Source organism: Lepus europaeus, chromosome 7 (assembly GCF_033115175.1).
Source record: "Lepus europaeus isolate LE1 chromosome 7, mLepTim1.pri, whole genome shotgun sequence".
Taxonomy (NCBI): Eukaryota; Metazoa; Chordata; class Mammalia; order Lagomorpha; family Leporidae; genus Lepus; species Lepus europaeus.
In genome coordinates, this window is record NC_084833.1 from 96,864,972 (window position 1) to 97,441,687 (window position 576,716).

General features: G+C 40.9%; 2 protein-coding genes and 1 non-coding gene across 3 annotated transcripts; 1 reads left to right on the plus strand and 2 right to left on the minus strand.

Moving 5' to 3' along the window:
* Positions 1-1,545: 1,545 nt before the first annotated feature.
* Positions 1,546-88,097, minus strand: EXPH5 (exophilin 5). The gene is made up of 6 exons (XM_062196967.1): positions 87,788-88,097; positions 40,003-40,163; positions 37,475-37,637; positions 23,730-23,778; positions 16,331-16,466; positions 1,546-9,377 (listed from the first exon to the last, which is right to left on the minus strand). Exons 1-6 carry the CDS (start codon positions 87,904-87,906, stop codon positions 4,042-4,044), a joined length of 5,964 nt encoding a protein of 1,987 aa, XP_062052951.1. The 5' UTR covers positions 87,907-88,097; the 3' UTR covers positions 1,546-4,041.
* A 61,378-nt stretch (positions 88,098-149,475) lies between these two features.
* Positions 149,476-454,682, plus strand: DDX10 (DEAD-box helicase 10). Its single transcript, XM_062196969.1, has 18 exons — positions 149,476-149,777; positions 164,920-164,980; positions 165,625-165,755; positions 167,077-167,235; positions 168,287-168,407; positions 170,114-170,303; positions 176,527-176,653; positions 181,862-182,024; positions 186,458-186,542; positions 201,837-201,938; positions 208,852-208,939; positions 211,970-212,058; positions 216,484-216,982; positions 340,511-340,630; positions 343,273-343,434; positions 355,227-355,283; positions 430,075-430,211; positions 454,054-454,682. Exons 1-18 carry the CDS (start codon positions 149,484-149,486, stop codon positions 454,226-454,228), a joined length of 2,760 nt encoding a protein of 919 aa, XP_062052953.1. The 5' UTR covers positions 149,476-149,483; the 3' UTR covers positions 454,229-454,682.
* Positions 454,683-542,999: 88,317 nt separating this feature from the next.
* LOC133764922 (U6 spliceosomal RNA) lies at positions 543,000-543,105 on the minus strand. Its single transcript, XR_009866491.1, has one exon. It is a non-coding gene; the product is annotated as a U6 spliceosomal RNA (small nuclear RNA).
* Between the last annotated feature and the right edge of the window lie 33,611 nt (positions 543,106-576,716).

Here is a 576,716-nt window from a genome sequence, read left to right on the forward strand (position 1 = left end):
ATTTTTTTCTGAAGCTTTCACATTTAAAAGTAATCATTGGAAATATAAAGTATTTAAAAATAATATTTGGGAATGTAAATAAAACCAAACCAAACAGTGCATCTATTTAAATCATTTATTTCAACACAAGCATTGTTTTAAATTTACACTGTCTTGCAACACATATTTCATAACTGAAGAACAAGTCTGTGAATAATAACATAAAAGGATTATTTGACAAAGTTTTAACAAAAGTGCTTATTGCTTCAGAAACACAGAACTGACAGTGAAGACAGAGCCATAAAGTGGCAACACATTCACACCTTCTTGGAAAGTAAAATGCGTACATATTTACAATGTGCATTAAGTAGAATATTCTGAAGCATTGTTATTAACAATACACTCTCAGCAATAAGGCCTTTGTAACTCTCTGGCATTCGATGGAAGATACACCCATCCTTACCACAACCTCAAAGACTTTCTTTCATCACCTGTAGTGCATATATTTACCTCCTTCATTAGTTGTCACCAAGGAGAACTTTGTTAGTAGTAACATCCATGTGTTTACAGTGTAAGGGTAAATCTCAATTTTTTTTTTTTTTATTTTTTAATTTGAGAGGCAGAGAGGGAGGGAGAGAAACAAAGATAAAATGCTCTCACCACAGGTCACTCCCCAAATGCTCACAACAGACCGTTGCTGAGGTCAAATCCAAGAATCAAGGCAGGTTTCCCATGTGGGTGACAGGAACCCAATTATTTGAACCATCACCACCTCTCCCAGGCTCTGCATTAGCAGGAGGCAGGAGCAGAAGGTAGGCACTGAACCCAGGCATTCCAATATGGGATGTGGGTGTCTTACCTATTGCCTTAACCACTACCTCAAATACCTGCCCCTAAGTTCTGTTTTAAATGGACTTAATAGTACAAAACTCGAGGTTACAGAAGTCTAATATCTAAACACGTTAATAATTTACAAGGTACTTATTAGTATCGATTCCCTCGTGATTTACTCCACTTACATATTTATTTTAATATTGATTATATCTTTCAGAAAACAAGTTGTAAATATAAAAATGGCCATAATAAACCACCAACTATATCAAAAAAGAACTTTAAAAAGCAGCAGTTTGTATGTTAAAATACATAGACATTTGCTATACTTCTTCAACGAAGTGCTTTATAAAAATGTAAATTTGTAGAAGGTGCTACTTTTATGAATTTGTTTTCTTGATTCTTGAGCCAGACCAACAAGCAAAGATTAAAATAGTGCAACTGAGCAATGGCCATCAATCACCTTTGAATTCAGACAGTAGAGTCCAGTGCAGAAGGCCCAGGCTCCAGAGCAGTTGTTTATCCCTACCTTAACATACCTGTGACATAGCCTGAACCCATTGAAACTCGATTCACTTTTTGTAGCATACCTTTAGACTCAGAGTATTTACTGAAATAAACTTGCAAGCTGATCATTTTAAAAATCAAGAATTTTAATATTAAAATATTAACTGAATATATTAAAATGACATAGAAAACATAGATTATCAGATAAATAGAAAAAAGAATTTATGATCACACATTAGACAAAGAATAAAATATTATTTATTCTTCATCATATATTATGGATCACCTGTCTCCCCTAAAGTTCATATGTTGGAAAGTTAATCCCCTAATTCATATGTTAATGGTATTAGCATCAGGAGGGTGGCTTTGTAAGAGGAAGACTCCAGCAAAGCACTTGCAAGGTCTCACCCTGTCATACCCTGCTCAAGGTTATGATACAACAAGAAGGCCCTTGTCAGGGCCACACTCTTGAACGTTCAAACCTCCAGAATGATGAAACAAATAAACTTCCATTTCTTTGTAAATCACCTGGTCTCAGGGATTTTGTTATAGCAACAGATACCTAAGATACCCTACACATTTGAATTGAAAAGTTCAGAACAATTGATCTTGCTGAGTCTGAGACTGGTCAGACCTTGAAGTATAAAAGCAGTGAGCAGACTGAAGGAATAGCTTTTACATTAGTTACCTCACATTCATTAGTTGTGAATTTCCTGGGAGCAACGTAATCTAGCTCTGGGTGTTTGTTTCTAGATAAGGCAATGATTAGAGGATGATAATAATAGTCTATCATTATTGTTTCTTGCCTTTCTGTCAGTTCCAGATCCTATATACTTCACCACACCTATCATTATTCTTTTTTTTTTTTTTTGACAGGCAGAGTGGATAGGGAGAGAGACAGAGAGAAAGGTCTTCCTTTTTGCCATTGGTTCACCCTCCAATGGCCGCTGCGGCTGGCGCATCGTGCTGATCCGAAGCCAGGAGCCTCATTATTCTTAATTTATATGAATGAAACAGAGTAGGTGAGAAAATGGACCATAGGATTATGTCAGGAAGCAAATATAAAACAAATGAGATAAAACCCATTTGTATTGCTCATCCTACTATTGAGATTCATGATTGCATGCTCTCTGTGGTTCTAGCAAATTATCTTCCCTGCCATTTACTGATCTTTGTCCTGAATTAGGAGAGAAATTGCCAGGTATTTTACATGGGAACTAAAAAATTAGGAAATTCAAATTATCAGTGGCTATCAGAAGTGATTTATTCTTAATAAATTATTGAAAAAAAAAAATGATCAGTGACTGGCCCCCGGGAGCTCTGTGTTACAATTTCCTGAAGGTTTGATAGATGATTCTTTAGAAGAGGCTGTAAATCTCAGAGTGTCAGATCTGGACTGACAGCATTTTAGGGGCTTGGTTAGGGTTCTCATTTTGTATTGGACTAAAATGCCCCACCTGGGGGCCAGCACTGTGGCATAATAGGTTAAGCCTTTGCCTGCAGTGCCAGCATCCCATATGGGCACCAGTTCCTGTGCTGGCTGCTCCTCTTCCAATCTAGCTCTCTGTTGTGGCCTTGGAAAGCAGTGGAAGGTGGTCCAAGTGCTTAAGCCCCTGCATCCACGTGGGAGACCTGGAAGAAGCTCCTGGCTCCTGGCTTTGGATTGGCCCAGTTCTGGCCATCGCAGCCATTTGGGGAGTGAGTCAGAACCAGAGGATGGAAGACCTCTCTGTCTCTCCCTTTCTCTGTCCGTAACTCTCAAATAAATAAATCTGTAAAGACAAACAAACAAAAAACCCACCTGAAAAGAAGTGTTCTAACCTGCAAATAAAAAAATTTGGGAAATGGGTAGTTCTGGGAAAACGGGAAGAACAGTTGCTGAAAGGACTACAGTGCAGGACAGTCTCATGAAGAAATGTTACTTAGTTTTGTCCCTCAGTTCTGTTCCCGAGAAGAAAGTCTATGGCCAAATCCTTGCCTCTATCATTGGGTGGCATGGAGGATGTCCTTGTCTTGATTAAAATTCAGCCCTCAATAATTCAGCCAATCCCCACAACTGTTTTAGAGGAATTTCTAGGAGTGCTAAGAGGGCTTCAGTGACTCATCTATAACCTCACGTGCCTTAAACATGTGGCTCCTGGACTCCACTATGGATATAACCGGATGCCCTTACAAAAACTCTTTTATCTTTGTTTCAAAAAATAAAAGCACTAACTTCCTAAATGTTGATGAATCAAGGAGATGAGAAAGTTTACTCCATTGTCGTTGTCCCTACATTTCATCTAATATCACAAGTACAGGGTGCGGACAGGAAAGGAAAATACAATTTGGCAGCTGTGCTGGGTGATTAATAAATTTTGTATGTACGAGGGATACCATGAGCAAAAATCATAATGAAGATGTAGAAAAGTAGGGAGAAAGTAAAGTCAAAGCCAAAACCATGCAGTGCATTAGAGATTAAAACAAGTGCAGGAAGGTAGGCCAAGAACATATACAAAGGGAGAAGAGAAATGAGACTCATTCAAATCAGGAGTTCATTGTTCTGTAAGTGAGGAAGTGTATATACAGGATGTGGAAGGCAGAGAAGGGAATTTGGGTTGTTTCAGTGCAGACATTGCCCAGACTAGGTATCTTTTATCTCTGTCTTCTCATGGGCATACATGTTTATACTAGCTCCATGATAGACTTTTGGTGAAAAGCTTATGCAGTCTACTGAGAAAAATCTCACAGTTCTGATTCTTTGTCGTTTTCATCTAGGTAGTATTCGTCATCTGTGGTCGTGTCGGTGTCACAGTCTGAGTCTACTGGGTCCTCCTCATAGATATTAAGTGGCTTACTTGGGGACAAGTCACCTTCGGGCACCTGACTCCTAGGGGAATTCGAGCTTAAAGAATCTGGTGGTGTGGGAGAGTTGACTACATCGTCTTTCAGGAAGCCGGGGTTCTTAAGAAAACTTGGTTTCCATAATCTTCCTTGTGTGAGTGACCTCTTTACATTCTCCAAGAAAGCCAACTGTTGCTCTTTCCCAAAAATCCCATAGTCAATAGGTCTGGATATAGAGGTTGTGGACCTGGGGCATGTTTTTGTCCTGTCACCATACAAAGCCCAATTTTCATTTTCATCACGGGAGGGAAGTTCAGAAAATGATTTGAATCTCCGACTGTACCCATTGTCAACAGAGAACTCATTCCCAAGGGTCAGTCGACTCAGGGCATCATCAACAGAGGTGCTTTCAGAAAAATGACGCTCCCTGACTTTCAGAGGCTGACTTTTACGTAGCTTATCACCATGCACATTGATGCTTTTCAAACTCTTTGAGCGATAGAGGTGCGGCTCAGTCCCCATTTCCGGTGATGAAGGATTCCTTTGTCGTTGCTGACAGCTGGCCAGAGGGATGCTTACAGTTGATTTCCAGGCAGGCTCCAGTGGGAAAGGAGAGCTCAGTCTCCTCTGCTGGTTGGAGCAGTCTGTGACCCTGAGGCTGGTGAACGGGAGCTGCGCTGGGACCCCTGGCTCTACTTCCAAAATCCGAGCTGCTGCTGCTGCTGCTGCTTTAGAATCCTCATGCTTTGGTGGAGACGCTGAGGTACTTTTAAACTCATTCTGAAGTACTTGTGAAATGCTGGTAGACCTCTGATCACTGGGGTGTGTAGAAGGTTCGCTGTAGACTTTTACAACCTGGACAGGGTTCTCAGATTTCTCCTCATTCAGCCCAGCCTTACTCAGCCTGCTTTCACCTGTGGACTCCGTGGACTTTGGAGAAGAGTCAGGGAACAGCCGATTATGTTCTGGGGTGCTACGGGATAAACAGCCAAAGCCTGGCCTGCTCCCACTCTGGGGGAAGATGGTAGCTACAAGTCTTCTATGACTTAACTCTTGAGCTGGGGAATTTCTGTTTGCTTTAGACACTTCTGCCAATCTGTGTTTAACCGAAGATCTCTGTCCCCCTTTCTCAAGGTCATCCATGTCGGTTTTGTTTCTTTTATTTCCTCCATGAAGTGAAGGTTGATCCCTTTTGTGCAATGCATCTTCAGCCTTCCTGCCATCTGTTACGTTACCCTCCCGCCCCCCGGGGGGTAACTCTCTCGGTTTAGACTGCAGACTCTTTAAATCCATTTCATCTGGGTGAGTGTCCCCAACAAGCTGTAGTTTATGCAGTGCTGGTGTAAGGGCGAAGGCTTGGCCTTGTGACACACAGAGGGCTCTATCAGTCATGTTTTGGTAACCCGTTCTGCTTTCTCTGACTTCCCTAGGCTCTGATCCAGTGGGGCTATCATCTACGGCTGTGGCTGTGTGCTCTCTCTCAGGACAGTTCCCACTCCCTGTAGCTATAATGGCTACACCACTACCTGCACATTCTCCAGAGCTTCTTCTGGCTTGGGAATTTTCAATGTTATATGGTGAACAGGCTGAGTGATCCCTGTCACCTGTATTAATGGACTGTTGACAATTTTCAGATTTTTCTTCTGTAACTGTTTTTCCCTGGAGCATTACTGACGTATGCAGGGTTTCGTTTTGCAATGTTCCTCCTCTCTCTATCCTACTTTGGAAATCACCTAGAGGAGTTTTAGCTAATTTATCTGGGAGAATCTCTCTGGTTGTACATTCTCTGAGAACATTTGCCTCGGTGGAAGCCATTTCCTGCAAGGTAGGCTCTGCAGGCCTCCTATCTGGCAATTGTGAGACAGACACATTTTCAGTGGGATGAGAAAGACAGTGGATGTTCTGAGCAGAGCTGACCGGCATGTTTGGGTCTCCACACGAAGGTGTTCCTGACTGCTCTCGTGTAGAATAATCTCGTTTGTCTTTTTCTAAAGCATTAGGAGACGTTTCAGTCCCCACTTGAGGTGAGTCTATGAGCGAATCAGCATTTTGTGTGAACTGTTGAAGGAGATTACAGAATTTTTTGCTGGGTTTCCTTGGTAGAGTATAATAGACCGAGACCACCTCGAGACACTTTACGTTATCTTCGTCTCCAGAAACAGAGAACATACTAGTGGTCTTCAATTTATGTAACGTTTTCCCACTTTCATTTCCTGACACATCTGAACAGAAAGGTAAAGGGTCTTCCTTTGAAAGGGAAAACGCACTTGTCCTGGAGGCGGGAATCCTGTGAGCCGCGTCTGCGCATCCGTGCGTGTATTCCTTTGCGGGGTGTCTTTGGGTTAAGAAGGAATCTCTAGCGGATAAGCCTCTGTCGAGAGGGTGCACGATTCTCCCCCAGGGTCCTGGGGTTGCAGCAGGGGCACTTCTGTCTGAGACGGGCGATTTTCCCCCTTCGCCTCTGCCAGGTGAGGCATATGGCTCTGCGGAGGGACAGGAAACAGCCCTCCTGATGAGGAACGGAAGCGGCCCTTTCCGCACGGAAGCAGATCGAAGGGTTTTCATATTTGTCTTCCTCTCCGTGGCTCCAGGCGCCGCTGCGGCTGAGTCAGAGAGCACTTTGGAACAGTCACCTCCTGACTCAGGAGCCCCGGGACTGAGTGGGCTGGAGGTATGCTTCCCTATTGGGTCAGCCACGTTATTTCTGACTTGAAATGGAAGCGGTCCACTCCTAATTGAAGTAGCCAGCGTCTTACTTTCCGACTGCCTACTATTTATTAGCGTACTGGCTGATTTTCTTGGCAAAGTACAATAAATTGTGCCAAGCTCAGAAGCTCTGGAATTCCCTTGCTTCTCCTCAGTGAAGCTACCGTTGTCATTCGAGGGTGCGGATCTGCTTTCCGCTTTGCTTAGCTTTTCAATACAGGATATGCGGTGTCTTACTTTTCCTTTTCCCTTTCCATTCCTGAAAGGAGAGTTTGAATGATGTTTGACAACATCAGCCACTTCGTCATGGGCAGGCCCATGACCATCACTACGTCTTCGGTTTTCTGAGGAACTTACAGAAAGCTGATTAGTTTGGTTCTTGCTGGCACTGTCTTTTTCTTCGGTTTCTCCCAGAGACAGATCTCTGTCTGAAGGACTTCTCTTGGAGGACACTGTAGCAGAAGGACTCGCCAGAGCATCGGGGAAAGAATGACTTGGTGGGGAGGAATCTGGTGACGCACCTGTTGCCAGACCTACAGAATCACAGGGCACTCTGTGCTCAGCAGCCAACCTGCTACCATCGGTAGAATCAGTGGTAGTACCTCGTTCTCCCTCAGTATCTAAGACAACAGGCTCCACTGGCGACTGTGTGTTTTGATTGTCCATAGGTCCAGAGCTCCAGTGGTTATTTTTAATAACGTTTGAAATATCTTCATGACTTACTTGATTTGGGTTAGGGAAAGATGGTGGAACTCTGCTCTCCCGGATGAAAGGTGGGGAAGTTGCTGAGCCAAGATTTCTGTTCCCAGTACAACTCTTATCTTTATGAAGTTCATTTGCTTTATCTGTATTTGATATATAATTTTTGGAGGTATTTTTCTTGGAAAAGATTCTGGGTACCCCTTTTGAACTTACTGTGGTAGGTGTATTGAAATAAAACCTGTCACTCTTGGTGGAGTCCTGGGAGACAGGATTTAGAAACTCAGGTAAAGTGCCAGAGCTCACAGTCTGTGAAACAGGTTGGGATACTTCACCCATCATGTTTGTCTGGTCCATCTTGTTCAGTTGTTTATCTTCTGAAATAGAGTCATCCATGTTTTCCTCATTATTCACCAAAGCATTGGCCGGGCTTTCTAGCAGAGAACGAGCTGAATCATGATTGGTTATACTGACTTCTACAAGGCTTCTTATTGGAAGAGAGACAGGCTTACCGGGAATAATCTTCTGCACAGTGACTGTGGGATTCTGAAAGTAGGGACTCTGAGAATTCCCTTTATCATCAGAAATCTGGGGGAAGAAAGTTTTGAAGGGGGATGCTTGAATCTGAGTAGTTCCAGATGAGTAAGGTTCTTTGTTGACATTCTGCTTATAGTCCAACCCACCAGATTTGATGTAATGGCTTGAGTCAGTCTTGCTACAAACATCTAGTGCACCAAAATGAGGAGTAGACTGGTTTCCATTACCTTGTGATATCTCCGTGCTCTCCAGTGAGGCCATTTGAAAATCAGACTGCCAGGAATGGGGTCCTTCTTGGCTTCTAGAGACATTTGTCCCAGAACCAGGAGAAAGTGATCCCCAGGGTGGAGAAGGGGCACTGTGGCCGTGAACAGCTGATGCAGCATTTGCTTCCATGAAAATCATTTCAAAGTCTCTGTCAGATGAACTGAATAGTTTCCTGCTTTGATGAAAGTCAGACCATGAAGAATGTTCTGCCTGTTGGTCCCAAAAAGGACCTTGTCCAAATCTCTGTTCTCTTCTTTGTCCAAAAGAATTGCTAAAGAAAGACCGAGCAAACGGGCTGTCTTCATGGTAGAATGGCATATTCTCTGAGTTCTCAAATGTGTCAGGACTCATTGCATTATCCATAGGGGCATTTAAACCAACACTTTGGCAAACATTCTGTGAATGGTATAGTTCATAACTTGTATTCTCCTGAGAACATCTGGGATATATATACTCATCAGCAGGGTCAATTTCCATTGGTGACGGTGTCCCCAGGAACTCTCCTTGGTTCTGCCCATCTCTGGAAGAATCTGATCTATTCCATATGATAGATGATAGAGGAGTTCGCTTTGGGCTCTGCTGGGGGCATGGTGGTAGAAACCCCCCTTTTTTCTCAGTTGTGGCTGGAGAATGTAAGCTTCTTGCTGTGAAATGCCTTGTGGCTAATGAGGCTGATCGTTGCCTGCTGTCGAAACACAGGGAAGTACTGCCAAAAGTATTCTTTTGCACATAATCCTCTTTTAAGACTCTGGGCTCCCTTGTCCTGTACATATCATAAATTGTCCTTGTCCTAGGAGAAAAGGTTTTAAAACCTTCCCTAGGAGTTCCTGGTCTTAGGATGTCATAGATAGACATATTGGAAGTCTCATTATAGCGATTTTTGTGCTTTCCTGAGATATTACCATGTGTGTTCTCATTGGAGTGAAAACGGTTGAATTGTGTTCTTGGTCCACAGTTGAGGGGTATTCTGGTATTTAGTGAGCTTGCAGATTGTTCCTGAGCCAGTTTGCTATCCAAGTCATCTAAAACTAAAAGGAGAATATGAATCATTTTTTGGCATGTGATTTAGTTTAATAATAATTTGAATTATTGACAGCCCTATTCAAAAAAACATAATCACTTATCATATTTTACTTTTATATTATTATAAATGTGATGACACTAATTCTGATTTTTTAAGACAATTTGACTTTTATAAACTTGTAATGGAAGTTTCTTTTTCATATATTTTAAAATCATACTTTTTCAAAATATACCTTAAAGATATACATGTAAATTTATATTTTCTTCTAACTGAATTTGAATCATAGTTTCTTTCAGTGCATCTAAATTTCTTGCATTTTGTAAGACAAGTGATAAAAGACAACTAATATATATTGCAGAAATGGTTCCACCGTTGAATAATTAGATAACCATGGTATTATTTAACTGTGACTTTCTGTTTCTTTCATGTCTGCAAGTTGCTGTAATATTTTCACCATCTGGGATTGTTATAGAAATGAGAGTCTGTAGATAACAAAGGATATCTCAGTTGTGTATGTATATATATATATATATTTTTTTTTTTTTTGGAAAGGCAGAGTTAGGCAGTGAGAGAGAGAGAGACAGAGAGAAAGGTCTTCCTTCCATTGGTTCACCCCCAAAATGGCCGCTAGGGCCGTTGCGCTGTGCCGATCCGAAGCCAGGAGCCAGGTGTTTCCTCCTGGTCTCCCATGCAGGTGCAGGGCCCAAGCACATGGGCCATCCTCCACTGCATTCCCGGGCCACAGCAGAGAGCTGGATTGGAAGAGAAGCAACCGGGACTAGAACCCGCAGGCGGAGGATGAGCCTAGTGAGCTGCGGTACCGGCCTCTCAGTTGTACTTTTAAGAGAACAACATTATCACCAAAAGTTTAGTAACTAAATTATAAATATACTTAGATGGATGGATCATAACCATAATTAAAAGTTCTACATAATACTATTAAATGATGTCCTAATGGTAGACCTATTAGCCTATAATATATCATTTTATCTTGCAGTAGGCACAGATCTATCTCACATAGTATTTCAAGTTTAGTAATATTAATATTCTCATTTTATAATGAGGAAACAGATACCAAAGTTGCCAAAGTCACATAGCATTGGGACTGGAGCCCAGGGACTCTGTGTCCTGAATCCATGCACACAACCAGTGTGTAATGCAGTCTCTGGGATAGGAAAGCTCCATTTTCATTTTTTGCTCTTTATGAACCACAAGGATGATTTTGTGGCAAGATGAGCCCAGTGTTATAAGGATGTGAAGTTGCTGTTGTTAAGCAAAGATTACTTTATCTAGTAGAAAGGTCACAGGCTGGTGTCCAAGTCAGGACCTGGGGGCCTTTTTACAGTAGGAGCCAAGCCAAGACCTAGGGCTCAGGCTCTCTGACCACGGGCTCCATGATCTCAGACAAGTCATGACTTATTTTCAGTGACATGGTTGTGGTTCCTCTGAGTTGTCTTATTTATTTATTTATTTATTTATTTATTTATTTATTTATTTTTTTGACAGGCAGAGTGGATAGTGAGAGAGACAGAGAGAAAGGTCTTCCTTTTTGCCGTTGGTTCACCCTCTAATGGCCGCTGCGGCCAGCGCATCGCATTGATCTGAAGCCAGGAGCCTGGTGCTTCCTCCTGGTCTCCCATGCGGGTGCAGGGCCCAAGTGCTTGGGCCATCCTCCACTGCCTTCCCGGGCCATAGCAGAGAGCTGGCCTGGAAGAGGAGCAACCGGGACAGAATCCAGTGCCCCAACCGGGACTAGAACCTGGTGTGCCGGTGCTGCAAGGCGGAGGATTAGCCTATTGAGCCACGATGCCAGCCTGAGTTGTCTTTATTTAACCTTTTTTGGCACCTTTCCTCAATAAAAACCTGTTACAGTTTGAATAGCATCATAATCTCTCACAACTTTTAGATTCTCTAAGACCTACCTTATAAAAGACACTTTTCATCATATTCATGTTATAACAAACACAAATAGATTATGTGTTTATTAATGTTTATTAGTGAAAATAAAATCTGGATGAGGAATGAGTTACAATGTTATTTAAATTGCCAAAGAAGTTTTTGGTTTACAAAAATCTTCCTGAATTACATAAAACTGTATACTCTCCTGGATAATTAAAATTTGACCTTAACTGTACAATGATAGGGACAGTGAGACAGATCAGTAGCTGGGTGAATGGAGTGAGATATTTTTATGGTGTACCAACTACACTAGGACAGGTGCCAAAATATTTCTTAAAAATTTTTTGGGGGTCAGCGCCGTGGCTCACTTGGTTACTCCTCCGCCTGTGGCGCCGGCACCCCATATGGGTTCTAGTCCCCGTTGCTCCTCTTCCAGTCCAGCTCTCTGCTGTGGCCCGGGAGGGTAGTGGAGGATGGCCCAAGTGCTTGGGGCCCTGCACCGGCATGGGAGACCAGGAAGAGACACTTGGCTCCTAGCTTTGGATCAGCGCAGCACCGGCCATTGCAGCCATTTAGGGAGTGAACCAATGGAGGGAAGACCTTTCTCTCTGTCTCTTTCTCTCTCACTGTCTATAACTCTACCTGTCAAATAAAAAAATAAAATAAAAAATAATTTTTTAGGCCGGCACCGCGGCTCAGTAGGCTAATCCTCCACCTTGCGGCGCCAGCACACCGGGTTCTAGTCCTGGTCGGGGCACCGATCCTGTCCCGGTTGCCCCTCTTCCAGGCCAGCTCTCTGCTGTGGCCCGGGAGTGCAGTGGAGGATGACCCAAGTTCTTGGGCCCTGCACCCCATGGGAGACCAGGATAAGCACCTGGCTCCTGCCATCGGAACAGCGCGGTGCGCCGGCCGCAGCACACCTACCACGGCAGCCATTGGAGGGTGAACCAACAGCAAAAAGGAAGACCTTTCTCTCTGTCTCCCTCTACTGTCCACTCTGCCTGTCAAAAATAAAAAAATAAAAAAATAAATAATTTTTTTAAATTTACTTTCGTTTTATTTGAAAGGCAGAGAAAAACAGAGACAGAGATCTTCCATCTACTAGTTCAGTTTCCAAATGCCTGACACAGACAAGGCTGGGTCAGCTTTATGCCAAACCTAGAACTCAATCTGGGTCTCCCACATAGGTAGTAAGGACCAAGGTACCTGAGCCATCATCTGCTACTTCCCAAGGTGTGCATCGACAGCAACATGAATTGGAAGCAGAGGACTTAGGACTTGAACCAGTCACTACACTGTGGGACGTGTAAGTTCCAAATGGCATCCTAACTCCTGGGCCAAACACTTGCCCATGCTGAGGGAGTTCTGAAATCTATTCTGGATTTCCTATTCTATTTAATTTTAAGTTGGTGCTTTTAAGTTTTCATAGCCAACAAAAAACTAATCTTGAGCACTAAGGATCCTAACTAAGAAATTATTTAGGGAATCATTCTGCTGATGTTTTAATGAAAAATAATTTATTTATATCTAGTCTCTGAAAAATATACTCCCTATATCCACCATAAAATAATACAGAGCTATGTCAAAGTATAAGGCAGGGCAAAAAGAAAAAAAAAATCTACCAGAGCCAGTGTCATGGCACAGTGGGTTAAGCTGCAGCCTGTGATGCCCATCCCATACAGGCACCAGTTGAGTTCTGGCTACTCCACTTCTGATCCAGCTCCCTACTAATGGCCTGAGAAAAGCAGCAGAAGATGGCCCAAGTGTTGGGCCCCTTCCACTCAGATGGGCACAGAAGAAGCTCCTGGCTCCTGGCTTTGGTCTGGTCTAGCCCCAGACATTGAAGCCACCTGGGGACTGAACCAGTGGATAGAAGATCTCTCTCTCTCTCTCTCTAATTCTCTAATTCTCTAACCCTCTCTCTCTCTCCCCCTTTCTATGTATATCTCTAACTTTCAAATAAATAAATAAATAAATCCTTAAAAAAGGAAAAAAAAAGTGTAAGTGCAAATCTCTCTTTAAAACATTTGTAACAAAATCTCTTTGCTCTTCGGTCTCCCTTTCAATCTACTTAGGTTTTTTCCTTTAAAGTTTTTGGTTGACTAGAAGAGAAAATACAGGAAAGTATACCAAAAAGGTAAACTAAAAACATTTTATATGGTTGTGCTTAGGTTTACTGGTTAAACAAACTACACCATGTTAGATATTTAAGAGGTGTTTTCAAATACATGATTCTTAAAATTTAGAGAAGGCATTGGACCTTCTGCTAAATGTTTTCTTAAGTTGTTATCTAATGGTTGAAACGGTTTGCTAAGTATTCATGTAATATTGCTATTGTCAGCAAGCGATCTAGGACTTGCTCCCTTATTTCTCTATTCTAAGCCCAACTTGTTCTTTCATTTCTCTATTCTCTTCAAGATAGGAAACTAATTCTATTATGAAGGAATCTGTAGGACGCACAATTTAATCTTTAGACCTTATAAAAGAGATGGCTAACATTTTTCTGTAATAGCATAGCCAAAATAAGAGCTTAAATAATAATCTCATAGCTAGATTCACTTCGCCATCAGCGAAGTATACAGTAAGTAGAAAAAACCTCCCTTTCAGACCAAAGGGAAAGAAAGTTTTAAAGTGAGAATATAATTTTCCTCATGGGCATTGTCTACCTTAGAAAAACTACTACAGAATATGCGTGTGACTATAGACTTGTAGTTCAGGCCACCAAAGATTAGAGATGGGACTTGGGCACTCCCTTGACTGCATCCTCTGGTCTGCTTTAACAAAAACCAGGAGGAAAAGAAAGCTAGGCATCAGAAGCAATGGGTGGCAGGCCTATTAATGGCTGATGTGTACAGTGATCTGCCCTCAAGGAGACCCAACAGGCCAGTCCACTGCAGTGGCTTTCAATGTGGTAAGCCTGGGCTTCAGCAGAAGTCAGCTTGTGAAGAGCACTGGAAGCTCTGCCAAGAGTTGGATCACTGGAAATGGACCTGCCCTGGAGTCGAAGGATGCCCAGGTCAGAGCCACAGATCTTATTGGCTCTAAGCTGAAAAGCCCTTCACTCAGCCCAACTTCCAAAGTGACCACTGCAGCTGAGGGTATGGTCAAGTAGGGTCAGCAACATTGCAGGCAGAACTATACATTTCTTGTTAGAGATGCCACCTGCCTTTACCTAGCCAGCTCTCCTCCCAGGCAGCCAAGTAATGAAAGTCAACAGAGTGCCTTCCCCTAGGAGGTTCACACCTCCCTTAGGATATACCCCATGTGAAGAGATAGGTAGGTCTGGGCCTCTGAATTTACAAGGCCTAAAGCCCACCAGATTATTATCAAGCCCCTTCTATCAGGTTCTATTTGCCTCTCAATCAGAAAAATTACTTGTAGCTTAGACAGCACCTTAGCTCCTCTAATAATGACTCTGTCCTTTGTTCTAGGCCCTGTCTAGTGCACTTGGGCCTCATAAAAAAAAAAAAAAAAAAAAAAAAAAAAAAAAGGTAGAATCACCTGTAATCCTATCCAGAGATAAGTACTCTTAACATCCCCGTGAAATTAAATTAAAGGTTAAGCTGTCATCTGCCACACTGGCATCCCATAGGAGTGCTTTTAAGTCCCAGCTTCTCCATTTCTGATCCAGCTCCTTGCTAATGGCCCAGGAAAGTAGAAATGGCCCAAGTTCGGGGGTTGGAACTGTGGCGCAGCGAGTTAAAGCCCTGGCCTGAAGCGCAGGCATTCCATGTGGGCGCTGGTTCTGATCCCAGCTGCTCCTCTTCTGATCCAGCTCCCTGCTATGGCCTGGGATAGCAGTGGGGGATGGCCCAAGCGCTTGGCCCCTGCTTCTGGCTCCTGGCTTCAGATCAGCTCAGCCACGGCTGTTGTGGCCATCTGGGGAGTGAACCAGCAGATGGAGGATCTCTCTCTCTGTCTCTACCTCTCTCCGTAACTCTGTCTTTCAAATAAATAAACTAAATCTGAAAAAAAAAAAAAAAAAAGGAAAATGGCCCAAGTAACTGGCCCCTGCATACACATGGGAGTTCCTGGCTCCTGGCTTGGGTCTAACCCAGCCATTTGGGGAGTGAGTCAGTGGGTGGAAGATCTGTCTCTCTTGCTCTCTCTCCTCTCTCTTTCTTTGTAACTCTGCCTTTCAAATAAATAAATACATCTTTTAAATTAATTACTCAAAGTCCCATAGGATCCATAATTAATAATGCTTTTTTTACTCACTACTCTCCAAAGCAAGCCAATTCCTGTTCTGATTCTCTTCTTCATTTTCAGAGAGGTCAAGTCTGTCTTTTATTTATTTTTGTTCCCCCTACCTCATAAACAGTAGCTCTCCTCTACAAGCAAAACCTTCATTTCAGGACAGAGGTTTTCTTTCTGGTGGCTGCCAGGAGCCATCCCACGGATCTCACCGAGGGACGCTCCAGGGACCTGACTTTGAACTGACTCTCTGGCTGGCTCTCTTACCTGACCCTCACCAAAGGGTGGAAGGGGCTTGCGCTTCCCTAAGGTGAAGCTGGTGGATGCCTTAACTTTTCCAATGGTCATGTTTGTTTTGAGGCAGAGTAACCCACATAAAAGTGAACTTTGATTATACAAAAATAAGGTACATGTTCATGAGGTACTTTTGGAGTCTGTTTCAGTTTTTATTGCTATCTGTTATACAAGGTTAATTGTTTAACAACAATTAGATTTCATCACAGTGCATTTATGTCCTCATTGGGAACAATGAAAGTCTATATAAACAGCAGACTTTATAGATGTATTTCCTACAGATGCATTTTCTTTTTACCTGAGGTTAAACTTTAAACATTATTACTCGTCCATACATATATCAGTCCTGGATCTGAAACTATTTGCTTTGATTATATTTAATTGTAAAGTTCTTTAATTTTTGTGTTAATAGCGTATATCAACATCTTCTTCAGATAAGGTAAACAAGAGGACTTCAAAAATAAAATACAGGGCTTGATATGTTGTTGAACAGTTTAATATGAACTGTAATTATCATTTGCTTCCTTTTAGTATCAGGATTTGCAAAAATGATTTAATGCACAGACTTACCTTGGAAGAACTCGTTCTCCAGGACTGAAATATCCCATGGAGGAGGAATGGTACCGCCCTCCCTCATGACTGCTGGGTTGGGGACAAAAGCACGGTCAACAGGTTGATTTTCCAGGGGTGAATTGACTATTTTTGCCTGTTAATTTGAAATTAGAAGACATGAGATTATTTCTAGACATTCTTGAACCAGAGTATTCACATGTTCCCACAAGAATGTCTCAAACTTAAAAGCCCTTGTCTAAGGATTACAAATCAGTTTTCCTAACCTATAATTTATTTACTTCTCAACTTAAAAAGTTTCCTTATTTTTTCCATTTGCAACTTATGGAGGTCTTCTCTGTGCCCTACATTAATTTTTTTGATCATCTATGCTCAGGCAAGACACTGAGCCTCTGTCTGACAAAGCTTCCTGCCAGTTTATACTGCACAGCAAGGCTTTTTTTTTTTTCTTTTTAAAAAGATTTATTTATTTGAAAGTCTGAGTTACACAAAGAAATAAGGAGAGGCAGAGAGAGAGAGAGAGAGGTCTTCCATCTGCTGGTTCACTCCTCAATTGGCCGCAATGGCCGGAATGCACTGATCTGAAAACAGGAGCCAGGAGCTTCCTCTGGGTCCAGGGGCCCAAGGACTTGAACCATCCTCTACTGCTTTCCTGGGCCACAGCAGAGACCTGGATGGGAAGAGGAGCAGCTGGTGCCCATAAGGGATGCCAGCACTGCAGGTGATGGCCTCACCCACTATGCCACAGTGTCAGCCCCGACACAAGACATGCTAAGGGAAGACTTCTAAGTGACAGGAAACTGACCTCTGTTAAGTTGGCAGTGTTGTCTATAAGGACCCAATGGGCCAGGATTTTGGATTTTCTAACAAATTGTGCTTATTCTATCAAGATCCTGTTAGCTGAAGCTTATGACCTTGATGGACTTAGGATACTCCATGTTTCTATCCAGAGATCATTTAGAATGCCAATTTCCCCTATCACCACCACCATAAGGAGTTGATTGAATACTTCTGAAACAAATGGACTGAAAAGTATTTTTTTTCCTAGGCCATCGCTAGTTTTAAAAGGCTTAGGAAAATGATATAGAACTAATGTACTTTCTTAACTAGCAAATGTCTACCGATTTCATCAAATCCAGTCATTGCCCTACTTTCAAGCTTTAATTTGCCTTCATAACCTCAGGGGAATTATCCACTCCCACACTTTCACTCTCTTTTGCCAAAACTCTGTTTGCATTTCCTCTGTCAAACTGGCTCAGTCACTCATGACTCCACCTTAAATCACCCTGCACTTGCCCTTGAACAAGGCTGGCCACCTCCCTTTTAGTCTCTTTAGCTTCAGCTCCTGGTTCTGCCCAGGCTCTGATTTCAAATCCCTCTGCTCAAGTCTCCCCTTTCTCTCTGGTGCTCACTGTCAGGTTTCATGTCATCTCTGATGCCTAAGATCACATGTCTAAACTTTCTTTTTTTTTTTTAACTTTTGTTTAATAAATATAAATTTCCAAAGTACAGCTTATAGATTACAATGGTTTCCCCCCCATAATTTCCCTCCCACCCGCAACCCTCCCATCTCCCGCTCCCTCTCCGATTCCATTCACATCAAGATTCATTTTCAATTCTCTTTATATACAGAAGATAAATTTAGTATATATTAAGTAAAGATTTCAACAGTTTGCACCCACACAGAAACACAAAGTGTAAAATACTGTTTCAGTACTAGTTGTAGCATTCATTCACATTGTACAACACATTAAGGACAGAGATCCTACTTGGGGAGTAAGTGCACATGACTCCTGTTGCTGACTTAACAAGTTGACACTCTTGTTTATGACATCAGTAATCTCCTTAGGCTCTTGTCATGAGTTGCCAAGGCTATGGTAGCGTTTTGAGTTCACCAACTCCAATCTTATTTAAATAACCTTTTGAAAGCTCCAACTTTTTACTTTCTCTATCATGAGTCTATCCTATTCTAAAGCCCAAGTCCTCTTTACCCTGAATTCCTCACAAACTCGTGTTTTCATTCCTGCTTGTTTTCTTTCTCAAGGTCTAGGTTAGTTATTTCTTATAGAAATTTGCCCACATTTCATTGACTTGGGGTGTTCAGTTCCATGGAGAAGCCACAGTTGAATACTCACAAAGATTTAGTAAGCAGGAAATGCTCTCATGGTAATGTATTGACCATTGGATATAATTTAACAAATACTAGAAGTAAAACAGAAACTAGAAGTAAAACATAACTACTAATTGGAGGTAATAAAATCCCAAGCTAATCATTTGAGAAATCAGATCAGTTAAAATTCATTCTCTTCACTCTTAAGGACACCAAGGTGTGCTCTTTTGTTCCCCAATGACTCTCCAGCCTGTTAACTGTGATGAGAAATCCATTCTTTCCAAATCTGCATGTCGGTAGTAGACACAGAGAAGACAAACGAGATGAAGAGAGCGCCAAACGTCATTGTTTTTCAATCATTTAACACCCAAAGAAACTTGAACTTTCCTCTCTTTACACTGGCATCTACTTGTGGGCTCCCAGATCACCTCCTTTACAATGGAAGTGGCCCGGAGCAGGCGCTGAGCTTCAGACAGAGCTCGGTCTGGCCTTAGAGTCCCCTCAGAGGAAAGCTCCAGCCTGTGGAGTTGCCACAAAAGGTGAAGCCTGCTTCCCACCATCAGCCTGGAGGAGGAGGATCAACCTTTTTATTTATTTATTTATTTATTTATTTATTTGAAAGTCAGAGTTACACAGAGAGAGGAGAGGCAGAGAGAGGTCTTCCATCAGATGGTTCACTCCCTAGTTGGCTGCAATGGCCAGAATGCACTGATCCGAAACCAGGAGCCAGGAGCTTCCTCTGGGTCTCCCACGTGGGTGCAGGGGCCCAAGGACTTGGGCCATCCTCTACTGCTTTCCCAGGCCATAGCAGAGAGCTGGATCAGAAGAGGAGCAGCTGGGACTAGAACCAGCAACCATATGGGATGCCGGCGCTTCAGGCCAGGACGGTAACCTGCCGCACCACAGTACTGGCCCCAATCAACTGTATTTTGACAGCAAAATTGTGTCAAATCCTTTTCCAATGTCCATGTAAGCCTTTCCTCCCATCTCCCTGCCAGTGTCCTGAACTCCAAGCTCACTACTCAGTTTCCCCAAATCCTTTTTTTCTGCTGCTTCTCCTGGAAAACAGAAACTCATCCTTGAAAGTCCAGTTTATATATCACCATCTCTGTGAGCCCAACACCAGCAGAGTTGCTCTCACGGTATTTTAGGCACCCCGGTACGGCGCCTTCCATGTCAGGCTCGGTACTGCCTTCCCACTGAGACTTTACTGTACTCTTCTCCCTTCCTCCCACCACAAAGTTCAGTCTCCTCTCTGATCTAGGAAACCAAGGGTTCAAAGACACACGAATTGAGTCCCTGAAGTGGGCCAACCTCTAAAATGCCAAAGAAAAAACAGTATTTGCCTTTTTATCACTGGCACCTAGCATGGTGTCTAACATATAAGAGGCGACTAATATCCAATCCTATTCTCACAATAACATTTCTCTCTTCTGGACTTCTCTAAAACATTTTTGTGTACTCATTTGCTCTCCTTACATTTGAACAAAATTACACATTTATTCAGGTTTTAGTACTTTATTTTTTATATCTTCTCTCATTGGATCCTTAAAACAGATTTGTGGGGGCTGGCGCTGTGCTGTAGTGGGTAAAGCTGGCACTGCGAGTGGCATGGGTTTGAGTTCCAGCTGCTCCACTTCCGATCCAGCTCTTTGCTATGGCCTGGGAAAGCAGTAGAGGATGGCCCAAGTCCTTGGATCCCTGGACTCACGTGGGAGACCCAGAGGAAACTCCTGGCTTCTGGTTTCAGATCGGCACAGCTCCGAGCATTGCGGCCAACTGGGGAGTGAACAAGTGATGGAAGACCTCTCTCTCTCTCTGCCTCTCCTTCTCTCTCTGTGTAACTGACTTTCAAATATAAATAAATCTTTTTTTTTTTTAAATCTCAGTTGCATTCTCAAATATAGTACATAAAATAGACCACGCAGGGGCAAACATCAAGGCACAGTGCATTAAGCCTCAACTTGGGTCACATGCACTCCATGTTGGAGTGCCTGGTTTCAGACCCGGTACCTCCACTTTTGATCCAGCTTTCTGCTAATGCAACCTAAAAAGCAGCAGATGATGCTCAAGTGCATGGGCCCCTGACACCCACAGGAGAGACCTGGATGGAGCTCCAGGCTCCTGGCTTTGGCCTGTCCTAGCCCTGGTTGTTGTAGCCACTTGGGAGTGAACCAGCAGATGGAAGATGTCTCAGTCTCACTCTCTCACTGTCTCTCTCACTGCCTTTCAAGTAGATGAAAAGAAATACATAAACAAGTTTAAAAAAAAAAAAACAGGCTAAGCAAAATGAGGCATTTTACACAGCTCCAATTCACTCTAGTGACACTGTACTGATACTGTCTGCAATTATGACATGGCTAGACAAACACGCCGTCTGTCACAGAGTAACCTTAGTTTAATTGAGAGGCACCTAAGGCAGCCAAACCTGCAGAACAGCTGTGGGAGCTGAAACCTAAGCTCACTGATGTTATCAAATGCCTTAGTAAAGTCAACACATTAATTTTTCAAGGTGTTCCTTAATTTGTTCTGTGTCTGTTTTCTGACACAGGTCATATCCTCCAATGTACCTTGTTGCTCGAAATCACTCATTCATTTCTTCTTTCAGTTACGGGGTATTCAGGTTGGGTCAGGCAGTGGGGCTGTACAGGTGAGTGTGACACTGACTCAGAGCTCACACAGGCCCAGCATGCTAAGTGCATCCTGGAGGAGTGCCCAGGACCACTGGGCTGTGATAGTAGCACCAAATAGTAGGCTCTGCCAGAATTTGTTCAGAGATGAGGAGTGGTCAAGTGGCCCAGGTCATCAGTTTAGCTCCTATTCTCAAAGATGGTGACTACTTCGACTTTGGATTCTGCATCTGGAAGGAGATAGTTCTCAGCTGAAGGCCATTTGTTCTCCAGGGACTATTTGGCAATATCTCGAGACATCTATAGATACCAAACATCCTACACTCCAGTATACAGGACAGCTCCTCCCAACTGAGAATTATCTAGCTCACAATGTCAGTAGTGCTGAGGTTGAGAGAAACCATGGTCTACATTATCTTTAAGTTCTTTCTACTTCTAAAAATTTTGTTTTCTGAAACTCTTTGGTTTTTTTTACAGCTTATGCAAATGTTTAAATAATAGTTTTTTTTTTTTTTTTTTTCCTGAATGGAAGGTCATCTAATAATGTAGTACAATCTTCCATAAAGTCCTGGATCTCCCTTGTGGCATTCCTACCAGGCTGCCACCAACTAAGTAATGGGAAGCTCACTGCTTCACATCTTGGCAGGAGTCCCTGGGGCTTATTTTAGATAGTACTTTCATTATTTTCTCTCTCCTATTAAAAAAAAAATTTTTTTTAAATCATTTTACTTGAAAAGGAGAGACAGAGACAGAGAGAGGTTCTCCATCTGCTGATTTATGCTCCAAAGTCCACAACAATCAGAGCTGGGCCAGGCCAGAGCCAGAAGCCAGGAACTCCATCTGAGTCTCCCCAGTGGGTGGCAGGAGCCCAAACACTGAGCCATCCTCTGCCGCCTTCTGGAATGCATTAGCAGGAAGCTGGGTGAGGAGCAGAGGCACCAGGACTCAATCCAGACCTTTGATGAGATGCAGCTTAACACCCTGGGCTAGAATACCTACCTCTCTCCAAACGTTTTATAAGAGAAGTCTTCAAAACAATTATAGAAAATGAAATGTGTTTTATTAGAAGACAACACATAGATTTAAAAAATTTTGCACCAAAGTAAACATATCTTAATTCCCCCTCTCTATGAACTTTTTGTAATACCCTTGTAGGTATTAACTGAGAATACTAATCTCTGGTTTGGGTTTCACTTGTTTTCCCTAAAGTTATTCCATTTTAGATGGACTTGCTCTGAGCAGTGAAATGGTTAATACAAGTGGCAATCAAGAATATCAAAGAAAGATACGGAGAAATCCATAGACTGGATTTGCAGATCCAGAGAATGCCAAAACAGCACTATTTTATAATTTTTAGGCATTTGCATTGATTTTTGTATTCTTCACCTACTTCAGACTTCACAGCTTCCCAGTGGGAGAGGAGGGTCATCTGGGCACTTCTCCCAGGAAACCTGAGAGTACAGAAGTGTCCGGCAGCAAGCTCTGTCCTCTGGCAAAGCTGCCTGTGGAGGCTGTGCCGCTTCAGTCTTCACTGGCTAGAGGAGAACCTGTGCAAGTGGCAAGCCACTGAGGTCCATCGCAAACAGGGCTGGGGCTGATGAGATGTCCACATTATTCACTCTTGGGTGCGGAATTATAGAGTCCCCAGTTTTCTAATCACGACTCCACCATTTACTAGTATTCACTTGTCCATGGTTTTAAATGCTCTAAGCCTCAGTTTATCCATCTTTAAAATAGGCACAATAAGGGTATCTACCTCATAGATTTTCTCTAGGGGTTAAATGAGACCATCATTATGAAGAGCACGGTTGATGATCCATTAGTGGCCATTAAGAGGAACAGTGTGGGTGCTGGTGTCATGGTTGGGCAGAAGCACAGACAGGCGAGAAATAGGTCAGTTTCATTATCCAGAGGCTCACTTTGGTTTCTTACATAAAGAACCTTGTTTAGATGCACTCCTCACCAGAATTCTAGTCTATGCTCTTTCAGGGGGAGAGAGAGAGAGAAAGAGAGAGAGAGAGAGAGACTAGAACCAAGATTGTAGGCAAAGGAAAATGCCTCTGCCCTGCTCCTGCACTCTTAGATTCCTTCCAAACTCTACGTTTCATCTCTAAACCACACAAGTTCCACAGAAAGTCAGAAGCATGTCTAGATAGAAAGTGAAGACTGGAAAAGCAGAAGTGAAAACTCACAACTTCACCATCTCAAAAGTATGTGAACACATTAGTAAATTTAAACTTAAGCCCTTACTGGAATACCAAGCTGGGTCAATCTCTACACGGAACATATTCTGGTCAAACACATCTTTCCCCTCAGTGGCTCCTTCTTTGAATACAAATGATGATCCTACTCAGAAAGCACCCAGTCTAGACTCACGCCGCCTTGCAAAGTGGTTGCAGCTGCTTCTGGCCTCGTCCTTTGTCCAACCCTTTAGGGCTACACAGGAGTGACATGGTTTTACTCCTTCCTGGCAGAGCCTACTGTTTGTGCATTGTGGTAACAAAGCAACTGGAAATCAACCATGATTGGGAAACTTTGTACCGTGGAGGAGAAAGCTCAGCTTCTAAGTGCATTCATAACTGCACTCTTAGGTGGCCACCAACCTGGGATTTCATCAACTGAGTATCTTGGCATAGCCTGCAACTTCCTGGCTACTCACCGCAGTGGTTCCCTTCCCAGTGACAGAAGGTTCTACATGGTCATCGCACCTGTGGAAAGAATTTCAAATAATTTCTTTCAAGAAGAACTTAGGTTTTTTTTTTTTTTTTTTTTAACAAGGAGAAAAATCAGCACATTTACCATTACATGTTAATATCTTAGGATATATTCCTAATTTACTATAGAAGGATATTTCTTGGTTAGTGCATCATTGAAAAAAATTTCAGAAACCTTTTCTTATGATTTTTTGGAATAAATATTTGATTTTTGTCAGTCAAGTAGCCAAGAAAAAAATTATATGATGGTGCATTTGTATTTGAGCTTAGCATAAAAACATCATAGCAAAAAAGATTACATTTGTTAAGTGTTTATGTCAGGTACCTGTTCTCATGCTCTAGATACACGTTCACTCACTTAAATGTATCACTCTCCTGAGGGAGATATAGAATTCTTCTGTTTTGTAGACAAGAGATTGCACATACAAAGAAGTCAGAATGCATGGCCCAAGGTACACAGTTACAGGCTAGAAGTTGGGCACAGGCTGTCTGAATCCAGACTCTTCCTTCTTTTTATTTCCTTTTATTTATTTATCTTTAATTGATACATAATTATACACCTTTATGGAGTTCCAAGTGATATTTCCACACTTGTATACCTTGTGCAATGCTTAACTCAAGATAAGCCTATTCATGCAAACATTTGTCATTCCTTTGTGGTCAAAACACTTAAAATCCTTTCTTCTAGCTTTTTTTGAAATACACAGAACATTATCATTATCTGTCATCACTTTACTGTGCAACAGACCACCATAACTTATTCTTTCTAATTATACGGCCCTCTTTTTTTTTTTTTTTTTTAAGATTCATTTATTGGAGGCCAGTATTGTGGCATGGAGGATTAAGCCTCCACCTGTGAAGCTGACATCCATATGGGTGCCGGTTCGAGATCCAGCTGCTCTACTTCCAATCCAGCACCCTGCTAATGCACCTGGGAAAGCAGCAAAAGATGGCCCAAGTGCTTGGGTCCCTGCACCCTCATGGGAGACCTGGAAGAAGTTCCTGGCTCCTGGCTCCTGGCTTTGGCCTGGCCCAGCCCCAGCAGTGTCACCCATCTTGGGAATGAATCAGTGGTTGGAAGATTCTCTCTCTCTCTCTAAATCATTCGCTTATTTGAAAGGCAGAGTTACAGAGAGAGAGGGAGAGGAAAGAGAAATAGAGAAATCTTCCATCCTCTAATTCACTCCTCAAGTGGCAGCAATGGCTATGGTTGGGCCAGGCTGAAGTCAGGAGCCTGAAACTCCATCTGGAGTTCTCCTACTTGGATGGCAGGGGCCCAAGCATGTAGGCCATCATCGGCTTTCCCAGGTGCATTAGTAGGGATCTGGACCAGAAGAGGAGTAGCCAGGGCTTGTATCAGCACCTGTATGGGATGTTGGCATTGCAGTCTTTTGTTTAACCTGCTGCACAACAGCCCTAGCCCCAGGGGCCTTCTCTCTTAACCAATATGGTGCACAGACTCTTGCAAATAAGAAACAGATTTTCTGTTTATATTTACTTTAAAGAGCAATTAAGTCAAGATCAGATTTAACAATCTACAAGAAGTTTGTTTAGAAGGTAAACCCAATTAAAATTGCTTAAGGATATTTAGTTTTATAAATATGATTGATTAGCTTATGATGAAACATTTTGGAGGTGAACAAGCATGATTTTACTGTTTATTTTACTTTCAAATTCAGAGATAGAGAGCATGTGAAAAATTTATAAGACCTAGTTCCAAAATTGAGATAGATTTTGGTCTTTTAAATCTATAATCTTACGTTCAGGGATGCTCTGTCTGAATGTTAGATCAAGATTTTATAGACCATGACTCAGAGCTCTGTCTAAAATCAGGCCCTCTCCTCCACGAGAGAATAGCAAAGGGAATCTAGAGTCCGGTGAATTGGGACTCTCAGATCAGTCAAAAGTGGCAAGGTACAGTGTTGTCTTTCATTCAAACTCCTATTGCTTTGTGCTTCATGCAAGTTCTGCATAAAATCTAGGAGGCTGGTGTTGTGGTGCAGTGGGTTAAGCTGCCACTTGCAATGCTGGCATCCTATATTGGTGTGCTGGTTTGAGCTCTGGCTGCTCTACTTCCAATTTGTCTTCCTGCTAATGCACCTAGGAAGGCAGAGAAGTTGGCCTGGATACTTGGGCCCTGCCATCCATGTGGGAGACCCAGATGGAGTTCCTGGCTCCTGGCTTTGGCCTGGCCCAGCCATGGCTACTGCATCCATTTGGGGAGTGAACCACTGGATGGAAGATCTCTCTCTGTTTCTTCCTCTCTCTGTTGCTCTTTCAAATAAATATAAATAAGTAAACAAATAAATCTTTTTTAAAAAACTAAGAGGTCAAATAATTTTGTAGTTTGAAAAACAACTCATTAATAGAGTACCTAAATTGTAATGTATTTGAGTGAAATGGACATTTTGAGATTCGATTATTGTTTACTGCCTTTGTCTCTTCCATTGAAGAACAGTGTTTTTGTTTTTTTTTCCTCTTCATACTATTTGTTGAACTCTTTTATTTAGTGTAGGCTTAACTATAAATCAACAGATCTTTGTAAAAATAAAGAGTGGGGGCCGGTGCTGCGGCTCACTAGGCTAATCCTCCAAGTGCGGTGCCGTTACCCCGGGTTCTAGTTCTGGTTGGGGCGCCAGATTCTGTCCCAGTCACTCCTCTTCCAGTCCAGCTCTCTGCAGTGGCCCAGGAAGGCAGTGGAGGATGGCCCAAGTGCTTGGGCCCTGCACCCGCATGGGAGACCAGGAGGAAGCACCTGGCTCCTGGCTTTGGATTGGCGCAGTGCGCTGGCCGTAGTGGCCATTTCGGGGGTGAACCAACAGAAGGAAGACCTTTCTCTCTGTCTCTCTCTCTCTCACTGTCTAACTCTGCCTGTCAAAAAAAAAAATAATAATAATAATAAAGAGTGGGAATGTGAGAGGGAGGAGGAGGGGTTGGAGCATGAATGGAAACGATGGTGGGGGGAAGTATCACCATGTTCCTAAATATGTATATATGAAATACATAAGACTTGTATACCTTAAATAAAATTTAAAAAAATAAAAAAACAACAAAAAAACCTCATTTTTATTTTACAGTTTACTGCAAATTCCAAACAGAAATTGAAATTAATATGATGGATTTCTTCATATCACTCCAAAATATTACCTCTACTAATAACAGCTATGAGTTAAATACGGGCTGAATATTATTGAGCCAAAATGCTTGAAACCAGAAGTGTTTAAGATTTCAATTTTTTGGACTTTAGAATATTTGCATACACATAATGAGATATCTTAGGGATGGGACTCAAGTCTAACCATGAAATTCATCTACTTTGCTTATACATTTCACACATAGCTCGAGGGTAATATTTTTAGTGCTGCTATGATATGACATGACCTGTCACATGAGGTCATGTGCTGAATGTTCTACTTGTGGTGTCCTGTGAGCACTCAAAAAGTGTCAGATTTTGGCGCACACTGGACTCCAGATTTCTAGATTAGAGTTACTTTTACTTTTTTTTTTTAACAGTTAATTTTATATGCACATAGACATGCTTTATTTTTTTTTATTTTTTATTTTTTATTTTTTTTGACATGCAGAGTGGATAGTGAGAGAGAGGCAGAGAGAAAGGTCTTCCTTTTTGCCGTTGGTTCACCCTCCAATGGCCGCTGCAGCCAGCGCATTGTGCTGATCCGAAGCCAGGAGCCAGGTGCTTCTCCTGGTCTCCCATGCGGGTGCAGGGCCCAAGGACTTGGGTCATCCTCCACTGCCTTCCCGGGCCATAGCAGAGAGTTGGCCTGGAAGAGGGGTAACCGGGATAGAATCCGGCGCCCCAACCAGGACTATAACCTGGTGTGCCGGCGCCGCAAGATGGAGGATTAGCCTGTTAAGCCACGGCGCCGGCCAACTTTTACTTTTATTCCTTCTTTATGTACACATTTATTGAGCCCACATTCTGCCTACATGCAATGTATTATTTTGAACTTTTTGGAGAAAACAAATATGACTGAGGTAGGGATGCTGTTTTCTGGAAGGTTTTTAGTTTTTTACTTGTTTTGAGATTTATTTATTTATTTATTGAAAGGCAGAATTCCAGAGAGAGAGGGAGAGACAGAGAGAGACTTTCCATCTGCTGGTTCACTCCCCAAATGGCTGCAACTACCAGGGCTGGGCCAGGCCAAAGCCAGGCCCCAGGAGTTTCATCTGGATCTCCCATGTGGGTGGCAGAGGCCAAAGGACTTTGGCCTTCTTTTGCTGCTTCCCTAGGTGCATTAGCAGGGAGCTGGATTGGAAGTGGAACAGCAGGGACTCAATCTGGCACTCACATGGGAGACCAACATTGCAGGCAGTAGCCTAACCCACTATGCCACAATGCTGGCCTCTCTCTGAGAATTTTTCACTGTAGAAAAGGGGGCGGCATTGTGGTGCAGCAGGTTAAGCTGCTGCCTGAAGTTCCAGCATCTCATAAGAGTTCTGGTTCAAGTCCAAGCTCCTGGTTTGGACAGCCTGGCCTGTCAACAGCTATTGTCGCCATTTGAGGAGTGAACCAGTGGATGGAAGATCTCTCTCTCTCTCTCTCTCTCCCTCCTCTCTCTCCCTAACTCTGCCTTTGAAATAAATAAATATATCTTAAAAAAAAAAAAAAGATTAGACACATAGAAAGCCAAAGAACTTAAATATAAGACTTGATAAAGACAATAAAAAGGATATATGCAAAATGCACTGAAAATGCAAAGGGGCTAAAAGCACTTATTGGAGATGAACAGGGAAGGAGAAAGCAGGAGGATGGCAGTGGGACTGTACAAGAGGCTAAAGAACAATATGAGCAAAAGCTTGGAGAGGGAGCTGCTACAAGGGAGGCAAGCAGTTCAATTTGCCCGGAGCTAAGAGTGCATGCCAGGCTGTGAAGGTTCTTTCCAGAATCCTGTTGTGCTGCAACCTTCATAGCACCTCCCCATAGCCCAACACTCACCAGCTCACCAAGCTCCTCAGCTGATTAGGAGTGAGTGCAACAGGACAGATGGGTGGAAGATGTGACTAACAAACCAGAGGACGCCTGGCGCGTATTCAAGACAGAGTGCCACCACGTGCAAGGGTGTGTACCTGTGAGTGTGCACAGTTGTGTGTGCCACTGTGGACTCAGGCAGGAGGCGATGGGACTCAGCTGCCCTAAAGGTCAAGAGTCTTTGAATTCATTCCCACCAGCTAATTTGTTTCTAATGGGAATGGCTTCCCTTGTAGACTGAATTAAACCAACAGTAGCATCCTGTAACCCTTGCTGGTGCAAGCCCTCTCTGGCCATGGCCATTTCATGGGATACCAGGATACCGCATCTTCTGCATTTATCCCCAAGTCCTTCCAATGACATGTCTTAGAGATATCCCCACTCTTCAATCATTCAGCCTAATGTTAAACTTTCACAATTTTTTCTTCTGGATTCTCTTCCATTCTCCATACCACCAATAGAAAGCTCTGACTAAAATGCAAATTTGATCTCATGAACCCACTATCTAAAAATCTCACAAAGTACTGTCCAAAATATTCACATGATGCAGACCTCTTTCTGGTGAACCTGCCAGACAATCCTCACCCTTCAAGCCTCATCTCCCGACACCCTACTCCTCCTTAAGTACCTGTCTTCTAGGCTCATCAAATTCATGGTAGCTCCACAATTCTCTTTTCTTCCCATGCCTTTGTAGACACCATTCAGAAATTCTCATCCAAGGGAAGGGTGGGGCTCAAGAATAGCCATTTTCTAACCAGAATCCTGGATTATATTCCTGCAGGTATTGGTGAGGTGCACTTTCCCCTCTGAGGAGCTCCATCTGGGTAGCCAAAGGCAGTTTGGACAGTACGCATCCAACCAAAACTTCACACTTTCCTTCCATTTCACTCCTTCCTAGCCAACCAATCAACAAATACCTATCCTTCTTTCTCCATGTTTTTCCCCGATCCAATCCATTCTCCAGACTTTAGCCAGAATGATCAGTAGAAACTGAATGATGTCACATTTCTAAAGACTTCCACTTGCTTTCAGGGGAAAGTTGGAACTCTTGTCTGCATTCAGAAGGCCTGACATGATCCCTGTATGCTTTCCAGGCTCATAACTCACCTTCCTACAATCCTTGTGCTACAGGGTCTTGATAGACTCTGAGCCTTTGCACATATTGTCACGTGGCCTGAAACAATTTCCTGCTACCTCTTCTCTGGAAGACTATCTCATACTTAAAGAATCATTATGTCATCTTTCCCAGGAGACCTCCCGGGACTTAGTATAAGATCCGTACCCCTCATACATGCTCCCACAGCATACAGATCGTCTCCATCTTAGCATTATTCTTCTGTTTCTCTATTTCCTTTTTGTTGTCCTCACAAGACCAATGCCTGTGAAGGCAAGAGCTGTTTTGTCCTTGTGTCCCAAATGGTGTTTTCCAAGCAGTTTTTGTTGAATAAACAAACACATAGGGCTGCACATGGTATTCTCTAAGCAGTGTTCATGGAATTGAGTGAACTAATACATTCGTTTTTATCCTCACCACATCTGCTCTTCCTTTTCTATTCTTCACAACTGTCTGCTTAATTCTGCATGTCAGAGTGGAAAGTTCGTCTCTCCTCCTCTTTCCTCACCCCCCACATCCAATTTCTAGGTTCTCATGAGTCCCCATTCTAAATCTTGCACAAGTTTTTTGCCTTCTTCATTGCGTCTACTTTTCAGGGGTGAGACATGTCCAGCCAGCAAGCCACACAAGACCCACAAAATCATTTAGTCTGGTCCTGCCCAGGTAACTACAGGCAGTACTCAAAATTCAATAAATCTATAGCAGGCTAATTTTTAAGTAGCTTATTTTGTATGGCACGTGAATAATGTTATAAGTATCAAAATGGCCCTTGGCAGAAAATGAGTCTTCTACCCCTGGTAGACCAACATGATCTTAACAGTCTCTTGCCTGGTCTCCAACTCCAGTTTTGTCCCCTCAAATCTATTCCTTGTGCTACAGCAGACGCAGTTTCTCAGCCTTGGCAGTCCGGTTTCTCTGTTGCGATGGTCAGTTAACTGTACTGCACTCTCATTAGCTGCACGCCTGGCCTCTGCTCACTAGATGCCAATTACGTCCTCTCCCTTCAGTTGTGAAAAGCCACGGCGTTTGCAAATATTGTCAAACACCGGTGGGGAACAAAATTGCTGTTGCTGAAAATCACTGAGTTTCAAGTGATCTTTCTAAACTGACAAACTGTTTACGTCATTTCTCTGTTTAAAAAGCTTTAATGGGCCGGCGCCTTGGCTCACTTGGCTAATCCTCTGCCTGCAGCACCGGCACCCCGGGTTCTAGTCCCGGTCAGGGCACCAGATTCTGCTCCGGTTGCCCCTCTTCTCTGCTGTGGTCTGGGAAGGCAGTGGAGGATGGCCCAAGTGCTTGGGCCCTGCACCCACATGGGAGACCAGGAGAAGCACCTGGCTCCTGCCATCGGATCAGTGCAGTGTGCTGGCCGTGGCGGCCATTTCGGGGGTGAACCAACGGAAGGAAGACCTTTCTCTCTGTCTCTGTCTCTCACTAACTCTACCTATCCAAAAAAAAAAAAAAAGCTTTAATGGAGGAAACACATACAACTATATGAATTAAAGGTAAAACTAGTATTGAAATAGTACTTTATACTTTGTGTGTCTATGTGGGTGCAAACTGTTGAAATCTTTACTTAGTATATACTAAGTTGATCTTCTGTATATAAAGATAATTAAAAATGAATCAATGAAGAATGGGATGGGAGAGGGAGTAGGAGATGGAATGGTTTGTGGGTGGGAGGATGGTTATGTAGGAGAAAACCGCTATAATCCAAAAGTTATACTTTTGAAATTTATATTTATTAAATAAAAGTTTTTAAAAAAGGAAATATGTACAAATGCACAATTGCTGAAATACACAAAAATGTCAATGTTTATCCAGGTCAGCAGGTTGTGGGTGATTTTTTCTGTTACATATAGATAATTAGGAAAAGAATTGTATAACTTTAGAAATGACTAGTGCCTTCGTACTGCCTATAGGATCAAGCCCACTCTCTATAGTTTTGCATTGCATGGATAAGGTCCCTGTGTTCTGGCTTCTGCCAAGCTCTCCAGCCCTTCTCTTATCAGTCCTCACCTATACTGCGTCATTGAACCTCAATGACCTAAGTGAATGCCTGCTCTCTCCAGTCTTAACCTTTGTTGCGTCATTGCTTTTGCTTCGTGTAGCCTCTGGACTCTTAATTGCCTAGTTTAATCTTGTTTATCCCTCAAACACTGGCTCTCCTCTTCCAGGAAGCCTTCTGGATTCTCTAGTCTGAGTGAAGTTCTCCTGTCTGTTCCCCTGGCAAGACATTGTGTATCACCACAGCACGGACCATGTTATAACACAATTATCGTGTCTGCCTATTACCCAGGTGGCAGCTTGCCACCAATTGAATGCTACAGGGCACCCCTTCAAATTCCAGTTGAATTCTACAGGACACCCCCTCCTCAAGATGCCTGATGGCCATTTGCAGGAAATTACCATAATCCATGTACAAATCTATTATGATCATGATGCAACTGGCACTCCCTAGAGTTCTGTGTTCTACCTCTTGCCTGACTGCATGCAGGAATCTTCTATTCCCTACTAGGCTATAAAATTCTCCAGGCAGGTGCTTTGCTTTAATTTCACTATTTTATCTCCAGCACTAAAACTGTATCTGACTCAGAGTAGTACTTTGATAAAAGCTTTATAAATACGTGAAACAGAAACTATCACTTGGTTATTGTCCCTCATGTTGGCTCTTATCATAGTAGGAATAAACTCAGCTAAAGTGGTTCCCAAACCTAAGTGAGCATCCAAATGTCCTAGAAATTAAAAACAAACAAGCAAAACTTCCTGGGCCCTACTTCATGCTTTCTGAATCAGAATCCCAAGGTTGGAGCCAGATTATCTTTCATTATTTAAAATTTGCTGATGAGAGCCTAGTAATGCTCAACTAGATCAACTGGAAAGCAAATCACTGGCCACCCAGGGTGAAACTCCAAACCACACCCTATTCACTCACTTCTCCCTCCTGCTGCTTAACTGTGGACACCACACTTGGGATCACTGAAGGAATTTACAAAAGAAAGATCTTGCTTACTCTGACCTTTCTTTCAGTTCTAGGTGTCTCAGATTCTTGCATCTTCTGACCCAAACATAGGCAGTCAATCAGAAAACAGGAAAAGGAAACAGAAGAAGGAAAGAGAGAGAGAGAGAAACACAAGTGCCAGGAAAAAAAAAAAAACCAATCTGCCTTTTTAAATTTCCAAAATAGTATTTGACTTTTTGCTTATGTAAGAGAAGTTGCAGCTGGACAGCCTAAGCTGTGAACGCCCTATGGATCAGGCAAATATGGGCATGTCTGAAGAGCAGCTAGGTGGATCCACCACAGCTCTTTGCATCGGAATGGGAAAGCATCCTACAAGAACAGAGTACTGGGTACACAAACACTCACTCCAAGATAGCCATGTCACTCTACTCTCAACTCTGTGTGCAGTCACCACACGCAAAGCCCTGTGATAATTCTCATAGGAAAGAGGTGACTTTAAGTTTAACTGTACGTGCTATTCCTGAGCCTTAAGGACTATTCCCTTTGTACTTCATTTTGCCATAGTCCTTGGGACTACCACAAGGAAAAGAGTAAGGGGGAAAAAAATCTACATCCCTAAAATCGTGATAGCAAACTGGTAGCAGGCAGTTGCACTTCTTTTTTTTAAGATTTATTTATTTGAAAGTCAGAATTACAGAAGCAGAGACAGAGAGAGAGAGGTCTTCCATTTGCTGATTCACTCCCCAAATGGCTGCAAAAATGGCCGGAGCTGGGCTGATCCAGCTCTGGGAGCCAAGAGCTTCCTCTGGGTCTCCCACTTGGGTGCAAGGGCCCAAGGATTTGGGCCATCTTCTATTGCTTTCCCAGGCTACAGCAGAGAGCTGGATTGGAAGTGGAGCAGCGAGGTCTTGAACCGGCGCCCATATGGGATGCCAGCATTGCACGCGGAGGCTTTACCTGCTATACCACAGCGCCAGCCCATAACTGCATTGTTTTAAAGAGAAGGTGTGTGGATGGGAGAGTAAAAGACCCTATGAGAGCATAAGCATGAAACAGCAAAGCACATCATTGTTCGTGGTGAGGAAGGATCACTGGGCTAACTAGGGGTCTGGGACAAGAAAGGAACAGCTGCACATTAAGTTCAAGACATACATTGCTGGATACTTACTGAACTATGTGGAAGGAATTTGTAAGACAATGGAGTCACTGAAATTCTGTGGTGGGGGCTGAGGACCATATCTCACAAGCATTGGACATCCCATTACAAGATAGGAAACAGCACTTACAGAAAAATGTGGGGGTTTTGAAAGCTTAATGCAGTCTATGCTTCCTTTTCTTGTATTTATTGGTTAGCAACAAATAAATTCAAACACAAACAGAAAATATTTTTTATTTTTTCCTGCGGTTGGGGTCAGATCAATCATTTAAAAACAGGATTAATGGCCGGCGCCGTGGCTTAACAGGCTAATCCTCCGCCTTTCGGCGCAGGCACACCGGGTTCTAGTCCTGCTTGGGGTGCTGGGTTCTATCCCGGTTGCCCCTCTTCCGGGCCAGCTCTCTGCTATGGCCTGGGAAGGCAGTGGAGGATGGCCCAAGTGCTTGGGCCCTGCACCTGCATGGGAGACCAGGAGAAGCACCTGGCTCCTGGCTTCGGATCAGCGAGATGCGCCGGCCGCAGCGGCCATTGGAGGGTGAACCAACGGCAAAAAGGAAGACCTTTCTCTCTGTCTCTCTCTCTCACTATCCACTCTTGTCTGTCAAAAAATAAAAAAATAAAATAAAAAAAGAGAAAGGTTTAAAAAAAAAAAAAACAGGATTAAGTCACAGTAGTAGGGCTGGTGTAGTGGCATAGTGGGTAAAGCACCTCCTGCAACACCAGTATCCCATGTGGGCACCAGTTCACATCCTGGCTGCTCCACTTCCTATCCAGCTCCCTGCTAATGGCCTGGGAAAAGCAGAGGAAGATGGCCCAACTACTTGGGTCCCTGCCACCCCTTGGAAGACCCAGATGAAGTTCTTGACTCCTGGTTACAGTCTGGCCCACCCCTGGTCATTAAAGCCATCAAGGGGGTGAACCAGCAGATGGAAGATCTCTCTGTCTCTCTGTTTCTCCCTCTTTCTCCATAACTCTGACTTTCAAATAAATAAATAAATAAATAAATCTTTTAAAAGAATCATAATGGTATAATTTGGAAAGTTTATAAGCATGTGAAGAAGAATATATCCTATTTTAAGCAGAAATGGTAAACCCTTCTGCCTTTTTATAAATTCATGAGGTTGCTGTCTTCTCATGGCATTTTAATTCACTGATCTTAGAAAATTGGAGCATCAAGAAGTTCTACCAAATGCTTTTATCAGCTGGGCTTTAAAGTGAAGATGTATATCTGGTAAAATAATTAAGACCGTTTTTTTCAGTGTCATTTCTCAGTTAAACCCAAAACCTACAAAAGAGGCAAAACATTTTCTCTGATAGTCAAGTGAACAGAAGGCTGAACAGAAGGCTGTTATTTGCATAGAGGAGTTGATTGTTTTCTCTGATTTGCAAGATTCTCTACACTGTTCTGCTGACCTGTTCTCCAGCGCACCCAGCGTGACACAGTCAAGCCCTCCATAGCTGCAGCAAGTAGAAACCTGACTGCTGCCCGGCACAGTCATCTTGTGCCTCCCAGGCCCTTGCTCAGTCCCTCCCAGTGTGCTCACCGGCAAGGAGGAGCTCCTGGAACACAGAATGGACTTTGAAGGCTGGAAGATCAGAGCTGCCAAAGAAAGGTGGGTGCTACCTGAGATAAAGAGCCCCTCAGCCTGCATGATTGTAACATTACCTGCCACAGGGCAGCACTGCCCTTAAATACTTCTCCCACATGCAGGATTTACGTCCAAATGTCGCATTCACATTTAAAAATAAAAGGACATGTTGTGACATTTTATCTTTTGATGTCTCTTAAGAGCCAAAAACAGTGCTGTCATTATATTCTACACAAATAGAATTAACAAATATTTATCAACAGCCATGGTAAAGTTAAAATAAATGTTACATGTTCTCTTATGTTTTGAAGCTAAAATGAAATGAAAGGTGAACATTTTTGAAAATTGCTACACATACGAACATACATACCCACACACACACTTTATGATTAAATTTGATTTCTGCACTTTGTGTTACATATTTCAGTTCACCTGATTAAAAACAAGCTACATGTCATTTTGGTATCTAAGCAGGACATATGCCAGGTAGAGTTTTCCCCAATTTCTTTTTTTCTTTTCATGTGTATAATCAAAACACATGATACTGAGAATGGATATTATAGACCTTTTATCTTCTTTGACCCACTTTTATAGCAACTTGAAATATGAGATTGGAAATAACTTGTCCATAGATTTAACAGGTTCCTCAACTTTTCCCAGTTTAACAATGTCAGATTGTTCCGCGATATAAACCTCTGCCTTAAAGGAAATAATTTACAATATAAATTATATCACAAATTCTAGTTATACCACACACTGGGGAGATTTCTTTCCTCCTTAAAAGAAATCCTTCCTGTACATTAAGTCCTCAATCTTAAATCCCCCAAGTAAGAGAATTACTAGTGCTGCAAACATTTTCACAAAAAGAAAAGCAACTTACCTAATCAGAGAATTTTTGTTGGCAAATGACTCTGGTAGAGACAGGCACATAAATCTACATTTTCTTCAGCTCTTCATGATTTTATCAGGCAAAACACAGCCTCGGGTGAAAGCTGGAAGTAAAAATCCTTCCATCTACCAGGAGTGGAGCACGGCGCTCTGCTAAGCCCAGGAGCCTCCTCACCTGCTCCACCAGCTGCAGCCTCTTGTTTTTCAGCGACAGTGACCTCCAACACCCATTTAGTGCAGCAACGCTCTGTTAATGGTTTGACGGCACCCGGAACACATCACGTGCCAAGGCAACACCTTAAGAGGGTGGGGAGCTTTGCAACCGGGAAGAGGTGCCAAAAATATTTGGCAGTCAGCTCAGCTGCACATTAGTGTAGTCTTGCTATGCTTTGTTTTTCACAAAACAACCCAACAACATCATGAGTCAAGATGAACTGATTTATACAGTTCCAAGCTGGAGACCCCTGGGAGCTATGCCTCCACAGCTCCAGGAGCTTCCCTCCTGCATCTTACCTGTAAATTCAGGGTAACCACGTGGCAACGGCTGCTCTCAATGTTTCTCATAATAGGAACTCATTGCCCTCTTGGTTTTAGAATTCTTTTTCCTCCATTCTTTTGGCTCATCTTCTATTGATTCTCATGGAGTCTTTATACCCCGATTCTCCTGAGGCCATGGACACACATATTCCCCAAAGAAGGAGTCACTCGGATTTAAACATGAGCAGTGGGAAAATGGTCAGGAGCTATTTCCCAGCTTTTATCCCATCACTCATCAAGTGCACTACCAGGGACCTCTGGAAGTAGGGTTTTAGGGGAGCCAGTTGCAAGTTCCCGGGAACTTTGTCACTCTGTGAGCTAAATCCTTTTTCTTTTGTTACTACCTGAATTGAAATTCTATGAACAAACATTAAACATTCTGAACACAAAACAGGCTTTTGGCCTCTGATATCAGATACCGAATGAGCTGTCACATGATCTGAGTTGAACTCACCCTTTCTGTCCCAGCGACTGAAGCTTTGAAGTCTCCTTCCCGGACTTTCTGAATGAGAACAGGGAGGCAAAGGATGCTCTGAAGCTTGGTCGAGAAGGAACAGATGTTGGGTTTTTTTGATTAGCTTGGTTTTTAGATCTTGATGTTTGCAATTCCATAGGATCTAAAAATATTGTAAACATTTTACATTGTTAAAATATTCCCAGGCATTGGGCCAGTGCTGTGGGAGGCCTGGAAGAGGCTCCTGCTTTCTGGCTTCTGACTGGCCCAACTCTGGCCATTGTAGCCATTTGGGGAGTGAACCAGACGATGGAAGACTCCCCCCCCCCTTCTCTGTCTAACTCTGCCTTCCAAATGAACAATAAAATCCTAAGAAAAAAGTATTTCAAAATAAATACAAGGGGTCCTCAAAAAGTTCATGGAAAATACATATTATAAAAAAAAAAAAAAAACTATGCATGGTTTTAAATTTTTTTGCATCCAAATAAACTTTTTATAATTTTTATTTATTTGAGAGGCAGAGAGACACAGAGAAAGTGAGGGGTTGGGGAGAGAGAGACAGATAGAGACAAAGAGATAGAGAGAGCCTCTATCCATTTGTTCACTCCCCAAATGGCCACAAGGACTAGAGCTGGGCTAGGCTGAAGCTGGGAGTCAGGCACTCAATCCAGGTCTCCCACCTGGCTGGCAGGGATCCAACTACTTGAACCATAACCTGCTGCCACCCATGGAGTGGATTAGCAGGAAGCTGGAACTAGAAGAGTAAGGACACTACCTCAGGCACTCATCATGGGATGTGGGCATCCTAAGAAATGTCTTCACTGCCTTGCCAAATGCTTGCCCCAAACATATCTTTTACTTCTTTCCCACAAAAATTTTAAGTACCCTTGTACTAGAACACTTTCGGACGTGGTGACTACAAATATTAGAAGAATTCATGGTAAGAGTCAAGTCACCATGGTTTATATGGCATTAATCTAAAAATCTGAACTGCGAGTTTTTTCAGTCTTGTTCACTATGGAAGTTGCAAAATATTGTCAATCTATACATTTAGAAATTGTGTTGCATGTTTCATAATGTTACTCTTGTCAATAATATGTGCAAAAGCAGTCAATGCAATTATCAGTAAAAACGATACTTTGCTCCAATTTTGCATTTTGTAATTTCTAACGCACTGTCACAAAAGTCCTATGAAAGTGGCCTTTACTACCATCATTTATAGATACAAAAATAACTGATTGTTGAAATTAAGTGGCATGCTGGTAGTCACATAGGACATCCATAGAAGGTGTTTATTAGAACTCATTTATGGAGTTCACTAAAGTGCCAGAGGCAGCCAGATGGTGGCAGCTTCTTCTCTCCCTCCCTCTCTCCCTCTCCCTCTCTCTCTTCCCCCAACCCTCCTCCATCATCATCATCCCATTTATTCAAATATGTTGTGGCTTAATACTTTATACATATAACTGTATTTAATTCTCAATCACTATATAAGGTAGTGATTATGCTCATTTGAAAATGAGAAAATTGGGGCCGGCGCTGTGGCACAGCAGGTTAACACCCTGGCCTGAAGTGCCGGCATCCCATATGGGCACCGGTTCAAGTCTTAGCTGCTCCACTTCCGATCCAGCTCTCTGCTGTGGCTTGGCAAAGCAGTAGAAGATGGCCAAAGTCCTTGGGTCCCTGCACCCACGTGGGAGACCTGGAAGAAGCTCCAGGCTCCTGGCTTCGGATCGGCACAGCTCCAGCCGTTGCGGCCGACTGGGGAGTGAACCCTTTGGATGGAAGATCTCTCTCTCTCCCTCTCTCTGCTTCTCCTTTCTGTGTAACTCTTTCAAATAAATCTTTAAAAAAAAGAAAATGATAAAATTGAAATTCATTCAGACTAAATAACTTGAGCAGACTTACATGAATAGACAGAGATTTGAATCCAGGCCTTTCTTGACATCGGTGTCTATGTTCCTAACCGCTATGCTATGTTGCCCAATTCTAAAAACATATTCTCCCTCCAAACATTAAAATGTCAGTTTCCTTTTTTTTTTTTTAATATTTGTTTATTTATGTAAGAGGCAGAGTTACAGATAGAGAGAGGAAGAGACAGAGAGACAGAAGTCTTCCATCCACTGGCCCACTCCCCAAATGGCTGCAATGGCCAGAGCTAGGTCTGTCTGAAGCCAGGAACCAGGAGCTTCTTTGCAGTCTCTCACGTGGGTCTAGGGACCCAAGCACTTGGACCATCTTCTACTGCTTTCCTGGGCCATTAGCAGGGAGCTGGATCAGAAGTGGAGCAGCCAGGACACTAATCAGTGCCCATACGGAATGTCAGCACTTCAGACAGCAGCTTTACCCATTACGCCACAGAGTCAGCCCTGTCAGTTCAGTTTTTAAAGTGTATGTTGTGTTATAAAACTTTTGTGCCTTATAATAGTCCTAAATTATGAACTAGTTAAATTAGAGATCCATGGAACCTTTGTCTATAATATTATGCCACAAGAAAAAGACAAAAAAAATTCAATAAGCTTTTTTCTCACCATTTTTTGCCGTTTCCTTCCTTAGCCTGTATTTAAGAGGTTGCTTCAACATTTGGCTAACATCTGTTTCATTGCAAAACTTCTTTCTTTGAATCTCTTCAAACCATTCACCAGTCACCCCTTGAAGCCATCTGATATCCCTCTTTGTCTTCTGAAGTTTGCTGAAATAAAACACAAAAACCAATATACTCTTCAGATTTCAAGTTCATTCCCATCCAGTGCAAAGTCATGAGAAGAATTAAACCTCACCAAATGGTGAAGCAGCGTCAACTTTAAAAATTGGCTCTTGTGAGACTTTTCTTTTCATCACTGCATATATTTCTTGGATGTATTTTTCTAAGCATGATGACAACTAATTTTTTTTGCCAGTAATTAACAAAATCACCAAGTTGATGGCTGAGCAATGTGCTAAAACCTAACTTAATAATGCAATAAAGTGATATGATGTTTTAATGACTTGTAGAAACTAGAAGAGTCTAGTCTGTTTACTCACTCATTCATTATTCCAGGAAATGTTCATTGAATAATGTTAATTAATTAAATGCTTACTGAGGTCCTGTGTAGGCAATGGGGATTCAACAGTGAATTAAATAGAGAGACTCCCTACTTGGTCATTCAGTGGTCAAAGATAAAAGAAAAGAAAATTGTTCAGTGTTAAATCTTAGATAATGCAATTCTTTTTTTTTATTTTTAAATTTTTTTTTAAAAAAGATTTATTTACTTATTTGTTATTTATTTATTTATTTTTGACAGGCAGAGTGGATAGTGAGAGAGAGAGAGACAGAGAGAAAGGTCTTCCCTTTGCCGTTGGTTCACCCTTCAATGGCCGCCGCGCTGCAGCCGGCGCACCGCGCTGATCCGATGGCAGGAGCCAGGTGCTTCTCCTGGTCTCCCATGCAGGTGCAGGGCCCAAGCACTTGGGCCATCCTCCACTGCCCTCCCGGGCCATAGCAGAGAGCTGGACTGGAAGAGGGGCAACCGGGATAGAATCCGGCGCCCCAACCGGGACTAGAACCCGGTGTGCCGGCGCCGCAAGGCGGAGGATTAGCCTAGTGAGCTGCAGCGCCGGCTATTTACTTATTTGAAAGACAGAATTACAGAGAGAGAGGGAGGGAGGGAGGGAGAAAGAGAAAGAGAGAGAGAGAGAGAGAGAGAGAGAGAGAGGAGATTGAGATCTTCCACCTGTTGCTTCACTTCCCAAATGGCCTCTATGGCCAGAACTGTGCCAGTCCAAAGCCAGGAGCCAGGAGCTTCATCTGGGTCTCCCATGTGGGTGCAAGGCCCAGGGACTTGGGTCATCTTCTGCTGCTTTCCCAAGTGCAAGAAAATGGAGCTGGATTGGAAGTGGAGCAGCAGGGACTTAAATTGGTGCCCGTAGGGGATTCTGGCACTGCAGGTGATGGCTTTACCTGTTATGCCACAGCGCTGGCCCCAAATAATGTAATTCTTTAAAAATGAAGACATGAAAACCTGTGAATGGACACAGGGCTAGCATGTGGACAGTAAGGGACAGTGTGATTTCAGACAGGCAGGAAAAGCCACCCAGGGCACAGCTGTGTATGCTCTACCCCTTCAGAGGACCAGACCTGAAATTAATTCTATCATTCCTGCTTTTTTCTTTTCTCCTGCCCTTTTCTGCTTAGTTATCTCTCAAATGAAAGTGCTGCTCTAAGTCCTTAGTTAAACCACTGCTTTTTATGATCTACTGATCTTTAGGCATCTTATTTTGCTGCATTTTAGGAAGACTCTAGAACTTTTCAGAAATGAGAGGCACTTAATCCAGAGGAAGACATCCCTGGCTTGAGGCAAACGGAGGAGAAAGTGAGTTGGAAGAACATGATGACAAGGATTGCCAAGCTGTCTGTTTGGCACAGCACTGATGAAAACAGCTCACTATTGGGTTCCGAGCTTGGGAAGTTCTGATGTTTTGGGAAGTAGTTTGTGGACCCAGTAGCTGCAATCCTTGATCCAGGGTTTGCTGTAAAGCACAAGTGTGAGGGTCTTTGTATTACTAACACAGTGGTGAGTGAGCAATGTGCAAAACAGCAAATTTGGAGTTAAAGGCAAGGAACTGAGGTGGCTATAACTCATGCTCCTTCTTGGGGCTATGATACTGTCGTTTTATGAAAATATTTGAGAAGGAAGCCAGAGGGCCTCATGCCCAGACTTGCATTTTGAAGAGTATTAGGTAGCAATCGTTACGTTCAGTCCACAGAATCTGCACTGGTGCTTCCTCTTTGGTCACCTGTGACACCAGGTCACTCCTGTCACAGTTGCTGCTTCCCTTACTGACAGAACACACTAAGAGACCCCAGAAATCTGCTTCTGATCAACACTGGCTGCCCCAATTCATTCACACTTGCTTACTAATGTTCAGGTTAGTACACAACCTTCACTTCCTGAGAACACCCCAGCACCACTCTTCTGCTTCTCAACACATACATCTTATTTCAAGAGTCAGGCCACCTACCTGACTTAGGAACACTCTCTATAAACATAACCTATCCATTTTCCCTAGAGGCTTGATGTAACAGTGACTCTCTTTGAAAAATAACCACAGTTCATGTAATCCTAACTCAAGCACCCATTCCATGCTTGTACACAGACCTCGCCACTGCCTGTTTCTTTTCCATCTTGTGGTCAATGAAGTCATAAATCTGTATTCCCCTGTGACAACTCAAACACTTTGAATTCTATTGTAGGAAATATATTTTCAACCAATAACCCCACCCCAAGCACATTAATTTAACTGAACATAATGTGGTTGCTAAACTGTAATTATGCAGGCAATGTAGAATCCTGGGGTAAGGCTTATGATACAATACAAAGTAGGAAAAACAAAATACAGTATTTTATCTATGCTTACTGCTATGTAGAAGTGATGCAACCATTTGGACACAGGAGGGAAAAAAGGGAAAACAGCTGGTCTTTCAGAATAGAATAATTATGTGTCATTTCTATGTTTAGCTTTTTGATTATGTATATTCAGCAAGTAGAACATGCCTGGTTATTGTTTCTTTTGGCTTAATTGTGGATTTTTGTTTATATTGTCATTTTCCATTACCTATTTTTGGAGATAGAGGGAGAAAAAGCAGCCATATTTTTACAATCCTATCACAACCACGATTGCCTTTTTGCCGAGACTGTTCCTGTGTATTTTTCACGTAGGTGGGATAAACCTTTTCCCATATTCACTTGTGGAAGGTTTCCTATGGTGCAGGTGGTGGGATATAAGGGAAACCAGAGCAGATATGGCTCTCGCTTGGAGAGTTCACAGTTTAACGGGGAGAGATGGAATGGAGCAAACAGTGCTAAGTTTGATTTAGTCATTCAACACACATTTGAACCCTGGGAAAGAGTAGTGAACAAATCAAGTCCCTGCCCTCGTGGAATTTAAATTCTGCTGTAGTGGGAGTAGGGGAGAGGGGCAGGGAGGAGCAAACAATAAAAGTGTAACTGGTGCTGTGAGAGCACGGACAAGGGGACTGGTCCGAGGCAGTAGCAAAGACTTCCCTGAACAGATAATGTAGGACTGGAAGGGTGAAGAGTGAAGATGCTGGAAGTAGGCAGGGGGAGCTGCCTAGAGAGAGCTTTCTAGGCAAACGAGGGACAGCTGTAGAGCAACAAGTGCCTCGACAAAAGAAGCCAGGAACTGAAATGAGACACTACTGGCCAGAGTAGAGGGCAGGAAAGGAGGACAAACAGGAGAGGAGAGAGGCAGCTGCTGGGCTACCCAGAGTTAGGAGCTGGGTTAAGCCAACAGCCCTTGGTCCTGGAGCAGTGAAAAAGTGCTGATGGTTTAGCAGGGAGCATGACACATAGGATTTGCATCTTTAAAAGCGCATCCTAGCTGTAGGTGGAGAGTAGACTCCACTGAGGGCCAGGAGAAGGTCAGAATATTTGTGGGAGGTAGAGGAGTTTGCTTGGACCAGGACGGAAGTGGTGAAGCCAAGGAAAGCAGAGTGTTCAGAGAGACACAGGGAGTAAAACTGACCGTCAAGCATCCACCAAGTGATGGAGTGACTTTGCAGGGTTAGGAGCTTGTCACATGTATCAAGGAAGACAGCAGATTTCTGATTTTCTATGTGCGTAGATAATGCCATTCATAGGGGAGAGTATTTGCTGCAGCAGTCAAGACCCTGCTTGGGACGCCTGTATCCCATAGCAGAGAGTTTGGGTTCCAGTCCCGGATCCTCTTCCTATCCCAGCTTCCTGCTAAGGTGCACCTTGGGAGGCAGCAGGTGATGGCTCAAGTACTGGGTACCTGCCACCCACATGGGAGACCCAGATTGAGTTCCAGGCTCTCGGCTTTGGCCTGTCCCAGCCCCAGCTATTGTGGGCATTTGGGAAGTAAACTAGTGGATGGGACATCTCTGTCTCTATGGCTATCTGCTTCTCTGCCTTTCAAATAAAATGAAAATATATTTTTAAAATGTTTAAAAAGAGACCATTCATTTTGAAAATGCCATTCATAGAGTTCATATGTATATAATTTCAAAAGCTTAACACTTTATCAAAATCACCTTTGATACTATTCATTTTCAGTGCAATCACTAACTACTTACATAAGATTCAAGCTAACATGTTTTCCATAATTTATTTACTTTCCTCCTGATGCAACACATTGAGATTTTCCCTAATAAATACTGCTGCAATGCACATCATTGTGCATTTTCTGACAGCATTGGTATAGAACAATTGGGCAAAACAGTTAAATCATTTTTATGATTCTCTATACATGCTACCAAAATGCTTTTCTAAAATGGCTGTACTAAGATCACTCATGCTAGCAATATGCAAGACTACCACGAGGCCTTCTTAGAAAACTATGCATTTTTATTTTCCTTGAGTAATATTTTAATGCTACAGTGTTTATTATTGTCAGTAATTGTTTTTCTTTGAAAAAGCCTTTTCTTTTCTTTGTTTAATAAAACACACTGTAGTTCTTCGATAAGTAGTGAGGTTTAAACACTTTCCCATATGTCTGTTTAGTAATTATATTTTGTGCTTTGGCAACCATATGCTTTGTCAATTTGTGAATCAGTGCCAGACTTTTTAATTGCAGCACAGCATGTTTAATAAAAAGCAGCAATTTTTTTTAAAGAATTATTTTACTTATTTGAAAGAGTTACAGAGAGAGGTAGAACCAGAGAGAGACAAGGTCTTCCATCCAGTGGTTCACTCCCCAGATGACTGCAATGGCCAGAGCTGAGCTGATCTGAAACCAGGAGCTTCTTCTGGGTCTCCCTTGTGGGTGAAGGGGCCCAAGGACTTGGGCCATCCTCTACTGCTATCCCAGGCAATAGCGGAGAGCTGGATCAGAAGAGGAGCAGCCAGGACTAGAACCAGTATCCCATATGGGATGCCGGTGCTTCAGGCCAAGGTTTTAACCCACTGCGTCACAGCGCCGGCCCCTCAAATCTATTTTAAAATGTATATACCACAAATATGATAAACATAAATCATTTCAAACTCATTTTTAGTTCTTTTAGTTTTCTTTTTATTTCTTAAATTGTGAAAAATTATTCATATAGCTTAATAAAGCTATGTGAGTTAGAAGCTTATGTCTAACACATATTTAAGTAATGTTTAAATAAAGACAGTTCAAGTCATCATGAAAGATCCAAATATATATAAGATATATAAGATAAAGTTCTAGAGTAGAAGATAGAATCCACATACTGTGGCCCTGGGTTTTCTTTCTTTAAATTTTTTTTTTAACTTATTTATTTAAGAGAGCATGTGAGTTACACTCCTATTTGCTGGTTCACTCCCCAAATGTTTGCAACATCTGGGGTTGAGCTAGGGCCAGAGGCAGTAGCTGGGAATCAGCTACTTGAATCAGCTACAGTGATGGTTCAGTTACTTGAACCGTCACTGCTGCCTCCCAGGCTCTGCATTGGGGGGAAGCTGTAGTCAAGAGCCAGGCTAGGGGGCCGGCGCTGCAGGCTGGGGCTTTAACCTGGTGCACCACAGCGCCAACCCCAAAGCAGCAATTCTTAATTTTATCTGTTTTAAATATTCCACTCAGGTTTTTGACTTTCATTTTTATAAGATTTTAAAAAAAGATTTATTTATTTATTTGCAAGGCAAAGCGACAGAGAGAAAGAGAAAGACAGAGACAGAGAGAGAGAGAGAGAGAGAGAGAGAGAGAGATCTTCCATCTGCTGGTTCAGTCTCCAAATGGCTGCAAGGGACTGGGCCAGGCTGAAGCCAGGAGCCAGGAGCTTCATCTGGGTCTCACACACGGGTGGCAGGGGCCCAAGCACTTGTGCCATTTTCGGCTACTTTCCCAGGTGCATTAAGCAGGGAGCCAGATTAGAAGTGGAGCAGCTGGAAGTCAAACAGGCACTCATATGGGATGCCGGCAATCATAGGCCGTGACTTAACCCACCTCAGCACAGTGCTGCCCCCACTTTAATACCATTTTGAATGTTGGGCCACAGAAACATCATTCTGGCTTAGGCTGAAATAGGTATAACATAACTAATCTGGAAAGATGTTTGTGCTAATTTCTGCTTCTTGAAGGCAATGAGAAATGAAATTTGGATAGCAGTGACAGGCAGATACATGCAGAGAACAAGATTCTGAAAAAGTCGGAAGCTTTTAAAGCAGAAACATTTTAAGGATGATCCTGGGGATGAGTGTCAGGAAAGTGGATGAAAACATACAGTCAAGAGCAAGAGAATTCAAAGCTCAGGGAGTCAAAAATGGCATTGTGTTTCCTACTATTAAGGAAGAAAAACAAATAGCTCTAGCCTTTGAAGTAATGTGACTGAAGAAGAGAAACTATGACATAAAAATCTATACTCTCACTAACAGTAAAGGAAGACCTTTCTCTCTGTCTCTCTGTCTCTCTGTCTCTCTCACTGTCCACTCTGCCTGTCAAAAATAAAAAAAAAATTTTAGAAAAAGAAAAAATCTATACTCTCTGTACCTTGTCTTCTTCACCTTACACACCCAAGAGCCCTGTGTACTATAAGGTACAGTTTGCACATTTATAATGGTTGACTGAGCTTATTGTACTGAAAAGAATACAATAATTGTAAAAAGCAGTGGGTTTGACTCATTCGTTTACCTAAAAAATATCAAATAAATTCAACATTAGCCAGTAAGGAAACATTCTGAACATAAAAGCTAGGGCACAGCAATGGGTATGAAACTTGAGGACAGTATTTTCTATCACAGGTAGACGCCGACAGAAATAACATTTGTTTGTAAGTGGAATTCAGCCAAGTCCACAAGCAGCCTGTATGAGGTTCCTCCTCGTGTACACAGGTTTGTGGTGCACTCAGCCAGCCAGTAGAGTGCACAGTCCACTTGAAGCCAATGAGAAGAACCTCAGGGTTAAGAATGACATACACACAGGTAAATTACCAGTACACAGCGCAGTCTGCTTAATTAGCCCAGCTTGACTCAACATATCACAAGGGACTGTTGTCTACACTTCTAATTTGTTTTACCCCTGGGATGGTCAACTTGACTGGATGAAATCGGGTCTCTTCTTACCAGGCCATAGACCCAGCCATCTGCTCCAAGTCCCAGTGTCCGTTCTTCATTCACAAGAATCTCACTGTGGATTCCAATCTAGCTCTTCCTAAACACACCCGTCCTCTGAGTTCAATGGACTTTTCTTTTCCAATCTTGAGCTACAGATCCCATCCTCCCCCCTTCCCAATCTTCTCCTGTTGCACCTTTGCTGACCTTTGCTAGTCACCTTTCTTTGTCTTTATTCTGAGCAAGTCTTTGTCCTTACCTTTATTTTCATGACTAATTAATTATGCACTATCCATCTAGAATGCCTTTAGTAAATGATAGCTGTCTCTTATCTCCTCTTTTTGAGCACCACTTATCTGCTCCCTTTTAATCAAATCCTGACCCATTCTTGAGTTACTATCAGATAGGAAAAAAGCACAGGAGGAGGGGCTGGTTCTAGCTGGACTGTCTTGGCCAAATATTTAACTCTCTTGGCTTTATTTTCCCACTTGTAACCGAGAGCTAGTGGATGTGGCAGACTGTGAAGAGGCCTCTACAATTCCTTTTCTCCCCCAAGGGACTCTCCTGTGCAGAGAGGCTGCAACATTTCCTCTCTCCTGGAATCTGGGCTGGTCTTGTACTTGCTTGGACCTCAGAAACCCAAAGGGTTCTATGCAGCAGTTACACATACTAGCTAAAAGGAAAGGACTGGTCCTGGGACAAATTCGCTAGCTGCCAGCCACATGGCATATTGCCTAATAAAAATCTGGGGAGAAGATAGCACAAGTTGCTGCCATTGGCCCTACAATGGCTATATAGATGTGAGGGGGCAGGGCTGCAGAATGATGGGCAGTCCTGCGACAGGAGAATAGCATGAGAGGAGAAGAAGGCTGCTTCCTTCTGTATGCAGGATGTCACACTGACACACAGACAGGGAGGCGGAGGGTTTTTGGTCTTGCCTTTCTTGGTTTAGCCCAAAGCTGCCAGTTTGGTATAATTCCTCTTATCTATTCCTCCCATCCTCCAGCCTGCAACTTGATTTAGGACATCGCAGGAGTCTTCTATTATCAAGATCACATAGGGAGGCAGACTCATCAGCTGAGAGATATCACATTTTCAGATTTGTGGGTGAAGCCGTCTTAGATCATGGTATTGTATGCAGGCTTGCCAGATAAAATTGATTAGGTCTGTGAGCTGGAAGGCCACGCCTTCACCACGCCCCTGTGTGACCTCATGCTCCTATGTGACCACACCTGTGTGCCCACCTGCCAATCAGGTTAATTAACTACTCCCCTTTGGAAATGGATTAAAGGACTGGAACATGGTGGGCCCAGCCCTTTTTGGCCATTTTTCCTTTTGCCCTGGATCCCCTTGCTGCCCCATGCCTTTGGGGCACGTGGCTTCCGGCCAACTGCCCCATGCTTTGTGGCCTGCATCTCCTCCACATGGCTGCTCCTGGTGCTCAGTATGAATCCAGATTTCTCTCTCTTTTAGATACAGCCCTCACTCTCCTATGCATTTCTCTCATTAAATAAAAAGCTTAAAAGTTACCATGCTGCCTTGTTCACTTGTGTATTTAGAATTCTTCTCTGAATATTAGGCAAGAACCCACAGGCTCATTAAGGGGTATGTCTCCAGGAACATAAATGGCACCCCAGATGGGACCTTTAAGAGGTCTGTCTTTGATAACAATGGGACCCAGTTGAGCACCAGTTGACTGGAGTCAAATGAGTGATCCCAAGTGAACTTCTTACTCAAATAGCTGCTCCATAGACCTGTAAGCTAAGAAATAGAAATTATTTTAATCCTTTAAGTTTTAGGATAGTTTGTTGTGTACAACTTTAAAAAAATGGATATAACATGATATTATATTGAAGATATCTTCCTAAAATCAATGGCCAAGAAAAGTCAGCAATCCTATATCACATGTAAATCACTGATAACTCTTAGGAAGCTAACAGAGGCTTTAAGACATAATGTGTTCAAGTTCCCTGTCTTCAGGGGAAATCATAACAAAGAAAAATAATAACAGCAGGTGATGTGTATTGAGCTCCTACTACCTCCAGGATTTTGTTCAGTGTTCACGATAACCCTGCAGGTCCTTTTTTACGGATAAGACACTGGAGTCCTTGACCTGGGATGTGAAGTCCTGCCTATGATTCTACTGGGCATCTCACTACCTCTGGGTACTGGGAACCTCACTAATAGGCAATGCAAGTGATTGATACAAGCTTACAATGACTTTGGCCAATTATATACATGGGTGGCAATGATAATCTAAAATACAATAGAAGAGAGAGCCATTACACAACATTTGAAAGCAAACAAGTCGCCTAAGACAGAAAACAGAAGAATTAAAACTTCCATTTTCTTGCAGGAAAATCTCAAATATTTCTCAAAAAACAGCTCCTCTTGCTGAGGGCATCAATTCCTCTTTGTGCTGTTCAGCCCCTCTTTTTCACCTTCTCACTGATTTTTTTCTCCACTTTTCTGGCTTCCTTGCCTTCTGTACACACCATTTTTCTTTCACAGCTGTCCTTCCTGTACTTGACCATCCTATTACATCTTGTTTTGCCTTCCAGGCAGTTAAGCATCCTGATCCTTATGAACCCTCTATTTTAGGTTTCTAGGACTTCTTGCTGAATATCCTCCCAACAACCCTCCCTGCCCCACCTCTCATCCTGTGTTACAGATTCAGTCATTAGTGAAGCCCAGGTTGAAATTTTCAGCTACACTGAATCTTGTGAAAGTAGATCTGTTGCTTTATTTACAGGCCATCAAGCAATGTTGAATTTTTCCTCCCATGCAGACATTCAAGCATATTTTTGTGTTGTATTGCCCAGCAACCACAACACACAGAGAAGCACAAATGGAGAGCATGGGGCTGGAACTGTGTCCAGAGTCAGAGCTTAAACACCAGGCTGATATTCTAATAGAGAGCAGACCCCTGTATCCATGCCTGTATCCAAGCATGAACCCAAAGCCCCCAGGCAGACTCACCATCTCCCAGAAGTGTTGCCTTTGTTTTCCTGCTCCAGAGAAGTGGGACTTCCAGGCACAGCTCTCCGACCAGGTTCACCCCCAGGGGAAACCTTCAGGGCAACTACTGTGAGCTCTCAGCCAGGAAGAGGCAGAACAAAGGTGGAAAGAGCCTTGAGGCTCAGTGGCCACGTTACTCTCGGAGCCTGGTCTCTCCTTTCTCTGCTGTTCTTCAGAAAAGATTCTTTATTTGAGAGCCTTTGCCCCTGACATCAGAGCCTGTTCTTTGGCTCAGCCCACAGCCAAGACACAGGGAGGGGCAGGAATTAGAAAAAGCAATCAGGTATTTGGGGGCGGGGGTTGTTCTTTTGAGAAGAGTAAAGTTAGGGAAGTGAAGTCTGGTTGAAGGGAAGCTCCAGTAAGGAAAAAGGGTAAACTAGAAACAACAGGGGTCGGCACTGTGGCGCAGCGGGTTAATGCCCTGGCCTCTAGTGTCGACATCCCATATGGGTATCAGTTGCAGTCCAGCTTTCTGCTATGGCTTGGGAAAGCAGTAGAAGATAGTCCAAGTCCTTGGGTCCCTGTACCCACGTGTAGACCAGAAAGAAGCTCCTGGCTCCTGGCGTTGGATTGGCCCCGCTCCAGATGTTGTGGCCCTCTGGAGAGTGAACCACCGGATGGAAGACCTCTCTCTCTGCCTCTGCTTCTCTGTAACTCTGCCATTCAAATAAATAAATAAATCTTTAAAAAGAAAAAAAAGGAAAGAAACAACAGCAACCCTTTAGAACTCAGACGGGTGCCAGCATGGAAGGCACTAGCTAAGAAAGCCCATTTAAATTCCTTGAACAGTTGTGACTGAGACTACACACTGCAGGATAAAAGACCACCTTTTCTATATTTTAAAAACTGACCATTGTATCCTTCCTGAATTTTTTTCACATAACACAAACTCAGAACAGAAGGCAAAAATAAGTTATCTAAGTAAAAATAAGGATGAGTAATTGCCACACTGGGTCAGATCACAGAGAGGCCCTTTGCCAATAGTCACCCAGAAGAAGGTGTTGCCAAAAGGACTAGAGCTGAAGCTCAGTTTCTCTTGTAGCCATTAGTGCTCTTCTGCCTTCATAGGTCAACCTGATCTGTTTTGAATCTGCTTATATCCATTTATACCTTTTGGAAGAACCATTTTGAAAATCACCCAGGATCAACTCCATATTTACCAAGTCACATTGAGTTACTTGTCATGTGTCTGTCTGTCCCTATGAGGCTGTCAGCTCCTTGAGGAGGGACTGTATCTCGTGCATCTTGGCTTGCCCAATACATAGCATGGTCCCTGACTTACAGTCCATCCAGTATACACTTGCTCAACTTTTGGGATAACGAATGAGTTCTACAAACTTCTTATGCCATCATTTGTGAAGCAACTCAGTCAACACTTGACATCAGTGAGAGATATGATTCTGCACACAAACTAAAATCACGTCTATAAAAAGTAATTTTTCCATAGGAATAATACTGGAAAACTAATCATAGCTAGCATTTGCACAGTGCTTATTCTGAGCCAAGCATTGTTACAGATGCTAACTCATTTAATCTTCACAGGAAGCTTTGTGAAGATAGCTATATTAGCTCCCATTTTACCAATGAGAAAATTAAAATATTGAGAGGCTGAATTAAATTTAGACTGATTGGATTGAATACCGTTCCTGGCCTTCATTGTCTATGTCAGTGATGAAGAAGACTCAGTACATCATAGGAAAGTGAGTGTGCTGAGCCAGCACGGAAGGGGTGGAGTTTTGTGATGGTGCAGAGCTAAGGCACAAAGACTTCTGAAAAACCTCCCAACTCTTTGTCCCTTGCTAACTCCCTGCATAGCCCACATCAGCTGTGATCTACACAATGCACAGGTGGGTGGTCAAGTTGGTAAAGAGGGAACAGTGAGGTGGAAATTATTATCACTACCCCAACACAACAGATGTCAATAGCAGTAAAGAGACTTGCCCTGAAACTTTTCCTTTTCCTGTAAAGAAACTCAAAAAGCATCAGCTGTTTGACTTAGGCCCAGCAGATGTCCTCTTGGATCTGCACATTGCGCTTAAATCAACAGCATGTTTAACAGAAAACTAAACTCTGCAGCGCTGATGTTCACTAACAGCCTAGATGGCACAGTCAAGACGGGGGAGCAGGCTGGGCAAGGCTCACTGGACTGGCCCACATCCTGCACTAAATGCACTGGCTGGTGTCACAGTTTGGGCTGTACAATCGCTAAAAACATGGTACATGTTTTTACCAAAAGGCCTAAAAACACATCCTACTCTAACTGCAAATAAAGCACTCATACATGAGCTGAGAAGAGCTGACACTTTTATTTATTGCAAGTCCGGATTCCAGTCTAATTTCAGAAAATACCCATGAATTGTCAAATAATATTTACTGAGCATTTCTGTATGCCAGGCACTGTTCTAGGAAGTGTAATACATTAATATGGAAAACAAGACAAAGATCCTCACCTTTCTGGCACTCACAGTCTATCAGGTATTTTCTCTACCTGGTCAAAACCATGACTGTTTCTCACTTGGTTCACTGCAGGAACCCCCTGTCTCCCTGCTTCTACTTTGGTTTTTCTTCCATCCGTACTTAACACAGCAACAATTCTCAAAGAGGAAAATTTCAGCAAACAAAGTTTTAAAGATCTAACTGGTTTTTGTTATAGATTTGATTCATGAACTGGGCAGCATCCCATCTGTAAAACAGAGAGAGATCCATTGGCTGGCAGAATAATGATGTATTTATCTATTTTTCTTTTATTCTTAATTTTTTTAGAATAGTGGTTTTTGTAAGGCCAGTGGAGCAGGAACAAGGTAAAGGTAATACTAAAAAGCAGATTGGTCAGCATCAGGTTACTTTCATTGTAAGAGCTAAAGCAGAGGGGACTTCCTTATCATGTAGGTTCAGGTTGAGCAGGTTCATTTTGTTTGGTTGCTATGAGCATCCTGGTTTTTAGGAAAATTGGCCTGTTTGGGGATTTTCCTGCATTTTTTAAGTTTCAGTTTGATTACAAGGCACTTAACACAACTAACTCCATTTTGGTTTAGTTTGTTGGAGCCCAGTACAGCAGCCTGGTAAAAAATATTGAAGTCCTATAGATTTTACTTAACATTATCTTTTATAAATGTAAGTTACAGGGGCCAGCACTGTGGTGTAGCAGGTAAAGCTGTCGCTAGCAGCACCGGCATTCCATATGGGCATTGGTTCAAGTCCCAGCTGTTCCACTTCCTATCCAGCTCCCTGCTAATGTGTCCAGAAAAACAGTGAAAGATGGCCCAAGTGCTTGGGCCCCTGCACCCACGTGGGAGATCTGGATGAATCTCCTGGCTCCTGGCTTTGGCCTGGCCCAGTCCTGGCTCTTGTGGCCATTTGGGGAGTGAACAAGTAGATGGAAGATCTCTCCGTCTTCCTCCATCTCTCCCTCTCTCTGTCTCTGTCTCTCTGTAACTCTGCCTTTCAAATAAATAAATCTTAAATAAACAAATAAAGTATAAGTTACAGCATGGCACTCCCTGTGTCAGTCTCTAGTTACATCATGCTTAGAATACAATTTAAAACTCCACCGTCTTCAAGGCTGTACAGCACCTGGCCTGCTGCACTGCCTACCACATTTAATCATCCCTTTCCTCTCCACTTAGCACTTGGCCTTCATTATGTTCCTCTGACAAACCAGGCTGGTGCCCACTGGACCTTGCACTTGCTACTCCCTTTCCTGGGAATGTTCTTCCCTATCTTGTCACATGGCCATTCCATTGTCTCATTTGGGCCTTAGCTAAAATGTCACTTCCTTACAAAGGTCTTCCCTCATCCTCCAAAATAAATTATTCCTACCCCCAACTATAGTCATTTTTTTCTCACATTTTTATATCTTTCTATCTCGTTAGTTTTCTTTTGAAATCATCTTTTTCATTTGTTTACATTTTTATTGATTCCCTTATATGCCACTAAAATACAATCCATAAAATCAAGGACCTTGCCTATCTTTTTTCTTGAATGTCTGTTGGTGAATGAATGAACAAATAAATGAATATGAATGTGGGAAAATTTCTTCTCTTTGGACCTGGATTTCTTCACTTATAAAACAAAGGAAGCTGTCAGGGATGTTTTCCCCTTTTGTGGCTAACAGATTCCTATTTAGCTCTGTCTGTGATCTCAAAGACTCAGCAGTTTGTCTCCCCATTTCACCCGAGAAGTCCCAGTCTTTCATTTATTCTCTCCTGTCAAACACCCTTCCATTTTTTTTTTTTTTTTGATTTTTCTTTTTGCTTCATCTCTCTGGATCCATTACATAATTTTCTTTTTAAATATTCATTTATTTTATTTGGAAGTCAGAGTTACACACAGAGAGAATAAGAGGCAGAGAGAGAGAGAGAGTGAGTCTTCCATCCACTGGTTCATTCTCCAACTGGTCACAATGGCCAGAGCTGCACCTATCCAAAGCCAGGAGCCAGGAGCTTCCTCTGGGTTTCCCATGCAGGTGCTGGAGCCCAAGGACTTGGGCCACATTCCACTGCTTTCCCAGGCCACAGCAGAGAGCTAGATCAGAAGTGGAGCAGCTGAGACTTGAACTGGCACCCATACCGGATGCTGGCACTGCAGGCGGCGGCTTTACCCGCTACGCCACAGTGCCAGTCCCTTATTACATAATTAAAATGAAACAACTACAAGAGAAGAAGACATGAGTCCAGATTCAAACTGACAATAGCCTCACTGAAGATGAAGATGGTATTTTGTGATACTTATAAGACCTTCACAAAGCAGTCGAATGTGATAGTCTTTTCTTTAAAAATAATTAATTTTAAAAATATTTATTTATTTATTTGAAAGGCAGAGTTACAAAGAGGGAGAAACAGACAGACACTGCTCACTCGCTGAATGCCAGCAGCAGTAGGGGCTGAACCAGGCTGAAGCCAGGAGCCAGAAGCTTCAACCAGGTCTCCCACATGGGTGGCAGAGGCCCAAGCAATTGGGCCATCTCATGCTGCTTTTCCCAAGCAAATTAGCAGAGAGCTGGATAGGAAGTAGAGCAGCTGGGACTTGAACCCGTGCACACATGGGATACTGGCATCATAATTGCAGCTTATTCCGCTACCGGCCCCTTGCATCCCTCTCACTCGTTTTTGTACAGATGTTTAAACATCTTCTACTGACACTTGTAAGGCAAGTTAAGACAAGTTGAGTGAGGGTTAGCATTCTACAAGCACAGGGAAGCTTCTCAGAGCTGCAGAACTGGATGTGATGCCTCTTGTAAGGCTATTACCAGCACAACTGTGGGTGGGTAAGAGCCTGCAAACTTCCAATCCATAGATAAAGTGTGTGATCTCGACATCTTGAATTTGTTTATTACATTACAGCTTCGTGCTAAATCCTGGCCACATCCTCTGTACCGCTAGCAAACAAGATAGAATGAATGAATATTTATGCATGAATATTAGTGTATCCATAAATTAGTGTATGCGTGAATATTTAGTGTATCACTAAATATCCTTCACTTTCAATAGTAAGAATGCAAAGTGTGATTTTTCCTCATAGTCAGGCAATTTAATGCTTACCCTCAGAAGCTGTCCGGCCCGTGGAAGATAAAAAGAGGAGCCTAGGCCATCTAACAAGGTTAAAGGAAAGTGATGTTCCTATGGATTCGTTCTTCGTCCAGACAGATTGTTACTTTCACTTGTATAATGTAATTAAAAGTTATAATAAATGGTATTCATTCATTCACCCTGTTTCATGCAATCTTAAAGATGCTAGGAAACCAAATCATATCTAACATTCTAGAATTAGCTTCAATTTAAAAGAATTTCCTGTTGCAATATGAGTTTGAAGAGTTCTCCCTCTCCTACTCCAGCCATTCACACTGATCAAATATGCAAGCCAGAAGGAAAGAAAGACATATGTCAAAAAACTATTCAGTCTTCGTGTTAGGATACAGAATACTGAGAACATGCCTGTGGCTTCCTAGAAGTCAGCACCATGAGTGTGTTGCTCCTGAGCTCTTGGTGGAGATGGTGGAGATGCAGACTTGTGAGCCATTGTCCCCCACAGGATTTGTTCCCTGGGTCAAAGAAAGTTGGATGCTGATGGAAGTTACAGCTCACTGGGTGGAATCACAATTTGTAGTATATATATATATTTTAAAGATTTATTTATTTATTTGTTTGAAAGTCAGAGTTACACAGAGAGATGTCATATATTTTTGAAGAGTTCATCATTGAAGTAAATTTTATACAAACATTTCCAGCCTTTCCCATCTTATCTAGCAAGTCTGCCTCACAAAGATCAGTGCTATGCAAACTACTCTTCTCTATATACCTACAAATCATCTGACTCAACAAGCCACTCCACCTCACCCAAAGATGCTGCAGAATTACATTCCAGAGGGCTCCCCTTTGAACATTTCCTCCTAGCTCTTTGTACTAAATAGAATCAATGGGATTGTTACTTAGCAATATTATTTTCATATAGTACTATCTCTCCCAGAAGACCTTGCTAAGTTTTGTCCTTAGATCTAGCTATAATTATAAATACTCCTAGACTGATTCTATAACAAAATCTGTACCCAAGGTGAAATGAAATAAAGCTGACAGGACATATCCATGTGTCTACTTAGATTATGTGACATGTTTATGAAAGCCTGTCTTAGTTATATATTTTTGTTATTTACCAACCTTTTAATTTTCAGATTCTAATATATGCAAATTCTTTCTCAATCACAATAACACATTTTAAAATTTATTTTTAAGGGATATAAACTTCATAAGTACAACTTTAGGAATATAGTGATTCTTCCCACCATACCCACCCTCCCACCCACCATCCCACCCCTCCTCCTCCTCCCTCTCCCCTTGCTAGTCCCATTCTCCATTAAGATTCATTTTCAATTAACTTTGTACACAGCAGACCAATTCTATACTAAGTAAAGACTTCAACAATTTGCACACACATACAAAAGCTGTTTGAGAACTAGTTTTACAGTTAACTCTCATAATACAACTCATTAAGCACAGAGGCCCTGCATAGGGATTTAGTACACAGTGACTCCTGTTGTTAATGTAACAACTAACACTCTTGTGTATGATGTCAGTGACCACCCGAGGCTCTTGACATGAGTTGCCTAGGTTATGGAAGCCTTTTGAGTCCAGAAACTCCATCAGTGCAATAACAAATTTGTGATCATTCTTTATAATGCATTATGTACCTCATCATGAAATCTCACTGAGTCTTCGCAGAAAAGGCCTAAATGAAACTTTGTTATACAATTGATAATAGAACTTCGGTGGATATCATATACCCTAAATGAACAGATCTCAGTACATCATGAATAGGTACAGAATAATTGCACTCAACTGGTAAACAAGCAACACATTTCTCAAAAATGAGTAGAAACATTGAAGCAAGCAAGCAGTAATGCTAGAAGCAGACTGGAAATGAAAAGAGCTGTTTATTGGTATGTGTATGTAGGTGTGGCCTATTTTTTGCATATAATTGCCTTCAGTTTTACAAGTCACTGTCCATTTAGCTTTGAATCACTTTGGCCTTGTTTGCAAGAACGTTTTCTTTTAGGTAAAATAAAGAAATGTCTGGCTTAGAAAAAGAAATCTAGATTTCTAACCCGTCTCCCACTTTTTTGCTTCGCTTTGTTTCAAATCATTCTGGTACCTCTATTCTCTTCACTGACACCCCCAAATAGAAGTCAGTGAAGCCACAGAACTAATGAATTAAGCCATAGATCTGTCTTGAAAAAGAGTACATTTGTGGCGTAGAGGCAGCCCATGATGTGCTGGGAGCCAGCTCCACTCCCACAGAGTGGCCATGGGTAGTTGTTGTGCTTTGAGTGAAGGAAACCAAAGTTCTTGTGCATTCCTGGCCCTTATCAACTGAACCAGGGATTCGTGCTTGACCTAAAAGCCAAACATGAGCAAGAATGCTGCCCAGCCATGTGCTCTACTTTAGAGAATGATTAACCATTTAATCACAGCTTTCTTCTTGTCATGTTTTGAAATCATGATGACCAGACAAAGTGACACAGAGGCTGTGTGATATATAGGAAAAGACATTGAACAGTATCATGAGTAGAAGGCCATGAGGCTTCTGATCTTGAAGAAGCAGAAACCGTGGGACAGAGAGAAAAGCGGCAAGCAGTAAGTCAGCCATGGCAATGGAAGTCAAAATAGGGAAGCAGAGCAGAGAAACTGAGCCACCAGCCTGGTGATCAGCAGCCCAGCTGAGTGGCAGCAGAACGCTGCTTAATTCTGACCGACAGTCCGGATCCGGGACTGCCTGTGAAGAGATGAGGCTGTTTCCCGTGTCTCCTGACTTCCCCAGTGTACCCCTACAACAAAGCGTCACCTGCCACTTGTGTGAACCAGGGTATGTTCCTTGTCACTCAAAAGAGCATAACTAAAACATCCAGCCATAAGCAGCATGGAGCAGTTTGCTCAGAAGGGATGCTTCAGCATTGCGACAAGAAATTTCAAATGTCAACAAAACTGAGTTTGCTTTGCTGTTACAAATTTTTAAAAGTTTTTCTTGCTGGCGCCACGGCTCACTAGGCTAATCCTCCGCCTTGTGGCGCCGGCACACCGGGTTCTAGTCCCAGTCGGGGTGCCGGATTCTGTCCCAGGTGCTCCTCTTCCAGGCCAGCTCTCTGCTATGGCCCGGGAGTGCAGTGGAGGATGGCCCAAGTGCTTGGGCCCTGCACCTGCAAGGGAGACCAGGAGAAGCACCTGGCTCCTGCCTTCGGATCAGCACGGTGCGCCGGCCGCAGTGTGCAGGCTGCGGCGGCCATTGGAGGGTGAACCAACGGCAAAAGGAAGACCTTTCTCTCTGTCTCTCTCTCTCACTGTCCACTCTGCCTGTCAAAAAAAAAAATAAAATAAAATAAAAAAAGTTTTTCTTTTGTCATTATGAAAATAAAATTGTATTTAATGCAGAAAACTTGGGAATCACCCAAAGGCTTGAGGAAATAAAATCACTCATAATCCCCACCACCAGAGATGCTGATGTATGTACATTTATTATTCATGTATTTTAAAGCCAGGAAAAACAGGACTGGGGCTTTGCCTACCTTGGTTTTAGCTAAGCAAGGAAAGCAAGAAGGCCTGTTGGCTAAGTGCATTGTGAGAAGACTAGCCAGGAGAATTTGCTTTGTGGCATTTACAAAAACAAACAAAATCCAGGCCAGTGCTGTGGTGCAGTGGGTTAAACCACTGTTCATAGCACTGGCATCCCATAGGGGTGTTGGTTTGAGCCCCAGCTGCTCCACTTCTTATCCAGCTCTCTGCTAGTATGCCTGAGAGGGCAGTGGAGGATGGCCCAAGTCCTCAGGCCCCTGTCCCCAAATGGGAGACCTGAATGAAACTCCTGGCTCCTGGCTTCAGCCTGGCCCAGCCCCAGCTGTTGTGGCCATTTGGGGAGTGAACCAGCAGATGAACAGCTCTCTGTCTCTCCCTCTCTCTCATAAGCCTACCTTTCAAATATATATATATTCATTTTAAAGCTTTTCTTAAAAATAAAAATAAAATGAAACCCAAAGCCCTCTTGCTAAGATTGCAAGTCCCTTATCAACATTGGTTCAGATGAGTGGAGACAGAGGGAAAATCAGGAGGCTGTCTTTAGAGAAGTGGGCTTCAGCCATACCACCAGAAGAACTGAGTTATGTCCCCACAGCCTGGGGAAAGGGAGACCAGTGTCCAACACCGGCCTGAGGAGGCTGAGTTTGAGAGACCAGGGTTAGGCAAGTGGCCTCCCCTGCAGAGTCCAGCGCATAGGCGGGCAGCCAGTTCTCACTTGCAGGGTTCCTCATGGTGTGTGTTTCCCAGGGACAAGGAGAGGCTGAGGAGGCATGAGGTTCACACCCCCAAGAGCTGGCTCAAGGGCTGAAGAGACCTACTAGAAAGAGGGTGTGAGTGAACCACTGGGTTCCCAGCAGAAAGCAGGGAGAAGACACCACCCGCATCCAAAGGACTCCAGAAGGACATCGCAGATTCAACAACTGTTGCCCCTGCCCAAAAAAACATTCCAGCCAAGCAAGAGTTCTTCAGCACTTGTCTCCCATGAACATTCTTGCCTCTGCTCCCACCCATCCTCCACCGCAACCCTGGAAGGAGCAGAGCCTGCCATCACAGGCGTGGAGAGGGAGCAACGTACAGGGAAAAGGAGGATCAAATCCCTCCTTGCTGTTACAGGCATCTTGTTGAGCAAGTGGCAGCTGTGCAAGACCAAGTGGCTGCTTCCTCTGAATAAGCTGGAATGAATCTGGGGCCAGACATTTTAATTATCCTATTGAACTGAGACTGTGTCTTATGTCTTAAAGGGACCCGGGACTTTTATTCCCTTTGTGTGAGCAGAAAAGTCAGGATATCACCCTTCTTTTTACCTGGTGGAATATAAAGAGGTCGCAGGAGACAAAACCAAAGGTGTTTTTGTATTATACTCCCATTCTATAATTCCTGCTTGCTCAATACACTGGTTACACATACATACATTGTTTTAAAAAATGCTCTTACACCATACATTCTGTTGTGCAGCCCTGGTTTCCCACTTAGCATTGTAGTACGAATGCTGTGGTACACTAATATTCTACCCTTGCATCTCTTGATTCTACCCTTGAATCCCTTCTGCTGGCTATGAGTTGTTTCTAATTTTTCAGTCATAATATTGAAATAAGAGTGGGAATAAGAGAGGGAAGAGATGTACAATTTGGGACATGCTCAATCGGACTTGCCCCAAATGGTAGAGTTAGAAACATACCAGGGGATTCCAATTCAATCCCTTCAAGGTAGCATGTACCAATGCCATCTCACTAGTCCAAGTGATCAATTTCTGTTCACAATTGATCATAATGATAGGACTAAGAGTCAAAGGGATCACATAAACAAGACTAGTGTCTGCAAATACTAACTGAAAGAATAAAAAAGGGAGAGAACAATCCAACATGGGAAGTGGGATACACAGCAGGCTCATAGAATAGCGGATGTCCTAAACAGCTCTTTGGCCTCAGAATCAGCCCTTACGGCATTTGGATCTGGCTGAAAAGCCCATGAGAGTATTTCAGGCATGGAAAGCCAAGACACTCTGGCAAAAAAAAAAAAAAAAAAAAAACAACCTAAATGAAAGATCTCTGCGAGTGAGATCCCAGTGGAAAGAACAGGTCATCAAAGAAGGAGGTACCTTTCTTTGAAGGGAGGAGAGAACTTCCACTTTGACTATGACCTTGTCTAAATATGACCAGAGTCAGCGAACTCAAAAAGCTTCCATAGCCTTGGCAACTCATGACAAGAGCCTAGGGTGATTACTGACGCCATAAACAAGAGTGTCAATTTATTAAGTCAACAACAGGAGTCACTGTGCACTTACTCCTCATGTAGGATCTCTGTCCTTAATGTGCTGTACATTGTGATTTAATGCTATAACTAGTACTCAAACAGTATTTTTCACTTTGTGTTTCAGTGTGGGTGCAAACTGTTGAAATCTTTACTTAATATATACTAAACTGATCTTCTGTATATAAAGATAATTGAAAATGAATCTTGATGCGAATGGAAGGGGAGAGAGTACAGGGGGTGGGAGGGAAGTTATGGGTGGGGGGAGCCATTGTAATCCATAAGCTGTACTTTGGAAATTATATTCATTAAATAAAAGTTAAAAAAAATACTTCAGAACTGGTATTTTACATATTTCTGATTAATTTTCCTGAAATGCATTTTTGAAGCCAAAGGACAAATATGTTTTAATGACTTATGAGATATATCACCAGATTACTCTGGGGAAAGGTTGTATGAAATTTTTCTCTGTATGAAGACTTATTTTCCCATGTCCTTACCAACATTAGTTATGACAATTCTTAATCTTTGTTAATGCGACAGGCAAAAAAGAAAGAGTTGGGGTTTTTTGGTGGGTATTCCTATGATTATTAAAGAGTTTGTACATTATCTCCTGTGTTTATTGGACATGTGTAGCTTTCGTGACTTAACTGCTCAACACCTTTGCTTATGATTTTAACCTCGGTATCACTGAAAATATTGGGTCTATGAAGTTCAAAGAGGCAACATCATGGCAGAACTGGCAACTCTTGGCATCTGTTTCAGTGTAGCTCACAGGCTGGTCTACACAGTAATAGCTGGAGATTGAGTGTGGCCATGATCGCCTGTCACAGATGCCTGCTGAATGCATCTTCAGTATGCCTAATTTTCTTTGTTGTTTGCTTCTTCTTGCTCATGCCTCTGTTCAGATTGCAGGGCTAACTGCAAACAAAGGTGTCATGTAGCCCAACTATACAGACAATAGTGTCATAGACACTCCCTGTCATTATCTTCATCTTCTCCCAGCCTCAGACTGGCGTGGGAGCATAAAATCACTGTCTGAGCTGACGTGTGTGGGTGCTGGGCCTGGATGGGGAGAATGATCAGTGGCGAGTTCTAATCCCTTTATAACTTATTGGTCAACTGACTTCCATGTGTCTCATTTTCTTCATCTGTAAAACTCAAGTCTTCAACCATCCCTCTGCTTACTTATTTGGACTTGTTTCCCATCACGCCCTCATCTGCTTCCTAGGTGCCAATCATTCCAAACTCTCTGCCATGCTCTCTGGGCCATTTTCCATGTTTCTCTTTTGTTTGAGATGCACTTTTTATACCTTCTTTGTCTCATTAACTCAGTGCTGGCACTTAGCTGAAGGGCTGTAGAATAATTTTCTGAGTGGAAGAAAAGATGAATCCTATTCAGTCATGATAAGCAATGAAATTTGTAAAGATGATATAAAGACACTAGGGAACGTAGGACTGATTCATGGAAAATATCTACAAAGTCGCTGTGAAAAAACATAGGGCATGATAGATCATATAATAGAAAACTGAGACTTTTGCTTTAAAATCATAAAGAATGAGAATAATAGCAGCTAAGGGCTAGGAAATTAGTCATGAAGATGGGCCTTAGAAGACAGTTATTACTAGACCTACTGAAGCATAAGCTCCATTAGGCCAGAATCTGAATCTGTCATTGTTCATCATTAAGTCACTCATTCCCCAGTATATGAGCAAACAATTTGGAAAGTAGATAGGATATGTGTGTCGGCCACCACTGGTACAGAGAGTAATCTGAGAGAAGAGGGTAAAGTAAGTGATGACTCAGTTTCATTTGATTTTTGTTTTGCTTTGTTTTATAGGGTCATGTGAAGTTTTTGTTAGACATGCATCAAAGTAAACTGTCCAGATTTACTCATGAATGTCAACCATTATCTAATAATATTCACATTACTGTCCTGTGTCCATTCAGCTATAAGAACCCCAGAAGCACTGAGCTACTCTCACTTCTTTAGTAGACATGCAGGAGAATATACAAATCTTCTGGAGGCTTCTTGTGTGTTTATGTAGGTACAGAACTTGAAGGGGGAAACTAGGGATTCTTTCTTTTTATTTATTTGAAAGTCAGAGTGACACACACACACACACACACACATACATACATGGAGAGAGAGAGAGAGAGAGAGAGAGAAAGAGAGAGAGAGATCTTCATCTGCTGCTTTACTCTTCAAACGCCCACAACAGTCAGAGCTAGGAAGGCCAAAGCCAGGAGCCAGGAGCCAGGAACAACATCCAGGACTCCCACGTGGGTTGCAGGGACTCAAACACTCTAGCCATCATCTGCTGCCTCCCAGCTCATTATGTGAAGCTGGATCAGAAGCGGAGGTGGGACTTGATCTCTGGTCTGATATGGGATGTGGGTGCCCCGAGCAGGAGCTTAACCCAATGTGAAACAATTCCTGCCCCAAACTAAAAATTTCCTCTTGTGGCCTCTTGCCAGTCATTCACACAGAGGGCTAAGGCACTGTGTGACTGATTATTCTACAATGCTAAGGATTCAAATGAAAGCCAGAGATAGGGAGAAAAATCTTTCAACATATATTTCACTTCTATTTTATCACAAATGATGTTGTGCTTCTGTTCTATTCAATATTTATAGAACTTTTAAAAAGCAAAAACAGTCAATCTAAATCTCACCCTCTATGCACAAGGTTGTTAAAAATTAGTGGACATTTAAGCAGCTGTTACTGAAGGTGAACAGATCTCTGGGAGCAGGGTAGGGAAGAAGTCAGGTAGGTCAGAATGCCAGGGCAAGCCAGCAGTTACCAACAGGAAACAAACATCAGACTTTTCTTTAGGACTTTAGTTTCCACTATTGGCACAAATGGTCCAACTACTCATTCAAGTTCAGTCAGTGTGTTCTGTACAGTTGGTTCAATGGAAGTGTTAACAATCCATACTGAAAGTCATTCTCCCCTTTCCATCTTCCACGCATCCACATCCAACCACCCTGCAAGGCCCCCACCTTTACAAATGCTTTCCTAATAATGTCAATTTCTATCCATCTTTCTGTCATTCCAAAGCCAGTTTCACTACTGCCTTGCCACACATCAGGCACTTAGTCATGCATCCTTTAACAGTATTCAAATTTTCATGTCCTGTCCTCCCAAATAGGTTATAAATGTCTGGGTCCTACACTTTGCATTTACCATAGAAGATTGCATAGCCCATAAATTAAAAGAGTACGTCCTCAAAGTATCTGTCAGGTATCTCTTATTTTAATATAAATTAAAATGTTGCTAATCTTGATCCTCCCAAATGTTGGGATTTATTTAAGTAAGTTCACATCACGACAAACTTGCAAAAAGGGTATCCCTTTCTTTTACCATCATGCCAGAAACGATAGCACTCACAGCCTTGCTGCTTTGAACACACAGGTGTGTTCAATATATGTAAGCAAGTTCTGGTATACCAAGGTCAATGATCTTCCAGGGCCCTATCTGGTGCACAGAGCTTACCTGGTGGGTGTAGGTGGGCACACGGTACAGTGATAGCTTTGCCTCTCCCCTTGGTGATTCTGGACAAGCTTCAAAACCAAGATCCACAGTGCCCTGCGGTGGTGAGGACAGGAGTCTGCCGCTCACGGAAGGTGAAATGCCTTTTGCTGACCTTCTACCAATGGGGTGATCTGAAAAGCCAGCTTGTTGCTGCTTCAGGGAGCACAAGCAGCCCCTTGAAATGCAGTGTCGTGCTGAGCTTCTCTTCTTTTTTTTCTTGGGGGGTGGGGTGGGGTGTGGAGCTCCATGATCAGTTGGCCTTAATTGTTTTTGCTTAGAATAGGAGAGAGATAAAACTCCTGACAAAGTCCAAAGCTGCAGGGAGGAAATGAGAGCACCTGCAGTTCCTCTGGCCTGCTGGGCACCTGCTGTCTGCCAGGCTGTTTGCCATGGCTTGCCGGCGTGTGGTTCCTGTGGGCCAATCAGCTGCCTCCTCTACCGTCAGGTGGCTGATTTCAGCCTCTCCCCAAGGAGTCCTTCACCAGGCCATTTGGAGCTGGAGAACAAATTCCAACTCCCTTGCCAGAATTCTGCTTTGAAATCTACCCACTTCTCCCCTTACCCCCAATTCTGGTCTCAAGTCTAAAATCTGACCTCAATTGCCAAGAGGTAATGGTCCTCAAGAGACAATGTATCTGAGTATTTCAAAGTTGATGGAGGAATGTATATCCTTCAGTACTCATATTACCTGACCCTTGACTCACAGAGTATAAAGCCCATGTTCATCCACTAGTTTCAGTGTAAGCAGTACATCAAGTGCCCCAAACCCACCAAAGCTGGAAACACGACTTCACTTGAACTCTCCTTGCTACTCCCTCCTCCAACGGATCAAATCAGCCACCAACTCCTGCTAGTTTGACTTTCCAAGTATTTCTCAAATCTCGCCTTCTGTTCACCCCTAGTCAAGACCCCTGTCTGGGTTTGTTTTGTGTTGCTCTAACAGACTGGGTAATTTATAAAGAAACTGATTTCTCACGGTCCTGGAACCTGTCCAGGAGCACCTGTCAAGGGCTTTCATGCTGTGCCAATCTTGAGGCAAAAGGAAGGAGAGCAAGAAAGTATGAGAAAGCAAGTGAGGGAAAGGGACCCAAATTCCCAAAACCTCACTCTAGAAACTAACGTGCAACCATGATAGTGACAGTAACTCACTCACAAGGGCAAATCACCTCTTAGTGGGCTTTTCTTCCCAATGCTGTTGCATTGGGGATCAAGTTTCCAACACACAACCTTTGGGGAACACAATCAGCCCCTAAATACAACCCTTCTCTAATCCAGGCTTCACCCTTCATCCAGAGCTCTCCACCCACCTAAGAAGCAACTTCGAGTTGTCAGCACTGCTCTAAACATCCCAATAGCTCCTCATTGCCTCCAGCTTTGTCAAGTCCAGGGTCCTCAGCGTGGCACACAAGCCTTTCACTATCACCCCTTGCTGGACATTGCTCTTACTTAGTATTCTAGTGATATCCACTGCCAGTGATGCTTGGATCTCACCACAGTCTTGCATGTCTTTGAGCCTCACGTAACAGTGTTTATTCCATTTGGAGTGCTCATCCCACTTTCACTCACCTCTTGCCTACTTCAAGACTCGATTCAGGGGTGGGTGTTACGATGCAGAGTGTTGAGCTATCACTCGGTATGTCTGCATCCTTTTTCAGAGTTCCAGTTTGAGTCTAGAGCCTCTGCTTCCAATCCTGCTTATGCACCCATCAAGGGAGCAGGTAACAGCTCAGGTTCCTGGGCCCTTGTTGCCTAGAAGGGAGACCTGAATTGCGTTCCTGGCTCCTGGCTTTGGCTTGATCGATCCAGCCTCAGCTGTTGTGGGCATTTGGAGAGTAAACCAGTGGATGGAAGATCTCTCACTCTCTCTTTCTTTCAAGTAGATGAAAATAATTTTTTAAAAAGAAACCTCAAAGCCGGCGCCGCGGCTCACTAGGCTAATCCTCCGCCTTGCAGCGCCGGCACACCGGGTTCTAGTCCCGGTCGGGGCACCGATCCTGTCCCGGTTGCCCCTCTTCCAGGCCAGCTCTCTGCTGTGGCCAGGGAGTGCAGTGGAGGATGGCTCAAGTGCTTGGGCCCTGCACCCCATGGGAGACCAGGAGAAGCACCTGGCTCCTGCCATCGGATCAGCGCGGTGCGCCGGCCGCAGTGCGCCTACCGCGGCAGCCATTGGAGGGTGAACCAATGGCCAAGGAAGACCTTTCTCTCTGTCTCTCTCTCACTATCCACTCTGCCTGTCAAAAAAAAAAGAAAAAGAAACCTCAGTTCAGGGGCCAGGGCTGTGACACAGCTGCCTTCTGCCACACTGGCAGCTAGTATGGGTGCCGGTTCAAGACCTGCTGCTCAACTTGTAATCCAGCTCCTTGCTAATGTGTCTGGGAAAGCAGCGGAAGATGGCCCAAGTGCTTGGGCCCCTGCACCAGTGTGGGAGACCTGGATAAAGTTCCTGGCTTTGGTTTGGCCCAGCCCTGGCTATTGTGGCCATTTCGGAATTGAACCAGCAGATGGAAGACTTCTCTCTTCCTCTCTCTCTGCCTCTCCCTCTCTGTTACTCCAGCTTTCAAATAAAAACAAAACAAAACAAAAAATACTCAGTTCAGATATCACCCCCTCCAGCAAGTCTTCTCTCAGACCTTACATGGAGTTAATAGAGGTCCCCAGATCTCTCTCTCTCAATGCTGTGAGGGATTTGAGGCAATGACGGATTCCAAAGGCAGCTGCCTCAATGTTACAAAAAGAAGAGCTAGTCATACTTGGCAGGTCCATGAGATACAGGTAAAATTGCAATGCTACTCCTAGCACTTAATTTTCACAGTTGGCTGAGCTACAGTAAAAAATCCTGATGACTACCTGCCTTCCAGGAAGGAAGGAGATCTGAGCCAAAGAAGTAGCCAGGACCTGCCTTACCTCGTGAAATGACCCAGGCTCTGTGGAGGTGCGGAATCTTTTATCTCTTAGGCCACCTGTGAGTGCCTACAGCACCTCAAACACACAGCTAAGGTTCGCTGAGAACAGGAAAGCATGTTTACCCCTCAGTGATAAAGTGCTCATTGTTTTGGAGCACTGTTTGAAAACTGTGGCATGAACAATATCTGTGAGTTGGTTGTTAGACAGATTAAATTATTTAAAAAATTTTTTTTAATTTACTTGACAGGTAGAGTTACAGACAGTGAGAGAGAGACAGAGAGAGAAAGGTCTTCCTTCTGTTGGTTCACTCCCTAAAGGCCGCTGCAGCAGGTGCTGCGCTGATCCGAAGCCAGGAGCCAGGTGCTTCTTCCTGGTCTCCCATGCGGGTGCAGGGCCCAAGCACTTGGGCCATCCTCCACTGCCTTCCTGGGCCACAGCAGAGAGCTGGCCTGGAAGAGGAGCAAACGGGACTAGAACCTGGCACTGGTGCCGCCGGTGGAGGATTAACCAAGTGAGCCATGACGCTGGCCCAGATTAAATTATTTTCAACCCAAAATTTATGTTTCCGTGTTCTTTTGTTCCCGTGAATTCTCCTTAAGGCTCTGGGAGGTCATGAACAAGATGTTAAAAGTTGACACAAGAGACAGGCATCAAAATGCCAGTTATCTGTGTCCTATTTTGGAGTGCCTGGCTTCAGTGCCCAGCTCTGCTCCTGACTCCAGCTTCCTAATAATGAGATCCCAGTTTGCAGTGGTGATGGCTTAAGTAGGTGGGTCCCTGCCACACATGTGGGAAACCTGGTTTGAGTTCCCAGCTTTGGCCTGGCCCAGTCTGGCCTTCATGGACATCTGGAACGTGAGCCAGTGGATAGGAGGTTGCGCTCTCTCTCTCTCTCTCTCTTTCTCTCCCTTCTCTGTTTTTTGAATAAATTAAACACTTTTTTTTTTTTGAAGTTGACACAGGAGGAGAGTAGAGAGAAGGCTGAGGAGGAAGCAGGAGCCGTTGTTCAGAGCAGATGTACACAGTTGGGCAGAGCTAGGTGAGGGTGGGGTCTGGTGTGGCTTTGAAGGTGGAGACAGCTACCCCGGAGGGAGAATGTTACTCATAAACCTCTTACAGGCTTTTGCTGGGATGTCAGTACAAGCCATTAAACAGCTAGGATAGACATGACCTAATTTATTAGCCTTTCCAGTTGCCTTCTGTGAAGCTACAACTGAAAATGTGCTTTGGTGGCGTGAGGAGGGGGATTGCTAGAATAGGGGGGAAACTTACGTCCTTAAGGAGGAAGAAACTCCAGTGAACAGATAGCAAGGCAGAAAGAGTAGTCATAACTACCACCTCACAACCACCCCCTGGCTCCAGCTCCCCACCGACCCCTCACCCCGACTTCCTGTAGGCAGAATCACCCGTACTTAGCTCCTACTGAGGAGCTAAGCTGCTCATAGCAACTACTTAGGCGACAACGCTCAGTAAGCAGAGCTCTCACTTGGCCCCCAGTGGTCAGGAAAGGGAACTTCAAGTCTAAGCTCATATGCAATTCAGCCAGCAACTCGGACCTGCCCTCAAATATGCCCAACCTCAAGTGTCATTTTATACACCCCTGTGATATTGAGAAGAAAGACGAGGAGCATGCATTAAATATGTGAAACGATTGTGAAAACAGGCATTGAATGTAAGCACCAATGGATTTCTCAAGCAAAGCCATTCACAAGGCCAGGACCTCCCAGCTCTTGGTTATTACAGCATTTGTGTTAATGGCAACCCACACTCAGGGTGAGAGGGCAGTAAAACAAAACAAAAACAACAAAAAGTAAAAAGTGAGTCTTCCAGTTGCCAGACTAAACAGCCCCAGGGCAGAAGGTCTTTTTGATCCTGCCTAGCCATTTTAAAGTGGGAAAGTACTAAAAACAAAGTTTATTACATTTGTGTGAGGCATAGGCCTCTCCACAGTCCTTAGTCAGGACCCCAGGCTTTCCCTGTCTAAACCATAGGGTAGCCCAAGAGATCAGCAGTCCCCCAATTCACACCAAGTAGTGGAGTGTAGCAAAGATGTGACAGTGCAAGTCGGTGACCCAGGAGCCCAGGTAGCCAGGACAGGATCCCTTAGTGCACAGCAGTCTTTTGGGCAGCATTTTAAAAAGCACCATACCAATCTGGTCACAGGGCAATTAAGCAGGAATGTCTTGGGGTGAGGCATGCATGGGGAGTTTCCGGAGTTCTCCAGGTGGTTGTAATTTCTGCCATGGCTAAGGACCTCTGTCTCAGCAGAGTCTGTGGTGTAAGATCTGTCATCACAGACGCCAGGCAGACCTCAAATGTGTGATTATCCTTACTGCACACGTGGTCACACCAAGAGGAGAGCAAAGCAAGCGCAGAAAAAGCAGGTGCACAACTCTCCTTAGACAGGTGAGCCTCATGCCTGCCATAGTTACAATATATTACGTGAGCTGAACTGGATGGTCTGTAGCCCTAGCTTAGAAAGTCCAGCATTGAGCTTTCCCCCAGGAGCTGTGACAGATGGGATGCCTGTTTGTAGGGCAGCCCATCTGCAGGTTGGCTAGAGATGCATCGGAAGGCCTGGCATGATGGCTACGTGGCCCCCAGAATCTGGGCCAGGGAGAAACAGCCAGTTAAAGAATGCAGTAGCATTTGCAGGCATCGTGGGAAGGGCAAAAAGAGTGAGTAGTCAGTTTCTAGAGGCTTCTCATCTCCCCAAGTCCTCCAAATTGCAGTTTCAGTCCTGGAGTAACCTTTCTGCAAAGCCCCCTCTACCTGGGGTGTCCTGAGCAAGACTTTCTTCCTCTCCTCTCAAAGACCCTGAACAGGGCCCACACTGGAATCTGATCACTGTCCCTTCCAGGAAGAATATCCAGACAGACAGGAGCAAGGCAGAGGGAAGCAGCAGCTCAGAGAAGCAACTGCAGAACCGGGCAGCTCCTGAGAGGTGCAGAAGCAAGAGAGAAAATCTGTAGAATAGCAAAGAAATGGCGTGAAATATCGGATCACGGGAAGGGAAATTCATGGGAATCTTCAGAAGGGAAGAAAAGCCTCAGCAACCTAAGACTGCACAATGAGAAACTGCAGACTGTAAGGGATGGCAAGGACGGAAGGGAAAAGAAGGGGATAAGCTATCATCGTTCACTGTTCCACTGCTTTGCTGCTGCATGTCCCAGCCTCTGACTGGTCCAGCGTTTCCAACTGGGTTTGGCCAGGAACTGGTGGGAGACTGGAAGGTGAGAGGAAGGGAAAAGTCAGGGTTTTCCTCCTACTCCCTCTGCCTCATGCGCAATTTCTGGAAATGACTGTCTCTCACACATCTCTAAATCCCCAGTGACACCTGCCACGGATCTGGTTTCTCTTGGGGGAATCCCATCCTGTGGGTTTGGATCACACTGCTGGCTCCCCTTGTCTCTCCAGCCTGGGGTGTGTTAGAGCTGGCTTGTATTGGCTGTGAAAGGATTGCTAGTTTGGAATTGGACAATGCCACAGGTGATTTTCTTTTCCCCTTCTAGGAGAGCCATTTATCAGCTCACTACTGTTCCTGGCCTAGGGGTGGTAGGGACTTCCTGCTGCTACCAGTCTTTGGTGTCCCTGATGGATTTCTGTTTCTTTTTGTCACCATGTAACCAACTCTCTGCACTGATTCTGTTTTAGATACTAGGTAGTGGATCCTGGCTGAGGTGCAGACAATGATCCTTGAGAACTCACATTCCCATGAGAGGCTTTCCTTTGCTTTGCTTGTCTAGTAATCCCGTTAACAGCTTATCTTTAGGGTTAAATAATCTTCAATGAAATTAACTTTAACAACGTAGACCACCTCGGTTAGAGCTGCATTTCCCCAGCTCTCACACCGCAGCAATCAACATAGACTTCCGGGATCCCAAAATCTTTTGGGTTTTCTCCCCACCAGCTGGGCATCCTTCTCCACCTGCAGAGAGCGCCAGATCCCACAGGTTGGGGACTCAGTTCCCAAGACCACCCCCAGCTGTCCCCACCTTTAGATGCCAGCTGCAAGTCCCAGATGTGCTTCTGCTCCACCAGCTATATACTCAGGTTCCCACAACCCCTTCTTCAGCTTTGACTCAATCGCTCAGGCAGCTCAGGGAAAGCCTTACTTACGATTACCCATGCACTACAAAGGCTATTACAAAGTATATAGGGAAGAGATGTATAGGGCCAAGCATGTGGGAAGGGTCCTGGAGCTTGCATTCCCTCTGTGTGTGTACCCCACTCCAGGAGCCTCCTGCTCAGCTCTCTGGAAGCCCTCTGAGCTCTGCCTTTTTTTTTTTTTTTTTTTTTTTTTTTTATGAAGGTATCATCACATATATGCATGTATCCTAATGTGTTTGGACAAAAGGGGCTGGTCTAACACTTACAAACTGAGGGCAGGGGAACCCAGCAGGGCCTGTCTGTTCAGAATCTTCAGCATTTCTTCCTTGCAGGTACAAGGTAGGACTCAGCTGCTAGTACTCAAGGACTATCAGAGAATTTCTTGTGTGGTCAGCGGCTCAGAGGTGGTGAGGAGGGTTGGGGGTGGTAGACCAGAGTCTCAAATGATCTGCTTTGAGGAAGAGGAATTCTAGCTTCTATGGTCTGCCTGAGGGAGGGAGTTATGGACCAGGAACAGTGGATGCAAACCAAAAATCACAGCACCCAACCAGCCCATAGGTTTCCCCCACAAAAGAAGCAGACTTATATGATAATCAAGTCACTTGGTGGAGATGTCAAGAAGATTTGTCCACCCTCACGTGTGTTCACCACCTGGCACAGGAAATGGGATGAGGGACCCTGAGACGTGATGCTTTAGCTGCTTACCCTACCACAGACCTAGCAGTCACACTTCCCTGAAATTCCTTGAAAGCTGCCAAGCCAACTCTTGGTTGGGTTGTTTTACAGTCTTCCCTCAAGGAAGGTAGTGGCTGCCCCTTATCCATGGAGCATGCATTCCAAGACCCCCAGCGGATGCCTAAAATGATGGATAGTACCAAACATAGGATACAGCCTAAGTTTTTTCCTACACATTCATACCTAGGATAAAGTTTAATTTACAAATTATGTACAGTAAGATATTAACAACAAGGGGTTAACAACTAAAATAGAACAATTATAACAAAGTATTATAATAAAAGTTATATAAATATGGTCTCTGTCTCAAAATATCTTACTGTGTTGTGATGAGGTGAGATACGCAATGATGACTGAAGTGTGGAGTATGATGCAGGCATTGTGACGTGGTGTTAGGCTATGACATAAGGGTCACTTGCACTGTAATAGCATCACAGTTGGTCTGATAACTGAGACGGCCACTCTGACTAACAGGCAGGTAGTACGGTGTAGATACACTGGATGAAAAGATAACTCACGACCCAGGAGAGATGCAGCTGGATAGCAGATTTCATCATGCTACTGGGATGGCATACAGTTTAAAACTTATGGATTGGGGGCTGGCGCTGTGGCGTAGCGGGTAAGGTTGCTGCCTGCAGTGCCGACATTCCATGTGGGAGCTGGTTCAAAACCCGGCTGCTCTACTTCCGATCTAGCTCTCTGCTATGGCCTGGGAAAGCAGTAGAAGATGGCCCAAGTCCTTGGGCTCCTGCACCCACCTGGGAGACCCAGAAGAAGCTCCAAGCTCCTGGCTTTGGATCGGCCCAGCTCCAGCCGTTGTGGCCATTTGGGGAGTGAACCAGACGATGGAAGACTCTCTCTCTCTCTCTCTCTGACTCTGCCTATCTAACTCTGACTTTCAAGTAAAATAAATAAATCTTTTAAAAAAAAACTTATGGATTGTTTATTTCTAGAATTTTCCATTTAATATCTTCAGACTGTGGTTGACCTTGAGTATCTGAAATTATAAAAAGTGAAGCCACAGACAAGGGGGACTTATTGTATATCATAAGGCATACAAGCAGATGGAAATAAACCAGGACAATATGATACCTATTTGAAAAAAACATACATATGTTAAATATATATGTAATATATATCTTATATATGTTATATATGAAAGTATCCAAACTTAGAAAAAAATACATTGGATGAATTAAAAAGTTACATTTTAGAAAAGATTTTAAAAAACTATTAGTGGGCCGGCGCCGCGGCTCACTAGGCAAATCCTCCTCCTGCCGCGCAGGCACCCCGGGTTCTAGTCCCAGTCGGGGCGCTGGATTCTGTCCTGGTTGCTCCTCTTCCAGGCCAGCTCTCTGCTGGAACCCTGGGAGTGCAGTGGAGGATGGCCCAAGTGCTTGGGCCCTGCACTCCATGGGAGACCAGGAGGAAGTACCTGGCTCCTGGCTTCAGATTGGCGCAGTGCGCCGGCCGCAACGTGCCGGCCATAGCGGCCACTTGGGGGGTGAACCAACGGAAAAAGGAAGACCTTTTCCTCTGTCTCTCTCCCTCACTAACTGCCTGTCCAAAAAAAAAAAAAATTAGTGAATATTAATCTGGTTTACAGGGGAGAACTTTGTAACCTTAAAACAAAAGTTGCAGTGGGCATTTGGTCTAGCAGTTAAGATAGTGCTTGGGATGCCAGCATCCCCATATCGGAGTGCCAGAGTTTGAACCCCAGCTTGCTCCTGATATCTGTTGATGCGCACCCTAGGAGGTAGCAGGTGATGACTCAAGTCCTTGAGTCCTTGCCACCCATGTGCAAGTCCCAGATTTAGTTCCTGCCTCCAGGCTTCTGGCTTCAGTTATCCAGAGGATGGGACATTTCTCTCTGCTTTTCTCTGCCTTTCAAGTAAAATAAGTAATTTTTTAAAAAGGAAAAATACTTAAAACTATATTTTACTACATAAAAATGAAGAAAAAAACCTTTTTTTCAGATAAATAGAAGTTAAATGCAAGCTGAAAACTGGAAAGAGAATTTATAAAAAATACTCAAAAGTCAATTTTTAGTATATAGAGAAATGTTTAAATTAATAGGAAAAAGCACACCCCCCCCTCGCCAACTGTCAGTGTTGGATGCCTTCTGGAATGCATCAGCCAGCTCTCCTTCTTTCTGTTCCATGCCAGTGCCTCGATTATGACCAGCCTAGGCCCGACACATTACTTCACCACCATTTCTTGCTTTCTCTTAAAGGTATACTCCCTTAAAGGTATAGGGGATCATATACCTGCAAGACACATACAGGGTAATCTGGTAGAGCATGAGTTTTACTTCCATGATAAAACAGGGCATTTCCACTTCCAGGTCTATGCCCTAAAGATGCGATTGCTTCCATTCCTTTCCCCTTTCTTCATTCTTGAACCATAGTTGTACATAGATCTCACAGGGCAGCCACTGTTCCGACATCCTAAGCCAGCAAGCATCTGCTCACTTCCAGATGTCTTGTTACACCAGAAAAACATACTACCAACTTGCTAGTAGATTTTCTGTTATTTGTGACTAGACATATTCGGGATGCAGATCCTGATATATAAATGAGTAAAGGCATGGAAAACAATTCACAAATCAAGAAATGCAAATGAATACCAAACATATGGAAAAAGTAACTATAGTTTTAGAAATGAAATCAAGTACAAACTGGCCAAGATTTTAAAAATATACTAGTAGCACCATACAGCCTTCTACGCTAGTAGTCGAGATACAATTTGGTATAACATTTTTGGAATGCAGTCTGGTAGCATGTATGAAGAATGTAGAAAATATTTATATTTAAACAAATGACTCTACTTTTTGGAATGTACCCGGGGGGAAAAATTTAAATTGAATTAAGGATGTAAGCACAAAGGTTTGTCACAGTGTTATGTAACATAGCAATAAAAAACAAACAGAAGAAAACAAAATGGCTAAAGTATTGGGATAGTTAACTAAATTATCAAATGTACACAGTAGAGTTGTATACAGCCATGAAAATAAGATTGCATGTGTGTCTTTAATTTAAAGGGATTATTTTTGTTATGTTTTTATATAAGTAACAAACAAAAATATAGACAGTACAACCACAACTGTGCTAAAAATGAATGTAGGGGAAACAATTTGACTACTCCTCAAAAAGTTAAACAGAATTAGCATATATCCCAGAAATTCCATTCTTACATATATACCCAAAAGAAGTGAGAACAAGCATCCAAAAAAAGACTTGTGGAGATGAATGGATAAACAAATTATACATATCTATACATTCAAACAATAGAATATTGTTCAGCTGTAAAAAGGAGCAAAGTACTGTTTCACGCTTTGAGGTTGCTGACTCTCAAAAATATTATGCTAAATCAAAGAAGCCAGATTCAAAATATTTAAATGACTCCATTTGTAAGAAATATCCAGAATAGGTAAATCCAGAGACAGAAAGCAGATAAGTGGCTGCCAGCAGTAGTTAGAGGAACATGGGAATGGGGAGTCACTATTTAATGGGTTCTGTTTCAAGGTGATGAAAACAGTTTGGTCCCAGATAGAGATAGTGATTGTATACCACTGTGGCTGTTCTGCTTGTCAAGGATCTGTTCCCTTTAAGTGGGTAATTCTGGGGTGGGCATTGGGTATGGCAGTTAAGTCTCGGCTCAGGATGCCCACATCTCATATCAGCTTGCCTAGTTTGAGTTGTGGCTCTCCTGGTCCCATGCAGTTTCCCACTAATGCATACTCCAGGAGGCAGTAGGTGATGGCTCAAGTGCTTGGGCCCCTGCCACCCATGTGAGGGGCCCAGTCTGAATTCTGGGCTCCTGCCTTCTGCCGGGAAGGCATTTTGGGAGTACACCAGCAGATAAGAGCTCTCTGTCTCTCTGCCTGTCAAATAAGATGAAAATATATAAGAAAAAAGTAAACAAAAATACACATCATTTAAAAAATAAAGTAGATATTTTTGTATCCTATGCATTTCACCTCAATAAAAGTATATTTTTGAAAAGTAAATGTAGGGAGTGCTGCTTCCAGGTAAAAGAGCATAAGTGCTTTCACCCCATCGCTCCTAGTGGATGTAGCCATAAAGCAAGACAGAATGCACAGAGCAGTTGTCTGAAGACTCTGGTAAGCAAATAGTAGAGGCAAACTGTGCAAGAAGACCAAGTACCACTGAACCAGACGTGGGCTTACTGTTCCTTTTTCCCTCCTCTACAACACCCTGGTCAGGACTGAGGGCAGTCAGAACACAGCAGTGGACATGGGTGGGAATGGAGAGGGCTCCTGGAAAAGTCCCCTAAGGCAGGCTTGAGGACAGGCAGAGGGTCTTCCGACAGCGGAGGCAGCAGCAATAGCAGCCAGCCACACTGAGAGAGAGGAGCCTTCCCCTAGCTGTGGTCCCAACAGGATGTGGCAAACAACTGCTGCTTTCTTTTCTCATCCTGTTCTGCAGGAAGACTAAAGGAGGAAAGGGGGCACCCAGGGAGCTAGAAAGTACAGGAAGAGGGTGCAGAGAGAGAAGCTCACGTAGGCAACTCCATAACATGCTAAAAAAAAAACCTTCCACCCTTAATTCTATGAAAATATCCTTAAGGAATGAAGATCAACGAAAGACATTCTTGGATAAAGGAAAACAGAATTTGTTGGCAGCAGACTTTCAGGAAAGGAATTACTCAAGGAATTACTTGAGATGAAGGGGAAATGACACCTTTCCCTTAAAAAAAAAGGATGGCTGGCGCCGTGGCTCAACAGGCTAATCCTCTGCCTTGTGGCGCCGGCTCACCAGGTTCTAGTCCCGGTTGGGGCACCGGATTCTGTCCCGGTTGCCACTCTTCCAGGCCAGCTCTCTGCTATGGCCCAGGAGTGCAGTGGAGGTTGGCCCAAGTGCTTGGGCCCTGCACCCCATGGGAGACCAGGAGAAGCACCTGGCTCCTGCCTTCGGATCAGCGCGGTGCGCCGGCTGCAGCACGCCGGCCATGGCGGCCATTGGAGGGTGAACCAATGGCAAAAGGAAGACCTTTCTCTCTGTCTCTCTCTCTCTCACTGTCCACTCTGCCTGTCCAAAAAAAAAATAATAATAATAATAAATAAATAAATAAATAAATAAAAGATAAGACAGGAAAGGGACAATAGATAAATAAAAAAAGAGAAACAAATAAAAGAAACAAAATGGAAGATTTAAACCCAAACACATCAATAATTACAGTAAATGTAAATGATGTAAATAAATAGAATCCTTAAAGACAGAAATTACCAGAATGACCAAGAGACCAAACTAAATGCAGTCTACCAGAAACCTACTGTAACAATTTTATGCAAAAATTTTTGATAGCTTAGATAAAATAGATCAGTCTCTCAAAAATCAAACTCACCCATAATGAAAGAGCTTAAAAAGCCCTATATCTATCAAAGAAATTGACTTTATAGTTAAAAACATTTCAAAAGAGAAAAATACAGTTCTATATGGTTTCTCAGTGAATTTTGCAAAATAGTTAAAGAATATTTTGCAATATCAATGCTATAATTTTCTCCAGAAATAGAAGGGGGGTGGTTTGGTGCAGTGGCAAGTTGCCACTTGGGATGCCCAAATCTCTTACCAGAGTGCCTGGCTTCAGTCCAGGTCCTCTGCTCCTGATTTCAGTTTCCTGCTAACGTGCACCCTAGGAGGTTGTAGGTGATGCCCCAAGTACTCAAGTCTCTCTCACACAGGTGGGAGACCTGGATGGAGCTCTGGCCTCCCTGCTTCAGCCTGGCCCGTCCCTGGCTGTTGTGGGCATGTGGAGAGTGAACTCGCATAGGGAAGAACACACTCACTCTCTCTCTCTCTCTCTCTTTCTCTCTCTCTCTCTCTCTCTCTGCCTATCTGCCTCTCAAAGAAAAGAAGAAAATAAAACAAGAACTAGAGATCACAATGTGATGCCCCAGGAAGACACCATATGAGAACTGGGTCCTACCAGATAACAATTCTTCAAGTGCCTTTGTCTTGACTCAGGATCCAGACTGTGAACAATACATTTATGTTGTTTACAAATTACCCAGTCTAAGTTATTTTACTCTAGCTGCCCAAATAACTACAACAGAAATTTGGAACTTTCATATATTGCTGGTAGGAATGCAAATGGTACAACCATTGGATAAAAGGTTTGGCAGTTTCTTATAAATTCAAGAATGTGATCCAGCTACTCTTTTCTAATAATAAACATATATTCATGCAAAAATCTGTACAAAAATTATTTACAGCAGCTCTATTCAACATCACCCAAATCTGGAAACAACACGAACACTTTTTAGGAGGTAAACGGATTAACAGTGATATACTTATACTACTTAGCAATAAAAAGCATGAATTATGAATGCAACAGCTTACATGAATCTCAAAGGTATTTTTCTGATTTAGAGAAGAGGTCAGTCTCAAGAGGTTATGTATTCTGTGTTTTCGTTTATATAACATTTTATAAAAGATAAAACTACAAGGGCCAGCATTGTGGCATAATGGGTTAAGCCACCCAATGCCGGCATCCCACATCGGGGCTGGTTTGAGTCCTGGATGCTCTGCTTCCATACAGCTCTCTGCTAATGTGCTTGGGAAAGGAGTGGAGGACAGCTCAAGAGCTTGGTTCCTGATCTACTTGGGAAATCCAGATGATCCTATAGACCAGGCTCTCTGGCCTGGTCTATTCGTGGCTGCTGGGTCCATTTGGGGAGTGAAAATCTCTCTCTCTCTCTCCTTCTCCAGCGGATGGAAGATCTCTCTATCCTCTGTTTCTCCCTCTCCAACTCTGCCTTTCAAATAAATAAAATACATTTTAAAAAAAGGTAAAACTACAGTGATGAGAGGAGAACAGGGATTACCAGAGCACATTACTCTTTCCCTCACCTCCTTTCTTCCTTCAACTGCTGATAAATACATTGTTTTAATATTGAAAAGAAGGCAAACTTGAAAACAATAAAAAAAAAATCACCACCTTTAGTTGGGGGTGGGGGATTGGACCACTGAAGACCCTACTTTCCTCTGTCATCACCAGAAAGCCTTCCGCGGAGTAGAATGAGGAAGCTGGCTCCTGTGCCATGTCAAGTTAGCACCTGGAATGAAGCCTTGGAATAGGGCCACTGGCAACGTCAACCAGGAAACATTCCTGAGAAGAGCAGGGTGAGCATGTGCCTCTCAAGTGTCATCATCGGGCAGTAAAGAACCTCAGGAAAACAGACCTGCATGAGAGGGGAGCCCAGAATTCACCCATGCACGCGGAAGTCGATGTGTCAGCAACGTTCTTAGCACCTGCTTCTCAGCTTTGAGACCCCTGTGTGCTGACAGCAAAGGAAAACAGTTTCTTACTAACCTTAACCTGAGCTCCTTTGACCTTCATGTGGTTCTCAGTTTTAAAACGGTGTGTGCTAATAAGAAAGGGTAGTATTTTATGAAGTAACCTTAATCTAATCTTTTGTCCTTCATGTGGTTTCTCTAGATTTTTCTTTCCCTTATTTTGTAGTCCTTACACAGCAGTAGCTTAAGTTTCATTTAACTAGGTATTGAGTACCTACTAGATGTGAGGTTCTCCTTGACCACAAAGAATCAAGGTTGATGTACAACTTACTCATGTATGTATTAATGTTATAAAGAAAAGAACAAGGGCAAAAAAAAAAAAGCATTTAGTATCTTTTTTAAAGCAATTATTTTCTAAAATAAATTTATTGGAGGCAAAAATAGTCAAACATTCTGCATTTTGCCTCAAAAGAAACAGTGATCATTATTTAAAAAAAAAAAGAATTTATTTATTTTACTTGAAATTCAGAGTTAGAGAGGCAGAGGCAGAGGCAGAGAGATAGAGAAGTCTTCCATCTGCTGGTTCACTCAATCACAGCAGCTGGAATGTGCCAATCCAAAGCCAGGAGCCAGGAGCTTCTTCTGGGTCTCCCACTTGGATGCAGGAGCCCAAGGGCTTGGCCATCTTCTACTGCCCTCCCAGGCCATAGCAGAGAGCTGGATTGGAAGTGGAGCAGCCCAAACTGGAACCGGTGCCCATATGGGATGCTGGCGCCGCAGGCGGTGGCTTTACCTGCTACACCACAGAGCCGGCCCCTGATCATTACTTTTTAAAAATAACATAACAAACTGTAAAAAATATGCTAGTAGTAAAAGGGTTAAAGCCCTTTTAGGGCTGGTGTAGTGGGTAAAGTCACCGCCTGCGATGCCAGCATCCCATATGGGTGTCAGTTTGAATCTCAGCTACTCCACTTCCAATCCAGCTCTCTGTTGTGACCTGGGAAAGCAGTAGAAGGTGGTCCAAGTGCTTAGGCCCCCGCACCCATGTGGGAGACCCTGAAGAGGCTCCTGGCTCCTGGCTTTGGATCAGTGCCATTCTGGTCATTGTAGCCATTTGGGGAATAAACCGGTGGATGGAAGATTCTCTCTCTGCCTCTGCCTTTCAAAATAAATAAATAAATTTTTAGAATAAAAAAAGTCCTTTCAGTATCATTCCCAAGAGATAACCATTTTAGTAGTTTGCAATATAACCTTATAAATACATACATACATTTTTTAAACATAGTTGCCAGAAACTTTTCCAACATAAGCAGATACTCCAGATTGTCCCCCAATATCCACTATGCTGAGCACATGACTACCTAGAACTGTGTGCCCTCGAGGCTGGTGCTGTGGTATAGTAGGGCTAAGCCTCCATCTTTGGTGCAGGTATCCCACATGGATGCCTGTTCATGTCCCGGCTGCTCCTCTTCTAATCCAGCTCTCTGCTATGGCCTGGGAAAGCAGTGGAAGATGGTCCAAGTCCTTGGACCCCTGCACCTGTGTGAGAGACCTGGAAGAAGCTCCTGGCTTTTGGCTCTGGATCGGCCCAGCTCTGGGCATTGCAGCCATTTAGGGAGTGAACCAGCAGATGCAAAACCTTTCTGTCTGTCTCTCCTCTCTCGGTCTATAATTCTCTTCTCAAGTAAATAAAAATTTTTTAAAAATTTGTGTGCTGTCTATTTTCATGGCCCATGAAGACAGCAAGAATTTCAAAGTGAGAAGACATCCATCAGTCCTGGATCTGTCAGAAGCTGGCTGGGTCACGTGAGAGAAGTCACTTTAACTGTCTTGCCCTATGGGATGCAATCTTGCACAGTGATTATGTACAGAGAAGCCCCCTCAAAGCTGACACTTCCAGCAGCACTATCTCAAGCAAGGCACCCACCCTCTGTAAGCCTCCTCTACAGAAGAGAGAAAAATATCCCTTAGTTCACTGTTTGGAGAATTAAATGAGATAATGCAAACAAAACCACAGCATACAGCAAGTACTAACAAGCAGCAGCTATTATTATAGCTGTTCTTATTATGAGCTTAAAAAGAGAAGATACAAATACCTGTTTTATCAGGTTTAGGATGAGGATAAAAACAAACAGATATGAAAGACTTTAAAAGCAAAAACAGGTATAATGTCACAAAGCCCCCAAGAGGACACTACTCTCTGACCTTGGGCTATGGCACTATGTTCTTACAGGAGTCCTGCATGCACTGCCCATGAAGGGCAGTTCACAGGACCAAGTAGACCGGAGAATGAACCCAAGAGTGAGTTCTCTACTCAGTTTAAAGGAATTGACTAAAACGGATATTGTTGGAAAGTGTAGATATCCCAGAAATTCATGATATTAATCTAATATCTTAATTATATCAGATCACTCAAGTCTATTGGGAGTGCCTGTGACTCTCAGGCATTGTTTGCATGGGCTTTTCCAGGCCACACAGGGCTGTTTAAGAGTGAGCTACAGGGGCCAGCACTGTGGAATAGTAGGTTAAGCCTCTGCTTGTGGCGCTGGCATCCTATATGGGTGCTGGTTCGTGTCGTGGCTGCTCTACTTCCGATCCAGCTTCCTGTTGATGGCCTGGGAAAGCAGTGGAAGATGGTTCAAGTCCTTGGACCTCCACACCCACGTGGGAGACCCAGAAGAAGCTTCTGGCTCCTGACTTCAGATCAGCCCAGTTCCAGCTGTTGCAGCCATCCGGGAAGTGAAGCAGTAGATGGAAGATCTCTCTCTCTCTCTGTCTCTCCATCTCTCTGTAACTCTGCCTCTTAAATAAATAATCAAATGAATCTTTAAAAAAAAAAAAAAGAGTGAGCTAATTCCTTTGACTCCTTCATCTCACAAGGTTGACACCATCAATGGAAGCCTTTCATAGACTGCTGTCGTTTGGAGCAGAATCTATGCTTTATTCACGGCTGTGTTCTCAGGGCCAACACAGTAGTGCAGGATAGAAGTCCAGTGAATAGCCCTCCTATGCCTCTTGAAATTCTTCCCAGTAGCTAGAGGCAGATTTTACAGGCTAGGAGAGGTGAGGGCTAGCAGAAAGCCTAGGAGAGACTGGAGGCTTGCATATCTGGGTTATAATCTCTGCAAGACGCAGCAGCTTCCTCTGGCTACTGACCACTTTGATATATACTGTCCCCTTCAGAACCGTGTCACAGCTAAAGGACACTAGTGTAAATCAGAAACAAGGACATTCTTGAAAACCCTCCTGGGCAATCTTGATATTGAGCAAAAATGGTCTAAATCGAGACACTTCACTTTTCAAACCTGATAACACCAGGCACTGTAACATCTTTTACTTCATACATTTTTTGCAATTGTAAAAATAAACATCTTTGACTTATTGGTATCTCTTCTGTGAGCTGACAAGGTGATATATGCGTAATCTTCTGGTACTTTCTATTTCAGAGCTCCATCCATGGTGGAAATGGGGAGGAGATATCCAGTAGTGGTTTTTAAAAGACATAAAAGTAGGAGGCTTTTCAGATTGCACACATATATACTTCAAAAAATTTATGGAAAACAGGTATTATGTAAAAACTATGCGTGAGTTTTAAAATATTTTGCACCAAAATAAACTTATTTTTATTTCTATTTTCCACTAACTTTTTGAATACTATCATACATATATATAGAAAAAATGCAGATTTTAGATACAGATAAATTTCTGGTTCAAATTCTAGCTCTGTCCCTTATGAGCTGTGTGACCTTGGCGAGACCCTTACTCTGGCTAAATTCTAGTTTCACTTCTGTAAAAAACTGCTAAGAATACCTCAAGGAATAACTGTGAGGATTCTTCAATGCTGATGGGCAAACCAGCTTTGAGATAGAACTGGATCTGAATTCTGATTCTCTGCCTAACTTGGACAAGATACTCAACCTTTGCAAGTTGTTTCTCTGTGAAATGAGAATTAAAGTATGTATCAAATGAGGTTATTGGGAAGATTAATTAAGTCTGTATAAAATGCCTAGTACAGTGCCTAGTATACAGTGAAGACTCAATAAATATTAGCTGTTATTATTATCATGATAATTACTCTCATGTAAAAAGGCAGAACTTAATAAATGCCAGTGTGACCATCTCCCCCACCTCAGTCTCCTAATAATGAGAAAAATCTAAGAACTGGACAAGTGGGTCAAGGGTACGAGAGACCTGCAGTCAGTTTACAAGATCATTAACCATACACAGACACTATTCTTTTCACTCTAACCCTCACAACGGTTTTCTTCTGTTCTTTTTAATGGGGCAACATAGTATCTGGAGGTTACTTCAGTTTCATTTACTACCATGAGTAGGAAGATTTTCCCAATTGCTTTGTTTACTCTTTGGACATCTTCTACTGTGAAGATTTATTTCTCTCTCTTGCCTACTTCTCAATCAGAACCTTTGAGTTTTTCTTAAAAGTTCTAATAAACTATATATTAATGATTATATTTAATGCAAATACTTTCCCAGGAGGCTGGAGCCAGACAGGTGTGATACAGATGAGGAAAGATGAGGGACCAGTTCTGTGTGCCCAGAAGCATTTCTGTGGGTGGGGCTGCTGTCTTGTGCACAGTGAACTCCATGGCTCTTCAAAAATCCATTTCAGGACGCCTCTGGCCCTGCCTGCTACTGCAGTTATAATTCTCTACATATTAGGGTACCTCTTCTTAATTGTTTGTAGACACCACAATTCTTTTATGGTTTCCTAATTGGCAAATTTTCCATACTTCTCTGTTTGGTCCCTTACTGTCCTGGCCAAGGGATCTTAAGGCTGTTTCTCAATGTACTATGAAGGCCTCCTGAGTTTCCCAGACAGGCTGCTGAGCTATCTCTGAGGTCACACTCCTGGGCTATCAGTCACATGTGCTGGTTTCGATCTGGAAAGTCTGATGCTCACACATAGCTAGAAGAAGAGAAGAAGAGGCTGCAAGGCAGTATCTGCTGCTGAAATCAATGCCTGTGATCCTCTGAAGCAGGAACGCAGAACAAGGCTCTGGGCCTGCTCTCTGCACACAGGTATTTGTGGGAGCCAGGAATTATTCAGGGGGAAAGCACTAGTCATCACTGCCCTGAGCATTTGGTCCAAGAGTCTACTTTCCTTAAATTACCTCTGTCTGTTTATGGTTACCTTTTTTCAAATTCTTTCAGTAACACATTTTTTTTTTTTTTTTTGACAGGCAGAGTGGACAGTGAGAGAGAGAGAGACAGACAGAGGGAAAGGTCTTCCTTCTTCCGTTGATTCACTCTCCAATGGCCACCGTGGCCGGCACACCACGCTGATCCGAAGCCAGGAGCCAGGTGCTTCTCCTGGTCTCCCATGGGGTGCAGGGCCCAAGCACTTGGGCCATCCTCCACTGCTCTCCCGGGCCACAGCAGAGAGCTGGCCTGGAAGAGGGGCAACCAGGACAGAATCTGGCGCCCTGACCGGGACTGGAACCTGGTGTGCCGGTGCCGCAGGCGGAGGATTAGCCTATTGAGCCGCGGTGCCGGCCGTAACACATTATTTTTAATATTAAGTAGTTACAGTGTTGATGTTGCCAGCATTATAACTTTTCCTGAGGGTGCTTCAGTTAGGATGTGAGTGCCATGAAATCAGAAAGTGTTTCTAGTCTTCCTTCTGACAACCCGTCCAGCGGCCTTTGCCACCAATGAGTAGATCCACTCCCTTCTAAAGTCAACTCAAGTGGGTCCCTCGGCACTGTTATAGGGAAACAGGCAAGCATCAGGTGAAACACAAGTCAAAATTCCTTTGAATGAAAATTAAGTCACATCACTACTCTTAAGACTACACATGGGACGCCAAGCTTATAACACGCTATACAGAAGCTTCTTTTCCTCATATTTCCTAATTCTCCCCTCAGTTTCCCCAAACACACAACGTATCAGTTAAGAACTCCCATCCTGTTCAGAGATGAGTCACCTCCAGTAACATTCACTGAGAACAATCAGTTTCTTAGTGTCTATGGAATCCATGAGGGGACTTTACAATTTCCTGGAAAATTAATATTTTATGAAAAAGCTATGCATGAATTTAAAAAAAAAATTTGTTCCAAAATAGACGCATCTTTTAATTCTGTTTTTTTGTGAATCTTTTGAAATCTCCTCTTAGGTGTTGAAGACAAACTCTATGCAGGTCTCAATTTCCCCTTCCCAGAGTTGGATGCACCTGGGGGAGGCGAGGGTCACGGCATCCGTGTGGGTATATGTACACAGTGTGCATGGCTGTGGACATATTGTCCCCATTGCTCTGTCTGAGGGCATGACAGAGCCTGTTTGTCTAAAGGCACAGTATGACGGACGGTGTGACATCTACATCCTCAGGCTGCAAATACTCATTCCTTCCCCAAAGCCAGGTCTAGGGGGTTAGAATGAAGACAGTTCTGGGCCCAGGGTGGCCTAATTCCTTCTGGAAAGATCAAGGGCTTCCCAATCTGAAGAGTGTCCTTGAGCTGGAAGGAGAGTGGGCAGCAGATTGGGGAGGAACTGGGTACTCAGAACTCCGAACACTAAGCAGTTGACCTTGAATCAAGGCTTTCTAAATTCCAGCCGGTGCCAGAATGGTGCTCAGAATTCCTTACCACAGTCACTGGGACATGGTCTTGGATGGGTCTGATTGCAAGACGGGTGAGGGGGTGCCCTCAACTCATTCAGGCCTTATCCCACATTTCCCAGCAGCTCACCTGGTTAATTTACAGCCCAGGTAATTATTTCTGGGTTTCATTCGCTGGTAACTAATCCCTCACCAACAACACTGCGTAGCGAGGTCAAGGGTGAAATTCCGAAGACATTTCCTCCCCACAGCACAAGGAGACTCACCCATTCCAGGCCGAGTCCCACTCATCCACAGCCTATTTAGCAAATTCCTCGAGTTCCCGCCCTTGGGGTGGGGACGTTTTGCTGCCCGCGACGGCCCCACGGACTGTCTCCGTGGCTAAAGGAAAAAGACTGTCAGGCGGAGGGGTGCACGACCCCAGCGGACCTGGCAAGCAGGTCTGCTCCACGCGGCGCCCCCGCCCCTCTCCCCGCTGCCGAGCGCAGCGCCGCGACCCCACGCCACCGAGCGCCGCCCAGTGGCCCGGCCGGCAGCAGGACCCGCGCGCGGGACCCACTCGTCGGAAAACGCACCCACGCCCCGACTCCAGACCCAGCTGGGATGCCGCGTCTGGGAACAGTCCCAAAGGCCTTTATAGAGAACCGCGGCGCACATTTCCTCTTCCCGGAGCGCGGCGGCGTCCGCACCCTCGCGAGCCGTGGCCGGCAACGCGCCGCCTGGCGTCACCGCGCCCCCGGGCAGGTGCCCCGCGAAGGCGCCGCCGGCTCCCGGGCATCCGCGGACCCCGGGGTCCCCGCTGGACCCAGGCCCAGGAGAGAGAGAAAGGAGTTTGCTCTGTACCTGATCCTGTCCTTCTCTGCCCTCTGCAGCTCCTCATTTCTTTCCAGCACCTGAAGGATCTTCCTGGCTTCTTCCTCATTTAAGAAACTGAAATCAAATCCCTGAGGAACTTTCGTCATTTTCTCTACTGTGCGTGGATGACATTTAAGTTGATTGGCGCCTCCTGGTACGACGGCATTTTTCAAGGTCCAGAAGACTAGTTTCAGGAACTTGATCCCAAAGCCATTAGGTCCGCCCCTTTGAAAATCTAAAACCACAAACCTAGGGAACAGCCCACACGACAGGGCTCATTTTGACAACACTTTAATGACATGTTTCTCTCAACCTGTCCAACCGAGATGCAAAATAAACGACTCCAGGGAGCCAGGGAGCCAATCCCATTCCAAGGGGGGCGGATCCGTCCGCGTCCCCTCCCCTCGGGCATCTGACTTGTTAAGCAAACAAGCCTATATAATTCTGCCTCCAAGTGAGGCCAGCACTTAAGTGCTGGCCCCAAAGTGTTTGCTTTGGCGGTTGCTGTTTGCCCTCAGAAGTTGAGCTTGATTACTACCGTGAAAAGGAAAGAGACCCACGACTAATCTTCTCTTTGAAGAATTAAGAATCTATAGGAAATGGAATTGCAAATAGTAGCTTTAGAACTGACAGAAGGGTTGCCCTACCAGGAAGACCAGGAAGGGCTAAACTCATCGCATGGCCAAGTCTGTGGACCGACCAGACCACAGGGCGGAAATGAGCGTATCTTTGGAAATAAATTCTTTGCCAGGCTTCCCATCCACTCCCTCAGACACCCCTCACTCCATTATCCAGTGAAAGTGATTCTCAGATTTGAGAAAACAAATTAAAAACCCATTTATGGTATTTTAGAAGACAACCCCTGGGTCAAGGATGATAGTAAACACCTGTGAGAAGTTTTCTGTAAGACTTTAGTATCTTGATAAACTGTGTCAGAGAGGTAATATACGCACCACTTTCAAATACCTAATCTTCTGACTAAAGCAAAATCAATCCCAGGATGCTTCAGAAATAGTTTTTCCTGGAAAGCCAATTATTCCATGATGTAATGAACTATGACAAAGACACAGAAATATCTTCCTTGCCCATTTTGGTTCTTCTTCCTGGACAACCCAAATGTCTTCTCTCGTGGTAGCTTTCAGCTGAGCAAGCAAACACTTGTCTACTTGAATGTAAGAAGCAATAACAGGACTTCACAAGTAAACAAGAGATGCAAAACTCTGAGAAGGGAGTTCACACTGTTCATTTCCGTACTCACCATTCTAACTGTTCAGTGATTAACTCTGGAATAGTCTAGTTGTCTAGATAGACAACTCCCTTTTGGCTCCCTCTGATGCATTAGTCCTGTATCCACAAGATTCCATGACAAACAGCAGCCTAAAAGTCTCTAAACAAAGAGAGAACAGAACTGACCTTATAAATTGCTGTAAAGCTTCAGGAACATGATACACATGCTGCAATTAAAGTTTTCACATGGTATGTGCTCATGAAATGGTACCTATTGGTATTATTATTTACCCATAGAGGAGCCTGCAATTTCAAAAGTAACATTTTTTTGGACTATGAAAATAATATCTATTGGTTAGGTTGAAGAATATTGAGACATATAACATGAGTTGGAGAGATGGAGAACAAAATTTCAGGTTTATTGCCAGTAAAGTTCAATGGGAGAATATGGCTTAGTTCTGGAGATAAATGGGCTGACTAATGCTACTCCTTCCAAACCTAGACTCTGAGGCAGCAGCACCAGAGTCCTGGATGTGAGGAGAGACATTGGTGATAGGAAGGTAGCAGAATGACAACCAAGTACATCATGTTTTCTAATGGATTAATCACACCCCATCAGAATTCTTGGATCAGAGAGTTCCATACCCTTGGTGTTGATGTTGTGGCATAGCAGGTAAAACCATTGCCTGCGATGCTTGCATCCCAAATAAGTGCTGGTTCATGTCCCAGCGAATTCACTTCTGATCCCGCTCCCTGCTAATGGCCTGGGGAAAGCAACAGAAGATGCTTGGGCACCTTAGACCCACTTGGGAGACCCAGAGGAAACTCCTGGCTCCCAGCTCCTGGCTTCAGACTAGTGCAGCTCTTAGCCGCTACAGCCATCTAGGGAGTGAACCAGCAGATGGAAGACCTCTCTCTCACTCTGTCTCTTCCTCTCTTTCTGTAACTCTGAGTTTCTGATAAATAAGTCTTGGGGGCAAAAAAAAAAGGCCTGCATTTAGCTCTCACCAGATTGGAGCAGGTGCACTCCCCACAGTGGCAAGCCAGCCTCTCCCGCAGGGCAGGGAACTCCAGCCTGACCCAGGGCTTGAGGAAGTGGCATCCTCCTGGACCTTGGTTTTAAAAAAAAAATTCCATACCCTCACCACCTTCCATTCAGATAACTTACTCTTCCTTTACCCTGGGAAGGAGCCAGTGTGGATTGGAAAGGGAGATGGGCAGTTACTCCAATCATGGATATCCCCTCATGAAAAAGTGAAGGTATGGTTATTTCTCAAATTAGTTATCATTTTGTATATAAAGATAAGAATATGGAGAACAGCACAAAAGTATTAATATGTTAACTATTACTTTTAATAATCTTATTAATAATTAATATCACAATTCTCATTTTATATATTTACTCATATCCTTATCTTTTACCCCTTCCCATGTTTTTACATATAAATATATTTATATGCATATATGAATAGAAATATCATTATATTAAATAGTTTTCCATAATGTTCCTTCACATGGCTGCATAGAGTTCCTTAGGCTGATGAGGTGTCATGGGCCCTTGAGTAATATTGTGAAAGATTCATAAAGACTTCTGGAGTATTCATACAAGTCCCTGAGCCCTGATGTGACAGATGGCATCAGTGTAGGACCCTGAGAGCTGGAGTCTGGTATGGGGCAAAGGGACTAGAGCCTTCTGCTCTTTTATGTCAGAAATCAGTAAGCTGGAGACTTAAAAGTTAAAAATTTACCTGATTTAAAAACCTAAACAACGTGACAAAGCCCAGGCACTAAGCCGCACACACTTCCTCTTCATTCTAGTCCTAACACTCAGTTCTGCCTCGTTCCGCAGCCTCGTGCAAGAAGTTTCCAGTGTTCTCACTCCTCCTCGAAGATGAAGGAGAGAGGCAGTGGACTCAGGTTTGCACAAATGCCCAAGTCTGTTACAAAGCTCAGAAAAAAGCAAAACATTTCCAGGCATTATGTGAATATAGTGCTATCCTGATAGCAGCACCTGGGAAAGCTAGGCCAACAAACAAGCGCAAATACCAAAAACAAAAACAAAAACAAACCAACAAAAAAATCACACTCTGCAATTTCCCTGTGACTATAGGTGTGAAAAACCTTAAGAAAAATACCAGAAAATAAAGAAGTTAGAAATACATTAAATGGCTCAGTAGAGTTTATTCAGGAAGGTAAGAATTTTTTTTTTTTTTTAAGAGAGGAAAGAGGTTTATTTAGCACATGGTTACGGAGGCTGGAAGTCCAAACAGCATAGTGAGGCTCTAGGGAGGACTCCCTGGCTGCATCACACTGCCAGACAGGAGGCCAGGGGCTACTGCTATCCCAGCATCCCTTCTGAGGACATCCTCCACCCCAACTGACCAAAGGACCTCTTATTAGGCCCTCCTTCCTCTTAACATCACCACATTGAGGGCTAAGCCCCCACACATGAAACCCTGGAGGACAAACTCCAACTACACCCCAAACAACCCCATCCAAAACTAGGATGATCCCCGCCCCCCCACCTTGTCATTTCAAATGAGAGCTGCACAAATTCCAGTATCTTCTCAAGTTCCAGCAATCAAATGTGGCGTTGGCTCAGAAAGGAGAGGTGGTTCTAAGTGTTTGCGCTTAAGAACACAGACTCAGGGATCCGTCTTGTGGTGCATGGGTTAAGCTGCCACTTGTGACGCTGGCATCCCCTACTGGAGCACTGGTTCAGGTACTGGCTGCTCTGCTTCCAATCCAGCTTCTAGTTAAAGAGCCTGGGAAGGCAGCACATGATAGCCCAGATGGCTCCTGCTACTCATGTGGGAGACCAGGATGGAGTTCTGGTCTGGCTTTGGCCTGGCCCAGCCCTAGCTGTTGAGAATATTTTTGTATTAACATAAGGTTACCTTATCAAGAGGTCAAAGGAAAAAAACTGATCAAAAAATTCTGATAAAATTCAAGCTTTCCTTTTGTTAGAACTAAACTAAATTTAGAATCCTTAGTAAACTAGGGTTAAAAGGATGTTTCCTTGATGTGATAAAGAAGAGGCTGTTCCAGACAATATAAAAGTCATATTTAATGATGAGTCCATTATGTCAAAATGAATCAAAAATACCCATATTGTCTAAAATTGTTTTGGTAGTACTAGTTGATAAAATAAATAAAAGGTAATGAAGTGTAGTCCTCAGAAAAGCAAAAACTGATCATAGAGAATGATTACCTAATTAGGAAAAATCCAAACTAATTAATTTTAAAGCAATTAGAACTAAAAAGAGAGCACATGTAAGTGGCCAGTGTACTGATTTGGTTCATTCAAGAGACAATTTATGGGAAAGGTTTTACATCTGTGTAGATAAGATGTCCCTGCCCTCAAGCATGCTACATTCTAGCAGGCAAAGACAAAACATAAGCAACAGATTAACATAAATCCCAAGTGTGATAAGGGCCATGAACTCAGGAAGCCCAGGGTGCAAAGGAGGGAAAATGGGAGGCCCCAGGGTGAACCGTCTGGGAAGACACAGGAGGGAACCTGAGTGTCAGGATATCTGACATGTGAAGAATGTAGAAAATGAATGCACAGATGACCTCAAAGTAGCTGCAGTTAGAATAAAATATGGTGGAAAGTAGACATGCGCTATTTATAGAATCCTCGGACCCATCACCTGCATTCAAGAGATAACCCAGTGGCCGCCCTGCCCTGATATTGAGCCTTAGTGGTTAAGAGTTTTAGTATCTGGTCTGCTACATGTCAGGCCTGGTGCCAGGTGCCGGAAACACAGGTACAAAGACAAGCAGGTCTCTGTCTACATGGAGTTTGCTCTCCTGAGGGAGGAGACAGACAATGCATGGGTAAAAAAAGAAATATATACCACAAGTGGAAAGAGCTAGGAAGAAAGTTAGCAGGGTGATTCAATTGGAGAGGAGGGGATGGTCTAGCCTGAGGTAGTCAAGAAGACCACCCTGAGGTGACACAACAGTGGAGACCTGAACAGGGCTAGGGGCTCAGCCTGGGTAAGAGCTGGGAGGTGGGCTTTGCCAGCAGAGGCACGTTGCAGGCTGCTGAGGCAGGAGTCTTTAGACCACTGTAAAGAAGGGAAAGAGGGACATAGAGGGACATCAGAGAAGTAGATGTGGGCCTGATAACACAAAACAGTTAAGTTACGGCCGGTGAGAGGCCTATATCTCATCCTAAAGGCATGAGCTCAGAGTCAGGAGTGTTTAGTTCAAGTTCTGGCTGCATAATTTATTGCACCTCTCACCCTGGGTGGACATTTCTCCTCATTGTGGACCGAGGGTGATAGTATCCACCTCATAAGGTTGTGGAATTAAATGTGATAATGCATGTGAAGTGCTTAGTGTATAGTGAGCCCTAGTGAGGGGGAGAAAGAGAGAGAGGATATCTCCATCTCCCCAGCCAGGTGGCCAGTTGGATTCTGCCTGTTTTCTCTCTTTACCTGGCCAGCTTCTGGGCTAAGAAAGCATTCACAGGTGTCGTGTCTTTTCTCTCTGCCTCCAAGCTGGAGGGAATCTTGCTCAGGGCAAGAACTCACCTCAGGTCATTTTTTTTTTTTTTTTAGATTTATTTATTTCTTTGAATAGCAGAGTTACAGAGAGGCAGAGTCAGAGAGCGAGAGCGAGAGAGAGAGAGAGAGAGAGAAAGAGTCTTCCATCTGCTGGTTCACTCCCTAGATGGGTGCAATGGCCAGAACTGTGCCAAAACCAGGAGCCAGGAGCTTCTTCCAGGTCTCCCACGTGGGTGTAGGGGCCCAAGCATTTGGGTCATCCTCTATTGCTTTCCCAGGCCATATCAGAGAGCAGAATTGGAAGTGGAGCAACCAGGACTCGAATCAGCGCCCATATGGGATGCCAGCACTGCAGGCGGTGGCTTTACCCACTATGCCATAGTGCCAGCCCCATCATCAGATCATTTGTAACATGAGGATTAAAATAGTTTTAAATTGAAAATATTGCATAATGGCACCAAAGTGGTAAAAGAAAAAAAAGACAATTCTACCATTCAAATTCAAGGATGGTTTTCATATTTGATTATCATCCTAAAGTTCTTTTCCATATGTTGTGTGTACATATATATCTATAGTTATAACCACAATTGAACATACACATATATGCATATTCATAACACAGTTGTAATCCATCATTTGATACAGGCTTTGATTTTTTAAAATTGATTTGAGAGAGAGAGAGAACTTCCATCTGCTGGTTCACTTCCCAAATGCTCACAATGACCAGGGGCTAACTATCCAGATCTCCCCCATGAAACTGAAACTGGGAGCCAGGGACACTATACAAGCAATTGGCAGGAACCCAGTTACTTGGGCCATCACCATTATCTCCCAGAGTCTGAATTAGTAGAATGCTGGAGTCAGAGGCTGGAACCAGGAATAGAACTCAGGCACTCCACTGTGGGAGGTCAGTGTCTTCGACACTATGTTAAATACCTATTCCCTTGATACAGGCTTTGAAAATTATTACTGAAAGGCCTCTGGGGCCATCATTGTGGTGCAGCAGATTAAGCTGACCCCTATGATGCAGCATCCCCTATGGACACTGGTATGAGTTCTGGCTGCTCCACTCTGATCCAGCTCTGTGCTAATGCACCTTGGAAAGCATCAGAGGATGACCCAAGTACTTGGCCCCTGCTGCTCACAAATGAGACCCAGATAGAATTCCAGGCTCCTAGTTTCAGCCTGGCCCAGACCTGGTTGTCTTGGCTATTTGTGGAGTGAACCAGTGGGTGGAAGATTCTCTCTCTCTCTCTCTCTTTCTTTCTGCAGTGCTGCCTTTCAATCAATCAATCAATCAATCAATCTTAAAAAAAAAAAAGACCTCTGTAGAAGCATTCACAATCTAGCTGGATTTAATGTTTCTTGGAAAACCTCAGAATGTCTTACAGAAATAAGATTATTGATGTTCTTCATAGTACCTCAGTAAGCAGGTCCAGCATTTTACAGTATTTATTCTCTGGATGTTTTTTCTTCCAGCAATTCTGCCCTCTTCTATGTGCTTGTCCTTTTCAGAATACAGTGGCCTTTCAATAACAATGCGTGTGTGCATATCAAGGGACACCTGGAAAAGAGGTACTTTTCATTTGTTGTTGGGGAACCTCTTCCTCACTTCAGAAAGCAGGGTGATGGCACCCACAATGCTGATGGGATGGAGCTTCTAGGGGCCGGGGGAGCCAGGCATGCTCTCGGCAAAAGCTTTCAGAAACTTCAGAGTTACCCACTTCAAAATTAATGGCTTTGGGGTGGGCGTTTGGCTGACAAGTTAAACCATTTGCATCCCACATCAGTAGAGTGGGTTTGACACCTGGCCCCAGTTCTGATCCTGGCTTCCTCCTAATATGTACTCTAGGAGGCAGCAGGTGATATCTTATATACTTGGGTCCCTGCCACCTCTGTGGGAGATCTGTATTGAGTTCCAGGCTCCTGGCTAACTACCTGGCCCAACTCAGCCCAGCCCAGCCCAACCCCCTGCAGGCATTCGAGGAGTGAACCAGCTGATGGGAGCTCTGTCTGTCTCTGTGCTTCTCAAATAAATAATTTCTTAAAAGTCAATGGTTCTATTTGTTTTACCTTCATGATACTAATCAGTTGAAATTGATTCTACTCTTTGAGTCCAGGAGATTGACATTTGGGTAACTTGGAATGTACAAGGGCGTTGAGAAGAGAAAACCCTTCCCTGTGCCACCCTTTCCACGTCTTGTGGAGAGGGAGGGATAGCCGCACAGCAAGAGCTAAAGAAAATTCCAGTAAAGGAGACTGAATCTAGTTTCTTCCAAACATCGAAGAAATGTCCAATCAGAAGGAAAGGAATGAGATTGAAAGTGTGCTTTTCTTTCTCCATCCACAGCCTTATCATCGATGCATGAAAGACTCCCACGACATCTAATTTACTGGATGACTGCAATTAATTAATGCACCACTTATCTCTAATCAAATGATGGCTCAGACAAAACCAGAGGGTTTTTTCCTATCTATTTTAAAGACAGTGTATTAATATATTTGGAGTTTTTCTCATTTTGATTAAAAAACCTGGATTTCAAACTACACAAAATTTGTTTAATATTACTAGCACAGTACCAAGATTGTAGTTCTTCAAACTTGCATAGTGATTTAAGTAGGCAAATTTCCAGCTGACAGAATTGAAAGTATTTTTTGGTCTTTTGTTTCCTTTACCAGTAATTTGCTCTCATATACAGCGCATGCCTCAAACAATGCTTGAATCTTACAGATTTCAGGATTCAGCCATTGTCTTTTCCACAGCGCACAATTGCTTTCCCTTCGTACTTGTTGTTTCACATAGCTAGAAATCTACTGTCAGATGACAAGTCGGATGACAAACACAGTGTCATCCAGGGACTCCAAACGGGATAATGACACCTGAGCTTCCAGATGTGAGCAACTGAAAGAGTCCAGAACGCTGTGGCTGAGTGGGCAGAAGCAGGCTGAGTGCTGCAGCTGAGCCTCTAAGTATGCAAGAATGGTCTGCCGCACCTGGGCCTCCCAAAGGGAACAGAGTGTTCCTGCTCGGGGTGAGAACATGCCATGTGTGCTTCTAGTTCCTGAGTTAGAATGTCTAACTTGAGTATTAATAATGCAGATGGTCGGCGCCGAGGCTCAATAGGCTAATCCTCTGCCTGCAGTGCCAGCACACCGGGTTCTAGTCCCGGTCGGGGTGCCAGACTCTGTCCTGGTTGCCCCTCTTCCAGGCCAGCTCTCTGCAATGGCCCGGGAGTGCAGTGGAGGATGGCCCAAGTCCTTAGGCCCTGCACCTGCAAGGGAGACCAGGAGAAGCACCTGGCTCCTGGCTAAAAAATCAGCGTGGTGCGCTGGCTGCAGCGGCCATTGGGGGGGTGAGCCAATGGAAGAAGGAAGACCTTTCTCTCTGTCTCTCTCTCTCACTGACCACTCTGCCTGTCAAAAAAAAAAAAAAAAAAAAAAAAAGCAGACATATAATCTCTTGGAATAGAGGAACTCCTAGGTCTTATTAAATCCTATTACACTAATTATTGTGTTGATGAAAATATGCCAGTGCTTTAATGAACTACATTGTGATACCAATAGTCACAAGATAGTATGTATCATACCAGACATTCAGCTGGTCAGGGGTTGACTATATAGACAGACTTTAAAGCATACTTGAACTAATAGTCATAAAGGAGAAAATGCACTCAACGTATAAAGAAATACACACTGAGAATAATATCCCCAAGACTGAAAAATGCTCACATAAATTTACAACACTAGACTCAAACCAAGCTTTATCAACAACAACTTACATAACAGGTGACTTCTTTACTTCTGACCTTTTCCCTTAAAACCTTAAATACTGGAATTAACTAAACATTTTTCCCCTTCAAAGTTGTATCTTCATTATCTCAAGCCTTTAAATATGACTAGCAGCAAAAGCTATGGAAACTTCAATCTTTTTCCTTTTAGTGTAAATATTTGAATATGAAATGATAGATTGTTTACATCTCTTTCCTGTTTGTTTTTAAGGCTTGTCCAACTGCAAGGACAGTCATTATTTAACATGCCTCTCCTCATGGCTTATAAATTGCTACCTTGAAACATTCCTCCCTGTATCTTCCCTCCTTTTCCAATGTAGCCATCCATTCATTCCTTCTGGCTTATTTTCAATAATTCATTCAGGTTTACTTTTGTCCATTCATTCATTCCATAAACACTTATTTAAAAAAAAACTTACTCATTTCTTTAAAAGCCAGAGCAATGAGGCACAGGTGGGGAAGAGGATGGGAGAGAGAGAGAGAGAGAGAGATCTTCCATCCAGTGGTTCACTCCCCAAATGGTCACAACAGCCAGGGATGGGCCTGATTGAAACCAGGAGCCAGGAACTCCATCCAGGTCTCCCAGATGGATGGCAGAGGCCCAAGTACTTGAGCCATCATCTGCTGCCTTCCCAGGCACTTTAACAGGGAGCTGGATTGGAAGCAGAATGGGCAGGACTGGAACTGACACTCCAAGATGGGCTGCCACTGTTAGAAATGGTGACTTAACCTGCTGTGCCAGCCCCCAACAAATACATACTTAATACGAGCTGTGTGCCAGGCATTGTCCCATGAATACTCTTTACCTCTCTATTTTAATCCCCTTTTTGGTTTAATTTCTTCTATATTCCTGCCTTGATTACTTTAAGTAGTTATTTGCCCCCCTCATCTCCTACAGTTTTCTTTTTATTAATGTTTTATTTACTTATTTGAAAGTCAGAATTACAGAGAGAAAGAGAGAGAGGAGAGAGAGACAGAGAGAATCTTTGTTGGTTCACTTCCCAGATGCCCGCAGCAGTCAGGGTTGGGCCAGATTGAAGACAGGAACATGATCCAGGTCTCCCATGTGAGTGGTAGGGGCTTACTTGGGCCATCTTCCCCTCCTTTCCCAGGCGTATTAGCAGGGAGCTGGATCAGAAGTGGAGCAGCCGGGACTCAAACAGGCACTCATATGAGATGCTGATGTCTCAGGTGGTGGCTTTACCTGCTACTCCACAGTGAAGGCCCTTCTTCTACACTTTTCTTTTTGAAGACTGTTCATTATATATTTATGTTATTCAATAATTTTCCAGAAAGATGGGTTACCTAGGCCAGAGAAATTTTCTCCTGTTGGTTTTTTTTTTTTTTTTTAATGTTGTTTATTTTGAGAAAGAGAGTTATAGAGAGAAAGGTCTTCCACTGGTTCACTCCCCAAATGGCCACAATGGCTGGAGCTGAGCTGATCTGAAGCCAGGAGCCAGGAGCTTCTTCTGAGTCTCCCACATGGGTGCAGGGGCCCAAGCACTTGGCCCATCTTTCACTGCTTTCTCAGGCCATAGGAGAGAACTAGATCAGAAGAGGAGCAGCCGGAACACGAACTGGCACCCATATGGGATGCTGGCGCCACAAGCGGAAGCTTAGCCTACTGGGAAATAGCACCAGCCCTTCTCCTGCTTAACTCACTGTCCTTCTTGGACTCCTACTTCTTTCTTTTTTTTTTTTTTAGGGTCATCAATTTATTTGAAAGGCAGAGAGAGAGAGAGACAGAGAGACAGAGAGACAGAGAGAGAATCTTCCACTAGCTGGTTCACTCCCCAAAAGGCTGCAACATCCGTGACCCAGGGCTGAGTCAGGCCAAAGCCAGGAGCCAGGACTTTCATCTGGGTCTCTTACTGCTTCCCTAGGTGCATTAGCAGAGAGCTGGATCAGAGATGGAATAGCTGGGACACGAACTGACACCTATATGGGATGCCAGCATCGTGGGAAGTGGCTTAACCCATTGTTCTACAACACCAGACCCTGAACTCCCATGTCAATAAAACTAACTTTACCATAAAGTAGGTTATAAGGGATCAGTAAAAAAAAAAAAAAAAAGAGAGAGAGAGAGAAACCCAACAACCTAACAGCTACTGTACAAACACTGTACACAGCATGCATGCATTGTTAGTTTGGTTAACAAATCATATTTTAATGTACAGGGTTTCCTTTTAGATACTGAAAACATTTTGGAATTAGAATTAGAAATCAGAAAATATTTTTGAATTAGTTAGAAGTGGTAGTTGTACAACACTGTGAATGTACTAAATGCCACTGGATTGTTCACTGCAAAATTATGATGTATTTCATCTCAATAAAACATTTTTAAAATAGTATTTTCCTATTTTAGTCCATGTTGATAAAATTGTAAGCCTCCCCATTGCTCCTCAGCCTTTTGGCTAAGATCAAGTGTAAAATTGTAACCCTCCCCATCCTTACCCTGGAATACAGGGAATAGTGTAAACATAAACTCAGTGCATTGAGCACAACGCCATTATGAACTCAGTCTTCTCCAAATGGGAAGCTTAAGTTTGGTTCAGCAGAACAGACCACAGGAACTGCAAACCACGCTGTTCTGATTTATAGCACACTTGCCGCACATGACTCTGCACATTTGATCTTAGCCAAAAGGCTGAGACGCGATTGCACATGACTCCGAATGCTGGAACAAAGACAATCTCCACCTATGGGTGGAGAACAGTTTCTAATAATCAGAAGAAGCAAGTCTTCTTTATGTATTGATCCAGAGGAAGGAAAGGCTATTTCTTTCCAGGGGGAGTAGGCACACACATCACAGATCTCAGGAAAAACATAGTTGGGATCCTGGGATGATGGTGGGGAAACATAATAGGGCCATTAACTATAAGCAAAAAGACATTTGAGATGTATTTGGTGGTCCAGAATACAAGACAATCTGATGATAGCTCATCTGTATTAGATTTTTGGAAGTAGGCAGTTATTTTTGGTGCATTTAATTGAAGGAAGGGCTGATTATTTTTTGCTGATGAAAGAAAACCTATTTTCCTTTCAACTTATCCTTCCCCCAGTACTCTACTTCATCGCTTGATAGTTTGTGTATTTATTTTAGGTAAATAATTACTGAAAATTCAGAGAAAATTCCCCTTCAGTTCTGAAGTCAGAACTGAGCCCCCTAGAGTAAGCAACCTGGTTTTATAGATGACAGCATGGGATGCCAAGGGAAGGTTGAGAAGATGGCTTTTAGAGGATGCTAAAGAAAGATGGCCAGAAAAGTGTTCTGGACATGTATGTGGAAGACAAGGAAGTTACCAAAGCCTGAGGGTCCTGTGAGGTCAGGGCCCAAGGGAAAGAAGCCACGTGAGAAGTGGCTACCACCTGGGGCCAAGGAGGAAACAGGTGTGAAGGCAAAACCAGATTCAGGTTAAAAGGGAAAGGACGCTCGAAGTCAGTGAATGTATGGGAAATCTTAATAAAAGTCATGTGAGGCCGAGAGGTCGCAAAATAAAGTCAGAGAAGCAGGCTGAGTTGGATGGGGCTCAGTTAGGTGGGATTGATTTAAAAGGGCAAGAGAATAAAGAAAAGGTCAGTGGACAAGAGAGACAGCTCCCAAGAGCAAGGTCACGGGGATTGGGATGAGATCTGAGGGGTGTCAAATATTTCTGGGGCTAGAGAATGAAATCTATTCTCTCCAGTGTTCCAGCTGGAACTGGGGTGTGATGGCGGAGCATCTTGGAAAGGTGCTTCGAGGCAGAGAGAACTTTTCACTGCTAATAATCTGAGCTGTTGTTTCCAAAATGAATTGGCCACAAAGGGAATGACCCTGTTGCTTGAGTTCTTCTCATCCTGCATTCAGAGTCTGTACAAGCGAAGGTCACAGAAAATAGAAACTTAGGTAGAACATAGGAGGAGACATTGTTCTTACACAAACCAAACCACATGGTGTATCGGAGCAGTTATTCCCAACCCAGAGCCACCTGCCACCCCTGGGGTCATTTGCAATATGTGGAGTCATTTTCCTGGCTACATATGAAAGGGACAGGGCATCTGATGGGTATAGGCCAGAGATACTGCTAACAGTCCTACACATGCGGATAGGCTTTCCGCCCGGAAAATAATTATCTGGGGCAAAATGCCAATAGGGCTGAAATTGAGAAATCCTGATTCACAGTAATTTGGATTCAGAGAACCTGGCCTCTCCTCATTGTTAACTCTGTGTCCTTTAAAAACTACTCAGCTTCTCTGAAGCTTAGATACAGTGGCTCGCCATGCCCATGGTCTAGTGGGCATATACGATGAAGAATCATTCTGAAGGGTTTGAAGAGAAATGCAAGTGTGACACTCCACCATCAGAGGCAGCGACTGCATTCGCTTCCCCCGGTTCTGTGCTGCTGCCACTTGGCGGATCACAGGAGCCTCTGCACTGGGCTCCCAGGTTTCGGCCCAAGTTATTTTGAGTTCATTGTTTTAAATGGAAACCAGACATGTTTTTCCAAAATACTGCTGTCAGCATGACTACCCTGATCAGGAATCTGTGAAATCTCACCATCACCAGCTACATCAAATCCCCACACTGTTGTGAAAGTTGTCAGAATCAAGGTGCAGTCACCTGGGGCTGGTGCTGTGGTGTAGCGGGTAAAGCTGCTTCCTGCAGTGCTGGTATCCCATATGGGTGCTGGTTCGAGACCCGGCTGCTCCACTTTCGATTCAGCTCTCTGCTATGACCTGGGAAAGCAGTGGAAGATGGCCCATGTCCTTGGGTCCCTGCACCCGAGTGGGAGACTTGGAAGAAGCTCCTGGCTTCAGATCAGCCCAGCTCTGGTAGTTGCGGCCATTGGGGGAGTGAACCAGTGGATGGAAGACTTTCTCTCTGTCTCTCTGCCTCTGCCTCTCTGTAACTCTGCCTTTCAAATAAATAAATAAATAAATCTTTTTTTTTTTTTTAAAAAAGGTGCAGTCACTTTCATCAACTCTAAGATGATAAATAAAGCTGGAGGTTATGAAAGAAAGATTTTTACACATTATTGCCTGACAGTAGCCATCACAAAAGACTCAAAGACTCTTCCAGAACCACAAGCTTGCAAAGAGGCCACTACAATATTATATAAAAAGTACTTCCACAAGGACATCCGCCCAGCAACTGTCAGTTCAACCTCTGATTAATGTCATCCAGAGTATTAATCATTGTAGCCAAAGGCTATCATTGGAAAATACCATTTTTAAAAAACTTCCCATTGCTTCAACCTCTCTCAATACACCCATAGTTTACTACAGCATGTATATGCCCACTGTGATGCTCTGTTATTCTCAAATCAATAAGGATTTTTTTGGAGAATGTCCTGCTGAGTATTTGAGCTTGACGTTGCCTAGCTTGGCCGTGATGTAATCCTGTAAATCCCTCCTCCCCCACTCTAGCCTGTGCCAGGTGCTCTCTGCTCCAGGCAGCTGATTTCCTTCTCCGTCTTTGCTCAGCCTCTGATCCTGCCACACGCTCCCCAGGCTCCTCTGCTGTGCTAATCCTTATCTTGCTCATTCTGTGGCTTGGTTCAACTTCAACTTCTTTCTTGTACCTGCTCCACCTCACCTGCCCTACTTTTCCAAAAGCTTTTTGTACCTGTTAATCAGTCCTGCACAACTTAATATCGAATTATTTCCTATTGTTTTCATATATTTTAAGTGTGGGATTTCTATTGATTGTCAACTCCTTGATTTTCAACCTTTCAAAGACAGAGTTTCATACTCAAGACTCACCAAGACTGACTTTGGGTATGATGGTGCTGAAGTCTTTCTCCACTCCCTCCCTTCTGATTCACCCCAACCTGATGACACCACCACAGCCTCAGCTATCCATACAGACCGGGAGCACAGCTCCTCTAACTCCTCGTGGCACGTCATGTTTACATTCCTCTCTCCCTTAGCTGGACAGATTCTGTGAAACAGGGACCTGAGCTTAATTGTTTTTATTAAACTCATACACTTTGCTTTAGGTTCAGTAAATTTTCACTTGAGAGGCAGAGAGACAGACAGAAAGAGCTCCCATTCACTGGTCCACTCCCTGAAACCCTGCAATGGCCAGCTTGGGCTGCGGCTGAAACCAGGAGCCAGGAACACAATCTAGTCTTTCCAGGTGGGTGACAGACACCCATTTACGTGGGCCCTCTCCTCCACCTCCCAGAACCTGTCAGGAAACAGAGTCAGGAGCCAGAGGTGGGAATTGGAACCCAGGTATCACTGGGCCCAATGCAGGCTCCTCAATTGTTTCATCCCAATTAGATTTTTTAAAGTTTATAAGCCATTAAGAAAACTTCCATTTATCTTCACAAACTGCAAAGTTTTTAAATTACAGACTTTTCATTGTGGCCACCTGAGAATCATTCAATTGAGGCCAAAAGAAATCAAAGAGATTAAGAGACCTAAAAATAGAGACTCTTCCCTGGAAATCCATTGAGCTACCAATCAGAGTGAAGAGAAATCCCTCAGCTATTCCAGCTAACAGATGATAAAATACAAATATAAAACATTACTAATGAAAATATCATTATCCAACACAAAATGTTAGAAAAGGGAGGAAGAGCTTTATTTCTTTTTTTATTTCTTTTGTCATTTACTTGTCACTCACATGCCTTGAAAAACTGAAAGACAGAAGGAAGAATTCTAGAATTTCTTGTTGGGAATACTTACTATTACCATCAAAAATAAGAATTATTTTTAAACTTGCTTAGGTCTTTATTTATTAAATGTCTTGTAGATTTTAGTGTGGGGAGAGTATGGAGTAAACTGGAAAAAACAAATTTTTTCTCATTCAGAGTACAAGATACCCTCCAAATAAAACATTCTTGTTTTTGTTACATACCTATCAGAGCATCAAACAATTAGAAATTATGTCATTGCTGGTACTTACATCTGGGCAGCTGGAAATGATGGTGTGACTGGCATGGTGGCTCTAGAATATGCTAACAACTGTCTTTGTTTTGTTTGGCTCACACACACATATATATATATGCTCTTCTAATTTGCATGCATAATTACCTAAACGCCAAGCAATTATCCACTTTCCTCACACATGGTTTATACATGTGAGGATTCCTCCCCTTCACTAATCTTTCATACCTCCACCCAAGGTTGCATCAAACAAGGGCCATGTGCCTGCAATTGTCTTCTCTTAGATAGATCTATGGACATTTCTGTGGCCCTGGGACTCTGTCCTACTGTTTCCAAGCTCTTCTCCATGAAGCAGTTTTTTTCATCTTATCTTCACTGAAAGAAGCTGCATTTTGGCATTTCTGGCAAATCAAATATTTCTAACTAGCCTCAAGGCACCCTTCTACTTTATCTCCTTTGTGAACCAGTATTTCTCAAAGGCTTCTCTGAGAATTAGAATCATCTGGGTTGCTTGTTAAAAATACATATTCCTGGTTCTACCCAGACCTACTGAATCAGAATCACTAGCAGCACCAGGAATCTGAATTTTAAAAAAAGTAGATTTTATTTTACTTAGAGAAACAGACATCTCTCATTCACTTGTTCTTTCTCCCCAAATGCCTGAAACAGCCTGGGCTGGGCCAAGCCAGGACCCAGTAACTCAATCTGGGTCTCTCACTACCTGTTGCCTCCCAGGAAACTAAAATCGGGAGTGGAGCTGGGACTTGAACCCAAGCACTGCAATATGGGATGTGGGTGTCCTGAGTTGCATCTTAACCACTATACCAATTACCCATCCCAGTAATCTACATTTGTAATAAATACTGCAAGAAAACACTTATGCATATTAAGGTTTATAACCACCAACAAATTTTTTGGTGTTCAAATTTTACCTTCCTAAAATAAGGACTTTAGGCTTATCAACTCAGAATAGCACCTTACAAAAGAAAAGATTTTTCTGTTTAACATAGTCTTCTTAAATGTAGAGAGGAACATGTACTGAGTACAGGAAGAAGGGGATCCTCATGCCTATCTACAGATCCTTTCTAGAAACTCAAATAATTAAGCTGACACCAATTGGATGGCACAGAAAATTGTTCAAGCAGAGGTGGCAAAGAATTTTGTCTTTGAAGATGTTTTCTGCAGGCCAAATTTGCAGCCTCAATGTGAGAGAGAGAGAGAGAGGGTAGGAGAGAGGAAGATGTGGAGAGTTAGAGGAGGGAAAAAGAAGGAGGAGAAAGAAGGGGAAAAGGATGAGAGGAGAGGGAGCAAGTCCAGGGCTGGAGCCTTATTCAAGCTACCACTGACCTTGAGAATGACTTCTTCCTGAGTTAGTCATCTTGTTAAGGCTCTCTTGGTACCTCATGATCCATGGCATTTTATTGTTGATGTCATCCAACACAGTGGCTTCTAATCAGGATATTTGGCCTTATACCCACATTGGAAAGATCCATAAGCGCATTTTTGGTAGTTACAACTCCAGGATAGCAAATGAGAGAGGTGAGAGGCAGAGGTGGTTATAGGCACCAAGTTCATAGAAACCAGTGATACTGCTAAATGTCCTTCAGTGTTCAGGATAATCCCTGAAAACGCGGATATATTCAGTCCAAAATGTCAATATTGCGAGACTGAGAAATGTTGGCCTGTTTTTGTCCTGCCTGGTCTGCAGGGTGACCCTGGGCCACCTCCACCTCCTACTCTGATCTCTGCAGGCCTTTTCTCAACATTTCTACCCCCAGCAGGTTCCCAGTTCGGCTAATTTGCCACGATTTAGCTTACGATGGGGACTGACTGGACAAACAGAACAAACTAGGGAGCTCACACGAGACTGTGGTCTCTGAGCTAATGAGGTGGAAAAGAGACTCTGATTTGCCCCGTTTGCATGTGCAGAAAATTTCAGAGGCATTTCTCTTCCTTTTCCTCCATTTTTAGATTAACCTCATCTTCAGATGTTTTGTCAAAGAACTAAAATAATAAAATCACAAATAATTCATATGGTTATTTTTCATTTGCTCTTGAAAGAGATCATTTAAATTTTTAGAATTTTATTTGAAAGGCAGACACACAGAAAGAGATCTCTCATCTATTGGTTCATGTCCCAAATGCCTGCAACATCCTGGCTTGGGCCAGGCTGAAGCCAGAAGGTGGAAACTCAATCTGGGTCTCTCACGTGAGTGGTGGAGACCCAACTACTTGAACCATCACCCACCCCCACAGGGTGCACATTAGCAGGAAGGTAGAATTAGGACTTGAACCCAGGCACTCCAATATGGGCTGCAGGTATCCCAAACAGTGGCTTAACTGCTACACCAAAGACCCATCCAAAAATGCTTCTTAAAAAATAAGAGTATCTATTTATTTATCTGAGAGGGGGAGAGAGAAAGCGAACAAGAGAGAGTGCTATCCATTGATTCAATCCCCAAAGCCCACAATGTTTGGGGCTCGAGCCAGGAACTCAATTCAAGTCTCCCCCCTGGGAGGCAGGGACCCAACTTCTTCTTTCTCCTCCTCCTTCTTCTTCTTCTTCTTCTTCTTCTTCTTCTTCTTCTTCTTCTTCTTCTTCTTCTTCTTCTTCTTCTTCTTCTCCTCCTCCTCCTCCCTCTATCCCTCCTTCTCCCCTCCTCCTCCATCTCCTCCCCCTCCTAAGTTTATTTATTTATTGAGAGGCAGAGTTACAATAGAGAGGGGGGTGGAAAGACAGAGGTTTTATATCTGTTGGTTCGCTCCCCAGATGGCTGCAAAAGCCAAAACAGGGCCAGGCTGAAGCCAGGAGCCAGGAGCTTCTTCTGTGTCTCCCACATGAGTGCAGGGGCCCAAGGACTTGGGCCATCCTCTGTTGCTTTCCCAGGCACATCAGCAGGGAGCTGGATAGGAAGTAGAAAAGCCAGGACTTGAACCGGCGCCCATATAGGATGCTAGCGCTGCAGGCAGTGGCTTAATCTGCTATGCCACAGTGCTGGACCCATGAGGCCCAACTTCTTGAGCTATCATTGCTGCCTCCCAGGGTCTACATTAGTAGGAAAATGGAATCAGAAGCCAGAGCCAGGAACTGAACTCAGGCATCCTAACATGGGATTCGGTCATATTAACTGTTAGGCTAAATGCCAGCCGCTTGCCATGGATTTATAATATAAGGATAACCACAAAAAAACTCCCCCCGCCCCCCGCTGTGGCTGGAGTCAGGGGAATGAGACTAGAGTGAATATTCTGTTTAGAGATACAGGTTGGGTATCCCTTATTGGGAAGTATTTTGGAATTGGGATTCTTTTCTCATTTTGGAATATTTATAAATACATAAAGAGACATCCTGGGGATGGGACCTAAGTCTAAACACAAAATTCATTTATGTTTCAAATACAACTTATACAAATAGCCTGAAGGTAATTTTTATATACTTCTAGTATGCCTGTGTTTTGGCTGCAACCTGTCACATGAGCTCAGGAGTGGAATTTTCGACTTGTGGCATCATGTGAGTCCTCAAAAAATCCCCAATTTTGGGTTTTGAATTTTCATATTAGGAATGCTCAAAGGGTACTCATTTCAGACTTTAAAGCCTATCATGTGCAAAATACCTATCCTCAGATAGGACATGTTTATCCTCAAAGTTTTGAATAATTTAACTCAATATTCATGCAAATCCCAGAGACAGTTGGGCATCACAGATCTGCCCATTTCCCTATAATAGAAGAGCTGCCATTTAGTTATTATATTATTAATACATTTAATGCATGTCTCATTACTCCTCACAGTAGTTCTATGAAGATTGTTATCCAGACTTTGCAGTGTACCATACAGTGGATGATGTTTCATAGTTACTGTCTACAAGACAGTAGTCATATACCAGTTGTCATTGCCTGCTCGTGAGCAAACTTAGAGACATGAAAGTAGCAGCAATAAAGAATGACTTGAAAGAAAATCTTGGCGGCAAAAGTAGAGCGGCTTTCAAGAAAGAAGCATCATCCATGCTCCCACTGGCTACAGGCCAATATTGTATAGAAAATTTGGGACATTGATGAATGTGAGACAAAAGTGATTCAGAAGGCACTCCCTCTGTCAAACTGAAGAAGGCACACTAAATAATTCGTTTTGCTAAAGTTTTTCTTTTTATCTCTGTATCAGGGAGATACATAATTAAAATCTGTCTTACTGAATTTAAATCTCTCTTTCAATGCATATGTGAAATAAAAATTCTGCAGTATAAGCAAGCTTTGTATGTAATTGGCAGTGTTTTCTTTTTCTTACCTGTATATGAAAGAACAATGAATCTTACGATATATGGAATATTAGACTCAATGAAATATGGCATTATTCTCTTCTTGGTTGTAAAGATATTAAGTATCTTGCTCAAGGTCACAAATCTAAGAAGTGGTAGAACCAGGATGTGACTCTAGTTTTCTCTCCTTCCAAAATCTGTCTTAATTTTTATAACATTATATCACTTCTTTAGTGAATCTTTCTTAGCAACCATAGATTTATCTCTTTATTGTCACTAATATTTTGTGGGTCTAAAACCAGAAGCTTACTTCTTTTTATCTTCCTTAGTCCTTTTACAATGTGATACACAAACTCAGTATATTTATTAATAAGACTTTTAACTTCACAGAAGCAGAATCTGACTCATTTCTATTTTATCAGAGATTGTCAAAACATCAAAAAATTTTAGCCAGTATTGCAGCAAGGTGGGTTAAGCCATCACTTACAACACTGGCATCCTACATTGGATGCTGGTTCAAGTCCCACCTGCTCCACTTCTGATCCAGCTCTCTACTAATGAGCCTGGGAAAGCAGTAGATAACAGATGGCTAAGATACTTGGGCCCCTGCCATCCATCTGGGAGACTTGGGTAGAGTTCTGAACTCCCAGCTTCTGCCTGGCCAAGCCCAGACTGTTGTGGCCATTTTGGAGAGTGAGTCAGCTGCTCATGGATGCGCTCTCTCTCTCTCTCTTTCTGCCTTTCAAAAAGTAAAAATAAATCTTAAAAATAGTTTTAATTTGAAAGAATGAACATTTATTAAGCTCCAGCTACACTTGGTTTGAGAGATAGGTATGCTTACCCCCACTTTACAGATGAGGAAATTGAGACTCACAGAATCTGGGTAATTCATTTGAGGATGGACTGCCAGTGAGTAGCAAAGCTGGGACTCTGAGTTCTTCTGTCTGTAAGTGTGGATTTCTCTCCTGAACACACAAAGAGCAATAAAATATACTAACTCATCATTACTAGGTATTAGAGAGTTTTCTTCCAAAGAAGAACTAAATAACAAATCTTTCTTTACAAATACTTCTTTTATATGGTGATGTTTGGTATTAAGTAGTAGGGCTGGTTCTTCTTAGGCAACCCCAGCCAGATGTAAAACTATCCCAATTACTAGCTCCTCAGATGATTCTGAAGTGACTGTTCATGTTGTGTTAGGTTTCTCAACACCCCTGCTCCTATTGGCAAAGGAACAATTGTTCCCTGCGCTCTGATTAGATACATTGGAGATGCCCAGTGAGCCTTACAGAATCAAGACAGTGAAGCAGCCCTTAGAGAAGCATGGTCAGAGATTCTGAATCCATGGTGGTCGTGCAAGAATGTCATTCTCTGATGTCTGGCGTGGAAACAGAGTCAATCAACCAATCACTCCACCTTTGCTTTTTATGAGCATTCCAGAAGCAAGCTTTGGAGTCATTCAGTCTTCGGTTCAAGCAGGGTGCAAACAGCAAGCTACTTTAAGAAAACTGACAAGGCACTTGAATTCTTGATCTCATATTTCACAGAAGTCAGGCTATTCATTCTTGTTAGAGTTATCATCAGAGTAAACAGTAAAAACCTTTATACTTTGGATTTTAAAAAATATTTAAAAATTCTTATGCAAGTCACAAGAAGATTAAGGTTATTATATAAAGAATTTTGTTATATAAATGGTAAAATGTATGAAACTGTTATATGGCCATGTTTTATTAGTGTGTTAATGCTCAGTGAGACATGCCGAGTGAATTATTATTGTATTCAACAGGTTAACTTACAACAGAATGGGTAGGACTTTAGTTGTGCTGATGAGTCATAATTTTTTAATTTTCCTCTTATAAACCAGGCAGTCTGTGATGACTGGATTAACATTGGTAAAAGACAGGCCCTGTATTGTGGCATCCTAGTCTAAGCCTCTGCCAGGGGGAGGCATTCCATATGGGTGCCAGTTCATGTCTTAGCTGTTTCTCTTCCGATCCAGCTTTCTGCATGACCTGGGAAAGCAGTGGAAGATGCCCCAAGTGCTTGGGCCCCTGCACCTGCATGGGAGACCTGGAAGAAGCCCCTGGTTCCTGCTTTCGGATCAGTTCAGCTCCAGCTGTTGCGGCCATTTGGGAAGTGAACTAGCAGATGGAAGACCTTTCTCTCTCTCTCTCTCTCTCTCTCTCTCTGTCTGTAACTCTACCTCTCAAATAAATAAATAAATAAGTAAAATCTTAACTAAAAAAGAAAGAAAGGAAGAGGGAGTATGGGCCCATTCCCGGGTGAGTTGCCGTCCATGAAATGTGGGGTCACCCTTTTACAGAATCTGAAGGCATAAGGGTAGGTGCTTTGTGTGGCGTTTCCTAGGAAAGGATGGAAATTTCCAGCAATTTTTTGACTGCCTATTTTCTGGCTCTTTTAGGAAGTCACGGAAGTGTCATGATATGAGGGGCATGGTATGGCATGTCAGCCACGGTAATTTTACTATAACGATATTATAACAGGTTATAGACTACTGCGGGGACGCCGTCAGCAACATGTTGGGTGTTTTCTGCTGGCGCGTGTTCCTGGCAGGGGCTTTCCTATAGCAGCTATTTGGGATTGTGAGCCATGTGAGGACTTTACAAGGTGACCCCCGGCGGGCAGGGTGTGACGACGTATTTCCTCCAGCTTTTTCCTTGACTGTCTCCTTACTTGAAACAATATTTGTAGGGATGTATTCATTAGGATTGTTGATGTGGCAATGCTCAAGGTCAAAAGGTAACAACAGAAGAAGCTACTTCTGACAAAAGCGTTAAGGACAAGGTCAAAGAAGTTTGGGAAGTTTATATGGAGGGCTTGCCATAAGTCCAATGTGTCAACGTTGAGAAATTCATGAATCTGCTCACCTGTTCATACATCAAGTACATCCTGGACATCCATTGTGTGGAAGGCACTTTGTGGGAACCCATAATTGTTAAGGATATTAACTGGTAGAGGAAGCTTGGTTATGCTAATGTCTACTAAGAGAGTTAAAGAAGTTTAAGAAGGGGAAGTAAGGCTGGTGCTGCGGCTCAATAAGCTAATCCTCCACCTTGTGGCGCCGGCACACCGGGTTCTAGTCCCGGTTGGGGCGCCGGATTCTGTCCCGGTTGCTCCTCTTCCAGTCCAGCTCTCTGCTGTGGCCTGGGAGTACAGTGGAGGATGGCCCAAGTGCTTGGGCCCTGCACCCCATGGGAGACCAAGAAAAGCACCTGGCTCCTGCCTTCGGATCAGCGCGGTGCGCCGGCTGCAGCGCGCTGGCCGCGGCGGCCATTGGAGGGTGAACCAACGGAAAAGGAAGACCTTTCTCTCTGTCTCTCTCTCTCACTGTCCACTCTGCCTGTCAAAAAAAAAAAAAAAAAAAAAAAAAAGGAAAAAGAAAAAGAAAAAGTAAGTTGTTTCTTTCATACCAAACACCAGGATAAAAACTTTGCCTATCAAACGTGATGATGTTTTAATGAGATTTTAGTAAGCTTTTTTTTTTTTTTTTTGCTGCTGTGTACTCTTGCAAAATTATGATGGTGCCTTCTGTTATATGGCTGAAGAGATAATAATTCAAGTTATCTCAGGAACAACTGCCATGCTGATTATGTCAGGAGAGGCTTTCCTGTGGGAAAACTCTTATTCATCTTCACTTCCAATAGTTATTCACAGTAATTTAGGACATGTTATTTGAGTGAATATGTAGTTTGGAGATAAAAATAACTCCTGGGAATACATAGGAAAGGTTTATAAAAAGGAAGAAGATATATATGATTCATATATATACTTCTTTCATAGTCATAAAACTAAATATATCTTTGCATAAAGATTATTTATATAAAAAAATCAAATAATCTGGGACTCTTATGGTTGGGATGTAGGCATGCTGCCTATTGTTTAATTGGGAAACAAAACAACTTGGATATTCAAAGTTAAACATGACTCTTATGACTCATTTTTCCTGCTTGACTTTAATTCTATTGTCTAATGATTGCTTCTCTGCAATTGTATGAATCATCACGTTGCCTTCTGTGTGTTGATTAACTAGAAGGAGTCCTCCTAGTTTCTCTTGAGAGATTACTTCCTTTCGCTGTGGTCCACATCACCATGACATTTCAGTAGAATGATCACATTCCAGAGCAGTGGATGGTATACCGAGCCAGCAGGCTAAAGTAGGGATCAGATGACCCTGTCCAATCCTTCCATGATGAGATGAGCATCTGCTCAGTGTGATACTTAGTATTCTGGTCTCTGACTTTAAATCTTTGCAACCTGGAAAAGGAGTAGAAAATGTAAGGGTACAGCTGAATAAAATTAGGAAGTTCAAGAGATTTTGTCTCAAAACTTCCAGTATTAATCAAGGCTTCTCTTAAGTTAACACTCGAACATTGACCTCAATCAAAATATCCTCCCATCCTGGCTGGGATGTGGCCATCTGGGGAGTGAACCAGCGGATGGAAGGCCTCTCTCTCTCTCTGCCTCTCCTTCTCTCTGTGTGTAACTCTGACTTTCAAGTAAATAAATAGATCTTTTAAAAAAATCCTCCATCTTGGGACAGAAAATCCTAAGACAGTGACCAGCATTGCGAGGTAACAGGTTAAGCCACCACCTGTAATGCTGGAATCCCATGTGGGTGCTGGTTTGTGTCCTGGCTACTCCACTTCCAATCCAGCTCCCTCCAGCGGCCTGAGAACAGCAGCAGAAAATAGCCCCAGTGTTTGGGTTCTTGTTTCCCACGTGGGAGACCCAATGTAGCTCCTGACTTGGCTTTGGCCTGGTGCAGTCTTGGCTGTTGTGGCCATCTGGGGAGGGAACCAGCATGTAGTGGAATGAGAAGGCCATGCCAAGGTGGCCACTGGCAAGCGAGCGTCAGTTAGTCAGGAATGGCTTTGAAACTGCCTGGCGACAGGCTGTGATTGGATGGCTCTGGAAACTGCCTGGCAACAGGCTGTGATTGGTTGGGGTATAGACCGCCCCTTGACCAGATTGGCTGGTCTTGGCTATATAAGCTTTGTATCAACTGTAATAAACGAGTCTGCAGGCTGTTCGCCTCAAGCCTGCTCTCACCGGACTCCCGGGGTCTGTGTGTTGACTCCGCGCCTCTTGCCCCCACCACGCTGCTCTTCTCAGAAACGAACCCACTGCAACATTGTAGAGAATTCAACGGCTACACCAGCGGAAGGAATATTTGCCTCTCTCACTATCTCTCTGAAACTCTTTCAAATAAAGAAAGAAATCTTAAAAAGAAGGAGGGAGAGGAGAAGGAGAAAAGGTGAAAAGGAGGAGAAGGAGAAAGAAAATCTCAAAACAGTTCCCAAATCTCCTGATCATATTTTATTTTTTTAATGTTGAAGTAGGCATGTAGCTCAAGAAAATGTAACATGTGGTTATCACCAAGAGCTACTTAGGAGTTTCTAAACACTAAGATCTAGTCTATACTCCTCAACTTTTCATATTCCCCTGCATTTTCCTTTATAAGCAAGGCTTAGCTTGCTAAAATAACTACACTGAAACCATTACAAGAAAAAAGGCAAACTCTTTGTCCAATGACCTCCATTTCAACTCTATAAGAATATCATTTGTAATGAAGTGTTATGTCTGGAGATGAGAGGAGAGAGGAGAGCAGAGGAAGAGGAAGAGGTAGATGACCAAGATCCAGACCAGAGGCACATCAGAGATTCAGAAAGAGGTGGAAGCTTTACCTTATGACCACCGCTTTTTTTTTTTTTTTTAATTCTAGGTGCTTCATTAATTGACCTTTTGATACAAAATGACCTATTAAATTTGCAAAATGTGGTTCTTGGTGTTGAGGTCCATAGGATAAGCTATGAAGTCTTCAAACCCTGAGCTGAACTCCACAGCAGTTATTTGGCTTTTGAATCGGTTTCATGTCTAAGAGGTAGTAGCAGCAACAGCGCCCACCTTCTAGGCAGCTGCTTTCTTGGCATGATGAGCTTGTAAGACTGCCGCAGCTTCATCCACCTTGGAGCGGAGAAACTTGGGACACTCCAGCATGTGCAGCAGCTCCAAGTTGTCCATCTCTAGCAGCATTCCCGTGATCTTACCCGCCAGGTTTGAGTGCATCGTTTGGATGATCGGGAACAGTCGTTCTCCCAGCAACCGTTTCTGTTCCTGGGCTTGCTCCTGTGGCTGCGTCCATGCGGTGACCCAGAGAAGCAGGAAGGTCCGAGCTGGCCTCGCTTGTGAGCCTAGCAGTTAGCACTGGCTGTTGGCTGGGGCCGACCACCGCCTTCTTAGCCGCTGAGTTACAGATGCTGTTGTGAGCTTAAAAAGCTGAATCACCTTGCCAAGAGTTAAGTAAGCCAGGATGTTTTTGATAGTTTCCTTTCTATATTTTCTGTTAACATACGTACACTAGAGAAGTTCTACACAGGTTAAAACTGCCTTGGGATTGTATCTGGCAAAACTCTGAGTACATTGAAAAAGAAAGTCAGCTGAAGCAGACGTTGCCTAAGCCACAGGCAGGATGCATAAGGACATGACAGTGTGGGTCTAACCTGTTAGAGAACCATGACAAGCTGGATAGCACCCTCTCTCTCTCTGCATCTCTTGTGAGCTTCCTGTGGCACAAGGATGCTGCATTTCTACTTTCAGTGTATGTATTTGTTAGCTTTAATAATAAAATGTAAAAAGCACAAGAGAACAGTTTGAGTAGACAAAACAAATGGACATTTGTTTAGGGATTAGAGTGGGCACTGTGTAGTTCCATGTGCTCACTTTTGGACTCTGGGATCTGTTTTTGAGAAGGAAAGGCTTCATAACAAGAAATGTCCCTACCAGACATACTTATTTTCCTAGCTTCCACCTAGCACTTGAAACACATGAATGGAAAAGACTAACGTCACACAGCCCCCACCTAAGGAAAAATCATGCCCAGTTTTCAGCATAATTTCTGGGAAAGCTGAAAAGCTGACTCCTATAAGTCAAATTTTACCCAGAATCAAGTCTTTACAAAATGCTTTGAATTTTTAAATTAGCTATACTGTGGTATCTCCTCTATTCTCTTCCTCCCTCCCCCATGTACATAAAATTAGTAATGTCACAAATAGTAGTCAGATTCACATGCCAAATATGATTCATGTCTGTGGCAGCACCATGTGAAATCTTATTTCATACTACTTAATTCTCATGGCTGCCTGAGGCTGGTGCTTGAGAAATTATTATCATCCTTATAGCTGGACTTTAGATTCAGTCTGGTTTTACCCTGGCCACTAACATACATGTATAATGATGCTGTCCAAAAATGGTCAATCTTACCTGGCAATTCATAATTCTTTATGATTTGTAAGAGAGCCCTTACTGTTCCTTCTATTGTGTGTATGCAGACATTTTCTTTGAATGTATGTCTGCTGTTAAGTTAAAGGCTATATATGTTTTACACATATGTTTAGGTATTTGTGTACAGAGTTACTTATTTATGAAGATATATATTATCCTCAAGTTCTTGCAGTTTTAATGCATTCATTTGCATCTTACCTAGTGACTTCTTGTTTATCCATTTTATTTTTAAATTGAACATAGACTGAAATCATTCCTTTTATTCACCAAATTAAGGTTCTACAAGTGTATCAGTTGTTTATCAGCCATTTGTTTTTTTATTTTATTTTTATCTACTTTTTTTTACATTAAAAAAATATGTGTTTATTTGAAAGGCAGAGTTACAGAGAGAGAGAGGGAGAGACAGAGAGGGAAAGAGCGATCTTCCATCTGTGGGTTCACTCCCCAAATGGCCACGGTGGCTGGGGCTGCGCTAGGGTGAAGCCAGAATCCAGGAGCTTCATCTGGATCTTCCATGTATGTGGCAAGGGCCTAGGAACTTGGGCCATCTTCTGCTGCTTTCCCATGCACATTAGCAGGGAGCTGGATTGAAAGTGGAGCAGCTGGGATTCTAACTGGCACCCATATGTAATGCCACGCTTCAGGCTGTGGCTTAAGCTGCTACACAACAGGGCCAGCTCATGTTATCAGACATTTAAATTTATTTATTTATTTATTTGCAAGGCAGAGACATATCTGTCTGTCTATCTATTTATCTATCTATCTATCTAATCTATCTATAGAGAGAAACAACAGACACACTGAGAAAAAGAGAAAGAGAGAGAGAGATCTCACCTGTCTGCTGATCCCCTCCTCAATGCCCACAACAGTTGGGGCTGGGGCAGGCCAAAGCCAGGAGTCAGGAATTTAGTCCTGGTTTCTTGCATGGGTGGCAGGGACTCAACTACTTGAACCATCACCTACTGCCTCCCAGTATGTGCATTTAGCCACAAGCTGGAATAATGAGTAGAGCAACTTGAACCCAGGTACTTTGATGTGGGATGAAGGTGTCCCAAGCAGTGCCTTACCTGCTGCACCAAATACGTATCTCCAGGCGTTGTTATTACATATTAGTTTGGTCTAGTAGAAAGTGACAGTACAAATGTGAACTTAATTCTCTCTGGTTCAAGATAGTATGAGTTTATTTTTTATTTGAAAACAGATAGACTGAGAGAGTTCTCATCTTCTGGTTCATTCCCCAAATGCCTACATCAACCAGGACTGAGCTGGGGCTGGAGCCAGGAGCTAGAAACACAATCCAGATCTCCTATGTGGGTGCAGGTACCCAATTAGTTGAGCCAGCACTCTTGCCTCTCAGGGTTTGTATTTGTGGGAAGCTGAAGTCAGGAAGGGGAGCTGAGAATTGAACCTGACAACTTGGATATGAGATGTGGGCATCTTAACCACTGGGCCAAACACCTGTTCCTAGTGTCTGAATTTTGACAAAAGTAGCCTGAATCTTTATGGTCTTTCCATGTAGGAAACTGTCTTACTATCCTTGATTGTTATAATACTGCTAATGCCTTATTTTTCACTGGAAATGTACTTACGGAAGTGGGAGAAGCTCTTAGTCTAATACTGGGTAAAGAACAGGGATGTAAATTGGGGCCAGCATTGTGACATAGTGGGCTAAGCCACGGTCTGCAATGCTGGCTTCCCATATGGGCACTGGTTAGTGTCCCAGCTGCTCTACTTCCAATGCAGCTCCCTGCTGGTGCTCCTGGGAAAAGCAGCAGAAAACGGCCCCTGCACCCATGTGGGAGATATGCAAGAAGCTCCTAGCTCCTGGTTTCAGCCCTGCCCCTGCTGTTGAGGCCATCTGGGGAGTGAACCAGAAGATGGAAGAACACTCTCTCTCCCCTCTCTGTCTCTCTCAATCTCTGTCTCCCCTTTTCTCTGTGTAGCTCTGACTTTCAAATAAATAAATAAATCTTAAGAAAAAAAAAAGAGTTGTAAACTCCCAAACATGGCAAGGCCATCCTTGAGATTTGTGGTATCGTGGAAGGAGGCACTGAAATCTCCACTATTGGGAAAGTTCTTGTGTCTAATTCTACTTTCTTCTTGCCTACTAGTTGAGAGGCCCAGTATACTTCTCTTCACCCAGATGGAAGGCAGCAATAGGTTGATTATAAAACATACAAATTTCTTGGAATATATCCCTGAGTGGGAAAAATGACTCAATCTACTAGATATTTAAAGAAATCCTGTTTGATGGTCGGCGCCGCGGCTCACTAGGCTAATCCTCCGCCTTGCAGCACCGGCACACCGGGTTCTAGTCCCGGTCGGGACACCGGATTCTGTCCCAGTTGCCCCTCTTCCAGGCCAGCTCTCTGCTGTGGCCAGGGAGTGCAGTGGAGGATGGCCCAAGTGCTTGGGCCCTGCACCCCATGGGAGACCAGGAGAAGCACCTGGCTCCTGCCTTCGGATCAGCGCGGTGCGCCGGCTGCAGCGCACTGGCCGCTGCAGCCATTGGAGGGTGAACCAACGGCAGAGGAAGACCTTTCTCTCTGTCTCTCTCTCTCACTGTCCACTCTGCCTGTCAAAAAAAAAAAAAAAAGAAATGTACACAAAATGTGAATCTCAAAGAGTTTAAGAAATGAAAAACACAAAAGGAAGTTTCAGAGGCATGGAGGAAAGAATGGAGATGTCCACTGTCTATCTAACAAGAATTTCCAAAGGAGAACATGAAGAATGAGACAGAATGTTTAAACATTAGCATCAGGCTTAGCATTTTTTTTTTAATCATGGGGCCAACAGATGGTCACTGTTTTGTCAAAAAGTGTTTCATTTGAGGCGGGACTGGTGTGTTGGAGATGTGTCCATGGTGCAATTGGCTTTGACTATTTAAGGCAAATTTTTCCAAGAATCAACACAGCTCTGTCTAGCATGCTTTCTGGGTGCAGCATTTATATTGGCAAGGAGGTCCATGTTTCCAGGTCCTTCCTGCTCAATCATGCTGTAAACACCAGGGCTTAAACAGCAGTAAACTCACTGGATGACTAAATGGCGGCTTTCACCCTTGAAGAATCGAACAGCTCTTTCGACCAGTCCTTGTAGTCTTTTGAAATGTTTAAGAAGAAAGGACCCCGCCCTCCGGATCTCTGGCTTCATTAAGCAGGAAAGGACTTAGATTGAAACTCAAAGGACTTTTCAGTTTCTGCAGTTTCGCAGTCTGTGCTCTGTCCCTCACCTCCTGTTAAAAAATCACTTTTGTTTTGATACAGTGGGTGGGGAATTGGCAATTCAACTTAACCCACAGTGAGTAATGAAGTGCTTCTGTCAGTATGCAGAACTGGAAACACTGCTAATCCAGATAAGCTTTAGAAGGTAGGCTACCCAACTAACAATACTTCAGTGTTTCTATAGAAGCGTTTTTTTTTTCTGAAAAGGTCACCTTTTCCCACTGTAGCACAGTGGGACGCCCTGGCCTGATCTGATAAAACACATTCAATGAGACAAATGTCAGGGCTCCTATCTTACAAAAAGGAATCAGGAGCAGAGATAGCATTGGAAAGGTAAGCCTCCATCTGGATCATACGTAATCACAGAGCCCAGGCCCATGGTTTCTTTTCCAGTAGTCTTGCTTAGGTGTAGAAGAGATAAAGCAGAGAGAAGGTGAGTTCACAGGGGTATCATATGACGTGCTGAGAAGCTGAGTTTTAGCTCTGAGAAGGTTACAAGAAGGTGTTAAGGCATTTTCCCCCCTGTTCAACTAAATAACTTTATTGCATTCATGAAAACTACACAGCTCATTAGCTAAAATATGCAGTAATACGGTTCTTGGTAAACAATGAATTGAGGGACCAGTTCTGTGATATAGTGGGTAAAGCTGCCACCTGCAGTGCTGGCATCCCATCTGGGCGCCGATTCCAGTCGCGGCTGTGCCACTTCTGAGCCAGCTCTCTGCTATGGCCTGGAAAAGCAGTAGAAGATGGCCTAAGTCCTTGTGCCCCTGTACTCAAGTGGGAGACCTGGAGGAAACTCCTGGCTCCTGGCTTCAGATTGGCCCAGCTCTAGCTGCTGCGGCCATCTGGGGAGTCAACCAGCAGACGTAAGATCTCTCTCTCTCTCTGGCTCTGCCTCTCTGTAACTCTCTCAAATATATCAATCTTTTTAAAAAATGACAAGTGGATGGAAAACTGGAGGGATTTGAAAAAAATATATATGTCAAGAGAGAAAAGTTTCAAAAAGACAAACTAGATAAAAATGAAGAAGAGGAAATTATCAAAGGAATGCTATAAGAAAAGTGTTCCCCAAATGAAAGACAACAACTTCCTGAGCAACTGAAGAAAAATATCCATATTAAGGTGTCTTACTGTGAAAGTTTACAATTTGGTGATGATTAGTCATCGCATCTCCTTCTGGTCTGTGACATGTTCTCAATCTTCCTTTTGCATGACTTCCACACCTTTGAAAATTACTGGTCAGATTCTGTAGAGTGTCCTGAATTTTCGGGGCAGAGGTGTCAAATCACACAGGTGTATGTGATGTCAACATGTCATAACAGCATATGAATGCTTTTAACTGTGGTCACTTGGTTAAAAGGTGGTGTTTATCAGATTATGTATTACTTTTTCTCAGTGAAAAATGTAACAGTTAATGGAAGAAACATGGACAAGAAGTGTTTAAGAAGTCACTGAAATTCAGGAGAGTATTTTCCTTTTTTTTAATTTTCATGTGTCCAAAAAAGCTTTTAATCTTTGATTTTGAAAGATAATTTGCACAAGATATAGAATTCTTTTTTAATAAAACTTTTATTTAATAAATATAAATTTTGAAAATACAAATTTTGGATTATAGCAGTTTTTCCCCCCATAACCACCATCCTACCCACAAACCATCCCATCTCCTACCCCTCTTCCATCCCATTCTTCATCAAGATTCATTTTTAATTATCTTTATATACAGAAGATAAACTTATTCTTTTATTTATTTATTTATTTTTTTGACAGGCAGAGTGGACAGTGAGAGAGAGAGGCAGAGGGAAAGGTCTTCCTTTTGCCATTGGTTCACCCTCCAATGGCCACCGCGGCCGGCGCGCTATGGCCGGCATACCACGCTGATCTGAAGGCAGGAGCCAGGTGCTTCTCCTGGTCTCCCATGGGGTGCAGGGCCCAAGCACTTGGGCCATCCTCACTGCACTCCCTGGCCACAGCAGAGAGCTGGCCTGGAAGAGGGGCAACCAGGACAGAATCCGGTGCCCCAACCGGGACTAGAACCCAGTGTGCCGGTGCCGCAAGGTGGAGGATTAGCCTATTGAGCCACAGCGCCGGCTACAGAAGATCAACTTAGTATATACTAAGTAGAGATTTTAACAGATTGCACCCACACAGACACACAAAGTATAAAGTACTGTTTGAAGACTAGTTTTACTGTTAATTCTCATAGTACAACACATTAAGGACAGAGATTTTTACATGGAGAATAAGTGCACAGTGGCTCCTGTTGTTAGGAGAGTATTTTCCAAAAAGAGATGGTTACTTCTAAAGTTCACTAAAAAGTTAACAAATGGGGCTGGTGCTGTGGCACAGTGGGTTAAACTGATGCCTGCAGTACCAGTATCCCATATGGGCACCTGTTTGAGTCCCGGCTGCTCCACTTCTGATGCAGCTCCCTACTAATGCCCCTTGGAAAGCAGCGGAAGATGGCTCCCGTGCGTGGGCTCCTGCATCTAACGAAGCTCCTGACTGCCTGGCTTCAGCCTGGCTCAGCCACAGGTGATGTGGCCATTTGGAGAATAAACCCGCAGCTGGATGTATGTCTTTATCCCACAGTTGACAAAAGTTCCATATATTAGGTAGCCATTAAAATTATGTTTAAAAATAAATGACACAAATTATGTAACTCAGAAAAATCAGAAGACAAAATACATATCTCATAAAACTAAATAATTACTAAAGAAATTTGTAAAAATGTTAGTAGTAGTTACCTACCAGTATGGACATGACAGAATTATGGATACCTTTTTAGACCCTGTTTCTCCCCTCTTTTCTGGACTTACCACTCTTTTTGTGTTTTTCTTATAATCAGAAAATTAAAATACAAAATAAAAGAAACTTCATTAATCCAACTGTGGCAGTGTTGCAACAGTCGACTCGTGTTACAATTCGGCTGTACATCAACTGCTTACCTTGGCTGCTACTTTTCTGTTCATTGCCTTGAGGCTCCTCTCACAGCTACTATAGATACACAAATTCAGCATAAGTCCAACCCTGTTAAAACTTATTCTAATTCTATAATTGAACAGTCCTTTAAGTTTTCATCTGCCTAAAAACGCTTCGTGTTTCAAAAATCCTCTATCACCTGCCTCTTCCCCTCTTCCTTACTAAAGCCAAGCCCAGAAAGTGACGTATGTGAGCTCCTGTAACAGATGGTGGGGTTTTCGGCCTTGCGTTCTCTGTCGTGTGCTGCTTGCATTCCAGGCTGAAGTCACTGGTGGAGTACCCAGGGTCACTCTTCAGAGGCGGAGTTCTGGGGAGCGTTGCCTTTTCTCCCCCTGCTGATCTCACATTCTCTCAGTTCTCACCGACTGGAGACTCCAGACTCCACCCCACGCATCCATCCTCTGATCCCACTCATCTCCAACCTGCATTGTGGGATCACCTTTTATTGTAGAGGACCCAATGGCAGTCCACTGGCCATTCAGGAACTAAAGGAGGCTCAGAAATATCAACCAGTGACCTTGTATCTGTCCATGTGTCTTGGCCTACTTTACCATATTAGATTAGCTTAGGTTGGCTAGCAGACCTGGGCATGCATTTCTCCTGGAAACAAGATAGGGTAGTCAAAGATAGAGGCCTTAATTAGATTTATCTTAGATGTAACATTTATTTATTTATTTAAAATATTTATTTAATTTATTTGAAAGACAGAGTTACAGAGAGAGGTAGACAGAGAGAGAGGTCTTCCATCCACTGGTTCACTCCCCAGATGGCCATGACAGCTGGAGCTGAGTCTATCCAAAACCAGGAGCCAGGAGCTTCTTCCGGATCTCCCATGGGGTGCAGGGCCCAAGGACTTGGGCCATCCTCCACTGCACTCCCGGGCCACAGCAAAGAGCTGGCCTGGAAGAGGGGCAACCGGGACAGAATCCGGTGCCCCGACCGGGACTAGAACCCAGTGTGCCGGCGCCGCAAGGCGGAGGATTAGCCTGTTAACCCACTGCGCCGGCCCAAAATAAGATTTACTTGGATTAAAATATGATAATTATTTTTCTCAACTTAATGTGGAAAAATTAACATGTCATAAAAATTCTGATAATGAATATTCTTTCCAAATATTTAGACACATAATAAAGTTATAGTAATTAAAAGAATATAGGAGTTTTATATGAATAAATCAAAATATCAGTATATTATCATACAACTAGTATACGACATTAGAGTTGTTCAGGACATGATAAGTGATCATAAATATGTATTTGTAATGGCTTTATTGCATTTGTAAAAATAATAGATGTTGACCTCTACTTCTATTATAAGGTATACCAGAAACCTTGAAAAATCCTCCCAAAAAACTTGAGTTAAATATATTTTAAAAAATCTTTAAAATTAAATTAATGCATTTGATGCAGTAGTTAAGTCACTGCACGGGATGCCTGCATCCCATGTCAGAGTCCCTGGTTCATGTCCTAGTTGCTTGGCTTCCAGTCCAGCTCCCTGCTAATGTTGCATTCTTTTTTTTTTTTTTTAACATTTATTTTACTTATTTGAAAGACAGAGTTACAGATAGAGGTAGAGACAGAAACAGAGGGAGAGGTCCTCCATCCACTGGTTCACTCCCCCAAATAACCCCAAATGACTGCAACGGCCAGAATTGAGCCCATCCGAAACCAGGAGCTAGGAGCCAGGAGCTTCTTCCGGGTTTCCCACGTGGATGCAGGGGTCCGAGGACTTGGGCATCTTCTACTGCTTTCCCAGGCCATAGCAGAGAGCTGGATCAGAAGAGGAGCAGCCAGAGCTTCCATATGGGATGCCAGTGCTGCAGGCCAGGGCTTTAATCCACTGCGCCACAGCGCTGGCCCCTAATGTTGCGTTCTGGGAGGCAACAGGTGATGGCTCAAGTAGTCGGATCCCTGCCACCCATATGAGAGTCCAGGTTGGAGTTCCAACTTCTAGCTTAATCCTGGCTCAGCCTTGGCTGTTGCAGGCATTAGGGCAGTTAAGCAGCGCCTGGATGATCTCTTGCTCTCTTTCGCTATGCCTTTCAAATAAATAAAAAGTAAATTGAACTGGAAAGAAAAGTATATACAGAATCCAAGAATGAAGTAAGTAGAAACACGGAGAGGTAAGCAAATCACTAAAGGGAATTTTCACAGTAAGGATATCTGCTCAAACAGGGTAGCAATGTGCTTCTCTTATGGCTTAAATTTTTTTAGGAAACAGAAAATGAAGCTTAAGACTAGCCCCAGGTGTGTGTTTCACGAAGAAATGTCAAACAGTCACATACTCAGAGTAATTGCGAACAGAAGATAAATCCACTATTCAGGAGTGATTAACAAAAAAACAAACAAAAAAACTTCATTATCTTGACTGCTGAGATTGAAAGAGAAAAATAATCTCTCTGTAGATTTCACATGACTTTTTTTTGCTTAGACTCATCAACATATGTGATCTGGAAAAATCTCAAGTGGAAAATCTAATTGAAAATCTGGTAATGCCCATAATTACAGATACAAGACAATGTAAATTCTCTCCAGAGGAGTGTAATGTCAACCCAGGTCTTAAAGAATTTCCATAGATAGAGCGTATAGACTTACACACACACACACACATGCACATGCACACGCACATGCACGAGCACACGCACACAGAGCACAGAATACCTAAGGAAAAAAGTTATCATGCATGAGAATCAGCAGAAATAACAGACAGTAGAATCGTACTTATCAGACTAGTAAATTAGGCTTATCTAACTTCTCTTTTCTTTTTCTTTTTTTTTAATCTTAAAGTTGATGGGTGCTTTCATTATTAATTTTTTAACTTTAACCCTTTGCAATTTAGGTATTTTAAGGTTCTCATTTTTGTTCTAAATATCTCCATATCTAGATAATACAAATGTTTTCTTTAAAATGTATTTATTTGTTTTTGTTTGAAAGGCAGGAGACACACAAAGACACACAGAGAGAGAGAGAGACAGAGAGACAGGGATCTATCATCTGCTGGTTCACTATACAAACGCCTGCAACAGCCAGGGCTAGGCCAGGGTACAGCCAGGAGCCCTGAAATCCATCAGGTTTCCCACATGGGTGATAGGGACCCAACTACTTGAACCATCCCTTTCTGCCTTAGCAAGAAGTTGAAATCAGAAGTGGAGCCAGGACTCAAACCTGGGCACTTTGATATGGAAGTTGAGAGTCCCAAGCAGTGTTTTAATCTCTAGGTGAAATGCCTGCCCCAAGTATTTTCCTTATTATAATTTTTAAGTAGTTTTCAGTTTTCCAATTTGATTCTTTTTGACCGATGATTTCTTTAAAAATTCTTTAAAATTTTTACAATTTAAAATTTCTTTAAAAATTCCAATACTATGGATTTTTTTTTTTTTTTTTTACTTAGGCTATCACTGATTTTTTAATTGTTCTAAGAAAAGGAAACTTGTGGGGCTGGCTCTGTGGCATAGTGGGTAAAGCCATTGCCTGCAGTGCCAGGATCTCATATGGGCTCCACTTTGATACAGCTACCTTCTAATGAGCCTGGGAAAGCAGTGGATGATGGCCCAAGTCCTTGGGCCACTGCACTGATGTGGGAGACCCGGAGGAGGCTCTTGGCTTCTGACTTTAGATGGGCCCAGCTCTGGCTGTTGTGGCCATTTGGGGAATGAACCAGCAGAATGAAGATTCTCTCTCTGTCTCTGTTTCTCTCTGCCTCTGCCTCTCTGTAACTCTGCCTTTATTTATACATGTTTATTTATACATAAATAAATCTTAATTTAAAAAAAGAATAGGAAACTTTTATGTATCTTTTTTAAGGGAGGATGATTCTTTCCATTAAAAGCTATAAGAACACCTATCTCTTTTTTTTCCTTTTAAATATTTAGTTTATTTATTTGAAAGAGTTACAGAGAGAGGTAGAGACAAAGCGAGAGAGGTCTTCCCTCTGATGGTTCACTCCCTATATGGCCACAACAGCCAGAGCTGAGCAGATCCAAAGCCAGGAGCCAGGGGCCAGGAGCTTCCTCCGGGTCTCCCACACAAGTGCAGGGGCCCAAGGACTTGGGCCATCTTCTACTGCTTTTTCAGGCTGTAGCAGAGAGCTGGATCGGAAGAGGAGCAACCGGAATTTGGACCGGCTTCCATATGGGATGCCAGTGCTGCAGGCCAGCGCTTTAATCCACTGCGCCACAGTGATGGCCTCAACATCCATCTCTTAAAGCTACACTGTCCAGACCAGAAGTCACCTGATCTTTAGGTAGATGGCTGTCCTTGTACTAATGGTGATCTCTTCCTTTATTATGTTTTCTGCCACATATTCCAGCCCCCAGAAAAGCCACACAGGATTGGCTGGAAATGGCAACATCATGTGATCATTCCATGTCTTAGGAATCTTTGGCTTCAACTCCCATATTTTTATTATTAATTTGTTACTCATTTAATTGGGTTATTGATATTCTAAGTTTCTCCACTTTTTTTTTTTTTTTTTGACAGGCAGAGTTAGACAGTGAGAGAGAGAGACAGAGAGAGAGAAAGGTCTTCCTTTTCCATTGGTTCACCCTGCAATGGCCGCTGTGGCCAGTGCACCGCACTGATCTGAAGCCAGGAGCCAGGTGCTTCCTCCTGGTCTCCTATGCGGGTGCAGGGCCCAAGCACTTGGGCCATCCTCCACTGCACTCCCAGGCCACAGCAAAGAGCTGAACTGGAAGAGGAGCAACCGGGACAGAACCAGCGCCCCAACCGGGACTAGAACCCGGGGTACCAGCGCCGCAGGCGGAGGATTAGCCTAGTGAGCCGTGGCACTGGCCAAAGTTTCTCCACTTCTAACATAACCCTCAAAGTAGATATTATGTAACTCTCCTTTCATATTCAGTCTTCTAGGCTGACTTTGTGGTATAGCAGAAAAAGCTGCTGCCTGCTATGCCAGCATCCCATATGGGCATCGGTTCTAGCAGTGGCTGTTCCACTTCCAATCCAGCTCCCTGCTAATGCACCTGGGAGAGCAGCAGAAGATGGCCCAAGTGCCTGGGCTCCTGCACTCACATGGGAGGCCTGGAAGAAGCTCCGTGCTTCAGCCTGGCACAGCCCCAACAACTGCAGCCATTTGGGGAGTGAACTAGTGAATGGTAGATCTCTCTCCCTCTTTCTCTGTAACTTTGTCTTTCAAATAAATAAAGTAAATTGTTTTAAAAAAATTTCCTTCTCAAATATCAGCCAAAGTGCTGAAATTATCCTAATGAATTTATCTTATCTCACTAAGCTGACTTGGGTTTTCACCTTAGTTATTCTCCTGTCTGGCATTGCTGCCTGTTCTATTTTTCTTCCACCTATTAGACCTGCTTTAAAGCTTTTTTATTGTTTTATCCAATAAGCCTGTTCTATCTGCATTGGCATCCATTCTATCAAGCTCCTCTTCTCCTAGTCCAACCTATAATGTGTTTCTAGAGCTATGAAAATTAAGATTCAGTGACTCAAATCTAGTATTGAAATTATACAAAAGAGAAACAAAACGCTCTGAACAACTACCATTGTTCATCATCTGTATGTTTTCTACTGCTCAGATGTCCATGGCAACTTGGTTCATGCCTAGTCTGAACTGTACAAACTGTCAAATCCTAGCATGTCAAAGACTGTAAATGATTACCCTGTACTCTTTTCTTCCAACTCCATTTTGAAATGGTTAGCCACTCTGATTCTGTTTCAACATTTTCAGGCCAGGAGAAGGCATGTGAATGGAATGCTGATGAGCAGCATTTCTTGATCATGGATACTTCTGGAAGAAACCAGTCAGCTTCTTGGACACGTCTCCTAAATCAAACCATCTCATAGTTCTCAACCACATCTTTTGGTATTGTTGTTGCAAGTATTGCCAAATATAAGAATAAGCTCGATTAATTCAACTTGCCTTAATGAACAGACTGGTTTCTACTCTCTGCTTCTCCCTTTTCATTTGGAGAACAGGGTTGGAGATAACCATTCTTTCTATAACTAGTACTCCAACAGTATTTTTTCACTTTGTGTTGCTATGTGAGGGCAAACTGTTGAAATCTTTATATATACTAAACTGATTTTCTGTATATAAAGAGAATTGAAAATGAATCTTGATGTGAATGGAAAGGGAGAGCGAGTGGGAAAGGGGAGGGTTGTGGGGGGGGGGGAAGTTGTGGAGGGGGGGGAAGCCTTTGTAATCCATAAGCTGTACTTTGGAAATTTATATTCATTAAATTAAAAAAATTTTTAAAATTATTTATTTATTTATTTATTTAAAGGAGATTTATTTTATTTTTTGATTTATTTATTTTTTTGATTTATTTTTATTTTTTGTGTGTGCAAATTGTTGAAATCTTTACTTAGTATAGAGTTGGTCTTCTGTGTATAAAGTTAGTTGAAAATGAATCTTAATGGAGAATGGGACTGGGAAGGAAAGAGGGAGGAGGGGGAGGGGTGAGAGTATGAATGGTAGGGTGGGTATGATGGGAAGAATAACTGTATTCCTAAACTTGTACTTATAAAATTTGTATTCATTAAATATAAGGTTTCTTTTGGAAAAAAAGAAGTGAATTGTTTAAAAAGAAAAAAGATCGCAAATAGCATCAAAATTTTTCGGCATTCAATGAATGTACTTATTTTGGATTTTACATAGTACATGGTGGTTTTATTGTCTTCAATGAATACCTAGCAATGTCTTGTTTAATACAATCTGAAGCAGAAACGACAAAACACAACACCTTCTCCTCAAATATGACAGAAAATACATAATGTAAAAGTAATAAATGAAGTTATATGTGTGGGTATCCACAAAAATCAAATGTTTTGTATTCTTATATTTAGCTATGATAGTGTTTATGGTGTTCTAATCAATTTTTTTCAGCTTTGAGTGGTACCTTCTGTTTTCAGGAATTTTCCAAGTGGCATTAGGTCAAATTTAATAGACAAATACAGTACCTCCAAAATTGGGAAAAGAGTAGTTTATTGCCTTCCACTTTTCACTTACTAAAAGGAAACTGTGATATTTAGCATATTAATAGCAATTTTCAAGATGTATTTAATTTACTCTTGATAATAAAGGAAAGGAGTCTATGTGGGTCACTGTTATTTTTAATGAATGCTTTTATCATAATGAAACTAATGATGAAACCCAGGATCCTCATGCTTGTTTGGTTGGAAATGTTTCCACATTATGCATGTGGACAATATATTTCTCTGTGGGAGCGTGTCAAACTCACGGCTGGCAAATGCCTTCATTGTTAAACTAGAGGATGCTGGGACACTTGGCTTCCCCACTTCTCCTGTTTCCACAGAGGGGAGGGAACATTTGTTTCCAAAAGGAAAATATAGGAGAAATACCACAGAAATGTTAAATAGTATGGGGATTCAGGGCAGGGAGGATTGCTGTGAGCCTGATGGACAAAACATCTGCAGTATGTTTTAGGTGAGACTTGAGATTTAAACAGAAGAACAGGAGGACAAGGCCCAGTGCACAAAATCAAAGAGGCAGAAAAATGAGAAGTTTGCTAAATGAAAAGACCTTGCATGAATACCCAAGGGATAATTTGATCCTGTGCTTGCATACTTAGAAGGCAACATAATCAACCAAACGATCAGCATCATGAATGACATGCTCGGGACCCCCAAGCTGAATGTTTCTAGGCATAAGCTGCACACTCTGATAGTGATAAAATATGCATAGCTGTGTTGTGCTCTGGAGCGGTAAATGTCTGCATGTTTAAAAAACTAAGTGGTTCCACAGATCATTTCTTCCTCTGCTACTGGATTGCTTTCCTTGATGACTGCGGCGTCGTTAGTGCCTTTAAGATATTAAACTCAAGGTATAATTTGAATATAATATAATATGAGGTGCACATGCAATTTCAAACATAGTATTAACCACATCTTCTGCTATCTGCTGAGGACTTTTTATGCCACACTGGACTTTTGTTGCTGGTAGAATTTTAAAACCATTTGCAGCTTCCAAATCAGCATGAGAGATGTTGGCTTCCAAACACAAACAGATTGGCTTGTTTCTATCATAAATGATTTGTTTGTGCTGAGAAGTCTGTGCCAGCTAAACAATTCTGGCAGAAGTGCTGGATATAGATATTGATAACCAAGCAAGAAATGCTTTCAATTTACCTGCTATTTTGGAGGATAATATATCTGGGTAGTCTTCTCTTCATTTGCTATTCTAAATACACATTAGTCCAAAATACTTTAATATTTATTGAAGGTGTGATTGGGCATTTATATTTTTCACTTGATGATAACCATAATGTGTGAATAAAAAATCATTATCACTTTACATTCAATTGCTAGATCTGGTGCTAATTCAGCTATGTTTTACAATTTTCAAATTAATTTACTATTTTCATTTTATTTTAAAGGTGAAGAGACAGACACTGAGAGAGAGAAATCTTCCATTTGCTGATTCACTCCCCAAATGCCCAAAATAGCAAGGGCTGGACCCGGCCAAAGCCCAGAGCTTGGAACTCAATGTGGGTCTCCCAGGTGAGTGTAGCAGGGACCTGGAAGAGGGGCAACCGGGACAGAATTCGGCGCCCCAACCGGGACTAGAACCCGGTGTGCCGGCACCGCAAGGTGGAGGATTAGCTTGTTGAGCCACGGCGCCAGCTTGCAGCTATGTTTTTAATTTGTAACATTCTCTAGGAAATTCTATGGTGACATTTAATGTTCAATTCTTAATCTAAAGAGTCTGCTGGAAATGTTAATCAATAAATTAATAATTTATAAAGGGAAACATATTGCAACTAGATTTGGTATTTGCGGGCTTATTCTGTGTTTATGTTGAGGCAGTTCTATTTTTTTAAAGATTTATTTATTTATTTATTTGAAAGTCAGAGTTACATAGAGAGAGGAGAAACAGAGAGAGAGAGAGAGAGGTTTTCTATCCACTGGTTCACTCCCCAATTGGCTGCAACGGCTGGAGCTGAGCTGATCTGAAGCCAAGAGCCAGGAGCTTCTTCTGGGTCTGCCATGCAGGTGTAGAGGCCCAAGGACTTGGGCCATCTTCTACTGCTTTCCCAGGCCATAGCAGAGAGCTGGATTAGAAGTGGAGCAGCTGGGACTTGAACTGGCATCCATATGGATGCTGGCACTGCAGGTGGCAGCTTTACCTGCTGCACCACAACACCGGCCCTGCTGAGGCTGTTCTGATGAAAGACTTCATCAGTTAAAGTGATCTTGGGAAGATTACATTTCCCTTAGTTTCTTCATTCTTCAATGATTTCCTCTCTTACTTCATAAATTTGAGAAACTCTTTCTGACCTACTTAGGTTATTCTGCCCCCAGTGTCTATATTTTATTGACAGCTATCTGTCATCATCTGTGTTTCCCTATTCAAATAAAGCATTTCTTTCTTTCTTTCTTTGATTGATTGATTTTAAAGGCAGAGTTACAGAGAGGAAGTGACAGAGGCAGCTTCCATTTGCAGGTTTATTCCCCAAATGGCCACAATGGCTGGGGCTGGGCCAGGCCTAAGCCAGGAGCCAAGAGCTTCTTCCAGGTCTCCCATGTGGGTGGCAGGGACCCAAGCACTTAGTCCATTTCCAATGCTTTCCCAAGTGCCTTAGCTGGGGGCTGGATCGGAAGTGAAGCAGCCAGAGATAATGCTTTCTTCAAACTCCTGCATATCATTCTGTCTATGGCTTAGGTAGATCCATGCTTAATTCCCCAACTGTGCTGGCTCTGCAGTACAAAGAGCAAAATCCAGAACATTGGCCATATCAAATGCTGACAAGAATTTATAACCATGGGAACTCTGTGAGTGCAAAATGTTAGTCATGTTAGATGACAGAATTGAACATACTGGCTGGTGCCACGGCTCACTTGGCTAATCCTCCGCTTGTGCTGGCACCCGGGTTCTAGTACCGGTTGGGGCACTGGATTCTGTCCTGGTTGCTCCTCTTCCAGGCCAGCTCTCTGCTGTGGCCCGGGAAGGCAGTGGAGGATGACCCAAGTGCTTGGGCCCTGCACCCGCATGGGAGACCAGGAGGAAGCACCTGGCTCCTGGCTTCAGATTAGCGCAGCGTGCCAGCCATGGCGGCCATTTTGGGGGTGAACCAATGGAAAAGGAAGTCTCTCTCTCTCTCACTTTCTAACTCTGCCTGTCAAAAAAAAAATTGAACATACTTGTACCATATAATTCTGAGACTAAAGTCCTAGGTATTTACCCAACTGGTCAGAAAATTTATGTCTGGGATCTGACATTGTGGCATAGCAGGTAAAGCAACTTCCTGAGATGCTGGCATTGCATATGGGTGCCAGTTCAAGTCTTGGTTGTTCTACTTCTGACCCAGCTCCCTGCTGAAGGCCTGAGAAAAGCAGCAGAAGATGGTCTAAGTGTTTTGGCTCCTAAGGTGGCCATCTGGGGAATGAACCAGTGGATGGATGATCTCTTTCTGTATCATTCCTTCTCTCTCTGTAACTCTGACTTTCAAATAAATATATCTTTTTTAAAAAAAAGTCTGCACAAATACATGCTCACAAATATTCAGGCAGAGTTGCAGAGTGGTAGAAGCAGAGGCAGAGGCAAAGGGACAGAAGTCTTCCAACCACTGGCTTACTCCCCAAATGGCCATAACAGCAGGAGCTGGGCTGATCTGAAGTCAGGATCCAGGAGTTTCTTTGGGGCTCTCAAGAGGGCGCAGGGGCCCAAGCACTTGGGTCATCTTTCAGTGCTTTCCCAGGCCATTAGCAGACAGCTGGATCAGAAGTAGAGCTGCCAGGTCTTGAACCAGCGCCCGTAAGGGATACCAGCACTGCAGACAGTGGCTTTACCCGCTATTCAGCAGCGCAGGTCCACGAGATGATCTTTTTCATAAATACCAGAAAGGGAAGCAATTGAGATATCTTTCATTACATGAATAGGGAAACAAACTGATATGACCATAAATGGAATATTATTCAACAATAAGAATAAATGAATTGTCAAGCCATAATAAGACGTGGATTATCTTGGTTGCTGACATGAAAGTGTTACATTGAGCTGGATTCCTATTCAGAGAGCACAAGACAAAAGACTTCTGGGTATTTGGCACCCTGAAATATTTGCAATAATCATAGGCAGGACCACAAAGTGGAAACAGAATCTGTTTGGGGTGCATCAACAATATAAAATAAATAAATACACATATCCTAGAATATTTCCTTTTTTTTAAAAAAAGATTTATTTATTTATTTGAAAGTCAGAGTTACACAGAGAGAGGAGGAGAGGCAGAGAGAGAGAGAGAGAGAGGTCTTCCATCTGCTGATTCACTCTCCAATTGGCCGCAATGGCCGGAGCTGCGCTGATCAAAAGCCAGGAGCCAGGAGCTTCTTCTGGGTCTCCCACACATGCGTAGGGGCCCAAGGACTTGGGCCATCTTCGACTGCTTTCCCAGGCCATAGCAGAGAGCTGGATTGGAAGTGGTACAGCCAGGATTCAAACTGGCGCCCATATGGGATGCCGGCACTATGCCACAGCACCAACTCCTTGTTTTATTTTTAATTCAAGTTTTAATTATTAAAAAATTTTGCAGACATGTCAGCATTATATGCTTATAGGATGTCATTGATTTTTTAATACATATATACATCGTGTAATGGTCAATCACACTAGGTGTATCTACCTCCTAAAAAAGACATATTCTTTTTGGGTGAAAATGTTCAAAATACTATCTTAGGATTTTTATGAAAGAGAGAAATATAAAGTACATTAAGATTTTCTATAGTAATCCTACTGTGCAATAAAAAACTAGAAGTTCTTACAACTAGGTAACTATAACAGTACCCATTAATCAACTTTTCTCCATCCTTCTGTCCCCATTTCCTTCCTAAGTCTCTGTTAACCACTATTATACTTTAAATTCCAGTGAGCTCATTGTTTAGACAAATGAGTCAGATCATGCAATACTTCTCTTTCTGTATTTTTTTTATTTTTATTTTTTGACAGGCAGAGTGGATAGTGAGAGAGAGAGACAGAAAGGTCTTCCTTTGCCGTTGGTTCACCCTCCAATGGCCGCAGCGGCCGGCGCACCACGCTGATCCGAAGCCAGGAGCCAGGTGCTTCTCCTGGTCTCCCATGTGGGTGCAGGGCCCAAGCACTTGGGTCATCCTTCACTGCCTTCCTGGGCCACAGCAGAGAACTGGCCTGGAAGAGGAGCAACTGGGATAGAATCCAGCGCCCCGACCAGGACTGGAACCCGGTATGCCGGCGCCGCAGGCGGAGGATTAGCCTGTTGAGCCACGGCGCTGGCCCCTCTTTCTGTATTTTTAAGATTTATTTATTTGAAATTCAGAGTTATGCAGAGAGAGAAGGGGAGGCAGGGGGTGGGGTTCTTCCATCCTCTGGTTCACTCCCCAATTGGCCACAATGGCCAATCTGAAGCCAGGAGCCAGGAACCTCTTCCAGGTCTCCCATGTGGGTGCAGGGGCCCAAGGACTTGGGCCATCTTGCTTTCCTAGGCCATAGTAGAGAGCTGGATTGGAAGTGGAGCGGCTGGGACTATGAACTGGCACCCATATGGGATGCCGGCACTGCAGGCGGCAGCTTTACCTGCTATGCCACAGTGCGGGCCCCATCTGTACTTTTTTTTAATATGACATCCTTCAGTTCCAGCCATGTGAAGATTTCATCATTTTAATGGTTGAGTAGTATTCCACTGTGTGCATATGCCACATTTGCTTCATCTATTCTTCAGTGGATAGATACTTAAGTTGTTTACATATCTTGGTAATAGTGAATAGTGCTACAGTAAATATGGGAGTTCAGATGTGTCTTTGACAAACTGATTTCACTTCCATTGGGCATACCCAGTAGTGGGATTGCTGGATCTTATGGTAGCTTCATCTATAATTTTTGGAACAAACTCTGTACTGTTTTCTCAGTGGCTGTAATTTATATTTCCACCAACAGGTTAAAAAGAAGTTCCTTTTTCTCCATATCCTCACCAAAACTTGCTGTCTTTTCTTTTTTTTAACAATAGTCAATCTAACTAGAGTGACATTATCTTGTGGTTCTGATTTGTTTTTTCCTGATGATTAACTATGCTGAACATTTTTTCATGCATGTGTGTTTAGATCTACCTCCAATTTAAAAATCCAATTATTATTTTTTGCAATTGAGTTGAGGTCCTTAAATATTGTGATTATTAAACCCTTGTCAAATACATAACTTGGAATATTTTCTCTCATGCTATAGATTGTCTCCTAACTCTAATTGTTTCCTTTGCTGTACTCAAGCTCTTTAGTTTGATGAAATACCATTTGTCTATTTTTATTTTTGTTTCCTATGCTTTTGGGGTCTGATCCAAAATATTCTTGCCTATTGCAATGTCTTGAAGCATTTCCCCTATGTTTTCTTCTAACACTTTCAAAGTTTCTTATCTTGCATTTAGGTTTTCAAATCATTTTTAGTTGATTTTTACATGGTGAAAGATAGGGATCTAACTTCGTTTTTTTGGCATGTAGAAGTCCAAATTTCCCAAAATATTTATAGAAAAGATCTTTTTTTCCCCCCAATGTATGTTCTTAGCAGCTTTCCCAAAGGTCAGTTGGCTGTAGATATATGTGTTTAATTCTGTTGAGTCTCTACCCTGTTCCATTGTGTTATGTATCTGTTTTATGTAATTATTATACTGTTTTAACTACTGTGGTCATATATAATATATTTTAAAGTCAGGTAGTGTTATGCTTCCTGCTTTGTTCTTTTTACTTAGTAATGCTTTGGTGAATCAGGGTCTTTTGTGGTTCCATACAAATTTTACCAGCATTTTTTTTCTAGTTCTGTGAAAAATGTCATTGGTGTTCTGATGAGGATTGCAATGAATCTGCAAATTCCCTTTGGTAGTGTGGAAATTATAAGGACATTGACTCTTCTAATCCATGAACACAGGTTGTCTTTCCATTTCTTTGTGTCTTCTTCAATCTCTTTTATCAGTGATATACAGTTTTCATTATAGAGATCTTTAATCTCTTTGGTGAAATTTATTTCTAGGTATTATCATCATTTTTTTTTTTTTGCTGTCAGTTGGAAATGAGATTTCTTTCTGTATTTCTTTTTCATATAGTCTTTCTGAAACAAGGCTCCTTATTTTTGCATATTGACTTCATATCCCTCAACTTTGCTGAACTTTTTAGTTTCTTTCTTTTTTTTTTTAATTTATTTATTTGGCAGAGTTAGACAACGAGAGAGAGAAACTGAGAGAAAGGTCTTCCTTCCGTTGGTTCACTCCCCCAATGGCCTCTACCGCCGGTGCTGTGCTGATCCGAAGCTGGGAGCCAGGTGCTTCTTCCTGGTCTCCTATGTGGGTGCAGGGGTGTAAGCGCTCTAGCCATCCTCTACTGCCCTCCCGGGCCACAGCAGAGAGCAGGACTGGAAGAGGAGCAACCGGGACTAGAACCCAGCGCCCATTTGGGATGCCTACGCTGCAGGTGGAAGATTAACCTGGTGAGCCACAGCGCCGGCCCCATGAATTTTTAGTTTTAAAAGCTTTTAGGTGGAGCCTTTGGCGTTTTCTGTATATAAGATCACATCATCTGCAAACAGGGGTAAATTGACTGTCTCCTTTCTGATCTGGATGCCCTTTCTTTATCTTGCCTAATTGTTCTCTTAGTACATACTTATTATGTTGAATAAAAGTAGTGAAAATGAGCATCTTTTTGTTGTTCCAGATTTAGAGAAAAAGCCTCAGTCATTATGGCTTGTTTAATATGAACTTTATGATATTGTGGGCTTCTGTAGCTCTTGTGGAGGTGATTTGGTATATGAGTAGCTGTTCAAATTGCTCTCTGTGAGATGATCATTGGAGTACCTTACTCAGCTTCCATTTTTTTTTTTTTTTTTTTTTTGTGACAGGCAGAGTGGACAGTGAGAAAGAGAGACAGAGAGAAAGGTCTTCCTTTTTGCTGTTGGTTCACTCTCCAATGGCCGCTGCAGCCGGCGCACTGCGGCTGGCACACCACGCTGATCCGAAGGCAGGAGCCAGGTGCTTCTCCTGGTCTCCTATGTGGGTGCAGGGCCCAAGCACTTGGGTCATCCTCCACTGCCTTCCCGGGCCACAGCAGAGAGCTGGCCTGGAAGAGGGGCAACCGGGACAGAATCCGGTGCCCCGACCAGGACTAGAACCTGGTGTGCCGGCGCCACAAGGCGGAGGATTAGCCTACTGAACTGCGGCGCCGGCTTCCATCTTGTTCTAAGTTCCTTGTTCACAAAGAGACAGGGGGAGAGAAGGGGGCAGAAATGGTGGTGTTCAGGGGGCTTCTTGGGTCAATGGTTTAGCATCATCAATTTTGGAAAGTTCACAGTCTTTGTGACTTCAAATATTTCTTTGCTGCATTCTCTGTTTTTACTCATTCTGGTATTTCTAATTAGATGCATTTATATCTCCTAAAATTGCATAAAATGTCTTAGATTTTCTTTTCTGGTTTTCAGTCTTTTTTTATATATTCAGTTCGGTTTGAGAAGTTCTTAGTGTTTTATCTCAACATTAACTATTTCTTTCCTTGATTATATTGCATTATTAGTGAGGCCATCAAAGGCATTTGTTATTTCTGTTATAGACTTTTTAACCTTTAGCACATCCTTGTGATTCTTTCCTAAAATTTCCAACTATCTGCTTACATTACTCACCTATTCTCTCATATTGACTACTTTCCTATCAAGTCTATAGCATGCTGATCATGGTTATTGAAAAGTCCCTCTCTGACCATACCAAAATCTGCTTCACATTTGAATCAGATTCTGAGGCTCGTCTTGTCTCTTTAGAGTGTCTTTGACATGTCTTGTAGATTTTTTTAGTTGAAAACTAGACATCTCATTTTGGGTACAGGAACTGAAGAGTGTGCTTAAGAGGATTTGTGTTACACTGGCTAACAGCTGAACTCTTTTTTTTTTTTTTTTTTAAGATTTGATTATTTACTTGAAAGTCAGAGTTATAGACAGGGAGAGCTCTTCCATCCACTGGTTCACTCCCCAAGTGGCTGCAATGGCCAGAGGTGGGCCACTCCGAGCCAGGAACCAAGAGTTTCTTCTGAGTCTCCCATGTGGGTGCAGGGGCCTAAGTACTTGGGCCATCTTCCATTCCATTCCCAAGTCATTAGCAGCAAGGTCTCTGGGACGTGGAGCATCCAGGACTTGAATCGGCACCACAGGCAGAGGCTTAACCTACTATGCCACAGTGCCGGCCCCAATAGTTGAACTTTGTTTAATGCTTACTGTAGTTAGAGGTTTCAGAGATTTCAAATTCCTTCCAAGTTCTTGGTTTTGTCTTCCCTCTTGACTTTGAGTTTCTCCAAGTTCTCTTTAAAAAGAATCTATGTCTTGCAGTGTTTCCAGCTACAATTCACTCCTGTTATTATTATAGTATTATAATGTTATTATATAGTATTATAATACTATATAATAACATTACAGTAATATAACACTACCATAGCATGGATTTATACTGAAGCCTTACTGGAATGGTGTCTCTTATAATCCAGTTCAGGATTAGTGTTCTATTGGGTCTTTGTCTCTGGCCTGTGGCCTTTACAAGTACTTGTTGTTTAGCCTTTCCCCTGCCTTAGGTGAAAAGAAAGAATAGAAGCTGTGAGAGGGATGGCCTTTCCTCCTGACTCTGGAAAGTAGGCCTTTGTTATAGAAGGTTTTGGGCATAGTTTGTACTAATTACTTTACCCCTAACACACCCCTTCCCCACCAGAGCCATAAGGGCATCTTTCTCAGATCTGCTTTTAGAGAACCTGGTAGAATGGGCCCTGTAGCTCACACTGATCCACACTCAGCCTCCAGTAATTCTTTGAAATTATTACATGATTCTTCCTACCAGTGAATGATTCTAGCAGCATCTGTTCTGGTAAGCAGATCTCATCTGTGCGTCTGGATTCGCTTGTCTCTCAAGATTTTCTGATGGAAGTTTGTTCTTAAAATGAGTTTTTTGATGGATCCAAAATAAGTTATTCATTTTTCCATTTATCTAGTTTTTTGTTGTCTTAAACTAGATGGTATCTGTGCTCTTCACATGTCAGGGTATTTTAGATGAGTGGAATATGTGCTTGTCTTTGTGTAAGAAAGAATTCAATTGTGAGACAGAGAGGAGTGATAAGCAAGGTAGCAAAGTTTAATGAGGTAGGGCATCCATCAGAATGGATGGGCACCTCTCCAGACAGAATCTGAGAGAGAGAAGAGAGAGAGAGAGAGAGAGAGAGAGCTCAGTCATTCAGACAGGAGAAAGCAAGGTTCCACAGTACAATGGAGAAAATACACTTGACAGACCAGGCAGGTGTATCAGGAAATAGCTGAGAGCTGAGCATGCAGTCTGTATTCAAACTGAGGCTTATAAAGGAAAGAGGTCTAGTGCTTTCTGACATTTCTCCTTCCTCTCCTCCCTCTTCTCCTGGACAAGGGGTTTGCTGAGTGTGAATTAGGTAAAATTACCCCCATGGTTTTAGTGCCCAGTGTTATCAGACAGAATCTTTTCTTGTTTCTTGGGCAGAGAGGATTCTCCTGGGGAGTTTTCCTTGGGGGTAAGGCTGGGACTGCCTGCAAAGGTGTCAGGGCATGGGCAGGACTTTGTACTGTAAAATACTGGGCTTCTTCCAAGGTGTGAGTCCCAGGCTTTGCTTTCCATGGAAGCTTTGTTTTTCCTTAGGCCCCTCACACATACAGGCTAATTTCTGACTTCCTACCTAACAAAGGCTGATAAAGATTTCTTATTTAATCTATACAAGACATAGAAATACATGAAATTCGTTTATAAGTAATGGACAATGAAATTCAAGGTCATCCAAATAACTGAATTTGTTCTCATGTAAGAAATAACAAGATTGGCCCTAATAGAAGATAAACTTTTTTTTAAAAGATGCATTTATTTATTTGAAAGGCAGATCTACAGAGAGGCAGAGGCAGAGACAGAGAGAATCTTCTATCCAATGGTTTCCTCCACAGATACCTACAACACCTAGAACTGAGCCAATCCAAAGCCAGGAGCCAGGAGCTTCTTTCCAGTCTCCCATGTTGATGCAGGGGCCCAAGGACTTGGACCATCCTCCACTGATTTCCCAGGCCATTAGCAGGGAGCTGGATCAGAAGTGGAGCATCTGGGACACAAACTGGTGCCCTTATGGGATGCTGACACTGCAGGTGGTGGCTTATACCCACTATGCCACAGCCCCAACCCCAGAAGATAAACTTCTATTTGTGAAGATCCAAATTCTCTTCATAACAGGACAGATGGAAGGTTTTCAGTGATCTTAATACATCAAAACTATGTGTGTGTCCAGTACTACCACCTGGGATGGACTATTAGTGCTGTCATTTACTAGGCTAGTAACCCTGCTCATAACATACTTTTTATCAACTTCAGCTTTTGCATCTTAGAAATGAGTTGTGTGATGGTTAGGGGTATGTACAGAACCTAACAATGAATAGGCACCTACTAGGAACTGAATAAATATTATGTTACAATTAATTAAAAAGTGCTGGAAAATAATTTTAAAATATTTGAGTAGTAATTGTAAAGCATGTCCTTAAACGCTCAGTGTTATCATAAGACAGATAAATTGATCAGTAAACCAATAACTTGGTTGTTATAAAAACCCAGGCTCTGTGACTCTCCTGTTCCAGCTCCCCAGTCATGTGCCTGGGAAAGCAACAAAAGATGGCAGTGACCACTTGGGGAGTGAACCAGTGGATGGAAAATCTCTCTCTGTGTGTCACTTTGCCTTTCAAATAAACAAACCAATAAATGAATATATTTTTTAAAAAGTTCATAGAAGAATGATATGAAGAGACAAATTAAGAAAACACAAACCACAGGTATAACGCCAAGGGGAAGACAGCAGTTAATCCTATACTGCCACCTGCTGGTCCAGGACAGATTAAAAATGAACTCTGGAGGTTTCTTATACCATGTCAAAATAATGGTAGGTTTTCTTTTTTAAACTCAGATTTTTTTGGGTAAAGCCCAGGATACACTATTTTGCAAAACCTATATGATTTTCATGCAGCTAATTTTTGAAATTTCCATTTTATATTATGAATTGCTTGAGACAAGAACAACTTTATTTTTGTATTCTTGTGGCTTAGCCATGACCGGCCTGAGACAATTACAATTACACTATTACAGTTACGGATAAACAAAGGCCTACATAGACAAACTGATTCACAACCCCTGGCAGTAGTTAGCAACATGATTGCAGCAGGCTTGAACTTCTGACTGCTTGGCTTTAGGATTTTGGGGTTTGAAGAAGGAGTTAGCCAGTTAAAGTAGAAAAGACTTTTATCTTAGAAAATTCAGTGTGGTTGGAGGTGGGATCTGGGGAGGCTGAGGTGAGTGTTCAGCCCTGCAGGCATTGGGCAGTTGCCCTGTAACGCTCTTTGCCTGGGAAAGGGCCTGTGTAGTCTTGCAGAGACCCACCTTCACCAATGTAAAGTGGGCCTGGACAGGCAAAAAGCCTCTTTGGCAGGTGTTTGTCAGTGTCAACAATGTACACTGTGAGGTCTCATCAGCTTGGGACATCCCTGGCAAGGAGCTGTAAGTCAGAGTTGAAACACCACAGCATGCTCCTCTGGGTCATTTTGCTTGCATCCAATTTTACCGGGTGTAGAGTTAACCATTTGTGTCCCAACAGCCTCACTGGTCCTAACACTGGCCTTCTGCGATATGTATTATCATGGTGGAACATTTCAGAGAGACTATACTCTGTGATCAAGGTGGCATGTTGGCCCTGCCAAGTTTCCCAGGATATGAGTGAAAGAAGGCGGATCCAAATCTTAGCTGAAACTTCCAAAATTCCCCCCAAAGCACAGGAAACAAAAGCAAAAACTGACAAACGGGATTTAATCAAACTAAGGAGCTTCTGCACAGCAAAGAAACAACTAACACAGAATAGGAGTTATAATGCAAGTTATAAATCTGACCAGGGATTAATCACCAGAATACATATAAGAAACAACTCAAAAGTCCAAACCAAATAATCCAATTTAAAAACAGGCAGTAAATTTAAACAGAAATTTCTTGAAGGAGGACATATAACGAAAGGCCAACAGATCCGTGAAAAAAAGGCTCAACATCACTAACCATCAGGGAAATGCAAATCAAAACCAGAGTCAGCTATCACTTCACTCCAGTTAGGTTTGGCTACTATTGAAAAGATCAATGAAACCGGTAGGGGTGTGGAGAAAAAGAGTACCTTTGCATACTGTTGGTGGGAATGTGAACTAGTCAGCTATTCTGGGAAACAGTATAGAAGTGCCTTAAAGAATTATAGGTAAAACTACCAGATGAGCCTTCACTATTACTAAGGGGTATATATCCAAGAGAAACAAAATCAATTTGTCAGAGACATCTGCGCTCGCTCGCACGTTTATGGTGACGCTCTTCACAGTAGCCGCTAAATGCAAACGAGCTGAGTGTGTGTCCACTGATGAAGGGCTAAGGAAACTGTAGCAAGTATACACAGTAGAATACTCTTCAGCCATAAAAAGGATGGAGTCTTGTTATCTGCAACATGGATCGGACTGGAGGTCGTCATGTTCAAGTGAATCAAGCCAAGCACAAAAAGGCAGGCACCACATGGTATTACTCTTATGTGGAATCTAAAAACGTCAATCTCATAAAAGTTCAAAGTAGAATGAGATTGTGGAGAGCATCGAAGAGGGTGCAACAGGGAAAGGTTGATTAATGGATACTAAGTTATAGTTCCATGGGATTAAGAAATTCTGGTGAGGGGCTGGGGCTGTGGCATAGCGGGTAAAGTCGCTGCCTGCAGTGCCGGCATCCCATATGGGCGCCGGTCCGAGTGTCAGCTGCTCCTCTTCTCATCCAGCTCTCTGCTATGGCCTGGGAAAGCAGTCGAAGATGGCCCAAGTCCTTGGGCCCCTGTGTTGCAGTTGAATTCTCCACAATGTTGCAGTGGGTTCGTTTCTGAGAGGAGCAGCGTGGTGGGGGCAAGAGGCGCAGAGTCAACACACAGACCCCGGGAGTCCGGTGAAAGCAGGCTTGAGGCGAGCAGCCCGCAGACTCGTTTATTACAGTTGGTACAACGGCTTATATAGCCAAGACCAGCCAATCTGGTAAAGGGGCGGTCTATACCCCAACCAATCACAGCCTGTTGCCAGGCAGTTTCCAGAGCCATCCAGTCACAGCCTGTCGCCAGGCAGTTTCAAATCCATCCAATCACAGCCTGTCACCAGACAGTTTCCAAAGCCAGGTGGGTTTCAAAGCCATTCCTGAGTAACTGACGCTCACTTGCCAGTGGCCACCTTCACATGGCCTTCTCATTCCACTACACCCCTGTACCCGTGTGGGAGACCCAGAAGAAGCACCTGGCTCCTGGCTTTGGATCGGTGCCTCTCCGGCCTTTGCAGCCAACTGGGGAGTGAACCAGCAGATGGAAGACCTCTCTCTCTCCCTCTCCTCTCTCTCTGTGTAATTCTGAGTTTCAAATAATAAAAAAATGCATATTTTTTTAAAAAAGAAGTTCTGGTGTTCTATTGTACAGGAGAGTGATGATAGATAATGATAATGTACTGTTAACTTCTCTTCAGAAACAGAAATCCTAAAATACACTACTTTGAATGTTTTACCATGAAGAAAAATGTTTTACAATATATTTACCTTAACTGGATATTATACAGTGCATTTAAGTATTGAAACATCACATAGTACCTAAATCTGTGTAATTTTTAAGTGTCAAATTTTTGAAAAAATACATTTTAAAGAATAAAATAAGATTCCATAGGGATATTGTATCCTAAGAATGACTTCAGACTGATATTGATAAGGTATTTAAGGTATAAAGAAACAAATGGGGATTGAATTATTTGAATGAACATATGCTTTGTTGCATTAGATACATTTCTTTTCTAATTGAAATAAAACCAAGCATACAATTGAATTGATTCAGAAAAGCTATTTGCCTTTTTTTTTTTTTTTTTTTTTGCATGACAAGCAGACTGAATGGGCTCACTTTCCAATTCATTTAGGACAAATTATTCAGATTTTGTGGACCTATCATGAAATTAAACAGTATTGAATTTTCAGTGACAATGTAGAGAGGCAGTTACAATGTAGAGAGCAGAAAAAAATTGAAACAAAGAGCTATTATTTAAAAGCTTCATGGTGTGCCTGGGAAAAATAACATAACAGTTAACTTTAAAATGTGTTGTAGTTTTAAAAAAACTATTAGATTTACTTTTAGAAAAACAAAAGAAGAAAAATCTTTTGTTTCTGCATTCAAAACAATGAAAGTAATTACAAAAGAAACAAAACCAAGGAGACAGAAAACATTATAGCATCAACTAACATACTAATAATAGTGAAACAACTATTAAAAAAAAATTAGGGAAAGATGTCAGAACCAAAGACTTTACAACATTAAGCTGTTCAAGTATTGAGGCTACTGAAAAACATTTTAAAGCATGCATCCATTCAGGAAATATTGTGTTCTTAAATTCCTTCTCATCTAAGAGAGTTGGGAACTTTGGCAGAAAGATGAAGATGACTATTAATTAAATGTGATTTTAGCTCTAAGTTTATAAAAGCGGGATAAGCATTGAAGAGTAGATAAAAGTGCTATATGCTCTGATAATGCATACTTAACAGGACTTTAAATGATGGGAAGAAAAGTAGAATAAATTCACTGATTTCCATAGAGCTAATAGGTGGGAGTCACTGCATATTCCTGAATCAAGAAGAAAGGTGGCTAAAGACATCATATAAATATATAATTATTCAGCTAACTATAAAACACACTGTTCTAGTTACAGAATTTTAAAAAATTACAAAAACATGAAAATGACCAAATAAAACAGCAACACAACAAAAGAATACATTTTATATACAATTTAAAGTTTTATGTAATTGCTATGACAGAACTGAGGACAAACATATCAGCCATATCCATTGATTTAAGTGGACTCAAATCCCATATGGGCACAGGTTTGTGTTTTGGCTGCTCCGCTTCCAACCCAGCCCTAGCTTCCCTGCTGATGTGCCTGGGAAGGAAGCAGAGGATGGCCCAAGTGCTTGGGCTCCTGCACCCACATAGGAGACCCAGCAGAAACTCCTGGCTCCTGGATTTTGCCTGGCCTAGCCCCAGCCCTGGTGGCCATTTGGGGAGTGAACCAAATCATCTCTCTCTCTCTCCCACTTTCTCTGTAACTCTGCCTTTCAAATAAAAAATAAATCTTTTAAAAACACTTTTAAAAATTGGAAGAGAAAATTTATACATTTATTATACCTTCTGAGGTTCAGGAATATGAGTCATTCTTGTGGAAAACAATCTAGCACAAATAAGAATATTTTTAATTTTTCAAAAAAAAAAAGCACAAGTGTCATCTTGGGGAACTTTTTAAAAACACAAATTATTTTTTAAGGGTTTTATTTATTTATTTGAGAGGTAGAGTTACAGACAGTGAGAAGGAAAGAACTTCTTCTTCTTCTTTTTCTTCTTCCTCTTCCTCTTCTTCTTTTTTAGTTTATTTGACAGGTAGAGTTTTATAGACAGTGAGAGAGAGAGAGAGAGAAAGGTCTTCCTTCTGTTGGTTCACTCTCCAAATGGCTGCAACAACTGGAGCTACGCCGATCCGAAGCCAGAAGCCAGGAGTCTCTTCCTGGTCTTCCATGCGGGTGCAGGGGCCCAAGGGAACTTGGGCCCTCCTCCACCACTTTCCCAGACCATAGCAGAGAGCTGGTTAGGAAGAGGAGCAACTGGCACACATATGGGATGCTGGCGCCACAGGCTGATGATTAACCTAGTGAGCCATGGTGCTGGCCCCTCTTCTTCTTCTTCTTCTTCTTTTTTTTTTTTTTAAGATTTTATTTATTTACCTGAGAGGTAGAGTTACATACTGTGAGAGGAAGAGACAGAAAGGTCTTCCTTCTGTTGGTTCACTCCCCAAAAGGCTGCAACAGTCGGAGCTGCACCAATCCGAAGCCAGGAGCTTCTTCCAGGTTTTCCACCTGGGTGTAGGGGCCCAAGGACTTGGGCCATCTTCTACTGCTTTCCTAGGCCACAGCAGAGAGCTAGATTGGAAGAGGAGCAGCTGGGACTAGAACCAGCATCCATATTGGGATGCTGGCACCACAGGCGGAGGATTAACCCACTGCACCATGGTGCCATTTGGCCATTTTCTACTGCTTTCCCAGGCCATAGCAGAGAGCTGGATAGGAAGTGGAGCAGCCGGGACTTGAACCTGTGCCCATATGAGATGCTGGTACTGCAGGCAGAGGACTAACCCATTGAGCCACAGTCCTGTCCCCAAAAGACAAGTTATTTTAAATATAGAAAATATACTAGATTCTGTCTGCCTTATTGTACCTTGAAGTAAGTTCTGTTTATCAAAAACCAGAGATGAAAACAAAATCAACTACAAAATGCAAATGAGTGCAAAGATATACTCAGAAATCTAAAGGACATCAAAAAGCACATCAGCCAAATGTTGGTGCTGGAATGGAGACTTTATTTAGAGAACAACTAACTATTAAACCAGATAGCTAATGCCGTATTACATTGAATGAAATAATTTGATCACCTGAATAAGCAAAAATGCAAAATATTGCTCAAATATTTTAGTTTCAGCCTCTATAAGTGCCAGAGTAGAACACATTATTTGCAGATTCATGGATTTTAAAAAGCCAGTATTTCTATAAGCAAGCATAGATGTTGTTCAGCAGATGACACAACTGCACAATGATCTAATCTACATATTAGCAGAGTCCTTATAAACACAGAATGAAAACCAAAATAAAGTGAAAAGAGATCTTTTGATTTGGAATGATACAATCCTGATTTTATAACACCTTCACTAAAGCTTGAGTTCAAAGTAAATTCCAAGGAAGTTTTCTATAGCAGTATGAAAATTAAAACTGGAAAAAATAAATACTGTAGGCCAACTAAAATTTTATATACTATAGTGTTGAGGTGAAGATATTGTAGCAAATTAAAGATGATTTCCTCTCAACAAAATAAAGTATCTTCTTGTTCATAGATATCTGAGAAATTTAAATCTGATTCTAATAGTGAGAAAAACAATATAATTATTATTCATAATTTGAAGGTCAAAGATATGTCAGTGCTATAATTTATGTACATAAAAACATAACTGATTTGCCAGGAAGATTCACAAAAAGCAATTAGAAAACACTCCAATTCTTTGGGCATTCTTTAAACTTAATGATGAGGCCCACGCCGTGGCTCAACAGGCTAATCCTTCGCCTTGCGGCGCCGGCACACCGGGTTCTAGTCCTGGTTTGGGCGCCTGATTCTATCCCAGTTGCCCCTCTTCCAGGCCAGCTCTCTGCTGTGGCCAGGGAGTGCAGTGGAGGATGGCCCAAGTGCTTGGGCCCTGCACCCCATGGGAGACCAGGAGAAGCAACTGGCTCCTGGCTTCAGATCAGCGCGGTGCGCCGGCTACAGCGCGCCAGCTGTGGCGGCCATTGGAGGGTGAACCAACGGCAAAAGGAAGACCTTTCTCTCTGTCTCTCTCTCTCACTGTCCACTCTGCCTGTCAAAAAGTAAAAAAACAAAACAAAACAACAACAAAAAAAACTTAATGATGAAAAATATAGCACAAATATATTTTTATTTATTTATTTTTTTGAAAGATTTATTTATTTATTTGAAAGGCAGAGTTACAGAGAGGCAGAGGCAGAGAGAGAAAGGTCTTCCATCTGATGGTTCACTCCCCAGATGGCAGCAACAGCCAGAGCTGAGTTGATCCGAAGCCAGAAGCCAGGAGCTTCTTCCAGGTCTCCCACACTGGTGCAGGGGCCCAAGGACTCGGGCCATCTTCTACTGCTTTCCCAGGGCACAGCAGAGAGCTGGATCAGAAGTGGAACAGTGGGACTTGAACCTGCGCCCATATGGGACGCCAGCACTGCAGGTGGCGGCTTTATCCACTATGCCACAGTGCCAGCCCTCAAAAACATATTTTTAAACTATTGAAAATTTTATATCATTCAAGAACTATACACTGAAATAAACATTTACTTAAGCTAACCTTTATGTTGTTTTAAAATGCATGAGATTAAAGTCCAGCTGAGATTATCCTGCCATTAATAATTAGAGGCATTAAAGAGTGCTTTATTATTTATTGATATTTTGAAAGATAAATAGACCAAATACTATTTCAAATGCAGCTAAAGGTATCCTTATGAAAACATTTTTAGTTTAAATGTATTTGCTGGCCGGCGCTGTGGCTCTACAGGCTAATCCTCCGCCTTGCAGCGCCGGCACACCGGGTTCTAGTCCCAGTCGGAGTGCCAGATTCTGTCCCGGTTGCCCCTCTTCCAGGCCAGCTCTCTGCTGTGGCCAGGGAGTGCAGTGGAGGATGGCCCAAGTCCTTGGGCCCTGCACAGGCATGGGAGACCAGAAGAAGCACCTGGCTCCTGGCTTCGGATCAGCGCGGTGCGCCAGCCGCAGCGCACCTACCGCGGCGGCCATTGGAGGGTGAACCAACGGAAAAGGAAGACCTTTCTCTCTGTCTCTCTCTCACTGTCCACTCTGCCTGTCAAAAAAAAAAAAAAAAAAAAAAACTTTTAAATGATTTTATCAGGTGTTTGGTAGGCTTTTGCTATTCTTTCATATGTAAGAGTAGGTTTGGTGTCACGCTGTGGTGTAATGGGCTAAGCCTCTGCCTGAAGTTCCAGCATCCCATGCGGTCACCAGTTCCTGTCCTGGCTGCTCTGCTTCCTGTATATCTCTCTGCTTATGGTCTGGAAAAGCAGTGGAAGATGGCCCAAGTGCGTGGGCCCTTGTACCTGTGTGGGAAGACCCTGAAGAAGCTCCTGGCCCTGGCCTGGTCCAGCTCCAGCCTTTGTGGCCCTTTGAGTAGTGAGCCAGTGGGTGGAAGAGCTCTCTCTCTCTTTCAAATAAACAAATCTAATAAATAAATAAATAAATAAATAAATAAAAATAAAAAAAAACAAATTAACTGAATGCCAAATTGCCCAAGTGACCAATTTCCAAATATTATTTATATTATTTCTTCACGTATTATCATTATCCTAGCATTTTGAGGCAAATTCATTTAGACTGTGTTCATGTTCCCTCGCCATGTCCAGCTTGTTTCAAGGACCCGGAGGAAATCGCAAACTCAGAGGGCATAGTTCATTTTTATTCCTAAAGAGGTGCACTGAAGTGGACAGAAATTAGAAGTTATTAACCAGCTGTTCGCTTTTCATAGACCCTTTCGGCTCCTTGGTCCTGAATATGCAAAACGGAGATCACAACTACAATTCATAGATTGCGCCTATATACGCGCGTGCTACAGAACGCTCTCCGAAGTTCGAACCCAGTCCTTAAATATTCAGCAGAACGGCACCAAAATAGTAGCGGCAGCCACCGCGCATGCGTCCTTTTAAAGAGCCGGCGTGCTCCTGCGGCCTCTCGGCCCGCCCTCTTTCTCGGATCGCTCCGCCCTATCCCCCCCCATCCTGCCCCTCCCTGCGGAAGCCAAGTCACCAATCAGAGCTCAGTTTTGCCTTGACATCATTGGCGCGTGCCCCGGTTTCAAAAGCACGGGGACGGGCTCCTGAACTCGCGCATGCGCCTCTGTGCGCTTTCCCCACGCTGGTTCCGTGTCCTCTCCGTGCTGCTCCTCCGCCTGGCCCTGATTTCTAGTGTCTGGGGTCTCCGTGCTGTTGCCACTGCGATGGGCAAACCTGCCGAGCACCGGGGTTCGGGAGCGCGACCCGACCCGGTGCGGAGTTTTAATCGCTGGAAGAAAAAACACAGCCATAGGCAGAACCAGAAGAAGCAGTTGAGGAAGAAGCTGAAGAAGCCCGAGTGGCAGGTCGAGCGCGAGGGTATCAGCCGCCTAATTCAGAACTACGAGAAGGTGAGGCTGGAGCTGGGGAGGGGCGCGGGTGGGCCGGCCGGCGGACAACGTGGCGACGCGATGGGCTTCAGAGGGGAGGGCGCGCACCTGTGCCTGGGAAGCAGACTGGTAGGCCGGAGAAGGGAGTGGGGGTCCCTGTGGAGGCCCCGTGGCTAGTCTGCTGGGTTCCACCACCCACATCTCTCCTCAGTACCATGGCCACTCTTAGTCATCACACTGTTCTCGAAAAAAGGCTGGGAATGCAGTGGTGTTTAAGGGAAGGGAGACTAATGCTCTGATAGTTAAAATAATATTCATAGCACTGTTACTCATGACAATAGTGGAGTAAGATACCTACATTCGTAGCACTCACTGTGCTCTTTATTTTAGTTCTTTGACTTGATCTGAGGGATAAATCTTAATATTCCCATTTTACAGATGTGAAAATTGAGGCTCCGGAAGGGTAAGAAACTGTTCCAAACTCCCACATACTTAGTATAGGTCCTGTGGAATTGGAACCTAGACCCATGTCTAATTCCAAAGCCTTTGCTCTTCACTATTTTTTTTTTTTAAAGGACTTTATTTATCTGAAGGCTGAGTTACAGAGAGAGGGAAAGAGAGAGAGGGAAAGAGCGGGGGGGAGGTTGGAGAGAGAGGTCTTCCATCCTCTGCTTCACTCCCCAAATGGTCACAACAGCTGGAGTTGGGCCACACCAAAGCCGGGAGCCAGGTGATTCTTCTGTGTCTCCCACCTGGGTGCAGGGGTCAAGCACTGTTTTCCTTGTAAGCAGAGAGCTGGATTGGAAGAGGAGCTGCCACGACATGAACTGGTGCCCAAATGGGATTCTCCTGTTGCAGGTGGAGGGGTTAACCTCCTATGCTTCAGCGCCAGCCGTATTATTATTTTTAAGATTTATTTATTTGAAAGAGTGGGAGAGACAGTGCACGAGTGAGATCTCCATCTGCTGGTTTACTCCCTAGATGGCAGCAGGGACCAGGACTAGGCCAGGTGGAAGCCAGGAACCAGGAGCTTCATTTGGGTCTCCCAGCGGGGTGGCCAGGACCCAAAAATTTGGGCCATTTTTTGCTACTTTTCCCAGGCTGTTGGCAGGGAGCTGGATAGCAAGTAGCTGGGACATCCCAAATGGGATGCTGGGATAGTAGGCAGCGCCTTTACCGCTAGTCCACAGCACCTTCCCCTCCTCTTCACTGTTAGTCCAAACTGTGTCCTTCAACTTCATCCATCTTCATTCCTGTGACCATTTCCGTTTCTCCATTTACTTCATGTCCCTGTCATCCCCACATTGTCCCTGCAGCTCCCAGATGAGTATCCCTGTAGTTACCACTTTGACCTCTTTTCCCAAACAACCAGAACTGTCAGTTCTTCTCCACCCTAATCCCATATTTGTTGGCTTTCTCCCATGCTGCTCTGCCTCTCAGTGACGGCTCCCTTCTGTGACACTATATAAGGGATTTAACAGGTATAGTATTCCTGGGATGTCATGTGGTGTAGCTTTCCTTTAAATGAGATCAACACTAAGAAAGTAGAGCTTAGCATTTAAGAGTTTACTTCTTGGGGGCTGGCTTTGTGGCTTAGCAGGTAAAGCCACTGCCCACAGTGCTGACATCCTGTATGGGTACCTGTTCCTGTTTTAGCTTCTCCACTTCCAATCCAGCTCCCTGCTAATGGCCTTGGGAAAGCAGTGGAAGATAGTCCAAGTGCTTGTGACCCTGCTACCCACATGGGAGACCCAGAAAAGGCTCCTGGCTTTGGTCTGGCTCAACCCCGGCCATTACAGCCATCTTGGGAGTGAACCAGCGTATGGACAGTCTCTCTGTAACTGACTTTCAAACAGTAAAAAAAATAAACGTTTGCCTGGACTTTGGAGTTCCGATGATCATGATTTGATCTGGCAAATTGCTTACTGCGTTCACTTCTCTTTCTCTTTAAAAGACAAGTTAATATGTACCCGCTGTATTAATTGTTGTGGGAGATTCAGTGAGATGATGCTGGACGCAGATACACGTTCCATATATTAGCTGTTAAATTATAAGTAAAGCACTTTAAGAAGCCATTATAAAGTAAGTTACTGTTAGGTTTCATTTTGGATTGTGACTAGAATTGCTTAGGCTATAGGGATGAGAAATGCAGGTTTAGAGAGTGTTGTCTCAACCCTTGTTTAATCTTCTCCAGAGGACCAGTGATTCCTTATTGTGTTCTATCCAGAGTTCTTCTAGTTTGTGTTCTTATTTATGACTGCCCTAGATGTTTTCACCTAGTTTTCTCATAGGATACATTAACAGCCACACATCCTTATCTTTTCCTTCATAAACCGGCAGCCCTTCTTGAATTCCTAATCCAATGTATTTTTTTGGCATTTGTATTGCTTTCTATTGCAATTGTAATGAGTTACCACAAAACTTAAAATAACAGAAATTTATTCCCTGGCAATTCTGGAGGCCAGAAGTCTCAAATCAGCTTCCCTGGGCAGAAATCAAGGTGTCAGCAGGGCCAGACTGCCGCACAGGGGTGGGGAATCATTTTTCTGCCAAAGACCACTTGGATATTTAGAATAGCATTTGCAGCCATAAAAAATAAACAGCTTCAAAATTAGTCTGCCATAGATTTACTGGATTTCGAGTCCTGCCTGAATTGAGTTAACTGTGCCATTTCAAACGATGACCCTGGCCTTATCTAACCAGTAGGATGGATGTTCCTCACCTTTGCCCTAGACTGTAAGAAATATCTGTTCCTTGTTTTTTTAGTTTCTCAGGGCTGCTAGCATTCCATGGTTTGTGGCTGCATAACTCGCTGTCTCCAAAGATACGTTTTATGTTCAATCTATTCTGTCCTGCTTTTATATGGACACTTAAAGTTGCATTTAGGGCCCAACCAAATAACCCAGCATAGCACCTCCATCTCAATATATTTAATTTAATCACATTGGAAAAGTCACTTTTGCTGTTTATGCTAATGTTTACAGATTCCAGAGATTAGGGCGGTGTATTTGGGAACCAATTTTTAGTTGGATATTAGCTCCTTCATTTAAGAAGACTGTTGAACTAGAAAGCCAGGAACAATCCTAGATACTTCTCTTACCCAATTTTATATCCAGCCAGTCACACTAGCAATCTTTTCTATTAAATTTCTCAAGTGTTTCTCCATGTCTAATACTAGGAGCTGGTTCAGGCCCTGTCATCTCTTTCCTGATTATCGTGTTAGCTATTACTTAAACAATGGGGGTTAGCAAACTTTTTCTATAAATGATAATAAATGTTTTGGTTTTGCAGATCACAAGGGTAGAACTACCCACTTCTGACCTTGTAACACAAAAACTGCCATAGAAGTACCTAAACAGATATTGTATTGCAGCAAAACTTTGATTACTGAAAACAGATAGCTGATGGAATTTTGCCTTTAGACCTTACACCTCCCTAATCTATCCTGATTTTTCCTTTTCCTTTTTTTTTTTAAAGATTTTTTTAAAGATTATTTTTGAAAGGTAGAGTTACAGAGGGAGGAGAGACAGAGAAAGAGGGTTACAGTGCTGACCCTGTCACTCTACCTTTTGAATCAATAAATCTTTAAAAAGATGAAGATAGAAACTTGGCTAATCAATACTTTTACTGACATAGGTGAGACTTAACTATAGACAACTTACTCTTTCAAAGGTAGACTACATATTGACACATCAAGGTGTTTGACAATTTTTCTTTGTCTTTTTCTTTTTTTAATTTTATTTAAGTTATACAAGTTTCATGTATTTTATATATACAGATTTAGGAACATAATGATACTTCCTTCCACCCACACTCCAACCCTTCTTCCCCCTCCCTTTTCTATTCTGACTCTTAATTTTTTAAAGAGATCTTTCAGTTTACTTAATGATTATAAGGTTAACCCTACTCTAAGAGTTCAACAAATAGTGTGAAGAAAAAAAAAAGTGTTCCTCAGTGGAAGAGACAAGGACTGTAAACAGTCATTGACAATATTTCTGAAAGTAGCTGTGAATCAAGGGCTTTAAAGTAAAATGATTGGGTTTTCATCTTAGAAATAATCATTCTAGGGGCCAGCGCTGTGGCATAGTAGGCTAAACCTCTGCCTAAAGCACCTGCATCCTGTATGGGTCCCAGTTCATGTCCCACTGCTCTTCTGATCCAGCTCTCTTCTTGTGGCCTGGGGAAGCAGTGGAAGATGGTCCAAATCCTTGGGCCCCTGCACCCCTTTGGAGACTCAGAAGCTCCTGGCTCCTGGTTTTGGATCAGCTCAGCTCTGGCTTTTGTAGCCATTTGGGGAGTGAACCAGTGGATGGAAGACCTTTCTCTCTGTCTCTCCCTCTCTCTATAACTCTACTTCTCAAGTAAATAAGTAAAAAAAAAAAAAAAAAAAAAAAAAAAAATCATTCCAGGGGCAGGCATTGTGGTGTAGTGGGTTAAGCCTCTGCCTGTGATGCCAGCATCCCATATGGGCACTGGTTTGACTCCTCTTCCAATCTAGTTCCCTGCCAATGTGCCTGAGAAAGCAGTGGAGGATGGCCCGAGTCTTTGGACTCCTGCACTTATGTGTGAGACCCAGATGAAGCTCCTGGCTCTTGGCTTCAGCCTGGCCCAGCTCTGGCTGTTGTGGCCATTTGGGGAGTGAACTAGCAGTTGAAAGATCTCTCTGTCTCTCCTTCTCTATCTCTGTACTCTGCCTTTCAAATAAATCTATCTTAAAAAAAATAAAAAGGTAGAGTGACAGTGCTTCACAGGCATATTAGGAAGGACTTGGATCCAAAGTGGAAGAGCTGAGACTTGAATCAGATACTCTGAAATGGAAATGTGGGTATCACAGGTGGTGGCTTAACCAGCTGTGCTGCAGTACCCTGCCTCTACTGACCCCATTAACCAAGTTTCCTTTTTTCTTTTTTAGAAAGATTTATTTATTTATTTGAGAAGTAGAGTTACAGAGAGAGAGAGGTCTTCCATCCTCCGGTTCACTCCCCAAATGGCCGCAGTGGCTGGAGCTAGGGTGATCTGAAGCCAGGAGCCAGAAGTGCCTTCCTAGTCTTCCGCATGTGTGCAGGGCCCCAAGGACTTGGACCACCTTCCACTTCTTTCCCAGGCTATTAGCAGGGAGCTGAATTGAAAGTGGAGCAGCAAAGACTTGAACTGGTACCATGTGGGATGCTGGTGGCACAGACAGGCTTAACCTACAACCTAGCCAAGTTTTTTTAAAGATTTATTTATTTATTTATTTGAAGGGCAGAGCTACAGAGTGGCAGAGGCAGAGAGAGAGAGGCCTTCCATCTACTGGTTCACTCCTCAGATGGCTGCAGTGGCTGGAACTGAGCCGACCTGAAGCCAGGAGCCAGGAGCTTCTCCTGGTTCTCCCACATGGGTGGAGGGGCCCAAAGACTTGGGCCATCTTCCACTGCTTTCCCAGACCATAGCAGAGAGCTGGATCAGAAGTGGTGTAGCCAGGGCTCGACCAGGTGCCTATATGGGATGCTGGCACTGCAGGAGGTGGCTTTATCTGCTACGCCACAGTGCTGGCCCCCAGTCAAGTTCTTTAATGCTTCTGTATATAGAAATAATCAGGCACTATATAAATTTTAATTTAAGTTTTACTCAGGGCAGAATATGAGTGAACTAGGCCTGTGAGACACAAACTCAGGGCCTTTTAAGGTGTCTTGGGGAATATTCCAGAGTGGTCACATTTTAGTAAGAATTTATTTATTCCATGACAGTCAATTTTCCTTTATCAATACACAATGAATGTAGTTTGGCTTGGCCCAAAATAGTGGGTTTTGGATAGCAGGGTCAAATTCCTCGCAGGTTGGAAATTACTGTTTTTAGAGCATGAGAGTTTACAAATATCTTCAGAGTCAGGACATGCAGAAAAAAAGGCTACTGATAAATTGTAAGAAGGGCATTTCTGGGAATAGATATAAAGAAATCTACAGAAAAAGATCAAAGAATTGGAGTAGGCGCTGTGGTGTAGCAGGTTAAGCCGCGGTCTGCAATGCCAGCATCCTATGGGTACCAGTTTGATTCCCTGCTGCTCTATTTCCCTTCCAATGTACCTGCGAAAGCAGTGGAAGTGGCTCAAGTCTTTGGGCCCCTGCACCCACGTGAGAGACCTTGAAGACGTTCCAGGCTTCTGGCTTTGGATTGGTGCAGCTCTGGCTGTTGTAGCTATTTGGAGGGTGAACCAGTGGATGGAAGATTCTCTAACTCTGACTTTCAAATAAGTAAATAAATCTTTTGAATAAAAAAGAACAAAAGATCACGTAAGGTTGCAACAGCTGACTGAGGTGAAACAGACTGTGTGTACACATCACCCAAGATATGGTGGATGAGATTATCACTCTGTATGTGACACTCTTTTTTTTAAGTTTTAAGCTTTTTATTTAGTGAGAGAAATGCATAGCAGAGTGAGGGCCCTATCCAAAAGAGAAAGGAAAATCTGGATTCATAACGAGTACCAGGAGCCATCACATGGGGAGCATGCAGGCCAGGAAGCATGGGGCGGGTGGCCTGAAGGGGATTCAGGGCAGTGAGGAAGAAGAAGGGCAAAGGGAAAGGGGCAAAAAGGCTAGGTGACACTCTTGAGACAGACTCAGCAGGTGTTTCTCTTGAAAGCTTTGCAGGCTTTTTAGGGACAGTTTGTTCTCATCTCTGAGTCTCAGTTTCCTCATTTCAGCAGTGATTATTAACTACTAGAGTGTTATAAGGCTCAAATGAGATAATGTGTGTAAACCAACTAATACGTAATAGGCGTACATGGAGGAGTAACTTGCGGTGAATTGGCCATCCTCCTTGGTGCTTCTTGGCCTGGCACTTGATGTAGTCAACTTTCTTTTTTTTTTCTTTTTTAAAGATTTATTTATTTATTTGAAAGTCAGAGTTACACAGAAAGAGGAGACGCAGAGAGAGAGGTCTTCCATCTGATGGTTCACTCCCCAGATGGCTACAACGGCCGGAGCTGTGCCAATCTGAAGCCAGGAGCTTCTTCTGGGTCTCCCACACGGGTGCAGGGGCCCAAGGACTTGGGCCATCCTCTACTGCTTTTCCAGGCCACAGCAGAGAGCTGGATCGGAAGTGGAGCAGCCGGGTCTTGAACTGGTGCCCATGGGATGTCGGCACTCCAGGCCAGGGCGTCAGCCCACGGTGCCACGGCGCCAGCCCCGATGTAGTCAACTTTCCAGATTTACCTCAGACTTCTCTTCATGACCTCCCAGGCAGAGTTATGACTACTGTGCATCTGTAGTATTTTGTTAATTTTTTTATTACAGCACTTACCACCTACCTATATAATTGCTTTCTTTATTGAACTTCTTATCTTTTACTATATCATGAACCTCAAGATCAAAGACCAGTATTGTGGAGATGTTTTTTGATTTACAGTGATGGGGTTATGTTGCAATAAACCCTTTGTAAGTTGAAAATGTATTTAGGACACATAACCTACCAAACGTGGTCCACTGAAGAGTATCAGTTATGTTCCTTGTGATCTGTAATCTTTTTTTTTTTTTTTTTTTTGACAGGCAGAGTGGACAGTGAGAGAGAGAGATAGAGAGAAAGGTCTTCCTTTTTGCCGTTGGTTCACCCTCCAATGGCCGCCGCGGTAGGCGCGCTGCGGCCGTTGCACCGCGCTGATCCAATGGCAGGAGCCAGGTGCTTCTCCTGGTCTCCCATGGGGTGCAGGGCCCAAGGACTTGGGCCATCCTCCACTGCACTCCCTGGCCACAGCAGAGAGCTGGCCTGGAAGAAGGGCAACCGGGACAGGATCGGTGCCCCGACCGGGACTAGAACCCGGTGTGCCGGCGCCACAAGGCAGAGGATTAGCCTACTGAGCCGCGGCGCCGGCTGTGATCTGTAATCCTATGGTTGACTGAAAGCTGTGGCTTGCTGCCCCTGCCCTGCCTAGCATCAAAGGGGAGTATCTTACCACCTATTACTAGCCTGTGAAAAGATCAAAATTTAAAATTTGAAGTACAGTTTCTACTGAATATATGTTGCTTTGGCAACATTGCAAGGTCAAAAAATCCTAAGTATAACCATTGTCAGTGGGAAGTGTCTACTCACCTTTGCTCTTCCTAGAGACTGGTTGGTAGTTTCAGTTCCTTCTTTTTGGTCACTTATTTTTATAATTAACTAACATTTCCCAACCTTTATCTATGTTGACTTGCCATATCCTCACAGTCTTTTGAATTTATTTTTGTTACTGACGATGAATTTGTACAAGGTTGTAAAACAGTATTTTGTAGAAGGCATGGATTTGGAGTGGGCACCTGCACTGGACCAACAGACCAAATACAGAGTTTGATTATAGTAAGTGAGCTTTGGTTGGTTGCAGAGGGCCCTGAGCCAATTAACTAATGAAGCTACAAACAGTTAACTGGGTAAACTGTAACCAATAACTGGTTGTTTGAGCTAGAATTTTTTATATTTTTTTAAAGATGTATTTATTTGAAAGAATTATAGAGAAGGAGAGCCAGAGAGAGAGAGAGAGAGAGAGAGAGAGATCTTCCTTTCACTGGTTCATTCCCCATATGGCTGCCGTAATCAGGGCTCCGCCAGGCCAAAGCCAGGATCCAAGAGCTTCTTCTGAGGCTCCCATGTGGGTGCAGAGGCCCAGGTACTTGGGCCATCTTCTGTTGCTTTTCCGGGCACATTAGTTGGGAACTGGATTGGAAGTAAAGCAACTGGGACTTGACCTGGTGCCCATATAGGATGCTGACACTGCAGGCGGAGGCTTAATCTTCCACACCATAGCACTGGTCACAAGGTGTTTTCTGTTTCTCCTATATTTCTGTCTCTCCTCCCTTCCTCCCTTTTTCTCTCCCACCCTCCTTCCCTCCGAGTTACAGAGAAAGGAAGAGACACAGAGAGAGAGAGAGAGAGAGAGAGAGATCTTCCATCCGCTGGCTCAGATGGCTGCAATGCCCAGGCTGGAGCAAGGAGCTTCTTCTAGATCCCCACTTGGGTAGTAGGTACTCAAGCTCTTGGGCCATCTTCTGTTGCTTTTTCCAGGCCTTTAGCAGGGAGTTGGATTGAAAGTGAAGCAGCCAGGGCACAAACTGGCGCCTGTATGGGGTGCTGGCATTGCTGGTGGCTGCTTTTACCCCCTATAACACAATGCTGGCCCTTTTTTTCTTTCCTTCCCTTTCCCATCCTCTTCCCCTCCCCCTTCCCCTTCCCCTGGCCCTCCCTTTTTTTTTTTTTTTTAAAGATTTATTTATTTGAAAGGTAGAATTAGCAGAGAAAGAGGAAGAGAAAGAGATTGATCAGTCTTCCATCTGCTGGTTTTCTGCCCAAATTGCTGCAATGACTGGAACTGTGCCAGGCCAAAGCTTGGAGCCAGGATCTTCATCCACATTGCCCAAATAGGTGCAAAGGCCCAAGGACTTTGGCCATCTTTTGCTGCTTTCCCAGGCACATTAGCAGGGAGCTGGATTGAAAGTGGAGCAGCTGGGACCCAAACTGGCATCCATGTGGGGTGCTGGCATTGCAGGTGGCGTCTTAACCCGTTGTTATGCATAACACTGTCCCCTGTCCTGTTTTTCTATAAATGCTGTCTCATCGCCATATTGGCTGGTTTTGGGAGCTGGACTGTTCTCAAATTGTGGTTTTGTTTTGCTCAATTAAACTCTACTAAATTTAAAATTTAATTGTTCTAAGGAATGTCCTTTTAACTACATTAAGCAAGTGGTAAATGAAGAAAGGAGTTGTAGCCCAGTAGTCTAGATCTGGTACCAGGGCTTCAAACTGCTATACGGCATTACATTTGTAAACAAATGTATAAATCCAAATCTTTTCAATAAGTTGAAGAAGCACCCTCCATCCATACCCACCCCCCGCCCCTGCACTGCTCTATTTTTGTTTTCTATTTTAAATGTTAGAAATATTCTCTGCAGATTTGGTCAAGAAATAACTACAATGTGGAATCACTTGCCAGGGCTAGCAATGCTAGATATGATCATTGGAATAACAGGTTGTTCTGCATGGCATCAAGGTGCAGACCCTCACTGAATGGCTCCTCTGGTGGTAGCTCTTGTGCATAAAGCTTATTACAGCGCCTTGGTACACAGGAGGTACTCAGTAGACTCACTGGTGAAATAGTGAACAACTTCGTGCTCGCTTCGGCAGCACATATACTAAAATTGAAATAGTGAACAACTTGACTCAGAAACTTTTTGAAATAATTTGACAGTTGCTTGTTAAGGTCTATGTAAATGTGCATAGAAAAAAAAATACATGTCCAGGTCCCAAGGGAACTTTGGTGAAATGGGGAGAGGTTGATAACTTTTTGACAAATTAAATATGTTTAAAACATTATAGTAGTAAATAGGTAACTCAGTGGGTTGGAGTTGGACGATGGTGTAATTAGAGGAAAAAAGTATGAGTTATCATTTAAGGTGCTTCTGATCAGATGCATTAGAAAACAAACCTGTCTTCTTAGGTTTGCTGTTCTTCTTGGTGGTTGCAGCCTCAAACCTGACTTTGGGAGCTGAATGTGGGCTAGATTTCAACCCCTGCACTTCATCCTTACCAGATGCCTTTGTGCAGGCCACAAACTGTCCAGCAATTTGTGGTAGCTGTGAGTGGAGCTAATTCTTGAAGGATGAGTTTAGGAGATGGAAAAATTGGCAAGGACATTCTGAGCGAGGTAGCAACATGAGGGTATAAAACGAAAAGTAAAAATCCATGGTGTTCTTTAAGGAAGGAAATACAAGTGGTCTTTAAAAAGTGTAGGGATAGTTCATGTTATAAAGAAACTGCATAGATTTAACAAAATTTTTGCACCAAAATAAAATTTAACTCTTTGTTCCATTTTTTCCATGAGCTTTTTGAACACGGCATTATACTCCTTGGAGTGTTGCATGTGCTCCTGAACTGGCTTCAGATGGGCTTGGAGAAGAGGGTTGGAAGTGGATTGTGAATAATTTTGGGGGCTGTGGTATGCAGATTGGTGGCCTCAAGATGTCTGCACCTTATTCTGGAAACTGTTGCCTATGTTAAGATGGCAAAAAGTAATTAAGATTGCTTATCAGCTGACCTTAAAGCAGGGTGATTATCCTGATTATCTTGGTGGGCTCAGTGTAATTACAGGCCTCCTTAAAAGAGGAAGAAGAGGGAGGCGCAGGAATCATTGAGTGATTTGATATGGGAAAGAGTGGCTGCCCTTTGTTGGCTTTAAAGATGGAAGGTAGCATAGCCAAGGCATCTGGGTGCCTCTGGAAGGTGGAACAGGTAAGGAAATGGACTCCCCACTAGGGGCGGGCAGCGTGCAGACAGAATGCAGTGCTGCCAACACTGTGACTTTAGCCAAGTGGCATTTGTGTTGAACTTCTGTCCTTCAGAACTGTAAAGTGCCATTTGTGTTAAGACACTGTGACAATTTGTTAGAGCAACAGTAGGAAATGCATGAAGAGGTTGTGCTTAGAAACTATATCTGGAAGCAGTGCAGTCTCTGGGGTACAATTAGAGACTGTATAGGAGCTGTGAAAGGTCTGGAGGCTAAGGGATCAGTTGGAGACGTTAATCCAGGTGTACTCTGAGAAGCAGATACTGAAGTGGGGTTGGATGCTGTGGAGATTTACTGGGGGCAAATGCCTGTAAAGAATGAAGGAGAAAGAAGGGGAATAGGGAGGGGAAGGAGAAGCAGGTAGCAAGGTTTTCAGACTGACCTAGTTCTAAGAAAGCTTCACCTAGGCTGATGAGTTCTTGTTCCTGAATAGCCCATAAGAGGATCCCTTAACATGCAGGAATGGGCTTGCAGTAGTAGTACAGGAGTCTTAACCACACGGTCTGTGTTTCAAGAACCCAGTGAAGCTCGAAGCCACGGATAGCACTGAGTCCCATATTGCACTGTCTTTTTTTTTTTTTTTTTTTAAGATTTGTTTGTTTATTTGAAAGTAGAGTTACACAGAGAGGTAAGGAGAGGCAGAGAGAGAGCGAGCGAGCGAGCAAGGTCTTCTATCTGCTGGTTCACTCTCCAATTGGCCTCAACGGCTGGAGCTATGCTGATCCGAAGCCAGGAGCCAGGAGCTTCCTCTGGGTCTTCCCATGAGGGTGCTGAGGCCCAAGGACTTGGGCCATCTTCTACTGCTTTCCCAGGCCATAGCTAAGAGCTGGATCGGAAGCGGAGCAGCCGGGTCTTGAACCGGTGCCCATATGGGATGCCAGCACTGTGGGTGGTGGCTTTGCCTGCTATGCCACAGCACTGGCTTCTACACTATACTTTTTAAATATATCCCTGTGGTGACCTTTAAGTTAAAAGGCACACTAGCAGTAATGAGAACAGTTATAATAATACACTGTAATAAAAATAACTTAAAATTTATGTTTGAATTCTGGAACTTTCCATTTGATAAATTTGAATTGGGGAAGGGAAAACTGTGGATAAGAGGTCAACTGCTGTACTGCAGTGAGCTTAGTCTAACTGAGCAGCTCAGGGGAGGTATGACTTTTTCAGTGGTGGGTCTAGAGGGATGGCAGCTGGCACTGTCAGTCAGCCATGCTCCCCAAAGCAAAAGATCTGACTGCCATGTTTCCAATGCCATCTCAGAGAGAGTATGTACAGGCAGAGCTGGTGCAGAACTGGGGGTTGGGGCTTTTGAGAGACGCTGAGCTATTTGTTTTAGTTCAGCAACTGTTTTCACAATTCCTGAATGACTCAAACTCTGCACTCGGGGATCATTTAGGCTTTTAGTGTAATCAGTTGTGCTCTGTAGATATTAACGTTCTAATCCTGGTTTTGTTTTTTAAATTACAGTTTGGTGTAGGGTGATGTGATTTGAGGCAGATTGCTTTATTTGATTGCAGTAGGTGTAGCATTCTAGGAAGTTTTTACACTTTTGCTCCAGGCATTATTCATTTTTGTGAGAAATAGGTATTATAAGACAGTTGTAAGGAATATATGGGATTGCTTAAGTGACAGCCACCATATTCTGCCCTGTGCTTCCTTTAGCTTTTCCATCAGCCTTGGAAGCCTTTCATAAGGACCATTCCTAAGATATCCATTCCATCAATTCAGAAGAATGATAGATTTTAGGTGGTACATAAGGATTGTAGAGATTTATTTTTATTTATTTGAGAGAGTTACAGAGAGAGGGAAATAGAGATGTCTTCCATCCACTGGTTCATTCCCAGGTGGCCACAGCCGCCAGGGCTGCATTGCAGTGAAGCCAGGAACTTCTGATCCATGTGGGTGTATGTGCTCCAGCACTTGGGCCATCTTTCCCTGTTTTCCTAGGCTGTTAGCAGGGAGCTGGATCGGAAGTGGAGCAGCTAGGACTGGAAACAGTGACCATATGTGATGCTGGTGTTGTAGGTGGCAGCTTTACCCACTATGCCACAGTGCCAGCCCCAGGAGATGGGATTTTTAAAATTAAAATTTTTATTTGTGTGTGTGTGTGTGTGTGTGAAGAGAGAGAGAGAGAGAGAGGGCCAGCCAGCGAGCGTGAGCTCCCATCTGCTGGTTTACCTCCCAGGTGCAACAGCCAGAGCTGGATCACGGTGAGGCCAGGAGCTGGGAACTCAATCCACAGCTCTTAAATGGACTGCAACACTCAGCCATTTGAGTCATTATCTTCTGCCTCCCAGGATGCACATTAGTGGGAAGCTGGAATTTGAGTGGAGTTAGAACTTGAACCCAGGCACTCTGATAGGGGATGCAGGTGTCCCAGGCAGTCTTAACCATTAGGCATAATGCCTGCCTCTTTCTTTCCAATAAAAGGCATAAAGGGAAGGGCAAAGAGAGTATTTCTTTGTGGGAAGTATAGCCATCTTTTGTTATGGCTTTGATATACTACTTGGAATATTACAGAGGATCTTCTAGAAAGCGGTCAGCAAATTTTCCCCGTAAACAGCCAGTGTTAGGCTTGTGGACCATGTTGTCTCTGTCACAAGTACTTTACAAAAGTAGGCAGCAGATTGGGTGTGGTCTTTAGGCATTGTTGACCCTTTTTCTATGGCATCAGCAGAATCAATTTCTGTTTCTTTCCTCCCTTCCCTTTAAGAACATGGTTTAGAGCTTTCTGTTTTAATAGTTGGTGGTAGAGTGCTTGAACAGTTCGTGTCTTTCAAACTTTGTCACTACGAGGTTAACAGACTTTAGAAAGATGTGCAGAATTTTGGATAGCCCACCTTGCCTGGGCAGTGTTGATGGGAAATGCAGTGTGTGCTGAGTCTACCTCCTTCTGTAGGCATTCCATGCCCTGTGAAAACAGATTTTTGTCTAAGAATACCAGAAGTGAAGGGTGTACTGTGTGGCATCTTACTGTCCTGTTCACAAGATGGTCTTCTAGTTGAGGTTTCTTGCTGGGACAGCATGTTACTTGAATAAGCTCCTCTTTAATTCTAGTGCACCTATTATGTGTACTTACTCTGCAGTGACCTCTGGCATGATTTGCAGGGACCAAGGCACTATTTTAATACTTGTACTTGTGTTTTCAGTATTGGAGGGCAGAACCGTAACCTCACCTAGGTAACATTAAGAATCCTAGGGAAGGTGTGTAGATTGTGATATGAAATACCAGTGTAATCTTTTCACTGCCTAGAGTATAATTTAAATAAATGAACCTTATAAATGCAGCCTTGGCTTCTGTGAATCATGAATAATTTGACAGTGTATTCCCAGATCTGAGCAGTGATTCCTGCATTCAGCATCTGTAATAAAGTAATTCTCCTGAGCTGCTGAAATGAAATTTAGAATATTGGGTTTATGCTAATGAAGAACATCAGTAATGAACATTTGGATAATGTGAAGTTGTAAAGTTAAAGGGCAAAGTGTTACTTACTGTGGCTTCAAATCATGACACAAATTTCTCCTGGTTACTTTGGAATAATACTCCACCTTCAGTGTACCCTCAAGTGAGTATGATTAGGTTGAATTTCATATGCCACTGATGGATGATTATATGTGTGTATGTTTTGAAAGAATGTTTTTGATGAATTGAAATGGTTATAGTTATTTTTCTTATTCAGGACAGCTTATCAAAAAGATCCATTTCAGAAGGAATGACAACTTTTAATTATAAATAATCGTTGAATGCTGTCCTTTAGTATCAAGAATGAGCTAGACAGTACAATGTGGAAAAAGAATGTTTTTTTTGTGAAATAAGTGAATTATCCAGTAGATAATTTTTTCTTTCATTCTCTTTTCCTCCCATAGATAAATGTAAATGAGATTACGAGATTTTCAGATTTCCCCTTGTCCAAGAAAACATTGAAAGGTAAGTATATGGTGATCTTGGTACATGTTACTTACTGGATTTCTTGATACTTTTTATAAATGGAGTTTTAGAGAGTTGAGCCTGAAAAACCTTATTTTGTCAAATAATTTTAATATTCTGAAACCTGTAAAATTGCCAGGAGCGTGTGAATAATTACAGTGAAACCTGATTGTTAAGATAAGCAAGGAAACAATGTGACACCTTTACTGTGAGTTTGTTAGGGTTGCTGTAACAAAATACCAGACTGGGTAGTATAGACAACAGAAATTTATTTTCTGAATTCTACAGGCTGGAAGTCCGAGATCAAGGTTCTGGCAGGGTTGGTCTCTTCTAAGGGCCAAAGGGAAGGATCTGTTCCAGGCCTCCTTCCTTGGCTTGCAAGTGGCTATCCTTTAGCTGACTCTTATTTGTCAAAAAAGAATTTATAGCGCATGACAGGATGCTTGGAAATATGTTGTAGAAAGGCTGAAGAGACTGATTTTTACTTAATTGTGTCTTAAAGGCTTTATTTGCAAATAGTCACATTCTGAGCTATGAGGGATCAGGGCTTCAACATAGGAGTTTTTGATTTGGAGAGATTTCAGCCTGTAACACCATCATACAGGGATTTTTCTAAAGAGTCATTTTCCCCTCCCCACTGCCAGGTTTGCAGGAAGCCCAGTACCGTTTGGTAACTGAGATACAGAAGCAGACTATTGGATTGGCTTTGCAAGGTAAAGATGTACTTGGAGCTGCCAAGACTGGATCTGGCAAGACTTTGGCTTTCCTGGTTCCAGTAAGTACTTAAGATATTGGGTCAGATCCTCTGGTATACAGTCAGAGAACATTTTATGCCTAACTACAAATAAAGCCTTATGTAAAGAGCTTTGATGTTATATTTCCTTTCTTTGAATCTAGTAAGCTTCAGTACCTTGGGCCATAATTCTGTTATTCTCCATGGTCTTCCCCAAATCCAAACACAGTGCTTTGGATCATGATGGGCATTCATTAATTCTTTGAATGAATGAATGATTGTACCTTCACAAGCCATTATAGTCTTGAAGGATGCCGGATGTTCCAGGTGTGGCAGTTCTGAATGGTTCTGCTGTATAGAAGGTAAGGAAACCTGGCCGGTGCTGCAGCTCAATAGGCTAATCCTCCACCTGCGGTGCTGGCACCCCAGGTTCTAGTCCTGGTTGGGGTGCTGGATTCTGTCCCGGTTGCTCCTCTTCCAGTCCAGCTCTCTGCTGTGGCCCGGGAGGGCAGTGGAGGATGGCCCAAGTGCTTGGGCCCTGCACCCGCATGAGAGACCAGGAGGAAGCACCTGGCTCCTGGCTTCAGTTTGGCACAGCAAGCCGGCCGCAGTGCGCCAGCTATAGCAGCCATTTGGGGGGTGAACCAACAGAAGGAAGACCTTTCTCTCTATCTCTCTCTCTCTCACTTTCTAACTCTGCCTGTCAAAAAAACAGAAGAAGGTGAGGAAACCTGTTTTTTCTCTGACCTTTACAGGCCTGCCATTTGCATTTCCAGTTGCTGTCTGTTTAGGATCAATCTGAAGTATGCTTATTTTCAGGAGTTTGGGTCATTTGTTGAAAATTTTTAGGACGTTGATATCTGTCCTTTGTGACAGTACAATAGGTACTTAGGAATTCACTTACTTCTCACTTTGTCTTCTGAATTTTGATTCTCAAAAATAATTGGCCCAGAAAAATCACATTTTAGTCCCAAGTATTACCAGACTTCTATTGAATCCTAGCTTTTTTCTTTTATTCTTCCTTTCTTTCTTTCTTTTTTTTTTTTTTTTTTTAGGAGCAGTGTCAGTGTGTCAGTATATAACTTGCTATTTAGATGAAAAGTTTTTAATGTGGTACAGAAAATGATAGCTAAACTCCTGATAGCTCTGGCTGGGGCTGCCATGGGCTGCTTTTCCCTTCCCTCCAAGTTATGCTTCTGGTAGATGGAAGAGAAAGAAGCAGTCTCTTGTTTTGGATAAAACTTGTGAGTGGTATGTTTTTTGCCTGGAAGATGTCTGATTTGGAGGGGCAAGGTTGATACATGGATAAAAAAGCTGACTTTGCCAACATCTTACTGAACACAAATTTGCTGTCTTCTTTGAGGTGCTGGAAGCCTTATATCGTCTGCAATGGACTTCCACAGATGGTCTGGGGGTTCTGATAATTTCACCTACGAGAGAACTGGCTTATCAGACCTTTGAGGTTCTCCGGAAAGTGGGGAAGAATCATGACTTTTCAGCTGGCCTCATCATTGGTGGAAAGGTTTGTCTTTTTACTGTTGTCTTTCCTCCTTTGCCTCTGTACTCTGTGTTGAAGCACCATAGCAGTTGCTGGAGATTAGGGAAGACTGGTGAAGATTTAATCTAAACAGATTGACCTTCTAGGCAGGGCTTCTTGGGATTAGTACTTTTGTATGGTCACTGTGATTAAGAGTTATCAGTTTTATAAGTTTAGAAAGTCCATTTTTGTCAGGATATCTGAATTGATTAGACTCTGACACAGATTTTTTGTAATCTGTCATGTTAAATATTGGGAAAAATAACATTAGTTTGGGGGCTTGTGCATTGTAATAAGGAATATATCTAACACCATAATTCAGAACATTAGCTTCATTAGCAGCGCAAGAAAGGAAGGTAAATTGGAGTAATGTTTATTTTAGGTCATGATAAAACCTGCTCAGTATTTGTTCTGCCTTAGAGAATACCTAGAATACTTTTATCTGCTAGAGTCCCCTCTACTCGGTGAGGATACACACTTGACTTCTTGAGTTTGTATGTAGACATGTGAAAAAGAACAAAGAATAGCATCACAGACTCTTCTGTACTCTTGAACCTGTCACTAAGCCTTAGCTACTAACATATTGTGATTTTTGTCTCAAAAGTAGAGAACCTCTAAAATGTATAGGTTGGCTTTTGTTTCAGTCCACAGAGTGTGGTGATTAGTGTCCAGTTCAAGGCTCCTGAGGCCCTGATTGAAAGAATGGGACCAATTCCAATTTTTAAGTTAGTTCTGGCTGACTGGATAGGAAATTAAGACTTTGGATAGTCACTTGATATTTTTTTCAAGGTCTGAAAATACTGAGTGTGATTAAGAGTATGGAATTCTGAGCTCTTTAGGCCTTCACCAAAGCTTTTTATTTAGCCTCAAAATTTGGAAATACTACAGAAATGCAAGGGAGAAGTTATGTTTATTTCTGAGAGTATTTAAATTGCTACGATGAAGTGCCACATGCAGATGGCTTTTATAGTTTTGGTACACAGACTGCTGAGAGTGACATGTCTGTGTAATAAAAAAAAAAACCAACTGTTTTCAGGATCTGAAACATGAAGCTGAGAGAATCAACAACATAAATATACTCGTTTGCACACCAGGTCGGCTTCTTCAACACATGGATGAAACAATATGTTTTCATGCCACCAATCTCCAAATGTTAGGTGAGTCTAATACATTTCTAATTAAAAAAAAAAAAAAAAAAAAGCTCAGACTTGGGAGAGAAACCTCATAAATGTTAAAGGCAGAAATGTTATTTGGTAAATGTTCTGATTAAAAACAATTAGAGAAACAGATTTTTGAGTGTTGAGCTTTGAACCCAGAAAGCACAGGAAAGTAGGCTTTTTTTGGTGTGTGTGTGTTTTTTTTTATAAGATTTATTTATTTGAAAGAGTTATAGATAACAAAAGGATAGAAAGAGAGAGAGAGAGAGAGAGAGAATCTTCCATCCACTGATTCACTCCCCAAATGGCTGCAACTGCTGGGGCTGGGCCAGGCTGAAGCCAGGAACTCAGAGCTCCATCTGGGTCTCCCACATGGGTGGCAGGAGCTCAAGAACGTGGTTCCATCTTCCACTGCGTTCCCAGGCTCACTAGGGAGCTGGATCAGAACCAGAACAGGTAGGTCTTAAACTGGTGCTTATATGAAATGAGAACATTGTAGGTGGCAGCTTAACCTGCTGTGCCACAATACTGGCCCTGTTTTTATTTTTTTGACAGGCAGAGTGGACAGTGAGAGAGAGAGAGACAGAGAGAAAGGTCTTCCTTTTTGCCGTTGGTTCACCCTCCAATGGCTGCTGCGACCGGCGCATCTCGCTGATCCGAAGCCAGGAGCCAGGTGCTTCTCCTGGTCTCCCATGCGGGTGCAGGGCCCAAGGACTTGGGCCATCCTCCACTGCCTTCCCAGGCCTTAGCAGAGAGCTGGCCTGGAAGAGGGGCAACCGGGACAGAATCCGGCGCCCCAACCGGGACTAGAACCTGGTGTGCCGGCGCCGCACGGCGGAGGATCAGCCCGCTAAGCCACAGCGCCGGCCAAGGCCCTGTTTTTTTTAAATTAAGAGAGAAGATACATACATTCATGTATATGAAATTAGGTAATTCATGGGACTGGTGCTGTGGCGTAGCAGGTAAAGCCACTGCTTGCAGTGCCAGCATCCCACATGGGTACCGGTTTGAGTCCTGTCTGCTCCATTTCTGATCCAGCTCTCTGCTATGGCCTGAGAAGCAGTAGAAAATAGCCCAAGTCCTTGGGCCCCTGTACCTGCATGGGAGACCCTGAAGTAACTCCTGGCTCCTGGCTTTGAATTGGCACAGCTCTGGCTGTTGTGGCTGTCTGGGGAGTGAACCAGCAGATGGAAGTCCTCTCTCTCTGTGCCTCTGCTTCTCTGTAACTTTGCCTTTCAAATAAATAAATAAATCTTTTTTTAAAAAAAAAAGAAATTAGGTAATTTAGTATTAGACATTTGGCACTGTGAAGAGGTTTTAATTTTGTCTAAGTTATTACCTACTTCTGATAACTTGAAAGGTCAAATTGGCATTTAAAAATTTTTTTTTAATTTCTGATACTAATACATGTTTTCTAACTGTTTTCGGATACTTCAAGATGTATAGAAAAGTTGCAGTTATAATGAGTTGCTATATACCTTTCACTCAATTTCCGCTAACGTTAGCATCTTAAGAAACTATGACACCTTTGTCAAACTAACATTAATATTTGCATATTATATAATAAATTCTAGGCTTTATTAAAATTTCACCAGTTTTTCTACTATTGCCTTTTTTTTTCTGTTTTAGGTACTGATTCATGATACCAGATTATGTTTGGTTTAATGTGTATTTTAAATATTTCAATTTGCGTTTTCCTTTTTTAGTTCTTGATGAAGCAGATAGAATCTTGGATATGGGCTTTGCTGATACCATGAATGCTATTATTGAAAATCTTCCCAAGAAACGTCAGACTTTACTTTTCTCAGCAACACAAACAAAATCTGTAAAGGACCTTGCACGCTTGAGTTTGAAAAACCCTGAGTATGTCTGGGTTCATGAAAAAGCAAAATACAGGTATATACTATTTGAATTAAATCAACTATTACTATTTTAAGAACTTAGTATTTTAAACTTATTTTTTGGAAATCAGATACTTTGTTTGTTGTTTAGGTGTGCAAAGTATGTAAATATGTCAGTTAAAATTACTCATTCTGGGGCTTGTGCTGTGGCAGACATAGTAGGCTAAGCCTCTGCCTGTGGCACTGGCATCCCATGTGGGTGCTGGTTTGTATACCCTCTGCTCCTCTTCTGATTCAGCTCTTTGCTTATGGCCTCGGAAAGCAGTCAAAGATGGTTAAAAGTACTGGGGCCCTTGCACCTGCTTGGGAGACCCAGAGGAAGATCCTGGCTCCTGGCTTCAGATTGGTCCTGCTCTGGCCATTGGGACCACTTGGGTAGTGAACTATTGGATGGAGGACTTTTCTTTCTGTCTCCCTCTCTCTGTCTAACTCTACCTCTCTTAAAAATAAAATTACTTATTCTGAAGTTTGGTCTTTCTCATGAGATGTTAACAGATATTTCACTATTTCTTAGCTATTCCCTTCATGTATGAGAGGAGAGGAGATGAGTTCCATGATAAATAGCAAATGTTAAGTTAAAATACTTTTCTCTTAAATCAAGACTTCTTAGAACCCTTAATGTTTTCATGGACAATGTGAATATGAAAGCACTGGGAGGTGAATTAAGTTTACCAAGTGCACCAAAATTATTTGGGTACCAAATCATTCTCCTTGGCATTATTTTACAGAACCAATGTGTTTTGGAATATGTTTAACAAATGCATTTATATTTAGCAAAATAACTATGTTTAAAAAATGGTTTTATTAAAAACTGGAGAGTAGGCCGGCGCCGCGGCTCAATAGGCTAATCCTCCGCCTGTGGTGCCAGCACACCAGGTTCTAGTCCCAGTCTGGGCGCCAGATTCTGTCCCAGTCGCTCCTCTTCCTGTGCAGCTCTCTGTTGTGGCCCGGGAGTGCAGTGGAGGAATGACCCAAGTCCTTGGGCCCTGCACTTGCATGGGAGACCAGGAAAAGCACTGGCTCCTGGCTTCGGATCAGCGCGGTGTGCCGGCTGTAGCGGCCACTTGGGGGGTTGAACCAACGGAAAAGGAAGACCTTTCTCTCTGTCTCTCTCTCTCACTGTCTACTCTGCTTGTCAAAACAAAACAAACAAACAAAAAACAAAACAAAAAACTGGAGAGTAAAGTGTGTGTGTGAGAAAGAGCGAGAGAAGTGCTAATGCTTGGGGACATGTGTTTTAAGTTACATTTGGATATGGCAACTGGAAGTTGGTATGATTCATGTTTGGCATGAATCATTGCAGACAGTGGAGATGCTTGACCTCCAGAAGAAATGTTTTTTGTGAGAATAAGTTGGGTTCTATGTTAAGGATACCAATATGGTGTCATTACTTCAATCTTTTTTCACTTTTTCTTGATATGACATTTTAGTCTAAAAAGAAATAGGTTGGATTATCCTGTTGGAAAATCCTTAGATACAGGAAATCCATTATTTGGACTAACCTTGACCTTGCTCAGTAGGTTTCTAAGATTAAAAATTATCCTGAGAAGAGGCCAAACTCTATCTTTGCAGGTGATCTTAATGGGTAAACTTTGGAGAATCTGAGTACTGGTAGCCTTGGCTATCAAGAATTGGGAATGGAATGGCATGAGTTACTTGATGTGTAGTTTGTTAGCTTACTGTTGAGTAGACATGAATCTCATAAAGTTGTGTTGAGATCGTTACTTGTCACAAAAATTTCAGTTAGCTGGATAATGTAAAGACTAGACAGTCTGAGTCAGAATTAGATAATTGTACATATTATCCCTATCTCCAGTTTCTATAGATGATAACATTGGCTTTTATCTGAATATAACTGAGACATATTAAAAACTGAATGTTAAGAGTTTGATTTTATTTTATAAGTGATTTTTGAAACATAGTTTGTCATTTATAAAAACACAGGTTTTGGAAGAAGTTTGAGAACGCAGATACATAGTGGCATAGTTTACAAAGCTACAGGTTGTGTGGTGACGGATGTAGTACTCTGTAATTCCATGTGAACCAGAACATTATAAAAAAGTAGGTGTTGTTAGTGATTTTGTCTAATGTCACTGTTGACTTTTTTCCTTGAATGTCTTACCAATTCAGTTAATATAACATGAGAGGTTATAATTAAGAATATTTTAGGGCATCATATTATAATATCTGCTCTCAAATTATGAAGGATATGAAAATTAAAAAGAGAACTTAGATATTTCTGAAGTTGTATGTCAAAATATACTTAGAAAACATGCTGTTTGGGCCACCAGCATTGTGGGGTAACAGGTTAAGCCAGTTCAAGTCCCAGCTGATCCACATCCAATCCTTACTAATGCACCTGGGAAAGCAGCAGAAGATGGCCAAGTTGTTGGGCCCCTTCACCCACCTGGGAGATGGGATGAACTCCAGGCTCCTGGCTTCAGCCTGGCCGAGACATGGCTGTTGGTGGCCATTTGGGGAGTCAACCGGTGGATGGAAGATCTCTCTCTCTCTCTCTCTCTGTAATTCTGCCTTTCAAATAAATAACTCTTAAAAACGTTTTTTTTTTTTTTGTTTTTTGTTTTTTTTTTAATCTCTGTATGTAGACAAATGGTGCTTCTAATGATTTGATTTCATTTTTGGATTTTTATCTATTTTTAAATGAGTTATTTATGTGAAAGGCAGAGTGACAGGGGAGGGGATACACACACACACGCACACACACACAAGAAGGGAAGGGGAGAGAGAACGAAAGAGCTATCAAGATAACAGATCTTCCATCTGCTGGTCACTCCCAAATGGCCTTAATGGTTGGGGTTTGGCCAGGTGGAAGCCAATAACTCCATCTGGGTCTCCCATGTGGGTGGCAGGGGTCCAAGCACTTGGCCATCTTTTGCTGCTTTCCCAGGCACATTAGCAGGAAGGTAGGTTTGAGGTAGAGCAGCTGAGACTTAAACTGACGTTCTGAAGTGGAATGCAGGCATCACAAGCAGTGGCTTACACTGTGCCACAGCGCTGGCTCGTATCTATATATTTGAGAGGCTGAGCGACAGAGAGAGCTCTCATCTGCTGTTTCACTTCCCAGATGCCTACAGGAACTGAGGCTGGGCTAGGCTGAAACTAGGAGCTGGGAATTTAGTTCAGGTTTCTCATGTGGATGGCAGGAATTTAATTACTTGAGCCATCTCTGCTGCCTCCCAGGGTCTGCGTTAGCACAAAGCTGTAGTCGCGAGCCAGAGGTGGGTATTGATTGAACCCAGGTACTCTCATGCGGGACATGGACATCTTAGTCTTCATCTCTTGATGAATGCCTTTCCCTAATTCTTTTATTTTTAAGTGCAAATAGTTGCCTTTGGGTCACAATAATTTGCTTTGTTTTCCAGTGACTAAAAAAGTTGAATTTTGTGGTGAATTATGAAAAATTTCAAGTTTGGGGGAAACATTTGATCTTGCTGCTGGGTACACAGAAATTTAGTATTACATTTCCTGTTATTTTGAAATAGTCATAAAATGTTTTTAATCTTTACTAATACTTTTTGCCTTATAGTCTAGTTTGTTAGTCTACCCAACACATCTACCTTCTTCTGGTTAGAGTTTACATGGTGAATCTTTTCCCATCCTTATATTCTGTACATTGTTTATGCTCTTACATTTTTAGTTTTGTCTTTGTAAGTAGCCTATTTTCATTATTTAGGTTCTTTACATCTCCCTGTCATTGTGTCATCACTTTAATGTATTTTTATTCTACACATTTTAAACTACATTGTCCACTATTATTTGAAACAGTGCTTAGACTTACTGAGATGTTCTTCTCAAATGGGAGCATGATAATGCAAGAATTTTCCTTTGTTTAAAGAATTTTTTTAGACCATATTTGTAGTGAAACTGTTTTCACTTTGCTGAAAGTCTCTTTATTTGATCTTCATTTTGGTTTAAAGGTTGTCTTGGCAGTTTTTCTTCCCCCTCTCTTCAAAGGTAACTATGTACTATACTCTAGGATCCATTATTCTATTAAAATCAGACAGCTTTCTTGTTCCTTTGAAGATTACATTTTTTAAGATTGTTTCCTTGTCTTTGTTTTTTAGCAAAACAGTGAAAGTTTTCTTTCTTTCTGGCAGGCAAATGATACATGAGCAGGTTACTCTATGTTCTAGCCTGTAATTAGTCTCTGGGGGCTATTTTGTTTCTGATTTGTCATTGGTCTTAAGATACAGCCTTCACTCAGGGCATAACCTTTCAATGGGTCTCAGATGCCAAACTGTGATATTTCCCAGAACCCCTCTACATAAGCATCCTGTAAACTTTGTAGTCTTGTGAGACTGCCAGTCTTTGCTCAGTTCCATAACTGTCTGGTTACTGCTTTTTGCTTGTTTTCCCTTATTCTGTCTTGGGTGTGTTATGTTTTGGAATTGGCATACTCCCCAAGGGTAAATAGGATAAAAAATTTTAGATTCAGTTTTCCTTCTTGCCAGGATCTGGGGCCAACATGTTTGTGCTTAACGTTGCCACTTTGTCTCTCTCCAGTCTTGGAATCTGAAAATGCTTTATGAGGTGGGTGAGTGGAGGCAGGAAAAGGGAGATTAATATGGGGCTATCTTAAAGGTATTTATTTTTCTGCTTTAGCACCTCAAGTATAGATATTTTTGATCTTTTGTTGTCTTTTATGTTTTTTTAGAACAGATTTATTTATTTGAAAGAGAGAAGGAGAGACAGAGAGATATCTTCCATCTGCTGGTTCATTTCCCAAATGGCTGCAACAGCTGGGGCTGTGCCAGGTCGAAGCCTGGAGCTTCATCTGAGTCTCTCATGTGGGTTGGGCCATCCTCTGCTGCTTTCCCTGGCTCATTATAAAGATGCGCTGGGTGGGAAGTAGAACAGCCAGTACTTGAAGAGGCACTAATGGAATTCCTGGCCTGCAGGTAGAGGCTTAACCTGCTGTGCCCTTTTATTTTCTTTTCTAAAATTAGGATTTTTTTTGAGAGTTCTTTGTATTTTTGGAGGACAGTCCTATATCAGATGTCTCTGCACTTTTTTTTTTTTTTAAACTATGTGGCTTGTCTTCGAATTCTTGACAGTATCTTTCACAGGTAAGTTGGACTTCATTATACTTAAAATTTTCTTACAGGTTCTTTTATAGATTATGAAGCTGATGTTATATCTGAAACTAATTGGCACATAATTAAAAATTAGTAGTCACCCTTCCCCCAACATTTTGCCTTACTCATGCTCTCTCTTAACACATATGCCCATGTGCATGTGTACATACACACACACACACACACACGTGACTGCCCGTGTGTATGGATGAATATACATACTTCCCTGGATAAAGGGTACCCAACTATGTACTATTCTGTTACTTCTTTCTTAACAGTATACCCTAGAGATTACTCTACAGTAATGTTGGAATAGATTATTTATTCATATTTTTTTCCCTTAACAATTGTGTGATACTTTATTGTATGGATGTGCAATTGTGATTATCTGGAATGATGGGCATTTGGATTGATGTTCTGATTTTTTTCTTTATAAATGATGCTTTTTTTTTTAAACCAGAGTATTTTGGAAACAGCATCTTAAAAATGGGTTTATTCAAATAGTGAATGTGCACATGTTTCCCTCTAACATTTTGATGAGTTTCACCCATGCAGTAAATTGAAAGACTTAAATGCCTTACATCTGCCACTTTTAGGTAGCATTCACTTACTAGTCATTTGTCCATTGCTCTAAATGCATATTAACCCATCTTAATTTTTGATGCATTTCAAAGTATGGAGATATCTATATGCATCTCCTTATACATATCACTAATGAGAGTTGAAATTTGGTATAGAGTTTATATTTTTTGGTAAAATTTACATACTGTGGCATCTATAAACTTTAAGCATATATTTGTTGGGTTTTGATGAATGTGTGTATCTGTGTAACTATACCAAACCCTAATAAAATGTGGAAAATTTCCATCATCCCAGCTAGTTCACTCCTGTCCTTTCTTATGTGTATCTTGACCCCGTACTTTTTCGGGTGACCACAGTTTGCATGTTGGTGGCTTTTTTTTTTTTTTTTTTTTAACATTTAACCTCTAAAGGTTTTTGACTGTATTTTAAAGAGATGCATTGAATTCACTTCTGAAGGGTCCATTGGGAAGTTTTTTTTGTTTTTTTTTTTTTCCCAACATAACATATATTTAATGTTTTTCCTCTTTTTAATTCTATAAGCACTCCTGCCACTTTGGAACAGAACTATATAGTGTGTGAGCTGCAGCAAAAAATAAGTGTGTTATATTCCTTTTTGAGAAGCCATCTGAAGAAGAAGAGTATTGTGTTTTTCTCCAGTTGCAAAGAGGTACTGTGAACTTTTCTTTCTAAGTTATTTTGTGTTGAATTATCCTTGAAATAGCAAGTTTCAGTTAGACTAATAACTGTATGAGGTATACAGTGCTAGTTGTGGTGAAGGATCTGTAGATGATGATAGTCTAGTTTCTTTTTTTTTTGGGAAGACAGTATGTGGATGAGACTGTAAAACTCAGTGAGGGCAGAAACTGTCTTTTTCTTCATTTCTGTGCTAAGTGCTAATGATACTGGAAACATAGTGGCCCTCCATAAATATGGGTAGAATGAACAACTGATAGCTAAGCTAAGCACAGATCTTCATTTCTCCCGCCCCACTTTTTTTTTTTTTTTTTTGACAGAGTGGACAGTGAGAGAGAGAGACAGAGAGAAAGGTCTTCCCTTTCCTCCAATGGCTGCTGCGGCCGGTGTACCGCACTGATCAGAAGCCAGGAGCCAGGTGCTTCTCCTGGTCTGCCATGGGGTGCAGGGCCCAAGCACTTGGGCCATCTTCCACTGCCTTCCCGGGCCATAGCAGAGAGCTGGCCTGGAAGAGGGGCAACTGGGATAGAATCCGGCACCGAAACCGGGACTAGAACCCGGTGTGCTGGCACCGCAAGGCGGAGGATTAGCCTGTTAAGCCATGGCGCCGGCCCCTCCACTTTTTTTTTTTTTAAAGATGTATTTATTTTGAAAGAGTTACAGAGAGATGTAGAGACAGAGAGAGGAAGAGAGGTCTTCCATCCACCGGTTCACTCTCTAAATGGCTACAATAGCAAGAGCTGAGCCAATCCAAAGCCAGGAGCCAGGAGCTTCCTCTGGGTTCCCATATGGGTGCAGGGACCTAAGGATTTGGGCCTTACTCTGCTGCTTTCCCAGGCTCATTAGCAGAAGCTGGATCAGAAGTAGAGCAGCCAGGACTGGAACTTGGGCCCATGTGGGATGCTGCAGGCCCAGGCTTTAACCTACTGCACCACAGCACTGGCCCTGGATCTTCATTTCTGATCCTTCCCTTCCCAACCTGTCCCTTCCTCTGTCCTCCCCTCTGTGAATATGAAACTGAATGTGCCTTATTTCCATGCCTCTTGTCTTTGCTGATGCTAATCTATCTAGAATGAGTGTCCTGTATACTTTTCATTCTAACTATAGGGAAATAGTTCTTTAAGGCTAAGCTCAAATATTAAACTTGAAAGGGGCCGGCGCCGTGGCTCAACAGGCTAATCCTCCGCCTTGCGGCGCTGGCACACCGGGTTCTAGTCCCGGTTTCGGTGCCGGATTCTATCCCAGTTGCCCCTCTTCCAGGCCAGCTCTCTGCTAAGGCCCGGGAAGGCAGTGGAGGATGGCCCAAGTGTTTGGGCCCTGCACCCGCATGGGAGACCAGGAGAAGCACCTGGCTCCTGGCTTCGGATCAGCGCGATGCGCCGGCCGCAGCGGCCACTGGAGGGTGAACCAACGGCAAAAAGGAAGACCTTTCTCTCTGTCTCTCTCTCTCACTATCCACTCTGCCTGTAAAAAAAAAAAAAACTTGAAAGTCCTTTTCTGACATTGTCTTTTTAAATAGTTGTTTCTTCCCCTGTTGCTTCTGCAGAATTTTGTTTCTATTTGTATTTAGTTAACAAACATTTTTTTAAACATGAGCTTTGTACTATGAATAAGGGATTCAGAGATACATAAGAAAACTTGGTCTTCTCCCTTAAGAAGAAGGGACCATGGTTGGTTTGTATATCATTTCTCTTCTATAGTTTAGGTTGCTGATGATATATGGGGCATATAATAGATCAGCTCTAGGGTGATAGCTTTTGTAGAGGCTTTGCGTAAGGTGCAGGTAAATTTTTCTTTAGCTTGAGGGGAGATAAGTGGCTTTCTATTTCTATTGTCTACTGAACATAATGGTTTTACTGTATAAAAAGAATGACTTCAGATTATTATTAGCTTTAGGATCTATTTTTTTTTAAAGATTTATGTATTTATTTATTTGAAAGGTAGAGTTACAGAGAGGCAGAGGCAGAGGCAGAGAGAGAGAGAGAGAGAGATCTTCCATCCACTGGTTCATTCCCCAAATGGCTACAGTTGCCGGAGCTAGGCTGATCTGAAGCCAGGAGCCAGGAATTTCTTCCAGGTCTCCCACGGGGGTTCAGGGGCCCATGGTCTTGGGCCATCTTCCTCTGCTTTCTCAGGCCATAGCAGAGAGCTAGATTGGAAGTGGAGCAGCCAGGTCTTGAACTGGTGCCCATATGGGATGTGGACACTGCAGGTGGTGGCTTTACCCACTACACCTCCACGCCGGCCCCTGAAGCACTTCTTTACACTTTTGTGATTCTGCACTATTTAACCTGTTCTCTCTGACCCTACTTTCTGAGTGCTCTATTTTAATCATCTTTGCTGGTTTTTCCTCTGCTTGTCCACTGCAATTTGGAGTTCCTCAGGCTTTTATGCTCTCTCCTTTTTCCATTCGCACTTTTCTTTATAGGTAACTTTATTTCATCCCTTTAAATTCTACCTGTGTACTAACAGCTGCCAAATCTACATCTCAAACCCCGACTTCTTTCTTGAGTTCCCACCTTGGTGTTCCCTTTCTACTTGTATTTCCAATTGGATGTCTGGAAGGCATTTCAAATTTAATACAGGAAAAACAATTCTTCATAGACCTGCTTTCCTTAACTCCTGCCTACCTCAGTAAATGACCAAATCCTGATTCTTGTCTGTCTTCATCCCATGTTCAGTTTGTTGATAACTCATTAATTCTGTGACTGTTTACCACTGCCTATGCTACAGCGTAGCCTGAACTATGCTTAATTTTGTTTTAACCTCTTTTTTTGTTTCCTCCTTCCCTCACTTTATTTCCTAGTATTTATTGCCTAGCTCTCCTCAGTATCCATTTATGAGCATATATACTAAAGAGAAATTGAGGACAGTGGGTTCCTTCTAGTCTATACATTGAGAAATACTTAACAGTAAAATTTCACTTATATCTAAGTTACTTATCAAGTCCTGACATTTCTTGTTTTGGTCATTTGTGTACTAACTGTAATAATTGGTCTGTGTGAGAAGTTAATACAGTCTGACCACAAGAAATTAAAGTTAAAAAAACAAAAACTGAAAAGCAGGAAGTGGGACACATAGTTGCCTTGCATAAAATCCTCCAATAACTTTTTCTATAAGTTAGAATTAAATTTAAACCCCATAGGAAAGAGAACTTACATGACACTACTCCACATAGGTCTTGTACCTCAGCTGGTTTATTAAATAACAGGAATTTAAGGTCATTGTTAATTTGTTGATTCAAGAGATGTAGAGTGCAGAAAGATTTCAAGAACTCAATTTAAACTTTCTGAGTTTTTACAAGCCGTGTTTCTTTTTTTTCTTTAAAGGTTATTTATTTATTTTTTTTTCCAAGATTTTACTTATTTGTTTGAGAGGTTGAGTTACAGAGACCCAGGTCTTCCATCTGCTGCTTCATTCCCCAAATGGTTGTGAAGCCCGGAGCTGAGCCAATCCAAAGCCAGGAGCTAGGAGCTTCTTCTAGGCCTCCCACATGGGTGCAGAGGCCCAGGCACTTGGGCCATCTACTACTGCTTGCCCAGGCCATATCTGAGAGCTGGATTGGAAGAGGAGCAGCCAGGACTAGAACCAGTATCCATATGAGATGCCAGCACCGCAGGTGGAGGCTTGGCCCACTGTGCCACAGCGCTGGCTCCTATAAGCCCTATTTCTGAAGTTGATTTTTCTCAGAATGCATCTGGGATCTGCAGCTTCTCCTTTTCCATCTCTCTTTTCATGGCAGACTGTTTTTATTGTTATAAAAGATAGCCCATTGGTCCCTTTATCCTTAAACTTACTGGTATATTGTGCCAGAATCAAGAGAGCCTCCCTGGCATTAGAGTATTGCTTTTGAGAAATTTAGGGCCTCCAGTGAGTGTTATTTTGTGCTTGGGGTGGTTTTCCATTTTTTACTTGAAGGGAGACTTTAATGGGGTTATTTATTGGCTGATTATTTAAAATAATTTTTAATGATTTTTTTGATAGTTAATTTTTTGGGGGGCATGTTTTGGAAGTATTCAAAGTTAAGCTTTCTTTAAGTCCCTTTGCTGTATTTATGTGAACAGATTCTCTTAATACCTCATGTTAGAAAGAGAAAACAGGAATAAAATGAACTGTGCTTCAGTCCTTCAATCCTCAGTATGGTTTTACAAGTGCATGAACTAAAGAGAAAATAAAAACAATCAGTTCCTTCTAGTCCAATACATTGAGATGCATTTAACAATTAAAATTGACTCATGTCTAGCTAACAATTGTTTATCCAGCTCTGACATTTCTTGTATTGCTCAGTTCTGTATCAGTTGTAATAATTGGTCAATGTGAGAAGTTAGTTTAGCCTTTGACTGATAACTGGTAATTTTCTACCACATGGGTGTGTTAATGTGACCACTGAAGATTTCCAAGCTCAAAAGATAATATGGGGGACGATGCTGTGGTGTAGCAGGTAAAGCCACTACCTGCAGTGCCAGCATCCCATATGCGCACTGGTGAGTCCTGGCTGCTCCATATCTGATCTAGCTCTCTGCTGTGGCCTGGGAAAGCAGTAGAAGATAGCCCAAGTCCTTGGGCTCCTGCACCCATGTTGAAGACCTGTAAGAAGCTCCTGGCTCCTGGCTTTGGATTGGCACAGCTCTTGCCATTGTGGCCATCTAGGGAGCAAACCAGTGGATGGAAGACTTCTCTCTCTGCCTCTCTGTAACTCTGCCTTTAAAAAAATAAATACATCTTTAAAAAAAAGTTAATATGTAGTTTTTTGGTTTCAGTAAATAAAAATAAGAGTTAAACAAGAAAGGAAAGGAGTTTCTTCACATTTTTTAAATTGGGTATAGGTATCAGATAGCTCTGCTTTTTGGAATCCATTGGATACATCAACAGGAAAGATTATTTTAAAATAACAGTGTTTACCAGAAATTGTATTCTTCAAATTATGTGAATTGGATGGATTTTAGGTATTAACTTAAATATAAGAAGAACATTTAAAGCATTTAAATATCATTTTGAAGAATATGTGAGCAAAATGGTTTAAGACCACAATTCTAGACTATGGTTTCTTAGATCCACATTTTGTTAAAAACCTTTTTTTTTGGTGAAATTTGTGCTTCTTTAAGTATTGTTGCTGTTCATCTGGTAAAACTTCAGTGTTGCTATCCTGAAGTAAGAAATTTGTTTTTCTGTGAATGCCCAGGTTCAGTATCTATTCCGAGTGTTCTGTCGGCTGCGTCCTGGTGTCTCCATCCTTGCCCTCCACGGTCGACAGCAGCAGATGAGAAGAATGGAAGTCTATAATGAATTCGTCCGCAAGAAAGCGGCAGTGCTCTTTGCTACTGATATTGCTGCCAGGGGCCTGGGTAAGGAAACTTCTTAGGCAGAAATTTATACGATCATGGGAAACATAATTTACTTTGTAAGGTTTACCTTGGAATGCTAATAGACTCAAACGAATTGTCTTTTTTTTTCCCACTGTTTGAAGGAGAAATGAATAAATTGGTAATGGTTGATTAGCATTCAGGATGTTTCAGTGAAACTTTTTGTAACATTTGCATCTTTTGTGCTCTTAATTTCATGATAATTACACCGTAGAATTTTAAGGCGCCTACAGAATCATCAGAGGAAGATTAAAGCTTCAGAGATGAAAAAAATTCCTGTTTTTTTTTTTTTTTACAAAATTGGAAAAGTTATTATAACTCATTGAAGAAAAAACCAGTAATGTCTGTCTTTTTACCAGTTATTCTAATTCTTATTTTAAAACCATTTAATGCATTCAGATTTATTTTCAAAAGACCACATTGTGTGAATCTACAGGTTTTGGCTCTGTGTGGTGAGATGGGTTTGGAAATGGAGAAGAAAACTACTTTAGTGATGGGAACAAAGGATGAAAATGAATAGACAGTAATTTGAATTCTTAAATCATTGTTTTCTTGTATTTAACAATATGGTGAATTTCAAACATACACAAAGGCTAAGTCTAATGTACCTTCATCAGCACATTTCCCAACATTAGCAATGATCTTTTTCATGATTCCGCTTTCTCTTTCTGTCCCTCCTTGAATATTCTGAAGTACATTTCAGACATCCATGTATTTATCCACATGTAACTGGAGATAGTAGCCAAAGCAGTTATATTTTTTTAAAGCATTGTAGGCTTTTTTTTTTTTTTTTTTGCTCCCTGCTCTCATCACCATTTAGCTATTTGGGTTTTGAAACATTTTAATTGTACTTGCATCTACTTACTCTCTGATTTTTATTAAAAAATTATTTTTATTTTTCATTTTATTTGAAAGGCAGAGCGAGAGTGAGCTTCTATCTTCTGGCTCACTCCACAAATGCCACAACAGCCAAGGATCTCCCATGTGAGTGGCTGGGGCTCAAGCACTTGGGGCCATCACCTACTGCCTCCCAGGGTGTGCACCAGTAGGAAGATGGAATTGGAATCAGAGCTAAGACTGAACCCAGGCACTCTGATAAGTAATGTGGGCATCCCAAGGAGCACGTTTTTTAAGATTTATGTATTTTACTTGAAAGAGACGAGGACAGAGAGATCTTCCATCTGCTGATTTACTCAGATAGCTGCAATGTCCAGGGCTGGGCTGGGCCAAAGCCAGGATCCAGGAACTTTATCCAAATCCTCCACATGGGTGTCAGAGGCCCAAGCACTTGGGTCATACTTTGTTGCTTTCCCAGGCCTTTAGCAGGGAGCTGGATCAGAAGTGGAGCAGCTAGGGCTTGCTTGAACTGATGCCCATGTGGGATGCCGGTGTCGCAGGAAGTAGTTTTACCCGCTATCCCACAATGCTGGTCCCTCCAAGCAGCATCTTAATTGCTATACCAGTCATCACAAAGGCTATTTTCTTACTCATACTTTGTTTTGTGTTGTCTTTTGAGTTATTATCAAATGTGCTTAATTTTCTGTGTTCTCAGTTCTGACTTTTCTAAAATGTTCTAGCTGATGTCACATGCCTAGTATTTTAATAGTTCAAATACAGTTGTGTTTCTTTTCCCCGTGGGTGCCCCTTATGCAGTGTTCTGCCTCCAGCTGTATTCTGGACGTATTACCCTATGAGTCTGCTGCACATTTGCACATTTCTCACCCTGGGACTTTGCTTTCAAGATAACCTATTTTCTTCTTTTTTTTTTTTTTAACTTTTTTAAAAAAGATTTATTCATTTATTTGAGAGTCAGAGTTACACAGAGAGAGGAGAGGTGGGGGCGGGGGGAGATCTTCCATCCGCTAGTCAGTCCCCAATTGGCCCCGATGGCTGGAGCTGTGCTGTTCCGAAGCCAGTAGCCAGGAACTTCTGTGTCTCCCAAGCGGGTGCAGGGGCCCAAGGACTTGGGCCATCTTCTACTGCTTTCCCAGGCCACAGCAGAGAGCTGGGTTGGAAGTGGATCCGCAGGGTCTTGAACTGGCAGCCATATTGGATGCCGGCGCTTCAGGCCAGGGTGCTAACCTACTGTGCCATAGCGCCGGTCCCTTCTTCCTAGGATTTTCTTTCTTCTTCCTCCTCCTCTTCTTTTTTTAAGATTTACTTATTTTAAAGGCAGTTACAGAGAGAGAGAGAGAGGGAAAGGGCAAGAGAAAGAGAGAGGGAGAGAGAGAGATTCGATCTTTTGTTCACTAATTCGCTCCCTAAATGCCTGCAATGGCTGGGGTTGGGACGGGCTGAAGCCAGGAGCTACTTCTGTTTCCCACATAGATACAGGGCCCCAAGTACTTGGCGCATCTTCTGCTTTTCCATGTGCATTAGCAGGAATCTGGATCAGAAGTATAGCAGCTGGACTCAAACTGGCGCTCATATAGGATGCTGATGTCATAGCTGGCGACTTAACCTGCTGCACTGCAACATGGGCCCAGAAGATACCTATTTTTCTCTTTCATGGCTGTCAGGCCTTCCTGCCTGCCTGCCTTCCTTCCTTTCTTCTTTTCTTTTTATTTATTTTAACTAAGTCTTGTTCTTTAATAACTTCCTGAGGAAAGATGTATTGGAAGTAGATTTTGAATCTTGGCAAATCTGATGATGGACTCTTTAATAATTGTGTTAGGAATAGGTTGAAATTATTAGAATTTTGCACATACATTCTGTTGTTTTTTAGAAGTCAGTGTTCTTTTGAGATGTTTACCTGTCTGATTTCTTCTGTAACGCTTTTTTCTTTTGCTGCATATCTTAGGATTTTCTGCTTATCCACATGTCCAGATGTTTAATGATAATGTACCTTAGTGCAAGATCCTACTTACTGTGCAGAAATTCAGTCTTGACCAGCCATGTACAAATACATTTTCCATGGTCATTGAAACATTTCATGTCTGTACTGTCTAGTACTATCACTAGTAGCCTTCTGTGGTTTTGAACACTTTAATTCGTGGGACTGAGGATGGGATGAATTTCTGAGTGTAAGTTTTTGTTACATTTTGTAAGCTACCATACTGAGCAATATAGAATAGATTCATGTCTTTAAGTTGGAGGACGCCTTTGAAATGCTGCTTGGTGTTTTTGTTAAAAAAATCGTTGAATATTTGTAATATTTTGGGTATGTGTTGGTTGTTGAAGGAATTTGTGTACTTAGATTGTTTCTCTACTGTGATTCTCTGAGTTAATAACGGTCATGAGGGACCAGAAATCTATTTGAAGGTGTTTGTGCTTGTATGAGGCTTTCTGTCATATGATTGTCATGGTGAGGTGGGCAGAATTAATAATTTTGTAGCGGACCCAAAATATCAACATCTCCTCTTTTTGAGCATTAACTTCAGTCTTTTGAGAATTAAGGTTGCTGCTGGCTCTTTGGAAACCTAGCAGGGAAGGGCAGTGTGCCCTCCCAGGCAGCAAGAAATTTCCCACTCCCCACCCTGCACAGTTACCCCCGTTTTCACTATGCCTCTGGTGCATCTGCTTTCTACTATATTTGGTGTAACAGAGTTAGAAGTCTTTTTAGAGGATGTGATTTCTGTTTTCCATTGAGAATGAAATATACTGGAGAAGTGAGGGGTTTGAGGTTCTAAGTACTGCTTTCAAACCATCTTCCTTCTCAAAGCTGTGCATTGTTCTCTGGCCTCCTGAGGTAGCTGGTTCTTTTCAGTCCTGAGAGAGTGATTCCAGGTAGTGCCATTCTGTTTTTCCTCCCCATACTAAAATTCAACCTTTTTAAATAGATGTCTGTGACTTAGTGACAGTTTTGATGCTTGTGTCATTATCTGCTAGTATCTTTTTAAAAAAATCCCATTGTCTGAATGAAATTGATCTGAAATCCTTATAGCAAAATCCATAAATTATTAAAGGTACTTCTTAAGAATTTGAGAGCAAGATTCTCTGGTAATGAATGGATACTGCTATAGTCAGAAGTAGTGTAGAATATATATATAATGTATATGCTTGCTAGGAAACAGGGAGAGAGACCTAGAAAGACATCATTAATTTAAATAGGCGAATTAAATTTTTAGTTAAATTTAGAAACCAGTTTTACAGATCACTACAACGTCATGAAAAGTGGTTCTTCTAGGTTATTACATAACAAGGGTATTTATTTGTCTGACATAGAGTAGTCCATCTCTTCTATGTCACAAATGAAATAATCTTCACATTCAAACACTATCATTAATTTTAGTTTACTTTGTCAAAGAAAAATGTTTATTCCTTTTTGGTTCATGCAATTTTAATAAAATTCACAACTGATGTCTATTAGCTTGATGTGATAGAAAGTCCTAGAAAACTAATATTGTAAAATAAAGATAGTATAGCAGGGCAGATCTTGAAACTGATTTTTTTAACTTGACATTCGTTTTCTATAGATTTCCCAGCTGTGAATTGGGTTCTTCAGTTCGATTGTCCAGAGGATGCCAACACATACATTCACAGAGCAGGTAGAACAGCCAGGTGGGTATGTAGATTCATTTCTTTGCTTTTGGTGTTCTCCAAATAATAAAGCATGTTGCCCCAACTTCAGACAAAGAACAGAGAGATTCTGGTAAGTGAATGTGATTTTGGCATTTTGTGATGTGGGTGTCAGCAACTTGATAAGTATTATAAATTATATGACTGGGACTTGAACTAGTGTCCAGAACAATCCATATTTCGTTTTTATTATTTACCAGAACTGCTCACTGAATGTTATCTCATTGGATCTAATGACCTCTCGGTTTTCAGATGAGGACCCTAAGGCCTTGGGCAGTTAGTGTGCTGAAAGATCCCAGAGCTAGCTGTAAGCCCAGGCAATCTGGCTCCTCTAGCATACATCTTGTGATCTTACCATTTGTTGTAGGGGGTCTAATAAGATGCAGGGTGGTCTAGAATCATAATTTCCCCCTTTTCTTCCTAAGAGGAATTGGAAGCATTGCTAGAGGCCACCCCCAGATATTTCCTCTTCTTTCCATGGTTTCCTCTCCCCACTTCCTATAAAAATACCCTGTATTTGCTCAAGAGCTGTGTTGACCATCTAGAAAAGAGTATAACACAGTTCTTTGGAACTAAAAGGCACAGAAAGATACCTGAGTGAAAAGTGTTGCATGATTTTTCAGTGTCATGGAGGTTGCAGAGAAGCTGGGAGCTGTATGCTGCAGGTAGAATTATGAATGATTAATAGTTACCAAAAGTCAGAGAGTTCTTCGTGTTACCTCATTAATTTTGCATCCAGAACTTGATCATTCAGACATTAATGTTAAGAAAATAAGATGAATAAAATTTTAGAAAAGATGTTTGTCCTGCCAGTATTTGTAGTGGTTAAGAATTGGAAAAATAACCTAAATATTCATCACATTAAGGTTTTGTTTAATTGTGATTAGCTACCTCTTTCTTGGGTTTTACATTTTCTCTGCATTTTCTTTGTCATCAGAATTGTATATGATTGGCTATTTACAGCATGGATTTCAGTATTGGACTGATTGAACCAACAGTTGCTTCTTATTTCAAGCTACAACTTAAGTCTTCTCCAAGGATGACAGAATTTTTAGGCCCAAGACCTTTGATCCTAGCAAAGACCATACTTCTCTTGAAGGCTTGCTTTTCCACTTGACCTGCACCTACCGCTTCAGAGATCTGTTTCCTCTAGCCTCTGCTTATCCAAGAAGCCCCTTTTGGGCTTAGTATTTTTTAAAAAACACAAGTTTATGTATTTATCTGATGAACAGAGAGAGAGAGAAAGAGAGAGGAAGGAGAGAGAAGAGAGAGATCTCCATCCGCTGGTCCACTCCCCAAGTGGCTGCAGTGGGTAGGACTGGGTCAAGTGGAAGCCAGGAGTCAGGAACTCCCTCCCAGTCTTCCATGTAAATGATAGGGCCCTAAGTACTTGTGTCATCTGCCTCTACTTTCTCAGGTGCACTAACAGGGAGCTGGTTCAGAAGCAGAGCAGCTGGGACTCGATCTGGCACTCTGATAGTGGATTCCGGTGTGGTAAGCAGCATCTTAACTTGCTGTGCCACAGTGCTAGTCCCTAAGTATAATTTTTAGATTTCTTTATGTCCATGATTTTCAGATGTCTTTAAAGAAAAACATATTTTTGTTTGTGATGGCTTTTTTGTTTATCTGAAATGAAGATTTCTGTGTTCTCCTTAGCCCAGTGTTTAAGTATTTGAATGTTTACAGGTTTTTAACTGGTTTGAATTTTCCCTGTGAGCTATCGTTAAACATGGTTGTGATGAAAATGTCCTTAGATGTATTTTTGTTATCACTGTTAAAAAGAGAGTACAATAGTGAGACTATTATAAAATAGGCCTTATGTACTAGAAGTTTCAAAAGTAAGTCTTAATTGCCATCAATGTCATATTTAGAACCAGCAATAGAGTTAGGACCCTATTTTGTGACTGGCATTGTACACAGATCAGCTAGTCTTTACAGTTTTGTTTTCTTTTGGTATCTGTGTCAAAGGGGGAATAGGTAGAAGGGCAGCCTGTCTGCCTTCTATTTTATAAGAAAGATGTGTGGTGTCTCAGTGTAGTTAATGTATTGGCTACATACTTATATTAACATTCATAGTGAGGTCTTCCAATACATTGTCGTGGTGGCTGGTAGAATGAATCTTTGCCCACTGCTTAATTCTCCTCAGTAAATAAGTAATATATGTAGATATGTGAACCTGTGCACACATCCGCCTTTTGTGACCCTTTAGGACTCTGGGTAGTTAATTGTCTCCTAAGCATGTAGGGGCTTCCATTTCTTCTAAATGCATCAGCAGTGTGGATGTGGACAGGGCAGCTTACTCCCTTATAGCGTATGACTGGCAGCATTTAAAAATTCTCCCTAAATAAAGACTCTTGGACATCTCATCAAGAAAAGGCCCCAGAAGGGGACATATTTTGGGATCCTTGGTTTTGGAAAAGTTGATGAATGAATGCAGTTGAGCGTGAAATGGTGCTCATTCAATTGGATCAGCATCGTGGAAGAAGCTTGAGGATGGCATCCTAGTGGTTGGGTCTGGAGAGAATGCAGATTTGAAAAAATGCTTTTAATGTAATTTCTCATAGAGTCAGTTCTTTAAAGGGCAAGTCTGTCTGACTGTTGATGACCAATTAAATGTACTCTGAATTGATTATTTTATATGTATAGCCAGTGACAAGCTTGACATATATAATGCTTAGTTTTTCTCTGGCAGTTTAAAAGTTGGCATTTAATGGGCTTAGAGATAATTAGAAAGTTTCGTGGGCCATGAGACTGAATAATTGAATTGAATAAAGGCTAAATTAAAATTTGGTACTAATTAAAATCCTGTGTGTTAGGCTGTAATTAAAACCAGGTTTCCAGTTAGTGTTTTCTTTTGGAATTGAACTATAATGCATAGAAAAACAAATTTGTTAGCAAAATAGCCAAGGTTGGGAGATCTGTTCTGCCCCCTTCCCCCCCCCCCCTTTTGGAGGAAAAAAAAAAGATGCTTCAGGTACTTGTTGCATTGAAGTACTTATTTTAATTTAGTCCTCTGTCTGAAAATCTTGATCTGAGCATTTTAGAAATTTTCATCTATTTTCTTAACCATCACACCATTTTTAATAAAGTCCCCTTTTCAGATAAGTGAGGCAAAGGATATAGCTTTATAATGCTGTGACCAGTGATACATTCTATCACTTACAAGTAGTTCTGTTTATGACTTGAGGTTTTGGTATTCAGAAAACCAAGCTCTTATATTTGTTGTTATTAAAATACCTGGTTGAAAACAAAAAGATTTGGGAGTGGAAGGTAGGCACACATCAGGTACTCCTTGTTTTTAAAGGACTTTAATTTGGGGAGGACAAGGAGACTGTAGATAGAAGATGGGAGTTCATTTATGATTATATTCTTTTCCAGAGTAGTGGGACGTAGGTAAAGTAATCTCAGCAATAGTAAAATGTAGCCTTACTGCCCTGGATATACTTGTGGCTCAGAAATTTGGAGTCACTTAAGGAACTAAGTAGAGTGATTCCACGAGGGGGCAGCAAAGGCCAAATCTTTGGTTTGCTTGCTGACTAGCTGCAGTGTAGATCTGAAGGACAGCAAATTGGAAGCTGCAAGCAGAATTTCTAATAACTTGGGTGGAGTTCGTGGTGTGTTTGTGGAGAATACTAGCACTCTAAGGAATCAGTGAGAATTTTTAAATAGTGTCTTTAAGTGGTTTTTAAATTTAAATAAAGCAAGTGGGAAGACAATTTCCTTGAGCATTAACTTACTGAAGCTTACTGTGTATTTCTTAAGCTATAACATATGAACAATCATTGCTAGTGAAAATTCTTATTTCTTTCATTCTTTTGGATTAGATTTGTGAAGGCCCCCTCTCTTTTAAATGGGGGCACTTTTCACGTATTTCATATATACAGTTTTAAGAGCATATAATGCTTCCCACCTTACCCTCCCTCCTTCCCTTTATCCCACCCTCTACCTTCCTTTCTTATTTTTCTTAATTTTTACAATGACATACTTTCAGTTTGCTTTATAAACAAAGCTTAACCCATCACTGAATAAAAATTCAACCAGTAGTAGGTAGAAAAACCACTGTTCCTCAAAAGTATAGACAAGGGCTATAAACAAGTCTCAAAATGTCAGTTTTACTCAGATATCATACTTGTTTGTATTCTGTATATTTCCACAAATCAGAGAAACCATATGATATTTGTCTTGGGGTTGGCTTATTTCATTAAGTATAAATGGTCTCTGATTGCATCATTTAGTTGTGAAAGGCAGGATTTCATTCTTTTTTGTGGCTGAGTAGTATTCTATTGTGTATATATACCACAGCTTCTATATCTAGTCATCATTTGATGGACATTTGGCATGATTCCATATCTTAGCTTTTCTGAGTTGAGCAGGGATAAACATGGGGGTAAGGATAACTCTTCCATATGGTGGTTTCATTTCCTTTGAGTAAATTCTCAGGAGTGGAATAGCTGGGTCATATGGTATATTGAGTTTCAAATTTCTGAGGAATCTGCATATTTTCTTGCATAATGGCTGTACCAGTGTACATGCCCACCAACAGTCCAACAGTGTGTTATGGTACCTTTTCTCCCTCATCCTCATCAGCATTTGTTATTTTCTGATGGTAGCCATTTTTACTGGGTAGAGGTGAAACCTCATTGTAGTTTTTATTTGTGTTTCCCTGATGGCTTGGGGTTCTGAGCATCTTTTCATGTGTCTATTGGGAAGACTCTCTCTGCAGTCTGTTGCTCCCAGATGGAGACCAGTGCTTCCTTACAGGACTCTCTGCCTTTGTTGGTATCTAGGATTTAGAGGCTTAATAAAGGGCGAAGAAAATTCTTTATTTTGCATCTTGAGTCTGTGAGGAATTGGGATAAAGTACAGAAGATGATGAGGCACTGATACTGTTTAGGAGTCTCCAGTTTCCCGGTTGCTTCTCCCTGCCCTTGCTCTCCTAATCCTTTTAAAACAAGTCAGGACATGTCACCTCTGAGACCTTCCATTGCACTCTGTGAAAGACAGTAATCTCTTGGGCCTATCTTTTTTAACCTCACTACCTTTTCCTGTTACTTCGCTCTTGTTACCTGTGCTCCATGCTGGTTTTACTGTATCTTGTCTTTTTCTTTTTTAAAATATTTATTTGAAAGGCAGAGTGACAGAGACAGAAGAAGAGAGATTTCTTCTATCTGCTGGTTCGCTTGGAAGTTACATTCCATCTTATCTGTAGAATCCATATTACTGAAGTTAAAAATAATTAGGCTTGTGAGCTGGAAGACCACACCTTGACCACGTCCCTGTGTGACCGCAGGCCCCTACCTGGCCACACCTGTGCACCCACTGGCCAAACAGGTTAATTAGCCACTCCCGTTTGGAAGTGGATTAAAAGCCTGGGTCATGGTATGCCTGGCCCTTTTTGCCCTTCCTTGCTTTGGCCTTTTACCAATAGGGGCCTTGCTGCGGCTCTGCGCCTCCATGGTGTGTGGCCTTTGGGCCAACTCGCCTCATGCTTCCTGGCCTAGATGCTCCTCCACGTGCCTGGTTCCTGGTCCTTGGTCTGAACCCAGATTTACCTCTCTCCTTTAGACAGGGCCCTCACTCTCCTATGCATCTTTTTCACTAAATAAAAGCTTAAAATGTACCATGCTGCCTTGTTCATTTATGCCGATATTCAGAATTCTCTGAATATTAGGCAAGAACCCACATGGGTTTATTAATATTGGAAATTTATTAATAAGCATATGGTGATATTGCATGGCACCTCAAATTCTGATATCATATGTCGCAACCTAGATGGGACTTTTGGGGAACTTTAAGGGAGCCACATTCTGGTATCATATTTTGGGGGGGGGTCAATAACGATTTCATTACTGTTATACACGTCAGCTCTATCTGTTATGTATAGGAAGGCTCAGATAAAATGTGAATATTAGTAGGTGCAAATTGTTGGGAGTCATTTGAGAAACTGCCTACCGTACTCAATATCAAGCTTTACTAATGATTTCAAGGATAAAGACAATCTGAAGCTGTTGGTGAAGCAGAAATAAGTCTAGGATGTGGCTCTTTTCTTGCCACATTAGAGTATGTTCTAGCTCAGATAAATACAGAAGTTTCCAAATGACATGTGCAGCATATCAGTTACACAGATGGGTCATTTGTATGTTCTGTTATAAAGCTCATCAGAGACACAAACCCAATCTATAGATTGTGAACAAACCTGGTACTAATTATTAAAAGCTGCACATAGGCAATGAATCTCATACTAGCACATGCCATGTTTGATTTCCCAGGTATGTCATAAGTATGTTTACTGAGAGATTGGACCATATCACTTTTTTTTTTTTTTTTTTTTTTTTGAGGAGCAGGTTATCTTCCCTATTCCTACTCTTATACCACATGCACAATAAATGGATTGTGGGTTAGCTGTTTACTTCCCAAAACTCAAATTTTTGAGTGCATAAATGAATTCGTCTAACCCATACAACAACTTTATGAAAAAGATTTTCTCATTAGTAAACTCTTAAAGACTTTGAAGTCAAATTACTCAGTATAGTAAGTACCAGGCCTAGGATTTATACTCAGGTCTTTCTGACTCATTCTTGCCAGTGTGTTCTCAACTCCACCTGTTTTTATTTAATGGCTTCTAGTAGTTGCTGCTACTATGCAGGACTTATAGAATGCCTGAAAACCAGCCATTTGGAAAAGAAAGATAGATGTTTTTTACTTAAATTTGCTGTCATTTATGGTCATGAAGATGAGCTAATAGTCTATGCATTTTCCTTGTTTATTTGGACTGTGGGAGGAAGATACATCAGAATTGTTCAAATACTCTTTAAAAATCAAATATGAGGGGCCAGTGTTGTGGCATAGCAGGTTAAGCTGCAGCTTCTGATGCCAGCATCCCACATGGGTGCTGGTTCGATTTCCAGCTGCTTCATTTCTCATCTAACTCCTTGCAAATGTGCCTGAGAGCAGTGGAAGATGGCCCAAGTGCTTGGACACCTGTACCCATATGAGATACCCAGAAAAAATTCCTGGCCTTGGCCTGGCCCAGTTCTGGCTGTTATGACTATTTGGGGATTACTTCTATAGGGATTAAACCTGTGGTTGGAAGATTTCTCTGTCTGTGATGCTCTTTGACTTTCAAATAAAAATAAATAAACCTTAAAAAAATAATAAAAATCAAATTTGAATAGGACTTAGTTTTGAGCTGAACTTTGTAACTTACTGGCTATGTACCCTTGGACCAGCATTTTTTTTTTTTTTATGATTTATTTATTTTTTGAAGGAATTACATACACACACATACCCTATATATATATATATATATGTACATATATATATAATATACATATATACTATATATATGTATAAGGAGACAGAAAAATTTTCCATCTGCTGGTTCATTCCCCAGGTGGCATTAATGGCCAGGGTTGGGTCAGGCTGAAGCCAGGAGCATGGAACCCCTTCCAGGTCTCCCATGTGGGTGCAGGGACCCAAGGACTTTGACCATTCTCCACTGCTTTTCCAGGAGTATTAGCAGGGAGCTTGATCATCCCATATGGGATACCAGTACTGTGGATGACAGTTTCACCCACTGTGCCACAGTGCTGGCCTTAGTATTTAATTTCTTTAACCCCTAGTTTCTTTCCCTAAAAAATGAGATTAAATATATCTACCTCTGAGTTGTTTTTTGAAAGTATAATTTTAGGTTACTGTTTAGGTTACTGTTTTTGAGTTTTCTTTATATTCTTAATCTGTTAAAACTTAGTTTAATTTTTTTTTCCTTCTTAAAACATAATTGATAGAGTTGATAGAGTTTAGTCATTTCTACCATGAATCCTTGTTCTTAATCAGTTTGCTAGAAGTCCATGCAGTATGTGTTGAGCAGCTTGGTTTCTTTCTGATTATTTCCTGGTAAAGTTGATTTGTCATTAGAGAGCTTATGATATTGCTGTTTGATATTGCTAATTGATATTCTGAGATCTTGGGCTGCTGCTGACTCTTTCCTCAATGTATGGCTCTAAGTCAGTGCTGCTCTTCTTCCCTGGAGTAAGCTCTCCTTTGTACCATGTTGTAAGGGTGAATAGGACAGGCTTTTTGCATCTGCAGAATAAAATGCACAGTTCTGTTACAGTGACATGAAGTCATTCAGTTGCCACAGGTAATGCTGAGAAAGGGAGAGAGAGACACTGGAATCGGAGAACAGTAGGGGTGTGGAGAATAAGGATGGAGGAATAGCAGAGTATAACCCTTTTTCCTCTTGATTGTACTTGTATTGTGAACAGTGACTAGTATCTAAATAATTACTGTTGTAGAAGTTTGGATCCTAGAGACCTGGGTAATCTCATGGTGTTTTGTCATGGATAAGAGACTAGAAGGGATAATGCTAAAGAGCATCTTATCTAAAGCTATAAGCTAGTGAGTAGTTCTTTTGAGTAAAAATCTAGTGCTTCATTTGCTGATGGTACTTCTAGTGCTCATTTGTATTTGTTCACTCAACAGTATGAAATAGCTGTTAGGGACATCTGGTATAGGTTTACATGACCTCAAATTTATTGGTCAAAATAAGAAGTGCACTAATACTGGTAGGATGTGTGTTTAATGAGGCAATAATGATAAAAGAAGATACAGGTTGCAAAGGCAATGAGAGAAACTTTATTTTTTATAATTTGTTTTTTATTTTTTATAATTTGTATAACTGAATAATGCTTACAGCATAGCTTCTAGACAGTGATGGCAGTACAATTAAAGTCTTCTAAAATTTACCACTGAGAAAAATGTTTTCATGTATGTTTTTATGTGTATTTTTAGTGACAAAAAAGCAATAGTTCTTATTAGACCCTTTGAAGACCTGCCTCTTTGGAACCTAGAGTACCTGGCTGGGACAGCTAATGTAGTTTTGAACAGGGCTAGCTCACTGCAGGATGAAATTCTGAGTGTGATTGAGCAAAGTTAGACAGTTAGATGCCCAACTAGCATGGAATTAATGTGTTGGAGAATCTGAATTGGAGTGGTTAGGAATTAATGTCTCTTAAGCAAAAGCCACATTACTGCTGAAATGGCAGGGCTTTTTTTCCTCACATTGGGCATTTGGAGGTTATTTCAATGGAAGAATTACCTTTGGCATCCAAGCCAATGGGCTGGATCTCCTGTTCTAGCTAGAAATGCTGGTGAGGTTGCAGGATGTGGAGATAAACTATCTGATATCAGTTGGGCAGTCATAATCAGTCTATTGAGTCCTTGTTTCTGCAGAGAATCCTTATATGATTGAGAAAACAGTAGATTGCAAATTTGAGGTCTGTGATAGATGGGGCTGGCTCTGTGGCGTATCAGGTAAAGCCGCCACCTGCAGCACTGGCATCCCATACAGGCCATTGGTTTGAGTCCCAGCTGCTCCATTTTCAATCCAGCTCCCTGCGAATGCACTGGGAAAGTAGTGGAAAGTGGCCTAAGTGCTTGGGCCCCTGCATCCATGTGGGAGACCCAGAAGAAGCCCCTGGCTCCTGGCTGTGGCCTGTCCCAGCCCCAGCCATTGTGGCCATCTGGGGAGTGAACAATTAGATGGAAGACCTCACTCTCTGTCTACCTCTGCATCTCTTTCTCTGTAACTCTTTCAAATAAATCTTTTTTGAAAAAGGTCTCTGATAGGTCATAACCAGCTAATTTTAGGCCCATTTCTTGGCCTTTCAGCAACTTCCTTTGGTATTTATTTCCTCTACTTGCTGTTCACTGTTAAGATTGGCAAGTTTTTTTATTTTTTATTTTTTTGTTTTTTAAAGATTTATTTATTTGAAAGACAAAGTTACAGAGATGGGGAGATCTTCCATCTGCTAGTTCACTCTCCAAATAGCTGCAATGGCTGAGGCTGGCCCATGCTGAAGCCAGGAGCCTGGGATTCTGTCCAGGTCTCTGTCTCCAGTATGGGTGGTAGGGACACAAATACTTGGGCCATCTTCTTCTACTGGTTTCCCAGGTGCATTAGCAGGGAGCTTTATTGGAAATGGAGCAGCTGGGACTTGAACTGGCATCCATGTAGATGCCAGCATTGCAGGAGGTGAATTTAACTGCTGCGACACAACGCCAGCCCCAAGATTGGCAAATTAATGTAAAATGAAGTTCTCCATGAATTTTGGAAGAGCTGCATAAATACAACATATTATTAATACTGGAGATGAAAGTCAAGCTTTTTTTCAGATGCAGGATTTTCTGTGGTGTCTGGATTTTTTTTTTATTTTTATTTTTAAATTTTTTTAATTTTTTATTTTTGACAGGCAGAGTGGACAGTGAGAGAGAGAGAGACAGAGAGAAAGGTCTTCCTTTGCTGTTGGTTCACCCTCCAATGGCCGCCACGGCCCGCGCGCTGCGACAGGCGCACTGCACTGATCTGAAGGCAGGAGCCAGGTGCTTATCCTGGTCTCCCATGGGGTGCAGGACCCAAGCACCTGGGCCATCCTCCACTGCACTCCCGGGCCATAGCAGAGAGATGGCCTGGAAGAGGGGCAACCGGGACAGAATCCGGCACCCCCACTGGGACTAGAACTTGGTGTGCCGGCGCCGCTAGGCGGAGGATTAGCCTGTTGAGCCACGGCGCCGGCCTATTTTTTAAAGATTTATTTATTTGAAAGTCAGAGTTAGAGAGAGAGAGAGAGAGAGAGAGAGAGGTCTTCCCATCCGATGGTTCACTCCCCAGTTGGACACAACTGCCGGAGCTGTGCCGATCCAAAGCCAGGAGCCAGGAGCTTTTTCCTGGTCTCCCACACTGGTGCACGGGCCCAAGGACTTGGGCCATCTTCTGCTTTCCCAGGCCATAGCAGAGAGCTGGATTGGAAGTGGAGCAGCCGGGTCTCAAACTGGTGCCCATATGGGATGCCGGCACTTCAGGCCAGGGTGTTAACCCACTGCTCCATAGCACTGGCCCCTGGGTTGTCTCTTAAAGGCTAAGCATATGGAGTTTTAAAATTGGGTCTTATGAAGCACATTTATTTTTCTTAAACATATATTTAGCCTTGGGTCTTGGATCGTGCTTTTGAAGTCTTAAAAACTGGCTCATGGGGCTGGCGCCGCAGCTTAATAGGCTAATCCTCCGCCTGTGGCGCCGGCACACCGGGTTCTAGTCCTGGTCGGGGCGCCGGATTCTATCCTGGTCGCTCCTCTTCCTGTCCAGCTCTCTGCTATGTCCCGGGAAGGCAGTGGAGGATGGCCCAAGTCATTGGGTTCTGCACCCACATGGGAGACCAGGGGAAGCACCTGGCTCCTTGCTTTGGATTAGCGCAGTGCGCCAGCCGAAGCGCGCTGGCCGCAGCAGCCATTGGTGAATGAACCAATGGAAAAAAGGAAGATCTTCCTCTCTCTCTCTCTCACTGTCCACTCTGCCTGTTTAAAAAACAACAACAAAAAAAACAAAACAAAACAAAACAAAAAAAACTGGGTTATGGGTAAACACACTATATTCTTGTAAGCATTATGAACAAAAAAAGTACTTAGGCCTCTTTAAAAGTTTTATTCTTGAAATAAAAGCTTGTGGAAACAGTATTAGTGTATGGGAGATAATTTATGCTTTATGTTGTTTCAAGAAAAAGATGTGTTTAACACAAAATAGGCAAAGTGGCCAATGGTGATCTTTTAATAGATGCTTGCCTTGAGTATTATTTTCCATTTTACTTTGGCAGTCTTTCTTCTACATATTGCTCCTACTGTGTGTCTTAATCTGTGTAGTCTTTTATATATGAGGGTACTTCAAAAAGTTCATGGAAAAATGGTGTCAAAAGTATGAGTTTATTGAGCTCTAAAATTTTTGAAATCTATGCAGGTTTTCTTATGCAGTTTTATATATTATTATTATTTTTACAGATTTATTTATTTATTTGAAAGAGTTACACAGAAAAAAAGAGAGGCAGAGAGAGAGAGATCTTCCATCTGCTGGTTTACTCCCCAGTTGGCTGCAATGGCTGGAGCCGTGCTGATCCGAAGCCAGGAACCAGGAGCTTCTTCTGGGTCTCCCATGCAGGCGTAAGGGCCCAGAGACTTGGGCCATCTTCTACTGCTTTCCCAGGCCATAGTGGAGAGCTGGATTGGAAGTGGACCACCTGGGTTTGAACTGGCACCCATGTGGGATGCTGGCACTCCAGGCAGTGGCTTTACTTGCCACACCACAGCACCGACCCCAAGTTTTATATAATATGAAAAAATTTTGCTCCTCCAAAATCTTACTTTAAATTCTATTTTCTCATGAACTTTTTGAAGTGCCATCATATATCCTGTCAGCTATAGTTCTAAAAGTTTTGGGCATAGCCCTTTCATGAATTTAGTTGTGACTCTTTTCTTCCAGGTTCTCCCTGAAATTGGTAAATAAGATAGACGGAGTTGACTCCCTGGTTCTTCTTGGTTATGAGTCTCTGAATGATCAGAGAATATTCACTGAATGCCTTTTTGATCTCCTGAAGATTTCTTACTCCTTTGCCGCAGTTCCTGTCCTGTGTAGTCTTGTGGGCCTATTTACTTCATTCTGCTGTCTGTGAATTTGGATGTGGAATGTTAAAAGGGTTGACTGTCCCTCAAACCGCTGTTACACTTCCTTTCTAATTGTTCCTGTTTGGGCCACACAGAATAAGCCTTTCTATTTCTGAGGGTAGTTCACTTCATTCCAGGAATCTGGCTGCCCTGAAGACATTTTGGCAAGTGTACTGCTTAATGGTCACTATTAACTACTTCCTTTCTTCTTTTATCTTTGACCTGTCCTTGCTGTGAGGCCTTGAAGCATCCGAAGTTGTGATGTCTCTTATATACTGTATCTAAGGATGTCACCTCACTACTTTATGTACTAGTAATCTTGGACTTCACGAATGGTTTATTTCAATAATATTTAGGGAAATGCTTTAAATTGATATTTCTTTGTAATAAATGAAGATGAAAAACTTTGTGTCATCCTCTTTTAAAATGCAGTGAAGAAAGTATTTGGTACAGGTTTTTTAGTTATGAAACAGATACTAAAAGTAAATTGTATGCTCAGTATTATTCTTTGCTCCTCGGTTTATTGGAAAATGCAAACAAGCATGAAGAAGACAAAAGTATTCACTGAATTCTCCAAGGCTGCCTTCTGTTCATGGCAAACTTGACTTTCCCATCTAAATGTTTACCCCTAACGGTGGGTGAGTTCTAATTATTCCTTAGGTCTCAGTTCATTGGTTTTGTTAGGACAGTTGACTTGTAGATTCCACTAACTGCGGCTCTCTCATATGTACTTACAGCTTGCTGTGTGTTGACTAAAGTGCCCATACTACTTTATGGTTATTCCTGGTGTTAATATCTTTTCCTAATAGACTGTGAACTCTGTAGTAGCCAGGACCATGTCTGTGTTAAAATTGTTTGAGTGCCTGGCATGTTCTTTCTTAATTTTCTTTTTCTTTTTTTTTTTTTTTTAAAGATTTTATTTATTTTTTTGAGAGGTAGAGTTACATACAGTGAGAGAGAGAGACAGAGAGAAAGGTCTTCTATCTGCTGATTCACTACTCAAATGGCTGCAAAAGCTGGAGCTGTGCCAAGCCAAAGCCAGGAACTAGGAGCTTCCTTGGGGTCTCCCACGTGGGTGCAGGGGCCCAAGCACTTGGGCCATCTTCTGCTTCCCCAGGCCATACCAGAGAGCTGGATTGGAAGAGGAGCAGCCGGGACTAGAACTGGCGCCCATATGGGATGCCAGTGCCGCAGGTGGAGGATTAACTTACTGCGCCATAGCGCCGGCCCCTGGCATGTCCTATAGTAATGCTTTGAAAACTTGGTGGGGGAACCTAAAGAAAGCTTGACATTTTGATGTGCTTTGTTTTCATACTTTTCTATGATTGTGTGTGCACATAAATACATTTTTCTTATGTAAATGAAATTAGGTTGGGATTTTACTTTATGCATAGAAGTTGTGTCTTACAGTTAACATGCAATGTAAAAATTGTCCTTCAGTCTTTAAAATAAAGGGTACTATCAATCAAAGTTATCAAAATCAGTTATTCTCTCCTTTTTTTCAGTGACAAAATGCTTACATACTGTGGTATTTAACTCTGTGCAGAGGCATGCAAGATCTTCCGAAAATGGGCTTTGTGCCTTTCTAGCAAACTTTACTGCTGTGTGTCCATTTTTACACTCTGGCTTTGGAGTTTTTTCTTGTTTGGTTCACTCTTCACTAAGTTAGCTTTGTATTTTCAGGTTTCCACTCCTTTTTTCATGCCACTCTGCTTTGGAATACCTTCCCCCCTTTTTTCTCTGCCAACCTCCAAGGCCCACCTGAAATTCCATCTGCCTTGACACATTTTGGTTTTCTCTGGCTTGCTCTCGTGCTCTCTCAGGCTTGGCGGCATTTGTTGCTTGTGATTGTGCTTTCGCACTTTTTGTTCTCTGACTATTCTCTTCAGCCACTTGCTTTTTTATGTGTTTGTCTTTTCTAGTTTACTGCAGATCACTGAAGACAGGGATTTTATTTGAGTTCTTGAGTGTATGCTTGATGCAAATTTCTTTGTAAATACTTTACTTGGTTATTTATGAAAATTTGCCCCACAAATATTACAGCATGAATCCTGACGAGACTGCCTTGAGATGATTATTGTGTTTGTTTATTGAAAATTTGTTTAGTTATCAAATTTTATGCTCTTGTTTTTTTGCTTGCCTATAATAGTTGGCACTAAGGTATCAGGAACATCTGTATGCAGGTTGCACTAAAAGCTAAAAACTTCAGGCTGCCTTGTGGCCCATGTCAGTACAAATTTCTGAAGATGCAGCATGAAATAAGATTTCACTAGGTGAGGGAAGAAACATTATGTGGATTGGAGGCAAGTATTTTTCCTAAGCAAACATTTGTTTCTTCTGACACCTGAACATTTCATTTCCAAGGTATAAGGAGAATCCCTTGGAAGATGAATACATTTCTTTAGTAGATTGGATGCCATGTTTATTAAACAACTAATTTTATGACATTCCGGTACTGGGTTGAATGAGAAATTGTCTCCTTGCTGTATATACAGTAAAGATCAATTTAATCAATTTAAGAAATTCTTTTTAATTGCTTTCTGTCTTAAAATCTAGTTCTTTGGTGACAAGACCTGAAAGTCTCTAGGGATCTAGTAATGGAAGCTTCTTAGAAGGCATTGAGAACCCTTGTGTTCTGTTGTTACACAAGAAGAAAAACTAGTGTTTTTAATATATACTAATTAGATAAACTTGCTTCTGTGTTCTGTGTACCTCGTACTGTTAAAATTTGAAATGCTGGTTGCATTGATATGTTAGATTGTTTCTCTCTCTTTTTTTTTTTAGGTATAAGGAGGATGGTGAAGCTTTATTAATTTTGCTCCCCTCAGAAGAAAAAGGGATGGTGCAGCAGCTTCTCCAGAAGAAAGTTCCTGTGAAGGAAATCAAGTAAGAGCTTGCTTTTCTGTGATTAGAAAAGTGAGGGCGTGGAATTGTTACATTTAATTTCCTACACCTAATTCAGTTCTCCCCCTAACCCATTCAACTGTCTGGTTTTGACTTAAAAAAATACTTATTTGGTTAGGTTCACAATGAAATTGAGAGGAAATTACAGACTTTTTCTATATACCTCTTAACCCTATACATACCCCCATTGCAATATCTTCCATCAGAGTGGTTTATTTTTTTAAAATGATAAATCTATATTGACACATCATTGTCACCCAAAGTCCCAAGTTGAAGTGAAGGTTCACTCTTGGTGTTGTGTATTTTGTAGGTTGGAATGTATATAAAATGACATGTATCTACCATTAAAATTTCATAGAACATTTTCTCTGCTCTAAGAATCCTGTGCTTTTACCTCTATCCCTGTTGCCATAGTTTTGCTTTCTAGCATGCCATATAGTTGGAATCAGAGCTTTTTGAGGTTGACTTCTTTTACTAAGTAATATACATTTGAGGTTCTTCCATATGTTTTCATGACTTGAAAGCTTGTTTCTTTTTAGTAATGAATAATATTCCATTGTCTAGATGTAACGGTTTTTCCCTTCAGTTACTGAAGTTCATCTTGATTGCTTCAAAGTTTTGTCAGTTAGGAATAAAGCTGCCATAACCATCTTGATCAGGTTTCTGCGTGAACCTGTTTTTAGCTACTGTGAGTCAATACCAAGGAGTATGATTGCTGGGTCATATACTAAGATCATGTTTGATTTTGTAAGAAACAGCTAAACTGTCTTCAAAAGTGGCTGTACAATTTTGCTTTCTTCCCAGCAATGAAGAAAACTTGCTTTTGCTCCACATTCTTGACAGCACTTGGTGTCATCATGATCTGAATTTTGTACATTCTAATAAGTGTAGGTGTATTACATTGTTTCTTAAAATTTTTTATTTGTTTTTTAAAAAAGATTTATTCACTTATTTGAAAGGCAGAATCAGATGGAGAGAGGGAGGGATCAGGAAATAAGGAAAGAGGAATGGAGGGATCTTCCATCTGCTGGTTCACTCCTCAATTGGCTGCAATGGCCAGGGCTGGGCCAGACTGAAGCTGGGAGCCAGGAGCATCATCTCAGTCTCCCACACCGGTGGCAGGGGCTCAAGTACTTGTGCCATCTTACATTGCTTTCCCAGGTGCATTAGCTGCGAGCTGGATCAGAAATGGAGCATATGGGACATAAACTGGCACTTAGATGAGATGCTGATGTCTCCAGCAACAGTTTAACTCACTACGCCACAATGCTGGTCCCTTCATTTATTTTTTATTGAGAGGCAGACATCCACATGCACTGAAAGTGAGAGAGCACGCTAAGCCATAGTAGGGAGCATGGAACTCAATCTAGGTCTCCCACGTGGGTAACAGGCACCCAAGTATGTGGGCTGTTACCCACTGCCTTCCATGGTGTGCATTAGCAGGAATCTGAAATTGCAGGTACCTCTGGTTGAGACATTCTAGTATGGGATGCAGGCATCCTTAGTGGTCTATTAACTGCTATACCAAGTGCCTACCCTCTCATTGTTTTAATTTGTATTTCTCTGATGATAGATAATGTGGAACATCTTTTCACATCCTCATTTGTCTTCTTTATATCTTCTTTGGGTAGATGTCTGTTAAAGTCTTCAGCCTATTGTTTTAATGGGATTATTTGTGTTGTTGAGTTTTAAGGGTTCTTTGTGTATTTCAGATAACAGTCCTTTATCAGATATCTTTTACAAGTACTTTCTCCCAGTCTGTGGCTGTCTTCTAGTACTCTTGCTGTTATCTTTCACAGAGCAGATGTTTTTAATTCTAATGAAGTCCCATTTATCAATGTTTTCTTTCATAGAACAGGCCTTTGGTGTTTTATTTATACATACATATGTATATATTTTTTAAGTTTTCTTTTTTTTTATTTGAAAGATAGTAACTGGGAGAGAGTGAAAGAGAGTGCATGTGCTCCATCTTCCATCCTCTAGTTCAGTTTGTAAATGTTACCAACGTTTGGGGCTGGGCCAGGCTGAAACTGGGAGACTGGAATGCCATTTGGGTATCAGACATGTACCATCATCTGCTGCTTTCCCAGGCTCATTAGCAGAGAGCTACAACAGAGAGGAGCAGCCAGGACTGAACCAGCACTCAGATATTAGATGCTAGCGTAGCAGGCAGTGACTTAACCTACTGAGGTACAATGCCTGCCTGTTGGTGTTATATTTAAATTCTTTGCCACATCAAAGGGCATTTGGATTTCACGCTATGTTGTTCTCTAGCAGTTTTATACTTTTGCTTTTCACATTTACATATATGACCCACATTGAGCTAATTTTTGTGAAGGGTATAATGACTGTATGTGGGTTAGTTTTATTTATTTGTGACTGTCCAGCACCATTTATTGAAAATCCCATTTTTTTTTCCATTGTATTGCTTTTGCTTCTTTGTCAAATATCAGTTGATGGTGTTTATGTGAGTCCGTTTCTGGGTTCTCTGTTTATTCTTTGACCAGTATCATACTGTCTTGATTACTATAGCTTTATAGTAAATCTTGAAGTTAGTGTTAGCTAACTTGTGCTATTCAGTATTATGTTGATTATTCTGGGTGTTTTGTTTTTCCATGTAAACTGAAATTGTTTGCTGATCCTTTCACAAAATGACTTGCTGGGATATTTTGGGGATGGCATTGAGTTTGTAGTTCAGAGAAAGGAGAGTACTGACATTTTGATAATATTGACTCTTTCTGTTCATGAACATGGTTATCTACATTTATTTAGTTCTCTGATCTTTTTTACCTTCTTTTTTTTGTCTAATTTTTCTCATAGACATCTTGTATGTGTTTTGCTAGATTGATATATGAATTGTCAAATTCAGCTTATTCTTTTTGGTAAATAAAGTAGTGGACTTAGTACATTCACCTTTACTCTTGGAATCTTGATATAATTACATAGTAGTTCTAGGATTTCTTTTGATTATTTAGGATTTTTTGAGTAGATGATTGTGTTATCTGTAAACAAAGACAGTTGTATTTTTTTTTTTTTAAGTTTTATTTATTTTACTTGAAAGAATTACACAGTGAGAGGAGAGGCAGAGAGAGAGAGAGGTCTTCCATCCACTGGTTCACTTCTTAATTGGCTGCAATGGCTGGAGCTGTGCCAATCTGAAGTCAGGAGTCAGGAGCTTCCTCCAGGTCTCCCAGGATGCAGGGTCCCAAGGGCTTGGGCCATCTTCTACTGCTTTCCCAGGCCATACCAGAGAGCTGGATAGAAAGTAGAGCAGCCGGCAGTCGCACTGGCGCCCATATGGGATGCTGGCACTGCAGGCGGCGGCTTTACCTGCTACACCACAGCGCTGGCCCCAACAGTTGGATTTCTTCTTTCCCAATAAGTGTATCTTTAATTTCCTTTTCTTATCTTGATGCATTAGTTAAGGCTTCAGTTACAATGCTGAAAAAGCAGTGGTGAGAGGGGAACATCTTTGCCTTGTTCGTGATCTTGAAGCAAACTGTCCAGATTCTCACTATTAAGTATGATGTTAGCTGTAGGGTTTTTGTAGATTTTTTTATCAAGATAAAGTTCTCCTATTACTAGTTTACTCAGTTTTATATATATATATATAGATAATTCATATATTTTATGAATAAATTATATAAATAAATACATTATATATAAATGAGTGGATGTTGGATTTTATCAGATGCTTTTTCTGCATCTAGTACTGTGAACATGTGCTTTTTTTTCTTTTTTAAATCTGTTTACTCTACTTTTCTTGCTTGCATGGTATCTGAGAAGTCAGGTGTAATTCTTACCTTTCCTTCATAGGTAAGGTTGTTCCCCTTACTCCTGGTCTCCCAGCTTCTTAAAGCATTTTTCCTTACTTGAAAAAAATTTTCTGTAGTTGAAAATGATATTAAGTGTAGGGGCTGGGGTTAAGTTTTGTTTCCCATTATTCTGCTTAGAGTTCTCTGAGCTTTTGCAGGATCTGTGGTTTGGTGTCTGATACTAATTTGGAAAGTTCTCATTCATTATTTTAAATGTTTCTTCTGTTAATTTCTGTCTTTAATTCTTATATTCCCATTACATACATGTTATACCTTTTGTAGTTGACCCACAGTCCTTGGATGTTCTGTTCTGTTCTGTATATTCAGTCTGTTTGCTTTGCTTTTCAGTTTTGGAGGTTTCTGCCAAGTTCAAAGATGGTTTCCTCAGTCCTGTCCAGCCTAGTGATAAGCCCACCAAGGACATTCTTTTTCCCTAGGGCTTTTGATCTCCAGTGATTCTTTGGTTTGTTTCTACTTCTATGCTTACCTTGCATATCTGTTCTTGAATGCTGTCTACATTATTCATTAGAACACTTAGCATATTCATTGTTATTTTAAATTCTTTGTATGATAATGCCAACATTCTCACCATGTCTGCTAAATGAGGGTTGTTGTTGTTTTAGTTTGCTTATAGTATGTCTTTTAATTTTTTTCTTAATGGCTGTAAATAGGCCCTTAGTAGGTGGTAAAGTTGGGGAGTTGGGAGTCAGAGAGCTATGGTAGTATAATTAGATCTTAGTATCCCAGACAACCTGTACCTCTCTGGACTTTATCCTCTCTGGATTTTATAGTAGTGGCAAGTCTCTTCCTGTCACTTCGACTTGGGTGAGACAAGAAGGCTAGAAAGGGCTCAGCTGGGTATTTCTCATCCCCCAGGTGAGATAGGCTCTGATAAAACGCTCATAGTTTTGGCTCTGCTAACAAGGCCTGCAATCAGGAGAAAATGGCTGAGGAGAACAGGGTGCCCCAGTTTATTTCAGAATGGTTTCTGTTACCCTCCCAACTGTAAGAAGGACTTTCCTATTGCTTACTGTGAAAACCTGATCAGATTCCTGGAGGAAAACCTCACCACAGCATGGGGGCTCCATTATGAATGGACTTTTTGTTTCTGACTTACACTGTGATTCCAGAAATTTCTCAGTTTTAGTTCAGATTTTCCTACCCTGGCACCAGTGGTTTCTGGTCATGAATCTGCTCCAGCAAGTCGTAACTCTGTTTTCACTTCCTTGCATCTCCTATCTTGGGGGCTGTGGTTTGTCCTTTGTCCTCACTTCTCTATTATATCCAAGAAGAGTCCCACCCCCCCTCAATCCAATCAGGTTTTTATGTGTTAAGATTTAATGGTGATGTATAAGCCCTTTGTATATGATGCTAGAAATTAGAAGTCTGACTTTGTTTTTTAAGTTTTTTTATTTAAACAGTTTTTTGTTTTCTCCACTGCCTTCTAAAAAAAAAAAATGTGAGTTGAAAAGGAGAACCTATTAGCTTCAGGAAGCATTCATAAGTGAAAGGATTAAACCTCTTGGATGAAATTATTTTGAGGGCTTTCTGACCAGTTCAGCGGATTGTGGTCTCCTGTCACTGAGGATGCGTAGTTTGAACATTAGTAAATCCATCATTGTGACTTGTGTTTGGACCATTGAAACACAACTGGGTTGAATTGCCAAAAAATAATAGGGAAGGTGGTTAGAAGTGGGGAGGAGTAATTGAGAATACAAAAGGAACAGAACTGGCTGTGAATTGATAATTGTTGAAACTGAGTGGAAGTTTGCTACCTTTGTATATTTTGAAATTTTCCATGATAAAGAAAAATCAAAACTCACCACCTCTCACTATGCTGATGTTGCAGGAACAAAGTGATTTAGACTAAAATAGGGGAAGCAAATGGACTCCTTTGTGCAGTCTAAACAAATGCAAGAAATTAATTCTTTCCTATAGCTAACTTGGGCAGGTTTTTTTTTTTCTTTAATCTATAAAACCTGTTTATACGTTTTGTTTATTTGAAAGGCAGAGAGACAGGAAAGAGAGAGTTTTTTGTTCACTGGTCCATAACACCGGGGCTCGGCCAGGCTGAATAAGGGAGCTAGAAACTGTCTAGATCTCCCATGTAGGTGGCAGGGACCTAAGTACTAGAGCCATCACCTGCTGCCTGCCAAAGTGTGAATTAGCAGCTGGAACTGGGAGTGGAGCCAGGAGTTTCACACAGGTACTCTGAAAGGGGATGTAGGCTTCCCAAGCAGTTTTTGAACTGTTGTGCACATTGCCCACCTCTCTGGGCAGAGTTTTGAGAAGCATCTGTTTTGTTTTGTCTAACTGCTTAATAGGGAAGTCAGTATTTATGTTCCTGGCTACTTGCCACTTGAACTTGGTTTTATGATACTTGACTAAAAACAGAAACATTTCTGAAAATGACGTTAGATTTCATTTATTCCATTTCATTAATCTGTGTATCATGGGAGGCTACTTTCTTTCTTTCTTTCTTTTTTTTAAAGATTGATTTATTTATTGAAATGCAGAGCTACAGAGAGGCAGAGAGAGAGAGAGAAAGGTCTTCCATCCGTTGGTTCACTCCCCAATGGATGCAACGGCTGGAGCTGGGCTTATCTGAAGCCAAGAGCTTTCTTCTGGGTCTCCTACGTGGGTGCAGGGGCCCAAGGGTTTGGGCCATATTCTACTGCTTTCCAAGGCCATAGTAGAGAGCTGGATCGGAAGTGGAGCAGCAGGGACTCGAACAAACGCCCATATGGGATGCCGGCACTGCAGGCAGTGGCTCTACCTGCTATGCCACAGTGCCGGCCTCAGGAGCCTACTTTCTACTAATGTAGTTTTAAGAATTAACTAGTGCTAGTGGTCTTAATGTTTAGAGGAAGCACCTGATGTGTCATTTCTTTTCTCCTATATTATTTGTAAAAGGCAAAAGAGTCATATTTATGTATAGTGTAATTTTGGTTTTATATGGTTCACATATGAGAAACAACATACATTTAAAAAATACTGAAGAAAATGAGAAATTACTGTGTAGTATTTTTAGCCACCAAAATTGAGATGTGTTAGTTTTATCTTTGTTTTTTGTTGCAAAGAATCAATCCAGAAAAACTTATGGATGTCCAGAAAAGATTGGAATCTTTTTTAGCCCAAGATCGAGATTTAAAAGAAAGAGCTCAAAGGGTAAGTCATTTTTGAATTGGATATTTTCAGTGGAATTAAAATATGTAATATAGTTAAATTTCTTCATTTTCTGCTACTTCGAGATTGCATGGTCATGTTTCTGATATTCAAACAGTGTACTTTTCAAATAAATAAGTCTAGTGTATTCCTTAATTTAATACAATGTGTTCTGTAGTAGCCTGTGCAAATCTCTATGGTCTTGTCAGATACATAAGGAAAATCCCTTTGAAGATGATTTAGATGCACAGTGGCCTGCTTTCTAGAATACTTGATAAAGTCATCAGTTTTTTATTTCTAGAATGAAGTTGTGTAATTCTTGAACCTTCTTGACTATGAGTCTTAATACCTTCCTATATTAGATTATGTTTTTAGGAAGAACAGAACTTTTGCCAAATGATCTTCTAGAATGAGATTTTAGTCTATAAGACCTAATGGTCCCAAATTGCTTTCCTGGACCTAAACTTCTAGATTAGGAAAAAATTTGAGTGCTTACTGTGTGTCAAGCATTTAAGTCATGCCATAACTTTCTTTCTTTTTTTTTTTTTTAAGATTTATTTATTTATTTATTTGAAAGGCAGAGTTACAGAGAGGCAGAGGCAGAGAGAGAGAGAGAGAGAGAGAGAGAGAGAGAGAGAGAAAGAAAGAGAGAAAGAAAGAAAGAAAGTCTTGCATCCGCTGGTTCACTCCCCAAATGGCTGCAATGGACGGAGCTGGGCTGAGTCAAAGTCAGGAGCCAGGAGTTTCTTCTGGGTCGTCCATGTTGAGTTTCTTTCTTTCTTTCTTTCTTTTTTATTTTTTTAAAGATTTATTTATTTTTATTTGAAGGTCAGAGTTACACACAGAGAGAAGGGGAGGCAGAGAGAGAGAGAGTGAAAGAAATCTTCCATCCGCTGGTTCACTCCCCAGTTGGCCACAATGACTGGAGCTGAGCCGATCTGAAGCCAGGAGCCAGGACCCTCTTCCACGTCTCCCACGTGGATGCAGGGGCCCAAAGGCTTGGGTCCTATTCCACTGCTTTCCCAGGCCATAGCAGAGAGCTGGATCAGAAGTAGAGCAACCGGTGCCCATATTGGATATTGGCACTGCAGGCGGCAGCTTTGCCTGCTATGCCACAGCACCGGCCCCCACATCTCAGTTTCTTGAGAACTATTCTACTTAAGGAGAAATGAATGGCAAAACAAAAAACTAATATATATATATATATATATATATATATATATATATTTAAAATATTTATTTATTTGAAAGAGTTACAGAGAGAGGAAGAAAGAGACAGAGAGAGGTCTTCCATCCATTGGTTCACTCCCCAGATGTCCGCAATGGCCGGAACTGTGCCAATCTGAAGCCAGGAGCCAGGAGCTTCTTCCAGGTCTCTCATGCGAGTTTGGGGGCCCAAGGACTTGAGCCATCCTCTACTGCTTTCCCAGGCCATAGTGGAGAGCTGGACTGGAAGAGGAGCACCCGGGACCAGAACTGGCGCCCATATGGGATGCTGGCACTTCAGGCCGGGGATTCAACCCACTGCGCCACAGCGTTGGCCCCAAAAAAACTATATTGTGAACTATGTAAAGTTAGAATTTTATAAGCTCCATCTGATATCATGTAAAAAAGATCTTCAAACAAATTAGTGATTTCTTTTTTTAGAATTTTTGGGCATGTAAACATTTGTGTGTATGTTTTGTCTAGCAAACATACTTCAAGTTAGGGGTTAAGCTCTTAGAAGCTTTAGAAGGTATACACATTTAACTAAATTTATGTGCATTTTGTTATATTGTGACTTACTGCATCCTTAGGAGGTCATTCAATTATCAATCAGGAAATATGAAACATTGGAAGGATGTTGTTTTACTGGTGTGTGCATAGAACAAGTGAGCCTTCCAGGACAAAGATTATAGAATAGCACATTGAAATAAATATGATATGATATATTGGGTGTCACGCATGGTGTGGCAGAATAGCTCACTGTGTTGCCGGCAGTAGCAAGCTATCTAGTTTCATAGAAGTGATTTTCTAGTTTTTGATTATAATCTAGATAGAACAGAAATAATAACCAACTGGGGTGATTTCTTGTGGACAGTTGTAGGGAAAAAATTATCCTTGAAATGGTGCCAGTGATTGTTTTTCATGCCTGTAGACACAGAGAAAATGGTTTGGAGATTTGTTGGGTAGAAAGGATGAGTGGAAAGCTAAAGAAAATGTGAAATGTAGAAAATATGGAAACAAAGAAATAGAAGTTAACTAGGCTTTATACAAATAATTTAAAATTGTTAGCTGCTTATTTTACAAACCAAGAAAGGACCAGGCACATTCGTTTCCAGTTTTTGTAGCTTTGCGGTGAAGATAGCATTTCTTTCTTTGAAACAAAAGAAAAATATTCCAGGTTGATGATAAATTACTAGAAATTGTAATAAAAGGAAAAACTTTAATAACAGACTTTCTGTTATGATTTTAAGCTTCATTTAATAGGGTAAAATTTTGTTTTGTTGAAGATTTACTGTTATCAATGACCACCATTTATTGGCCCTATATTTCAGATGATGTACTCGGTATTCTACATGCATTTTCTCATTTTATTCTCAAAACATTCTAAGTAAAAGTACTATTATTACATCTTTTTAATAGATAAAGAAACTGACATTTAGAGAAACAAATTTGCTTGGAGCTCAGAGTAGATCACAGATCTGTATTCCACAGTGTATGTTTTCCCAATTGTACCTTCTTGTAACTGAATATTAACGTCTATAGTATCTTTCTGTGAAGATGATATTTTGTGAGTTGGCTCCACAAAACAGTGAAAAGTCATTTCTGATTTCACAGTTCTAAAATGTAGGTTTTTGTTTTGGTTTGGTTTTTTTTTTTTTTTTTTTTTTTTTTTTTGGTAAAATGGAGATGTGCTGAATATTTTATGTGTGTGTGTGTGTGTTTTTGTTTTTTTTTTGCTACTGTGGAAATTATCTCTGGTTAATTTTATTTTGGTCTAAATTTTTCATTTCTGTTACACATTATACTTTTCAACCTCTTATTTTACAGTGTTTTGTCTCCTACATACGTTCAGTATATCTCATGAAGGATAAAGAAGTATTTGATGTAAGCAAGTTACCTATTCCTGAGTATGCTCTGTAAGTATTCATGGCATAATTACAGTGCTGAATTTTCAAAGATAGGAAGAATTTGCATTAAACCTGGTCCTCTGAGAGTCCTACTTCAGAACTTTCTGCCTTAGCCTTAATAGACGTGTTTGTTAAAGAGCTACTGAAAAAATTAAATAAACCCTGTAGAAAATTATCTACATATTAATTTCTTATTTTTAGTAAGAACTTGTTATTTGTAAGTATGAATTTTTTAAAGTGGCAGTTTCCTATGGTTGGATCATAGAGATAGAGAACAAAATTCTTTGAAATCTTTTGATGTTTGTAATTCTCTCATACTCTGAAATGTTCTCCTGGCTTACCATACACATTTTAAGGCTTTGTATGTCTGTCTGCATGCTTGTTCTTGTCTTAGGTTGGTTTCCCATTGTTGATTGTTGCCCAAAAATTATTGTCTTGGTGTTTCTTTTTCTTTTTAATGATTTATTTATTTATTTTGAAAGGGTTACAGAGAGAGAGAATTAAATATCTTCTATGAGCTGGTTCACTCCCCAGATAGCTGCAACAGCCAGTGCTGGGCCAAGCTGAAGCCAAGAGCTTTATCTGGGTTTCCCACATGGGTGGCAGGGGGTCATCTTTTGCTGCTTTTCCCAGGCTATGTGCAGGGAGCTGGATTGGAAGTGGAGCAGCTGGGACGTGAACTGGTGCTGACATGGGATGCCAGTGTTGCAGGTGGTGGCTTACCTGCCATGTCACAACGCTAGCCCCATCTTGATGTTTCTTACAAGTACTAAGATACTGTGGCAAGATGTCCCTATCTCGTAACTGAGGTTGCTATTGTATGACATAGAATGACTGACTTTGTTTTGGCTCACTATTTGCAAGATGTTTTTTCTTTTTTTAACCTTTCCTATAAAGGAGTATTCATAATGTGTTGGAGTCCTACCTGTGAGAAAAACATTGACAGTTCTAAGAGGCACCCTAGAGATTAATCATACTTTCAATTGTACTTGCCACAGGCTGTGATAAAATGTGTTTACAAGGCAAGATCTGTATGTTCGGCTTGTTCTCCAGGAATTTGATTGCCTTTACCTTTAAGTTGAGTCTAACAAAAACTTGTATCTGAGTGAGCTTACTCTTTTTTCTATTCTTTCTGTTAGATTGCAAGTTTAATATAACAGGCAATTTGCCAGTTGTAACTTTTTAGAACCTTTTAAATTGCTAGATAACAGTATAAGGCGCTAACTTGCCATTTAAGTAATAAATGGGAAACCATGTGCCATGGTTAAAAAGTTTTTGTTGATTTTTCTGTTTATTTACCAGCACCTAAGTTTGACCATTCCTGAAAATGATCCATGGTTAAAGTGGTTAACTGATTTTTGTGCTCTGTGTGAAGTTCTGTCCTGGTTTTATGATCAATTTAGGTGGAATGTTAGCAGACGGGAGAGGCGCAGGGCATTCACACTCAGTGGCCATATTTAAGGGACATTTTGTTGCAGCAGATTCCTATACATTTCATCTCTTTGCAGTTGAAGTTTTGCTTTTCAGATACTTTTACAAAGAAAATTAACTTGAGTCTATTATTGGTGCAGCTTACTTTGTTTTTAGTTAGTTTTTGTGGCTATTTAGGTATGTAATTTCTTTTAGACATCTTTGATGCCTCAAACAGTGCTGTGTAAGATATGAAAAAGGCTATAAAACTTTGACTAAAGAAAGATGTTTTGAATACTGAATGTGTGAAGGTCACTGTGTTTATGATAAAATTATAAATGTGTGATGAATACTTCTGCTTTCAAGGAACTCAGTTTTAGTAGCTGAGAGAGGCAAATAAATATAAATGTAATACATGGGGAGAAATCCTGGTGGATACATGTTCTTTTCTTTTAATATTTTATTTATTTATTTGAGAGGTAGAGTTACAGACAGTGAGAGGGAGAGACAGAGAGAAAGGTCTTCCTTCTGTTGGTTCATTCCCCAGATGCCCACAACGGCCGGAGCTGTGCCGATCTGAAGCCAGGAGCCAGGAGCTTCTGCCCGTTCTCCCACACAGAGCAGGAGCCCAAGGACTTGGGCCATCTTCTACTGCTTTCCCAGGCCACAGCAGAGAGCTGGATCAGAAGAGGAGCAGCCAGCACAAGAACTGGCACCCATATGAGATGCCGGTGCCGCAGGTGGAGGATTAACCTACTGTACCACGGCGCCGGCCCATGGGTGCATGTTCTGATCCTAATCCATAGTCTCCACAACAGTATAATTAAGACAATAAATTCTCAGTAGTTCCTATGTATTAGGCACTACTTGAAGTACATTTGATCTGTCAGCTATCATACAGCAGTCCTGTGAGGTAGGTGTCCCATTTTGCAAATTGGAAAACTCAGGAATGGAGAGATTACTTAGCATTGGTGAGCTCATACAATTAGTAAGTGACAGAGCCAGGATTTGAAACTGAGCAGTTTTATTTCTGAATCTATGCTTTTCTTTTTCCTTTTAAGATTGATTTATTTATTTGAAAGTCAGAGTTACACAGAGAAGGAGAGGCAGAGAAAGAGGTCTTCCATCTGCTGGGTCACTCCCCAATTGGCCACAATGGCCAGAGCTGTGCCGATCCAAAGCCAGGAGCCAGGAGCTTCTTCGGGGTCTTCCATGTGGGTTCAGGGGCCCAAGGACTTGGGCCATGTTCCGCTGCTTAGTGGAGAGCTGGATCAGAAGTAGAGCAGTCGAGACTTGAACCGGCACCCATAAGGGGTGCTGGCACTTCAGGTGGTGGCTTTACCTACTACGGCACAGGCTGGCCTCTGAATCTGTGCTTTTCAGCACTATGCCTCTGTATTTCTGTGAAACATGTCATAGTGGAAAACAACATCGGTGAATCCATGTTATAGTATTAGCTGTTTATTAAAGGAATCTTAGCTTTAAGATTTTATTTTTAATTCATCAATGGGAACTTACTAAGAGCTCTTAGCTTTGATAATAACTGGGAAAGAGTTGTTCTTAAATTGAATCTTGGGTCACCCTCCAATGGCCGCTGCGGCCGGCGCACCGCGCTGATCCGAAAGCAGGAGCCAGATGCTTCTCCTGGTCTCCCATGCGGGTGCAGGGCCCAAGGACTTGGGCCATCCTCCACTGCACTCCCGGGCCACAGCAGAGAGCTGGCCTGGAAGAGGGGCAACCGGGATAGAATCCGGCGCCCCGACCGGGACTAGAACCCTGTGTGCCAGTGCTGCAAGACAGAGGATTAGCCTATTGAGCCGTGGTACTGGCCTCTTAAATTGAATCTTGACCTTAGAAGGAGAATAGATTTTTCTCCTCCTGGTTTTTGTTTATAAAAATCTACTTTTAGGGGCCGCCACTGTGGCATAGTATATTAAGCCTCTACTTGCGTTGCTGGCATCTCATATGGGTGCTGGTTTCAGTCCTGGCTGCTTTGCTTCCTGTCTGGCTCCCTGCTAATGGCCTGGAAAAGCAGTGGAGGATGGCCTGAATGCTTGGGCCCCTGCACCTACATGGGAAATTTAGAAGAAGCTCCTGGCTCCTGGCTTTGGATTGGGAGGCTCTGGCTGTTGGAGCTATCTGGGGAGTAAACCAGCAAATGGAAGATCTCTTAGCTTCTGTGTTTTCCTCTCTCTAACTCTACCTTTCAAATAAAATAAATACATCTTTTCTTAAAAATCAATTTTTAGAGGCAGGTGTTTAGCCTAGAGAGTAAAATACCAGCTAACATGCCAGTGACCCACATGGAGAGTACTTGGGTTCCGTTTCTGGCCTGTGATGCAGATCCTGGAAAGCAGCAGTGATGGCTGAAGTAACTGGGTTCCTGCTACCCATGTGGGAGACCTAGGTTGAGTTTGTGGCTTCCAACTTTGGCCCAGCCTGGTTTCGGATTTGAAGTCGTTTGGGGAGTGAACGAGTGGGTAGGAACACTGTTTCTCTGCCTCTCAAATCCATTATTATGGCAGTAATTGTGCCATACTTTGTTTCAGAAGAGGATGGTACTTCAGTTCCTCTTTGCACAGAACTGTGTTTTCTTCTTTCATGGCCATGTCTTTTCCAGCTGCTTTTAATAGTTACAAAGTGCTGTTGTATATGAAAGTTAATTCAGCCTTTACAACGACTGTGAGGTAGGCCTGAAAGGTATTATTATTTCATATTGTGTGGAAGCTGAAGCTGACAGATGAATTGGAAATTGGCAGGTCTAATGTTAGAACTCTAATCTTGTTTTTGGTCCAGTGCTCTTTAACTGGGCATCTAAAATGGTTTCTGACAGGTATTGAATGTATTTTGGCTTGCCTTTTGTATCTTCTAACCTCTTAGCATTGCTGTGTGTTTCAGAGGAAGGTTTTTATTTAAAAAGTTCTAGAAATTGATCTCTACCCTTGAGGAGGTGTCCTGTAATACCCACAAACATACTATCAGTTTATTGAGAAAATAATTATTTTCATTTTCCCCATATTTAAGATCTCTAGGTCTTGCTGTGGCACCACGCGTAAGATTTCTTCAGAAAATGCAGAAACAGTCCACCAAAGAATTGGTCATGCGCCAAGCCGATAAAGTGGGTGAGCCAGGGGCTGCCTCCCTTACCAATGATGAAGTAGAAGAATTCAGAGCCTATTTCAATGAGAAAATGTCCATTCTTCAGAATGGTAGGGAAAGACGAAACAGTTCAGAGGACAGACTGTCTAATGTTACCAGTGATGAAGAACAGGAAGAAGGAGAAGGAGAAGGAGGAGAAAAAGAAGAAGAAGCAGAAGAAGAAGAAGAAGAAAAGCTGGGAAAAGCAAAAGGGTCTCAAATTCAATCTGTCCCTGGTGCTACTGAGGCACAGAAGATAAAGGAAGTTCCTGTGGAGTTCTTGGACAGAGATGAGGAGGAAGAAGATGGACCTGATGCTGATTTCCTGAAGGTGAAGCGACACAATGTGTTTGGGTTGGATCTTAAAGAGAAGAATGCCTTAGAGGTAAGTTGACTTCAAGTGTAGGATCTTCTGTTATGTCTTTTCACTGTTTGCTGTTTGTTGCCTTTTAGGGAACTTAGAAGTAAGTCAAATTTGGAGGGAATTTTTATTCTCTTCTCCCATATTTAAACACAGAATAAGTACCAAAGAATTCTCATTGCTTTTCATAACTTTGGAGACTCTAAGAGGTTGGCAACTTTACTCTTATTAACTGGTTTTTTGATGCTGTGTTTTAAAAGTAGCCAGAATCATGATTATAACATTATGGAAGGTGATGAGGTTCCCATGGTTTATGGCATGAGGATCTTTTGTTGTAATTCTTAACATACTGCTTTCTGAATACATTGTTTTAAGGAACTGCTGTAATTATTTAAACATTTTAAAACTAGAATTTTACTATTTTTTAAAAAAATATATATTTGAATATCAGAGTTATAGAAAGAAGGGGAGACATGGAGAGACAGAGGTCTTCTATCTGCTGGTTTACTTCCCAGATGGCTGTCACAGCTGGAGGTTGAAGCCATGAACCAGGAGCTTCTTGCAAGTCTCTCACATGGGTGCACAGGGCCAAGTACTTGAACAATCTTCTGCTGCTTTTCCTGGGCCACTTGCAGGGAGCTGTTTTAGAAGTGGAGTGGCTGGGACACAAACCAGTGCTCATATGGGATGCTGGTGTTGAAGGTGACAGGTTTACCAACTACACCACAGTGCTCACCCCTGGAGTTTTACTCATAATGAGATATTTGCTTTAGCTTTAGCTTTTGGGAACCATGCAAAACTCTTTTTCTTTTTTTTTTTTTTTTTTTAATTATTTACTTGACCATCAGAGTTACAGTGAAGGAAAGACAGAGAGCTCTTCCATCCGCTGGTTGACCCCCAACATGGCTTCAGCAGCCAGGGCTGGACAAGGTTGAAGCCAGGAGCCAGGAGCCTCTTCTAGGTTTCCCATGTGAGTGGCAGGGTCCCAAATACTTGGGCTCTCCTCAACTTTTTTTTCCCATGCTGTTAGCAGGGAACTGGATCAGAAGTGGAACAGGGGCTGGTGCTGTAGTGCAGTGGGTAAAGCCGCTGCCTGAAGCACCAGCATCCCATATGGGTGCCAGTTCTAGTCCCAGCTGCTCACTTCCTATCCAGCCCTCTGCTATGGCCTGGGAAAGCAGTAGAAGATGGCTCAAGTCCTTGGGCCCCTGTGCCTGCATGGGAGGCCCAAAAGAAGCTCCTGGCTTCGGATTGGCATAGCTCTGGCCGTTGTGGCCAATTGGGGAGTGAACCAGTGGATGGAAGACCACTCTCTCTCTCTGCCTTTCCTTCTCTCTCTCTGTAACTCTGACTTTAAATAAATCTTTAAAAAAAAGTGCAATTGTTTAAAAAAAAAAAAAAAAAAGTAAGTGGAGCAGCTGGGACTTGAACTGATGCCCACATGGAATACTGGCATCACAGGTGGTGGCTTAAGCTGCTACTCCACAATGTTGGCCCCCCAGAGCAAGACTTTTAAATAAAATTGCACTTTATCAGGATATTTATAAAGGTTTATTGAAAATTTTCCTGTAGATCCTTTGTTTTTCAATAGTGACCTGCTAGGAAGAACAAAAAAAGAGATAACCTGGATAAAGCACCTGTTTTCTGGGATACTTTTAGGTACACATGCAGATGTGCTTTTCCTTCCATATTCTCCTGCCTTCTCTGTATGCCTTCTTTCGTGGTCATCTGTTTAAGGTGATTTGAATAAAAAATGAGGGCCAACTCATTGTTTAATGAAATTCTGAGACTTGCAGTAGAAAAACATGTTAGATTTTTGAACCAAGTGAATTATTAAATTCCTTATTTCACTAGCTTTGTTTGGTGTGACTTACATGCTGGGATATAGGGTTTATTCTTGGGTATCCTATATTTTGAACTTACGTAAGATTTACCTGATGGACTTAAAATTATTTAAACATTATTGTTGGACTTGCTATTATTGTGAGCATAAATAGCTTAGTTGACTGTAAATGAAAAATCTGTTCAGGCCCAGCTTTGTAATTTAGGTAGTAAGTGATACTATCTAGTGGCAATGATGTTAACTTGTTTTCCCGAGCTGTATTTGTGCTATAATGTACCAAGTTCTGTCTATTAGTATCTGCTTGATTTTTTTTGTTGTTTTTATTAAGTAAATTTGAAATGGCATATTTTTCAAATGTGAGAAACATTTTGGTAGTTGATCAGTTTTAAACTGTTGATCAAGTATTGTTTTTCTGTTTCTTGCTGCACATTCCCTAGTAATACATAAAAGCACCACAGTTGAAGTTACTGTTTCTTTAGCTGAAATAGTAATAGGAAAACAAAGTGCTTAGTTTTTCTGTTGCCTCAGTAGTCTTTTGAAATTCACCTGTTATCCACCTTTGTATTTTTAAAATCAATACTTATTTGCGCTGAAATACACATCTTCTTGATCTTGATCTTGATCTTGATCTTGATCTTCCTCCTCCTCTTCCTCTTCATCTTCAATTTGAAAGAGTTACAGAGAGAGAGAGAGAGAAATCTTCCATCTGCTGGTTTACCCCCAGATGGCTGCAACATCCAGGGCTGAGCTGTGCTGAAACCCGGAGCCAGGAGCCAGAAGCTATATGCTTTATCTGGGTCTCCCATCTGGGTGGCAGAGGCCAAAATACTTGGGTGATCTTCTGCTGCCAGGCCATTAGCAGGGATCTGGATCACAAGTGGAGAAGCCTGGACTGCAACTGGCACCCATATGGGATGCTGGCATCGTAGGCAGCGGCTTTACCTACTACGCCTCAATGTGGCCCTGATGTTCATGTTTTTAAGGCAGTTGGTTTTGATTCTGAATTCATGGTGTTGATCGGCTTTTCAGTTTAGCCTTAGCACTTGCATTTTATATTTTAGTGTTGTACTTACACTGCAGCCATCACTGAATGGAGGCTGCTTCTTTCCTTTACTTCATATTATTAATGATACATCTGATAAAGAAAGAGAAACCATACACAAAATGGAAGACAGTACTGTCATTTACTCACATAAATGTTTTTTCAGACATTGCTTCCTTTGTTCAAATTTTTTGTTTCACCTTTTTTTTTTTTTTAAAGATTTGTTTATTTGTTTGAAAGTCAAAGTTACACAGAGAGAGAAGGAAAGAAAGAGAGAGAGAGAGAGAGAGCGAGTGAGCGAGTTGGAGCTGTGCCGATCTGAAGCCAGGAGCCAGGAGCTTCGTCCGGGTCTCCCATGCGGGTGCAGAGGCCCAGGGATTTGGGCCATGTTCCACTGCTTTCCCAGGCCATAGCAGAGTGCTGGATTGGAAGAGGAGCAGCCAGGACTCGAACTGGTACCCACATGGCATGCCTGCACTGCAGGCGGCGGCTTTACCTGCTACACCACAGTGCCGGCCCTTGTTGCTCCCTTTTAACAGTTGTCTTCAAATAGTGTATGAGACGTACAAGAGGACTAGTTTCAATACTTAGTTTATCCTCTTTATCTTGATGGTCTTTTTCTGTTCTTGTCTCCATGGAAAAGGGAGATTTGTAGAACTAAATTGGGGCTTACAACCAGGGGCAACATTGGACTGCACAATACATGGAATTTATCCAGTAATGGTATCATTAATTTTGTGACAATATTTACTTATTTAGGTTTTGTCGTAAATATTTGTGTTTTTTCCTCATGACAGGGAAGGTAGATAATGATATTTAACATTTCACAAAGGAGGGTGCAAAGACTTTTAAACGACTTGTCCAGAGTAGTGGTGGTGAAGTTGGTTTTTTAAACATATATGGTTGCTGAGTCATACTCACTATCAGTTGCATGTAGTTTACTTTCTGTTACTGGGTAATGTTGTAACTGACAGCAGTGTATATAATTTTGGGTTACCTGTTGTGTGTACACACTTGCAGTATAATAAGAATATGTCAGACTTGGATGTGAGTGTCTTCTAGAAGGCTGCCTTTTCACATTCTTTTTTCTGTTTGTCTTTCACTGCATTGATCTTGTCAATGAGATTTTCCTAGTAATGGACAGGGAATCCTGTGTGATAGAGCAGTAAGAGATGTACAGGAGAGGGCACATCTGGAGCAATCCAGCCTTAGTGCTATAACAGAAGGTTGGTTGATCACCCACCACAGGGTGGAGACTTATTTTGGTTTGTTTTGATGGCTGCTGAGTGTGTAGAGAATTGACCTCCAGGGAAATAGTGTTTAAAAGTATGAATATGCTCAATCAGACTTACCCCAAATGGTGGAGTTAGAAACGTGCCAGGGGATTCCAATACAATCCCATCAAGGTGGCATGTACCAATGCCATCTCACTAGTCCAAGTGATCAATCTCAGTTCACAATTGATCACACTGATAGGTCTAAGAGTCAAAGGGATCACACAAACAAAGACTAGTGTCTGCTAATACTAACTGATAGAATTAAAAAGGGAGAGACGGATCCAACATGGGAAGCGGGATACACAGCAGACTCATAGAATGGCAGATTTCCTAAATAGCACTCTGGCCTCAGAATCAGCCCTTAAGGCATTCGGATCTGGCTGAAGAGCCCATGAGAGTATATTAGGCATGGAAAGCCAAGACACTCTGGAAAAAAAAAAAAAAGAAGAAGAAGAAGAAGAAGACCTAAATGAAAGATCTCTGCAAGTGAGATCCCAGTGGAAAGAATGGGGCCATCAAAGAAGGAGGTACCTTTCTCTGAAGGGAGGAGAGAACTTCCACTTTGACTATGACCCTATCGGAATAAGATCAAAGTTGGCGAACGCAAAAGGCTTCCATAGCCTTGGCAACTCATGACTAGAGCCTAGGGAGATTACTGACGCCATAAACAAGAGTGTCAAATTGTTAAGTCAACAACAGGAGTCACTGTGTACTTACTTCTCATGTGGGATCTGTCCTTAATGTGTTGTCCAATGTGAATTAATGCTATAACTAGTACTGAAACAGTATTTTTACACTTTGTGTTTCTGTGTGGGTGCAAACTGTTGAAAGCTTTACTTAATATATACTAAATTGATCTTCTATATATAAAGATAATTGAAAATGAATCTTGATGTGAATGGAATGGGAGAGGGAGCGGGAAAGGGGAGGGGCACGAGTGGGAGGGAAATTGTGTGTGTGGGGAGCCATTGTAATCCATAAACTGTACTTTGGAAATTTATATTTACTAAAAAAAATAAAAAAATTATTCAAAAAAAACCCCCAAAAAAGTATGAATATGTAACCATAGTGATTAAGTTAAAAATTTGAAGCATTTGTTTTCTTAAATGTGAGGATAAAATGTCTAAGTATATACTTTTATCTTTTATACTTTATAAATCCTTGGGAACAAGACTAGATTCAATTTTTAGCTCACCAAGTGCCCTTAAACATAGGTTAGTTTTAGTTAAGATTTGAATGAGGGCTGGCAGTGTGGCACAGTGGGTTAAGCTGCTACTTGTGGTGCAAGCTTCTTCCACTACAACTTCTGCTAATGTGCCTGGAAAGGCAGTAGAAGATAGTCCATATAGCTGGTCTCCTGCCACCCAGGAGAGAGACTTGGATGGAGTTCCTGGTTCCTGGCTTCTGCCTGGCCCAGACCTGACTATTGAGGCCATTTGAAGAATGAACCAGGGGATGGGAAATTTCTGTGATTTTCTTTCATGCTCTCTCTCTTGCTCTTTCATATAATAAATAAATCGTAAAAAAAGTGAATGATACTCAGGTTATTCATTGAATTAGAATTGATTCTAGATCCCATTTACCTAGAAACTTAAATTATCTTTTTTTTTTTAAAGGTTTATTTGAAAAGCAGAATTATAGAGAGGCAGAGGCAGAGACAGAGAGAGGTTTTCCATATGCTGGTTCACTCCCCAAATGGCCACAATGGCCGGAGCTGGACTTATCCAAAGCTGGGAGCCAGGAGCTTCTTCTAGGTCTTCCATGTGGGTGCAGGGACTCAAACACTTGGTCCATCTTCCACTGCTTTTCTAGGCACATTAGCAGGGAGCTGGATCGGAAGTAGAGCAGCTGGAATTCTAATAGGTGCTCATATGGGATGCCGGCACTGTAGGCGGCAAGTTTACCTGCTATGCCACAGCGCTGGCCCCACATTATCTTCTTTCTAACTCTGTGTTTGTGTTATAGGAACTCATCGTTAGTTTTAAGCACAGATTAGCAAACTATAAAGCTTATTGATAATTTTACAAATATATTCCAAGTTTCAAATTAAGATTCTGAAACTTGGGAGCTGAGGTTTTAGTGCCTCTTATTACTTTACTTTTTGCTCTCTCTTCCTTCATACTTTTTTTCCATTCCAGCAGTGATCATTGAATCCAGGAGGTATAACAGACTGTACTAGGTGTCTTGTGACTTACAAGTTGACCTGAAGGGTACCAGATTAATAAACCAACAATGTCAGTACAGAATCCTGGCTTTCTGTACATTCATTGATTCATTCAGCCAATATTTTAAGGCTCTAGAACTGGTACCTTAGTAGAGAAGATGTCCAAAAGGAAGTTGTGCAGTAAAGATTAGATATGGGAGTTACTAGGAAAGGAGAAAAGCATTTTAAGTGAAGAGTACAGAAACAGCAAAACCATGGCAACAAGAATGCTGAGAGTAGTGGATTACTTCTGGTCTGCGGTCTAATTTGAATGTTAGTATCTGTCTCTATAACATGGGGCTAGTAACATGTCTGTTTGGCATAGTTAGTATGATGATGAGCAGCCACCACAGCTTGTGTACACAGAGAAGTCTTGTCTAATGTTGGCTGTTAATATTTCCATTTGATAAAGAATCTTAGGTTCATGCCTGACATTGTCACAGGTAGCCATATGGAAAACAAGGCTTTTTTGTTCTGAATTGGGATGTATTATAAAAAAGAAAAGATGATGTGTACCATTTATTTCAGGTATAGCATCAGGAAACAAACTTTCCTTTTTGATGAAGGCAGAGTTGATAAAGCAGTTTTCACATTCTCCATGTTTAACATTGATCTAAGGAGAACTATACCCTATGATGATGTGACAGGTCAAGTACATATTACAGCCAAATATTTACTAACTCTCTGTGTGTAGTGTTTTGCTGAGCATTTTGTAAGATAAGATGAATTCAGAAGAATATAAGTTCTGATATAATCAGACCATAATGCCTTGTAATAATGAATTGATTGGTTATAAATAGAACTGAAGATACTTTTTAAAAAAGATTTATTTATTATTTATTTTAAAAGATGAGAAAGAGAGAGAGAGAGAGATCTTCCATTTGCAGATACATTCGCCAAATGACCGCAATGGCTCGGGTTGGGGCAGGTAGAAGCCAAGAGCTTCATCTGTGTCTCCTACATGGCTAGCAGGGACCATTGCTTTCCCAAGCACTTTAGCAGGGATCTGGATTGGAAGTGGAGCAACCAGTCCTTGAATCAGTGCTCAAAGGGGATGCCACTTACATAGAATGTCAGCATCAAAGTTGGCTTAACCCATTGTGCTACAATGCTGGCCTCTAAAACTTTTTTTTTTTTTTTTTTTTAAGATTTATTTCTTTGAGAGGTAGAGTTTCAGACAGAGGGAGAGACAGAAAGAAAGGTTCTCCATCTGCTGGTTCACTCCCCAAATGGCTGCAGCAGCTGGAGCTGGGCTGATCCGAAGCCAGGAGCAGGAGCCTCCTCTGGGTCTCTCATGGGTGTAGGGGCCCAAGCACTTGGGCCATCTTGTCTGCTTTCCCAGGCCATTAGCAGAGAGCTGGATTGGAAGAGGAGCAGCTGGGGCACAAGCTGGCGCCCATATGGGATGCCGGTCCTGCAGATGGAGTCCTTGCCCCTCCATGCCACAGTGCTGACCCCCATAAAAGTGTTTTTTAAAGATTTATTTTATTTATTTGAAAGAGAGAGGTAGGGAGAGAGGGGTCTTCCATCCGCTGGTTCACTCTCCAAATGGCTGCAATGGCCAGATCTGAACAAATCTAAAGCCAGGAGCCAGGAGCTTCTTTTGGGTCTCCCATGTGGGTACTTGGGTCCAAATACTTGGGCCATGCCTTGCTGCTTTCCCAGGTGCATTTACAGGGAACTGGATCTGAAGTGGAGCATCCAGGACTCGAATCAACACCCATATGGGATGCAGATGCTGCAGGCTAGGGCTTTAACCCACTTTGCTACAGCGCTGTCCCCTAAAGATGATTTTAATAGTAAGTTATTTCATGTAGAAGCATTAAATGGTATTGGTGATCTTTCTAGGTAGAGTTCTCTTTTCAGTTAATTTACAATATGGGTAATAATAATACACTGTTAATTTACAATATGGATATTGATAATGTGGACATTAGTAATTAATAATATGGATATTAATAATAATATGGATATTAATGCACTGTATTTCTAAAAGATTTTGTATGGAAGATAACTATGGTGTGGTTAATGCTTATACTGTTTTTTTTGGTTGTTTATATATATATATTTTTTTTTATTTATTTATTTGACAGGTAGAGTTATAGACAGTGAGAGAGAGAAGTAGAGAGAAAGGTCTTCCTTCGGTTGGTTCACTCCCCAAATGGCCACCACGGCTGGCGCTGTGCTGATCTGAAGCCAGGAGCCAGGTGCTTCTTCCTGGTCTCCCATGAGGGTGCAGGGCCCAAGCACTTGGGCCATTCTCCACTGCCCTCCTGGGCCACAGCAGAGAGCTGGACTGGAAGAGGAGCAACTGGGACTAGAACTCAGTGCCCACATGAGATGCTGGCGCCACAGGCAGAAGATTAACCAAGAGAGCCACAGCTCCGGCCCTGGTTGTTGTTTCAAAGTTTTTTTTATTTGTTTGAAAGGCAAATTTATGGAGAAAGAGGGAGAGACATACAGAGGTACTTCATTCCCTGGTTCAGTCCTGAAATGGCCATAACAGCCAGGGCTGGGCCAGGTCGAAGGCAGGAGCCTGAAATTTTATCTGGGTCTCCCATGTGGGTGGCAAAAGTACTGTCCTCCTAGGCTTATTAGCTGGAAACTAGATCGGAAGTAGAGACTTGAACCAGCATTCATGTGGGATGTTGTGGGCATTAAAGGCAGTGGCCTAATCTGCTACACCACAAATCCAGCCCCTGTATGTTTAAAATGGATATGAGAGGGGCTGGTGTTGTGATATAGTGGGTAAAGCCACTGTCTTTGATGCCAGTATCCCATTTGGGTGCCGATTTGAGTCCTGGCTACCCCACTTCAGATCCAGCTCCCCGCTAATGTGCCTGGGAAAGCAACTGAAGATGGCCCAAATGCTTGGGCCCTGTACCCTCCAGGGAAACTCAGATGAAACTCCTGGCTCCTAGCTTAGGCCTGGCCCAGCCCCAATGGTTGTGGCCATTTGGGGAGTGAACCCATGGATGGAAGATTTCTCTCTCTGTTTCTCCCTCGCTTTCTGTAACTCTGCCTTTCTAATAAATAAGTTAAATAAATAAAATTAAATGGATGTGAGAGAAAGTAATACCTTTGTGGGAGAGTGGTGAGCATGCTGATCAGTTGTTTTAGGAAAGTGTTGGTTTAGCTGTTTTTTGTCTCTGTAACTGGATTTCCTTAAAAGTAAACCATGCTAGTTTATTTCTAGAAATTTTTCACTGTTATCTTTTAAAAAGAGTAATGTGAAGTGATTAGCATATCGGTTTTCTGTAACTTGCCATGAACCTTAGAGATTGCATTTATTCAAACTTGCACAATAGCTTGACAAATTAAGAAGCAGAGTCTTTGAAAGGTTGAATTACTTGCCTAATGTACCAGAGTTAGTAAAGTGGCAAATGGGGATTTTTACCTAGGCTTGTCTTACTTGTGTCAGTATGATTGTGTGTTTTTATTCATGATTTGTTTCATAATTTCTCCATTTAGTGATGTCATCAAGTGTTCTTTTTTATTTTCCACTAGAACTGTCATTCTTCTGCCGTCAGACCCTTTGTTGCCTTCTAATTGGCTTGTGGGATAAACTTGTTATATTGATATCCAGTGTATTTTTTGGGTCATCTGTGAACTTTGGTCGAACTGGTATTTTTTTCCTGTGATTGGCCTTTTTTTTTTTTTTAAAGATTTTATTTACTTAAAAGTCAGAGTTAGAGCGAGAAGGAGAGACAGAGAGAGAGAGATCTTCCGTCTGCTGTTCACTCCCCAAGTGGCCGCAACAGTTGGAACTGCGCTGATCAGGAGCCAGGAGCTTCCTTTGGTCTCCAACACGGGTGCAGGGGCCCAAGGACCTAGGCCATCCTTTACTGCTTTCCCAGGCCACAGCAGAGAGCTGGATCGGAAGAGAAGCAGCTGGGACTTGAACCAGCGCCCATATGGGATGCCGGCGCCGCAGGCTGAGGATTAACCTACTGAGCCATAGCACTGGGCCCTTATTAGGTTTTCCTTTCAATTGGGTGTTACAAGCTAGCTCCTACTTATTATCCTACTGACCCATTCTTCCTGGTATGAGTTTCCACTTATGGAAGGATCCTTGCTAGGTTGTTTTCTTCCCATTCTAATATTTTCATGTCTTAATCTACCTTTAAAGATTCAAAGTTGATCTTCATTGTCTTGAAGCCATCATTTATTTCTTCAATCCACTGACCCCTGGATTCTGATGATCTATTTTGCTAGTCTTTTTCTTTGTTTCTTGGTGTTTAATAATATGTTCCGGTGAATCTCTTAATTTTTGGTTACTGAAATTGTCATAACTTTGTGTCTGAGAGCATTATATAATGTTCAGTTGTATTAAACCAAAGGAAAAGCTCTGTAAAACAAAACGACTGTCCTTTGAATTTTTGATACTATGACATGAGCAATGGTGGGGTGATCTCAAATGTTGAGTTGTTCAGAATTGGAATATATGCTCTTTTGTCAGAATTGTAGGTGCCTTTTCCTTTTGTTGCATCCTGTGCTTCGATCTCTAGATACAATTTAAGTTTCTTCACAATTCAAAAGGAAGAACTATTGTGCAACTTGAATGTTACATGCTGAGTTGCTATACATAGTTGCTTTTATTGAAATATTCTAGGAACAAATTTGTTCTAAAGTACTCTAGCTTTGCTGGCTGTCTGAGCCTCTGTGTAATCTGCCAGCTGGTTAATTGAATACTGAAAGCTAGGTACTGTAGGGGGAATGTGAAAATAATTTAGACCCTCTTCAGAGCTAGTGCTAGCAAGTTAGAGCTGTGGCATTTGAGGAAGTTTAACTGGAAGCCAGGATTTCTATGTATTAAGACAGGCTTATTATAGTGGCAGTAAAGTATAAGTATATGTGTGTCTGTGTGGGTGTGTATAAATATGTAGTATATATGTGTACCTGTATATATAAACTAAAAGCAGTACACAAATTTCATGATAATTTAACTTTTAGATGTCTGTTTTCTTTCTTTCTTTTTTTTTTTTTTTTTCAAAGACTTATTTGTTTATTGGAAAGGCAGAGTTACAGAGAGGCAGAGGCAGAGAGAGAGGTTTTCTGTCTGCTGGTTCACTCCCCAAATGGCCACCACAGCCAGAGCTGGACCGATCCGAAGCCAGGAGCCAGAAACTTTGTCTGGGTCTCCCACATGGGTGCAGGGGCCCAATGACTTGGGCCATCTTCTGCTGGTTTCCAGGCTATAGCAGAGAGCTGGTTCAGAAATGGAACAGGTGTCCATATGGGTTGTCAGCACTGCAGTAGGCAGTTTTACCTGCTACACTATAGTGCTAGCCCCTAACTTTAAATGTCTTTAGGGCAGTGTTTCTCAAGTTGTCTTTACTGAAGAGAGTACAAAAATTAAAAAAAATAATTTGTTTGAAAGACAGTGCTCCTGTCTACTGGTTCACTTCTCATATACCCCCCAATAGCCAGGGCTGAGACCTAGGAATGCTTTCCAGGTCCCTCAAATGGGTGGCAGGAAGCCAGCCCATCACTACTGCCTCTCAGGGTCTGCATTACAGGGAACTGGAGTCATGTCCTGGAGCTGGGTGTCAAGCTGGAGTACTCTGATGTGTGTGCTGGTGTCTTAACCAGCTTCTTAGCCAGGAGGCTGAATGTCTGCCCCAACATTAATGTGTTAACTTCCAATCTGTCACAGACTGGTGTTTTTGTAAAATAAATTAAAGATAAGTTATTAGGAAACTGAACTCTTTTTGTTTCTTTAGCTATCTTCTTTGGTGTTTTTTTTTTTTTTTTTTTCTAGTTGAGTTGCTTTATTTGATCTTTAATGATAAAAGCTCCTGCATTAGTTTTTCAGTCTCTTCTGGGTCTTGACAGAATACAATGTTGTGGAGTATTTTGAGTGTGTATGTGTGAGTGTTTGAATAGTCGTGAATAACTCTTAATGAATGAAATACACTGTTTGTCATCTAGAAGCTTGGCAGTTTTTCAACAACCTTTTTCTTCTTTTTTTTTTTTTTTTTGTTGGTTATTAATGGTGGATTGTATTTGACTCTATAATTGTTAGCATCGTAGTTGTGGTATGACCTTTTTGATATTAGACTCTATTACAGTATGAATGTGTGCTCTCAAATGTAGGTATTGGCAGTGTGATAGTGTTAAGAGGTGATTATAACATGAGGAAAGACCCTTATAAGAGACTTCACATAAGCCATTTGCTGGAATGCTCTCCTGTCCCATTCTACCAAATGCTAGTGCATTTCATCTTGAATTTCCTAGCCTGCAGAACTGGGCAAAATAAATTTGTTCTGTGCAAATTACCTTTTTTCAGGTGTTTTGTTAGAGTGGCACAAAATGTCACTCTGTGGCTTCTGGTAGGTACATTGACTGTACAAAGGTGAACCTCTTTGAGATTGGGTAATACTTACTGATCTTGTGCAGCATTGTTTGCATAGTAGAAGTTATAATTCTTGTTTTTAGCAAGGGGTCATTTTCTTTAATTGAACCTCTCTGATGCCATTTACTGACAGCACTTTCATGCCTAGGATCAAAATAAAATAAAACCTAAAATAGAATTCTTAGCACAATATGATTAGAAACACTTATGACTTCAGTTTTAATAAACTGAGTTTTTGTTGTTGTTTATTTTTCAAGCCAGAAGTGTTTTGCCATAGGACAAAGAAGTTTATCTCTAGTGCACAGGTAACAGTTCATCAGTCTCTGGGTATAATTTACCCCTAGAAGGCTGTTACTGTTTTTGGTTGCTTTTCTTCTTTTAGCTTGCCTGCTAGCTCTTAGAACAGAGATGACAGACGGCCTTGATATACTTACTGTTGGGCACATAATCTGCTGGTTTTCATTTGGCACAATAAGTGATTGAAAATAAAGTGCTGCTTTGTTACGTTTCTAATAAAGCCAACATGGTGGTATTCTTGTGGTGCATAGATTTATGTTCTGGAACAAGTGCCTTAACTGGGCTCTGTAAGTGCACTGAAAAAACATGAAGACATTCTTAAGCATTAGGCATGCATAAAATAAGAATCACGTACTGCAGCTTTTTCTGAAGCAAGGAAAGGATGAAGCTTAAATGTTTGTGGATGGTTTGTCTTGGTACAGTTTTCCTTCTCATTGGTCTGTTCCCTTCACATTATAAGAATCAGTAAAGCAATTACTTTCTCAGTGGCAGTCTGTGCAAGGTTGATCTAAAAATAGTAATGGTTACTTAAATTTTTTCTTAAATTAAAATGGTCTATCTGCTGTTACATCTTTTGGGTATCATGAGTAAGATAATTCTTTCACCTGTTTGCATTTTCATATCTCTTGGTTGTTAAGGGATGTGAGAATTAGAGGAGTTTTATCTTCCTTGCTGTGATACCTAATTTTGGAAGGTACACTAATTTCCAAATGTTTGATGTAGGAAATAATTGCATATTCCAAAAACACTTAGGTAGAACTTGCTAAGTAATGTGCTTTTTTGTGATCTGGATCAGCATTGTTTTGTTTTCTCTGCATATTTTGATCTAATTGAATTGTTGTCCTACTTGCTGAAATTTTTACAAAGTAGAACTTTGCAAATCAGAGTGGATAAATTTCTATTAGTCTGTACTGCCCACCAAAATCTTGTGACTTAACGCTTTTCTTAAAGAAACTATGAACCTGGCTTTTAGTGACTCTTACAGTCTTTGTTATTTTTTTTTTTTTCAGTGTTTTTTAGGTCGACACAATTTCCAGCATACTTAATAATATATATTTGGCAGCTCCAGAGCCATTTTATTAAGTAACTTGAACAAAGTATTTGTATTGGTTCTTTTCCAAAATAATACTTTGTCGTTTCTAATTCTCCTCATTACACAAAAAGGAGGAAAGAGGTCTTTTATTGTCTGAGAATATGCTGTCAGTATTCTGGAAACTACTTACATAGATGTTTGAGTGTCTGTTTATAATGCATTTATAATCACATCATGATTAGGAGTGGTATACTGGGTAACTCTCTTGCTCTCCTAACATTAACCTTGTTTTGTGGCAGAAACTGTGGAGGTAGTTGGCTTTTCTTATTCATTTACTGAAGGAGTGAATTAATTGTATTTATCCAGAGCTATGAAAGCCTGATTTTACCCTACCTGCAGATTAACAGGTTACCTGGTCACACTTAAATGTCTATTGCTGCACAACTTGTGGAAGAGTTGACCCTTGTGGCCTTGGTGCTACTGCCTCCTCGGTCCCATAGAGGCCATGCAGAGCTGGGCATTGGTCAGTTCTGTCCAGGGTGGACTTGTTTTACAGCTGAGAAACTCCATGCTTAGGAAGCTCCCAGTCTTAAAAGAGCACTGCTAGGAAACCTGCCCAACCTTCACTCCCAAGGGAGACATATCTTTATTCTGGTCAGGAAAGAAATTTGTCTTCTGCCTCCATGGAAGACACTGTTTCTAGCATTCTGTCTTCTAAGACTGTATGCTGTACAAACATCCTTGAAAAAATAGTCTGAAAGAGCAGCTGATGGATACAAAAACATGGGATTCCCATCGATGTCACTTAGCTGCAAAAATCAGAACTGTTTCCACCTAACTAGTTTTGGTTTGTTTCTCCCAAACTGGAGAGTATAAAAATTACTGTAGTTTAAATTATAAATAGGAATTTCACAGACAGGTTACTACACGTGAATGCCATTGCTTTTGTTTGATGAGGCTCTACAGTAATGGGTAGTTCACTTTTCTGGGACAAAAGTCTTGTGTTCCAAAGTGTACTTCTGAGCACCTGTGCTTATTGCTGTGAATACACTGCACAGTCATATCCTGTTTCTTCCCATGATACTGTATAACTTTATGAAGGCAAGGAATATGTGTTTTTGTGTTGTACTTGTCAGGGTTGCCTATTAGAGTAGGTTCTGAATAGCTGTTTGTTGAATTAAATGAATGAAGAAATAAAAAAAAGAATGGGAATTTTAATTCCAACCTGGGTGATTTTTAAAAATCTTTCTAATAAGGTTCTATATCTCAATTTGAGACCATACCATCTGATGAAAAAATGTAAAAGATTAATAAATATTTGTTTACTGAATAGGTTTACCTTACATGAGACTATCTATGGATTTTGAAGCGCTAGGTCAGATACAGAGTAAATATCTTGGATGAAATTCTTATTTTTGAAATAATTTTTAAATTTATTTGAGAGAGAAAGAAAGATATTAATCTTATATGCTGGTTTACTCCCCAGTTGTCCACAACATCCCCAGGCTGGGCCAGGCCAAAACCAGGTGCCAGGGATTCAGTCCAGGCCTCCCACATGATTAGCAGGGACAAGTGTTTGGGCCATCAAGTGCCTCTCGTGGTATGCATTAACAGGATGCTGGAATTGAAAGTGAAGGTGGGACTTCAATGCAGACACTCTGATGTGGATGCAGGTATCCCAAACAGTGTCTTAAATGTCCCATCCATTTTGTGAACCTGTTTTTAAACATAAATTTATCCTTCTGTCTCTTGGACATGTGTGATCTCTAAGACCTTTATTCTTTATATAATCCTATGTCTCCTCCTAATCGAAGCAATCTCCCCCAAAAAACCTCAACCAGAATTTAAGCGAAAAAAATTTTTTTGAAGATATATTCATTTATTTATTTGAAAGGCAGAGTTACAGAGAGAAAGAGAGGAAGAAACAGAGATCTTCTTTCTGCTGGTTCACTCCCCAAATAGCCACAACAGCTGGAGCTGGGCCGATCCAAAGCCAGGAGCCAGGAGCTTCCTCTGGGTCTCCCATGCAGGTGCAAGGGCCCAAGCACCTGGGCCATCTTCTGCTTTCCCAGGTCATAGCAGAGAGCTGGATTGGAAGAGGAGCAGCCAGGACTCGACTGGCACCCCTATGGGATACTGGTGCTGCAGATGACGGCTTTACCCACTGTGCTACATTGCGAGCCCCTTAAATGAAAAATTTAAGTTAGTCACAATCTTTTAACAATGGTTGAGAAGATTCCCTAGAAACATTGTTGTTTTGAATCATCAGTAATTTTATTTAGAGTGAGTTCAGTCTGGTTTAATGCTATACCATTTGTTTTGGGTAGGTGTGAGTATGGTTCTGAGTAGTGGTGAGATAGAGGGTATGTGTACAAATTAGTGTGGTCAAAAGACTGTGCAGACCCTTTCCTGAAGTTGTGTGTGTTTTCAGTTGGGGATTGGAAACATGGCAGAGGCAGAAGCAAATGGGATTTATCATCACCAGCACGAATGCTCCTAAACAAACAGTGCCTCTTGACTATTGTTGTCTCCACAATACAGCAACTTGAAGAAGCAATCTAAAAAGTATTAGATAGTACTTGCACTGTCTGCTCCTCCATTTTCTTTTTTGTCATTTAGTAAGTTCAGTAAGAAAAATTTAGTTATTTTTAACCAGGAATGAAATAATTGTTTTGGCAAGATGATGTGTTCACATCTGTGTTGGGCTTATATGTTCTGCCAAAAGTGTATTTAGTAGTGGAATGATTCATAATCTTCTTCAAAAGCAGGCCTATAGCTCATTTATACTTAGATTCATTCCAATTAATGTGGATGGCTTTATAGTTTTCTAGGAACTTCTCTGATGAGAAGTTGAGGGAAAGAGTGATCTCCAGGCAGGAAATGTTTTTCCTATGGCATGCTTGTATTGAGTGGCACACATCATAAATTATACAGCCTAAGCAAATGCCAAGAAGCGATTATTTAATGATGCTATTTATAGCTCTGATTATCTCAGGTTGAAAGAACCTGCTGGACTACTTAGAAGGACAATTTTTTCATACTATATTGAGATCTCTATATCCATGTAGCCACTTAAGGTACTCATTTATTTCTTTCATTGAAAAAATCTATAGTACCATACCCAAAGCTTTACTGAGGAAAGAATGAAAAACTCTGGGTTTGAACTTCACAGATCAGCAAGGAAAATGCAAATTAAAGCCACAATGAGACAACATTTTTCTCCAGTTAGATTGACTATTCTTCAAAGAATCACAAACTCAGGCAAGGATGTGTAGAAAAGGGAACCCTCACATATTGTTGATAGGAATATAAAATAGTTTAGCCTTTGAGGAAAACAATATGGAAGTTCCTCAAAAATATTAAACATTGAACTCATATGATCCAAGCAGTTTTGCTAATGGATACACAAGAGTACTTCAAGAAGTTTGTGGAGGAATGGAATTAAAAGATAATTTGTGGGAGCCGGCGCCGCAGCTCACTAGGCTAATCCTTCGCCTTGCGGCGCCGGCACACCGGGTTTTAGTCCCGGTCGGGGCGCCGGATTCTGTCCCTGTTGCCCCTCTTCCAGGCCAGCTCTCTGCTGTGGCCAGGGAGTGCAGTGGAGGATGGCCCATGTGCTTGGGCCCTGCACCCCATGGGAGACCAGGATAAGCACCTGGCTCCTGCCATCGGATCAGTATGGTGCGCCAGTCGCAGCGCTCTGGCCGCAGCGGCCATTGGAGGGTGAACCAACGGCAAAGGAAGACTTTCTCTCTGTCTCTCTCTCTCACTGTCCACTCTGTCTGCCCCCCAAAAAAAATAAAATAAAATAAAAAATTAAAGATAATTTGCGGGGCTGGCGCTGAGACACAGCGGGTTAAAGCCCTGGCCTGAAGCGCTGGCATCCCATGTGGGCACCAGTTTGAGTCCCGGTTGCTCCTCTTCTGATCCAGCTCCCTGCTGTTGCCTGGGAAAGCAGTAGAAGATGGCCCAGATCTTTGGGCCTCTGCACCCACATGAGAGACTTGGAAGAAGCTCCTGGCTTCGGATCAGCGCAGCTCCGGCCGTTGCGACCGTCTTTGGAGTGAACCAGTGGATGGAAGACCTCTTTCTCTGTCTCTACTTCTCTGTGTAACTCTGTTTTTCAAATAATAATAATAAAAGATGATGTACATTTTTCATGAACTTTCTGAATACCCCTTGTATCCAAAAGAAATGTAATCAGGATACCAGAGAGACATGGGCACTCCCATGTTGAATGCAGTGCTTTTCTTAATAGCTAAGGACAGGAAAGAACCTAAGGTGTCCATGAATTGATAAATGTTACAAATACACAATGGAATGCTGTTCAGTTATGGAGAAAGTATGACATTCTGTAACTGGCAACATGAATGGAGTCAGAGGTCATTTTCATAGTGGAAATGGGGCCGGTACTGAAAGATAAGTACTATATGATCTCACACATACGTGATCAAAAAGTTGATCCCATAGACGTTCAAAGTAGAATAGTAGTTACCAGAGGCTGGTGAGAGTAGGGAAAGAAAGGTTGGGAAAAAGTTGATAAACAAGTACTAAGCTATAGTTTGATAGAAGTTTCGATGTTTTGTTGTACTGCTAGGTGACTATGGATAATGATAATATACTGTTTAAGAAGTAACTTTCTTAACTTTAGTTAAGAAACTTTAGTTTCTTTGGTAGAAAGAAACTAAAAACATTTTATATGGTTGTGCTTAAGTTTACTGGTTAAACAAACTACACCATGTTAGATATTTAAGAGGTGTTTCCAAATATATGATTCTTAAAATTTATAGAAGGCATTGGACCTTCTGGTAAATGTTTTCTTAAGTTGTTATCTAATGGTATGGTTGAAACTGTTTGCTAAGTATTCATGTAATATTGCTATTGTCAGCAAGCGATCTAGGACTTGCTCCCTCATTTCTCTATTCTAAGCCCAACTTGTTCTTTCATTTCTCTATTCTCTTCAAGGTAGGAAACTAATTCTATTATGAAGGAATCTGTAGGACGCACAATTTAATCTTTAGACCTTATAAAAGAGATGGCTAACATTTTTCTGTAATAGCATAGCCAAAATAAGAGCTTAAATTATAATTTCTTAGCTAGATTTACTTCGCCATCAGCGAAGTAAACAGTAAACAGGAAAAACTTCCCTTTCAGACCAAAGGGAAAGATAGTTTTTAAGTGAGAATATAATTTTCCTCATGGGCATGGTCTACCTTAGAAAAACTACAGAACATGCCTGTGACTATAGACTTGTAGTTCAGGCCACCGAAGATTAGAGATGGGACACGGGCACTCCCTTGACTTGCATCCTCTGGTCTGCTTTAACACAAACCAGGAGGAAAAGAAAGCTAGGCATCAGAAGCAATGGGTGGCAGGCCTATTAATGGCTGATCTGTACAGTGATCTGCCCTCAAGGAGACCCAACAGGCCAGTCCACTGCAGTGGCTTTCAATGTGGCAAGCCTGGGCTTCAGCAGAAGTCAGCTTGTGAAGAGCCCTGGCAGCTCTGCCAAGAGTTGGATCACTGGAAATGGACCTGCCCTGGAGTCGAAGGATGCCCAGGTCAGAGCCACAGATCTTATTGGCTCGAAGCTGAAAAGCCCTTCACTCAGCCCAACTTCCAAAGTGACCACTGCAGCTGAGGGGATGGTCAAGTAGGGTCAGCAACATTGCAGGCAGGACTGTAAATTTCTTGTTAGAGATGCCCCCTGCCTTTACCTGGCCAGCTCTCCTCCCAGGCCAGCTAAGTAATGAAAGTCAACAGAGTGCCTTCCCCTAGGAGGTTCACACCTCCCTTAGGATGTACCCCATGTGAAGAGATAGATAGGTCTGGGCCTCTTAACTCACAAGGCCTAAAGCCCAATAGATTATTATTAAGCCCCTTCTATCAGCTTCTATTTGCCTCTCAATCAGAAAACTTAATTGTAGCTTAGACAGCACCTTTCTTAGCTCCTTTAATAATGACTCTGTCCTTTGTTCTAGACCCTGTCTAGCGCACTTGGGCCTCATTCCTTCATAATCATAACCTCTATTCTACCTCCAATGGCTCTACTCCCAACCTGTGTGTACTGATGGTCCTCTTCCCCACTTAATGCTGTAATTGTTCAGACCTGGTTAATGCCACTCTTAGGATCATTGATTACTATCCTCACCCTGTCTTTTATGACCTTGTCTAAATATGATCAGAGTTGGCGAACTTGGAAGGCTTCCATAGCCTTGGCAACTCATGACGAGAGCCAAGGGTGGTTACTGGCACCATAAACTAGAGTGTCAATTTGTTGGGTCAACAACAGGAGCCACTGTGCACTTGCTCCTCATGTGGGATCTCTGTCCTTAATGTGCTGTTCATTGTGATTTAATGCTATAACCAGTATTCAAACAGTATGTTTCACTTTGTGTTTCTATGTGGGTGCAAACTGTTGAAATCTTTACTTAATATATACTAAATTGATCTTCTGTATATAAAGAGAATTGAAAATGAATCTTGATGTGAATGGAGGGGAGAGGGAGCGGAAGAGGGGAGGGTTGCGGGTGGGAGGGAAGTTATGGGGGGGGGGAGGCACTGTAATCCATAAGCTGTACTTTGGAAATTTACATTCATTAAATAAAAGTTTAAAAAAAAAAAAGAAGTAACTTCAAAAACTTCATGGAAAAATGAAGTGAAAATTACTTTGTGCAAAAAGTTTGTGAAATTCACATATAGTTCCTTCATAATATGTGTTTCTGTAAAGCTTTCGAAGGATTTTCATATTTAAAAAAATGCCAGAAGGATTTTGAAGGTTTTTGCTAAAAGAAATGGCAGGTGTTTGAGAAGATAAATTAACCCTGATTTGATATTACATAAAGTATACATGGATTGGAAAAAAAATTACAGGGTACCACACACATATATACTCTTTTTCACAAACTTTTTGCACTGGACTCCAACCATTGCTCTGATAAGGAATACTGGCATCACAGGTGGCACTTGCTGCAACACAATATTGGCCCCTCAAGGAGAGATTTGATAAATATTTAAAATTCTATTGAGTTTGATGGTTAGAGATAGCTTATGAGTAGGTTACATTGTGTGTTGTGGTCTGTCAGTTATAGAAGAACAAAAAAGGTTTGTGGGAAACAAAGTAATTAAGCAAGTGAATAGTTTCTATTTTATTTAAACTTTTTTATTATTTGCCTTTAGTGTGAACACTTAGTTTAGTTTAAATATAAATCTGAGTGGCCGGCATCCCCTAGGGGCGCTGGTTGTAGTCCCTGTTGCTCCTCTTCTTCGATCCAGCTCTCTGCTGTGGCCTGGGAAAGCAGTAGAAGATGGCCCAAGTCCATGGGCCCCTGCACCCATGTGGGAGACCTGGAACATAGCTATCAGAATTGTAATTAAACATTTAATTGGTATTATTCATAACCTTCCTCTTGCTCATATATTATGACTCTGAAGTTACTGACTCACGGAATTTATTCTAGTTAGTGCCATGTTTGTCAAACTTTTTATTAATCCTGGTCTTTCTGTGTATGTTGAACTAATACTGTATTCCAGAGACATCATACACAGTAAAATTGGAAAAAAATTGCACAGGAGCTTCTGATATGATGGGATAAACTAATAGATTGTCCTTCCTGCATATAATTACAAATTTTGGACAAAGTGTAAACCAGATAATCTAGAAAGTATGTAAGGCAAAGTAGAGTTTTAGGTGTCAAAATGTGCAAGAAAGAACTATCATAAGGTTTTCTGTTTTAACAGCTTTGTCACAAGGATGGGCCACAGGCATAAGAGTAGAAAAGCTCCCATGGGTAGTGTGCAGTTTTTCTGGTGTGACAGAGAAAGGGTCCATTAGAGTTGGGGCTCCAGCAAGAGAATGAGGGGAGAATTCTCTGAGAGAGAGTGGCAAAGAAAGCAAGCTCCAAATCATTGTAGGAGATTTTAACCCTTTTTGTCACCAAATGTTAAAACAATTTGATTAAAAAACAAGAATGAAAAGACAGCGAGGAACTGGACAATGCTGTCAACCACTTTTAGCCCAATTGATATCTTAGAACACTGTATCTGAGAACTACAGAATATGCATTCTTCAATTCACAGGATGTCTTCTTAGTGTAATATATGCTGTGTCATAAAGTAAGTTTAAGTCCATTTAAAAAGGTTGAACGCATTTATGGTATGTATTCTGATTACAACCAAATTAAAATAGAAATCAGTAAGACGTCTAAGAAGAGCTCAGTTATTGGGAAATTAAATCTGTTTGAGACTTGGAAATAGTGTAATTGTTCTTGTTTTTGACTTCTCAGTTTTTGTGTTGGCAGAGAGTAATGCTGAAGAATGAGAGTGAGTAGCATGTGAAATATAAATGAAGATTTGTTACAGTGTACTGTAATTTCCCCAAATAAAGATTTCATATTCTTATTTTTTTTGACAGGCAGAGTGAACAGTGAGAGAGAGAGAGAAAGGTCTTCCTTTGCTGTTGGTTCACGCTCCAATGGCCGCTGCGGCCGGTGCACTGCACTGATCCGAAGGCAGGAGCCAGGTGCTTATCCTGGTCTCCCATGGGGTGCAGAGTCCAAGCACTTGGGCCATCCTCCACTGCACTTCCGGGCCACAACAGAGAGCTGGCCTGGAAGAGGGGCAACCGGGACAGAATCTGTCGCCCCGACTGGGACTAGAACTTGGTGTGCCGGTGCCGCTAGGCGGAGGATTAGCCTGTTGAGCCACGGCGCCGGCCAAGATTTCATATTCTTGATTGGAATCTTGGCTATTTGAGGGATGGGACATTATTTCCATATTTATTTCACTATTCAGATTTTAAGTACTGTAAGTTTAAAATTTAATGTTCCTTTGATGGTTAAAGGGCAACCACTTGATCTCTATTGCTATACTTGAAAGAAAAAGTATGTAATTTCCCATTAATACTACCTTTAATTGCTTGACTCTGTCTCCTTTATCCAGTTTGGCCATGTCATTGCTTGGTAAGTTCTGTAAATGTCATTACGTATAGCATGTGTAAGACATTATGAGTAGGTAAAGCTGCCACCTGCAGTGCTGGCATCCCTTATGGGCACTAGTTTGAGTCTTGGCTGCTCCACTTCCGATCCAACTCTGCTATGGCCTGGGAAAGCAGTAGAAGATGGCCCAAGTCCTTGGGCCCCTGTACCCATGTGGGAGATGTGGAGGAAGTTCCCGGCTCCTGGCTTTTCGGCCATCTGGGGAGTGAACCAGCGGATGGAAGACTTCTCTCTCTCTCTGCCTCTGCCTCTCTGTAACTCTGACTTTCAAATAAATAAATAAATCTTAAAGGAAAATGACAGTATGAGCTAAACTGGGTGAATCACATCTGATGTGTAAAAATTTGGATGACTTAAGTAGAATTACTTTTATTTCTAAACAGTTTATTAAAATGGCTATTGATGCTTTTGTTGTAAAGTTTGTTTTCTTTGGCAAGAAAATTAGGTAAAACATATGTTTAAGAACTGTATTTGGGTTGTGAGTGTTTAGTCAAGTTATTAAGGTAACTATGTCCCATATTGGAGTAGTATGTGAGTTGGACTCTTGGCTTTGGCTCCTGACGCTAGCTTCCTGCCAGTGCAGATGTTGGGGGACAGCAGTGAGGGCTCAAGAAATTGGGTTCCTGCCATCCACGTGGGAGACCTGGATTGCATTCAGCCCTGACCTAGCTCTGGCTCTTTGACACATTTGGGGAATGAGCCAGTGAGGCAGAGCTCTTTCTGTTTCTCTGTATGTCTTTTGGCCTCACAAATAAGAAAAATAAATAAAAATGTATTTTATTGAAATTTTATGTGGAAATTTTCACTACTTTGTTTAGTATGATGAACAATCCTATAATTTGTAAAAAAAAAAAACAAAAACCCACAATTTTGTCTTAGACTTGTAATTTCTTTTAAACAACAAAAAAAAAGATTAGAATCTAGTTAAAACTAAAATTAACTTGCAGTTCTGTATAAGCTGCTGTTGCTCTGAATGTTGTAGTTGGTGGAAATTAGAAGCCACATTAAGATCTGTAATGGAAGATTCCAGTTGAGAAACTGCTTTTTTTTTTTTTTTTTTTTTTTGACAGGCAGAGTGGATAGTGAGAGAGAGAGAGACAGAGAGAAAGGTCTTCCTTTGCCGTTGGTTCACTCTCCAATGGCCGCCGCGGTTGGCGCGCTGCGGCCGGCGCACCGCGCTGTTCCGATGGCAGGAGCCAGGTGCCTATCCTGGTCTCCCATGGGGTGCAGGGCCCAAGCATTTGAGCCATCCTCCACTGCACTCCCTGGCCACAGCAGAGAGCTGGCCTGGAAGAGGGGCAGCCGGGACAGAACCGGCGCCCCGACCGGGACTAGAACCCGGTGTGCCGGCGCCGCAAGGCGGAGGATTAGCCTAGTGAGCCACGGCGCCGGCGAGAAACTGCTTTTTGGTTGGAGAATGTCATTGTTATCTTCTTTAGGAAACAGTAAGAAAAGCTAACCTTACAGGTTTTCTGTTTCAGTGTATTTATTTTATTTTATTTAAAAAATACTTATTTATTTGAGAGGCAGAGTTAGAGCGAGAGAGAAGGAGAACGATCTTTTATCTGCTGGTTAATTCCCCAAATGGCCAAAACACCTAGAGCTGGGCCAGACTAAAGCCAAGAGTCAGCAGTGACTTCCAGGCCTCCCACATGGGTGCAGGGGCCTAAGGACTTTGACTATTCTCTGCTGGTTTCTCCTGGCACATTAGCAGGGAACTGGTTATGAAATGTAGAAGCCGGGAGTTGAACTGGTGCTCATACGGGATGTCGGTGCTGAAATCCACGGTGGTTTTAACCTACTGAGCCACAGCGCTGGCCCCTCAGTGTATTTAGCAGTGAATGATGCTGTTGCATCCCTTTCCAGTTTGGTTTTTCTATCGTGTTGTACTGAATAAGCAGATGTGATTCAGACTGAAAGTGAGTTACATAGTTGACGTAAGATTTACTTGTCAAATCTAATAGTAGAAAGATAATGCCTAAAGACCTCTTCTCAGGATAATGACTTCTGTTGCATAAAATACCTAGGATTATAGTAGTCCTACTACTCAACCATCATTCAAAAAATCAAATAGAAAATTCCAGAAGTACACAGTTGTGTAAGTCTTAAATAGCATAGCATTCCATGTACCATAATCACATCTCAGGCCACCTTGTTCTGTCTTGCCTGGAATGTGAATCATCCCTTCATCCATTTTGCCCCTGCTGTACACACCGTCTGCCCATTGTTTCTTACTAGCTGTCTGGCTTGTCTGATTGACCATAGCAATATCATAGTGCTTGTGTTTGAGTAATCCTTACTTTAGATAATAATTGCCCGATAGGGTCTGGTGCTGTACCACCGCTTGCAGTGCAGGCATCCCGTATGCGCAGCCCTTGAGACGCCGCTGCTCCATTTCCGATCCAGCTCTGCTGTGGCCTGGGAAAGCAGTAGGACATGACCAAGTCCTTGGGCCTCTGCCACCCACTCCTGGCTCCTGGCTTCAGATTGACTCAGCTCTGGCCATTGCCACCATTTGGGGCGTGAACCAGCAGATGGAAGATCTCCCTCTCTATAGCTCTGCCTTCCAAGTAAATAAGTCATTCTTAAAATAGCTTGAGAGCCCTAGAGTAGTGTTGTTGCTGGTGAATTTTATTACTTTGTTGTTATAATTGTTCTATTTTGTTAATTTTTAATCTTACTGTGCCTAGTTTTAAAACTTTATTGTAGGTAGGTATGTATAGGAGAAAATATAAAGTATATATACATAGGGTTTGGTACTATCTGCAGTCTGAGGCTTCTGCTGGGCGGGGTGGTCTTTAGAATCCAGCCCTATGGATAAGGGAGTGCTGCTTTACTTAGTACCTCACTGAGGGATCCACCCCGCCCCCTGCTTAGTTTCATTATATATCAACAGAAGATTCAGAGCTTTTGTTATAAGAAGGAATTGGATTAGTTGGATTCATCTTTTCATTTTTGATTTTGAACTTGTGAAATGTTTCCTTTGATTATAATAAGGTATTTATCTAATGTAAAACCCCTTGCTTTATAATTTATTGTGATTCTTTGGATGTCCTATACTTACTCTGTTCTTAAATTTAATTTTCTTTTAAGTTAAAACATGTGGCCTGTGATGGGTTTATTTATAAATGCTGAAACTTTTATTGTAGGGAATAAATATATTAAATTCTTCAGAATATATATTTCAGCAGAACACAGTGCTAGTGATAGCAAGTATATAAATTGAAAAAAAGTCCTTTCATGAAATTAAAAAATAAGAAAGCAGATTCCCTACATATTAAAACAAAAAAAGGCTTAAAGAGACTAAGTGAAAATACAGTTTAACCCAGTATATGAGTTAGGCATATTTTATTGCAAAGCTAGCTGGAGGGTTTTTTTATCCTATCATATTGGGAAATCTTAATATATGAGACAATTTCCAGTGAATGTTACTGATTTTAGGTGTTAGGGCTCTCTCGGGGTGAATGGAGAGGAAAAACTTCACAAAGAATTACTCAGAGTGAAAGGTAGAGCAGATGGTAAGAAAAAAGGACTGACTTGAAATTTCATGTTTTGAGGATGGTCATGGTAGTTGGACTGCAGTGACTTGTTTTTATGTGAAGTATTAGAAGCACTTTTGTGGTAGATCTTTAAATGTGATTTGAGGTTGTGCCTACTGAGTTTTTGCCTTTTTGTTGTTGTTGTTTTTTTAAAGATTTTATTTATTTGAGAGAGAGAGGAAGAGAAAGAAGAAGGAAGATTCCATTTGCTATTTCATTCCCCAGATGGCCTCAGTGGCCAGTGCTGGATCAGACTTAAGCCAGGAGCTTCATCTAGGTCTCCCATGTGGGTAGCTGGGACCCAAACACTTGGACTATCTTATGCTGCTTTTCCAAGGGTCAGTAGCATGGATCTTGATCATAAGTGGTGCAGCTGGAACATGGATAGGGGCCCATATGGGATACTGGCTTTGCAGGTGGCAACTTTACCTGCTATACCACAACACTGGCCCTGGCCTTTTTTTTTTTTAAAGATTTATTTTATTTATTTGAAAGTCAGAGTGACAGGGAGAAAGAAGGAGATAGAAAGATTTTCCATCCACTGTTTCATTCCTCAAATGGCTACAATAGTGAAGCCAGGAGGTTGGAACTACATATGGGTCTCCCACATGGCTGGCAGATGCCCAGGCAGTTGGACCATCTTTCACTGCTTTCCCAGGTGTGTTAGCAGTGGTTGCATTGGAATCCGATTCAAACTGGTGCTGTAATGTGAGATGCTGTCCTTGTAGCATCTTGCTGCCATCTCTTTCTGTTGTTTCTGCTTTATCCCCTGTGGGATTTACTAGGCAGAGTTGTCTCAACAAGTAATTGCTGTAACACCTAGATTAAATTTCCAGCTGTTGTCCCCTGATAGGAAGACCATCCATTAATGTTTTATCTGATGAGACATGTTTTACATCACTCTTGTGGATCCATCTTGGTGTCTGTTGTGAGCAGGTAACTGATGAATGTCATGAGTCTGCTGGAACATTTGTGTTCTGGCCCAAGAGCCAGATTGAATTACCACAGGAATTGTGGCAGTTACTGTGGGATGATTGTAGTGGAGGAAACTTTAAAATTAGTTTGAAATGATTTATGTTTATCATATTTCTGGTGTATACATTTTAAAATAGATTTGGTAGAAAATTATAAAACAGTGTTTTTCCAGCATCAAGCTGTAAACATAGCCTAATGTTTTCCCCACTGTAAGGCCTTAGTTTTCGTATTTCCCAAGAGATTAAATGCTACCTTTATGGTGATAGATTTTTAGCCACTAACAGTGAATGTCATTCAAGTTCTGTTTCTCACTCCTCTTTGAGCCTGGCTCTAGTAAGTGCTGGGTAAATTCTTACTGAACTGGATTCTGCTGGCAAAGCTATAATGTTGGAAAGTATACACTCTTCATCATAAATTAGGAATGTGTTTATTACCAGTGACTGTAAGTTTTGATTTCAGATGGGAGAACTTTATAATGCATAGTAATTTGTACAAACCAAATGTATTTGTTTTCCACAGATGAACTAAAAGTACAACTTTGCTCATCAAAAATTGATGTAATCATAAGACACAAACCTTACATAATTACCTAAATGCTTCTCCTTGGTTGGATGAAGATGACTAATACAGAAATACTGTTTTGTGATTTGGTACTGGCTTATTTTTAGATTAAAAGAAATAGCAGTGTCATCTTAAGTTACAGGTTGTTTAAACGTACATAAACAGACTTATAAAATGGAAGCACTCTAATGTGAATAAATGTTTACCAAAGGAAGCAATAGCATTGCACATACTGCATATATATTGTGCTTACAAGGATTTATGAACAACAGTTTTGGGAAGTGTTAGAGGTACTTCTAGGTGGCTAATGATTGCTCTATTCATGTTATTATTAGTTACACTTTTTATATGTGATGAGTGAAAGGGATTCCTAGTTCACTGATTCCTGCTAATTCTTGGTTCAGAACAAAGTAAGAAACTAGATTAAGGATTTAAAACTTCTTGCTGATGGTGTATTCTCATATGAGAATTGAAAATCATAAATTGGAAATATTAAACATAGTGAAAATGTAAAGTATGCTGCTGGGCTCAATATGGAAACTCTGAAGTTGTGTATGAATAAATTATTACATGAGCATGTTTAATTTTTAATTTGGTAATACTGTGATCTACGTGTTACTTGCTTTTTGCTAGTATTGAGAAGATTAATAAGTTTAAAATTTCCTGGGCTTTTTTTTGAGGTGCCTTAGGAAAGTGAATTGCTAAATGTAGGGGTGTTTTGTGTGTATATAAAGCAGCATTTACATATTACATTTATCATCAACTGTCTTTTTCCTTTAAAAAATGTCTAAGACATTAACTTCCGAACTTATCTTTTACAGTTTAGTGTTGATCTCATCTCATTCACTAAAGAATTTGTTTGCTGCAGAGTTCGTTTTGATAGTAACTTTTTTTTTCTGATAGAATAATGAATCTTACTGTAGTGGCCAGTTTTCCATTCAGATGGGATGCTGCTGTTTTTTCTGGAGTGCTTTATTTCACTGAGTCATTTATTGTTTCCACTACACAATAGTGACTTCAAAAGCATAGGCTCACTGTGACCCTCTTTGTCTTCTTTCACAGTTGGAACATCTAAGTGGAATGAATCATCTCCTCTTTGGTGTTTGTGTATAGTGCTCATTTTATAAGGTCTTTTTTGTTGGTGTCAAGTTTAGAACCTGTGGCTATAATTTGGTTTCCAAGTGAAGTATGTTTGATACATTGGGGTATCGGAAGAATATAATAGAACATGTTTTTGATCTGTTTCTTCACACTTTTTAAAAAAATTTTATTTATTTATTTATTTGAGAGGTAGAGTTACAGACAGGGAGAGGGAGAGACAGAGAAAGTCTTCCTTCATTGGTTCACTCCCCAGTTAGCTGCAATGGCCAGACCTGCGCGGATCCGAAGCCAGGAGCCAGGTGCTTCTTCCTGGTCTCCCACGTGGGTGCAGGGGCCCAAGCAGACCCCAGGCCATAGCAGAGAGCTGGATTGTAAGAGGGGCAGCCGGGAGTAGAACCAGTGCCCATATGGGATGCCGGCGCTGCAGGTGGAGGATTAACCTACTGCGCCATGGAGCCGGCCCCTCTTCATACTTCTAAATGTACACATTTAATTTTATGCATACCCACATTTATTATAAATAAAAATGTATATTGGCTACATATTTAAACATGGTATGAGTGATTAAAAGCACTTACAAAATAATAATCTGTGTAGGGGAGAAAATGACAGTGGTGGCATTAGGAATATGAGAGGAAGGGTAGTGATGCAAGATACACTGCACACTCCACTATCTGTGAGAGATCTTGTTATAACTTCGGTTTTCTTGGGAAACCTATGAGAAGAGAAAGCAAACCTTATTTATTGCTCTGTCACGTGTACCTAGCTGAGTGGGCAATGAGGCAGAGAGCTGGGTATTAGAAAAAGTTGAATTTTCAGATTGATAAATTTACATCTGTTGAGTTTGCAAATGCTAACTCAAGTAAGCTCAACGGTTAATGCGTCACTGCTACAGGGAATCTGATTTTGTTGGCTGAGTGTCAGGGCCCCCTATCCTGACAGAACAGATGCTGTCAATGGGGGAATAAATGTGGGATAGGAACAAATGTAGGCTATGCCGGAACCCTGGTGTAAACTGCCATGGTTTTGTAAAATCTGTTCTTGGCAGGAGGTGTTGCCTTCTGTAGTGATGTAGAAAAAAAACCTAGAGGAGTCCATGAGAGCTGCAGGGAGGATACCTGCCCTGAATGAACACAAAAAAGGGCATGTTTTCACAATTTAATTAAAAATACAAATCCTTTCAGCAAATAAAAGCTGTTGTCCTAGAGAAAGTCCTTGAAGTTACTTCTTACAGCTGCATGGTGACTTTCCTCTAATTTACCTAGGAGTCATGAATTTCAAAACATGCTATACTTTCAAAAATATCTTTATGGTTAGGAGCCAACCAGGTGTAGACAGTCTGTGGTCCATAAGACAAATCTGGTCTATTACCTGTTTTGGTCAGTAAAGTTTTATTTTTAAGTAAAGTTTTATTTTTATTTATTTTTTAAAGATTTATTTATTTACTTTAAAGAGTTACACAGAGAGAGGAGGAGTGGCAGAGAGAGAGAGGTCTTCCACTCACTGGTTCACTCTCCAGATGACTGCAATGGCCAGAGCTGTGCCGATCTGAAGGCAGGAGCCAGCAGCTTCTTCCAGGTCTCCCATGCAGGTGCAGGGGCCCAAGGACTTGGGCCATCTTCTACTGCTTTCCCAGGCCTTAGCAGAGAGCTGGATTGGAAGTGGAGCAGCTGGGACTAGAACTAGCACCCATATGGGATGCTGGTGCTTCAGGTCAGGGCGTTAACCCACTGCGCCACAGCGCCGGCCCCTAAAGTTTTATTTTAAGACTGCTATGTTCTTTTCAGGCTACAGCAGCAGAGTTGATTTGTTGTTAAAGAAACTGGGTTGTAGGCCGGCGCCACGGCTCACTAGGCTAATCCTCCGCCTTGCGGCGCCGGCACACCGGGTTCTAATCCCGGTCAGGGCACTGGTCCTGTCCCGGCTGCCCCTCTTCCAGGCCAGCTCTCTGCTGTGGCCAGGGAGTGCAGTGGAGGATGGCCCAAGTGCTTGGGCCCTGCACCCCATGGGAGACCAGGAGAAGCACCTGGCTCCTGCCATCGGATCAGCGCGGTGCGCCGGCCGCAGCGCGCCAACCGCGGCGGCCATTGGAGGGTGAACCAACGGCCAAGGAAGACCTTTGTCTCTCTCTCTCACTGTCCACTCTAGCTGTCAAAAAAAAAAAAAAAAAAAAAAAAAAAAAAAAAAAAAGAAAAAGAAAAAAAAAAGAAACTGGGTCATAAAGCTTAAAATACTTTCTGCCCCTTCACTGAAAACACATGGCTTATCTCTGAGCCAGGTAAACCTGTAGCTATAGTATGAATACTTCTTTCTTTTTCCTCAGTTAGATGACTCTTAGGTGATTACATGCGGAAGCTTTTGTGAGACAGTATAGTACAATGGCAGTAACATTGGTTCAAATCTTGGCTTAGCCATTGGCAAACTGTGTGATTGGGCAAGTATCACTTCTCCTTACCCTAAACTCTTTGCAAGGTAGGGCTCCTCATAGTACTAGCTCAAGGAATTTTTCTGAGAAATAAGTAATAAATGTCTAGTATGTGAAAGGTGTTCAACAAATAATTATTAACTGTTTTCATTTCAGACTTATTTTTCTTTGAAGTCTGAAGTAAAGGAAAAGGCAAAAGGAATTATTGCAAGATTGTTCATCATGTCAAAAGTTGAATCTTCCCTTATTTTTAGCCTCTGGCCATATTGATTTTGTTAGTGTTGGTCTAGTTTTCTTCTTTAAAGATGTTTGTTCCAAGTACAAGAATGTTACTTTGCTGTAAACGTCATTGGATGTGGCTGGCTGGCTGTTTAATCTGTTTATTTTTCATGCATTGATTTAGTGAATTTCAAGTCTAGGTTGTTTTATTAGACTGCTTATGGTATCCTGGATGATTGTTATACAAAAGAATTTTCTAGTGCTGTGAGACCACATACTTCTGGATTTCAAACTCACTGTGATTAAATTGCATTCTTTATATGCTTTAATCAGATAGCAAGCATAATGAAGTTTAAATTTATGTTTGTCTTGTGAAAAAGGCTATTGAATAGATCAGACATAATTTTAAATTGACTCCGTATTTTCACACAAGTTAATTTACTCATTTCACTGAGCTATTTAGCTTTTAAGTTATTGCATATAGTTGGTTTCTATGCTGATTTATGGTGTTGTAGATTTTATGTGATCTTTGGTTTACATGATAATGAACTAGTGACTTCTGGTAACATTTTTATGGATGTTAGAGCTGAAGATATGCTAGAGCTGTGAATAATTTTCTGCAGAATTCTTGTTTGCTTTTCTTAGAAGCCCCCTTCAGTGCAGTCTAAGGAAATAATGTATTCATTCTTGGTGTTTCACAGCATCCAGCCTTGCTTTCTTTGTGGATTGTGCTGCCCATTAGGCTTTCAACTAGTCCTACACTGAGGAAAATGAACTTCTTGTGTCTTAGTGAATGTTAGTCATTGTCTGTCTCCTTATATCCTGCTTTCAGATTTTTTTGGTCTTCCTTGAAAGCCAGTTAATTTGTAAAGTCACTTAGTAGAAGAACTCTGTTATATAATTTCTCAAACATCTTGATACTCGTCAACAATCTTTTCTGACTTAGGAGAGAACTGAAAAAGAAATGCAGTAAACCCAGAACCTCTTATGGTGGTATGGGTCTGCATTGAACGTTTCAGTGAAATAGGTTGTCCCTGCTGAAGTGAAGACAGCTGAAGAAGGTACTCTGTGGAGAAGGCAGGTGGCATTTTGGATCCTGTGGTCTAGGCTCTTATTAGGCTGGCTCTATAATGTTACCTGTATAGTAATGTTACATGTCTATACTATAATGTTAGTAACCCAGTCTCCATTTTCTCCCCAGAAAAATGTCCCTGACCATTTATCAACTGTCTGCCTTTGCCTTCATTTCTATCTTCTTCCTCTTTTGCTAACTCTAAAGAGAGAATGTTTCCTCTTTCCAAGATTCTTGTTGCATATGGAAACATCTGATTTATATAAAATAAGTTGCCAACTTTTGGGTACCTGTTAGTGTAACATAAGCTACACCTGTTTATTATTATAATCTTATGTAATTATTTATTTATTTATTTATTTTTCTTTGTGCTGTGCATAGTGACTTTTTTTTTTTATTAAACTTTTATTTAATGAATATAAATTTCCAAAGTACAGCTCATGGATTACAATGGCTTCCCCCTCCCAAAACTTCCCTCCCACCCACAACCCTCCCCTTTCCTGCTCCCTCTCCCCTTCCAATCACATCATGATTCATTTTCAATTCTCTTTATATACAAAAGATCAGTTTAGTATAAATTAGGTAATGATTTCAACAGTTTGCCCCCATATAGCAACACAAAGTGAAAAAAAAAATACTGTTGGAGTACTAGTTATAGCATTAAATAAGAGTGTACAGCGCAGTAAAGGCAGAGATCCTACATAATATTTTTTTAAAAATTAATTTTCTATGCCATTTCCAATTTAACACCAGGTTTTTTTTTTTTTTTCATTTCCAATTATCTTTATATACAGGAGATCGATTCAGTATATAATTAGTAAAGATCTCATCAGTTTGTACCCACGCAGAAACACAAAGTGTAAAAATACTGCTTCAGTACTAGTTATAGCATCACTGCACATTAGACAACACATTAAGGACAGATCCCACATGGGATGTAAGTACACAGTGACTCCTGTTGCTGACTTAACAATTTGACACTCCTGTTCATGGCGTCAGTAATCTCCCTAGGCTCTAGTCATGAGTTGCCAGGGCTATGGAAGCCTTTAGGGTTCGCTGACTTTGATCTTATTCCGATAGGGTCACAGTCAAAGTGGAAGTTCTCTCCTCCCTTCAGAGAAAGGTACCTCCTTCTTTGATGGCCCCGTTCTTTCCACTGGGATCTCACTAACAGAGATCTTTCATTTAGGTCTTCTTCTTTTTTTCTTTTCCATGGTATCTTGGCTTTCCATGCCTACAATGCTCTCATGGGCTCTTCAGCCAGATCCAAATGCCTTAAGGGCTGATTCTAAGGCCAGAGTGTTGTTTAGAACATCTGCCATTCTATGAGTCTGCTGTGTATCCCACTTCCCATGTTGGATCTTTCTCTCCCTTTTTGATTCTATCAGTTAGTATTAGCAGACACTTGTCTTGTTTGTGTGATCCCTTTGACTCTTAGACCTATCAGTGTGATCAATTGTGAACTGAAATTGATCACTTGGACTAGTGAGATGGCATTGGTACATGCCACCTTGATGGGATTGTATTGGAATCCCCTGGCACATTACTAACTCCATCATTTGGGGCAAGACTGATTGTGCCAAACTGTGCATCTCCTCCCTCTCTTTTTCCACTCTTAAATTTAACAGGGATCACTTTTCAGTTAAAATTTAAACACCTAAGAATAATTGTGTGTTAATTATAGAGTTCAACCACTAGTACTAGAACAACAACAACAACAACAAATACTAAAAAGGATAAAGTATTACATTGTACATCTAGAGTCAGGACAAAAGCTGATCAGGTCATTGTTTCTTATAGTGTCCATTTCACTTCAACAGGTTTTCCCCTTTGGTGCTCAGTTGTCGCCGATCAGGGAAAACAAATGATATTTGTCTCTTTGAGACTGGCTTAATTCACTCAGCATGATGCTTTCCAGATCCCTCCATCTTGTTGCAAATGACTGGGTTTCATTGTTCCTTACTGCTGTATAGTATTCTATGGAGTACATGTCCCATAATTTCTTTATCCAGTCTACTGTTGATGGGCATTTGGGTTGGTTCCAGGTCTTAGCTATTGTGAATTGGGCTGCAATAAACATTAATGTGCAGATGGCTTTTTTATTTGCCAAATTAATTTCCTTTGGGTAAATTCCAAGGAGTGGGATGGCTGGGTTGTATGGTAGGGTTATGTTCAGGTTTCTGAGGAATCTCCAGACTGACTTCCATAGTGGCTTAACCAGTTTGGATTCCCACCAACAGTGGGTTAGTGTCCCTTTTTCCCCACATCCTCTCCAGCATCTGTTGTTGGTAGATTTCTGAATGTGAGCCATTCTCACCGGGGTGAGGTGAAATATTTATTGGTAACTATATTTTGTAATTTTAGAGACTGTTCATTCTATTTGGAAGCAGATGTATACATATAACATCTTTTTTGGTGTAATATATTAGTAACATTTTTCATGTTAACTTTTTTCTTTAAAAAAGTCAAACATACAGATTACACATATTTGTTGGGTAATTTGCGATCTTTCATTACATGTATACATTATATAATGTCCAGTTGGTATACATATCTTTGTTCTTTCAAGCATTTAACCTTTCCCCTTACAGTGAAAACACCAAAGAATCCTGTCTTCTAGTTTTTTTAAATACAAGAATATACTGTAAATTAATATCTATTTTCACCCTACTGTGCAGTAGAATCCCAGAATGTCTTATTCCTATCTATCTGTAACCTAGTGCTTGAAAACCAATCTTTACAATCCCTCCCTCTCCTCTTCCCTCCTCAGCCCCTGGTAACCACAATGATATTTTTAACATGTATGAGATAACCTGTTTCATACTTAACCAGACTCCAATTTTCAAATAGCTAAGAGTTCTGTGGCCACCAGAGATCCCTCTTACCCAGAAAGGGTAATCTATAAAAAGCACAATTAACTTCCTTGGTATTGGCCTTAAAAATGAAGTAGCTTCGGGCTGGCGCTGTGGCTTAACAGGCTGATCCTCCGCCTTGCGGCGCCGGCACACTGGGTTCTAGTCCCGGTTAGGGCGCCGGATTCTATCCCGGTTGCCCCTCTTCCAGGCCAGCTCTCTGCTGTGGCCCGGGAAGGCAGTGGAGGATGGCCCAAGTCCTTGGGCCCTGCACCCGCATGGGAGACCAGGAGAAACACTTGGCTCTTGGCTTTGGATCAGCATGATGCGCCGGCCGTAGCGGCCATTGGAGGGTGAACCAACGGCAAAAAGGAAGACCTTTCTCTCTATCTCTCTCCCTCACTATCCACTCTGCCTGTCAATAAATAAATAAATAAATAAAAGCCTAGAGTGCTTTAAAAAAAAAAATGAAGCAGCTTCAGTAGTAAGGCTTTTTTTCATAGTATGGCAGTTCTGCTGTGCTTAGATTTGACTCAGCTCTTTGATTCTTCTTTCCAGAGCATTTGTTGGTTGTCACCTAACCTCATTTTTTTCTTGATAACTTCAAGCATTTAATTTAATTTTTAACACATGGTTGTATATATTTGTGGGGCGCGTGTGATACTTTTGTGCATGTATACAAAATGTAATGATCAAGTCAGTATAATAAGCATTTTATCATCTCAGACATTTCTTGACTCTTAATTTATTTTTGGTCCTTAGTAATCAATTATTTCCCTCTGCTTGTTTTCTGGCCTTTCTTCAACTGTTGCTTGGTTTTCTTGCCAGCTGTTAGCTCCAGCTGTTTTATTTCCTTCCTGTCTACTATCTACCCTGTGATATATTTCTTTCTTGTTTTACTCCTTTCAGAGGCCATTGCATTCTTGTTTTTTACTCCATCTATTTGGCAAACTTCAAACCATGGTTAGTTTAACTGTACAGCTTCTCCATGCCTAGGCCTGTGATGCGTAGTGCCATACAACCTCAGCTGGGACCTGTTCTTCCGCCTCCTTTTACTCCATAGTAGCATCATCAGATCTTAATCATCCTTTCTCTCTCTTTTTTTTTTTTTTCAAATAATTCTCAAGATAAAATACTTATCGCCTGGTAAAAAACTCAGATTCACTGGTAGTAAGTGAAAGGTGAATCTATGCATTACACCTTTGGTATTGGGAACACCTAATGCTTGTAAATTTCATACTTTCTCAATTTAGAAGGTATTTGCAATAGCTCATAGGAAATACCTATAGAATAAAGAAATTCCTCATTGAAACTTCTCTCTTTTGTCAGTATATAATGTGGGGAATGGAATAATAGAGGGAGTTATTAGTTTTCTTTGGTTGCTATAATGTAGACTGTGAACTTAGTAATACAGAAACACATTTCTTACTGTTTTTTTCTGTACCTTGTGAGTTTCAAATGGATCTCAGCAGGGTAAAAGGATGGGATCTTTAGTGCTTTGGTCCTTCCTGGGTGCTCTAGGAGTAAATCCTTTTCCTTGTTCTTTTTAGTTTCAGAGGGCAATCATGTTGACCTATTTCTCTGTTTTCAAAAACAACAGCAGTGGTGTGAAAATCGAGGTTTTCCTGATATTGTATCTCTCTGACCTCTTCTGCTTCCCTTTGTCACTGTTAAGGATCCTTGGGGTTACCTTGAGTCTTCCTGGATAATCCAGGGTAATCATGAGAGCTGATTAGCTACCTGATCTTTCCTTTCCATGTACACCAACAAACTCACATGATGTGGAGATTGGCACATGGACATCTTGGGGGTATTTTTCAGGCTACCACAGGGACTGATCATTATTCCTGCAAAGTTGCTCTCTGCTTTTGTAGTGTCCAAAAGGAAAACAGGAAATAAAGCTTGTGTCATGCTGCTTCTTTATTCAAGATATTGAACATAGCAAGCTATAAGAGGGCTGTCACAGTACATTTCCATTGTTCTGGGATATGCTGTACTGGAGGTTGGGACTGTATGGTTAATAAAAGTAGTTAAAAATGAATAATTCAGTAACAAACCCATTTATCTTTTAGTTGCTATTTGAATTATTTTCTTAAATTATTTGATTATAGTATAACTTTTAGTATAAAACTGTGTTAAATCCCCTATACTTGCAGCTTTAATCCACATATAAAAGTAAGGCAAAATACTAAAGCTAAAAACTAACAAAAATTTGAAATAAATAGTATTTGCTTCATTGAATGGATGGCACTTGTTTTAGTTTGTTGTGCTGGTAAATCCAGTGGTTTGTATGATTCTGGGCTTCTGCTGGATTTGAATTTATGCTAATCTTTGCTAATGGAGTTCCATGTCCCTTTGCTTGGTCTCAGTGCACTCTTTATTATGTCACTGAATTCGGGTGGTAGGTTTGTTGTAAGATAGTCATCCGCTTGATCCAGAATGCAAATAAATATTTTTGAAAGGCAGATATGAAATTACGGTTTTTAGGATGAAACCTTGATACCTCTTGATGATATCTGCTTCAGGGCTTTGAAGACTATTAATTTAACAACTGTGACAATAAGTAGAATTCGGTTTTGGGTTTCATCACTCTGCATCAGTTTTCCTTTCTTTTTTGTTTATTTGTTTGCATCAGTTTTCTTCATGGGCTATATCTCATGGCCAAGATTGTCTATGAATTACTTTAATGGTTCAGATTAGGATTAACAGTAAAAGTTAAGTATTAAGGTGCTACTTCCCTTATAATATATTTCATCACAAATATTTAGTAGTATTAAGAAATACCAGGTATGGATGGGATTTTATAACTCCATATTGAGCTGAATACTTTTTTTTTGGTATGGAATATGGTTTTCTTAGTTTCATTCCACTTCATTGTGGTATTGAATTTATGTATGAATGAAACAGTTTTGATACATTTTTAGAAATTGCTTAAATGGACCATGTCCAAAAAATGGACAGGGAAGGATATGGCTATGTTAAATGTCTCTCCTACTTTTTAATACTTTTTGTGATTACGGTTGATGTATTTAAAACACTCAATCTTACTCAAATTGCTCCATGCTTTATTTGATAACATTGGTATCATATTTTAGAAAACCATATTGGTTTTTTTATTTAAGACATAGTAAAGTACTACATGCTATTGCTTACTTACAAAAAAAAATAGAGCTTAGGGCCTACTTGAGAAATTTATTTATGTTACTCTATTTACCTCTGTTTACTCAATTTACCTCATTAAGTTGGGCAAGAATGCCTGTTAAAGCAAAAGCATAGAGTTTAGGAAAATGGTTTATGCTGTTGTCAAAACGGAGTTCTAAGTTTGCTTTCAGTGATTACCATGTATTCTTCTTCGCTTAAATTTTAATTGAAGTGATATGAAGGTTCTTAAGAAGTAGAAGATTGAATAAAGAAAAGTAATTCAGTAACGACCCATGTGCTGTTGAAATTCAGTGTAACAAGACCTAACTCAATACTTTTCCATGAACTTTATTGATTGATTGATTGATTGACAGGCAGAGTTAGACAGTGAGAGAGAGACAGACAGAGAGAAAGGTCTTCCTTTTCCATTGGTTCACCCTCCAAATGGCCACCATGGCCAGTGCGCTGCGCTGATCCGAAGCCAGGAGCCAGGTGCTTCCTTCTAGTCTCCCATGCGGGTGCAGGGCCAAGGACTCGGGCCATCCTCCACTGCACTCCTGGGCCACAGTAGAGAGCTGGCTTAGAAGAGGGGCAACCAGGAGAGAATCTGGCGCCCCAACCAGAACTAGAACCTGGTGTGCCGGCACCGCAGGCGGAGGATTAGCCAAGTGAGCCGCGATGCTGACCATGAACTTTATTTAAAAAGTAATACAAATATAAAGTATAAAATGAAAGCAGTTTTCTCATGACTTCAGATAACTGTTATTATGGAATATGATATGACCTCTATGGTCCTGGGTAGTGTTGTGCTTTATTTTTTTCCTGATAAAACAACAAAGCACATGTCCATTAAAAATGAGATCCTGTGAGACAGTTGACTGTTTCTCAGCTGTTGAATACTCAAAGCAGAGAAGTTGTACAGGAAGTCTAGATTATATTTTAATTGTTATGAAAATAATTTTGTGAAGGTACTTGGCAAAAGGGGAAAATGGAATTAGAAATTGTATGAAAAACATTGAAATGCATGTGTAGTATTTTTATAATATGCACTTCCTATGAACTTTTTGAAGACCACTTATATATATACTCTGTGTTTCTCTAAACTTTAAAAAATACATATTTATGGGATACACTGTGATAGTTCAATACATGCATTCAGTAGTGAGTGAGACCAAGTCAGTTAGCATTTCCAGTGCACACATTTTTTAAAAATTCGTTAATACTCATCAATGTCACCTATCTATGAAAATCAAAATGACATTTCAATAAATGTATAAAATGAGTATGGATGGAATAAAATGAATCAGTGTTTCCCTCTGCTGGCATTACTCTTTTGCATGAGCTCCTCTCCTCTCACTGTTCATAGCATATATGGTAGGTTATTGTAAACTGTAGTCACCTTAAGGTATTATATGGCACTAGAACTTTCCCCTTATATTTAGCTTTGTTTTGGATTGATTAGCCAACTTTCCTGTTTCCCTTACCCTGTTGCTTCCATCCCTACCCCTTTCCTAACCTGTGCCAGTCCATATTATACATATTGTACATTCACGCTGACTGTGGATACCTCCTTTCTTCAGGGTTTTTTTTTTTTTTTTTTTTTTTTTTTTTTTTTGCCTCCTTCCCCCAGTTTGTTTTGTATGACAATAGCTATCTTGCGACTGAAGTAGTCATACTATGGTTATCTTTGATTCTGAACTTTCTAAGTGGCTGTTACTGTTAACTTTTCAAGACCTTAAAGAGTTTAGCTTTCCTTAAGTGTAAGGTTTCCTTCGTTCAAAATGCTTAGGGTTTGGTGACATTATTTTCCTGTCATTGTGTTGTCTTCCTTAATTACTGATTAGAGCTCCTCTGATAGCTTGGAAGCTCAAAAAATGTGTGGACCATTGCATTGTGGCGAGAAGGATTCTAGAGAGAGAAAGGACCAAGTGTAAATTTGGATCTGTTTTCCTTTAGACATTTCAGCAACCTTGGTGGTGGTACTTAAATGTATTTTGGCCTCTGCTTTTTGGGGAAAGGATAAGAAAAGATCATCAGATAAAATATATTATAAGAAGTGAAATTTACTACTTAGGCTAGAGAGTTGTATACTCAAGTTTCCTTTAATAAACATTATGTGGAAGCACAATATGTTAGAGTTATGGGAGATGTAACTAAGAATGGAAAGTAGGGTGTAAATTGTTGTTAATCATTAAGTAAATTTATATTGTTCAGTAAAACAAATATGAAAAATCAAAGTTTTGATTTACTGTTCTCATTAAAAATGAGCATGTTTGATGTTTATTTTCACTAAGACTTCTCAGGCACAGTGCTGACAGTTGGATTGAATTTGTTGTTCCTGATTTTCTTAAAGTATTTAAGGAATGAAGGCCTACATATATTTAAATGAAGAATTACAAGCAAGTCATAGCCATCAGTCCTTTTGGGTCTACCAGTACTGTATATGGGTAAAAGTACATTTGCTAAATCTGACCCATTTACTAGTATCTTAATGTTGAGAACCAGATGTGAAACAGAAGTAACCTTTCCTTAACTCCCAATCCTAACCCATCCTGATTTGCCATAATCTCTTTATAGTGGGCATAATAAAAGTTTTACTAGAAAGCAAACCATTTGACCTTATTTTAGTTTTAGACATATTCAGTCAAAGTTGCAGAAAGGTACATTTCCTTGTTGACTTCTTTTGAAAGTACTGTCATAATAGGAAAAGTTTATCTATGGTACATAGTAAAAATTATGATGTCTGTGGGCATTTACTTCTCCAACAATCCTTGCATCAGATTTTTCAAATGATTATTGAGTCCTTATGACCTTCTTATTAAAAAGGCTCAACTGGGGCTGGTGCTGTGGTATAGCAGGTAAAGCCACTGCCTGCAAGTGCCAGAATCCCATATCGGCGCTGGTTTGAGTCCTGGCTGCTCTACTTCTAATCCAGCTCTCTACTATGGTCTGGGAAAGAAGTAGAAGATGGCCCAAGTCCTTGGGCCCCTGCATCCACGTAGGAGGCCTGGAGGAAGCTCCTGCCTCCTGGCTTCGGATCCTTTGGATCGGTGCAGCTCCGGCCATTGTAGCCATTTGGGGAGTGAACCAGCAGATGGAAGATCATCCCCCCCCCCACCTTTGCTTCTCTTGGTGTGTAACTCTGACTTTCAAATAAATAAATAAATCTTTAAAAAAAAAAAAAAGGCTCAACTGTGTCAGAATGACACAGTTAGTTGCTGTTGACTTTTACACTTACTATGTAGTAAACTCGACCAGTTTCAGATGAACTAAACATAATTTAAGAATTTTTGAATTAACCCTTATTCTAGGAACTTGAGTTTTCTGTTTATGAGCCAAACATGGAATTCTTTCTTTGCTTCACTCCGTAATACCACCCACTTCTTTCTTCATCCCTCTGCCGGAAACAATGAAGAGTTAATTTTGGCATTATAGGATTATATGCTTACCTTATAAAAAGACTTGTAGAAATTTTAATATAGTGACTGAAAAGTATTTAAAGAATTCTGAGGAAGTACTAGAAGTTCAAAGAAAGGTATTTAGTGAATAGGAATAGCTTTAAAGGTGGATTCTGGCAGTAAAGTTTGGCAACATAGCCTTGATTGTTGAAAATTCAAGAACTTAATATGGAGATGTGAGCAAAATAGGGGGGTGAAGGTTAGGTTCCAATGTGAGCTAATCACTTTTAATCTGTATCATTTCATTTTCTAAATAAGATTGCCAGACCCAGGAATTAAGGGGATACTTTAATTTTTTATTTTTAAAAACCCATTAAATTTTCATTAAAAATTATGTGTTTTTATTTTATTTGACAGACAAGACAGAGAGACAGAGATCTTTTTTTATAGAAAACATTTATTTAATAAATATAAATTTCAAAAATACAACTTTTGGAATATAGTGGTTCTTCCTCCCATAACCACCCTCTCACCCCCAAACCATCCCATCTTCTACTCCCTCTCTCATCCCATTCTTCATTAAGATTCATTTTTAATTATCTTTATATACCACAGATCAACGAGGCATATACTAAGTAAAGATTACAACAGTTTCGCCCACACAGATACATAAAGTATAAAGTAATGTTTGAAGACTAGTTTTACCATTAATTCTCATAGTACAACACATTTAAGGACCGAGGTCCTACATGGGGAGCCAGTGCACAGTGACTCCTGTTGTTGATTTAACAATCGACAACAACTCTGACCTTATTTAGACAAGGCCATAATCAAAATGGAAGTTCTCTCCTCCTTTCAGAGAAAAGTACCTCCTTCTTTGATGGCCCCTTCTTTCTGAAACTGGGATCTCACTCACAGAGATCTTTCATTTAGGTCATTTTTTTGCCACAATGTCTTGGCTTTCCATGCCTGAAATACTCTCATGGGCCTTTTAGCCAGATCTGGATGCCTTAAGGGCTGATTCTGAGGCCAGAGTGTTGTTTAGGGCATTTGCCATTCTATCAGTCTGCTCTGTATCCCGCTTCCCACGTTGAACAGTTCTCTCCTTTTTAATTCTATCAATTATTATTAGCAGACACTGTTCTTATTATGTGATCCCTTTGACACTTATTCCTGTCTTTATGTTCAGTTAGTGTGTGCTGAACTGTATATCTCCTCCATCTCTTATCCCCACTTTTATTTTTAATAGGGATCAATTTTCAGTTGGATTTAATCACTTAAGAATAATTGTGTGTTCGCTGGCGCTGCGGCTCAACAGGCTAATCCTTCACTGCACACCAGGTTCTAGTCCCGGTTGGTGCGCTGGATTCTGTCCCCATTGCCCCTCTTCCAGGCCAGCTCTCTGCTGTGGCCTGGGAGTGCAGTGGAGGATGGCCCAAGTGCTTGGGCCCTGCACCCCATGGGAAACCAGGAGAAGCACCTGGCTCCTGCCTTTGGATCAGTGCTGTGCGCCGGCCGCAGCATGCTGGCCGTGGCAGCCATTGGAGGGTGAACCAATGGCAAAGGAAGACCTTTCTCTCTGTCTCTCTCTCTCACTGTCCACTCTGCCTGTCAAAAAAAAAAAAAAAAAATTGTGTGTTAACTAAAGATTTCAACCAATGGTATTAAGTAGAGAAAGAAAATACTAAAAAGAATAAAATAGTAAGCTGTTCCTCGACAATCAGGACAAGGGCTGATCAAGTCATTGTTTCTCATAGTGTCCATTTCACTTCTACAGGTTTCCTTTCAGGTGCTCAGTTAGTTGTCACAGATCAGGGAGAACATATAATATTTGTCCCCTTGGGACTGGCTTCTTTCACTCAGCATGATGTTTTTCAGATTCCTCCATTTTGTAGCAAATGACCGGATTTCATTTTTTTTTTTTTTTTTTTTTTTTTACTGCTGTTTAGTATTCTATAGAGTTCATGTCCCATAATTTCTTTATCCAGTCTACTGTTGATGGGCATTTAGGTTGATTCCATGTCTTAACTATTGTGAATTGAGCTGCAAAAAGCATTGTGGTGCAGATAGCTCTTTTATTTGCCAATTTATTTTCCCTTGGGTAAATTCCAAGGAGTGAGATGGCTGGGTCATGTGGTAGGGCTATAGTCAGATTTCTGAGGAATCTCCAAACTGTCTTCCATAGTGGCTTTACCAGTTTGCATTCCCAACAACAGTGGGTTAGTGTGGCTTTTTCCCTACATCCTCGGCTCGCATCTGTTGTTAGCTGATTTCTGTATGCAAGCCATTCTAACCTGGGTGAAGTGAAACCTCATTGTGGTTTTGATTTGCATTTCCCTGATGGCTAATGATCCTAAACATTTTTTCTTGTGTCTGTTGGCTGTTTGGATTTCCTGTTTTGGAAAATGTCTGTTTAGGTCCTTGGCCCATCTCTTAAATGGGTTGTTTGTTTTGTTGTTGTGGAGTTTCTTGATCTCTTTGTAGATTCTAGTTATTAATCCTTTATTGGTTGCATAATTTGCAAATATTTTTCCCATTCTGTTAGTTGCCTCTTCACTTTACTGTTTCTTTTGCAGTACAGACACTTCTCAATTTGATATAATCCCAGTTGTTAATTCTGGCTTTAACTGCCTGTGCCTCCGGGTTCTTTTCCAAGAAATCTTTGCCTGTGCAGGGTTTCTCCGATGTTCTCTAATAATTTGATGGTGTCGGGTCATAGATTTAGATCTTTAATCCATGTTGAGTGGATTTTTGTGACTGTCCTTTCTCCAGGGGTTGGTTTTAGCTTCTTTATCAAATATAAGTTGGTTGTAGATGTTTGGATTGATTTCTGGTGTTTCTGTTCTGTTCCATTGGTCTATCCATCTGTTTCTATACCAGTACCATGCTGTTTTGATTATAACTGCCCTGTCATATGTCTTGAAATCTAGTATTGTGATGCCTTCAGTTCTGGTTTTTTTTTTTTTTTTTGACAGGCAGAGTGGACAGTGAGAGAGAGAGACAGAGAGAAAGGTCTTCCTTTTTGCTGTTGGTTCACCCTCCAATGGCCGCCGCAGCTGGCGCGCTGCGGCTGGTGCACTGCGCTGATCCAAAGCCAGGAGCCAGGTGCTTCTCCTGGTCTCCCATGGGGTGCAGGGCCCAAGCACTTGGGCCATCCTCCACTGCATTCCCTGGCCACAGCAGAGAGCTGGCCTGGAAGAGGGGCAACCGGCGCCCCAACCGGGACAGAATCTGGTGCCCCGACCGGGACTAGAACCCAGTGTGCCGGCGCCGCAAGGCAGAGGATTAGCCTAGTGAGCCACGGCGCCGGTCTTCAGTTCTGTTTTTGTTGTCCAAGATTGCTTTAGCTATTCGAGGTCTCCTGTGTCTCCATATGAATTTCTGCATCCTTTTTTCCAGATTTGAGAAGAATGTCTTTGGTGTTTTTTTTTTTTAACTTAATGAATATAAATTTCTAATGTACAGCTTATGGATTACAATGGCTTCCCCCTCCCATAACTTCCTTCCCACCCGCAACCCTCTCCTCTCCTGCTCCCTCTCCCCTTCCATTCACATCAAGATTCATTTTCAATTCTCTTTATATACAGAAGATCAATTTAGTGTATATTAAGTAAAGATTTCAACAGTTTGCACCCACATAGAAACACAAAGTGAAACATACTGTTTGAGTACTAGTTATAGCATTAAATCACAATGAACAGCACATTAAGGACAGAGATCCCACATGAGGAGCAAGTGCACAGTGGCTCCTGTTGTTGACCCAACAAATTGACACTCTAGTTTATGGTGCCAGTAACCACCCTTGGCTCTCGTCATGAGTTGCCAAGGCTATGGAAGCCTTCCAAGTTCACCAACTCTGATCATATTTAGACAAGGTCATAAAAGACAGGGTGAGGATAGTAACCAATGATCCTAAGAGTGGCATTAACCAGGTTTGAACAATTATACAGCATGAAGTGGGGAAGAGGACCATCAGTACACACAGGTTGGGAGTAGAGCCATTGGTGGTAGAGTAGAGGTTATGATTACGAAGGAATGAAGCCCAAGTGCGCTAGACAGGGTCTAGAACAAAGGACAGAGTCATTATTAGAGGAGCTAAGAAAGGTGCTGTCTAAGCTACAATTAAGTTTTCTGATTGAGAGGCAAATAGAACCTGATAGAAGTGGCTTGATAATAATCTGGTGGGCTTTAGGCCTTGTGAGTTAAGAGGCACAGACCTATCTATCTCATCTTTGGTGTTTTGATTGGTATGGTGTTGAATCTGTAAGTTGCTTTTGGAAGAATGGACATTTTGATGATACTGATTCTTCCAATCTATGAGCATGGGAGATTTTTCCATTTTTTGGTATTCTTTTCTATTTCTCTCTTTAAGGTTTTGTAATTCTCATTGTAGAGATCTTTAACATCCTTGGTTATGTTTATTCCAAGATATTTGATTGTTTTTGTAGCTATTGTGAATGGGATTGATCTTAGAAGTTCTTTCTCAGCTGTGGCATTGCCTGTGTATACAAAGGCTGTTGATTTTTATGCATTGATTTTATATCCTGCTACTTTGCCAAACTCTTCTATGAGTTCCAATAGTCTCTTAGTGGAGTTCTTTGGATCCCCTAAATAAAGAATCATATTGTCTGCAAAGAGGGATAGTTTGACTTCTTCCTTCCCAATTTGTATCCCTTTGATTTCTTTTTCTTGCCTAATGGTTCTGGCAAAAACTTCCAGGACTATATTGAATAGCAATGGGGAGAGTGGGTATCCCTCTGGTACTGGATCTGAGTGCGAATGCTTCCAACTTTTCCCCATTCAATAGAATGCTGGTCGTGGGTTTGTCATAAATTGCCTTGATTGTGTTGTGGAATGTTTCCTTCTATACCCAATTTGCTTAGAGAGGGTGTTGTGCCAAACACCCACCCCAGGTGATACTTGAGATGTGTCATGTGATTTATGTTTGACAGATATTCTGAGAACACTGTCTTTAAAGAAAAAAAATGTTTTTTGCTGTATACTTGAAATAAACTCCTATCTGCTGGTTCAGTCCCCAAATACCTGTGGCTGTGGCTGGGCTGGTCAGAAGCTATGAACTGGGAACTCAATACAGGTCTCCTGTGTGCGTGGCAGTAACCCAATTACTTGAGCCATCTTCTGATTCCTCCCAGGGTTTGCATTGGTAGGAAGCTGGAATCAGAAGTTGGAGCTGGGACTTGACCCCAGCCACTACATAATGGGTTATAGGTGAGCCAAACACCCAGTCCTCTGAGAGCAATTTTGGTAGCACGATGAAGAAACTAGGAATGTTCAAAGTAGTGCCTTTTCATTCTAAATCCATACTTCTCAGAAGTACAGTCTGCTGTATTACCGGTCAAGGAGGGGAGGGTGGTTGCCAGAGTGGGTCTTGTGGGTTCTTTTCCTCAGCTTAGTATAGAAATAAAAAGCTGGGAAACAATTTGCAGAGGCAGAAGGTATTATTAGAAAAGAAATTTTTATTTGATTGGCAAGTGACAGAGAATGCATCTGGATCTGGAGGAGACCAGACAGAATGCCCGAATGGGACACTAGCTTTAGGAAGTGTCCTGGGTTTTCAAGGCATTACTGTTTTTCCCATGGAATCCTTCTGTGCGGGTACCCATTGTATGGGGGTTCACATAATGTATGTTGATTGACTTGGGACTCATAGAGATAGTGGGGGGGTCACCTGGAGACAGCCTGTCTTTTTAGGGGTTCAGCCCCCTCCTCTGCTGGCTCTGGGTGGAAGACTGCAACTAACTTGAAGGTGTGATTTAAAACCACAAGGGTCACACAAGGTAGCTGGAATCTCTTAGAGCCACTCTGTGTGTTCCCAGGGCTCAACCCCTTCCCTTGCGTGCTCTGGGTGAAACAGTGCACCCACCCTGAAGGTGTGATTTAAAGCTGTAAGGTCGCACATGCAGCACAAGAAGCTATTATAGTGGGGGAATTGCCAAGTTGGTCTGGAGACAGGCTTTCTAGCCACAGCTTACAGCTTGCTTGTGAAGGACATTTTACCTATGTCTGAAGGGGCCCACAGAGCCCCAAGCCTCACTGGATGGCCTCATAATAACAATAACGGTGCATAAACTGTAAATCAGACCTTAATCAAATTGCTGTTTAACTTTCTAGACTTTTAATTTCTGCCGGCCCCCCCCTCCCCCCGATGTTGGACTAGTTCCCTTCCTTGCTCTTAATTTCTGATGCTGTGGGGGTATTCTTTACTCCTTATAGTTCTATTGGCTCACTTGTTATTGAATGGTCTAAATATAGTATTGGCTAAGCATATATGTGCTGTTGCGATGGAAATAGGTGTGAAGCCCCTATTTGGGTAACACATTTGAAGAAAATGGGCAATTCTTTTTGGAATTACCTTCCCTTTTAGAATCGTTGTAATATCAGGTAAAATAGTGTGGTTCATTTATGTTTTGTTTGTGAGAACAAGCAAACAAAAACCAGGGATTACAGGCTAATAAATAGATTATTTTCTATTACTAGTGTCACTGGTAGAATAAAAATTGATCGTTATCTGTGCATATCAGGAGCCAAGGCTTCAAATTTAGGGAACAGAGATTAGGGAAAAGGATCTTCTATGAGATCCTGATGAAAGTTAAGGAAAAGCAAAAGTAATGTCTAGGTCAGTAGTTTTAAACTTTTTTGAATGTTTATAAAAATCATATGCATTTCTATCCTCATGTTGTACATATTTTTCTTACACATTTCTGTGAAATAGTCTTGCCTATTTGGTTGGCATGATGTTCCATTACTTCTTTCCTGTTTTAAGCATTCCTTAAAATGTTTTCAGTAGGTCTGCTGGTTACCTTTCCTTCTATGTGAAACAGTCTGATTTCCATTGGCTAGAACATCTTTGAATTTCTGTGTTATGCCTCAAGGAAACTCAAGTCACAAAACGATTGGAACCTAAGGATCCTCTTTGTCTTTTTGTCTCCTGATCTCATGGAGAAGACTTCACCATGGTGCATGCCTCAATGCAAAGTGGAAATTGGGTCTTTGCATGTGTCACTGTGCCTGCTTGGCAGAGGAGGTGACTAGGTACCAGATTCAGGGAAAGATCTGGTACTGTTTCTTCTGCCTTTATTTCCATTGTAGCCAGATCCCATTATGTACCATAGCAGTAGTTTTGAGAAAATGATAGTTGCTCAAAAAGGAGATTGCTACAAATAACCAAACCACTAGGTGGAAAATCTGTGGTCCCAGAGCTGTAGGGGATACTTAACATTTGAGAATGTCTGTGCATTAAGAATCTCCTATTTGTGGATACCATGGGTTTTCCAGTGTTGAATATATTATATTTCTTTTTTTTAAAAGGTTTATTTATTTGAAAGGCAGTGTTAGAGAGAGAGAGAAAGGGAGAGAGGGAGAGACAGAGAAGAGAGAGGTCGTCCATCTGTTGGTTCACTCCGCAAATGGCTACAGTAGAAGGAACTGGGCTGGTCAAGAGCCAGAAGCCAGGAGCTTCTTCTGGGTCTCCCATGTAGGTGCCTGCATTGCTTTCTTGGGCTCATTAGCAGGGAGCTGGATCTGAATGGAAAAGGCAGCACTTGAACTGGCACCTATATGGGATGGTGGTGTTGCAGGTGGCAGCTTTACCTGCTATGCCACGATGCCAGCCCCTTGGTTTCTTTTTTAAATTCCTTTTCAATTGCTTAAAAAGTTTACTGTTTTGAAGTGTTTCATAGTTGTGCTGTCATTTAATGAAGGAAAAGTGGACTTAATTGAATATATAAATGGAATTGTGAATCACTGGGTAGTAAATTTTATTTTAATTGGGTGTATAATTTTGAGGAGAAAAATATTTGATTTTACTGTAAATGAAGATATATTATATACCTAATAAAACTGCACTAAATGGTCCAGGTTTAAAATTATATATCCTGCTACACTACAACATTGACCTCAGATTTGACACAGGAAGGAAGGAAGAAATAGCACCTTGAGTTTGCTTTTAAAAATTGAAGTTCTCGGGCTGGCGCTGCGGCTCACTAGGCTAATCCTCCGCCTGCAGTGCCAGCACACCGGGTTCTAGTCCTGGTTGGGGCGCCAGATTCTGTCCCGGTTGCTCCTCTTCCAGGCCAGCTCTCTGCTGTGGCCTGGGAAGGCAGTGGAGGATGGCCCAGGTCCTTGGGCCCTGCACCCGCGTGGGAGACCAGGAGGAAGCACCTGACTCCTGGCTTCGATCAGCGCAGCGCGCTGGCCGTAGCAGCCATTTGGGGGGTGAACCAATGGAAAAGGAAGTCTCTCTGTCTCTCTCACTGTCTAACTCTGCCTGTCAAACACACACACACACACACAATTTGAAGTTCTCAGGATAGACATTTAGCCTAGCAGTTAAGATGTTTGTGTCCTATGTCTGAGTATCTGAATTTGATACCTGACTTCTGCTCCTGACTCTGGCTTCCTGCTAATGCAGCTCTTGATGTGGAATGCATTTGCTGGTATTACTTTCCTTGACATTGTCTCCTAAGAATCTACAATGATTTGAGAGCACATCTTAAAAAAATAAGTTAAGTGCTTGAATACAATGATTTTTGAATTGTGATCATTGGTGACTCTAGTAAAAACTTCAGCATAAAATGAAAATATTTTAAATAAGCTTATTCTTTAAAAGTATATTCTATTGTAAGATAGATCATTGAAATGAAAATGGATTTGCATAGATTGCAATTTAAAACTCATTTCTTTGTTTTTACTAAGGTTAGCTTTTATGAAAAATTTTAGTGGATTTTTAAATTAAATTATATAATGGAGAAGCAAGCTTTCTTCATAGACCTGAAACAGGCAGAGGAATCTATAGTAACAATATGCCAGTTCTCCAAAGCAAGTTTGTGTCCTGTAGGAATAAATGTAACAAATTATTATTTATTTAAAATGGATAAAAGTGTCACAACAATGGTAGTGGGGCTGAATTTCAAAAATAGGGTTCCTCAGTTTGTCCTAAATCTCTAAATCTTAAAATTTAAAATTTAAAACTTAAAATTATGTAAAAGTAATCATAGTCATTGAATAGGGATAAGAAGAAAAACAACGCTCAAGTTTCTTATACTATAGTTGTACAAGACTGCTTAACGGTTCTTTCAGAAATACTGCTTAGGACTAGATGACAAAATGATTTCAGTTGTTAAGTAAATTAGGTGCTCTATCTTTTTTTTTTTTTTTTTTTTGACAGGCAGAGTGGACAGTGAGAGAGAGAGAGAGACAGAGAGAAAGGTCTTCCTTTGCCGGTGGTTCACCCTCTAATGGCCACCGCGGTAGCGCGCTGCGGCCGGCGCACCGCACTGTTCCGATGGCAGGAGCCAGGTGCTTATCCTGGTCTCCCATGGGGTGCAGAGCCCAAACACTTGGGCCATCCTCCACTGCACTCCCTGGCCACAGCAGAGAGCTGGCCTGGAAGAGGGGCAACCGGGACAGGATCGGTGCCCCGACTGGGACTAGAACCCGGTGTGCCGGCGCCGCAAGGCGGAGGATTAGCCTGTTGAGCCACGGCGCCGGCCAGGTGCTCTATCTTTATCTTAGGTCCAGGAAAAATATTTGTAGCCTTAATTTAACTTCAGCTGCTGAAATGAAATAAAATATTTTGACTGTAGCTTGGGAAACTTGACAACCTCATATTATCTGAGAGTTACTCTGTATTTAATACATGTCAGTTTACTTTTGCATTGGAAAATACATTGCTAACAGCGATTTTTGATACTTGCTCATGCATTTTTTTTATCATGTGAACACTACAATGGTTTATCTGCCTCTAAGTTTTTTTTTTAAGTTTTATTTATTTTATTTGAAAGGCAAAGTTAGAGAGAGAGAAAAAGAGAGAGAGAGGTCCTCCACCTGTTGGTTCACTCCATAGACGGCCACAATCTAAATTTTTTTTATTAAACCTATGCTGCAGTTCCATCATTTAATTTTCCATGGTATGTTTTGCACAATTCTTGGTGAAGAAGGTATTAAATAAATTGGAAGATTAGCTTAGGTAGTGCTGTAAAGAATTTTACATTTTTGCTGAATTCGAACTTTTTTTTTTAAAGGAAATTTAAATGGTTACTCATTTGTTTTTTTGAATTATAGATGCCTGCAAAACTGGTTTGCAATTTTATTCCTTTTTAAAAAAATTTTTTTTGACAGGCAGAGTTAGTGTAAAATTTTTATTTATTATTTGAAAGACAGAGTTACAGAGAGAGGTAAAGACAGAAAGAGAGAGGTCTTCCATCCGATGGTTCACTCCCCAGTTGGCCGCAACGGCCGGAACTGCGCCGATCCGAAGCCATGAGCAAGGAGCTTCCTCCCGGTCTCCCACACAGGTGCAGTGGCCCAAGGACTTGGGCCGTCTTCCACTGCTTTCCCAGGCCATAGCAGAGAGCTGGATTGGAAGAGGAACAGCCAGAACTAGAACTGGTGTCCCTATGGGATGCCAGCGCTTCAAGCCAGGGCTTTAACCCACTGTGCCACAGCGCTGGCCCCTGCAATTTTATTCCTAACTTCACAGCAAATCCTTATTTAAATTCAATTTATGGGTATATTACCTTTAAAATGTTTAAATTAGGTATTCAACCTATATAAAGGTTCATAGGTCTCTACAGTTTTAGATCTCACCATATTTTCTTTGGTTTCTATTTTTTTATTCTTTTCTTGTCTATCATCATAAGCTTCTGTGTGTGCAGAACTGTTTGCCTTACATACCTCAACAGAACCCAGCACCGTGTTCCTCGGGAAGAAGTAAATTAACATGTGATTATACAGTACAAAATAAATTGTATATCCAATAGTATATATTCTCCATTTTTGTCTTGTAATATATCACCAGGAAGTTTGTTTTTGTCTTAAGTGTTGTCACAAGAGTAAGGTAAATGTAGGGCTTTAAAAATTATTCAAGTATATATTCATTTCTTTAGAAGTGTCTCTTCATACTAGTGACTTAGGAGATTCTTGTTTGAAAACCATTTTAAGCTATTACCGTCTAGATCATTTTTATACTCATAATGGCTCTTAAAATACATTTATGGAACATCTACTATATAACATGTTTATTTTCTCATCCCAACTATTTAAGTTTTAATAAACTTGAGTTATAGTAATTAGGGTTTGAGTCTTTTGGTTCTCAGAGTTTTAAAATAATATGAAAGAAATTATAGTTTAATGAATGTCATAGTAATGAAGATTAAATTGTGATAAGCTGTGTAAGTGCTGTGACATACTGGGTGGGAACATCTGTATTTATCACAGTATACCTTGCACCAATATCTTGTCCATTGAGAATTTTAAAGATTGAGTAAATAAATAAATGAATATGAATGCCAACTACACAGGGTTGGTAGAAAGTAATGAATTGCTTGATCAGGTGTGCTACCATCAGCATTTGAGTTGCTTCTTGATTAAAAACTTTAAGTTGATTTTAAGGATATGGAACACTTAATAAAGGGCTCTCAAACAATTGTTGAATAATAGATGCTGACTAATGGGGCAAGGGACTTTTACTTCCACTTTTTTTTAAAGTTTTTTTAATTTATTTATCTGAAAAGCAGAGTTAGAGAGAGAGAGAGAGGTCTTTTTTCTATTGATTTGCTCCTCAAGTGGCCACAAGTGCCAGAGCTAGGCCAGACTGAAGCCAGGAGCCAGGAACTCTATCTGGGTCTTCCACATGAGTGACAGGGTCCAGGCACTGTGGCATCTTCAGCTTTAACCTGGGTGCAGTGTCAGGAAACTTGGATTGAAAGTGGAGCCTCTGGGATTTGAACTACGCTCATAGGGGATGCCAGCTTTACAAAGGAGGAGGATTAACCTGCTGTGCCACAACACTGGCTCCTACTTCTGCTTTTGGGGTGCCAGCTGTTTTAGCTGTGATATTGGAGAGTCAGAGAGAAAGTGGGGTTAGGTACTAACCACTATAGATCTCATGATAAATATCACTTGTAGTCTTTGATATTACCTGTGGTTTCAGCTGCCAGTAAATAATTCATCTGTTGAGTTTTCTTACTGCTTATTGGAAGTCGACATTTTGATTACTTGTTTTACACTGAGATGCATCCTGAGAAAAGGCAATATGAAAGTGCATCTGTGCTGTAGAAATACATTTTCTCCAATAAAGTAGAAGTCAGATTTCGTGTTCCTTTGGGGCCAGACAATAAAACCTTGTCTACTTTCCAATTCAGGCAAATATACCTAGACATCTGAGACTGGATATCATGTGATGAGTGTGGACATTGATTACTAACAGGAGTGGAAGGAGGAAAGGATTAGGCAGCCTCACTGAGATCCACTGGCAGCATTATATCGCCTGCAGTGGCTATAAGGGCGTCACCTTTTACTTTGTAGGATTGAAGACCAGAGACTTGTGCTTTAAGCCCTACCAGTTCAGAATTGCAAATTTGAAACTGTTTGCAGTTTCCTGCACACACCATGTTGTTGTATCCTTTTGGCCTGTGCCCATACTCACATTTGTTTAGAACATCCTTCATTTAGTTCCTTTCTCCAACTAAGTCATGTTTATTATGTTAAGGATTATCTAACAGAATCTTTGGCATATGTAAGGGTACTTCAGAGGTTTGTGAGAAATGCGTATCATGCAAAAACAATTCATGGTGTTCAAAATTTTCTCCACCCCAAAGGAAACTTTTAAATTCATTTTTCTACAAACTTCATGAAGTACCTTCTTATATCTATAGTTTGCAAAGTGAAGAGCAGAGCAGTCCTTTGAGATAGAAGAAAAAACACTAAGTTTCCTAGTTTTACATTTATCTTTAGAGAAAAATGTTCAAGTTTATTTGCTGGATTGACAGTGGCATTCTGGTTGTCTCATGTCAAATGGACACTTACAATGTATATTATGAGAAGTGTTCTGAGGGAGAGTAGGTGTTGGTGAAATACAGAAGGCTTTGATCACTTCTCCGCCTTTTGGCTAAGATCATTTGTGTGCAGAAGGCTTTTGATCAGTATCCACCCTTAGTTCTTTGCTGTATCCTGTAGTGTATTTCAGTTGTTGTGTGTGCCTTGTTATCTTAAACATCCACATTTTGTGATTATCTTCAGTGTTAGAAAAGCATAGTTGACGTAACTAAGTCTAAAGTTAACCAGTGTCTCTGCCTTCCTCTTGTACAATATGAGACTCTTGGAACACTTTGTTCCTTTTCCAACTCAGATGTTTGATGTTCTTTAAAATTTCCAACGTTAGTTATTACCCCTCTATCCTTTTGACAATACTGCTTATTTTCAAATGTAGTTAAACATTCACTTCCTTGCATAGTCTTACTTAGGCACCATATTTCCCTTTTGGATTTATTTTTTTCTCAAGATACTACTTTTTAGTAATTTGTTCAGTGAGGATATCTTTGCAGTAACTACTTTGTTTTTGACTGAGAATGTCATTGCTTCACTCATAAATGTTAGTTTAATTGGGTATGGCAACTGTCCATGTTAATCTGAGGATATAATCCCATTGCCTGCTAGCACTTTCTGGTTGGTGTGGTCTAATTGTCATTCTTTTGCTGTAATTTGTCCTTTTGATTACATTTAAAATTTTGTGTGAATGGCCGCTGTTGAGGATTCATATTTTCTCTGAGTATTTTTTTCACCAGTGTTGGAGAACTGTCAACATTGATTTGTCTGCTGAAACTTCCTTTTGGTATATGTTGATCTTTCATTTATTCATATTTTGAAATTTACTTTTCATGTGTTCCAACCCTATATCTCTTTGTGCTGCCATCTACTTAATTTCTCATATTTATTTTCCATTTCACCTGTGCCATCTTTTATTGTATCTGATTTACAGTGTTAACCTAACTATTGAAGTTAAAATTTCACTGTCTGCTTTTCATTTCAATAAGTTATATTTTGTTATTTTTCTAATTTGCCCTGGAAAAGTACTATATCTTTATTATTGTTTGGACATTTTTCATATATCATAAGAAAATGTTAAACTTCATTATTTTGGGGTGTTACCTAAATCTATTATACAAATTTTTAAAATGCTGTGCTTTCTTTGTGGTGCTTTTCTCTTAGTGATGGGTTGCTTTCCATGTGTTTTTGTATAGTTTTAGATTCTGAAGTGATTCTCGGGCTGCCTAATGTTAGGGAATGTCTGTGTGTTCTAGTTTTAAAAATAAGTTCTTCTGGACCTCTTTTGTAGTAGTTTGACACCTAAGGTATCCCTGCCTTGATAGAGATAAATGTCTTGCCTTGGAGGTTTTGATTCTAAGCATTTAAATAAACTTTCATCCTCTTACTTGTTCATTTGAGTAGTTCTTAGTATATTTTTGGTCCACATTTTTAGTTTAATAACATTGATGTCTGGAAACCGATTTAAATAGTGAGAATTAAATTGCAGTTCAGTTGTATTATAGCTGACAATTACTATGCTGAATAAGATTTGGACAATAAGAATGTTGATCCTTTGTAACAAAGGATTATTGACGCTGCTGTGTAGCAAAAGTTTCTGAGGTTATTTTGAAAAGTAGGAATGGGATCCAAGGAACATGATTGTGGCTGTGTAAGCTGCTCTGATGACTACTTTCCCACAGACACGAATCTGAATAGCTATTGATGCATTAAGTCACCTTCACTAGAGCTACAGAAACCAGGTGAGATATGATAGTGCCTCATTGAAAAGTCTCATTGAAGAAAGCAGGAAGGTAAGTGTGATCCTTGTTGGTTTTTCCCCCAGTTGCAAGTAGCCTGATAGGGAGATATCTCCTGTTGATAGGAAAGTAAGTCCAGACCTTAAATTTCACTCCCGTTGTTGGGCCCACTGTGATAAAATTCATAGTCAGATACGGATGCATTGCTTCTACTTTCTGGCCATATATGCACATATGGACCTTCCATAGTCAGTCAGTCTTCATCCTTCCCCCAAACACTGGCAGAAACTGGTGCAAGACTCAGCTACTGCACAGTAGGACAGGAGAGGAAACTGAGGATCTTTCCTTGCAGTTCAGAGCCTTGTCTGCCTTCTTGAGCCCCAGCACCTTAGAAAGCCCAAAGGCCTGCAGGTGGAGTTGTTACACCTGTCCAGCATCAGGCAGAGACCTGCACTTGGGTAGAACAGGCTCATTCTGGCTTGTGTCACTGCCAGCCTCTAGTGGACCCTGTATGCATACCTGAAGAATTCACAGGGTCCCATGACTGTGAAACCTAAGTGTAACTCAGCCTAATACTATTCTGGGGTGCCAACAGGTTGCTTTTTTTTTTTTTTTTTTTTTTTTTTAAGATTCTTTAAAATTTCATTTGAAAGGTGGAGTTACAGAGAAGTAGAGGTAGAGAAAGAGAGAGAGAGTTCTTCCATCTGCTGGTTCACTCCCCAGATGGCCCCAATGGCTGGAGCTGCACTGATCTGAAGCCAGGAACTAGGGTCTTCTGGGTCTCCCACGTGGGTGCAGGGGCCCATCTGCCACTGCTTTCCCAGGCCATAGCAGAGAGCTGGATTGGGAATGGAGCAGCTGAGACTCAAACTGGCACCCATATGGGATGCTGGCACTGCAGTCAGCCACTTTGCCTGCTATGCCACCGTGCTGGCCCCAAAAGGTTGCTTTTAATTCTCTTCTTCCACCTTGAGTGGACATGAAGGAACCACAGGATTAAGTCTTGGGTCTTAGTGCTGGTCAGGTAAAGACCCAAAAGACTCCACCAAAAAACTGTTCAAACCAAGTCAAATTTGGCGAAGTTGTGGGATATCAAGTCAATATACAAAAATAGGTAGCTTTGTTGTACACCAATTGTGAATTATCTGAAAAAAAAAAAAAAAAACCAAACTTTTTTACTTTCCTTCCAATAACTACCTCCCAAAGTAAATAAATACTTAGGAATAAACTTAAAAGAAGTAGAAGATCCATACCATGAAAATGAAATAATTGATGAAAGAAATTGAGGACATGAAGATACAGGCCATGTTCATGAATTAGAAGAATGACTAATGTTAAAATATGCATACTACCCAAAGTATTTTTAGATGTAATGTAGTCCCTATCAAAGTAGCAATGGCATTTTTCACACAACTAGAAACAATATTGCTATAATTTGTATGGAACCGTGAAGGACCCCAAAATGCAGATAGGCATTACGCAATATGACTTTAAAATGTTACAGAACTACAGTAAGTCAAGCAGCATGGATAGACATAAAAACAGCTACATAGACTGGTGGATTAGGAGAGAAACCCTAGAAGTAAATACATATATCTGCAGCCAATTGATCTTTGACAAAGATGCTAAGAATATACATTGGAAAAAGGACAATCTTTTCAATATATAGTGTTGAGATAATTGAATATCCAATGCAGAAGAAAGAAATGGAACCCTTATCTCTTTTTTTTTTTAAAAATTTTAAAAAGATTTTATTTATCTGAGAGGTAGAGTTACAGAGGGAAAGACAGAGACAGAAAGATCTTCCACCTGTTGGTTCACTCCCCAAATGGCCACAATGGCTGGAGCTGAGCTGATCTGAAGTCAGGAGCCAGGAGCTTCTGGGTCTCCCACACTGGTACAGGGGCCCAATACTTGGGTCATCTTCCAGTGCTTTCCCAGGCCATAAGCAAAGAGCTGGATCAGAAGAAGGGCAGCCAGGAGTTGAACCAGCACCCCTATGGGATGCCTGCACTGCAGGTGAAGGCTTAGCCTACTACATTGCAGTACCAGCCCTAGACCACTTATCTCTTACCTACGTTCATCCACTCAAAATAGATTAAGACCTAAAATTAAATGCTGAAACCGTGAACTTGATAGAAGGGAACTTAGGGAAATGCTTCAACACCTTGGAATGAGCAAAGATTTTTTTGTAGATCAGTCCTCCTAAGCAAAGGAATAAAAATAGACAAATGGGACTTTATCAAACAAACTTCCATGCAGCAAAAGAAAAGATCACCAGAGTGAGATGCAACCTAGAGAATGGGAGAGAATATTTGCAGGTTATCCATCTGATAAGGGGTTAGTAACCAGGATATATATGGAACTCAAACCACTCAGTAGTAAAAACAACAAGAGCAAATAATCTGGCTAAAAACCAGGCACTAGATCTAAACAGACATTTCTATTTTATTTTATTTTATTGGAGAGTTACTGACAGTGAGAGGTAGAGACAGAGAGAAAGGTCTTTCTTCTGTTGGTTCACTCCCCAAAAGGCTGCAATGGCCAAAGCTGCGCCAATACAAAGCCAAGAGCCGGGTGCTTCCTCCTGGTCTCTCACGTGGGTGCAGGGGCCCAAGGACGTGGGCCATTTTCTACTGCCTTCCTGGGCCATAGCAGAGCTGAATTGGGATGTGGAGCAGCTGGGACTAGCGCCGGTGCCCATATGGGATGCGGGTGCCACAGGCAGAGAATTAACCTACTGTGCCATGGTGCCTGCCCCTAACAGACATTTCTCAAAGAGACATACAGATGGCTGACAAGTACATCAGAAGCTTCTTAACGTATTCATCAAGGAAATGGAAATCAAAACCACAGTGGGATTGCAAGTGTTGGTGAGGATGTGGAGGAAACAGAACTCTTGCACACTGTTGGTGGACATGTCAGTTAGGATAGCCATTGTGGAAAACGGTATAGAGGTTCCTCAAAAAAATTAAAACAGAAATACCATGAGATCAAGCAGTCCCACCACCATTTGAGAAAAATGAAATCCATATGTTAGCTGGACATGTACACTCTTTTGTTTGTTGGAGAGCTGTTCACAGTATTCAAGAAATGGAAACAAGTGTCCATTCACTGTTGAATGGATAAAGAAAATCCGTTGCTTATATAAAATGCAGTTCTGACCAACCGTGAAAGAGGGTGAAATGTTGTCATTCACAGCAGTATGGAGGAGGTTTAGTTCACTATGTTAAGTGAAGTAAGCTAAGCACAAAAACAAGTATCACATGATTTCACTCTTATTGACAGTTAAGACTCTAGTTGGAAAGAGAGTAGTATTTTAATCCTCCCTCAGATAATTGTGAACATTCTTTGATAATACACCAGAACTAAACCAGTGGTAATTTCATAAAGATTATTTTCAGTGTAGATTCTGAAACCACATTATTGAATCTTTGTTCACTGTTAAAATCTATTAGTTTGTTATGTACTCTGAATAGATTGTTTACTTGTGTTGTTTTCTAGTCTCATTCTTTATTTGAAAAATAATTGTTCTCTGAGTTATACAGATCTTCCTAACATTGACTTGATGTATTTTATTGCATCAGAGTAATTTGTGGTTATCACCAGTGTTCTTAGAAAAAGTTTCAAGTATGGCTAAGCTTTCCAGTGCTCAGTTAAGTACCAATTTTCAAAAAATCTGACTTTCTCTTGAAGCTTTGAATTTTGTCATTGGCAGTCCCCACGGATAGTTGTTCCTGTGAATAGATTCACTTTGTGCATTTTTAAGAAAGTGTCTGTAAATACCCAAGGTTCAGAAACCCTCAGTGCCCTCTAGATAAAAGACTTTCACAAACAAACCAGTAGTTGAACAGGTTGGTTTAATTGTGACGGGAAGGGAGGATGCACACCAGGGAGGACTATGGCCAATTGAGCAAGTTGTTAGGAAGAACTTATTGTACTACTTGAGTTTGTATTAGATAGTTTGGTAGAACGTTAAAAAAAGACAAGCTTTGGGGGCTACAGTCTAGAATATTAAATGGAAAATTCCAGAAATAAACAATTTACAAATTTTATATTGCTTTTATTATAGGATAAGCATTTCTTATTGTTGACTGCTGTTCCTAATTCATAGGTTAAACTTTATCATAGTCATATGGTATGTAGCAAACTTGGGATTATCTGGTTTTGGCCAACAATGGGGATATTGTAATATATTCCCCAAGGATAAGGAGAGACTACTATACTAGCTTATTTTATTGGCTTGAGACTATTTGAGAATCAGGCCTATTGTCTCATTTCTGAAAGGAAATTTAGATTAATTAAATTGGTGCTATATAGTAAATCAGAATAATAAAGTCTCCCAAATATAAAAAAAAATGGGTGCTATATAAGGATACTTCAATAAGTTCATGAGAGAAGGAATTAAAATGTAAGTTTACCTTGGTACAAAAATTTTTGAAGTCATGCATGTGAGAAGTTTTCAAAAAGTTTGTGGAAATTGAGTATCAAGAAATTATGCATTTTTTTTCTTTCTTTTCCCCATATACACTTATTTTTTACTCTTTTCCCCATGAACTTTTTGAAGTATATACATTTTGTGTGTGCAATAGGGGACAAATTTTCCTTAATTTATTTATATTGGTGCAGTGCAGATCATTTGTTAGCACTGTGAACAACTGGTTTCTTACAGGTATTGTCTGGTACAGGCGCTTGTGTTGCAATTTTGTTGACTCTACTCAGTTGCTTGCTATTATTCATTTAACACAATGTACTATTTTGTTAACATCTGGTGTCTTCTCTTGATCCTTCGGGATTTGTATTTATATCTTGTATTATTTTTCAAGTAGATATACTCCAGTTTTTAACTGGAAATACTCACCTTGATTTAGCTGTTGGCCTTGAATTATACCTCAAATAATAATAATTTTTGAGTCAGTGCCTGAGACCTGTACCTGGTTAATTGAGAAAACATTGTTTCCCATTCCTCATTCCCTTCATGCCCATAACCCCTAAAGTCTTTTCTTACTCTCTGTTCTGTATGTTTCCCTGTCACCAAAAAGATTTTTGAGGTTTTTTTTTTTTTTTAAAAAGATTTATTTACTTGAGAGGCAGAGTTACAGACAGAGAGAGGGAGAGACACAGAGAGAGGTCTTCTATCTGCTGGTTCACTCCCCAGATAGCTTCAACGGCCGGAGCTGAGCCCATCCAAAGCCAGGACCCAGGAGCTTCCTCCAGGTCTCCCACGCGAGTGCAAGGGCCTAACCTCTTGGGCTATCTTCTACTGCTTTCCTAGGCCATCAGCAGGGAGCTGGATTGGAAGTGGAGCAGCAAGGACTTGAAATGGTGCCAATGTGGGATGCTGGCACTGCAGGCAAATGCTTAACCTACTATTCCACAATGCCAACCCATGAGCTTTGTAGTTTGTATTATGGAAAAATATAGATGATTTAAATTTGCTATTTGTTCCCTTGTAGGCTTAGGTGATGGATTTGGCCATTCAGTCCCTTCTGCAGTGAAAATCTCAGTGTTCACTATTAAGAAATTATTACCACTTCTGTTAATCAGTATCTTGCCAGAGTCAGAAGGCACATTAATTTATATGACTCACATGGTGGCTGCATGTAGCCCTTTGGTAATTTGTAACATCTTTTCTCAACAGTGAGAACTAAAAAGACTGAGTACCAAGTAGCCTTATGAGTGACAGCATGTGAAAGATTTTAACAACCTATTTGGAATTAGACATTGCCTTGTTTAAATGGTTGATATTGCTAAATGCATCCAATTTTGAAAGAAAAATGAATGTGAAGGCTGTGTTTAGCTCATTAGTGGAGTGAAGGAAACTTTGTGAAAATGAGGATGAGTTGTCATAGAAATTAAGCAGAAATAAAGAAAGTTAATCTTCAATTGGTTTTGCTCTGTATACTGACTTTTAAATGTGACAGGTTACATTGGCTGATGGATCTATAAAGAATTTGACCTTCTCTTGGCCGGTGCCGTGGCTCAACAGGCTAATCCTCCACCTTGCGGTGCTGGCATACCGGGTTCTAGTCCTGGTCGGGGCACCGGATTCTGTCCCAGTTGCCCCTCTTCCAGGCCAGCTCTCTGCTATGGCCAGGGAGTGCAGTGGAGGATGGTCCAGGTCCTTGGGTCCTGTACCCCATGGGAGACCAGGAGAAGCACCTGGCTCCTGCCATCGGATCAGCGCGGTGCGCCGGCCACGGTGCGCTGGCTGCAGCGCGCCAGCCGCGGCGGCCATTGGAGGGTGAACCAATGGCAAAGGAAGACCTTTCTCTCTGTCTCTCTCTCTCACTGTCCACTCTGCCTGTCAAAACAAAAACAAAAACAAACAAACAAAAAAAAACCAAAAAAAATTTGACCTTCTCAACAAATTAATTTGTAAGGTATGATTTGTTTAATTCAGGAATTGATAACCAACTAATAGAAAAGAGGAAAAAGGAGGAATTTGTGCTAAGCTTTGGTATCTGTGTCAACAACTAGGAACTTAAGCATCTATCCAGTTAAGGGCAACATCTCAAAGCAATGCTTAACTCTCCTTGTTTGTTCACGCAGCAGGTGGTAGCATGTAATGCATTGACTTGCTTTTCTGCCTACATGTTCTAAATATAAGTATGAATCCATTATATACAAAAGAATTAATGATTTCAGGATTTCTTATAGGCCATAGTTTTTCTCAATATAAATATATATATATATATTGTCATTTTATACAATATCATAGAAATTAAAAAAAAATTCACATTCTGAGATATAACTTACATGGATTTAAGTACAGATTTTTAGCGAATTTCCTTGTACCCTTTTTAGCTTCCTACTCTGCTGTCAAACAATCACACTATTAGTTCATTTACCGTACCTTACCTTTGGCTATTTAGGAACTTCACATACATATGATCATACAGCATATGCTCTTGCATCTAGTTTCTTTTGTTCAATATATTTAAAACAGTATATTGTTGGATATATCAGTGGTTGTTTTATTTTTAATACTCATTTGTATTTTGTGAATGTACAATAATTTGTTACTCAGTTCACTTATAGATGGACGTTGGGTTTTTTCTACTTTTTGACTGGTATTAAAAAAAACTGCTGGGGTCATTCATGCACAAATCTTTAATGGATGTACCTGTTTATTTCTGCTGGGTAAATGCCTGGGAATGGATTTTTGGGTCACATGTATGTTTAAATTTAAAGCATTGTTTCTCACTGTGGGTGATTCAGCTCTCTTGGGTACATTTGACAATGTTTGGAAACATTTTTCGTTTTCTTGACTGTGGAAGGGTAGAGGGCAAGGAGACAATAACCATCATATGGTGCCCAGGAAAGCTCCTTACAACAAAGAATTGTGTGCTCAAAAGTATCAAGAGGATTGACCCTGGGAAATTATGCTTTAAGCAAAGCTGTCAGCCTGCTAAAATGGTTGTATTATACACTGATGAAAAATGATAGCTGCATTTGTTCCCTGTATTTTCCAAAACTTGGTACTATTGGTCCTTGTAATGTAGCCATTCTAGTAATTTCTTCTGGTAGGTTTAATTTGCATTTTCTGATTTCCAGTGACTGGAAGCATTTTTTCTTGTGCTTTTTTGATCACTCCTAGCAAAAAAAAAAAAAACAAGATTTATTTTCTTCAGATTCTGATTATATCCTTTGTCATATACATACATATGTAATATATAATCTCTGTGGCTTTTATTTCCTTAATTTTTTTTTTTTCCTGACAGGCAGATTTAGACAGTGAAAGAGAGAGACAGAGAGAAAGGTCTTCCTTTCTGTTGGTTCACCCCCTAAATGGCCACCATGGCCATGGCCAGTGCACTGCGGCTGGTGTGCTGCGCCGGTCCCAAGCCAGGAGCCAGGTGCTTCCTCTTGGTCTCCCATGTGGGTGCAGGGACCCAAGCACTTGGGCCATCCTCCACTGCCTTTCTGGGCCACAGCAGAGAGCTGGACTGGAAGAGGAGCAACTGGGACAGAATCTGGCGCCCCAACCGCGAGAACCCGGGGTGTCGGTGCCGCAGGCAGAGGATTAGCCAAGTGAACTGCGGCGCCGGCCAATATCTTTTGAAATCCAGAAAATTTTAACTTTGGAGTCTAGTTAGTCTTTTAATTTTTTTTTTTTTTGTCATTTTCTGTATGTGTACGTGTGTGTGTCCTTTGAAGTTTTTTTCTATGCAGTGTATCACTAAAATTCTGTTGTTGGTTATCTCCTAGTTTTAGAGTTGTAGCTTTTATGATCCATTGGAATGAAGTTGAATACACTGTGAGATGTGGGCCAAGATATATTTCCATTTGGACTTTCATTATCTATAAACCTTTTCTTTAGGATTATCTTTTTCCCAGTGAATAACTTTGGTTTCTGCCTAAAGCGGGTGATATGTTTTGTCCTTCCATTTTTGGGCTTGATGTTTTGCTCTGCTTGATCTGTATTCTTGGCCATATCATGAACTGCCTTGATTTCTGTGGTTTTGTATTAAGTCATGGAATCAGATTATATTAGCCCTGCAACTTTATTATTCAGAATTGTTTTCATTACACTAAATATTCTGAATTTTCGTATACATTTTGAAATATACTTGTCAGTCTTTATTAAAGTCATATTTTAAGTTGTAGATGCATTGACTAGTTTGCAAAAAAACTGATGGCTTAACAGTATTCACTCTTTGAGTTCACAAACATGATGACTGTGTGTTTTTCCTTTGGAACTTCAATTTCTTTTCTTTTTTTTTTTTCTTTTAAAGATTTATTTATTCATTTGAAAGAGTTACACACAGAGAGGAGGAGAGGCAGAGAGAGAGAGAGAGGTCTTTCATCTGCTGGTTCACTCCCTAATTGGCTGCAATGGCTGGAGCTGTATCGATCTGAAGCCAGGAGCCAGGAGCTTCTTCCAGGTCTTCCCACATGGGTGCAGGGGTCCAAGACTTGGGCCATCTTCTGTTGCCTTTCCAGGCCATAGCAGAGAGCTGTATCAGAAGTGGAGCAGCCGGGACTCAAACCAGCGTCCATATGGGATGCCGGCACTGCAGGTGGTGTCTTTACCCTATACGCCACAGTGACAGCCCCGGAGCTTCAATTTCAGTTAGCAGTCTTTCAGAGGTTTCTGTTAAATATCTTACTTGTATTTCTTCCTAGGTGTTTTGTGACCCATGAAGACATAGCTGTTAGTGGAAACAATTTTATTTCCACATTGTTTGTTGCTAGTATAACAGATGCACCTGGAATACAGTTGATAATGATTCTGTATTCTGTTGCATAGGTAAATTCATTTTTTAGTTCTGTTGGCATTTATTTTTGGTTTCCTTCTTAGAATTTACTGCATTAACAAATTATGTAGTCTGGGAATAAAGCCTGTTTTACTGTTTCTAATTTGTATGTATTCTATTCATTATTTGTACTGATATTGTTAGGATTTCTAATATAATGCTGCATTGAAGTGGCAGAGTGCATTCTTTCCTTCTTCTTAGCCTTAAATTGAATGCATTTAATATTTCATCATTAACTGTATGCAGAATGCAGATTTTTAAAAAATTCCATTTTGCTCACCCAAGGGTCTTCTTAGGTTCACCTAAACATTTGGATATGGAAGACTGATTGCCATACATGGTTTTAGGGCAGCCTCAGGCATTCCTTTTCTGTGGGAGCCACTGCTGCATTTTATATGCTGATTTTTGGCCCCCAAGTGAAAGTTCAGGTACAAGGAGAAAAGATCCACATTGAGAGGGTGGGAGAATAATCCTGGCTTAAAAGCTTCATGCCCCTTGGAGCCATTATCTGTTTAAGATAATAATATAGCCTCCATGCAAAAGACACGTTCATTACAAAGAAGCCTGAATTTATACTTTCTACCTGATTATTATTGACTCTCTCAGTTCAAATGTTGTGTCCCAACCAGGAATCAGCTTTACTACAAGCTTAGAAGTTGTGAACATAATACTTTCATTAGATTGGAAGTATATGGAACTAGAACACTAATCAAATGTCTGTTTATCTGCATCATAGTAGTCTTTGATCAGATTGAAGATGTTCCCTTCTAATATTTTTTTAAATTTTTTTTTATTTTTGACAGGCAGAGTGGACAGTGAGAGAGAGAGAGAGAGAAAGGTCTTCCTTTTGCCGTTGGTTCACCCTCCAATGGCCGCCGCGGTAGCGCGCTGCGGCCGGCGCACCGCGCTGTTCCGATGGCAGGAGCCAGGTGCTTCTCCTGGTCTCCCATGGGGTGCAGGGCCCAAGCACTTGGGCCATCCTCCACTGTACTCCCTGGCCACAGCAGAGAGCTGGCCTGGAAGAGGGGCAACCGGGACAGGATCGGTGCCCCGACCAGGACTAGAACCCGGTGTGTCGGCGCCGCAAGGCGGAGGATTAGCCTGTTGAGCCACGGCGCTGGCCCCTTCTAATATTTTTTTAAAAAAATAATTGTTTACTTATTTTGAAAGAGTTGCAGAGAGATCTTCCATTCTCTGGTTTACTCCCCAGATGGTCACATTGACCGGCTCTGGGCCAGGCCAAAGTCAGGAGCCAGGAGCTTGATGCAAGTCTCCCACATGAATGGCAGGGGTACAAACACCTCTACCATCTTCCACTCATTTTCCCAGGCCATGAGCAGGGAGCTCAGTCAGAAGTAGAGAGCCAGACACAAGTCAGCACGTATATGGAATGCCAGCACCACAGCTGGAAGCTTTACCATCTAGGTCACAATGCCAGGCTCCTCTGTTGTAGTCTTGCTTTAGTGAGTACTTTCTTTTTTAATATAAGAAGCTGCATAATTTAGTCAAGTGCCTTTTTTTTTTTTTTTTTTTTTTTTGGAATAGGCAGAGTTAGACAGAAAGGTCTTCCTTCCATCGGTTCACACCCTAAATGGCTGCTACGGCCAGAGCTACGCTGATCTGAAGTCAGGAGCCAGGTGCTTCTTCCTGGTCTCCCATGCGGGTGCAGGGCCCAAGCACTTGGGCCATCCTCCACTGCCCTCCCGAGCCACAGCAGAGAGCTGGACTGGAAGAGGAGCAGCCAGGACAGAATCTGGCACCCCAACCAGGACTAGAACGCAGGGTGCCGGCGCCGCAGGCAGAGGATTAGCCAAGTGAGCCGCAGCGCCGGCCTTAGTCAAGTGCTTTTTATACATCTATTAAGATGATATATAGTTTTGTTTCCTTTAATCGATTAAGTAGTGAATTGCATTAATTGATTTTTGACTTCCTGGGCTAGACCCGAATTGATCATTCTGTATTATCTTTTTTACACGTTGCTTAGTTTAATTTGCTGACATTTTTGTTAAAAATTTTTGCTTCCATGTTAGTGCTGCCAGTCAGTGTTTTTTTTTCCTAAATATACAACATATAACATTTATTGAAACAATATTTAATAATAATTGATTCAACATATTAAAATTTGTAAAAAATAACTCATTTATTTAGAACAATGGGGTAGTTTTAATGAATTCAATAACCTGAACCTGGGTTTTATTTTATTTTATTTTATTTTAAACTTTTATTTAATGAATATAAATTTCCAAAGTACAGCTTATGGATTACAATGGCTCCCCCGCCCCATAACTTCCCTCCTACCCGCAACCCTCCCCTTTCCCGCTCCCTCTCCCCTTCCATTCACATCAAGATTCATTTTCAATTATCTTTATATACGGAAGATCGATTCAGTATATACTAAGTAAAGATTTCAACAGTTTGCCCTCACATAGCAACACAAAGTGAAAAATTATTGTTGGAGTATGAGTTATAGCATTAAATCACAATGTACAGCACATTAAGGACAGAGATCCTACAATTTTAAATCCTACAATTTAAAAATTGATTAATTTTCTAAGCAATTTCCAATTTAAAACCAAGTTTTTTTTATTTTCAATTATTTATATACAGAAGATCGATTCAGTATATACTAAGTAAAGATTTCATCAGTTTGCACCCACACAGAAACACAAAGTGCAAAATACTGTTTCAGTACTAGTTATAGCATTACTTCACATTGGGCAACACCTTAAGGACAGATCCCACATGAGAAGTAAGTACACAGTGACTCCTGTTGTTGACTTAACAATTTGACACTCTTGTTTATGGCGTCAGTAATCTCCCTAGGCTCTAGTCATGAGTTGCCAGGGCTATGGAAGCCTTTAGGGTTCGCCGACTTTGATCTTATTTTGACAGGGTCATAGTCAAAGTGGAAGTTCTCTCCTCCCTTCAGAGAAAGGTACCTCCTTCTTTGATGGCCCCGTTCTTTCTACTGGGATCTCACTCGCAGAGATCTTTCATTTAGTTCTTCCTTTTTTTTTTTTTTTTTTAAAGTGGTTTTCTTTTATAATGTCCTTGTCAAGTTTTCATGTAAAATTTATGCTTGCCCAACAAGAGAAGTTGGATGGTTTTTAAGACTTTTTTATTCCTAAATGTTTAGTAAAATTCACCAGTGAAGATAGCAGTACCTGGGGAATCTTTATAGGAAACTTTTAAATTATGACCTCAGTTTTTTTGATCATCAGTAGGAATATTTGGATTTTTATTCTTTTTGTTAGTTTTGTCAGTTGTGATTTCTACTTACTTGCCTGTAGAATCCTAAATTATCTTGTGATAGTTTGGATAATTTCAGTTTACTTGTCTTCAAGTCCATTGATTTGTCTTTCTGTTTCATCAAATTTCCAGTCAGTTCTTTGAGTTTTCTACTTCAGAAATTTTGCTTTTGAAATCTTGGGATTAACATTTTTTCCATTTATTTTCCCCGATCTCTAGTTTTCCAGTCTCGTTTGAAATATCTATTTTCATTTTTCCTCCCTACTAAATTTGTGTTTCCCTGTAAGTCTCATAAATTTATTATAGAAAAATCCTTCTATACTGATTTGGGCCATTTGTGGATTTGTTTGTACTTTTTCCCCTCTTGGCTATGACCCATATTTTCCATCTCTAACATTTATTGCATATCAGATATTCCTGGTGCTCTATTTTAGTGACTTTGTGGTGATTTGTTACATTCTCTGAAGAGCATTTTGTTTTAATTGGTGATTAACTTATTTGAACTTAATCACCTTGAGCTTGTGGAGGCTTCATTTTCAGCCTTTTTTTTTTTAATTTGATATTTGGAGATGAGAAAACTCTCCCATCACTGATTCACTACCCAGATTCTTACAGTGGTTTTTGAGTCACGGCTGTGGCCACGAATGGAATCCAGGTCTCCCAGTTGGGCTACAGGAACCCAGTTACTTGAGCCATCGCCTGCTACCTCCTGGAGTCTGCATTAGCAGTAATATGGAGTCAGGAGCCTGTAATCAATCCAGAAACTGTGATGTAGGACATGGGCATCTTAACTGCTAGGTAGGCTAAATGTCCACTCCCATTTTTAGCCTTACAGCAGATCTGCCTTAGTTTTGAGAAATGTTCCTTTGTGTTGGAAACCCTGTCATTTCATTGCAAAATCCATTGTATCTAGCAAACTCTTCTCTCTCTTTTGTTTTCTTTTTTTGTTTGTTTTAGGATTTATTTATTTGAAAGAGTTACACAGAGAGAAAAGGAGAGACAGAGTGAGAGAGAGGTCTTCCATCCACTGGTTCACTCCCCAGATGGCCACAACGGCCAGAGCTGCACTGATCCGAAGCCAGGAGCCAGGTCTCCCACTCGGGTGCAGAGGCCCAAGGACTTGGCCCATCTTCCACTGCTTTCCCAGGACATAGCAGAGAGCTGGTTCAGAAGTGGAACAGCCGGGACGAGAACCGGCACCCATATGGTATGCTGGCTCTGCAAGTGCTGGCTTTACCTGTTTTACCACAGTGCTGGCCCCTCGTTTCCTATTTTTGTTACCAGGAAGAAATGATGTGTTAGAATGAGGCCGGCGCTGTGGCTTAACAGGCTAATCCTCCGCCTTGCGGTGCCAGCACGCCAGGTTCTAGTCCCGGTCGGGGCGCCGGATTCTATCCCGGTTGCCCCTCTTCCAGGCCAGCTCTCTGCTATGGCCCGGAAAGGCAGTGGAGGATGGCCCAAGTCCTTGGGCCCTGCATCCGCATGGGAGACCAGGAGAAGCACCTGGCTCCTGGCTTTGGATCAGCAAGATGCGCTGGCCGCAGCGGCCATTGGAGGGTGAACCAACGGCAAAAAGGAAGACCTTTCTGTCTGTTTCTCTCACTATCCACTCTGCCTGTTTAAAAAAAAAAAAAAAAAGAGAATGATGTATAGTGTGTTGGGAGGTACAGTTAACTCAAAGATTACTATGTCTCAGATTCTCAGCAGGTGGCACTCTACCCACTATGCCACAGTGCTGGCCCCAACCAAACTCTTCTAATTTGGTAGCACTCAAACTCTAGGTTTTGTTTTCCTTTCAATGAGCCACAGTTTAGTTCTTGGCTCAGCTCTTTGTTCCAGCTGTTGTTTTTGCCTGATCTCCTAGAAATTTTGCCACTTGTCATGGGTGTTACTTTAATGGCTGAATTTGTGGGATTTTATTATGTAGCAATAGAATATTAATACAACAGGGATTTCCTGTAGCATAATTTCTTTCTTCCCCGAGAGTCCCATTTAGTTTTGCCAGAGTCCCGTTTAGTTTTGCCTGGTTTTACTTGCAGTTTGGTCCTTCAAATGGTTGTTGAGTTTGTAATTGTCATCTGTGGGAGTGTTAGTCTGGTACAAACTTCTGCCATTACTGAAGCTAGAGTGTTCCCTTTTTCATTGCAAAATTATTTACATGGGCTTCATGCTAATTACCTAACATTCACTGTGTTGGAATAGTGTTCTCCTAATGTGGGCCTTCCCCCATTTCTCCCCCTGTTATTAAAGCTGCCGTGATATCTTTGAGAGTCTCCTGATTTATTTACTTCAGGTACATTTTATGTGGAGATAATAAAGTTTTTGGAGATGTGTTATGAGTTCATCTCCTGTTCTACTATTTACCAGCTGTGAGACTGGCAAGCTAACCTACTTTAACCTCATTTTCCACTAGGTGAAAGATCAGGAAATCTGTTCTTCACAATTCTTTGAAGATTAAAATGCATATTGTTTTAGAAAGCTGTGTCATTGAAGTGGGTACAGTAGCAGGTGAAGGGATGAAGACAGTGGCCATAGCTGTTGTTGTGTTATGATAGCATTGCTTTATGACAAAATGCCAGTTTGCAGTTGGATTGCTTTCTTTAAATAAATTCTCTGTATAAGTAACGAAACAGAGAGACAAACTACAAATAGCAGAGCATAGAACATTGTGTAGAAGTTAAATATGATTTTAGCATTTACACATTGGATGGTACATCAGGGCTCCAGAAGGTAAAATTACCCTGTTCTCCTGAGCTTATGCATCAAAAAGAAATCCTTTTGAGATGACTTGGAGGATTGGCTCTGGATTCTTTATTTTCTCTATTTTGGTATATGTCTTTTCTGTCCTTTTGTGCCAGAAAACACTGTTGTCTGGATTGTCTGCAGTAGCTGTTGTCTGAATCATCCAGAATTCTAAAAACTTTGGATTGGAGGTTCTATCAAGTGCTAATTGGATTTGTAATTTTCCTAGTTTCAAATCTTCTATAACTGCACTTATCTTGTTTCTATGCTATTTTATTACAACATATTAGAATAACATATTCTTCATATTCTACTCAAGCACTTTGTTAATGTAGATGCCTGGGTTATATTATTGCAAAATGCTTCTGTTGGCAACTTGCTCTTTTTATTTAGAGAGGGTAGTAAATAAAGGTACTTAATTTACATAAGCCTATTAAATTAAATCCTCAGGGAATGAAAATAATTTTAAATGTACCTTACAATGTGGCAGCAGCTGATCCACTTATAAACATGTTCATTCTGTGGAATTGGAGCAAATTATAGTTTCATCACATTGTTCATGAACATGGAACTGAGTGAAGGGATTAACTCTATACCTATTGACCCTTTTACAGAGGGTAAAAGAAGAAAGGGCTCTTTTTGTTTTGCTCTCCAAAATGGTTGTATCAATTTATAGTTGAAATGGCTCTCGTTTAAAGAGGAAACAAAAAGGCTGAGCTTTGGTTATTAGAGGCTCTGAAGTGTAAACTTCTAAACCTCTCGTGATGACACCCACTCCCTCATTGTTTGCTTACTTGAATGAATAATTTACAGTCTTTGTTTTTTTATTTTTTCTTGGCAGAAGTAAAATTGGCAAGGGAGTATGAGTAGGACAACTGAATTATATTATGTTTAAATTGTCTTTAAAAGCTGTTAAAAGCTTCTTCGGTGGTATTCTAAGTAAAGCGTTGTGTTTCCTTTTGCTCTTGGGAGTAAAGAGCACAACCCTCAGAAGGGGTTGTCCTCAGATATCCACACAAGCAGATTTTCTCCTTGGGAAGACCACTCACAAATTCAGTTAATGCAGAACATAGAGATCATTTGCTTGTATACTTCAGGCACCAATACAGCATGTCTGCCTTTTTTTTTTTTTGACAGGCAGAGTGGACAGTGTGAGAGAGAGAGAGAAAGGTCTTCCTTTTCCATTGGTTCATCCTGCAATGGCCGCTGCAACAGGCGTGCTGCGGCCGGCGCATCTCATTGATCTGAAGCCAGGAGCCAGGTGCTTCTCCTCGTCTCCCATGCGGGTGCAGGGCCCAAGGGCCTGGGCCATCCTCCACTGCACTCCTGGGCCACAGCAGAGAGCTGGCCTGGAAGAGGAGCAACCGGGACAGAATCTGGCACCCCGACCGGGACTAGAATCTGGGGTGCTGGTGCCGCAGGTGGAGGATTAGCCTAGTGAGCCGTGGCGCTGACCCATGTCTGCCCTTAACAGCTAATTTATGGGAAGCTCAGGTGATGACTCTGATAGGACAGATTGAATAGAGTACCACTGATACGTCTTAGTTTTTGCTTAGGAATTGCGGTTTTTCAGAGAAATTTTCAAATTTGAATTTGAATATAGAGGACCCTTAATTCTTCACAGAAAGCACAAACTTCAATTTCTTCTATCAACTTTTTCAACAATCATTTTTGAGTGTTTTTTGGATATGGTTAAAATGTATATGATAGCTTTTTCCTGTCTGCAGTTAAATTCTAGTTAGATTGTTCCTAAATCACACTTCTGCAGTTTCATTTCTTCAGAATCCATTTCTGATTGCTTTTGTTCATTATATTTTATTTGTTGTATCCTCAGGCCACTGCTCATGTACATATTATTTTCATAACTGCTGATTTTTTACATCAGCTTGTACAGTTCTTTTATCAAAGCAATTAATTCAGAAAATTCTATGCAAAAAACTGAATATTCTTTTGCTCAGGTATGTATATTTCTGTTCCTTTATAGTGATCTGGTTAACAGTATTTACCAAATTACTAGCCAGTAGCAAGCTTCGATCAAATCATCTTGATAGCATTTAATCTGTCAGGAGGATGGAGAATATGGGAATAGAAAGGAAACTCTCACAAAGAGGAGATGGATGAGGGAAAGCTAGAGAGAATATCAAGAAGGGAAAATTACTCAATGATATCAAATTCTGCCTCACAGATAAGTTAATTTCTCTAAGATAAATCCTCTCTATCTTTTTTGTAAAAGATATTTATTTATTTATTTATTTGAGAGGTAGAGTTACAGTCAGAGAGTCAGAGAGAAAGGTCTTCCTTCCATTGGTTCACTCCCCAAATGGCTGCAATGGCCGTAGCTGTGCCTATCTGAAGCCAGGAGCCAGGTGCTTCTTCCTGGTCTTCCATGCAGATGCAGGGGCCCAAGGACTTGGACCATCTATTACTGCTTTCCCAGGCAACAGCAGAAAGCTGGATTGGAAGAGGGACAGCCTGGACTAGAACCGGTGCCCATATGGGATGCTGGCGCCGCAGGCGGAGGATTAACCTACTGCACCACTGTGTGGGCCCCATCTCTTTTTTTAAAAATATATTCATTGACTAGATGTAGTTACTAGGTCATGATTGTATGTTGGTTCCAGGTGAACACTTGTCAAAATGTGTGGAATTTTCACACTTGGTATGTGTATTTCATTGTATATCAATATTACCTTCATTTTTTTAAAAAAAATTATTATTTTATTTGAAAGGCAGAGTTAACAGAGAGGCAGAGGCAGAGAGAAAGAGAGATCTTCCATTCACTGGTTCATTGCCCAAATGGTCACAATGGCCAGAGCTGTGCCAATCTGAAACCAGGAGCCTGTAGTTCCTTCTGGGTCTTCCACGTGGGTGCAGGGGCCCAAGGACTTGGGCCATCTTCTTTGCTTTCCTAGGCCATAGCAGAGAGCTGGATTGGAAGTGGAGCAGCTGAAACTTGAACCGGTGCCTATATGGGAAGCTGGCACTGCAGGTGGCAGTTTTACCTGCTCTGCCACAGTGGCAGCCCCCACCTCTCTTCTCAATATTTGTTGCAGTGGCCTTGCTTTCAACACATGTTCTATATGGAATATCCTTTCTTTGCTTACAAGGCTATTCTTGTTACACTTATAAAATTGACATTTTTCCTTGGTTCTTTGGAGGTACTCATTTCTTATCATGTGTAGGCACCTATCGTTGAACTTACCACAGAGTTAGAATTGTGACCGTTTTCTCTCATCAAAGCATTTTAATCATCTTTGCACACCAAGTATTTAATGCAGAGTCTGACATATTAAAGAATGTCGTGGGTTTTGGTACAGCAAGATGCTGCTTGGGATGCCCATGTCAGAGTGCCTGGGTTATAGTCCTCGCTCCACCTCTGATCCACCTTCCTACTAATGCCACCCTGGGAGGCAGGTAAGTAATTGAGAGTCACATTCACATGGAAGTCCTGGATTGAGTTCTGGGCTCTTGGCTTCAGCCTGACTGAACCTTGGCTGTTGTACACATTTGGGAAGTAAACCAACAGAGTGAAGATATCTGTCTGTCTCAATCTCTTATTCTCTGCATTTTCCAAATAAACTTTAAAAAGACGGGCTATGTAAATAATTAATTTTGCACATTAGAGACAGATTTTTAGATAGGAAGTTTAATTAACCCAGTGAACTTCAGATAATAATTTGGCCAGGAAGAAAATGGGTATTACAGCACACTTTTCAGTTATTTTAAGTGTAGATAAATATCTATCTTCAAAGTAAGCATGAGGGTACTTCAAAGGTTTGTGGATAGAATTAAGATGTTTATTTTGGTACGGAAACCTGGGAATCTATATGTACTTTTTTTTTTTTTTTTTTTTGACAGGCAGAGTTAGAGAGAGAGAGAAAGACAGAGAGAAAGGTCTTCCTTCCGTTGGTTCACCCCCCAAATGGCTGCTACGGCCGGCATGCTGCACCATCCGAAGCCAGGAGCAAGGTGCTTCCTCCTGGTCTCCCATGCAGGTGCAGGGCCCAAGCATTTGGGCCATCCTCCACTGTCTTCCCGGGCCACAGCAGAGAGCTGGACTGGAAGAAGAGCAACCGGGACAGAATCTGGCGCCCCAACCGGGACTAGAACCCGGGGTGCCAGCACCGCAGGTGGAGGATTAGCCTAGTGAGCCACGGTGCTGGCCTATATGTACTGTTTACATAATGTGCATTTTTGATGAAACTTCTTGCTTTTTGTCAAGCCTATAGTAAACTCTTGATTACTCAAAATTGATTTCATTTTTTGTGGATTGTACAAAATGTGCTCTTTGTTGTGGCTTTCTCCTCTAACATGTTTTCTGTTGTCAGATGTGTTTTACCTTGACTGAACCCTCTCAATGCTATCACTGTTTTCCAGAGCATATAGTATAGTTTTATTTAGGTACGTGCATTAGTTGTCAAGACATCTCACATGTAGTCAGAATATCTTGGGAAGTGTGTTTTTTGGTCACCCCAGTTCACAGACAGTATGCCACTTCAGATATCACTTGTTTTTAACTCTTGAGAGATTACTTTAATAGGCACCTCCCATCCCCATTTAGTTTCTTTAATCTCTGTGATTTAGTTTATTGTAACGAGTGGTTCTGGAGTTACCCTAGAATAAAGAAGAGATTAGGTTTTCATATTTTCTTAGTGGCTCCCACTTAGCCGAAGGATAAAAATCCAGTGTGGTACTGTCTTCTCCCAGGTAGAACATTCTGCTTTATGGTGTGATGTGATATTCCTGTCATGAAGAGGTACTCTATGTCTGTCCACTAGAATCTGGACGGACTTGTGACTGTGATGGAAGAGATAATGTGTCTTCTTTTTTTATTATTTTTAATTTTTTTTGACAGGCAGAGTGGACAGTGAGAGAGAGAGACAGAGAGAAAGGTCTTCCTTTGCCGTTGGTTCACCCTCAGCACTGCACTGATCCGGAGGCAGGAGCCAGGTGCTTCTGCTGGTCTCCCATGGGGTGCAGTGCCCAAGCACTTGGGCCATCCTCCACTGCCCTCCTGGGCCACAGCAGAGAGCTGGACAGGAAGAGGGGCAACTGGGACAGAATCTGGAGCCCTGACTGAGGCTAGAACCCAGTGTGCCGGCACCACAAGGCGGAGGATTAGCCTATTGAGCCGTGGCACCGGCCCGAGATAATGTGTCTTCTTAGATGAGGACATAGAAAGTGACAGCTGCTTCATTGGATGCTCTAGTCAAGGTTATCACATCTCAAAGTGTCAATTTCACTTCTGTAGATTACCTTTTAGGTACTCTGTTAGTTACCACAGATCAGGGAGAATATATGGTATTTGTCTTTTGGGACTAGCTTATTTCACTCAGTTTAGTGTTTTCCAGTTGCATCCATTTAGTTGCAAACAACAGGAATTATTTATTTTTATCGCTGTGTAGTATTTAGTGGTATATATATCCCCTAATTTCTTTATCTTATCTTCAACTGATGGGCATCTGGGTTGATTTCATATATTAGCTATTGTGAATTCAGCTGCAATAAATATGGGGGTACAGATAACTCTTTCAAACGCTGATTTCATTTCCTTTGTGTAAATTCCCAGGAGTGCAATGGGTGGGTTGTATGGTAGGTCTATATTCAGATTTCTGAGGTATATCCATACTATTTTCCATGGTGGCTGTACCCATATACGTTTCCACCAACAGTGGATTACGGTACCTTTTTTCTAGCATTGTTGCCAGCATTTGTTGTTTCTTGATTTCTGTGTGAAAGCCATTCCTACTGTGGTGATATGAAACCACGTTGTAGTTTTGATTTGCATTTCTCTGATTGCTAGTGATCCTGAGCATGTTTACATGTATCTGTTGGCCATTTGGATATTCTCTTAACAAGCGCCTGTTAAGTCATTTGCCCATTTCTTGACTGGATTGTTTTGTTATTGTTGGGTTTTTTTGAGCTCTATATAAATTTGGGTATTAATCCTTTATCATTTGCATAGTTTGCAAATAATTTTTCCCATTCTTTCAATTTCCTCTTCACTTTCTTGACTGTTTCTTTTGCAGTGAAGTAGCTTCTCAATTTAATATAATCCCATTTGTCAATTTTGGCTTTGAGTGCCTGTGCTTCTGTGGTCTTTCCCAAGAAGTCTTTGCCTATGCCAATGTCATACAGGGTTCCCCTGTTTTCTCTAATAATTTGATGGTATTGGGTTGTAGATTTAGGTCTTTGATCCATTTTGAGTGGATTTTTGTGTAAGGTGTAAGGTAGGGGTCATACTTCACCCTTCTGCGTGTGGAGATCCAGATTTCCAAGCACCATTTGTTGAAGAGACTGTCCTTACTCCAGGGATTGACTTTAGCTCCTTTTGTCAAAGATAAGTTGGTTGTAGATGTGTGGATTGATTTCTGCAGTTACGATTCTATTCTGTTGGTCTATATGTCTACTTTTGTATAAGTACCAGGCTATTTTGATTATTAACTGCCCCATAGTATGTCTTGAAATCTAGATTGTGATGTCTCCAGCTTTGTTTTGTTGTACAAGATTGCTTTATCTATTTAGGGGTCTCCTGTGTTTCCATATGAATTTCAGCATCATTTTTCCTAGTTTTGAGAAGAATATACCTGGCATTTTGATTGGTGTCTCATTGAATCTATAAATTGCTTTCAGTAGTATGATATTTTGATGATATTGGTTCTTTGAATCCATGAACGTAGAAGATTTTTTTCCATTGTTTTGAGTCTTCTTCTATTTCTTTCTTGTAATTTTTATCATAGAGATCTTTTATGTCCTTGGTTAATTTTATTCCAAGGTATTTGATTTTTGTAGCTATTTTGAGTGGAATTGAACTTAAAAGTTCTTTTTTCAGCCATGGCATTGTCTATGTGTACAAAGGCTATTGATTTTTGTGTGCTAATTTTATATCCTGCCACTTTACCAAACTCTTTTACGAGTTCCAGTAGTCTTTTAATGGAGTCTTTGGATCTTCTATAAATACATAATCATGTCGTCTGCAAATAAGGGTAGTTTGACTTTTTATTCGTATGCCTTTGATTTGTTTTGCTTGTCTGATGGCTTTAGCTAAAACTTCCAGGACCATATATATCAGTGGTGAGACTGGCCATCCTTATCTGGTTCTAGATCTGAGGGGCATGCTTCTAGGTTTTCCCTATTGATCAGGATGCCGGGCATGGGTTTTCATAAATTGCCTTGATTGTGTTGAGGAATGTTTCTTCTATACCCAATTAGCATATCCTTCTAAAAGCATTCTGTGTGTTGAATTTGCTGAGACTTGCTTTATGGCCTAATATGTAGTCAATCCTAGAGTAGGTTCCATGTACTGCTGAGAAAAATGTGTATTCTTCAAGTGTAGGATGAAATGTTAGATCCATTTGGTCTATAGTGTTGATTAAATCTGCTGTTTCCTTGTTGATCTTCTGTCTGGTTGATCTGTCCATTGCTGAAAGTGGAGTGTTGAAGTCCCCCAATACTGTTGTATTGGAGTCTAAGTCTCCCTTTAAGTTCCTTAACATATCTTTTAAATAACCTGGTGCCCTGTAATTAGGTGCATATACATTTATAATATTACATCTTCCTGTTGAATTGATCCCTTAATCATCATATAGTGCCGCTCTTTGTCTTTCTTAACAGTTTTTGTGTTAAAGGGTTTGATTAGCTCTGTTGGCATAGTCTGAAGTTCTCTCCTCTCCTTCAAGGAGACCTATGCCCAGTCATTAGCCCCAGTAGTTGCAATATTCTTCCAGAACCACAAAAAGTATCCATGCAGTCCTCGGTGTGAGCATGGATCCCCAAAGCAGTGACCCTCCCCAGTCAATCAGTGAGCCCTGAGTGTGTGGAGCTGCCTATAGCAACTACCCAGAGATTATGCATACCCTGTACCCTCCCATACAGCCACAGTGTTTTCACAGTCCCAGCACGCAAGACTCTCACAGTCACTGGTGCCCAGCCCCCTGCCATTTCTCCCAGCCAGACTTAGGCTGGGAGAAAAAAACGGGGGGCATGTATCTCCCTGACCACCCAGCAACAGCATTCTGTAAGAAGCTGAGAGAGGGCAGGTTCCATATTAGATGTATGTAACAGCTGCACCAGCTTCTGTCCCAGCGCCCAGCTTTCTCTATCGTACTCACAGATAACAGCTATTTTGGTAATCTGTTCTTGTATGACTTTCAGTAATTTGAGTAATTTGTCCATTCTATCAGAGGTATCATATTTGATGATGGAGTTGGTGGTAATATTCCCTTAATACATTATAATGTCAGTATGATTTGTAATGGTGTTTTCTCTCTCATTATGTATTTATTTGGAAAGCAGAGCAACAGAAAGGGATAGATCTACTACCATCTACTGGTTCACTCCCCAAATGGCTGCAACAGCCAGGGCTCGGCTAGACTGAAGCCAGAAGCCAGAAAAAGAGACTTCATCTTGTTCTCCCACATCAGTTGTAGGGGCCCAAGCATTGAGGCCATCTTCTGCTGTCATCCCATGTGCATTAGCAGGAAGCCAGATTAGAAGCTGAGCAGCTGGGACTTGAAGTGACTCCCTGATACTGATATAGGCTGTCAGTGTTGTAAGAGGTGGCTTAACCCATTGTGTCCCAGTGCTGGCCCCTCTCATGTATGATACTGTGAATTATAATTGCTCCTTTTATAATTATAATTATAATTGCTCCTGATTCAGGAGCAGAGACTTATCAATTTTACTGACCTTTCAAAGAGCCATTGTTGGGTTCACTGATTTTCTGTACTATGAGGTTTTTTTTTTTTTTTTTTTTTTTGTGATGTGATGGTAGAAATGCTTTATTCCTCATAATCTTTTTAGTGCAGATTCTTTGTGTTCTAATCGTAAACTTGTTGAGTCTCCTCACCTCCCAGCAGACAGTAAGCTTTTTAGAGATAAAGATTCTTTGTTATTTGTATTACTTTTTTTTAATCACTACCTCTTAATACCTGGGAAAATTACCTTTATGAAGATGAAGAGTTTATTTAATTCAATAGTTTTGGAGGTAAAAGTCCAAGATCAGGTAGTCTCATTGGTTTGGCTTATGTTGAGGATGGCAATGGTGGAACATGAACTGCAGAGATTAGGATCATACGGTGAGCCAGGGAGCAGAGAGAATGGCTGGGCCCCACTGAGTCTTTTATATCCAACCCTCTATAAAAACTGTCTTCTGTGAACACACCCTCAGGGACCTAAGGACTTCTCAGTAGTCCCACCTCCTAAATGCCATAATTGGATCAAAATTTCAATCTTTCAGTGATATTAATTTATGACTTCATGGTTTAAAGTTCTGTTTGAGTTTGGTAACCAAATCCTGTTCAGACCATAGCATGACTTCTCTCTGTTTCTTCCACAAACTTGAATTAAATTTGACTTAGTAATGATGAGTAAAGATTTTGGAAACTGACATAAGTTGATTTAATTTTGTAACTGTCTCATATAGAATTTGGTAGTATGTTACACCAAAAAGGCATAGAGAGACTTTTCATTTTCTGGGATGGCAAATCTAGCCCTTTTTTATTTGAAAGTTGTTTGTCTCTGTGATGTGCTGTATATATTTCTTACTGTGATTCACATTCTTGTTTTATATCTTAGTTACATTTTCTTTTGATACATAGGAGGGGAAGGCTCTTTAGTACCTGCTATGGTTTGATTGTGTCACCCAAGATTCCTGTGTTGGAAACTTGATGCCATAATGTTGGGTAGTTGGACTTTAAAGAGGTATTTAGGGGGCCGGCCCCATAGCGCAGTGGGTTAATCCTCTGCCTGCGGCGCTAGCATCCCATGTGGGCACCGGTTCTAGTCCCGGCTGCTCCTCTTCCAATCCAGCTCTCTGCTGCAGCCTGGGAATGCAGTAGAAGATGGCCCAAGCCCTTGGGCCCCTGCACCCGCAGGGGAGACTGGGTGGAAGCATCTGGCTCCTGGCTTCGAATCAGTGCAGCTCTGGCCGTTCAGCCATCTGGGGAGTGAACCAACGGAAGGAAGACCTTTCTCTCTCTCTCTCCCTCTCACTGTCTGTAATTCTACCACTCAAATAAATAAATAAAATCTTAAAAAAAAAAAAGAGGTATTTAGGTCATAGGAGCAGTGCATTTAAGTTAATGTCCTTGCTGAGGGAATGGGGTCCTTAGGGCAGGACTGGATTCCACACAAAAGAATGAGTTTGTTCACTTCTTACACATTCATTCTCTCCTTGTCTCTCATCCTATGATGCCTTCCGCCATATTATGACACAACACGGACCTCACCAGAGGCTGGTGTTTTAATCTTGGACTTCCAGACTCCTAGAACTATGAGGATGTAATATATTATTCTTTATAAAGTGTCCATTTTGTGATACTCTGTTTCAACAGCACAAAACTAAGATGGAACCTTTTGATTTAGACATTTCTTTTGATCTTACTCCTAGAGGTGGGGAATGTCTGGCTTATGGACCACACAAAGCCCTTGAAATTTGGTCTGGCCTTGCCAGTACAACCACAAGTGGGACTCAAAATTCAATAAATCTGTAGCAGCTTAATTTTTAAGTTGATAATTTTGTGTGACTTGCAAATGATGTTACAGATCATTCAAAATAAATATTCAAAAATAAATAGCCCTTGGAAGAGAAACCTTTTTTCTAAACTACAGTATAAGCTAATGCAAAGAAATGTACACTAAGATATAACAAAATAAATAAGTAGTTTCTATTAAAAAACACACACCTTATGAGGTAAAGCTCTATCTAGTAAATAGGGCTTACCTAATGCATTTAACACATGAGTAGAGTTATTGCAATTGTATTTATAAAATCTTCCAGAATTATATCTGTTATATAATTTGTAAGGAGAACTCAATGTTTATCACAGCAGGTAGAATTCCAGGGAGTGTAAATACTCCTATTATGCTTGACCTACAGCAAGTAAGAGAATAGTGGCTATTTGATGACCTTTTCATATCTTTTTCAGATGAGGAAAGGTTTAAATAAATAAAGCAGTTCTTTGATTCCTGGTAAATGGCCTGGAGACTGAAGCGCAGTAGAATGGACCTCATTGTGAACCTTTGGCAGTGTTTTGCCCCTTTATCTGGTCAATAATGCTCCCTCGGGTGCAGAAGGCAGAAAGCATTCTTCTCTGCCCATGTTCCCTCAACTTCCTCTTTGAACTCCTCTCTTGGATTCTTTCATTTCTTTGAATTTTTTTGAAATTCCTCCACTTTATTCCCCACCTCCTGTTCTCACTTCCATTTAATATATTTTAATACACTTACTGTTGTTGTAATGAACTTCCTAAAGATCATTTCAGTTGTATCATTATGTTGGAGCTTCCTTACCCTCTACCCTCAGTATTCAGTGCTTAATGTAGCAGAATCTAAAACTTTCAGTTTTCGATATTATTTTGGCTTCATCTTTTTGACTCTTTAACTCATCCTTAATTATTTACCATTTTATTTTAGTCTCATTGATTTTTATCTGATCCCTCTTTTTTTTTTATTTAGTAAATATAAATTTGCAAAGTTCAGTTTATGGATTACAATGCGCCCCCCCCCCATAATTTCCCTCCCACTCACACCCCCCCCCCAATCTCCCGCTCCCTCTCCCATTCCATTCACATCAAGATTCATTTTCAATTATCTTTATATACGGAAGATTGATTCAGTATATACTAAGTAAAGATTTCATCAGTTTGCACCCACACAGAAACACAAAGTGAAAAATGCTGTTTCAGTACTAGTTATAGCATTACTTCACATTGGGCAACACCTTAAGGACAGATCCCACATGAGAAGTAAGTACACAGTGACTCCTGTTGTTGATTTAACAATTTGACACTCTTGTTTATGGCGTCAGTAATCTCCCTAGGCTCTAGTCATGAGTTGCCAAGGTCTGATCCCTCTTTTAACTTTTATTTTTCATTATGGTAAAACACACATAAAATAAAATTTACCCTGTTAACAATTTTTTAGTGCATGATTCAGGAGTGTAAGTGTATTCATAGTGTTACACAAACCATCTCCAAAACTTTGTCATTTTATAAAACTGAAGCTGTGCCCACTAAGCAACAGCTCATTCTCTCCTCCACTCAGCCTTTTGGCAACCACCGTTCTACTTTTTTCCTCTCAATACTTCATGTAAATGAAATGATGCAGTAGTTTTATGAACTGCCTTGTTCCACTTAGTATGATGTTGACCATGTAGCTTGTATCAGAATTTCTTTTCTTTTAAGGTTGTGTATCAACTCTCCTTTTAAGAATTGGTTTGTCCCCTCCTCTGTGCCACCTCCCCAAGGGGAGGAGAATTGCAGATGTTAGGATATTAGATACTTGAGAATAATTAATGTGACTGGCTGGAAGAGTTGGGAGAAGAAAAAATTTGGAGTTTTAAGTTTGCATACTGATTGAATAACTATATCTGCCATCTTATTAATGGCTTTTTTAAAAAAAGTTTTTTATATATGTATTTGAAAGTCAGACTTAGAGATTGTCCATATGCAGGTTTAATACCCAGATGGCTGGGCTGGACTGATGCCGGGAGCTTCATCTGGTTTTCCTAAGTGGGAGGCAGGGTCCCAAACATTTGGGCCATCTTCTGCTGCTTTTCCCAGGCCATTAGCAGTGAGCTAGCTGCATCAGAAGTGGAGCAGCTAGGATACAGAATGGGGCTTATATGAGATGCTGGTGTTGTAGATGGCAATATAACTCTCTTTGCTACAACACTGACCCTGAATGACCATTTTTAAATACAGTCTTCCTGATATGTGTTTTCATTGAAGGTGTATTAAAACTGTAAGTGTCTTTTTTTTTTTTTTTCCTGACTCCTGATAACCTCAATCATCGGAAAAGTATGTGTGGGTACTTTGCTTGCTGAGATAGAGATGTTACTCTAAGGGACAATCTGTTGGTGTGGAATCCATTACTGCTCTTCATAAAACTCAAAAGTGTGTGTGGATAGATGTGGAATGTCCAGATAGTAGTGAATATATGCAATTTAAAAAGTACTATATCCCGGCCGGCGCCGCGACTCACTAGGCTAATCCTCCGCCTTGCGGTGCCGGCACACCTGGTTCTAGTCCCGGTCGGGGCGCCGGATTCTATCCCAGTTGCCCCTCTTCCAGGCCAGCTCTCTGCTGTGGCCCGGGAGTGCAGTGGAGGATGGCCCAAGTGCTTGGGCCCTGCACCCACATGGGAGACCAGGATAGGTACCTGCCTCCTGCTATCGGATCAGCGCAGTGCGCCGGCCGCAGTGCGCTGGCCGCAGTGCGGCGGCCATTGGAGGGTGAACCAACGGCAAAGGAAGACCTTTCTCTCTGTCTCTCTCTCTCTCACTGTCCACTCTGCCTGTCAAAAAAAAAATAAAATAAAATAAAAAATAAAAAAAAGTACTATATCCCATAATACCATGAGTCAAAAGAATTCAGGCTTCCCCATCTCCCTTTAAAGCAGTTTTTCAGATTTTTAGAAAATTTTTCTTTTGTTTATTTATAAGAAACATGAGGCATCTAATTTCTTAGGCAAAAATTTTTGTAAGGATTTATTTATTTGAAAGGCAGAGAGAAAGAGATCTTCCATCTGCTGGTTTACTCTCAGATGGCTTCAATGGCTGGGGCTAGTCTCAGCTGGAGTCAGGAGTCTGTAGCTCCATCTGGGTTTCCCCACATGGGTGGCAGTGGCTCAAGTTCTTAAGGAACTTACCTGCTGCCCTCCGTGGAACGTTAGCAGAGAGCTGGGTAGGTAGCAGAGCAGTCAGGACTCAAACCAGCACTGGTATGTGGGATGCTAGCATTCATTGCAAGTAGCAGCTTAGCTCACTGTGCCTCAGTGCTGGCCCCTTACTTTTTACAGAATTTATGGTTAGACTATAGCAGTGTATTTCTCTTGAAGGACAAGTCATTTCTCTCACATCTGATTTTTTTTCATGCCTACAGTAAGGTGCTATTCTTTCTTTTTTAAAAATTTATTCTGTATGAGAATTAATTATCTAAAATACCCCCCACCTGCAAACAAAACAAACAAACAAAAAACCAAGGCTGGTAAATTGCTTCCATTGTGTGGAAAAAGATAAGTATTTACTCTTGTTTAAAATATATGTTCACTGCAGTGAAAATACACCCTTCCTTGTTAACATAATGAGTTTTTGTATGAAGTAGTGCTAATGTATGATAGAAATTCATGAGAGAGTTCTTTGCAGATTTGACAAAAACCATTTTGTATCTGGAAAATATACTTAATGTATCAGTGGCTCCGACTTGGATATAGATACAGCTCTTAAGTGCTATTCTTGGAAACAACTCATGAAACTAGTATCTGCAGCTGTCCTTTTAAAAATTCCACAGAGGAAAAAGGAAAAAGCATTGTTCCCATGAAGACAATCAAAGATGAATTTATTTTGGGGACCTGATTCTCTGTCACACACATATGCTGTTTCCAGGAACAGTTTCCCATTCTTGATTTTTCTTTTCTTGGCTGGAGGGGTGGGAGGGCTGCTTCTTTGAGTTTCCTCTTTTTTTCTTCCTCCTTTTCAGGTAAATGATTCATTGCCAGCAACATTATTTTAATATGCCATATTAATTCAGTATCAGATGTTTTCTGCTTCCTCTGTTACGACACAGGGTCCTTTTCTCATGGATGAATAATGTCACTCAGCAGTAGTGTTTTGGTATCTTGGAAACTTCAAGAACCTTTTTTTTTTTTATTGTTACTATTCAACTTACTATCTTTCTGAAACATGTGTTTTATAAATCAAAGCTAACCATTGAAAATTTTACTTAATATGTGGTTTTATATTTTGATTCTTTTTTTTAGATGAATAAATTTTAGGTGTTATTCTTAATAGAAACATTTTGACTTTTAATTTTTTGTTTATAGAGTAATATCATGGTGAAAGAATCTGAGAACAAAGCAAATGTTTATATGTTGGGAATGAGGATCTTTGATGATTGTTTCTGGACTGTGTTTTCCTTTCACAAACCCCTGAGGTCACATTCCTTTGATCATTTTCTCACTTTCAGTTTCTATAGCCTCTCAAGCCTTTTAGCATAAGACATTGCTGCTAATAGGTCTGTTTCCAAGGCAATTTCTAGTGCTTTCCTTTGCTTTTATTTTTGCATGTTATCATTGGAGTGAAATGTACATGGGCCAGGAAGATCTGGTTCTTGCAGTTATTTCAATAAACATTTATTGATGACATTGGATATTATGTTAGTTTGAGTATGTCAATGAGGTAAAAATAAAATCAAACCAGAAGGTAATACTTCTAAGGTACTAAAGTTGTTTTAAGGTATCTTGAAACAATACGTGCTTATTTCGTGTTTTCTGTGTGAGTTGGAAGTCTGGACATAGCTTCATTGAGACCTCTGCTCATGATCTCACCAGGCTGTGATCTAGTGTTGGCTGGTTTACTTTCTCATCCAGGGGCTTGGCTGCAGCAGAATCACTTCCATACTCCTTCATGTTGTTGGTAGAATGTATTTCTTTAGTGGATGTATGACTGAGGGCTCCATGTTTTGCCGGTTCTTGGCTGGAGGTCACTTGGCTGTTTGTTTCCCTCTGTAATTGGTATATGTAAGCCCTAATCCCAATCGTTAGAATTTGGAGGCAGGGTCTTTGGGAAGTCATTAGGTCGTGAAGATAGAGCCCTCACAAATGAAATTAGTATTCTTATAAGAGACTAGAATCAAGGTATAGAATCTTTTTTTTCCACTACGGGCCATTTGAGTATTTATAACGTCATTTGCAGGCCATATAGAATTATCAAGTTAAAAATTAGCTTGCCATAGATGTGTTGAACTTTGAATCCTACTTGTAGTTGCCTCAGCAGGGCTGGACCAGATGATTTTGTGGGACTTATGTGTCCTGTGTGCTGAGCATACCCTATTCCAGACTAGAGAGATGATCTCTTACTCTCTGTGCCATGTGAGGATACAATGAGAAGCCATTCATCAAATGAGTAAGAGGACTCTCACCACTAACGGAATTGGTTAGCATCTTGATTTTGGATTTCCCAGCTTCCAGAATTGTGAGAAATAAATTTCAGTTGTTTTAGGCACCTAGTCTGTAGTATTTTTGTTACATAAACCTGAACTAAAACATCACACTTAACTCCTAGAGAATTCCTGTTGTGCTTTGGCACATAGGCGCTTCATTTCCCAGGGTTTGCTTTGTCAGTAAGTCTGCGAGGCGGTTGGAATATGTCTCCCCTCTGCCAGTAAGATGGAGTTGTAGGTAATGTGACACAGTCACAGTCAGTAGATCTGTCACCTTTGCCATATGGTGTAACCTATGCATTGGAGGGACAACCAGCCAATAGTTGTAGCCTTTTGTTTATTAAGAGAAATTTAAAGGTTATGGTGAAGCTGAGGGAATTACACAAAAGCATTAACACAAGGAGGTAGGATCACAGCGGGTTGGGGGATTCTGTAAGACACCTTAGGTTGTATGTCATAAGTAACAAGTGGGTGACAAGTAAATCTGAGGTGATTAAGAATGGTGTTTTATGTGGCTTACATTTTGTAATCATGCCAGTTGTGGAAGTATGGGCATTGTTTTGACTGGACTGAATGCAAGCTAAGGATGAGACTCAGCAGTCATGGTAGCCTCCCACTCCATTAAAGGAATCCACATGTGGCCAGTACTCCCTTCTCCCAACATTATTTTCATTAAGATTTTAAAAAAAACTATTAATATAGCTGTTTTTCTTTAAAGTATTAAGCAGTACAGAAAGATAAATTTCTTATGAGTCTGAATAAAAGTCTCATTGGAGCAGTAGTTTAAACATGTCTAGAAGATAATTTTTTTGGACTTACATGTTTGTGGCAAAATCATATTTTTATCTTATTTTTAAAATTTGCTTGTTTATTTGATTGAGACACACACACACAACACACACACCCAGAAGAAGAAAGAAGGCAAGAAAGCCCTTCCATGTGTATGGTCACTCCTTAAACACCTGCAAGAGCCAGGGCTGGTACAAGGCTTAGGCTAGAAGCCAGGAACTCTTTCTGGGTCTCTCATGTGGGTAGCAGTGACTGGAGTAGTTGAGCTATAGTTTGCTGTTTCCCAGGCACATTAGCAGACAGCTGACTCTGAAGAGGAGGCTATACTTGATCCCAGGCTCTCTAATATGGGATGGAATAGTTTATAATTCTTCTTGGAAGTCATGCAAAGATTTCTGAACCAGATTATTGATGTGATGTTGGTTAGTTTATCCTGGCTGCTATTGGGGATAAGAGAGGAAGCAGATGTACCAGGTACAGGTCAGAGATGGCTTAGACTGGACCAGGATTGATAGTTTTTCCTAATGAATTTTAGAAGGAAAAGGGGGATGAAGAGAAATTTTTAAGTATTAGACCTGAGCAACTGGGAATTAAAGCTCTTTGGAGTGTTAGTGAAAGTCACTGAAATGGAAAAGGTGGGCTGAGGTCAAGCAACATAAAATAATTTAGGTTTTACTGCTCAGTAAAAGGTTTAACTGAGAATACAATGTAATCAGTTACAATTTTTTTTTTTTTTTTTTTTTTTAGAATTTATTGAGGGGTTTCAAAGAGAGACAAGCACACCTCCCATTCACTGGTTCACTCTGCAGTTTCCCACAATGGCATGGATTGTTGTTCAGTTGAGCTAGTGTATATTTATTAACATTAGATTTTATTAACATTACATGTTGCTGAGATAGTGTATATTCACTAACATTGGATTTTCATGGAAACTGCATAGAAAAGGGACATACATACTGACTTTAGTTAGAACAAGTACTGATGTGACAGCTGCTGTAAACATCTAAGGACATCTGCTTATAGACTAGCAATTGCAAGTAATGGTTAGTTGTTGATCACTACTGATTTGTGTGAGGCTTTTGCACTTCAGGTTTCATGGTGGGATTATTTGTTTTTTAGAAATTGTTTCAAAACACTTAAAATTTTTATTTTTAGGTTTGGCTGTTAAAAATGTTGGTTGATCCTTCTCTTACTCCCCTTTAGTAGTTTTTCCAAATCCATCGTGTTGTATACCTGTGCATGCAGTTGGTTTTGTAAAGGCATGTTTCATGGCCACATAAATGTCAATTTTCCTGTTTACATTACCCACTTAAACTGACAAAAGACGTGTGATTTTTTGATTGGCTTGATGGAAAATTTTCCTTTCATCTTTTTGTTAATACATGAATATAACTGCCTTTATTTTTATAAACAAAATAATTTGTACTATGGACTTTTGAACTATGAATGATTAAAACCATTATTATACCACAACTTGTAAAAAGAACAAACATTATCCTTTGTTTATCCTCAAAAAAGGATTTCACTGATGTTTTTATTTTTTCTTTTGGAATAAGGATAGTTTGAGTTGTGTAACTAGCTGTACTGTTTAGTTAATAGGTATGCATAAATGTATTCAGTGAAATCAATTACTTTCTACAGCTGCTTCAGAGGCTCAGGTTGTACCCATGCATAACCAATGATTCATTCCTTCTGATGTAAGTGAATTATTCTGCCCACATCAGAGTCTTGTACATGTTTTGGGATTTTTGCCTTGATTGCTGTGCAATGTTATCCATGTGAGGTGTATTTATACCTTTAGGCCTAGCACTTTGTTAAACAAAGTGTAGTAATGATTTGTTTTTAATAGAAATATTGTTGTGTCAACTGAAGTATAGAGATACGCTAGTGGCGTGGTTGAAATGGAGTGAAATTCCTGTAATGGAAGTATATAAATCCTGTTATGTGAATCAGAAAATTAGTGACTTGTAGTTCTTATTGTTTCTGTTTTCAATTAGTAACCAAATGATAATATACTAGTTGGAAAAGCTACAGGGTACATTTTGAAAAAGATCGACCCATCCATCTAGCCATCTCTGTTAGGCATGTTGTCTCCTGCAACAGATGATTTGAAAAGCTTAACTTAAAAACTAAGAAATGAGTAAACATTTGATAAGGGAAATTCTGGTATAGGGAAAATACATCTCATTGAATATGAGGTTAAGCACATGTGTGTGCTTACACATGCAAAAAATTCCCAATATGGGGCATTTGGCATAGTGGTTAACATGTTGGTTATGATACCTGTGTCCTCTGTGGCAGAACCTGGGTTCAATATCTGGCTCTGCTTCTGATTCCAGCTTCCTGTTAGTGCAGACATTGGGAGACAGCAGTGTTGGGTTGAGTAGTTGAGTCCTTGCCACTTAACATTTGAGATCTGGATTGAGTTCCCTGCTTCTAGGTTTGACTCCACCAACTGTTACAGGCCTTTGGCAAGTGAACCAGTAGATGAGAGCTCTGGCTTTATTTCTCTCTCTCTTTCCCTCTGGCTCAGAAGAAAATAAAACAAAACAGACAAACAAAAAATAACCCTCCAAAAGAAATGAAAATACCTTGCTGAGTACTTTAAGCTTGTCTCTTAAGCATGTTCTTAATGGCTAAATTAAAAATGAAGATCTTAACTTTACTCTAAATGTACCAGAGGAAAAAAACATTTTCTCACATAATACTAGTTTTTCCTCTAACTTCCTCCTGACTCCCTCCCTCTCTCCACCCACCCCCCCTTCTTTCTTTTAAGATTATTTATTAATTTGAAAGGCAGAGTGACAGGGAAAGACAGAAAACTTCCATCTGCTAGTTCACTCCCCAAATGGCTGCCAAGGCTGGGCTGGGCCATGGCAAAGCCAGGAGCCTGGATTCTGTACAGGTCTTCCATGTGAGTGGCATAGGCCCAAACACCAAGGCCATCTTCTAGTTTTCAAGGCACAGTAGCAGGGAGCTGAACTGAACGTGGTGCAGCCAGGACTCAAACTGGAGCTCATATGGTAAGCTGCAGCTTGACCCATTGCGCCACAATGCTGACCCTTTTTGCACTGATATTGAAAATAATTACAGTTGGGGCTGGTACTGTGGCGTAGTGGTTAAAGCTGCTGCCTGTAATGCCAGCATCGCATATGGGCGACAGTTCAAAACCTGGCTGCTCCACTTCCAATCCAGCTCTCTGCTATAGCCTGGGAAAGCAGTAGAAGATGGCACAAGTCCTTGGGGTCCTGCACCCATGTGGGAGACCTGGAAGAAACTCCTGGCTCTGGATTGGCACAGCTCTGGCCATCTGGAGAGTGAACCATCTGGGGAGTGAACTAGTGGATGGAAGGCCCCCCCACCCCCACCTTTCCTTTTCTCTCTGTGTAACTGTGACTTTCAAGTAAAATACATAAGTCTTTTAAAAAAAAAAATTACAGTTGTCTATTCCTCTGTATTCTAAGGGAATTGATCCCTCTTCTTCAGATATCAAAAATAGAAGATACTCAAGTTCCTTATGTAAAATCATATGGTATTTGCATGTAACTTAGTGAAAATTCTCCACTATACATCTGTAGATTAAGGCTGGCATTGTGGTGTAGCAGTTAAAGCCCGTGCCTGCAATGCTGGCAACCCGTATGGGTGCCGGTTCCTGTACTGGCTGCTCTATTTCTTTTTCTTTATTTACTTATTTTTTAAAAAAATTATTATTATTTCACAGATAGAGTTATAGACAGAGACAGAGAGAAAGGTCTTTCTTCTATTGGTTCATCCCCCAATTGGCTGCTATGGCTAGCGCACTGCGCCGATTCGAAGCCACGAGCCAGGTGCTTCCTCCTGGTCTCCCTATGTGGTGCAGGGGCTCAAGCACTTGGGCCATCCTCCACTGCCCTCCCGGGCCACAGCAGAGAGCTGGACTGGAAAAGGAGCAACCAGGACTAGAACCGGCACCCATATGGAATGCCAGCGCTGCAGGCGGAGGATTAACCAACATGGCGCCAGCCCCTGGCTGCTCCATTTCTGATCTAGCTGCACGCTAATGGCCTTAGAAAAGCAGCAGAAGATGGCCCAAGAGCTTGGGCTTCTGCTACCCACATGGGAGACCTGGAAGGCGCTCCTCGCCTTGGTCTGGCCCAGACCTGGCTATTGTGGCCATCTGGAGAGTGAACCAGCAGATGGAAGTTCTCTTTCTGACTCTCTTCTCTCTGAAACTCTTTCAAGTAAATAAATCTTTTAAAAATTGTATATTACATAAAATATATAAATAAGTGCCATGTGAATAGTTGTTATACTATACCTTTAAGGGAATAATGACAGGAAAAAAGTCTGTAGGGGTTGAGATCCGAAGTTGTTTTTCAAATACTATGTGTCTGAGGTTGGTTCAGTCTGTGGATTTGCAACCTGTGTGTGTGGAGGATCAGCTGTGTTAAGATCAATTTTGATCTGTTGGTAGATTGATTGAAACAGTTTAAAAGAAACTGTTCAGTAACCATTAAAGCCTACTTTAAAGATTGTTGACATGCTTGTTCAGGAATATCTAGTGAGCAGTTCACTCATTTAGTGGGTTGGTGGGGAGGAGAAATCATGTTGTGGATTAGGAGGTGAATGAAAGGTGAAGATGTAGAGACGTTTGGGCAAGACTGTTAGTACTGTGGCTTGGTTGAGAAGAAGGTAATAAAGGGGATGTGGTATTAAGGAATAGCCTCATCTTTCTTCCCACCCTGAGTGTGTTGGTTACTTTTTGAGCATATGTGAGTGTATCCTGAAAGTGAAGATGGGAAACAAAGGGAATGAGCTGTGCAGGTGTTAAGCAAGTCCAGGTTTCAGTGAAATAGTCTTTGGCTAGGAATGTAAGAGAAGGAACAGAATTAAAGGGTAGGAGTGAATGTCAGTGAAGGGGAGTGTGTTGGGGCAAGATAGGGATAAAAGATCGAGTCTAGAGGAACTGTTTCTATTTGCTTTATTTACTCAGTAGATAGTTAAAGTCTGTACATACCAGTGGGTTTGTAAAGACTAGAAATACAGATAGGACAAAGTCTCTGCTCTTATGAGGTCACAGTCAAGTGTGTCCTTCCATTAGTATTGTGAGTTAGTAGATAGTGGTTGTTATGTGGCAGTGCTTGGCATGGTGTTTGGCATACATCGTAGTTAACCTAAAAATGAATTAATTAATCCTATTTGCATATATTTCGCTGTTTTGGTAACTGATATCTGAAGTCACATAAAATAATTTAACTTTTGAGAAGTAATAATATGTATGTGAAAACAAAATGCTGTCATCATTACTATTGATGGTCTTCCTTTTATGAACAGTTAGTATTTGGCAAGTTTTTGTAGCTCAGAATACATTGCCCCATAGGTCATCCATAAATGTTTGAATGTTCTTTGTGTACATAGTACTGTTTGGAAATAAGAATTAAAGTCAATTTGTGTCTGAGTAGCTGGATATTTTCACTTAAAGATGTGAGACAATATAACAAATATTAAAGTAAGTTATGAACAAAGTTGTGTGGTCATAGGAAAGGATATAATTAGGACTGGTTGGTTGTTTTCCTTTTTATTGATAAACATCTGTTCTACTTACATCTAGTCCAAACTTTGGGCCCTAGGAGGATTGTAGTGATGATTATTTTTCAGTTTTCCTTTTGAAACTATAGGTTCTTTAAAAAAAAAAATGGTGTTATTTGATCTTGTGTTAAATCACATGTTTCTTTTTTTTTTTTTTAACTTTTATTTAATGAATATAAATTTCCAAAGTACAGCTTATGGGTTACGATGGCTTCCCCCCTCCCGTAACTTCCCTCCCGCCCGCAACCCTCCCCTCTCCCGCTCCCTCTCCCCTTCCATTCATGTAAGGATTCATTTTCAATTCTCTTTGTACACAGAAGATCAGCTTAGTATATATTAGGTAAAGTTTTCAACATTTTGCCCATATAGCAATACAAAGTGAAAAAAACTACCATTGGATTACTAATTATAGCATTAAATAACAATGTACAGCACATTAAAGACAGAGAACCCACATGATTTTTTTTTCAAATTAATTAACTTTCTATGCCATTTCCCCTTCAATACCAGGTTGTTATTTTTTTTTTTTTCATTTCCAATTCTCTTTATATACAGAAGATCACTTCAGTATATCATTAGTATAGAGCTCATCAGTTTGTGCCCACACAGAAATGCAAAGTATAAGGATAAAGTATTACATTCTATATCTAGAGTCAGGACCTAAGCTGATCAGGTCATTGTTTCTTATAGTGTCCATTTCATTTCAGCAGGTTTCCCCATTGGTGCTCAGTTAGTTGTCGCCGATCAGGGAAAACAAATGATATTTGTCTCTTTGGGACTGGCTTAGTTCACTCAGCATGATGTTTTCCAGATCCCTCCATCTTGTTTCAAATGACTGGGTTTCATTGTTCCTTACTGCTGTATAGTATTCTATGGAGTACATGTCCCATAATTTCTTTATCCAGTCTACTGTTGATGGGCATTTGGGTTGGTTCCAGGTCTTAGCTATTGTGAATTGAGCTGCAATAAACATTAATGTGCAGATGGCTTTTTTATTAGCCAAATTAATTTCCTTTGGGTAAATTCCAAGGAGTGGGATGGCTGGGTTGTATGGTAGGGTTATGTTCAGGTTTCTGAGGAATCTCCAGACTGACTTCCATAATGGCTTAACCAGTTTGCATTCCCACCAACAGTGGGTTAGTGTCCCTTTTTCCCCACATCCTCTCCAGCATCTATTGTTGGTAGATTTCTGGATTTGAGCCATTCTCACCGGGGTGAGGTGAAACCTCATTGTGGTTTTGATTTGCATTTCTCTGATGGCTAGTGATCTTGAACATTTTTTCATGTGTCTGTTGGCCATTTGGATTTCTTCTTTTGAAAAGTGTCTATTGAGGTCCTTGGCCCATCTCTTCAGTGGGTTGTTTCTTCTGTTGTTGAAATCACATGTTTCTTAAAGGCATTATGACAACCTATGTAGAGTAGGAGATGCTATGCCCAATTTGATTTAGATTATAAATTTGATCTGAATGGTTGGTAAGGGGTATAAGGAGTTGAGGTTGTGAAGGGAAGAGGTTGTTTGAGAAGTAGATACAGTGATGAGAGCGCTGCTAAACTATGTTTGTCCACACCTCTAAAATGAGGGCACTGAATGACATATCTAACCTTTACTCTAAGGGTAAACATTTATTTCTCCACAGAATGTGTACTTTGTTTGATTTTGGGTTACTCCTCACTGCAATGATAATATACACGTGAAAATTCTGGGAATTTTAACCACCATCAAACCCTGTTCCCTACCTGTCCCAAAAACACATCATATAATTGCTATTCCTGTTTATACTGCTATATATTAACTTCTCATAATACTTAAGTCTTTATTATTTCTTGTCCATCTGTAATGGACTGTAAACACTACAAAGAAGCTTTCTTGATTTTTTGTTCAAATTTAAACAATTTTTTATTTATTTATTGACAGGTAGAGTTATAGACAGTGTGAGAGAGAGACAGAGAGAAAGGTCTTCTTTCTGTTGGTTCACCCCCCAAATGGCCTCTATGGCCGGCACTGAGCCGATCCGAAGCTAGGAGCCAGATGCTTCCTCCTGGTCTCCCATGCGGGTGCAGGGCCCAAGGACCTGGGCCATTCTCCACTGCCTTCCCGGGCCACAGCAGAGAGCTGGACAGGAAGAGGAACAACCAGGACTAGAACCCGGCGCCCATATGGGATGTCAGCACCACAGGCGGAGAATTAATGAAGTGAGCCACAGCACTGGCCCCTTTTGTTCAATGTTTTAATAATGGCTTGAAGAAGATATTCAGTTGTTGTTGAATCAAATCAACTTATCATCACTGGCCACTTGATTAGCTTGGAGGTGTGAACTGACCGTCTTCTTTTATACTCAGCAGTGTGCCTGATACTCTGTGTTTGTATGTTGGGAATGATGATGGTTGTGGCTGTGACAGTGTACACGCTCAAATGATCACACTTGGTCCCATCCAAGGTCATGTGTTGGACTGGGCAAGAGATGGCTTTATGAATAAGTGGCATTTGAATTAGAGTTGTAAAGGATAGCCCATGCATGATGGAAGGGTATTCTAAGAACAGAGCCTTCGTCTTGCCTCAGCTCTGAGCTTTGTGTCATCTTAATGTTTACCCTCAAGATGGATGGATTTATTTATTTATTAAAGATTTATTTTGAAAATCAGAGTTAGAAGGAGGGAGGGAGGGAAGCGGGGGGAGATTGATCTTCCATCCCCATATAGCCACAAATGCCAGGACTGGACCCAGTATCCAGGAGCTTCATCCAGGTGTCACATGTGGTGACAGGGTTCCACACGTGGGCCATCTTCTGCTTTCCCAGGCCATTAGCAGGGAGCTGGATTATAAGTGGAGCAGCTGGGACTGGAACTGGTGTCCATATCGGATGCTGGCATCACAGGTGGTACGTTTACCCCTCCACTATAATGCCAGCCCCCAGGATGGATGGATGGATGGATGGATGGATGTTTAAAGATTATTTATTTGAAAGTCAGAGTTACAAAGAGAGGAGAGAGAGAGAGAGAGAGAGAAAGAAACAGAGAGAGATTTTCCATCTGCTGGTTCACTCCCCAGATGGCCACAATGGCCGGAGCTGCACCAATCCAAAGCCAGGAGACAGGAGCTTCTTTGGGGTCTCCCATGTGGGAGTCAGGGCCCAAGGAGTTGGGCCATCTTCTACTGCTTTCCCAGGCCATAGCAGAGAGGTGGATCAGAAGTGGAGCAGCTGCGACTTGAACTGGCGCCCATATGGGATGCTCACACTGCAGGCAGCGGCTTTACCTGCTATGCCACAGTGCTGGCCCCAGGATTTATTTTTAAAAAGTAAATTAACTAAAAAGTTTTTTTTTTATCATCTTCTATAATGATATTATATATATAACTAAATTTAGTTGTTGTAATTAACTATTTGTATACTTTCTCAAAAAGTGAAACTTCTTAGACATACTGTTACCACCTTAGAGATACATGTAAAAAATCAAGTACATAGCATGTTTTCTCTCTGGATTGGGAAGAATCCTCAGAAGACTACTCTGGCCTCAGTTTTCAGTTTTTCTAATAGTTTCCCATTTTCTTTATGTCCTGGAAGTGATAAGCACTCCTATGGAATTTTAGTCAGTTGGGATGAATAGAGCAAAAGATAATTCTCAAAGGGAAAACTAACAGAAGGACTATTATAAATATGGGAGGAGAGAGCTGAGTCATTGATAATAACATTATTGTCACATACTTGCTATACTTTTCTTGTATATATTCCAGTTGCACATAATTCTACATAAATAGAAATTCTTTTTAATGTTTTCTTACTCTGGAAATTTTTGTTTATTCAGGTACTGGTGAGGTATAAGCGTGATACTGTGTTCTTATTTTTCTTCTAAGAAAATGATCGATCATTTGCATTCATGGCCTGCAAACAACCTGCTTATTAATTTCTTGATAACTGTTGATTAGAGACTTTGCTTTCAGTATACTAGGGACCATTTATGGAATGGACAATGAAATAAAATGTTAAAAAAGCTAGTTGTCTTCTAAGGTTTGTTAAATCTTTAAAACACTAATACTGTGCCTTTGAAATAAGCTCACTTTTTGGCACATAGCATCAGCAAGTCTTACTGTTTGATATATATAGAGAGATATTTAGAGGGATTGATAGATATAGATATAAGTAATTACCTATGTTTCCAACTGATTTTTATCTTACTGAATATTCTTTTTGTAGTATTTTGTCTATCAAAAAGCTGCAGTTGAAGAATACTAGTCTTTCATAGATTTTGAAGGAAATAATTCTGTCAGCTATTTATATGCATTGATTTATAAGTGTATTTATGAATTATAATTTTATAGTTTTTAGGTATCGTTGCTCTTTGCCTACTTATATCTGTGTTCCTCATTAACTGTTGTCTAAATGGGTTGTAGTATGACTGAAAATGACCCAAAATACAGATTTCTGAAGTAGTCATAAAAATGCCAATAACAAACATTTACTCTGCTCATGAACAGATTTCCCAAGTTGTTCCCAAATTAATATAAAATTCATGATATGTTTTTGAAAACAGACAACCATAACATGTGTTTGCTTAATTTCCAACATTGAAAAACTTTAAGTGCTTATGAAGAGGAAAAAAACTCCGTAGAAATAAATTTCTGGAATGGGTGTCTAACTCTTAAATTTTGATCCATATTATAAATTGTACTGATTGGTATTTACACTCATATGTAACATCACCTTTTCTCCAAACACATATATTTTCAAAAATTTCATCTTTGTCACTTAGATAGGTAGGAAATGCTGTCTTTTTTTTTTTTTTTTTTTTTGACCGGCAGAGTGGACAGTGAGAAAGAGAGACAGAGAGAAAGGTCTTCCTTTGCGGTTGGTTCACACTCCAATGGCTGCCACGGCTGGTGCACTGTGGCCGGTGCACTGCGCTGATCCAAAGGCAGGAGCCAGGTGCTTCTCCTGGTCTCCCATGGGGTGCAGGGCCCAAGGACTTGGGCCATCCTCCACTGCACTCCCGGGCCACAGCAGAGAGCTGGCCTGGAAGAGGGGCAGCCGGGACTAGAACCAGGTGTGCCGGCGCCCCAGGTGGAGGATTAGCCTATTGAGCCGTGGCGCCAGCCAGAAATGCTGTCTTAGAGAAGTTTATGTTTCTGCTATTGTGGTGAGTTGGACATATTTTACCCTACCTGGTTTTTGACATTTTCCCTTATTCTTTATTTTGGGAAAATTTGCCTTTTGCTTCCAGTCTGATGAATTGCTTTTTGTTCTGTTTTCTAGATTATCATTTGTTTTACTGACTTTATATCATTTGTTTTTTGTTTGGTTTTTGACCAGGAGTGCGCTCCTATCTGCTGGTTTATTCCCCAAAGCCTGAAATGGCTAGAAAGCCAGGGTGCTAGGGACTCAATTTACATCTCCCAGATGGTGATGGGAACCCAAATACTTAAGCAATCACTCATGCCTTCTAGAGTCTGCATTATCAAGTAGCAGGAGCTGAGTTATCAAATCCAGGTACTCTGATATGCGATGCAAGCATCCTAACTAGGGCAAATGCCTACCCCTGGGCTATGTTTTTAAAAATTTTTATGTGGTTGAATTTGCTAATACTGTCTTTTGTGCCTTCTGAGTTTCTTGTTAAAATTGAAAAGGGCCTTCACTACTCCGAAGTTATGAAGGAATTCTCCTGGGTTAATTTCAGTATTTTTTTTGCTTTAATCTTTTGCTTCTAAGTATTTGGTATTTATTCTTTTGCAAGGTGGAAAGTGTAGACCCAACTTTGTTTTTCTGTGTAGCTACCTAATCAGTCATCTGTTGAAGTCTGTCTTTTCTATTGATTAAACATGCCACCTCTGTCCTTTCTGAGAATTTGTACAAGTATATGTTTTGGTCTATTTTTTTTTTAACTTTATTTTGTACTTTTGATATCTGTATGCTACAATAGAATGTGTTTATTTCAGTGTTACTCATTTAGATTCTTATTTGAAATCTAAACTTAAACTATTTTTGCATTTCTTTCTTGACTTAATTTCTTTCTTTTCTTTTTTAAGATTTCTTTATTTATTTGAAAGGCAGTTAGAGAGAGGTAGAGGCAGAGAGAACGAGATCTTCCTTCTGCTGTTTCACTCCCCAAATAGCCAAGTAGCTAGAGTGGTGCTGGTCAGGAGCCAGGAGCTTCTTCTGAGTCTCCCTTATAGGTACAGGGGCCCAAACACTTGGGCCATCTTCCACTACATTCCCAGTTGCATTAGCAGGGAGCTGGATTGAAAGTGGAACAGCCAGGACTCAAACCAGTGCCCCTATGGGATGCCAGTGCTGCAGGCCGGGGATTTAACCTGTTGTGCTAAAGTACTGGCACCTGACTTGGATAAAATTTGGTCATTCCATCAAGGGGTTTTATTTTATTCTCGGATTTGTTTCACATTCTCTCTCTCCCACCAACTACCCTCTACCTCATGTATCCAAAGCTTAGAGCCTGAATTAAACAATTCTTTCTTGTTGTCTTGTTACACATATCGTGGTGGTCCTTCTTTCATGTAGTTCAGCCTTTTGACAATTTTATTGAGCATTAATAATTCTACCTTCCCATATCTCTTCTAAATGTATTCATCGAGAGGAAGGTTTATATTATGTTTTTGCCTTATTAGCACGCTTCAGGAATATTTATTTTCCAATTTTTTCTGACTCTTACAAAATTAACAACCTGTTTAATTATTGAAAAGCTTTTTGTTTACATTTGATCAAATCTTTCAGATGTTTATGGTGGGAAGAGTTTCACTGTATTTCCAGAGCTTGAAGTCTCCAAGTATTATACTTTGAAACTTACCCTTTGAGCTGGTCTTTTTAAAAAAGATTTATTTGAAAGACAGAGTGACAGAGAAGGAGAGTCAGAGAGCAAGAGATCTTCCATCCACTGGCTTACCCTCCAAATGGCCACAATAGACAGGGCTGAGCTAGTCCACAGCCAGGAGCCAGGAATTCCATTTGGGTCTACCATATGGGTGGCTGGAACTAAACCACTTGGACCATCATCTACTGCTTTCCAAGGTGCATTAACAGAGAGTTGAGGTGAAAGCAGAGTATCCAGGGCTTGAATCAGAACTCTTTATCAGATGTGGGCACTCCAGATGGCATCTTAACTTCTTTGCATAACAAACCCTGCCCCTAAGCTGGTCTTCTGATACTTGTATTTGTCTTTCAACTATACATACTGTGTGAGCTAGGGTTTATAAAGAAACAAAACTTACATTTTATCATGTCTAGGTTGACTTTAGACAAAAATCACTTTCTATATATTCTTGAATACTACTTAATGAATGCTAGTAGAAGTTTATTTCCAGGGTCAGTTTTGTGGCATACGGGGTTCAACTACTGTGTATGACATTATCACTCCATATGAGCACCAGTTTGAGTCCTGGCTGCTCCATTTCTGATCCAGCTCTCTGTTAATATACCTGGGAAAGCAGTGGAGGATGGCCCAAGTGCTTGGGTGTGTCACCCACATGGAGACCTTGATGGAGTTTTGGGCTCCTGGCTTTAGCCTGGCCCAGCCCTGACCATTGTGGCCATTTGGAGAGTGGACCTGCAAATGGAAGATTGATTCCCTACCCTACCCAGTGTGTGTCTATTTTTCCCTCTCTGCCTTTCAAATAAATACATTTTAAAAAGAAGGCTTTATATGTATAGTATATATTAAATCTATGTATAATATAGATTAAGGCTATACATATTATATATATTTATGTATTTCACAAGCCCATGGCTCTTTTATTTTGGGTCAAACCTTTGATAGGTGGCTTACTTTTCTCAACTCTAGAGCCAAGGAGCTGACATTGACATAGGGTTGAGGTCTGCAGTGGTGTATGAGAGATGGTATAAGATGGTGGTATGGGGCCAGTGCTGTGGCCTAGCGGATAAAGCTGCTGCCTAGAAGGAAGAGGATCAGTAAAAAGAATCAGGGGGACGGGGCTGTGGCATAGGGAGTAAAGCCGCCGCCTGCAGTGCCAGCATCCCATGTGGGCGCTGGGTTGAGTGCTGGCTGCTCCACTTCTGATCCACCTCTCTGCTATGGCCTGGGAAAGCAGTAGAAGATGGCCCAAGTCCTTGGGCCCCTGCACCTGTATGGGAGACCTGGAAGAAGCTCCTGGCTCCTTTCTTTGCATTGGCGCAGCTCTGGCTGTTGTGGCCAATTGGGGATGGAACCAGCAGATGGAAGACCTCTTTCTCTCTCTGCCTCTCCTTCTCTCTCTGTGTAACTCTGACTTTCAAATAAATAAATAAATAAATCTTTTATTTATTTATGTGGTGGCACATCACAGTGAAGCAGAAAGAGTAACAGACTAGGGGCTGGCACTGTGGCGTAGTGAGTAAAGCCGCTGCCTGCAGTGCTGGCATCCCATGTGGCTGCTGTACTTCTGATCCAGCTCCCTGCTGTGGTGTTGGAAAGCAGGATAAGATGAGCAAGAGTGCTTGAGCCCCTGCACCCATGTGGGAGATGTGGAGAAGCTCCTGGTTCCTGGCTTTGGATCTGCTTGGCTTTCGCTTTTGCGTCCATTCGGGGAGTGAACCAGCGGATGGAAGACTTCTCTGTCTCTGCTTCTACCTCTGCCTCTCTGTAACTCTTCCTTTCAAATAAATAAATATTTTAAAAAAATAGAGTAATAGGCCAACAATCAGTGTCACTGCTAGATGCCACTTTGAATAAATAGGTGGAATTGTTATAGGGACAAAGCAGAGTAGAAGGGTGTATCTTTGGAACTGGTTGTGGCTTTTGAGCTTAGGATACTAGGTGAGTAAAGATTAAGCCTCTGGGGCCCACTTTCGTTCTCTGCTGCTCTCTGAATCAGGCCTCAGTGGTATTTGAACCTTGCACATTCTGTTTTGTTGATTGTTTGGCAGTGGTAACACTTGCGGTAAGCAGATTGGCTAAGCACTTCACTTAAGTTTTCTAATTAATCTTTAAAAATGTTCTCTTGAAAATATATTGTCTTTATTATATGGGAGCAATTTGAAGTTTGAGAGGTTAAAAAACTTAAGTAAATGAATGATACACTGGGGATTTGGATGTAGTAATAAATAGTTCCAAAATTGTGTGCTTAATCTCTGCTCTGCTGCCTTATTAATGAAGCAGTCTTGACTCTTTTCTATTTTTTGTTAAACTTAACTTGTTAGACTTAAATTATCCCAAATTTGATGGCTGTTAAATGTAAGAGTGGGAATAAGAGAGGGAGGAGATGTACAATTTGGGACATGCTCAATCGGACTTGCCCCAAATGGTAGTGTTAGAAACGTGCCAGAGGATTCCAATTCAATCCCATCAAGGTGGCATGCTATCTCACTAGTCAAAGTGATCAATTTCAGTTCACAACTGATCTTTTAACAGTATTTTCTTTATTATACTTAGGGGTTATTTTTATGTTAATGTTTCAACAAAACACTAAAATTTTCAGATTAGGAATAGCAGAATGCTTACAGTGTTACCTTTCTATGCTCTGCCATCTTTTCTGTTTAAGGAGACAAAATCTGTGCATTTGATATTAGGAAGGCCTATGATTAATTGTTAAATAAATTTATATGAATCTTTCATACTCCTTAGCATGATTTCAGGGCATGCTTTAAAATGAAATAGACAAGATAATTAGGATGGAAGTTGACCATTATTTTTGGAGCAGCTAGACTCCTGGGAAATGCATATTTAATATTGTTTAAAGTGTTCTGAAAATCTATATGTTCTTCTGTAAAATGAGTTTCATTGCTTTCATGGTTATAAATCAAATTTGGGACCATGAATAAAATATAACTTTTTTTAAAAATGAGAATTTTGGGGTACTCAGTTAACTGTTCTATTTTCTTAATACTCTGAATGTGAATCATAGTGAAGTGGTTGGTCATTCCCTCAATCATAGCATGAGGATGAGACCACGAAGAGTAAGCTTGTTACATTTCACTTTAAGATTGCAAAATTTAATTTTGCTTATTTTCCTGAAGATTGACCTTTTGGCACACCAGGCCTTCTTGTGTTGTTCCTGCCTTAGTGGTTTTCTTCTTGGTGGTCTTTCCATGATGAAGAACCTCACAGCTTTGCCTTGTGTTTCATTCTCCATTTGCCCCCTGACAAATTCTTTAAGCTCTTTTACTTATGGAAATCATTTGTTGAAGAGTCCAAATACATGTCCTGAACCGCTTCGTCTTTCCTGAACTCCATTCAGCTGGCTGTTTGATATCTTTTGGATGTTTGACAACTTCAGTCAGATCAAGAAGCCGAGAGTTCTCTCTGAATCTTCTTTAACTTTTACTTCCACATCTATCCCTTGGGATGTCTTGTTTACTCCAGAATATATTCAGACTCTATTATTTGCTTCACTTCCTGCTGTAATTCAAACCCTTTATCATTTGGTATCTAGACTGATAGAACCAGTTTCTAATTGAATTTTTTTCCTGCGTCTGTGCAGTCTATTACATCACAAGAACTTCACTCTCCAAAGTAAACAAGATTGTCATGTATGTTGCTCAAAACTTATTCTTTCTGTCATATTCAGAATGAAATCCACCTTCTTACCATATCTTATAAGGCCTTACATAGTCCAGAACCTTCCTGTGTGTCTAACTTCTGCTAACACTTCGTACCTTGCTCATGTGTAGTCACTTGGAGGCTTTTGTTTCTTGGAAACAAAGTTGTTTCTGCTTATAGGCTCTGTCTGGAACTCTTTGTCTAGGTTGTTGACAGACCTCCTTGCCATCTTTTTAGAGCTTTGTTCAGGTGTCCTTTCTTTAAGGAGGCCTTATCTAACTAAAAGTCATATTCCAGGTAGTCAGTCTCTAGTCCCTTAATCTGTTTTTGTTTCTTGCAATTACAGCTCCCTAACATATTCATTGGGTGTTTGTGTCTGTCTTTGTATTTGAATGCACTGTATCCCAATTACAGCATGGTACTTGAAGTATAGTAGATAGTGTTTGTTGAACAAATTACTGAGTGTCCTTTATTCTTTTAAATTCATGTTCCTCTTAATCCCACAAAGAATTTGAAGTAGCTTAAAAAATACTTTCAAATGCGTTTAAATCAGTGCATGCAAAATGCAGATAGAATAGAAATGACTGGTAAGAAATTTAATATGCAGGATTTTACATGGTTCTTAAATATGGATCAGGAGTTGGACTCTGAAATCTTGACTGCCATGAAGAATACCTTGTCTGTAAGAAGAAAACATTATTCTGCGCCAGAGAAGCATGGCATTCCCTAGCATTCAGTAAATGTACTGTAATATGTAAAATAGTGTATTGTACATGGCAGTATTTAATAACTCTGTTTAAAGTAAACCTGAGGGATGGTGCTGTGAGGAGTCAGATGGGTTAACAGATAGTCAGAGGATACCATGGAATTTGAGGTGTAAAATATTTGCTTCCTTCCCCAAAGCATTATCTTTAGCAAGACCAAATAGGCTGCCCTTCTTCCTTCTGAATCTCCAAATCTACCATGAGAATATCAAGGGTGCTCTTCCTGAGCTCACAGCTTATCCTGAGAACAAGCTACCTATCCCACCCTTAGCAGCCCAGACAGGATGGAGAATTGTAAATGAGGTCTTTTGAGGGTTTTTGGTCCCACCTGGTAACTGAATGCCAATCTGATTGTCAAGTCGTTCCCCCCCCCCCCCCCGGAAGTTGTACTTAAAAAACCTACTACCACCAGTACCTTTGATTTATTCCTCTCTTGGAAGACCCCCTCCATGCTGATCTGGCTGGAGACCTTTGACTCTAATAAATGCTTTTAAATATCTTTGCCATCCGCTTGGAAATTCTTCATGGGAGACCAAGAACCGAAGTAAGAGTAATTTCTCTGTCACTGTTTTCCTGTAACAATGTCAAGATGAAGCTCAGAGAAGGTGAATCTCTGAACAGTGATCAAGAGTGTTCTTATTTCTTATTTCTTCTCTCTCTCTCCTTGCTTCTTTAAGGTTGAGCTTCTTGTGCTATTGAGGTACAACTCTTTTAAGTCACAGATCAGTGAGAAGAGTTGGGTCATTGTTTTTAAAGCATTTCATTCCAGGACAGGTTTCCTGAAGGTGCCCAAATAACTGACAGTAGTGGCTGTTTTATTCAAGTTACTCTATGGTGATTTGTAGTCCTTACTAGTGAGTTTTGGCATCTAGCATCATAGATGAGGAAGGAATGACACAAATTATGGGTGAACTTCATATTTTAACTCTAGAAATCTTAATATACTATTGGAGAACTAGTTGCATTTTATAGGGAAAATTCAGCTCAGCCTGTTTATTTTATTAAGAATCTTGAAGTATTAAAAATTAGTTGGAAGTAAAATTTTATTGGGATTGTTTATGTTCAGATATATAGTTTCGTAACTTAGATGTTATTTTGGTGGAACAGAGATAATACTTGGGAAAAGAACAGCAATTTTTTTTTTTTTAAGGGAAAGGGTTTATTGGGGAACACCCAACAGACTGGAGTGAAGGAGTGGCGAAGGAAAAGAGGAGACTGTAAGAGAGAAAGACAGAGAGGAGGGAGAAGAGAGACGAGAGGAGGAGAGGAGCCAAGAGAGGCCAAGAGAGCACAGGAGAGAAGGACCAAGAGCGCAGGAGGGAAGAGCCAAGAGCCAAGAGAGAAGATCAAGAGAAAAGAACCAATAGAGCACGTGTTCAGGAACAGGCCCATTTAAAACTTCGCCTAAGGGCGGGCAGGGAAGCAGGAGCAGCGAATCCCTTTAGGATGGGGGTGGAACCTGGCTCAGGTAGCTGGGCCATACAGCCACCTGGCTAAAACTGCGGCCACCTGGCTAAAACTGCGCCAGTTTCCTAACATTCCCCCCTCTTGTTTTTTATAAAGCAGGGTTTATATGGGATTATATTAGTCCCAAAAGTCCAGGAGGGGTAGAGGCTCAATGATCTGTCTTTAGAGCTACTTCCTGCTGACATGAAACGATGAGGTACTCTTCGCTGGCATGGGGGCGATGTCTCAGGCTGCTGTCTCCTGGATGGGGAGCCGAGTATATCCCTGGAGCAGCATTTGGTTGACCGCCAGGTTGCTGAAGCCTAGGTTTGTTCCATTATCACCTCCTGTAAACTTAAACAGACACTGCAGTATAAGAGACAGGGTGAGAATAGCAACCAATGATCCTCAGAGTAGCATTAACCAGGTAATGAGAGGATTTTATAGAGGAGAGGAAATGGAGGGGGCGGTCTCTGGACCCTTATGGGGACAGGATGTGCTTTAAGCTGATTCCAGCCAAGACTGGGAGAAAAGCCACTCAACTTTTGCAGGTAGCAGGGTTTGTCTGTAGAGAAATTTTGAACAATCATACAACATTAAGTGGGGGAGAGGACCATTAGTACACACACAGGTTGGGAGTAGAGCCATTGGTGGTAGAGTAGAGGCTATGGTTACAAAGGAATGAGGCTCGGGTGGGCTAGATACAGAGGACAGAGTTGTTATTAGAGAACCTAAGAAAGGTGCTATCTAAGCTACAATTAAGTTTTCTGATTGATAGGCCAATAGAACCTGACGGAAGGGGCTTGATAATAATTTGGTGGGCTTTAAAACCTTGTAAATTAGGAGGCTCAGACTCATCTATCTCTTCATATAGCCTACATCCTAAGGGAGGTGTGAACCTCCTTGGGGAAGGCACCCTGTTGACTTCCATTACCTAGCTGGCCTGGGAGGAGAGCTGGCCAGGTAAAGGCAGGGGGCAACTCCAACAGGAAATATACAGTTCTGCCTGCAATGTTACTGACCCTATTTGGCTGTCTCCTCAGCAGCAGTGGTCACCTTGGAAGCTGGGCTGAGTGAAGGGCTTTTCAGCTTAGAGCCAATAAGATCTGTGGCTCTGACCTGGGCATCCTTCGACTCCAGGGCAGGTCCATTTCCAGTGATCCAACTCTTGGCTGGTAGAACTGCTAGGGCTCCCCACAAGCTGACTTCTGCTGAAGCCCAGGCTTGCCACACTGAAAGCCACTGCAGTAGACTGGCCTGTTGGGTCTCCTTGAGGGCAGATCACTGTACAGAGCTACATTTAATAGGCCTGCTACCCATTGCTTCTGATGCCTAGCTTTCTTTTCCTCCTGGGTTTTGTTAAAGCAGACCAGAGGATGCAAGTCAAGGGGATGCTCAAGTCAGTCACATCTCTAATCTTCGGTGGCCTAAGCTAGAAGTCTATAGTCACAGGCATGTTCTGTAGTAGTTTATGTTGAGGCAGATAATGCCCATCAGGAAAGCTATGTCCTTACTTTAAAACTCTCTCCCTTTCGTCTGAAAGGGAGGTTTTTCCTGTTTACTGTTTACCTCACTGATGGCGAAGTAAATCTAGCTAAGAAATTATAATTTAAGCTCTTATTTTGGCTATGCTATTACAGAAAAAAAGTTAGCCATCTCTTTTATAAGATCTAAAATCAAATTTTGGATCTTGGAGATTCCTTCATAATAGAATTAGTTTCCTACCTTGAAGAGAACAGAGAAATGAAAGAACAAATCAGGCTTAGAGTAGAGAAATGGGGGAGCAAGTCCCAGATCGCTTACTGACAATAGCAATAGCACATGAAAACTTAGAAAGCAGTTTTACCCATTAGATAACAACTTAAGAAAACATTTACCAGAAGGTCCAATGCCGTCCATAAATATTAATACATATATTTGGAAACATCTCTTAAATATCTAACATGATGTAGCTTGTGTAACCAGCAAATTTAAGCACAAACATATAAAATGTTTTTAGTTTCTTTCTACCAAAAAATTAAAACATCTGATATATAGATTCAGGTCACATGAATTAAAATATATCTTTGAGTAATTTTAGCCATTTAAATTAATGGACAATCTTATCTATTAGCCAATTAAAATAAAATTCTTAGTAAATTTTCCCATGTAGACATACAATATGTATACACATATAACATAATAGGCCATAGCAGTTTTAATAATAGCTTTTTTAAAAAAAAATCTAACTCCTGTTTGTAAATTACCAATTGATTTGAATTACTTTTGTTTTTAATAACCTCAGTTAACCATATTTTCTCAGTTGGTACCTTTAATACATTATTGGCTTCATCTGTTTACAGAGCCATCCCAAAGTACTGAATGCAATAGATGTGGCTGGAAAAATTCCATTAGAATCTATAGGAGGATAGCTAAACACAGAACCAACAATGCTTTAGTTTTATGAGCAGAAATTCTGATATATAAAACTGTGGATGACAAAAGACTTTAAGTTGCCACGTTTAAAATGATAAACTCATTAACCAACAAGAGGCATTTGTTTACTTCACATAGAGAATCAGATTTTAATTTTATGTCAAAGAGGAATAGATTAGTATACTTGTGATGTTTTCCTTGATTTACATTTTGAGATAAACTGTCAAAAATCTCCAAATTAAGATTAAGGTAACACATCAAATTTCAGCCTGAGTTACTTTAAACAGTGATGAAATATTTTCATAGACAGTTTATAAACTAACCCAAATAGTTTTTTATAAAATATAACATGTTGAGTATACAAAAGTTTACATTTAGACAATTTATTTCATTCGCCTTTACCCAATTTAAATTAACAGTTACACCTAAATGACTTAAGATGCTGATATATTTTTATCTGAATTTAATTGAAATTAAAATTGCATTCATCTAAGACAAGTACTAATTACCCATTGCTGTTTCATTGAGTACTGATTGAAGGACCCAAAGCTGGCGGGGTCCTGGGTAGCACCCTGGGGACCCAGAAATTCAGACTCCGGACACCGGTGATGCAAGCACAAGAGGCGGTTTATTTACATTTTGCGCAAAACGGACCCCTCCCTCCTGAGAGAGTGAGGTGCCTGACAGGGTTACAGGCAGTTTTTAAAGGCAAAAACCACAAAATTATCTTAAGCAAGTGAATACAAAGGGGAAGGGGGTTTTTGTTTATCTTAGCACACAGCAGTTTCACTTATCTTAGTACACAGTAGTTTTACTTATCTTAGTACATTGCACAAGGGGGGTTTCCAAACTGGTATTCCCTGTTATCTGCTAAGTTGCAGTTTCCCAGAAACTGACCTTTCTTGAAACTTTCTAACTGACCTTTCTTGAAACTTCCTTGTTTTTCAGCAGGTTAGGCTCTGGTAAATTTTCACAAGTACAAGTCCTTCATGATTACCCAAAAACCTGTTAAAATAAGTTCAGCATTTTACAAAGCAATAGTTTCAAAGTTAGTGGTATTCCTAGATTTAAAGAAAAATTACAGTGAGCCAGGTCCACACAGGAAATCTGATTTTCCTGTCTGGCTTGTTCATGATAAAAGAGCCCTCAGAAGGGTGGGATACCTAATTTGTTTCTCAATATGCAGGGAGCCCAAAAGGATGAGACTACCATTCCCTTGCTATTCTTATGGTAAGACTGGGACAAGAGAGGGACAAAAGACCAGTTGGAGACCATGGAGACCCCCATTCGCAAACAGAGATAGTAGACTTTGGGCCCTGACTGGTTCTTAGAATTCCTAGGTGGGAGGGGGAGATACAGTGAGAGTGGGGGTAGCTACTAGGGAGGAAGTCATCTGCAGGATCAAAGGAGGCTGTGGTAGTGGAGGGAACAGGATGGGGCAGAAGAGAGGATTTTTTGCTCAGGCCTCTGACCCCTAGTGCGAATCTTGGAGACCAGAAGGACTTGAGTGGGAGAGCAAGAAGTACACAGGGAAGGTTTAGTTCGAAGATAGGAAAAGGCTTGAACATACAGAATCTCCTTCCATTTTCCCGAATGCTCATGGAAGTGATAAAGATGTTATCAGGGTCAAACTATTCTGACTTCCAACCCCTCAGGGCCAAATGTGCCGCCACGGAGGGCCCCTTTTGAGTGCTAGGGCCAATTTGAGAGGGACCATCAGACAGAACGCGGTTAGAGAAAAGTTTACATTGCAACCTGTAGAGTCAGATCCATGGACTGCAAGTGTCCTTGCATCCCCGCTATCTGACTAAGGAGAGAATATGGGAGCAGAAGGTGGGGTCGTCACCCAAGCGCCCACTGAAGCCCAGGGCCTAGCCTGCAAAGAGGCGAACAGAGATGGAGTCGTCACTCACACCCACTGTTGCCTGGACACAGTGTCCATAGAGGCTAAAGGCCTTAAGTAGGAGTTGTGGTGTCTAGCACTACGACCTTAGAGTTGAGTAGAAAAGCCTCAGACTAATGTAGACGAGAGTAGACCACAACTCAGTAGACAAGTAGAGTCGCTGTGAGAGCTTCCCGTTCGGCATCTTACCTCAAAATTTGGAAGGCCGATGTATGGATGGAGATTGCAGAGCATTCAGTGGCTTGGAAAGAGTTCCAGAGGTGTGCTTAGCGACTGGCAGGACTCCAGGACCCCAAAGCACTGGGGGACGCTGGATTACCAATATAAGGCTATCCGAGTCATGGCACCAATGGTATATATTAATGTTAGCTGTTGCAAAACACACCGGACACCGGAGTAAGGGAAAGGGTTTATTGGAGAACACCCAACAGACCGGAGTGAAGGGGTGGCGAAGGAAAAAGAGAAGGAGACTGTAAGAGAGAGAGACAGAGAGGAGGGAGGAGGGAGAAGAGAGATGAGAGGAGGAGAGGAGCCAAGAGAGGCCAAGAGAGCGCAGGAGTGAAGAGCCAGCAATTGTTTTTTATCCTGTTAGTATCTATTCAAGAAATTGTCAAAGTTTGCTATTGTTGTTTTGATTATTTTCCTATCAACTTAAGGTTGATAGTTTGGCTGGGGTTGTTAGGGTGAAAATGATTTAGCAGTTGGGTGCAAGGTTTTTGTAACACATCACTAATCATGAAAAGAGTTTGTTCTCATCGAGCTTTTCTTCTCCCTTGTTCCTTCCTTCCTTGTGATTTTGTTTTTTCTGTTGTCTCCTTTTATCACTGTAACTGTCCTAGTTCTGCACAGCTGTCCTTTCTCTTGTCTGTTTTGTTCTGTACATGTTGTCATTTGGCCTGTAGTTGTACCTGAAGCTTGTCACAGAACTCTGATTACCTTTCCCATTCCCCCCTGACCCAACTTTATTTTACCTCTATCTGTAATTGCTATTGTCTTTTTCCTCCAGTGACATAAGAAAATGCAATTTGTCTTTGTTTTCAGTACCTGCAAAGAATTCTCAAAGGCAATACTAGAACTTGAAAAAAATTTTTAGATTGGTATTTTGACCAATATTAATTGCTTATTTCAGTTGACAGTGATTTTTTTTTAAGTGGAAAGACAAATGTTCTCATTGATAGCTCTTACATTTTCTAGCTGTGGAAGAGATAGCAAGAAGGAGAATGAATCTTAGAAAGTTGACGGCTGTATAGCATATTGCATTTGTAAACTAGCTAAAATTTAAATTCTTTTGGAATTATGATCTCTAGTAGTTTTTGGTGTGAGTTGGGCTTCCTCAAAATATTACATGTTAATGTGACAAATTAATTTACTAACAAAATAGCAGGGACTTACTCTAAGGTGGGGGGAAAAAACAAATAACCAGGAATCTGTCAACTTCCAATAGCTTTAAAACTTTTTTTTTTTTAACAATTAACAGAGAGTAGAGATGTGTGAGAGATGGAAATGGCATTAGTCACTTCATGTTCTATATATAGTTTATGGGGTCCCCCCCCAAAAAACAACCAAACAATAACCTTCAAAACAGAGCCCCAGAACAAAGTTGCAGCATTGATATATAGAACACATTATTTTTCTTTCCTATCAAATGTTATGCTTTTGAGAGAGAAAACAATATAATTTGGATTATATCTGTGGTCCTTAATGTAAAAAGATATATATTTAAATGACTTCCTGGATTCTTTTTTTTTTTTTTTTTCAGATAAACATTTGCTCTATGCTATTAATTTTATTAGAACTCTCAGGACTGTTTGGGAAACCAGTGATACTCAAAGATAAAGTCTAATTTCTGAGATGTTCTGTCTAAGATATTGTCAGTATAAATGGTATCAGTATGGGAGCACAGATAGATGTTTCAAAGATTGGAAAATTTGGTGCTGACTGTGTGATGTTGAAATTTTCTCTCAACTTCCAGGGTGGGTGGGGTGTAGATGTCTCTCTGTAATCTTGGAAAGTCCTTTCATCCTTGTAGCTTTTGTGTTTAATGATGCTAATATTTTAAAGTACCATTTTTTGGCTTTGCATGCTACCATTTTACAAATAGTATATTTTTAAAGAATGTCTAAATTTGAATCTGTGTACATTAGCCTAGCATATTTTTAAAAACATAGTATGCTTTGACTTTTAAAAATTTTTAAGTATTTATTGTCATTTTATTTAAAAGGCAGAGGCATGCAGAGATTACATCCATCTACTCATTCAATTCCATGTGCCTGTAATAGTCAGGGAGGGGCCAAACTAAATCCATGTGCCAGGAACTAAATATGGGTTTTCCACATGGGTGGCAAAATTTCAAGTTCTTGAGCCATCACCTGATGCCTACCAGTACACTGTAGCAGGAAGCCAGAATGGAGAGAAGAGACAGGACCTGAACCCAGGCACTCACATAGGATGTGGATATCCCAACTGATGTCAGATGTCCAGCCATGCATTGCCTTTGGTGCTTTCTACTTAGCTAACATGTTAATGTTATGCAAGGTAGAACTTGGAACTTTCACTGCCCACAGTAGTCATGAGTGTGGCTTGGACATGGTAGTGGTACTTGTTTCTTTCAGTTAAGATACCGTTCACATGTTTTGTAATTTAACGTTAGCCATTATTGAACGATCTCAGACATAGCAGTGATGACCTCATCCCTGGGTACCAAGAGGATGCCTTAAATGCTTCTTAAATAAGTGTTGATATATTGTCTAAAAAGGCTAACCTGATAGCAAACCCAGTCTGAATTTAGTGTGTATCTTAGTATCATTATTGTAGTTCTTTGTGATAGCTTTTATAGAGACTATATTTCTGTAATTTAAAGTGTTGTTGCATGTTCATGTTTGTATATAATTCTTATTTTTAAAGATTTATATTATTTATTTGAAAGACAGAGTTATAGAGCAAGAGAAGGGAGAGCCAGAGAAAGGGAGAAAAAGAAAAAGATCTTCTACGCACTGGTTTACTCACCAAGTGGCTGCAATGGCTACAGCTGGGCCAGACTGAAGCCAGGAGCTGTTTCTTGGGTGCAGGGGCCCAAGTCCTTGGGCCATCTTTTGCTGCCCTCTCAAGCACATTAGCAGGGAGCTGGATAGAAAGTGGAGCAGCTGGGACTTGAACCAGGGCCTATGTGGGATGCCAGTTCCTTGGGTGGCAGATTTGCCCACTGTGCCACAATGCTGGCTTCTTTGTATACATTTTTATATTGATGTCTGAAATAAAAATAAATTTTGGCTGGCGCCACAGCTCACTTGGCTAATCCTCTGCCTGCGGCACCGGCACCCTGGATTCTAGTCCCGGTTGGGACACCGGATTCTGTCCCGGTTGCTCCTCTTCCAGGCCAGCTCTCTGATATGGCCCAGGAGGGCACTGGAGGATGGCCCAAGTGCTTGGGCCCTGCGCCCGCGTGGGAGACCAGAAGGAAGCACCTGGCTCTGGCTTCGGATTGGCGTAGTGCGCCGGCCATGGCAGCCATTTGGGGGGTGAATCATCGGAAAAGGAAGACCTTTCTGTCTCTCTCTGTCTTAACTCTGCCTGTCAAAAATAAGCAAATAAATAAATATTAAGATAAAATGGTATTCAGGATGGATCACATGGGAAATCTAACTGTATGCTATTTGTAAGAAATATATCTAAACAGAAAGGTTTGGGAAGTTTGAGAAATATGTCAGGAAAGTACAAACAGAAAGAAAGCAGGAGTGGATATTTTAATATCACTTAACTTGGAATTCAAGATACTTAACTTAGTTTATTAATTACTGTCTTCTTTTCTGCCCTGTGTAGTCAGTCTGCCTTAAACCTGTTAACCAAATAGCCATGTGACAAAAATTAGCTTCTTATTTATCAGGATTTTGTATGTAGCTTATATAATGTGTAAGTTCTAGAAGTGTTCCCTAAGTTGTAAGAGACAACAAAATTGATATTGCCAATTTGGATACAAGTTAGAAATGAAATAAATACTGTCAGTTTTTTGAAACCTAAAAAGAGAGGCAAAAATGTGTCGAGCTCCATTTCTCTAAATTGCTTCCAGCTGCCTGCTTCTTAATATAGAAAAACTTATTAAAAGTGGCAGGTCAAAAATTGGATTCCTAAGGCAAAATATGACTGGTTCCATAATTTTGTTAAAGAGCAGGAAGTATTGGAGATTTTGTCACTATCGTAGCTCTATTTTTTTTTTTTTTTTATTTTGAGAATAATGTAAAGAAAATACGTATTCCTAGCCCAGGAACAATGTTTAGCCTGGACAACTTAAGTGGATGGAAGAAAATACTAACCTGGGGATAGACTCTGTGAAATTTTTCCTCATGCATTCCAAAACTGTTAAGTGTTTAAAAAGTAGATGGAGCCATTTAATGCGCTATGTAATTAAAGACTGATGAATTTGGTCATGGAACTTAGTTGGGAATGAGGCTTAAGTAAGGAAATATCATGAAAGCAAAATCAACTGTGGCTTGGTTGGAGAATAGAAATTTAAATTTTATCTAGACTAATTGGGGGCTCAGGGAAAAGAATTTTTAGGCTAAAATGGCATAAAGAGACTCATAAAATAAAGAAATTTATGTAAATTCTGACATGAAATTGATGAGGAAAAGGAGACAAATACTTGCCTTTTGAAGATGTTTGAGGGTTTGGTAGGCAATTGTGTATCTGAAAAATAGGGCAAACAATAGAGGAAACTGCATTTGGAAGAATTTTTGAAAGTTGTTTTTTAAAGGCACTTAGAAATTAAAGTGGTAGGATACCTGCTCAGGAAAGGAGTTTGTTAGATTTAACAGATAGTTTCTGGGGGACAGTCCTGTGTTTTATAAGAAAAAGGATGTGTTGGAGACCATTATGATTAGTGAAATACACAGTCCTAAAAAGACAAATATTACATGTTTTCTCTGATTTGTAGAATCAAGTATATAGAATACAAAAACACAATATATGAGTGAAATTGACATTTTTAAATTTGATTATTGTTTATAGCCCTTGTCTGTTGTTGAATTCTTTATTTGGTAGAGGGTTAAGCTTGTGAATGTGAAGTAAATTGAAAATATGTCATTGAAAAAATTAAAAGGAAAAATAAGAAAGGAGAAGGATGGAAAGTATCATGTTCTTAAAGCTGTGCATAAGAAATACTTGACATCTGTTTCTTTTATATACATGAACAATAGTTTCTGGAAAATACTTCAGATTATGCCTCTGGATTTAGGGGCTGGGAATCCTGCATCAGAAATTGAGCCATCAAAAAATATCATGTAGAGTGTTTGTTGTGAATATCAATAGAGATTGTGCCTTAACCAGAAGGAGGAAGCCTTCTGGATTACCGCATGCTTACGTTGTATTTGGTCTGGGGGGAAAAGGAGGCAAGAAACAAACAAGATATTGTGATCTGTTTTCTCATTTGTGTTAGTTAGCCTTTTGAGATTATTTAAAAATGAACCACGAGTATTTCATAAAAATACTTTGTCACTGTAATATGCATATTCATTATCCTTTTTCATCACACCATACATAAGAATTTCTATTTCCAGACTACAAGGAAAATAGTATTGTAGGACCTGATTGACCATAGGGGAGTGAAAGGGATTAAAGTCTACTTGTGGTTTGCATCTTAATATAGTCAGAAGCACTAATCAAGTCTTGGCAGACAAGTATGTTTGACAGCAAATCTAACCATTCTCCTGTATGATTTTATCAGTAGTGAACATGTGTTATCTACATGATACTAAAAAATGGAAAAAATTTCAAGCTGTTTCTAAGTGGTCTTCTTGAAATAATTCATGCAATGTCAACGTAAATTGACAATTCAGGTATCATATAAAATCTGTAATAACTGATTCTTATCTGAAGAGCAGTAGGGTTAGGGCCTTATAGTTTGAAATAGCATATTCAGCATTTAAAATTGATACATGCATGTGAAAACATTTAATTTTTTTAAATTTTTTTTATTTTTATTTATTTATGATTACTTTTTTTTTTTTTTTTTTTGACAGGCAGAGTGGATAGTGAGAGAGAGAGAGACAGAGAGAAAGGTCTTCCTTTTTGCCGTTGGTTCACCCTCCAATGGCCGCTGCGCCGCGCTGATCCGAAGCCAGGAGTCAGGTACTTCTCCTGGTCTCCCATGCGGGTGCAGGGGCCCAAGGACTTGGGCCATCCTCCACTGCCTTCCCGGGCCACAGCAGAGAGCTGGCCTGGAAGAGGGGCAACCAGGATAGAATCCAGCGCCCCAACTGGGACTAGAACCCGGTGTGCTGGCGCCGCAAGGCGGAGGATTAGCCTGTTAAGCCACGGCGCCGGCCAGAAAACATTTAATTTTAAAACTAAGCAAGGTTGTAGGCATTTTGACTCAGAGGTTAAGACACCCACATTGCATGTCCAAATGACAGGATGTGATTCTCAGCTCTGCTTTTAATTCTAGTTTCCTGCTAATGTGCACCAGGTAGTAGCTCAAATAGTTGGGTCCTTCCCTCCTACATGGTAAGAACACTTGCTTTTTAGGAGGGAAACTGAAGTTGCTGAAGAGGACCTGAAAGACAACCTTTAGGCCGGCGCCGCGGCTCACTAGGCTAATCCTCCGCCTTGCGGTGGCGGCACACCGGGTTCTAGTCCCGGTTGGGGCACTGGATTCTGTCCCGGTTGCCCCTCTTCCAGGCCAGCTCTCTGCTGTGGCCAGGGAGTGCAGTGGAGGGTGGCCCAAGTGCTTGGGCCCTGCACCCCATCGGAGACCAGGAGAAGCACCTGGCTCCTGCCATCGGATCAACGCGGTGCACAGGTTGCAGCACACCAGCCGCGGCGGCCATTGGAGGGTGAACCACCGGCAAAGGAAGACCTTTCTCTCTGTCTCTCTCTCTCTCACTGTCCACTCTGCCTGTCAAAAAAAAAAAAAAAAAATTAAAAAATTAAAAAAGACAACCTTTAAACTGAGTATCCTTTACAAAACACCTGTGCATGTATTACATGCCAAAATTAATTTTAAAAGAATAACACTGAACTAAGACTCTCTTGTAAATCATATGTGAAATACACTGTCACTGGACACTCAGGTATCTTGCGTCACTGATCCATCAGTAATGGTGCAGAGCTTGCCACTCAAGGGCCAAACACTCTCCTACAGGAGGATGTTTCCCTTGATCTTCCCTCCTCAGCCCAGACTCTTTAGGGTAAGTTTCCTATTGTAGGTTAGTTTGCATGTATTTTCTTATCATTACTTCTTACTTTTGTGATTGAATGGTTGCTGTTTTCCACTAGTTGTTTCTATGGATAGAAGCAGGCTCCATGAAGGTTGGGTGTCTCCATCTCTGCCCTTAATGTATTCTGTGAATCCCTGTGTGGAGTTTGCACTCTGCATGCTTGTGTGAGTGAAGAGTAATTCTGGAAGATCAGAGTGAAGCCAGAGCCCATAAGGAAAATAGAATAATCAAATCTCTTACTCATGTTGGCATTTCTATTCATCCTTTAGTGGCTTCCCTATAACCACAAAAAAAAAAAAAAAAAAAAACCCACCCAAAAAACCTTTTTTTTTAAAGATGAAGAGCACAAATCCCTTTTAGAAACTAAGCTGAACCACAAAAAGGAAGAAGATGCAGATACCTCTAAATTTCCTCATGTAATTTTGGTGGTCTCATGGGTTTCCAAAAAGCTCTTTAACTAGACGCACCTCTCTTCAAGATTCTGCTCTGCTGGATTGTTTTTCTGACTTTCAGTTTGAGAAGTTTGAGAGTAATTTTTTCATGAGTTTTTCCTCCTGTTCTTCGATTGGACTTTGCGGATGTATTGTGAAGATTTTAAACATGCAGAAAGGTCATATAAAATTTGCTTCAGGGGGCTGGTGTTGTGGTTTGGTGTGTTAATCTGCTGCTTGCAATGCAGGCATCCCTTATCAGAGTACTGCTGCTAGTTCCAGCTGCCCTGCTTCCAATCCATCTTCAGCTAATTTGCCTGGGAAGGCAGCAGAAGATGGCTTGGGCCCTTGGTACCCGTGTTGGAGACTCAGATGGAATTCCTGGCTCCTGGCTTTGACCTGGACTAGACCTGGCTGTTACAGCCATTTGGGGAAGTGAACCCATTAATGGAATATTCCTCTCTGTCCTTTTCATATAAATAAATAAATGAAAAAAATACATGCACATACACACTATCCAACACCAAAATATCCACTCCCATATCCATAGTGTTAACATTTGTGCTACTTCCTTTATCATGTAACTATCCATTGTCTTTTATTTAGTGCACTTCAGAGTAAGTTGCTGAAGTCATCATACTTTTCCATACACATCAGCTTGCATGGCATTAATTGAAGTTCATTATTTCTTTACAAGATTTCTTTTTTTGTAGTAGAAATTTATAACAGTGAAATACCCTAAGCATAAGTTTAACATTCAGTAAGGCTTTTTTTTTTTGACAGGCAGAGTTCGACAGAGAGACAGAAAAGTCTTCCTTCTGTTGGTTCACTCCCCTAATGGCTGCTATGGCTGGCACTGCGCTGATCCGAAGCCAGGAGCCGGGTACTTCCTCCTGATCTCCCATGCGGGTGCAGGGGCCCAAGGACTTGGTCTATCCTCCACTGCCTTCCGGGGCCACAGCAGAGAGCTGGACTGGAAGAGGAGCAACCGCGACTAGAACCTGGAGTACTGGCACCCAGTGAGCCACGGTGCCAGCCTTACATTCAGAGAGTTTTGTCAAAAGCTGTCAAATATCCAGGGGCTGGTTGCGTAGCAGGTAAAGCCACCGCCTGCAATGCCGTCATCCCTTATGGACGCTGATTCTAGTTCCGATCCAGCTCTCTGCTACGGCCTGGGAAAGCAATAAAAGATGACCCAAGTCCTTGCACCCCTGCACCCACATGGGAGACCCAGAAGAAGCTCCTGGCTCCTGGCTTCAGATCAGCCCAGCTCCAGCCATTACAGCCAATTGGGCAGTGAACCAGCGGATGGAAGACTTTTCTCTCTCCCTCTCTGCCTCTCCTTCCCTCTCTGTATAACTCTAACTTTCAAATTAATAAATAAATCTTAAAAAAAAAAAGTATATCCATGCTTTTAAAAAGATCTGGAGCATTGCTCATGTCATTTTCCAGCACATTTACATTACTGGTTTAAGTGCTTATAACTTACTTCTGTTTAATTGTTATGTTTCCCTTTTAATGATCCCCTCAGTTTGCAGTGTTTGATCAGCACTCTATTGTTGGATGGACTCTGATGAGAAAAGATAGGTCAACTAAAGATACTTAAGATTTGACCTGGGACCAGCACTGTAGTCCAGTGGTTAACACCCCAGCCTGTAGCACCGGTATCCCATATGGGTGCCAATTGTAGTCCCAGCTGCTCCACTTCTGACCCTGCTCACTGGTATTGTGACTGGGAAAGCAGCAGAGGATGGCCCAAGCTCTTAGGTCCTTGCATCCATGTAGGAGACCCGGAAGAAGCTCCTGGCTTCAGATTTGCTCAGCTCTTTCTCTTGTGGCCATTTGGGGAGTGAACCAGCAGATGGAAATCACCCCCCTACAGGATATATGTGTGTGTGTGTGTGTCTTTGAAATAAATAAATCTTTAGAAAAAAAAAGTTTCCCGAATAAGATCCAATAGTGGGTCAGTAAAGAAATTGCTGATTCTAGTGGTTATGTTGTTGATGTGCCCTGATAATCCTCTGGGACTGAAGAGTTGTGAAAGAACTGATTGGGCTGAGGGAAGTGCATGTTTTTGTTTTTGTTTGTTTGTTTGTTTGTTTTGACAGGCAGAGTGGATAGTGAGAGAGAGAGAGACAGAGAGAAAGGTCTTCCTTTTTGCCGTTGGTTCACCCTCCAATGGCCGCTGCGGCCGGCGCATCGTGCTGATCCGAAGCCAGGAGCCAGGTGCTTCTCCTGGTCTCCCATGCGGGTGCAGGGCCAAGCACTTGGGCCATCCTCCACTGCCTTCCCGGGCCATAGCAGAGAGCTGGCCTGGAAGAGGGGCAACCGGGATAGAATCCGGCGCCCCAACCGGGACTAGAACCCGGTGTGCCGGCGCCGCAAGGTGGAGGATTAGCCTGTTAAGCCACGGCGCCGGTCGGAAGTGCATGTTTTATGTATCCCCTGTGCTCACAAGGGCTCTACAGGTGGAAATTCATTTAGATGTAAAGGATTCCTGTCCCCCTGCTTCCCTTTGAATTTAGTTTTCCCATCACACATTTTACCCAGTTGCTCTCAAAAGTGTCATAAAGAAATGATGACTGAGTAATCTGTGAGGAAGAACAATAGTACTTTTTCTTAAAGCACAGTGGTGGACAGGGGTTTGGGAAGAATAGGCACAGCAATTTAGGACTTTGTACCAGCAGTTGGTAGTATTCATCAAGCCATGGAGACATATGGAGATGTAGTATCCCATGGGATGAAGAAGTCTAAAACTTAGCTTCCTTTCACAGTAGTCTTATGAGGTGTGGTTACATTGTCACATGTTAATCTTTGATATGATTTTTTTTTTCATAAGCTTTACGTGGATGAAGATGCTAGTAATTTCTTAAATAGGAGTTGGTTTATCATCACAGTTATAAATTAATGAAAAACTAAAGGTTTCATATATTAAGAAATATAAAAGCAGCAACGTTAGTGATACATTAAAGAATCATTGGTGTACAAGCAGCTTTTTTGTACTTAAATCATTTTATGGACTTACTCACTGATTTTCATAACAACCATGGTCATTTTCTAAAAAATATAATAGATTATTAACGTCACAAAAATCTACTTTGGTGAACTTTTGTTTTTTGTTTTTAAGCATTTCTTTATTGATCATTATTAGCAGTATCTATTTGTTAAGTGACTTACTCTTTTTGCTTACTTATTACCATAATGTAATACTGTAGCCAATGTGTGTCTCCTGGAAGCTTCTGATAATTCTTGTTTTCTGGGCCAATCTCTTCCTTTTAATTTTTTTTATTGGTTCCCTGTGGTTCAGAGTCAAAAATCAACTAAGAAGCTTACAGTCCCCCAAAATTTTAGAAATTAAGCCTCTATGCAGTTGGCATGATCTCTATGTAGCATGAAATCAAAACATAATAGAGGTTATCAAGACTTATTGAACTCTTTTTTGGTATGTTTTGTATTTCTCATTTAATCCTCCCAATAGCTTTGTGACATGGTACTGTTATTATCCTGAGTTGATGACTAAAGAACAGAAGTCAGTAATGTAAACTCACACAGCTTCTAAGTGGAAGAGCCTAAACTGAAGTGCATCCTCTTAACTATTAAAATTTCTGCTCCTTCTGTTTATGTTCTTAATGGATGCATTAGATTAGATAACTAATAACATCAATGGTCCTTCATTCAAAGACAGTCTTTCACGTTCTTCCCCAACATTAGTTACTTCTTTTTGCCTCTCATCAAAGGTGACTGGGGTATGACCACTTTCATTCTGTACCTCAGGTAGCTGACTGATTGTTCACTTATCATAAGAAAGCTATGGCTTGAATTTTTGATATCTTACTATAGTACTTTCAGGATTTAGCTAGATCTTGACTGGTGTATCTTATTAAATACTATTATTCCATTTCACTATCAGGAATAGCTTAATTGTCATAGGATGTTTCCCAGTTTTTGTATAGTATATTACTATAATAAGAGGAAGAATGTTGAGTTATCAGCAATTATTACAATTCTTTTGCTTTCTAAGTATACTTTTTTCCTTCTCTAAAAATTGAAATTTGCCCTTCGGAATTTACAAATACCTTTTTATTTAGCCAAAAGATAGCTTTACTTATCTTGTGTTCAGGTATCATTATCCTTAAAGTTTCTGGCACATTATATTATCATTTAGATTGTGGTGCTTCAGCATTCTCAGCACAGTTCTGGTAATAAAAGAAAATGCAAAAGTTTAATGTTCATCCTATTCACACTTAAACCCCTTTAGTGTTGGGGAAGGGTCATTAGTAGGTTTAATAATTCCGTTTCTAGACAGTGTTTCTAATACTTCTCATTAGCTAGTGAGAGGTAAATTCATTCACTTTTGGGAAGTGTAGTGCCAGAATTAAACTGTTGATATAAATCAACCATTTCCCTAATCATCTGTGTTTTTGATATATTTGCATACAGAAGAAAGAACCTTCTAAATCAAGAGTCAAGAAAAAAGTGACCAAAGTTGCAGAAGCAAAAAAAGTAATGAAGAGGAATTTTAAAGTGAATAAGAAAATAACATTTACTGATGATGGAGAGGTAAGAATCTGTAAATGCTTTATTTCTGAGGTTCATTCTGAGTTTCATGAAGAGCTTGGCTCACTGTCCAGTAATGACAGATTAAATATTTCTCTACAACACACTCGCAGGTCCTTTCACTGTAACTGTAAGGCATATTATCAGCTCTATGGCAATGGCCTAGGTTGCCTTACTGACAGTAACTGAAATTACTTCTTGGTGATGCTGACATGGAGTTGGTTTTGAACTTTGTTTTTATAAATGAGATTTCCCCTTTTTACAGATGAGATTTTCTCTTCATGGTATTCATCAACATTTTCTATGGGAACAAGCATGAAAAATGCTAATACAACTACTTACCACCATTTCTTTTGCTTACCTTTATACTGTCTCTTTTTTGCACTAGCTCAATTTTAGATACTGGACTTAGATGTTTCCTGCTGCATTAGCCATGGGAGGGAATTTTCCGCATCAAAGTCATCTTGGTGCCTTGTTTTCATCTTGCCTTTACCCTGGCCTTATTGTAAATTTCCACCCATAGTGCATGAAACTATTTACCACTCCCAGGTTACTCATGACAACTCACTCTATTTCAAGCAATTATGTTAGTTTTTAAAATGGTGAAGTAAATGCACACTGTCAAGTGACTTATCTAGGCAATGAAGATTGGTTAATGGTCATAGCAAGGCCTGCTGAATATCACCTCGTGGCCTCATTCTCACCATTCTATGATTTCCCTAACCATTCTAAGATAGCATATGGCACCTTATACCCACCATAATCTCTTTTCCCTCACCCTTCACAGCTCTTACTTGGTGACTCCACAGTTTATATTTATTTGGTTATTGTCCATTCTTTACATCTCATGTCTCTTTCAGGGACGATAACTTGGCTGACTTCGTGTTCACTATTGTATCCTCAGCACCTAGAACAATGACTAAAATATAGTAAACCCTCAGAAAAATTTGGCAAATGAATGAATATCACCTATTTCTGTAATGGAATATGTTTTCTTTTCATTTTTAAGTTAAAGATTTTGGCATTATTTTGAAATGTGTAAACCTGTTGAAAAGTAACAGTGAAATTTGAAGTTGCTGAAAGCTGAAGAAGAAACCTATGTAAATAACTAATAAACTTCTACGATTTAGTGAAAAAGACATCAGCATAGGAGAAGCAGACTAACCTGGAATACAGTCGTATTACAACTGATGTTCACTGTGAAATGAATGCCTTGAATAGAATGAAGATACTTACTGTGTTACTATGTTTATCTGCACAGATTATACAAATTAACTCCAAGATCAGTGTAAATCCTTACTCATAAACTATTTCATTGTTTGTTTATTGTTCACAGGAATGGTTTAGCACTGTGAACCAAACTGAAATTTCGATCTAAAGTGCTGAAAGAAATGCTACTATTGTTCAGTCTTTAGAGGGGTGGGCTTTTTCGCTTTTGTAATAGAAATAGGAATGAAGAATCCTAGTAATGGGTGATAGTGTTACCGTCACAAGCAATTCCTCCCCTGCTTCTGTAGAATTAGTGACTGCCAGAATGAGTCTTCATGTAGCAATATTTGTCACCTTCATTGGTTGCCAACAGTTGAGACTATAGGAATCTCATCTTGAAGAATGGCTGAGGTGGCTACAAGAGGAATGGAGGCATTAATACCTGAGATGTGTGTTCTCACAGTTTCCATTTGTCTGCAGGTTAATTATCAGTCTTTCAAAAACAGTGGCAGCTATTTAAATTCTTGGACAACCAATTATTAGATAAAATAAGAGAATCTGTTTTCTCTAAATTGCCTATAGCTTTATAGTGTTAGACTTGAAAATTACTGAGTCCAACAAATCTCTTTATTTTTCTGCAAAGGATACAAGTATCCAGAGATAAATTTATTCAGCATTATACAATATATGAGTAAAAAAGCAAGGACTTTCAGTCTAGTCCCCTGACTTCCAGAAAAGTGTCCTATCTTCTCTGTTATCTTGTTCCTAACAATAGATTTTATGTGAAAAATTGTGTGTAGTTGAGCCCGTGAAACCCAAACTTTCTCCTTATTGAACTGTTTCAATTCTTACATATAATATAGGCCAATAAGTACATCCTTGTTCAATTTTAAACACCTGTTTGGTATATGTTAGGTTCTAGTTGGGCTCTTAGGAGAGATGAGCAATATATCCAGCTGCCCTCATGAAGATTAACAAGGGAATTAGGAAAGTAAAAGTATATAGTATGATGAGATATATGTTAGAGTACATACCAGGTGCAATGATGGCCCAAAATAGATACACTAGTCATCTTGGGTCTCTGTACAGGTAATTTTGAAATTAGTCATGTGGAGGACAGGTTGCCAAGAACACTGAAAGCATGTAGAAGCATTTGTATTGCACTGTCACCGTCTCCAAATTATTTTCTTCAATTTTCCTTTACTCTGATTTCCTTGGGTTATGGGAAAGTTACATTCCCCTGATTGGGTAAATCTTTCCTATGGTTTGTTCACTTTATTTACGAAGTTGGTCAAAATGTTTAAGAATTAGAGATTGTAAGGCAGAATGTGGGTTTGTGCACCATTTCAAAATCATTACATGCAAACACACACACAGTGATATTCTGTGATGCTCACTGTAAACTGCCCCATACTTAACTTTTTTTCTGTGTATAGTTGGTTCAGCAGTGGCCACAAATGCAGAAGACTATCATGAAGGATACTGAGGAAGATGACGACACTGGTGGTATCAACTTAGACAAAGCAAAGGAAAGGCTTCAGGAAGAGGACAAATTTGACAAAGAAGAATATAGGAAGAAAATTAAGGCAAAGCATCGGGTGAGCCTCCTATCTTAAATTAATATTGAATGAAATTTATCACATCTCCAAAGATATCTCAGTAGTCAGTAGGTAGTTGTCAGTAATGGCCATATTACTTTCTTAATTGCTTTTGGTGATTCTCTTTTTTCTGTAATTATTTTGTCATTTTCTCTGTTCCTTTTGCCTTTCTGCTGGGGGACTCCTAGTATACTGACTAGTTTCTGAGAATGTCACTTAAATCAGCTTTGATCTGAGGTAACTCAAGTAATAGTAATGGAGTTTTTATTGTTGTTAATGTCATTACTTCACAGAGAATTAATACAGGGAGTTCCATGTTCTCCATTTCTTCTCCCCCCCCCCTTTTTTTTTTAAGATTTATTTATTTATTTGAAATGTAGAGTTACAGAGAGGCAGAGAGGGAGGGAGGGAGGGAGGGAGGGGGGGGGGTCTTCCATCCATTGGTTCATTCCCCAAAAACGCTGCAATGGCCAGAGCTGGACTAATCCAAAGCCAGGAGCCTGGAGCTTCTTTCAGGTCTCCCATGTGGTACAGGGCCCCAAGGACTTGGGTCGTCTTCTGCTGAGACTTGAACTGGTGCCCATTTGGGGTGCTGGCACTGCAGGTGGCAGCTTTACACACTATGCCACACACACACACACACACACCCATGTTCTCCTTTTCTAAAACGTATCATTACCAGAATGTTATGTATATACAACTGTGGGATTTGTATATATAGCTTTTGGGGATTCCCTTTTTGTCAACCAAGTTGTGAGTCTCAACACTTGATTTTATTACTGAGTAACATTAGTGGTATGGCCGTACCAGAATTCATTTCACCATCACCTATTGAAGGACATTAGCTTAATAGTTAAATTTCTTTCTATAACATTCACTTGATAATAGATAAAGGATTAAATTTATTATATTGGGAGAGAGGGAAGAAAACCTGTAAGAAATGTTTCTCTAAGCATGTAACCTGTTGGTATTAAAGCTGGACAGTTTTCTGTTATTCTTGATTATGATGACACTTACTAGTATTTTCATGTCATAGTATTTAATTCCCTGAAAGTAGGCACTTTAATAGATACAGGAATTAATTAATCAAACAAAGATTTACAATTTAGATAGTTTTTTGCAACATGCTCTTGAGATAGTGAATGATTTCAGAGTAACACACTGTCATACCCCGGAGTCACTGCTGTGACACTAAATTCTGTATTGAAGACTTGATAGGCCTTTGGATGTAGTCCTGCATCCTGAGAAAGGTTCTTCAAGTTATTCACTTCCTTTTGACTTTGTAACTATTTAATGGTCCAGTGCAGTCTCTCTCCTCTCTGCTATTTCCTTCTCTTTTTAAGAAACAGTGGGTCTCTTTATTTTAAAATTTGATGCAGCTTCATAGCACCATTGATGAACAAGAAAAAGTAGATATTGAAGATAGCTTCAGGCATAAAAATAAATGTTTAGAAAAATGTTCCGGAAATATGAAGGACAAATGAACCTGAAAAATAGCTGTTTACAATTGTTGGATATTTATGTCATTGAGAGAACTAAAGATTTCTTGGATTGCTTCTTTTAGATCAGTACTTAAATTGAAATTTGGCATTGACAGTTTGTTAATGCCTTTAATGAGTATCCACATCTTGTCATGTTAGAGCTTGAAATCTACATAGAGTAGATATCCAGGGGAAGATTGGATTTAAGATATTTTACCCTTTAGTATTTCTAAATTGTGGTCAACAGTAAAATAGGAAGAAATTACCCAAATGAAGTATTTTCCTCATTTTTGTTCTTTACCTCCTCCCATCTTTTGTGTGATACTGTTTCTGAAACCTTTAGGAAGTTAATTTCAAATGATCTGATTGTACATGCAGTACAGTGTTGGTGTGCTAGTCTTTGCCCTAGGCTGAGAAAATGTAGAATATTTAAAATACATGGGTCCCTGTGTCCTCAGGAAGATTTATAATTAAAGCATAGTTAACTGTGGATATGCTCTCACTGCACAAAAGCTGTTTGCACGTCTATTTTTTTTTACATTAAAATTTTTAGAATGAGTAATATATTCAGATGGTTCCAAAAATCAAGATGTTAAACTTATACACTGAGAATTCTTGCTTCTCCCTATATCTGTCTCTCTTATTCATACTTCCACCCCATAACTATTAATTTTTATTGTGTCCTTCCAATTTCTTTATGCAAGAAGGAGTATGAATACATATTCTTTTTCTCCCTTTTTCCAAAAATGGTAGCATACTATTTATGAATCGTTGTCTACTTCACCATTTTCACTTAGTTTTGAACTTTTAAATCATTTTCATTGCCCTACTGTTAAAAATAACATACATATGTACCTATGTATTCATTTATATGAGAAGCAGGGAGATAGAAGAAACTGAGCTTCCTTCTACTGGTTCACTCCACTCTGCTGGTTCACCCCTGAAATGCCCACTTTTACCAGTTTTAGGAACTGGGAACATCATCCAGATTTACTATGAATGTGACAGGGGCACAGTTACTTGAAACATCACTACTGCTTCCCAAGGTCTCCATTAACAGGAAGCTGGACTTGGGAGCTGAGTGGTGAACCCAGATGCATATATCAAACACAAGGCCAGATGCTCACTCCAGCATGCAATTTTTAAATTGTTTGTCATTCTCCCGTACCAAGGTTGAAGAGAACAATTTGGGGCTGACAAAGTTGGGAGAAATCTGAATTTAATTTACTACTGCTTTTGAAGTCAGTATCTCTGTGCCTAAGAGAGTAAATATAAGTCTTTTTAAAAACAAGTAACAGTGTTCTATTTTATGTGAAAGATACATTCTGTACAAAACAACCCATGGCATACCTTCCAAAAAGAAGTTTGAAAATACTATGTAGCCTGAAAAAAACACAAAGAAATAAGTAGAATAGATGCCTCTATTCAACTTTAGTGTAATGCTGCCTGATACACATGTAACTGGTTTCTAGGCAGTGTTTTCATCAGTAAAGTTGTTATTTATACTGTTTATATTTGTGTCTGTTTAGAGAAAGATTTACATTTGTGAACACTTTGAAATTCATATGCTTAGAGTAGTAACATACTTAAGACATGAAACAGGGGCTCAAATCCATTATGCACCAAGCTGTCCTGGAATGGATTTCTGCCCAGAAGACAATGGAATATTTTTCTTAAATGGCGAGTTTTAACTGTTGGCATCGTGAAGCAATAGTGTTTGGTGGAAAGAGTAGTGGACTACAAGATGGAATTCCTACAACTGAGTCCTGAGTAAGGCATTATCTACTTCAATTTGGTTTAGCAGTCATCAATTTGGACTGCGCTTTCTTTTAAAATTTTAGGTGTTTGTTTGCCTTTTGAAAGATATCCCATCATTGGTTCATTTCCCAAATTCTTCTGACATCCAGGACTGGGGCAGGCCAAAGCCAAGACCTAGGATCTCAACCCAGGTCTCCATGTGGGTAATGGAGACCCAACTACTTCAGCCATCATCTGCTGCTTCCAGGTTTGCACATCAGTAGGAAGCTGGAATAAGGAACAGAGCTGGGAGTTGAATTCATGCACTCTTATATGGCATGAGGATGCTTTTCCCATGGTTTCCATTTTCTTTATCTGAAAAATTAGGAATGAGATAATAGAAGCTAATTATAGATGATCAGTTGGATCCTCTAATTCTATAGATCTACTTAAAATATGGAAACAAAATTACCCTTTACTGTTTGGAAACTGGCCTTTTGATTTGTAATTTACCTTCTAGCAAATCACGTTGCTTGTTTTGCTTGATCATAAGACTTCCTTCTTGTTCACTTATATCCCAATAGCTAGTAAAAATTTTAAAATGAAGTATTATTAATCTCGCACAGGTTATTTTGCTTTAATTAATTGCTTTGCCTGAACACATTGTTGGTTTTGAAACCGTTTTTATCCTAATTGAGTATATTAGTATAATGACAATCTCTGGTTTTTTAGCATAAGGTTTTGCCTTGAGCAAATGTAATTATATTTCCTTTTGAGTCTGTCACTTGTAATTTTGTTACATTTATGAAACCATACTTAGAATAATTACAGGTCCCCAAAGAATATTGAAAATACTAACTTCACAGTTTAAGAGTAAATTTTACTTCATGAAGACAGTAAATTTCATATAACATTATATTTGTTGTACCTGAATGAATTTTGCTTGTGAAAAGAAAATTCCATGAAGCCTATCATATGCTACTGCATTTGACACATATATTTTTAAAATGCCCATCAATTTTAGAAGGTTTCCTAAGCTTCGGAATCTTTTTCTAGCATGTTCAAAATATTTCATGATGCCTTATTTAACTTAAAAGGATAAGATACTTAATATGTAAGACTGTTTAGTCTTAGTGATCTAGTTTAAAGTAGTGGTTTGATCTTGCTTTCAAAAATAAATAGCCTTGGGGCTGGCACTGTGGCATAGCAGGTAAAGCCACCACCTGCTGTGCCAGCATCCCATATGGGCACCGGTTCGAGTCCTGGCTGCTCCACTTCCAATCCAGCTCTCTGCTATGGTCTGGGAAAGCAGTTGAAGATGGCCCAATTCTTTGGGCCCCTGTACCCGTGTGGGAGACCTCCTGGCTCCTGGCTTTGGATTGGCCCAGCTCCGGCTGTTCCAGCCAATTGGGGAGTGAACCAGCAGATGGAAGACCTCTCTCTCTGCCTCTCCTTCTCTCTCTGTGTATCTTTGACTTTAAAGTAAAATAAATAAAAAATAGCCTTGGGGCTGGCACTGTGGCGTAGCAGGTTAAGCCACTGCCTACAGTGCTGGCATCCCATATGGGCGCTGGTTAGAGTCTCTGCCGCTCCACTTCTGATCCAACTCTTTGCTATGGCCTGGGAAAGCAGTGGAAGGTTGCCAAAGTCTTTGGGCCCCTGCACCCACGTTGGAGACCTGGAAGAGACTTCTGGCTCCTGGCTTCGGATCCACGCAGCTCTGGCTATTGCAGCCATTGAGGAGTGAACCATCAGATGGAAGACCTGTCTATCTCTCTGCCTCTGTCTCTCTGTAACTCTGCCTTTCAAATAAATAAATCTTTAAAAATAGATAGCTTCAAACCATAGTTTGTGATAGGCACTCAGTCTTTATAATGTAGGATTCAGGTACTTGTTCTGTCCTCCTTGCTTTTTCTCCATAGTATACCTATCCTTGACTCATGTTTTCATCTATCCAGTTAGTTTCTACTGTGACTCAACTACTTTTCGTTGTCTTGAAGATTTAAAAAACTGAAGTATGAATTTTTAAAAATTATAATGAAAATTTTGGGAAATTTTTATTTTTGACAATATATATTTATGGATTGCCACATGTAATATGTATGTATTATGAATGATAAATTAGGATAATTGACATATCTAGCACCTTGATTTTTTGTATTCTGAATATTGAAAATCTTCTATTAGCTACTTTGAAAAATGCAATGCATTATTATTTACTGAATTAACAATGCTGTGCCTATAGATCACCAGAACCTACTCCCCCTGGTTGAAACTCTGTACACATTAATCATTGACTCATCTTTACCCGTCTAGCACCCCTTTCCTCCTGTCCTCTGGTAACCACTATTCTGTGTTCTACTTTTCAGTTCCTTATTTTTGTACTCCATTTAAAAGTGAGTGAGATCGTATAGTATTTTTATCTTCCAAAATTTTATCTTCCAAATTTTATTATTCCTATTTTATCTTCCTGGCTTATTTAATTTAGCAGAGTATTCTTTAGCTTTATCCATGTTGTTGAAAATGACAGAATATTGTGCTTTTTCAGAGCTGAATAGTATTCTCATGTGTGTGTGTGTGTGTGTGTACCATGTGTTATGAATCCCTTTGTCAGTCTATGGGTGCTGTGTGTGTGTGTGTGTGTGTACTATGTGTTATGAACCCCTTTGTCTGTCTGTGGGTGCTTTCATTGTTTCCATATCATGGCTGTTGTGATGAATGCTGCAGTGAATATAGGAGTGCAGACATCTGTGACATTTTAATTTTAGGTCCTTGGGATATAGGAAATAGAAAGTTTTGATTTGTTTAAAACACACAACCACACACGTATGCAGAGTTGTGTGATTTGCTGTCATTGCAGAGTGTGGAACTGAGTGAGCTGTTCTCTTGTTGGAATGTACAACTACTTTCTCTGTATACTTCAGAGGACTTCTCTGTAACTGCTAAGCAGTTTCATTTGCTATCCTTGAGTCTTGATTGAGGCTTTCAGGCATCATTTTTGTTTTAGACTGTCTGACTATTCAGCTTTGCTTGGTATTTATAGGTAGTTGTACTCTTGTAGACCTGTGATTTGTCATTTTCTCTGCAGAACCTTTGAAACCATAAAAAATGAAGATATAACCAGAGCTTTAGTTTTTGCATATAAAACCATTAGTAAGTTATACTGCTGTTGCCTAGGAGCAATGTGATTTCTGATCATTCAAACAGAGCTGTGAAAAGATAGGCTGTGGGTCTTATCTTCGTGGTGTATAGGCATTCTTAACCCCGAAAGATTACTTATATTTACAATAATAACTGTTATCCCAGCTGTGAATAGATAGAAATAATTCCTTTTAACTTCAAATTTTAAATTTGCTTTGAGTGTTTTACCTGTATTGTATATTTCAATACCAGAACCACATCAAGATGTGGCTCTGTACTGCTTGGGAAGATAGTGGTACAGTGCTGTTTTGAATTCTTCTTTTGAGTATTGTGAACATTGGATATGTAAGAATTAAAGAGATGTTTCATAGACTCTGTATTGTTTCGCTGTTGTCGGACAGTGTTAAGTTGGCAATGGAATCCAAATGACTTAATTAAAATTTATGTAATAGTCAAGAAAGAAGCAGTAATCAGGCATCTTAGGAATAGTAGTAACAAGAATATTAACCATGATAAGTAAGCAGTTACTTAACTAGGCCCTGTATTAAGTGCTTTACATATACTATCACAGTAGTAACTTATGAAATGGGTAAACTAGCCTTCCTTTGCAGATCATGCATCTAAAACTTAAAAGGTCAAGTAGTGTGTCTAAGATCCCCTAGCTTTATAAATAACACTTTTGGGAGTCCTAGTAAGGCCTTTTTTTTTTTTTTTTAACTTCACAGCTGTATTGCTACCCTTCTGAAACCATCAGAAATTCTCTTATTAAAGGATGATTCTGATGCAATGAATAAAGAGGTGGGGGATGATAATAGGAATGGAGGGCTCTGAAGCAAGAATGACAAATTATCTAAATTACTGGTATTTTATGTGTAGCTCATTGATCTAAAATAAATTAAAGAATAAAATAAGCATTGTGATTAGTAGTGTATATTAGGACCCTATACTAACATTACTTTCCCCTGAATGTTCACTGTATAGCTATGTAGATAGTGGTACCAGAAACCATTTCTCATTAGCTGTGGCCACTGAAGAGTAAAAGTATTATCTAAAACTAGGCTGGCTCACACTGTCTTACGAAATTCTATCGTGGTCAAAAGTGTCATCATGAAGGGACGGGTTTAGCATTGGTATCTAATTCTAAAATGAATGTTATGGGCCGGCGCCGTGGCTCAACAGGCTAATCCTCTGCCTTGTGGCGCTGGTACACCGGGTTCTACTCTTGGTCGGGGCGCCGGATTCTATCCCGGTTGCCCCTCTTCTAGGCCAGCTCTCTGCTATGGCCCGGGAGTGCAGTGGAGGATGGCCCAAGTGCTTGGGCCCTGCATCCCATGGGAGATCAGGAGAAGCACCTGGCTCCTGCCATCGGATCAGTGCAGTGCGCCGGCCGCAGCGCGCCGGCTGTGGCGGCCATTGGAGGGTGAACCAGTGGCAAAGGAAGACCTTTCTCTCTGTCTCTCTCTCTCTCACTGTCCACTCTGCCTGTTAAAAAAATAAAAATAAGGCCGGCGCCGTGGCTCAACAGGCTAATCCTCCGCCTTGCGGCGCCGGCACACCGGGTTCTAGTCCCGGTTGGGGCACCGGATTCTGTCCCGGTTGCCCCTCTTCCAGGCCAGCTCTCTGCTGTGGCCAGGGAGTGCAGTGGAGGATGGCCCAAGTGCTTGGGCCCTGCACCCCATGGGAGACCAGGATAAGCACCTGGCTCCTGCCATTGGATCAGCGCGGTGCGCTGGCTGCAGCGCGCCGACTGCAGCAGCCATTGGAGGGTGAACCAACGGCAAAGGAAGACCTTTCTCTCTGTCTCTCTCTCTCACTGTCCACTCTGCCTGTCAAAAAAAATAAATAAATAAAAATAAAAATAAAATAAAATAAAATGAATGTTATGAATCAAGGTTATTTACATGAAAAGAGACAAGTTCCTCTTTTTTTTTTTTTTTTTTTTGACAGGCAGAGTAGACAGTGAGAGAGAGAGACAGAGAGAAAGGTCTTCCTTTGCCATTGGTTCACCCTCCAATGTCTGCTGTGGCCAGTGCACCACGCTGATCCGAAGCCAGGAGCCAGGTGCTTCTCCTGGTCTCCCATGGGGTGCAGGGCCCAAGCACTTGGGCCGTCCCCAGTGCCCTCCCCGGCCACAGCAGAGAGCTCGCCAGGAAGAGGGGCAACTGGGACAGAATCCGGCGCCCTGACCGGGACTAGAACCCGGTGTGCTGGCGCTGCAGGCGGAGGATTAGCCTATTGAGCCAAGGTGCCGGCCCACAAGATCCTTTTATATCATCTCCCTTCCACTTATGACACAACCAGATTTATTTAAAACAAAACAAAACAAAACAAAAACAGAAAGCCAGCATGTTACTGTTATTTTATGTATAAAATTTTGCATATAATTTTGAGATGACTATCTTCAGATATTCTTATTTTTATTCTCATGAGCTTGTAGTATCTAGTGATTCTCATTTTAACATCTTGTTGCTTGGACTCCTTATATCTAGTGTCAACAATTAGAGAACTATTCAGCATGGTGTTTATCTTATCTATCAGCAGTGTGGCAAGTCTTGAAGCTGTCTATTTTTATTCTTTGTGTTTTGGAAAAAAATTTTTTAACCTCATGTGATTTTGAGACCTGGGTTGGTTATTATAATGATGGTGAATGATTAAAGGTTGGGGTTGAGCAGTGTGCAGGGTTTGGCCCTAGTGGGATCAGAATATCTAGTAGGGTTAGATCAGAGTCTGCAAAGCCCTTGAAAGGGCAGGCTGTTGTCTGTTTTGCCTGTTAATACATACCTGAGTCCACCATATGGCCTGGCACGTGATTAATTTTTGACAGGCAGAGTGGACAGTGAGAGAGAGAGAGAAAGGTCTTCCTTTTGCCGTTGGTTCACCCTTCAATGGCCGCCGCGGTAGCGCGCTGCGGCCTGCGCACCGCGCTGATCCGATGGCAGGAGCCAGGTGCTTCTCCTGGTCTCCCATGGGGTGCAGGGCCCAAGCACGTGGGCCATCCTCCACTGCAGTCCCAGGCCACAGCAGAGAGCTGGCCTGGAAGAGGGGCAACCGGGACAGGATTGGTGCCCCGACCGGGACTAGAACCCGGTGTGCCAGCGCCGCAAGGAGGATGGGTTAGCCTAGTGAGCCGCGGCGCCAGCACATCTGTTAATGAAGTTATGCAGTGCAGATAACAGATTAATGAAAACTGTACAAGAGATGGCAAAAATTAACTGAAGTCCATAAAAAGCTGTCAGGATAAAGAGTCATCTTGTAGCAGACAATTAGTGTCAGCAAGTATCATTTGTTGACAACTGTGGTGGAATGAGGTGAAAAGTTCATGCCAAGATGGCCACTGAGGTGAAAAGGTCATGCCAAGATGGCCGCTGACAACAGAAACTGCCTGGCAATAGGCCATGATTGAATGGCTTCAGAAACCACATGACAACAGAGGAAACCAGATGACAACAGAGCCTGACTGACAGCAGGCCGTGATTGGATGGTTTCAGAAACTTCCTGGCAACAAGAGCCTGACTGGCAACAGGCTGTGATTGGATGGCTTTGGAAACTGCCTGGCAACAGGCTGTGATTGGTTGGGGCATAGACTGCCCCTTGACCAGATTGGCTGGTCTTGGCTATATAAGCTCTTGTACTAACTCAAATAAATGAGTCTGTGGGCCGCTCGCCTCAGGCCTGCTTTCACCTGGCTCCCGGGGTCTGTGTGGTGACTCCGCGCCTCTTGCCCCCACCACACTCCTCCTCTCAGAAAGGAATCCTCTGCAACATTGTTGAGAAATTAACTGCAACAGACAACATATTAATACTAGGCCTAATACTAGGTATTAGGGCTGGTATTGTGGCATGGTAGGTTAAGCTACCACTTGTGATGTTGGCACCCCTTATGAGTGGCTGCTCAAGTCCCAACTGCTGCACTTCCAATCTAGTTCCCTACGAATGGGCCTAGGAAGGTGATAGTAAATCATGATGTTATTTTTATATTCATGAAAATTATTTGCTGACTATTCACTTTTTATATTGATGTATAATATCATTAAAATTTCTAAAATGTAAATTGTTGCCTGTATACTTTTGAGAATAACACCTTTTTATACTTGTTTTTGTTTATTTGAAAGGCCGATTGACAGAGAGGGAGAAACAAAAAGAGAGAGAGGTTGAACTTTCATCTGCTGGTTTACTTCCCAAATGACCACAATGGCCAGGGCTGGGACAGGCCTAAGCCAGGAGCCCTGAACTCTGTAGTGTGTGGCAGGGGCCCATGCAATTGAACCATCTTCTGTTGCTTTCCTAGGTGCGTTAGCAGGGAGCTTAATTGGAAGTGGAGCAGCCTCCACTGAAACTGGCTCTCCCAAATAGGATGCCAGCATCCTTGCAGCTGGTGACAACCCACTGCACCACAATGCTGGCCCCATAAGGCTTTTTATTGTTAACACTTCATTTTTGGGAAAAGAAATAGGCTTTAAAATTTAAGATAGCATTCCTTTCCATATTAGCTGGGTCATTCTGTTTTGAATTTTAACGTTATACATATTTTTCTTATTTCAAAAATCTTGATGGATTTTGTGATTAATAAAAACTAATCGGGAAGTTATAAACAATTTATTTGTTTATTTCAAAGAGTTACAGGGGGTGGGGGTGGAATCTTTCATCCACTGATTCACTCCCCGAGATGGCTACAGTGGCGCATGCTGGGCCAGGCCAAAGCTAGGAACTTCATCAGGGTCTCCCACATGGGTGGCAGTGGCCCAAGTATTTGAGCCATCTTCCACTGCTTTTCTCAGGCCATTAGCAAGGAGGTGTATCCGAACTGGAGCAGTTGCAACATGAACTGATGCCCATATGGCATGCCGGTGTCGCCGGCAAGTTTACTTCTATGCCAAAACACTGGCCCCAATTAGAAACTAATTTACCACAATAACATGTTTTTTGTGTGTGAGAAAGCTTTGCCACTTTGCCAGGAACCCCCAGGGTGAAGATTTTATAGTCTTAATAAATTCTGCTTTCAAATAGGATAAGGGAAATAGTTATTACTCTGGTTTTTTTTTTTCTTTTTTTTTCTAAAAGGTGATATTGAATGTATACCCGTCATATCAGATTCTGTGCAAGTCACTTAGGTTATTTTGTATAATTTGATATAAATTTCATGAAATATGTTCTTCTGTTGTTTCCATTTTAGGTTGACAAAGTGAATTAGAAAGTATAAGTAGCTCAAAAATGAATTGCCAGTAAGTGGTAGAGCTGGTATTTGATTCCAGACCTGACACACACTTAATGATTATGAATTACTATACGGATCTCATAGAGGAGATTCAGTAAATATTTATGGAAAAATGAATGTCATATCAATTAGTTTTTAAAAATAAAACCAGTCAGTGTGTTTTCTTTTTACAATCTACTGAAAATTTATATGTTGCTAATTTCTCCCTTATCCCATAGGAGAAAAGACTGAAAGAAAGGGAAGCCAGAAGAGAAGCCAACAAGAGACAAGCAAAGGTAAGAGTTTCTGTGCTTGTGGGTGTGGGTTTGAGTGTGTGTGTGCCGATATATGCTTACGTTTTACAAACTCTATTAAGGTGTAATTGGCAAGAGGCATTCATATTTTAATATTAATGTCTGTAATGTTGTGTTAATGTCTAATGTTGCAGTGGGTTTTAAATCTACTTTTCAGTGTATATTTTATGTGTATTTATGTTTTTTAGTTGGATTTAAGCTCATGCAGCCTGTTACTTATTTATATTTGATTGGATCGTCTGTCGTGCAAATGAAAAATGCCTAAGAGAGTTTGTTCATTGGGCTTTGCCCTACTGCTCCTACCTTCTATTCCCCTTATAGTTTGTGCCTATTAAACACAGAAGACAGTTGACTCTGTGGGCCACGCCTGGTAATGTTTTACATCTCTGTCATCTTCAGACTAGGTCGATGACTTGCGTGAATCCAACTTAGGTTAGCTCCAAGAGCACTGGTTGCTTCAATTCAGCTCCTAGAACTTAGGAGAAAGCATTCTATATCTCTCACCTTCATTGTTTTCTGTAAACAATAATTTTAAGCCAACAAGTACAATTAATCTCACATATATATGTATATATATATATGCACAATCATAGATATCATCCATATGCAGCTGTGATTTTTATCTGGTCATGTTTGACATTGAGTTCAGCTTCCACATTTGGAGAGCATTTACTAGAAATGGTTTCCTAAAACCTGGGCTGGGTAACCTGTGTCATTTCTCATGATATATCTCTTTGTGCCTGTACCTGACTAGTCATGATTTCTTCCTGGCAATTAGCAAAGGTCTGACTCCATTGAGTTAACTCAAGATGTTTTGGTCATTTCCCCCCCATGCTGGCCACAGCACTTAGAGAGCAAGTCATGGTATAGTACTGGGAGTGGGAAGCAATTACTCTAAGGCATAAGATGAAAAGACTGCTTGTATTCTGCATTAAATATGACTGTGTCTTCAAAGGTGCCTGAAAACAAGAGCACTGGTATGTGCAGCTTGACTGCTAAATCAGATAGTGATTTCTGCCTATGCTTTTAAAATGCAGATATGAATTACCATGGCAGAGAAATGAAATTCTAAGGGCTGTAGTGGGAGAATGTTAAATTTAAGAAGAAAATCTTAAGTCTAATAAAAAGCATTGGATACTTATGAATATTGCAAAATAAACATATTTTGTTTCACTAAGAACTTGATTTCCATACATAAAAATGTAAAATGAGAAATGTAATCCAGAGCCAAAAGAGAGCCCTGTTATTGTATTTCGTTTGTGGTTTTTTGTGCATATATGTATGTACAGTTGCTGTCTGTGTCCAGTGTATCCATATCTGTGGATTCAGTCAACTGCAGATCAGAAGTATAGCTAGGCCTGCAGTGGTTGAATCTGTGCTGAAAGCCTTCCTTGATGTCACTGTTCCCAAAATTATACAGTTTGAACAACTATCAGTGTAGAATTTATGTTGTTAGCTCTCTAAGCAATCTAGTAATGATATAGGAGTGAGGGACCTTTTTTTTCTGCCAAGGGCCGTTTGGATATTTATAACATCATTCAGGGGCCATACAAAATTATCAACTTAAAAATTAGCCTACAACAGAGTTACTGAATTTTGAGTCCTGCCTTGACAAGGCCAGATCAAATAATTTTGCTGGCCTATACAGCTGACTTAAAGTCACTGGGAGTTTGGGCCAGTATTGTGGCACAGCAAGTTAAGCCACTATCCGTGAATCCAGCATGCCATATGAACATCGATTCTTATCATAGCTGCTCTACTTCCTATCCAGCTCCCTGCTAATGCACTTGTGGGAGACTTGGATGAAGCTCCTGGCTTCAGCTTGGCCCAGCCATGGCCATTGCAGCTGTTTGGGGAGTGAACCAGAGGATGGAAGATCTTGATATTCCTCTCTATACCCCACTTCACTTCTGTCTCTGATTTATTTATTTCTTTATTTAAAGAATTATTTATTTATTTGAAAGTCAGAGTTAAAGGAGAGAAAGAGGGAGAGACAGAGGAGAGAGATCTTCTATCCACTGGTTTACTCCCCAAATGACCACAACAGCCAGGTCTGGGCCAGGACAAATCAAGGAGCCAGGACCTTCTTCCAGGTCTCCCTCATGGTTCAAAGGCCCAGGGACTTGGACCATCTTCCACTGCTTTCCCAGGCACTTTAGAAGGGAGCTGCCAGGTCTCTAACCAGTGCCCATATGTGATGCAGGCATTCCATATGGCAGTGTAAACTGTTGTGCCACAGTGCCAGTTCCCTCCCCCCTCCACCTCTCCCCCCCTTTCTTTTTTATCTCTTTCTCTTTCCTTTTCTCTCTCTAATTTTGCCTTTCACATAAATAAATCTTTTAAAAAAGCATATGGAGGACATGCATAGGTTATATGCAAATTCTGTACCATTTATGTGAAACAGTCTAGAGCATCTGTGCATTTTGGTATCTTTGGGGGTCCAGAAACTAATCTCTGTGGATATCAAGGGACAGTTGAATTAGAAATATGCTTTACTTCTTGTACTTACTGATGCTGAATGTTTGACCTTTATAGTGGCTTAAGCTTTCAGACATTACTGTCACCCTTGGGCTTACCTTCCAGATCCCTCTCCTTTTATTCCCTTATAAATTGGTGTATAGATGTTTGATTTTAGTACTGTGTTGTTGGAAAATAAATCAAAAACTGTAAAAGGCTGTCAGAGTTAGGTGTTCCACTGGGGCTGATTTCTATCATTAACTGTTTAGTAAGACAATCCCCTCCCTCCACTCGCCTTCTCCCTCCCACATCTGTCCTGTGTGTGTGTTTCCTGAGATCTCAGGAAAGGGACTAACTGTCTAACTGCTGAGGATGATATTGGGAACAAGATGAGTTCTTGTAACTTACTTATCTTTGCTGCTCAGCCAGGAGCCTTACATAGAGGCTGTGTTTTCTTATTGCACCAAGCAGGTGAGTTACTTCTATCTTAGAGCCCTGAGAACTCAGAGATGGTGATACTCTAGTAATAGTGCTATGACCAAAGGGCTGAGCAGCCGATTTGGAGCTACAACTCAAACATTTCTCAAGACATTGAGGACTGGCAGCAGTGACAGGTGCAGGCTAACTGATGGAGCCCAAATAATTAGATTGAATCAGCTTTTCTACATCCAGCTTCTTTTCAAATAATAGTGACAGGTGATGAAGGCTCTCCTGGCTTCTCTAGTGTCCTTTAGAAATAGACCAAGCATTTCTTATTGGGAGAGACTTGGTGAGGGTTATAGCCCAAAGTTCAGTGATATCTATCAAAAAATATTCTTTGTGAATGATCAGCTTTCCTACTAGTATGTATTCTTTTGATAACAAATATGTTATTTTTAGAGTGAACTTGTGTTCTCTTGAATTTTCTTATTTAAACATGATAATTGTATGACTTGCGGATGTTGCCTTCTGAGGCACTGTGGTCAGATTCAATATGGAACATCCTTTTGATCCCTGAACCTACAAGATAAACGAAAAGTGTCTCAATGGTAAAAGGAATGAATATTTGCAGAATTATTACGTGAGCAAATGTAGTCTTACCTCTTTATAGCTATTTTAAGGAATTGGTCGTGGAAACTGAAAGAGTCTTTTACATTGTTTTGTGCTTCATATGGCAAACCTCATGTGGACTCTAGAGGACAGAATGTTTTAAAAGATGTTGGGAAAAAATATTTGAATGAAAATTAATGGAATTATCCTTATTTCCCAAAGAAGAGAATTTAATTATGATGTGAGTTTTCAGTTTTAGAAATGATGCTTACTGGTTTTTTCTTCCCTGGCACATCAAGAGTAATTTATTTATTTATTTATTTATTTATTTATTGACAGGCAGGGTTAGAGAGAGACAGAGAAAAAGGTCTTCATTTTCCATTGGTTCACCCCCCAAATGGCCGCTGCGGCTGGCACGCTGCGCCGATCCGAAGCCAGGAGCCAGGTGCTTCCTCCTGGTCTCCCATGCAGGTGCAGGGCCCAAGCACTTGGGCCATCCTCCACTGCCTTCCCGGGCTACAGCAGAGAGCTGGACTAGAAGCGGAGCAACTGGGACAGAATCTGGTACCCCAACCGGGACTAGAACCTGGGGTGCTGGCGCCACAGGTGGAGGATTAGCCCAGTGAGCCGCGGCGCTGGCAAGAGTGTTTCTAAGAAAAAACATTTGAAGTATGAGTAACGTAAAGTAAAATTAAAATGGACTTCTGGAATCTAATAAGACATTTTTGTTAAAAGGTAGATGTATGGTCTGCCATTAATATGTTTTATTTAGAGTCAGGAATGAAAAAAAAATACCTCTTAGAAAGGTTTTTTGGGTACCCAATGTTTAGTGGCTTAGGAGATGTAGGTCTTTTGCATAGCAAACTTTGTTTAGCTGAGAAGTATTTGAATGAACAATAGAATTGCTTTAACTTTAACTGGATATTGTGTATTCTCATATATTAAAATTTTTCAATGAAATCTAGAAAAGTAGTTGCAGGAATGATCAGCGGGCTACATTGCTTTTTGGGTTCAATAAGGTTGCATAATCCTGAAAATATAGCTTCACCTTGTTGTGCAGCTAGACTTCCTCTTGATTTGATGGTCACAAGTACTATTACTAGTCTCTGCTGACCAGAAGGATGTTCCGGAATTGTAAGAAAAATGAACAGTTGTGCTGAAAATTGAGCAGACAGTCCTCAGAAATATGTCAGTACAAAGGTGCTTTTGAAAAGAAAGTTGGATTTCTGGCTGGCGCCGTGGCTTAATAGGCTAATCCTCCACCTTGCGGCGCCGGCACACCGGGTTCTAGTCCCGGTTGGGGCGCCGGATTCTATCCCAGTTGCCCCTCTTCCAGGCCAGCTCTCTGCTATGGCCCGGGAAGGCAGTGGAGGATGGCCCAAGTCCTTGGGCCCTGCACCCGCATGGGATACCAGGAGAAACACCTGGCTCCTGGCTTCGGATCAGCGAGATGCGCCGGCCGCAGCGGCCATTGGAAGGTGAACCAAAGGCAAAAAGGAAGACCTTTCTCTCTGTCTCTCTCTCTCACTATCCACTCTGCCTGTCAAAAATAAAAAATAAATAAAAAAGAAAAGAAAGTAGGATTTCTTAAATGAAAATATAAGGTTCATGCCACTTATATATTGACTCTGAAGCAATAAAAAGTAGGAAACAAGTACTGACACACTGGAAAATGTAAAGCTGCTTTGAATATATTATAGATGATTCTTATAATTCTAATGTTTTTATGTGGGAAAAATTATTAAAATAAGTACAGTGTTATATTTTTTGAGGTTAAAATTTTGTAGACCTGAAGATTTTAACTTCAACAAATGTTTGGGTTTTTTTGCTTTTGCATTTGAAGACCCTAGTCTACTTTAGTTATTTAGCGTATAGCGGTTTTGGGAAATAGGTTGTTGGATGCCTAAAGTGGTCTTGTTCTATCAGAAAATTCATTTTGAAGTTAATTCTCTCAGGATGCAAAGTCCAAAGACGTAGAATTTGTGTAACTTTATAACTTTAATAGCCCTGAGAGATGTTCTGGACTGATTTTCCAATGTACTGGCCTTTAGTGACTTTTCTAACCCAGTAATAGTTTCATAAAGCAAAGATAAATTAATTCATTTTAGTAGTTTGTCCTCCTTGCTTTTGTGTTTCCAACATACTCTTCCATTTATGAAGCAATTATAATTCTTAAAAAATCATTATATTCTGTGATGATATTTTTGGGGCCCTCCAGGAGAGGATGAAAGAATTAGTTGGGCAGGACTTGAGGCTCTGATTTCATCTTTGAGGCAGTCCCTTCTTCCCCTTTTTTGGCCTCTGTGTATTGAGATTTTGTTTGTATAAACAAAATTTATATAAATGTATACATGGGTCCTTACTATTTTAAAAGTGCCCAAGTAGAGGAAAAGTGGTTGAATGATTACTTTCTCAATGGCACTGTTTTCTTTTGTGGCAGAACACGTGCATGCACCTTGGTTCCCTGAATATTTGTTTCCTGTTAGTGTTTATTGCCCTAAGTTTTGTATTTCTTTCTCCTCCTCTGCCCACTACAGAAACAAGTGGCATAGGCTACTTATGGAAAATTACAAACAGTAAATACACTGAGTAAAGACAGTGTTATAGGCTGAGGATGTACCATTCTGGGCTTTTTCCCACCTTGTGAAAAATGAAGGGTGTATAGTGCATGATCACTTCTGATTGCATTTTTATTTGTATGATCCTGTGTAATCTTGACCTGAGCTATGTAATGGAGGGTATGAATTAACACAGTTCTTAGTATAGGTCATCAGTCTGTGAACATGGAGGATAAGTGCTTTTTCCCCTCACATCTTACTGTGAGCTTATCTGTTAAATGATCTCATTATAAAGCAACAAATAAGACATGAATAATTGTTGGTAGTAGTCATTGCCAAATGGTTGTAAGTCTTGCATTTATTCATTTTTGGCAGTGCTTTATTATAAAACCAGTTTAAGATTTCCTTTTTCTTTTTGGGAGGTAAAAAAGCCTCATTACAGTACAGTAACTCATTTAGTAGTGCCCTAAATAAGTCCTTTGGTTTCTCCAAGTTAATTGCTCAAATAATACTTTGTTTCAGTGCTGTAGTAAGATCCATTTTAATATCCTTCCACTGTTTCAATAAGTGACAGTCTTATAAAGGCCTTCCCCTTAATATCTATTTATTAAGGTGGTTATGAGTCTGGCACCTTAGACTGCTTGACCATCCTGACACACTATATAAGTTAGCTATGAAAACCCACATAAGTTTAGCTTTTGTTGAGATTCTAGTGTTGGTATGGTTTGCCTAAGGGTTAATACTAGGCTGTTTTTTCCTTTGGTGATAATTTAGAAAGAAGTAGATTGCTGTGCTTGGACTTTTAACCTTTTTATCCTGGCGTATTTAAGAGGTGTTTTCAGTTTTTTTTTGTTGTTGTTGTTTTGTTTTGTTTTGTTTTTCTTAGAGAATTGTTCATCTCTATTCATGACAATTAGTACGTAAGTACAGGAGAGGGGAGAGTATAGTCATGATGTCATCCTCATGATGAATACTTGCTATTCTTTTAAGACTCTGCTCAAAGATTATCCCTTTAGGGATAGGTTTTAGGAAGGTTTTGTCCGACTGTATCAGATACTAGAAACTTCTGCTTTTGTAACCTTTAAACTTTATAGCTCTTAGTTGGATACTGTCTATCCTAGACTCAGCTCTAGATCTTTTTCCTATCACCTAGCACAGTGCTTACCTCATAGTTAGCACTTACTTGTATTAAGGGCTGCATGGCTGAATAAATCAGTGAGGATTCTAGAGCAAAAATACAAAATTTGTAAATTTTTTTTTTCGTTTATTAAACTTTTATTTAATGAATATGAATTTCCAAAGTACAGCTTATGGGTTACAATGGCTTCCCCCCTCCCATAACTTCCCTCCCGCCCGCAACCCTCCCCTTTCCCGCTCCCTCTCCCCTTCCATTCACATCAAGCTCACAGTTTTCACCGTCTTTAAGAATACTGTTCAGCTGCATTACATATATTTACATTGCTCTACAACTAAGACCACTATCACCACTATCTACTTCTACCACCCTCTCATCACCTCAGACTGAAACACTATACCCATTAAACAGTAACTTCCCTTCCCTCCTCCCTCTAGAGCCTGCACTTTTATAGAAAAACTTATATTCCAAATTATTATTTAGCAGACAAGAAACTGAAGAGCTTTGATGAACAGATGATTCTATGTCCTGCAGTTAAATAGCAGCAAAATTGGCTTAGAACCCACATTTCTGGGTAGTTATGTGTATGATTTTCATCCTACTGTCTACCTTCTTTAGAAAGACGTAGAAAATACCAAATACCAAAGGGCACTGTGTGTTGCTTTAGGGCTTTGCCAAATTTATTTTATTTATGAGATCATAAATAAAAGCACAATAAAAAGTTACTAATATCATATTATTGGTAGTATTGTAGCAATCTCAGCACTCACAGATTATAACCCAAGTTTCTATAGCATCAGAATTTTTTTTTTTAAGATTTATTTATTTATTTGAAAGTTAGAGAGAGGGAAAGACAGAGAAGATCTTCCATCCACTGGTTTACTCCTCAAGTGGCTGGAAAGCTAGAGCTGGTCCAGTCCGAAGCCAGGAGCCAGGACCTTTTTCCATTTATCCCACATGGGTGCAGAGGCCCAAATACTTGGGCTGTCTTGTGCTGCCTCCCCAGGTGCACTAGCAGGGAGCTGGATTGGAAATGGAGCAGCCAGGACTCATACTGGCACCCATATGGGAGGCTAGCATGGCTTTACACTCTACACTACAGCACTGACCCTGCATCAGAATTTTTAATAGCATTACATTTGCCAAAAGCTTTCAAAAGTGGGCATGGCGTTGTTTTTCTCTTTAGAACAAATATTGCAACACTGACAATAGTTTTGTAGTGTAAGTCTCATGGCCAGAGTCCAACATAGTAGTGACTAGTAGCTGCTATCATTCATTGACTGCGTCCCATTTTAAAAATAGGCTATGGAAGCCTTCCAAGTTCGCTGACTCTGATCATATTTAGACAAAGTCATAAAAGACAGGGTGAGGATAGTAACCAATGATCCTAAGAGTGGCATTAACCAGGTCTGAACAATTATACAGCATTAAGTGGGGAAGAGGACCATCAGTACACACAGGTTGCCAGTAGAGCCATTGGTGGTAGAGTAGAGGTTATGATTACGAAGGAATGAGGCCCAAGTGCGCTAGACAGGGTCTAGAACAAAGGACAGAATCATTATTAGAGGAGCTAAGAAAGGTACTGTCTAAGCTATAATTAAGTTTTCTGATTGAGAGGCAAATAGAACCTGACAGAAGGGGCTTGATAATAATCTGTTGGGCTTTAGGCCTTGTAAGTGAAGAGGCCCAGACCTATCTATCTCTTCACATGGGGTACATCCTAAGGGAGGTGTGAACCTCCTAGGGGAAGGCACTCTGTTGACTTTCATTACATGGCCAGCATGGGTTATTTAAATATGTGCTTATTTTCAAAGATTTGAATAATCACCTTGTAACAATGATCAAATTTGGTCTATGTTATGTCATGATTTTAAGGAATCTTATTTCAACCAGATATTTTGGATTTTGAGCCTTTTTGGCATTCTTGACAGGCATTCAAAAAATCAAAGTTTCAAACAATCTGGACTCTAAAATTTCCAGTAAATCTTGGTCTTTGGTTTTTCCAGTTTGAGCCCAACTGAAAAAATCGAAGGACCTATGTCTCTCATCTTATAGAGACACCAACTAATCAGGCTATTTGGATTACAGTAGAATTTTAATGACTATTTCAAAAAGTGTTCCTCTAATACTTTTTAGAGAATGTTGTTTCTTTTAAGAAATTGGAAAGTAAAATATTCTAGCCAGGTAAACCAATGGGGAGAAATATAGCAGATTTGAGTAGGTGCCACAAAGCCCATTTGTATCTCTGCCTATGCTATAGACGAAAGTTGTGTTATTAAGTGGTCTCAGACTCTGCTCATTTGGGTGGTCATGAAGGTCCATTCAAGTAAATGTAGCAAAACGATTAGTCAGTCCTCTGATGCCCTTTATACCTACTCATTGTTTATTTGGTTTATCTCAATTTGGAGACATTTCGACATTTATATGCTAAAATTAGAAGTCTATAGACACATTTTCTCTAAAAGAACAAATTCTTTTTCTTTGAATGACTGTGGTCAGTTGGCAATTATGTGGCTGTGTATTACTGCAACAGTTACATATTCTGCTTTGTAGAGACTGACAGTTGGAATCATTGGCACATATTTGTGTGTGTTAACATGCACTGATGGTCGCATCATGAGATAATATTTTTAACTGTTAATAAAGCTATTGCTGATTGTTGGGTGATTATATATACCTTGGTAATTTCTCACATAATATACATAAATATCAATAATATAGACATTTAAAACTGTATGCAGATCTTTTGCTCCTTCTTTTTTCTTGTAAAAATTTTGCTTCACAACCCCAAATCCTGTCATTTATATGAAGGGATAGAAGCAACGAATAGCTGTAAGACTTGATTTTAGTAAATCTCAAACTGAAGTACAGGAATCTGCGATCCTCCAAATTATTACCCAAAATTTTCTTTTTAAAAGATATACTTGTGTGAAAGGCAGAAACAGAGAAAGAGAGACAAAGAGACCTTTAGATCTTTTGTCTGCTGGTTCATTCCCAAATTGGCTCCATGGCCAGGGCTGGGCAAGGCTGAAACCAGGAGCCAGGAACTCCTCTTGGGTCTCCCAGATGTGTGTCAGGACCCAAGTAATTGGACCTTCTTCCCCTGCTTTCCCAGGAACATTAGCAGGGAGCTGAATTGGAATCAAAGCAGTCAGTACTTAACGCAGCACTCCCAAGTTGGATCCTGGCATTGCAAGTGGCAGCTTAACCGCTGTGCCACAGTACTGGCTCCTACTCAAAGTTTTAAAATTCTCATTAGTAGCCGGCGCCGTGGCTTACTTGGCTAACCCTCTGCCTGTGGCACCGGTACCCTGGATTCTAACCCTGGTTGGGGCGCCGCACTCTGTCCCAGTTGCTCCTCTTCCAGTCCAGCTCTCTGCTGTGGCCTGCGAAGGCAGTGGAGGATGGCCCAAGTGCTTGGGCCTAGCACCTGCATGGGAGACCAGGAGGAAGCACTTGGCTCCTGGCTTCGGATTGGCGCAGCGTGCCGGCCGCAGCGGCTGTTTGAGGGGGTGAACCAACGGAAGGAAGACCTTTCTCTCTGTCTCTCTCACTGTCTATCTCTGCCTGTCAAAAAAATAAATAAATAAAAAAAATTCTCATTAGTATTCACATTAACAATACAGTGAATAAATGACAGCAAACATATATATGGTCATTGTTTAGAAATATATAAAAGCTTAATAATATATAAAGTTTAAAAGTATATAAAGATGAGCAACATATAAGCTGGTTTCTGTTGCTATATTTATAGTATTTGCTAGCCATAGAAAGTTATCAACTTAAAAATTAGCCTGCTATAGAGCTACTTAATTTTGAGTCCTCCTGTGGCTGTCTTGTCAGGGCCAGACCAAATGATTTTGTGGGCCTTTGTAGGCCAGTTGTTCTCCACCCCTGCTTAAACCATGAAGACTTCTGTTGAAGAGCACCCAAAACCAGTGTTCTTTGAGAGCTTAAAAGTTAGTTTCTTAGAAGAATTTGTCTCAGGTGTAATAACATATACCTAAAGTATCCTTGAGAAAAACTTAATTTCTCACTGAAATAGTTTTTTTTTTTTTTTTAATTTATTTATTTTGACAGGCAGAGTGGATAGTGAGAGAGAGAGAGAGACAGAGAGAAAGGTCTTCCTTTTTGCCGTTGGTTCACCCTCCAATGGCCGCTGCGGCCGGCGCATCTCGCTGATCCAAAGCCAGGAGCCAGGTGCTTCTCCTGGTCTCCCATGCGGGTGCAGGGCCCAAGGACTTGGGCCATCCTCCACTGCCTTCCCGGGCCATAGCAGAGAGCTGGCCTGGAAGAGGGGCAACCGGGATAGAATCCGGCGCCCCAGCTGGGACTAGAACCCGGTGTGCCGGCGCCGCAAGGCGGAGGATTAGCCTGTTAAGCCACGGCGCCGGCCTGAAATACTTTTTTTATTCTTTATGGAATTATATATAAAAACATTCTGTACCTATCAAACTCAATTTCAATATTCTTGTTATTGTCATTGTTCTTAGATATTGCCTTCAACATCACGTGATTGATCTTTTCTCATCTTGAGGGCAAATGTAGCCAGGTGTCTGCAATATTCCATGTGGAAAAATCTTTTTTCTGTAGCTAAATCTTTGTTACTGCTATGTTCAGGATTCAGAGATTCTTTCACTTGTTGAGAGCTCTTGAATTTTGCTTGTTGATTATATTGGTATAGATGTTGCATAGTGTGTCATGTTGTAGCCTTTCAGTGTATTTTCATCAAGATTGTTCTACCTGACCAGTAAGTTTATGAAATATGTGGAAGCATCACAGCTGTCCAACAGCCAAGAATGTTTTGGCACAGAAAAATTGATATATTATATATAATATATAATAAGTTGCTAATACCTAATTAGCAACTTAAAAAGAAATGCAGGAACAGTAAATAACTGTCAGAATTCTGTTTTAGAAACCAAGATACAGAATTCTTTCATCTTTATTTTTTTGTCCTTAATTTTCTGTCCTTCAGATTTCATGTTAATTTTTTCACCTGGGTTATGTGGCGCATTATCTAGAATATTCTGAAGACAATGGTGTGTTGTGAGTCTCAGAATTTCTGTGTGTATTTATGTATAAAATTGATTTGACTCTAAGCTTTATTCTCCTTATGAATAATATGACCATTTTGGAAAACTGTTCTGCTAGGCTGAACATATGTCTGCTCTCTATCCCACATGTCCTCTCCTAGACATATACTCAAGAGAGAGATTTTCACATCTACACCAAAATATTTCATATAGCAGCATTATTTATAGTTATGAAAACCTGAGAAGAATTCAATTGCAGGGTAGATGCATGGTGAAATAGTCTTACAATGAATTAATATATAACTTGAGAGAATCACTGTTATATACAATAAGAATAAGAAATTTCACAAACATACTATTGAGCAAAACTTTTAAAGAACTTCTTGTAAAAGCAAAAATAATGTTTTGGAGGCTGGCACTCTGGCATACTAGGTTAAGTCTCAGCCTGTGGTGCTGGCATCCCATAAGGGCACTGGTTCGTGTCCTGGCTGTTCTGATCCAGCTGTGTGGGAAGGTAGTGGAAGATGGCCCAAGTGCTTGGGTGTTATACTCACACGGGAGATTCAGAAGAATCTTCAGGCTTCTGGCTTCAGATTGGCCCAGCTCATGCCATTGTGGCCATTTGGGAAGCGAACCAGCAGGTAGAAGACCACTTTCTGACTTTCCCCTCTCTTTCTCTCTAACTCTGCCTCTCAAATAAATAAGTAAATCTTTAAAAAAATAATGTTTTGTGTCCGAGTCAGCATAGTAGGGTTAACTTTGGTGAAAATATAGGGACTTTACTTGAATAGAATATTACTAAAAGGAATATTAAGGGGGATTCTAGAGAATTTGAGTGTCCAAATTTTGTAATCAGTGGTGATCACATGGGTTGTTTTCTTTCTGGGAGTTTATCAGACTGTAAATTTAAGATTGTGCACTTTTCTGAATGTATGTTGTACTTTTTAAGCTTCAGTTTAAAAAAATCATGTTTTAAAATAAAGAGGTAGAGCTATCTGTGTACTTTTAGCCTAGATGTTTTAGTTTGTAGATTAAAGAATATTAGGGGCAAGTGTTAGAGATAGCAGTTAAGGCAGCACTTGGAAGCCCTGCATCTGTATCAGAATGTCTGGGTCTGAGTCCTGGCTCCACTACAGATTCCATCCTTCTGCTAATGTGCACCCTGGCTCAAGTAGGTGGTCCCCACCACCCACATAGGAGACTCAAATTGAGTTCTGGGCTCCTGGCTTTGGCCTCACTGTGTACTGCTGTTGTGGGTGTTTGAAGAGTGGTCCAAAATAGAAGATTGGTGTCTTCCTCTGCTTTTCATGTAAATAAAAAGTTAGAAATAATAAAACATTTAAGAATGGTATAGATGGACCAGCATTGTGGCACAGCAGATAAAGCTGCTGCCTGTGATGCTGCCATCTCATATGGGCAATGGTTCATCTATCAGATGCTCCACTTCTTATCAAGCTCTCTGCTTATGGCCTGGGAAAAGCAGCAGAAAATATCTCAGGTGTTTGGGCCCTTCCCACCTATGTGAGAGACCCAGATAAAGCACCTGGCTTCTGCCTTTAGTCTGGCCCAGCCCTGGCTATTGTTGCCGTCAGGGGAATGAACCATCAGTTGGAAACTCTCTCAAATTCTGACTTTCTAATAAATAAATAAATCTTTTTTTAAAAAAAGTGTAGAGTATAATGGGAAAGTGTAGAGTATAATGGGTATTAGGAACCTTAGTTCTTTGAGTCATTCATGTTTTATAAAAACTATGAAAGAAAATTAATGATTTATAATCTTAAAAAGCACATTTATATTTAAATTCCCTTATTTCAGTGTGTGCTCTTTTACCAGCCAAAAGTTATTAAATGGGTTTTCCCAAAGAAGAAAGTGCATTTTCTTTGGTTCTGATGTACATTAAAAAAAAAAAAAAAAGTCTGTTTTTTGGAAGGATTTCCTTTTCTGTAGAATAGTAACAGTTGTGTGGTCTACGTTAGCTTTCTGGAGTTCTTATGAAGATCATAAATGCATAAGGGACTTTTGAGCTGTGAAAAGTTGAACCACCATTGTCAGTGTATCTATTTTGCCTTTTTAGCCTGGTTTGTTCTGAAATACCGAAAATCTAAACCAATGGTTCAATCAGGTCTTGATATGTCTTGAATCCAAGTCACTAAAAGGTGTCTTAAAATGTACGTATCTGGTTTCTTCCATCTTCATCTTCTCTGCATCATAATCTCTGAGGGAGGGAGATTATTTGCAGGTGATCAGGCAGTTTATAGATAAGATACTGCCATCATCCCATTAAGAACCGGTGATCAAAATCCAGTTAAGCACCTGTGAACTTACGATCCAGAGGTGTGAGCTGTTTCCATTTTTGACTTGTGACTTATGTCATTAATGGCAGAAAGTCTACTAGAAGACATGAGGATAAATGTAAGCAAGTCCAGTTTTATGAATCAGTTATAACTCAGCACAACCAGTAGTTGTTATCTATTATCTGTAGATGCTCTAGTTATCTCTCAGTGAGCCTGATGGCATGCAGGTTGGCATGTTTCGTTCCTGCTCAATTCATTCCTGGACAATGTCGAAAACCAGTGCTAGGATGCAAGGGAATGGGAATATGAGCAGTGTTTTACTCAAAGTTTGTGTGACACAGAGGCTGTAAAGATTGGCAAGTACACTGGTAGGTCCTATTTGTTGGATGAAGGAAAGAACTTTCTGAGGGACCACACTGGAAGAAAGAGCCTCTGGTGTGATAGGTGGAACCAGTGCTGACCAAAAGTGATTAATGTCCTGAGAGCATGATTTCTACTCCTGGTGCAGGGGCAGGCAGAAGTTTACTGTGTAGCTTTGAGCAACTCTCTCTACTATGGTTCAGATTATTCTGGCCTGGATGTTTTGCAGGGCTTCTTTCAGCTCTGTACTTACATTTCTTTTTATTCAGGAACTGATGAAATAATCCTTGTCATTTTTATATCCTAAGCTTCCTGTCTAATATTTGCTGGTGTGTCGCTTATTCTGTATAGTATCTTATCCAGTGGTTGATGTACGGCAGGAGCTGGTAACCATTCCAGTGTGAGAGCTTTGATAGGCCTTCTTGGCCTTTTTGGAAAGTGTCAGAAGTTTTCACTTGTATACGAGAAGAGTAGCAAGATGGATGGCACTGGAAAAGTTGGTGAATCATAGAGGATCTTGAATGCCAATATGAAGATTTTTGCTGATTCTGGAGGGTTGGGGGATGCAGCTTAAGAGAATAATCCTAGAAGAATTGGCTTATTTACTCCACTTACATTTCTTGAGTGCCTTCTGTGTGTTAGCCATTGTAATGCCAAGGTAGAATTAACCTGCTCTTGAGAAACTGGACGCTCAAAAGGGGGAAGATTTTGGTAAGTACAATGCAATGAATACTGTGATAGAGAAGGTATAGTAGTCATCTCCATCTATAATCAAAATTTAAAAAAGGAAATGTTTATTTGGTGCTTTTCGCTTGTCAGATACTATTCTAAGAGATTTCTGTAAAGTTCAGAAAATGTATTTTAAGTGTATAAACTTGATCTCATGAAGGTATAGCTAACAGTGTTATCACCCTGATTTAATGGAGGAAGACATTGTGGCATAGAAGGATTATCCACCTCCTTGTCTCTAGTTGTTTCAGAGTTTTAATTTAGCTTATTGGATTCTCCAGAGTCGGGAAGAGAGAAGCCAGGTTACAAATCCTAGGGAATAGCAACATTGAAGGGGCAGGCAGATGAAAAACAGGTACAGAAATCGATAAATTAGTCAAGGAAGTAAGAAGAGAGGATTTAAAGAAAGAGCTGGTTCAGAGTGCAGAAAGGTTCAAAGAGGTGAAATTGAGATTTGGGCATTGCCTTGAGATTTGGCAATCAGAATTATCACCATGATCTTAGCAAGATTAATTAAGTTTGTCCTCTTTTCATGTGAATAGTAGCTTGGGACACACGGTAGTAGGAAATGCTTGATTTCTAGATGTTATAGCTTTGTATATACTGGGGTCATCTTCCCTTTGCCTAAAGTGCTTGAAGCGACTAAGTCTGTTTCTTTACTTGATCATGTAGTTTTGCTGTCAAGAAACAAGGATTAGAGAAAATCTCTTGATGCCTCATGTCATTTAATACCTAACAACAAAGGACTTTGATTTGTTTTTCATGGCAGCATTGGGAGAAGCTGTTTGTGTTAACTCCATTTATCAGGTAAGGAAAAGGGGACTCAGAAAGTTTAGGTAGAAGGGCAAGCCAGGTGCAAGGAACATTATCAATATGGCTGGATAGGGTTTTCCAGAGTTGTTGTGGTTTTTTTTTTTTTTTTTTTTTTTTTTGGGCCCTCGAATGTGAAGTTAAAAACACATTGTAAATCCTTTCTCAGTACCATGTAGATAGAACATAGTGCTTAATGTTTGTATCTGAAAAAAAATTCACAAAACAGCACTTAGCTTTGCTATGTGTCATATACTCAGAATTACGGTTTACTGTTTCCTTATTAAGAACTTATTGTCACAGTGCACTCATGATTTTATGGTATGCTGAGTTAATGATGTATTAATGAAGGGCCGGCTCTGTAGTGTAGTAGGTTAGGCCTCCATTTGTGGTACTGGCATCCCATATATGTGTTTGTATGTGTCCTGGCTGCTCCACTTCTGATGTGGCTCCCTGATAGTGGCCCAGGAAAGCAGTGGAGATGGCCCAGGTGCTTGGGCCCTGCTTCGGATCAGCCCAGATCCAGCCATTATGGCCATTTGGGTGAGTGGACCATCGGATGGAAGACTTCTCTCTCTTCCTCTTCCTATCTTTGTCTGTAACTCTGCCTCTCAAATAGTTAGATCTTTTTTAAAATGATGTATTAATTGGTTAAAATGAGCAATTTGTTAAAAACAGGTCTGTTGTGAAGAAAAGTGGGTTTTCAATGAGGAAGTAGAGCTAGAGGGAAGTGCTGCACTTCTCCTGTGAATGTTCTCCCATGCCAGGCCAAGGGACTGTCTCCCTGTCTCAATTCTGGGCAAAAAATAAAGAAGGTTCTTAAAGACTGTGTCAGGGAGCTAACATAATTATGACTTTGTGTCAGTAATATGAGGAAAATACCCTAAGAGAATTCCTTACTTAAAATTTACAAATAACTTTCAAACATGTTATTTTGTTTGATCCCCCATAACAACCTTGAGAAGATAACACGGGAAGTGCTACAGGGCAGTGGTTTAAGCCACAATCTGCAGTGCCTGCATCCCATATGGGCTCTGGTTCAAGTCCCTGCTCCTCCACTTCCAACCCAACTCTCTGCTAATGTACCTAGGAAAGCAGCAGAGGATGGCCTAAGTGCTTGGGCCCTTTACCCATATGGGAGACCTGGAAGAAGCTTCTGGCTCCAGGCTTCGGATTGGTCCTGCACTGGCTGTTGTGGCCATTTGAGTGAACCAGCTGATGAAAGATCTCTCTCTCTCTGTCTCTCCTTCTCTCTCTCTATAATTCTACCTTTCGAATAAATAAATTAAAAAAATACACACAAAGCAAAAGGTATTGTTACCTTTATGTAGCTAAAAAACTGAATATAGAGAGGTAAATCCCCTTGTTTTAAGTTTAGAGCCATAGTTAGGAATTCAATTTAATTTTTCTGATATCTAGGACAGTGAAAAGAAGAAAAAGCTAAGCTAGGTGACCTTCTCAAAAGTCTGAGCAAGAGACTGTGAAAGTGATACAAATAAAAGGGAGGGGCCAGTTGCAAATAATTATTTGACTGTATTTTTATGTTGAGGTCCATGCATGTGTACCATACACTGTGGTTCTTCAAGATAGTTTTCTGGTTATATTGTAAAATTGTAAGCCCATTTACCCAACAAGCCACAGTATAAAATTGCCATTATGCTCTGTCATGGGCTATGATAGTTTTCATCACTCATCATCTCTTTAAAAGAGGCTGAATTGAGAAGGCAATTTTCATTGTTTAATGTTCAGTCTGGAAATACTGATATTTAAACTTCAGAAACTTATCTTTTGGAATAAGACATGTCAGCAGGTCTTTTGTCAAGCGTGAACTGTTATGAATGTGTCTGAGTCGTCTTTGTTGGTATAGTTTATTAGTCTTGCTTCAAATTTCACTCTGAACAGACTGCGGATCGTCAGAAGTAGACTGAAACACAGAATAAAGAAATGAGTGCTTATATAAGATTCTATGCAAGTGAACCTCAAAATCTAAATTTTATGTTTTTCTGATCTGTAGTTTTGTCTGAAGAATTTTTGTTTCTTTTACCAAAAACAGAAGTTTACTATGTTTGATATTCTTGTTTTTAAATAATATTTTCTGCAAAATGTGTCAGTTTTAAAAAAAAAAATGTTCCTGGACTTTTGGCAGTTGAGATTTTTACATTTTTTTGCAGAGAATTTTGATAAAATGTTGTTCAATAGTAGAAGCATTAGTTTATAGAACTTCTGTCATCATTTGTGTGTTTTCTACCCTGTCTAGAAACCTGAGTTTCCTTCAATGTCAAATACTTGCAATTAGGTTTTTAAAATCTCTCCCAAACTATTATATGTAATACCAACTCCTTCCTTGAACTCCATATTTGTGTAGCTAATTCCTATTTGACATCTCATTTTAGATTTTTAGTAATAATCTCAACATATCCACATTCAAACTTCAGATTTTTGTCTCCTGATTGTATTGTTTCCATGGTCTTCCTTATCCCAGAAAATAACAGCTTCACTCTTTCAGTTACTCAGGATATCTTTGACTTCTCCCATTCTTGTACTGTACCATAATTCATCAGTAAATCCTGTGTACTTAAAAATTAATCCAGGAAATTGACGAAGTCCAAATATAGTCTTGAATATAGTTAAAAAGTAATATGCCAGTGTTGGTTTTACAGTTGTAAGAAATACACTATAAAATGTCAACAATAAGAGTAAGGGATATATAATAAATATATGATAATGTAAATATTATGATAATATAAATATATGATAAGTCTCTACTACCTTTGGAAATTTCTTTTAAATCTTAAAATCATTTAAACATAACAAAATTTGAGTAAAAATAGATGGAGAATCCAGCTCTCCTTTTTAAAAAGTTGATACTATCTGTAGTGCATTTTCTAGTGTTTTACTTGGAATCAGCTACCTTGATGTTTTAATACTGCTTTAACTACCTCTTGTTGTCTCATCTATGTAATGCTTGATTCATTTCCATCTGGAAATCCACCACAGCTACTTGCTATGGTTGAGAATGCCTTGGTAAAACTGATTTTCATGATTGTTTGGTGAGACTGTTCTTCATTTGACTTGTATTTCCACCCCTAAACATGATGTTCAGGTATAAACTATCCCTTGCTCACTCCATCGTGTTGCTGACTGCTCCCTCGGACCAAGCATTTCCAGTACTCTGATCCTCCAGCTACTTTTTAACATCCCTCATTACTGTCACATTGATTCAAGTCTCTGTCATTTCTAAGGGGGAAGCTGTCAGTTGTTATAGCCTTCTAGCTAGGATATTTGACTGTTTGACTCTTAGTAAGCAGAATTCACCTTTAAAAGTAAATCACAGGGGCCAGCATTGTGGCATGGTGGGTAAAGCCACTGCCTATGATGCCAACATCCCAAATGGGAACTGGTTCAAGTCCTTGTTTCTTTGCTTCTGTTCCCTGGTAATGCACCTGGGAAATCAAAGGAAGAAGACCCAAGTACTTGGACACCTGCACCCATTCAGGAGACCCTGAAGAATCTCCTGGCCCCTAGCTGTGGTCTAGCCCAGCCGTAGCCATTGTTGCCATTGGTGAGTAAACCAGTGGATAGAAGATATCTCTCTTTCTGCTTCTCCCGCTCTCTCTGTAACTTTGCCTTTCAAGTAAATAAGTAAATCTTAAAAAAAAAAAAAAAAAAAAAAATCACATCATATCATTCTTCTGTTTAGAACCCAAACCTCAAGGGTCTTCCCATCCTATTCCTAATAATAACTACAAAGTTCTACATATATGATATAGCTCTTCTGATACTGTTTCCTGCTGTTCTGCCAATTATCTCACTGAATTTCAGGCTCTGATTAGTCCTTAAATACAGATTCTGGCCTTTGTCCTTGATATTGCCAGATAGCTATGTGATCTGCTCCCATGCTCCCTTTAGATTTCTATTAAAATGTCACTTTACTGGTGATCACTGATAGATTTGATCCAAAATAGCAACCTTACCTTCTCGTACCTTGATAGATTATTCTGCATAGTACTTATCTGTACCAGAAAGTCTGTAAATATGTTCTAATTTTGTTGTTGCTTGTCTTGCTCCACTAGAATGGGAACCCCCTGATTGGCAGGACTTGTTTGCTCACTACTGTATCAACAGTACCTAGCATGGTGCCCAGTAAATAAAGTCACTTAATATTTATAATGAGTGAATGTAGTGGTAAATCTTTAGTGCAGTTACTTGTTTTCACTGTGACACTTGCAAACAATGACATAGCAGAAATATAGCCTGCTGTTTATTGGAAGGCACAATAACTTCGGGGATGTTTCAGAATCATTTTGGAAGAGTAACACTACAAAGCAAAATAAAGGGAGAGGGGACTAGAAAGTTGTGTTATTGGTTCCAAATAGAAATTAGTACATACATATAGACATTTCTAACTGTACTGTTTATCTTCAAGTTAATTTGTAAACTGGAGGATAATGTTTTTTTTTTTTTCCGTAGAAAAGATGTCACACGCTGGTTGATTCTATTATTACTTATAGTGACCATATGTACCATACAAACAAGATACTGTTAAGAATGAGAAAGAATGCAATGATTAATTATAGCAGAATAACTTTTCCTACAGAACCTAAGCCATATGGTCATCTTAATTATAACTCAAAGATACCTTTACCTTAACCTATGGGGAGGACATCTTGAGCTTGCTGGGAGCTTAGAACCCTGGAACATATAAGCTGTTGGTGGCAGAAAAGCTGAATTAATTGTAATCCTTCATTATGTTTCATACATTTCCTTTCTCTGCTGATCACCCTAGTAATGAGAAAAGAAGATATTATTTTTCTCTGTTTTAGTATTTGGAACAAAGTTTAGCTTTCCTACCCCTATATCTAACCATTTGCTTTAGTCCCAACTCTTTCCTTCCCTTTAGCAGTCCCACGAATGAAAATAAACAGATAACTAGCATATTTAAAGGGGGTTTCAGTGAAGTGCTGAATTTAAGTTAATAAAAGATTACATTTCTAGCATGATTTACTGAAATGACATCCATTGCAACATCCAGAATTTGCTTTATGAGTTAGCTATATCGCAGTAATCTTAATCCTTTTACACTATGTAGTCTTGAAAATTCTTTTTGTCAGACGTTCCTGTGAGTACCAAACAAGGGTATAACGTTAAATAACAATATTAATTACAAATGCATAAATAATATTGATGACTATGTCAAAATCAACTTAATTTTATGTAATTAATCTTCCATTAAGTGGTTATTTGCATTGAATATTCTTTAAGATCATTGTGTTCTGTCTATAAAATAAGCATTTTCTTTGCTGTGTTTGACCTTTTCAGAGAAAAGCAAATTGGCATAAGCATAAAATACATAAGAAAACTTTCCTCATTCCCTTAAAATTAGCACTTACATAAGTTAGTGTGTTTGTGTGTGGTGGAAGAGAGGGATGGTATTGTTGCCTACAAAAAGTATTTTGAATGGCACAAAACCAGGGATACTTAGTATTCTTAATATTCTTGCCAGGTTTATTCAGCTTTGGTTTGCAAAATGAACTTGTTTTGACAGCAAAAATATGGGTCCATTTTTGTTCATTGTGCTAGTTTCTCTACTGACTTCCATTATTTCTTGGAATTTTACCATTCAGTTTCTTTCAGTAAATGCTCTAAATGTGGCACTCATTGGTGTGTGTGTGTGTGTGTGTGTTTGAATTTGTGGATATATTTGACAGCATTTTTCTGTAACAATGTGGTTTTTTTTCTTTTTGTACAAATACAAATATATTCACTTGAAAATATGGATGCTAGTTTCTTTCAAACCCTCCCACTTCTCCTTTTCCTTTTCTTCATTCTCCTTCCCATTCATTCCTCCCTCTCCCACCCCTTCTGTTCCCATCCTGAAAATTAGAAATTGTCTCATTAAATATGGACTATATCTTAAGGCATTCAGATCTGGCTAAAAAGCCTATGAGAGCATTTCAGGCATGGAAAACGAAGACACTGTTGCAAAAAAATGACCTAAATGAAAGATTTCTGTGAGTGAGATCTCAGTGGAAAGAACAGGCCATCAAAGAAGGAGGTACCTTTCTCTGAAGGGAGGAGAGAACTTCCACTTTGATTATGGCCTTGTCTAAACAAAGTCAGAGTTTGTGAACTCAAGAGTCTTCAATAGCCTTGGCAGCTCATGACAAGAGCCTCGGGTGATTACTGAGGTCATAAATAAGAGTGTGAATTGTTAAATCAACCAGAGTCACTGTGCACTTGCGCCCCATGTAGGACCTCTCTCCTTAAATGTGTTGTACTATGAGAATTAACGGTAAAATTAATCTTCAAACAGTACTTTATACTTTGTGTGTCTGTGTGGGTGCAAACTGTTGAAATCTTTACTCAGTATAGAGATGATCTTCTGTTTATTTAAAGATAATTAAAAATGAATCTTAATGAAGAATGTGATGGAAGAGGGAGTGGGAGATGGGATGGTTGTGGGTGGGAGGGTGGTTATGGGGGGAAGAACCACTATAATCCAAAAGTTGTACTTTTGAAATTTATATTTATTAAATAAAATTTTTCTATTAAAAAGTAAATATGGGCTATAGTGTGATTGGAGAATAGAAGCCACTGATCAGAAAAATGTCTGGAAGGAAATCAGTGAGAAAAGGTTTATAGAATCAATATGGACATAATGTGAAGGTAAATCATCCTAAATACTCAGTTCTTGATATACTCGTGAATCAGTGAAAGGTATTGGGAGATTTTGCATTATCATCTTAGCATAATTAATTATATTTAACTTGGGACTGTGTGACTTTTTTTAAAAAATGTAGCTTTCTTTTTTAAAATTATTGTTATTTTTTATTTATTTGAAAAGTACATTTACAGAGCGAGCGAGCGAGTAGGCTCTTCCTCCGCTGGATTATTCCCCAGATGGCAGCAACAGCCAGGGCTGGGCCAGGCTGAAGTCAGGAGCTTCTTCTGTGTCTCCCATGTGGGTGGCAGGGGCTAAAGGACTTGGGCCATCTTCCACTGTTTTCCCAGGCACACTAGCAGGGAATTAGATGGAAAGTGGAGCAGCCAGGCCTGGAATTGGCACCCATATGGGATTCTGATAGTGTAGGCAGCAGTTTTACCTGCTATACCATAATGCCAGCCCTGTGACCTTTTTTTTGTTAAGGGTGGAAAATTGAGCCATGATATATTCTTCTAAGTAGGTAGAAAAGAGTGTCTTAAATGTTTGAAGGTCAGATTTGAAGAAAGCTTGACACTTTGTTCCTGAATAGCATGATATTTATCAAGGATGAGCATGTTGTCTCAGTCCCCAAAGGAAAGCAATTGCAATCTTTCCCTTTTTCCTTTTCACTGTCAACTTTAGATCTCCATAAATCTTATGGCTGATAGTTCAGAGATTTTTTTTTTAATCCTTGTGACTGACAGAACATCACCTTTATATTGGAGTCTTTTAGTAAGCTTTTATTATTATAGTGAGAAACTTGAGAAAACTGATAAAGGGGAAGTGTTACTTTTAGCTCATAGTCTTGGAGATTCAAGTGCAAAATCAGATGGTCCCATTGATTTGGCCTCTGAGGGGTGTGTGTGGAAGAAGGCTCGTCTAGCAAGTCAGGAAGCAGAGGACTGAACCCAACCCAGGCTTTATTACCAGTCTTTTCTGGAGAACTGCCCTCCTATGGTGTGCCCCCAAGCAGAAGACTTACTGGGGTCCTCCTGTGTCCACCTCCAAACACAATGATTGGTTTAAGTTTCTGCCCTCTTAGTGCTGTTAGCTTACCACTTTGGGGTTTAAACATTTGCAGAAGTTCAGGAGCCAAATCATGTTCAAACCATAGCAAGGAGTAAATTATTATAGGACTGTTTTTCCCTCCTAGTTGATCGTTGCCTTTGTCTCATAACATTGGCCTGGATGTTCCAAGTAGGAAAGTTTCATTTTCATATTTGTTTGAGAGTAAGAAAGAGGTAGGGAGAGGGAGAGAGAAGGAGAAAGAAAGCACCCTCATTTGTTGCTTTATTCCCCAAATGTCCATAGCACACAAAACTGTGCCAGGCCAAAGCTGAGAGAATGGAACTCAGTTCAGGTCTCCATTAGGGGTAGCAGAGACCTGACTGCTTGGCCAGTTAATTACCTGCTGCCTCCCAAGGTGCACATTAGCTGGAAGGGAGAATTGAAGTGGAGCTGAGACTGGAACCTAGGCACTCCAAAGTGGGATGTAGTCGATCAGCATCCTGTGTTTCTGCCATATCAAACACCCACCCTCCATCCAGGAAAACTGTTCTTAGAATACTTCCTTTGGTACAATTCTGGATTGTCTTGTCTGGCTTTGGCCTGGGGCTATTTCCCTTTTAAATATTCTTGAATTCCTTTTGTAAATCTTTTTCATGGAGAGGTAAAGTGTTTTGTGGAGGAGAAATTAAACTTAAGACCCTTTGATGTAAATACTGCTTGTGCATTTTGTTTAACTCAGAATATGGTTTAAGTGTTCTGTCGATAATACAAAGCTGCCTTAGATGTCTTTATATTTTTGTCAAAATAAACTGTAGAGTACCAGTCCTTTCTAGGTTTTGGACTACATTGGGTCAACCCATCACATGCTCCTATCTGCTGGTTCACTCAACCAAATGGCTATAACAGCCAGGTCTAGGCCAGGCCAAAGCCAGGAGCCAGGATCCAGGAACTTCATCCTGGTCTCCCATGTGGACAGCAGGGACCTCAGCACTTGGACCATATTGCACTGCTTTCCCAGATGTATTAGCTGGACCAGAAGCAGAGTAGCTAAGATCCAAATCAGTGGTGGCTTGACCCACTATGCCGGAATGTGGCCCTTAAAGGATCTGTTTCTGTTAGGTGTTTAAGCTATGCAAAGTAGATTTCCTTACTTGGTCTTGAAGGGCAATACATTCTCTTTCATCTGCAAAATTGCTGAGAGTCAGAAGAGATATTGCTGTAAGTGGTGATGTTTTCACAAAAGCAAGAAAACAAATGTTGCCTTTGGAATGTTTTATAACCACAAGATGGATAGCGAAATCAGTGATTCACCCATGATGATGGGATTTATGGGGGAGAAGAAAAGATCCTACACATGATGAAGATTAAAAGTTGCCCAAAGAGCTTCATGAGAGGACTTGTGAGAAATGGAATGAGCTTCCTCATGGGGGCAATGTGCTGTGATGACTCCACTTTCAGATAACATTTTCGACCGAAGCAAGGGATTTCTCCTTTTAGTGGAGGTTGGATGGGCCATCTTCCAAGGTCTTTCTTGACCCTTTTAAGCTCCTAATTCTGTTGCTACAGAGAGTAATCAGTGGCAGCAAACATCATGTTATCTAGCAGAGAGCTATCTATTAGCCTTGCAGTTGCTTTGAGAGTAGCTCCTCTGAAATGTAGGAAGGTGCTTGATAGTTTTTTCTCTTTACTGGCCCAAACCTTCTGCCATCCTAACAAATCCAGCTTTAGTTGGTATCTCAATAGCTAATTTCAGACTTTTTTTTAATCAACTTTTAGTGCCAGAGTAATAGGGCCTGGATTAACGATGTGTTGCTGTACTTCAGTCGAGCTTCTTTGTTGGCAGCAGTAGAGCAGAGTGGTAAAGAGGATTGGTTCTGCAGTCAGAATGTCTGGTTTCAGGTCAAGTTATTGATGCCCTTAGAGAAGTTACTCCTCTTGTAAAGCAAAGGCTATAGTAGAGCCTATCCAATAGCTGTGTTTGGAGGTTTAAATAAGGAAATTACTATATATGAAGTTCCCACAACTCAATTTGAACAATCAATGAAATGTGATCTTTTTTTTTTTTTAAGATTTATTTATTTATTTGAAAAGTTACACAGAGAGAGGAGAGGTAGAGAGAGAGAGGTCTTTCATCCACTGGTTCACTCTGCAATTGGCTGCAATGGCTGGAACTGTGCCAATCCAAAGCCAGGAGACAGGAGCTTCTTCTGGGTCTCCCACACGGGTGCAGAGGCTCAAGGGCCTGGGCCATCTTCCACTGCTGTCCCAGGCCAGAGCAGAGAGCTGGATGGGAAGTGGAGCAGCCAGGTCTTCAACTGGTGCCCATATGGGATACCAGCGCTTCAGGCCAGGGCATTAACCTGCTGCGCTACAGTGCAGGCCTCAAAATGTGATTCTTGAGCCAGCAAGAGGCTGTAGGACAAATGATTTTGTTTATTTTCTGAGAAGTAACCACAAACCAGCATAGGACATAAAGTTTCTATGAATATTTCAATATTTTGCATGGCATTTTAATTATGTTTAAGAGACAGAAACTGGTTGTCTGTTGACACGTGGATGTTTTCTGAAGTTCTAATGTGTGTATTTTAAAAAATTAGATTTCTTATATCTTAGTCTGCTATCAGATCCTGTTCTGGGCTTATGGGTCACAAAGCTTTTAAAAAATTTTGAGTACTTTTTTTTTTTTTTGACAGGCAGAGTGGATAGTGAGAGAGAGACAGACAGAGAGAAAGGTCTTCCTTTTTGCCGCTTGTTCACCCTCCAATGGCCGCTGCGGCCGGCGCATCTTACTGATCCGAAGCCAGGAGCCAGGTGCTTCTCCTGGTCTCCCATGCAGGTGCAGGGCCCAAGGACTTGGGCCATCCTCCACTGCCTTCTCGGGCCATAGCAGAGAGCTGGCCTGGAAGAAGGGCAACCGGGATAGAATCCGGCGCCCCAACTGGGACTAGAACCCAGTGTGCCGGCGCCGCAAGGTGGAAGATTAGCCTGTTAAGCCACAGCGCCGGGCCTTGAGTACTTCTAATCCCATTTTTAAAATTCCCTGTTGCTCTGTTACTTTCATTATGGAAGAACAGTTTCAGGGGTCATAAACTCACAATGGTCTCTCAGCAAGAGATCTGTTGTTCTTGTTTTTAAATTATTATCAGAGTAGTTTCTGCCCCTCTTCATGTGTTCAGCACACAGATGCAGAGTAGTGCCTGTGACAATCTAATGTTTATCTGGAACGAACGACCAGGTATCCAGGACAGCAGTTAGAAGAGGGGAAGGACTTTTTCTTTCTGTGGCAGGGAGAAAATAGAGCTGCTGTCCTGCCAGATGTTAATTATAACAACAACTGTGACAGAAGTCTATTTTGCCTTCCCAGCACTTTGACAGATCATGATGCTGTTAGCTTCTTCTGACCACTGCCTTTTGTTATAAGGTGAACAGGGATTACTGTTGCATTAGTAGGAATTGGAGGTTGGAGAGGCCAAATGATGAATTTCTGGGCTGTGAGTTTTACTGTTTATGTTGATATAGGTGATCCATAGCCTATCATACTTGGGGAATCTGACTTTAGTCACTCAAGTCATTACATGCCCTACCTAGATCGTGTAATGTTCTCAACAAACCTACTATGTACTGTCCTCCCGATTTTGCACATAAAGAAAACATAGCCTTGGAGATGCCAATATTAAATTGAATCTTAAAAAGTTACTGATGTGCAATTTATTAAAAAAAATTAAGTGCATGATAGGTTGGGTCTAATTGTTTCCCAGTGCAAATAAACTGGTGCATTTCTGATCTGATCCATTTTATGTTTGCTTTTACGATTTGAATGTTACAGGGTAGTTTTATTTTTCCTTATTTTAAGAACCACTGGAGATACCTTTTAGATGTTGTCATGTTCTACCTGACAGTTATTTTCCCTTATCAAATGAGGAGTCTGAAGATCAGAGAGGTTCATTGATGTGTCTAAGGTTGTGCAGGTCTAAGGTTGACCAGGTAAAATCCTCAGACTCCAAACTATTTTCCTAGGCCACATCACAAAATGATGAGGGGACTGTAGAGCCATGGGTTTTGAGGAATGTTTACAGAGAACTCTGGATGTTTAACTTGCCTAAGAAATACTAAGGGGAGGGGGGATAACATAGACTCTTAAGTCATACAGATCTGGATTAAAACATGTTTCCTTTACTAGTTATGTGTTCTTGAGCAAGTTTAGACAGTGAGAGAGACAGAGAGAAAGGTCTTCCTTCCATTGGTTCACCCGCCCCCCACCCCCCCAAAGGCTTTTACGGCCGGCGCTGTGCTGATCCGAAAGCAGGAGCCAGGTTCTTCCTCCTGGTCTCCCATGCGGGTGCAGGGACCCAAGCACCTGGGCCATCCTCCACTGCCTTCCTGGGCTATAGCAGAGAGCTGGACTGGAAGAGGAGCAACTGGGACTAGAACCCTGCGCCCATATGGGATGCTGGCACTGCAAGTAGAGGATTAGCCAAGTGAGCCACGGCGCTGGCCCCTTGAGCAAGTTTCTTAAACTATCTGAACATAGGTTTTTTCATCTATAAAAGTGGCCATAAGTAGCTTAACCCTAGAGTATTGAGAAGTAAGTGAGATGACATTTCTGCAGCACCTATTAGTGCTTGCTGCTTAGAAGATTCTCCACAGATTAGTTTGTGCTCATATTGCACTGCTTCAGAAGGGAAGATATTGAGTCCTTTTTTAGATATTTCTGAAATAATGGCAAATACCAGTGAATAGACATTAAATGTAGCAGTTTCTTTGCAATTTGTAAAAAAGAGATTTCAGTTAGAGTTATCTTGCCACCACCACTAATTGTGTCCAGATAAAAGCCAAAAGTACCCTTTATTTATTTATTTATTTGACAGGCAGAGTTAGACAGTGAGAGAGAGAGAGAGAGAGAGAGAGAGAGAAAGGTCTTCCTTTTTCCATTGGTTCACCCCCCAATTGGCCGCTGTGGCTGGTGCATTCATTGTGGCCAGCGTGCTGCTCCGATCCGAAGCCAGGAGTCAGGCGCTTCCTCCTGGTCTCCCATGCGGGTGCAGGGCCCAAGGACTTGGGCCATCCTCCACTGCACTCCCGGGCCACAGCAGAGAGCTGGACTGGAAGAGGAGCAACTGGGACAGAATATGGCGCCCTGACCGGGACTAGAAGAATCCAGGGTGCCGGCGCCGCAGGTGGAGGATTAGCCTACTGAGCCTCAATGCTGGCCTAAAGTACCCGTTTTTTTTTTTTAAGGGAATTCTTGGTTTGTTAATGGTCAAGTCCATTTGATCTCTCAGAACTTAACCCTTTCTTAATTTCCTTGAAGAAATAGCTGGAAGCATAGAGAACAAATGGCCAAAACTTGGCATATTGTCTTCAGGATCTCTCAGGGTATTTTTGAGAAATTCATAGCTTTGATATATTTCCAAGATTGATTGGTTCCCATAATTCTGGAATATGTAGCACCCACTGTGAGAAGCGTAAGTGGATAAAGTTCTTGTTTTTTGTGACTCTTTCTATATACTTCATTTAACTTTTCAAAAAGAATAGTCTCAGATTAAAACACAGTGCATACTTGAATAGAATTTATGTGATTGCTTTATTTTTATGATTCTTTGAAAGTCATCAGTACCATTTGTCTTTGTGTTTTCATGATCTAGAAATTATTCTGGGAAAGTAAAAACTCTAGTAAGTTATTATATTTGCAGTGTTTTAGATTTATGTAACAGGCAATCATTTAGCCTAGCAATTAAGATTCTGGTTAAGATATGCATGACCTACATTTTTGTACCTGTGTTCAAATCCCAGCTCTGGCTTCCAGCTAATGATGACCCTGGGAGGCAGTAGGAGATAGCACAAGTAATGCATTCTTGCCACTTTGGAAGGGAGACCTCTACTGAGTTTCCAGCTTCTGCCTGACCCAGCTATAGCTGTTGTGGGTATTGGAGAGTGCACCAGGGCTGAGAGCTTTGTTTGACCCCTTCTTGTACTCACTTCTGTGCCCCTCCCGATACTCATGCATTCATTCATTCATTCTCTCTCTCTCTCTCTCTCTCACACACACACAATATTTTAAAATTATGTCACACTTTTGGTTATAGACAATATTGGTGGAATCTTATTTTAATGACCTGATGAAATTTTTAGAAGTTTTAGGTTATTTCTATATCTCAGTCTAATTTGAATCTTTTTGCTAGAAGCCTGTTATAGTATAGGTGCTATAGAGAACTTCTTTGAGTTTCTTTTTTTCTTTCTCTCTTTCCTTCTTTCCTTTCTTCCCTTCCTTCCTTTCAGATTTATTTTAATCATTTATTTAAAAGGTAAGCTGACAAAGAAAGATATCATCCATCTGTGGTTTTACTTCCCAAATGCCTGCAACAGCTGGGGTTGGGCCAGGCCAAAGCCAGGAACCTTGAACTTCATCTGGATCCCCGATATGGTGGCAGAGACCCAAATACTTAAACCATTATATGCTGCCTTCACTCACACAGTAACTGGAAAGTGGATGGGAAGTGGTGTAGCTGGAACTCAAACCAGAACCAGCATTCTGATATGGGATGCACGTATTGCAAATGACAGCTCAAACTACTGTGTGACCCTGCCTTCCCCTTCTTTCAGTTTCTGAACGACTTGTGTAAAGCACAGTTATGTTTGACATTTAGTTATTAATAACTCAGGGATATTGGTTATGTATGCAGGGTTGATTTGGAGGTGCCTTTTATATATCATCACTGATATGTAGAAGCTCTGCATTTTATTTATTTATTTATTTATTTTTGACAGGCAGAGTGGATGGATAGTGAGAGAGAGAGAGACAGAGAGAAAGGTCTTCCTTTTTGCCGCTTGTTCACCCTCCAATGGCCGCTACGGCTGGCGCATCGCGCTGATCTGAAGCCAGGAGCCAGGTGCTTCTCCTGGTCTCCCATGCGGGTGCAGGGCCCAAGGACTTGGGCCATCCTCCACTGCCTTCCTGGGCCATAGCAGAGAGCTGGCCTGGAAGAGGGGCAACCGGGATAGAATCTGGTGCCCCAACCGGGACTAGAACCCTGTGTGCCAGCGCCGCAAGGCAGAGGATTAGCCTGTTAAGCCACGACGCCAGCCAGAAGCTCTGCATTTTATAATCTTAAGTTTGTGAGCATGTGTAGACATAGATTTATGATAATCCTATGGAAGATATCAAGAAAGCTTATTAAGGGCACAACTGGATGAGACTAGTAATGGTTCTTTTTCCTTATCCTGCTTCTGTTTGTACCTGGTTGATTTCTTTATTCTAGAAGAAGGAAGATATTTAAAAGGAGGCCTTTTTTTTCTTCACTTATTTGAAAATAATTTCTAAGACAAAAATATCAAATTTGATAATCTTTGAAGCTCTATCTTATTAAATTAAGCATTGGATTCATATGCAGAACATGAAATGTTTTTGTTAAAAACAGTGTGAGGACTTTTCCACCTTCAAATATTGAAAAGTTTACCCAAAAAAGGTGATTAGGACCAAATTTATTTGTTCATTTTAATTTATTTGTTTCTCCCTAGACACCTGGCAAGTTTTGTGACAAAACTTCTTGTAATGTTTCATTGTGATTCTTTCTGATGATTTTCCTTTTCATGGGATTCTGTATCTTGAAGACCTCTTGGGCTTTTTCAGCATGAACAGCTAGGTAAATATTTGCCTGTCTTTACCATTTGATTGCCAAAGCTATATTTTAGTATGAAGAACCTGGAAATTAGAGATGAATATACTTTTTAGAAAATCCTAATTTAGAGACTTACTTAGTACATAGCCTTGGAAAAATTACTGAACTTCACCAAAACTGAAGTTACTGGTCTACAAAGTGAGAATAGCCACTAAGTGGAAGCAAAGTACTTACTTTTTCCACTGTAGCTTCCTTAGAATTTCACATTGGACATTAACTGGAATTAGAACAATTTTTTAAAGATTTATTTATCTATTTATTTATTTATTCATTCATTTAAAAGCAGTTACAGAGAGAGAGAAAGAGAACATGCAAGAGAATGACAATCTTCCATCTGCTGTTCACTCCCCAAATGGCCACAATGGCCAGATGTGAAGTGAGAATGTGCAGATGAGAAGTCAGGAGGCAGGAGCTTCTTCTGGGTCTCTCACATGGGTATAGGGGTCCAAGCACTTGGGCCATCTTCTCCTGCTTTCCAAGGTTCATTAGCTGGGAGCTGGATTAGAAGTAGAGCAGCTGGGACTTGAACTGCCACCCACATGGGATGCCAGCACTGCAGGTGGCGGCTTTACTCACTGAGGCTCAGTGCTGGCTCCTCGAACAACAGTGTTTTAACTTTAGGGTTTTCTAAGTCTTCTCAACATTGATATTCATCCATTAGCTACATCTTCAATAAATAAATAGATAATTTCCTATCATGTAAACAGTTGAGCTGGCACTGTACATTCTTCTTCAAATCCCTGTGAAGGAAACATCTTCACAAATAGCAATATAATTTTCCTGAAATTATAACTTGTGTTTTGCTCCTACAGATAATATAACAGAATGAGCTTTGTGGTACATGTTGGGAACATTTATTAATATGTGGTCACATAACATTTGGCTTGGCTGTTTCATACTGGTGCAGTGCTGAAATATAAAAATGACAAGACCATTACTTTGACCTATTCTTATTAGTGAATTATGACAAAATAGGTTACTTTGGCTCTAACTTGGTCATTCTCACCAGCTCTGGATAGCTGACAATCAGAAATAGATTGTGCTACCTCTGCACATATTATCTTGCTAATAAAAAGAACTGCTTTTGCATTCTAATGAGATCATTTTGACATGGCTTCTTCAAATTAGCCTTGGCAGAATGTCCCTTATTTCACGGTGGCTGTATCAAAATGTTCTGCTGCTTCTTATACCTACCAAGACCAGATATTTATAGGTGTAATTGGATACTTTTCAACCTTAAGACATGCTGTGCAGAAAAAAATTTTGTGCTAGTAATTGAAGGCAATTCCCTACCTAGTGGATTTTTTATGACAAGCTTTGAATAATACTACACTTGGCAAAATATTTTCTTGACATTTGTATTAGTGTGTTTATACTGCCATAACTAAATACCACAGACAGGATGGCTTAAATGACAAAAATGTATTTTCTCCTAGTTCTGGAGGTTAGAAGTGCAAGATCAAAGTGTGGGATTGGCTTCTAGTCAGGAGTCTTCCTGGATTTGAGTGGCCATCTTCTCACTCTGTGCTGACTTGGCGCTCTTGTGGAGTCTCAGAGAGAAAGGGAGAACTCTGGTGTATCTTCCTCTTTGTTTAAGGATACCAGTTCTATCTAACCAAGTCCCTACCTTATGACTGCATGCCTCCTCAAAGGCCACTTGCAAATGGAGTTACATTGGCCTTTAATGTCTGCAAGGTACAAATTTGGAGGGAACACAAAATTCAGTTCAGAACAGTGTTGCATTAGGCATTGGATTTATGAGAATTAGATACCCATCATCTTTTTATTTTATTTTTATTTCATAAATGTGAATTTACAAAGTGCAACTTTTGTATTGTTGTGGCTTCCCCCCCAACCTCCTTCTCTCCCGTGGCCCTCCCCTCTCCCTCTCCCTCTCCCATCCCGCCCTTTATCGAGTTTCATTTTTAATTACCTTCATATACTAAAGATCAACTTAGTATATACTAAGCAAGGATTTCAACAGGTTGCACTCACACAACCACACAAGGTATAGGGTATTGTTCGACTAGTAGTGTTTTTAAGTTTCATAGTAAAACACATTAAGGACAGAGATCCTACGTGGGGAGCATGTACCCAGTGACTCCCGTTGTTGATTTAACAATTGGCACTCTTATTTATGACGTCAGCAATCACCTGAGACTCTTGCTTTGAGCTGTCTAGGCTATGGAAGTCCCTTGAGTTCACTGACTCTGAACTTGTTTAGTCAAGGCCGTGTCACAGTGGAGGTTCCTTCCTCCCTTCAAAGAAAGGCGCCTCTCTCCTTGATAGCCTGTTCCTTCTGCTGGGGTCTTGTTCACCAGGATCTTTCTTTTAGATTGTTTTTTGCCACCGTGTCATGGCTTTCCATGCCTGTGAGACTCTCATGGACCTTTTAGCCAGATCCGAATGTCCCAAGGGTTGATTCTGATGCAGGAGTGCTGTTTTGGACACCCATCATCTTGATCTCCGAAGGTTTCCTACTCTGTTATGGCAATCCAGCATATAAACCAATTATCACAATGTAATCTGGTTAAATATGATAACAGATATAATCAAATGAGTTTCATTTTAGTCAGATATTGAAAAATTGAATGAGTTGGTAAGAATAAGGAAAATACAGACGTTCTAGCAAAAGCAAGTGACATCACACTCTAGAGTTGACCTGTAGCTAATAGAGAAACCTGATGAGTTTTAAACAGAAAAGTGACATCATCTGGGTTCATTTGGCCTGGACTCTGGACAGATGTAGAACTCCCTACTTCCTGCAGTGCTTAACCAGAGAGCTATTTCTGAAGTAGTACTTACAGCTAGAGCTAGAGTTCCGGGAAGAGCTTTCTTCTGTGGTGTTTTGGAGTTTTTTAGATACTTACCTTACACTTTCCTTTGTATCTTAAAGTACTTTAATGTTTTCTTCTTGGATTGACCTGGGGTGGGAACACCTGAATTTTATCACTATAAATGAATGTGCAGAAACTCTCTTATGTACCTTTTTTTTTTTTAATTCTCTGAACCAAGTCAAGTGTAGTGTTTAAAACTTGCACTTAATTGTTTTTTTTTTTTTAAAGATTTATTTGAAAGTCAGAGATACAGAGAGAGAGAGAGAGAGAGAGTTCTTCCATCTGCTGGTTCACTCCCCAGTTGGTCGCAATGACCAGAGCTGTGCCAATCCAAATCCAGGAGCTTCTTCCCAGTCTCCTATGCAGGTGCAGGGACCCAAAGACTTGAGTCATCTTCTATTGCTTTCCCAGGCCATAGCAGAGAGCTGGATAGGAAGTGGAGCAGCTGGGTCTTGAACTGGCACCCATATGGGATGCTGGCACTTCAGGCCAGGGTGTTAACATGCTGTACCACGGTGCCGGCCCCACACTTAATCATTTTTTAAGTAGTCTTTAAACTTTCATCCTTGGTGTACCACATGTGTTGTAAGCATGAAACTTTAAGCATCAGAAAGGATTCAGTATTTTTATCCTGTAGAACGCTCTGTGAATAGTCATGAACTAGTATCTTTTTTAATATGATTTATTTGAAAGACAGAGGTAGAGAGAGAGAGAGAGAGAGAGAGAGAGTGAGAGTCTTCCATCCACTGGTTTATTCCCCGAATGGCTGCAACGGCTAGAACTGAGCTAATCCGAAGCCAGGAGCTTCTTCCAAGTCTCCTACATAGGTTCAGGGGCCCAAGCACTCTGCTGGTTTCAGAGGCACATTAGCAAGGAGCTGGATCAGAAGTAGAGAGCCAGGATTCGAACCAGCACCCATATGGGATACTGGCACTGCAGGTCAGGGTTTTAGCCCGCTGCGCTATAGCACTGGCCCTATGAAATAGTACCTTAATGGTGTATTTCACCCTCCTCTCTGAATTAGGAAGATTGGCTTTGCACAAGTTTTTCTCATAGATCAATTTAGCGATTTGATGTGAATTAAAGATGAGTAACCACAGTGAGGTTATAATGGCAAGCTTGATAATTTTGAAGTGAATCTAGGAAAATAAATTTTATAAAGTTAGATCACTCCCATTCTCACTCGCTCTTGTTAAAAACAGGGTTATAGTTTGGATGGTGTGAACCCTTTTCATTCAATAGTATATTCATATATAGTGGTCCTTTTGTGATAATTATGGATATTGCTTAGGTTTAAGAAAAAGCCTATGTAGAATTCCCAAATGTGTGGTTATTATATGAAAGAGTATCTTTTGAGAGCAAACCATTAGGAGATTGACTAACAAGTGGTTGAATTGTCAGATGTAAATTTTTAAAACATTTTTCTAACTCCACTTTTACTATGTGGTAGAGAATTAAATAGCGTCAAAATTGTTTCACCATGAAATGATGAAGAGTTGTGAAAAATAAAACTATAAAAATACCCATCCTCCATAAACTAGATTAAATAATCATTTCAGATTACTTGAGAATTCTCTGAAATCATTTTCCAACTTTTTACATGAAGTAATTTTAATTAACACACAATTATTCTTAGGAGTTTAAATCCAACTGAAAATTGATCCTTGTTAAAAATAAGAGTGGGAATAAGAGAGGGAAGAAATGTACAGTTTGGCACACGCTCACTCAGACTTACCCCTAAGGGTAAAGCTAGAAATGTGCCATGGACTCCAAGTTCCATTAAGTTGGCAGGTACTAATGCCATCTTACTAGTTAAAGTGATCAGTTGAAGTTCATAATTGATCATAAAGATAGGGTTAAGTGTCAAAGGGATCACATAAATAAGACCACTGTCTGCTAATAACAATTGATAGAATTAAAAAGGAGAGAATGATCCAGCGTGGGAAGCGGGATACACAGCAGACTCGTAGAATGGCTAATGCCCCAAACAGCACTCTGGCCTCAGAATCAACCCTTAAGGCATTCAGATCTGGATAAAAAGTCCCTAAGAGCATTTCAGGCATGAAAAGCCAAGACACTGTGGCAAAAAAATGACCTAAATGAAAGATCTCTGTGAGTGAGATCCCAGTGGAAAGAAAAGGCCATCAAAGAAGGAGGTACTTTTCTCTGAAGGGAGGAGAGAACTTCCACTTTGATTATGGCCTTGTCAAAATAAGGTTAGGGGCCTGGTGCCGCGGCTCACTTGGCTAATCCTCTGCCTGTGGCGCCAGCACACCGGGTTCTAGTCCCAGTTGGGGTGCCGGATTATTTCCCAGTTGCTCCTCTTCCAGGCCAGCTCTCTGCTGTGGCCCGGGAGTGCAGTGGAGGATGGCCCAAGTGCTTGGGCCCTGCACCCGCATGGGAGACCGGGAGAAGCACCTGGCTCCTGGCTTCAGATCAGCGTGGTGCGCCGGCCGCAGTGGCCATTGGGGGGTGAAGCAACAGAAATGGAAGACTTTTCTCTCTGTCTCTCACTGTCCACTCTGCCTGTCCAAAAAATAAATAAATAAATAAGGTCGGAGTTTGTGAACTCAAGAGTCTTCCATAGCCTTGGCAACTCATGACAAGAGCCTCAGGTGATTACTGACATCATAAATAAGAGTGTCAGTTGTTAAATCAACCACGGGAGTCACTGTGCACTCCCCATGTAGGATCTCTGTCCTTAATGTGTTGTGCTATGAGAATTAATAAATAAAAATAATCTTCAAACAGTTAAAAAAAAAAGTTTCACCATCAAATGATGAAGAGTTGTATAAAACTATAAAAATGTCCTATCCTCCATAAACTAGATTAAATAATCATTTCAAATTACTTAAGAATTCTCTGAAATAATTTTCCAACTTTTTAAATGAAGTGATTTTTTTTTAAGATATGTTTTCCTTTTCTCCCTGCCCCTTTAAATATTCACATTTCTTGTGCTCATTTTAACACTCTCAGCCTCAAGGTGTTTCATTCATGTTATTACCCCAAACTGTTCTATTCGTGTTGTAATCCAACATCTCAGGGTGTTCCACTCATGTTAGAATCCCTCATCCTAGTGCATCTCAGCCTTTTGGCTAAGATCAAGTGTAGAATCCCACATCCCACAGTGTCCTTTTTTTACCTCACCTGGAAGTGGAGGTAGTAGTTAGAAAAGAGTGAGCATTTAGTTAGAATCCTGGTGAAATGAGCTCAGCAGTCTGTTGGATTTAAAAAATTTGTGTTTGATTCTGCTTTGCAAAGAAATAGATCTTAAATTCCCGTAATAATTTCATGGTGACATCTATTATGTAAGCAGTTAAGACTCAATTGTGTAGATAATAAGGTAATTTGAAATAGGCTCTTAAGTCATTATGTACTTGGAGAGTAAAATTTATTGCTTTTCATTGATGGATGAGAGGTCACATTTACAGTTTCTTGTCTGTTTGGCTTCTATTTCTGTTAGTACTTAAGGAAATTACAGGAAAATTCATTTTGGTATTGCACAAAAGGGTTTAAGGATATTCTTGCAGAAAAGGATTTGAGGCCACTTCTTGGCTTTTCTGGCCCAGTGACACAATCCGGAGCATATCAGGTTTCAGCATTTCTTCATTTATTTTTAAAACATTGCTTTCACATATAAAATTCTGTGATTCAATAATGTTTCTGATTTTTGTTTCTCTTATTCTCTCTCTCTCTTTTAAGTTTTACTTTATTTATTTGAAAGACAGAGTTACAGAGAGAGGTAAAGACACAGAGAGAGGTCTTTCATTCGCTGGTTCACTCCCCAGGTGGTCGCAAGGGCCAGAGCTGCACCGATCCAAAGCCAGGAGCCAGGTGCTTCTTCCCAGTCTCCCACGTGGGTGCAGGGGCCCAAGGACTTGGGCAAATAACTGCTTTCCCACGCCATAGCAGAGAGCTGGATCGGAAGTGGAGCAGCCGGGACTAGAACCAGCACCCATATGGGATGCTGGCACCGCAAGCAGAGGATTAACCTACTGCACCACAACGCCAACCCTTTTCTTATTCTCTTTTACTATTTTAAATAACTATTGCTCAAATAAAGGTTTTAAAAGAGCAAGTAGGGGGATATATTGTCATCCTCCCCCCAACATGTTGTTTTAAGGACACTTTGTACTAGAGTCCATTATAACTTGAGCTGTAGCTCAGCAGACTGCTAACTATGTTGAAATACCAAAGAAAATTGAATGTACCTTTTTTCTGTACATTTCATCTATATGACTCATAATAGCAGTGATCGTATTTCAGGTATTTTCTCCATAATATTAATAATTAATAATTAACTTCAGCCCTTAAGGCTCTTTGGGGAGTGGGCCAGGGGATAGAAGAAGTAACTAACTAACTAACTAACTAACTCTCTCTCTTTCTCTCTCTCTCTATTCTTCTCTCTGTAACTCTGCTTTTCAAATAAATAAATCTTAAAAAAAAAAAAGAGCTAGCAACACCCTTTCACTCCCTTGACCTGTCTCTACAACTCACGATTTACATAATTGTATAAATTATATTCCCTGCCTTTGTTCTATGAATGTCTTTATAGAAGTGTCCATCTTAACATTCAGAATCCCAAGATTCTGCCCATATTAGTTTCTGAGTATTTCTATGGAGTAAATTTTCTATCACCCATGTAATACCATGGTAAGTTTTGTGACACTCATTGCTTCTTCTACATAACTTTAAAATTATTTGTGCTTACATTCACACCACTCTATAGGATAAGTTGAGTAACTGAGTTACTATAATATAGATGAGATTTGGCCAGTATAAACTAGGTGGTAAACTGACAGAACCAGATCTAGAAGCCACTTACTGACTGGTCGGGTTTTCAGTAGACCACATTATCTATGATGATTATTTTTAAAAGTATGCAAAAAATTCATTCACTGAAAACATTTCCTGTTACTGCTGAGAAAATAGTAGCAATCTGTGATATTGTTTTGTGTTACTTTGCTTCCTGCATCTTTGCCTTTTTCTCTATGACCAGGAATGACTTGTTGCAACTCCAGTCCAATACCAGCTTCTCTACTTTGTCAGTAGATCCTGTCCCCTCTCTTCTGCTCAGGGATTATGCTCCTGAATTATCCCATGTCTGTTTCATAGCATCTTTTCTTCCTTTTTTGCCAGGTCCTTCCTATTAGCAGGCAAATGCTGTATATTATAAGGGTAAGAAAAATCCCTTCCAAAGTTTGTATACTCCCTAAGTTTTTTTTTTTTTAATTTTTTTTATTTTTTATTTTTATTTTTTTGACAGGCAGAGTGGACAGTGAGAGAGAGAGGCAGAGAGAAAGGTCTTCCTTTGCCGTTGGTTCACCCTCCAATGGCTGCCGCGGTTGGCGCGCTGCGGCCAGCACACCGCGCTGATCCGATGGCAGGAGCCAGGTGCTTCTCCTGGTCTCCCATGGGGTGCAGGGCCCAAGCACTTGGGCCATCCTCCACTGCACTCCTGGCCACAGCAGAGAGCTGGCCTGGAAGAGGGGCAACCGGGACAGGATCGGTGCCCCGACCGGGACTAGAACCCGGTGTGCCGGTGCCGCAAGGCGGAGGATTAGCCTAGTGAGCCGCGGCGCCGGCCCTAAGTTTTTTTTAGATAAAGATTTATTTATTTATTGGAAAAGCAGAGTTACAGAAAGGCAGAGAGAGAGAGAAAGAGAGAGGTCTTCCATCCACTGGTTTGCTCCCTATATGGCTGAAATGGCCAGAGCTGGGCCAATCTGAAGCCAAGAGCCTGGAGCTTCTTATGGGTCTCCCACGTGGGTGCAGGGACACAAGGACTTGGGCCATCTTCTACTGCTTTCCCAGGCACATTAGTAGGGAGCTGGATTGGAAGTGAATAGCCAGAATTTGAGCTGTTGCCCATAAGGGATGCTAGTGCCACCTGCAGATGCTTTACCCACTGCACCACAGCACTGGCCACTTAAAATTTTGAAAATATTTTCATTAGTTTTTAACACACTCAATATTTCAAAGGTACAATTCTAAGAAAGTGATGATATCCACTTCCTCCCCTCTCCCTCTACTTTTTTTTTTTTTTTTGTTAGTTTTTGGGATGGCATCCTTTAAATTCATGTTCTAGTAAAAAGTTTAATGCTTTACCATGTAAGAAGTTTAACAAGCAAAAGACCCTAGTTCAGCAGGAATATATAGACAATGTGGCATAATGGATAAAGCTGCCGTCTGCAGTGCCAGCATACTATATGGGCGCTCCACTTCCGATCCAGCTCTCAGCTATGGCCTGGGAAAGCAGTAGAAGACAGCCCAAGTCCTTGGGCCCCTGCACTAGCGTGGTTGACCCGGAAGAAGTTCCTGGCTTCTGGCTTCAGATTAGCACAACTCCAGTCATTGTGACTGTTTTGGGAGTGAACCAGCAGATGGAAGACTCTCTATCACTCTCCCTCCCTCCCTTGCTCCCCCTCTATCTCTTTGTAACTCTGCCTTTCAAATAAATAAATAAATCTTAAAAAAAATAATGGAATGGGAAAATGACCATTTCACCCATATGTAATACATTTTAAAGGTCATTAAAACTATAGTCTACTTAGTATTTCTACTTGGATGTTTGTTAGGCATTTCAAAAATTTTAATTATTTTTAATTATTTATTTTTAATTATTTTTGTTAAAAAATGATGAGAGAGAGGGGAAGAGACAGAGATCTTCCATTTGTTGGTTCACTCCCCAAATGGTCACGGTTAGAACAGGTCAAAGCCAGGAGCCAGAATTCCATCTGAGTCTCCTGCATGAGTGGCAAGGTCCCACGTTCTTGGCCCATCTTCTGCTTTTTCAGGCAAATTAGTAGGCTGCTTGACCACAAAGAGTAATTGGGACTTGAACTGGCACTTCGATATGAGATGACAGTGTTACAGGAGCTTGACCCTCTGCACTCTAACACTGGCCCTACATTTCTGTCACAGCTAAACTGTTGATGACGCTCTAATTTCTGCTTGATCTCCACCTCTCCAAGTATTTTCTATTACAGTCAGATAACTCTTCGTATCTGTGGGTTCGGCATCCTTGATGGATCAATCCAATCAACTGTAGATGAAAAATATTCAAGACAAAAATTTGTGTGTGTACTGAGCACACCCAAACTTTTTTTTTTTCCTGTAATTCCCTAAACAATAGAGTGTAACTGTTTTTTTAAAAGATGTATTTGTTGGGACCAGCACAGTGGTGGAGCTGGCTAAGCCTCTGCCTGTGGCACCAGCATGAGCACCAATTGGTTTGTGTCCCGGCTGTTCCTCTTCCAATTCAGCTCTCTTCTATGGCCTGGGAAATCAGTAGAAGATGGCCCAAGTGCTTGGGCCCCTGCACCCATGTGGCAGACCTGGAAGAAGCTCCTGGCTCCTGGCTTTGGATTGACCCAGCTCTGGCTATTTCGGCAATTTGGGAAGTGAACCAGCCAAAGGAAGAGCTTTCTCTCTGTCTTTCTCTCTCTCTGTCTGTAACTATAGCTCTGAAATTAATAATAATAAATAAATAAATCTTTTTAAAAAGAGATGTGTTTATTTGAAAGAGTTATAGAGAGTAAGAAAAAGATCTTCTATCCACTGTTGTACTCCACAAATGGCTGCAAAGGCCTGGAGTAGGCCATGCCAAAGCCAGATTCATCTGGGTCTGTCATATGTGTAGCAGAGGCCCAAATACCTGAGTCACCTCCCATTGCTTTTCCCAAGTGGTTAGCAGATAGCTGGATCAGAAATGGAGAAGCCAAGACTTGAACTGGCACCCACATGGGATGGTGGTGTCACAAGTGGGAGCTTTACCTGCTATGTTACAATGCTGGCCCTCACTGTGTAACTGTTTACATAGTGTGTGTGTGTGTGTGTGTATTAATTTAGAGGTGATTTACAGAATACAAGAAGATATTTGAGTGGATGGGTATAATTGTATGCAATACACCATTTTATATAATAGACTTGAATGCCTGCTGAGTTTGGTATCTGTAGAGGTTCTGGAATGAATTTCCTGCAGGTGCTATTGTCATTTAGTTGGTTGATTAGATCAGGTGCCTAGGAGTGTGTTGGGTACACCAAGCTAATGGCTAGCTCTGGGTCTTTACATTTAATAGCTGCTCTTCCTGGAATGATCTTTCCCCAAATTCACATTAGGAGCTCCCTGCTCCCAACCCTTTTTGCCTTTATTTATTGATGGCTACCAGTTAGTTCCTTTTTAACTCATTTTCTCAACCTTAATATGACTCTTATGTTTTCATTTCCCTCTGACTTTTCTGCCCTTCTATTACTCAGAAATCACAGCACTGGATCACATCTCGGCATTGATCCAACTTCACAGTCTCTGAAACCACCCTTCCTCAGTTTTCCTAAGTCCACCTCCACCAGTTCAGAGTTATTGATCTGCTAATGTTTTGTTTTTTACTCTTGGTAGTAAATAAATTTGCCTTCACACTCCTTTCCATCTTAGTGCACATTTTTCTTCTGCAGTTTTATTTTTTCCTGTAACTTCAGTTATGACCTCCTTACAGATGACTCCCAGGTCTTCTGACTATAACCCTATCTTTCTTTTTGAGTATCCACCTCAATTTCTACACACAAATACTTTGATAATGTTTGTTTACAGATAAACATGTTTACAGTATAATTTGTTTACTTTCCCCACAGATGGTGTTTACACTGTAATTTTTTGTAATTAATGAAATTGCTAAACACTTGGATCTTCTCTCTTCCCCTTTTGTATTCAAAATTTTGTATTTACAGAGATCCTTATTTGTACTGCTTTAGGTTAACTTTTTGTTGTTGTTCCTTGATTGTTTTACTCTTGATGGATTTTTCATGTGTTAATTACTGTGTGTTACTTCTTTTGGTACTAACAGTAGTAATCTTCTAAATGACCTTCAGTATTTCTGGATCCATCCATTCTAACCATCCTACAAGGTTACTACCGGGTATCTTTTCTCTAACTCAGGTCTGATGTCATTCTTCTGAAAGCTGCAGTAGCTCCTCATTGCACAGTGAATATATTTTACCCCAAAGCTTGGTATCCTAGGCCTCCTGTGATTCAACCATTGTCCATTTTCCTAACTTAGTGGCTTCCTAAATTTCTCCTGCCTGTGCCTACATGCTCTGCTTGGCAAATGGTAAGATAAAATGTTTTTTTAATTGAGTTAAAACTAGCAATGTGAAAGATTTTAGGTATGTAGCCAGTAGCATAAATGAACAAGTATAGTGTTCCCAAAGGTAACCAGTAGGGCTGGAATTTATGATAATCAGACATTAAGATAATCACTCTGATATAGAAAAGCTTCAGTTACATGTTGATTAACTGCCAGAAAGGGGGGAGAGGGCAAACTTCATGAGGAAATTAAGATTGGAGTTTATTACAAGAATAACTGAATTTGTACAAGTGAGAAGAAGGCAAAGTTCAAAGGTGCAGTGGGAATAGCTATCAATGAATTAAAATTAATTTACCCCCATGTAATACTAGTTGTTTTTTTTTTTTAACTTTTTTTGTTTGGTTTGCATTTTTTCCTTTATTTTGCAAAGTAAGAAAGAACAAAGAGGGTATGACTCTTGTGCTCATCAAATACCCATGTAAACCACTTCTTTGCTTCTGCAGATGGAACTAGCATTTATTAATGTCTGGTTTGCTGGCTTCTGGAATTGGTACTTAATTTTCAGAACTCCAAAAAATAGTTAAGCGTCCCCTCCCCCCTTTACAGATAGGAAGATAAAGATATTGGAATAAACTGGCTAAGTTAAGTTTCGGAGCTGGGACTCAGATTGAGAGCTTTTAGTTCTAAAGTCTGCTACTTTCCTGTTACGGTGATAAGACCTCTGAAAATTACATGAAGCTTTTTAGAAGAAAAGTCCCCGTTGCCAGGTTTTGGGAGGATAGGAAATTTAAAACTTGTTTCTACTCCCTTAAAATCCGATTGTTTTCTGAAAGGCTTATTGAATTTTGCTGTTTAAAAATCCACCCTTATTTGAATGCTATTTATAGCATTGCTTCTAAGTCTTTCATATCTAAAAGTATCACTGAAATACAGGTTATTATAAGATAGCAAAAGCTAAGTAGCTTGTATTTGAAATGAAATAAACAAAAACCCCCAGATAGTAGTTGAGAGATGTTTAAGATAGATCAACAAGCATTTTTCCAGTGTTTAGTCACCTAGTTACTAAGATCTTTGATTTTGTGTTCATGTTTTGTTGTTACTGTTTCCCAGCAAATATTATCCCTCTAGTCATGTAAAATCTAATATCATTCATGACTAATAACATTAGATGAAAATACATGTGCTATCCTGCACATTTGAAGGTTACTAGTTATTTTTTCTCCACTGTTTGAGCTTAATGAAGCCTTTTTCATGTTTTCTTCTCCTGGACTGCTCTAATCACAGTCCTCTTTTCTTCTTAAATTGAACATGTGACTCCTAGAAAACGGTATATTTAATGGCAACATTAGAAGTGGAATAATTAACTAGTTACTTCTGTGTTTTAGAGTTTAGAAATACTTACAAATTAGGATAATTTTTATTTAAAAAAAAACAAAAATAAAAAGCCCAAGTTACATTTTTTTTAGTGGTTGTAAGCAGCTGAATAGGAATGTCTTACTGCCATATTAGATATAAGCCATTTTGGTACTATGCAATATGTGGTTTTACACAATATAATAATCAAGGCTACTAATCAATCATCAATAATTGATCTCTAAAACAGTAATGTTTGTAAGCATTCTGTTCTTTAAAAATCTTAAAGGAATTTTTGTTTTATTTTTCCCTATCCAACAAGCTATTTCTTGGAAAAGTGTTATTTTATTTTTTTAGTCCTTATTTTGTCACTGATTTAAGAAAAAATTATTTATGATATAGCAAGTTTATTAGACTCTCAGCAGAGTAGTATTAAATTCTCTTGATGTAAGAATAAGCCCACATTTGAACTAACCTGAAAATTGTGGTCTATTAGAACATACTGGTTAGAAATATATTACATTGTTTCCATTCTAGTTACTAAGTTGATGCTTTTTATAACTTTTTCAGTCAGAGGATTGGATATTGTTTTGTTTGAGATGCTATTCTTAATGCTTATAAGCTGTATTTTTAAGATAGATGACTCATAGATTTTAATAGCCCTGTTAGTCACTTCATGGACAAGTCTTGTTAGCAGAGTGATAATGATTAGAATGAAAAAGATACCAAACCATTTATATTTTTCTGTAGACTGTGAACCACAAAAATATCTGTGTGGAATGTCAAAAGAAATTGAAGTACAAGATGACATTACTGTGAATGTGAAGTGTGAATTTATTGGTAAAATGTCTACACAAACATGGTTGACTTCAGTTATCTTAAGACTTACACAGATTCAGTGTATATTCCTCTGCCCAGTTAGCATTATAGTTAACCAAAGAGGCCTCTGAATTCCTTATTTACTATACAAAATCTCAGTGGTGGTCTAAGTAAGTAAAATACGCTGTCTTCTGGCTGTAAAGTTCATATGCCATGTTGCTTCCTGTAGTTGAAGACAGTGCTACTCTGTGTGTCTTGACTGTTTCCATATGTATCCTGCTAACTTCAGTCTATACACACAGATTACTGAAATGCTATAGAGCTGTACCTTTATTCTTGACCAGATTTATAAAACCCCGTTTACTTTTTCCAATTCGATGAAGTTGGCTTAAGCCAAAGCATTTTACTGGAGATGTTAGCTGGTTCTGCTACACTGATAACAAATGAGACATAGATATTAATTCATCTGACAAAATGTATCAGACCTCACCCTCCTTTGGGAAGCTAAACAGTAAACTTTCTTGATTTTCCTCTGTATGATTGAAGTCTAGTTTTTTCCAACACGAGATAGTACTATGATTTAATGATGAAAACATAGAATTTGCAGCTAGAAGACTGATTCTAGTCCAAACTCTGCTATTTACCAGCAACATGGCATTAGGCCAAGGTATTTAAGATCTCTCAATCCCAGTTTCCTTATTTATAAAATAGAAATAAAGACCAATCAAGAAGGTTTGTTTGAGAATTAAGAGTCAACAAAGTAAATATGCTTTGTAGATCATATTGATTAAAGAAATGCCAGAATTCCTGTTTCTGGATCTTAGAGTATTTCCAGGTTATCTTCTTCTAATTTTATGGTTATATAATTTATAGTTGTCAAAATCACAAGAAAAGGAAACTGAATCTGTACTGACTCATAACATATTGCTTCCTTCATCGAAAAGTCAATGTTCTCAAATTTTTGCTTAATTGAAGATCCCAGTAATTTATTTATGACCTAGAAGTACTGTGAGCTCATGTACAACTTTATGCAAAGTACAAAACCATAGAAAAGTTGCTGAATTCTGTAGCCTATATTATAACAATTTGAATTACAGCAATGTATTGAAACTTTGAAAAAGTTATTTAGTTATAGCAACAGCTTTTATGGTTGCTGGGAGACAGGTAAACCAGAATTAAAGAGAGAACTCAAAATTTCAGTAGACAGAGCCAAGAATGAAAAAGAAAAAGAAGCATGAGAATGAGAAAATGTTTTTGCCTACAAGTTTGGTTTGAGCAACCACATCATGAATACAAATGATTGTTCTGACATTGAGGTATTATAAAAAAATTCAATGCATAACATACCAATTCTTTAGTAAGTAGGTACTTTGAATAATTAAATATGTTAAAGAATAGCAATTACTTTTTTTTGTAGCAAAGATTACTAAAAATGTTCCAACTCTCCTTATAAAATATGTGGAACTTGAAAGAAGATCAAATATATCAAAGTAAACCAAGAGATTTTAACTGTTTGTTAAAGTGTAGATGTATGGTTTGCTGTAGACACAGGCCTGTGTTGAGAATTTGACTGTTCTGAATATTTAGTAATTTTATTGTGTCGCTTGTAAGGATAAAGGTAGTTTAATGGAAATGTCTAAAAATAAGGTGATCTTATTTTTAGAATGAGTAAATAATAAAGACTTCTCATATGGTACCCATCTTCTGTGGTTGGAATATTATAACCTATCACTAGGCTGTTAGTTCAGGAATCCATCACACTGTGATGAGAGACAGACACAGGCAAACAAACTCCCTTTCTTCTACTAGAAACTTCATGGGAATGACAAGTAGTGAGACTGTAGGATCTGCCAGTAATATCTTGTACTGTCCTCAGCTATTTCAGACCTGTTACTTTGTCCTTCGAGTCTCCTGAGTATTCCCTGGAACCTGCAGCACCTTCCTTTACTGCTTTAAAAAAAAAAAAAAAAGTTTCAACATGGTCCATATTGCTATTCTGAATTTTTCAAGTACTGTACCACTTTTGTTTAAAAAATATATATTTTTTATTAATTTGAAAGGCAGAGTTACAGAAGGAGGAGGAGAGGCAGAAAGAGATCTTCCATCTTCTGGTTCACTCCTCAAATGTATGCAACAGCCAGGGCTGGGCCAGGCCAAAAACAGGAGCCAGGAGCTTCGTCTGTGTCTCATATGTGGCCCAAGAACTTGGGTCATCTTCTACTGCTTTCCCAAGCACATTAACAGGGAGCTGGATCAAAACTGGAGCAGCCAGGTCTCAAACTGGCACACATAATGATGCTGGCCTTACAGGCGGAGGCTTAACCTGCTATGCCACAACACCGGCTCCCTACTACACCACGTTTTTTAAAATTTTTTATTTTTATTTTTGACAGGCAAAGTGGACAGTGAGAGAAAGAGTTTAGAAAGGTCTTCCTGGCCAGTGCCGCGGCTCAATAGGCTAATCCTCCGCCTTGCGGCGCCGGCACACCGGGTTCTAGTCCCGGTCGGGGCACCAATTCTGTCCCGGTTGCCCCTCTTCTAGGCCAGCTCTCTGCTGTGGCCAGAGAGTGCAGTGGAGGATGGCCCAAGTGCTTGGGCCCTGCACCCCATGGGAGACCAGGAGAAGCACCTGGCTCCTGCCATCGGATCAGCGCGGTGTGCTGGCCGCAGCGCGCCAGCCGTGGCAGCCAATGGAAGGTGAACCAACGGCAAAATGGAAGACCTTTCTCTCTGTCTCTCTCTCTCTCACTGTACACTCTGCCTATCAAAAAATAAATTAAAAAAAAAAAGAAAGGTCTTCCTTTACTGTTGGTTCACCCTCCAATGGCCACTGCGGCCTGCACACTGCGCTGATCCGAAGGCAGGAGCCAGGTGCTTCTCCTGGTCTTCCATGCAGGTGCAGGGCCCAAGGACTAGGGCCATCTTCACTGCACTCCTGGGCCACAGCAGAGAGCTGGACAGGAAGAGGGGCAACCGGGACAGAATCCGGCGCCCCGACCAGGACTAGAACCCTGTGTGCTGGCGTCGCAGGTGGAGGATTAGCCTATTGAGCCACAGCACTGGCCTTACTGCACCACTTTTTCAAAATGCCACTCCATTGCTTAAGAATTTATGTAAGCCGGCGAGGGTGAACCAACGGCAAAGGAAGACCTTTCTTTCTGTCTCTCACTGTCCACTCTGCCTGTCAAAGAAAAAAAAAAAAGAAAAAGAACTTATGTAGACATCCTCGTTCTTTACTCTTGTAGGTGCACACTGACCCTACCTCACAGTCTTTCCACAAATATGTTTATTGTTACACTATACTGAATTCTACAAGTGTATTTTATGAAGTTTATCAAAAAAATCATTATGAGAAAACTATATGTGGAATTCAATTTTTTGCACCAAAAATCCTTTAATTGCATTTTCCACAAGGTTTTTGAAATAACCTCATGTTTGACAGGGAACTGGGGGAGACTGTGAGAGCAATTACAGTAAATGGATAAATAGATTTAGAAATGAGGGAAGAACCATAGCATACTGAAATAACAGAAGGTGGAGACTAAAGAAGAAAACTTAAAACTCTGCCTGAGATAGCAAGTTAATGTTTAATCCCAAACTGCTAGACGTGACCCCATTTCCTACTTTCTTCTCCAATATGTATCTGCTCTTGTGTAGCCTTCCTTCCCCTTTCTTCTCATTTTCCCTCTGTGTTTAAGATCATTTCTCTCCCTCCCCCTCTCCCTCTCATTATGTGTGTGTGTGTGTGTGTGTATGTAAGTGTCTTTCTGTAAACCACGTAGTATTCAAAGTTCATTTTTTCTTACCAGTGTTTTGTGTTGGTCAGAAATTATATTGTAGGCCCATCTTCTCAAGTTGATTTTAAGGATTTTGAGAATTTTTATACTGTTATACATTTTAATACTTCCTTGTTGGTGTTTTCCGTAGTTTTGTATGCCACCAGCTTTCTTCCAAGGCTTTAAGAGATAGGTTTCACCTCCTGAGTCCTTCACTGAAGCTTATACAGGACTGAGACTATAACTGTGCCAATGAAATTAGGGTTGACTGGGAGATACCTGAGTCTACCTGGTGAATGTTTATATATACCAAAAGAATCATGAATGAGCAGCACAGTCCTTTAGTATTTGGAACCTTCTGGTGTGAACCTTTTCAGATACGGCTATGTTGATAATTTAACCACTCTCCCCCCAAGATAGACTATCAGAAAAGTGTGCTGATTCTTTACTTTCTTGCCTTAAAGTACAGTTGTGAGTGATTCTCCATGGAAATACCATTACTTTTGACTTTGTATTTTGTACTGTGACACAGGAGTGAACTTCAGGTAGGCTCAGAACCTATTTGCTAAAACGTGCCACACCTGTAAAATTGACCATCCAATCAATCTTAGTTAGAGTAATGTACAATTACTCTTGTAATGTTCTACTAGTAACTTGAGTTTTGTGAGTGGCAAGAATGGAGCCAGAATCTCCAAAACACTAAGGGGAGGGTCTGGGGCAGAGAGAACCAGGAGGGTATAGAAGTGTCTGGGATTAGCAAGGTGTGTTACACCTGGCAGTACCCTCAGTTTGTTCAGGTGTTATCAGTACTTCTTCATGTCTCCAACCAGAATTTTAGAAGACCTGGGAAATCTGCACATGAGAGTGTACCAGGTTGTCTTGTACTTTTCCATGGTAGTCAAAACAGATGTTTCATATCTTTTGCTAATATGGAATTTTTATATTTTATCATCATCCTGTGGAACTAGCTAGCATTGTAAAAATGTACCTCGGTAGAAAACGAATTAAGTAATTTATATATGTACTATCAATTTGAAAATACATATGCAGGTGCTGTTGGAATTAGTAGAAATACACATTTTAAAAGAGTTTTTAAACTCATTACATTTTTGTCATTACATACAGTCTCAAAGATGATCCAAGTATGATCACGGTATATGAGAAGACATGGGGAAGGAGAGTCTACACCATTTTTGTTAAATAATAAAAAACTCTTATTTTTAAAAGGTTAATAACCCCTGCTTCCCTGGATTTAAACACAAATTTCCTTAGCATATGTCAAAGCCTTCACAAGGTGGACCTTGCTCACTTTGTTATCCTTTGTTCCCACTGTTCTCTGATTCTTCATTGTTGCTGTACTGAACACTTCCTATTCTTTCCTGTCCTCTGCTCTATATTTTCACAGTCATCATTAAACTAGTGTTCTGAATCTCTTCTGTGAAGTCTTCACTGTCCTCCTAGATTTCTTTCGTGTGTATGTGTATGCTAATACAGTAATTCTGTTGACAGTTGCTTTACTGTATAGAGATTTTCCATCGACAAAGCTGGCATATAGTAGATGATCAGTAATAATTGTTGAAGAAAGGGAGAAAATGATGAATTGTGCTTGAGACTTCATGTTTGGTAACTTTTTAGCATAGTGATCATCTGAAAATGATTTAATCATTTAATGATTATTGAAATTGACTTGATAGTGCAGATTTTGGATAATGGGAGATATTTATTTAAAGCTATCTTTTGTGGAAAGAATTTTATGTTAGAAACAATTTTATATTGAAAACCAAATACTTGGGTTCTAGTTTACCACTGTATTAATTCTCCACATTGTTTTTGTAAAATATGAATTTCTAAAATTTTTACTCATTTGTGCACTCATTAAACAAATATACATGCTAGAACTTATCATTTTTATTAAATTTTAACCTTTAATTAATTATGCTGATTTTTCTAATTATATTGCCAGTATGTTCTTGTTTTCCTGATAGCAGTTTGTTATTCTAGTTATTCTTTTGGAGAACTGTAGAGAAAGTAAATGTCTTTTAAATATATAGTTTCTAGGAATTGCAGTCTTAACTTTTCATCTTTAATTCTTTATGGGGAGGTGATTTAGTCTTATTCAGACATCTCAGTGATGTATAGAAATTGCTCTTGTTAGTCCATTTCCAGGGGAGAATTGGTTGCTAAATAGAATATTAAGAAGATTGATGTATAAGATTAGCTGATTTTCCTTGTAAGCAGAGAAAGTAAATAAAAGGTAAGACATTTCATGCAGTGGATGAATTAGCTATATTTACCAGTTATCCATCTCTTCAAAATAAATCTTTTCTGTATAAACAAAATGTTTTCTTTGCTTTTGTCTTGTTGGATGCAAAATTAATTATCTTAATTATGTCTGTTCATATACATATAAGTGTGTGGTTTCTATCTATGCACCTGATGATTCTTCTTTTGAATTTGAAGAGAAATACAATTTAGGTGATTTTTTAATCTTTCCTGACTATAAGCCATTGTTTATTATATGCCACAGATCATAGCTTTTTTTAATTTTAATGTGTTACTCAGATTAAGTTTTAGAATAGAAGCCCAAAATGAGTAGAGGAGCAGATTTAAGAAAATGTTATAAATTCTTATAGTGACTTTATTCATTTTTGTAAATGCAAATTTAATTCTGTAGTTTCTGAAGTGTCATAGGAATGTAATAGGATTTCAAATGCTTCTTAGAAATCTTAGAAAATGGGGCCGGCGCCATGGCTTAATAGGCTAATCCTCCGCCTTGCAGCGCCGGCATACCGGGTTCTAGTCCCAGTTGGGGCGCCAGATTCTGTCCCAGTTGCCCCTCTTCCAGGCCAGCTCTCTGCTATGGCCCGAGAAGGCAGTGGAGGATGGCCCAAGTGCTTGGGCCCTGCACCTGCATGGGAGACCAGGAGAAGCGCCTGGCTCCAAGATTCGGATCGGCGTGATGTGCCGGCCGCTGTGGCCATTGGAGGGTGAACCAACGGCAAAAAGGAAGACCTTTCTCTCTGTCTCTCTCTCTCTCACTATCCACTCTGCCTGTCAAAAAAAAAAAAAATCTTAGAAAATGGTATTTTGTTCATATATATATATTTATTCTCTTTTAAAAAATATTCTTGTCATAAAAATGTGAAAACCTCCTGTTATGGACAACTGTGTGACTTTTCAGTGAGGTTACTACTGTGATATTTTATAGGAACTGGAGGGCAATTTGTAATTCGTTCCCATTTTTTGGAGAGGAAAAGACTCTGTTCTTACTGCTGAAAAGAATATTAAGAATGATTTCTTTCATCCTTTTATTTTTTAATGGAAACTCCTCATTTACCGTAGGTAGAAACTTTTCTAGAAAATGGATTTGTAGTTGGCATTTAAGTTTTGTCCTGTATTTCAAATCATGACTACTTAGGATAATTTCAGAATATGAAAAAAGATGGAATTTTAGGCAACTTTTAATTTAACTTCAGGCAGGTTTGAGATATCTAGTCTGAATAACAGAGGGGAGCTTTGACCTAGTAATACTGATAGTGATCTGGTAATACTGGTACTGGTACTTTTAAACAGTAAAATTAACGTTTAAAAGGTGACTGAGTTCTTTCAGACTCATGTAATACTCCTTAGGCAACTTCTCTGAATTATTAAATACCATCATTGAATAAATGATTTTATTTTTTGGCTTGGTACATAAGATATTACTTATTTTTCTGAGCTGTTATAAGTACTATTATATTATAGCCAAATCTTCTTGGAATGTAAACTCAGTGACATCAGAAACCTTCTCTTTGGTCTCTTATTAATTGAACTTTTTGTGAAGTCCAAATATTACTTCTTAGCAGTAGATATTAAAGATTCACTGTTTTCTTGTTGTTGCATGTTACATTGTGGCTAGACTGAAAGCTAACTTTCAGAGCATAGAGGCATTATATTTCTATGTTTCAGTAAGAGATTAATATTGATTTTAATGTATGAAATTATCACACTTTCTCTGTATCATTGCTGAGATTTATTGTATGACATATAAAATACAGGCTTACTTAGTAATAATATCACAGTACTAGGCTTTAGTAATTATCACCAGAAATACTTCAAGGGATTAGAATTTTAACCTGAAGACCCATAATACTGATTAATTCAGAAGCAAGCTCAGGGGCAAGATGAAAGTTCCATTTTAATAGAGTAGATGCCAGACACCAACCATGGACAATGTTTCTATTCCAGCTGTCTTGATTTCAGAAAGTCTAATAAAGCCTTTTCATATGGCCCAAAAGTTATCAACCTGCTGCCCAGAATACCAAGTTGTTTTCTTCTTTTGTGGTAATAGCTTTGTGGTTTGAAATAAACCGCTTGTGCCAAACAGAAAGTTACATGAATTCCCTCTTCGGAATAATTCACCATTTACTGATCAATACTGAAATGTTTGTATATATCATGCTATCCAGATTTACTCGTTCAAAGGAAGTGATTCAGAACTTTAAGGTGAAAGTTAATTGAAAAATTACTTGAATAGGAAATCTACTTTGCTATGGTTTTATTATCTATCATAGATTATGTACTTAATAGTATAACTACAGGGGCAGGTGCTGTGGCGCAGCTGGTTAATGTCCTGGCCTGAAGCGCTGGCATCCCGTATGGATGCCCGTTCAAGTCCCGGCTGCTCCACTTCGGATCTAGCTCTCTGCTTTGACCTGGGAAAGCAGTAGAAGATGGCCCAAGTCCTTGGGTCCCTGCACCCGCATGGGAGACCTGAAAGAAGCTCCTGGCTTCGGATCGGTGCAGCTCTAGCTGTTGTGGCCAATTGGGGAGTGAACCAGCAGATGGAAGACCTATCTCTCTCTCTTTCCCTCTCTCCCTCTCTCTCTGCCTCTCCTCTTTCTTTGTAACTCTGGCTTTCAAATAAATAAATAAAATCTTTATAAAAAAGAGCATAACTACAACAGTAGTGAACTCCAGTTTAAGACTTCTGCTCTTGATGGGTTAGAAGGCAACAGTCCTTCACCTTTTCTTTTTTGTTGTTGCTCATACATGTTTTCTTTTCTTTTTTTTTTTTTTTTTTAAGATTTATTTATATATTTGAAAGGCAGAGAGAGAGAGAGAGAGAGAGAGAGAGAGAGAGGTCTTCCATCTTCTGGTTCACTCCCCAAATGGCCGCAATGGCCGGAGCTGCACCAATCCGAAGCCAGGAGCCAGGAGCTTTTTCTGGGTCCTCCACACAAGTGCAGGGACCCAAGGACTTGGGCCATCTTCAAGTGCTATCCCAGGCTATAGCAAAGAGTGGGATCAGAAGAGGAGCAGCCAGGACTAAAACCAGCACCCATATGGGATGCACCATAGGCAGAGGATTAACCTACTGTGTCAGAGCACTGGCCCCATAACACTTTTAAGTGTGTACTTTCTCCTGCAGAATATGTACGACTCCCTTTATGGACTCTATTAGAGTGGAAACAACTTTCAGAGAATGGGCCAAATTGTATGTTTCCTTATATCCCCAAAGTCGTTTGCCATGTACACATTGTGCATAGTAAGCAGTAGACAAATATGTGTTGCATAAATTTAATAGTGAATTTAATTGTGGCCTCTATTCCTGGACTATATGGAACAACAAGCATATTTTTCTGAGTTAAGATTTATTAAGTTTAGTTACCATATGTTCCGCTGGTTTTTCAGGATACAGTTTATTTCTAAGCCTAAAACTATAAGAATACATACACACACACACACACACACGTCTTTTGAGATATTTCACCTTGCATCCTAGATAACAGATTTTTCAGGTTTGTGAACCTTCTGGAGTTGTGTTGGAATTTATCTACAAATAAGGACTTCAGAAAGCATTCCTTTTCCCCAAGTAAACTAGAAGCTCATAAACATATGCTGTAGTCTTAAATATTTTACTGGCTAATAAGCAGCTACTCTGAGAAATTTTTCATCTGTGGTCTTTGTCAGAATAATAAACAGGATGAAAGATAAGCAAATCAGCACAAATATCTGAAAGACACAAGGTCTCACCAGGAATAAGCAAAGTATTTTACGGCCCATCTATAGGGTTAAAAATCTGTATTAAAATTATCTAGGGCATTAAAAAGTCGTTATGAAATTGTATTTTAAGTTGGTAATGTTAGATTCTCAAAGAAGTTGAGGAGAACTCTCTGTGGATATTTAAGATAGAATACTCTTGAACAACCAGTAGGATTTGTGGATAACAGTATTTCTCCTAACAGAATATTGAAATACCTATACTGTTCTTCATATGGAAATCTCAGATACAGCTTCAGATTATCTTAGTGACAATAGATGTATGTCCGTCATAATCCTCCTGTTGCAGTCTGTTCCTTGCTTGACTAGTTTTCATGAAACTCTGAGGAATCACGGTGTAGTTTCTAAACAATGTGCTGGAGTTTGTCCTCACACACAAGGCTGTAACCCAGGACACTGTTTCTTTAACACTATTATAGATATCCAAACAATGGTGTGCAATAATGTTTGTTTCCAGTGATTGTTATGCTATTGCAAGCAAACAGTTACAACGGCACAAAACTTGACTTGCCTACTAGCAATAATTGGATTTACAAAAACCTAAGGAGCAGATTCCCAGCATAACTAGCAAAGATGAGCTTAAATGTACCTAGAGTTGCTGTCTCATATAAGAATAGTCTTTATAACACAGTCAATCATATCTGTATTTTTTCCAACTGTAATCTAAACTGTCAGTAAGAATGTTACTTTGATCCTTTAAGCCTGTGTTTTCAAATCTGAATCTCTGTAATGATAATATTCATACTTCTTGCAGATGTAACACACATTTTTAAGCTTAAGAGTCCCCCCTCCTCACTGAAAATTTGGTTTCTGGGGTCGTTGTTACAGCACAGTTTGCCAAGCTGCTGTTTGTGGAACCAGCATCCTGAATCAGAGGCCACTTCAAATCTCTGTTCTCTGCTTCTGATCCACCTCCCTGTTAATGCACCTGGGAAGACAGCAGATGATGACCCAAGTACTTGAGTCACTACCACCCATATGAGAGACTTGGATGGAGCTCCTGGCTTTGGCCTGGCTCAGGACCTGTCTGTTGGAAGTGTTTGGGAAGTGAACCAGTGGATAGAAGAATTTTTTTAAGATTTATTTATTTATTTGAAAAGAGTTACAGAGAGAGGGAGAGGGAGAGAGAGAGAGAGAGGGAGGAAAGAAGAGAGGGAAGAAGAGAGGGAGGGAGGGAGGAAGGGAGGGAGGGAGGGAGGTTGATCTTCTGTCTGTTGGTTCACTCTCCAATTTGCCACAATGGCCAGAACTGCAATGATCCAAAGCCAGGAACCAGGAGCTTCTTCCAGGTTGCCCATGCTAGTGCAGGGGTCCAAGGACTTGGGCCATCTTCTTCTGCTTTCCCAGGCCATAGCAGAGAGCTGGATCAGAAGTGGAGAAGCTGCAACTCGCAATGGCGCCCATATGGGATGCCGGCACTGCAGGCGGTGGCCTTACCCGCTATGCCACAGCGGTGGCCCCATGATAGAAGAATTTTTATGTTGTTCATCTACTCAGTAATCTTGCATATTTGTTGTTAAAAGTAACATAAACACTTTTGCAGCTTTATATTGAAATTCAGTTTTAATTAGTCATTATTCTTATTTTGAAAATTGATGTAATCCATATACTATAAAGTTGACCTTTAAAAAGTAAAAATTCACTAAATTTAATATATTCATAAAGTTCTACAGTCCGTGTTATGTCACCCTCACAAGAAATTGAATACTCAATAGCTACTATCCTCTGCCTTCATCCTCGGCAACCACTAATCTGTTTTTCTGTCTCTATGATCTGCCTATTTTGATAGTTCATATAAATGGATTCATACAATAGGTGGTCATTGGTTTCTTTCATTTGATATCCTGATTTCAGGGTTCATCCATGTTGTAGCATATATCCATACTTCATTTCTTTCACTGACAAGTAATATTCCATTGTATGGATATCCTATCTTCTGGTTATACAGTTATCATTTATAGAAAATTTTGGTTGCCTCAGCCTTTTGGCTTTTTCAAAATAATGCTTCTGTGAACATTTATGTGCAACTGTTTCTGTGTAGACAATTTCAGTTCTTTTGGGTTTATATATACCTGACATTGTACTTGTTGGGTTGTGGTAACTCTGTGATTAACTGAATAATTTCCTGTTACCGAAGCAAAAATACTTTTTAATTTTCAGTACTTATTTTATACCTCCTGTGCTGTCCTTATAATTGGTGCTCTAGTACTAGGGGTGGGAGAGAGAGAAAAAGAAGAAAGAAATTTTGTTGATAGGACTTTTTTAACTGTATACTTCATTTAAAACGAGCCAGTTGCAAATAATCCTACATCATTAGGAGACTGGCTGTGAGAGCAGAATGGTCTCAACAGAAATGATGGAGACTTCTGTGCAAATGCTTAAAGAAGATTGTTTTTAGTTGGAAGTGTTTGTTCTGTGACATTCAGTGATATCGAAATGATACATTTTCTTGGGAGATACACTGCCATGCTGTGTAAGTTTTACAATTGTAGGTATGTTTTACCCACTGTTTAGAATTCCTGTTTTTTTGAATACACATGGTTGATGCATTTTTCATATTTTAATGCATTCATTCATAAACATTTGTCAGAACCTGAATTCATTCAATTCCTTTCAGATTTAAAATGCTATTTGTATTTCACCAAACAAGACAATTTCAATACTGGCTTAGAGTCATTTTCCAATAGCTGCATGAAAGAGATTCAGCTGGATTTCCACCAGCAGAAGTGAGAATGAATTGATGGAACATGACATGAAGAATATAGCAAAACTGACCATGCACATGACTAAAAACCCATCTTTTTTTTTTTTTTTTTTTTTAGATTTATTTATTTATTTGAAAGTCAGAGTTACACACACACACACACACACAGAAGGCGGGTAGGTCTTCCATCCGCTGGTTCACTCCTCAATTGGCCGCAAGGGCCAGAGCTGCACTGATCCGAAGCCAAGAGCCAGGAGCTTCCTCCCGGTCTTCCCATGTAGGTGCAGGGGCCCAAGGACTTGGGCCATCTTCTGCTTCTTTCCCAGGTCATAGCTGAGGAAATGGAAGCTCCATGAGTTAAGGAAATTGCCCAAGGACAGACTGCTTGCCATTGGTGGAGCAGCAATCAAACCAGCATTGGTGACTTAAAATATTAGTGATTGTTAAAAGTATAGCCAACTGCACTTGGAGTTTTTATTTTATTTAATGTCTTACTTAGTTTAACTTTCTGCTGTAAATGAAGATGACCAATAACAATGTACCATTATTTAAGAGGACATTATAAAATCATAACTCGTCAATATCATAGGGCTCTATGAGATTCTCATATATTAAGTAAGCAAGTGAGAACTGAGGAAGAATAATGAATTTTATGCAAGCCTATCTTAGAAGAAATTTTATTTGCTCAGTGTCTTTTGACTATAATGCTGAATTATGGTTCATTACTGGCATGCTGTGCTTCAGATTACATTCTTCTTTATAGGAATAATCTGCGTATAGTAAATCTGCAATAAATAGTTGTTAAATGGATATTCTGTGTTCTGAAACTTCTTCCAAATTTTAAATTTGCTCTTTGGGGCATTGAGTATGCATATACCACCCCTTTGCTGCCATTCTTTACTGCATTCACACATAAATTATTTATAATATCTCTGTATAATCTTTCAGCCAAATATTCCTATTCTTCTGAAATATTCAGAAAGTAAAAATATTGAGGGACGTTAATTAAGTACTACTACCTTTAAGGGACCAGTTTGGTAAACAGGTTGGTTACCTTTGAGTTCTGCTTTTCTCCCCACCATTCTGCATTGTCTGTTAGCTTCTACAGTTCTCTGTGTTTAAGTGGCCAGATCCGAAATGTGTTGATGACCTCTTCTTTACCATGCCAACTTTGCATATTCCTTTTGGATGTCAGGAAGGACAGTATGTTTCTGAGTAGGATCTCCATGATTGTAGAGCTGAGAGCTCTTGATCAAGGCTGGAATTTTCAAGTGGAATTCAGCAAGTCCAAATTAAAGGTATAACAAGTATATATACAATTTGACCAGATGATGAAGAGCAAAGTACATAAATCAGTATTATACTGTAATCCAATATCACCATTGTGGAATAAATCTCTAGGAGATGGAAATAAACTCAAAATATTCAAAAATATTTAAATTATTATTAAAAACTAAATGACTAAAGCTATTGAAATTTTACATTATAGTATAGGAATAGTAAATTTTAAGCCTTGTCAACTGATCTTGTGTTTACTAACCTGAAGCTCCTTTAGTCAATGAATGCTCACTTTTAACTGGTTCAGTGAATGTCACTAACCTTTTTATGTTTCCACTGGAAAAAAATTGTATGATTTCTTCAGTAATTTTGTACCTTGAATGTATACCTTGGGTACATCTGAATCTAAGTATTACAGATGGTTAATTATAGCAATCAGGATTTTTACTTTAAATTTCAAAACTGAAGATTGTCTTAAAGCATTCTTAGAAAGTTGTTTTGAAATTTGACTTGTGAGAACAAAATGTGTTGTGATTACCTCACATTTCTCTAAAAGAAAGTTTTTTCTTTAATTTTTACATTCTTTATTGAGATTGAAAATTGTCTATCACAAAATAGGAACTAACCTTCAAGAATTTCAGAGTATCAAGAGTAATAAACATTTTGCTATGATTTGCACAATCTGGGAAGACTTCAAGTCTCGAGTACAATTAAATAACTAAAAATTTAATACAATTCTTAAAGATTGCTTTTCTGAATGCCATGTGGTAATAAGGGTGATTCTCCAAACTTTGGATTTATAACCTCACAGACTGTCAGACAAGCTTGGACAGGGCAACAAATTAGTCAGAAAAATTAATCAGGTAACAGGTCTCCAAGAAATTAATTATGTTTTTATTCTTTCTGTTCCATTTATATTGGTGTCAGACAACAGATGCTGACATGTGCTTTGCTAAATTATGGGTGAATGGAAATAAGAAATGTGTTGTTATCTAGCATATTTTGATTTCCTATTATTTATACCAACCTGATTAGTTTTCCCTGTATTATCTTAGTTTATTGTTACATAATAGTAGAAGCTGAGACTACTATTGTCCCCATTTTTGAAGGTCATAATGATAAAATAATCTTGCTAAAGGCCAACTAAATGGACGGTGGTAGAGCTGGGAGTCAAACCCAGAGTGACTAACTCTGAAGCCCTAGTTCTTAAACACTGTTGGACACTGTCTACCTTAAAAGATCTTATGGCTTAGTGAGGGAGACAACATTGTAAACCGTAGAAGTATTGTGATAAATACCATGGGAGAGTTTAACACTGAGAGCTGTACAGGAGGAATTCAGGTTCAGGAAAAGTTTAACTTTCTCTGTTATGGTCTGTTATTGGTCTGGAAAAAAAGAATGAGATAATCAATAGATATTGGGACACTAGGCCGAGTTTGGTGACATATTCACAAGTCATAAGATGGTTTCTGTATAAGGATATTGGGTGCAAAAAGATCTGTCAGTTCTTGCTAGCCATTTCCAGGGCACTGACTCTACTATATAAAGATTTTTAAATTCTGGTCAGTTAGTGGAGATCTGTAATAGATAACTTTAGCAGAGTCCTAAGAGAAGAGCCAGAAGATAACGTGTAGATCAGGACAAATAGCAAGTAGTGTAAGTGAACACAGTTCACGTCCTGTAGTTGCTTTTCAGGGTTGTAGGTTCTGACATTTCTTAAGTCAGACTTAATGTTAGGAATTCTCCATTAACATGCCTATTTCGTTTAAAGTGCTAGTGCTGATTTCAACCCAGGTGTGAATTGAGTATGATCCTCACTATTTCAGCAAGTATCTATGTGTAGCTACATAAAAGATACAGATTATGTGAAGGTCAAACTCTTAACACTTTTAGATAACATAATGAAGTTTTAAATATTATAGTGGATTGTTCTTATATAGTAATTGGGATTACAAGAATTCAAGTTCAGATTAGTTTAGATTTTAGAAACATACCTGTGAAAAGAATAAAAATAACTTCATAGTAATTGAAGAAACTTTCATATGATGATCACCATATGAACAAACTAATATGAATTTTTCCCCATGTCTCATTATGGCATTTAAAATAGAATTTGCTGTCTGTACCTGTGGATTCCATATCCGCAGATTCAACCAACTGTAGATCAAATATATTAAGAAAAAAAAATTGCATCTATACTAAACATGTGCAGCTTTTATTTCTTGTTATTCCCTAAATAGTGCAGGTTGTATTAGGTATTACAGGTATTTCTGAGATCATTTAGAATATACAGGAGGATGTGCTTAGGGTATGTACATATACTGTGTCATTTTGTGTAAGTAATTTGGATGTACACAAATTTTGGTTCTCCACAGGGGTCCTAGAATGAGTGCCCCCATGGATATTGAGAGACCATCTTACTATTTTCATCCAAGACTATAAACTCTAATAGAAAATTCATCATAGCAAATTAGTGAGGAATGAGTAAGGATTTTCCATCCATGAGCAAAAGTTTTTCAGGTTCTGAATTCTTATCAAATACTCAGCAAAATACTATCTGTTCCACTCATTTGAGGATTTGATAGTGTTCAGCTTCCCTTTCCTTGTCTGTTTGCTGAAGAAATTTTACATAATCCACTAAAATTTCAAACTCTGCAAATATAGGATGCTAACTTGCTCAATTTTGCATACCCCATTATGATCTCAATGCACTATGCACTCTGGAAATGATTGACTCAAGCTGAAGGGAGTTTAGATCTCTCTGCATTTTATGAATTCATGTAAAGATCAAGAATTTGATCAAATGTAAATGCAAAGGTATAGAAATAACTATATTCTTTGTATATGTGTAAACCCTTAGTATATATAGATTCTGACAAAATGTTTTCTAATATGATTGCCAGAAGGAATTTTTTTTTTTAAGATTCGTTTATTTGAAAGGCAGAGAAGTGGAGAGAGAGAGAGGAAGTCTTCCATTAGTTCATTCCCCAAATGGCCACAATAGCCAGAGCTGCGCTGATCTGAAGCCAGGGGTCAGGAGCTTCTTCCAGGTCTCCCATGTGGGTGCAGGAGCCCAAGAACTTGGGCCATCTTCTACTGCTTTTTCAGGCCGTAACAGAGAGCTGGATAGAAAATGGAGCTGCCAGGACTCAAACCAGCACCCATATGGGATGCTGGCACTGCAGGCGGGGCTTTACCCACTGTGCCACAGCCCTGGCCACCCAGAGGGAATTTTTAAACATAATTTGTTGTTTTTTACTTTAAGGCATTATTACACACTCATTTTTCTTTTCTTACTGATCATTTTTTCTATTAATATGCTTATTACATATTTTGCAACCATTACAACCTGTACAGGACAGGTGGTAGGTGGTTGATAATTACCAATAAAAATTGTATGGTCAGATCTAAATAGATCTAAATAGGACAGGTTTTGAACTTAGTGGTTGATAATTACCAATAAAAATTGAATAGTCAGATCTAAATAGGTCAGGTTTTGAACTTAGCTGTTGCCAATAACAATGGGTGTTTACATACTCATTTAATAATAAATAGTATTTGGATTTAGAAATCAAACGTGTTACTGTTTACATATTATTTTATCAAAGTGACTAACCATCTAGATTATAGTGATTATAATGCATTATAACATTTATGTTATCACTAATAGGATTCCATTCTAATATATGCATACTAAATACCAGTTTATCAAATACCTGTTAGTGTCCACATATTGATTTTTAGTGACTACGGCAGTGAGCAGTAACAGGGTATGACCTCTATCTTCATAGAAATTTCTGCCTAGTGGGCAACACAGATAGTATACAAATAAGGAACTCATCCTAGGTTTAATACTGTGCATCTAGCGTGCATATTTGAGGTGTACACCTTGTACTGTAGAACCTGGTCTTTGTCCCAAATTCCTGGCACAGAACTCCTTGAAAGCCCTTGGAGCTTCCTGGATGACAGAGTGTCTTTTGTTACTCATACAAGCTCTCATTTCAGCACATGTGGATTTAGTTGCTAATGCAGTATTTCAGAATAGATTCCCTAGATAGTTTCAGAATAGAGACAGATCACCAGAAAGACCACAGAATTTGTTTGAAAAGCTGTCTATCCACTTTCTGTCTATTTAAAAGGCAGAGTGACACACAGAGGGAGAAATCTTCCATCCAGTAGTTTGCTCCCCAAATGCGTTCAACAAGAAGGGCTGGACAAGGCCAGGCTGAAGCCAGGAGCCTGGAACTCCATACAGGTCTTCCACACCAAGGACAGAGACTCAAGCACTTGGGCCATTATCTGCTGCCTTTCCAGGTACATTACCAGGGATTGAAGCAGAGCAACCAGGACTCTGATACAGGATGCTGACATTGCAAGCAGCGACTTGACCTTCTGTGCCACACCAGCCCCAGATCACAAGATTTGATGGCAGAAAATTTTAGTCCTTCCTTGACAGGTTGAGGGGGCAGCTAGAGATTGGATTATAAAAATCCTAAACAATAAGTTTCAGAGATCTGTGTTGGTGGACAAACTTCTGTGTTGAAAAGGTGGCTTACCCAAATGCCAGAGAGGGCATGGGAAGCCCCATGCCCCACCCCATACCTGTCCTATACCTCTGTTCCATTTGGCTGTTTCTGTGTTGTATCCCTTATAATAAATTGATAGTCATGAGTAAAACACTTTTCTGAGTGGTGTGGAATAGTCTTAGAGAGTTATGAAATGAAAGGAGAAGTTTGTGGGAGCTCTTGAAATTGTAGTCTGCTAGGTAGAAGTACTGATAACTTGGGGACCCCATTTGCAGCCTGTGGTATCTGAAATGGCAGCAGTTTTGTAAGGCTGAGCCCTTGACTTGTGTGGGATCTGTAGTATATGTGGTTAGTATCACAACTGAATTAAATTTTTGGGCACTGATTTAGTGTGGGAAAATTAATGTAGAAAATACCACATATTTGTTGTTTGAAAGCATTACACCAGTCTGTAAGGCCCCAGAAGAATATTCCAGTAGAGAAGTAGCATGTGTGAAGGCACTGAAGTGGAAAGAGGATTGACTTGTACCAGGACCCGAAAGAAAATAAGTTGTAAGCAGTTGAATAGACATCATCACATTTGGAATTTATAAATGTAAAATTGTAATTACAGAGAGTGGAGTGGTCAGAATGTTTACAGGGATCCACTAGGCAACTGATGCAGTACTCCTAGCAAGAGCAAATAGAGGAAGACAAGATTAATAAGAGTGGAGATGGATACAAACAATGGAACATCAGAAGCACCCCCTTTGTTTAATGAAGCTTATAAAATACACTTAAATTGAAAAATATTGCATAAACAGCAAATCCCAAGTTTTAATGGTGAAATTTTTAATTTAGGGTGATTCATAAGAAAAATGTAACTTACAGCCAGGTTTATATGACCTTGGTTAAGGAATTTAAATGATCTGAATCATAGTTGCTTAATTTTGCACTTGATCTTAGCCAAAAGACCGAGAAGCGATAGTTGCTTAATTTTGAAAATGGGAACAGTAAGTCTTTTTTGTTCTATTTTGTAGGGCTTGAAGATCAAGTAATATAATGTATGTCAGAGCACTTCGTAAATTTTTTTGTACCAGAATGCCACTTCCTATCCATGTTTCTTTCCATCATCAAAACCAAAAGCTAGCTGGGTAATACTTCTTTTTTGGATATTTTTGCCTGTCCTACTTATAAATGAGTCTTCCAAATAACTATTTTAGGAAAAGTCCATTCCTATTTTAGGTGAATTTTTTTTCCCTCAGAGATTCTGAAACTATGTTTCAGGAACAGCCACTTCATAGAGGTGACCCTGATCTCTTTGTGTGGATGAACTACTTTAAAAAAAAAAAAAAAAAAATTCTTAGAGCCTTAAGAGAGGAGTGTGGGCATGTATGATGGTAGGAATTTTTTTGAGTTTTGAGCATGGTGGGAGGTTACAGAGGGGCAGGTGACTAGTCTGTGAGGCAAGTAGTGATTCCAGCTTTCACCCCTGAGATACCTGAAGAGAAAGAGTTATATTGATAGGTAGGGCTCATATTCAATCTGCAACATGTAAGGAGATGTGTAAGTTGAAGACTGCTTTCTGTGAAATGGTAAGCATGTAGCAGGACCATCGATTTGGTTCACTGTTGATTGGTGCACCCCAGAAATGTTCATGCCTAAATCCTCTACTAAAGTGCCAGATTTTGCATACACAGGAGAGACCTTGAAGAACATGCACTAAAAAAAAAAAAAAAAAAAAACAGTGGTAGGAAGCTAAAAGAACAAAACCGAGATGCATACCATAGATTAGGATTTTCAGGTTTAATTCAGGCAAGGTAACTGCCTATGAGAAGACAAATTAAGTATCTTCAGAAAACATGACTGAATATAGTTTTTGCGTAGTATTTGTGATATCTAGTTATCTACAAACTTACTTGTGCAATTAAACAGAACAGTGTGATATATAGCCAAGAAAAAGGCAGTCCATAGAAACTGGCTTTTAGCCCATGTTATAATTTAGCAAAGAGTTCAAAGGATGTACTCTTAAGATGTTTAAAGAATTAAAGAAAAATTTTATATTAATAAACACCTTAGCAGAGCAATAAAAAGTTTTTTTTTTTCAGAAAGCAAACAAACAAATCCGAAAGTCCTAGAACTGACAAATACAGTTGCCAAATGAAAAAAAATTCTTTTTTTTTAAACTTTTATTTAATGAATATAAATTTCCAATGTACAGCTTATGGATTACAGTGGCTTCCCCCCCCCCCACATAACTTCCCTCCCACCTGCAACCCTCCCCTCTCCCGCTCTCTCTCCTCTTCTATTCACATCAAGATTCATTTTCAATTCTCTTTATATACAGAAGATCAGTTTAGTATATATTAAGTAAAGATTTCAACAGTTTGCACCTACACAGAAACACAAAGTCAAAAATACTGTTTGAGTACTAGTTATAGCATTAAATCACAATGCACAGCACATTAAGGACAGAGACCCTACATGAGGAGTAAGTGCACAGTGACTCCTGTTGTTGACTTAACAAATTGACACTCTTGTTTATGGCATCAGTAATCACCCTAGGCTCTTGTCATGAGTTGCCAAGGCTATGGAAGCCTTTTGAGTTCACCGACTCTGATCATATTTATTTATTTATTTTTAACTTTTATTTAATGAATATAAATTTCCAGTGTACAGCTTATGGATTACAATGGCTTCCCCCTCCCATAACTTCCCTCCCACCCGCAACCCTCCCCTCTCTTGCTCCCTCTCCCCTTCCATTTGCATCAAGATTCATTTTCAATTCTCTTTATATATAGAAGATCAATTTAGTATAAAGATTTCAACAGTTTGCACCCACATAGAAACACAAAGTGAAACATACTGTTTGAGTACTAGTTAAGCATTAAATCAAAATGTATAGCACATTAAGGACAGAGATCCCACATGAGGAGCAAGTGCACAGTGGCTCCTGTTGTTGACCCAACAAATTAACACTCTAGTTTATGGCGCCAGTAACCACCCTAGGCTGTCGTCATGAGTTGCCAAGGCTATGGAAGCCTTCCAATTTTGCCGACTCTGATCATATTTAGACAAGGTCATAAAAGACAGAGTGAGGATAGTAACCAATGATCCTAAGAGTGGCATTTACCAGGTTTGAACAATTATACAGCATTAAGTGGGGAAGAGGACCATCAGTACACACAGGTTGGGAGTAGCGCCATTAGTGGTAGAGTAGAGGTTATGATTACAAAGGAATGAGGCCCAAGTGCGCTAGACAGGGTCTAGAACAAAGGATAGAGTCATTATTAGAGGAGCTAAGAAAGGTGCTAAGCTACAATTAAGTTTTCTGATTGAGAGGCAAATAGAACCTGACAGAAGGGGCTTGATAATAATCTGTGGGGCTTTAGGCCTTGTAAGTTAAGAGGCCCAGACCTATCTATCTCTTCACATGGGGTATATCCTAAGGGAGGTGTGAATCTCCTAGGGGAAGGCACTCTGTTGACTTTCATTACTTGGCTGGCCTGGGAGGAGAGCTGGCCAGGTAAAGGCAGGGGGCATCTCTAACAAGAAATTTACAGTTCTGCCTGTAATGTTGCTGACCCTACTTGACCATCCCCTCAGCTGCAGTGGTCACTTTGGAAGTTGGGCTGAGTGAAGGGCTTTTCGGCTTCGAGCCAATAAGATCTGTGGCTCTGACCTGGGCATCCTTCGACTCCAGGGCAGGTCCATTTCCAGTGATCCAACTCTTGGCAGAGCTGTCGGGGCTCTTCACAAGCTGACTTCTGCTGAAGCCCAGGCTTACCGCATTGAAAGCCACTGCAGTGGACTGGCCTGTTGGGTCTCCTTGAGGGCAGATCACTGTACAGATCAGCCATTAATAGGCCTGCCACCCATTGCTTCTGATGCCTAGCTTTCTTTTCCTCCTGGTTTGTGTTAAAGCAAACCAGAGGATGCAAGTCAAGGGAGTGCCCGTGTCCCATCTCTAATCTTCGGTGGCCTGAACTACAAGTCTATAGTCACAGGCATGTTCTGTAGTAGTTTTTCTAAGGTAGACAATGCCCATGAGGAAAATTATATTCTCACTTAAAAACTTTCTTTCCTTTTGGTCTGAAAGGGAGGTTTTTTCTACTTACTGTATACTTCGCTGATGGCGAAGTGAATCTAGCTATGAGATTATTATTTTAAAAGTTCTTATTTTGGCTATGCTATTACAGAAAAATGTTAGCCATCTCTTTTATAAGGTCTAAAGATTAAATTGTGCGTCCTACAGATTCCTTCATAATAGAATTAGTTTCCTACCTTGAAGAGAATAGAGAAATGAAAGAAGAAGTTGGGCTTAGAATAGAGAAAGGAGGGAGCAAGTCCTAGATTGCTTGCTGACAATAGCAGTATCACATGAATACTTAGCAAACCGTTTCAACCATTAGGTAACAACTTAAGAAAACATTTACCAGAAGGTCCAATGCCTTCTATAAATTTTAAGAATAAAAAAATTCTTAAATGGGCTCAAAAATGGTTTGGAAATGTCAGGAGAACATAACAGCCAACTTTAAGATATAGTAGAAGTTGGCCTGCCCGCCCCACCAAAAAAAAAAAAAAAAAGAAAAAATGTTGCAGAAAAATAAACCAGAACATAAGAGACCTGTGAAGCATTCTAATATCCATGTATTTTTTTTTTTTAAAAAAAGATTTATCTATTTATTTGAAAGTCAGAGTGGCACAGAGAAGAGAGAGAGTTCTTTCATCCGCTGGTTCACTCCTCAGTTGGCCACAACAGCTGGAGCTGTGCCGATCCAAAGCCAAGAGCCAGGAACTTCTTCCAGGTCTCCCATGTGGCTGCAGGGGCCCAAGGGCTTGGGACATCTTCTACTGCTTTCCCAGGCCATAGCAGAGAGGTGGATTGGAAGTGGAGCAGCCGGGACTCGAACCAGCACCCATTTGGATGCTGGTACTGCAAGTGGCAGCCTTACCTGCTGTGCCATAACACTGGCCCCTCCATGTACTTTTAATCCTAGGAGAGGTGAGGAAGAAACATGAAAATATTCCCATATGTAGTCAGTAACATTGATTTATAGATCCAAAAAACTATGGTGCCTAGGAAGGCTGAACACACAGAAAACCATTCCTAGACACATTAGAGTCAAACTGTTAACATAAATAGAATTTTTTGAAAGCAGCCAGAGGAAAGTGATATTTGTTGCTTACCTTTGGAGGAAAACAATTCAAAGTATTTGCCGCAGAAGATAACATTTGAGCTTTTAACAACAACAAATAATTTTATAAAATGTGTAACCACTAGCAGCTTCCCAGTACTTAAAAGGGCTTTAAAATGAATTTTACAATGAGGTTAATAAGTGCAGTTTTAAAAAATATTGTATAATATACAAATGTGTCAAAATTTAAACATCCACATAAGGAGATTCTGTATAATCCAGTGAATCAGTATTTTCTGAGTTAGCAGTGCATGATGTTACAAAGTCATTCACTGGTGAAAGAACAATTCAAAGTGCCATGTAGGCAATTGGATTAGTCTCTCCTCCCCTCTCCTCTCCTCTCCTCTACTCTGTTATCCCCTCCCCCCTCCCCTCTCCACTCCTCTCTTTTCTTCTCAGTTTTTGTTTTTATCTCAATCAAAAGGCAAAGAAACAGACATATACAGAGAGAGAGCTTCAACTTGCTAGTTCACTCCCCAGATGTGCTCAATAGCAATAGCTAAGCCAGACTGAAGCCAGGGACCAAGAAATCAGTTCAGATCTTCAACATGGGGAGCAGGAACCCAAGTACTTGAGCCATCACCTGTTGCCTCCTAGTGTGTACATAAGCAGGAAACTGGATTACAAATGCTGGGACTTGGGCCAGCGCCATGGCTCACTTGGTTAATTCTCCGCCTGTGGTGCTGGCATCCCATATGGGTGCCGGGTTCTAGTCCCGGTTGCTTCTCTTCCAGTCCTGCTCTCCGCTGTGGCCGGGAGGGCAGTGGAGGATGGCCCAAGTGCTTGGGCCCTGCACCTGCATGGGAGACCAGGAGGAAGCACTTGGCTCCTGGCTTCAGATCGGCGCAACGCGCTGGCCATAGCAGCCATTTGGTGGGGGTGAACCAACAGAAGGAAGACCTTTCTCTCTGTCTCTCTCTATGACTGTCTAACTCTGCCTGTCAAAATACAAAAAATAAATAAATAAACAAAACAAAACAAATGCTGGGACTTGAACCCAGGCGTTCTGATTGAATGCAGAGGTCTCCAGTGATAGCTTAACTGCTGTGCCACATGCCTATAGCTCTATATTTCTTATAAATTTAATTAACACATTTATGGGGTACAGTGTGTTAACAAAAGACATGTGCACTGTGTAATGATAAGGTTGAGGTAATTAGCATATCATTATTGTTTCTTTGTGTTGAAAACATTCAAAATCCTTTCTTCTAGCTATTTTGAAATAAACAGTGAATTACTGCTAATGATAGGTACCCTACCTTACTATAGACCACTAGAACTTACTGCTTCTGTGTTTGTGCTCAAGAACCAACCTCTGTATATTCCTCCCCATCTTCCTAGAAGCTGGAAACCACTAATCTAGTCTCTACTTCTGTGAGGTCAACTTAACTAGTTCCCACATATGAGTGAGAACATGTGGTATTTGTCTTCCTGTGCCTGCCTTATTTATATTAACGTGACTATAGGCTCATGCAGATAGCTACAAATAAGATTTCATTTTTTATAGCTTAACATTCCATTGCATATATGTTATACCTCATTTTTTTCTTCACACTTATGCTGCCATTGACATAGGAGTTGAGATAACTCTTCAATGCACTGCTATTATTTTCTTTTTTAGAAAAAGGTTTATTTTTACTTGAGGGTGGGGGGGTCTTCTATCCATTGGTTCACTTTACAAATGGCCGCAATAGCCAAAGCTGAGCTTAGCCAGGAGCTTCATGCATGTCTCCCAAGTGGGTGCCCCAAGTCCATTCTATGATGCTTTCCCAGCTGCATCAGCAGGGAACTAGATCGGAAGTGGAACAACCAGGACCTGAATTGGTAGCCATCTGAGATGCTGGCATCACACTCAGTGACTTAACCCCCACTTGCCATAACTTTTTGAGCTAACATCATGTGTTTTCTTGTGTCAATGGATTTTAATATAAGAAAATACGAAAATGTCATTAGTAGTCTGAGAAGCCACATTGCAGCTACTCCTTAAAAAACCAGTTGATCATCAAGGTTTTTATGGTATCAAAACTAGATAAGTTTTTGTAAGGGCTATAAAAGTGACTCCTCACTTTCCCAACTACCTATCTGTATTGGTCTGATTTTCTTGTATTTGAACGAGAACAGTACCTTGTAAACAGATTGAATATAGAAGTGGATTCCAAAATTTAACTGTTTTCTTTCAAGCCAGGCATTAAAAAGGCTTGGAAAAATATGAAATAATGCTCTTTAATTTTGAAAATTACAGCTATTTTTTCATAAAAATATGCTTTTTGTTAATTTGTAGTGAGTTTATTAAATGAGTAAGTAAATATTTTTAAATCCATGGTTTTAATTTGTAATACAGTGAATGTTAGTAGATATCCTCCATGTTAACAAAAGCTCTTTCGAATCCAAGTCTGATACCCTAAAGTTTGAAAACTGTTTTGAGTCTGCTCTGCCTTCGCCTTCACACAAACATTCCTCTAAGAGCAGTAGACTGGAATATTTGAAAATATCTTATAACCCAGGAGATTAGTGTTCTTAAGTATATGTTGATTTTTGATTTTTGTTGTTATGTTTGATTATTTTCAAGTATATATCAGTTGTGCTACTTATTGCTTCTAATGGCAGTTCTACCTCCCACCCCACCCTACCCTACCCACCCTGGCCTTGCCCTTCTGATACTTGTTTTGGGAGGTTTCATTTTCCTCAGGGGACTTTATCAGGTAAGCAATAAGGGACCTTTGCAGTGGTGACTAATCCTTACTTTCTTTACTTCTTGCTCCTTTTGTTGTGTTCCAAGGTTATCAAGGGAGAGCTGTTCAGAAAGTGTTAGAGGATTTTATGGTTATCTGCGTAATTGATTGCTATGCTATTCTGAGTTGTTACTCAGTTTCTGGGAAAGAGCATTAATCATTTGAGATCAAAGAATTGTTGAAGTTTGTGTCCCTTGGTGAGAAGAATTATAAAGTTGGCAAATGAGAAACACTTAGCCAGGAATTTTTATTTTAGCTGTACTTAAAATTTTCCTTTTCTAATTTATTGTTCTAGTTAATACTATTGGTTGAACTCTGTAATTAACACACGTTTATTCTTAGGTGTTGAAATTTAACTGAAAAGTGATCCCTGTTAAATATAAGAGTGGAAATAAGAGAGGGAGGAGATGTACAATTTGGGACATGCTCAATCGGACCTGCCCCAAATGGTGGAGTTAGAAACGTGCCAGGGGATTCCAATACAAACCCATCAAAGTGGCATGTACCAATGCCATCTCACTAGTCCAAGTGATCAATTTCAGTTCACAGTTGATCACACTGATAGATCTAAGAGTCATAGGGATCACACAAACAAGACTAGTGTCTGCGAATACTAACTGATAGAATCAAAAAGGGAGAGAATGATCCAACATAGGAAGTGGGAGACACGGCAGACTCATAGAATGGCAGATGTTCTAAATAGCACTCTGGCCTCAGAATCAGCCCTTAAGGCATTTGGATCTGGCTGAAGAGCCCATGAGAGTATTTTTAGGCATGGAAAGACAAGACACTCTGGCCAAAAAAAAAAAAAAGCCTAAATGAAAGATCTCTGCGAGTGAGATCCCAGTGGAGAGAACAGGGCCATCAAAGAAGGAGGTACCTTTCTCTGAAGGGAGGAGAGAACTTCCACTTTGTGTAAGACTTTGTCTAAATAAGATCAAAGTCAGCGAACTCAAGAGGCTTCCATAGCCTTGGCAACTCATGACTAGAGCCTAGGGAGATTTCTGACGCCATAAACAAGAGTGTCAAATTGTTAAGTCAACAACTGGAGTCACTGTGTACTTACTCCTAATATGGGATCTCTGTCCTTAATGTGTTGTCCAATGTGAAGTAATGCTATAACTAGTACTGAAACAGTATTTTACACTTTATATTCTGTGTGGGTGCAAACTGATGAAACTGATGAAATCTGTACTTAATATATACTAGGTCGATCTTCTGTATATAAAGATAGTTGAGGATGAGTCTTGATGTAGATGGAGTGGGAGGGGAAGCGGGAGATGGGAGGGGTGCGGGTGGCGGTGAGATTGTGGGGGGGTGGGAAGCCATTGTGGTACATAAACTGTACTTTGGAAAATTATATTTACTAAATAAAAGTTTAAAAAAATTTTTTATTAAAATTTTTTGTAGATATTTATGGGCTATGCTGTGACATTTCAGTACACGAATACAGTGTATACTGACCAAAACATGGCAATCAACATTTCCCTTTCTTTGACTTGACTTTATGATTGGAGACTTGGAGCTTCTTTCTGTTTATAAATATCTACTAGGTTATTGTGAACAGTTGTCTTCCACTATGGGTGTAATACTGGGAACATATTCCTTTGATCTAATAATGGGTACCCATTATCCCAACTCCTATCATTCCCTACTCCTCCCAGCCTCTAGTTATCACCATTAAGTGTGCAGATATAGTCATTACCATTCATTGTTTCAGTAGAGTTTTTTTTTTTTTTAAGCTTCCACATATGAGGGAGAACATATGATATTTGTCTTTCTGTGTCTGGTATATCTCACTTAACATGTTGTCTTCTAGTTACATCCATTTTGCTGCAAATGACAGGATTTCATTCTTTTTTATGGTTGAATAATTTTCTGTTAAATAATTGTGGCAGTGCTTGTTTCTTTAGATGCTAAGTAGCAAAACTGGTATGGAAGAAATTTGTTAAGTAATGTTCATAATGTGAATGTGTAGTGCAATTCATACTCTGTTCTTAGAGAAAAATAAATTAATCACCAAACAACAACAATAAAACTCACCTTCTTGTATGATGCTGGATAGATCCCACCTTTGTCCATGCATTACTGCTTTTCTCATTTGTGGTGTTCATGCTTTTCCCCCCATGTTCTTTGTAGCTGTGTATTTGGTTTGAATTTAGAAGACTCTTCAACTATAAATAAGCTTGTGTGTTGTAATTTTTTTTAAAACACAGACTATTGTAAAATCAGACACATGTTATCACATTCTTTCTTCTGATCTTGTATATCTTCACATAATATTTTTGGTAGTTCAGGAGGACTAAAACTTAGTGTATATATATATGTGTGTGTGTGTGTGTGTGTACATATACATTTGATTATTAAGGTAAGTTATATAGACATAATAAAACTGACCATTTTTCTTATTTTTAGGTTTAAGAGACTTAATAGTGATTTAGTTTAGAATCATATTTAATTTTGGAATGATAAGAATTTTTTTCTCTTTGCAGGTAGTTGTGATTCTGAAACTTATATAGAATCCTTCACCAGAGGAAGGGTTTGAATTTGAGAATGTCAATTGGAGAGATGTCTATGGGTCTAGAAATAAAACCTGATTGTTCATCAATTGACTTCTTCAGCCACAGTTTCCCTTGTATTTTTCTTAGGCCAAAGATGAAGAGGAAGCCTTTCTGGATTGGAGTGATGATGATGATGATGGATTTGATCCGAGTACACTTCCAGATCCAGATAAGTACAGAAGCTCTGAAGAATCAGAGAGTGACTATATGGAGGATAAAATTAGGTATGTTTTTGGTGTTAAGTATATACTCACATTGGTTTGCTTCCAAAAGATGTCATTAGAGATATTACTATGATAGCTCAGTTAATAACCTGAAAAAATTCTGCTGTTTTCTACTCATCTTGCCTGTAGATCCTTAAAATATCTCACCTTTTTCCAGTTATTTTACAAGCTTTTTTGTGATTTCTTTAATATCTATTAGTGATTTATAAGTGTGATACATGAATTGTTTGCTTTGCTTTTTCCTTGTCTATCTCTCAGTCCTTCAGGCTTACCTGCTTCATGTGAAAACAGAGGCAGGATCTTATTTGATTCACTGCTACACTTTCATATTCTTTTATTTACAACTAACTAACATAAAATAATGGGAAACTTCTGTATAAACAGCCTATGACAGATTCTTTCAGTTTAAAATATATTCATTTGCTATCTTCTGTTTATTTGCCATTGTACCAAAAACAAATGACATGTAATGAATAATAGTATGACTTTTTTGGTGTTTGTTTTCAGAGTATTGAATATTAGATTATGTTCTGTTGATTTAATAGTTGAGAATGTTAAACTTCATGGATATTCTAAAACAGCAAGTCAAATCTTTAAGCACGACAGAGGTATTAATGGCAAGTGAGGTTACTATGATTGAAGGGAAGATAAAGCTTGATGGAGCCACGAAAGTGGTAGCACAGGGAGTTTGGAAATTGAAACTTTTAAACAAGAATGGCATTATGAAAAAAATCTCAGGAAGAATATCCTCTTGGGTGAAAATGCTGTAGGGCGACATTCAGAGTGACCCTTCATGTGCTCATTTAAACATAGAACTGTATTGTAAAGAGGAGGACTCACTTACCCAAAATTGTATTTTCTCGGATGATATCAGAAACTTGAGGCATTTGCTATCTAGGTGCTGAACATATTAGCTTCATAGAATTTGTAGACTTTAGTCTAGATAGTGGACATACAATGGTACTTCAAAATGTTAGTGGAAAATGAATTAAAAATGTTTACTTTGGTGCAAAAAATTTTGAAATCTATTCATTTTTTTTGTTTGTTTTTTAAAGATTTATTTATTTGAAAGAATAACACAGAGAGAGGAGAGGCAGAGAGAGAGAGGTTTTCCATCCTCTGGTTCACTCCTTAGTTGGCTGCAGTGGCCAGAGCTGCACCGATCCGAAGCCAGGAGCTTCTTCTGGGTCTCCCACATGGGTACAGGGGCCCAACCACTTGGGCCATCTTTTGCTTTCCCAGGCCATAGCAGAGAGCTGGATCAGAAGTGGAGCAGCTGGGACTTGAACCATGCCCATATGGGATGCTGGCACTTCAGGCGGCAATGTTGTACCTGAGCGAGTATGAACAAAGGAGCTCCACACATTGATAAAATTTGATGGTCCTTCATTTGCCAGCGGTGGAGAGTGGGCTCATGCCCTAAAGAACTCTTGACCCTGAAGCCTAAAGCAACAGGGTTTATAAAGGCAAAAACCACAAAATCGGGAGGGGAATTCATGGTTGCTAGGAACAGGGGGGAATACATGGTTACCGGGGTCAAGCCGACCTAAAACCTATGCGAAACTAGTATTAATTATAATCTTGACAATACCAGTTACAATCTTATAATCCTGACATTAATCCAGGTATTGGTTTTAATTATATGTAGGACATAGACAAATTATATTTTTATCATTAACCCAGGTGCAACCTTTTTACTTTTAAGCTTGAACAATTATGCTAGGGGTTTTCTATGCTCTGCCAAGTGTGATGTAGTGGACTGCTTTGTTCTACTGTTTTAGATCATAGTCTCAGACCAGAGTCTCACGGTGCGGGGGTGGGGGTGGGGGGGTGGGGTGCTTTCCCAGAATGGAGTCTTAAGTGCTCCAAAATGGAGTCCCTACTGTCAAGGTGCTACTTCAGCAACCTTATCTACTACGCCATAGTGCTGGCCTCCATATTTTTTTCTATAGTGCACATTTCCGTACACTTTTTTTTTTCTTTTTTGACAGGCAGAGTGGATAGTGAGAGAGAGAGACAGAGAGAAAGGTCTTCCTTTTTGCCGTTGGTTCACCCTCCAATGGCTGCTGCAACTGGCGCATCGCGCTGATCCGAAGCCAGGAGCCAGGTGCTTCTCTTGGTCTCCCATGTGGGTGCAGGGCCCAAGGACTTGGGCCATCCTCCACTGCCTTCCCGGGCCATAGCAGAGAGCTGGCCTGGAAGAGGGGCAGCCGGGATAGAATCTGGCGCCCCAACCGGGACTAGAACCCGGTGTGCTGGCACCGCAAGGTGGAGGATTAGCCTGTTGAGCCACAGTGCCGGCCTACATTTCTGTACACTTTTCTGTACCCTCATGCCATGGACTTTTAAAATTTTTGGCACCTAAACTTTTTAATTCTGTCTTCTGTGATTCTTCGAAGTACCGTCTCATGAGCTTTACTACCACAAGAGGTATCACAGGTGAAAATAATTTGATTAAGTCCTAGAAAAATTTGTAGATGTTTGTGACAAAGGGTTAAATAGCTTAGATTATTTTTTTAAATATTTATTTATTTATTTGAAAGAGTTACACAGAGATAGGAGAGGCAGAGAAGAGAGAAAGAGGTCTTCCATCCGATGGTTAACTCCCCAATTGGCCGCAACAGCCGGAGCTGCGCCGATCCGCAGCCAGGAGCCAGAAGCTTCTTCTGGGTCTCCCACGTGGGTGCAGGGACCCAAAGACTTGGGCCATCTTCCACTGCATTCCCAGGCCATAGCAGAGAGTTGGATCGTAAGTGGAGCAGCCGGGTCTTGAACTGACGCCCATATGGGATGCCAGTACTTCAGGCCAGGGCGTTAATCCACTGCCCCACAGCGCCAGCCCCATTTCTGTTGTTTTAAAATTGACCTCTGATAGTAAATATGCGCACTGTGTGTCTCAGCAAATTCACTGCATATGTCTGAGACCTAGATGAACTATCAGTATGTTCAAGTTTGCAAACACTGTTATATAAATGTCCTTCTATTAGGGTTGTTTATGGAAACTGTATTTTGACATGCATGAGTTAATGTGTAACTTTCAATCACTAACTCCAAATTTTTCTTTGTAATTTGAGTCTCTGGAGAAATGCAAGTTGGTTCTTGAAGTATGTTCTGCAGCTGTATTTTGCTTATCTGTCTAACATATCTTTAAAAGACAGAACCAACCTTTGAAAGCCGTTGGCAAGATGTCAGCACTCTTTCTGCATCTGTTTATGTGGATTTTTTCTAACATTTTTTGTGATAGTTTGAGTCATCCTTCATCTGCGTGCCACAGACATTTCGTTTTATTCTGTCATTTCTTACTGTCACAGTGACACTTCCCTGATATCACCTAGTTAGTGTAACTTGTTCCCTAATAGCTTCATGTGTTTAGTGCTCTAAGCCTGTAAATATTTTGTAGCTAGAAATTTTGTCTGTACAAGATGTTTATGTTTTGCTTGTTTTTCCCATGCACAACTCTATCCTCTATTTCCACCCTCAGTATTAATGTCTTGGGCACAGAGATAGCCCTGAAATATTTGAATTGATGAACAGGATTTACAGGATGAAAAAATGAAATATAATTGTAAGAGGCTGGTAGCTTAAATAATGCAAAAGATAATGAATATAACAGTGGTTGGAAAGATGCAAGGAATTAAGATGAAATAGTGTAATAGTGATGCAAAAGTAGGTAAAGACTACCTTGAGAATGCCAAAGCATTGTAACTCACAGACATGGGTTTATATGGAACATATTTGAACATTCTGTGAAAATTGAAATGATTTTAATTTCAGCATAACTATTAACTTTGCATTAGTGGGGAATGAAATTGGTCAACTTGTGTTAAGCTGAAGAAAAATTCTTTCGTTGAAGAGACTCAATAAGAGCTTTATTGCTAATGTAAGTATTTTATTCCTTCAGTGTATTTAAGGCTTCCTGGAGGAATTTGTTTACTTATTTATTTTTTTGGTCTATGAATACAGATTATCTAGTCTATTGCCCTCTTAGAGATAAAGAAACTAAGGCTTTAATTTGTGATCACAATAAAAGCTAGGGACAGATCTCTATAATTTGCATAAATTAAACTCATTCCCTAGCTTTCCTACCCCAGTCAGGTCACAGAAACACTCTGGCATTAAGGGAGGTAGCTCAGGAAAGCTATTGAAGACAAATTTAATATTTGATTGAAGATGTGAATCCATGGACTAGCCATAGTACAGATTTGGCTAGACCAGGGTTCCCCACCCTCCATGTTGTTGATATTCTGACATATTCTGATAGTTACTTGTTGGGGATAGGAGTTACCATTGGTTATTTAGCATTATCTCTGACATCTACTAGTAGCAAATGCCCCCCTTACCCAGTTGGAACAATTGAAAATATCATCAGACATTGCCAGATAGCCATTAGGGAACAAAATTGCCCATGGCTGAGCACCACTGGACTAGATTGCAGATGGCAGGTACATACTACTGGTACTTAATTTCCTCTGTCCCTCATATAGGATGGGCTTTGTGTATATGCTTTTCCCAAGCCCAGGCAGTCCTCTCAACAGAGCTTTTATCAGTCATTTAGAACTGGTACAGAAGATAAAACCTATTCCCTATTCTTGGCCTAGAAGACATGATTTAGAGTAAGTTACAAGTACTAGTCCACATGTATAATATCTATTTATGTTCTGATTTCTGTTTTTCTCCCATTTCCTTACTTTCTTAAAATTACTTCAATGGCAGTGAATCAAGATCCATGTAAGCGAAAACCAAAATTGTTTCTGAGAAGCAGATTGTATGTAGTAGAATTTGACAATAATAATTGATGCTGGTACTGTTATTATAATAACAGCACCAGGATAGTTTTTCCTGTTCCATTTTGGCTGCATCATCTTTCATCAACATTGGCTATATGGTAGGATTCCAGGACGTCAGTTGTAGAGGGTCCTTCCTGTTTCCTGGCTTTATTTGCTGCACTGTTTCTAGCGCCTGCTCAGTAATTGCAGCAACAGCTCATACTAGAGCCTCTTGCTTATCCTCACTCTCCCTGTAATTTTTTCTCTGGATATGAACTTAGTCTTTTCAGAGGTGAGTTCACTTTTAGGGAAGTAGATATGCCAATTAGAAAATAGCTATTCATTCCAAACTCACTAGCATCAGTTAGTTTATATGAAAGTTTCCTCTGGGTGATTCTTCTTCCTTCGCCTTGCTGACACCTATAAATATTCAGCATGAGCAATACTTTTCTCTCCACATGGAAAGACATTTTGTCAGTGGGAAGCAGACAATAGAAAGCCAGATCCAGTAGAGAATGACTGAATCTGGGGTCAGCAGTTCTTCCTCAGGGAGGTCTGACGGGGCTTTAAAAAGTTTGTATTTCTGTCCTACTTCTCAGCTCACTGCACAGCTTTGAGAGAGTAACCCCCACCTCCGCCCTCTATAGAAGGATCACACTGAAATTCCGAAGAGATGATGATATGCAGGATTCAGCTCCTGTTTTCTGTTGTTTAAATTTTTTACTTAGAAGGCATAGAGACACACAACCACAGAGAGACAGATGAAGAGAGATCTCCCATTGGGTCAGTCATTCCCAAACGCCTGCACCAGCAGGGCCCCTGGCCAGGCTGAATCTGGGAGCATAGAACTTAATCCAGGTCTCCTGTATGTGTGGCATGGACAACTTAAGTTGTCACCTGCTGTCTGCCAGGATGAGCATTAGCTGGAACCTGGAGTTGGGAGCTGAGCCAGGACTTGAATGCAGGCATTTCGATATGAGGCGCATATGTCCCAAGTGATGTCTTAACCATTGTGTCAGATACCTTTCTGAAGATTCAGATCCTTTAAGTTAGCATGACAAAATGAGAATTCTTGCTTGTTATATCCCAGTGACAATGAAAATTGTGTTATCTTTAGTTTCTTTTAAGGAGCTTGAGAAATGCTGCCATCGATCTTCGTTTATCCTCAGAAATAGAGCTGAGAGGTGGGAAGGTGGTTAATCTACCCATAGTATAGAAAAAGTCGAGATCAGTTGCCTGAGGCTCTAAGCTTTGGTGTGCCATTATTGTTGACAGTAAGTGCAGAAAGGAGGGCTTTCTGTGATGTTCTTTGGTTTCCTTTCCTCCCCTTCATGTCTCTTACAATTGAATCTAGCTGTGTTTTACTCCAGCCTTCACATTCTGTTCCTCCTTTGGGACTGTGGAATTAACACAGGTGGCATAGATGATACTAAATATTTTATTGCTGATAAAATAGCGACATAAACTTTAAAATTTTTGAAAATAAAAGAGAGAGAGACAGAGAATGTTCTCCATCAGCTGGTTCACTCCTCAAATACCTGCATTAGGCAAGAAACTGAGTCTCAGAGCTGGGAACTCAACCCAGTACTCCCATGTGGTTGGGAGGAGCCAGCTACTTTGAGCCATCACTGCTGCCTCCCAGGGTCTTCAATGGCAGAAAACTGGAATCAGGAGCCAGAGTCAGGAATTGATCCCATGTACCCAGTAAGGTGTGTAAATGGCTCAAATGCTGGGCCAGACACCTGTCCTCCTCCCCTCAACCAGAGGTAGAGTAATTTGGTGTGAAACCTGTCTTTTTTGTTTCAGTGAACTTTGACATTATACAGTTCATTACTCTGCAGGAAGCTACAAAATCAGCTGTTATTGTATCCAGTAAGTTTTGTGCTTTTCAGGGGAAAAAAAGATCTCAAATATTGTAATTAACTTTGGGTTCATAAATGATTTTTCATTTCAAGCAGCCCATATAATGTTGTTATGTTGTGTCACAATAAAGATGTTTTTGAAAGCTTCTGTGTGTGGTGCCAGGAGCTCTGGAACACAAGCCTCCTGCACTAACTAAATCACATTGTATTTATCTAAGAATTAAAAATACCCACTTAATCTGTCTCTGGCTTATTGTCCTATTTCTTCTATCCATTCTCTCAACTAAGAGTGTTTCAGAGCTTTTCACATACCAAGCATAGTGAGTACAGTTACAGAGGATGGTAAAATGTTAAATAAAGCAAGCACTCATGCTGTCTTCACAGAGCTCTTTGTTCAGTGGAGGTTACAGATGGCTGAGCGTGCAATTACAGAGTGAGGGATTGTTGCTGTGATTTGAGTAGGGAAGGCAGTAGGGAAGGCATGGTTAGAGAACCAACGTGGAGAGCACATTACCTGGCCTGGTAGACCAGGAAGTGAACAGAGTGACATCTAAGCCAAATCTGAAGTATATTAAATCTTACCGAGCTCAGGAAAGGGTAATTTATCCTTCTGAAGAGTATGTGGTCTTTAGGTGAGACAGGAATTTTTTAACCATAATCCAATTAAAGTCATCTTTAAATAAAATTATTTCTTTTAGCTATGTCACAATCTGAGAGATTTGGCTTGGAGCATTAAATACAAAATTCTTGTATATATGGTAGCAATCATCATATTTGGTTTTGCCATCTTCATGTGAATTGCTATTAATGTGAAAATTTGTAAATTATTGAAGGCAATGAAAAAAACCTAAATGTTCCAGATATTCATTATTCAGTCAAGTTTAGTATTTATAATATTAAACTTTTTCAAGTAAAAGAGAAAAAGGTAGTCATTAAACTCTTACTGTATTAAATTAATCTTCAAAGACTAGTCTTTAAGACTGATTTCTTTGTAAAGAATTGTATGGTGTGAAACTTGGTAGATTATTCTAGGCAGTTAATGCTAATTATATCTATAATTTGTACTAAGTCTTGTCATAATTCAGACATGATAACTTCTGTATGTGTTGATACTTGTCCAGATTAGACTGTTCAATATCTAATATGATTGATTACCTGTTATATCATCTCATATTAAGTGGGAAGACTACCTTAATCTCAGTGGTTTCCTACTATTGTTGAGTTCTGTGACATCTCTCTCTCTCTCTTTTTTAATTTAGTTATTTGAGAGGTAGAGTTACAGTCAGTGAGAGGGAGAGACAGAGAGAAAGATCTTCCATCCACTGATTGACTCCCCAAATGGCTGCGATGGCTGGAGCTGCGCCGATCCAAAGCCAGGAGCCGGAGCTTTTTCTAGGTCTCCCACGCGGATGCAGAGGCCCAAGCTCCTAGGCCATTTTCTGCTGCTTTCCCAGGCCATAGCCAAGAGCTGGATTAGAAGATGAGTATCTAGGACTAGAACCGGCACCCATATGGGGTGCTGGTACCACAGGTGGAGGATTAACCTACTGCACCACAGCACTGGCCCCTATGGCATCTCCTTAGAAGTTTTGCCCAGCAACAAATATTCCAAGACTTTACAGTCAGATTCACAGTATCTGTTAGGTTTTTTAATTTGGAAAGTAAGTGAATATGAGTCAAAAATGAATTTCTGGGAAAGGAAGATCCCCAGAAACTCTTATTTTTTTCCTTCTTAACTGTTTTTGAGTGGGCGGGGGGTGGTATATCATTTTACAAAAATTTTAGTGGACTTATCAGTGCTGAATATATAGTATGATTCCTTTTTAAAGAATGTTTTATTACTCAGAGTCTAGATGGTTGTGTTGGAAAAGACCTGAACAACAATTTAAAAACAAGCAAACACTGTTTGATTACCGTTTCTACACTTTGAGGCTGCTTGTTGATAAGTCTAGTTGTGAGTGGTAGATGTGAAGGGAAGTTGACTCAGCTTGATGATACATTGACTTTATCTTCCCTTTTTTTGTACTCTTTAACTTCTGGAGATTTATCCCCCATTCCAATAAACCTAGCAGCTTTCAGGAGAAAATCTCAATCATCTCTTTTTATCTACTAAAGATTTAAAAAATAAGAAAAATATTTGAAGAAACTTCCAAAGCGGATTGTTGAAGTGTAGGGGTGGGAAAAGGCAGTATTGCTTTTCTTGAAACTTTCAGGAAAATGTCAGTACACATTGAGGAAGGCAGTGTGTGCTGTTTTCTTATGTGAAGGTTTGGGAAAAGCTTTTTTTTTTTGCAAGGGAGGATGGTGTTTACTCTCTTGACCGTCCTTACCATCTGCTTTTGCCCTGTGCATTCTATCCTGTCATTTACTCACCCATTGTAGAACTGTCACTCACTGACAGGTGTGAGTTTACCATTTTTCAGAAATACTAGAATCTACAAATATGAGTGAATGGCTTGGAATGTCATGAAACCAAGGTGAACCATCCTTTCCAGTAGGGTCTCTGGGCTGCTGCCCTAATATGGCAGCTCTTGTTCCTGAAAAGGCCATTGAGGATGACTTTTAGGACCATCCTGTTTTTCATTTCACATTGCTCCATGTATGTTGGATGCATGTCAAGTATGCATAACTTTCCATCCCTTAGTTACAAATAATTTCCTTATCTATGTCCTCTTGTGGAATTTTAAGTTGTACCCATGCTTAGATTTTTGGTTCTTATTGTTTGGTTTTATTTTGTTCTTGCTACTGTATGTTATTCTTTAATGGCCAGCTTTGTTGAAGATAGGATTTTCTATCTTGAAGTCATTTGAAGGACTAATAAAGCCTAAGATGAAACTGTAAAACTCAATTTTGCCAGATAGCAGGAACACTGGGGACATGCTTGAGTAAGTGATGATCTTGAAAACTGAAAACTAATCAGTGAGAGTAGTTTGAGAGAGAAGGTGATGTGCTTCCGGGGAGCACAAAATGTTCTACATGCAGATTAGTAGTGAGAAAAATACCTTGCATAAACTCCCCTCATGTGGTGGTTAAAATTTTTTTAATCTTGGAGAAGAGAAATAATTATGTTACCTAAATGGCTACAGAGCAAGGATTCTTAACCTGGACTCTGTGTATGAGCTTTAGTGGAATCTTGGACATTTTGAAATTGCAGACAAAACAATGGTGTGGGTGTGCATACAGCATAGACACACTTGTGCATTTATCTGGAAAAGGGGGTTATGAGTATCAAATTTCCAAGTGATTTTATGAACCAAAAAATTAAAGATATTGGGGCCAAACCTTGTCACCAATCTCAAGTGACATACACACTTCTGTGTATGTGTATAAGTGGTATTAGTGTGATATGCAGTCTACTGCCTTCAGTTTTCTCTTCAACACCCCAGCCTTTTTTGATTATTGGAATTTTAAGAGGACATTTTTACCTCTCTTGAACAGTTAAGTTTATAATGATTTCAGAACTAATGAGTCTTAGACTGAATTGTTTCATAAATATTTTTAGAACTGAGCAGCTAGAAAAGAGACATGAAAGATAAATACATCCTCACTCCCAGTTCTGTATGCGGTAGCCTTCACTGTGTGAAGGAAGCTGAGTGGATTTTATGGAATATACTGCAGTAATTAATCTTCATTGGCACCATTGCCACAGCCTTGTAAATTAAAATTTATAAGGAGAAAAAAATCTGTGGCATAACATATTTGAATACCAAATGTCAATACTTGAAGATAGGTGTAAACATTGCTGAGAATTTTCAAATTACTACCAGCTCATTTATTACTAGCTTTCAATTATTTAGGAAAGAGTCCAACCTATATTTCTTGATAGGAATGTAAGAAAGGAGAGTTTTATGAAAAAAGGTCTCAGATTGGGCATGCAAGTGCTGAATGTTCACTCTCAATTTCCACAGCCAATTTAGCACCATGTGGTAAAAAGGCACCCAAGGGTTTCTCTGTAAGGGAGCATTCACTGTTCTTTGCCTCCAGAACCTACCCTCAGCTTCCTTGCCGCTAGGTCAGTCTGCAGTTTCCACCTAATATTTCTTTACTGTGCCTTCCAGAAAGAGGCAAGAAAAAGCAAGACGTCGAAAAGCTTCACAGACACTGTTACAAAAGGAGGGTGCTTTTTTTGAAGCAGCCTGTTGTCCTGCTTTTGTTAGATTTCTGATTCGGTTTGGGCAATGATACTGATCCTTTGTTTTGTGATGTAACAGGTAGAAATTCACGCACTCTTAAAAGTACAGGAGTAAGCTCAGCCACTACACAAGTTAGGAGCTCTAACCAGAGACATCTTGATACTTCTGGTTGCACAGTCCCTTTTCCTGAGTCAGATTTACAGAATCTCCCATGATTTCAGTCGCCATTTTATAACTTATTATTGGAACTACTTGCCCTAGCAATCTTTTAAGTTTAGTGCTCCCTCCACTATGTTTTATTTCTGTAAAGCATTGCGTACAGAGGGAAGGAAGTTGACAGAGTTTCCCAGAAGAACTTTCTCTTGGTGATGCCTTATCTTCAGTTGGATCAGACAGTACTGGGAATATTCTTATAGCTGGGTATAGTGCTCTAAGTACCACCCAGGGAATATGTTTTCCAGGTCACAGAGGCCATTCTGGCGTGGTTTTATTAGATTGAATTCACATATTATTTAAAGTCTGCTGTTTTAACAATGGTCATTCTTCCTGCTCATGACAGGTACCAACGATTATTTTCTTCTTGTTTTAATATATCATTTACCCCATTCCTTCCTACACCTTTAAGTCTGTTGGAAAAAGGTTTCTGGAAGCTAGAGAGGGAATAAAAAATCAAGTGGTATAAGACTTAGGAGTTCTTGTGTGCGGAAAAGTATGTCAACGAGTTAGTTTCTTTCCTTTTGCCTTTCTCCATCAATTCTTAAGAATTTAAACCACATCTGATCCTGCCAGGATGAGATCAGAAGCATCTGTTTTATAAATATAGTTATTCTAGCAGGTATAAGATATGAATTATATGAGGTTCTAGGAATGAAAAAAACTGAATGCCTTGCCCACATGTATCCTTGCATACAGTTTTGGAATTTTGATCTTTGTACTGCCTTATCATAAAGTTGGAAGCAGTAGGAGAGGTAGAGGTTTGTGAAATGATGCCTCTTTTGTAACAAAAATGAGCTACTTGGTGTTAGGGGGAATCAGACAGACCTGAGTTTGGATATTACTTTCTTTTAACAAGTCGTGGGCCTTGGGTGAGTTACTTAATCTCTGTAATTCTTAGTTTTGTGTAACAATTGAATGATCATAACTCTTTCCTTATGAGGTTACTGTGAAGACCTAATGAAGGTGAAAAGAAAACAAAATATGGCATAAAATGGAGCTATTAATGTATAATAATCATTTAATTACTAAAAGTGTAATGGAGGTAGAAGTTTTTAAATGAGTATATATATTGATAAGAGAAAAATTTAATCTCTTTTGAGATACTTATTTCTCAATTTTGCTCATCAAAATCATTAAACCCTAGGTACACATTGTGCCAGGTACTATATTCAAAACACTCTGCAAAGAAGTTCCCACTGCATGGGTTGAAAAGAATGATAGTAGTAAAGGGAAAAAAAAAAAGCCACACAACATCTGTGTTCTCCTTCCATATGCTGAAGAGAATACTACCAAATTGGAGTGTGGGAAATTCCCATACCTGACTGCTGCCCTTCTTCAACATTCTGCTTATTTAGGCATTCAGTGAACCAAAAGTCTGCTCTGTGCCCACCGGAGAGCAGTAAAAAGAGACTGGATCTCAGCCTTCATGGAGCTTACACTCCCAGGAGGGAGACACAGCACAAAGACATGAACAAGAAGTAGAAAAGATGTGGTGATAAAGGCTGTTACTTTGGTCAGGAAGGAGTTGGGAGTTTGCTTTACTGGAGGTGGTTAGCAAAACCCTCTCTAAGGAGAGATCTGAAGATTATTGAAAGCCTTCTCCTTAAGTAAGGAAAGAATAATTCATTCTATAATTCATCCTATTCTAATCATGAGGTTTTTGGACACGTATTAAAATTTAAATATTCACTGTGAGTAGCTTGATCCTGACTATGCAATCACACATATTCCTGCCAGTAATGGAGACTCCCTGCTTCTTTTCATTCTGTCATCCTTCCACCAAATGTCCTGACTGATACTGGCTTCATGGAAGGTGACGTGTGTGAGAAACATCTGCTATTCTAGTTCATAAAGTCGTAAAGTGGCAACTCATTAGAAAGGCGGATGTCATGATAAAGTTCACAGGAACAGGAAAGTGAAGTTGATGGTCTTAGTGCTCCAAAGGAAGGCTGGAGAGGTACTTCAGGTTATCTGTAAAAGTAGCATGTAGTTTTGGAAGTAAGAAAATTCTAATGTGTTTCTGTGCTTAAATAATTTCATTATGTATCAGTTGGTATATTAACCCTTTTGAGTTATACATTTTTTGAACATACTTTTTTTTTTCTTTTTGGAAGTTTATTTAAATCTTCACAGTAAAAACTGAATGAGATATAGAGTTTCTGTGTCTCTCCTCACCACCCTGGCTGTTTCCTCTTATTAACAACTTATATTGGGAAGTGGTATATTTGTTAAAATTGATGATAATAAATATACAGTTTACATTACAGTTTGCTCTTTGTGATATATATGCTAAGGGTTTTGACAAATACACAGTGACATGCATATACTGTCAAGTAACATACACAGTAGTTTCACTGCCCTGAAAATATCATACTCCACCTATTCATCCCTCTCTCTGAACCCCTGGCATTTGCTGGTCTGCTTACTGCACCTATAGTTTTGGCTTTCTAAAATAACATATAGTTGGAATCATACAAGTATTAAAAGTATCTTTTTCAGACTGGCTTCTTTCCTTGAGCAGTATGCTTTCAAGGACCCTCCTTATCTTTCGTGGCTTGATAGCTCTTTTTTTAATTACCAAATAATACTCTATTGCATGGATGTGTCACAGTTTGTCCATTCATCTATTGAATGACATCTTGGTGGCTTCTAAGTTTTGGCAATTATGAATGAAGATGATATAAATATTCTTGTGCAGGTTTTTGTGTGATAATCAATTTTCAGCCCCTTTGAATAACCACCCAGGGATGTGATTGCTAGATTGTATGATCAGAGTATGTTTGATTTTGTCAAAAACATTCCCAGACTGTCTTCCCAAGTATCTGTATCATTTTGCATGCCTGCAGGTAATAAATGAGAGACCTGTTGTTGCTCCATAGCTTCACTAGCATGTTGTTTTGTCAGTGCATTGGATTTTAGCTATTTTTTTAAAAGATTTATTTTATTTTATTTATTTATTTAAAAGACAGTTACAGAGAGAGATAGAGACAGAGAGAGAGGTCTTCCACCCGCTGGTTCACTCCCCGGATGGCTGCAACGGCCGGAGCTGTGCTGATCTGAAGCCAGGAGGCAAGAGCTTGCTCCTGGCCTCTTATGCGGGTGCAGGGGCCCAAGCACCTGGGCCATCTTCCACTGCTTTCCCAGGCCATAGCAGAGACCTGGATCGGAAGTGGAACAGCCAGGACTAGAACCAGCACCCATATGGGATGCTGGCACTTCAGGCCAGGGCTTTAACCTGCTGCACCACAGCGTCGGCCCTGGGTTTTAGCTATTTGTGTGTATATTTTATGCATGTCACTATGTATTTTGTGCTTGGATTTTAGCTATCTTATGGATATTTTGTAGCTTAGAGAAAATTGTTTTTAACCTTTAAAATACAATAGACCATAAGAGTATGTTTTGTTTTTTCAGAATTTGGTTAATTTCTTTTCCGCTAAATATGAACTTCTCGCATATCCTAGCCCTTCCTCATGAACAGAGCTCCCTTTTGAGGAGCTGTCTTCCCACCCTTTCAAAGTGAAAGCTTCTCTGAAGTCGGGCTAATTATAATATGCTTATTAAATAAAAGCATCAGAGACTCTTCTTTCTTTCTGAGAACATTGACCCACTGGAGACCCAGGACCTTTCTCTCCTCCTGTAATTTTTGTCCTAGGTTTATCCTGCCAGAGTCTTGTCCTGCCCAGTGTCCCTTCCTGCCTGTCTCAGCTCCCCAGAGGTTCTCTTCATTTGTGTTTCCAAACCATAGTTTTTGGTGATCAGCAACAAAAAATTGGGTTTTGATGATTAGGATTTATAGTTCTGTTCTTGGATTATGTTTACTCAGTAGCCTTAGCCTCATTTGTTATTTATAACACTTGTTTAAATGAAATAGTATGTAGTTCCTTAGCAACAGACTTAAAAGTTTTGGGAACACAACACATCTTAAATTAAAGCCTTATACCTTACAATTTTTTGGAAAAAAAAAAATTCCGGTAAAATACAATTAATTTTAACAGAGACTTGATATCTTTCCCATTATGGGGAACTGGAGAAGTGATAATTAATATTTGTAAAGCATTTACTATGCATATATCACTTACTTCATCTTTTCATATGGTAGATATTAATTGCATTCTACAGATTGGAAGACTGACACTCCATGAAGTTCAGCTGCTTTTCCAGTTTGGGGTGGTTGCTAGGGTTTATTCAATAAAGGTCCAACTCCAAAAGCAGTTATCTAAATGAGAATTTTTATGTAGGCATTTAATAACAGTAATTGAATTGCTGTTAAGTACTAATTTTTAAAACAACTGTTTCATCATTAAACAAGGAGAGGGAAAAAAGGGATACATTCTTCGCATGTTGAGGTGGAGCCCTATGACTGAATCTTGGTGGCTTTCTGAAAGAACATATATAGAGAGAGACACCCACTCTCTTGTGCCACCTTGGAGCAGCCAGACAAGACACCATTACCGGAGCCTGAACCACTGGGGCTCAAGTACCTATGAAACTGTGATCCAGGCCGGTGCCGTGGCTTAACAGGCTAATCCTCCGCCTTGCAGCACCGGCACACAAGGTTCTAGTCCCGGTTGGGGCGCCGGATTCTATCCCGGTTGCCCCTCTTCCAGGCCAGCTCTGCTATGGCCTGGGAAGGCAGTGGAGGATGGCCCAAGTCCTTGGGCCCTGCACCCGCATGGGAGACCAGGAGAAGCGCCTGGCTCCTGGCTTCGGATCAGCGCGATGCGCCGGCCGCAGTGGCCATTGGAGAATGAACCAACGGCAAAAAGGAAGACCTTTCTCTCTGTCTCTCTCTCTCTCACTATCCACTCTGCCTATCAAAAAAAAAAAAAAAAAAAAAAGAAACTGTGATCCAAAATAAACCTATTTCCTTTATAAAGTTAGGCTGCCTTGACTATTTTGTCATCATGACAAAAAGCTGACTAATGTAAAAGGTGGGAGATTTTCACTAAACTGACTCAGTGGGATTCTTGCTAAAACTGGGTTAAGTGGGCAGACCACTGGACTAAAGATAGAGCCCATTTGGATAGAGGAATCAGAAGATTCTGACTCAAATTTGGTCAAAAAGAGAGTGTCTTTGTCAATACTTCATTCAAGATTTAAAATAATAATAATAATAAAGAGAAAACTCTGGAAAAAAGATTAAGAATTTAATGTCATTTTCAAAAGGATAATATATTTTATTGCAAAGAGAATAAAAATTACTCATTTTTTAAAAATTGAAATGTCATATTATGTTAATTTTATAATGTTGAAAGGATTGCATTATTCCTCATTCTGAGTCTGAGGTTACAGGGTACTTTTTTACAGTATTGCATTTCTTTTGCCCTTGATGTTTTATTTTCACCCTTTGATCTCTTAGGTTTCTTTGGAATTAATGATGCACTATTTGGGAAAAGCAGTGCAGCACAGATTTAATAATCCACTTACATAATGACTTAAAATGAATCACCTATGTCACAGAAAGAAGATGTGAATGCAGTTTTAGTTATGATATAGGATGGGTGAGTTAGATAATTAACAGTATAGAAGCTCAACTCAGTGCTTTATTAATTTACTCAAGAAATATAAACTGAGCTGCTGAATACCAGGGCAGTGTGACTGCATATAAGAAGGCAAAGTTTTTGTCTTCAAAGAACTTAAATTTCTAATGGTGGAGGCAGGTAAGCTAATAGATGACTATGGTATAACCATCAGATGGTTTAATGAAGCACAGTACTAGAAACAGAGTAAGATGATCAGGGAAGGCTTCTCAGGTCTGAGTCAGGTGAAGCAGGGTGATGGAATGAAAAAGCAGGGTGATGGAATACAACAGTTGCAGGGGCCCTAGTAAAGCATGATTGATTAAATTGTGCATGGGAAGGAGAAAGTGGTTCAAGGATGACTTCCAGGTTGTTAGTGGGGCTAGTACTCTTCACTCAGAAGAGAGATGGAAGAGGAAGAACCAAATAGGGACAACATATAGTAGTTAGAAGCATGTTTAATTTGAGGTACAAGTAGAAGGTAACTGGGAACTGGTAAGAATATGCTGATCTAGTGGTCTGGAGAGAAGTCTGGAGAGAATTTTAGGCATATTTTTAAGGCATATAATTTTTTTTGACAGGCGTGGTTAGACAGAGAGACAGAGAGAAAGGTCTTCCTTTTTCCGTTGGTTCACCCCCCAAGTGGCCGCTATGGCCAGCGTGTTATGGCCAGCGCACTGCGCTGATCTGAAGCCAGGAGCCAGGTACTTCCTCTTGGTCTCCCATGCGGGTGCAGGGCCCAAGGACTTGGGCCATCCTCCACTGCCTTCCCGGGCCATAGCAGAGAGCTGGACTGGAAGAGGAGCAACCGGGACAGAATCCGGTGCCCCAACCGAGACTAGAACCTGGTGTGCCGGCGCCGCAGGCGGAGGATTAGCCTAGTGAGCCGCGGCACTGGCTGGCAGTTGCTAAATTTTTTATGAAGAATGATGAGAGCCAAGTTGTGCTTTTCAAAGGCAACTGCTGTTACTGGTTGGAAGAAGACATGTTTCATAGGGGACATTAAGACTTTGTAAATGATATTTCATTAAGAACCTTCATTTAAAACCAGTTCATAGTTTGTTGTTTTGTTTTCCTGAGGGGAGAGTAGGCATGGAAACTATTTTTGAAGGACTTCCTAAGAGCTTAATTTGTAAAACTGAAAAGTTAGGCCACCAGTAACTCCCATGTGGTCCATGGAGTACTGTTTGCAAATCTGGAACAGTGGCTCTGGCTTTCTTTTTTAAATTAAGGAATAGGTATAATTTTCAGTCCATACAAACCTCTGTAGTGTCAAGCATTTAAAAAGCTCAGTTAATGTAACTATAGCCCAAAACAAAGAAATCATTCTACCTAGTTTGTGGCATATAATAGGAAGTTTGTTTTCAAATAAAATAATTCATGACCGTAATCAAAAATCCTGACCCAGGCAGAGGATTAACCAAGTGACCCATGGCACCAGTTCCCGAGGCATTTTTCAAAGAATGAAAAACTAATGGTGGCCGGCGCCACGGCTTGATATGCTAATCCTCCACCTGCAGCGCTGGCACACCGGGTTCTAGTCCCGGTTGGAGTGCTGGATTATGTCCTGGTTGCTCCTCTTCCAGTCCAGCTCTTTGCTGTGGCCTGGGAGTGCAGTGGAGGATGGCCCAAGCGCTTGGGCCCTGCACCCGCATGGGAGACCAGGAGGAAGCACCTGGCTCCTGCCTTCAGATCAGCGCGGTGCGCCGGCCGCAGCGGCCAATGGGGGATGAACCAACAGGAAAAGGAAGATTTTCTTTCTCTCTCTCTCCCACTGTCCACTCTGCCTGTCAAAAAAAAAAAAAAAAAGAAAGAAATCCTGACCCAAGAAGGCTCTCACCTTTTCTTATACATCTATTGACTCAAGAACTCTAAGTTGGAGATTGGGTCATCAATAAGAACAAAGATTTTGTGGCAGCACATTTGCTGTGTATTAGTCTCAGTTCTTGGGATTACAAAGAATAATTCACATACACCAAGCTGCCCAAAATTTCAAATTTTATTTCTTTTTTATTGCAAGGAATAATACAGCATGGTTGTAGAAATATCAGAATATATATACGAGCAAAAAGAAAATTTTAGAAGTCTTCCAAATCTTTTTCTGGACAGCCGTTCATACACAGACTTTTTAGGAAAACAGAGATGTACTCTCATTTTGTATTGTTACAGCTTCAGTGTCCATAAATATTCCTGCAACAATATTTTTAATTGTTGCATAGTGTCTTCTTTCTAATTTTGTAATTTAATCCTTTATGGTTGTACTTTGGTGTTTCCAACTCTGTTAAATTAAAATAGCTTTGCCTTAAATATTCCTGTTATTAAATCTTTGAACATAACCCTAAGATTATTTCCTTGGAATAAATTCTCAAAAGACAAATTGCTGGACATGCACACTTTAAAGACTTTTGAAAGGTGTGGGCAAATTGCCCTCCTGAACATATATGTTAGTTACTCTCCTACTTGGGAGTTTACAGTTTAATTAGGAGTTAAGATGCATTCAGGTAAAAAAAAATTCATTAGTATTGGAGTAGCAATGCTGAGTGCAAAATGAATGAATAAGTGATTCAAGCTGTACGAATTCAGAGCAAATAGCCTACTTTCAATAGGGGGATTATTGATTTTTTTTAAAAAACGTATTTGAGAGGCTGAGTTACTGACAGAGGGAGAGACAGAGAGAGAGAGGTCTTCCATCCACTGTTTCACTCCCCAGATGATCCCAACAGCTGGGGCTAGGAAAGGCTGAAACCAGGAGCCAAGAACTTCCTGGTCTCCCACGTGGGTCCAGGGGCTGAAGCACTTGGGTCACCTTCCCAATCCATTAGCAGGGAGCTAAAGTGGAAGTAGAGCAGCCAGGTCGTGAACTGAACTAGCACCCATATGGGGTGCAGGTGCTGCAGGTGGAGGCTTAACCTACTATGCCACATCGCCAGCCCCTGTTGACTACTTTTCATGAGAGATGAGGAATTAGAGCTAGGACTTAAAGGGCAAGGGAAGACGCAGCAGGAGAGAGATGCCGCATTCATAGCTGATGATGGTGGGAGTACTGCAGAAATGTCTCAGATCTCAGGAGTAAGAGCAATGCTTGAGTGAGAGAAAAGGAGGAAGGCTGACCCTTGTGTGCTAACTTGAGGTTTTCCTCCCCTGCCTTAGTTTCTCATGACTTTAACCCAGAGGTCACTAATATTCTAGGAGGCTGGGTAATTATAATAAATACCTAAAAAAAATGTTGAAACCAGAAAAGCAAACCTATTGAAAAAAATCAGCTCAATTTCTAGGAGAATTATGGGGGTTTAGAGAATTCAGAATCAACTCAAATTTGAAAATCATCAAAATAGAATTTTCCTGTCATCAGTTAACATTACATATTTCATAGTGAGATCTGTCTTTGAACCTAGTTGTGTGATCAGTTCTTGAATTGACACACCAACCATTGCTAATTAAATCTTGTTATGATTTGGATTTTTCAAAGATTAGTAGCTCTGAATTCTTTCACTTTGTTTTTATAGCAGTGGTGGGGCTTTTAATGCTCTAAGATGAGCCATACTTTTACTTTTTTTTTTTTTTTAAAGATTTATTTATTTATTTGAAAGTCAGAGTTACACAGAGAGAGGAAAGATAGAGAGAGAGAAGTCTTCCATCCTCTGGTTTACTCCCCAATTGGCCGCAACGGCTGGAGCTGCACAGATCTGAAGCCAGGAGCCAGGAGCCTTTTCTGGGTCACGTGGGTGCAGGGGCCAAGGACTTGGGCCATTTTCTACTGCTTTCCCAGGCCATAGCAGAGAGCTGGATCTGAAGTGGAGCAGCCGGGTCTTGAACCGGCGCCCATATGGGATGCCCACGCTTCAGGCCACAGTGCCGGCCCCCATGCTTTTACTTTTTAAGGTATGCTTTTTGAATGAATATGTTGTACTCTGAATGCTGAGCAGGAATGTGGTTCTTTTGAGGCTTTGTTTAATACATTTGAAGAATGTGGAAAGAGTCCAGCCGCTTAAGTCCTACAAAAGTACTACCTTCAGCTCACCAGGCACCATCTTCAGAATGTTTCCCCATCTTTTCAGTCAACTGCACCAATGTCATGCTGCCATGCGTACCTACTAGAACTCTTGAATGAAAGGTCCGAGAACCTATCCCCGAAGTTGTAGCAAATAATTAAAGAACCAAGAGACTAGAATTAACCATCATATACATTAGACTATTAGTCTGTCATAAAGAAGTCCTTGCCTTTGCTTGGATCCAGGAAACTACTGTTGAGTATTAACTAGATGGGGTCAGAACTCCTCTCCCTAATTCATTAGGAGATGAGTATAATGGAGGCCTCTAGTGCCACAGCATTTGGAACAGGCCTTTCCTGAAGAGAGCAGAATGCAGCCATATTTTGCTTTCTGCTTACTGCTTTCTAGATTAATTACATCATCCTCTTTTTTCGTAAATCACTCATAGAGGACCTATACTATTATTTAATAATTAATTGGTTACACAGATTATCACTTAATTGTCATAGAATGAATGCCTTTCTAGAATTTGAACTGATTAATAAAGCAGCAAAGCTGCTGATTCTGAACTATTTGGGTTCCATTAATTTCCCATCTGCCTTTTATCTGAACCACCTATTTCCTGTAGAGCACATTAACAAAAGAAGCATTAGTGAAGTCCACTAATTAGGCTGGTTCTGATGAGCTGCTCTGAGATGCCCTTGATTCACAGGCAGGCAAAAACCCGTATCACCTTGTGCCAATTAAATCATAGCACTGCAGCCCCATGGAATTGGCACAGGACTGGCCATACTCATAAGCAGATTAGGACTTGATGCATGTGTCTTTTAAAGCCTCTTTTCATTAAGAATTACTTAAATTCTTTGCTGACCGAATTTCCTTCATAGGCAACTGTTTCTTGTTCATCTCTCCAGGAGCCCTTTTAAATTCAGTTATTTGTGGCTTAAAATAACCTCATGATGCTGTCTAGATTGTCTTTCCTGCTATAGTGAAAGAGAGTGGCTGAGTCAGAGCTATGGGTGCTTCTGGGAGGTAAACTGGGGAATTATTTACAGTTTTGCTTCAAGCTGGTCCCAACTGGCTCTGCTGATTGGGCACATCCACTCCTATATCTAGGCTACCTTCTGAAACAGAATAGAATTCTTTGTAACTTGAGCAGTTTTCTTTTGAAATATACCATGTGCCTGGGATAAATGTAGTATTTCTTTGACATTTTGTTACTGTTGCTGATTACTATATGATGGTACTTCAAAAAAGGTCATGGAAAAGTGGAATTTAGGGGGCTGGTGCTGTGGCGTAGCAGGTAAAGCTGCTACCTACAGTGCCAGCATCCCATGTGAGCACCTGTTCCAGTCCCTGCTGCTCTACTTTTGATCCAGCTTTCTGCTATGGTCTGAGAAAGTAGCATAAGATGGCCCAAGTCCCTGGGCCCCGGCACCCATGTGGGAGACCTGGAAGAAGCTCCAGGCTCCTGGAAGAAGCTGGGATTGGCCCAGCTCCGGCAGTTGCAGCCATTTGGGGAGTGAATCAATGGATGGAAGACTTTCTTTTTCTCTCTCTCTTTCAAAAATATAAATAAATCTTTAAAAAATGGAATTAAAAAGTTTTTTTGGGAGCCAGTGTTGTGGTATAATGGGTAAATCCACCACCTATAACACCAACATCCCATATGGGCACTGGTTCATGTCCTGGCTGCTCTACTTCTGATCCACCTCCCTGCTGATGACCTGAGAAAAGCAGTGGAGGATGGGCCAGAATGCTTGGGGCTCTGCCCTTAAGGAAGCTTCTGGCTCTTGGCTTTGGCTTGGCCCAGCCCTGCCCTTTGCTGCCATCTGGGCAATGATCCAGCCAGGTGGAGGACTTCTCTCTGTCTCTCCTACTGTCTCTCTGTAATTCTGACTCTCAATAAATAAGTAAATCCTAAGAAAATTTCTTTTGGCATAAAAATATTTCAAAATCCATTCATGGGTTTTTGATAATGTGTATTTTCTAGGTTATGTTGAAGGCTTCCTATATTTATGGATTTAAAAAATGTTTTGCACTAAAATAAACTTGTTAATTCCTTGACCCACAAATTTTTTTGAAGTACCATCATACAGTCAATGGGAGAATTTGTTTAAAAGGGAGTGGTTTATAGGAAGAAAGTAAACCAGCATGTAGCTTACTACTGTGTGCTCTCATTTATAAATTTTATTTAATTCTCACAATAATTCTAATTACATAATACCCATCTTTATTTAAAATGAAAGAAAGAAAAATGGAGACTTAGAAATATTAATTGATGGGTTAAGTTCTAACTATTGGTGCCAAATCAATATTGTTTCACAGTTGATTCTTTAAGTTGTAATCATCCAAATGTTGAGTGAAGTGAGTCAACTCTAATTGCTTTTGATAGACTACTTTTGGGACTGGATTCAGAGTTGTTCAGATCTGTGTTTGAGTCCAATGTGGGTAATCTGGATCCAATCATTTAAAATCTGTTAACCTCAGAATAAGGCTAATGCTCTCAATACTCAAGATTTTTCATGCAGATAAATGATATCATCCATGTTAAAGCATATGTCATAGTGCCACACTCAGTGCATGGTCGCTACTGCCATTGTTATTTGAGTTTCTGTTTTAACATTATATCTTATTGTTGAGTCATATTTGAACATGAGGGCTATCAAAATGCTTTGAGAATGTTGTTTTTCTTTTATTTTTAGTGCATTGAGTGTTTTCTACTTTCAGAAATTAGCTTTGTTTTTGTGGTCTGTGTCTTAGGCATGTATAGAATACATGTGTAACAATGTTTGTTTTAAGATTTTTTGTGTGTGTGTGTGTGTGTCCATCTAAGATACAGATTTTTAAATGGGGAAAATTAGTTGTCTCCAATCATTTGTAATGTAGCATTTCAGGTTTTATTTTACTCATGATGTATCACAACCTAATGCAACAGATACTAGAGTCAGTATCTATTAGCCCACAGACTGCTACCTGATGGATTACTTAACTTTAAATGGAATGGTTATATGTGACAGGAGAAGCATAGATTAGGATCATACATACCTAAGGGGCATCTCAGTGGCTCCAAAGTGTAGATAACGTATCCATAGCTTCCTATAATTCTTGCAAGGATTGGAAAACATGATGCATACAAAGTATTTTGCATGTTCCTGCTGTACAACAGGACCTCTCTCCCATCCACTGATGAGAAAGAACTTATAGATGATGTGGATTTTTTTCCCATCTTGAATAATAATATCACTTTACCAACTATCTGTTTCTGGTAACTTTGTCCTATTTTAAATGTTTGACTTCATACTAATAAGTTTATTATGTGTAAAAGTAAATCATTGGATTTGTTCCCACCAGTGATACCAAGAAGAAGCAGGGAATGAAGAAAAGGAGCAGCGAAGTGGAAGACGAGGGACCAACAAGTCGCAATAGAAAAAAGGCCAAGTGGGAAACCCTGGAACCTTTGGATACGGGCCTGTCTTTAGCAGAGGACGAAGAACTGGTGTTACATCTGCTCAAAAGTCAAAACTAACTACTTCCTGCACTTGTCTTCTCCTTGAGATCTCTGGTCATGATTCTGTGGCCAAGAGAAACAGTTGACTTTTGGGCATATAGATATGGCATGTTTCATTCCTAAAGGACATGTCGTTCAGGAAGAAGCAGTCGGATCTGAGTCCCTTTCACAGGCCATGCTTTGTGCTGCCACAGATCCCGTTGTCCAGCGTGTGCTCTGTTGGTTCTGTCCTGGGCTTCTATCTCTTGTCATGGGAAATGCTGCCTTTGCTTTGCTGGCGATTTCTGAAGCCCTTGTTTTATTGTTAGAAATTCCTTTCTTGCCTACTATATATAAGTTTCTATGTTACTTTTAAGCAAAACCGTTAGTAATTTTGTTGTATTTAATATTTCCAAAGAGACAGTATGATGGACCAGTCCTGAGAAAAGGGTGTATTTTTGAATTGAGACCATCAATAATAAACATATTTCCTATCAAAGAATGCATTACTGTTTTTGTTGTGTCTGGTAATAAAAGAACACCTCAAGGGAATGTTCCCGAGATGAAACGTTTTTTCATAAGCTTTAAGTTAAGCCTTTTCAAAGATAATATTTAACATAGTTGCAGACATGCTAGCAATCACTCATAAAAGCTATAGAAGTCCTGATTCTGAGGATGTTATAACTAAACCTGATCTCGTATTGAGCACATAGGAGCCTATCCGTATTGTGAAAGCGTCTGTATATCAGGTAGCATAGATCCGCCCAGACTCAGCTCCTAATGATGAGTGAAAAAACAAAATCAATCCTTGGGGGCTGGCCTTTTGGTGTAGCAGGTGAAGCTGCCCACTTGCCGTGCCAACATCCCCTATCAGAGCGCCTGTTAAAGTCCTGACAGCACTACTTCCTATCCAGCTCCCTGTTAATGCACCTGGGGAAACAGGGAATGGTGACCCAGGTATGTAGGTCTCTGCCGCTTACATGAGAGACCTTGATTGAGTTCCTGGCTCTTGCCTTCAACCTGTCCCAACCCTGCCTATTACTGTCATTTGGGGAGTGAATCTGTGTTCTCTCTGTGTCTTCCTCTCGCTCACTCTGACTTTCAAATAAGTAAATTTGTAAACAACAACAAGGCTTCTTTTTTTGTTACAGTTAACTGTCAGATTCTTTATTAAAAGAAGAGAATATGAGGGAGAAATCGGAGCTTTGGCAAGATATTATCATGGATATGTCATCACCCTCTCACTATTCTGATCTTTTCCTGTATCTCTTAGCACAATATAGGGGAAAAATAGGGAAGCCAGTCATGACTCCAAGGGAGCTAACATTATACCTGGGTGTCTCAGCTCCTTACAGCTTAGGCTAAGTCCATGTTTGTGTCTAAGAAGTTTGTCTGTATGTACACACTATCCTGATGAGAAACACCAACATCATTGTGCCATCAAAATGGGAGACAGCTCTTCCACTTCTCCCTCTTTCTACTCTTGACTCTACTAGTTCACCTGGTGCCTCTTCTGTGATGACTCTTACCCATTGTTGTTCTCCCAGCCTCTGCCTGGAGCCAGAGTGTCCTCATCAAGACTTTGGCCAGACCAGAGCAGGGTTTCCTTGTTTCCTAACTGGTTTCTCTGCTTCTGGTCCCAATCCTGTGGTCAGAGTGCTTTTCTCAGCTTGTAGGTCTGAGCTTATTTCTCCCCAGCTGTTCCCCCATCACTGCTCATTATGCTGTTTGTTACACATTGGCTGATAAACCTGTTGTCCCTGATACATGGTGAGTTTCTGGATAGGAAAAAGGAATGTACTTCATCCATCCTCCATATCCTCAGAGCCAAATACAGTACCTGTTCTATAATTGGCTTAGTGAATTAATGGGTGGACATGAATAAACCAAGACAACTCTTAAAGATCTGTTGTAGCCCATTGCTCTGTCACCTCTGGGAGGAAGGATACAGAGTGATGGAAATGAGAACTAGATGAAGTGGCCATAATGAAACTAAAGTTTTCCCATTGAATTTATTCTGTGTTTTAGATTATATTTTCTGACCCAAATAAGGAATTAAGACAGTATTATTTCTCTCTACATGTAATCAACTGAATAAATACACTGCAAGACTTTTCATTCATAAACTCATTTGAGTTGTGAGTATTCTATCCCTGGAATTGAGTGAATTCTGACTAATAAATGCATTGTAGGGACTTTCAGTTGGCTGAGGTTTGAAAGCTAATTACAACATCAGAATAATGTTAATAGAAAACTCAAGTAACAAATATCTGTTTGATGAATTAAGGCCTACTTAATTCTGGCTACCTGGTATGATTTTGCTGTGTATGTTCAGCTCATGATTCAAATCTGGCCAGCCATGGTTGCCTGTTTCTGTGAGATTCAGCAGATGGGAGAGAAATTCCTTACCCTCAAGGAGTCCCTAAAGAGGACAGATCTGAAGTCTTTGGCAATCATTTTCTGTGGCCAGTGGGAGTCAGCTCAGAAAGATTGAGTAAGATCAACACATCTAGCTGAGTAGAGTGAAGGGGTGGAGAAAGGAGGCTGAGGGCCTTGTTTGGACCCTTGGGCTTCAATTTAATCTTGGACTTTCCAGTTATGTCATGGGTCAGTAAGTTCCTTTTTTTGATTAAACAAGTTTGAGTTGTATTCTGTCCCCAGAACTGGATGGATCCATACTAATATATACATTGTAGGAGATTGTAGTTTGCTGATTTTTTTTTAAGATTTATTTTATCTATTTGAAAGAGTTACAGAGAGAGGTCAAGACAGAGAGAGAGAGAGCCGGTGCCACGGCTCACTAGGCTAATCCTCCGCCTTGCGGCGCCGGCACACCGGGTTCTAGTCCCGGTCGGGGCACCGATCCTGTCCCGGTTGCCCCTCTTCCAGGCCAGCTCTCTGCTGTGGCCAGGGAGTGCAGTGGAGGATGGCCCAAGTGCTTGGGCCCTGCACCCCATGGGAGACCAGGAGAAGCACCTGGCTCCTGCCATCGGATCAGCGCGGTGCGCCGGCCGCAGCGCGCCTACCGCGGCGGCCATTGGAGGGTGAACCAACGGCAAAAAGGAAGACCTTTCTCTCTGTCTCTCTCTCTACTGTCCACTCTGCCTGTCAAAAAAAAAAAAACAAAAGACAGAGAGAGAGAGGTCTTCCATCCGCTGGTTCACTCCCCAGATGGTTGCAATGGCCAGAGCTGCACTGATCCGAAGCCAGGAGCCAGGTACTTCTTCCTGCTCTACCACGTGGGTGCAAGGCCCAAGGACTTTGGCCATCTTCTACTGCTTTCCCAGGCTACAGCAGAGAGTTGGATCGGAAGAGGAGCAGCCGGGACTAGAACTGCCACCCATTTGGCCAGGGCATTAACCCAATGTGCCACAGGGCCGGCTCGTAGTATGCTGATTTTGAAAACTAGTTAAAACATCAGAATAGCACTGATACAAACCTCAGGTAACAATGCATGGTAGATTATATTTTTTATCTTTATGATTTTTTAAAATTTTATTTATTTTAGAGACAGAGTTACAGACAGAGACAGACAGAAAGGTCTTCCATCCGTTGGTTCACTCGCCGAACGGCTGCAACAGGTGGAGCTGACCCTCTCTGAAGCCAGGAGCTGGGAGTTTCTTGTGGGTCTCCTACGTGGTGCAGGAGTCCAAGCATTTGGACCATCTTCTAGTGCTTTCCCAGGATGCAAGCAGAGAGCTGGATCAGAAGAGTAGCAGCTGGGACATGAACCCTGTGCCAGCACCGCAGGCAGAGGCTTAGCCTACTACACCACTGTACTGGCCCCAAGTAGATTGTATTTTGTTTAGCAAATATTCACTCTGCCCCCTCCTTCCTTCTGTTTTGAAAGCATATCCTTAATACCCTACTGATGTTGAGCCCCACCATGTGACTTTAGCCTACTCTGCTGGAAGGAACCATGTGCTAGTTGTTAGTAGAAGCTTTAAGATGCATCAGTGTTCAGGAGCACAAGAGCAGTTATTTGTTCAATAAATGTTAATAAATTTGGCAACTACCATATGCCACACTCTGTACTTGTGAGAAATACAATCAGTTCCCTTCTTGCTATCCCATAGTGAGGGAAACAGAAAAGCAAACTGGTGATTTTAGTGCACCATGAAGAGAGCAGGCAGAAAGAGGAGGAAGATTGTTTGAGTGAGGGGGCTGTTGCTGGGATGCCGAAAAGGATGGAGGACATAGGTACTTGCTTGGTCTGAGATCCAGAGACAAATTCTTGCTTGATGCTTAACTGGGACTGGAAAGCCATTCATCAGATTCAGTCATGTAAAATGATCCCTGAAATTACGTACGTCTGATAGATCCACCCAACAGCACAGCCCTTTGGAGGACTGCCATCTCATAAGCTTAACGTGGCATTTAGATTTGTTTGGGGCTATAAAAAATAGATAACTTTAATTAAATGTAATTAATTTTGTTACACAACATTTGAAATACCCTGAACATGAAAAGTCAGCTCTATGACTGTCAGAGGCTGATAGAGGATGCAGATGTTCCTGGGAAGTATAGAAAGTGGGGGTGGGAGCTGGTGATACAAGTAAAGGGAAAAGAGCCTGCAACCAAGATTTCAAACCCGGTTTCCTCTCTTTTAAGACTATTTTAACTAGACATGTAATCATAGTGTGGTTTTCTTCCAGAGCCCCTGCTGATCCGACAGCCCAGGGCAGACATGTTTTAAACCCTATTACCTAGTGCCTGCTGAATCGGGAACTGGCACCAGCCCCTTAGCCTGCGAAGGGGGAGCTGGTGCACAGAGCTCTGCCCAAGCAGGGATGAATTAGGTGAATAACGTTTTTACTACTAGAAATAGAAATGTAGGTAGTAAGCGAATGGAAAGGTTATAAGAAAGACACAGGAGAACATGCTGGGCATAATGAGCTCAAATCAGAAGTTGGACAAAGGTGAAAAAGAACTCTCATAAAAAAGTGATAAGGGATTCAGTCGTTCACAGGTCCTAAAGCAGTGCCTGGAGAGTGGGGCATGGTGATTAGGGATGACCAGGTATGGCCCGCTGATTCCTGTTGTCGAGGTCTCTCCCACCCATAGGGATCTCCTTGTTCTTGTCTTGAGACTAAACCATCTCATGGATCTTCCTCTAAGACTTCTGTGTGAATCTGTCTCCTTCCCTGCCTGAGGTGTAGGACCCCATCATCTGAGCTAGTCTGAGTGAGTCTTAGGGCCTTTTGTACCCCAAAAAGAGTCAGTAAGACTTGGAATACTCTAATGCAATAGTGCTTTGACTAACGTGTAGGAATCTCAGGGGATCTTTTAAAAGCCCTGATTCTTAGTAGCTGTGGGATGGAGCCTGAGACTGTGCATTTCTAACAAGCTTCTGGGAGATGCTGCTGGCCCCATGCTGCATTTGAGTTTTGAGGCTCTAATGGAATTCAGAAAGTTATTAAAATCATTACTCATAGATAGGGATTCTGTCAGAGTCCCTGCAGGAAACAGATGTCATGCATGAGTTAGGATCATTCTAAGAGGGGTTAATAAACGGATTATTTACATACAAGAGGGCGCAAGGAAACTACAAAAGGATTATCTACCCTAGGGCCAGAAATGGAAGTGTTACCAACCCTGGCCCTAAGAGGATTAGGGGAGAGACTGGTTCCCAAAGCCGGCCTGAAAGGAAAATGATGCCTAGTGACCTTCAAGTGAGGTATGTAATCAGCCAGAGGTAACATAGGAAAGAGCCAAGAGAATAAATAACCTTGACCCAGAGCTCTAAGAGAACTAGACTGGTGGCGGTTCCACCAGCCCCATCCGACCCACAATGAATATGAGTTGTCTGTGGGTATAATCTATAGGCTCTCAGACCTCAGAGCAAGGTGGAGCAGGATATATGGGACCAGAGAAGAAACACTAGCTCACAGACCTAGAGTGAAAATACAGGGGACCTCTGTTCTTAGGGGGGACAGGAGGTGTCTTCATAGACTTCGTTCCTTCTACACCTACTGTGTGTCAGGGACTGTTCTTGGTACCATAGATACAGCAAGGACAGATAATAAGTAAACACATACATGAAATGCTGTCAGGCGGGGGTAAGTGTTAAGAAGAAAACTGAAGCAGGATAAAGGGAAGGAAGGGAGGAGGCTGGAAGAGGGGCTATGTCGATGATAATAGGAAGCTTGAAGGACTGCAATCCGAGCACATCAGTAGCAGGATGCGAATGCAGAAAAGACCGTCTGAACAGGTCTCACTCTCAGATTCCTGACCACAGTCCTTTATTGGCCTTAGTGCTGCTGTCCTAGCATTGTCCTCCCTCCTACTCTCTCCAACAGTTATTTCACTCATCTTCCTTTCCTTATAAATGTCCTAAACCTCCTTCCCCACCTTCGGCTGATGACCTTGCTTTGAATTTTACTGAGAAAATGGCAGCAGTCGAAAGAGAACTTCCCCCAGCTGCTACCCCACATCAGCCCACTTCACTGCATCTGGCTTCTTGCACTCTGCCTTCCCTTCTGCTTCTGGAGTGGAACTGCCCTGCTCCTGTCCAAGGCCAAGTTCTTTGCTTGTGTGTTGTCTCCCCTCTCCTCTGGTCCTGTCATGGATACCACTTCTGCAGTTGTTCTCTCTCTCTCCGGTATTGCTATTCTCCTCTCCTACAGTTATTCTCAACCATGATAAACATGCTGTAATGTCTTCCATCTTCAAACTAAAGCCTTGATGTCCCTGTCACTTTCCTTTTGTATTTAACTCCTCAAAAGAATGGCCTTGCTATATGCTATTTCCCTTCCCAATTTGTTTAAAAAAAACCAGCTCATTGAGGTATAATTCATACTCAGTATACTACCCATGCTTAAAAAATATAATTTGGAGAGTTTTGACATAGATGTACATCCATGAAACCATTGCCACTATCACTGAACATATCCATCACTCTGAAAAGCTTTCTCATGCCACTTTGTAGTTTCTGCCTAACTTCCAGCCCCCACCACCCCTCCCTGCTTCTTAACCAATCACTGATATTTTTCTGTCCCTGTTGTTTACATTTTCCAGAATGTTATATCATACAGTACAAGGGTACTTCAAAAAGTTCATGGAAAAACAAAAGTATATTTTGATGCAAAAACATTTTGAATTTATGCATGGTTGTTTCATAATACAGATTTTCCATAAATTCATGGATTTAAAAAAATTTTTATACCAAAACAAACATCTTTTAATTCCACTCTTCTGTGACATTTCTGAAGTACCCTCATTTGTACTTGTTTTTCTGAGTCCTGTCTGCATAATTATCTTGAGATGTATGTTGCAAAATACATCAATAGCTCACCCCTTTTTACTGCTGAATAGTAATTTATCCTAAGGATCATACCAGTTTCTTTAGGCATTTACCTGTGAACCAACAGACAAAAAATTTCCAATTTTTGGCATTTACAAATAAAGTTGCTAGAACCTTTCTATACAAAACTTTGTATGGTCATGTTTTCATTTCTTTTGAGTGGGAATAGCTAGTTCATAAGGTAGTTGTATATTTAATTTTTTAAATAAATATTCTAGAAGAGTTATGCAATATTACATTTCCATCAGAAGTTTCAGCTTCTGTATGCTCTCACCAGCATTTGATATGATCAGCCTTTTCATCCTAGCTGATTTAAGAGGTATATAGTGTGGTACGTGATTTTAACTCGTGTTTCCCTAATAACTAAAGATTTTGAGTATTTTAAATAAACGTTTATTTCATTTAATTTGAAAGGCAAAGTTACAGAGAATGGGAGAGAGAGCAAGACAGGGTGCTTCCATTTGCACCAGCTATGTCTGGGCTAGGCCAAAGCCAGGAGCCTGGAACTCCATCAGTGTGGTTGCCAAGCACTTGAACCATCTTCCACTGCTTTCCCAGGTGCATTAGCAGGGAGCTGGATCAGCAGTGGAACATCCTGGATTCGTCCAGGTTCTCACATGGGATACTGGCATCACAGGTGGTCGGTTAAGCTGCTGCATCAAAATGCCACCCCCTTGGCCAGTTTTCAAGTACCATATATTTGTCATCCATATATCATCTTTAATACAGTGTCTATTCAAATATTTTGCCCATTTGTTTATTTGATTCCTTCTTTTCTTACTGAGAATTGAGAATTCTGATAGTCTGGATACACATCTTTTATCAGATCAATGAGTTGCAAATGTTTTCTGTTTTCAATCTTGTCTTCTAAATTTACTTTGCAAAGTAATAATTTTATCTATTTGAAAGCCAGAGAAAGAGACAGAGACAGGCAGGCAGGTAGATAGTTCCCATCCACTGCTTCATTCCCCAAAATGCCTGGCATAGCCAGGAATAGACTAGAACAAAGCCAGGAGCTGGCAACCGAATCTGGTCTTGCACATTGGTAGCACGAGCTCAGCTACTTGAGCCGTCAGCTGCTGCTTCTCAGAGTGCCTATCAGTAGGAAGTTGGAATCTGGCAGAGCTGGAACTTGGGCTGAGGCATTCCAGTATGGGGTGTGGTGTCTCAACCAGTGCACCAAACACTTGTCCCACCTAATTGTATTTCAAGGAAATGAAACTTTAGTTGTGATGATTTTCTATTTATTAACTTTTCTTTATTGCTTGTGCAATTTGTATCATTCTCTAAGAAATCTTTACCTATCCCAAAGTCACAAAGGTTTTCTTCATTATTTTCTAAGAAAGTTTTATAGTTTTCGTTCAGATTTTTGCACTATTTGAGTTCATCCTTGTATGTAATGCAAGGTGTTGATTGAACTTTTTTTTTTTATACAGGTTATCTAATTTTTCCACTATCATTTGTTGAAAAAACAATTCTTTCACCAATGAATTGTGTTTGCAAGCTTTTAAAAACATAGGACCATGAAAATCTCTTAAATAATTCAACCAAGGCACCCATGTACTAGCTGCCATGATTACTATGTGCTCACCTTTTGTAAACCATTTTAGTGTTGCTCCCTGCTCTTTTCTATGAAGTCGCCTTCCTGCTCTGGGCCTTTGTACCACGTAGCTGTGATAGGGCTTTCACTGAAGTGAGGCAGTACCAGGTGTCTGTTTCTTCCTGTTTTGCTTTTTTCTCCTGTGATCAATGATCTTCACTGGAATGGCAGAAGTCTTTCAGCACTCTTCCCTGCAGAACCTGCCTGTGATGTTTCTGCACCACAAAGAGTAAACCTAGCATTCTGGGTGTTATGCCATCAAGCTGTGATGGGAAACTTGGGTTGCATAAGTACTCTCATTCTGCCATTCTAATTAAACTTTTCGTTACTGTAACTTCACTCTTGTGAAGTCACCAGTGACCTCTAAGTTGCTGTATCCAAGATCTATTTTTGGGGCTTGTCCTAATCAACCTTTTAGTAGAATTTGACTTTCTCACCTTCTAGAAATATTACTTCTTTTCAGTCTCCTTTTCTGACTGTTCCTTGCTTGACTTCTAAACATTAGACTTTTCTATCTACACTCATTCCTTGAATAGTAGTACCCAGTTTCATGGCATAAATTACCATCTCTTCACTGACAGCATTCAAATTTATGTCTCCAGCTCATTTTCTCTGCAGTCCACACTCACATCCAACTATATTCCATATCTTTATCCGAGTAACTAATAAGCATCTCAATTTAGTATGTCCCAAGATGAACTCTTAATCTTCCCCTAAATCTTCCCCTCTTTTTTTCTTTTCCATCACTTTTAATTACCATTATTTTGGTTTCTCAGGCCAAAAACCTTGGAGTCATTCTTACCTGTCTCACATCCCATATGTAATCCAGTGTCAAATCCACTTAGATCTTTTGAAATACACCAAAAGTCAACTTCGTATCCCTCTTTCCGCTGTAGTTTCTGCTGTTTTCCAGGCTATCATTCTCTGGACTATTGCAATAATCTCTTAACTGGTCTCCTTGCTCCTATCTTTTCCTTCACACAGCAGCCTCAATGACTGCTTAAATCATAAATTAGATCATGTAGCTCCTCGATCAACACTTACTGGTTTCCTATCTCACTTCAAGTGAAATCTAGTGACTTTTCATGGCCTACAAGGCCCTACCCTCATATTTTATTCCCGACCTCCTATTCTACTACTTTCCCTCACTAAGTCCATTTCAATTATACTGTTCCCTTTGGTTTTTCTTCTGCTTGGAGTTCTTGACTCCTGGAGACTTGTGTGGCTCAAGTATCACCTTAAAAAAAGCTTCTCTGACCAGCCAATGGAACACAGCACCCTCTCAATCACCCAGCTTTCTCTCTCTCTCACTTTCCTCATTGTACTTAACTCCAGGCATTTGTTTTCTTTCTTTTTTTTTTTTCTATCTCCATGTTCTTCTTCTCTCCCACCACTGGCAAGCAAATAAGCTCCTTGGAACCAAATTTTCTTTATTCATTGCTGTATTCCAACTCCTTGAACAAGAGATGGTACATAGTAAATACTCAGTGAGCATGTGGTGAAATAACAGATACATTCTACCAATTACACATCCAGAAGTTCTTCTTCACAACCCATCGCCTAATATCCACCTAGGTTAAGAGTTTATATTGGGAGAGAAAAGTTAACTTTAGCATTATAACTCTTGGCTGAGTGTAGAAGTGGCAAAAGTCCCATGAGATGCGGTTTGTATACCCATAAGTTCTATGCACAAAAGTACCCACAACATAAGAAGGTACTTCAAAAAAGTTCATGGAAAAATGAAATGAAAATGTTATTTTCAAAATTTTTAATTTAATTTTTGAGAGAGCCAGCTCCCATTCTCTGATTCATTCCCCAAATGCCCATGACAACTGGGGCTGGGCCAAGCCAAAGCTGGGAGTGAAGTATCCTATCAAGGCCTCCCACCTGGATAATAAGGACCCAATTACCTGGGCCATTACCTATTACTTTTTATTATTATTATTATTTATTATTTGAAAGTCAGAGTTACACAGAGAGGGAGAGAGAGAGAGAGGTCTTCCATCTGCTGGTTTACTCCCCCATTGGCCGGAGCTGCGCTGACTGGAAGCCAGGAGCCAGGAGCTTCTTCCGGGTCTCCCACGTGGGTGCAGGGGCCCAAGGACTTGGGCCATCTTCCACTGCTTTCCCAGGCCACAGCAGAGAGCTAGATTGAAAGTGGAGCAGCTAGGTCTTGAACCAGCACCCATATAGGATGCAGGTGCTTCAGGCCAGGGCGTTAACCCACTATGCCAAAGCGCCAGTCCCTACCTATTACTTCTTAAGGTACACATTAGTAGGAAGCTGAAATCAGGAGCAGAGATGAGATTTGAATTCAAGCATTCCAATATAGGATGTAGGCATCCCAAAAGTCATCTTAACTGCTAGGCCAAGTGCCCACCCCAATTAGTTCATTTTGCTGCAAAAATTTTTGAAATCTGTGCAGTTTCATCATATGGATTTCTGAAGGCCCTCGTATTTGTCTAATTGTTTTGAGAACTACTCTTATGCCTTGGAAATCATATCAGTGCCACCCTAGGTCACAGATGATTGGTATATTGATAATATATCAATATTAGTCCTTTTGGAGTGAGATAAATCTGAACTGATTAATTGATCTACTACTAATTAATTGTTCCCCACTACTTACGTAGCTATTGAACATGATATCTGTCCTGAGACATTTTAGTCTACTGTAAGATTTAATAGTAAAATAGCTACAATACCTCTTTAGGGTGCTAAATTAAATAATATAATATTGCCTGGTACATAGTAAGTGCTCAAGAAAAAGTTACCACCTGTAAGACTGATTGCTTTTGAGATCCAGCTAAGCTACCAAATCATGACATATTGTAAGTAAAGAGGCTCAGGCAGCTACTAACTCTTGAGGTCCTTTCAGCTGAGATCTCAGACACATGAAAGAAGCTGTCTTAAATATTCCAGGCTGTTGTTGGACCCTCAGAGATTCATGTATGGAAGCATTGTCCCCATGTTTCAATACTGAGAGGTAAAAACCTTGAAGAAGTGGTACCGAGGGGAAGGTAATTGAATCACTGGGGCACTGCCCTCAGAAGGGATTAATGTAGTTCTTATGGGATCTGTTTACTTACCATGAGATTGCTTTGTCATAAGAAGAGCAGTCCTGGCCCCTGAATCCCTCTGGCTTCCTGCCTCACCATGTAAGCTCTCCACATGGCCGCTTCCCCATCCATTACACCACCATGTTGTGATGCAGCCAAGGGAGACTTCACCAGATGCTGAACAATTGAGTCCACCTGAGCTTGGGTTTTCAGTCTCCAAAACTATGAGCTAAATCTCTCTCTTTTTAAATAAAGTATCCTGTCTGGATTATTTTGTTACTTCAACAGAAAATGCACTAAAACAGAAGCCCACTCAGACTCTCAGCTGAATAGCCACATAAGTAGCCCTGGGCAACACATCATGGAGTGGAAAAATTACCCAGCTGAATATGTTAAGTACATGAAACTGTGAAACAAGTCATTGTGGAAGCCTCTAAATTTTGCTGTAGTTTGTTATGCAGAGATAGAAAACTGAAAAATATGATGGTCCTACAGTTGTTTATCCATTTTCCCATGGCTGTACACTGGAGATATTTCTACAGCTGAGGCTATAATGAATTAAGCCACCCAAAGACCCCATCTCTTAACTCATTTTATTGCACTGGGGATTAGGTTTCAACAGATGAATTGGGTGACGAGGAGACAGACATGCAGACCGTGGCAAGAGTTTAGCCTCTGTGGGGTCTGACTAGGTAAGGCCTAGCTATTCGGAGCTTTTCTCTGCAGATGGGAAGTCCCTGCCCATTCAGTGCTGTTAGATGATGCTTGCACTGCCAAGTCACAACAGTTTAAAGATGGGTGAAATATTTAAGGTAAAGAGACACCTCCAGCATTCTGCAATTCTAAAAAATCTGGAAAGATACTTTCATTTCAGCCCTCATATAAAATGTTTGTCTTAAAATTTAGTCCTGTTTTATTTTTTATTTATTTGGGGAAAAAAGGTTGTACCTCTGTCTTTTCAATGATATGGCTGTCAAAGGTATTATTCTGGTTCTCCTCATTTAGGCCAGAACCATAGCACCTTCAGTGTGTGTCTACCCCCCAGGCTACTCTCAGTTATACCCTTAGAGCTGCTACCTGCTGGATCCAGGGCTGTGGGTGCAAGGCTGGGGTACTGAAGTCTTTTGACTTCAGACTCTAATGCCAGCTCTGTAAATAAGTATGTCTGTGACCTTGCATCAGTTAGGTATAGGAACTTCCTACTTTCTCTTTTCATATTACTAATGCTTATTTTATAATAATGAAAGAATATTAGTTATAGAAAGTATAAAACTGTATTTATGTAAAACAAAGAAATTAAAAATGACTGTTAAATGTCCAAAGGTAACATTTTTAGTACAATCATGTACTGCATAACAATGTTTTAATCAATGATAGAAGACATATATGACAGTACATATCATATATATGTTATATAGTAGGCTTTACCATATAGGTTTATGAAAATACATTCTATGATCTTTGCACAATGACAAAATTGCCTAATGAGACATTTATTGGGACACATCCTTGTCGCTGAGTGATACTTGACTATATTTTGGTCTGTTTTCTTCCATATCTATATGGTAGAATCCACGGAATCATACTGGTTTTTAAACTGCTTTTTTCCTCTGTGTTGATGGACAACATAGTTTTCAGTGATGCCCAAGTACTTGCATCATTTTCCAGTGCATTCCCAGGCCATAGCAGAGATCAGGATCAGAAGTGGAGCAGCCAGAACTTGAACTGGCACCCATATGGAATGCTGGCACTGCCAGTGGCGGCTTTACCTCTACTACACCACATCCCCTGCTCTAGTAGTATTGAATTATAACCCAATATTACAACATTAGTATCCATGAATTAATGCTGATATAAAAAAGATTGAACAAATGTGTGAAAAGAAAAAGATTTCTGTACAGAGGAATTTGAGATTATTCATATTATACCTTTAAGCAGGTTGAACATAACACCCCACTTCTTGAGTGTGGGCTGTGCATAGTAACTTTCATCCAAAGAATATGGTGTTAAAAGAGAGCAAAAAGAGAATAACTTTATAGTGGAAAACCCTGAAAAACATACTTTTTCCAAGTAAAAAAAAAACAATATATAATAGTGGTAAGTTGTGTTGATAGTACAAGGGTACTTCAAAAAAATTTATGGGAAAACTGAATTAAAAGAAGTCTCTTATGGTACAAACATTTTTTAAATCCTTGCATAGTTTTTCATCATATAAATTTTTCATACACTTCTTGAACAACTCCCCATATAATGGATTTCAAACTTTTTAGAAACAAAGTAAACTTATCATTTTGTTCCATTGTCCCACTATTTTTTAAAGTACCTTAATATGTATCCTTGATATGACTCTTAAGGTCATTGAAAACCAAAACAATCGTAAGGAGAGGCAACGACAGAATGAAATGTGATACTGCTATAGCTTCAGTATTAGTTCGGATGTTGCCTATCCCCCCCAAAGATCCATGCAGTGAAGGCATGATCCTCAGGGGGGCACCACTGGGAGGTGATATAGCCTACAGGAGGTGGGACCTAGTGGGAGGTCCTGGAAAGTAATTCTTACAGGAGGGTAGTTATGAAAGCCTGGGTTTGGGCCTCACCTCTGTGCTTCTTGGCTTGCCTGTGGTCCATCCTTTGCATACGCTATACCATTGCCATCCACTAATCTGAAGCCAAACCTGTGGGGCCAATTGATCTTGGACTTGAATCTCCAAAACTATGAGCATAATAAATCTTTTCTCTTTAAAAGTTAGCTGCCAGCCGGTGCTGCGGCTCACTAGGCTAATCCTCCACTTGCGGCATCGGCACCCTGGGTTCTAGTCCCACTTGGGGCGCTGGGTTCTGTCCCGGCTGCTCCTCTTCCAGTCCAACTCTCTGCTGTGACCCAGGAGGGCAGTGGAGGATGGCCCAAGTGCTTGAGCCCTGCACCAGCATGGGAGACCAGGAGGAAGCATCTGGCTCCTGGCTTCGGATCAGTGCAGCGTGCCAGCCGTAGCGGCCATTTTGGGGGTGAACCAAAGGAAAGGTTGACCTTTCTCTCTGTCTCTCTCTCTCTCTCTAACTCTGCCTGTCAAAAAAAAAAAAAAAATGTTAGCTGCCTTGGGTATTGTGTGTGTGTGTGCGTGCGTGTGTATTAACAAAAAACCAACTATTGCTGATGCTCTGGTTGGGACCCTGGAACATAAATAGGGCATTAGGTAAAAAGCAAGGAAATCTTGGGGCTGGTACCGTGGCACAGTGGGTTAGTTAATCTTCTACCTGTGGTACCGGCATCCCATATGGGCGCTGGTTCTAGTCCTGGCTGCTGTTCTTCCAATCCAGCTCTCTGCTGTGGCCTGGGAAAGCAGTGGAAGATGGCCCAATTGTTTGGGACCCTGCACCCATGTGGGAGACCAGGAAGAAACACCTGGCTCCTGGCTTCAGATGGGTGCAGCTTCGGCCATTGTGGCCATTTGGGGAGTGAACCAGTGGATGGAAGACCTTTCTCTGTCTCTCCCTTTCACTATCTATAACTCTCAAATAAATAAATAAATCTTAAAATCTTTTTAAAAAAGTAAGTAAATCTGAATAAAGCATGGAATTCAATTAATAATAATTTATCAGTATTGGTTCATTAATTGTGACAAAGGTAACATACTAATGTAAATGGAAGGTGTTAATATGGAAAACTGGGTGTGGGGTATGAAAATTCTGTACTAGTTTCACAATGATTCTTTAAGTCTAAAATGCTTTAAAGAAGTTTATTTAGGAAATAACGTGCAACAGATGTATCACATTCTATTTAATCTTTATGAGTGGACGTTTAAGTGTTTTCTAAATTTTTGCTTTGAACACATGTATTATGAGGATCCTTACAATTAAATCTTTGTGTACATTCATTATTACTTCCTGGAGAATGTGTTTGTGGAAAGGAAATTGTGGAATAACAGGTGTGTGTTTTATAAAAGTATTAAGAATTTCAATACAAGATACCTAATGAGGCACTTCAGTTGGAGAATAAATTAACTTCAAATCACAGTCTTAAGTGAAAGATGCTCAGGTTTGGAAAGAACTCTTAGATATTTTTGTGTGTTAAGCCAGTCACATGAAATGCTATGAGGTATTTGTTTTTTTGTTTTGTTTTTTTTTAACTTTTATTTAATGGATATAAATTTCCAGTGTACAGCTTATGGATTACAATGGCTTCCCCCTCCCATAACTTCCCTCCCACCTGCAACCCTCCCCTCTCCCGCTCCCTCTCCCCTTCCATTCACATCAAGATTCATTTTCAATTCTCTTTATATACAGAAGATCAATTTAGTATAAAGATTTCAACAGTTTGCACCCACATAGAAACACAAAGTGAAACATACTGTTTGAGTACTAGTTATAGCATTAAATCAAAATGTACAGCACATTAAGGACAGAGATCCCACATGAGGAGCAAGTGCACAGTGGCTCCTGTTGTTGACCCAACAAATTGACACTCTAGTTTATGGCACCAGTAACCACCCTAGGCTGTTGTCATGAGTTGCCAAGGCTATGGAAGCCTTCCAAGTTTGCCGACTCTGATCATATTTAGACAAGGTCATAAAAGACAGAGTGAGGATAGTAACCAATGATCCTAAGAGTGGCATTTACCAGGTTTGAACAATTATACAGCATTAAGTGGGGAAGAGGACCATCAGTACACACAGGTTGGGAGTAGAGCCATTGGTGGTAGAGTAGAGGTTATGATTACAAAGGAATGAGGCCCAAGTGCGCTAGACAGGGTCTAGGACAACGGACAGAGTCATTATTAGAGGAGCTAAGAAAGGTGCTGTCTAAGCTACAATGAAGTTTTCTGATTGAGAGGCAAATAGAACCTGATAGAAGGGGCTTGATAATAATCTGTTGGGCTTTAGGCCTTGTAAGTGAAGAGGCCCACTATGAGGTATTTGTATCCAACTCCATGAAAAAAAAAACACTGGCCAACGTCAGTCAGGGCTGCATTCAGAGCTGAGTCTTACATTAGTGGCTGCAGCCCTTATACGGATAATGCAGAACATACCGAGTGTGAATAGCTCAGGCTCAGCAAAAGAAAATGAAAGGAAAGATCAGAAATGCAGATTTTTAGAGCCCCAGGGAACATGAATAGAGCCCTTTGAAATTGTTTTATTTAATTTTTTTTTTTAAATTTGAGAGCCAGTGAAAGAGAGACCAAGGGAACCCCCATCTGCCAGTTCATTACACAAGGGATAGGAGTGGGAACTGTGAAAGTTGGATGCTGGAAATTCAGTCCAGGCCTCCTGCATGAGTGGCAGGAACCCAGCTACGTAAGCCATCCTCCCTGCCTCCCAGGGTCTGCGTTAGAGTCAGGAACTGGAGCCAGGAGTTGAATCCAGGTATTCTGTTTGGGACAGTAGTGTCCTAACCAGAGTTACCACCAGGCCAACCACCCCTCTTAAAGTTTATGAGGCAATCAGACAAAGAATGCTGTAGATCAGTGTTTCCCAAAGTGTCATCCTAGAACCAGCTGCATCAACATCATCCAGAAACCTGTTAGAAGTGCAAATTATTGGGTCTCACCCTAGATCTATTGAATCAGAAGCTATGGGATTAGGGCCATAATATATGTTGATTTTTTTTTTTTGAGAAGTCTATGCACTTAAAAATTGGTTTGGGGAGCTTTATTGGCATGTAATTCACGTATAGTTTACTCATTTAAAATATACAGTTCATCAGTTTTCAGTGTATTCATGGGTTTGTATAAATATCAAAACCATAAATTTAAAAATACTTTTATTATCTCAGAGAGAATACCTATACCCGTTGGTCATCATCTCCTATCCCCTCCATATCTCCCTGTGCTATGCAACCGCTATTTACCTTCTAATCTTTATGTATTTGCCTGTCCTGACATTTCACATAAATAGAAACATACAATATGGGCCTTTTGTTTCAGGCTCTTTTCACTAAGCAAAATGTTTTTAGACTCATCTGTGTTGTAGCATGCATCAATCTTTGTTCTTTTGTACAGCCAAATAAGATTCTTTCATTGGTATATACCATGTTCTGTTTATCTGTTCATGAGTTGGTGAACTTTGGGTTGTTTTTATTTGTTGTCAATTTCATAAAGATATGCTGCTGCTTTGAACATTCCTGGGCAATATGCATTCTTATAACCCCTTCAGCTTTTTCCAGTGCAGTCTACAGTTTGAAAACCACTATTACAAATGACAACAGCTAAAATTCAGTAATTCTTTTTAATAAGTCAAGATCACTATTTTAAAACTTTATTTTACTTATTTGAAATATATATATGTATATATATATATATAAATTTTCCACCTGCTCATTCTCTTCCCAAGTGTCCATGACAACCAGGGTTGGGCCAGGCTGAACTAAGGAGCCTGGGTGGCAGGGACTCAAGTACTTCAGGCATCATCTACTTCCTTCCAGGATGTACATGACTAGGAATCTGGATACTAAGCAAGGTAGCCAGATTCAAACCAGGCATCCCAAATGGCAGCTTAACTCACAGCACCACAATGCCTTCCCCAGGGATTACTGTTTAGTTGCTAAGTCAGGGTAGAAGAAGGAGAACCTAGGTCGAGGGATCTGATGCAGCGTGGTTCATGGACCACTGTCCTGTCATTATGGAGAGGCAAGGCTGGACTGGGATGGCTGAAGGAAAGGTAACCTGGTTAAAACGGAAGTGTTCCGTTTTTGACTGGTAGGCTGCACCTCCACCAGTTTACCAGCATGCATTGGCTTTTAAAGTGCATCTGGGATCTTAAGTGTTGATGCTTTTCTTCAAAGGAAGTGACTCATTGACACCTCATGTTTTTATAGTTCCTGAAACTTTGTGAAACCTTTTCTTCTTCTTCATCTTTTTTAAAAGACTTATTTTATTTACTTGAAAGGCAGAGTTACAGAGAGAGGTAGAGCCAGAGAGAGAGACAGGTCTTCCAACCGTTGGTTCTCTCCCCAAATGACCGCAATGGCTGGAGCTGCACCAATCCGAAGCCAGGAGCCAGGAGCTTCTTCCAGGTCTCCCACATGGGTGCAGGGGCCCAAAAACTTGGGACCATCTTCCACTGCTTTCCCAGGCCACATCAGAGAGCTGGATTGGAAGTAGAGCAGCTGGGACTCGAACCGGCGCCCGTATGGGATGCTGGCACTGCAAGCCGAGGATTTAACCTGTTGCACCACAGTGCTGGCCCCAAAACCTTTTCTTCTACACTCTATTTACTATCACTGTCACCTTAGCAATATTCTCAATAACAGCCACATACCTCCATTTTACAGAGAAGCCCCCTGAGGCATAGTGAGTGCTCTGGTTTGAATGCCCCCTCTAAAACTTAGATTGAAATGTAGTCCCCACTAAGAGGGACTGAGAGATGTAACCACGTTGGAATCTCCAAGAAGTGATTTGGTATGAGGACTCTGCCCACTCATAGACTAATAGATAGATGAGTTATCTCTTGAGTGGGTCTGTACTAAAAGTCATGTTGGCTCTGTGTCACCACATAGTGCCCTGTGCCACTTTGAAACTCTGTCAAGAGTCTCCATGGGCAAGAAGGCCCCCCAACCTGATGTGACCCCTCAACCTTGGATCTCCAGACCTGTGAGATGGATAAACCTTTGTTCTTTACGAATTACCTGGTGTTCGTATTCAGTTATAGCAGGGATGGGGAATGTCTGGCCTGTGGGCTGTATAAGGCCCACAGAATTATTAGGTCTGGCTCTGCTAAGGCAACTGCAGACAGGACTTGAAGTTCAGCAAATCTATAGCAGCCTAAGCTTTAAGGTGTCAACTTTGTATTGCCCATGATTGATGTTATAAATGGCTCTTGGCAGAAAAAAATCTTCCTCACTCCTTGGTTATAGTGACAGAAAATGCATTAAAACAGGGAGGCTAAATGACCTGCCTGAAGTCACAGAGGAGGATGTGATAAAATTGTGAAAATTGTGATCAGGATGAGTTCATCTACTCCTAACCTCAGCAGAACAGTGGCTCTCTCTGTCCTATTTACACATTAAAATCACTAGAGGAGGGGCCAGCACCGTGGTGCAGTGGGTTAATCTTCTGCCTGTGGTGCCATCATCCTATATGGGCACAGGTTCTAGTCTCGGCTGCTCCACTTCTGATCCAGCTCTCTGCTATGGCCTGGGAAAGTAGTAGAAGATGTCCCAAGTCTTTGGGCACCAGTCCTTGGGCTCTTGTACCCACGTACAGGACAGAGGAAGCTCCTGGCTCCTGGCTTTGGATTGGTGCAGCTCTGGCTATTGCGGCCACTTGGGGAGTGAACTAACGGAATGAAGTCTTTTCTCTCTGTCTTCCCTTCTGTCTGTAACTCTACCTCTCAAATAAATAATAAAATATTAAAAAAATCACTAGAGGAAATTTAAAAATACTAAAACCCAGGCTTAATATTAAGAGATTGAATTTAATTGGTCTGATTTGGGGCCCAGACATTGGTAATTTTTAGAAGCCCTGGGTGACCCCACCCAGAACTAACATTTTTAAATTTTTAAAAGATTTTGATTTTAGAATAATTTCAGACTTCAAAAAAGTATGTGAAAGGTTCTCAAGCAGTACTGTATCTCCTTCCTCGGCTTTCCCAAATGCTAGCATCTGACAACCACAATGCAAAGCTACGATAATAATACTGATTCAATAGTATTCATTAATTTTTTAAAAAGATTTATTTTATTTATTTGAAAGATAGAGCTACAGAGAGAGGTAGAGACAGAGAGAGAGGTCTTCCATCTGCTGGTTCACTCCCCAGGTGGCTGCAATGGCCGGAGTTGTGCCAATCTGAAGCTGGGAGCTAAGAGCTTCTTCCGGGTCTCCCACATGGGTGCAGGGGCCCAAAGACCTGGGCCATCTTCTGCTGCTCTCCCAGGCCATAGCAGAGAGCTGGATCAGAAGAGGAGCAGCTGGGACTAGAACTGGCGCCCATATGGGATGCTAGCGCTTCAGGCCAGGGCTGTAACCCGCTGTGCCATAGAGCCGGCCCCCACTATTCATTAATCTATAACCCTTATTCAAATGATAGCACTTAAAATTGTTGAATAATTCTGGATAGTTCATTGCTTAGTTCCATCTCCTCAGTTCCTTCGTGATTTTAAATGCATCCCAGATTGAGAATTGCTGGGATGCCTAGTAAGAGCCCTGGAGTTGGTATTCTACATGTAGGCTCAATTGGTGACGTGATGCATTTTTTCTCCCTATCCTCTGACATATGAGAGCTGTGTCTGAAAAATCTTGGGTATTTCTAAGCTATTGTTATGCTGCTGATAGGCTTTGTCATTTGAAGATTTCTGACTTTTTATGAAGTGCCAGATATGTCTGCTGGAGGGAGATATGAGACCTAGTTATATTCACAACAAGGTTCCTAGGACCCAGGTGAAAATGGAAAATGGACCCAGGTGTATTGGAGAGGAAATAGTTAAAGAGCTTTCAAATATTAACTCACAGTTCAATGGTCTAGGTCTTTGCTGAAAACAATGGCATTCTCTGGATGTGAGAGTCTTGAATGTAATTTAGATTTTAATTAGAGATGTGCTAGGTCTAAATACAGAAATATTTATATAGGGAGGCCAAAGATACTAAGCTGAAAACCTTGCATTTCCTACAGATGGTTTATTAAATTTAAACATGTTTCTTAACCTCCAGTGTTGACCCTACCATTGCAAAAATGAGTCATTGATACGTGAACCTGTCAGTTATCCTGAATGACTGGCTGGATACACCAGCTGGATGCCAACACCTGACATGCATAAATCTGGGTAGTTCATGAAGGCTTTTATTTTTGTTTTCTCCTTTGTCAAACTATCTTTACCCAATTAATTTTCATGCCCATCTATTTATTATCTCTTGTTCTGGGTAAAAACAAGCCTGAGTGTCTGTGCTGTGTGCAAATTAGCATACCCCTGAAGTTCCCAGTCAGTGCTGAACAGGGGCTATCCTCAAGGGAGTCAAAAATATTATTAAATTGGAAATCGCATCTCCATCGCCAGCACTGGATTCCTCTAGGTCACAGATGTGCACTATCAATGAGCATTTCAGCTGTGAGGCACTAGCCTGGCAGCATGCGAGCTTGATGTGTGTGTTTATGTCAGAAGGCACACGCACACACACAGCCGTGGCCTTCAACTTCACAGAGAAAGCAGCTGGCTCCCATGGCGTTAGGACTTGTGGCCTTGTGGGACAGCATGGAAAACTCTCTCAGACCCCCTGGCCCCCATGCTGCTCCTTCTGAAAGAGTGCTCCTCTCCTTTCTCCATCAGTCCTCCTGTCCTGGCTCACTGCTGCCACTGCCTCTTGGAAGATTTCCTTGATTTCTTCTTTCGGCTTGAGTTAAAAATCTCCTTTATATATTGGCTCAATACTCAGTGCTTATACAGGGAGCTTTAAAACATTCATGGAAAAATAGAATTAGGAATACATTCATTTTGATGCAAAAAAACATGAAATCTGTGAAGTTTTTCTTAATGCCCATTTCCTGCGAACTGCTTGAAGACCTGTTGTTTGTGATGTAATCCAAGTAATAGTTCACTTACTGGATTTCTTCTTATGCTAGCAGCTAGCCCATGGAAAATTCCTAAGAAATACTGTGTTTGAACAGCTGAATGACAACAGAGAACGACTCACTCAGCCTCTGTGCCGTGCACAAGGCTAAGCCATTTGCTTTCATCAGGGCAACAGTTCTGAGGGGAGGATACCGTGTTCCCCAATGCTAAATATAAGGCTTCCACAAAATACAGAGCAAGGATTTGAATGCGAGCCTAACAAACTCCAAACCTCATCCTCTAGCTGCTTGCAGCAGGACTCACTCCCAGTGTGCTGAGGCATCTACTGGTCAGTCTGGCTACTCAGGAAGGACTTTAGGCCTTGATATCTGACTGATTCCTTCAGCTTTTCTCAGTAGCTCTGGTCCGCGCAAGGGCAGGCCAGCTCAGCTCCACTCACCTAGAGGTAGTGAACGCTGTGTTCTGGTAAAGAGAGAGTCAAAGGGATGGGGAAGAGGAGATGGAGGAGGACTGGGCTGCAGGTGGCCTCCCCAGGAGCAAGCATTCCTGTGGGCTTGCAGGCACTGCAGCACACTTGTCTGCCTCCTGCACACAGACCCTGCCAATCAGCTCTTCAGGTGAGTCATGTTCAGATCCACCCTCCTCCCAGGCACACACCTCCAGATGTTCTGAAAGACAACACAGCAGGTAGGTGAGAGGAGGGATCCCCTTGTGTAGGGAGGTTCCCTGTGTGTTGGGGATGGGGAGGCAGTGGGGCAGGGGCTTCTCTTCCTGGTTTTTAGATGAACAGGCAATTCAATGTGAAAATAGGCCAGGCATTCCTAAGGTTTCTACAACTCAAGATTAAAATTTCTCACTCGGAGAAGACTCTTGTTCCCTTAAAATCTGTCTCTCTGCCTCCTTTCTGTGCCTCCTACACCTGACAAACAGAACTTGTGTGGAGTGATTCAGGCTTCAGCATGGGTTATTCAGTTTCCACTTTCTTCCTCTCCCTGTTGTAATATTAATCCATGATATCAGAATGTCTTCTTATGTCCTATAATATAATCAATTATTATGTTTCACTTAAAAATGCTTAAAAAATAAATAATTATCCAAAACAAGAATACTAATTCATATATGAGGGCTTTCTGTTACCACAGTACCTTCTAGAAAAGGAGATCCTCCCACCTCCCACTTATATGGAAAAGTTGGCCTCACAGGGTTTTCAACTCCTTGCTGCTTCCTGGCACCAGCTGACCAGATGGCAGTAAGGCTCAGCCCAAAGGTCTACAAACCCTGACTTGGCTGATACAAGAGAGAGAAATAATGAGCTAAGTCAATGGCAGTCCCTTACAAGGGAGTTTACATTAGGAGCCATGGAATTGTGGCAGTGGAGCTGGGAGTGGCTGACAAGGCCAGAAGTTTGCAGAGTGGTGTTCAGGCCTGAGGAGCCGCAGCAGGTTCTGCCTGAGCTGGGATTGTGAGGAACTGCCAGCATGCATAGGCTACAGGTGGAGAGAAGGCATGACCATCTGCTTTGTTTTCTATAGTATTGCACCTTGTCTAAAGTGCCACACTATATGGGTCACGTTATCCCTTTCAGTTTTACCTTCTAATCTGAAAATATTACAACTCCAGCGCTTAGTGTACCATCTGTGTTCCTCTGAATCCCATGGTGACTGAAGAACTTTGAATCCTTTCCATAGACTATGCCCCCAGCTTAGTACAGCAAACATGGTTAACATTATTGAGACAACTCTGAAGATATCCTGGAAACAGCTCTTTGCAAACTCACCGCAGTGCTGTCATTGTGAGCTACCCATGAGCACAAAAGACAGAAAGAGGCCTGGGAGCCTCTAATTACTGTTAAGACAATGAGGCTGGCAAAATGAGCATGCATCACACTGTCAGTCACTGTAAGACCTCAAAGATGGCCTCTGGTGAGGCTAAGGAGCTTGGAGGAAATAGAAGGGCTCTTCAAAAAGTTTATGAGAAGTGCATATTATGAAAAGCTGCACATGAAGTTCATTTCTTTTGGACCCCAACAAACTTATCTTTAAATCCATTTTTCCATGAACTTTTTGAAGTACCCTCATGTTGGGAACCTGTGAGTCTGTCATTAGATGAGTATTAGGAAAGCAAAGACAAGAAGATTCTAAGAGTAAACACAATATTCAGAACTTCGATTCCTGAGCTTTAGAGTGACTGCACCCTCAGCTGCTGCATGGACAAATGCAGACCCAGACCATCTTCATGACCATGTCCTAGACTGTATCAGGAGACCCCTTAGCATTGCAGGGGTTGCATGGAGCTGTTTTGATCCAACTTTATGACGGTGTGAGCAACTTTGGAAAGCAGAAAAGCCAACAAAGGATATCACCAAGGGGAGCTCCTGTGTTTATTTGGACAGACACAGTTGCTTCCCTGCTCCACAGGAAGCAAATGCATGGGTATGCTGTGTGGTGAAGCTGTTGGAGTAGTTTAAGACTTTGCTTCTACTCTGTCATTAAATCTTTGTGAAGATCTGACACAAGTCCCCTAAGGAGTTTGTATTATGGCTTGATTTTTTTTTTCCTCTATGCTGGAGAGGGTTATTCAGTTCTCAGAAAATGGAAATTAGCCCTGTTCAGAGAGTCTCAAGAAACTGCCTTTAAAAAAATAACAGAAATTATGTAGTTCTCTTGCCTTAGAAATCTTTGTGTCAGAGAAATCCAGCTGGATTAGTGGAGTTGCTGTCTGGGCACCGTGGAGGAAGTAGGTTCAGTATCTGCACAAGGAGATGGGATGGCCTCCAGTGCGGTGAGGGGCACATGGAGCCTGAGATTCTCTGTGTTTTTTAGGTATAATACAGTGTACTATAGCAGTAGTTAGACTAACATGCCTTAAATTGGTGTGTTTTTTAAAGGTTTATTTACTGGTATTTTGGAAGATAGAGAGAAGGAGAGAGATAGAAAGAGAGAGATAGAAAGAGAGAGAAAGAGAGAGATAGAGAGAGAGAGATCTTCCATCTACCCACTGGTTTACTCTCCAAATGGTCATACAACCCCTGGTCAAAGTCAGGAACCAGGAACTCCATCTGGATCTCCCACATGGGAGGCAGGCCATACTCTCTTGTTTTCCCAGACACATTACCAGGGAGCTAGATCAGAAGTAGAGCAGCTGGGACTAGAACCAGCATTCCGATATGGGATGCTGACGTCTCAGGCAGCCGCTTAGCTCAGTGCACCACAATGCCGCCTGTGATCTGTTTCTTGAGGACAGTTGGTAGTATATATCAAAAGCTGTGGATGATGTGTCTCTTTAACCCAGCAGTGTTTTCAGCAGTCTATAGTAACAAAGTAATAGAAGATATGGAAGGATCTTCAGTTCATCCTTATTTTAAACCAAAATGGAAAAAAAAAAAAAAACAACCTGGAATGTAAATCCTACAGTTAGAGAGAGGGTCAGTAAATTATGGCAGATCCAATGGGCTCATGCATCCATTAAAAATTCCGTTGTTGGTGTGGGCACTTAGCCAAGTGGTTGGGATGCCTATGTTCCCCATCACAGTGCCTGGATTTGATTCTTGCCTATGGTTCCTGACCAACTTTCTGCTAACTTAAGTTCCTGCTGTCTTAAGTTTCTGCTACCCATGTGGGAGACCTGGGTTAAGTTCCTGGCTACCAACTATAGCCTCAGCTCAGCGTTAGTGGTTGCATACATACGGGGAATGAACTAGTAGATGGTAGCTTGCTCTCTCTCTCAAGAAAGAAAAAAATAAATAAATACTCAATACACCCTCCTTCCCCACCATGTCATCTTTCATAGAACATCTTCCTTACTCTTTAAAAAATTTCTGTTGTGGGCCAGCATTGTAGCATAGCACGTAAAGCTACCACCTGTGAAGCGGGCATCCCTTATGGGCAACAGTTCATGTCCCATATGCTCCACTTTTTTATGATCCAACTCCTTGCTGTTGGCCTGAGAAAAGCAGTGGGAGATGGCCAAAGTGTTTGGGGTCCCTGCTACCTGCATGGGAGACGAGCACTGGCAGTTGTGGACATCTGGGCAGTGAACTAGAGGATGGAAGGTCTCTCTCTCTCTGTCTCTCTGTCTCTCCCTTTCTGTAACTGACTTTCTACATAAATACATAAATCTTTTTTAAAAATATGTTGTAAAAATTTTTGGCACTTTTTTTTTGACAGGTAGAGTTATAGTCAGTGAGAGAGAGAGACAGAGAGAAAGGTCTTCCTTCCATTGGTTCACCCCCCAAATGGCCACTGCAGCTGGCGCTGCGCCAATCCGAAGCCAGGAGCCAGGTGCTTCCTCCTGGTCTCCCATGTGTGTGCAGAGGCCCAAGCACTTGGGCCATCCTCCACTGCCCTCCAGGGCCACAGCAGAGAGCTGGACTAGAAGAGGAGCAACTGGGACTAGAACCCGGTGCCCATATGGGATGCCGGCGCTGCAGGCAGAGGATTAACCAAGTGAGCCACGGCACTGGCTCTGGCACTTCTTGATATAAAAGGGTATTCATCATATTGTTGCATTGAAAGAGATCACAAATATAACAATGCAGAATGAATCATTAAAATACTTGTACATTTTAATAATAATTTTTAACTTTTTGCTTGTGTGCATTCTGTGTCTTTTCTCCAGTATTTATAAGGCTTTTTTTCTTTAAAAAAAATGAAGAAAGGAAAACAAATTGCCTAGTGACTATTTGTAAAAGTAAGCAGCTTTGGATGAATGTGTCAGAAGCGAGAGAAGAGGGGAGTTCCAGGATTGGAAGAGTTGGATAGAAAGGTGGGATGGTCAGTGTATGACCACATACTAAATTGCTTTTACCAAGAGCCCCAAATTAGTGGGATAAAGAACAGAAGAGCCTATTTGTGTCTTACATGCAAGTTAAGCATTCCTGAACAGTGGGCAGTGCTGTCCACGCTCCGGAGAATCAGGCGCCTGCTGTCAGAAAGCTCTGCTGCTCTCGGGCATTTTGCTGTTCGTTACGTGCACAAAGGAGACCGAGTCCCAGCCACATCATGGAAGAGGGTGTGGAGGAGGCTGACACACACTCCTAGCATAACACATGCCATTCACAAGAGCTCTGTACACTGCCTCAGCTAACAGCAAGGAAAGTTGGTAAACACCAAGTAGCTGGGCAGCCACGGGCCTTGCCTGTTTTCTGCTCCCATGGAAGAAGAGTAGAGTGGATTCTTCACCACTAATAGTCTAAGTTCTGAGTTTGGTTCAGTGCTTAGCGATGCAGGGAAGCAAAGCAGAGAGAGGGAGAGGGAGAGGAAGCAGAGCCACTGCAGCGTCTTCCCACTCGTGTTTCCTGTTTGCTGCTGCATGTGATGGTGCCCAGCACACAGATGGTGGATGTGCAGCTGGGCTGAGCACTTCTGTTCCTGCTCCCGATGTGCTGGCATCATGCCTTTCCTTCCTCTGCAGGAAGGAATCAGGAGAATTCCCATGCTTGTGACATTATTATGAGGAGCCTGGGTCTTTGCAGCAGCGCTACTCCTAGACTCGTCTTATCACCTCCAGTCTGTGATGGAATCCACAGCCAAGGGGACCTTCTAACATCAAATCACTTCATTTTCTTGCTTATAGTACTTTAGAGGCCTTCCACTGTTCTTTGGTAATGGTTAAAACCTTTACCTTGAGACATGATGTTCTTTGTCATACGACTCTTGCCTCCTTCAGCAACACTATTGCTCTGCCATTCTCCAGCCACAGTGGTTACGTCAGATCTTGAGTGTAAAGAACCCTTCTTTCCCACCTCTGGGCCTCTGTACATGCTGTTCTCTGCCTAGAGAACTCTTACTCTTGCTCTTCTCCTGATACCTCCACCTCATCCTTCAAGATCATGGAGTACACATCACTTCTCCAAAGGGACTCCTTGTCTCCCTCAAACTGATTAACACAGCTGTGCTGTGTATCTCCATAACCCCTTGCATTCTCAGAATGCCCATCAAACATGTAGCTGCCTATGTAAGGATTGCTATTGTTCCTTGCTCAACAATAGCAACCCCTGAGAAGAGGGCCTAAATATGTCTTGTTACACTGTGTGTTCCGTGGGTGAATACACAAAGCACTGGATCCTTTCGGTGTGGTATGATGGTATCAGAGGAAGTGCAGGTGGGAGTTACCTTAGGCTGCTAGGCTAAGGAAAGCGGCTTCCCATGAAGAATGTTAGAAGGTGAGCAACACATTCACTGACCTTGAAGGAGAAAACTGAGTTTTAGTTATTAAAGAAGCCTAAGTATGTGTGTAGGGATCAGATATTTCAGAAGGCACAAAAATGCATGTTTCTGACCTTGGCTTCAGGCATTCCTGGCCTCTGGGATATACTTGTCTGCAGATGTCATTTCCTATTTATAGATTAGCCAGGAAGGTTGTGGGTAGGCAGGTAGGTGGACTGAAGGACGAGGGTGAGTCTATGGGGCTGCTACTATAACTGAATACCACACACTGGGTGATTTATAAAGCATAGAAGTTTATTTAGCTCATATTTTGGAGGCTAGATAGTCCCAAAGCATGGCTCTGGTGTCTGCTCAGCCTCTGGTGAAGGCCTTTCTGCTAGCAGGACCCTCTGTAGAGCCCCAAGGTGGCCCCAGCCAGAGGGAATGTGCTTTTGTAACAGAGGCCTTTCTTTGATAACCCATCAGTTCACTAACACATTAATCCATGGATGGATTAATCCATCATGAGTACACAGCCCTCATGACCTAATCACCTCGCAAATGTCTGGCTTCTCCAACACTCTTTTTTTTTTTTTTTAAAAGATTTATTTATTTATTTATTTGAAAGGCAGAGTTGCAGATAGGCAGAGGCAGAGACAGAGAGAGGTCTTACACCCATTGGTTCACTCCCCAAATGGCTGCAACAGCTGGAGCTGGGCCGATCCGAAGCTAGGAGCCAGGAGCTTCTTCTGGGTCTCCCACATGGGTGCAGGGGCCCAAGGACTTGGGCCATCTTCTACTGCTTTCCCCAGCCATAGCAGAGAGCTAGATTGAAAGTGGAGCAGCCAGGACTTGAACCAGCACCCATATGGGATGCCAACACTGCAGGTGGCGGCTTTACCCGCTACACCACACCACTGGCCCTTCCAACACTCTTAACATGTGATACAGAGGATTAAGTTCCCAACATGTGAAATCTCGGGGTTTCATTAAACTATAATAGGGGCTGAGAGAGAGGAGGGGAAAGAATGAGCATAAAAGGCCCAATATTTAATAGTTTTTAATGCCTTACAGCATGTTGAACACTGGGCTAGACACTTTTGGGGGATGAGAAGGGCAACTGATACAGAGATAGAAGATGGAAAGCTTAAGGTCTCTAAGAGAATAGAGGAGAAAACACCAATTTTTCTAAGCCAGGCAGGAGATGGCAACACTGAGAGAGTGAATTTAAGCTGGGCTTTAAAACATAATTGTAGGGAGAGAGATCTTTTGGTGCAGTGGTTAAGACACCACTTGGGATGCCCATATCCCACATTGGAGTTCCTGGTTTGAGTCTCTGCTCCTTTACCTCCCATCCAGCTTCCTGCCAATTCACACCCAGGGAGGCAGCAGATGATGGCCCAAGTGCTTCAGTCCCTGCCACTCAAGTTGGAGGCTGGGATTGAGTTCCTGTCTCCTGACTTCAGATCGGTTCAGCTCTGGCTGTTGTGGGCATTTAGGGAGTAAAGTAGTAGAAGGAAGATCTCTCTTTCTCTCTCCCTCTCCCTCTCTGTCCTCCTCCACCTCTACCTCCTCCTCCTCCCCTTTCAAATAAAGTAAAAATTTTTAAAAAAGCTTAAAATTTTTAAAATTTCCAGTCAATATAAAGGGAAAAGGCATTCTAGAAATGGAAATAACTTGAGCTTGAAATATCCAAGAGCTTGGGTAGGAGTAAAAAGCTGGGGTGCATCAGGAACTCAGGCTGGAGGCAATGACTGTGATGATAATCATCGTCAACATTTAGCAGATACTTCTTAGGTACCAGTCCCTGCTGAAGTGCTTCACCCATATTGGCCCAGCTTGTAAGTGAGTGACAGAGCCAAGATTCCAGGCCAAGACAATCAGACTCCAGAACCCACACTCATAAGCATCATTCCACATCATCAAGGAGACTGAATGCTGTACTAAGCTCCTGGGAGATTCCATCATTTGGAAAATGTTAGTTTTAAACTGTACTTTAGAAAATCATTCTAAGAACTATGTGGAGATAGGCTGTCATAGAGGTCATGAGAGGTAGAAAACATGGAATGCTGCTAGCAAATGTAGACTTCTTAACAAGCGAAACTCACAAGCGAGCCTTGAACGCTTGAGTTATTACCACAGATGAAAATTAATGTGAATTCTAATAGAGTTTAGAAATAGCAGGGCAATCTAACCTGCATGAATGGAATTCATCCATTTTAACTTGAGAGAAAGTAGGGCTGATGAGTCCAAATCAAGATTTCTTTTGGCTCTTGGCAAAGGAATGACCCTATATCTTGTCCCCAGATATACTGAGTTGAATTGTGTCCTTCCAAATGTCATGCCCATCCCAAACCCCAGAGTGTGACCTTATTTGGGAATATGATCAACTTTATCATATTGGTGATGGTTGTTATGGAGTAGGGTGGGCCCTAAATCTAATGACTGGTTTCCTCAGAGGAAGAGGAAAGGAGACACAGAAACACACACACAGGGGACACAGACACACAGGAAGATGGGAAGTAGATATTGGAGTGATGGGTTTACAACCCAAGGAAGCCAAGGATTGCCAGCAACAACAGGAAGCTGGAAAGAGGCAAGGAAGAGCCCTTCACAGGACCTTCACAGACAGCATGGCTTTGATGACACCTTGGATTTAGATTTTTAGCCTCCAGAATTGTGAGAGAATAAATTTCTGTTATCTGAAGTGACTCAGATTTTAGCAATTTGTTACAGCAGTCCTGGGAAAGCTCAGGAAGCTGCAAGACTAGAAGCCAACATCTTGTTCCACTTTCCTGAGTGTGTAGAGGCAAAGTCCTCTAATCTAGCTTATTGAGGTTAACCAGGTTATTGATGACCTCTAGTGGTTAGGGGTCAAGTCCATCCTCCACTACTTACACTCTGGATTATAGTAGGCAAGTAACTCAAGTGCTGTGTGCCTTGGCTTTCTTACCTTCAAAATGAAGTTAATAGTAGCGCTTCCTCATAGGGTAGTTTTGGGGGTTGAGCTGATATACTTAAACATTTAGGGGAGTAGTTACAGTTACCATTATTGTTACTATCATTCACTAGTGTTTGAGTTGGGAAACAAGATGCCCTATCCCTTTAGAGGTTATACCCCCTGCTCAAACTAGGTTTGTACCTGCCTGTGTTCATTGTACATATAACATTCCACATCCCTGCTGTCATGCACCTGGCCTTGGTGATGAAATCTATAGGGGCCTCCTGCTCAAGGCCAGTTAAACGTTCCTGTGCACCTCAGGTTAAATATGTATGTGCCAATGCATGGTTTTACTGCCCAACAGCCATCTGTGGTCTAGTTGCAGCAAGGTCCCCAGGGCCTGCTCACCAGTCCTACTGTGAAGTTGTTTGTTCCAGAAAAGGTGGTACAGTTGCCAAGCAATGCAGAGAGGCCACAACTATTAGATCCCAGTAATCATACCTGCAGGTCTCACAAGGCCTATTTCAAATGAAAGGGCCTGGGAAGAACTCCAAAACCATTACTTTCTCTTTCTCAGTCCCAGTCTATCCTACAGGTCACAGGCTAGCAACTGCTGAGCACACCACGGCAGAGTTTCATGCTGGCCCTGGAAAAGAGTGTAGAAGAAATTGGGAGTGTTCTCTAGGGTTCTCAATCTACCAGCCTGCCCTGGTTTCTTAGGACTTTTAGCTTCTCTAAATCTAGATTCTCCTGGATCTGGGAGGCAGCCATCCTTTTCACTTTCCAGGGTTCTGGCTTATAGAGTATTTACACAAAGAACTGAGGCAAGTACGGGACCACAGATCACCTTTATTTATTTAAGTAAAGGCTCTTTAGCAAACCATTTAGGCTTGAAGCCAAATGGGACTTTGTTTGTCTTCCTCTGCCTCAAATCAGAGCTACCCATATGTACACAAAGATGCTGCAAATCCTTTGACTCATCTCTCACAGTGAGTAGCATCTGTGGCCCCTTACTGTTGAATCTGGGTGGGATCTTTGACTGTTTTGACTAGCAAAATATGGGCAGAAGTGACACTCTGTCACTTTCCCAGATGATTTTTTTCCTGGGCTTTTGGAACATTTACTGTTAGAGCGCTGGGAGACATGTGAGAAGTATATCGCCCTGCCAGGAGAAACCGTGTCGTGAGCCGTAGGACTCCACGAAGAGGAAAGGAGTCCAGCTGAGACTGGCCATGGTGCAGGCATGTGAGTGAAGCTGCTTCTACCACCCCCTCCCCCTCCACCTGAACCAGCCCTGCTGGTCACTGCCATGCAGAGCAGAAGTGCTCAGATGAACTCATCCCAAATTCCCGACCTGCATAATCAGGATATGTTATGAAATAACTGTTGGTTTTAAGGCACTGAGCTTTGGAATAGTTTCTTACTAAACAATAGATAACTGGGACACTCTCCCTGTCCCAGATGGAGAAGCTGGAACACAGAGAGTGGAGTTTGGACTTGGCACAACATGTGGGATCTCTCTGGTGCTTAACAGAAGGAGGCTGACAGCAGCAGGAGAGCCCAAGGATCCATGAGAGAGAAACCAGTGGGTATCTGTCTCTTACCAGTTTTGCTGATCAGATTAAAGGTCAAGTGTCCCTCCTTAGGACTTCTTGAATGTTTGTAAGTGTGCAGAAATTTCTTCTGTGAAAACCTAAGGTGGAAGAGTAAATATCATATTCTCACTTCAAAAAACAAAACAAAAACTAGAAAAAACACCTAGATGTGGTTTGACACTGCAAAGTAAAGACATAGTTGGAACTGGTAAAATAGGATCTGGCAAAATACCAATTTTCTTCTCCTGAGTTGTCTTTAATCCAGAGCAGAGCAAATCCCATTATATGCTCAATTGACATGTGCTATTTCCCTCTTGGAGCCCTTATCATAATTGTAGTTAATTGTTCATAGGATTATGTGTTGAGCATCTGTACTTCCTCCCTACCTTGAAACTCCATGATGGTGAGGAGTTTGTTCTCCACTGAATCTCTGGAGCCTAGGACTTCACAGGTGCCCAGTAATATTTACTGAGTGGCTACATGAATAATAAGGTATACCTGACACTTAGCTTGTGGGGCTCTGATTTCACCCCCCTGAGGCCTCATCCTATAAACTAACACCACAGCTACCCTGCCCTCAGCCATCAGACATAGAGGTCTTTCAGCAGGGGTGCTGGCTGTGCTCAGTGACGCACACGTTGAATAGCTGGCCTCTTCTTGGTCTACAGTCAGCTGAACTGTGCCAGCATGAATGGCAGAACGCAATGAGCACACCTGCTCCTGCTAAGCTAGCTGTGTGACCCTAAGCAAGTCACTAGCAGACTGAACTCAGCCTTCTATCAATAAGGCATAAGCCTTGCCCTGCTGATTTCACCTGGTAGTTGTGGGAATTCAGTCAGCAAATGAGACCAAGACATTTTGTAAAGCTCTTCAGCCCATTAGCAGTAGAAGTACACAAAAAGGATTAAAATACAGGAATATTTCAAAAAGTTCATGGAAAATGAAATTAAAAGTTGTTTATTTTGATGCTACACATTTTTGGAATTTACGCATATAAGAGATCTTGAAGAAGTCTGTGGAAAACACACATTATGAAAAAGCTATGCATGGATTTAAAAAATGTTTGCACTAAAATAAACTCATCATTTAATTCCATCTTCCATGAACTTTTTGAAATGCTCTTGCAATAATACCCAAACTAGGCCTTTTCCCATAGCTCAAGGACTTTATAAAAAAATGAAAAGCTTTATTGTGATATAATGAAGCATACCATACAATTCACCATCTTAAATTGTTCAGTTCTTGTTTTTAGTATGTTTCCAGAGTTGTGTGACTGTCACAATCAATTTTCAAACCTTTTCACTCTTCCCCCAAAGAAACCTCTTATCTCTTAGTATTTACCTCTCCTACCTCGCCCAGCCTCCACAGCCCTAGGCAACTGCTAGTCTACTCTCTGTCTCTGCCTTTTCCTATTTTGCTCATTTTGTGTAAATGGAATTACACAATACGTGACTGTCTGCGGCTGGCTTCTTTTACTTTGCATAATGTTTTCGGAGTTCATCCATACTATTGATTATATCTAGACTTCATTCTTGTTTATTGCTGTATATAAGGGTTTGTAGAATTAAAATATAAGTTTATTTTGGTGCAGAAATATTTTTGAAAACCATGAATAAGAGAGGTATTCAGAAGGCTCATTGAAAATGTTATGAAAATGTTATAGAAAAATCGTGCATGGGTTTTTTTTGCACCTAAATAAACTTATCTCCTAATTTCATTTTCCACTGAACTTTTTGAAGTACCTACATAGTATTTCATTGTATGGATATATTCTGTAAGAATCAATTACTTACATGAAATTTACAATCGAGCAAGCATTGTAAATGTTATATTTGTTGTCACTTGTGTGTTACACACATCTTAGGTCCATACAATTCATAATAAAGATGTGGACATACACATATTTTTGCACCCAAAGAGGTATTGTTAAACTGCTGCCAGCACACTATGTCTGCTGGTGTTGGAGGAGCAGCATCACTGGTTGGTTGTCAGTGTTCTAAGCAATTAGACTTGAGGCTCTCATGGAGGACGGGCAGAGAGGGAAGGTGAAGTTTAAATTTAGCAGGACAAAGCAAGGTCATTCCCTATGCAGCAGTTCTTTCAGGGCCTCCTCGTTGGGTAGCACACCTCCTTTTATGACCTTCTTCTGAGCCTATTTCCCCTGAAACTCTGAATCCTCTGCCCCTTTAAGGTGCCCCGTTTAAATCACCTCCTGCTCTCCCTTGGCAGGAGCTCAAGAAGGAAGATTCACGCTGGTATTCTTCACTGCTGTATGGCTGTTGCACAGTGTCTTCTGCTTATATCTTATTTCCTATCTTGGAGCCCATGCCCCGCATCTTGCAAGGTGTCAATGACAAACACATATCAGGCTGCTCCCAATGTGGTAAAATTCCCCTGTGGTAAAATTGTCTCTGTGCAAGAGAGTGATCTCTGCACAGGCGTCACAAACATAATCTTGTGTTTCCATGGTTTGACGACACAGGCTCTTCTTGAGTTGCCTTCTGTTACCAGCACGATGCAAAGAGCCTGCTGACGTCACTGGAGTCAGCTGCTGTCTCGGGAATAAGTGCCTGCTGCCTTGAGGGATGTTAGCTTGCACTGGTGGCATTCTCATAATACATTCAACATTTTTCTTCAGAGATCTTTTCCTAGGCTGACATAATACTGGTAGCTTTGTCTTTTTTAAAGGGAGAGCTCAGATCTTGGTTCACCTGTTTGTTTTTCCTGTTTGTGTGCTTTTAGAAGGACACGGATCCAGTGCTATTTCTGCCTGTCCTAGCAGGACCTCTGGCTCTCTGTTCCTCTCCCATCCTGCCTGCTGCCTCCTAGAAGCTCTCATCAGTCAGCCACCCACCTAGTTCACAGGAGACAGTCCTGTGGCCCCTAGACTAGAAAGTCCCAGGGGACTGGAGTGTTAGAGAAAGTGGGGATGAAAGGAGGAAGTCGCATGTTTTCTCTCTGGGGCCAGGCTTGACTGGAGGTGTTCATTCTGCCTCTAGATTGAGACAGTGTTTCCTTCCTGGCCTGGGATCATCATAACCTGGAAGAATAAAGGCGGCTGTGTCTTGTGGCTGCCTCCCAAGTCGTTCATTGCTTTGTGCTCCCTATCCCAATCCCTGTGTGCTATGGGTGTGTCTGAGTGTGGAAATGTCAAATCTACAGAGAAGAAAAGTCTCTCAGAGACTGTTTTTTATTAAAGGTTTATTTTATTTATTTGAAAGATAGAGTTACAGAGAGAGATAGAGACAAAGAGAGAGGCCTTCCATCTGCTGGTTCACTCCCCAGGTGGCCACAATGGCTGGAGCTGAGCTGATCCGAAGTCAGGGGCCAGGAGCTTCTTCTGGGTCTCCCACGTGGGCGCAGGGGCCCAAGGACTTGGGCCATCTTCTACTGCTTTCCCAGGCCATAGCAGAGAGCTGGATCAGAAGAGGAGCAGTCGGGACTGCGCCACAGCACCGACCCATCAGTGACAGTTTTGAGAGAGAAAGCTTTGTCACTAAATGTGTGAAGATTTTCACAGCACCAATAAGATTTGCCTAATGATTAGTGCGATAAAAAGTTGGCAAAATAAATAGATCCGGTGCTTACATTGTGCCTGTGCATCAGTTTTACTGTACCTGATAAGCTGAAGACATTCTTCATTAAATATCACATTAACACCTTAACTGATAGATTCCATAATTGTGTTATATGCCACAAGATGACTTCTGGGGATAATTATTTATCCTTTTATTGGCAAGAGGTTCAGAGCAGATGTTGTGCTATGTTATTGCTCAAAAGTGATTAAAAGCAAGACACATGTGACATGAACTGGAAAGTATCTCTGGCTTTTGAATCCAAATGAGACAACTTCTGGCTGGTGCTGCTCCTTTGCAATTCGCATGGAATGAGCCTCTTCACATACAAATGCAGAAAGCCCTATTGGTGCTAGGTGCCCACAGGTTATAACTATGAAAGGACTTCAAAAAGTCCACAGGAAAAAAATGGAATTAAGAGATAAACTTTTTGTGGTACAAAATATTTTGAAATCTGTGCATATCATCCCTTTCATAATTATATTTTCTGCAAGCTTTTTGAAGATTCCTCAAATGATTGTTTTATTGTACTTGAGTTGTAGTGACCAAGACTCTGGTCCGGGTTCCTCTCCGTGGGGACCTGCAGTGTCTTACCACCTTCCAAATCACCACTTTCTCTGCCTCCATGCTTTCCTGCTGTCACTGGGAAACCTGAAGCTTTCTAGGATACAGGAAACTAGGGCAGACCCACTGCCCCTGGAGGCTCGTCTCTAAACATAGCTGACAGCACTCTCCCTGCCCCAGTAAAAGGCAGCACTGCTTTACCCTAACCACTCCCTGACCCCTCTGTGCCTGCGCCATGCAAACGTTGCCCAAATATTTACAGGCACGCAGAAATCCTGAACAAACATTTGCCCACCAAGTTAAATGGTTTGTAAGTATTTAGTATTCCGGGCTGTTGGTGTCTCTCACACAGTTTTTAAACACCACCAGAACCAAGTGCATTTCGGGGGTGTCCACAGTACAAAGGCAGAGTGAATGGGTGAATATAGAACTTTTGGTCTATTCCAGCCCTCTCCGCCTGCCTGCCCCCTCCTGATGTGAGGAGGCTATGCTAAAAATAGCAGTGTTGCTACAGCTCTTCTGCAGGTGGGAAGCATCGTGGAAACAGATTGTCTTTGTTTTTCCCATCTCCCTTCCCAAGTCCTGAGTGGTGCCTTTGGATTATTGTGTGTGCCTCCGCGGGCTCAGGAGCTGAGAGGGAGCCACCTGCCATCATGCACGTGGTCAGAGGCAAGGCCACAAGGATTTCAAATGGCAGCATTAAAAGCAGTCATTTGTAAGTGTGTAAAAAAAATTATCTTAGAAAACTGCTGCATTTTGCTTTTGCTGCCATACTTGCGATAATATTTGAAAACAAGGGAGGGTTTAGGGAATATTAGATATAAATGTGAGAAGAATAAATCCTTCAATATGTATTTGGTTCCTACTTCGCACAAAGGAAGAAAGGTTTTCCCCTGCCCCTAATGACTGGAACCACCTCATAATGAGGTTTATTGGTAACAACAAAGAGCTTGCAGTCTAGTCCAGGAGTCAAAGCATAATCATGAAAGTTATAATAGTTTTCAACAGTAACTTCTTAGTATATGTAGAATGTTCTCTGATTTAGAAAAGTACAAGGAGGGGTCTTCAAAAAGGTGGTAGACGGGTTCTAGTCCCGGTCGGGGTGCTGAATTCTGTCCCGGTTGCCCCTCTTCCAGTCCAGCTCTCTGCTGTGGCCCGGGAGTGCAGTGGAGGATGGCCCAAGTGCTTGAGCCCTGCACCCCATGGGAGACCAGGAGAAGCACCTGGCTCCTGCCTTCGGATCAGCACGATGCGCCGGCCACAGCGGCCATTGGAGGGTGAACCAACAGCAAAGGAAGACCTTTCTCTCTGTCTCTCTCTCTCACTGTCCACTCTGCCTGTCAAAAAAAAAATATAAAAAGGTGGTAGAAAATGCATGTATCTCTTACTTCCATTTTCCCATGAGCTCTGAGAACTCCTGCAGCTGGGCAATTACACAATGTAGCCAACTAACCCAGTCTGGGAGTTGGGGATGTCTGGGCAAAGGTGAGGCAGGGTGAGGAAGTGAGGGACAGGTGGTGCAATTTTCCTGGAAGTAAAAAAGCGGGCCCTAAAATATAACTGTACCCATGACTTGATCTCGGTAACAGCATTGAAGAATGTCTCCATTGGGAAGGCATGGAAGCTTCTGGGTGCTTACATTGTGCCTGTGCGCCAGTATTACTGTACCTGATAAGCTGAAGGCATTTTTCATTAAATATCATGTTAACACCTTAATTGATAGATTCTATAATCTACCCCTTTCTGGGGTTTCTGGAGACATTTTGCACCCAGAATACTGTGACTTCTCTTGACTGCTTGCGTGAGCTTCATTGCATTCTGTGCTGGAGAGGGTATGTCTGTTGATTCCAGGCTCTCAGGAAGCTTACCCTGTATGACCCAGAGCAGCCTAAGCCACTACAACTGACAAATGAATGCCTCACGTCACCTGGATGAACATGATACTCATGTAACAGGTCAAGGTCCTTCCCCTCCAGGTAGTCATTCCTGGACTTGGACTGGCGTATCCTGTTAAAAAGCAGAGGATGTGAACTAAGGATGTGAAGGACCTCTACAATGAAAATTACAAAGTGCTAATGAAAGAAATGGAAACACACACACATACACCCAAATGGAAATATCTACCATGTTCACGGATTAGAAGAATTGATGTCAGGGCCAGTGCTGTGGCATAGAAGGCTAAACCTCTGCCTGCAGTGCCGGCATCCCATATGGGTGCCAGTTAGAGTGCCGGCTGCTCCACTTCCGATCCAACTCTCTGTATGGCCTGGGAAAGCAGTAGAAGATGGCCCAAGTCCTTGGTCCCCTGCACCCATGTGGGAGACCTGAAAGAAGCTCCAGTTTCCTGGCTTTGGATCAGCCCAGCTCTGGCTGTTGCAGCCTTTTGGGGAGTGAACCAATGGAAGATTCTCTGTCTCTATCACGCCCCCCCCCCCCACCTCTGCCTTTGCTTCTGTAACTCTGCCTTTCAATTAAATGAATCTTAAAAAAAAATAAAAGAAAGAAAGTAAGCAGAGTCTGGACAAGGGTTCAGTGCAGGAGCTTTATTTAAGGAACTTCATTTTGGGATCCAAAGGACTAGAAGAAAATTACTAGGAAAACTGAGGCAGGGATTGAGGTAATACCAGTACAGTCTAGTTCTTACTGTGCAAAATTGAAGCACCATCTCGCTGGGACCCTTGAAGGAGTTGTTTGTTAGCTTCCTAAGGCTGTGGTAATGAAGCACCACAAACTGGGTGGCTAAACAACAGAAAGCTGTTGTCTCACAGTTCTGGAAGTCCAAGATCAAGGTGTCAGCAAGCCTGGCTCCTTCTGAGGGTCGTGAGGAGTCTGTTCCATGCCTCTCCTCTGGTTTCTGGTGGTTTGCTGGCAGTCTGTGGTGTTCCTTGGCTTCCAGATAGAACACTCTGACTTCTGACTTCATCCTTACCTGCTCTTCCTATGTGTGTGTCTATCTCCAAGTTTCCTTCTTAGATTTATTCTGATGACCTTATCTTAATCTGGTCATCTGTAAAGATTCTATGTTCTAACAGAGTCACATTCACAGGTACAAGAGGTCAGGACTTCAAGCTCATTTTCAGGAGCAAAATTCAACTCCTAGGAAGCCATATAGGTGTACCTGGAATCATCTGCCCCAGAGTCTTAGAGGAGAGCATTGGCTCCTGGCCTCCTCCGTTAGTGCCCCATGGTGTGGCAATGCTCTTGCTTGTCCATATTGCACTCTTGGGAGTACCCAGTGGGTCTTGCTGGCATCCCATGCAGTGGTTTCACAGAATCTCCAGGATAGACTGAAACTGAGAGACAGTTTGAGCACATAAGGGTACACCTGTCAAAGCTGCCAGGGTAAGCATTTTGCGTAGAGATATGCGGCAAGCGATGGAGGTGGAGAGTGGGGAGCTATTCCTTAATCCCTTCCTGGGGCTCTGATGGGGTTCCTGTTTGTCTGACCCTACCCACCCACCCCTCAACCTCACCACTGGGCTGGGAACTTCAAGAGGATAGTTCATGCAGGTCTTTTCCCTGTTGAATCCCAGTTATGCAGAAGACTGCTAGGTACATCCAAGCATTTCATTTATACTGAAATAATAAAGGATCCTACCCCCAGTATCTCCATCATGACTGATGTTTGGGGCACCTGACAAAGTCACAGGAGAGTGGCCTTCCTCCTCCTCACCACTGGGAAGATGAAAAGTGTGTCCGGCCTCCTTTTCTCACCCCACTGCCCCCTGCCATTCTAACTCCTGTGGGTGACAGTATAGGGAGGGATATGATTTTTTTTTAAAAAGGGTACATCTCATTGTCTTTTTGGCGAAACCACCTTGTAATATATTTTTTATGTATGCTAATAGCCAAATCCCTTTGGAAGTGATGCAAGATGGATCCTCATTAGGACAAATAGTGCTGAAACAAGATGCCTGCCTGTGACCGTGGCCATTGTCTCCTTTTTTGAACACGGCTTGCAGAGGAAGAAGAGAGGTCATCTGTGAAGCTCTCATTTAAAAGTAATTTCTGAGCATCTGTCTGTGCTGAGGGCTGCATTAGGTGCTAAGTGGATGGAGCGTGTTCAGACAAGATCCTAACAAGGTCATCCCAACACTCTTACCTGTTTGGTTCACACTGGGTGGATGGGGACACTGTGACCCGACTCTAGGAGTCACGCATGAAGAACAGAAAAGAAATGTCGTTTGTTCTGACCTCAAAGCAGTTGCCATTTTAAAATGCACTTGCCACCTCTTTTCCCTGCGCCACTCTCCTGCCTGTGCCCTACTGCCATCAGAAAGGTGTGGATCCGGACTGTGCTGTTAAAGGCATGCACAGAGAGTCTGAGACTTGCAAGCCATGAGGAAATTCATCACACACTGACAGTCAAAACCGAGGATGATGTAACCCTAAGGAACAGAACTCTTGGATACATCCTTTCCGTTTCTAATATGTAGCCATGCATACACATACAGTTATTGGTAAGTGTATTAGCTAGAATTTATTGAGTGCTTGCTGTGTGCTGGACACTTAAATATTTCCAACTCTCAGTGTGCTCCTGTAGAATGGGTGTTATTTCCATTTTAAACAGAAAAACTGAAGTTCAGAGAGATTAAAATTTCTGGCTAAAATGAGATAACTGTGGTGGGGCTCTGACCAGGGTCTTGTCTGATGTGTTACATTATCCAATACAAGTTTTCTTTTTTTTGGGAATGAGAATTTTTGGGATGTCTGGCCAGAGGCCTTGACTCTATGGATGGCGGCTTTCCCTTCCAATGAAATGTGTGATAAAAAGGCCCTGGCCCCACAGGGCAGCACGCTCTACCTAGAGCTCTCTGTGGGGCCCCACAAACCTTTGTTGCTGCCAGTGCATCTATGCCTGGTCCAGCTTCAGCACCCACAAGTTCCTATGTCCGCCTCCGTTAGGGCCCTGGTCCCATGCTGAACACTGTCTGATGGGGGCACTAGAGTTGCTAGGATAGGAACATGCAGGCTCTCTTGGGCTGGTGGTGCTCAGATGAGGGGGACGATAAAAAAAAATGGTTAGAAAGTGAAGTAGGCATGGTACACTGGTCACTGTGTGGGTGGGCCAGGCAGGGGGACAAGGGCACTCAAGGGTGATGTTCTTGGGTTTTTGCCTTGGGCTGCTGAGTGGGCAGCATAGACAAGAGCACATCAGCCTTAAGGCAAACATGAAGGAAGCTCACACTCGCGCTTCCCACACGTCACCCTCTCTGGAGATGGTCTGTGACTTCATGTGGTGAGGCTGGGCCACCACAGGAAACGGTTTGCATGGTCCTCAGGACTCCTGGCTGAGTTTTAAACAATTGTAGCATAAAAACTGAAGGATGGTTTGGTTCATTTTTCTATTGCACAATGTGTCTGTTCTTTAGGAAGCTAATTTATGACAACACGTAACTTTGCTGCTTCCATGGGTATTTCTTTTCTGTGAGTACTGTTCCTTTACATATTTATATTTATCACATTTAGACATGCAAACAAGGCATTCTCTAGAATGTGCTTTTTTTTTTTAAGGGAATGCAGAGACAATTTGAAATGAAATTGAGGTGAATTTATTTTAGCTTTCACATTCTATGTAATGGTACTCGATTTTCTTGGGCCCTGGTTGTCTAAGCCTGGGGTTCCCTGAACAGCTGCTCCTCGAGATCACCTGGGGAGCCTTGAATAGATGTGGCTTCTTGTCATGATCCCCCTCTAGGGGGTTCTGACTCACTGGGGATGAGGCACCTGCATTTTAAGTTCGTCAGAAAATCCTGATGAGCAGCCAGGCTCAGAAGTCGCCCATCTGAGTCAGTCGCCAGATTTATAGCCTCAGTATTGGATTACATTAGCATTTTATTTTCTTCAAAGGCTCTGTGGGCATTTTAGGGTTGATTTAAATGGTATTGTATTAAAAAAAGCTAATATTCTTTCACTGAGTATTTGCCATTGCCAGATACTGGGAAAAGTACTTTTTAAGGAATTGTAATCCTCATTGAAGAGTTATTGGACATCCTCATGTTCCAAAGTCAGGGAAAGTGAAGCTGAAAGAGGTTGAAGAAATTCTTTGTATTTTTTTTTTTAAGATTTATTTATTTATTTGAAAGTCAGAGTTACAGAAAGAAGGAGAGGCAGAAAGAGAGAGAAAGAAGTCTTCCATCCGCTGGTTCACTCCCCAATTGGCCGCAACGGCCGGAGCCATGCCGATCTGAAGCCAGGAGCCAGGAGCTTCTTCTGGGTCTCCCACACGGGTGCAGGGGCCCAAGGGCTTGAGCCATCTTCTACTGCTTTCTTAGGCCATTGCAGAGAGAAGGATTGGAAGTGGAGCAGCTGGGAGTCAAACCGGCGCCCATATGGGATGCTGGCACTGTAGGCAGTGGCTTTACTTGCTATGCCATAGCGCCGGCCCTGGAGAAGTTCTTTGTGTAACTAGCTCAAATGACCAGGTACAAGAACACAGCACCCAGCTAACTCTGACTCTGAAAGGCAGCCTGCTTCTGAACCATTGTGCAGAACAGCAAGTTTGTGGGGTTAGTGATGATTCCAGAATTCTTCACTTTTTACATTTTGGAAATAAGACACCTACCTCTGTTATTTGTGGGAGGGTAATAAGTCAAGGTTAATCCATCTGACAATGGCTGAGCAGTCTAGTAGCAAAACATCTGTTTATTTTTCTGCCAAAAGAACTAGAGAGAAAGCTCTTTGTCTTGGTCTACTTTCTGTTTCTGTAGCAAATGCCTGAGATTGGGAAATCCGTGAAGAGCAGAGTTACTTGGCTGACAGTTCTGGAGGCCAGGAAGCTCAGATCGTGGTGCCAGCATCTAGTGAGGATCTTCTTGTACATCATAACATAACCAGGGGAGGCACAAAGAAAGACAGAGCAAGGGTGCCAACTTGGTCCTCTCCTCTTCTTATAAAATCACTGAGGTTATCATGTGGGTCCAGCCCTTCTGACCTCACCTGATCCTATTACCCACAAAGCCCCAACTCCAAATGCCATTAATATATGAATCTGGAGATTTACTCTCCAACACATGAAATTTTGGGGGATGATTTGAAATCACAGCATGCTTGTTGGGAAAAACAGATAAGCACACAAAAGCAGAGAAGAAGAGCAAAAGGAAAAACTATGCTTTCCTAACTATTTGAATCTATTACTATCTTTTATTCTGATTTTCTGAGTCCAGATTGATCTAAGTTTATTACTTATAAATACAGTAAAACCTTTTATTACACACTTAATGTATCCAGCAGTTTACTACACCCAGAAGATGCTTCTGTTTGTGCTGTCATAAATCAATGAGAGACTGTTAATAGTAACACTGGCTTAATCATTTTGATGCTTCTTGTTGCTAATGGGGACTATAAAAATAGATGGAGGTGTGAATAAATGTGTTTTCTGAAATGTGCCAGGCTTGAATGGAGGAAATGCATGAGCCTGAAAAGGCAGGTCCACAGAAACCTTAGTGATAAGGATGCTAACACAACATCTCCTTGCTTTAGCATAATTCTGTGACTCTTTATGAAACATTTTCTTTCAACTTTACAATAACCCTGGAAGGAGGCAATTTGGCCTCACCCTTCAGGTGAGAAACCTGGGCACACTCCTAATTCAGAGCATTCTACTGCCGTCACAGCCTCCCTCTGGATCCAGACGGACCTGGCGTTGGCTCATTCATGCTTGTTCTTCCCAGCCCACCACTGCTTCTCACAGACCTGCGGAGCCTGCAGTTTCCCAGGATGCTTGGATTAAAGCAGGCTCGGCTGACATTTGAGAGCAGCTTCAGGCTGCACAAACATACTTCAATCATGGGTGAAAAGGAAACAGAGCAGCTCAGGGGGGAATTTGCCATAAATTCTTAGCCTTTTCAACAGTTCGACTTTATTAGGGCATGAGCCAGTGATATTTTTCTTCATCTCCTAACTTAGATGCTCACAAAAGGGTTATTGCTTTGTAAGATTTAGTTTTCTTGGCATTGTAGCTGAATTAAATGCAGACCAAGTGAGACCTGGGAGGAAGCATCTCCTCTCTTTCTGATCTACCGTCCTGGCCCAGTTTCCTATATTTAATGAACACAGTGGTGAACGTAAGAATTGACCTACATGCTGTGGGCCTCCACAGAACCAGGGCAGGCCTTGAAGAAATGAAGAAAAATATCATGTAAAATGTGGCTTAAATTGGGATTGCTTTTTTGTTTGTTTCCTCCAGGCCTGTCTGTCTGGCACCAATGTGATTTTTCAACTTGGAACTTGTAGGTTGAGGGGAGGACATTACAAAGTATTTTTTTTTTAAGTTTCTGTGTTTTATTAACTGGAGAGTAAGTTGATTCCATCATATTCCCAATTCCAATGTATCTGTTATTTCTGAAACTACAGGGCATCTGGAGCTGATGAGCACAGGGTCGGGTGGGGCTAGGGGCTCTGTAGAAGGGAACTCTGATGAATTCATGTCAGAACTAGACTCAGATCTGGTGAGTCTGTGGACAAGGATCAGAGTTCTGAGGGAGCTGGAAGGAATTCAGCCAGTGAAGGACTGGCCCAGAGGTAACCTTGATCGCACAGGCAGGGCAGATGGTATTACGTCTCATGGGCACTGCTGGTCCTGGTGGTACCTGAGGACCAAAAAAAAGCCAGAGGGATGTCCCAAGGCCTCTCTCTGTTTTTGAGGCCAACTGGGGTAGGCACTTTCCTTCTGTAACCTTGGCAGGACACAAAATCTGCCAGCCCTTGGAGGAAAAGACCTCTTCTCCTCCACCACCGATCAGATTAAACTGCACTGAGCCAACAGTGAGGAAGAACACACAACTGTGAGATCCTAACCCTGGGAGGGAGAAAGATGAGTCAGAAACAGCAGAATCAGATCTCAGCAAAATACAGCTGCTGGCATAAATGGACGAAAAGGCAGTATGGAAACCTACAGAGATTGAAATGCATTTGTTACAAAAAGACTTTCTGAAGAAAAAAACAATGTTTTCGTCTAATCAGTAGGTGAAGCTTAAAGAGTTAACAGTCACTATTGACACCCACCTAGGTGGCTTGGAAGGTGAAAGCACAGAGCAAAATCACACGGATATGAAAATCATAAGGGAAAGGGGGAAGCGAGAGAGAGACTGGGAGGAAAGAACAAGGAGACTTAACCTGCAGATGATAGGATTTACAGGAGGATAAAAAGATCAGTTGAAGAAGAAACAATAATTAAGGACATACAGAGGGGTGGGCATTGTGGTGCACTGAGTTAAGCCACCATTTGGGATAATGTAAATCTCATATCCGAGTGCTTGGGATCAAGAGCTGCCATTGCCTCTCATCCAGCTTCCTTCTAATGCACTTGGGGACAAAGCAGACGATGGCCCCAGTAAAGGGGTTCCTACCACCCATGTGGGAGACCCAAATGTGGTTCCTGGCTCCTGACTTTGACCTGGCCTAGCCCTGGCTGCTGCAGGCATTTGAGCAAGTGAACTAGTGGGTGAAAGATCTCTCTCTCTCTCTCTCTCTCTCTCTCTCTCTCTTTCTCTTTCTCTCTCACTCTTTGAAATAAATATGTAAATATATAATTAAATCTTTTAAAAATATACTAGAAGAAAATTTTCTGGACAGCTTCATGGAAAGCTCTGAATCTGTATCTGGAGGGGTTAGCCAAGTCCCAGGTCAGATTTATGAGAAAAGTGAAACCTGACATATGAGGGAATCTTTTAAAAGTTTGTGGAAAATGCCTATTATGAGAACACAATGCATGGATTTCAAAATTTTTTGCCCCAAAGTAAATATATCATCTAATTTTTCCATGAACTTTTTGAAGTTCCCTCATATTCTGGTAAAAATTGAACTCTAAAGAGAAAATCTTAAAAGTTTATGCCAAGAAGAAATAGTTACTTACATAAGAATGTAAGGTTGACATCAAATTTTTCATCTGGAGGCTAGGCAACACTGGAATAAAATCAAAAGGAAATATACAATATGAAAATTCTTTGCCCAGCTGGGTAGGGCGAAGCAGTACTAAATGGCTGCTGTAAGCTTGAAAAAAGTGTGTGGGGGGGTAGTATCCAATGGCCAGTCAGGATAGTCAAGATATTCACCCCTCAGGGCAAGGGGAAAAAAGTGATTTCAAGGTATGTGATACTGTAGAGCATTGCACTCATGTTCATTACATTAGCAAATGTTTGAAAAAGACTCAGAGCAAACAGCAATTGAACTAATCTAAGAAGAGGTAATATAGAGGAAAGGAAACATTACTGAGCTAAGAAATTTGGCTTTTTGTCTGTAGATCATAGAAGACTAAGCAGTCCCCAGCCTTGGGACTAGAAGCATAGCAAAGGAGGAGAGACCATGGCTTGGTGAAAGGATTCCTAATGAAAGTAGACCCCAAGACAAAAATGGGTTCATTACTTGGATTTATATAATACTTAATGAAAGATAGTTGCAATGTTACTTAAATTTTTCTAGACAATACAAAAATGGAAAAGGTTTGAATTCACTTAATGGAACCAATCTAATTTTTTTTTACTTAACTCTAATAAATTTAAAAACTATTAAATTTGCAAACTGTAAACCAATCTAATTTATGAATATTGATGCTGAAATTGAAATAAACAGCAAAATAGAACCTAGTGGAGTTTTAAAAGAATATTAGACTGTGAACTGTAGAATTTATTTTAGGAATGCAAGAATAGATGAATATAAGGATATTTATCAATATAATTCATTGCTTCAACAAATGAAAAGAAAAAAATCATGACTATATTATTATTTTTTTAAAAAGCATCTTTTAAAATTCTTTTAAGAGAGATACAGAAATACAAGTAATCACCTAAATACAATAAAAGATTTTTCACCATAAATTAACTGCAATTATTAAGTGACAAAACACTAAATCTACTTCTGTTAAAAATCAGGAACTGGAAAGGAATATTACAACTGTATACAGCTTTGAGTTAGGGTTTATAGTGAATGAAATAAGAAAGGAAATAACTGACACTGTTTGAGTCTTTTACCCAGCAGTTAACATAGCAGTTAAGATGCCCAAGTTCCATGTTGGAATCCTTCACTTCAATGCTCAGTTCTGGCTCTTGACTCCATCTTCCTGCTAATGCAGACGCTGGGAGGCATCAGGTGATGGCTAAAGTGATTTGGTTCCTCCCATCTTTGTGGGAGATCTCACTCTGTGTTCCAAGCTTTTGATTTTGGCCACCAGCCCAACCCAGTGCTAAATTGTGCATTTGGGGATTGAACCAGTAGATAGAAGATCTCTGTCTCTGTCTCTGGTCTCAGATTAATTAATTAGTTAATCAGTTAAAAATAGTTCTACCAGTGGCATGTTTTTTATAACTTTTCAAAACCACTAAGACTCCACTTTTAGGTATTCAAAAAAGCTACTTAACTTCATAAAGGTATATATATATATATATATATATATATATATTTTAGACAGGCAGAGTGGACAGTGAGAGACAGAGACAGAGAGAAAGGTCTTCCTTTTGCCATTGGTTCACCCTCCAATGGCCACTGCAGCTGGTGCGCTGCGGCCGGCGCACCACGCTGATCCGAAAGCAGGAGCCAGGTGCTTCTCCTGGTCTCCCATGGGGTGGTCATCCCATGGGATGGCCCAAGCACCTGGGCCATCCTCCACTGCACTCCCTGGCCACAACAGAGAGCTGGCCTGGAGGAGGAGCAACCGGGACAGAATCCGGTGCCCCAACCAGGACTAGAACCCGGTGTGCCGGTGCCGCAAGGCGGAGGATTAGCCTATTGAGCCGTGGCGCTGGCCATAAAAATAATTTTTTAAGGTAGCTGGAAATGTCAAAACCTGGAGTGGGCATTGTGGCACAGTGGGTTAAGCTGCCATTTGTAATGCTTACATCCCATATTGGAATGCCTAGGATCAAGTCTCACCTGAGAGTTTGATCTGTCTTCCTGCCAATGTGCCTGGAAGGCAGCAGGTGATGGTTTAGATACTTGGGTTCCCCCACCCATATGGGAGAACTGGATGGAAGTCCTGGTTTCTGACTTCAGTGTGGACAAGCCCCAGCTGTTGCAGGCATCTGGGGAATGAACCAACTGATGGAAGATATGTCTCTCTCTCTCACTTTCTCTCTCTCTCTCTCTCTCTCTCAGCCTTTCAAATAAATAAAAATAAATAAGTGCCCTTAAAAAAAGAGAGAAATATTAAAGTGTGTTTCTTTTTCTCTAAGTAAGCAGTCCCAGCAGTGAGATTTCTAAACAGAAAGCAATGTGTAGGGTTTTATTTTCAGAAATAAAAATAAAAAATTCACTTATAGTAACTTTAAATACAATGCCTATTTGTAAATAAGTATATTAAGAAAAACACAGAACCTGTAGGAAAAAAAAACTATAAAATCTATTGATGGACACACAACAATATCTAAATACTTGGAACATTTGTCAAAGGAAAAACTTAGCACAAAAAGCATAATTTCTGGGGCCAGCACTGTGGCATAGTGGGCTAAGCCTCTGCCTGTGGTGCTGGCATTCCACATGGGCTCCAGTTTGTGTTCCGGTTGTTTCTCTTCTGAACCAGCTCTTTGCTACGGCCTGGGAAAGCAGTAGAAGGTGACCCAAGTGCTTGGGCCCCTGCACACATGTGGGAGACCCAGAAGAAGCTCCTGGCTCCTGGCTTCATATCAGCTCAACTGTGGCTATTGCAGCCATTTGGGGAGTGAACCAGCTGATGGAACATCTTTCTCTCTATCTCTGCCTCTTTCTGGCTAACTCTGCCTCTCAAATAAATAAATAAAATCTTTTTTTTTTTTTTTAAAAACAGGATAATTTCAGCCGGTGCCACAGCTCAATAGGCTAATCCTCCGCCTGTGGCTCCAGCACACCGGGTTCTAGTCCTGGTTGGGGTGTCGGATTCTGTCCCGGTTGCCCATCTTCCAGGCCAGCTCTCTGCTGTGGCCCGGGAGTGCAGTGGAGGATGGCCCAAGTCCTTGGGCCCTGCACCTGCATGGGAGACCAGGAGAAGCACCTGGCTCCTGCCTTCGGACCAGCGCGGTGCACCGGTCGCAGTGGCCATTGGAGAATGAACCAACGGTAAAGGAAGACTTTTCTCTCTGTCTCTCTCTCTCTCACTCTCCACTCTGCCTGTAAAAAATAAATAAAAATAAAAGAGGATAATTTCTTCAGAATTCATATACACATTTTAGATAATTTCTGTCAGTATCCTAATTGAGAGTTTTTAATCTTAGAAATTAGATTATTCTTCCAGCTTAATAAATAAATAAATAAATACATAAATAAACAGAAATATAACTTCTTTATAGTTTATAAGGAAGCATGGACTTTTTAGACTAGCCAAGAAAATCTGAATGAAAAATGATTAAGAGATTGCCCTCATTGGGTGTTATAAGGCACTTTTAAAACAATAGCATCAATAGCATCAATACAACCTTGATATTAGGAAAGAAAAGAGATTAGTGGAAAGTGGAATAGATAATGCAGAAATGGAACTTAATTTATGTGAGAATTTGCTATTGTAGAGGAGGAAATGGCTGGATTTAATAATATGGTATTGAGATTCTTGGTTTTTCATCTGGATGAAAGAAAATTTAATCCAAATATACACAAAATAATGCAGACATTGTTTAAAAAAACAGAGATAAATACTGGGCTTTAACTTACATAGTGTGGTGGTAGGAGAGATCTCTACCCAGACTAGAAGTCCACAAGCTATAAAAGAAAAAATTTACCAGGCAGACAGAAACACAAACAAGTAGATGATAGTAAAGAATCAGTAAAAAATAGGATTAATGGATTTACATTTAATGATATATAAGTAATTCTTACAAGTTATTTAAAAGGAAGAAATTGGGGCCAGTGCTGTGGCATAGAAGATTAAGCCTCTGCCTGCAGTGTTGACATTCCATTTGACTTCCAGTTCAAGTCCTGGCTGTTCTACTTCCAATCCAGCTCCCTGCTAATGCACAGGGGAAAGCAGCAGAAGATGGCCCAAGTGCTTGTGTCCCTGACCCACATAGGAGACCTGAAAGAAGCTCCTGGATCCTGGTTTGGCCTGGCAGAATAATGACTATATAATAATGACTATATAATAAAGTAGCCATTTGGGGAGTGAACCAAGAGATGGAAGTATTCTCTCTTTCTCTGTCTCTCCTTTTCTCTTTGTATCTCTGCCTGTCAAATAAATAAACAAATCCTTAAAAGCAATATAAAAATTAAAAAAGGCAGAAACTTCCCAATAGAAAAATGGACAAATGATATGCAAGACTATTTGCAGAATAACAACTCCATATGGCCAGAAGTTTATGGAAAGATATTAAAAGTGACTGATGTTTAGGGGCTCCAATCTGAAGTAACAATATCTTTTAGAAGTGGCCAAAATTTTGAAAAGCAGAGATATCCATTGCTAGTGAAGATGTGGGGAAAGAGACCTGTGCAGTGCTGGTCGAGACATAAATCATTAATCTTGGGGGAAAGCAGATGATCAAATGCTATTATAATTAACCCTACACATTCCTTTCTGTTTAGTAATCTCACTGCTGGGACTTTGCTGTAGTCTGAATGTTTACTTCCTCCCCAGATTCACATGTTGAAACGTAATTATCAATGTTATGGTGTTAGGAGGTGAGGACTTTCAGAAGGTGACTAATTCATGAGGGCTCCGTCCCTCAGGAATAGATTTAGTGCCCTCACAAGAGAAGCCCATAGAGCTTCCTTGTCCCTTCTTCCATGTGAGGACTCAATGACAAGGTGCCACCTATGAAACAGAAAACTGGAACTCACCAGATACTGATTCTGTAACTACCTTAATCTTGGACTGCATAACCTCCAGGATGTTGAGAAATAAACTTATGTTTATAAGTTTCCCAGTTTATGGCATTTTCTTGTAGTAGCCTGAAGACATTAAGACAGGCTATTTTTTTTTTTTTTAATTTGACAGGTAGAGTTATAGACAGTGAGAGAGAGACAGAGAGAAAGGTCTTCCTTCCGTTGGTTCAACCCAAATGGCTGCTATGCCGGTGCTGTGCCATTCCAAAGCCAGGAGCCAGGTGCTTCTTCCTGGTCTCCCAAGCGAGTACAGGGGCCCAATCACCTGGGCCATTCTCCAATGCCCTCCTGGGCCACAGCAGAGAGCTGGACTGGAAGAGGAGCAACCGGGGCTAGAACCCCATGCCCATATGGGATGCTGGCGCGTAGGTGGAGGCTTAACCAAGTGAACCACGACGCTGGCCCCTAGACTACTCTTAAGAACAAAAACACTCATATGTGAAGATAATGTGCTGTTTAATTTTATGTGTGACCTTTGGGCCACAGGGTGCCCTGATATTTGGTCCCATATTATTCCATATTTGTCTGTGAGTATATTTTTGGATAAGTATTACTGGAGGGTGTTTGAGTCAGTAGACTATGTAAAGCATAGTGCCTCCTCTAGTGTGGATGAGACTTATTCAATTAATTGAAGGCCTGCATAGAACAAAAAACCTGTCTCCCCTTGGAGTAAGAGGCAACTCCTCCTGCCTTACTACCCTGAGTTGAGACATCAGTCTTTTCCTTCCTCCTCTCTGGAACCAAAGGCTTGAGCCTTCTGGCTTTTGGATTAGAACTTAAAACATCAAGTCTCAGTCTCCAACTTGCCAACTGTGGATCTTGGGACTTCCCAGCCTCTGAATTGTGAGAACCAATTTAGATAGATAGATAGATAGATTCTGTTTCTCTGGAGAGCCCTCATAGAGATTTATACATGGTAAGTACCTAATATTTATCAGGAACACAATGGCTTCATGAATTATTGAAAGATATCATGGTATCTTATGGAACCATTAAAAAGCAAAAGCAAAAACAAAACAAAACAAACCTCTAACTCCATTGCTTGACTTGGAGAGATTTCCATGAAGTAATCTATAATGAGAAAAGCAAGATGCAGAAAAGTGCCTAAAAGGCCAGCACTGTGGCACAGGAAGGTTAGGCCACTGCTTGCTTGCTGCTCTGCTTCAGATCCAATTTCCAGTTAATGCACCTGGGTGGGGGGTAGTGGGTGATAGCACACCTGCTGATCATGTTGAGAGACCTGGATGGAGTTCTGGGCTCCTGGCTTCAGCCTGATAGAGACCTGGCTGTTGCAGCCATTTGGGGAGTAAACCAGAGGATGGAAGATCTCTCTGTGACCTCCCTCTTTCTCTGTCACTTTATTAAATAAATAAATATTTTAAAAGGTTTATTTATTTATTTGTAAGGCAGAATGACAGAGAGAAGAAGGGAGAGACAGGAAGAGAGATCTTCCATCTGCCGTTTCATTCCCTAAATGTCTGCAACAGCTGGGGCTGGACCAGATGGAAGCCAGGATCCAGGAGCTTCTATCAGTTCTCCCATGTGGGTGCAAGGGCCCAAGCACTTGGGCCATCTTCTGCTACTTTCTCAGGTGCATTAACAGGGAGCTGAATTGGAAGTGGAGCAGCTGGGACTCGAACTGATGCTCATATGGGATGCTGGCACTGCGGGCTGTGGCTTTAACACACTGTACCATAGTGTTGGTTCCAATAAATTTTTTTTAAAAAAGTTCTTAGAACATAGCTTTACTGTTGTGAAACAAATAATACCATATCTCTTATACAGATGTTCCTTGACCTATGATGAGGTTACATACTGATAAACTTTCCAGATGTTGAAAAATCATGTCAAAAATGCATTTAATTCTCCTAACCTATTGAATATCACAGCTTAGCTTAGCCTACTTTTTTTTTTAAAGATTTACTTATTTTATTTGAAGTTACAGTTACACAGAGATAGGAGAAGCAGAGAGAGAGAGAGAGAGAGAGAGAGTCTTCCATCTGCTGGTTCACTCCCCAATTGGCCGCAACAGCTGGAGCTGCGCCGATCTGAAGCCAGGAGCCAGGAGCCAGGAGCTTCTTCCAGGTCTCCCACATGTGGGTGCAGGGGCCCAAGGACTTGAGCCATCTTCTACTGCTTTCCCAGGCCATGGCAGAGAGCTGGACCAGAAGAGGAGAAGCCGAGTCTTGAACCGGTGTGCATATGAGATGCTGGTGCCTCAGGCCAGCCCCTAGCCTACTTTTAATATACTGAGAACCACTACATTAGCTTATGGTTAGGCAAAATCATCTAGCACAAAGCTTATCTTATAATAAACTCATGAATATACCATGTAATTTATTGACTACAATACTGAAAGTGCAAAACAGAATGGTTTAATGAGTACACTTTTGCACCATAATAAAGTAAAAAATTTTAAATCGAGGAACATCTACATGTGTACACGTTTATATAGGTGTGTGTTTATATTATTATATGAGCAGAGAAAAAAATGGAAGGACACATAATGGGTTGTGAAGATTCCTGTTTGGGGAAAGAGGCCATGGTTTGTGTGGAGCCATAAGAGAGAATGGGACCAGAGGAGCAGAAGAAAACTGAAAAACCAAAATGTATGATAGGATACCTGTGTACATTGAATTACAAATGTGTATGTTTGTGTAAGTAACTTTTAAAATAACATTTTTAAACAAGGAAGAATAAAGAAGAAAACCTGATGGGTGGGGCTGCCAAAGCCCCTCCAGATCTAGCACAATTGGAGGGTGGAATAGCATTGGTCAGGATGGTAACTCCATGCTATCTCCCTGACCAGCAGCATCCTACAAGAGAAGCCACTTGACCTAAACCATATGCTGTTTTTAAAACTAAAAATGGAGTTACATATACCAGATGTGAACAGGCCAGGTTAACATACCGGACAACTCTGTATTACAGTTCAGAATAATCAAGAGACTGATAATGGTGGTGCTGAAAATGTTTACAACAACTAAAAAAAAAAAACTAGAAAGTTTTTCTTATTCTATGCCCTAAAGTATGCTGTCCTGAGCTGTTCCAGTGTGAATGTTAACTGTCATTTAAAAGAGGCTTGGCATTTAAAAAAATAAGTAAATAAAAAAATAAAAAACACCTTCTGCTGAAGAGCCAAATAATTCTTACGTAATCCCGAGCTTTTCCTGGCGAATTAAGGAGGACCTAGTATCTCTATTGTACATTTATGATTTCAGAGTCCCAGAGCAGATTGCTATGCTTATTTATAGAAAGAGAATCCATCTCTTTGTCTCTGTTATTCTTGCTGCTTATTGCTGCTCACCAGCATGGAAATGTTGCCTCAGTCCATCAGGAAGGCAGGCACATCTGCTCTTCCAATAATGACCTCCTGCCTGTCCTGAGCAATTACAGGAAACAGGAAGTCACCAAGAGAGGGCAAGAGGCTTGGGTTCCATTGTTAGTGATCACGCCAGCCCTCTGTAGGGTACTGGACTCTTTGCCAGGAGTCGGGGCTAGGAACATTTGCAGCTGCAAAATCGCCTCTGTGGCCTCTCAAGAGGAGGTTGCAGCAGGAAGACGTCTGAATGCGCATCACTTGGACATCTTCCTGCAGGTGCTCAGCATACTTCACCCGCCTGAGGGGGACACTGGTTTCCCTCAGCAGTGTTTCTCACCTGGCTTCTGTCAGGTACGACATCAGCACAGACATCAGTATGGCATCGAGTACATTGGATTTCCTCCTTCATTGGCAATCTTGTTCCAAAGATGTTTTACAAAAATGTAAAGGGAGGCCAGCTCTGTGGAGTAGCGGGTAAAGCTTCCGCCTGCAGTGCCCACATCCCATGTAGATGCCACTTAGGGTCCCGGCTGCTCTACTTCTGATCCAGCTCTCTCCTGTGGCCTGGGAAAGCAGTAGACGATGGCCCAAGTGCTTAGGTCCCTGCACCTGCATGGGAGACCCAGTGGAAGCTCCTGGCTCCTGGCTTCCAATAATCACAGCTCTGGCCATTTCAGCCATCTGGGGAGTGAACCATCGGATGGAAGACCTCTCTCTCTCTCTCTCTCTCTCTCTGTTTTGCCCTTCCTTCTCTCTCTGTGTAACTCTTTCAAATAAATAAATGAATCTTAAAAAAAAAAAAAAGAAAATATAAAGGAATTTTGGGCCAATGTTATGGCATAGCAAGTAAAGCCACTGCCTGCGATGCTGGCATCACTTGTGTGTGCCGGTTGGAATCTCAGCTTTTCCAGTTCCAATACAGCTCCCTGCTGATGTGCCTGGGAAAGCAGCAGAAGATGGCTCAAGTATGTGGGCCCCTGCCACCCATGTGGAAGACCTGGGAGAAGCTCCTGGGTTTGGTCTGACCCAGTACTGGCCGTTGTGGCCTTTTGGGGAGTGAACCAGCAGATGGAGGAGATTCTCTCTCTTGCTCTCTCGCTCTCTTTCCCTTTGTCTCTCTGTAACTCTGCCTTTCAAATAAATAAAATAAAATAAAATCTTAAAAAACGATCTCATACTTTCTGTACATTAGGAGCATATGCAGATAACAGGACTATGCATACATCCAAGAGTAATTAAAATTACTTAATAAAGATAAATAAAATAATTTTAAAAAATCCTCTGTCCAAGATAGATTGCTTCACTTTGTTCTGTTTGCCCCTGTTTATCTCACATTCCCGTGTCCCAGCCGCTTCTTGTCCCCATACAATGATTGACATTAATGGACAGGACACTGATTTAAGCCTTCATGAGGTGTTTGTTTCTTCACCAGTAATCTCAGACTGTCTCCTGGAGACAAAATAAATTCTTATATTCTCAAAATGTTTCTGATTAGGACTTGCAAGAATCTTTTGACTAAAATCAACTTGGGGTTTTGATCTTTGTAGATATAAATTAAGAATTATCAAGACTCTTTGATTGATGCCAACCTGAATAAAAGGAGTAAGAGCAAAAGCAGTGAGCGAGCACGTGACTGCCTAGAGGACAAATTACAGTAGGTCCTGTCCTCAGGATGTGCAATTCTTCAGCTGGCAAATTGGAACACAAATTCTGGCAAATGTCTTTGTAATAGTGGAAATAATAAGGCAGAATCCTTTGTGTTTTGGCTGTTGCAGAACTTACAATAAGGTAATAACTATCCCATCTAGATGTGTAGAACAAGAAAGCAGAAAGAACCCTATCATTTAAATCCTAGGGGAAACAGAATATTAATTTCATTGTTGACTCTGAAATCCCATTGATTCTAGAGGATTTTTGAGGCGAATGCCCCTCTCTGTTGAATAATTATTTAGAGGAGTCACATTGCAACATAACCTCTGCCTTTTTCTCAAATACATGATGAGAGAATAATTTGGGGTGATTTCCAGCCAGTTTTATGGACCTGGCCTCCGGATTGCTAATGTTTGAAGGAGACTGGGAAAGAAGTAATTAAGGACCTTTGCTGCAAGTTGCTGTGCTCTCTTGCTTCTGGGCACATTCTGCACTTGAAAATGAAATTGGAATTTTAAAAACACAATCAACATCTCTTCTGCTGTTTTCTAGTTTCTGCCCAAATCCCTGAGTTTCTGTCTTTCATACTCAGGGAAATGAAAATGGACTCCTTGATTACTTATGGCCCCAAGTTGTTGCTCATGTCTTTGCTGAGATGAATGTTAATTGCTCATACAGAATGCAAATAGGAGCCACCAGGATTTTTCAGGATAGGGCCAAATTGTTGCTCATGTTAGATTTATCTAAATCATTCTACATGGACTGAAAGCAGTCTATTTTTACACTTGGAATATGAGAAGCAATTGTTGTAATGGATTGAGTTTAAATCTTTTCTGGAAAACTTTTTTATTGGGTTTGGTTCTTTCAAAAATCACGGGTAAATCATGCCACTTTTAGGTATACAGTTCATGGCTGAAAAAAATAGCATCTTCTCGTTTTCTGTGTTGAGGCATTTCATTAGCATTATGGAGTAGTAGAGTCAGAAGGGACTGATGTTCATTGTGTCAATCCCCTTCCTTTAATATGTGAGACATATGCAAAATGTTCAGAGGATCTGGCCTTCGGTCTCACAGCTGCACTACAACTAAAGAGTACATTGGCCAACCCTCTTCTAACTTGAAGAGCATGGTTTGTAGGACAGTCGGGGGTACTTCCAAGGATTCCATGGCTGATTTTTACAAGTATCACTTCTGTTTGTGTTTCTCTGCCTAGAAAAACATCATTATAGTAGCATCCCCTTATCTGCAGAGGACATGTTTCAGGACTCCCAAGGGATGCCTGAAATCAGGAACAGATGGTAGTCAAACCTATTTATATTATATATATATATTATTTCTGTATGTTCATGACTGTGATAAAGTTTAATTTATCAATGAAGAACAGTAAGAGATTAACAGCAATTAGTAACAGAACAATTATAGTAATATGCTGTATTGGAAATTACTTGTTCTAGATTTGAATTAAGTGAGATACAGATGAAAGTAGAACTTGGAGACTGATTATTGTTGGTCAGATCTTAGGGAGGTGCTGTTCGGCTTGTCTACGTGGTCTCAACACAGCAAATAGTTCTCCCTCTCTTCTGGAGGTAGGCTTGTCTGGGGCAGGCACGATGAGGCTTGCTTTCTTGGCGCAAACTGACCAGTAAGACCAGTTCACCTGATTATTACTTTTGGAGGAAAGGCCCAGAAAGAACCAAAAGCGAACACAGGCATCACATTTTCTTAAATGGCTTCAAGAACAGTGAACAGAGATCTTAGGAAAGGGGTTGATTTGGTGGCCTACCTTTAGAAGCTAGCTTAGATTTCTTGCTAGAAGGTAGCCTGGATGTTTTTTTTTATTCAAAGATAATATTTGTACTTGTTTGGTGCGTCCTTGAATCTTTTCACTCATTCTTCTTCCCTTTGAGCTTCCTTCCAGGGAATTCTATACATACACAGAACAAAACCAATGTGGGACAAAACAGACGTATGAAATAAGGTAGATCTAGCAGTATTTTCAGCACCATTGCCAAAAAGTATAAGCAGGGTTCTTGGTAAATACAAATTTTCTCCAAATCCTCATTTCTAAAAGAATCAAGATTCTTGAAGATAGCATTAGGAAACTTTTTCTTGGTATAATTTATAATAATAATTTTCTAAGAAAACATTTTTATGAGTATAGCAAAGCTAAGCATGACAAATTTCACATTAATTAAGTCTGAATTCATGAGGGTTTATTCTACTCAATATCATCCATTAAGCTTCATTTCGTACCAGATTATGAGTTAACTTTAAACTCTTCCAACCAAACTGGAACTCTATGACTCAAGTTTTCACATGACAAACCCAAATTCTATGAGGAAACTATTTCACCTAAATATAATTTCTAATTTGTTTTGTGGTGTTTCAGTGTAAGGATAATGACTTGAAATAGAAATTGTCTTTTAATAGATAGAGGAAGGTAATTTCAGTGATTATAATATATGCTAGCAAATATTGCAATAAATTGACTAATTTGGTTCACATTACAGAAAATATTAAAACTGAAGCATTAAGTTGTGAGCATACATATTTATTGAAAATCACTTAGAAAAGATACCTTTAAATTGTTAATTTTATAGAAACTGTCTTCCGCCTTTACTGACCCAACTCAGTATGCATGTTCACTTAGCAATACCATCTAAAATATGTAGCTCAACAATATATCTTATAATTTTTTCTGTCCTCTTTCCCTTCCTCTCACCCTCCCTCCCTCCCTTCCTCCTTTCCTCTCTTCTCCCTCCCTTCACTTGTTTTCACCCTTGTGGCCTGCCTTCCTTCTTTTTTTGAAGCCTTTAAGAACTTGTTTCTTTCTTCCTAGTTATTAAGTTATATGCCTAAATTCTTTGTCTTTACAGGGATAGAAGCACTAAGAGATTGCCACCCAGTCAAAGGCTAGAGATTGATAAGGAAGAAAATATTCACATTCTTAAAAGATCTTGCACCAATTCCTGGAGATGAAGATCTTTATCAATGGATTAAAAATCATATCAGAGGTAGGGTCATCTTTTCTGCTTTGATGGCTACTTTCTGCTTGCAGAGGTTCTTTCTGAGTTGTTCTTTTTGGGGAGTTCTCGTTAGTGAGGTTGACTCTGTCCCTGTGGATTCATCTGGAGAGCTCTGCTTGCTCAGCCTTTGCATCTCTTCCCACTTCCTTTTTAGAACTGATGCTACTTTTCAGCAATCCTTGCAAATGCTTTTTCTAAAAATGTTCAGAGGAAAATAAAAATCCTAATTATCCCTTCTGAAGCAGATGGCCTAGTGCCACCTGCTCCCCCTCTCTTCCAAAATAAATTTTCCTCTTGACCAAACTTCCTTGATTTTGTGTTGGCATTTTATAGTATTGTACAAATTATGCAGCATTTAAAGCACACCTAATTATGATCTCTGCCAGCAGGGTTTGCTATCCAGAATGGAAATAGGAGAGTCCCAAAAGAAACCAGAGAAGAATCAGCCATTTGAAAGACGAATCAAGTAATTACAATTGGCCATCCTCATTAGGAAAGATTGGGAAATCAGACGATCAGTTCTTAACCCACCCACAACCTAGTGAGTAATTCACAAAGCCTTATTCTGACCGGGTTGTTATAATAATACCATGTGCTTCTATATGGCAGGAATAGCTCAGTAGTTCTTTGAAAAGATTCTTGGAAAATGAGAGTGATTATGCCTATGGAGGAGGCTTCAGCAAGAAGGGCCCCAGAAAAAGCCTTGCAGAACTATATCTCTCAGTGGAGGCAGTTAATGATTGATCTAGTTTTCTATAGTATTTTATTTAAACGTTTCCAATTTTAAGTTAGTTTGCTTTTAATTCCCCAGTGGGTCTGAGCCAGTTTTTTCCCCTTTACTGTACCTTACAGAATGATTAGGGGATGCAAAAGAATTTTAATATTGATCCAAGTCAAATATACGCCAGTGCCGTGCTCAACAGGCTAATCCTCCGCCTAGCGGCGCTGGCACATTGGGTTCTAGTCCCAGTCAGGGTGCTGGATTCTGTCCCGGTTGCCCCTCTTCCAGGCTAGCTCTCTGCTGTGGCCAGGAGTGCAGTGGAGGATGGCCCAAGTGCTTGGGCCCTGCACCCCATGGGAGACCAGGAGAAGCACCTGGCTCCTGGCTTTGGAACAGCGCGGTGTGCTGGCCGCAGCGCATTGGCTGTGGTGGCCAATGGGGGTGAACCAACGGTAAAGGAAGACTTTTCTCTCTGTCTCTCTCTCTCTCTCACTGTCCACTCTGCCTGTCAAAAAATATATATATCTAATTAGGTGTTAAGACCAGCAGAGCTGGGGCCGGTGCTGTGGCTCACTTGGTTAAGCCTCTGCCTGCAGTGCCGGCATCCCATTTGGGTACCGGGTTCTAGTCCCCGTTGCTCCTCTTCCAGTCCAGGTCTCTGCTGTGGCCTGGGAAGGCAGTGGAGGATGGCCCAAGTGCTTGGGCACCTGCACCATCATGGGAGACCAGGAAGAAGTACCTGGCTCCTGGCTTCAGATCGGCATAGCTCTGGCCATAGCAGCCATTTAGGGGGTGAACCAACGGAAAGAAGACCTTTCTCTCTATCTCTCTCCCTCACTAACTCTATCTGTCAAAAAGACTTGCAGAGCAAATTTTAAATACTTTAAAATACAATCTGTATTTCCATATTTCCAACAACCTAAGGGCTCACAACTAAGGGTGGGTGAGTGTATCCTGATATTCCAACAGCACCCTTCCTTTTCCCATGCTGAAATACATGATGCTACTTCAAGATGTTTGTGGGAAAATGGAATTAAGTGATGAGCTTAAATTGTTTTTATTTTTTTTTAAGATTTATTTATTTATTTATAAGGCAGAATGACAGAGAGGGAAGGGAAATGAAATGCATCTACTTGATACGCCATGTCTTTTTTTCTTTTATTTGCTTTTTTTAAAAGATTTATTTACTTATTGGAAAGGCAAAGTTACAGAGAGACAGAGTCAGAGGTGCAGAGAGAGAGAGAGAGGTCTTTCATCCACTGGTTCACTCCCTAGATGGCTGCAATGGCTGGAGCTGCACCAATCCAAAGCCATGAGCCGGGAGCTTCTTCCAGGTCTCCCACGTGGTTACAAGGGCCCAAGGACTTGGGCCATCATGCACTGCTTTCTCAGGCCATAGCAGAGAGGTGGATCGGAAGTGGAGCAGCTGGGACTTGAACCAGTGCCCACATGGGATGCCAGCACTATAGGCGGGGGCTTTACCTGCTGTGCCACAATGCCGGCCCCGATATGCCATTTCATGACAGCACATTCTGATCTTCCATCTTGGCTCTTGCTGTCACCTGTGCTAGCAGCAGTTTCAGCCCACTCCCCCTGCCCTCTGCCTTTGGAAGCCTTTAAAAAAAAAAAAAAACAAACTTTTATTTAATGAATATAAATTTCCAAAGTATAGCTTATGGATTACAATGGCTCCCCCCCCCCATAACTTCCCTCCTACCTGCAGCCCTCCCCTTTCCTGCTCCCTCCCCCCTTCCATTCACATCAAGATTCATTTTCAATTCTCTTTATATACAGAAGATCAGTTTAGTATATATTAAGTAAAGATTTCAACAGTTTGCACCCACATAGCAACACAAAGTGAAAAATACTGTTTGAGTACTAGTTATAGCATTAAATTACAGTGTACAGCACATTAAGGATAGAGATCCTACATGATATTTTTAAAAAATTGATTAATTTTCTATGCAATTTCCAATTTAAAACCAAGTTTTTTTTTCATTTTCAATTATCTTTATATATGGAAGATCAATTCAGTATATATACTAAGTAAAGATTTCATCAGTTTGCACCCACACAGAAACACAAAGTGTATAAATACTGTTTCAGTACTAGTTATAGCATTACTTCACATTGGACAACACACTAAGGACAGATCCCACATGAGATGAAAGTACACAGTGACTCCTGTTGTTGATTTAACAAACTGACACTCTTGTTTATGGCGTCAGTAATCTCCCTAGGCTCTAGTCATGAGTTGCCAAGGCTATGGAAGCCTTTAGGGTTCACTGATTTCGATCTTATTCCGACAGGATCATAGTCAAAGTGGAAGTTCTCTCCTCCCTTCAGAGAAAGGTACCTCCTACCTTGATGGCCCCGTTCTTTCCACTGGAATCTCACTCGCAGAGATCTTTCATTTAGGTCTTCTTCTTCTTTTTTTTTTTTTTCCAGAGTGTCTTGATTTTCCATTCCCAAAATACTCTTATGGGCTCTTCAGCCAGATCTGAATGCCTTAAGGGCTGATTATGAGGCCAGAGTGCTATTTAGGACATCTGCTATTCTATGGGTCTGTTGTGTCTCCCGCTTCCCATGTTGGATCGTTCTCTCCCTTTTTGATTCTATCAGTTAGTATTAGCAGACACTAGTCTTGTTTATGTGATCCCTTTGACTCTTAGACCAATCAGTGTGATCAATTGTGAACTGAAGATGATCACTTGGACTAGTGAGATGGCATTGGTACATGCCACCTTGTTGGGATTTGTATTGGAATCCCCTGGCATGTTTCTTACTCCACCATTTGGGGCAAGTCCGACTGAGCATGTCCCAAATTGTACATCTCCTCCCTCTCTTTTTCCCACTCTTATATTTAACAGGGATCACTTCTCAGTTAAAATTTAAACACCTAAGAATAATTGTGTGTTAATTACAGAGTTCAACCACCAGTACTAGAACAAAAAAATACTAAAATGGATGAAGTATTACATTGTACATCAACAGTCAGGACAAGAGCTGATCAAGTCACTGTTTCTCATAGTGTCCATTTCACTTCCACAGTTTTCCCCTTTGGTGCTCAGTTAGTTGTCACCGATCAGGGAAAACAAATGATATTTGTCTCTGTGGGACTGGCTTAATTCACTCAGCATGATGTTTTCCAGATTCCTCCATCTTGTTGCAAATGACCGGGTTTCATTGTTTTTGACTGCTGTATAGTGTTCTATAGAGTACATGTCCCATAGTTTCTTTATCCAGTCTACTGTTGATGGGCATTTGGGTTGGTTCCAGGTCTTAGCTATTGTGAATTGAGCTGCAATAAACATTAATGTGCAGACAGCTTTTTTGTTTGCCAAATTAATTTCCTTTGGGTAAATTCCAAGGAGTGGGATGGCTGGGTTGTATGGTAGGGTTATGTTCAGGTTTCTGAGGAATCTCCAGACTGACTTCCATAGTGGTTTAACCAGTTTGCATTCCCACCAACAGTGGGTTAGTGTCCCTTTTTCCCCACATCCTCTCCAGCATCTATTGTTGGTAGATTTCTGAATGTGAGCCATTCTCACCGGGGTGAGATGAAACCTCATAGTTGTTTTGATTTGCATTTCCCTGATGGCTAGTGATCTTGAACATTTTTTCATGTGTCTGTTGGCCATTTGGATTTCCTCTTTTGAAAAATGTCTATTGAGGTCCTTGGCCCATCTCTTAAGTGGGTTGTTTGATTTGATGTTGTGGAGTTCCTTGATTTCTTTGTAGATTCTGGTTATCAACCCTTTATCTATTGCATAGTTTTCATAGTGGTACATTATCAGTGTACTTAATGGTTTATTTAATAACACTTGTATCATTTCTAAGTGTTAGACATTATGCTCACTTCTAGGGATACAACCATGAACAAGCTGTAGCCCCTAATCTAGTGAAGAATATAGACAGATGAGTTGGCAATAGCATATGGGTAAGCATTGCAGAAGGTACACTAGCGAGCTCCCGGGTAGGATGGCTACCTAGGGTCTGGAGGTCAGACAAGGTGGTGAACATGGAGTTTAAGCTGATTCCTGAAAACTGAGCAGGAGCTAGCCAAAATGGTAGGGTAGGAAGCTGTGTGTGTAGTGTCCAGGAGGATTTGGTAAGACTGTATAGTGTACAATAGAAGTGAACAATAAAGAGTGGGTCTAGGAGTGGGATGAAAAGAAGGGAGGGCTAAATCAGAGAGAACCTCGTAGGTCATTATTAATCAAAGTAATTTTTTGTGCATATTCTATGGTAAAAAGAATTAAAAGAATAAATTTTTGCTTTTAAGGAGCTTACAATCTACTTGAGAGAAGGAACATATATATGTTTATGCACAAACACAAAAACGACATTAACAACACACAAATGACTTGGTTTGAAGTAACAGTTATGTGAAACCCTGAAGAAACATTTGAGACTGATGATGTTAACCACAGCATGGATTAAATCAGATCTTCCCTTACAATGTTTTGTTGCTTTGTTGGCCAAGGCAAAAGTAATCATACATTAAATAACTGTTATGATTTTGATTTCTAACCTCCCTAAACAACGGTTATGGAATTGCTTTGTTCCAAACCTGTCTAAAAGCCACCAGCTTTCGTGAATAATATGAGTACCTTGTATTCTTGCAGACAGAGCTGTCCAATAAAACTTTCCACAGTGATGGAAATGTTCTGGGAGGTTGTTCAACAGCTAGTTTACTGGCAGAACCAGGGAAAAAAGCATTTAGTGGGAGTGAAGACAGGGATAGGTAGTAAATAAAGGAGTCAGGTAAGGTTGAGCCTCGTGTACAAGTGCAATGAAGTCTGTCCATATAAAGGAACTCCATCCATGGAGGTGGTATTTGGGTTTCTGTCCGGTTTTTCAACACTTGTACTATGCCAGTAATACGACCTCATAACCTCCAGCATTTTCATGCTTTCTTCCCTTTAGCCTTGCTGTTTACTCTGTTGTGAAGATCCTGATCCCTTTATCTTTCACTGGGCCCGTCTCAACCATTACCAACCACAGTCACTGTGTCTTCTGCGTTCCCATGCAGGGTAGCTATAATTCTTCTAGCATTTATTTATCTCACTAAAATTGATTGGGAGGGGGGTCTGTCCCGGGATAGTCTCAGTCCCCTTGAGAAATTTATTTAGCTGTTTGATATGTTTTCTCTCTTCCCCACCTCTAGGCAGTGATCTGCACATGGTAGATCCTCAAAGGAAAAAAAAAATGGTGAGAGTAAGATCGAGACAAAGGACTGTATTGGCTTTAGTGTTGTTTTCCTAAAGCTAGAGGCCCAGCACCCTCAGATGACAAACAAATGTCCCTTGTATTTATACATTGCTCCTCGTCATGTATTTCCAGTACATCTAGGGCCTGCTTTGACAAGCAACCTGATTAACTACAGACAAGACTTAAATAGGCTTGGAAAAGAGGAGTCACTGGAAGACTTTTATCTTCCCCAGATTAGTTTAAGCCTTTCTCTATAGTCTTCAGTGAAAATAAAAAAAAAAAAAAAGGAAGAAATTCATTGTCTATAAATTTAACCTGAACAAAGGACTGCTTGTAAGCAGATGCAAACTCATTAGCATAATCAGAAGCCTTAAGTACTCAGAGGCTCAAGTTGAAAGAGCAAGTTGGCTGAGCCCTCTGAAAAGTGGATGCGTGTTCCCCCCACCCCCACCCCCAAACTTGGGGCTATGCTTAGACTCACACTTTTGTGTTTCTGGAAGGTTTTGCTGAAGATCTGGGCACTCCTGTCCATCTGGTCTGGGCTGTGAGTCAGGGATTCCAGAGGTGATGTGACGCTTGTTGAGTGGCCACTGGTTGGTGGAGCTCTCTGCTCTTCTGGTTTCTGGCCCACTAACCTCTGTCCACTGTTGGATTGCCTTGCTAAACCATCATTAAGGGCAAAAAATTATACTGCAGTAAGTTCTTTGAGAGAGGTGCTTTGCTGAAGGCCTTTGCACTTTCTTTCATACATCGTGACTCCATGGAGATTGAACAAAAGGCTTGGGCAAATACCTCCCAAGTGTTGAATGTGGGGAAATTCCCATGGGTGGGCAGGATTCACGCCAAATCCCTCCTCATCTTTATTCCCAACACAGAACAACCCGAACAGAAGAAAGCTCTTGGATCATCTTGATAGAGGCTGCATCCTAAATACGAAAGCCTTTTTCCCTCCAAGCTCATTAGAAAATATGGAAGATTAGAAAATTCAATTAAAACAAGGTCCCAAATGGCATTCTCTTAGTGTGCCTGAGCTTGCTATCAGGCAGGCCTGAGGAGATGGGGTCTAAATTCTGTTCTGTTTTCCTCCTTATGCGAATATTGCTGCTTTATTTCACAGATCCAAAGATCTTTTTAATAGGCTTCCAGCACGGAAAACTTGTGCTGGTAAAATGTAGTCAATTTCTAGTCTCTCATCTTTTCACTTTGGCCAAGGAAGAGGAAAAAATCACACCTCACCCCTCTTCCCTGAATAAGTTTAGATTTATTCAAATTTCCCTTTAAACCACAGAGGCCAAAGACCTCCACCTCATTCTTGCTTCGGATTCTGGTTTGTTGGGAATCATCACTTGAAAGTTAGTTTTAGGGTATATGGACTACATTATTAACTGGTGTTAAAGGCTGGCAGTTCTCTGAGGCATTCAGATAATAAGTGTTCAAAGCATACTGTGTGTTGTGCTGAGGAAGACATAAGGAAACAGAAGATGAGGTAGGTCTCTGTCCTTATCACTGAGTTTGCTGACAGCCTCTCTGACTTAAAGCAGAGAGCTGCAGGATACTAACCTGTGGGGTCCTCACTGGAAATGCAGCAGCCACGCAGCCAAGAGAGAAGGCAGAGTAGACTGGCAGAGAGCCTCCGTGTGGGTCTGCTCTGTTGCAGCAGCCTCTGTTACTGAGAGGCAACCTTCACATATAGGGTGATTCCACAGCTACACCCTGGCCCTGTGCACTGGTCCTCTCTGACAGCAAGGATGGGTTCCTGAGCCAAACTGAGCCAGTTGGCTTTTCTCTGGCCAACCTGTGGAATGGAGCCTGAGGCTGTGGGTTTGGGAGCCATGGGGGCATCTTCTTCCATGATGTAGAGGATGGCCAGTCTACGAAGACACAGGAGACTAAAGCAGCTATTTTCAGCTATTTTCAGTCCTGTACTTGAATTCTGTGAAAGATGCCCCTTTATCTTTTTAATAAACTTGTTTTGACATGTGCTATTTCATTTGGTTTCTATAGCCTTTAAATAAGGAATTTAATTGAGGCAACTGGATCATCAGAGAACAAGATCTAGTAGGGCAGGGGTAAGGGTAAGGGGTCTGTGGGGAGTGCCATCAAATGAAAACCCAGTGTTTAAGGGTGAAAGAGAATTGTCTAGATCCCTAGTGAGAAGCAATTGAGTCCAGAGAATTTTCTTACTGAGTTCGTGAGGTAGAATTGATCTTTTCTGTGACTGGTTTATGGGAAATATTAATTGTTACTCTTGACGTTTGTCTGCCTGGGTGCTATGATCATTGCTCTTGTCTGTGAACTTCAGATAGAAATATTACTTTTATAAGTGCTTGAGACACTTGCTTTATACTGTGGAACCACATACAGAAATGGGCATGTTAGTTTATTTCCTGTCACAATTGGAAAAATCGAAAATTGGAAACATACAGAGAAGTACAAAGAAGGGAATATCTCCTGAAATCTTACTTTATGGAGACAACAAAGTTAAACATTTTCTCTCTCTCCTTTTTTTTTTTTTTTAAAGATTTATTTATTTATTTGAAAGTCAGGGTTACACAGAGAGAGTAGGAGAGGCAGAGAGAGAGAGAGAGAGACAGAGAGACAGAGAGACAGACACAGAGAGATCTAGAGAGAGAGAGAAAGAGATCTTCCATCTGCTGGTTCACTCCCCAATTGGCCGCAACGGCCGGAGCTTTGTCGATCCAGAGCCAGGAGCCAGGAGCTTCTTCTGGGTCTCCCACGTGGATGCAGGGGCCCAAGGACTTGGGCCATCTTCTACTGCTTTCCCAGGCCATAGCAGAGAGCTGGATCGGAAGTGGAGCAGCCGGATCTTGAACTGGCACCCATATGAGATGCCAGCATTGCAGGCAGTGACTTTACCTGCTAAGCCACAGTGCTAGCTCCATTAAACATTTTCTTAATATTAAAAACAAATCTAGTTGCATTCATCTGCCTCGATATCTAGTTATGTAAAGCTATCTGGGCAGCCATCTATTTACTGTCTAACTAGTTCATCAACTTTATTTATATTATATATCTTAATGAAAATAAAATCATATTGTACTTGTTTGGTGATCCAGCTTTTCTCCTTGGTAGCATATCATTAGCATATAAAGATATTCCACTATGTCATCATTTTCAATAGATGAATAGTATTCCTTTATAAAGATATGCTATTAGCTATTTCTATAGTTTCAATTATAAGTAATAATTGAACATGTTTATAGAAGAATCCTTGTGGTGATTTATAAAGAAAATGATGCTTGGAAAACTATTTGAGACATGGTAAACTAAAAAAGCCAATGATGTTTCCAAATTACCTCCCAGAATGGTTATACCATTTAATTTTTCCATCAACCATATATTAAAAGTAACTATTTTCCCAATATCTTTCTTAACATATTAAGAAAAAAATGAACAATTGCTAGGGTTGTTATAAGGACCAAATAAGATAATTTATGCATATCACTTACTATTGTACTTGGTACATAGAAAACATTCAATGTGTTTAGTCTTCTAGAAAAGATTAAAGAGCAAAAAATTCAAAAGAATGATTTTGGAGTCTGAATTAAAATTCTAGCTTTAAAACTTCTGTCAGGTTCTGTGACCTGAGATGTTTACTTAACTTCTCTCCTATCTCTAAAACACAGGAAATGATAATAATAACTTCTTCACAGGCTTATTGTGGAAACTAAAGGAACTAATTCATGTAATGTCCTTAGAGGAGAAACTGGCTCACAGAAAACAATAAATATTAGTTATTTTATTTTTTCATTTTGACTAATTCATGTATTTTAAAGTATACAGTGTTTAAAGCAGTATGCTTGATTTAATTAGCATTTATTTGATTAAGGTTAAATAGTTTCTGAAATTATATATATAAGGTGCTTGTATTTATTTTGCAAAATGCCTGTTCATGTTCACTGACCATTTTTCTATTGATGTGTTCATTTATTTTCTTTTGGATATTTAAGAACTCTTTATGTATCTGCCATAGATACTGCAAATACTCCTCTTTTTTTTTAAAAAAAAAAATATTTGTTTGAAAGACAGAGTTACAGAGAGAAGTAGAAACAGAGAGAGAGGTCTTCCATCCATTGGTTCACTCCCCAGATGGCTGCTACGGCCGGAGCTGGGCTGATCCAAAGCCAGGAGCCAGGAGCTACTTCAGGGTCTCCCACGCAGGTGCAGGGGCCCAAGGACTTGGGCCATCTTCTGCTGCTTTCCCAGGCCATAGCAGAGAGCCGAATAGGAAGTGGAGCAGCTGGGACTAGAACTGGCACCCATATGGGATGCCAGTGCTTCAGACCAGGGCTTTAACCCGCTGCACCACAGTGCCAGCCCCAACAAATACTCCTCTTTATTTACCTCTTGCCATTTATTTTTCTAACATGCTGAAGAACTGAGACATGGCATGACTCAATAGAAAAAGATAGAAAACTCCTACATCTGAAGCATTTCCCTCACAGAAATAACACTTTGGTAAAGAGAATGAGTTATATACAAATGGAAATATAACAAATAATGGAGAGCAGCAAAATAAATACTAAATAAATGGTATCAATAGTGAGAATTGTCTACTTCGCAAGTAGCTTGTTCCATTGTGAAGTTTAGATGAGCTATTTTTTCATCTCGGAGTTGCTGAATAATGTTTACCACTGAGGTGTTTATTGTGAAGTGTTCTTTACCCTTGAATTAGTTTGAAGCTTGGATTGGAGGATGATTTGAAACCATGAAACACTCAGGAGATTGTTACCATAATATGGAAATGAAGAAATGAGGAGCTGGGTTAGGTTAGAACCTGGAACTTTTATGGCAAAGGAGTATCGAAAATACAGTACCGTTACCCTGATTATCCTGTGCTTCTCATCCCAATCTTCATCTATCCATTGCTTCTACAGGAATATGAGCTCCTTGAGAATGGAAGTTACCTGTTTTCTTTTTGTCTCTCAGCACCAAGCACAGTGTTTTTCCTTAGTGTTCAGTAATGACTTTTGAATATCTCGTTGGCCTTGCCAGAAGCACTGATTTAGCATGGGGAGACCAGATAGTTTATGACCTTAATGTAAGGAGTCAGAGAAGGTAGAGACAGAGAAATGTTGAAGATAGCGGGGAGGGATGGGCTGTTGGGAAAATGAGGTGCTGGAAGAAAAGAAAGTGTATGGGATCAAGAACAGGTGAAACAGGGCTGGCACTATGGCACAGCGGGTTAAAGCCCTGGCCTGAAGCGCTGTCATCCCCTATGGGCAACAGTTCTAGTCACGGCTGCTCTACCTCCGATCCAGCTCTCTGCTATGGTCTGGGAAAGCAGTAGAAGATGGCACAAGTGCTTGGGCCCCTGCACCTATGTGGGAGACCCGAAAGAAGCTCCTGGCTCCCACTTCGGATTGGCTCAGCTCCGGGCATTGCAGCCATCTGGGGAGTGAACCAGTGGATGGAAGACCTCTTTCTCTGTTTCTATCTCTCTCTGTAACTCTTTCAAATAAATAAAATAAATCTTTAAAAAAAAAAAGGTGAAAGTATTAGCCTTGACAAGGAGAAGGACATTTCTCAGATATGAGAGTAAAAGAAAGTCCTGGAAATACTGGAAGTAGAATTAGGAAAACTGAGAGAATTCACATTAAATTTTATAATCTTCCCAATAAAAGTAAAATTGCCAATAGAAAGTGAGGTACTACATTTGTGTTTACCAATAAGGACACAGAGTGAGGTGGGGGAAGTGGCTACTATGGGCAGTGCTGCCCACAGAGGGAGCTGAGAGCCAAATGAAAGGGTTCCAGCAGAATGAAAGGCCTTGTTGGGGTCAGTAGCTTCTATTGGATTTTACACTGGAAAAGGCTCAGGGTCATTTTAGGACTTTATCTCCACTTTTCAGACTACCAAGGTTTTCTAGGGAAAGTCTTGGAGAAAGGAAGTTACCTAGCTGTGGAAAGGCTGCAAATGGAATTCTAGGATGGTAAATGAGTGCATTTTTAAAGTGACTATGAGGGATGTGCAGATGGATCCCAGAACGGAAGGGTGATGAATTGCGGAGCTGACATGGGTGAGGAAAGAGAGACCAAAGGAGGCTATAGAGATGGAATAAAGGATCAATAATGGGGACATTAGGAATTTATAGACATATTACGATGTTTTGCAGCTGTTTGGAAAAATCATGATATCTACCAATTGCCTATGTCTCTGCAGGTCCATGTGGTTGAGTGGAGATAAGGGCCACTTGCTTTGTAGGGAATCTCAGAAGCTAAAGAATTAAAAAGATTGTTAAAGGAGCATTAGAAGTCTTTAAGTTTGATGACAGAGAATATCGTAGGGAAAGGGCTGTGAGGGAGTCCAGAGGGAAGGTGGAGGCCAATGACCTGCATTGTCTGTTGAGAGAAGGAGGTTGAAGATTGACTCAGAATGAAGAGAAGCAACGCTCACTGAGCAGGGTCGGGAGGAGAGTGGAGTCAGATGAGCAATGTTTTAGTTATGAGAACTTCGAGGATGGAGTGTCAGAGCCAGTGTAACCTGATTTGAATCCTGACTCCTCTAAACACTAACTGGAGGCAACTTCCTCAGCTGCAATTTTCTCATTTGAGAAATGGAGATACTCATTACTACCCATGCTAACTTGAAAAAAAGCTAGAAAATTCTATGAAAACGTATATAAATGTCTGGCATCTAACGGATGTTTAATAATGGCACTACTTTTATGGTTTCCCCATAGGAGACTTTGTAACAGAAGAGCTGAGGGCAGAAACTATGGGTTGATATGAGTGAGGTGGAGGCTGGCCCATCTGGACACATTTGTGAACACTGGTAGAGGGAACAGGAGGGAGGAGTGTGTGGTTTATGTGGCAGTTGTCATTGGCAGGGATTGGGGGGCAGAATAGGGGGACATCTTAGCTAAGAAAGAACAGTTTATCCTGGTGTTTTTGGAGAGCTGGGGAAGGGAGCTTGTGGTGGGCTCCAGGCTGGGGCAGGCAGAATCCACCCACGAGCAATCTGCAAACCCAACATGGTGGAAGAAGCACAAGCCTGAGTTCAAAGACCTATGACTAACTGAGGCCTGGCTCTTTCCCTTCAGCTAGCCAAGGGAAGAGAGCCAAGCACATCATCAGAAGAGGCATGTGAAAGTAGTCTGGAGCCTGTGCAGGACTGTGTAGTGTTGATGTGGCAGCCACAGGGGACAGCCTTGGGGCTGGGTGAGACAGAAATGTATACAGATAGAGAGCATCACATGCTAACATGCTACTGAGTTTCTTACACTCTGACCTTGTTTTTTTTTTTTTTTTTTTTTTTTAATTAATAGACCTTTTAAGAACAAAACTGAGCTGTGGGTTCAGAGATTTCCCATCTTCTCCCTGCTCCACACACCCACAGTCGGCCCCATTATCAGCATTACCTACCAGAGTGGTACACTTGTTATAGTTGATGAACTGACATTGTTACATCATTATAAGCCAGAATCTGTAGTTTACATTAGGTCTACTCTTGCTGTTATAATTCTGCGAATCTGGACGAACCAGTAGTGACATGAATCCACCTTTAGAGTGTCACACAGAATAAATTTCACTTTCCTGCATGTCCTCCCTGCTCCACTTCATACCTCCTTCTCACTAACCCCTGACAACTGCTAATCTTTTTACCATCTCCGAAGTTCTGCCTTTTCAAGAATGTCTTATGGTTGGAACCATATGTATGTTGCAGCTCACTTTTTGGCATTCATCAAGGACTCTGGTAACTATAAAAATCCATGTGAGGCAGGGCCTGTCCCCCCTGCTCTAAGAGGACAGCGCTGAGGCACTGAGATCAGAGGTACCCTGTTGGAGACTGCACAGTGGGCGAGGGCTTTCACATCCTCTTCCTACCACTGCGGCCTTCCTGGTGTGGAAGGGAAGAAGGCTGCAGTGTCGGTGACTCATTGTTGTCTTGTTTTTGCCAGGCTTCTCTCTGTGCCCCTGCATGATATTCTCTTCCTTAAGGGGAAAATGTTCTCAGAATATAGTTGTTTTTCTGCAACTGTTTCAGCCAGGGATTGGATTTTCTCTTTGCTTTAATGCCCCAGTTGAAATACTGATGTCCCCTTTTCTGCCAAATCTGTCCTGAAAGACACACTCTTGTCTCATTGATTCCTCACACCTCCCCTGGCCAGTCACTCGCTGCTGCTGCTGCTTTCGTTGCTGACAGTGATGGATTTTCATTGCATCCACAGTTTGCAGCCTGCTTCAGCAAGTGATGCTCTCCGCCCTGTCACAGCTTACGGCTCCTTCTGAATACCCAGCTCTCACCCTCAATCACCTCCTGTACATGTGTTATCCTGTGATTCATTATGTTTAGCTAGCCTGTTTCATAAATGAATTCTCTAACAGAGCGACAGATCCTATAAAAACCCCAGTTCAGTTTTGTAACCAAGTGTAACTGACAGAGAGCAGCATGGAGGAGCACCATCTGAGCTGGCATTCTGGGAGGGTGGCACCCATGTCACAAGCATGCCTGTGTGCAGAAGGGCAGTGGGTGTGGATTCGGGAGCCCAGCGACTTCTCTGGCTCCACCACTCTGAATGATCAGGGCTCAGGAGTGCTTTCAGCAAAGAAAGAAAACAGGAATCTGCCTTTACATCCTGTCTCTTCTCCTATGGGTGCCCTCCTGCTTCAGAGGCAAAGTCCACTCAGTGCCCTGGGGAAGATTTGACCAGAACTCAGCTGGTCCCAGACATGACAAGGATTCCCACACCTTTCGTGTGGCGCAGAAGCAGTGGTGACAGTGGCATACCCTGGGTGTTTCCATGACTTCCTGTTTGGACGAATGACCAGAGTCCAAGAGGAGCTCCTTGATGTATTGCCTCTGGGATCTTTGCACAACCCTGAGACAAACTCCCAATTAATTGATATGGACATATCTGGGAGGTGGCCTCAGCATTGGATTTAAATTGACTTAAAGTATGAAGGTACTTCTGAGAGTTCCTGAAAAATGTGTACTCTGAAAAAAATGCATGATTTAAAAAATATTTTTGCTCATTTTGTTGTTTCAAAATATTTCAAACAGTACAGAAAAATATAAAGAAGAGTTCAGGGGCCGGCACTGTGGCATAGTGGGTAAAGCTGCTGCCAGCAGTGCTGGCATCCCATATGGGCGCCGGTTTGAGTCCCAGCTGCTCCACTTCCAATCCAGCTCTCTGCTATAGCCTGGGAAAGCAGTAGAAGATGGCCCAAGTCCTTGGGCCCCTATAACCACGAGAGAATCCCTGAAGAAGCTCCTGGCTCCTGGCTTCAGATTGGCTCAGCTCTGGCCATTGTGGTCATCTGGGGAGTGAACCAGCAGATGGAAGACTGCTCGCTCGCTCTCTCTCTCTCTCTCTCTCTGCCTCTGCCTTTCATATAAATAAATAAATCTTTTAAAAAAAGCATTCAATAAGCACACATAGCTTTAATAATCTTTAACATTTTTCCATATTCAGTTCATATATAAATATTATATACACACATACATGCTGTTTCTCTTGAAATCAGGGTTATTAAAATCACATAATATGGGATTCATGACAAGGATCATAAAGTGAGGAAAGAAGAGTTTTTTTTTAATACTATGGGTATAAGTGAATGAAGGCGACATTTATAAATGTCTACATCGTGGGCCAGCATTGTAGCATAGTGTGTAAAGCCTCTACCTGCAATGCCAGCATCCCATATGGGCACTGTTTCAAGTCCCAGCTGCTCTGCTTCCAGTCCAGTTCCTTGCTAATGTGAGACCAGGAAGAAGCTCCTGGTTCCTGACTTTAGCCCTACCCAACTCTGGCTGTTGTGGCCATTTGGGGAGTGAACCAAATGATAAAAGATCTTTCTCTCTTTCTCTGTCTCTGTTTCTTCTTCTCTCTGTAACTCTGCCTTTCCAATAAATAAATAAATCTTTTAAAAAATATCTATATAACAAATATAATGGCATCCACACATTTTAATATAAATATACTAACTTCTGTATATGAGAGAAAACATGATGTTTGTCTTTCTGTGTTTGGCTTATTTCACTTAGCATGGTGATCTCCAGTTCCATCCATTTTGTTACAAATGTCAGGATTTCATACTTTTTATAGCTAAATAATATTTCATTGTGCATATATACCACATTTTGTTTATCTAGTCACCAGTTCTGGACACCTAAGTGGATTCCGTATCTTTGATATTTTAATTGGACTGCAATCAACATGGGAACACAAGTGTCTCTTTCATATGATGGTTTCATTTCCTTTGGATATATTCTCAGAAGGTTGCGTCATATGGTAGATCTATTTTTAGTGTTTGAGACATCTCCATATTGTTTTCTAAAATGCCATACTAATTTATATTCCCACCAATAATATATTAGGGTTCTGTCTTCTCTACAGTCTTGTCAGCACTTGTTGCTTTTTGCTTGTAGGATAAGAATCATTCACTGGAGTGAGATGATACCTCACTGTAGTTTTTATTTTGATTTCCCTGATGGCTAGTGATAATGAACATCTTTTCATGTATTTGTCGGGTATTTCATTGTTAATTTTGTTTTTGAATTTCTTGAGCTCCTTATATATTGTAGATATTAGTTCTCATCAGATGCATAGTTTGCAAATATTTTTTCCCATCCTGTCAGTTATCCCTTCACTCTTAATTTTTTCCTTTCTGCTGGTGCATTGGCTCACTTGGTTTATCCTCCACTTGAGGCGCTGGCATCCCATATGGGCGCCAGGTTCTAGTCCCAGTTGCTCCTCTTCCAGTCCAGCCCTCTGCTGTGGCCCAGGAAGGCAGTGGAGGATGGTCCAAGTACTTGGGCCCTGCACCTGCATGGGAGACCAGGAGGAAGCACCAGGCTCCTGGCTTCAGATTGGCGTAGCTCTGGCCGTAGCGGCCATTTAGGGGGTGAACCAGAGGAAGGAAGACCTTTCTCTCTGTCTCTCCCTCTCACTGTCTATAACTCTATCAATTAAATAAATAAATAAAAAATAAAATAAAATTTTTTCCTTTGTGTGAGGAAGCCTCTTTGTTTTATATAATCTCATTTTTGCTTTTGTTTTCTGTGTTTTGGGGGTCTTATCCAGAAAGTCATTGCCTATGCCAATGTCTTGTAGTGTTTCCCCTGTTTTCCTCTAGTAGTTTTGTGGTTTTACGTCTTAAATTTAGCCTTGATCCATTTAGAGTTCATTTTTGTATAGAGTGAAGAGTAAGGATCTTGTTTCAAATTTCTGCATGTGGAAATTCAATTTTCCTAACACCATTTATTGAAGAAGCTGTCCTTTCTCTGGAGAATGTTTTTGCACATTTGTCAAAGATAAGTTGGTTACAGATGCATGGATTTAATTCTGAGGTTTCTATTCTGATCCACTGTTCTATGTGTTTATTTTTATGCCAGTAACATACTGTTTTGGTTATGAATCCTGTTGTATGTCTTGAAATCTGTTATTATGATGCCTCCAGCTTTGTTTTTATTTTAAAAATTGCTTTGGCTATTCAAAATCTTTTGTGTATCCATATGAATTTTAGGATTTTTTTTTCTAATTCTATGAAGAATGTTGAGGTATTTTGATGGGGATTGTGTTGAACCTGCAAATTGCTTTGGGTAGTATGAGTATTTCGAAAACATCAATTTTTTTTGCCTTTTTTTTTGACAGGCAGAGTGGACAGTGAGAGAAAGAGAGACAGAGAGAAAGTCTTCCTTTTCTGTTGGTTCACCCCCAAATGGCCACTGCAGCCGGCGCGCTGTGGCTGGCGTACCATGCTGATCTGAAGCCAGGAGCCAGGTGCTTCTCCTGGTCTCCCATGTGGGTGCAGGGCCCAAGGACCTGGGCCATCCTCCACTGCCTTCCCGGGCCACAGCAGAGAGCTAGACTGGAAGAGGAACAACCAGGACAGAATCCGGTGCTCTGACCGGGACTAGAATCCGGGGTGCCGGCGCCGCAGGCGGAAGTAGCCTAGTGAGCTGCGGCGCCGGCCCAAAAACATCAATTTTTTTTTTATAAAAAGATTTTTTATTTATTTATTTGAGAGGTAAGTTACAGACAGTGAGAGGGAGAGACAGAGAGGTCGGTCTTCCATCTGCTGGTTCACTCCCCAAGTAGCTGCAACAGCTGGAGCTGGGCTGATTCAAAGCCAGGAGCCAGGAGCTTCTTCTGGGTCTTTCACATGAAAGCAGGGACCCAAGCACTTGCACCATCTTCTGCTGGTTTCCCAGGCCATAGCAGAGAGCTGGATCAGAAGAGGAGCAGCTGGCTATGAACTAGCGCCCATATGGGATGCCAGCACTCTGCATGAGGAAACTTAACCTACTACACCACAATGCTGGCCCTGATATCAATTCTTCTAATCCATGAACATGGTAAGTCTTTTTTTTTTTTTTTTTTTTGACAGGCAGAGTGGACAGTGAGATAGAGAAAGGTCTTCCTTTTGCTGTTGGTTCACCCTCCAATGGCCGCCGTGGCTGGTGTGCTGCGGCCGGCGCACCGCGCTGATCCGAAGGCAGGAGCCAGGTGCTTCTCCTGGTCTGCCACGGGGTGCAGGGCCCAAGCACTTGGGCCATCCTCCACTGCACTCCCGGGCCATAGCAGAGAGCTGGCCTGGAAGAGGGGCAACCGGGCACCCTGACCGGGACTAGAACCCGGTGTGCCGGTGCCACAAGGCGGAGGATTAGCCTATTGAGCTGCGGCGCCAGCCCGGTAAGTCTTTTCATTTGTATGTGGGTGTGTTTTAATTTCTTTCATTAGTATTTTGCAATTTTCATTATAGAGGTTTTTCATTTCTTTGGTTAAATTTATCTCAAGGTATTTTACTTTTTTTTTTTTTTTTGGTAGCCACTGTGAGAAGGGTTGTTCTTAAAAGGTCTGTAACAGCCAGATCATTGCTGGTGTATAAAATGTTACTGATTTTTGTTTGTTGATTTTGTATCCTGCACCTTTTCTGAATTCTCTTATCAGTTCTAATTCTCTCTTTGTGAGTCTTTCTGTTTCCCTATATATAGAATCATGTCATCTGTGAGCAGGAATAATTTGACTTCCTCTTTTCTAATTTGTGTACCTTTTATTTCTTTCTCTTGCCTAATGGCTCTGGCTAAAACTTTAAGAACTATAGTGAATAAAAGTGGTGGGAGTGGACAGCCTTGTGAGGTTCCTTTAGTTTAGATGCCTCCAGCTTTTCCCCTACCCAATATGGTGTTAGCTGTGAACTTGTCATGTGTAGCTTTTATTGTATTGAGGTATGTTCCTTCCATACATAATTTGTTTAGGGTTTTTTTTTTTTTATAATGAAAGGATGTTGTATTTTTATCAAATTCTTTCTTTTCATCTGTTGAAAGCATCATGATTTTTACCCTTCATTCTGATGTGTGATGCATCATGTTTATTGTTTTATATATGTTAAACTCTCTCTGCATCCCTGGAATAAATCCTATTTGGTCAGGGTGAATGGTCTTCTTGATGTGCTGTTAGATTTGGTTTGTTAATATTTTGATAAGGATTTTAATCTATTTTTATCAGGGACATTGGCATATATTTTTCTTTTTTGTTGTATCCTTGTCTGGTTTTGGGATTAAAGTAATGCTGGCCTCATAGAATGAGTTTAGAATGACTCCCTCCTATTCAATTGTTCGGAATAGTTTGAGAAGAGTTTATGTTAGTTCTTCCTTAAAAGTTTGGTGCAATTTGGATTTTCTTTGTTGGGAGACAATTACTGATTAACTCTCATTTACTGATTCAACCTCATTCTTGGTTATTGTTCTGTTCAAGTTTTCTATATCTTCATGATTCAGTTTTGGTAAGTTATTTCTTTCAGATATCTATTTGTTTCTTCTAGGTTTTCCAATGTGTTGGCATATAGTTGTTCAGAATAATTCCTACTAATTCTATATTTATGTGATACCAATTGTAATAGCTTATTTTTCATTTCAGATTTTTATTGATTTGAGTGTTCTCTTTTTTTTTCTTAGTCTAGCTAATGGTTTATGAATTTTGTTTATCTTATCAAAGAATCAGCTTTGGAAGATCCAAGATGGCTGAACAGCGGGCTAGCCAGACCAACTTAAGCTGCTCTGAGATATGAAAAGAACAAAGGTGGTACTATGTTTCCAGGAGTCTGAATGATAGAAATTTTCAACAAAGAAGTGAAAAACGAAACGACAACCAACCAGCCAAACAAACAAACAACAGAGATCCTGTGGGACAAGAGGAGAGAAGACAGACAGCACTGCAGTCAGTCAGATGGAGCCGCTAGTTGCCATCTGTGAGCTGCCATCTTGCACTTTACAGGCAGGGAATTCCACAGTCACCCACTGACTTTCACTTTAGTCTGGAGAGCTGACTGGGTTCTGAACAACTGCTGGGCTTGGACCATGGAAGCTGCATTGCTTTTCTTTCTTCCCCTCTCTAACCCACACAGAGTGGCATACTTGGCAGTGAAAAGCTGCACAGTGCTCCTCTATTCTGCTCCTACCAGCATCTTAGTCAGAGTCAGGGTAACATGCGGGGCAAAGAATGGACCTTTGCATCCTGCAACTGTGGGAGCTTTTGGGCATTAGCCCCAGAGCTATGCTCACACACTCTGCATGAGCTGCGGGATTTGCCTAAGCTACTAGGGGCTAACACCAGAAGCATCCCATAAAAAAATCTACTCCCACCTTGGAAGATCTGAGTAATGACCCCATTATACCCTGCAAATCCAGGACTGTAACAATTAATTCTAAATTTCTCAGTGTCACTGGAATCTATCCAGTGGACATAGAGGAGAACCTACCTGCATTCCACCTCTCTGGATTCATACTCTCCACGATAAAATCTCCAGTACACCTTGTAGTCATCCTGTAGGACTAGCACAGGTTTTGCTTCACATCCTGTAGTCCTAGGATTAGGGCTGTTGTTATTATAAGCCACAGCACCAGTTGGACTGTTTTTGTAGGACCTGAAGAAGGGTCCAGCTGTATCACACAGGCCTAGAGTAACAGAAATTGGTGCCAAGTCCTAGCATTACTCAGGCTTCCCAGTAGGGCAAGGGGACAACCACTCTTGTCTCTCTCAGCACCAGGAACCAGGCCCTAACTATCACATTCACCAGGATGACTGATAGCAAACTTTCTTGGGGCCAAAGATATACACCCAAGGAAACCCTTATTCATCTCAAAGCCACACTTCCATTCCTATGAACTTCAGCAGGATGGTCCACTGTGTCACTTATAGACACAGCTGACATTGATTAAGACAAAAGAAATCACTCAGAGACTACATTTCTGAGCTCACCTAGAACCAAAGGCAAAGCAGAAAACCAACTGATAACCTGCATTCCAGATAAATGTATGCATTCTTTCCAATAAAACCTACTTCATAAAGAAGGCAGGACGAGTACAACAGACGGGCAGATGTCAGCATAGACACAGAGAAACAAGGTAGCATGATGCCTCCGAAAGAACTGCAATAATCCTCCAGAATTAGATCCTAAATGGAAGGAAATCTATGAAATGACAGATATAGAATTCAAAATAATGATTGTAAGGAAATCCAATGCAAGAGAATACAGATAGATTAAAGAAATTAGGAAATTAAGGCCGGCGCCACGGCTCACTAGGCTAATCCTCCGCCTTGCGGTGCTGGCACACCGGGTTCTAGTCCCGGTTGGGGCACTGATCCTGTCCCGGTTGGGGCACTGATCCTGTCCCGGTTGCCCCTCTTCCAGGCCAGCTCTCTGCTGTGGCCAGGGAGTGCAGTGGAGGATGGCCCAAGTGCTTGGGCCCTGCACCCCATGGGAGACCAGGAGAAGCACCTGGCTCCTGCCTTCGGATCAGTGCAGTGCGCCGGCCACAGCGCGCCGGCCGCGGCGGCCATTGGAGGGTGAACCAACAGCAAAAGGAAGACCTTTCTCTCTGTCTTTCTCTCTCTCACTGTCCACTCTGCCTGTCAAAAAATAAATAAATAAAAAAGAAAGAAAGAAAGAAAGAAAGAAAGAAAGAAAGAAAGAAAGAAAGAAAGAAATTAGGAAATTAATGACAGACATGAATGAAACTATTACTAGGAGATAGAACTCATTAAGTAGAACCAAATAGAAATTTTAGAGATTAAGTTGTCAGTCAGTAAAATAAAAAAAAAATGTGATTGAGAGCTTTTACAGCAGAATAGACCAAGTGGAAGAAAGAATTTCAGACCTTGAGGACAAGAATTTTGAAATAACCCAGATATGGGAGCTGGTGCTGTGGTGCAGTGGGTTAAAGCCCTGGCCTGCAATACTGGCATTCCATATGGGTACTGGTTTGAGTCCTGGCTGCTCCACTTCTGATCCAGCTCTCAGCTATGGCCTGGGAAAGCAGTTGAGGATGGCCCACATCCTTGGGCCCCTGCATCCATGTGGGAGACCTGTAGAAGCTCCTACCTTTGGATTAGCTCATCTCTGGCCTTGTGGTCATATGGGAAGTGAATTAGTGGGTGGAAGACCTCTCTCTTTCTCTCTAGCTCTACCTCTCTCTGTAGCTCTTTCAAATAAATAAAATAAATCTTAAAAAAAAAAGAAATAACCCAGTCAGATGAAAATAAAGATAAAAGAATTTAAAAGTGATAAAAGTCTATGTAAAATATGGGATATCACTAAATTATCAAATATTTGCATTATAGGTATTCCTGAAGGAGAAGAAAAGGAAGTAGGCATTGAGAACCTAATAAATGAAATAATAGTTGAAAATTTCCCAGATCTTGAAAGAGACATGGACATTCAGATACAGGAAGCTCTAAGAACCGCAAGCAGACTCAACCAAAAAGGGCTTCTCCAAGCCATATTTTCCTCAAGTTGTCAAAAGTTAGAGAAAGCAAAAAATCCTAAAGACAGTAAAAGAAAAGTATCAAATTATATATAAAGGGAAACCAGTTAGATTAACATCAGACTTCTCAGCAGAAAACCTACAAGCCAGAGAGAGTGGGATGATATATTCAAAGTATTTTTTTTAAAGATTTATTTTATTTGTTTGAAAGACAGAGTTACAGAGAGAGGTAGAGACACAGAGAGAGGTCTTTCATCCGCTGGTTCACTCCCAGATGGCCGCAAGGCTGGAACTATGCCGATCCAAATCAAGGAGCTTCTTCCCAGTTTCCCATGCAGGTACAGGGGCCCAATGACTTGGGCCATCTTCCACTGCTATCCCAGGCCATAACAGAGAGCTGGATTGGAAGAGGAGCAGCAGGACTAGAACCAGTGCCCAATGGGATGCCAGCACTTCAGGCCAGGGCGTTAACCTGCTGCACCACAGCGCTGGCCCCTCAAGGTCTTAAAAAGGAAAAACTAACAGGGCCGGCGCTGTGGTGTAGTGGATAAAGCCTCCGCCTGCAGTGCCAGCATCCCATATGGGTGCCAGTTCAAGTCCCAGCTGCTTCACTTCTGATCCAGCTCTCTGCTGTGGCCTGGGAAAGCAGTAGAAGATGGCCCAAATCCTTGGGCCCCGGCACCTGCATAGGAGACCTCTAAGAAGCTCCTGGCTCCTGACTTCGGACGGGCGCAGCTCCGGCCATTGTAGCCAATTGGGGAGTGAACCAGTGGATGGAAGACCTCTTTTTCTCTGCCTCTCCTTCTCTCTCTGTGTAACTCTGACTTTCAAGTAAATTAAATAAATCTTTACAAAAAAAAAAAAAAAGAAAAACTTCCAACCAAGAATATTATACCCAGTGAAGCTGTCCTTTAAAAGTGAAGGAGAAATAAAATGTTTTCTAGGTAAGCAAAAACTGAGAGAATTCACCACCACCAAACCAGCCTTACAAGAAATTCTACAGGATGTCCTACATTAGAAGTAAACATGAAACACATGTCACCACCAAATTCACTCTCAGTGCAAGTAGAATCATGATCCAATCAACCAAATGACAGGTCTTAATTCTTATCTATCAATAATAACCTTGAATGTAAATGGATTAAATTGACCAACCAAAAGACTTAGGATGGTTGAATTGATAAAATACAAACAAACTAACAAAAAAACACATGACACTGCCTACAAGAAACTCACTTCACAAACAAAAATACACATAAAGTGAAAGTGAAGGAATGGAAAAAAAGATACCAGACAAATGGAAATCAAAATCAAGTGGGCATAGCTATCCTGGTATCAGATAAAACAGACTTTAAATAAAAAACTGTACAAAGAAATAAAAAAGGACATTACATATTGATAAAAGATTCAATTCAACAAGAAGATATAACAATCATAAATATATATGCACCTAACACAAGACCATCCAGATATATAAAACAAATACCATTACACCTAAAGTGAAGATAGACTCCAATACAATAATAGTGGGTGACTTCAACACCCCACTCTCATCAAAGGACAGATCATCCAGATGGAAAATCAGTATATATCAGAGTAGTAACATACTATCAAATAATGGACCTAACATTTACAGGACATTTCACCCAAAGGCTCCTGAACACACATTCTTCTCATCAGCACTAGGAACATATTTTAGGAAGGACCACATATTAGGCCACAAATGAAGTTTCAGCAAGTTTTTTAAAACTTTTATTTAATAAATATAAATTTCCAAAGTACAGATTTTGGATTACAGTGAGTTTTTCCTCCCCACAACTTCCCTCCCACCTGCAACCCTCTCATCTCCCACTCCCTCTCCCATTCCATTCACATCAAGATTCATTTTCAATTATCTTTATACAGAAGATCAATTAGTATATATTAAGTAAAGATTTCAACAGTTTGCACCCACACAGAAACACAAAGTGTAAAGTACTGTTTGAGTACTAGTTATAGCATTAATTCACATTGTAAAACACATTAAGGACAGAGATCCTACATGGGGAGTAAGTGCACAGTGACTCCTGTTATTGACTTAACAATTGACACTCTTGTTTATGGTGTCCGTAATCACCCTAGGCTCTAGTCATGAGTTGCCAGGGCTATGGAGGCCTTTTGAGTTCACCAACTCTGATCTTATTTAGAAAAGGTCATAGTCAAAGTAGAGGTTCACTCCTCCCTTCAGAGAAAGGTACCTCCTTTTTTGATGGCCTGTTCTTTCCACTGGGATCTCACTCGCAGAGATCTTTCCTTTAGGTTTTTTTTTTTTCTTTGCCAGAGTGTCTTGTCTTTCCATGCCTAAACTACTCTCATGGGCTCTTCAGCCATATCTGAATGCCTTAAGGGCTGATTCTGAGACCAGAGTGCTGTTTAGGACATCTGCCATTCTATGAGTCTGCTATGTATCCCGCTTCCCATGTTGGATTGTTCTCTCCCTTTTTTTAATTTTATCAGTTAGTATTTGCAGACACTAGTCTTATTTATGTGATCTCTTTGACTCTTAGTCCTATCATTATGATCAATTGTAAACAAGTTTCAGCAAGTTTAAAAAATTTGGAATTATACCACATGTCTTCTCAGATCATAAAATAATCAAACTAGAAATCAACAAGAAGAGTAATAGAACATTCATAAATACTTGGAAATTAAACAACAAGCTGCTGAATGATGAATGAGTCATTGAAGGAATTAAAAAGGAAATCAAAAACTTTCTTGAAATAAATGAAAATGAAAATGCAACATATCAAAACCTGTGGGATTCAGCAAAAGCAGTATTAAGAGAGAAGATTATATCATTAAGTGCTTACATTAAAAAAAGAGAAATGTCTCAAATAAAAGATCTAATGATGCATTTTGAATACTTAGAAAAACAAGAACAAATCAAACCCTAAATCAGCAGGAGGCAAGAAATAATAAGGATCAGAGCAGAAATAAATGAAATTGAAACTAAAAATACAAAAGATAAACAAAACAAAAAGTTGGTTTTTTGTGAAGATAAACAAAATAAATAAACCCCAACCAGACTAACAAAGAAAAACAGAGAAAATACTCAAATTAATAAAGTTAGAGATGAAAAAGGAGACATTACAAATGATACCAGTGAAATACAAAGGATCAAAGGGACTGCTATGAAGCACTATATGCTAATAAACTGGAAATCCTCAAAGAAATGGATAACTTCCTGGATATATGTAACCTACGAAGATTAATTCAACAAGATAAAAACAACCTAAGCATATCCATAATAAGCAATGACATTGAAGCAGTAATCAAAAGTCTTCCATCAAGGAAAAGTCTGGGACCTGATGGCTTTACTACTGACTTCTACAAAACATTCAAAGAGAAAATAATTCCAGTATTATTCAAACTATTATAAAATATTGAACAGGATAGAACTCTGCAAAACTTTTTTTATGAGGCCAGCATTACTTTGATACCAAAACTAAAGGCATGATATGAAAACTACAGATTTACATTCTTAATGAGCCATAGATACAGAAATTCTCAACAAAATACTAGCAAATTGAACCCAAAACCAGATCAAAAATCATATATCGTGACCAAGTGGGATTTATCCCAGAAATTCAAGGGTGGTTCAACATTTGCAAATCAATAAACATCATAAATTGCATCAATATAATGAAGAGCAACAACCATATAGTCATCTCAGTAGATGCGGAGAAAGCATTTGACAAGTTTCAACACCCCTTCATGATAAAAACCCTCCACAAATTAGGAAGGGAAGGAACATCTCCATCTCTTTATCTCATTTATGTCTTGCACTGATTTCCTAATTTCATTTAACTATTTACTTACATTCTCTTGTATCTCTTAGAGTAACCTTAAAAAAATTCTTTTGAACTCTTTTGAGGCATCATCTTGCCTTGTTTTTTCATATTTTCTATGTCCCTACACCAATTTCTGTACATTTGGGGATTAGTTGTTTATATTGCCTTTAGAGGATGGCTTTGCTGATTAAAAGTTTTTTCCTGAAGATGTGCCTTTGTTTATTGGTTTGGTAGACTACTTTGGCTTTAGTTCTACTTGGATCTCATAGTGCAATCTCCCTATAAATTTATTTGCTATAGTTGATGATAGTAGTAGTAGAGACCTGGAGTGCTCCTGTAGCTTAGTGCTGTTGATTAGGTCCCTGTCATATAGGTCTCCAGCTGTTTCCTGAAGCAGGGAGCAAAATCAAGAGTTTCTTAGTTGTTGGGAGTACATGCTTCTGCTGTGGGTGGGCCCAGCGTGTAGGCTCTGAACCAGTATCCAAATCTGGCTGTAGGAGCTGGATGTTCTTATAGACTCCCAGCTTCTTCCTGGCTCCAGAGCCCCAAGAGTCACTTTAATGCTTGATGGAGGAGGTGGGCCCCACAGATGTTTGAGAGAGTGGCTGGACCTGTGAGAGTGACTTTGCCTCTAGGAAAGCAGAAAAAGCAGTCCTAGGCCATTCTCCATAGACTTTTTGCTGAGCTGGGTGGGGTACTGGAACACCATGTAGCTGCAAGCAAGCAACAGTATAGTAGCCTTGGGTCAAACATAGAAACTCGGCAGCTTCTGCGGGGGTCACTGGAGTTCCTTCACTGGGCCTGGACAAAGCACAGAAACTCTGGGTCAGAGACTCCAACAAATGAATGATGTACTGGACTGGGTTTGCCATGGAAAGCCCAGGCCAAAGCCCCAAGTGAAGCTCTGTGTGCTGCCTTATGGAGAGCCTGGTTCAAAGCTCTGAGTGAGTACACTGCATGCTATGCTAGATGTAGCATGGCAAGCTCAAGTGAAAGCCCCCAGCCATTGTCTTGGATGGGGTCAGAAAGGCGACTGTTTGTGAAAGGAGCAAGAGCCTAGAGTGATGCCTGAGGAAAAGCACAGAAGCTTTAGCTACTGTCAGTGGGAGGGGCTGGATCTGAACAGTGCAGAGATGAGCCTGCAGGCCCTTCTCTGTTCTGGTGTTGGGAGCAGGCTGGTTCACTGTTTAGAGTGAATGCATGGTCCTGGGCAAGTTCACTCTCCCAAATGTGCACACTGTCCAGAACATGTGCACACACTTAAATACAAGAACTGACCCTAGTGCAGAGGGAACTCTGAGCAGATTGGGGAGGGGCACAGGGATGCTGTCTGAGTCCAGGTGTGCACACATTCTAGCAGCAACCACTGATATTTCAAGTGGTCAGGGCATGGAGTCCAAGGGGAAGAGGAAAATCCTCAAATCTCAGAGTGCAGTGTCTCTTACTTGGAGGATCTTAGGGTCTGGATATCCCAACTGCCCTGTTCTCGCTGCCCTCTGTGGTGCAGAGCAAAGTGCGGGCTAAGGTGCTGTGGTCACTGTTGCTCTTTTGGGTTTTCTTGGCTCTTTGAGATTCAACCTTCCTTGCTAGAATGGGGGGGGGGGTCCTTGGGAAGAAGATACGCAAGGGCTGCTGTCTCCCACTACAATATGGCTTCTGACATTGACTCCTTTCTCAAGGTGGTGTCGCACTTCTGCAGCCTGTGCTCTGAGGGCTGGTGGAGGGGACACCATGTTCCTCCTCTGAAGCAATGAGGCCCTGAGTTCCCTGGGAGCTCTCCTTGCTGAGCTGCTCATCAGTGGTGACCGAATTCTGGGCCCTGCTGAGGCTCTCCTGCTCACCTTGTCCCCTACAACATGGGACTAGCATTGAATCACCACCATTGGCTTTGTTCTTCTTTCTGCTGTTCCTGGTCTCTGTATCCAACTATGCTCCCACCGTTCCCTTAGTCCTTTGGGTATGCTTCCTTGGGCCCTCATTTTGAGATGTAGCTGATTTGAATCTTCTCTGTTAGGGGAGGAGGTGAATGCTGACTTCTCTCTTTGGCCATCCCGTCAGAATCTTTTTCAAAGATCTTTAAGTCCCTTCATATGTGACATTCCTCTATATCAGAATCCATGGACAGATTCATTCCTGATACACCTTTCTAAAAATTAATTCAAATCCTATTACTTTTATTGTCATCCAACTTGAATGATCTTTTATGGATTTTTTATTTTTCTTGAAAACAGAGATATTAATATCACAAAGTTAGGGATTAAAAATATGGAACACTTCATGAATCAGTATGTCATCCTTGCTCGGGGCCATGCTGATCTTCTCTGTATCATTCCAATTGTAGTATATGTGCCGGTGAAGCTAATACCCTGCTACATCTTTTTTTTTTTTTTTAAGACTTTTATTTGTTTATTTGAGAGGTAGAGTTACATATAGTGAGGGGAAAGACAGAGAGGTCTTTCATCCACCAGTTCACTCCCCAAATGGCTGCAGTGGTAGGAGCTGCACTGATCCGAAGCCGGAAACCAGGAGCTTCTTCCAGGTCTCCCACGTGGGTGCAGGGCCCAACTGCCTGGGCCATCTTTTACTGTTTTCCCAGGCCGTAGCAGGGAGCTGGATCAGAAGAGGAGCAGCCAGGACTAGAACCAGTGCCCATATGGGATGCTTATGCCTCAGACAGAGGCTTAACCTACTGAGCCACAGTGTTGGCCCCATTGCTGCATCTTAAACCTGACCACAGAACTGTCCAGGACCTGGATCTATCTCAGCCCTAGACATTCCCAATTCCACATTTATTTTCCAACATGGCCAAGAGCTTGTATTTACTAGCAGTACTGATTTTGTACTTCAGTACATTTGCACAGGACACTGGAGACAGTGCTTCTGAACCAATCCATTTGTGTGTAGCTCAGAGTGCCCTGGGCTGTGTGACCTCACTGCACACACAGCAGAAGTGGCCTGACATAAAAACTCTGCTCGACAGGGCTGCTCAATTTCGGATGAAGCCTGGCCAACAGATTCCTTCTTTTGGCAAATTTGAATGCAACGAACAGAAAAATCAACAGACAGTAGGATGAAAAGAAGCCAAGATGTACAGGGAAAATGTGGTAGGCAGAAGCTCAGTGGTAGTAAACACCATGAAGACGAAAACCATAGGAAATGAGGTAAAAAGAGCAGTGTCTGGAGTTGGGGAAACAGGAGAGAGAGGGAGAAGGAGAGGGAGAGAGAGAGGGGGAGGGAGAGGGAGAGGGAGAGGGAGAGGGGGAGGGGGAGGGGGAGGGGGAGGCGGAGGCGGAGGCGGAGGCGGAGGCAGAGGCAGAGGCAGAGGCAGGCTTAACAATCCGTGTGATGGATCACTTTGGATCCACTTTGAGGAGAACCCGGGAAACTGAGTGCTAAGAATTGTGTTGATTTCAGAATGTTCTAAATGAGATCTGAGTATCTTGATGTAGATATAGATTTCTGTTCCTTCTGTACATTTACATGAAATCCTTATTAGCAGAACCAATCTTTTAGTCTTTCATTCTGGAAACATTTAACAGTTCTGAGGTCCCCTCTGCCTGGATTGCTTTTTTCTCTTCCACTCATGGTTAACTTTGAGTCTTACTTTAAAATTCAGCTCAATGGGCTGGTATTTTGGCACAGCATGTTTAAGCCACTGCCTGCAGTGGTGGCATCCCATATGGGTGTTGGTTAGACTCTTGGCTGTTCTGCTTTCAATCCAGCTCTTTGCTAATGTGCCTGGGAAAGCAGCAGAAGATGTTCCAAGTTCTTGGGCCCCTGCACCCACATGGGAGACCCAGGTGGAGTTACAGGCTTCTGGCTTCAGCCTGGCCCAATTCCAGTCACTGTGGCCTGCTAGGGAGTGAACCAGTAGTTGGAAGATTCTCTCTCTCTCTCTTTCTCTCTCTCGCTCTTCCTCTCTCCTTCTCTCACTCTTTCCCCTCCCTCCATCCTTTCCTTCCTCTCTCTATCTCTGCCTTCAAATAAATTAATAAATCTTAAAAAAAATTCAGTTCCGGTGCTCTTTCTCCTTAAGCCTTCCCCAGTCCCTATAGGCTGCTCTAACAATATACTCATACAATATAGTAAGTAGCTTGTGAACAATAGGGCTTTTTTCCCTCCCAGCCATGCAGGCTGGGAAGTCTAACATGGCGCCGTCAGCTGTTGAGTGAACACTGTTTTTCCCACAGCCTTCTTGCTGTGTCTCACCTGAAGGGAGGGAAGGGCTCGATCTCTAAAGTCTCTTTTGTGAGGACACCAAACCCGTGGATCACTAGAAGGGAAATGGATCCACTTTCAGGAGAACCGAGGAAAACTGTGTGCTAAGGATTGTGCTGCTTCCTGAATGTTCTAAATGAAATGTGACTATCCTGATGTACAGTTAGGTTTCTGTCTCTTATTTCCTTGTGCCCATTTGCATTGAATCCTTATTACCAGAAGGTAGTTCATTAGTCTCTACCCTCACATTGCTGGGTAGTGTTCGTTCAGCACATGAATTTGGAGGGAACGCAGACAATCGGACCATAACATCTCCTGTCTTTCTCTGGGCTTCTTGTGCTGTGCTCCATAAGACTGTGAACATCTCCATCCCTGTGCTTGTCTCACTGTGTTTTGTCACCTATTTATCATTCCGATTAGATGTCTACCTCTGGGTGGCAGGAATTATATCTTACTTGTTTTGTAATCCAACTGGCAAATGTCAGAACTTGACTTTGGACTCAGATCTTTTTACCACTAACCTCTTTACTGCTGCCTTACCCTGTTTCTCAGTGCATTATTTCAGCAAGAGATTTTTCATAACACCTTAACTCTCATATAAGTTTAGGCATCTGTATTTGATGAAATCTGTCTACACCTCAGAGTAAGACACAGTTATTTATAACTCTCAGGTTTGCTTGCTAATTTATTAGCTAAAAAATAAAATAGTCATTTCTTGCTGAGGAGTAGTAAGACTAAGATGTTTATGGTTAAACAAATCTTTAAAATCTCTTCCTAGTTGCAAACCATGCCAAGATATAGCAAGCACACATGGCAAAAAGGCCCAGATATTTATTTATAGTGGGCTATGAATGAATGGGATAAATAAGATTCTGGAATCTTGGCTACAAAAAAGCAAAACACAGACAGGAGGAGGAAGGGGGGAATCCACCAGCAGGGAGGGACTGGGCTGTGGAATGAATGGTCCTTCCTGGGGAACCTGAGAGTGATACCTCCTGTAATTCTGCACTGTTGATGCCTTACTTGATTTACCCTAGTCATGGCCTTATCAATGGATTTGTTTCAGAACCTTAAAAAAAGCACTCTTAATGGGTATTTTTATGCCTTTGTGATTAGAGTATTTATTAAAGGTTTATTTTAAAAGCACAGTGACTGCGAGGACGAGACAATGTGAGAGAAAGATTTATTTATTTTCCTCCCACTGGTTCATTCCCCAAATGGCTGCAACAGCCAGGGTTGGTCCAGGCCAAAGTCAGGAGCCAGGAACTACATCTGGGTCTCCCATGTAAATGGCAGGGGTCCAAATACTTGGGTCATCATCTGCTGCTTTCCCATTAGCAGGAAGCTGGATTGGAAGTGGAGCAGCCAAGACTCAAACTGGCATTCCAATGTAGGATGGCAGCATCACAAGCAGTGGCTGAACCCATCGTGCCACAATGCTGGCCCCATGATGAAGGTAGTTTAAGAAGCAGGTAGTGTCTATCTTGTTTCCTGCAATGTTCCCAACACCTAGTACAATGCCTGGCACATTGTCAGCATCAAATGATATTTATGAGTGTTTGTTAAAATGAGTCACTTAGGGAGATCTGGGGAAACTAAGTAGATTTAGCAATAAACTGTCAATATCTTTCAGAACAGACAAGAAAAAATAATGTGCATTTTAGACTACATGACTTAGATTAGAAAAGAGACAGATCATTATATCTCCAAAACAAGGGATGGGTTAAAACTATGTTATTCTCTAATGAACTTTTGCAAGGAAAACACTAGCATTTAAATTGATTAGTTTAGGCTGCTGTAGGGGACCAGGTGAGATGGACTTTGGAAGAATCTCCACATCTTTATTCTGTTATTATTTATCAATTCATTTTCCAGTAATCATTTATCAAACATCTACTTGATGTCATAATTAAAATGGCTTAATAATGCAGTAATTGAAGGCCTGGGTCTAGCTCTTAGAACTTTGAGAAGGTGATGCTACTATCTGACAGACTCTTGCTACTCTTGGGCAGGATTTAGCATCATACACGAAGAGCTCTTGGATCCTATGTGATCAGGGCTGGTGGTTGACTGCTTAAGTGAAAAAGATGACTAAAGTTAAAAGCATAAACATTATTCATCAATTTTCCTAGAAAAGTTATTTTAACTTAAAATGTATAAATGTGCATTTATTTGCTGACCTTTTGACACTAAGCCAAAATTATAGTACATCATTCTGGAGTTTAGCAGTTTCTTCCTCTTTTCTGTTTCTTTCTTTCTTTCTAGATTTATTTATTGGTGTATTTGAAAGGCAGAGGTGAGAGAGAGGGAGAGAGAAAGGGAAGGTAGAGAGAGAGAGAGAGAGAGAGAGAGAGAGAGAGAGATCCATTTTCTATCCACTGGTTCACTTCTCAAATGGTCACAACAGCCAGGTGTGGAACAGTGCAAGCCAGGAATCTGGAACTCTATCTGGGTCTCCTATGCGGGTGGCAGGGGCCCAAGGAGCCATCTTCTGCTGCCTTCCCAGTGCATTAGCAGGTAGTTGGATCAGAGCCAGGGCAGCAGAACTCAAATTAGCACTCTAGTATAGGATGGTGGTGTTAACAAGCTGTGGCTAAACGTGCTACACCACAATGCTGGCCCCAGCATTACCTTGCTTACATAGTTGTGTCCACAGGGCATCACCGGCAGCTTCTGGTTTCAGTATCTGTAAACAATGCCTTTAGAGGAAATTGAATACCCTTGGAGACAGCTTAAACAGGCCTTAACTGTGGGTTTATCCAATATCTATTACTATTATGGCAACTATTAGGTGACCTGCTCTTGAGTTTGAAGAAAGGGGCTGCTGAGGCCAGGGGTTGTGTTTAACTGTTGCACAGGCTTTCTGACTGCATACAGAGAGAAACCAATCCAGGAAAAGGCTGCCTGAGACTGACTCATTAATCCCGTTAGTTTGCCTTCCAATGTACCCTGTGAACATCAAGGTTCTTATGTCCTTTGATTGCCTCTCTGCACTTCATCTGTTGCTCATCATTAAGAGTTATCACTGGGGACTGGAGCAAGATAGTGGCTGAGTAAGATGCACTGGTGATTGTCTTCCCACCGAGACCCTGGTTGGAACAATTTATGTGCCAATCCACCTTCACAAGAGCAAAAGAAGCCACTCCACAGTGCCTGGTTTAACTAGAATAAAAAGAAAAGTTAAACTGAAGAACATAGGAAGAAAAGGGTTGTCTGTGTCATCCCTCCCCTAGCTTCAAGTAGCACAGTGTGGAGAGGAAGAGGGAATTAGACTTGAATCTCAGTCTTAGATTGGGGGTCCTTGTTCCAGGCCCACTGTTATGAAGTTGAGAATTAGGGCTCTATGGCTCCTGTTTCTGGCCCTGTACTTTCTTTTTTTTTCTTTTAAAGATTTATTTTATTTATTTGAAAGAGTTACAGAGAGAGGTAGAAATAGAGAGGGAAGTCTTCTATCCACAGATTCATCCCCCAGATGGCCGCAATGGCCGGAGCTGCGCCGTTCTGAAGCCAGGAGCCAGGAGCTTCCTCTGGGTCTTCCACGTGGGTGCAGGGGCCCAAGGATGTAGGCCATCTTCTACTGCTTTCCCAGGCCATAGCAGCGAGCTAGATTGGAAGTGGAGCAGCCAGAACTAGAATCAGCGCCCATATGGGATGCCGGTGTTTCCGGCCAGGGCGTTAACCTTCTGCACCACAGCACCGGCCCTGGCCATGTACTTTCAAACCTGAGTTATTAGGTTCTCCTTGGACATTTGGCCAAGGAGCTGTCTCTATTACATTTCCCCTGACCTCCAGTTAATAGAGGAGCAGGACTCCAGGTGCTAGGAAGTTGAGGGGTGAGGGGAAAGGGGTAGTATGAGCTTAGAACTTTGCCTTGAAGCTCAGTACTGGGCCTACTAAGGTAAGACCCAATTCCATTTAAAGTCAGAAGGACTCTATTGCCAGGTCAGTGTCTGCAGACATAGCCATTGAATCTGCATCAAAGGAGACTGGTACTCATGTGGGATGCCTTGTTTTTACTTGTACCACTGCCAGCCTAATATTAGCAGGCTTGTTAGGTACCCCCAAGACCTTGTAGGGCCCAATGACTGTGAGACTAGGGTACAACCCAACTTAGTGTCAGCTGTACTGCCAAAGAATCATCTTCACCACCCTTCCCCCAATCTCTGGTATCTCAGGCGAGGAGTATTTTAACTTCGGGAGAGTAGGGCAGGAAAATGACATCAGAGCTTTGCCTTGAAGAAGAGTGTCAGTTCCACTGCAGTGAAATCCAACACCAGATGGAGCCCAGAGGGCCCTTTCCCCAGGCCGATACCTGTAGATGGAGACCCAACACTAGATAGAGACTCTAGAGGTGCCCCAGCATCAGGTGGCTATCAGGTGGTAGGACAGGTGAGTATTTGGGTCTGCATTATCCCCAGTTTTGCATGGGCCTGCACTTCATCTGCAAGACAGTGCAGGTACCTGTGTCTGCAAGAGTCAGGCACAATATAGGTTAGTGACACCCTGGGTAACCAAATGACAGCTTTCACCACTCCTCCCACGACTGTGAGCAGACAGCAAGGAGCCAAACTCTAGCAACTGGCAAATAGGGCACCAAAGTGAGCACAGGATTGCATCTTAGAGCTGGTAAAACCCCCACTAGGAAGATGCTGATGGTCTCTGACCCTTGGCTAGTGCCTTCAATGGAGCCTCTGGATCTGTACCCATCTTATGTGGAGACCCATAATATCAGTGAGTTGGTCTTATATCCTAATCAGCGTCAACTGTGATTGGTTGTAGTGGCCTCAGGCTGTAAGACCATGTCAGCAGCAATTGGCCCTTAGCAAAATGAGCTTTGTCCGTCACCTGTGCTGTGCTGATCTTGGAGGACTGTGGGCTGTGAGTGTGATCTAGCATTGTGGAATAGGTAGCCACAGGACTCCTTACTTCATTCCTCCACCAAGTCTAGGCAACATATCAAGGAGCGAGTAATTGCCTGCTTGGGGGAAGAAAAGGTAGCTGGTGCCCAGACATTGTGTAGTAACCTGGGGCTGGCAGTCTGGGGACCTGCATGGACTTCAAGCTAGTGATACTGTAAGCATGACCACACCCCTGCCAACATCTGGACCTGAGCATTCCCTTTGAGACTCTGGACAGTCTTAACTCCAGCCACTGTGGTCTGAGAGGCAGTGCCCTGGCAACTATACACCCACTCGCTGGGACTAAAAAGAGTGTCCCCACCCTCACTGCTGCTGTTATTCACTACAGTGGAAGAAGATATGAGGGGTACACAGTAGCACTCAAAGATGCAGAAATAAATGAAATACAAGCTAAAAGCACAATATACAAGGTGAATGAGAGTTTTTTTTAAAAGAGATAAACAAAATTGATAAACATTTGGCTAGTTTTACTAAGAAAAAAAGGTAAGACTCAGTTAACTCAGTTAAATAACACCAGAAATGAACATAGGAGATATTTAAGTTGGTACCACAGAAATACAAAGGAACACTAGGGGTTATTATGAAGAGTTACATGCAAAATATAGGACAACCTAGAAGAAATGCATAAATTTCTGGATACATATAACATGCAAAAATTGCACTATGAAGACAGGGAAAGCCTGATCAGACTAATCATGAGCATGAGCTAAATTGAATCAGTAATCAAAAGTCTCCCAACAAAGCAAAGCTCAGCACAGATGGCTTCCAAACTAAATTCTACCAAATGTTTATTTTTAGTATTTATTAGTTTATTTTAAAGTCAGAGTTATAGACAAGGTGGGGGGGGGGAGAGAGAGAGAGAGAGAGAGAGAGAGAAAGAAAGAAAGAAAGAAAGAAAGAAAGAAAGAAAGAAAGAAAGAAATCATGTATCTGTTGGTTCATTACTGAAGTGGCTACAAAGGCCTGGGCTGAGCCAGGCAGAAGCCAGGAGCCAGGAGCTTCATCCAGGTCTCCCATATAGGTGCAGGGAAACAAACACTTGGTCCATCTTCCATTGTTTGCCCAGGCCATTAGAGGGAGCTGGACCAGAAGTAGAGCAGCTGGAATATGAACTGGTACATAGGATACCTGTATTGCAGGTGGCAGCTTTACCTGCCATACCACAATGCCAGCCCTTCTACCAAACTTTTAAGGAAAGACTAACATCATTTCTTCTCAAACTGTTCCAAAAATTTAAAAGGAAGGAGCCTGTCCATGCTTATTCTATGAGGCTTGCATTTCCTTGATTCCAAAACCATATATGGACACAATAAAAAAAAAAAACTGTAGTCACTATCTCTGAAGAACATAGATGAAAACTTCTTAACAAAATACTAGCAAATTGAGTCATTGTGTATCAAAAAGATTATTTACCATGACCAAGTGGAATTTATCACAGGGATGCAGGAATGGTTTAACATACACAAATAAATGAATATAGTCACAGGATGAAGGTTAAAAATTATATGATCTCTTCAAAAGGTGCAGAAAATTTGTTTGATAAAATGCAACATCCATTTGTGTGATAACAACTTTGAGCAAATTGGTTACAGAAGAAATATACCTCAACGTAATACAGGATATGTATGACATACCCACAGCTAATAATATTGAATGGGGCAAAGGTGAAAATATTTCCTCTAAGCAGTCTACCTAGCAAACTCATAGAATGACAATCAATTTAAATAGCACTCTGACCTCTGAATCAGCCCTAAAAGCATTCTGTTCTGGCTTAAATGTCCACGAGAGCATTTCAGGCATGGAAAGCTAAGACACTGTGGCAAAAAAAAGTGACCTACATGAAGGATCTCTGTGATAGAGACCCCAGTGGAAAGAAATGGCCATCAAAGAAGGATGTACTTTTCTATGAAGGGAGGAGAAAACTTCCACTTTGCTTATGGTCTTGTCTAAATACTGACAGAGGTTGTGGATTCAAAAGGCTTCAATAGCCTTGGCAGCTCATGTCAAGAGTCTTGGGTGATCACTGATGTCATACATAAGACTGATAGTCATTAAATTAACAACAGGAGTCACTGTGTACTTCCCATGCAGAACTTCTATCCTCAATGAATTGTATCATGAGAATAAGCTGTAAAACTTTTTCTCAGTTTTGTGTGTGTGTGTATATGTGTGTGTGTTTGTGCAAATTGTTGAAATCTTTACTTGGTATAAAGTTTGTCTTCTATATATAAAGTTAATTGAAAATGAATCTTAGTGGAGAATGGGACTGGGAGTGGGAGAGGGAGGAGGAGGTGGGCTGGGAGTGGGGGTGGGCGTGTGAGTATGGTGGGAAGAATCACTATATTCCTAAAGTTGTACTTATGAAATTTGTATTCCTTAAATAAAAGATTTCTTTGGGAAAAATATTTCTTCTAAAATCTGGAACATGATAAGGATCTCCACTCTCACTGCTCTCACTCAATATATTACTGGAAATTTTAGTCAGAACAATTAGGCAAGAAAGAAATAACATATATACAAACAAGAAAGGAAGAAGACAAATTCTCTGTATTAGAAAATCTAAATATTTCACCTAAAGGCCTTATAAATTGATTCAGTAAAGTTTCAGGATACAAAACAAACATACAAAAATCAGTAGCATTTTTATTTTTTAAGAAAGCTTTTATTTAATGAATACAAATTTCATAGGTACAGCTTTGGGACTATAGTGGTTCTTCCCCCCATACCCACCCTCCCACCCCCACTCCCATCCCAACCTCCTACTCCCCTTCCATTCCATTCTTCATTAAGATTCATTTTTAATTAACTGAATATACAGAAGACCAATTGTATAAGTAAAGATTTCAACAATTTGCATCCCCCCCAAAGCATAAAGTACTGCTTGAAAACAAGTTTTACAGTTAATTCTCAGTACAACACATTAAGGACAGAAGTCCTATCTGGGGAGTAAGTGCACAGTGCCTCCTGTTGTTGATTTAACAAGTAACACTCTTATTTTTGATGTCAATGATCACCCAAAGCTCTTGCCATGAGCTGCCAAGGCTATTGAAGCCTTTTGAGTCCACAAATTCCATTAGTATTTAGACAGGGTCATACGCAAAGTAGAAGTTCTCTCCTCTCTTCAGAGAAACGTACAACCTTCTTTGATGGCCCCTTCTTTCCACTGAGGTCTCACTCACAGAGATCCTTCATGTAGGTCATTTTTTGTCACAGTGTCTTGGCTTTCCATGCCTGAAATGCTCTCATGGGCTTTTTAGCCAGATCCTAATGTCTTAAGGGCTGATTCTCAGGCCGGATTTCTGTTTGTCTTCCTTTAGTTCTAATAATACTCACACTTGTGGGGCTAGTGCCATGGTGCAGTTGGTTAATCCTCTGCTTGCAGTGCCGGCATCCCATATGGTCACCAGTTCTACTCCTAGCTGTTCCACTTCCAATCCAGCTCTCTGCTGTGGCCTGGGAAAGCAGTAGAGGATGGCCCAAATGCTTGGGCCCCTGCACCCACGTGGGGGACCAGGAATAAGCACCTGGCTTCTGGCTTCGGACTGGCGCAGCTCCAGCTGTTATGGCTATTTGGGGAGTGAACCAATGGAAGGGAGACTTTTCTCTCTCTCCCTCTAACTGTCTGTAACTCTCTCTCTCAAATAAGTAAATAAAAATCTTTAAAAAAATACTCATACTTGCTTTATATATTTAGCTGCTCTAATATTAGGTACACATATATTTATAATTGTCATTCTCTCTCGCTGGATTGATTTCTTATTATATAATGACCTATCTTATCTCTTTTTTCTATTTTCATTTAAAGTCTATTTTATTTGATATACGTTCAGCTATTCCTATTTGTTTTTTACTCAATTTGCATGGAATATCTTTTTTTGGTAGGGCAAGAAGAAACTTATTTTAGTTTCATTCTTAATTTAGTTAAATATAATTAATCACCAAGTTATTGAATTCTTTTAGGATTTTGGTTTTCATAGCATTTCTTAATGTAATTTTTTCTTGAGTTATGAGTAATTATGAATCACTTGTTCAAAATAGCTACACAAGTAGTAAAATACCTTAGAATAAGCTTAACCGAGGAAGTGATAGATCAATGTAATGAAAATTATAAAACACTACTGAAATAAATTGAGTAAAACACATACAAAAGATAATGGAAAGACAGGGGATGGGTTTTGTGTGCACAAACCCCTGTTTACGAATCTCACATCTTGTGTTAGACTGCCTGGGATCCAATTCCACCTCTGCTTCTGATCTATCATCTTGCTAATGTACATCCCAAGAAACAGTATATGATGACTTACTTACCAGTCCTTGCCAACCATGCGAAAGACCTGGATGGAGTTACTGGCTCCTGAATTTGCTTGACTTTGGCCTGGCCCAGTACTGGCTATTATAGTCATCTGGGGAGGAGAACTTGCTGAAAGAAGATTTCTCTCTCTCTCTCCACCTTTCAAATAAAAGAACAAAAAAATCAACATTTAAAACATATAGAGAACTGCCATGTTCATGGATTAAAATGTCCATGCTACCCAAATTGATTTATAGATCTTATAAAATGTACATCAAAATTCCAATGGCATTTATTACAGAAATATGAAAAAATCTTAAATACATATGGGAGCATAAAAAGACCTAGAATGGCCAAAGCAATCTTGAATAATAAAAAACAAAGCTGGGAACATCACAATATCTCATGTTAAGACATGCTTCAGAATGACTGTAACCAAAACAGCATAGTACTGGCATAAAAACAGACACAGAAAACAGTGGAACCTAATAGAGAGCCTAGAAATGAATCCACACATTTACAGCCAACTGGTTTTCAACAAAGATGCTGAAAATACTCACTAGAGAAAGAACTGTTTCTTTAATAAATGGTTCTGGGATAACTGGATATCCATAGGCAGAATATTGAACCTAAATACCTCCATGCCAAGCATATACAAAAATTGACTCAAGATGGATCAAAGATCTAAATGTTAAGACATAAATCTTTTATATTACTACAATAAAATATAAAGAAAACACTTTAAGACATTGGCATAGGCAAGGATTTTTTTAGATAAGGTCCCCTAGTCACAGGTAATAAAAGCAAAATAGATAAATAAGGTTGTATCAAACTAAAAAGCTTCTGCACAGCAAAGGAAACAATCAACAGAGTGAAGCAACAGCCAACAGAATGGGAGAAAATATATGCCAACTACTTACTCATCTGACAAAGAATTAATTTTCAGACTATGTAAGAACTCAAAGAACTCAACAACAAAAATATGAACATCCCAGTTAAGAAATGGGCAAAAGATATGAATAGACATTTAGCAAAAGGAGAAATACAAATAGACAGCAAATATATTAAGAACTGCTCAATATTATTAACTATTAGGGAAATGCAGAGCAAAACTGCAATGAGTTATCTTTTCCGTCTGGTTAGATTGGCTGTTATAAAAAGGCAAACCAACCAACCAATAAATAATACACAGAAGAAACAAATGCTGGCAACACTGTTGGTAGGATTACAAATTAATACAGACATTGTGGAGAAAAGTATAGATATTTCTCAAGAAACTAACAATAGATCTACCATAAGACCCACTCTCTCACTTCTGCATATATATCTGAAGGAAGTGAAACCAGCATGTGAAAGAGATACCTGCACTCCCATGTTCCTTAGCACTATGTGCAGTAGCCAAGATCAGGAATTAACTGAGATGTTAATGAGTGGATGAATAGATAGAGAACATGTGATTTACATAAAGTGTAGAATATTATTTAGTCGAAAGAATGAAATCCTGAGATTTCCAGCGAAATGGATGGAACTGGAGGTTATTATGTTAAGTGAAGTAAGCCAGATGCAGAGAAACAAATAACACATGTTCTCTCTCAAATGTGGAAGTTTAAGAAAGGCAATCTGGGAGTGAGTGTTTGGCCTGGCAGTTAAGACACTGCTTAGGACGTCCACATCTCACATCAGAGCTCCTAGGTTTAAGATACAGAAATGCATGTAAGTGAGCAGATGAATGAGGTTCTTTTTTTATCCTCTGAGGACACAACTCTTCTGTTGATTCTAGTTTCCTGCTAATGTGTACCCTGGAAGGCAGCAGGTGATTGTTCAAGTATTTGGTGACTGCCACCCAAGGGGGAAGTGGAAGAGAAGAGCTGATAGGAAATGTATTAGGACACATTTTATTGTCACAACAAATGTAGATGTTTCTTTTCTCAGAATTCAACTTCTGAAAGGTATGGTGATTTTTTAATTGGTCAAAGGACAAAAAAAAATTGGGTTTTTAATTCCCCTAAGGTGGGCTATTTTAGAAATCCTCAGAAAAGTCAGGTAAGGAAAGATCACAGCCCAGATCAATAACTGCCTCTTGGGCTGAGAGAAGATGGATTATTTATGGTCCTGGGCTGTTGTTGAGTGAATGCTCAATACACAGTCTTGTGGTCACATGGATCTAGATAACACCAAACAGTGAATTATTAAAACCAGAAGGGACTTGCTTGATTCACTTCTCATCCTGTGTTCATACAGAAAAAAAAAAAGAAAAAAAAAGCAACTTCTACTCTTGACTTCCTTGAAAAACTTCCCAGAGCTGTGACTTGGAATCATGTTTGCCAATGATCTTAAATTCAATATAGGGCAAACTCATCACATAACAATAATTCTATTCCTGGGAGAGTATGTGTAAGTGCTATTCTGGAAAAATCACATAATATTTTAATTGTGCTGGAGAAGCAAGCAAGTTAAAGGAACCTTGAAGACCAATAATTTGCAAGGGAATTCTCATTTTGTAACACAATTTGAAATGCTAATGAGCTTTATCCTGCATATCTGCTTACTGTGTGATATATTAAGTTAGAATTTCCAGAAGTGAGGCCGCAATGTTTCCATGGTATGAATGGGTAGGAGGATATTAGGATATTTGTTTTCATGTACCATAGTGCATCAGATTCTGCTAAATAGCAGGCAAAGGGCTAAAAATTATCAGGAGCTGTTTTAATGACTTCCAATGTGATTGAGGAGGTACACAAGAGTGTGGTAGAAAATTAACAGTTGTGTGGACAGCGAAGGAGTAAATTGTAGAATATGTGGATTGATTCAGTATACATTGGGATATTGTGATCCTATTGTTGGATAATATAAAATGTCCTGCACATACAGATTTCACATATTCCTGGTCTTGTGATTTTAACAACTCATTGTAAATGAGTAAAAAGTTGCCATACTTCAGTATGTCTTTCTCTTTTCAATTCTGATATGATTCTCTGCTCTTAATGACCATTTCCAAGTTTTTAAACTTTGTTTCCAAAGTCTATGGAGCAGTACAGGTCTCTGGAAGGTTTTCCTTTGTTCCCCTTGGTTAGATAAAACTTAAATGTCCTGACAGCACCGCGGCTCAATAGGCTAATCCTCCGCCGGCACACCGGGTTCTAGTCCCGGTCGGGGTGTCAGATTCTGACTCAGTTGCTCCTCTTCCAGTCCAGCTCTCTGCTGTGGCCCGGGAAGGCAGTGGAGGATGGTCCAAGTGCTTGGGCCCTGCACCTGCAAGGGAGACCAGGAGAAACACCTGGCTCCTGGCTTCAGATCAGTGCGGTGTGCTGGCTGCAGTGCGCTGGCCGCAGTGGCCAATGGGGGGTGAACCAACGGAAAAAGGAAAACCTTTCTCTCTCTCTCACTGTCCACTCTGCCTGTCAAAAACAAAACAAACAAACAAACAAACAAAACCAACTTAAATAAATGTCCTTCTTAGACTTTTTGACTATGACTCCTAGGCACATTCCAGATGTTTTTAGAGGAAAATGAATCGGTTTCCAGCATGACTGACTTTCATTCTCTAAGAATTTTTCCAGCATTTAAATACCCTACTCCTTTGTTTTAACTAAAGGAGGACTACATTTCACTCCTCATTCTTCAAACAACCAAGCCCTTTCAAACCTTAGGGCTTTTGACATGAACCTTTGTTTTGTTTTTCAGTCAGTCCTCACTTGTCATTGGATAGAATGCTTTTGGTTCTACATATCAGATAATGGTAAACTTGGCTTCAATATCAAAGAGAAAATTTGCTGGAAAGAAGAGTGGGGAAACTTAAGGAACCCCAAGACAGGAATGTAATTAGGCATCAGGAACCAGGACCTGGGAGGCAGTAGAAATCTAGATTGTGTTTCCTATCTCTCATGTCTGCTTTTCTCAGCATATCTACTTCATTCTTTTTGCTTTGTGAACTGCCTTCCTTTTACATCTGTTCAGATGGTAGAAGACATGGACCTTCCATAGCTCCCAAGTTTATAAGCTATAGATTCAACTGTCCAGGAAGGTTAAAGCTCTCTTTCTGGATTTCAATTCCAAGTTCCAAAGAAGGCCCTCTAATACACCTTGTGTTAAAAGCCCATTTCTGTGCCTATCAACTGTGTCTAGGGACCAAATTCAAGCAGTAGAGAGTAAAAATGTAATGTACTTTTAACACAATATCTATGGACAAGATCAGCAGATTTCAGAGAAGAGAGGCTGGGCAAGTCAAAGGTCTTCTGTTATACCCATTCTTCATAACTGTGGAATATGTAGCTTTCCCACTCCCTTCTTTTATTCCTTTCTTCCTTCAGTAAATATCTTAGGTGAAGTGCTAGTTGCTATAAATTTAGTTCTGAACAAAGTCTGGCCCTACTTCAGGGATCTTATAGATGAGAAGAGAACACACATATAAGGAAAACTCTTGCTTATCCTTAACTGTCCAATTGAAATATCACTCATATTAGTTGGAGAAGTCTGCTCTGACCCTCTTCCTTATCTGTAGTTCTCATAACGTGTTTGGTGTTACTCTCCATCTGTTTATCTCCTGTGACTCCATGTACGTAGCTCTATTATAGCAATCATATTTGATTACAGTTTTGTTTCTTTGATTCTGTGTCAGTAGCCTGTAAATTGCTATAAGGAAGAGACAGACTCTGAATTCAGATTATTTGGCCCAAAGTAAGTGTTTAGTGGGAATCTGTTGATGGAAAGAACTGTTGTTGAGGGTGGAGTAAGGTCAGAGTTCTCGGTTTCCTCCAGAGTATAAGGCAGTTGAGGGGAACACTGTATAGGTATATGTGTCAGTACTGATGACTTGGTATCTCTTGGGAGGACAGGGCTACCATTGACATATGACCTCTTCAAAATGAAAAGAATTTGGAAGGATTAACCTTCTGCCCACAAGAGCAGTAATTGAGATTTCTCAATAGTACCAGTGGGAAATGCTTCATAGCTTGTTTTTATTACACTAAAGACAGGTCAGACTATTAACTTGATAGTTTTGTTGAATCTTTGAATTTTCCTCCATGAAAGAGAGGATTAGGGCTCAGGTATCTCCCTTCCTACTACTTAATTATTTATTATTCTCCTATTCCATCAAGTCCCTATCAGTGGCAAGCTCTCAACTGATAGAACCAAAGTTCTTGGTTTATTGAAGGAGGAAATAAGTAACATAAAATTTGCCCAAAATACTCTTTGAGTGAGTCACAGAATAATTAGCAATCCCCAGTTTTTATTTAAATTATATGTATTTTTTTAATTAGAAAGTTTCTTAAAGTAGTTAGCCAGGACTTGTTATGCTCATCAGTACTGACTCACGATCCTTTTGGATTTTTGAGTGACTGCTATTGTTAGTTTTCAATTTTAAACAATACATAATTGACACCCAAAAGCCCCATAATTTTTTTTCCCCTTGAGTCAGTTGTGAGTGGTGGGAGGCAGGTCTGTACTTCTTTTCTCCTAATGAGTCTGGTGTGATTCTGGATACTGGATTTTACCCTGAGGTGGAGCTGCTTCTGCTACTACGTTTGCTAAGGCATTCTCCACTGGATTTTTACTTATTCCACATTTTGAGAAAAAAATCAGTGGAAATTTTGCTCCGAATAATTCCCTTTCCCATTCTCCATCCAGCCATTTTGGGAGGAGGATCTTTGAACAATGATCATGTTAGCTGGCAGGGTTTCCTCTATTCAAGATGCTATTAATTTTCTCCTTGGTAAAAGAATGATACTAATGGACAATACTTGATAACACTGTGAGGAATTAGATAATATGCAAAATGCCTGCTCACCCCATCTCAATGTATTGAAAAGCAGATGAGTCAGGGTTCATCCTACTGTATACTTCCCAACTCTCTTTTTCTACCACCCTCGATGGTACAACCCTGTCAGAAGTCACAACCATAGTGGGAGCTGCCACTACTTATTGGTCTCCCATACTTCAAGATAAATGTTTTCTCATCTCCAAATTATATCATTTTTAAAGATTTATTTTATTTACTTGAAAGACAGAGTTACAGAGAGAGAGAGGTAGAGAAAAATAGAGGAGTCTTGGATCTGCTGGTTCACTACCCAAATGGCTGCAATGGCTGGAGCTGAGCTGATCTGAAGCCAGGAGCTTCTTCTGGCTCTCCCATGTGGATGCAGGGGCCTAAAGACTTGAGCCATCTTCCACTGCTATCCTAGATGCATTAGCAGGGAGCTGGATCAGAAGTGGAGTAACCAGGACTCGAACTAGAGCCCATATGCAATGCTGGTGTTGCAGGCCAGGGCTTTAACTCACTGCACCACAGTACTGGCCCCCAGTTTACATCTTTAAAAATAATGGAGCATTTGCTTGCAGTTATCTCTCATCTAAAGTGGTCTTTCATGTGAAACAGTGAGCAGTTGATGAAAAAGGAGAGTTTAAAAAACTGGATTCTAATTAATTTGATCACTAATTGTTATGTAGCTATGAGTCACTGTATTTTTGTAAATAGGAGTAAGAACTACAAAGATTAATGAAGGCTGTCAGCACTAGTAGACGAACAAGTGGAAAATTTCCATAATGAAATCTTGTGAATGCAATACTTAGCCACATTGGATTGCATAAAGCCTGGCAAAGGTGATAGTTTTTTTTCTGCATTGTGGTGTGAGAAAATTGAGGCACAAGAAATCGTCTCTTTTCCATGGATATCCTATCCCTATGTTCCAGACTTCTAACAGAGCCCTCCTTGCCATGTAATGTAATTGTGGTTTGCTTGTATCCTTCTCCAGCCAGAATGAGATCTGCTTGAGGGTGTAACTCTATACTATTCATCTCTGTGTTTCCAGTTCCCATTTCAAGGCTTGGAACATAGAACATGCTCAATGATGTTTGTAGAATGAAAGAATGGGAAGAGAGCCAAGAGCAAAGATTTGATTTCAATGCTTCTTTATTTCTTTTACACTGTTTCCAGCCCCACAATATCTGTGAAGTTGACAGAGGAAAAGGAGAAATGCCAAGTTAGAAGGATATAAATGAGATGCAATTAACAAAGAGCATAATTTTTTATTTGATTTTTTTTTTAAATGAGAAACATCTAATCCAACAGTATTACTCAGTCATCCTCAGTCATCATAGATTTACTGAGGATTTGCTCCGGAGTGGGCATTAGTGTCCGTGTTGCAGGTTTGCCATGTAGTGTGGAAGATGGGAGAAATGTATGTAAATGTGTTACTAAAGGTCAGCAATAAGAAATGAAGGCCCTAAAGAGTTGGAGGTGGCTAAGGGAGGCAGCCTTCCCTGGCAGGAAATGACCTCAGGGAAGAGGCTGGATTTGGCCTTGGCCAGCTAGAAGTTTAAAATAGCAGGGGATCCTAGGAACAAGGAAGTGCCAGAGAGGACAGTTCTGCATGTGTAATAGATCTATTAGCTAGGGACATGTGCTTTATTGGACTCCGTGGAAATGCCAGGATCCTTCTGGAGGGTGAGAACTCTTACCATGACTTCTGCTCCAAGCCAGCTGATACTCACTTCATATAATATCTTGAGATGTATTCCTTTAATGACTTGAATTAGTTGTTCCTTTATCAGAAGAGTCAATATTCAAGAGCCCTTGGCAATAAAGAAGAAAATTGTTTCACCGAAGAAAATGGTAAATTGAAACATGCTGAATTTCTCTCTGGATGCACCCTGTCACCCTTTCCCATCATGGACATTTGAATCAGATGGAATAGGGTTTATGGTATTTTTATCTGTCATTTTCTAGATAAAATTAGCAAGTTATTCAATCTCTCTGAGCCTTCGAGTTTACTCAGCTGTACTTTATATCCTTTTCTTTTCCTAAAAAAAGATGTATTTATTTATTTGAAAGGCAGTTACAAAGAGATAGGGAGAGACAGAGAGGGAGATCTTCTGTCCGCTGGTTCACTCTCCAAATGACTGCAATGGCAAGGGCTGGGCCAGGCTGAAGCCAGGAGCCAGGAGCATCTTCCAGGTTTTCCAAGTGGGTGCAGGGACCAAGTACTTGGGCCATCTTTTGTTGCTTTCCCAGGCCATTAGCAGGGAGCTGCATTTGAAGTGGAGAAGTCAAGACTTGAACTGGCACCTATGTGGAATGTTTGTGTTGTAAGCGGTGACTTAACCTGCTATGCCACAGTGCCATCCCTAGTACTTTATATTCTTATAAAGTGTGCTGCCTTGCAAAAATTTTTTGAGGATAAATGAGATAAAGTAGGAAAAGTACTTGTCACATAGAGAGTGTACAATAGGTACTGCCCAGTACATACCTAGATGTGTTAGGTGCAAACTCAAATGCCCACATTTACTAAGAAAATGATGTTCATGAAAAATGTAGACTGAGTATAAAATGGACATAAGGGCCTAAGGGGACCATGACAAAGTAGAAGTTTCTAAAAGGGACACCCAATATCCAGAGTCATCTGATTATTGTTCCAATGGAATTTGACCCTTGTGGTGTCAGATATTTCTGATTTTTTTTTGAAAAAGCCAATAACCTAGAATTTTGTAAGAAATCCTCTGATTTCAAAAGTAAAGAGATTGCTATTGCTGTCAGGATTCACTCTTGCCTTTGAATTTATTTATCTTCGTAATGAATTCCTCAAATTTTAGTTAGGTGTTTGATCTCCCATTTCTACCTTCTACAGTAAAATATTCTACTTTTTTCTGCTTTTCTTGCAGCCAGGTGACCAACTGCTATTTAATGGAGTATGAAAATTAATGCTGTTTGCAAGTTCATGATCATGTACTTGGAAGGAAGCTCCTTAAATTTCATCTCTTATTTGGAAGAAGCTCCTTAGATTTTACTTCTTATTTTCCTCTTCTTACTGATGGTAAGCTTGTTTGAACTATGGGTATGGGCTCATTACTTTTGAGACAGCTGGGAGTATCAAGATAGAAGGAGAGCTGCCTACACTTCTGGATCACCTACTAGTCCATATTTATACAGAAAAGGAATTTTCTAATTTAAGCCACTGTTATTTGAACTCTAATAAAGAATAAAGCAGTAGGATCAATACTCTAAATAATATAATAAATGATTCAAAATTAAAGCAAAACAAAGGAAGCACTGTATATACTAAAATATATTTGTGAGTTGAAATTTCTAATAAAATATTAATTTTTCAAAAAAAAAACTAGACAGCAACACAGTTCAACTTTGGGACGCTGGAAAAATCAGACTTATATACAAAGCAAGTAGTCCATGATATAAGATGGAGTGTACAGACTTTGGTATAAGAAATCAGATGACTTAGGTACCAACTGAAGACTTCCCTCCTCCTTTGCCTGGTGGCTGGCCATGCAACTGCTATGCCAGAAACTCTAGTGTGGCAACAGCCAAGACAGTACATGTGGGCCTACGACAGGTGTATTGCATGCTTGCTGGGTCTGATCATCTTTCAGGAGACGTAGGGATGAGACAACCTGGGATGGGTGGTGCTCCTATAGTTGGGTACCCACACTTTGTATCCATTGTGTCATTTAAAACATCTAACCTTCATTTTATAGATGAGGAAACTGTGGCTGAGGGAGATTAAATAAGTTCACTATAGTAATTCATAGAATATGTATTCAAAGCTAAGTCCTTGCTTCCTTCTGCTGGCTGGCTGTACTTTCTACTTCCTTGGTTGCCATGGTGGGCTGAATAGCATTGCTTTTTCTACTAAGGAAGATGAAGAGAAAAACAAACTCTGAGATCTCTTTTTAGCATTATTAGAAATGCTGGAAATAAAATCATGAATAAGAAATTCAAAGGGAGAAACTAAAAGGATAAAGTAGAAGAGGTACTTGATTATTAATGATGTTTTTAACTTTAATTATATTTGAATAAGCCTAGAAATAACAAATGGTGTTTGGAGCATAATGTGCTGGAGCTTCCTACAATGCATTTTGATAGAAGAGAGGCTCATTAAACAGGAAGATTATCTGCTTATTTGCAGTGACAAATCTTTCCTTAAAATCATGGCTTTGAATGGCTTTGAATACATGGGAACCTGATCATAAACAGATTTTCATAATCCTTGCAAGATTAATAAATGATAATTACCTTATCCAATGGCAAAAGCCTTGGGTTGAAGTATATGCCATTATAACAATTTTTGCTACTCATATTCTAAAATCAATCTTCATAATGTATTACTTACAATACATTCCCCATCCCTTCATAGTCACGAATAGACGTTCTTCATTGTAGAGCACAAAGTAATTCAAGTATTTCATGACTGTCAGTTGCTGCTTTAAAAAATCATATTTTGGGTTTTAGTTCGCTGGTGAGTTAGGGCCATTACTCAGTATCTGTTGACACTGTGGCTGCAGCAGCCTTGTTTTCTCCAGGTTAGATGAGCTACCATTTCAATATTGAAGTTTCAGGACACCAAAGAGCATTTCTGAAATTATATAGTTGATGCCCTTCATAGAAATGGAAGGCCTAGAGACCATCTCTGAGAATTGCATTAATAAAACCCTTCTCAAATGGAAAGGTCAGATTCACAGAGACTGCAGGATTTCAGCCATAAAACAGAATGTGGGAAGGCCTCTGCATTTGCATAGGGAAAACCTTTACCCTGACACAGCCTTGATTATTGCTGAGGAAAAACCAGAAGAGTGATGTGAGCACCAGGGCAAGGTTAGCCAAAGGAGCGGTGGGAGGGAGGGGTGTTCAGCAGAAATGTCCCCAGGTGACAGACAGGCAAGCTTTCAGTGATAACTGTGCAAAGTCCTCTAACTTCATTGCTCAGCATGAAAACCTCATAACAGTCTCTACTCCTAGGGAAATAGAAGCCGAGCACTTAGACAATGGTTCTCTCTCCAACTCCTTGTAAAATTCTCCCTTGTAAAAGTCTCTTTTCCTTAAGTCACAAATTCACATTCCTTCCTGGAAGTAAAGCTCATCCCTACAGATTTTACAAAATATTTTATTATTCAAGATATTTATGTAGAACAGGGTCTAATGAATTCTGCTTCTACTGCCAAAAAGCCTCTCATTTCCTATCCTGAATTTCAATTCTCATCTCCTCTCAGGTTCTTGGCCCATAGTACCTTTAATTTTCAATCCCCTCCCCCTTGGTTTTCCACTTTTCCATGATGAATTGCTTTAGACTTTCTGCCTCACAGAAATACAATGTGATGACTTCATGAGTTTTCATTTTTTATTTTCTTCTTTTTACAATGTCCCAGAAATACAAGGGAAAATCTGGGGTTATGTTTCCTCTGTTGATACTTTCCCCAGGCGAGCTCTGCTGTTTTCCCTCTATTCTTCCTAATTTTCTTGACATCCACAGCTTCCTCTCTTTGTTACCCAAATCAGCTTTCCTTTTCCTCTGAAGGAAAGTTGATGGGGTTTATCAAATGAGGAGAAAGGACGTGAGAGCGTTCAGTCTAAGAGCGTGCCACTGGATAGCTACGTGCTCCCACTTTTATTTAGAGGGTACCAGCAAGTCTACAAGCCAGCAGGCACGTAGGCAACGTTATACATCAACTTAAGGATTTGGGAGACGGTATTTGGTCTGGTGGTCTGAGATAGGGATTAAAGCTGTGTTGTAAATCTTCAGAGACAGGTCCATTTAGATGCCCCTGAAAATTTACAGATTCCCAAAAATATTTCAGGAACCAATTAATGTCCATTAGCCCGCTGCTACTCCCAGTGCCGCATTCCTTCAGGGTTGCTGTGCCCATCCCCTGCCTGTTTTGGTGTAAGCAGAAACTGCAGCCATGCCTCTAATTTCAGGAGGGTATGCCCCCTGAGAGGCACTTATTCAGTATCTCTACAGAAAATAGTGCCCAGCACAGCACTCAGGCTATGGTTGCTGATTCTTCTCCATTGGAATGAGTGGGATCATCAAAAAAATATTTTTTTAAGATTTATTTATTTATTTGAACAGCGGAGTTACAGAGAGAGAGGGAGGGGGAAGGGAAGATATCTTCCATTCATTGGTTCACTCCCTAAATGGTCAGAACAGTCAGGGCTGAGCCAGCCAGAGCCAGGAGCTTCCTCCGGGTCTCCCACATGTGTGTAGGGACCCGAGTACTTGGGCCATCTTTTTTTTTTTAAGATTGACTTATTTATTTAAAAGTCAGAGTTACACAGAGAGAGGAGAGACAGAGGGAGGGAGAGGTCTTCCATCCGATGGTTCACTCCCCAGTTGGCCGCAACAGCCGGAACTGAAGCCAGGAACCAGGAGCTTCTTCCAGGTCTCCCACGTGAGTGCAGGGGTCCAAGGACCTGGGCTGTCTTCTACTGCTTTCCCAGGCCATAGCAGAGAGCTGGATCAGAAGAGGAGCAGCCAGGACTAGAACTGGCGCCCATATGGGATGCCAGTGCTTCAGGCAAGGGCTCTAACCCATTGCGCCACCAGCGCCATTGGACCATCTTCTGCTGCTTTCCCAGGCATACTAGCAGTATGCTGGAATGGAAGTGGAGCTACTGGGCAGCTTTACCTGCTATGCCACAGCACCAGCCCACTAACAGCTTTTCAACAGTACTCTTTTCACTGAAGAATTCTCTGACCAGCTGTTCTAATAAAAAAAAAAATTCTCCATATCATTACTCATAAAATGAGGTTATTAATACTTCATAGGGTTTCTGAGAGGATGAAAGGCAATAAGAAACAAGGAGCATTTAGCACAATAAAGTTTATCATCATCATCATCAAATGAAATCAGATTATGCAGTTTTTATCTCCTCTCTCTGGATCTCTGGGGCTATCTCCATTAACAGCGGAGTTGTCCAAGGTTGTTGCTCACTTTGAGCTCCCCGAAGGCAAGTTCTTCATGTTTATCCCTCCTTGTATCTCCAGCATCTGCTACAGTAAAAAGCTCAGAATAATGTTTGATAGAGGTTAAACAATTCAATCTCTTTGGCCTGGGAACATTCTGATAAATGTTCTAAAAGAGCACTGCGTGTAGGGAAAAAGACTCAAAGAGGAAAACTAAGGCCCAGGTCTGTTGCTGAAAGCTATTTGTGTTTTTCTCACTGAAGAGTACTTTGCAGCGAGGGGTTGTCCTCTCTTATTTTTGGAACCGCAGTGGGCACAAAAGGGATGCCAGGGTTTCTGACTGATGATAGATTTATTTCATTCATTTTATTTGTTAGCAACTTGATGTTTAGTTGTTGAAACCTAGTAAGTTATTTATTTTAATAAATAAATAACTTTAAAAAATAACTTTATCAAGCTATAATTCACCTATCATACTTAATAAGTAACTTTTAATGTCAATTAAAATCTGAATGAGATCCTAACTATCGTAAACCATCTACTCAGTGTACGATGGAACAAGATTGGCTATAGAATCCCTCTGCTTTGCACCCATACTTCTCTTCTATTGTTTGAATAGTCACATGACTGACTGTGAATGGGAAGAACAATGGGTCTCCCTGGCTGCCTGGGATCAAATTTTGAACAATTCCTTCCTTGGATTCTCTGTTTCTCTTAGAAACTGAGAAGTGTGCGTGGGGGAAGGACTGGACTAAAACATGTGAGCATGCCAGGGATGCGTTAATCTCACATCCTATCAGTCTGATCATCTTTAAACATTTCTTCATCAGTGGCTGAAGACCTATCTCGTGGGAAAAGGCCAAAGATTGCAGGACTCAGTTCTTACTGCTCTCAGCAATTGTCAGCCCCGGAGCTGTGTATCCAACTTAGAAGAGAAAAAGCTCTGTATTAGCCCAGTGACCTTTCTTTAGAAGGCTATTCAGGCACGTACTCACCTTATGCTCTTTGAGCATGTTCCCAGGCAGGTGGGGGACTCCCTTGGACCCTAAATGATTTTACAGAATGTTTCTTTGAACCACATAGAAGCCACCCTCAAAAGAGTTATTGTAAACACAGTTTTTTGAATCTCATAAAAATTTTCTCGTGAAATGTTAGTATTTAATACTGATTGACACCCTGGCTGATGTCATCTTAATGTTGCTGTATGTTCAAGTGTACCGTATCGCAGACTAGTCCATACAAAATGCACTGCTTTTTTTCTCTAACCTGGTCCTTCCATAGGATGGTGATTGTGAAATGAGCTGGCCTTACATCAGGTCCTTTAGCTTGGCAGGCTTTCGAACTTTGGTGTAAGGAAAGTATCTTACAAATGTCTGATTCCAATTATTACATATACATATATTACATATACATACAATATGACTCTTGATATAATTTATTAACTTTGATCACTTCATGTTTTTGGTATATAATATCTGTTTTATTATCCCTGCAGCTGCTGTCTGTTAAATGTGAGGTTCTGAAATGATCTTTCAGGTTTGATATCTCTAATAAAGGGGTTCAGGAAGTACATCTGGAGCCTTCTCCCCACAAAAGTATGATCTGATCGACTGAGTAAATTCATAAATAGAGCAGTATCTTTCTTAGGAAAGATCTTGCTTTTATTTTGACCTCTCATACTTTGAGCTGTTTCTCAAGCATACATAACTCTAAAATGGGAATAATTATTTCTGCCATGATTCTTTGTAAGGGGTGAGATAACGTAACAGTTTCATCCTGGTGTGTAGAATACAACATGATGGTTCTGAAAAAGACCTTAGAAATCTATTCCAGCCACTTCTCTTTATATAAAGATGAAAAACTTGAGGCCAGATATTAAAAGAATTACCTACAGCTTCCTGTTATAAAATAAGATGCTCCCTTTAATTGCCCTCTCTTGGTGATTGTTGATGTTACTATTGCCATTGTCAGCATCTTATCAGGTTTCTGCCTATTGTAGCACATCTGTGCATTCCACCCACTTAATGGAGTTAGTCCAACTTCCATGCCAATGTCTGTGAGTTTAAGCTAACTTGTGAGGATGAGGAAGCTCAATAAATTCCCATCTCTTATGGAAAATGACCTGATTAACTCATCAGCTGTAAGGGTATTCTGAGATCCAGATGGCTACCTGGCTAAAGCCGCATCAAAATTTCATGGACACAATTAGTTCCCTCCACTTACGGCCATTTAATTATATAACAGCAATTAAACCCCAGCCTAGAACATTAAAATGCGATTAGCCTTTTGCTAATAATACATAAGAAACATCAAGATGATTATGAGGGAGGAGTGAGAACGTCTGAAGTGCAAGAGGATTCCTTTTCAGACTGTTCTGCATTCACTTACAGAGGAATGGAATGAGCTGATGAGACACCTTGGCCATTTCTTGTGCGGATAAGAATGAGGAGTTGTATATCTCATATCTTTTCCTTGTGCTAAGGAATTTTTATAAAATATTAAGTGCTGTTCTAGCTCAGATACCAGTCAAAAGGGACTTTTCAAGCAGTGCTTCAAGAAGTTAAAACAACTGGCATTATTCAGCTTGAACAAAAGACACTTGAGAGTACTAGAGAAGTTTCTACTACCTGCATGGATTTTCTAGTTAGGCTAATGATAAGCTACATTCTACTTCTACTGAAGCCAGGATAAACTAAAATTTCAGTGGGTTGTGGGCTTAAAATGCATTACTGTTAATTGAGGGCAATTTTATCCTGAATTCTTGGTTGAAAAGGAGAGAAATCCAAATCAAATATATCTATGTGAAAATTAATTTTTTTTAGCTGAAAAAATCATGGGTTATTGACTTCAGGGAATCCTTGATTTAGGTCGTCAGTCATGCTATCAAGACCCAGTTTTTTCCCTCTCCATTTCCTGGCTGATTTTTCTTTCTCTCTATCCTTCTCTCTCCTTCTTCCCACCCCTTGGTATAATTTATTGAGATGAAATTCATATTGCATAAAATGAACCATTTTTAAGTGAACAATTCTATGGCATTTACTACATTAACGGTGTTGCACAGCCATTGTCTCCTGCCTAGTTCCCATTTTCATCTCCAACATAAAGCTCCTTATTCATTAAACAGTTTCTCTCTATTCTTCCTCTACCCTCAGCCTCTGGCAACCACCAGCCTGTGTTCTGTCAATATCGACGTTTCTATGCTGCATTTTTCATATTACTGGCGACCTTTTGTGTCTGTCTTCTGTCACTTAACATGATGATTTAGAGGGTCATCCACATTGTAACATGTGTCCATACTTAATTCCTTTTTATGGCTGACTATTTCATTGTAACTGTAGACCACAATGTTTATCTTTTTGTCTGTTAATGTTTGAGTTGTGCTGTTTCCTTCTGGTTATTGTGAATAGTGTTATGAACATGTGTATACATGTGTGAGTACTTGTTTTAAATACCTGTTCTTAATTCTTTTGGCACATACATAGCAATGGAATTTCAGGATCATCTGATGATTGTGTTTAGCTTTTGGGAAACCAACAAATTTTTCCACAGTGATCGGACAATTTTACATTCTCACCAACAATATACAAGAATCCAATTTCTTCCATAATCTCACCAGCATTTTTCTCTGGTGCCTCCCACTCCCCCATTTTTTAAAATTTATTTGACAGGTAGAGTTATAGACAGAGAGAGAGAGACAGACAGAGAGAAAGGTCTTCCTTCCATTGGTTCACCCCCCAAATGGCCTCCACAGCTGGTGCTGTGTGGATCTGAAGCCAGAAAGCCAGGTGCTTCCTCCTGGTCTCCCATGCAGGTGCAGGAGCCCAAGAACTTGGGCCATCCTCCACTGCCCTCCCGGGCCACAGCAGAGAGCTGGACTGGAAGAGGAGCAACCGGGACTAGAACCTGGCACCCATATGGGATGCTGGCGCCATACTGAGCCATGGCGCTGCTCCGCCAACCCCACCCCCCCTTTTGATTCTACTCTTTCTAGTTAGAATGGAGTGGCAGCTCATTATGTTTTTGATTTACGTTTTTCTAGTTAGTAATGATGTTGAGCAGTTTTCCATGTGCTTGTTGACCACTTATATATGTTCTTTGGAGAAATGCCTTCTTTATTTATAGAAGCTGTGTCCTCTTTTAGGCTTTTACCATAATGACGAACCAGCTATCTTAGTTTTCCTACAACTGAGGGGTTTTGAAGTATGCAGGACTTTAGATTTAAACCAGTAAAGTCCTAGGAAAACTGTGACTAGTTGGTAATCCTGGTGGTGGGAAAAATGGCTCCTGGCATCATGGACTTGTATGATTTTACATTTTAGGCATCAGAACAAGAAATAGCATAACTTTTCATAATCCCAGTAACAGTCTTGGTGACTGGCTTTTCAGATTGGCCTGATTTGGAAATAATTTCTGTAGGCAGAATGCTGAGTTACTTAGACTAGATATGGTTGAGCCACTTGCCTATCTTGAGTGGAAAGATTAGCTTCCTCTCAAAAAGTAGTAACGGACTAGGATTACTGTGGAATTCAGGAAGTGATTTCTCAAATATGGGGATGCTGATCAGATTCATTTATGTTTATGCAACTATATGCATGAGCTATTGTGCTTGATGCTTGCACATGGATTATTTCACTCAGTTTTCCTAACGACTGGGCAGATATTGATACCTCAGTAATAGAGAAGACAAAATTGAACCCTAAGAAACTTCAGTTATCATATTCAAAGTCACAAAATAAACAAGTGCTGGAGACAGGTTAACTTTTAGTATACCATATTATAAAAAAAAGAATTTTCCAACAACAGGGAAAGTTAAACTTTAGAAAGAAGTTAAAGAAGTTTCCTGCAGAGGACTTTGTGTCAGTCAACACCCAATAAAGAAAATAAACTACGCCAGTTATCTTATGAGAGAATTCAATAAAAGAACTTTAGTAAGCAGACAGTTAGATATTTAAAGGCAAAAGAGACTCTGAAGTGATATAGGTATAGCAGCCCCTCGAAGAAGCTACTATATGTTGAGCCTCTCTCATTCAAAAATATGAAATCTGACATGTTCCAAATTCCAAAACTTTTTAAAGCATCAACTTGATGCCAAAAGTAGAAAATTCCATAACTCACCTCATGTGACAAGTTACACTCAAAATTCAGGTACACTGAAAATACTGTATAAAATTAGATTCAAGCTATGTGTGTAGGGTGTTTAGGAAACTCAAGTGAATTTCATGTTCAAACTTGGGTGCAATCCCTAAGATATCGCATTATGTATATGCAAATATTTCAAATACTGCTCCCCCAAGTCTAAAATTAGAAACACTTCTTTTCCCAAGCATTTATGGATATTGAGCCTCTAAAAATGGGGAAACAGAGGCAAGAAATTGAGGTTATTAGGATCTAGAATTCAGGATAAGAGGCCCCAGATAGTTGAAAGGCGCTGGCATCTCAAAGGGCATACAGTAAGGCTGGTTGAGGGAGTGTGGGGAAACTTGGAGACTGCTACCAGCAACTGCTGAATGAACAGAAAGCAAACAGGAAGGAGGCAGAAAGAGCCTCCTGCAACCATCTTGTCTCCCCTTAGCAACTCCTGTTGGTAAAGTGTGGAAGTGCACAGGCTGGCAAACCAGAAATGTGTTTTGCAGGGTCTCAGTTCCAGCATTGCAAAGCAGAGTATAGTGGGATTGATCAGGAATTGAAAGATAATGGTTTAATTACCAATGTTGCCTTTAAAAGTGGGAAGCTCCTATTTTTTAGTGCTCACCATAAGACTGCATACAAAAAATTAGAAAGATGTTAAATGCTTTTGTTTAAATAATGCCAGGGGCTTGTTTTCTGAACTTAACCTTAGTTTTGTAGATTTGAAGAATTAGCCTAAAGTCTGCCTTCATTTGCACAGATGATCACCAGACTTCTTTCCAGTCCTACCCCAGATAACATCAAGCTTGAAACTTTGAATTCATTTCCATCCTGTAATTTATCCAAGTCTTGCTGCAAACTGATGTGGAAAGATCAAGAGCTTTGATATCAAAATGATGTGGATTCAGTCTTGCCTCTGCCATTTTGTTTGTGGTTTAACTTTGGGTGAGTGAATCTTAATTTCCTCATTATTTAAATGGACATGGATATGCATATCTATATCACAGGGTTTTTCTAAGGTTTGTAAGAAGTAATATATAAAAAGCATCTGGCATGCTGTCTAGCACAGCACTGATACATAATATAAACATTTTCCATTCTATGTCCCTTTTATTCAACCCATCTACTTGAGATCAAATCATGAATTTCAGATCACCCTTCTGAATTCAAAATTGCACTTTTGCAATGGCAACAAGGATTGGATAGGCACGAGTGTCTTCCATAGGATTTCCTTCAGCCCTACCTTAAAGCTGTCTCAAGCAATCAAAGGATCTAAGCAGCAGTGTGATGGCTTTCTATGTAGTCTGCTTCAAGATAAGTTCCCTGTTTTCTCCTTCCAACAAGACTCCCCTCTCCAGGCTTCCCCCTAGGTAAAATGTCTGACAAAGGGACTAGTTTTTGTCTTCTTATTCCCCTGAGCTGCTTGAAGATTTATTTATTGAAAGTTGAGGCTCATCTTCAAATTGTGGGCTTTGGTGCATTGTGTATTCAAAGCATACACTTAGAATGGTTGATAACATTTCTGAACTAAAAGAAGCATCTACTCCTTGAGATGTATGGGATGGGGTAATGCTGGCAGAGATGGCAAGTATCAGTTGGGTTGCTTTACAATGAAATGAAACTCAGCAAATCACTACATAGATCCAAGTCTTGGGTACCTATTGCAGAGCAGGTTCTGCTGAGTAACTGAGAGAGATGGTTGCTTTATTTTTGGGAAATGACTAATTGGATCAAAATTTACCTTTTCTTTATCAGAGAGTATAAGATTACAGAGCATCTCCTGTACCCTGCTGTATTATTCAGGGTTTCCAGAGAAACAGAACCCATAGGACATATATGGATTATAAAGAGATGTCAAAAGGTTCATGGAAAAATGGAATCAAAAGATAAATTTATCTCCTTGCAAACTCTCATTTTTTGAAAATCTGTGCTTAGTTTTTTCATAAGGCACATGCCCCATGAAATTTTGAAGACCACTCCCCCCTCCCCCGCCTTGGATTAGAGGGGACTTATTCTGAGAATTGGCTTCCACCAATATGCAGGCTGAGAAGTCGCACGATGGTGCGCCATCTATAAACTGCAGAACCAGGAAAGCCTGTGGAGTAATGCAGTCTGGGTCTGAAATGCTGAGAACCAGGGGAGCCAGTGATGTGACTCATTCTGAGTCGAAAGACCTGAAGAAAGGAGGGTGGGGACAGGGTTAGCAAATCTAGAGTTTTGATGTCAGAGGGCACTAGACAATGGATGTTCCAGCACCAGGAAAGAGGGAGAATTTGGGCTTCCTTTACAGTTTTGTGCTAGCTGGGCCCTGAATGGACTACATGGTGCCCAGCCATGCTGGTGAGGGTGGATCTTCTTTACTCAGTCTACTCATTCAAATGTTAATCTCTTCTAGAAACATGCTCACAGACAGACCCAGATGCATAATTTTTTTTCATTTATTAAACTTTTATTTAATGAATGTAAATTTCCAAAGTACAGCTTATGGGTTACAATGGCTTCCCCCCTCCCATTACTTCCCTCCCGCCTGCAACCCTCCCCTTTCCCACTCCCTCTCCCCTTCCATTCACATCAAGATTCATTTTCAATTCTCTTTATATACAGAAGATCAGTTTAGTATATATTAAGTAAAGATTTCAACAGTTTGCCCCATATAGCAACACAAAGTGAAAAAACTACCATTGGAGTACTAGTTATAGCATTAAATAACAGTGTACAGCACATTAAAGACAGAGATCCTACATAATATTTTTTAAATTAATTAATTTTCTATGCCATTTCCAATTTAACACCAGGTTTTTTTTCATTTCCAATTATCTTTATATACAGAAGATCAATTCAGTATATAATTAGTAAAGACCTCATCAGTTTGTACCCACACAGAAACACAAAGTATAAAAATACTGTTTCAGTACTAGTTATAGCATCACTTCACATTAGACAACACATTAAGGACAGATCCCACATGGGGTGTAAGTACACAGTGACTCCTGTTGCTGACTTAACAATTTGACACTCCTGTTCATGGCGTCAGTAATCTCCCTAGGCTCTAGTCATGAGTTGCCAAGGCTATGGAAGCCTTTAGAGTTCGCTGACTTTGATCTTATTCCGATAGGGTCATAGTCAAAGTGGAAGTTCTCTCCTCCCTTCGGAGAAAGGTACCTCCTTCTTTGATGGCCCTGTTCTTTCCACTGGGATCTCACTCACAGAGATCTTTCATTTAGGTCTTTTTTTTTTTTTTCCCATGGTATCTTGGCTTTCCATGCCTACAATACTCCAGAAGCATAATTTTATCAGTTATCTGGGCATCCCTTAGCCAGTCACATTGACACATGAAATTAACCATTGCATCTGCCTTTTGCTTAAACAGCACAGATGCAGTATGTGTCCCTCAAGTTTCTACAAATATAGAGAGTGTGTTCCTATAGAGCAAGATTTTACACGAGCTGCCACCATGGCTTTTCCAACCAAAAAATACATCATGGAGTTAAATGCACATGGCTTCACTATCCCAAAAGTCTTTAGCCACACAGAGTTAGTAACCTGTGAAAACTCAAGTTTAAAACAAAATCTTCCTTAATGTAAGGGCATAAGAGTGGGTCAACTCTCTAGCTGTACTCCTTTTCAACAGCCTGCTTCCTTTTTATCTTTTCTATTTATTTCTTCTTGAATTTTTATCTTTTCTTTGAATCAAAACGCTTCCTGCACTGCAAACTCAGTATGATGCTTTTCAGTCTCGATTGAATTTTTACAGCAAGTCATAAACCCTTGAAAATAAGATTTATAATGGAATCGCTCATAGCTAGTGTTGCCAGATAGGCCTTCTAGTAATACTGGATAGCAATATTCTCCAAAGCTAATACTCTGTAGATTTTTTTCTTGGTCTGATTCATAGTGACCCAATTCTTTTTCTAACCTCTTCACTACTAAAGCCTGTGGCCTGCTGTGTCTAAGACTGGCAAAGTCAAATGCCCCTTGGAAATGTCTGGGTTCCATTGGAATCTAGCAGAACTTAACAGTTAATTCCTATGGGCAACAACCATGAATGGTGGGGTCCCAGAGAGAGATCAGCCTCTGGAATGAGGTAGGCTTGGGATAGGGAGAGGCACAGCCGGCTATGAATTTTGGGGCTACACTACTTTAGTTAGCAGAACCCAGCAGGAGAGAGTATTTGCAGGTAAGCAGACAGGCTGCCCTGACAGGTGTGCAGAGTACAGTGATGGAGAGCCAGGAAGCATGCATAGGAATCCTCACCTGTGACTCTTCAAGGAGGTCTGGTAGCAGGCAACAAGGTTGCAGACCCTGGCTATGATTCTTGGCTAGCTGTTAACAACTGAAAAACATAAATATACATATGAGTGTTCTTTGAAAACTTCATGGAGTATGGAATTAAACCATACACTTACTTTGGTGCAAAAATTCTTGAAATCCATGCATAAGTTTTTCATAATGCACATTTTCTTTGAATTTGTAAAGACTCCTCATATGCATAGATTTCACATTTTTTTGCACCAAAATAAACTTTCCTTTCTATTCCAGTTTTCCATAAACTTTTTAAAGTGCCCTTGTATTTGGTCTTTGCCCCCAGTTCCTGCTGCAGAGTTTCAGAAATTGGGACTTCCTGAGTGACAGAGGTGTTCTTTGTTACTCTTTTGGAGACCCTTTCTACAGTACTTGAACTTCTGAGAATGTGATGAACCAAAAAATTCCCACAGAGAATTTCAAGGGA

Coding starts and splice junctions, on each gene's coding strand:
- DDX10 (XM_062196969.1), top strand. CDS start 149,484: ATGCGCCTCTGTGCGCTTTCCCCACGCTGGTTCCGTGTCCTCTCCGTG. Junction 186,543..201,836: donor AGAGCAGGTAGAACAGCCAG/GTGGGTATGTAG, acceptor TTTTTTTTTTAG/GTATAAGGAGGATGGTGAAG. Junction 208,940..211,969: donor TAAAAGAAAGAGCTCAAAGG/GTAAGTCATTTT, acceptor CTTATTTTACAG/TGTTTTGTCTCCTACATACG.
- EXPH5 (XM_062196967.1), bottom strand. CDS start 87,906: ATGACGAAAGTTCCTCAGGGATTTGATTTCAGTTTCTTAAATGAGGAA. Junction 37,638..40,002: donor GAAGGAAACGGCAAAAAATG/GTGAGAAAAAAG, acceptor CAATATTTTTAG/ATCCTATGGAATTGCAAACA. Junction 23,779..37,474: donor CAGTCGCTGGGACAGAAAGG/GTGAGTTCAACT, acceptor TTCTTTCCACAG/GTGCGATGACCATGTAGAAC.